At 43.6% G+C, this 502753-nt stretch overlaps 3 protein-coding genes and 1 non-coding gene across 11 annotated transcripts in view; 2 read left to right on the forward strand and 2 right to left on the reverse strand.

The window, feature by feature from the left end:
• Positions 1-55415: 55415 nt before the first annotated feature.
• Positions 55416-231700, forward strand: lifra (LIF receptor subunit alpha a). Of its 3 annotated transcripts, none has more exons than XM_059974237.1 (22): positions 55416-55782; positions 144977-145025; positions 160159-160281; positions 169254-169520; positions 174872-174989; positions 175275-175423; positions 178915-179081; positions 188034-188217; positions 191216-191491; positions 196031-196160; positions 199415-199581; positions 201270-201415; positions 201997-202162; positions 203046-203113; positions 204593-204803; positions 207587-207769; positions 210489-210590; positions 214517-214684; positions 217901-218056; positions 223078-223171; positions 224840-224915; positions 227266-231700. In XM_059974237.1, the coding sequence occupies exons 2-22, from the start codon at positions 145013-145015 to the stop codon at positions 227896-227898; spliced, it is 3597 nt and encodes a 1198-aa protein (XP_059830220.1). In that variant the 5' UTR covers positions 55416-55782; positions 144977-145012; the 3' UTR covers positions 227899-231700. The 3 variants fall into 3 exon arrangements, with proteins under 3 accessions (XP_059830220.1, XP_059830222.1, XP_059830221.1); XM_059974239.1 differs by lacking the exon at positions 55416-55782 and adding an exon at positions 101423-101445; XM_059974238.1 differs by lacking the exon at positions 55416-55782 and adding an exon at positions 123451-123571.
• Positions 231701-232726: 1026 nt separating this feature from the next.
• Positions 232727-435290, reverse strand: rictora (RPTOR independent companion of MTOR, complex 2 a). 4 transcript variants are annotated; one of them, XM_059974241.1, is made up of 38 exons: positions 435167-435290; positions 434969-435016; positions 376958-377055; positions 374360-374424; positions 372557-372688; positions 366150-366213; positions 357571-357697; positions 355824-355993; positions 354494-354561; positions 345862-345929; positions 340487-340569; positions 330454-330541; positions 324436-324526; positions 321744-321810; positions 318857-318937; positions 314252-314352; positions 303484-303649; positions 302404-302505; positions 300400-300446; positions 299613-299748; positions 298436-298635; positions 294393-294519; positions 291935-292099; positions 289913-289989; positions 288378-288456; positions 283465-283574; positions 281533-281620; positions 279849-279941; positions 270185-270291; positions 268790-269019; positions 263645-264662; positions 259609-259786; positions 254978-255059; positions 249992-250216; positions 243068-243232; positions 242052-242172; positions 240428-240566; positions 232727-236022 (listed from the first exon to the last, which is right to left on the reverse strand). In XM_059974241.1, the coding sequence occupies exons 1-38, from the start codon at positions 435213-435215 to the stop codon at positions 235951-235953; spliced, it is 5127 nt and encodes a 1708-aa protein (XP_059830224.1). In that variant the 5' UTR covers positions 435216-435290; the 3' UTR covers positions 232727-235950. The 4 variants fall into 4 exon arrangements, with proteins under 4 accessions (XP_059830224.1, XP_059830223.1, XP_059830225.1 ...); XM_059974240.1 differs by having other exon boundaries at positions 254978-255077; XM_059974242.1 differs by lacking the exons at positions 434969-435016; positions 435167-435290 and adding an exon at positions 434798-434943 and having other exon boundaries at positions 254978-255077.
• trnal-uag (transfer RNA leucine (anticodon UAG)) lies at positions 280492-280576 on the forward strand. Its single transcript has one exon. It is a non-coding gene; the product is annotated as a tRNA-Leu (tRNA).
• Positions 435291-459788: 24498 nt separating the features above from the next.
• LOC132396574 (FYN-binding protein 1) overlaps positions 459789-502753 on the reverse strand; it is a 164094-nt gene continuing 121129 nt past the window's right edge. For 2 of the 3 annotated variants that reach the window (XM_059974247.1, XM_059974244.1), the window contains exons 11-19: positions 499163-499232; positions 497170-497316; positions 490930-490961; positions 489158-489221; positions 480035-480137; positions 474426-474588; positions 469248-469281; positions 464489-464532; positions 459789-460397 (exon numbers count right to left, since the gene is read on the reverse strand). In XM_059974247.1, coding sequence (XP_059830230.1) covers positions 460375-460397; positions 464489-464532; positions 469248-469281; positions 474426-474588; positions 480035-480137; positions 489158-489221; positions 490930-490961; positions 497170-497316; positions 499163-499232 — 680 coding nt within the window. In that variant the 3' untranslated portion in view covers positions 459789-460374. The remainder of the gene's footprint in view (positions 460398-464488; positions 464533-469247; positions 469282-474425; positions 474589-480034; positions 480138-489157; positions 489222-490929; positions 490962-497169; positions 497317-499162; positions 499233-502753) is intronic. The other variant, XM_059974245.1, reaches the window with a different exon arrangement.

Consider the following 502753-nt stretch of genomic DNA (forward strand, 5'->3'; position numbering starts at 1 on the left):
TCTGATTTTCTCCAAACTACGACATAACATCACCTGAGAAAACCATTGTATCAAAGTAGGAACAGAAGCATCTTTCCATTTCAACAAAATAGCCCTTCTGGCCAATAATGGAACGAAAGCAATTACATGGTGGTCTGATAGAGAAATACCATGAATATATTAAAGCTGTAAATTTATTACATTGTAAATTAATTTTTAAGACTTCAGAAATTGTAGAGAAAATAGACTTCCAAAAACGCTTCAGTCACAGAACAAAACATATGTGTCAATGTGGCTGTCCTCGGTTTTACATCTGTCACACTGACTATCAACATTAGGAAACATTTTAGACAGTCTCTCCTTTGTCAAATAGTAATGATGTACAATTTTAAATTGAATTAAAGAGTGAATGGCACAGACCGAAGAAGAGTTAACCAACTTCAAAATCCGCAACCAATCTCCTGCTATCAATGTCATGTTAAGCTCTCTCTCCCAATCTCGCTTAATCTTAAGTGAAGGGTAATTGTGCTGTGTGATAAACCATGTATATCTGTCTGGACACACCCCTCTGCTGACTGCTCCTGTGGCTCCTCCCACAGATCCCTGGATAAAGGTGATTGTGTCTCTGCTCCTCCCACAGTCATCCAGCATAGACATGCTCTGTTTTACTGCTAATAAAGGCCTCCAGTATTTACTCTACTTCCAGTCTTTTGGAGTTATTGATAGTGCATCATGCTGTTGTAACAATAAATTATAAATTTTCCCAATAAAACCATTCACTAAAGGATTCATTATTAAAATAATATCTAACAGGTCAGAATCCTGCATATATGGAAAATTACTTAAATATTGTAAGAAGTGTCTGACCTGAAGATACTGCAGGAAATGTGAGTACGAGAGAGAGAGTATTTAATTACAAATTTCTCAAAAGACATCAATTGGCCATCTTGGAGCAGATCCATGAAGGAATAAACCCCTTTATTCCTCCAAAGAAGAAAGGTAGGATCACTTAATGAAGGTTTAAATAAATAATTTTGATAAATTAAACTAAAAAGTTTAAATTTTTTGAGATTAAAAAAATTACGAAACTAGAACCAAATTTGTAATGACTGCCTAATCACGGGGTATAAATTTAAATTAGTAATTTTGGCCAGTTGTATAGGTAAAGAAGCTCCTAATAATGAGGTTAAGTGAAACTTTCACAGCATTCAATTCCAAATCAGCCCAAGGCGGTCGTTCATTTTTATCGGCCCAATATAACCAAAAACACATATAATGTATATTAACAGCCCAATAATGCATTCTTAAATTAGGCAGAGCAAGACCTCCATTTTTTTAATTTTTGTAAATGATATTTACCAATTCTTGGTCTTTTATTATTCCAAACAAAAGATGAGATAATAGAGTCAACCTGATCAAAAAACTTAGTTAAAAATAGAGATACTTTGAAATTCATATAAAAATTTTGGTAAAATTATCATTTTAACTGCATGTATTCAGCCAGCTAATGAAAGTGTAGGTGGATTCCATCTACAAAATAATTGCTTCATAAAATCCACTAAAGGAACCAAATTAGCTTTATAAAGGTCTTTATGATTTTTAGTAATAATAATACCTAAATATTTAAAAGAGTCCGTAACTCTAAAAGGAATGTCATCAGATATAGAAGCAGAATCATTCAGGGGAAATAATTCACTTTTATGTTTAGTTTATATCCCGAAAACTTTCAAAAATCATTGAATAGTTTCAATTAACTAGGAATGAATTCTTCAGGATTCGAAATATATAGACAATAGACAGAAGGTGCAGGAGTAGGCCATTCAGCCCTTCGAGCCAGCACCTGCATTCACTGTGATCATGGCTGATCATCCACAATCAGTACCTCGTTCCCGCCTTCTCTTCATATCCCTTGACTCCACTATCTTTAAGAACTCTATCTAACACTTTCTTGAAAGCATCCAGAGAATTGGCCTCCACTGCCTTCTGAGGCAGAGCATTCCATAGATCCACAACTCTCTGGGTGAAAAAGTTTTTCCTCAACTCCGTTCTAAATCTCTTATAAACTAAGAGATCGTCAGCATAAAGGAGATCTTATGAACAGTCCCATTTATGAGAATTCCATGAATATCTTTGGCTTCACGAAGTGCAATAGCCAAGGGTTCCAGCACCAAATTAAATAACAAATCACCTAACGGACATCCTTGTCTCGTACCCCGTGAAAGCTGAAAAAAAGGAGATCTGCAATTGTTAGTAATAACAGTGGCAACAGGGCTTTTATATATCATTCTGATCCACTTATTAAAATTAATACCAAGGCCGAATTTCTCTAAAACATTAATTAAGTATTTCCATTCAACTCTGTCAAATGCCTTTTCAGCATCAAGAGAGACAACACATTGGGGAGTCTTAGAAAAGGATGAATATATAACACTTAACAGTCTCCGAACATTAAAGAAGGAATAACAGCCTTTTACAAAACCTGTTTTGTCTTGAGAGATAATTTTAGCACATCCTTTCTAAGATGAGGGGCTCAAAACTGTTCTCAATACTCAAGGCGAGGCCTCACCTGTGCCTTATAAAGCCTCAGCATCTCAGATTTTTGGATTTTCCCCCCATTTAAAAAATAGTCCGCACATTTATTTCTACCACCAAAGTGCATGACCATGCATTTTCCAACATGGTATTTCATTTGCTACTTGCTTGCTCATTCTCCTAATCTGTCTAAATCCTTCTGCAGCCTTCCTGTTTCCTCAACACTACCTGCCCCTCTACCAATCTTTGTAACATCTGCAAACATGGCAACAAAGCTATCTATTCCATCATCTAAATCATTGACATACAGCATAAAAAGAAGTGGTCCCAACACCAACCCCTACAGAACACTGCTGGTCACTGGCAGCCAACCAGACAAGGCTCCTCTTACTCCCACTCGCTGCCTCCTACCAATCAGCCAATGCTCTAACCATACCAGTAACTTTCCTGTAATACCATGGGCTCTTAATTTGGTAAGCAGCCTCGTGTGTGGCACCTTGTCAAAGGCCTTCTGAAAGTCCAAATATATATCATCCGCTTCATCCCCTTTATCTATCTTATGCGTAATCTCCTCAAAGAATTTCAACAGGTTCGTCGGGTAGGATTTTCCCTGAAGGAAACCATGCTGACTTTGTCCTATCTTGTCCTGTGTCACCAAGAACTCCATCTCCTCATCCTTAACAACTGACTCCCACGGTTGCACAGTTTTGCCATTTGAACATTCCTTGTTTTTGGAATACATAATAATTAAAAGCTATAAATTACAATAAGAAATCTATGTAAAAATTAAATTAAGTTATTTGTGCAAAAAGAGGGCAAAAAAAAAGTGAGGTAGAGTATATGGGATCATTGTCCGTTCAGAAATCTGATGGTGGAGGGGAAGAAGCTGTTCCTGAAATGTTGAGTGTGTTTCTTCAGGCTCCTGTACCTCCTTCCTGATGGTAGCAATGAGAACAAGGCATGCCCTGTGTGATGGGGGTACTGAATGATGCTGCTGCCTTTTTGAGGCCGTGCCTATTGAAGGTGTCCTCTGTGCTGGGGCGGTGGGGTGGGGGGGGGGTGCTAGTGCCCACGATGTAGCAGGCAGAGTTTGCAACCTTCTGCTGTTTTTTACGATCCTGTGCAGTGGCCCCTCCATACCAAATGGTGATGCAACCAGTTGTGAAGGAATGGAGGGATCAGTAAACAGAAGGGATTAGTTTGGTTAAGTATTTTATTGCTAGCTGAACGAGCTGGGCACAAGTAATTCCTGTGCCGTACTGGTCTCTGTGTTGACTGGTCTCCATGCGCCACCTACAGGCGGACCGAAACACTACAACAGCCCTGACAAAGGGTCTCATCCATCGATGAGCCTTCAGGTCTTTGTTGATTGATAAAGTGTTGATGAAGCTGCAGTTCCCAGCTCAAAGTTGTACAGTGGAGACAGGAAGGGTGGCAGATGCAACGCATGTGCTATGAAAGTGTTCAGCATCTGTGAATGTTTTGGGTTGAACCCCTGCATCAGGGTCAGGGTTACTGCAATCTGCACAAGTGATTTGCCAAAAAGGCTGGAGATAGTCAGCAGGCCAGGCAGCATACCCGGAGCGAGAAACAGAATTAACCTCACCAAAAAGTGGCAAATGCTGAAACTCCAAAATAAAATACAATTAAAGACAATTGGATCAACACACACAAAATGCTGGTGGAACACATCAGGTCAGGCTGCATCTATAAGGAGAAGCGCTGTCGACGTTTCGGGCCAAGACCCTTCATCAGGACTAACCGAACGGAGAGATAGTAAGAGATTTGAAAGAAGTGGGGGGAGGGGGAAATGCAAAATGATAGGAGAAGACCGGAGGGGGTTGGGATGAAGCCAAGAGCTGGAAAGGTGATTGGCGGAAGTGATACAGAGCTGGAGAAGGGAAAGGATCATTCTTCTCCTATCATTTCGCATGAAATTTGTTGCTTTGTGGTAGATGTACATTGCAATACATATTACGTTACAGTAAGAGATATATTAAAAATATGCAAACATAGAAAATAGTGAGCATAATCAAATTTACCAGTTACAGGGGAGATGCAGTGCAGTCAGACAGGGAGGTGGAAGCTCACAACGAGGTGGATTGTGAGGACAGGAGTTCATCAGATCGTACTGGGGAACTGTTCAATAGTTTTCTAGCAGCAGGTAGAAGCTGCCCTGGAGCCTGCTGGCACATTCTTTCAGGGTTTTGTATCTTCTACAGTCCCTACAAATTGCTGGAAACTCAGCAGGTCTGACAGCACTGATGGAAATGAATAAGCACTCGACATTTTGGGGCAAGACCCTTCATCAGGGCGGGAAAGGCCAGGATAAAAATATGGAGAGAGGTAAAGGAGGATAACTGGAAGACAGCTTGTCCAGGGGTTGGAGGACTCTGTATGTAGGTGGATGGGAGGGGGAATGGGTGTTTGCTTTGTTGCTTGTATTCTGCAGAGCATTGTGGGAATGCTATGTTGCACTGGAAAATGTAGCAAAGGAGCGGGTGTTACTGTTGTTTTGCTGTTGTTGTTGTTTGTGTTTGTGTTGTTCTGCTGAACATGGTGGGCATGCTGTTCAGGTCTGGGTACACGCGGCTGTTCCTTCAGAGAGTTGGTTGTTAACGCAAATGTTGCATTTCGCTGAGTGCTTTGATCTACGTGTGACTAATAAATAAATAAATCCATCAGAATCCGACCCCCTGGGGAGATTAGTCATATTGATTAGTCTTATTTTTGACTCTAATTCTATTAGAGAGCAAGATATTGTAGGGGAATTACCCTCTGACTAGGTAAACAAGGTGTTTAAAACATGGCTGAGATATTTATTTCACACCTGCATAACAACTGCAGGGTTTAAGGTCATAAAGTGTCTGCCAAAGCCATGGTCCAAGTGGAGTTTACTGTCAGACTCACGCCCACATTGGCACAGGTGTAATGAAGAACTTCCTTTTGTAGCCACATCACAGGCACAGAGCATCAGAAAGCAAAGTTGTTAAACTGCAGTGATCAGGGCTTTGCCAGTTGCTTCCTGAACCTGCTGGTGTGGGACTTCAGCCTTCAGACCTCCTGTCCGTGGAAGCTGTGAGAAGATGGTGTGACCGGGTGGTGGTGTGGGACTTCAGGATTCAGACCTCCTGTCCGTGGGAGCTGTGAGAAGATGGTGTGGCCGGGTGATGGTGTGGGACTTCAGGATTCAGTCCCTCCTGTCCGTGGGAGCTGTGAGAAGATGGTGTGGCCGGGTGGTGGTGTGGGACTTCAGGATTCAGTCCCTCCTGTCCGTGGGAGCTGTGAGAAGATGGTGTGACCGGGTGGTGGTGTGGGACTTCAGGATTCAGTCCCTCCTGTCCGTGGGAGCTGTGAGAAGATGGTGTGGCCGGGTGGTGGTGTGGGACTTCAGGATTCAGTCCCTCCTGTCCGTGGGAGCTGTGAGAAGATGGCCTGGCCGGGTGGTGGTGTGGGACTTCAGGATTCAGTCCCTCCTGTCTGTGGGAGCTGTGAGAAGATGGCCTGGCCGGGTGGTGGTGTGGGACTTCAGGATTCAGTCCCTCCTGTCCGTGGGAGCTGTGAGAAGATGGTGTGGCCAGGTGGTGGTGTGGGACTTCAGGATTCAGTCCCTCCTGTCCGTGGGAGCTGTGAGAAGATGGTGTGGCCGGGTGGTGGGGATCTCTGATGATGGATGTTGCTTTCTTAAGGCAGTGCCCTCTGTAGACATGACCGACGGTGGGGAGGGGTGTGACCATGATGTATTGGGGGGAGTCCACCTCTCTCTGCGGCTTCTTACGTCCCTGCACATTTGAGTTGTTGTACGTGACCAGGATACAACCAGTCAGGACTCTCTCAACAGTATCCCACGGTGGTGTCAGCTTGACACTGTTAGAGCCCAGGGCAATGAAATTCGGTGTCCTCTCTAAGGAGTTTGTACATCCTCTCTGTGAACGCGAGGGTTTTCTCCGGGTGCTGCAGTGTCCTCCCACAGTCCAAAGACAGAGCAGTTTGTTGGTTAATTGGTCATTCAGGGTTGTCCTGTGGTTGGACAGGGGTTAAATCGGTGGGTTGCTGTAGTTCACCACAGAGGCGTTGCTTTTTGAAGGTGTTCTCGATGGTGGGGAGGCGAGTGCCCACAATGGAGCTGGCTGAGTTTACAAACTTGCTGCATCTTTTTCTGACCCTGTGCCGAGGCCCCTTCACACGGGGCGGTGAATCAGCCAATTAGAATGCTCTCCACGGGACACAGGAAAACTTCTCCTCCACGAAGGAGCCTGACTCCACCATGGACGGTCCCAAGCCCAGCTGTGAAAGGAGGAGGGTCGTGCGTGGGGCGAGCAACCCCATCGCGTAAATCAGCTACTGCTGGCAAACAGGGGAAAATCTGCAGATGCTATAACTCCGAGCAACACACACAAAATGCTGGGGCAACTCAACAGGCCAGGCAGCATCTATGGAAAAGAGAACAGTCAAAGAACAGTTGACGTTTTGGGCTTAGACCCTTCAGCAGGACAGTTAGCACAACATTTTACAGTATCAGCGACCCAGGTTCAATTCCCAGGTACTCCGGTTTCTGCCCACAGTCCAAAGATGTACCGGTTGGTAGGTTACTTGGTCATTGTAAATTGTCCCGTGATGAGGTCTGGGTTAAAGCAGGAGTTGCTAGGCACTGCAGCTCAAAGGGCTGGAAAGGCCATGAAAAGCAGCGCACCATTGTCCCAGTAGGGGTGATCGTCTCTGGCGTGCTGCTCGTGGCCAGTGTCCCAGTAGGGGTGATCGTCTCTGGCGTGCTGCTCGTGGCCAGTGTCCCGGTAGGGGTGATCGTCTCTGGCGTGCTGCTCATGGCCAGTGTCCCGGTAGGGGTGATCGTCTCTGGCGTGCTGCTCGTGGCCAGTGTCCCGGTAGGGGTGATCGTCTCTGGCGTGCTGCTCGTGGCCAGTGTCCCGGTAGGGGTGATCGTCTCTGGCGTGCTGCTCGTGGCCAGTGTCCCGGTAGGGGTGATCGTCTCTGGCGTGCTGCTCGTGGCCAGTGTCCCGGTAGGGGTGATGACCTGAGAAAGTAAGAAAGTACAATGGAGCTTCATGCTGTCATCTAGTTGGTCTGGGTGCTGGGGGAGAGGGAGGGGGAGGTGGTGGAGACTGTTGCATGCGGATGTCAGGGGAAGGGTTTATTGTCCTGGAGGGTAACACAGCTTCCTGTTCCTTTTATCCTTTTACCGTAGTTCCAGAGAGAACACTTACCAGAAACCAGCTGCAGGGAGATACTAAAGGTCATATCCTCTCTTCCAAAACAGAATTCCCTCCACAGGGTCCCCCCACCTCTCTCCAAAGGGAGCCATTGAGCAAATTCCATTTGAATGACCAGCTGAGTGAATCATGGAATCATGGCAGGACATGGAATAGCTCACTAGGCCTTTCTTCCGTCAGATACTTCTGCCCAGGGTGGGCCCCAGCTGGGTTTGAACTAGACCACCAGCTGGCCCAACATATATACATTATATAGAGATCAATCAATCAATGACAGTATACGTATATCGAACAGATTAAAAGTCGTGCAAAAACAGAAATAATATATATTAAAGAAGTGAGGTAGTGTTCATGGGTTCAACGTCCATTTAGGAATCAGATGGCAGAGGGGAAGAAACTGTTCCTGAATTGCTGAGTGCGTGCCTTCAGGCTTCTATACCTCCTACCTGACGGTAACAGTGAGAAAAGGGCATGCCCTGGGTGCTGGAGATGTTTATGTTGACATGCCAAATCTCTTCGAAGTCATAATGAAGTATCATCACTGTCTTGCCTTCTTTATGAGTGCATCAATATGTTGGGACCAGGTTAGATCCTCAGAGATCTTGACACCCAGGAACTTCAAACTGCTCACTCTCTCCATTTCTGATCCCTCTATGAGGATTGGTAAGCATTCCTTCGTCTTAACCTTCCTGAAGTCCACGATCAGTTCTCATCTCAGTGACATTGAGTGCCAGGTTGCTGTGACATCACTCCACTAGTTGGCATACCTCACTCCTGTACGCCCTCTCATCACCACCTGAGATTCTACCAACAATGGTTGTTGCTTGTCAGCAAATTTATAGATGGTATCTGAGCTGTGCCTTGTCACACAGTCAGGGGTATAGAGAGCAAAGCAGTGGGCTAAGCACACACCCCTGAGGTACACCAGTGTTGATTGTCAGTGAGGAGGAGATATTATCACCATTCCACACAGATTGTGGTCTTTCAGTTAGGAAGTCGAGGATCCAATTACAGAGGCAGGTACAGAGGCCCAGGTTCTACAACTCCTCAATCAGTATTGTGGAATGATGGTGTTAAAGCTGAGCTGTAGTCGATGAACAGCATCCTGACATCGGTGTTCGTGTTGTCCAGCTGATCCAAAGCTGTGTGGAGAGCCATCTGCCGTTGACCTGTTGTGGCGATAGGCAAATTGCAATGGGTCCAGGTCCTTGCTGAGGCAGGAGTACAGTCTGGTCATGAGCAAACTCTCAAAGCAATTCATCACTGTCAATGTGAGTGCGACCGGGCAATAGTTGATATGGTGGTTAAGTAGCCATATGGTGTGTTGGCTTCCAGTCATCAGGGGATTGTTTCAGCTCTATAAATTCTTGCTTAGACTACACTTGGAATATTGTGTTTGGTTCTGGTCACCTCATTATAGGAAGGATGTGGAAGCTTTAGAGAGGTTGCAGAGGAGATTAACCAGGATGCTGTCTAATTCGGAGAGCATGTTTATGAGGGTAGGTTGAGTGAGCCCGGGCTTTTCTCTTTGGAGTGGAGGAGGATGAGAGGTGACTTGACAGAGGTGTATGAGATGGTAAAGGACAACCAGAGACTTTTCTCCAGGCAGGAAATAGTTAATGCAAGGGAGCATAATTCTAAGGTGATCAAAGGGAAATATAAAGGGTAGGTCAGAAAGTAGTGGGTGCATGGGATGTCCTGTCAGGAGTAGTGATGAGGGAGTTGCATGGTTGGTAGGAAATGGAGGCTATGGGGAAAGGTTAGGTTGCTGTACTGCAGTGTGCTGTCCTACACTCAGCGGCCATGTTATCAGGTACACCCGTACACGCAAACACAAGAAGGTCAACAACAGCTGGATATCCAGAGCATCACACGCAGAACACAGGAGGGACTCAGCAGGTCAGGAGACACCTGTGGAAAAGGGTAAACTGCTGATGTTTCCGGCTGAGACCCTTCATCGGGGCTGAGGGGGAGGGAGTAAGATGGCAGAATAAAAAGTTTGGGGGAGGGGAAGGAGGGTAGGTCGAAGGTGATAAGTGAAGCCAAGTGGGTGGGAAAGGTAAAAGGCTGGAGAGAAAGGAATCTGATGGGAGAGGAGAGAGGACTGTAGGAGAAAGAAAGGAGAGCTGAGGTGATGGGCATTTGAGGAGAAGCGAAAGATCAGAGTGGGGACTAGAGAACACCAGCTTGTTATTGCAAATATCTCATCAGCTAATCATGTGGCAGCAACTCTCTACACAAAAGCAAACCCGCATGGTCAAGAGGTTCAGTTGTTGTTCAGACCAGACATCGGAACGGGGAAGAAATGTGATCCAAGTGACTTTGACCGTGGAATGATTGTTGGCGCCAGACAGGGTGGTTTGAGTATCTCAGAAACTGCTGATCCCCTGGGATTTTCAGATACCGCTGTCTCCAGAGTTTACAGAGAATGGTGTGAAAAATAAACAAAATAAATCCAGTTAGCAGCAGTTCTGTGGTCAAAAACACCAGAGGAGAATCGACAGACTGGTTCAAGCCGACAAAGAAGAGGACAGTAACTCAAATAACCATGTGTACAACGGTGGTGGGCAGAGGAGCATCTCTGAACGCACAACACGTTGAACCTTGAAATGGATGGACTACAGCAGCAGAATACTGTGAACATACACTGACATGCAATAAAGCGGCCACTGAGTGTATGGTCTATGTTTTGTAGTTAAGGTCAATGGCCACATTTTCTTCCCAAACCAGGAGAGTAGTCCTGTCGGATATTGTTCAAGGTGAGAAGGGAAAGATTTTCCATCCCAAGGGTGCTCAGTATATGGTGTGAGCTGCCAGAGGAAGTGGTGGAATGAAGGGACAACTGGACCAGTACATGGATCAGAGAGGTTTAGTGGGATGTGGGCTAAATGCAGGCAATTGAAGCCAGTTCAGGATCAGGTTCACTTCTAGATATCATCAGAAGTGCCATCATTTGAGTCCAGTATGATGCTCTCTTAAGACAGGGGGTCCCCAACCCTTTTTATGGTGTGGACTGCAACCCCCAGGTTGGGAACCCCAACCTGAAGGGGTTGTCCTTTGGTGGGTCCTCAGGAGGCCAGAGAGGCCAATCCAAGATCCCCATATTCTGGTGCAGTGTGGGGGTGTGTAAGCGGTGGCTGTGGTCAGCGGTTGGGTTGTTTGGTTGTTCAGTGTCTCCTTACACAGCTGCCGCTTGTTCTCTGCGGCACAGCGGAGGCTGCAGTCCATTTACTTGTTTATTGTTCCAGAGAGAGTGCAGTACGGGCAGACAAGTGAGGAGCAAGGGCTGTGGCGAGGTAGAACGTTCATTTCGAGAGGACAAGAATGTGACGCTGAAGCTTTACCAACAAGGCACTGGTCAGACCACACTTGGCGTATTGTGAGCAAAAAAAATGTTACCTAAAATTGTTACCTAATTGTTACCTAAAAAAAATGGGTGTTCTGGCGTTGGAGAGGGTCCAGAGGAGGTTCACGAGAATGACGCAAGAAATAAAATGAGGAGCGTTTGAAGGATCATGTCCTGGACTTGCTGGAGTTTAAAGGAATGAGGGGAGATCTCAGTGAAGCCTATCAAATAGTGAAAGGTCTAGATAGAGTGGACATGAAGAAGATGTTTCATATAGCGGGAGAGTCCAGGACCAGAGGGCACTGCCTCAGAATAGAAGGATGTCCCTTTAGAACAGGGACGATGAGGAATTCTTTTAGCCAGAGGCTGGTGAATCTGTAGGAATTCATTGCCACAGATGGCTGTGGAGGCCAAGTCATTGGGTATATTTAATGTGGAGGTTGATAGGTTCTTGATTGGTCAGGGTGTCAAAGGTTACGGGGAGATGGCAGGAGAACTGGGTTGAGTTAAATCAGCTAGGATGGAATGGTGGAGCAGACTCAATGGGCTGAATGGCCTTATTCTGCTCCTGTGTCTTATGGTCTTATGATATATCCTGAAATATTAGTAACTAAACTAGAGTCAGGGGCAATAAAGTTCAAAATTTAAAGTACATTTCCTATCAAAGTATACGTGTATACATGACACCATATATGAACATCCCAGAGGCTCATTTTTTTTGTGGGTATTCAAGCAAGATACAAAGAACAGTGAAAAACCACACACAAATACAGTCAATCTGCAAAGACAGCGGTGTACAAATATAAATAGAAAACAAACCAATAAGGAATAAATAACATTGAGAACATGAGTTGGAGAGTCCTTCTAAATGACGCAGAGTCATAGAACATGACAGCACAGAAACAGGCCCTTCAGCCCATCTAGTCTGTGCTGAACTATTGATCTGCCTAATCCCATCAACTTGCACCCGGGTCAGAGCCCTCCATACCCCTCCCATCCATGTACTTATCCAAACTTCTCTGAAATGTTGAAATCAAACCCACACCCGCCACTTCTACTGGCAGCTCATTCCACACTCTCACCACCCTCTGAGTGTAGCAGTTCCCCCTCGTGATCCCCTTAATCATTTCACCTTTCACCCTGAATACAGCGATTTAACTGTGCAGACAGAGCATCAGCAGCTTTGAATTCCTCGGTGTTATCATCTCAGAGGACCTGTCCTGGGCCCAGCACAGCAGTGCAATTAAGCAGAAAGCACAACATTTGCCTCTACATTCTTAAGGATTTGAGAAAATTCAATACGACATCTAAAAGTCAGACAAACTTCTATAGCTGTGTGGTGGAGGGTATACTGACTGGCTGCATCTCAACCTGGTATGGAAACACCAATGCCCTGGAGTGGAAAATCCAACAAAATGTAAGAATACAGCCCAGTCCATCTTGGGTAAAGCCCTCTCCACCCTTGAGCACATCTACATGTTGTGTAGTTAGTTTCCATCATCAGGGACCCCCACCACCCAGGTCATGTTCTCCTCTTGCTGCTGCCATCAGGAAGAAGGTACAGGAATCTCAGGACCCTCACCAGCAGATTTAGGAACCTCAACCATCAGACTCCTGAACCAGCGGGGATAACTTCACTCAACTTCACTTGCCCCATCACTGAAATGTTCCCACAACCTATGGTCTCACTATCAGGAACTCTTCGTTTTAGGGTCTCAATATTTATTGCTTCTTTCTTTATTTAACTTATCCCAATATTTTTATTTGTTTCTACATAGAAGAATACAGAGTACAAGAAAGTATATATAAAAGGTCAAAAAAGATTTAAAAAACTACCAATTACATTACATCTGTTCATAATAACAGTCATTATCCCATATTCATGTAAGTTACTCAATAGTTATATTGAAATATACTAAATTCTTTATTTATTATCTCTAATATAATATTATTATGTTATTTATTATTATTATTATTATTATTATTATTATTATTATTATTATTATTATTATTATTATTATTATTATTATTATTTATTTTTTGCACTGTTTGTTGTCTTGTCACTGTTTGTTGGGGATCCAGAATGTGAGAGAGGATAGGGAGATGAAGAATAAAGGACAGGTGAGGACTACACAGTTCCGGAATATTAAGTGTGTAGTAGAGAAAGGTGAGGCGGAACAAGTGATAAGGAGGACACATGTACAGAGGGATGGTCTGACTGAACATGGAGTTGAATGTGCAGGAAGAATAAGTAAATTTAGGAAGGACAACAAAATTCTAGGGGCGTATAGCCCGATGGGAGTTAGGGGAGCTGTATTAAGCACAATAGGCAGAGATTCAAACAGAGAGAGGAGAAATGGGCTAAAAATTCTATATCTGAATGCACGAAGTGTCAGAAGTAAGGCGGATGATCTTGAAGCCCAGGTGCAAATGGGTAACTATGATGTTGTTGGGATAACAGAGACAAGGCTGCAGGGAGATCAGACCTAGGAAATGAATGTGCAAGGGTATACGTTCTATCGTAGGGAGAGAAATGTGGGCAGAAGGGGTGGGGTAGCCCTGTTGGTGAGGAATGAGGTTCAGTCCTTTGCAAGGGGGGACATAGGATCAGGAGAAGTGGAGTCTGTGTGGATAGAATTGAGGAACAGTAAGGGCAAAAGGACCCTAATGGGTATTGTCTATAGGCCACCAAACAGTAGCATAGATATTGGGTGCAAGTTGAATAGGGAGTTAACATTGGCATGTGGCAAAGGTAATGTCGCAGTAGTTATGGGGGATTTCAACATGCAGGTGAACTGGGAGAATCAGGTTGGTGCTGGACCCCAGGATAGGGAGTTTGTAGAGTGCCTATGGGTTGCATTCTTGGAACAGCTTGTATGAGAGTCGACCAGGGACAAGGCTATTCTGGATTGAGTGTTAAATAATGAACAGGATTTTTATAAGCGATCTTGAAGTAAAGGAGCCATTAGGAGGTAGTGACCATAATATGATAAGTTTTTATCTGCAATATGAGAAGGATAAGGGCAGCTCGGAGGTGTCAGTGTTGCAGTTGAACAAAGGAGACTATGGAGCCATGAGGGAGGAGCTGGCCAAAGTTAACTGGATGGATATCCTAGCAGAAAAGACAGTGGAACAGCAATGGCAGGTATTCTTGGGAATAATACGCAAGGTGCAAAATCAGTTCATCCCCCGGAGAAGGAAGGATTCAAAGGGGGGAAAGGGGCCACAGTGGTTGACAAAGGAAGTAGGAGATTGCATAGCATTAAAAAAAACGGAAGTATGACAGAGCGAAGGTGAGTGGGAGGACAGATGATTGGGAAGTTTTTAAGGAACAACAGAACTTAACTAAAAAGGCAATACGGGGAGAAAAAATGAGGTACAAATGCAAGCTAGCCAGGAATATAAAGGAGGATAGCAAAAGCTTTTTTAGGTATGTGAAGAGAAAGAAGATAGTTAAGAACAATGTTGGGCCCTTGAAGAATGAATTGGGTGAAATTGTTATGGGAAACAGAGAAATGGCAGAAGAATTTAATAAGTACTTTAATAAGATCTGTCTTCACTAGGGAAGACACAAGCAATCTCCCAGATGTATGGATGGGCCAAGGACATGGAGTGACAGAGGAAATGAAACAGATTGACATTAGGAAGGAAATGGTGATGAGTAGACTGATGGGACTGAAGGCCAACAAATCCCCAGGTCCAGATGGTCTGCATCCTAGGGTGCTAAAGGAGGTGGCCCTGGAAATTGCAGATGCATTGGTAATCATTTTCCACTGTTCCTTAGATTCAGGATCAGTTCCTGAGGATTGGAGAATGGCTAATGTTATCCCACTTTTTAAGAAAGGACAGAGGGAGAAAACAGAACTGTCGACCTGTCAGTCTAACATCAATAGTGGGGAAGATGCTAGAGTCCATTATTAAAGATGAAATAGTGGCATATCTAGATAGCAGTGATAGGATTGGGCCGAGCCAGCATAGATTTACCAAGAGCAAATCATGCTTGACTAATCTATTGGAGTTTTTCGAGGATGTAACCAGGAAGTTAGACTAGGGAGATCCAGTGGATATAGTGTACTTCGATCTTCAGAAGGCATGTGATAAGGTCCCACATAGGAGATTGGTGGGTAAAGTCAAAGCTCATGGCATTGGGGGGAAGATATTGACATGGATAGAAAACTGGTTGGCAGATAGAAAGCAAAGGGTAGCGGTGAATGGGTGTTTCTCAGAATGGCAGTTGGTGATGAGTGGGGTGCCACAGGGCTCGGTATTGGGACCACAGTTGTTTACGATTTACGTCAACGATTTAGATGAAGGCATTGAGAATAACATCAGCAGGTTTGCTGATGATATTAAGCTGGGTGGCAGTGTGACATGTGATGAGGATGTTAGGAGAATTCAGGGTGACTTGGATAGGCTGAGTGAGTGGGCAGATACTTGGCAGACGACGTTTAATGTGAATAAGTGTGAGGTTATCCACTTTGGGAGTAAGAACAGGAAGGCAGATTATTATCTGAATGGTGTAGAGTTAGGTAAGGGAGAAATACAAAGAGATCTAGGAGTCCTTGTTCATCAGTCACTGAAGGTGAATGAGCAAGTGCAGCAGGCAGTGAAGAAGGCTAATGGAATGTTGGCCTTTATTACAAAGGGAATTGAGTACAAGAGCAAGGAATTCCTCATGCATTTGTACAGGGCCCTGGTGAGACCACACCTGGAGTATTGTGTACAGTTTTGGTCTCCAGAGTTAAGGAAGGACATCCTGGCTGTAGAGGAAGTACAGCGTAGATTCACGAGGTTAATTCCTGGGATGTCTGGACTGTCTTACGCAGAGAGGTTAGAGAGACTGGGCTTGTACACGCTGGAATTAAGGAGATTGAGAGGGGATCTGATTGCAACATATAAGATTATTAAGTGATTGGACAAGATAGAGGCAGGAAATATGTTCCAGATGCTGGGAGAGTCCAGTACCAGAGGGCATGGTTTGAGAATTAGGGGTAGGTTATTTAGGACAGAGATAAGGAAAAACTTCTTCTCCCAGAGAGTTGTGGGGGTCTGGAATGCACTGCCTCGGAAGGCAGTGGAGGCCAATTCTCTGGATGCTTTCAAGAAGGAGCTAGATAGGTATCTTATGGATAGGGGAATCAAAGGATATGGGGACAAGGCAGGAACCAGGTATTGATAGTAGATGATCAGCCATGATCTCAAAATGGTGGTGCAGGCTCGAAGGGCCAAATGGTCTACTTCTGCACCTATTGTCTATTGTCTTTTGCACATTGGTTGTTTGTCCATCTTTGTTGGGTGTGATCTTCCATTGTGTTTCTTTGTACTTACTGAGTATGCCCACAAGAAAATGAATCTCAGGGTTGTTTACAGTGACATGTGTGCACTTTGATATTAAATTTATAAAATTAAATTCCTGTTGGAATTCTTTGAGGAGGTTACAAGTAGGATAGATAAAGGGGATGCAGTGGTAGTTGTATATTTGAGCTTTCAGAAGGCCTTTGACAAGGTGCCACACATGAGGCTGCTTACCAAGGTAAGAGCCCATGGTATTACAGGATAGTTACAGGCATGGTTAGAGCATTGGCTGATTGGTAGGAGGCAGCAAGTGGGAATAAAAGGATCCTTTTCTGGTTGGCTGCCATGACTAATGGTGTTCTGCAGGGGTCGGTATTGGGACCACTTTTTTATGCTGTACATAAATGATTTAAATGATGGAATAGTGGTTTTGTTACCAAGTTTGCAGATGATATGAAGATTGGTGGAGGGGCAGGTAGTGTTGAGGAAACAGGTAGGATGCAGACGGACTTAGACAGATTAGGAGAATGGGCAAGAAAGTGACAAATGAAATACAATGTTGGAAAATGCATGGTCTTGCACTTTGGTAGTAGAAATAAATGTGAAGACTGTCTTCTAAACAGGGAGAAAATCCAGGAATATGAGAAGCAAAGGGACTTGGGAGTCCTTGTGCAGAACACCCTGAGGGTTAATTTGCAGGTTGAGTCAGTGGTGAAGAAGGCAAATGCAATGTTAGCTTTCATTTCAAGAGGTCTAGAATAAAGAGCAGGGATGTGATGCTGAGGCTTTAAAAGGCAATGGTGAGGCCTCACCTTGAGTATTGTGAACAGTTTAGTGCTCCTTATTTAAGATGTGCTGGCATTGGAGAGGGTCTGGAGGAGATTCACAAGGATGATTCCGGGAATGAGAGGGTTATCATATGAGAAACGTTGGATGGCTCTTGGTCTGTACTTGCTGGAATTTAGAAGGATGGTGGGGGGGGGGGGGAATCTCATTGAAATCTTTCAAATGTTGAAAGGCCTAGAAGACAGAGTAGATGTGAAAAGGATGTTTCTCATGGTGGGGAGTCTAAGAGAAGAGGGCACAGCCTCAGGATAGAGGGGCATCCATTTAAAACCTAGTTGCAGAGGTATTTCTTCAGCCAGAGGTTAGTGAATTTGTTGCCACAGGAAACTGCGAAAACCAGGTCGTTAGGTGTGTTTAAGGCAGAGCTTGATAGGTTCTTGATTTGACAGGGCATCAAAGGTTTCAGGGAGAAGTGCAGGGACTGGGGCTGAAGAGGGGAAAAAAGGATCAGCCATGATTGAATGACAGACACCTTCTAATCTCTAACTATGCTACAAGTTGATCTAATTCTGCTTCTATGTCTTATGGTCTAAATTTACTTTGAACTTAACCCATGAATCTGTTCTGTGTGGGGGTGAGTTATCCACTCTGATTTAGGAGACCGATGGTTGTAGGATAACTATTCCCGAGACCTGGTGGTGCGAGTCCTGAGGCTCTCGTAACTTCTTCCTGATGACGGCAACAAGAAGAGAGCATGAACTGGGTGGTGGGTTGGGGAGGGGGGGGGGTCTTCTGATTTGATCTAAAATCGTGCACCAGGAAGGCAGCCAGGGAAGGAGTGGGCTGTGTGGCCCCAGACATGGAACGTCCCAACCTTTCGACTGGGTGCAGGTCAGGCCAACACTGGGTCTGTTTATCACAAGACCCTAGTGGGCAGCAGTTCTTGGCCAAGGTTGTTGAACTGAAATGAGGGACGTGGGAATTCGTAGCATTAAGCAGCTGTTGGATTTCTTTTTGCAGCTCAAAGCCAGGGTTTGCCGAGAAATGCCAATGATCAGTGCAAGACTAGTTTGCATTGACAATTATTTTCAACAGGTCCCCCTGGCCCAGTTACTCCCTGTGACCAAATAACCAATTAACCCCGAGGTCGCTGGAATGAAAGTGGAGCAGCCAGAGGAAACAATGAGAACGTAAAAACTCCTTACAGACAACAGTCACAAATTAATCTGGGCTGCTGGCGCCATAGGAGAATAAAACAAGTGTTTTCAGCTTCAAGTTTATTGCCATCTGTCTGAGAATTGAGTTTAATATCATCAGCATGTGTCAGGAAGTTTGTTAACTCTGCAGCAGCAGTACAATGCAACACAAAATGATAGAGAAACAACTGTGAATTCCAGTAGTATATACAGTAATATATATATATATATATATATATATACAAAACAATCAAATCATTAAATTAAATAAGTCGCACAAAGACAGAAATACATATAAAACTACAAAATATACCTATCTACAACCAATCAACATTCTGTTGGACCATGTGCACCATATATATATTTCACACAGCTCATTGAACAAATATCACCATAAATAAATTATTAAAATAGAATTCAAAGTGCCTGGAGTGCACAACACAGGCAAACAGTAAACCTCTCCCTGTCCCAGTGATGAGACTTTGGTGGTCGGGTATTCATTAGTCTCACAGCCTGAGGGAGGCAAGTGGTGCCAGTAGGGCCGTCGGGCTGCAGGAGGAGCTGGTCTGGGCTTGGAAGAGCTGACCTGGGAGCAGACCATGCTGCTGCCTGCTATTCAGAGGCACCGACATTGGTGCCTTTGAGTTGGAGCAAAGGCAGCGTGTAGTGAAACCTTGTGACTGTCTTGCGTGTTTCTTTTTCATTTTCAAGACACTGATTGCTGCAGGCCTGCTTCCCTCGTTCAGTGGGAAGACAGGCAGCGGTACCACCTCGGTTCTGGTGAGGACAAGGCCTCGATCCTCAGGCTTGTGGCGTCCGGGCTGGGTTGGGTTGGAGAGTTGGAGTGCCTCTCCCATCGGTGCTGCCCTCCTGTGTTTGATCGGCAGAATTACAGACTGGACTGCCAGGAACGATCAATTTGTGGAACTTGTCTCTCAGGGCTTTGGACTAAAAATATGTTTTCTTACATGACTATGTTATTCTATTTTCCTTTCTCACTATTTTGAATAAGCATTTAATGTTTTTGTACCTTGACCTCAGAAGAACACTGTCTTGTTCATCTGTATCTATGTGCGTTTTGAATGATAAACTTGATTTGGTTTAGTTTGTTTTGATTTGAAGCTGTTACCCAGTCTGGCAGCCCTCGTCCTGACGCTGCTGTACCTCCTTCCTGATGGTAATGGGTCAAAGAGATTGTGGGATGGGTGGAAAGGATCTTCAACAATCCTTCAGGCCCTTCGTGTACAATACTACTACAACGTCGGCTCAGGCCTAGGGGGCCAGCTTCAGGCACAATGATGGACTCTCTACTCCTCCCTCTCCCTCATCAGTGTGTTTAGTTCATCTACATTAGCCGCGCCGCTATCTTCTCGAAGTGTGTTGACCATAGTCTTGGGAGGGCACCCAGGGCTCATCCTCCCACGCTTGGGCTCCCACGTGATGACTAGGCTGGCAGGTAGCTCAGGTGGCGTAGACAGTGCCCAGCTAGTTGCAGTCTTCTCACCTCGATTTTAGTGGTGAGCATCGGTAGGTCGTCATAGAGCTCGACGTTCGTCATGTGCTGTTGCCAGCTCACATCAAGAGCCATCCAGAACATTTGTGTATAGCAACCATCCAGTGACTTTTCGCATGGTCTAGGTGAGTGTCCTCGTCTCACATCTGTACGTGACAATGGACTTAATGACTAATATCCTCTTTTTGCAGTTGAACACCATGTACTCTGTCTTTTTAGCGTTTAGGTGAAGTCCAACTTTATTGCACTCAATTTCCACTTTTGTCAGTAGCTGCTGTGCTTCCTCTATCTGGTCAGAAAGCAGGACTATGTCATCCACAAAATTGAGATCTGTGAGCGTAACTGGTCTAACCCTTTTGGTTAGTCCTGGTTTTATGGTAAAACCAAGCTTGTTTGGTACGTCTTTGGTAGTTTGACGGAGAGCGTAATGAAGGACGATTATAAAGATGTAGGCTGCCAGAGTGTTTCCTTGCAGCACACTAGCTAGGAGCTCAAACACCACTGTTTCTCCGTCTGGTGATACAACTTTTGCCATGGTCTTGGTATAGCTGGACTCTATTGCTCTCAGTAGATGGTCCGGCACTCCGTAAGCTTTCAGGGTTGTTACGCCTGTGCCCCAACTCTGAGGGGCCGAAGGGTACAAAGTAGCCCCCTCCTTTTTGAGAATCGCAAGATCGCTATTAATTCAGGTCAGGAGACCCAGGAAATGAGAGAAAGACACGCAGAATCCACAAGGGGTTTGGAATAATACAAAGCCACGGGAAACGGCCATTGTCTCTTGGAGACGGAATTGTGTATTGAGTACTGTACTATTTATTTGAAGCCCTCAGGGAATGACCAAAGTGGGCTGGTTGAGGAATTGCACCATCCCAACCTGATTGACATCTGAGACCCCGTGAGTAAGGATAAAGGAGGGTCTGGGAAACAACCCCTTTAGACACACCAGGAGAAACGCTAGAAATCCCGTGACAGCGTTTAATAGCAACAGCCGGTGGGGCCTGTGTGCGTCCTTTCCCATTGCCTGGGATTGGCAGGACTGATCACGGAAGAACGGCTTAGCTAAAAGGAAAAGGACACCAACGACATTTCAAAGGATCGACATCATAAAAAGGAAAACGGGCAAGTTCTAAAAATCTCTCTCTCTCTCCAACCAAAAGCTGCAGCCTGAATGAACTGAAGTGACTTTTATATTTCCATCAGACAATACATTATCCCCCTAGACAACGATACAGCTATTTCTTATTGATTATTATTATACCCGCGCTTTTAGATTTAGTATTGACGACGTATCTTATCTGTATGTTTGCATTGATAGTATTTTTGTGTATTTTTATCAATAAATACTGTTAAAAATAGTACCATCAGACTTCAACGGACCTCTCTATCTTTGCTGGTAAGTGACCCAGTTACGGGGTACGTAACAACTTGGGGTTCTCGTCTCAGGATTTGATACCAAATTGGGAGGCCAGTGAATCAGGCTTGTAAGTCCAAACTTGGATCTGGTACATGGGTAGCCAGATGGGAAACCAGCAAAGATGGACGTGGATGAATTTATAGAAAACCCGACTCTGGAGGCGCTAGAGGCGGCCACCAAATCAGACGATAAATATGGCGAAGGGACTAAACCTCGCAGAGGTGAGGTTGTCAATAAAAAAGTGGGAAGTGCGAAGGGCTATAACTCAGTATTATATTGGGAGGAATGTGTTTGCAGCTGAGGTATTGGAAAATAACCCTGAAAAGGTACCAGCTAGTGGGACGGCTCAGTTAGAGTTGGAGAAATTAAGGTTGGAACATGCAATTAAGTTAAAGCAGCTGAGAAGGAGAAAGAAAGAGCTGAGAGAGAGAGAGGGAGCATGAGCTCCAGCTAAAGGAGTTAGAGGTGAAAAAAGAGCAGGACAGAGCTGAGAAGCAAAGAGAGCATGAAATTCAGTTAAAATAGCTGAAAGCAGCTGAGAAAGAAATGGAGAGAGCCGAGAAGGAGAGAGAGTATGAGGAGGCAGAGAAACAGAGGCAACATGACTTGGATATGGAGAAGTTAAGGCAAGAGCAAAGAGCTCAAGGGTCAGACCGAGAGGAGCGGTTTAATGTTAGTCGGGAGTTGAGGTTAGTACCTCCGTTCAAGGAGACGGATGTTGATAGTTATTTCCTGCTTTTTGAAAAGGTGGCAGTGAATCAGAAGTGGCCCAAAGAGCAGTGGGTGATGTTGTTACAAAGTGTGTTAAAAGGGAAGGCACAACGGGCATATGCAGCGTTGTCCATGGAGGAGGAAGAGGTGAAGAATTATGAGAAAGTAAAGGAGGCCATTCTCTGGACCTACGAATTGGTACCTGAAGCGTATAGACAAAAGTTCAGAAATTTAAAGAAAGGGTGGAATCAGACATATACAGAGTTTGCCTATGAGAAGGGTGTGCTCTTGGACCGTTGGTGTACAGCAGAGATAGTGGAAGAGGATTTTTGGCATCTCAGGGAGTTAATTCTGATTGAGGAATTTAAAGGTTGTGTTTCGGAGGAGATCCAGATTTGAATGAGAAGCCAAATAAGTCCATCTCCGAATTTGCTAGGTTCGCAGATGAATATGCCCTAACCCACAAGATAAAGTTTTCCTCGAATAAAAGTTACTCGAGAGCCCGTGGGAATGATAGAGAAAGCCCGCTGGCTGAGGCAGAGGTCCCGCCGGGAGCTAGTGGTAAGATTGAGGGGGAGAGGCAAGACGGCCAGAGATTTCCGGGCTTGACCTGTTTTAATTGTGGAAAGGGGGGACATATTGCATCTAGGTGCTTTGCTGTGAGGAAGTAGACAGGAAAATGGAAAGCAGCAGTCCCTATAGGGTGTGCCGTGGTGATCAGTAAATCGACAAGAGAGCCCCGGGTAGACAGAGTACGAGAAGGGTCTGAGACTTGTATGTCAAACAGAACCGTGTCTGTGAGAGAGGGAGACCCACCAGTTCCAGTGCGGATCTGGAGAGACACGGGAACTGAACTGTCCTTGATTAGCAGTAAGGTACTGGATTTTGGTCACAAGACGGGAATGGTAGCTGTGAAAGGAATAGGAAAAGGGACAGAAACGGTGCCCTTGCATAGGATCATTATGAATTGTGAGCTGCTATCTGGACCAGTTGAAATGGGGGTGCGATCAGAATTCCCGAGAACTGACGTGGACGTCCTTCTGGGTAACAATTTAGCCAGTGGTAAGGTTTGGTCAGCAATGAAGCTGACAAGCCCGCCTGTGAGTATTGAGGTCCCACCCCTAGATCCCAAGATCTATCCCGCATGCGCGATCACTCTCAGCATGTCGAGAAAGGCAGCTGAGAACGAGAGCAGTTTAAATCCGGCCAGTATCGATTTGGCCGAGACGTTTTTACCGACCCTGTACCACGAGGGTTTAGAGGGTGGTAAAACGAAGAGTAGTAAAGTGAAAGAGAGTAAGGGAGAGGAGGTAGACCCCTTAGCGAGGAAAAAATTTATAGAGGCATGAAATAAAGATGAGAAACAGATAAAGCTTTCAAAAGGTCCAGGGTTGGACATGGATGATCTGTCTGGTTTGGCAGAACTGTTCGAAGAAGTTGAAAATTCTAAAGGTGTTCCCAATAATGAAATGAGGGCAGTCCTAGATGAAAAGGGTGCCCTTACCTTGAAGAAGTCTGCTGGGTTGGCAGATGAGGTTGTTTCAGCCCTTGGGGTTGAGTTTACTCCGGAAGGGAGTTGCCCAGAGAGTAACTGGGAGGATCAGGGGAATTTAGAATTTGAACAGGGTACGGGTGTTGAAAGCCTGTAAGAGGCAAATGTCCCATTTGAGTGTGTCCAAGATGTGGATGCTCGTGGTACTGAACCTAGTAATGGAGCTCAGAAAAAGTCTGAGGTATTTGATTCAGTTGAAAAGGAATGCAGTCCTTGTGGGTCAGATGGACTTGGTTCAGTGAAAAAAGGGTTAACCTTGGTAATAGTGGGAAGTGAGAATTCCCAGGTGTTTGTGCTCAAAGGTGTATTAAAAGTTAGTGAGGAGATAATAGGTGGTGAGGTGAATATTTTTATTGAAGGAAAAGGGAAAAGTGTAGTTTCCAAATCGAATGAAGAAAATTTAAAGTCTGGATTGATGTCAGACGCAGCAACCAGGCTACAGAGACAATGGCTTGGTACCGCAGTACCTGTGAATCAATTACAGGTTGAGTTGGAAGGTAAAGGGGCCCCACACGCTATTGTTATTCCAGAGTGTGGTGTGAAACCGCAGAATTCGAAATGCTGTTTGAACAAAGAGGGATCGCTAGCATTGAGAACTAATCGCCTGAAGGGTCCTGAAGAGAAAACTAGCAACTTGCGTAAAATTAAAGAATTGTGTGGAAACTCGGAAAATGGTCTGAGTTTGGAACACATTGTTGATAAAATAACTCCTATGAAAGGAGCAGGTGAAAGCCTATTTCGCCAGGGTGCACAAGCTCACCACATGGGAATTAACTGGAAAAGAGGCGAGGTTTAATGGGACGCCATTTTTAAATAGCAGAAGCCGGTCTTAAGGGATTTTGACAAAGCATGTGAATAATAAAGACAACCCCCCCCCCATGGAAGCTTGACTGTTAAGTTTGAAAGTAACATAAAGATTAGTATTTTGCATGAACTTTTGCAGTATACACGTAAGCTAAGGTCACAACTTTTTAGTTTTTGTTTGCCGAAGGAAAGAAAATAAAAAAAAAGGTGGTTATTAAATTGGAGTCTGATGCTACAAGACTTTAGTAAGGTACAAGATGTTAAGATATTAAAGGAAGTGACAATGTAATCGTTAACTGTTTAGATGCTGAATTGAATGTATAACTGTATTACTCTGTAGTGAAAAAAAACCTTTTGTATTGTGTTAGATTCTAAAATCCTGTAAGACTCTGTATTACTTCGTTTTTACCAATGGTAAAAACGCGTTGAAGAAAGGGGGTGTTACGCCTGTGCCCCAACTCTGAGGGGCCGAAGGGTACAAAGTAGCCCCCTCCTTTTTGAGAATCGCAAGATCGCTATTAATTCAGGTCAGGAGACCCAGGAAATGAGAGAAAGACACGCAGAATCCACAAAGGGGTTTGGAATGTCCTGGCCCCTCAGTAATACAAGGCCACGGGAAATGGCCATTGTCTCTTGGAGACGGAATTGTGTATTGAGTACTGTACTATTTATTTGAAGCCCTCAGGGAATGACCAAAGTGGGCTGGTTGAGGAATTGCACCATCCCAACCTGATTGACATCTGAGACCCCGTGAGTAAGGATAAAAGAGGGTCTGGGGAACAACCCCTTTAGACGCACCAGGAGAAACGCTAGAAATCCCGTGACAGCGTTTAATAGCGACAGCCGGTGGGGCCCGCGTGCGTCTTTTCCCATTGCCCGGGATTGGCGGGACCGACCACAGAAGAACGGCTTAGCTAAAAGGAAAAGGACATGTGGTGAACTATGTGCCTGTCTGGACACACCCCCTGCTGACTGCTCCTGTGGCTCCTCCCACAGGCCCCTGTATAAAGGCGATTCAGGTCTAATCCTCTGCCTCATTCTCCAGGATGTAATATGATGGTCACTCACTGCTGGTTCCTTCTTCAGTCAATAAAATTGATGCACCATCAATAACTCACTCTGAGACGTAAGGCCATGAGCTGGAACCAGCACAACCTCCGTCTCCTGTGCAATCACCAATGCCGCCGGCGTCTGTGCAATCACAGCCGGTGCTACGTAGATCGCAGCGACAGGTTCGACCACCTGATAGACTTGACCTGTAAGAAACTTTGCCACATGGGGGGGGGGGCCCAGGTGGTCGGATGGTGGCCCCCCCCCCCTCACGAACTCCTATTCTCTTTTCCCAGGAAGTCTGTCACTGGGACCGCTCTACCAGTTTGGCCGATGTCCCCGGGGCCAGTGCTGCTCCGGAAACATGTGAGGAGCAATAAATACTCCCCGCTGGTCGAGAGGGTTCACCTTCTACATGCGAACACCCAGTATGCTTACGTGGTCTTACCTGATGGGCGGGAGGACACGGTCTCCATCCGCGACCTGGCACCCACAGGTGCAGCAGACCACTACCCTGAACACTCTCCAGTAACTATGAACCCTGTACCCGGGGTGACACCGCGCTCACCAGGCCCTACATGGACTCCTCATGACACTTATATACCAGGTGCCTCGCACATGCATGAGCTGGAACCAGCACAACTTCCGTCTCCTGTGCAATCACCAATGCCGCCGGCATCTGTGCAATCACAGCCGGTGCTACGTAGATCGCAGCAACAGATTCGACCACCTGATAGACTTGACCTGTAAGAAACTTCGCCACATGGGGACTCTTTCAAACAAAGGGGGGGTGAATGTGGTGAACTACGTGTGCCTGTCTGGACACACCCCCTGCTGACTGCTCCTGTGGCTCCTCCCACAGGCCCCTGTATAAAGGCGATTCAGGTCTAATCCTCTGCCTCATTCTCCAGGATGTAATATGATGGTCACTCACTGCTGGTTCCTTCTTCAGTCAATAAAAGCCGATATCTCGCCTTACGTCTCAGAGTGAGTTATTGATGGTGCATCAGGACACCAACGACATTTCGAAGGATCGACATGATAAAAAGGAAAACGGGCAAGTTCTAAAAATCTCTCTCTCTCTCCAACCAAAAGCTGCAGCCTGAATGAACTGAAGTGACTTTTATATTTCCATCAGACAATACATTATCCCCCTAGACAATGATACAGCTATTTCTTATTGATTATTATTATACCCGCGCTTTTAGATTTGGTATTGACGACGTATATTATCTGTATGTTTGCATTGATGGTATTTTTGTGTATTTTTATCAATAAATACTGTTAAAAATAGTACCATCAGACTTCAACGGACCTCTCTATCTTTGTTGGTAAGTGACCCAGTTACGGGGTTCGTAACAGGATCTTCAGCATTTTACCTCAGTGAATGCAGTCAAAAGCTTTGTGAAAATTGATTAAAGTAAGCACAGTTAGTAGGTTGTTCTTCTTGACTTCCTCGATGATTCTACGGATACGATACTCCTGGGAAATGTCACAAACAGGGGTGAGGGGTACGCCGATCACCCTCCCGGCTGTTTTTACTGTCCTCTATAGGGTCTTGTGTTCTGATGCCTTGCAGTTTCCACACTACACAATGATGCAGCCAGAGAGGACACTTGCAACACTGCTTGTGCAGGAAGCTGTTAGAACGGGGTGGGGAGCCTTGCATGCCTCAATTTCCTTAGAAACTGTAGATGCTACTGTGCTTTCTTGACTAGCGAGGAGGTGTTGTGGGTCTAGCTTAGATCGTCCATTATGTGCGCACCGAGGAACTTTGTGCTCTTCCCTCTCTCCATGGTAGACCCGTTGACGCAAAATGGAGAGTGGTCGCCATTCAGTAATGGAGAAGGGAATTACTATTTGGCTGCCTTAACCTAGGCCTCTAGATATCTCTTATTACCATGGTAACAGCCAGCTCTTACGCTCACTGCTGAGGCCTTCGATGCTATTGGGGATCTTTCACAGAGCTTCTTATCTTTCCATAACCAGATGGCCAATTTCTAATGAAACTGAGAACATGTTTACTGAATCTACCGCTGTGATGAGGCCACACTCGGGTTGGAGGAACAACACATTATATTCCGTCTGGGTAGCCTCCAACCTGATGGCACGAACATCGATTTCTCGAACTTCTGGTAATTGCCCTCCTTCACCATTCCCCATTCTTGTTCGCCTCTCTCACCTTATCTCCTTACCAGCCCATCACCTCCCTCTGGTGCTCCTCCCCCTCCCCCTTCCCTTTCTTCCATCATCTCCTATCAGGTTCCTCCTTCTCCAACCCTTTAACTCATTCACTAATTAACTTCCCAGCTCTTAACTTCACACCTCTCCCTCTCGTGGTTTCACTTGTCACCTGCTACCTTGTACTTCTTCCTCCCCTTCCCCCATCTTCTTGCTCTGACTTCTCATCTTGTTTTCCCAGTTCTGATGAAGGCTCTCAGCCCAAAGTGTCAGCTGTTTGCTCTTTTCCACAGACGCTGCCTCACCTGCTGAGTTCTTCCAGCCTTTTGTGGATTTCCAGCATCCGCAGACTTTCTCATCTTTGAGAAAATGTTTGTAACGTTGCCCCTTTGCAGACCGGACTAGTTATCCTGTGACCCAAGGAAGGACCCCTGATCAATGAACTCACGTACCCCAGACATTCTCTCTTCTCCCCCCTCCCACCAGACAGAAGATACAAAAGCATGAACCACCAGGCTCAAGGACAGCTTCAATCCCTCTGTTGCCAGCTTCTAAACGGACCTCGTGTATGATAAGGTAGACTCTTGGCCTCACAATCTACCTCATTATGGTCTTGTACTTTATTGTTTACCTGCACTGTCATTCTTCAGTAGCTTTTACACTTTATTCTGCATTGTTATTGTCTTACCTTATTCTACCTCTATTAACTGTGTAATGATTTGATCTCCTTAAACAGTATGCAAGACAAGCTTTTCATTGGTAAGTGTGACAGCATTAAACCATTCTAATTTGCTTGACTGCCTGAATTCTATCAGTTATTTCTGTTGGTTTTTCATGTTCCAGTGTCTGATGTTTTTATTTCAGATTTCCATTCAATTTTGGAGATTGGCAGATGGTTTATTATTGTCAAATATAGGTGCCAGGGTAAGTGTGGAGATGCGTCTCTGCCAAAGGAGCTGTAAGGTGCTCTTTCTCCCACTAGCCCACAGGATTAGCACCTACTTAGCCCCCACCCACCCGATCAGGATCACAAGAGGCCATGGAAACTGGTGGTAGATGGTTGTATGTGTAGCTGGTGTGCATCACAAGTCCTGGTTATGCGACCACTGGCACCAGGCAGACAATCTCTGAAGAGTATCGATCATGGTGGGGGGGGGGGGGTCACCTGTCTTGTAAAAACTCTGCTCGGAAGAAGGTAATGATGAAACACTTGCGTAGAAAAATTTGCCAAGATCAATCATGGTTACAGAAAGACCATGATCACCCATGTCATAATACTGACTCAAGTCCAGTGAATGACTTTGTCTTGCATACCATTCATACAGCTCATTTCATACATGAAGCATTGGGGTAGGACAGGGGGATAGCAATAATAGAGTGCAGAATAAAGTGTTACAGAGAGAGTGCAGTGCAGGCTGACAACAGAGTGCAAGGCCCACCACAAAGGGCTCATCACTGAGCTGTTTACTGTTCACCTTTGCTGCCCACTACATGCACTCTGAGTTACATTTTATGGCAGTATTTTGCATGTTGTGCGTGTGCACCGTGGTTCATGGGGACATTGTTTCATTTGGCTGTATCTACGTACAGTCAGTTGACGATAAACTTGATTGTGAGATCAAGAGCCCAGTTTGCTGTACTGGGGGACAATTCAATGGTTTGGTAATGGTGGCGTAGGAGTCCTCCAGCCTGGTGGGTTTAATTCCTTTCCTTATGTTGTTATATCTTCAGGACACTTCCAGAGGTGGTCAGTTTATCCATCCTTGTATATGGCAATCTCCAAACATTATTTCAAACAGAAAACACTGACCATTACCCTGTCCTGGGATTAATCCTCTGACCACCACAACTCTCATCCCAAAGATAAGAGATTAATTTTATTTTTACATGTTCATTGATACATTCAGTGAAATGTGTTTGTATCAATGGCCAGCATGGTCCGAGGATGTGCTGGGGGCAGCATGCAAATGTCACCGTGTTTCTAGTACCAACATAGCATGCCCACAACTTACTAACCTGAACTAACCCATATACATTTGAAATGAGTGGGGGAATCCCAGAGTCACAGGGAAAATGTACAAGCGGTGGGACCTGAACCCCAATCTTCCGATCACTGGTGCTGCAAAGTGCTACACTACTGTGTTGCCCTAATTGAACCAATTTTTCAATTTCTCCCCTCTCTGAATATATCAGTCTGTGAGCCACACTACCCCTACCAAGTGGTAGGAGGCCTCAAATCACCCCGGAACGGGCTGGTGGGATTCCCACTCACCAGAGGCACCGGATAGAGTCATTTACTCTCATCACTTCAGTATTTGCTGGCTCTCCTATCACTCCATAGCCTGCAGGGCCTCCTCGGGGACCAATCCTTGGGGCTTAATCTCCTCAGCAGTACCAAGTCATGGGCCTCACTCCCACCCATTCAAGGCCATTGCCCTTCACTCCCTCCACTACACTATCTTTGAAGCTGCTCTATATACTGTCTTCTAGTCCAATGACTACTCTTGCCTGCTAAATATTGAACAGCCTAGAGAGCAGACTTGGAGATGATGCTTCCAATAGTGGGAGGGTCCAGGACCAGCAGCACAGCCTCAGAAAAGAGGGATGTCCACTTAGAACAGAGATGAGGAGGAATTTCTTCAGTCAGAGGGTGGTGAATCTATGAAATTCATTGCCACAGACAGTTTGGCTGTGGAGGACAAGCTATTGGATATACTTAAAGCAGAAGATGATAGGTTCTTGATGAGTAAAGGTGACAAAGGTTTTGGGGAGAAGGAGGAGAGTGGGGTTGAGGGGGAAAATTAATCTGCTCCAATTTATTGAATGTCACAATTGATAACTTCACTCATTACAACTCTGAACTGATTGTGCTACCTGCAGGCTCACTTTCAGGGACTCTTTCCAACTGCTATTATGTTTTCTAATTGCACAATTTATCCTCTTTTGTACATTGGTTGTTTGAAAGTCATTGTTTGTAAATAATTTTCAGTATATTTGATTATATCTCTTCATTTTTCCTTTAAGTGCCCATAAGAAAATGAATCTTAAGGTTGTATATGGTCAAATAGATGTGCTTTGATAAAAAATTTTACTTTGGATTTGATTAACTCAGCCTTGTTAGAATGGTGGAGCAGACAATGGGCTGAATGGGCTAATTCTACTCCAATATCTTGATGGTCTTATGATTTTGGTGTTGGAGAACAAGTCCCACCTGTTCCTTTTGTTGATGTGCCCTGGAATGCTGTGATTCCTCAGTCAGCCACAGAGTGAGCATTTCAAAGAACTTTTATCATCCAGGAATGTATAAATTATACAATCCTGAGATTTGTTTGCCTACAGGCAGAAACAAAGCAAGAAACCAATTAAAATAAAGAAAGAGCATGGCCACTGTGCAGAGAAAGAGAACAAATTACACACACATCCTACAAACAACAGAAGCAAATGGCAACATTCCAAACCAGACTGAGCCCTCAGATCTGTTTCCCGGGCAGCTGGAGTAGGCCCAAACCTCATATTGGGGGGGGGGGGGGCAAAAACACTGTGAAACTCACAGAGACAACAACCGCCAGAGCAGTTCACAGCCTCAGTGTTGCAGAGCGAGAAATCAACACCATGGGAGAGCGAACAAAATCAGCACAACCCTCGCCTCTGGTCCTGACACTCAGCTTTCCTGTCAATCTGGACCGGCGTTTAAATTGTTCAAGCATCGGGTAGTGCCTCATTCTCAAGCCCAGATCCTGGAGCATTGACACAAAACCGTTCTCGATCTCTCCAAATCGGCTCAGTGCTTGTAGTGACCAACCTCTCACCCGGGTTAGGAGAACCAGCATCGAAACTCTTCCACTTCGACTCCCCTCCAAATTGCTCACTCAAACTCCATACCAACACTGGTGCTGACCCTGTGACCATACTGTGTTTTGGCTTTGTGATGCACCCGCACAGCTTATCCTTCCAATCGGCTTCATTTCCACTTGCTTCTTCATTGCTTGTGGTAATAGTTGACCACAATTAACTTAAGTAAAGATGTTATTAGTAATGTTTTAGTTGTATTTCTTGCCTTTTGAACTACCAGTAGCTGTTGCATGTGTTTGGCAGCACCATTTTAAACTGGAAGTTCTCATGATGATAACATGGAGCCATTGGCTTGCTACCAGCTAATAGTAAATACGTTAACAATAACTATGGCAACAGTAATTATGGTAACAGTGACTAAGCTGGTTTGTAAGATCTATCTTCTGAAGAGGCAAATTCCACGAACCATTACATCTGAAAGATGGATGGTGCAGCCATGCCTAGTAGAATCTATTTTTAATATATGCATGTGTCACTCAGTTGAGAATGAACATTAGGGAGGATTTGGAAGGGAAGTTAATGAAAGGATCTAGTGCTTTTCTGGTGGATATGATAAATAAATTTTTCTCAGGCTTCTAGCCGGGTACTGCTATCGATTTTAACCGCCATTTCAATGACAAAGTCTGTCATCTTCTTCAGGGATGATGCCTGGGCATATCTAGCCCACTGATATTAATACCTCTGTCATTCATCCCTCCTGATTGGTTAGTCCTCATCCAATCAGGTTTCTGCTCACCACTGTATCAAATTCCAGTTCTACGGTAACAGTGACTACTGTAATGGTGACTACAGTAACAGTGAGTATCGTAACAATGACTATTGTAACAATTGACTATTGTAACAGTGACTACTGTAACAGTGACTGCAGTAACGGTCACAACTGTAACAATGCCTACAATAATGGTGACTTCAGTAATGGTGTTTATAATAACAGTGACTACTGTAACAGTGACTGTAGTAACGGTGACTATAGTAACAGTGACTACTGTAACAGTGTCTACTGTGATGGTGACTATAGTGATGGTGACTACTGTAACGGTGACTACAGTAATTGTGACTAATGTAATGGTCACTACTGTAACAGCGACTGTAGTAATGGCTGCTATAGCAACAGTGACTACTGTAATGGTGACTATAGTAACGGTGATACTGTAATGGTGACTGTTGCAATGGTGTCTATAATAACAGTGACTATTGTTACCGTGCCTGCGCTGGCTTGTAAGATTGGCAAAATCAGTAGTAGCAGAAAATTGCATTTACAGTGTCCGTAGGATTAACTTGGACAGCACAAAATTACTGTGCTGTGCCAGTGGGTTTTGGGACTGCCTGGTGAAGGAAGCCACTGAAATAAAACTAGAGAAAAAGAATTTTAACAAAGATGAAGGTCTCACTCGAACCAAGAACTGGAATTCAATTGTAAACAAGGTGGGAGAGCAGAAATCTGATTGGATGAGGACTAACCAATCAGGAAGGACAGACTGTGGGGGTATAAATATACCAGACTAGACATGCCCAGATATCATCGCTAATAAAGGTGGCACAGTTTGTCATCGAAACGTCTGTTAAAATTGATACCTGAACTCAGCCAAAAACCCGAGAAGAGTTTATTCAGCTGTAAATGAAAATTATAGAGTTGTAGAGCAATACAGAGTAGATACAGGCCCTTTAGCTGATCGAGTCCATGCCAACCACAGTTCCCATCCAGCTAGTTTGAACTTTTTTAAAAGATTTTAAGGATTGGCTTTATTTGCACATTCAGACTCATATATTCGATTTAGAATAAGAGAGGCAGCATTGTAATAAGCCTTCCTTTCTAACTAGTTGATGCCCCCCCCCCCAATTACACACATATGAGCAATTAACCTAGTAACCTTTAAGTCTTTATGGTGTGAGAGGAAACTCATGTGGTCGCAAGAATAATGTACAAACTCCTCACAGATGGTGGTGGGCACATCAAAACCAACAATGAAAAGCGTCATTTGTATCAATGGCCAACACAGTCGAGGACTAAGTTGGCAGCAATCTGCAAGTGTTGCCGTCCTTCTGGCACCAGCGTAGCACGCCCACGGCTTACTAACCCTCACCTGTACGTCTTTGCAATGTGGGAGGGAACTGGAACACCCAGAGGAAACCCACACAGTCATGGGGAGAGTGCACAGATTCATTTACAGAGAGCGGTGTTCAGTTTGTCATCTTTGTATGTTGTTTATCATTCTTCTACAAACCTTCCCTTTGCTCCTTACTGATCAGATTCCAGCACCCTCCATTTTCTAGCATCCAGCGCCTATCTAAGAGTCCATTAAATATCGCTAATAGATCAGCCTCAGCCTGAAATCCCAGCAGTGTGTCCAACGCACCAACCACTTTCTGTGTAAAAAGCCAGCTAACTTTAATATTCCCCCCAGACCTTTTCCTGCTCAGCTCAGTGGAATGTCCTCCAGTCTTGACCATTGTCACCTGAACTAAGTACCTCTTGTCCTCCTTTACTCCAAAGAAAAAGCCCTCGCTTGCTCAGCCACTCAGCTGGTTGCATCATGGCCTGGTATGGGAACACCATTGCTCAGAAATGGAAAAGTCTGCGCAAAGTGGTGGATACAGCCCAGTCAATCTTCAGTAGATCCCTCCCCACCATTGAGCTCATTAAGAGGAGCACTGACATGAAAAAGCAGATTCCATTGAAAGACCGTAAGACATAGGAACAGAAATAGGCCATTCAGCCCATTGAGTCTGCTCCACCATTCTATCATGGCTGATTCTGGATCCCTCTAAGCTCCACACACTTGCCTGCTTGCCGTATCCTTTGATGACCTGACTAATCAGGAAACTATCAACTTCTGCCTTAAATATACCCTTCTTGTCCTCCACCACAGTCTGCGGGCAGAGCATTCCACAGATTCACCACTCTGGTTCAAAGAATTCCTCCTTACCTCTGGCTCTAAGGGGTCGCCCTCAATTTTGAGTCTGTGCCCTCTATTTCTGGATACTCCCACCATAGGAAACATCCTCTTCACATCCACCCCATCTAGTCCTTTCAACATTTGGTAGGTTTCAATAAGATCTCCCATAAATCTGTTAACTTTATCTCCTGGAATACTAATGGTTTAAATCATCCGATTAAACGTAAAAAAATATTTAAAGTATTCCATAGACTGAACGCTAATATTATCTTTGCACAGGAGACCCATATCAGGAGGGAGGATAATCAACGTTTTTTTTGGTTCTGGAAGGGTCAACAATTTCACTCGAATTGTACCGCCAAAATTAGGGGTGTGTCTATTTTTATAGACCCCTCAATATCGTTTACACATCATGAAATTATTTCTGACCCACAGGGTAGATTTTTGTTGATAACTGGCTTACTTTTTAATCGGAAAGTTGTTCTAGTTAATATTTATGCTCCAAACTTTGACTGCCCTGAATTTTTTAAGCGTTTATTTACTTCCCTTCCTAATCTAAATGAATATATGTTGATAATGGGTGGAGATTTTAATTGTTGTTTGAATCCTTCGATGGATAGATCGAAACCTATCCGTACTCTTCCGAACAGATCAGCCCTACTTATTAATTCTTTTATGGTTGATTCGGGAATTACAGAAATATGGCGGTTTTTGAACCCTAAAGATAAAGAATTTTCATTTTTTTCACATGTATATCATAGCTATTCTAGAATTGACTATTTTCTTATTGATCATCGGTTATTAACGGATGTTATTGATTGCAAATATGATTCTATTACTATTTTGGATCATGCACCTTTGAAGTTATCTATTAAGATTTCGGACTATTCCAATAATATCAGATCTTGGAGGCTTAACGCTACTTTGCTTCAAGACCCAGAATTTATCACCTACATAAAACAGCAAATTGACTTGTTTTTCTCAACAAACTATCTGAAGAAATCGACAGAGGAATACTTTGGGACTCTTTTAAGGCTTTTATCCTTGGACAAATTATCTCATATTCTGTTGGTAAAAGAAAACAAAGATATTTAGATATTGCTTTATTAGTGGATAAAATCAAGGAAATTGATAAGATTTATTCCGTGACTCCTACCAAAGAACTTTATAAGAAGAGAGTTGAGCTTCAAATGGAACATAGTTTACTATTATCTTCTTCAATTGAAAATCAATTAGTTAGGACCAGGGCTCAATTCTATATTCACAGTGATCAAACTGGCAAACTGTTAGCTAATCAATTAAAAGCTATTTCGACTAAGCGACAAATTATTAAAATTCGCAAACAAGACGGTAATTTAACTACTGATCATAAAGAAATTAATAATACTTTTCAAGATTTTTATAAATCTTTACATCAATCAGAATTTGATGGTGACCAGTCCATGATAGATAATTTTTTAACAATTTGAATATTCCTAAACTGACTGATGAAGACCATAGCCTGTTAGATGCTCCTATCTCTATGGTGGAAATAGGAGAGGCTATCTCATCAATGAATTCAGGGAAAGCTCCTGGTCCTGATGGTTATATAGTAGAATTTTTTAAAACTTTTTCTTCTTTGCTCTCTCCTTGGTTATGTGAAATTTTTAATGATGCGTTTGTTAAGAAGAGATTACCTCAATCTTTTTATGAAGCTAATATCTCTCTAATTCTTAAAAAAGATAAAGATCCTACTTTATGTACATCTTATCGCCCTATATCACTATTAAATGTAGATTCTAAGATTCTTACAAAAATTTTAGCCATTAGATTAGAAAAAGTAATATCACAGATTATTTCAGAAGACCAAACTGGTTTTATGAGGAATCGGTATTCCTTTTTTAATGTTAGAAAATTGATTAATATAATTCATACTTCACCACCCACAATCCCAGAATGTGTTATTTCATTAGATGCTGAAAAAGCTTTTGATAGAGTTGAATGGATATATTTATTTAATACATTGAGAAATTTTAATTTTAGTCCTAACTTTATATCATGGATTAAATTAATATATTATAAACCTGTTGCTTCTGTTCTTACAAATAACTATAGATCCTCTTTTTTTCAATTATCTCGTGGTACGAGACAAGGCTGTCCCTTAAGTCCTTTATTATTTAATATTGCATTAGAACCTTTAGCTATTGCTATTCGTGAATCTCCTAATATTTTTGGTATTACCCGTAATGAGAAGTTATACAAATTATCACTTTATGCTGATGATTTGCTGTTATATATTTCTGACCCTGATAGGTCTATTCCCACTATTTTATCCTTGTTGGTTCAATTTGGTATTTTTTCTGGTTATAAACTAAATTTAGATAAGAGTGAATTATTTCCTTTAAATGCACAAACTTTATTGAGTGATAGGATACCATTTAAAGTTGTTACTGATAACTTCACCTATTTAGGTATAAAAATTACCAAGAAATATAAAGATTTATTTAGATTGAATTTTTTACCTATGCTTCATCAAATTCATCAACTTACTACAAGATGGTCTCCTTTATTTTTATCATTAATTGGTCGGATTAATGCTATTAAAATGATGATTTTACCGAAATTTTTATACTTATTTCAAGCCTTACCAATTTTTATTTCTAAATCTTTTTTTGATAACATTGATTCAAAAATTTCCTCATTTGTATGGCAAAATAAAAACCCTAGGTTAAGTAAAAAGCAATTACAAAAATCTAAAAAAGATGGTGGTTTAGCTTTACCTAACTTTAGATTTTATTATTGGGCAAATAATATTCGTAATTTAATGTATTGGAAACTAGATTTGGATTCACCATTGTGCCCACAGTGGGTAAATTTGGAATGTAATGAGGTAAAGGGATATTCTCTATTCTCTGTTCTCGGTTCTTGTCTTCCTGCTGATTTAGTTAAATTTAATAAACAAATATCTAATCCTGTTATTAAACATACATTACGAATTTGGTTTCAATTTCGTAAGTTTTTTACTTTGAAAAACTTTGTTCTTGATAGCCCTATCTTACTTAATTTCTTTTTCAAACCCTCTTGGACAGATCAAGCTTGTAACATATGGAAACGGAAAGGTATAAAATGTTTTCGTGATCTTTTCTTTGAAGATACTTTGATGTCATTTGACCAACTTTCCAACAAATTTGAATTACCTAAATCTAATTTTTTCAGATATTTACAAATTAGAAATTTCTTACATAAAGTTTTACCATCTTTTCCTAATTCAACTTTAGTGGATTTTACAGACTTGATTTTTACCTTAAACCCTTGTCAGAAGGGATTAGTAGCTTTTATTTATAATATGATTATGAAGATACAACCAGAAATATCAGTTAGAATTAAACAAGAATGGGAAAAAGAACTTCGATATAATATATCAACAGATAAATGGGAAAAAATTTTGCAAATGGTTAATTCCTCTTCTATATGTGCTAAACATGCTTTAATACAATTTAAAATTGTACATAGAGCTCATATGTCTAAAGATAAACTTGCTCGATTCTATTCTCATATTAACCCTCAATGTGACAGATGTCATTCAGAAGTGGCCTCATTGACCCATATGTTTTGGTCATGTCCCACTTTACATAACTATTGGAAGGACCTATTTACTACTATTTCCTCAATTTGGAATATAGATTTACAACCTCATTTTATTACTGCAATTTTTGGCATACCAAATGAAGATGGTAATCAGTTTTCCCCTTCAATCAGACGAATGATTGCTTTTGTAACATTAATGGCCAGAAGGTCTATATTACAAAACTGGAAAGAAGTAAATCCTCCTACCACGTTTCAGTGGCTTTCTCAAACTATTTCTTATCTGAGCCTGGAAAAAATTAGAAGCACTATTTTTGACTCATCAATTAAATTTGAAGAAACTTGGAGACCGTTTATTCGACATTTTCATATGAATTAATTTGGCCTTTTCCAGACCTTCTTTCTGCTTATTCATGTTCAGGTATGGAGTTCCAGAGTTTTTTTGACACTATCATATACTTGTAAGCTATTACTATTGCCCATGTTAGTTTAGTTTAGTGTTTTATTTTTCTTAATATATACTTTTTTCACATATTTTCAAATTTTTTCTTCTTTTAATGGTTATTTTTGTTTTTTTTCATATATAATCATATGGACTTGATTGATTAAGGTATTTTTTTTCTGCTGATGTTTAATAGGATATTGTTATATTATTAACGTGACTTCATCTATTGTATTCATAATTTACTCATTATTATGTTATGTTTTTTATATGTATATATGAAAATCAATAAAAAAATTGAAAAAGAAAGAAGAAAGAAGATCTCCCAGCATTCTTCTAAATTCCAGTGAGTAAAGCTACCAAATGCTCCTCATACGTCATCCCCTTCTTTTGTGGAATAATCTTTGTGAACTTCCTCTGGACTCTCTACAATCACAACATATCCTTTCTGAGACTTGGGGTCAGAACTCTTGACAATACTATAAGTGTGGACTGATGTGTCTGATATAGCATCAGCATTATCTCCTTGCTTTTATATTCTATTCCCCTTGTAATAAATGCCAACACTGCATTTGCCTTCTTTATCACAGACTCAACCTGTAAATTAACCTTCTGGGAGTCTTGCACAAGGACTCTCTGGACCTCTGATGTTTGAACCTTCTCTCCATTTACATAATAGTCTACACTATTGTTCCTTCTATCAACATGATTTTCGTACATTTCCCATCACTGTATTCTATCTGCCACTTTTTTGCCCATTATTCAATTTGTCTAAGTCTTGCTGCAATTGCTGCAATTGCATTGCTTCCTCAGCACTACCTTCTATCTTTGTATCATCCACAAATTTGCCACAAAGCCACTAATTCCATTATCCAAGTCACTGACAAACAATGTGAAAAGCAATATCAACCTCTAAGGAACACCACTAGTCACTGGCAGCCACCAAGAAAGGCCCCCTTTATTCCCACTCACTGCCTCCTGCCTTCCTCTATCCATGCCATTATCTTCCTGTCATGCCTCAGGATTGTCTCTTCTTAAACAGCCTCATGTGTGGCACCTTATCAAATGCCTTCTAGAAATCCAAGTAAATATCATCCACTGACTTTCCTTTGTCCACCCTGCCTGCTGTTTTACCTCCTTGAAGAACTCTAACAGATTTGTCAGGTAAGATTTCCCATGACAGAAACCATGTTGACTTTGACTTATTTTATCATTGGTTTTCAAGTACCTTGAAACCTCATCCTGAATAATAGACTCCAACACTATCGCAATCACCGAGGTCAGACTAACTGGACTATAATTTTTGCCTTCCTCGTCTTAATGAGTGGAGTGACATTTGCAATCTTCCAGTCCTCCGGGGCCATGTCAGTATCAAGTGATTCTTGAAAGATCATGACCAATGCATTTGTTATCTCTTCAGCAACCACTATCTGGACTCTGGGATGAAGTCCATCTGGCCCAGTGATGCACTATCAATAACTCTAGGAGACTGGAAGTAGAGTAAATAACGATAGGCTTTTATTAACAGCGAAAATGGAGCACGGCCATGTTAGATGACTGTGGGAGGAGCAGTGACCCAATCATCTTTTTACAGGGGTCTGTGGGAGGAGCCACAGAAGCAGTCAGCAGAGGAGCGTATCCAGACAGGTATACATGGTTTACCACACCCAGGTGACTTATCCACCTTCAGACCTTTTTCAGACTTTTTCCTTGTAATAGCAGTGGCACTCACTCCTGCTCCCTGACACCCACAGACCTCTGGCATATTGTTAGTGTCTTCCACAGTGAAGACAGATGCAAAGTACCCATTATGTTCATCTGCCATTTCTTTGTCTCCCAGCATCATTTTCCAGTTGTCCAATATCACCTCTCACCTTCATTTTACTCTTTATATAACTGAAAAAGAACTTTTGGTGTACTGCTTTATATTATTGGCTAGTTTGCCCTCATATTTAATCTATTCCCTTTTGTAGCTTTTATTGTTTCCTTTTATCGGATTTTAAAAGCTTCATAATCATCCAACTTCCCACTTGCTTTTGCTACCTTATATGCCCTTCCCTCTGAGATGTTGACACCAAGAACTTGAAGCCATTTTAATGTCCACATTTTAAGTTGCCAGTGAACTGCCTTCTTGAACCTCTGCGGTCCTTGAGGCATGGGTACATAAACAGTCAGGGAACCAGTTCCAGGGTGTCAACGTCTCAGAGGATGTATCCCGGACCAACATATTGATGCAATGATGAAGAAGATATGTCAGTGGCTATACTTCATTAGGAGCTTGAGGAGATTTGGTTTGTCACCAAAGACAAGCCGATATCGATAGCTGTGTGGTGGAGAGCGTTCTGACTGATAGCATCACCCTCTGGTTTGGAGGCTCCAGTATATAGGATTGAAAGAGGCTGCAGAGGATTGTAGACTCAGCCATGAGCACAACTCTCCTCACCATCGAGGACCTCTTCCACAGGTGGTATCCGTCACCCAGGACAAGCCCTCTTCTCATGACTACTATCAGGAAGATGGTAGAGGAACATGAAGTATGTCAGTGATAATGAATGGACATTGAATTCTCGAGGCATTGTGCCAAAAGTTTTCTTTATAACTTGATCTACAAGTGACATCACTTTCAATTAATTATGGACCAGTATTCCCAGATCCCACTGTTCTATCACACTCCTCAGTAGCCTACCATTCACTGTGTAAGACCTACCCTGGTTTATCCTCCCAAAGTGCAACACCTCACGCTTGCCTACATTAAATTCCACATAACAACACACACCAAATGCTGGAGGAACTCAGCAAACTAGGCAGCATCTCTGGATAAAGAGTAAACAGTCAATGTTTCAGACCAAGGCCTTTCTTCAGGACTGTTTACTCTTTTCCATAGATGTTCCCTGGCCTGCAGAGATCCTCCAGCATCTTGTGTGTGTTATTTGGATTTCCAGCATCTGCAGATTTTCTCTTGTTTTTAAATTCCATCTGCCACTTCTCAGTCCATTTTTCCAGCTTAGCAGACGATGGCAGATATTTTCACACACTATGGCTTTTGTATATTTTTCTTCTAATGAGTGGGCTATTCAGCAGGGGACCAATGATTCCCATACACACGTGGCAGAGTGCCAAGGGAATAGACAGAGATTTCTCGCAACAAGGCAGGAGTGAAAGTGGAAGCTCTGTCCCGTAAACTGGTCTGTTGGCGTGCACTCTAGTAAACTGTGAGCAGGGGATACTGGGGGCTGGGTGGAATGTAGGGACTTTCCATAGTGAGAGGTCCACACTTTCCCTACTGTAAATTGGAGTATATTTAGTACAGCACATTACAGGCCCTTCGGCCCACAATGTTGTGCCGACCATGTAACCTACTCTAGAAACTGCCTAGAATTTCCCAAGCGCATAGCTCTCTATTTTTCTAAGTTCCATGTATCCTCTCTTAAAAGACCCTATTGTACCCGCCTCTACCGCTGCCACTGGCAGTGACCATTCCACACAGCCACCACTCTCTGTGTGGAAATACTTACCCCTGACATTCCCACGAACTTTCTTCCAAGCACCTTAAAACTATGCTCCCTCATGTTAGCCATTTCAACCCTGGGAAACAGCCTCTGGCTATTCACATGATCAATGTTTCTCGTCATCTTATACACCTCTATCAGGTCACCTCTCACCCTCCTTTGCTCCAAGGAGAAAAAGCCGAGTTCACTCAACCTATTCTCATAAGGCATGCTCCCCAATACAGGCAACATCCTAGTAAATCTCCTTTGCACTCTCTCTATAGTATCCACATCCTTCCTGTAATGAGGTGACCAGAAATGAACACAGTACTCCAAGTGGGGTCTGATCAAGGTCTTATATCGCTGTAATATTACCTCATGGCTCTTGAACTCAATCCCACGGTTGATGAATGACAACACACCATACGCCTTCTTGACAACACTGTCGACCTGCACAGCAGCTTTGAGTGTCCTATGGACATGAACCTCAAGACCTCTGCCAAGGGTCTCAACATTAATATTATATTCTGTCTTCAAATTGTGGAATTAAAGCTCAGAACACTTGGACCACTGCAAACAGACAGTCCTGCCGAAGGGTTTCAGCCCAAATTGTCGACTGTACTCTTTTCCATAGTTGCTGCCTAGTCTGCTGAATTCCTCCAGCATTTTGTGCGTGTTACTTGGACCATTAAACCTGCATGAGATTTAATTCAGAACAATCTTTCCTTCATTCTGTCCTGCAATTTTATTTTAATTAGAGATACAGTATGGAACAGGTCCTCTGACCCAATGAGCCGCAGAATCTGGCAACCCACCTGCTTAACCCCAGCTTAATCACAGGACGGTTCACAGTGACCAAGTAATCTGCTAACTGGTACGTCTGGACTGTGCGAGGAAACTGGAGCACCCGACAGAAACCCGTACGCTCACAGGGAGGACAGCATCGGAAATGAACACCAGACTCTGACGGCCCAAGCTGTAAGGTGCTGCGCTAACCACTATATTACCATGACATCCCAATTATGTTTCCTTTAAGTACTTGTCCAGTTCCATTTCAAAAGCTTGAATCGAGTCTGCTTCCCCCGACATTTCCAATAACTGATTTATTTCCTAAATTAAAGGAAACATTCCTTCACTTTTTTTTATCCTTTGGCAATCACCATGAGTCCATGGGCCTCCGCAACACAATCTTCCTGAGAGGGTTGTATGAGTCCTTTCAAGATTTTGAACAGCTGTGGTGAAATCTTGCTCTCAACTCTCTTGGGACCAATGGAAACAATCTCAGCTCCACCAGCTTATTCCTGTAACTGAAATGCTTAACACCTGGAACTGCTCCAATCAAAATTTTCCAACTGATTTTCTTAGTGCTCTCCATATCCTTTCCTAAAGTGTAATACTAAGAATTAGACACAATTCTTGGATATGGTTAAGCCATTTTCACAGACTACCATTCATGACTTCTTGGGTTTTGTTTTTTGTGCAGTGCAGGATGCAACCTGGATGATGAGCATAGGCTGAGTGAGCTCAGACTTTTCCTCCAGGGGCAAAGGAGGATGAGAGGTGACTTGTTAGAGGTGTACAAGAATTTATCTGTATGAATAGTATGGAAGAGACATAAACCTTCATCTGGTAAGATGATGACACATTCAAATGCAGCGGCCTCTAGATGGCCAACCAAAGGTTGCACTGTTCTTTTTAAAATGTGTTTTTTATGATCACAAGATTATACTGTACTCCAAGATCAATGGGTACATCAGGTCTACCACACCAGCGATCTGCTTGTTGTTCTGAGTCACCTGCAGGTGTGTCGAAGGAGCTGTGGACATCGGAGAAGGAGAAGCCAGTGCTCGAGTCAGAGAAGGAGAAGCTGGTGGTCCGGTTAGAGAAGGAGAAGCTGGTGGTCCGGTCAGAGAAGGAGAAGCCAGTGCTCGGGTCGGAGAAGGAGAAGCCGGTGGTCCGGTCGGGGGAGGAGAAGCTGGTGGACAGCCGGGAGAAGGAGAAGCCAGTGCTCGGGTTGGAGAAGGAGAAGCTGGTGGTCCGGTCAGAGAAGGAGAAGCCAGTGCTCGGGTTGGAGAAGGAGAAGCCAGTGCTCGGGTTGGAGAAGGAGAAACCGGTGGTCCGGTCGGGGAAGGAGAAGCTGGTGTTTGGGTTGGAGAAGGGGAAGCTGGTGGTCCAGTCAGAGAAGGAGAAGCTGGTGGTCCGGTCAGAGAAGGAGAAGCCAGTGCTCGGGTTGGAGAAGGAGAAGCCAGTGCTCGGGTTGGAGAAGGAGAAACCGGTGGTCAGGTTGGAGAAAGAAAAGCTGGTGGTCCGGTTAGAGAAGGAGAAGTTGGTGGTCGGCCAGGAGAAGGAGAAGCCAGTGCTCGGGTCAGAGAAGGAGAAGCCGGTGATCGGGTTGGAGAAGAAGAAACCAGTGGACAGCTGGGAGAAGGAGAAGCCGGTGATCAGGCTGAAGAAGGAGAAGCCGGTGATCGGGTTGGAGAAGGAGAAGCTGGTAAATGAGACAGTGAAGCTGGAGGATGGGTTGGAGAGAGTTCAGAGGAGCTGACCTGGGTGCAGACCGTGTTGCTGCCTGCTACTCAAAGCCACTGGAGTTGGTGTGTGAAAGTAGCGTGCAGTATAACAGTGAGTGGCTGTTGTGATCGCAAGACCCTGTTGGGCAGTGATAATGTGAGATGCACCAGGCCTGTTTCCATTGTCTGGTGGGGAGACAGGCGATGAGGTAGCAGTGTGTAGCAAGGACTAGGCCTCAAGTGGGCTTGCTTGTTGCTGCAATCCAGATGAGATGGTGTTGGAGGCGGTGTAGTGCGGAGTCTATGCTTGGGTAGGAGATGGCCTCTCCCATCAGTGCTGCTCTCCAGTGTTTGACCAGCAGAATGACAGGCTGTATTGCCAGAAGCTATATGCACAATTTGCATGTTGCTCAGGGACTTGAACTATAAATGTGCTTTCTTGAGTAACAAAGTGTGTGTTTTTTCTTCTTGCTATTTTGAATGTATGTTATGCACCTTGACTCCAGACTGTATCCATTTGACTATATCCATTTAAGGTCTGAATGATAATTAAATTTGATTTGATTGTTTAATGTTTTTCACAGTACCTTGGTATATGTGACGATAATAAGCCAAATTAGTGATGTATTTGTATGGATCATATGATAAAGGGTAATACAATTAATATTTCTCAAAAAACTTTGATAGACTAAAGAGAGGTTTGAATGAAAAGAATTGAACCTGAAGGTTGAGCACAGGGTTAATGGCAGGATTCTTAGCAGTGTGAAGGAACAGAGGAATCTTGGGTCGCTCAAAGTTGCAGTGCAAGTTGTTAGGGTTAAGAAGGTAAATGGGGTGCTGGCCTTCAGCAGTCAGAGGATTGAGTTCAAGAGGTAATGTTGCAGCTCTATAAAACTCGAGTTCAACCACACTTAGAAAATTGAGTTCAGTTCTCATCCCCTCATTATAGGAAGGATGTGGAAGCTTTAGAGAGGGTGTAGTAGCAGAAATGGGTGCCAAGTTTGCCAAGATAGCATGCCCATAACTTGCTAACCCTAACCTGTACATCTTTGGAATGTGGGAGGAAACCGGAACATCTGGGGGAAAGCCATATAATCAGGGGGAAAATGTACAAACTCCTTACAGACAGCAATGGGAACTGAACCCAGGTCAGCGGTTTTGTAAATCGTTGCTCTAACCACTACACTACCATGCCGCCTAATTAACTTACCCTTCAGATTCATCTACTCCAAAGATAACAAACCTAGCCTATTGAGTCTTACTCCTAGTTACTGATTTCCAGACTTGCCATCATCCTTGGAAATCTTCCTCAGTACAACCCTTCCTGTAGAATGGTGACCAGGTCTTAGAATTCAAACTGTGCCCAAACCAGGGTTGAAGCATAACCTCTCTGCTTCTCAATGTCTCCACATAACAACTTAAAAAGTAAAAAAAAAACATACAGAATTTACATTCAATAAGCAGCTGAAAGAGATTTCCATTAGTTAAAAAATAGTGATGGTCCCATTACTTCCGATCAAGCTGGCACTGAATTGCCATCTCCATTGAAGTCAAGGCTCCGGCTCATTTGTTTTTATGTTTGTAGGGATTGTTTTCAAAGTACAAAGTACATTTATTATCAAAGTATGTATTCCTTTACCTCGAGATTTGTCTCCTTGCAGGCAGCCACTAAACAAAAAAACCCAAAAGAACTCATTGAAAAAACAGACAAACACTTAATGAGTAGAATAAAAAAAATCATGCAAACAATAAAAACAAGTAAGTAGCGTTCTGAACTGAAGTCCACCAAGAGTTCATCCCCAGACCCTTAGTTCAGCATAGAGCAGAGCAGTGTTTGAACTGGCCTATCCCTCACTTCAGGCCCTGACACCCTGAACTTTTAAATCTGGGCCAGTGCTTAAATCAGAATCAGAATCAGGTTTATTATCACCGGCATATGTCGTGAAATTTATTAACTTAGCAGCAGCAGTTCAATGCAATACATAATATAGAAGAAAAGTATAATAATAATAATAATAAATAAATAAGTACATCAATTACAGTATACATATATTGAATAGATTAAAAATTGTGCAAAAACAGAAATAATATATATTTAAAAAAGTGAGGTAGTGTTCAAGAGTTCAATGTCCATTTAGGAATTGGATGGCAGAAGCTGTTCCTGAATCACTGAGTGTGTGCCTTCAGGCTTCTGTACCCCCTACCTGATGGTAACAGTGAGAAAAGGGCATGTCCTGGATGCTGGAGTTCCTTAATAATGGACACTGTCTTTCTGAGACACCACTCCCTGAACATGTCCTGGGTACTTTGTAGGCTACTACCCAAGACGGAGCAGACTAAATTTACAATTTTTTGCAGCTTCTTTCGGTCCTGTGCATTAGACCCCTTCCCCCCACACCAGACAGTGATGCAGCCTGTCATGGTACATCCAGAGAAGTTTTTGAGTGTTTTTGTTGACATACCAAATCCCTTCAAACTCCTAATGAAGCATAGTTGCTGTCTTGCCATCTTTATAACTGCATCATTATGTTACGACCAGTCACCTTGGTACACTTTGGGGCCTGAACCCAAATTTTCAGATTTGGTCTGGCATTTGAATCATCATCCAAACATTGGGTTCAGTCACTTCGGTATGTTCAGGGGCCTGGACCTCACCGCCATACCTGACCTTTCTGATTTGCCATGGTGCTTAAATTGATTGAACCTCGGGTCTGCCTCACCTCACCTTGGTTATGCCACATCAAATTGCCTCTAAGTCCAAAGGGAAGTTACAGACAAAGAAAGGTGTTAGGGATCACATTGTGGTTTACAGACAGGGATGTGGGTGAGTTAGAGGTCAGGCCAGAGTCTAAGCCTCTGCTTTGCACTTGAAGGCCAGCGAAGTGGACAAAGGACATCCGTTGATGTTGGGCTGGCAAGACTGGTGGACGAGGACCAGCCAGAGTGATGGTTGGTGGCCCACTGGGCCAGCATGTCCCTCCAAGTTGGTCTGTCTCAGAATCGGATATCCGTGTGAGGAAAGTCAGCAAGTCCGGAGTTTGAGGCCTGGAGTTTAAAGTCCTATCATTGGCCAGACCATAAGATCATAAGGTATAGGAGCAGAAGTAGGCCATTTTGCCCATTGAGTCCGCTCCACTATTCAATCATGGGCTGATGCAATTCTTCCAGTCATCCCCACTCCCCTGCCTTCTCCCCATACCCTTTGATAACCCTGGCAAATCAAGAACCGATCAATTTCTGCCTTAAATGCACCCAATGACTTGGCTTCCACAACCGCTCGTGGCAACAAATTCCACAGATTTACCACCCTCTGACTGAAGTAATTTCTCCGCACCTCTGTTCTAAATGGACGTCCTTCAATTCTGAAGTTGTGCCTCTTATCCTAGAATCCCCAGCCATGGGAAATAACTTTGCCAAATCTAATCTGTTCAGGCCTTTTAACATTCTGAATGTTTCTATGAGTTCCCTCCCTCATTCTCCTGAACTCCAGGGACTACAGCCCAAGAGCTGCCAGATGTTCTTCGTATGGTAATCCTTTCATTCCTGGAATCATTCTCATGAATCTTCTCTGAACCCTCTCTAATGTCAGTATATCCTTTCTAAAATAAGGAGCCCAAAACTGCACACAATACTCCAAGTGTGGTCTCACGAGTGCCTTATAGAGCCTCAACATCACATCCCTGCTCTTATATTCTATACCTCTAGAAATGAATGCCAACATTGCATTCACCTTCTTCACCACCGACTCAACCTGGAGGTTAACCTTTAGGGTATCTTGCACAAGGACTCCCAAGTCCCTTTGCATCTCTACATTTTGAATTCTTTCCCCATCTAAATAATAGTCTGCCCATTTATTTCTTCCACCAAAGTACATGACCATACACTGACCAAAATTTTATTTCATTTGCCACTTTTTTGCCCATTCCCCTAAACTATCTCAGTCTCTCTGCAGGCTCTCTGTTTCCTCAACACTACCCGCTCCTCCACCTATCTTTGTATCATCGGCAAATATAGCCACAAATCCATTAATCCCATAGACCAAATCATTGACAGACATAGTAAAAAGCAGCGGTACCAACACTGACCCCTCTGGAACTCCACTGGTAACCGGCAGCCAGCTAGAATAGGATCCCTTTATTCCCACTCTCTGCTTTCTGCCGACCAGCCAATGCTCCACCCATACTAGTAACTTCCCTGTAATTCTTGCTAAGCAGCCTCATGTGTGGCATCTTGTCAAAGGCCTTCTGAAAATCCAAGTACACCAAGTCTACTGCATCCCCTTTGTCTACCCTGCTTGTAATTTCCTCAAACAATTGCAGTAGGTTAGTCAGGCAGGATTTTCCTTTCAGGAAATCATTTTGGCTTCAACCTATCTTGTCATGTGCCTCCAGGTACTCCGTAATCTCATCCTTAACAATTGATTCCAACAACTTTCCAACCACTGATGTCAGGCTTACAGGTCTATAGTTTCCTTTCCCACCCTTCTTAAAAAGTGGAGTAACATTTGCAATACTCCATTCGTCCGGTACAATGCCAGAATTTATCGATTCTTGAAAGATCATCGTTAATGCCACCATAATCTCTCCAGCTACTTCCTTCAGAACTCAAGGGTGCATTCCATCAGGTCCAGGAGATTTATCCACCCTCAGACTATTAAGTTTCCAGAGCACCTTCTCAGTTGTAATTTTCACTGCACGTACTTCACTTCCTTGACACTCCCTAGCTAGTCTGGGGGTTGATACCGAAGATCAAAGCCAGAAGTTCAATCAGAAGTTGGAAGTCAAAGCCTAATGGGCACACTCCTGGGTTTACAAGTCTGAAGTCCACTAGGGACATGGGGGGAGGTTGCTTTTGTCTGCGAGTCCACTGGAGACCCAGAGGGTGATGGAACGTCTGTGTATGTGAATGGGTGGGTGGAAGGGAGGGAAGAAGGAGTGGGGCTTGTTTTGCTGTTGTTATTTTGGTGCTTATTGTGTTTTGTGTTGTTTTGCCAAGCATCACGGGCATGCTATGTTGGACACTTGTGGGCTGACGCCAGCACATCCTTAGGTTGTGTTGGTTGTTGATACAAACAATACGTTTCACTGTATGTTTCCATGAGCTGTACATAAAGCTGAATGATTGTTGGGGCTGAAAACTGATAAATCTCCAGAACTTTATGATCTGGCTCCCAAGTGTTTGAAAGAGATTCTGCTGGTATGAGTGTATCAACTATTGTCCTCTTCCAATCTTAGAAGATGATTGATGTAACCTTAACTACTTATAGCAAGGGAGGGAGAGAGGGAGTGAGGGAGGGGGGTGGGCATGGAGAGGGACAAAGGCAGGGAAAGGGAGAGGGAAAAGACCATAAGATAAAGGAGCAGAATTAGGCCATTTGGCTCATCGAATCTGCTCCACCATTTCATCATGGCTGATCCAATTTTCTTCTCAGTCCCAACCTCTTGCCTTCTCCCAGTATCCTTTCATGTCCTGACCAATCAAGAAGCTATCAACCTCCATCTTAAATGTACGCAAAGACTTGTTCTCTATAGTTGGCTGTGGCAAAATATTCCACAGATTCACCACCCTCTAACTAAAGAAATTCCTCTTCATCTCTGTTTGAAAAGGATACCCCTCTATTTTGAAGCTGTGTCCTCTGGTCGTAGACTCTTCTTCTATAGGAAACATCCTGTAAACATTAATTCCATCAAGGCCTTTCGCCATTCAATAAGATTTAATGAGGTCACCCCTTATTGTTCTGAATTCTAGTGAGTATAGGCACTGTGCTATCTGTGGTGAACTACATATACCTGTCTGGACACGCCCTCTGCTGACTGCTCCTGTGGCTCCTCCCACAGACCTCTGTATAAAGGCGACCAAGGCCTGAGCCCGGCCTCTCAGTCTCCAGGATGTAGTATGGTGGTCACTCACTGCTTGTTCCTTCTTCCAGTCAATAAAAGCCGATATCTTGCCTTCACGTCTCAGGGTGAGTTATTGATGGTGCATCACTATCAGACACTGTTCATATGACAAGCCACTTAATTGTGGAATCATTTTCATGAACCTTTGAACCCTCTCCAGCTTCAGCACATCCTTTCCAAACTGCTCACAATACTCCAAGTAAAGCCTCACCAGGGTGCTTTATAAGCCTCAACATTACAACCTGGCTTTATATTCTAGTCCTCTTGAAATGAATTCTAACATTGCATTTGCCTTTCTCACCACAGCTCAACCTGCAAATTAACCTTCAGGGAATCCTGTACAAGGACTTCCAAGTCCCTTTGCACCTCAGTTTTCTGTATTTTGAGAAAATAGTCAACCTTTCATTTCTTCTGCCAAAGTGTGTGACCATACAATTCCTGACATTGTTTTCTATCTGCCACTTCGTTGTCCATTCTCCAAATTCATCTAAGTTCTTCTGTAGGCTCACTGCTTCCTCAAAGCTACCTGCCCCTTTACCTATCTTCATAAGGTTTACAAACATTGCAGCAAAGCCATCAATTCCATCATCCAAATCATTTACATATAACATAAAAAGAATTGGTCCCAACACAGACCCCTGTGGAACACCACTAGTCACTAGAGCCAACCAGAAAAGGCTCCCTTTAATCCTACTCTTTGCCTCCTGCCAATCTGCCACTGCTTTATCCATGCTAGAATCTTTCCTATAATACCATGGGCTCATAGCTTGTAAAGCAGCCTCATGTGTGACCCCTTGTCAAAGGCCTTCTGAAAATCCAAGCACACAACATCCACCGATTCTCCTATGTCTACCCTACTTGTTATTTCTTCAAAGAATTCCAACAGATTTGTCAGGCAAGATTTTCCCTTAAGGAAACCATGCTCACTATGGCCTATTTTACCATGTGCTTCCAAGTACCCTGAGACCTCATCCTTAATAATTGACTCCAACATCTTTCCAACCACTGAGGTCAGACTAACTGGCTTATAATTTCCTTTCTTTTGCCTCTCTCCCTTCTTGAAGAGTAAAGTGACATTTGCAATTTTCCAGTCTTCTGAAACCATTCCAGAATCTAATGATTCTTGAAAGATCATTACTAACGCCTCCACGATTTCTTCAGCCACCTCTTTCAGAACTCTGGGGTGTACACCATCTGGACCAGGTGATTTTTCTACCTTCAGACCTTTCAGTTTCCCAAGAACCTTCTGTCTAGTAATGGGAACTTCACACACTTCATTGCCTCTGACATCTGGAATTTCCACCATACTGCTAGTGTTTTCCTTAGTGAAAAACAATGCAGAATACTTATTCAGTTCATCCCCTATTACTACCTCTCCAGCATTGTTTTCCAATGATCTGATTGCCACTTTATGTATCTGAAGAAACCTTTGGTATCCTCTTTAATATTATTGGTGAGCTTACTTTTGTATCCCAACTTTATCTTCTTAATGAATTTTTTAGTTGCCTTCTGTTGGTTTTTAAAAGCTTCCCAATCATCTAACTTCCCACTAATTTTTGCTCTATTATATGCCCTCTCTTTGGATTTTATGTTGGCTTTGACTTCAAAAGTATATTTATTGTCAGAGAAATATATACAATATACATCTTGCAATGCTTTTTCTTGCAACCATCCACAAAAATAGAGGAGTGCCCCAGAGAATGAATGACAGTTAAATGTTAGAACCCCAAAGCACACCCAGCTCCCCCCTCCCATGCGTAAGCAGCAGCAAAGCAACAATCCCTCTCCCCCACCGGCAAAAATGCATCAGCGCATCCACTGAGCACTCAAGTATGTAGCAAAGCATCAATAAAGATAGACTTGCAGTACCACAAAGACTACTCGTTCACCCAGTAATTTAACACACCACAGACTCTCTCTCCCTAATAACGGAGTGAAAGGGGAGACATAATAAACTCACTGACTTATGATGTTAAATGTTAGTTGTGTTGTTTTTTCCGAGCTCTGTGCCCAAAGAACTCGGGTCTCTGGGCACACAGCCAGCAACCAGCTTGCTGCTTTCGATCTTCCGTCTCCCACGACACACTGATTCCCTGCAGAGGCACTGACCACAAGTCCACCCACCTCCAGAGCCACGATATCCCGGAACTCTGAAGGCGCTGACTTTAGCTTCTCCTTCTCAGCCACCTAGTCTACTGGATCTGACTTTGTGTGCTAGGACATACCCCTATCTCATCGGGGTATGAGGCTGCCATCGACCCGCACCTGTTTTGCCTGCCTGTCAAAGAGGTGTACTTGGGTGTGGCCACTTTTGCGTGAAAACAGCTGCTTGGAGCCACGGGTGAGGCATTTTGCTCCAATTTTACTGGGATGCATCTGGGCAAGTCCGACTTCATGATTGAAAGAAGGGAATACTTACAGCAGAAAGTAGGGAGCAGTAATGGTAACGCACACAAAATGCTGGAGGAACTTAGGTAGCATCTGAGGAGAGGAATAGAGTCAGCGTTTCATATTGAGACCCTAGTGGACCCAGTGATGGTAATGAGTGGTAGCTTGAGTTATGAGGAGAAAGTAATCAGACTGGGCTCATACTTCCTTGAGGTCAGAAGTTCATTCGAGATGGTCTTCAAGGGAAGTTTGAACTGCGACTGGTGTTTCACGCAGAACATGGGTTCGGTGCGTGAGTAAAACGCTACGCCTGACTACTCCAGAAACGAGCTTCAACGTTTACGTGCACATTGGACTGGTTTAACTGTAATAGGTCCTTTTATTTTTTTTCTTGTTACCTGATAAAGTTGAAAAATTGGTATTCTGCTTATAATTTTATGTTGGTGTACGATCTGTCATTTCTTGGTGACTGGGGCAGTGTTCACACAACATCTACTACAATCAATGTTCCTTAATTGGAAATCCTAACATTCCTGTTTGAACCCCAAATTATACCAACTTGGAAGTATATTGCTCATGAAGGATAGCCTTCTCACCACTGAGTCACAAGGCTGTTAGCAGAGTTCGGTAATAGCCAAGTTTGTATACAAGTCTGGTGAGAGTGTTTCACTTAAGTATGCTTAACATGCCAATAGATAGAGGGTGACAACCTATCATGTAGTTTCAATTCCTTTGTGTGTTAGTAACAAAAGATGTGTGCATGCACACACACACAAACCCCATAGCAGGAACGTTGGTCAGAACAATGTAATCTCACCAAAACATGTAAAATTCTTACATGGTGAGAGGATGGATTGGTAATTCCCCTATCTAGGGTGCTGAGAATGAGGGGTTATGGTCTCAACATAACAGTTGGTCGTTCAGGATGAGAAAAGTTGTTGCATCGAGGGGGTGGTGAAAGCTCACTTGCAGAGTTTTCAAGACAGTGATCCACAGATTTTTTTTATACTGAGGGAATCAAGGGGTTCAGTGTTAGTGCAGGAAAGAAGCACAAAGATAAAGGATTATCCATGATCTCACTGAATAGAAGAACAGGGATGAGGGGCCAATCAGAATCTCATGTACAAAGTTAAAAGTAAATTTACTATCAAAGTACATGTGTGTCATCATGTACAACCCTGAGATTTATTTTCTAGTGGGCATTCTCAATAAATCCAAGAACCATAATAGAATCACTGAAGGACCAAACTAATAGGATGAATATCAGCATGCAAAAGACAACAAGCTGTGCAAATACAAATAGAAAATGTATAAAAAGTGAAATAATTAAAAAAATAAGCAATCAAAAGAGAAAATAAGTTGAACAGTTCTTGAAAGCGAGTCCATAGATTGTGGGAGCAGTTCAGACATGAGACAAATGACTGAAGTTATCCCCTCCAGTTGAAGAGCCTGATGCTTGAGGGTTAAATAACTGTTCCTGAACCTAGTGGTGTGGGTCCTGAGGAAATTGTCAACCTGAAATTATTAACCTGCTCAGTTGAGGAAAAACACCAGAGACACAAAATTACCTCTGAACGGTTTTTATTCAGAGAGGAGTTCGCAGTCCCACGCACTTCGGGCGTAAGGTAGCCAACTCCCAATTTGTCGGTTTACAAAGGTCATACTTATACCCAAAAGCAGGGTACTACATTCGCAAATATGGTTACCGATTCAAATTCATCAATTGATTGGCTATTGCATAGTTAAGCACGCAAAATACTCTGAATAAGCATAGACACAAGCATAATACTTGGAATGGGTATGGACGCAAGCAAAACACTCGAAATAGGTATATAGCTCAAAATACTTTGCCGAACACATTGTCTCGTGGTCGCAAGGTTCCTCTTCTTTGTGGTTGCCGCATGCTGTCTGGCATCTTATTTTAGCTTCCTCTTCCCTGTCCTCCTACACTTCCCCAATGAAGTATCCTCTCCCTCATCCTGTCTACATGTTTTGCTACACTTACCCCTCGCCCACCCCTTCTACACATACCCCTTACCCTCTTCACATTCTCACCTATACCTTCTTCCTGATGACAGTGAGAAGAGAGAATGACCTGGAAGGTAGTAGGGTCCTTGATGATATGTTCTGCTTTCCTGCAACAATGTACTGAATGGGGACCTCAAGGTGAGATTCATCAGTCTGGGCTCATACTTTGTCCCTACTGGCTAGTTTTTAAGATTTATGCAAATAAACGCCGAGGTTTCAGTTCTCTGAATTCTCCCATTTGTTACTTTCATTGGCCTTCTTGCAGCTCTCCAAATACATAACACACATTTAATGAATTCAAAGCAGCACCTGAAGGAATATTGGAGAATTGAGGGACCTTTGTACCAATGGTCCCTGAAGATGGCAGCACAGGTAGATAAGACAGTAAGGCTGGAATACAGCATCTCCATCCAGCTTTCTAAGTCGACCACCCCTCTCTCTGAATCTTAGGAGGACCTGCTCCATCTCCCTGGGGTGTCTCTCTCTCTCCGTCCCACACGGCGTCTCGCTCTTTCTCAGATGATATCCTAGTCTTCACCTCTGAGCAACCTCTTTTTCCGGGGATCTCTCACTCTTCTTTGATCACTCCTCTGCCTGAGGGTCCCTCTATCGCTGCGAGGATCTCGCCCTTTCCTCTCCCCGGTCGGTGGCGAGCGGAGGCCATCGCGCCTCGTGCTCCCCACTCCGCCCGCGCGCCGCGCTCCTTCTCCTGCCCCCGCCCGCCCCGCCCCGCGCCGCGCCTGCGCCGTCGCTCGGGACGACCCGCGGAGGCTGGTCAGCTCAGCGGCTGCTGCCACTGCCAGTCCGGGCGTCGACCGCGCTGTCGTTGCTCGGCGAGTCCCTCCCTCCCTCGCTCCCTCTCTCTCGGCGTGTGTGGCGGACGGCCTTGCCCTTCCCGGCGGAGGCGAGTCGACGACATGTAGGGAGGCTTCCTCTACCGTTAGTCCGTCAGCACTGTCATTCACTGCCAATCTGACCGCTGTCCCTCTTCTACCGGGAGCCGGTGTCGGCAGGCCCCATCCTCGGGGAGCCGCTGGCATTCTCCTCCACCCCTTGGGTCTGGGAGCCGAGGGGGATGGAGTACTGACCCGCCTCAGCACCTACCGTTCTGGATGTGGGAAGCCTGGTGAGTTAACTGTGGGGACAGTTGTCTGATGCTCGAATTCAGATTCCAAAGGAATCAGGTTTATCATCACTGATTTACGGGACGTGAATTTTGTTGTTTTGTGGCAGAAAATGCTATAAATTACCAAATAGCGTACTAGAACAGGGTTAAGTAGAATGTTTGCCAAGCTTTATCGTACAAACCATTGCTGAGTAATTGTGAGTTATATTTGCTGGAATTGGAACTTTGGTTTGGATTATTCGTTTCCCACTGAAATCTTAATCCCTAATCTTGTCCCACTACTTCAACTCGTAGTTGGCAAACTGTCTGGAGTTAAATATTCATTTTTGATGCAGATAATATGGCATTACAGGCATGGTTTCATGTTTAAAATAAAGCAGGAACGTCTTGAAATGTTTCTTAAGCACTTTGGTACTTTGCCCAATTAATTCTATTCCCTTAGTTCATTTATGGCTGTCGTGTTGCTGTAGAAAACCGAACGAGGCCACTCGGGCCAGCCGGCCCATGCCTCCGTCAGTGATTCCCCGAGGTCGCCTCCTGTCTTATCTAGGTTTACCAGTTCATCTTCTCGTTCCTTCTCCCTGTGCTTATCTATCCTGGCTTCTAACTATGGACTTAGCCTCTCCCTGCGAGAGCAAGATCCTTTTTCTGGGTAAAGATGTGTTTTTTTCTGAATTCTCTGTACGATTTTTTGCCGACCGTCTTGTATTACTAATTGCAAACACAAACTGCGTCTGTTGTGAGTCTGTGGAAATCTTATAGTTTTGTCAACCTCCCGACCTTTCGGGAGAAAACTGTTGCGTGGATTCATCGTGGTTGCTGGTCCCACGTCTCTCTTCACACTTCGAGGCAAATTCATGTACCTGAAGTGCTTTTACACCGCTGAAAGTTCGAAGTCGAGTTCATTGTCACATGCAAAACTTGCTGCAGCATCAAAATATCATATAAGCAGCATTCACAAGAGAAAAAAAATAAATTAAACATAAATTATACACAATTTTACAAGAGAAAACATAATTTGAACGAAAAAGAACAAAGTCCATTTAATAATTTAGTGGAAATGATTTGTACTCAATATTACCATACCTTCCGTTCTAATCATCTTAAGTTTAAGTTCAAGTTTATTGTCTTTTAACCATACTCATGGATACAGCTAAACAAAACAACCCCCCCAGACTGTACAAAACACAGAACATATATCATATACAATACAAAAAATAATATTAACACAATATTAACAGATAAAAAGTCCTCCCTTCAATCCTAACAATCCCCCTTTCCCCACCCTCCCACCCAACTTCCCCTTTACCTGGCTTCACCTATCACCTGCTAGCTTGTTGAAGTTTATTATCATCTGACTGTCAATGAAGCAACATTCCTTCAGACCATGGTGCACCCACAATTACATATATCACACACGGCTCGTAAACCCGCAGCATACTGTGTGTAGTTTCTGTACTGTTTCCCTTACCCCACCTTCTTATTCTGGCTCCTTCTCTCTTCCTTTCCAGCCCTAATGAAGGGTATTGACTCAAAACGTTGTCTGTTTATTGATTCTACAAATGCTACCTAACCGACTGAGTTCCTCCAGCATTATGTGTGTTTTGCTTTGGATTTTTAGCATCTGCAGAATCTCTTGTGTTTATTCCTCTTTTGATTTCTTCCTCAACTTCTTATCCATCCCTCATGAAGGACCCCACACACTCCTCATACAATCTGTTCTCCCTCCTGCTGTCCGGGAAAAGGCACTGAACCATTCGGGCTCTCACGACCAGACTATGTAACAGTTTCTTCCCCCAAGCTATCAGACTCCTCAATATCCAGAGCCTGGACTGACACCTTACTGCCCTATTGTCCTGTTTATTATTTATTGTAATACCTGCAATGTTTTGTGCACTTTATGCAGTCCTGGGTAGGTCTGTAGTCTAGTGTAGTTGTTGTGGTTTTTTTTCTGTGTTGTGTTTTACATTGTTGAGTCTAGTTCTTGTACTGTCATGGAACACCATGGTCCTGAAACGCTTTTTACTATGTACTGTACCAGCAGTTATGATCGAAATGTGACAATAAAATGACTTGACTTAAGTTCCCTTTCCCTTTACCCTCGGTGCTCCATTTTGTAGGTACTCTAGCCAGGCCTTGGGTTAAGAAAATTTTGTTTTTTCCTTTCAGAATATTTGCCTTCTAATGATAATACCTAATTTTAGATTCTCCACAAACAGAATAAATGTTCTACCATGACTTCACATCATCACTTAAAAAGATTTTGCATTTGTGCATTTTAGGGAAATTCTGACTTTCAAGAATTGATTAAATAGTTAATGAAGAACGTCCTAATTGTCCATCTGTCAGTTTGGGTCCATAGTGCCATCTTAACTGCAGATTTATGAGATTCACAGAATCATACTCAATGGTCAAAGACCTTCGGACATCCAGCCTGTGTGGGTCATCGAATACCTACCTAAGCTATTCCCATTTTCCAGCACTTGATCGACATCCTTCTGTGTTTTGTTGTAAGTGCTCAACCTAAATACTTATAAAATATTGTGTGAGTAAAAAACCAGCCTTTCCTTATAACAGGTCCCCAGTTCTAGCAATGTCTATGAATCTTATCTGCATCGTCTCTATCTCAATCATGTTGTTTCTATAGAATGGTGAGCAGAACTGTACACAGTATTCCAGGTATGGTCTCGCATGGCGTTCCACTCTTGTACTCAGTCTGTTGCCCAATGAAGGCAATCATGCCATTAATAGACAATAGGTGCAGGAGTAGGTCATTTGGCCCTTCGAGCCAGCACTGCCATTCAATGTGATCATGACTGATCATCCACAATCAGTACCCCATTCCTGCCTTCTCCCCATATCCCATGACTCCACTATCTTTAAGAACTCTATCTAACTCTTTCTTGAAAGCATTCAAAGAATTGGCCTCCACTGCCTTCTGAGGCAGAGCATTCCATAGATCCACAACACTTTGGGTGAAAAAGTTTTTCCTCAACTCTGTCCTAAATGGCCTACCCCCTATTCTTAAACTGTGGCCTCTGGTTCTGGACTCCCCCAACATCAGGAACATGTTTGCTGTCTCTAGCGTGTCCAATCCCTTAATGATCTTATATGTTTCAGTCAGCTCCCCTCTCATCCTTCTAAATTCCGGTGTATACAAGCCCAGTTGCTCCAATCTTTCAACATATGACAGTCCCGCCATCCCGGGAATTAACCTCGTGAACCAATGCTGCACTCCCTCAATACGAAGAATGTCCTTTCCTGAAATTTGGAAACCAAAACGGAACACAATGCTCCAGGTGTGGACTCACCAGGGCCCTGTACAACTGCAGAAGGACCTCTTTGCTCCTATACTGTCCTTGCTATGAAGGCCAATGTGCCATTAGCTTTCTTCACTGTCTGCTGTACCTGCATGCTTACTTTCAGTGACTGATGAACAAGGACACCTAGATCTCGTTGTACTTCCCCTTGAACAAGGACACCTAGATCTCATTGCACTCACCTTTTCCACCATGCCTATCTGTGTTACCACTGTGTACTTGTCCCACTAGTTTTCTCTGTTCTGCAGCAGTCTCCTGGGCTCTGTCATTCACTTATCTCACTTCACACTTAATAATAAACACAAGAGATTCTGCAGACACTGGAAATCCAGAGTAATACACACAAAATGCTGGAGGAATTCAGTATATCAGGCAGCATCCATAGAGAGGAATAAACTGTTGATGTTTCAGGCCAAGGCCCTTCATCAGTTCTTTAAACTTGTTCAAGTTAGATTCCACCTGCCTTGGCCCACTTTCCCAGTTTGTAACCTTAGACAGCCACCTTCACTATCCACCAGTTTTGATGCCATCTGCAAACTTAATAATCACAACACTTACATTCTCAACACACAAGATGCTGGAGGAACTCAGCAGGCCAGGCAGCACTCGCATTCTCAGCAAGTTTGTTAATGTATAGATTGTGATTCCTGGATATCAATGAGAGAATTTGACGGAGAGAAAAAATACAGGGGAAATACGTTAGGAACGAGTTACTCCAATAATCTGTTTCAGTGGATTGAGCTTTCCTTCAATTGTTATTGTCATCATCATTATCATGATTATGTGCTGTGCCATATGATGTTAGTGATTATGGTTTGACCATGATTGTTCTTGGCAAACTTTACTACAGAAGTGGCTTGCCATTGCCTTCTTCTAGGCAGTGTCTTTACAAGATTGATCCAAAAATTGATCCAAGATGGCGGTGCGATGCAGCTTGCAGCGGCCACTCTGGAGCTGATTATTTGTTATTTGTGAAGTGGGGTGCCGGGCGCAATCATAATTGATTGAAAACAGACATGGGAACATGGAGGAACATCGGGAAATCTCCAGGAAGACCGTCTTCGTTGCTGCTGTGAGGTCCGGGACTCTGCTGGGAAGAACAGGCCCCCAGTCCTTGGGGTCGAGTTGCTGATGGCCGTTGGCAGGGCCGTCTTAATATGCTCGGCAGAGGATGGTGCTCGGAGAAGCTGTGCCAGAGGGGATGGTCGTTGGCTCGGAGGTTCGACGGACTCGGAGTCCACTGCGGTCAGCTTGCTTTCGGTGTGTGCTGTGTCTGTGAGGCTAGGTTCGACAGAGCTTTCATTGTGTGCTGTGTCTGCGAGGCTGAATCAGGTGGCGCCGTGGAAGTCCATAGTAGGGGTATTCCCTTCTGCCGCCGGAGTGGGATGACGAGTCTGTCGGGACCCTGGGGACTTGTGGAAACTGTGTGGTGATTCCTTTTGAACTTATAGTCTTTTAACATTTTTGGACTATTTTTACTGTGCCCATGGTTTTTTTTAAATCAATTATGCTATTGTTTGCACTGTTGTAACTGTATGTTGTAATTATGTGGTTTTGTGCAGGTCTTGTAGCTTTAGTTTTTGGTCTTGTTTTGTCTGGTGGATTTAGGATAGTGCTAAGATGGTAGCTTGATATTAATACGCAGCAGCCTCTCCGGACTCTGGATTGGGGATTGCCAAACATTATGTGGATTTTCTGGTGTAGTCTGTTTTGTCATATGCTTTTGTGATATCATTCTGGAGGAACGTTGTCTCATTTTTTAACTGCATTGCATTTGTGGTTTCTAAATGACAAATAAACTGAATCTGAATCTGAAGATGGGTGACCCCAGCCATGATCAGTATGCTTCAAAGATTGTCTGCCTGGTGTCAGTGGTCACATAACCAGGACTTGTGATTTGCAGAGACTGCTCATATGACCAACCACCGCCTGCTCCCATGGCTTCACGTGACTCTGATCGTTGGGGGGGGGGGGGGCGTGGCTAAGCAGATGCTACACCTTCCCTAAGGGTGACCTGCAGTCCAGCAGACGGAAGGAGCATCTTACACTTTATTACAATCAGAATTAGGGCACCATGGTAGAATAGCAATTACTACAACGCTCTTACAGCTTGGATTGTCAGAATTTGGAATTCAGTTCTGGAGTCCTTTGTAAGTCCTCCACATGGAATTCGTGGGTTTCCTCCCACAGTCCAAAGGTGTAGTGGTTAGTAGGTTAATTGTTCTTTGTAAATTGTCCCATGGTTGGTCTGGATTTAAATTGGAAATTGCAGGGTGATGTGGCTTGAAGGGCTACTCTGTGCTGTATCTCAATAAGTAAAGAAAGAAAAAAAATCAGGTTTATTATCACTGGCATTATTTGCCGTTTTAAGCAACGAGGGAGATTGAAGCATTGAAAAGAGTGCAGAGGGTGAACGCCGGCTGCTTGCCTTTTGATCGGTTGCTCTGCACTGGGGAGGGGAGAGCCTGCTGCTGCCCAGAGAGTGTTGCTCAGGTGATTTCTGCGTTTTGGATGTGGACGTTGACATATTTTCAGTCTTATATTATGTTTTTTATATTATGTTTTTTTTGCCTGATCTTGTCAGCATTTTTTTGTACGGGGAGTGAATTTGGGGGTGCCTGCTCTGCTTGGTTCATTTTTTTTGTGTGGGGGGAGGGAACTGAGGGTTTATGTACCTGATTTACCGTAAATTCCAGACTATAAGCCGCTACTTTTTTCCCCACGCTTTGAACACTGCGGCAACACTGCGGCCTATACTACGGTGCGGCTAATGCATGTTTTTTTTTCATGCCGCCAAAAACATTTTGCCTCGTAACAGTAGACCAATAAAATTGATGAGTAGTTCACAGAGGTCCAATGAAATTGTACGATAAATCAAGCGCACTTTCACAATTAAATTATTGTAAATCAGTCATTTGTACTCACCCTCATCAACATGGAAAACACTCGAAGAAAAGCATATGATACAGCTTTTAAGTTAAAGGCGATCAATCTGGCGGTTGAAGAAGGAAATCAAGCTGCTGCACATAATCTTGGCATAAATGAATCGATGTTGAGACGGTGGAGACGCCAGCGTGAAGAACTGAGTCAATGCAAAAAGATGACAAAAGCTTTCGGAGGTAATCATAGCAGATGGCCTGAACTTGAAAACTTTCTTGAAGACTGGGTTAACACACAGAGAGCAGGCGGCTGTGGTGTTTCCACTGTGCAGATCAGACTGAAGGCTAAAGCAATCGCCACCAAAGTGAAAATCGAAGATTTTAGAGGTGGGCCATTGTGGTGTTTTAGATTTATGAGACGAAAAGGCCTGTCCGTCAGGGTATGCACGACTCTGTGTCAGCAGCTCCCTCCCGACCACGAGGAACAACTTGCTAACTTCTGCACATTCACTCAAACAAAGATAGCGGAGAATTCATCGGGCCAGATAATATCATAAATATGGATGAAGTACCTTTGACGTTTGACCTGCCTCTCACTCGGACTGTTAATAAAAAAGGTGACTCGTCCATCACACTGAAAACAAGTGGCCATGAGAGAACACATTTTACTTGTGTTCTGAGCTGCACAGTATCCGGACTAAAGCTTCCACCGATGGTGATTTTTTAAGCGGCTGACAATGAAAGTTCAGTGAAAGCTGCCATCAAGAGTACAAACTCAATTCTAGCTGTGATTCCTGGGGGCACCATGAAGTATTTGCAGCCACTGGACATTAGCGTGAACCGGGCATTTAAAGTGGCGCTGCGCGTTGAGTGGGAGGCTTGGTTGACGAGCGGCGAGAAATCCTTTACCAAAACAGGACGCATGCGAAGAGCATCTTTAACTCAAGTCTGCCAGTGGATCCTAAATGCGTGGAGCTGTGTCACAACATCCACCATCACCAGCGGGTTTCGAAAGGCTGGACTGCTGCGTGATGAAGAGGACCGCGTGCGCTCAAGTGAGAGCGACAACGAAGAGACTGAAGTGAGTGACGAGATCCTGAGGTTTTATTCAATTCGGACATTGAAGAAAGGACTTTGATGGTTTTAGTGCGCAGGAGGAAGATGAAGAAGGCGATCAATAACTTTTCCTGGTAGGCTGCAGTATATATATTTTTCTTACCAGTCGTTAGGAGATATTGGAATGTTGTTCGTGCACTGTTCAGTAAAAAAGTATACGCAATGTAATTTGTGTGTTACCGATACGTATGTATATTTAAGAGTAGCTGTGTTACAGGCACTGTTCAAAAAAAAGCATTTGCAATATATATTTGTTTATGTTACCATACGGATTTAATTAAAAGTTTAAAAAATCCTCACGTGTAATATCTTTCTGTGTAAATATCTCATATTACAACGTGGGACACCTGCAGCTTAAAATCCGGTGCGGCTTGTACAAGTACAAAATTGATTTTCTTTCTAAAATTAGAGCGTGCGGCTTTTAATCAGGTGCGCTCTGTAGTCCGGAATCTACGGTATTTTGCTCAGATTTTGTGCGGAAGGAGGGATATGGGGGTTAATGTGCCTCTCCATTTTTATTCATGTTTTATTTGGGGGAGGGGTTAATGATTGTTTTGCCTTTCTTTCCTTTCTTGCTTTCATGACTATTTGGTAAATTGAAGAATTTCAAAGTTGGATACTTAGATAAATGAAACTTTGAACCTTTAAACATGTGAAATTTATTTCATGGCAGCAGTACATTGCAATACATTAAAAATTACAAAAAGACTTCTTAAAAAAAATAAGTAGTGCAAAAAGAAAGCAAACTAGTGAGCTGGTGTCGTTGGGTTCATGGACGGTGAAATTATTTTCTAGTGTTGTGCTAATTCTGGGGTTTTTCAAATAGAAGGCTAGGAACTCAAGCATGAAATGCCCGAAGTTTTCAGACCATTACCTTATCTGGTCGGGGAATTATGTTCATTAATGGCAAAAGTTTCAGCATGCGAGAGTTTGAGATTCGCTTTGGGACCCTAAAAATGTTACGATCATTCCGAAGTGAAAACAGAATTAGCATCTCAACAGAAGCTTTTATATTCTCCAGGCATTGAAAGCATCTTATGAAATATGTTTAAAGTGTGGTAATATAGGAAACAGACTGCTCATTTACAGACAGTAAGCTTCCACAAACAACACAATAAGCAGCAGATAATGTTCTACTTTGTAAGTTGGTACTTAAGGTTATTATTGCAATTAATCTCGTTCATTTGAACAGATTAATTTCAGTGTTGCGTTGATTATGGAAGCAATATTGTTAAAAGTTTGAGAAGACAGCAGCTGTTTTAATATACACTACTCATGTATTTTTAAAATTGTGTTTGAGTTTTCAGTATTGGTGATCTTGGGTAAATACCATGGAGCTACAAGATTGCAGATCATTATCTCCATGATTATTGTAGGCAGTATCTGTGCAAAGTGAAACAGAGGCAGTGTTTTGTGTCTCCACTTATCACACTTCAGCCTCAGTCTCCACCTTGACTTTTTCCTCCTACCTAGCTCCAGCTGTCCTTTAGTTTTGCTTTTCTGTTTCCATGTATCACTTACCTGTATCTATTTTCCAATCTCACCTCTTCCCAGCCTAGCTTGTTCTTCTCATCATACTTCACCCTTCCTTGATCCACCAGTCACCTAAAACCACTATGTCGTCCCGACCTTTCTCTTTAGACTGGCTACCTTCCCACTCTCTCAGTCCTGATGCAGGGATTGGAAGGCCAGACAGAGGATATAAATACCTCTTAGAGGATCACTGGGGTCTCCCTTCCTTCCCATTTGTGATGTTTACCGGGAGTGTTATATGAGAAGGGCCCAGAGCATGTTGAGGTCCCGACCAGCCACCCCACAATCTCGTTGAATGAGGTACAGGAGCATCAGGACTAGGACTGCCAGACTGGGTAACAACTTCTTGCCTCAGGCTGTGAGTCTAATGAATGCCTTGACACCACTAAGGTCTCATCGTTAGGACAGGGAACAGCTTACTGTTTACTCTTTACCTGTGCTGCATTATTCACACACATTTTGAATTATATTCTGTTAATGTATTTCTGGTAATATTTTGTTTTATGTGCTGTGATATATTGTGGGTGCACCATGGTCTGGAGGATTCTTTGGTTGTATATATGTAGTCAGATGACAATAGATCTGAACTTGACCTGAAAAGTTGACAATTTGTTGATAGAAGTTGACATTTGTGGTCACTGCATTATAGGAAGAGGATGTTGAGGCTTTGGAGAGTGTGCAGAAGAGGTTTAGCAGGATGCTGCCTGGATTAGAGGGCAAGTGTTGAAAGGAGAAATTGGACAAAACTGTGCAGTTTTCTCTGGAGTGGCGAAGGCTGAGGGGAGATCTGATAGCGGTTTATATGATTACGAGAAGCATTGATGAAGTATGCAAATAGCATCTTTTTTCCAGGGTTGTAATGTTTAATATCAGAGGGCATGCATTTAATGTGAGGGGGGTAATTTTGAAGGAGATGTGAAAGGCAAGTGTTTTTTTTACCAAGTGGTGGGGGCTGGAATGCGCTACTTAGAGTGGTGGTAGAGGTAGATGCATTAAGAGTCGTTTAGATAGGCATGTGACTGTGAGAAAAATGGAAAGGTTTGGACATTGTGTAGACAGAAGGGATTAGGTTAGTTGACCATTGGATTGCTAATTTGTTTGGTTTGGCACAACATTGTGGGTCGGAAGGCCTGTTCCTGTGCTCTGCTGTTCTGTGTTCTTATTTTTACTGATTTCTTACAAAAAAGAATACAAAGTCAGGAGGATATATATCGTATATCAATTACAATATGTTTGAATCGCACTTATAGTCTCATTACCCCATGTTCATGTAAATTAAATTGAATCGTAATATTGAAAATATACAAAAAATCTAAACCCACTACAATGTTCTAATTTCTTTCCCCTTCCTCCCATTTCTTCCCACTGCTGCTCACTTGTTTTCTTCTGCAGTTTGAAAATTATTGCTACATTATGATGATTACACTTATTTTATAAAAGTAAAGTGCAAATAACTGCAATTGAGCTTCAGACTTGTGCTTTTCAAAGTGGCTAGAAGGCCACACTGAAAGAAAGAAAGACTTGCACTTGTATGGCATCATTCCTACTCCTTTCAACAAATGCTGAAGAGTTTTAGAGCCAGTAATATAATTTAAATGAAATGTAATCACTGTTATAATGTCAGAAATATTGCAATCAATTTGCTTGCACAGAAAGCATTACATTAAATGTTATAATTAATTCAGTGAAAGAAAATCTTAGTAAGCAGCATGATATAAGCAGGTTGTGTAAGCAAGTCTGGATTGTCCTTAATTTAAAAACAGTTGGCAGTGGGGTGCGGGTGACACCTGAATTGCAATATCTAATTTCCTAAGGAAGTCAACTCAATACTTCAAGGAATAGAGCCATGTACAGTGGAGTTGGTGACAGTTTTTCTCTTAAGGTCGTCAGTAAATTGGTTAAGTTGCTTGGTCAGTTGTCAAGGCTGGCCTACAACATAGGTAGGGAGGAAGAGCACAGATTTTTAAATTGATTGAGATGCATAACTAATTAAATTTTTAATCTCCTCCTTGTTGCACCACGATAAACTTTCAGCTAAACATTCAGATTTACATTCTGAATGTTAACTTTCAGATAAACATTCATACATGCTGAATGGGTGGGTTTAATGTATGTCTTTTACAGCATGCGTTTGGAGGGTGTACCTGAGGGAAATATGAGAGTCATACTTTTTCCATTTGCATTGTTACAGTATTTCCACTTTTTTAGCCATTGTGTTGTGGGATTTTAATTGGATTGGGGTTCGCTGATTCATTCAGATAGTGACAGCATATAGAAATATGCCCACAGAAATTTTCAAAGACTGGTTTAATATGTGTAATTACATTACTCTGTACCCACTCAAGATGAGAATGATGCATCACAATCTTGTGAATCTACCTTTCCATATTTTTATTGTACCCACTGCAAAAGTTATATGTTGTAGACACTAGTCTTGCTGAAACATTGGTAATATTCAGGAAAAATATGAAAATGTTTTATTTGTTTACATGGTATTAGAATTTCACTGCTTCTGAGGCTAAAGCCTTGTTTACATTTTTTTGGGGCTTTAAAAAGTGCTTAAATTGGCCTCAGGAACCTGTTGGTCTGGGACCCAACTGTGGGAAAGAGAGTGCATTGAACCCAGCTTTTGGAATTGAATTGGGGTTGATGGACATTTAGGCTGCCTACTGTGAAGAGGGAGTGAGTTAGATACATGGGTAATGAGCAAGGAAAAAGTGACCAGCAACCAATCTGGACATTGGAAGTTTGATAGGAGGGGATTTCACTCAGGTGCTTTGCCCGAATAGAAAAAGGCAGCTGCAGGTTGTGACAGTATAATAGAGCTTTGACCAGTGACTAGTCTGCATTTGGGATTGATTAGCCTGAGGAAATTACAGGAAGGCAGGGGCAAGCTTAGCGGTGGCTATTGTTTGAGTGGACAGAGTCAGAGTGGTGATGAGAGGCTTTAGTCAGAGAAAGCAAAGAAAAGCTCAAGGTAAAGTTTTTTATTTCCTTTCTTTATATCTGCTCAGCTGAGGCAGTAGAAATGCCAGGCAGGATAGTGGAATGCTCCTCTTGTGGATGTGGGAAGGCAGGGAGATCTCCAGTGCCCCTGACAACTACAGCTGTGAGGAGTGCATCCAGATGCAGCTTCTAACAAACCACGTTAAGGAGTTGGAGCTGGAACTAGATGAACTCTCGATCACTCGGGATGGTGAAGGGGTGATAGAAAGGACATATTGAGAGGTAGTTACACTCAAGATGCAGGACACAGGAAACTGGGTGACAGGAAGGGGAAAGGAGCTAAGGAGCCAGTGCAGAGTACTCCTGTGGCCATCCCCCTCAACATCATTAATATCACTTTGGATACTGTTGGTGGGAGATGGGGGGTTGACCTAACAGCAGACATCCCACCCTGCAAAACATAATTTCAGGGAGGTAGCACCATCAATTTGCGGGAGACTCCCGGGAGAGGTGGGATGTTTGCAATAGAGTAGCTCCTTAGCAGCTAGCCAGCTAGTTTAAATAACGTTAGCTGTGCAAATGATCGAATGACACCTGTTAAACTCACCTCAACATGTCTTTTACATTTTAACCCACCATGGGCAATAGAAAAGTCACTGTTGCAAACAGTGCAGCGAGCAACACAGTCATTATTTTTGATGCCTATTAGGCAGGGGTACACTTTAGTGTAGTCTGGGATGAAGTACGTTTTATGTTTTTTTTGGAAAACTCTCTCCCTCCTCCCCCCTTCCAAAAAATCAATTTGCGGGTGTCAGGGAGCTGCTCTCAATTTCCGGGAGAGGTGGGATGTCTGTAATAGTCACAGTGGTTGGGTCTCTAGCACTGAATCTGGCTTTGTGACTCTGTAGGGAAGGGAGAGGAAGAAGAGGCACGCTCTGGTAATAGAGAATTCATTAGTTAGGGGGACGCACAGGCGGTTCTAACAAGATTCCTGGATGGCATGTTGCCTCCCAGGTGCCTGGGCCCAGGACATCTCGGATTGAGTTCTCAGCTTTCTTAAGTGGAAGAGTGAACAGCTGGAAGTCATGGTCCATGTAGCCAACAATAAGATAGATAGGATGAGTGATGAGATTCTGCATAGGGAGTTCGGGGAGTTAGGTGCTGAGTTAAAGGACAGGTCTGTGATCTCAGGATTGCTACCTATGCCATGCTCTAGTGAGGCCAGAGCTAGGGAGATTATACAGTTTAGCATGTGGCTAAGGAGTTGGTGCAAGGGAGAGGGCATAAGATTTTTGGGTATTGGTGTCTCTTCCAGGAAAGGTGGGACTTATACAGAAGGGATAGTGTGCACCTGAACTGGAGGGGGATTACTATCCCAGTTGGAAGGTTTGTTAGTGTTGGATGGTGGGGTTTAGAGTTGCAAGGGATGGGAACCAGAGTGCCTGAATAGTTAGTGGAGAGGTTGTGGCATGGTGTGAAGAGTGTCCTGGGCTAGGTATACTTCAATGCACAAAGTATTGTAGGAAAGGTGAATGAGCTCAGGACGTAGATCAACTCCTGGAATTATTACATTGCAGCCACCAGTTAGACTTGGTTTCAGGAGGGGGTAGGACTGGCAGCTCAGTATTCTGGGCTTCCATTGTTTTAGATGTGAAGAGTGGGAGGGATTAAGGAAGGAAGGGTGGTGTTACTAGTCAAGGAATATGTTATGGCAGTGCTCCATCAGGACAGATTGGCGAACTTCACTAGTGAAGTCATGGGTGGAACTGAGAAACAAGAAAGGTGAATGGGGCTTTATTATAGACCACCCAACTGGCCTAGGGATTTAGGAGAAAGAGTTTGTAAAGAGATCGCAGACTGTTGCAAGAAACCTGTGGTTGTTATAGTAGGTGATTTTAATTTCCTACTTATAGACTGGGAATCCCAGACTGTTAAAGGACTAGATGGGATAGAGTTTCTCAAATGTGCTCAGGAAAGTTTCCTCCATCAGTACGTAGAAGTCCCAAAGAGAGTGTGCAATACTGGACCTGCTATTCGGGATTGAGACAGGGCAGGTGACAGAAGTTTGTGCGGGGAACACTTTGCATCCAGTGACCACAATGTCATTAGTTTCAAAGTAAATATGCAAAGAAATAGGTCTGGTCCACAGGTTGAGATTCTAAATTGGAGAAAGGCCAGTTTTGATGGTATCAGAAATGATCTGGCAAGAGTGGATTGGGACAGACTGTTTTCTGGGAACGCTGTACTTGGAAGTGGGAGGCCTTCAATAATGAAATTTTAGAAGCACCAAGCTTGTATGTGCCTGTCTGAATACAAGGTAAAGATAACAAGTGTAGGGGACCTTGGTTTTCAAGAGATACTGAGACCCTGGTTAAGTGTGAAAAAGAGATGCATAGCAGGTAAAGGCAAGTAGGAATAAATGAGGTGCTTATGGAGTAAAAGAAATGCAAGAGAACACTAAAGAAAGAAATTAGAAAGGCTAAAAGCAGGCACGAAGTTGCTGTAGCAGACAAGATGAAAGAGAATCCTAATGGATTCTACAGATATTTTGACTAAAGGGATTGCCAGGGACAAAATTGGTAAATGGAAGGCCAGAATGCTAATCATGTATGAAGCCAAAACAGATGGGGCATATCTTGATGCATTCATTGTATCTGTATTTACTCAGGAGATTGATACAGAGTCTATGGACATGAGGCAAAACGACATCGCTTCATGGGCCTGACAGGGTGTTCCCTTGGACCCTATGGGGATCTGGCAAAGATATTTAAAACATCCTTAGTGACAGTAGAGGTACCAGAAGATTGGTTCTATGTTCTGCTGTTTAAAAAAAAATGCTCTAAACATAACGCAGGAAACTATAGGTTGGTGAGTCTGATGTCAGTTATGGAAGGAGTTCTAAGGGACCGGATATATAAGAATTTGGATAGACATGGATTGATTAAGTATAGTTAACATGGCTTCATGTGTGGTAGGTTGTGTCCAAATAATCTTAGAATGTTTTTAGGAAGTTACCAGGAAAGTGGATGAAGGCTAGGCATTAGATGTTTTCTACATGGACTTTAGCAAGGCATTTGACAAGGTTTAGGTTGAGGTAGTAAATTGGATTAGACATTGGCTTTCTGGAAGGAGCCTGAGAATGGTAGTAGATGGTTGTCTCTCTGACTGGAGGCCTGTGACTAGTGGTGTGCTGCAAGGATTGATGTGGGTCCTTTGTTGTTTGTCATCTGTATCAATGATCTGGATGATAATGTGGTTAACTGGATCAGCCAGTTTGTGGATGGCACCAAGAATGGGGGTGTTGCGGACAGTAAGGAAGGCTACCATGACTTGCAGAGGAATCTGCATCAGCTTGAAAAATGGCAGATGGAATTTAATGCAGACAGGTGTGAGCTTTTGCACTTTGATAAGACCAACCAGGGTAAGTCTTACATAGTGGATGGGAGGGCACTGAGGAGTGTAGTAGAACAAAGGGATCTGGGAATACATGTCCATAATTCATTGAAAGTGGTCTCATAGGTAGTTAGCATCATAAAGAGAGGTTTCAGCTCATTGGCCTTCGTAAGTCAATGTACTGAGTGCAGAAGATGGGATGTTATGTTGAAGTTGTTTAAGACATCTGTGAGACCTAATTTAGAGTATTGTGTGCAGTTTTGGTCACCGACCTACAGAAAGACTGCAGAAAGAATTTATAAGGATGTTGAGGGGTCTGGAAGACCAGAGTTATAAGGAAAGATTGAATAGGTTAGGACTGTATTCTTTAGAATATGGAAGATTGAGGGAGATTTGATAGAGATATCCAAAATTATGAGGGGTATAGATCGGGTTTATGCAAGCAGACTTTTTCCACTGAGGTTGGGTAGGATGCAACCAGAGGTCATGGGTTAAGTGTAAAAGATGAAAAGTTTAAGGGGAACATGAGGGAAAACTTAACTCAAATGGTCGTGTGAGTGTGGGATGAATGAGCTAGAAGCGCAAATGGTGCATGTGAGGTTGGTTTCAATGTTTAAGAGAAATTTGGATAGGTAAATGGATAGAGGGATATGGAGGGCTATGGTCTTGGTGCAGATTGATAGGAGTAGGCACTTTAAGTGGTTTCATATGGACTGGATGGGCCAAAAATCCTGTTTCTGTGTTGTACTTCTGTATGACTTTGACTCTATGACTGGAGTCACTTAGCCACTGAGTGCATAAATGTTTATTAGTTGCGTCAAAATCAAACTTACAAAAATTAGTGAAAGATTTAAAAGAAAGGTTCTAATATTTACATAAAGATATCTACCAGAAACCACATTAATAGTTCGTCAGGTCTCGGCCCGAAACGTCGACAGCGCTTCTCCCTATCGATGCTGCCTGGCCTGCTGTGTTCCACCAGCATTTTGTGTGTGTGTAATAGTTCTGTAACTATTTTTGTCCAATGTGAAATCCTGGCAGTCCCTCTCCCTCTCACTGAGGATGATGAACTTTTTAATCAGCACTAGGAATTACCAACAAAAATAACTTGTGGATTAGAATATGATGCATCCCACATGTAGTTATCATGCTGCAAAACAGAAATATTTGAATAACATGTATGGATTTACACATCCCCATTACTAAAGAAATCGAGTGTTCTGTCATTACTGGCGAGAAAGGGATCATAAAGCCAACCTGAGTGCATCAGGTTGTGAAGTGGGTATGGAAGGGGAGGGGGCTGGAATGAACGGAGTGGGTAGAACTGTGTCAATGGAAAGAATTATATGTGGCCTTGAGACTTTAGGGGTTTTGAACTGATCTTTACATTATTGGGATCTTCCAAGTTTTACTTGGGAAGTTTTACTTAACTTTCAGACTTCCAGTTTGATGTTGTGAGGTGTCAAGACTGCATTGTTCCGAGTTAATGTGATCCTGCTCAGTGTTCTGAAAGGACCCTTGCATGGTCAATATCTTGATCCTATAAGTCTCTATTGTGGTGATCATGGTATAATCAGGAGGCTGATGGATGTAAGGAAAGATCCAGTTGAATTTTCTCAGTGATGCAGAGTGACCAAGGGATGTTTGTAGAGTGACAAGGTTAATCAGCACAGAAACGGGCTTTTGTCTACATCCTGAGGGAAATAAATTCTGTTTAATTGAAAAATAAATCTCTCATCAATGTTTTTATAGTGTTTTGATTCAAATACACCAATTGGTATTCAGAATATCTGTTTTGAAACTGAGGTTTCTCTTTCTCAATTATATAAGATCTGCCAGGATTTGAAGCCTCTTATTGCAGCTTGTGTACTTTTCCCTTTCAGAATCAGCAGATTCTTTTGGGGCCACGCCATGGTTCTGTGGACCTGCTTGCTTTTTGAAGTGCTGATTCTTTGAGGGTGAACAAGGACCTCGTTCATCTCAAAAAATGAAGTACTACTGATGCCAGGCAAGCTCTGCAGCGAGAAAAAAGTTAACGCTTCAGTTCATTGATCCTTCAGTAAAATTATTCTGATTGAAGAGTCATTGACCTGAAATATCAAATGTTTCTGAAGGGAAATTATTTGTTTTAACTGGAGGCTTTATCTGAACATTTGTCTGGACAGTACTCATTTGACTTCCAGAGATGTAGCCATGGGCTTTTGCTTGGGTCCAAAACATGCCAGTCTCTTTGTGGGATGTGTTCAACAGTCTTTGTTTGATTTTTACCTGGACCCATCTATATATCCACCACCTTCAAAGTGAATCTACTACCAAATGTATCTCCCCCTTCCATTATTCTTCACAGCCCATTCCCACCAACCATCCTGTTATGGCATTTACCCTTAAAGTTGCTAATTATGTTTTGCTTTCAGCTTTTCCCTTCCAGGGACTAAAAATGTCTTTCCTGATGAGGCAGAAATTCACTTGCACTGTTTTGATTGTGTGGTACTGCATTTGTGTTCACAAGTGGTCTCATGCAGTTTGGGTAATGCTTTTGTGAAACACTTGTGCTTATCTGCAGTGGTGACCCTGAGCTTCTTGTTACCTGTCACTTTAATTCTCCATTCCACTTTGCCTGTGAGCTCCTATACTGTCACAATGAGGCCCAATGCAAGCTTAAGGAACAGCACCTCATTGTCTTTGTGGGCATGTGGCAGCATTCCAGATTGAAGGCTGGCTCACTTATTTGTTCTTTCCCCTTAGGAATAGTTGATGTGTTCAACCTGAGCCGCCAAGTATTTTCTGGTCTGCAGTTCATGACTCCAACTTTCTTTAATCCATCTTCTCAATCTTGCTGTTCTCATTCATTCATTAACCAGATAACCTTGTTTCTAGCTTGCAATTTATTCCCATAGTCACCCTGGCTTAATCTGTTTTGAGTCATCCATCACCTCACATGCTCCAGCTTCCCTGTGAGCCCTATCCTGATGAAGAGTATGAACTGTTTTTCTTTCTGTGGTGCAGCCTGACCTGAGTATTCCCAGAACTTTGTTCTATTTTAACTGCTCAGTGCTTTGCGTGGCAAGTTGCAGCACGTAATATGTATAAATGACTTGCTAGCCTCCACAAGTCAGTACACTCAGTTCCACAGCAGTGGAGATGGTCGATATGCACCGTCTGTTTTGGCTGTTTGTTCAAGTAATTTAAAACTAGTTTAATCAGTCTTAAATTTTTTTCTAAATTGTTCACTTTCCTTTGTTTAGCGGCATGTTTAAGAGAAATCAAAGTGGTTTTTCCAATAATTTCAATGCTGTAATGGAGCTTTGCAAAGGAGCAGGGCTAGATCGTGCCAAGAAAGCTGGGGAAACTGCCATGCAGTCACAGTGAATGGTAAGGCACTGGGAAGTGTTGTAGATCAAATGGACTTGTGAGTATAAGTACATGGTTCCCTGAAAGTGGTAAAAGGTTTCTAGTATACTAGCTTTCATCAGTCATGGCATTGAGTGTGTTATCTTACAAGACATTGAGGGCATATTTAGAACATTGTCTTCAGTTTTGGCCACTGTGCTATAGAAAAGAGTTCAGAGGGTTTATGAGGATATTTGAAGCACTGTTATGGAAGAGGTTGAATGGGTTGGGATTTTATGATTAGAGCAAAGGAGAATGAGGAGTGATCTTAGAGTTGTATAAGATCATGAGGGACATTCAGGGTGAATGTGTAGTCTTTTTCTCAGGGTTGGGGAATTAAGAACCAGCCAATATACATGGAGTGAGAAGGGAAAGATTTAACAGGATTCGAAGAACAACTTTCTGACCTATAGGGTAGTAGATGTATGGAAATAGAATTAGTTTATTATTGTTGCATATACTGAGAAACAGTGAAAAGCTTCTCTTGTGTATTGTTTGTACAGATTAAATCATTACATACTGCATTGAGGTGGAACAAGGTAAAACAATAACAATACAAAATAAAGTGTAACAGCTACAGAGAAAGTGCAGTTCAGAATATAGTTCAGATAAAGAGCAAGGTCATACCAAGGTAGGTTATAAGGCCGAGTCCATCTTATTGTACTAGAGTACTATTTGTCTCGTAGTCTAGTAACAGTGGGGTAGATGTCTGTGAGCCTGGTGGTACTACTGTATGTGCTTTTAGGCCTTTATAACCTCAGCCTGATGGAGAAAGGGAGGTGTCAAGAGAGTGGTTTGTCTAGGATGATTGGGTCTCTAATTATGCTGGGTGCTTTACTGAAGCACTGGGAAATATAAACAGAGCCCATGGAGAGGAGGCTGATTTCTGTGATTTTCTGAGCTATGTACAGAGCTCTCTGCAACTTTTTGCAGTCATGTACAGAGCAGTTGTCATACCAAGCCCTTCTGCATCCAGATATGATGCTTACTATAGTGCATTGATTAAAAAGTAAGAGTTAAAGGGAGCATGCCAAATTTCTTGAGCCTCCTGAGGAAGCTGAGGGACTGGTGAACTTTTTTGGCTGTGGCATCTATATGGTTCGACTAGGACAGGCTGTTGGTGACATTCTCTCCTAAGAACTTGAAGCTTTCAGCCCTCTCAGTCTTTGCACCATTGATGTAGACAGGAGCATGATTACTGACCTCCCACCCCACCACCCACCTTTAAAGAAGTCAGTGACCAACTCTTTTGTTTTGCTGACGTTGAGGGAAAAATTGTTGTGATATCATGTTATAAGTTCTCTCTCTCTCCTTCCTGTACACTGAATCATTGTTAACTGAGGTGCAGTCCTCTACAATGGTATCCTTTGCAAATTCATAGAGCAGGATCTGCCCATTGCAGTCATGAGTGTATAGGGGAGTCGAGCAGGGGGCTGAGGATGCAAGCTTGTGAATAATTGTGGCAGAGCTGTTGCTCCCTATCCTTACTGATTATGGTCTGTTGGTCAGGAAGATGAAGATCCAGTTGCAGAGGGAGATTTTCACTCCCAGGTTCCAGAGCATAATGAGCTTGGAAATAGAGTGTTGAAGGTGGCACTGTTATCAATAATCAGTAATGTAGCATACGTGTCTTTACTGTCCACCTTCTTCAGGGATGAGTGTAGGGCCAAGGAGATGACATTTCCCGTAGACCTGTTTCAGTGGTAGGTGAATTGCAGTGGATCAACGCTGTTTGAAGGCTGGAGCTGATGTATGCCATGATCAGCCTCTCAAAGCACTTCATGATTATAGATGTCTGAGCCAGGGATGATAGTGGTCTTCTTTAAGCAGGTTAAAGCAGGGAGAGGTTACAATTGTCAGCAAATACCCATGCTCGCTGATCTGTACAGGATCTAAGGACACAGCCAGAAATATGGTCTGGGCCAGGTGATTTCCGTGGGTTCATTCTTCAGAAGACTAATCTTACGCTCATATTGATGACTTTGGGTTCACATGCTTTGAAGGCTATCGTAGTGGGTGGCGACATTCCAATCCCCTTCTGTTCAAAATGTACATGGAATGTGTTGAACTAACCAAGAAAGGATGGGCTGTTGTCAGAGATGCTGCCTGGTTTTTGTTTTGTAGCTCGTTATAGCATGTAAGCACTGCAACAATTGGACTGGAACTTGACTTTGGACCAATACTGTCTTTTGGAATGAACTGTCAGAGAAAGTGGTTGAGGCAAATACATTAAAGACATTTAAAACGGCTCTTAGACAGCTACACCAATGGGAAAGGGAGAGGGACATGGGCCAAATGCAGGCAAGTGAACCATTTGGGCCAGTGGGCCTATTTCTTTGTTGTTTGACTCTAATCTCTTGCAGAAAAAAAATCTTTAAAATTGTGAAATGATTAATAATATTATTTTGAGATGTTTCACCAATGAAACTCCAAACCATGATTTTATAATATATGCGATGCTGATTAATGCATCGACTAAGGCATACTGCTGACGATGTATGACTAAGACAAGACAGCGGCTATACTTGTATTAGGAGTTTGAAGAGATTTGGTATGTCAACAAGTACACTCAAAAACTTCTATAGTTGGACAGTGGAGAGCATTCTGACAGGCTGCATCACTGTCTTGTGCAGAGGGGCTACTGCACAGGACCAAAAGAAGCTGCACAAGGTTGTAAAACTAGTCAGCTCCATCTTGGGTACGCTCGACATCTTTAGGGAGCAGTGTCTCAGAAAGGCAGCATCCATTATTAAGGACCTCCAGCACCCAGGGCATGCCCTTTTCTCACTATTACCATCAGGTAGGAGGTATAGAAGCCTGAAGGCACACACTCAGCGATTCAGGAACAGCTTATTCCCCTCTGCCATCCAATTCCTAAATGGACGTTGAAGCTTTGGACACTACCTCACTGTTTTTTAAATATACAGTATTTCTGTCTTTGCACATTTTTAAAAAATCTATTCAACATATGTAATTGATTTATTTGTTTATTTATTTATTATTTATTTATTACTACCTTTTCTTTCTCTGCTAGATTATGTAATGCATTGAACTGCTGCTGCTAAGTTAACAAATTTCACGTCACGTGCTGGTGATAATAAACCTGATTTTGATTCTGATTTAGTGAAGAATTCACAAGTGACCTTTACTCATTAAGTAGTTAGAATGTGAGACCTGCTGTCACAGGTATTAAAGTGCATTGGTTGGATTAATTTACAGGGAAGGTAGATGAGAACAGAGGCAAAAGTAGGGTATGATGCGTTAGTGGAAGAAGAGTGGTATAAAACCCATGTGAAAGATGAACTTGGTGTAACTGAGCTGGGACACATGGTGTCTTTCCAGAATAAATTTTATATACTGTAATTATGCAGAATAGAGTGTGTTCGTAAGACAGGAGCAGAATTAGGCCATTAAGCCCATCGAATCTGCTTCTACATTCCATTATGGCTGATCCTAGATCCCACTCAACTCCATACACTTGCCTTCTTGCCGTAACCATACAACAATTACATCAGGGAAACAGGCCATCTTGGCCCTTCTAGCCTGTGCTGAACACTTACTCTCATCTAGTCCCACCTATCTGTTCTCAGCCCATAACCCTCCATTCCTTTTCTGTCCATATACCTACCCAATTTTTTTTTAAACGACAAAATCGAACCTGCCTCTACCACTTCTACTGGAAGCTCGTTCCACACAGCTACCACTCTCTGAATAAAGAAGTTCCCCCTTGTGTTACCCCTAAACTTTTACCCCTTAACTCTCAACTCATGTCCTCTTCTTTGAATCTCCCCTACTATCAATGGAAAAAGCCTTTCCACATCAAATCTATCTATCCCCCTCATAATTTTAAATACCTCTATCAAGTACCCCCTCAAACTTCTACGCTTCAAAGAATAAAGACCTGACTTGTTCAACCTTTCTCTGTAATTAAGGTGCTGAAACCCAGATAACATTCTAGTAAATCTCCTCTGTACTCTCTCTAATTTGTTGACATCTTTTCTATAATTCGGTGACCAGAACTGTACACAATACTCCAAATTTGGCCTCACCAATGCCTTGTACAATTTTAACATTATTTCCCAACTCCTATACTTAATGCTGTGATTTATAAAGGCCAGCATACCAAAAGCTTTCTTCACCGCCCTATCCACATGAGATTCCACCTTCAGGGAACTATGCACCATTATTCCTAGATCACTCTGTTCTACTGCATTCCTCAATGCCCTACCATTTACCATGTATGTCCTATTTGGATTATTCCTACCAAAATGTAGCACCTCACACTTATCAACATTAAACTCCACCTGTTATCATTCAGCCCACTCTTCTAACTGGCCTAAATCTCTCTGCAAGCTTTGAAAACCTACTTCATTATCCACAACGCCACCTACCTTAGTATCATCTGCATACTTACTAATCCAATTTACCACCCTATCAACCAGATCATTAATGTATATGACAAACAACATTGGACCCAGTACAAATCCCTGAGGCACACCACTAGTCACCAGCCTCCAACCTGACAAACAGTTATCCACCACTACTCTCTGGCATCTCTCATCCAGCCACTGTTGAATCCATTTCACTACTTCAATATTAATACATAATGATTGAACCTTCCTAACTAACCTGCCGCGTGGAACCTTGTCAAAGGCCTTACTGAAGTCCATATAGACAACATCCACTGCCTTACCCTGGTCAACTTTCCAAGTAACCTCTTCAAAAAAATTCAGTAAGATTTGTCAAACATGACCTTCCACGCATAAATCCATGTTGATTGCTCCTAATCAGACCCTGTCTATCCAGATAATTATATATACCATCTGTAAGAATAATTTCCAATAATTTACCCACTACTGATGTCAAACTTAGTCATAATTGCTAGGTTTACTCTTAGAACCCTTTTTAAACAATGGAACCACATGAGCAATACGCCAATCCTCCGGCACCATCCCCGTTTCTAATGACATTTGAAATATCTCTGTCAGAGCCCCTGCTATTTCTACACTATCTTCCCTCAAGGTCCTAGGGAATATCCTGTCAGGACCTGGAGACTTACCCACTTTTATATTCTTTTAAAGCTCTAGTACTGTCGGCCCTCCGTATCTGCGGATTCCGCATGCACAAGTTCAACCAACTGCGGATCGCAAAAACCTGCAAGTGCTCTTCCAGCGCTTGTTCGAGCATGTACAGACTTTTTTTCTAGTCATTATTCCCTAAACAATGCAGTATAACAACCATTTTGCATAGCATTTACATTGTATTAGGTATTATAAGTAATCTAAAGATGATTTAAAGTATACAGGAGGATGTGCGTGGATTATCGTGCATCAGGCTCGAAAAAATCGTAAGTTCTCTTACTAAGTAAGTCGGAACAGGTACATCCGGTATTATTTAGCATCAGTTGGTCAAACGTTTGTCTTAGAATATCGTATATATTTTACCTTTCTATGCATATAAAACACTGGGCTTGGGAACGGAAGTTCTCGGGACTCAGGACAGATTGCTCCCGAGTGCACTTTCCACCGTGCTGGGTTGATGTGGAGGATCAAAAACCCCAAACACCAAAACCCAATAATTAAACCACTGCGTTGCTTAGTAATAATTGTAGCTTTCATCGGGGCAGAGCCTTTCTCACTTTATCCATTAAAATTGTTCCGATCATTGACTGACGTAGCCTAACACTTTTCCAATGACCGATGGCGTTTCACCTCTTTCCGATCGCTTTATTTTTTCCACTTTATTTTCGTGAACAGAAGCACTGCGCATTCAGAGCTCTGGTGCCGGGTCTTAATGTCCACTGCACTGAGACAGGTTAAATAAGGTCTGGCGTTCCACTGGGTCCTAAGGTCCACCGGATTGAGACAGGTTGCATAAGGGACCAGAGCATCTGCGAATTTTGGTATCCACGAGGGGTCCCGGAACCAATCCCCCATGGATAAGGAGGGCCGACTGTACTTCCTCTTCTTTAATCATCATAGTTTCCATAACTACCCTACTTGTTTCCCTTACCTTACACAATTCAATATCCTTCTCCTTAGTGAATACCGATGAAAAGAAATTGTTCAAAATCTCCCCCATCTCTTGGCTCCACACATAGCTGTCCACTCTGATTCTCTAAGGGACCGATTTTATCCCTCACTATCCTTTTGCTATTAGTATAATTGTAGAAACCCTTTGGATTTATTTTCACCTTACTTGCCAAAGCAAACTCATATCTTCTAGCTTTTCTAATTTCTTTCTTAAGATTCTCTTTACATTCTTACATTCAATACGCTGCCTATATTTATTGTAGATGTCTCTCTTTTTCTGAGCCAAGTTTCCAAATCCCTTGAAAACCATGGCTCTCTCAAACTTCTAACCTTTCCTTTCAACCTAACAGAAACATAAAAGATTCTGTACCCTCAAAATTTCACCTTTAAATGGCCTCCATTTCTCTATTACATCCTTCCCATAAAACAAATTGTCCCAATCCACACCTTCTAAATCCTTTCACATTTCCTCAAAGTTAGCCTTTCTCCAATCAAAAATCTGAACCCTGGGTCCAGTCCTATCCTTCTCCATAATTATATTGAAACTAATGGTATTGTGATCACTGGATCCGAAGTGCTCCCCAACACATACCTCCATCACCTGACCTATCTCATTCCCTAACAGGAGATCCAACACTGCCCCTTCCCTAGTTGGTACCTCTATGTATTGCTGCAAAAAACTATCCTGCACACATTTTACAAACTCCACACCATTCAGCCGTTTTACAGTGTTACCATTCAGCGGCTTCCCAGTCTATGTGTGGAAAATTAAAATCTCCCACAATCACAACCTTGTGCTTACTACAAATATCTGCTATCTCCTTACAAATTTGCTCCACCAATTCTCTCTCCCCATTTGGTGGTTGATAATATACACCTGTAAGTGTTACTACACCTTTCCCATTCCTCAATTCCACCCAAATAGTCTCCCTAGACAAGCCCTCTAATCTATCCTGTCAAAGCACTGCTGTAATATTTTCTCGGACAAGCAATGCAACACCTCCCCTTCTTGCCCCTCCGATTCTATCACACCTGAAGCAACGAAATCCAGGAATGTTTAGTTGCCAATCACACCCCTCCTGCAATCATGTTTCACTAATAGCTACAACATCATATTTCCAGGTATCAATCCATGCTCTAAGCTCATCCACCTTTCTTACAATGCTCCTAGCATTAAAATAAATGCATTTAAGAAATTCTCTACCTCTTTCTCTCTGTTTATCCCTAACGGTGCAAATAACTTTATTATCTTTTTCTTCCTTCTCCCCTACATCTTCGGTCTGAGCGCTCCCCTTCTCTATCACCTGCCTATCCTCCCTCACACACTGTCTAATAGCTTTCTCCATTTTTGAACTAACCTCCTCTCCCCTAGTCTCTTCAAATTGATTCCCACTCCCAACCATTCTAGTTTAAAGTCTCCCCAGTAGCCTTGGCAAATCTCCCCGCCAGGATATTGGTCCCCCTAGGATTCAAGTGTAACCTGTCCTTTTTGTACTGGTCACACCTGCCCCAAAAGAGGTCCCAATGACCCAGAAACTTGAATCCCTGCCCCCTGTTCCAATCCCTCAGCTACGCATTTATCCTCCACCTCATTCCATTCCTACTCTCACTGTCGCGTGGCACAGGCAGTAATCCTGAGATTACTACCTTTGTGGTCCTTCTTCTCAACTTCCTTCCTAACTCCCTATATTCTTCTTTCAGGATCTCTTCCCTTTTCCTACCTATGTCATTGGTACCTATATGTACCACGACCTCTGGCTGTACTCCCTCCCACTTCAGCATATCTTGTACGTGATTGGAAACATCCCGGACCCTGGCACTAGGGAAGCAAACTACCATCCGGGTCTCCTGTCTGCGTCCACAGAATCGCCTATCTGACCCTCTAACTATCGAGTCCCCTATTATTACTGCCTTCCTCTTCCTTTCCCTACCCTTCTGAGTACAGGGCCAGACTCTGTGCTGGAGGCATGGCCACTGTTGCTTCCCTCATGTAGGCCATTCCCCCCACCCCCTAACAGTACTCAACCAGGAGTACTTATTGTCAAGGGGTACAGCCATTGGGGTACTCTCTGGTACCCGACTCTTCCCCTTTCCCCCTCCTAACCGTGACCCACCTGTCTGCCTCCCGTGGCCCCGTTGTTACCACCTGCCTGTAACTCCTCTCTATCACTCCTCACGCTCCCTGACCAGACGAAGGTCATTGAGCTGCAGCTCCAGTTCCCTAACACAGACCCTTAGGAGCTGCAGCTTGCCGCACCTGGCACAGACGTGGATGTCCGGGAGGCTAGGAGACTCCAGGACCTCCCACATCCGACACCGAGAACAACAAGCTGCCCTCACACTCATTCTTCCCCCTTTCCTCAAATAACAGGAAAAACTGAAACCTAAACCTACCTTGCCTCTCCCGTTTCTGTCTGAGCCTGTTGAGCCAAAGCCCTTAAGCCTTCACTCTGCTCCCGGCTCACTCCACTGCCCGCTGTATAAGGCTGTGTCCTTTTTAAATCTTCCCCGCTTCACTGCCCGTCGTCACATGCCTGCGCAGTCCCACCTCTCTTAACACCGATGAGAAGAAGACAAAATCAAAATGGTTCCCGCCGCTCTCCCATTCTGATTCTCCGACTTCCTTCTCCAAATGAAACCTTTGGTGCCCTGACCAATCAGGAAGTTATCAATTTTCTCTTTAAATATACCCATGGTCTTGGCCTCCACAGTAGTCTGTGGCAGAACATTTCACAGATTTACTACTGTCTGGTGAAAAAAATTCCTCTTTACCTCTGTTCTAAAGGGTTGCCTCCTCAATTTTGAAGCTGTGCCCTATAGTTCTAGACACCCTCACCAAGGGAGATAATCCTCTCCACATCCACTTTATCTAGTCTTTTCAACATTTGGTAGGTTTCAGTAAGATACCCTTCTAAATTCCAGTGAGTACGGGCTTAAAGCCGCCAAATGCTCATCATATGTTAACCCCTTCATTCCTGGAATCAACCTCGTGAACCTCCTCTGGACACTATCCAATGACAACACATCCTTTCTGAGATATTGTGCTTGAAACTGTTGAGAATATTCCAAGTGCGACCTGACTAGTGTCTTATAAAGCCTCAGCATTATTTCCTTGCTCTTTGAAATAAATGCCAACATTGCATCTGCCTTCTTTACCATAAACTCAACCTATAAATTAATCTTCTGGGAGTCTTGCATGAGGACTCCTAAGTCCCTTTGCACCTCTGATTATTTTAGTTTTCTCCCCATTTATATAATGGTCTACACTGTTGTTCCTTTTACCAAATTGTATTATTGTACGTTTCCCACCACTGTATTCCATCTGCCACTTTTTTGCCCATTCTTCCAATTTATCTAAATCCTTCTGCAATTGCACTGCTTCCTCAACACTACCTATCCCTCCACCTGTCTTTGTATCATCTGCAAACTTTGCCGCAGAGCCATTAATTTCGTTACCTAAATCATTGACAAACAATGTGAAAAGTAGCAGTCCCAATACCGACCCTTGGGAAACACCACTAGTCACTGGCAACCATTCTCTCTCACTCCCTCCTGCCTGTCAGGCATTCCTCTATCTGTGCCAGTATATTTCCTGTAATGCTATGGGATTTTGTCTTGTTAAGCAGCCTCATGCGTGGCACCTTATCAAATGCCTTCTGCAAACTTTCCTTTGTCCACCCTGTTTGGTACTTCCTTGAAGAACTCTACCAGATATGTCAGGCAAGATTTCCCTTTACAGAAACCATGCTGACTTTGACTGATTTTATCATTAGTCACCAAGTACCCTGAAACCTCATCCTTAATAATGGACTCCAACACTTTCCCACCCAATGAGGTTAGGCTAACTGGCCTATAATTTCCTATCTTTTGCCTTCCTCCCTTCTTAAAGAGTGGAGTGACATTTGCAATCTTGCAGTCCTCTGGGACCATGCCAGAATCAAGTGATTCATGAAAGATCATGATCAATGCATCTGTTATCTCTTCAGCAACCACTCTCAGGACTCTGGAATATAGTTCATCTGGTCCAGGTTACTTATCCACCTCAAGAGCTTTCAGTTTGCCTGGCACTTTTTCCTGTAATAGCAGTGGCGCTCACTCCTGTTCCCTGACACCCATAGACCTCTGGAACACTGTTAGTGTCTTCCACAGTGAAGACCGATGCAAAGTACTTATTAAGTTCATCCGCCATTTTTTTTGTCCCACATTACTCTCATCTCCCTATACTCTTTATATAACTGAAAAAAACTTTTAGTATTCTGCTTTATATTATTGGCTAGTTTGCCCTCAGGTTTCATATTTTCCCTTCTAATGGCTTTTTTAGTTGCAGTTTGTTGGATTTTAAAAACTAACTAACTCACTTTTGCTACGTTATATGCCCCTTCCTTTGCTATTATGCTGTCCTTAACTTTCTTGTCAGGCACGGTTGTCCACCCCTGCCATTTGTGAACAACTACTTCTATGGGACATACCTATCCTGCCCCTTGTGAACTATTCTGAGAAACTTCAGCCACCTCTGCGCTGCTGTCACCCCACCAGTATCCTCCTCCAATCCACCTGGACAAGTTTCTCTCTCACGCCTCTATAATACCCGATTTTCCTAATCCCCTTGCATATTGAAGTCCCCCATTACCATTGTGACATTACCCTTATTACAAGTCCTTTCCAGGTCCTTTTGCAATCTTAACCTTGTATCTTGGCTTCTATTTGGAGACCGACATATGATTCCCATAATGTGTTTTTTTAATACCCTTAAGTTTTTTAACTCCACCTACAAACATTCAATATTCTCAGACCCTAAGTCACCCCTTTCTAAAGATGTAATTCCATCTCTGACCAACAGAGCCACACCCCTATGCCTTCCTGTCTGTCCTTTGATACTAAGTATATCCTTTGATATTAAGCTCCCAAAGATGACCTTCTTGAATTGAATTGATTTGACTTTATTACTTACATTCTTCATATACATGTGGAGTAAAAATCTTTGTGATGTCTAGGTCTAAATGTGCAATGTTGTAATTATTATAATTTATAATAAAGATTATGTACACCAGGATAGTCAATTTTAGCCATGACTCAGTGATGCCCACAATATCATACTGACCAATCTGTAATTGTGCCACGAGTTTGTCCACCTTATTCTGAATACTACAAATACAGCACCTTCAGTTCTGCATTCTTTGCCCTTTTGAATTTTACCTCTGGTAGAATTTAACTCTGCACTGTCTGCATTTGTACCCAGTTATTAGCTTATCCTTCCTTACATTCATATTACACCATCATCTATTTGTCAACCTGCTGGCTCATCCTCAGTTCTATCATACTGGTTCCCATCCGCCTACAATATTAGTCTTTTTACGTAAAATTATTTTCAGTGAATTGCTGCAGAGTGACATAATTTTTATGTTTGACCTAAGAATTTAGGTTTACAAAATTGAGGGGTATAGGTAGGGTAATACAATCAGTCTTTTTCCACTGAGGTTGGGTTGGACTAGAGGTCATAGGTTAATGGTGTAGGGTGAAATGTTTAACGGGAATATTAGGGGAACCTCTTCACTCAGAAGGTGAAGAAAGTGTGGGTCGAGCTGCTCGAGGAAGTGGGTGATGCGAGTTTGATTTTATTGTTTAAAGAGAGATTTGGCTATATACATGGATGGGAGGGATTTTGAGGGCTTATGGTCTAGGTGCAGTTCAGGGCTATAGTACAAGCAGCATAATAGTCCAGCATGGACTAGATGGGCCAAAGGGATTGCTTCTGTGGTGTAGTGCTCTGTGACTCTAGATTAGAAAGAAATTGCATCATTCACACCTTTCTCCCCCTCTCCTCACCCGGCTGTCACCCCTTTTATGTTGATCCATCTATCACCCACGAACTCTTGCTCCATTCATTTCACTCACTGCTTTATATTGAGTAACTCCAGTTTCCAGTTTCAATTAAAGGTCTTGGCCTAAAATGTCGATTGGCTATTTCCCCCCATAGATGCTGCTGACCCACTGAGTTCCTCCAGCTCCTTTGTGTGTTGCTCCAGATTTCCAGCATTGGCAGTCTCTTGTGTCTCTCCTAATGGTTTTAGGTCAATGACTTTTCATTGGCAATAATGAGAGCATTTCCAAAGTACTGAGAGATTGAGATGGTAGCCCCTACCTAGCTTTTGCTGATTGGATGTAATGGAATACACATTATAGTTAGTGGATTATGAACATTGCCTGAAGCTGACAATTAAATTACATCCATTTACTCCTTTGACATTATTTAGTAAATTGTGTTAAGTTGTGATTCCATTAAAATAAAAGGTCTTCACAGTTGGAAGTATTACTGAAAATGCATTTTCACTTTACCATTATGCTATCACATAATTCAATTAAGATTACAATTAAGATGTTAGTGAGCTGTTCCAAAGCAAATTAGCAGAGCAATTAAATATTTTCAAGGGACAATTGTAAATTTTGGAAAGTTCTGTTGGAGAGGGATTTATTTTTCCTTTCCAACCTTATTTGCTGGTTAGATTAGAGTTACACTCTTATGGGGTGTCTGCTGTACATTCTTCAACTTAGACTATACAGTGGGGTGTTTCACTATGGAGTGCATCACATTCTAGTAAAATTCCACAAGGTGTTAATAAGAAAGGAAATATATTAAGTTATTTAGAAATACAGTGCTGATCAGACCCTTCCAGCCCTATGAGCTGCACCACCTGGCAACCCACCTATTTTACACTAGCCTATTCACAGGACAATTTGCAGTGACCAATTAACCTGCTAACCAGTACATCTTTAGCCAGTGGGACGGAACTGGAGCACTCGGAGAAACCTATGTAGCTCACGAAAGGGCATACAAACTTCTTCAGAATCAGAATCAAGTTTATTATCAGCTGCATTTAACGTGAAATTTAAAGCCATAAGATATAGGAGCAGAAGTAGCCCATTGTCTGCTCTGCTGATCCAATTCTTCCAGTCATCCCCATTCCCCTACCTTCTTCCTATACCCTTTGATGCACTGGCTAATCAAGAACCTAACTAACTCTACCTTAAATGCACCCAATGACTTGGCCTCCACAACCGCTCGTGGCAACAAATTCCACAGATTTACCACCCTCTGACTAAAGTAATTTCTCCGCATCTCAGTTCTAAATGGACATTCTTCAATCCTGAAGTCATACCCTCTTGTTCAAGGCTCCTCTACTATGGGAAATAACTGCCATATCTAATCTGTTCAGGCCTTTTAACATTGGGAATGTTTCTATGACATCCCCCCTTATACTCCTGAACTCCAGGGAATACAGCCGAAGAGCTGCCAGGCGTTCCTGCTATGGTAAACCTTTCATTCCTGGAATCATTCTCGTGAATCTTCTCTGAACCCTCTCTAATGTCAGTATATCCTTTCTAAAATAAAGAGCCCAAAACTGCACACAACACTGCAAGTGTGGTCTCAAGAGTGCCTTATAGAGCCTCAACATCACATCCCTGCTCTTATATTCTATACCTCTAGAAATGATTGCATTTACCTTCTGCACCACCCACTCAACACGGAGGTTAACCTTTAGTGTATCCTGCACAAGGACTCCCAAGTCCCTTTGCATCTCTGCATTTTGAATTCTCTCCCCATCTGAATAATAGTCTGCCTGTTTATTTCATCCAGCAAAGTGCATGACCATACACTGTCCAACATTGTATTTCATTTGCCACTTCTTTGCCTACTCCCCTAAACTATCTCAGTCTCTCTGTGTCCTCAAAACTACCCACTCCTCCACCTATCTTTGTATCATTGGCAAACTTAGCCACAAATCCATTAATCCCATAGTCCAAATCATTGACTTATTGTAAAAAAGCAGCGGTCCCAACACCTACTCCTGGGGAACTCCACTGGTAACTGGCAGCCAGGCAGAATAGGATCCCTTTATTCCCACTCTCTGTTTTTTGCTAATCAGCCAATGCTCCACCCATGCTCATAACTCCCCTATAATTCCATAGGCTGTTAACTTGCTAAGCAGCCTCATGTGCAGCACCTTGTCAAAGGCCTTCTGAAAATCCAAATACACCATATCCACTGCATCTCCTTTGTCTACCCTGCTTGTAATTTCCTCAGGCAAGATTTTCCTTTCAGGAAACCATGCTGGCTTTGGCCTGTCTTGACATGTGCCTCCAGGTACTCTGTAATCTCATCCCTAACAATTGATTCCGACAACTTCCCAACCACTGATGTGAGACTAACAGGTCTATAGTTTACTTTCTGTTGCCTCCCACCCTTCTTAAATAGCAGAGTAATGTTTCAATTTTCCAGTCATCCGGTACAATGCCAGAATCTATCGATTCTTGAAAGATCATTGTTAATGCCGCTGCAATCTCTCCAGCTGCTTTCATCAGAACCAGAGTGTGCATTCCATTAGGGCCAGGAGATTTATCCTCCCTCAGACCATTAAGCTTCCTGAGCGTCTTCTGAGTCGTAATTTTCACTGCACAAACTTCACTTCCCTGACACTCTTGAATGTCCAGTATACTGCAGATGTCTTCCACTGTGCAAAATACACATTCAGTTCCTCTGCCGTCTCTGTGTCTCTCATTCCAATATTTCCAGCATCATTTTCTGTTGGTCAACTCTTTTACCCTATATACTTAAAAAAGCTTTTAGTATCTTCTTTGATATTAGTCACCAGCTTCCTCTCATAATTCATCTTTTCCGTACTAATGACCTTCTTAGTTTCCTTCTGCAAGTTTTTAAAAGCTTCCTAATCCTCTATCTTCCCACTAGCTTTGGCTTCCTTGTATGCCCTCTCTTTTGCTTTTACTTTGGCTCTGATTTCACTTGTCAGCCATGGTAGTGTTCTCCTTCCATTCAAAAATTTCTGCTTATTTGGAATATATCTGTCTTGCACATCCCTCAATTTTGACATAAACTCCAACCATTGCTGCTCTGCGGTCCTTTCTGCTAGTGTCCCTTTCCAGCCAGTACCCCTTTGGCCAGTACCCCTCTCAACAGAATCAGTACACAATATGAGGCCTGACTGTGGCCTCATTGAAACAGTAGAGGAGGCCATGGACTGCATGTAAGAATGGGAAGTGGACCTAAAATGGGTGGCGACTGGGAGATCCCGATTTTTTTTTCTCTGGCAGACTGATAGGTGCTCTGGTAGGTGCTCGGCGAAGGCATCAGATATAGTAGATGACCCTAACAGACTCACAGCTGAAGTGCTGCCCCACCTGGAAGGACTGTTTGGGGCCCTGAATGATAGAGAGGGAGGACATGTAGGGGCAGGTATAGCACTTGTTCCTCTTGCAAGGATAAGTGACAGGAAGGAGATCAGTGGGGAGGGCGAATGGACAAGGGAGTTGCATAGGGAGCGATCCCTGTGGAAGGCAGAAAGTGGGGGAGGGAAAGATGTGTGAGGTTGTGGGATCCTGTTGTAGATGGTGGAAGATACAGAGATGCTTGTTAACTGTTTTCTGCTGCACCAGGTCAGAAATTCATGTGGAAATATTGCTGGTGGCATAACCTACTGCTGTGACCAATGCTGAGCATTTTGTTCAGTGCTAGGTAGTATTATTAAAATATTGGGAGTGATAATTTGAATTACATGTGACTCAATTTAATAGAATTGTATTGTATTGACACCTGCCTTTTCACCCAACTCATCGTTCCATCCCATTTAAACCTTTCCTATCCATATGCCTATTATAGAGTCATTGAGTAAAACAACATGGAAGCTGGCCTAACACATTCATGAGAACCATGGTGTCCAGCAAACTAGTCCCATTTGCCTGCATTTGACCCTTATCCCTCTTAACTTTTCCTATCCATGTACTTATCCAAATGTATTTTTGATGTTGTTTTCCTGAAGAATAATGGATTCAGCATAGCTCTGGAATGGTAGGGCAACCTTGATGGGCCAAATGCTCCTATCCTACACCCTGGTTACTATTTTTCATTGTACTATCTTCGTGCACTATTGCAATGAATTGATCTGTGCAAACAGTATTCATTGTATCTTGGTACACAAATTTACCAATTTTACCAATGCTGGTAGCAGAGCTTTCATGGTATTGGTCTTGTCTTGGAAAATTTTCCTCGGTTCAGTGTTTTATTTTGTTTGTGAACCTCCTTGGAACATATCACTACATGAAAACAAAAAATGTTGTTCAAAAGTTGGCTATCAAATATAGTCTGGTTTGTGAGCAGTCATATAGAACAGGAACATTGCAGAGCCCTATAGTAAAACTCTTCTAGATTTCTGGCTTCGAGGAAGGTAATAAAAACCCAAAGTGCTTGGAAAGCACAATTTGGATATTGGAAAGTAAGACTAATAAAAAAAAGCCTAGCAAAAACAGGTGGGTGAATGATAATTACCCTGGTGTTTATCAATTATAGGTATCATGAGGTAACAACTTTACCATAGCTTTAAGAAGTTTTAAATAGAAACACTCCAAATGTTAAAAGGCTTGAACAGATTAGATGTGGCAAAGTTATTTCCCATGGTAAGGGAGTCTAGGACAAGAGGGCAGTACTTCAGGATTGAAGGATGTCCATTGAGAACAGAGATGCAGAGGGTCAGAGGGTGGTAAATCTATGGAATTTGTTGCCATGAGCAGCTGTGGAGGCCAAGTCATTGGGTACATTTAAGGCAGAGGTAGATAGGTTCTTGATTAGCCAGGGCATGAAAGGGTTTGGGGAGAAAGCAGGGGAGTACAGATGACTGGAAGAATTGGATCAGCCCATGATTGAATGGCGGAGCAGACTCTGGGCCGAATGGCCTACTTCTGCTCCTATATCTTACGGTCTTAAATCTGCAAGTATTAGTGAATATTCACGAGAGTTGGTACACAGTTCAGGAATCAATTGATTTTCTTTATTCTGAACCATGTGTTGCCCTTATTATCTGAACCTACCTTCTTGAACTTTAACCACCTTTCGATTCCAGTCATGTCTGATTCATAAATTGGAAAATTGTCAGTGAAAACACATGTAAGCTATAATAGATTTTTTTTGTTTCTTTGCATGTACAAGAGTTGATTCATTCTTGACAAAAACAACCTTTGTAAAAGCAAGTGACTAAGTGCCACGTCAGTATCATTCCTCCTTCTGATTTGTTTTCTTATTTAACATCTGCAGTACATTTGATCCTACCATACATATCTTGGGCACAAATCCAGCACTGTTTCATATTTAGTAATTTGGAGCAGACCTTTTGTTTCTGTAGTAACAGACATCGGAGGCCTTACAAGTTTATTTTAGGCTTGTTTGGTGCTTTAACAGTACTGATTAGTTTTGCTTGGTAAGAGGAAGAAAAAACACCTTTGCACCCAATCCCTGCTCTACCATTTGAAATATTATTTTGATGAGTTGGTTGGTACCTGTAATTTGATTTGAAACTCAGCACTCCTGGTATGTCTTGCATGATTGGTGGCATATACATTACTCCACTGGATTTAAAAAATCGGGCCTATAGTATTCAATTTCAGAATAATGCAGATTGACGCTCATGAGCTGTCTGGCTTGCGATGTTGGTTGTGATTGATACTTCAGATGGGTGCCACGGTAGTGTAGCAGTTAGCTGGACATTTTTACTGCTCAGCATTCTGAAGTTTGGAGTTCAATTTCAGCACCGTCTGTAAGGAGTTTGTACATTACGCCTGTGAACTGTGTGGGTTTATGCTGGGCGACCATAAGATATAGGAACAGAATTAGGCCATTTGGCCCATCAAGTCTGCTCTGCTATTTCATCATAGCTGATACATTTTCCCTCTGGGTCCCAATCTCCTGCCTTCTCCACATATCCTGTCATACAATAATGTCTTTTAAAAGACTTCTGGATGGGTACATGGAGCTTAGAAAAATTGAGGGCTGTGGGTAACCCTAGGTAATTTCTAAAGTAAGTATGGCACAGTATTGTGGGCTGAAGGGCCTGTATTGTGTTGTAGATTTTCTGTGTTTCGATCCTGCTTTACCTAGTGCTGCAGTTTCCACCCTCAGTCCAAAGAATTACTGGTGAGCATGTTAATTGGTTATTGTAAATTTGTCCTGTGATTAGGCTAGGGTTAAATAGATGAGTTGCTGGGTGGTGTGGCTCATTGGGCCTGAAGGGTCTATTCTGTGCTGTACCTTGAAATAAATAAAAAAAATTAGCTTTGATTTAGAGTCTGAAAGGTCATTTATTCTTAACCTGAATATGTTAGGTGTTTCAATTTGGGGCTCCAGACATCACAAATGCTTTGCTAAATGTACTTTGAACAAATTGGACAAATGATTGTATTTAAAGAGCAAACATGAGGAAATCTGCAGATGCTGGAAATTCAAGCAACACACACAAAATGCTGGTGGAACGCAGCAGGCCAGGCATCATCTATATGGAGAAGCACTGTCGATGTTTCGGGCCAAGACTCTTTGTCAGGTCTAACTGAAAGGAAAGATGGTAAGAACACTTACTATCTTTTCTTTCAGTTAGTCCTGACGAAGGGTTTTGGCCCGAAATGTCGACAGTGCTTCTCCTTATAGATGCTGCCTGACTCTTTCCTTTCAGTTAGTCCTGACAAAGGGACTGATGCACCATCAATAACTCACTCTGAGACGTAAAGGCGAGATATCGGCTTTTATTGACTGGAAGAAGGAACAAGCAGTGAGTGACCACCATACTATATCCTGGAGACTGAGAGGCCGGGCTCAGGCCTTGATCGCCTTTATACAGAGGTCTGTGGGAGGAGCCACAGGAGCAGTCAGCAGGGGGCGTGTCCAGACAGGTATATGTAGTTCACCACATTCACCCCCCCCCCTTTGTTTTAAAAAGAGTCCCCATGTGGCAAAGTTTCTTACAGGTTAAGTCTATCAGGTGGTCGAATCTGTCGCAGTGATCTACCTAGCACCGGCTGTGATTGCACAGGAGCCGGTGGTGATTGCACCGGAGATGGAGGTTGTGCGGGTTCCGGCCTAACTGGAGGTGTCAGCCCACTAGGCATCAGTGATTCCTCACGCATGTGCGAGGCGCCTGGTATATACTCGTACGAAACGCCCGGTGTATGAGTGTCGTGAGGAGTCTGTGTATAACGGCGGGGCCAGTCTCACGAACCTCCGCCAAGTATGATTGGAAGCATGCAAGCCAGAGTTCAAAGGCAAGAGCTGCTTCAGGGTCTTGGGGGTCCAAATCCAATCTTTCTGGATGTAAAACGGTTTCCATGTTTTAAAACTTCCAGTCAATAAAATTGATGCACGTAAAGGTGAGATATTGGCTTTTATTGACTGGAAGAAGGAACAAGTAGTGAGTGACCACCATACTACATCCTGGAGACTGAGAGACCGGGCTCAGGCCTTGATTGCCTTTTTCAGGGGTCTGTGGGAGGAGCCACAGGAGCAGTCAGCAGGGGGAGTATCCAGATAGGTATATGTAGTTCACCACAGGGACTCGGCCTGAAACGTTGACAGTGCTTCTCCTTATAGATGCTGCCTAGCCTACTGTGTTCCACCAGCATTTTGTGTGTGTTAAATGATTGTATTGTGATTTTGTGGTTTAAATACAGTACAACTGATAGGGTACTGTGTGCACTTTGATCTATGCATGGATATTTATGCCTCTTGTCCATCTGAAGCATTCTGCATATAGTTGAAAACAATTAGCGTTGTGGTCTCAGCGTATTTGTTAAATTTAAAATCACTTGGGGGTAAAATCACAATTTGCTGCTTTGCTAAATGGAGAGCTCACATTCATTTACTTGTGTGGTATTACATTGGCTGCAGCATAAATGAAGCTTAATCATCTAATGAGGCATTTTAAAATAATAGCTCTCCTCTTGAAAGAAGATTAAAAAAAGCACCAGATGCTGGAAATCTAGAAAAACAGAAAATACTGGAAATACTGAGCAAGTTGTGCCACATCTGTGTGAAGGGAATTGGTTAATGGTTCCGTCAGAATTGGGAAGGAGACAAAAGAAATTAGTTGAACCTCAGGAAGGGAGGAGGAGGAGGAATGTCTGTTGAGGTAAAACCAGGGTGTGTTTGGATACCAACTGCAAACAAGTTCATCTGGTTAATTTGTGAATGGATGCAGTTAAAAAGTGAGAATGTAGACAAAGTAATATAGGAATTGTGAAATGCAGGGCAGGACATGCCTAACTGAATAGAATAGAAGTCAAGTTACCTGAAGTTGTTGTCTAGAAGGCTTGCAGCATGCCCTGAACTGAATTTTTCCAGAGAATATGGTGGGTTTAACAGCAGCAGGAAATATGAGTGTCCTGGCTGCAAATCCCTATGCATTCCCATTCCCCATTCCTGCTGCACATTTGGCTGCAGTCCAGACCCATTTCTGTCTGTATTCTGGATCGTTGACTCAGTCAGTTTCCTATGCTTACACTCAGGACCCCCAGCTCACATTGTGAACTGATTAGTGAAACAGATGTCCCGCCTTTCAGTGACGCAGTTCTTGTGCAATTGAATTACTTGAAATACATTAAATTTAATACAACGCTGGTTTTGCACACGCAAGTTCCCATTGAAATCGGTGAAGCTCATCCTTTGTACATGATGCAAGTACTTGGTGTCCCACTGAATTGGAAGGCTCAACAAAAATACTTGACATAGTTATTTCAATTGAGCCCATTGAACATCTTGGAACATTTCTTTGACCTCTGTTATCTATCTGCTATAATCATAGCAACCATTTCAGGACTGAAAAAAAGCTGTGAATTTCCTCCTGACTTCACTTTCATTTAAGGCATGAGTGAGCACTTCATTACCCCACGTTGTTCATTAATTATATTAATGCTATCTCAATAGCATTAATTGCCATGATTTAAAGAAGACAAAAGATAATTTGATATATATATATATATTGACTCGCATCCTTTTTCTGCGGGTATTGTGAGAAAACAAGTCCACCTAAGACACTTGCAGTCACCAATGCTTTGTCAGGAGGGGTGGGTGAGGTAAGGATGGGAGTTGTGTCATGGTGGTGGTGGTAGATGGTTAGTGACTCATGGGCAGTTTCTTTTGCATCTTCTATGATATCGGCATAGAGTTGATGATGATACAATTCAGCTAAGTTATGCAATGATTCCTAATGAACTTCAGATTGTGAAATAGTTATGACCTCAAGACCATCAATAAAACTGAGCAAAATTCCAAGTTGTCAAATTTGTTCATTTCCAAATTTGAAGGACTTGTACTTTTTCTTTTTTAAAGATTTCCAGATTGTAGAGTTATTTCCCCTTTATTATATTTAATAGATACATATTTTGTCAGTTACACTTGTCCATATTGATTGAAGACTAGAGTGTAGATTTTGTAATTAACCAAATCTAAGTGTCAATAGGATGTAGGTGATTCAATAGTTCAGCGCTTGATAATTGCTTTATCCATCCAAAAATCTACCATCAGGCAGGAGGTACTATAGCATTAGGATGAGAACTGTTGGGTTAGGAAACAGCTTCTTCCCCATGCTGTAAGATAACTGAACTCCCTGCCATTATCCGGGTCCCATCATGCATGAAGCACCAGTAGTGTTTATGCAGTTCACTTTTTAACTTGTGTCAGAAATGCACCTTATTATTTATTAATTTATTTGTAGTAACATTTCTGTGTTGTGTGTGATTTATGTGTACTGTGTAGTGCACCTTGGTCCAGAGGAACATTGTTTTGTTTTGCAGTAGACATATATACAGTTGAATGACACTAAGCTTGGTCGTGAGTTAATCCCTTTGGTTATCTCAGTTCAGGCTCATAATTTGCTAGATAATTTGCTTCTAAGATGTCTTTCTTGCAACATCCCTGCATTTCCATCAAATGGAAACGAAAGTTATCTCAGAAAGCTATCCAAATTTCTTTCATTCATTGCCCAAGCACATGCTAAATGCCATTCCACCCATCTACACTCCACTGTCCTGTATCAGAATTGCAGTATCATTATGGGGTTACACAACAAAATCAAAATCAACGTTTATCTACAAATCCATTACAAGAGTCTGCAGATGCTGGGAATCCATATCCATCAACATCCATCTAGTTTGCTTCCTTGATGTTTAGTTGTCAGTCGGGTATGCTGCTTATATACATTGCTCTTTACAAAGTGCCCTGTGAGAAACCTGCCATCTTGTATAGAATTCCACTTGATTTTATTTATTTAAAGATACAGCACGGTGTCAGCCCTCCAGCCCAACAAACCCCATTACACCAATGTGATGAGTTAACCTACTAACTTTGTATGTCTTTGGAATGTGGGAGGAAATCCCTGTGGTCATGGGGAGAATGTACAAACTCCTTACAGACAGTGGTGGAATTGAACCGAGGTTGCTGGTACTGCAATAGTGTCATGCTGCTACACTACTCTGCCACCCACTATTTACTCCATCATATAAGGCTTCTGGCCTGCAATTAGCTCCAAGAGTTTTTCTGTGGTGTATTGGGCCATGGGCTAACGTTCTGTGAATTTAGATGGAGGTAATGATTATTACCACCTCAAAGCCAAGGTTATAAACCAACAAACTCATTACTCTGCCTGACCGCCAAGTTCATGCTGTAGCTAGTTTTATAAAGAATAAATTCCCTGTTGAATAGAGAACATTTCAGCCCTATAAAGCCATAGTGACCAAGTTCCCACAAAAATGAAGACCAACTGGCTGGATCTCACCGTTATCTCAAAGCAGTCACCACATTTCAAACACCTAACATCTGCCTGTTACACAGTCTGGAAGCATAGGATCAGGATTAAACTCTCTCATCTGTTGCCTATTGAGAACATTTTGAAACAGCTTAAAGATAGCAGTTATTAGCAAACCATGAACCCACAATAGTGGGATTCCAATATGGAGCTCATGATGCAGAATGAAATTGCAGGGATCTGGAGGCCATTCTGACAGTAGAATTAATTGCAATGGCTGAATCCTTTCAGAGGTGGTCAGTGTGACCAGACTTGACAAAATCCTGCCACAATACAAACTAGCGATCACAATGCTTGACGTTACTGTCTGCAAAGAGAAAATGTGTCACAACCTCACAGCAGAGTAGTTTAGTTTTTCACAACAATTTTCGTAAGATTCCAACTTGGACCAAAACAGATACAGGCACCATTTGGGCTGACAGTAGCAAGCTACTTGGGACTTCCATTCTTAGATCTCCATTGATTTCATACAGAAGTCAAGGCTTTCTTAGGGTAGTTGTTATATTGTTACTAAAATAAGTGATTAACAGCTGAAGCCATATTTTCAGAAAGCACAGATCAAGATATCTGTATGAGTAATGGTACTTTATAGCAGGCTATTTGGTACTTGGGTATTTTATGGCACTGTGCTTTGTGGTTTTAAGAACAACAGTGAATATTTCAGATAGAGTGGTTATTTTTCAATTAATTTAGGTCATGCTGTAGTAAAGAATATCATTGACAAAAATGACAATCAAAACAATACGTAGTGTTCTGGGTGTAGTCTAGCCAAATTTTGCAGGTTTAACCTAACAGGCAGGGGAATTATACAGGTAGTTCCCGAGTTACAAATGTCCAACCTATGGACAACTCATAATTACGAACTGAGGAAGGAGAACACCAACACCGTCTGCCATTTTAAGTCGGATCGTGACACCGTCCACCATTTTAAGTCGTTGCCGTTGACACTGTGTTGATTGTGTAACTTTGTATTTGGCTTAAATTTTTCTTAGCAAGACTCACCCTGACCCTGTCCCCCGTTCCGGTCGGCTGATGGCGCAGTGAGACCAGGCTCGAGAACAGAGGTTCCCAAGTTTGATCCAGTGACAGATCACTCCCGTACCAGGTTGATGTTGATCCAGTGACTTCTGTACCATCTGTGCTGGGTTGATGTTGAATTTGCAATTTGACCTCGTAAAAAAAAAACACTGCCACCTCCAGTTTAAATTCCCACGCGGAATATTGTGAAGGATCAAATACCCAAACCCAGCACAGCCCCCATTTGTCCCATTTAACCTGCCTCAATGTGGTGGACTTTAGGACCTGGGGAATTCAGAGCGGTGGTAATTAGGACCCGGTGGAGCTCGGAACGCGCCACCTGCAGTGTTTCTGTTCCGTTGACAGGAAGTGATCGTGATTGAAAATAAAGTGGAAATAATAAAGCGTTTGGAAAGAGGTGTAACACCATCGGTCATTAGAAAAGCGTTAGGCTACAGTCGGTCAATGTTCGGAACAATTTCTAGGATAAAGGATAAAGTGAGAATAATGGAGCATGTGAAAGGCCCTGTCCTGATGAAAGCTACAATTATTACTAAGCAACACAGTGGTTTAATTAATGGAATACATACATTACTTAAGTGTTTTATATGCATAGAAAGGTAAAATACATACTATATACTAAGACAAACGTTTGACTGACTGACGCTAAATAATACCGGATGACTTGTTCCGACTTGAGTACAAATCCAACTTAAAGACGGACTCAGGAATGAACTTGATCGTAACCTGGGGACTGCCTGTATTGATAGGAATAATAAATCAGCCATGATGGAAAGGTGGAGAAGGCTTAATGGGCTGAATGGCCTAATTTTGCTCCTGTGTCTTGTGGTCTAATATCTATTCTGTTCCTTTGGAAATTAACTATTCTATATTGCTTGTGTTTTAATTATATGGCCCCTCTATTCTTTCATCTCAAATGTTCTATTTTGTGTTGAGTATGTCAGCTTTTGCTCATTGTACAGATATTTTAGAATATCTTCTGTAATTTGTTAAAGTGCTCCCCATTGTTAAAGTTCTTACCATTCTGCTCTGAAACCAGCTGGCTATTTGGCCTCTTCCTCCTGTTCTCTGACCTTAATTGTTCATTTATCAGGAGAATTTTTTTTTGTCAGAAATTTTGGAAGCCTAGATGCATTATATCTAATGATTTTTTACTCTCTGGCTACACAATAGCCAATAACGATTTTCAGCTTTGAAATCCATCCTGACTATTCATTAGTACATTTCTTATCTCTGATATTTTATTTACTGTGTTTGTTTCTTCTTGCCACCTTGGAAAACTGAATATTCTATAATTCTCTAGTCTTGTTCAATCACCCTCCTTAAGTACACTCAGTAACCACTTTATTAGGCACAAGAGTGGAACCTGGTGTGGTCTTCTGCTGCTGTCATCCATCCACTTAAATGTTCAATGTATTGTACATTCAGAAATGCTCTTCTGCACACCACAGTTGTAACGAGTGGTTATTTGGGTTACTGTCACCTTCCTGTCAGCTTGAAACCAGTCTGGCCATTCTCCTCTGACTCCTCTCATTAACGAGGGTTGAAAGAGTGAGAAAAGAGAGAATAGAGCCTGCTTAAGCACAAAGTTTACTTACACAAATCATATATTAGTCCAAAACTCTCATCTCTCCCTAATTTCTACCATGTCAACTATATACCGAGCAATTTACAGTGGTCAGTAGGGAGATTAATCAACCACTGTTAATTTGTGCTGATTATGTTGCCCAGTAAGCCAGTCCTATCTACCCAAGTTTGGCCCACAGTCTGCTAAGCTTTTCTTAACTATTTATCTACCTAAATAGCTTTTAAAAATTTTGCTAATTACGTTTTTAAAATGTTACTGATAAAGTATTGTGTTCATTTCTGATCAGCTCATTATAGGAAGAATGTGGAAGCTTTAGAAAAGGCGCAGAGAATGCTGCCTGGATTAGAGAGCATGTCTTATGGGATAGGTTGAGTGACTTGGGGTTTTTCTCTATTGAAATGGTTAGATTGATCTTGGAGTAGGTTGAAGTATCAGCACAACATAGTGGGCTGAAGGGCCTGTACTGTGCGGTACTGTTCTATGTGCTAATATGCTAGTTTTAACCGCAGCTTATTCCAAATATAAACCACCCTTTATGTAAAGAAGCTGCCTCTGATGTCTCTTCTAAATCTCTTGCCTCTGACCTTAAATCTATGCTTTATTTTTAACATCCTCCTCCATGCACTCCCCTTCTACCCATTCCCTGGAGAAAGACTGGGATTTGCACTGTCTGTGCTCCTCATGATTTTATATACCTCTCAGTCTCCAACATTCCAGAATAAAGACCTAGTACAAGCTCCCTAGTTCAGGCAGCACCCTGGTAAATCTTTTCTGCATTCTTCCTAGTCTGATAGTAACAGAGTACAATTGTCTTTCCTGTAACAGGGTACTCCAAGTACAGCCTCACCAAAGTTTTGTCATGTCCGAAGAAAACTTGCACATTCGGAGGAAGAGCATGTAAACTCCACACAGGCAGTGCCTGAGATTAGGTCAGATTTCTGTGGTTGTGGGGCTGCAGTTGTACTGGCTGCACAACTGTGTCACTGTTGGGGCGATGTGAATGCTGGCTGTGTAGGCACAGAGTTGATGGGCAGAGTGACTTTTGGTTCAGAAAAAGTATGAGAAATGAGGAAAAATAAAGTTGGTGGTGCATTCAGTTCCAGTGGCTAATATGGGATCAACAAAAGGTGTTACTGTTGTATTTAAATATATTTTTACCAAGATTCTGGTATGTATTATGAATTTAAAGTATTGTAGGTCTACACCATCAGTGAGTTGCTCACTGGAGAAAATGAAGTAGCTGTACATTGTGCTGCTGCCTGAGGTAAAGGAGTCTAATAGTGAGTGACTGTCTTGGTTGCTTTTCTTGAGATCGCAAGACCCTTTTGAACATTCTTAATGTGGAATGTTGCAAGTTCGATTCACTAATTTATCAGCGGTGAGCGGGGGCAGATGGCAGGGGAGTTGTGTGGCCTCAGTCACAGCAAGGACTAGGTCTCAAGCCACAGTGGCGCCAGTTTACAGCTGCTATGAGAGAGGCGTCGGAACCGATGCACTCCACTGGGGGCAGTGTGGGGTGGCATCCAGGTTGGAGTCAGTGCTGTACCCCTGGTGTTCGCTTGGCAGAAGACAAACTCTGTCATTGTTATTGACCGCAGATTTCTGCAGCCTCAATTGGCTGAGGGCCTCAAGCTATGGTATCGCCTGTTACAACTGCCAGGAGAGAGGTGTTGGAGCCAGTGCACTCCACTAGGGACAGTGTGGTGTGGCATCCAGGCTGGAGTTGGTGCTGCCCCCTCCCTACATTTGCTCGGCAGAAGACAAGCACCGTTGTTGTTGTCTGAAGATTTCAGCAGTGTAGGTTGGCTCAAGTTTGAACTCTTTTATTGCATGGCTGTATCATTCTATTTTATGTGCTATATGTGCTTTGTGCTATGTGTGACTGTTGATAACTGTTTTGCACCTTGGCTCTGTAGTAACGCTGTCTGGCTGTATTCATGAGTATTCGTATATGGTTGTTTGACATTTAAACTTGAATTGAAAATGAGAAGTTATAGAGAATGTGCACATTATTGGCAAGATGTACTGCTTTTGACAGTAAGGCCAGTGTAAATTCTAAGTCCTTGGGTGTTCACATTTTGAACTGAATTGAAGGTAAATTGTAGATTTCCAGGGCCCCAAGCTACTTCCTTGATCTGTTAGTTAATATGGTTGGGGTGCGAGTTTCAGGATTTAGACCAGATTCTGATGAAAGATCATATGCCCTTAGGGGTGGTAACTAGTAGTTTGTTTATTATTGTAGGTGTACCGAGATACAGGGCAGAGCTTTATTTACACACCATCCAGACAAGACAGATCATTCATTACAAAAATGCAATGATGTAAAACAAAAACTGTGCTGAATATAGTGTTGCAATAAACTGGTGAATTAATGCAGTGCATGAAAGTAGAGAATGTAGCCAAAATGGATAGGCAGGCGGGGACAGAATGGTTTGTTTGGAATTCTAGGTGCCATTTAAGCCCTTGGAGATAGAAGTCGTGTACTTCATTTCGAAAGCTTATCAGTGTACCTTGGTACATATATTACACCAATTTACCACCTTTTGGACAAGAAGGGCAGGTGACATTCAACTTTTCTGGGTCACATAATACTGATGCAAATTCATTAAATTATGGATCTTTTAGAGGAAGAGTGCATTGAAGTAAACGAAGAACTCCCATTAGTACATTTTCCCAAGAAGGGTTAGATACCCAATATGTTAATTATATATGGGCTATTATTTAATTCAATGGTGGAGCAGGCTTAAAGAGCTATATGGCTGCCTCCTATTCATTTGATAGTAAATCAGAGTATGACAATGCAAATCACCTTGAATGTAGTATGACATCAAACTCCTGAGAGCGCACATCTTGAACAACCTCTGGCCCCACAACACATTCTACACAATCGGGGAAGCTCACCAACGCCTCTACTTTCTGAGGAGACTGAAGAGAACTGGATATGCGCATCTATCCTCACACCATTCACACAGATGTACAGTAAAGAGTGAGTGAGCTTTGCACAGGAAGTGCGCAGATGCAGTAGCTCGTCATTGTGCAAAGACGCTGAGAAAGCTCCAAAATAAAAGAGAGACACTGTCTTGTGAAGCGGTTGTATAGTAGTGTAAGTCAGAGTAGTAGGGCTTTGGCAAGGTAGGTTACTTTCCCCCCCCCCCCCCCCCAACAAGAATAGTGGGTATGACTGCAAGGCAACTTTTCTGTTCTGGGTGTCAGATGTGGGATGTCTGAGAGACTTCCAGCCTCTCTGATGGTCATATCAGAGCTAGGTGCATTGAGTCGTATTTAAAAAGCAAACATGAGGAAATCTGCAGATGCTGGAAATTCAAGCAACACACACAAAATGCTAGTGAAATGCAGCAGGCCAGGCAGCATCTATAGGGAGAAGCACCATCGATGTTTTGGGCTGAGACCCTTCGTCAGGACTAACTGAAAGGAAAGATAGTAAGAGATTTGAAAGTAGGATTTGATTTGTAGCTCTTTAGAGACCAAATTTGGGATAGCTAAGTGGGAGATCATCAGGATAGGGAGGGGAGGACGTCAGGTAGTGGATAGTGCCATGGTGGCCGTCTCCCTTAACAATAAGTATTCCATTTTGAGTGCTGTTGGGGGCATACACAACCTACCTGGAGGAAGCAACAGTAGTCATGCCTCTGGCACTGAGTCTGGCCCTGTGACTCAGAAGGGCAGGGAATGGAATGGAAGATGATAGAAGTGGTAATGGAGGACTCTGTAGTTAGGGCGGGGGTCGGCAACCTGCGGCTCCCGAGCCATTTGTGGCTCTTTCACCTCTGTGCTGCGGCTCCCTGTGGCTTTGGGAAATAATTGGTCAGTATTTAATTAAAATGTATTTTATGTTAGTTTGTTAGCTTTTGAAATGTAATTATGGTGATCTTGTACAACCTAAGTGTAGCGACACATTTCCTGCCACATCCGAAACGGCTCACAATTAGCCAGCATTCCGGCTAAGGGAGATAGCCTACGGGGGTTTGTGAGTACGCGTCTTTTGCAGCATCTGCGTCCACGGGGGGTGGGTTGAGGGAGGCTTTAAAGCAAGGCTGTTTAGTTCGAATAAAGCTATCTTTGACTGCAGTTTACTGACACCGCTACAACGTGTTTTTATCGCTGGCTGTCCAGACGGAAGGTGCTGAAACGCTTTGTCGCGTGTCTGGAAGAAGTGAAAACTTTCCTGGGCAGCAAAGGGCTCACCTTTCCTGAGCTGGAACAGCCAGAGTGGCTGGAAAAGCTACACTTCATGGTAGACATGACAGCACACCTGAACACGCTGAACACAGCTCTTCAGGGGAAAGGACGTACAGCCCTGCACATGTTGGAGGATGTTTTGGCATTCGAGCGCAAGTTGACAGTGCTTGCCAGAGATTTACAGAAAGGCACTTTGTCTCACTTCCCCAATTTGAGAGAGTTCAAACAAGGTCACGACATGATAATTTCGGAGTATTTACATTCTGCAATCATCGCAATGCAAACATCGTTTGGGAAACGCTTCTGTGAGTTCAGAGAGGAAAAAAACACATTATCCTTCCCGGTCACTCCCCTAAGCATCGATCCTTCCCTACTGAATACGACTGCATTGGCTGGTGTGAGTCAACCTGATCTTGAGATGGAACTGGCCGACATAGCCGACAAAGACATATGGGTGTCCAAGTTTAGACGCTTGACAGCAGACCTTGAAGATGTTGCCCGTCAGAAGGCCGTTCTTGCTCAGAAACACAAATGGAGTGATATTGAAAACCTCACAGATGACAGCTTGCGATCCTGTGTAAAGATGAAGGTGACATCATACAGCCCTGATGTGCAGACGCTGTGCGCTGAGGTCCAGGAGCAGAAATCCCATTAACCAAGTATGATAAATATTTTAATTGCCTATTATTTTACTTATATTCATATTTTTTCATTGTTCAGTGAAATAGTCCTTTCATTTTTCAGGATGACAGCTGGCTGACGTTATTTTTGGTTTGCTGCTGGCGGAAAATTTAAGTTCGGCGTTTTTCATAAATACAAGAAGGACTCAAATAGACATTGAATATTTTACTTAAAAGTAACTTTCAACCCAACGTCTTTTTTTCGGAGTTCAAAATGTTTTTGTTGCATGCAGAAATGTAATTTCGTTTTCTCTGCAGGAGTTCATCAATTTCATAAATGCAACACATTATAGTTTGTTTATACATAGCATAAAGGCAAAAAAAACGTTGTATGCAGTGTTATTTCATTTTAAATGTCAAACGGGTTTTGCGGCTCCCAGTGTTTTCTTTTCTGTGGGAAACGGGTCCAAGTGGCTCTTTCAGTGGTAAAGGTTGCTGACCCCTGAGTTAGGGGGACAGATAGGCGATTCTGTAGGTGCGAAAAAGAAACACGGATGGTAATTTGCCTCCCAGATGCCAGGGTTTGTGATGTTTCTGAGCGAGTCCACAATATCCTGAACTGGCAGGGTGAGCAGCCAGAGGTTGTGGTACATATTGGTACCAACGATATAGGTAGAAAAAAGGTGGAGGTCCTGAAAGCAGAATACAGGGAGTTAGGAAGGAAGCTGAGAAGCAGGATCTCAAAGGTGAGTATAGGAATAGAATGAGGTGGAGGATAAATGTGTGGCTGAAGGATTGGAGCAGGGGGGAAGGATTCAGAACTTTGGATCATTGAGACCACTTCTGGGGCAGATGTGACCTGTACAAAAAGGATGGGTTGCACTTGAATCCGAGAGGGACCAATATCCTGTCGGAGGTTTGCTAATGCTATTGGGGAGGGTTTAAATTAGATTTGCAGGGGGGTGGGAACCGAAGGAAAGAAGCAGAGAATGGGGAGATTGGAGCACAAGTAGAGGCAGCTTATAGGGAGTTTGTGAGGAAGGATGGGCAGATGTTAGAGCAAAGATGCACTCATCCTGATGGTTTGAGATATGTCTATTTTAATGCAAGTATCATAAACAATGCGGATGAACTTAGAGCATGGATCAATACTCTTGACATTGTGGCCATTACAGAGACTTGGATGCCTCAGGAATAGGAATGGCTGCTGAGTATGCCAGGCTTCAGATGTTTCCAAAAGAACAGAGAGGGAGGCAAAAGAGGTGGGGGCATGACATTGCTAATTAGGGATAGTGTCATGGCTGCAGAAAAGGAGGAAGTCATGGAGGGATGGTCTATGGAGTTAGTGTGGGTGGAGGTCAGAATCAGAAAGCGGCAATAACTCTACTGGGTGTTCTTATAGACTTCTATATTGAGGAGCAGATAGGGAGGCAGGTTCTCAAATGGTGCAATAGTAATAATAAAGTGGTTGTGATGGGAGATTTTAACTTTCCTAATATTGATTGGCATCTCCTTAGCATAGGGGGTTTAGATGGAATGGAGTTTAAGTGTGTTCAGGAAGGTAGATAAGCCAACTAGAGGAGAGGCTGTACCTGATCTGGTAGTGGGAAATGAACCTGGTCAGGTGTCAGATCTCTCTGTGGGAGAGCATTTTGGAGGTGGTAACCACAACTATCTCTTTCATCATAGCACTGGAGAGGGATAGGAGCAGACAATTTGGGAAAACTTTTAATTGGTGTAGAGGGAAATGTGATGTTCAGGGAACATTTGCATGGAGTTCTGTATGGGTATGTTCCATTGAGGCAGGGAAAGGTTGGTAGGGTTAAAGAACTATGGTGAACAATAGGATGTAGAAAATCTAGTTAAGAAAAGCTTGCAAAAGGTTCAAGAAACTAGGTACTGTTAGAGCTCGAGAAAATGATAAGGTTACTAGGAAGAAGCTTAAAAATGGAATTAAGGGAGCCAGAACGGGACATGAGAAGACCTTGGCATGCAGGTTTAAGGAAAACTCCAAGGCATTCTACAAGTATGTGAACAGCAAGTGGATGGGTCATGTGAAAATAGGACTAATCAGGTGCGATAGTGGAAATGTGTGCATGGAGTCGGAGGAGGTAGCGGAGATATTTAATACTTTGGTTCAATATTCATCAGGGAAAAACACCTTGGCAATTGTGGGGATAGCTTAGAGTGGACTGAAAAGCTTCAGCATATAGACATTAAGAAAGAGGATGTGCTGGAGCTTTTGAAAAGCATTAGGTTAGATAAGTTATAGGGATTGGATGAGATGTACTCCAGTCTACTGGGAAGTGAGGGAGGAAATTGCTGAGCCTCTGGCAATGATCTTTGGATCTTTGTGTCATCAATAGGGACAGGAGAAGTACCTGAGGATTGCAGGGTTGCAAATGTTCTCTTGTTCTAGAAAGGGAGATGAGATAACCCAGGAAGTTATAGACCAGTGTGTCTGACTTCAGTGGTGGGCAAATTTTTGGAGAAGATTCTGAGAAGGCAGGATTTATGAGCATTTACAAGGATGTTGCCTGAATTGGAGGGTGTAACTTATGAGAATAGGTTGAGTGAACTTGGCCTTTTCTCCTTGGAGCAACAGAGGAGGGGAGTGACCTGATAGAGGTGTATAAGATGATGAGGGGCATTGATTGTGTGATAGCCAGAGGCTTTTTCCCAGGGCTGAAATGGCTAACACGAGGGGGTGTAGTTTTAAGGTGCTTGGAAATGGGTACTGAGGGGATGTCAGGGTTAAGTTTTTCACACAGAGTAGTGGGTGTGTGGAATGCACTGCTGGTGGTAGTGGTGGAAGCAGCTACAATAGGGTATTTTAAGAGCCTCTTGGATAGGTACATGGAGCTTAGAAAAATCGTCTATGCACTAGGGAAGCTCTAGGCAATTTATTGTGGGCTGAAGGGCCTGTAATTTTGTTCTTTACACTTGTGAACTGGAAATGATATTAAGCAATCTTGAACATGATTTACATATAGTTTTACAGTACTTACTTCATGATCATAAAAGCAGCAGTTTTGTTACGTAAATAAACATAAGTAATTGTACAACCAGCAATGAAATGGATGAATAATTTTGTTGAGTTTTTGAGGAAGCGCTACTATCAAGGAGAACTTGCTCTTAAACTAATAAATTTGTAACATTTCAACAATGAGGTTTAATGCTTCTGTCATCACCAAGATAGTACTATCATTTGTGGTCACGATTGACCAAAAGCTTAAGTGGACCTGCTTCACCAGTCCTATAGACTCTCCTGCATTTACAGGTACAGTTTATCTGTATGATTAAATACAAATGGAGTTATGAAGCAACAGCAAGCAGAATGAGCCAAGGAATGAAGCCAGCCAATTAGAAAATACTCATTCCAAATACTGCAGTAACAAGTTAACCAACGAGAAAGCACTTCTTCATTTAATTCAGAACAAAGAAGCTTCCAGAGATTTACAGAATTATACCAGAGGTATATTAAACTTGCATAAAATGCAAGCTTATAAGTATTTGTTAAACTGCAAAGTTGGATCATGGATGGTTTCATATGTTCAGTTCTGCAATGAGATATAACCCGATAAATAACATTTAGATAGAGTCTTTATGATTTTTAAATAGATGCCATGTTTTATTACATTACAAAAACATCATATGGGTGGTTATTGTTTGAATAGTTTTCTTTTTGGTCCATATTCCAGGTTTTTTTTTTAGGAAAGTATACTGAGTAGTGAAGGAAGAGGGGAGGATCAGAATGACATTCTGATCTTAATCTTTCAATAGTAATAACTTTTGAAAATGTTTACAAAGCAATGAATGTATAATTACTGTCAAATATATTATATCTGATGTACAGATAATATTTGGTATGCAGGAAAGAGATTGAGTCTGTTTTGGTATCCATGTCAAGTGTGGTGCAAGATATGATGTTCTTCCATGAATAATGACGTGAGTAATTGCCAGTGACAGGATATTGTCATTTGTGAGTTTTGTCTTCACTTTAAAAATAATTCCTCTTTAATAACTTTTGGATTAGAAGCTGCAGTGTGTTGTTTTTGGATGTAGAACCACACGTGTCACAAAAGAAATTTCTATCTGGAACCAGAGGATGTGGGTGAGATCCCAAATGAGTGCTTTGCATTGATATTCACCAAGGAGGGCATAAGAAGAGAATGAGATCAGTGTTGTGTATCCTAACATTCTAGGGCATGATGAGATCAAGAAAGAAGTGGCAATGGGCCTGTTAAAGATCATTAAGGTAGATCAATTCCCGGGGCCTGATGGGATCTATCAGATATTATTGAGAGAGGCAAGAGATTGCTGGGACCCTGATAAAGATCTTCTTATCTTCTTTCACCCCAGTGAGATGCAGGAGGACTGGAGAGTAGACATTGTTGGTTTTTTGTTGGAGAGAAATGGGAATAATCAAGGCACACACCAGTGGAGGGAAGCTGTTGGTGACAACTCTTAGGCATGTAATTTACTCACATTTGCAGGAAAAAAGGATTGGCTCATGAAGGATTATATGTAGCTAGTTACAAACCTAATTGAGAGTTTTGAGGAGCAGGCAAGGAGCAAGAGGATAATTTGGCAGAGGGTAGGAACGCTCCACTCAAGATTAAAAGAGGGAACATGTTTAGAGCACAGGATGAGGGTGAGATTCTAAATGAATACTTTGTCAGTATTCATCAAGGAATAGGGCATGGAGGATATTGAGTTCAGTCTGGAACATGCAAATATGCTGTGGCTTTTCAGATAAAGATGGTGGTGGTGGTGGTCCTCTTGATGGGGTATACCCCAGGTTATTGAGAGAGGCAAGAGACAAAATTGTTGGAGCCTTGACCAAAATCTTTATGTCTTCTCAAGCCACAGGCAAGGTCCCAGAGGACTGGCAAATAATTAATTTTGTTCCATTGTGCAAGAAGTTAAGTGAGAATAAACCTTAAATTATGGACTGGTAAGCCACGTGCCAGTGGTAGGGAATGTAATGGAGAGAATTCTTAGTGATAGATTTTATGAATATTTGGAAAAGTATTGCTTAATTAGGGGACAGGCAACGGCTTACAAACTGGATAGTTATTTTTGAGGAGGTCACAAAGGTAATTGATGAAGGTAAAGCAATGGGTGACAATAACACATAGCAAAACTATGCCATTCAGCCCATTAAGTCTGCTCTGCCATTTCATCATGGCTGATCCCAGATCTCATTCAATGCCATACACCTGTCTTCTCAGTGTATCCTTTGATGCCCTGACTGACAAGCAAACTCAACTTCTGCCTAAAATATGCCTACGGACTAGGCCTCCACTGCAGTCTGTGGCAGAGCATTCCACAAATTCACTACTCTCTGGCTAAAAAAATTCCTTCTTTCTTCTGTTCTAAAAGGTCACCCCTCCATTTTGAGGCTGTGCCCTCTAGTTCTGGACATCCCCACCATAGGAAACATCCTCTCCACATCCAACCTATCTAATCCTTTCAACATTCAGAAGATTTCAATGAGATCCCCATGTATTGTTCTAAATTCCAGTGAGTACAAGCCCAAAGCTGTCAAAAGGCCCTCATATGTTAACCCTTTCATTCCCGGAATCATTCTCGTGAACCTACTCTGGACTCTCTCCAGTGACAGCTCATCCTTTCTGAAATACAGGGCCCAAAACTATTGATAATACTCCAAGTGTCACCTGACTAGTGTCTTATAAAGGCTCAGTATCATCTCCTTGCTTTTATATTCTATTCCCCTTGAAATAAATGCCAACTTTGCATTTGGCTTCACCAGTGGGAGATGATCTCTCCGTGGGAGAGCATTTTGGAGGTAGTGATCACAACTCTACCTCCTTTACCATAGTGTTGGAGAGGGATAGGAACAAACAATTTTGGAAAATAGCTAACTGGGGTAGGGGGAAATATGATGCTATTAAGCAGGAGCTTGGGAAAATACATGGCAGAAGTGTAGGTAATGTTCAGGGAACATTTGCATGGTGTTCTGCATAGTTATGTTCCATTGAGGCAGGGAAAGGATAGTAGGGTAAAAGAACCATGATCTACAAAGGATGTGGAAAATCCAGTTAAGAAAAGAAAAGCTTACGAAAGGTTCAAGAAACTGGGTACTGATAGAGCTCTAGAAAATTACGAGGTTGCGAGGAAGGAGTTGAAGAATGAAATTAGGAGAGCTGGAAGGGGCCATGAGAAAGCCTTGGTGAGCTGGATTAAGGCATTCTACAAGTTTGTGAAGAGCAAGAGGATGGGCCGTGTGACAATAGGACAATCAGGTGCGGTAGTGGAAATGTGTGCATGGAGTTGGAGGAGGTTGCGGAGGTACTTAATGAAAGTTTTGCTTCAGTATTCACCAGGGAAAAGGACTTTGGCAATTGTGGGCATGACTTACAGTGGACTGAAATGTTTGAGCATATAGACATTAAGAAAGAGGATGTACTGGAGCTTTTGAAAAGCATTGCTAGCTAAGTCACTGGGACTGGACGAGATATACCCCAGGCTACTGTGGAAAGCAAGGGAGGAGATTGCTGAGCTTCTGGTGATGATCATCAGTAGGGCTGGAAGAAGTACTGGAGGTTTGGAAGGTTGCAAATGTTGTTCCCTTGTTCAAGAAAGGGAATAGACAAAACCCAGGAAATTATAGACCAGTGAGTCTTTCTTCAGTGGCGATCAAGATGTTGGAGAAGGAAGGATCCTGAGAGGCAGGATTTTGAGCATTTGGAGAGAGAATCTGAACAGGGATCATCGGCATGTCTTTGTCAAGGGCAGGTCATGCCCTTATGAGCCTGATTGAATTCTTTGAGGATGTAACAAAATGCATTGATGAAGGTGTAGAACAGTGAATGTAGTGTATATGGATTTCAATTGGGCATTTGATAAGGTTCCCCATGCAAGGCTCATTCAGAATGTAAGCAGGCATGGGATCCAAGGAGACATTGCTTTGTGGATCCAGAATTGGCTTGCCCAGAGAAGGCAAAGGGTGGTTGTAGATGGTCCATATTCTGCATGGAGGTTGGTCACTAGTGGTGTTCCATAGGGATCTGTTCCAGGACCCCTCCTCTTTGTGATTTTTTTAATAAATGACCTGGATGAAGAAGTAGAAGGATGGTTAAGTAAGTTTGCTGATGACACAAACATTGGGGCTGTTGTGGATAGCCGGGAGGGTTGCCAGAGGTTACAGTGAGACATCAATAGGATATAGAACTGGGCTGAGAAATAGCAGATGGAGTTCAACCCAGATAAATTGAAGTAGTTCATACTGGTAGGTCAAATTTGAAGACAATATAATATTAATGGTAAGACTCTTGGCAGTGTGGAGCATCTGAGAGATCTTGAGGTCTGTGTTCATAGGACATGCAAAGCTGCTGTGCAGGTTGACAGTATTGTTCAGAAGGCGTATGGTGTGTTGGCATTCATTAACCATGGGATTGAGTTCAAGAGCTGTGAGTTAATATTACAGCTATATCATATCTTGGTCATACCCCACTTGGTAAACTGTGTTCAATTCTGATCGCCTCACTACAGGAAGGATGTGGATACTATAGAAAGAGTGTAGATGAGATTTACAAGGATGTTGCCTGGATTGGAGGGTGTGCCTTATGAGAATAGGTTGAGTGAACTTGGTTGTTTCTCTTTGGAGCGACGGAGGATGAGAGGTGACCTGATAGACGTGTACAAGATGATGAGGACAATTGATTGTGTGGATAGCCAGAGGCTTTTTTCCAGGGCTGAAATGGCTAACACGAAGGGGCATAGTTTTAAGGTGCTTGGAAATTGGTACCAAGGGGATGTCAGGGGTAAGTTTTTCACACAGCGCATTGGGTATGTGGAATGCACTGCCAGTGACGGAGGTGAATACAATAGATCTTTTGAGAGACTCTTAGATAGGTACACGGAGCTTAGAAAAATAGAGGGTGATGTGGTAGGGTAATTCTAGGTGGTTTCTGGAGTAGGTTACGTGATTGGCACAATGTTGTGGGCCCAATGGCCTGTAATGTGCTGCAGATTTCAACAAACCCCATTTCCAGAAAAGTTGGAATATTTTCCAAAATGCAATAAAAACAAAAATCTGTGCAATGTTAGTTCACGTGAATCTTTATTTAACTGACAGAAGTACAAAGAAAAGATTTTCAATAGTTTTACTGACCAACTTAATTGTATTTAATTTAATTGTATTTTGTAAATATACACAAATTTAGAATTTGATGGCTGCAACACACTCAACAAAAGTTGGGACAGAGTTAAAATAAGATTGAAAAGTGCACAGAATATTCAAGTAACACCGGTTTGGAAGACTCCACATTAAGCAGATTAAGCTGATTGTTATCAGCGAAAGGTGCAAAAGCCAGCATCTGTGATGGTATGGGGGTGCATCAGTGCCCACGGCATGGGTGAGTTGCATGTATTGTGAAGGTACTATTGACTCTGAGGCGAATATTAGGATTTTAGAGAGACATATGTTACCATCAAGGCGATGTCTCTTCCCGGGACGTCCATGCTTATTTCAGCAGGACAATGCCAGACCACATTCTGCACAGGTTACAACAGCGTGGCTTTGTAAACACAGAATGTGTGTGCTTGACTGGCCTGCTGCCAGTCCAGATCTATCTCCTATTGAAAATATATGGCGCATCATGAAAAGGAGAATCAGACAACGGAGACCACGGACTTTTGAGCAGCTGAAGTCTCACATCAAGCAAGAATGGACAAAATTTCCAATTACAAATCTACTACAATTAGGTTCCTCAGTTCCAAAACGATTAAAAAGTGTTATTAAAAGGAAAGGTGATGTAACACAATGGTAAACATGCCTCTGTCCCAACTTTTGTTGAGTGTGTTGCAGCCATTAAATTCTAAATTTGTGTATACTTACAAAATACAATTATGTTGGTCAGTAAAACTATTGAAAATCTTTTCTTTGTACTTTTGTCAGTTAAATAAAGGTTCACGTGAATTAACATATCACAAATTTTTGTTTTTATTGTATTTTAGAAAATATCCCAACTTTTCTGGAAATGGGGTTTGTATGTTCATTATCACAGACTGCATCTGTAAATTCACCTTCTGGGATTCTTGCACAAGGACTTCTCAGTCCCTTTGCACCTCTGATGTTTGAACCTTCTCATTTAGATAATTGTCAGCACTATTGTTCCTTTTGCTAAAGTGCATTACCATACATTTCCCAACACTATTCCATCTCCCTCTTTTTTTGCCCATTTTTCCAATTTGTCTAAATCCTTCTGTAATTACATTGCTTCCTCATCTTTGTATCATCTGCATACTTTGCCACAAACCTATTAATTCCGTTTTCCAAATCATTGACAAACAATGTGAGAGTAGCAGTCCCTGTACTGACCCCTGAGGAACACCACTAGTCACTGGCAGCCAACTAGAAAAGTTCCAAAGTTCCACTGCCTCCTGCCTGTCAGTTATTCCTCTATCCATGTCTGTATCTTTCCTGTTATGCCGTAGGATCTTATCTTGCTCAGCAGCCTCATGTGTGCCCCTTATCAAATGTCTTCTGAAGATCCAAGTAAATGATATCCAGTGCCTCTCCCTAGTCTATTCTGCTTGTTACTTCCTTGATGATCTCTTAACAGATTTGTCAGGCAAGATTTCAGTTTACAGAAACCATGCTGACCTTGACTTCATCATTAGTTCCAAGTACCCCAAAACATCATCCTTAATAATGGGCTTCAACACTTTCCCAACTACTGAGGTTAGCCTATAATTTTCTCTTTCTTGCCTCCCTGCCCCACCCTTCTTAGAGTGGAGTGACATTTGCAATCTTCCAGTCCTTTGAGACCATGCCAGAATCAAGTGATTTTTGAAAGATCATCAAGTCGTCACTTTTTATTGTCATTTCGACCATAACTTGGTACAGTATACAGTAAAAACAAGACAATGTTTTTCAACACCATGATGTTACATGGAACAATACAAAAATTACACTGAACTACATAAAACAACACAAAAAAACTACACTAGACTGCAGACCTATCCAGGACTGCATAAAGTGCGCAAAACAGTTCAGGCATTACAATAAATAATAAACAAGACAATAGGCACAGTAGAGGGCAGTAAGTCGATGTCAGTCCAGACTGTGGGTGTTGAGGAGTCTGATGGCTTGGGGGAAGAAACTGTTACACAGTCCAGTCCGAGTGCTTCGATGCCTTTTCCCAGATGGTAGGAGGGAGAAGAGTTTGTATGAGGGGTGTGTGGGGTCCCTCATAATACTGTTTACTTTGTGGATGCAGCGTGTGGTGTAAGAGATGGAATGGCTGTGGTGTAATGGCTGGAAGAGAGACCCTGATGATCTTCTCAGCTGACCTCACTATCCGCTGCAGGGTCTTGTGATCCGAGATGGTCAGTGTCCATCTCATGATCAATATCATGACCAACACATCCATTATACCTTCAGCAACCTCTCTCAGGACTCTGGGATGTAGTCCATCTGATCCAGGTGACTTACCCACCTTAAGATGAGTATGCCTAGCACTTCTTCCTTTGTAATAGCAATCACTTCTGCTCCCTGACACTCATGGACTTTTGGCACACTACTAGTGCCTTACACAGTGAAGACAGATGCAAAGTACCCATTAAGTTTATCTGCCATTTGTTTGTCCACCATTACTATCTCAGCAGCATCATTTTCCAGTAGTTGAATATCAACTCTCACCTCCCTTTTACTGTTTATATGACTGAAAAAACTTTTAGTATCCTGCTTTATATTATTGGCTAATTTGCCTTCATGTTTCATCTTTTCCCTTCTAATGGCTTTTTCGTTGTCTTTTGTTGGATTTTAAAAGCTTGCCAATCATCTAAATTTCCACACATTCTTGCTATCTTATATATCCTTTCCTCGGCCTTTATGCAGTCTTAATTTCCCTTGTCAGCCGTGGTTGCCTACCTCTGCCATTTGAGAACTACTTCTGTGGGACATGTGTATCTTGTGCCTTGTGAGTTATTCCCAGAAACTTCAGTCATCTGCTCTGTGGTCATCCCCACCAGTATCTTCCAATCCAAGGCAAGCTCCTCTATCATACCTCTGTAAGTCCCTTTATTCCATTGCAATACTGTACAGATACATGTGAGCTATGCTTCTTCCTCTCAAATTGCAGTATGAATTCAATCATAATGTGATCACTACCTCTTCAGGGTTCCTTTGTGTCAAGCTGACTAATAAGATCTGGGTTATTGCACAAAACCCAGTCAAAGATTGCCTTTCCCCAAGTAGGCTCAGGCACAAAGCCATCTCGTAGGCATTCAACAGATTCCCTCCCTTACGATCTGATACCAACCTGATTTTCCCAATCCCCTTGGATATTGAAGTTCCCCATTTAAATTCTGTCATTACCTTTATTATTTCAAGAGGTCTGGAATACAAGAGGAAGGATGTGATGCTTTATCAGGTGCTGGTGAGGCCTCACCTTGAGTATTGTGAACAGTTTTGGGCCCCTCATCTTAGAAAAGATGTGCTGGCATTGGAGACGGTCCAGAGGAGGTTCACAAGGATGATTCCAGGGATGAAAGAGTTATCATACGAGAAACATTTGATGGCTCTGGGTCTGTACTTTCTGGAATTCACAAGGATGAAGGGGAGATCTCATTGAAACCTTTCGAATGTTGAAAGGTCTAGACATGATAGATGTGGAAAGGATGTTTCCCATGGTGGGAGAGTCTAGGATAAGAGGGCACAGCCTCAGGATAGAGGGGTGGCCTTTCAAAACAGATGTGGAGAAATTTCTTTAACTAAAGAATGGTGAATTTGTGGAATTTGTTGCTACATGCGGCTGTGGAGGCAAGGTCGTTGGATGTATTTAAGGCAGAGATGATAGGTTCTTGATTGGACATGGCATCAAAGGTTACGGGGAGAAGGCTGGGAACTGGGGTTTAGGAGGAGAAAAAGGAATGAATGATGGAGCAGACTCTATGGGTCAGATGGCCTAATTCTGCTTCAATGTCCAGTAGTCCCTGGTTTTATTACCTGCCTTTTCCTGTTCCCTTTGCAATCTCAACCCCACATCTTGGCTACTGTTTGGAAGCCTATATGTAATTCCCATGGTGGTTTTTTGCAGTTTCTTAACTCCACCCACAAAGATTCGACATTCTTTGACCCTATGTCACCTCTTTCTAAAGATGTAATTCTGTCTCTTACCACCAAAACCACACTACTGTCTATGCCTTCCTGCCTGTCATTTTGATGCAAAGTATAAGCTTTGATGTTAAGTTCGCAACTATGGCCTTCTTTCAGCCATGTCTCAGTGATGCCCACAACGTCATACCGACCAATCTGTAATTGTGCCACGAGTTCATCCACCTTATTCTGAATTCTACACATATTTCAATACAGCACCTTCAGTCCTGCATTCTTTGCCCTTTTGAATTTTGCCTCTGTGGTACAATTTAACTCTTTGCTCTGTCTGCATTTCTACTCAATCATTAGCTTGTCATTCATTAATGTTACATCCATCATATACTTGTAAACCTGCTGGGTCATCCTCAGCTCTGTCATAGTGGTTCCTAACCCCCTCTCCATGCCATATTAGTTTATCATTAGCTTAAACCACTCCCAATAGCTGTGGTAAATCTGCCCGCAAGAATATTGGTCCCCCTTGACTTCAAGTGCAACCCGTCCCTTTTGTACAGGTCCCACCTGGCCCAGAAGAGGTCCCAATTATCTAGAAATCTGAATCCCTGCCCCCTGCTCAATTCTTCAGCCAAGTAAGACATTAGGCAAGCAGGACAGAAAATATTTCCCTTTAGTTTAGGATTGTCAAGGTAATCAGGAAGCATCCTTTCTGGGAACATGAAGCTGACCAAGAACGAAACTTTCCACAAATCAAGAAGCTTAGCTAATCATAGAAAATGAAACAACAAAACAAGTATACACATGTGAAGCAGTCTCAAGTTTCACAGGCATAATCTGCTCTATAAGCATGATTTCATTTACACGTACTGCCTTCCCCTCAGGCCAATATATTGTTGGTAATCCATGCATTTACTGGTGAAACAAGGCTTATTGCAAACACTTATAGTTAACAACAACTCTTCCCATTCATCTGCCCACACAATATTGTGAAAAATGTGAGGGAAGTGATACATCTCAAAGGAATAAGTAATAAATAGCATTTATACTTGGTCTTCTGACAGCTTGTTATAATTTTTAATACATGTATAAAGTTAACCATGCGGCTGATGCATGTGTGTGATGCAATCAGAATCAGGTTTATTATTACCGGTATGTGATGTGAAATTTGTTAACTTAGTAGCAGCAGTTCAATGCTATACATAATATGGAAGAGAAAAAAAATGATAATACATAAATTTAATTACCATATTTGAATATTGAATAGATTAAAATTGTGCAAAAATACAGAAGTACTGTATATTTAAAAAAAAGTTAGTGTTCACAGGTTCAATGTCCATTTAGGAATTGGATGGCAGAGGAGAAGAAGCTGTTCCTGAATTGCCTTCAGGCTTCTGTACCACCAACCTGATGGTAACAGTGAGAAAAGGGCATTCCTTGATTTATTAGCAGTTGGTTCTTGTAAACTTGATGTTGGTCTAAATAGCAATGATTAAAACAAGTGGAAAAAAATCTGGTCATTTCTAAATGAAGGTTTAACAGCTCATACCGTTATCGTTATTCTAATTTGGGCACTAACTTTTTGCATGCTAACATTCAAAATTTGTGCACAAATTTAGTGAACATTTACATTAACGATGTATTTGTGCTGGCCGTGAGGACAAGCTAAATCTTTTCTGCCTGCACATGATTTTATAACCCTCCATTTCTTTCATGTTCGTGTCTGTCACTGTGCTGCTTGATTCAAGGCAGCTGTAGAAATTAAGAGTGATTCAGTAACTTTTGCATATTGTTCAATGATAAACATTTATGTTCCTCTCATCTCTTTTGTAGGAATGTTAAAGGAGCATGTGTTTTTATCTGTGTCCTTTTATAAACACTCACGATGATTTTTCCAGTTATAAAAATATTTGCCATGTAATGATAAATACCACTTAAGGGACTGAATTTAACCATTTGCATGCTGTGATGATGACATGCCAGTCCATAGCCGTCTCTACTGCCGAGATGAGGCCACACTTGGGTTGGACAAGCAGCACCTTATATTCTGACTGGGTAGCCTCCAACCTGATGGCATGACATACATTTCTCTAGCTTCCGGTAATTCTTCTTTCCCACCCCCCCACTTCACCATTCCCCTATTCTCATTACTGTCTCTCACTTTATCCCCTTAACATGCCGATCACCTCCCTCTGGTGCTCCTGCCTCTTCCCTTTCTTCTGTGGTCTTCTACCCTCTCCTGTCAGATTCTCCCTTCTCCAGCCCTTCATCCCTTTCACTGGGAATTAACTTCCGGGCACTTTACTTGACCCCTCTCCCCTTCCTAGTTTCACCTATCACCTTGTGCTCCTTCTTCTCCTGCTCTCATCTTATTGCTCTGACTTCTCATCTTTTTTTCCAGTCATGATGAAAAGTCTCTGCCTGAAACTTTGGCTGTTTATTCTTTTCCATAGTTGCCTGGCCTGCTGAGTTCCTCCAGCATTTTGTATGTGTTGCTAAACCATTTGAATTATGTTATTATTAGCTACTTAATTTATTCATGGATCAGAAAGTTAGTGGAGATGATACTGAGGGATAGGATTTATGATCATTTGGAAAATCATGGCCTAATTAAGTACAGTTAACATGGCTTTGTGTGGGGCAAGTAATGTCGTACTAACTTGATTGAGATTTTTGAGGAGGCGATGGTAGATATTTGGATGTTGTCAACATGGATTTTCATTTCACAAGGTCCCTCATGGGTGCTTATCCACAAGCTGAAGGTGTGCGGGCTGAGCCTCTCGTTGTAGTTTAAATTCAGAATTGAGTTGCCAGTAAAAGACGGTAGTGGTAAATGGGACTTATGGGTAGAAAAATATACAGTAAGTGTAGGTTGAAGATAGAGAAGACAGCCAGAGAGCTATACTGTTGAAATTTCAAATGCTAGAGGGCATTCATTTAAATTGGGAGGGAAAAGTTCAAAGGAGAAGTGCAGTATAGATTTTTCCACAGAGTGTGGTGGGTTCTTAACTGCTCTATGATCAATCTAACCTTTCTGTCCTACATAGTCTCTGATTTCCAACCTTTTGTCTTCCTTCCTTCCTTGAACAAGGGAGTCAAATTTGCTGTTTCCTAATCCATTTGTACCTTTGCACTCGATTCTACTGAAGCTGTGAGGGTGCACATCACAATCTATACAAATTTATTTTGTGGTCAGGTTCAGGACTTAGAATACGGGTGAGTAAGCTCTTTAGTTCACAGGTACTGAGAGTTATAGATAGGGTAAATGCAAGTAGACATTTTCCACTGAGCTAGAACTAGAGTTCATATGTTTAAGGTGAAAGGTAAAATATTTAAGGGGAAACTGAGGAACCTTTTCACTCAGAGGGTGGTAGGAGTGTGAAATGAGCTGCCAGAGGAAGTGGTGGATGTTGGTTGAATTGCAACATTTTACAGAAGTTTGGATAGGTACATAGCTGGGAGGGGTATGGAGGGTTATAGTCGTGGTATAGGTTAATAGGACTAGAATAACAATTTGGCACAGACTAGATGGGCCAAAAGGCGCATTTCTATACTACAATACTCTAGCAGGTCGAAGGTCATTGGATTCTAGTGGTTGCATTTAGTCAGTCATAGAGTTATAGAGAAGTAGAGCACAGAAACAGGCCCTTCACCCTATCTAGTTCAGGGCGAAAACATTTAAACTGCCCACTCCCATTGACCTGCACCAGGGCCATAGCTGTCCATATCCCTACTACCCATTTACCTACCCAAGCTTCTCTTAAATGTTGAAATCGAGTTCATATTGCAAAACGTGTATCCGCACTCTCATAACCTTCTGAGTGAAGAAGTTTACATTCATATTCCCCTTAAACTTTTCACCTTTCACTCTTAATCCATGACCTCTGGTTGTAGTCCTACCTAACCTCAGTGGAAAAAGCCCACTTGTATTTACCATATCTATACTGATAATTTTGTATACCTCTATCAAGCAAGCTTATTTGTATAGCACTTCTCAAACACAAAGCAATTTAAAGTGCTTTACATAGAAGGAGTTATAAAAATCAAACTTCAGACAATATATAAGAGAATAGAAACACACAGAAAAATAGATATGATAAGTGGAAGTTACAGTTAAGTTATAGTTATTCTAACTATAAGCTACAACAAAAAAAAATTTAAGCCTCAGTTTAAAAGAACTTTAAATTGGGGCAGACTTCAGATCCTCTAAATTCCAGATATGTGGAGCATAGTAACTAAAAGCTGTTTCACCATGTTTAGTTTTGACCCTGGGGATGGTAAGCAGACCCATCTCAGACGACCTGAGAGCTTGGGAAGGTTCATAATGCAGCAGGAAAACGAAGATGTATTTTGGCCCTAAACCATTTATTGCTTTGTAAACCAGTAGTAAAAATTTAAAGTCAATCCTCTGTTTAGCAATCTGAGAACTGGAATGATATCTTCTACTTTCTTGATCTTAGTAAGGACTCCAGCAGGAACGTTCTGGATAAGCTACAACTGTCTGAGGGATCTTTTACAGAGACCTGTGAAAATGCCATTACAGTAATCAAGCTTACTAAAAATAAATGCATGACAAGTTTTTCTAGATCTTGCTGAGACATGGAGCCTTTAACTCTCACTATATGTTTAAAATGGTAGTTGGCTGACTTTTGAAGGGTCCAACAAATCTCCTCTTAATCTTCTATGTTATAAAGAATACGGTTCTAACTGATTCAATCTTTTCTTATAACTTGGGTTCTCCAGACCTGGCAACATCTTTGTAAATTTTCTCTGAACCCTTTTAACTTTGTTTACCTCTTTCCTGTATGTAGGTGATCAAAACTGCACACAATAGTCAAAATTAGACCTCTCCAATATCTTATACAACTTCAACATAACATCCCATCTATTATACTCAGTACATTGGTATAGGAAGGCCAATGTGGCAAAAGCTTTCTTTATGACTCTTGTCTATTTGTGATGCCACTTTCAACAAATTATGGACTTGTATTCCCAGATTCCTTTGTTCTACCACAGTGCTCCACCATTCACTGTGTAAGACTTATCCTGGTTGGTCCTTCCAAAGTACAAAAAAGCTCACTCCATTTGCCATTTTTAAGCACTTTTTTTTCCAGCTAATACAGACCCCTCTGCAAGCCATAATAGTCTTCCTCATTGTCCACTACACCTCAGTGTTGGTGTCATCCACAAATTGGCTGATCCAGTTAACCATGTTATCATCCAGATTATTGATATAGGTGACAAACAACAAAGGACCCTGCATCAATTTCTGCAGCACACCACTTGTCACAGGCCTCCAGTCAAAGAGGTAATCATCTACTACCACTCCCTGATTTCTCCCACAAAGCCAAAGTGTAATTTAATTTACCACCTCATCCTGAATGCCTAGTGACTAAGCCGCCTTGACCAGCTTTCCACGTGGAACCTTGTCAAATGTCCAAGTAGACAACATCTACTGCCGTGCCTTCATCCACTTTCCTGCTAACTTCCTAGGAAAACTCTTAAGATTGGTTAGATATGACCTGCCACACACACAGCAATGCTGACTATCCTTAAGGCAGGATACTTGGTAGTGTGAAAGAGCAGAGGGATCTGAGGGTACATTTCCACAGATCCTTGAAAGTTGCCTCACAGGTAGATAGGGTAGTTAAGAAAGCTTATGGGGTGTTAGCTTTCATAAGTCAAGGGATAGAGTTTAAGAGTCACAAGGTAATGATGGAGCTCTATAAAACTCTGGTGAGGCCACACTTGAGTACTGTGTGCAATTCTGATTGCCTCACTAGAGGAAGGGTGTGGAAGCATTGGAAAGGGTACAGAGGAGATTTGCCAGGATGCTGCCTGGTTTAGAGAGTGTGCATTATGATCAGAGATTAACGGAGCTAGGGCTTTCCTCTCTGGAGAGGAGGAGGATGAGAGGAGACGTGATAGAGGTATACAAGATAGTAAGAGGAATAGATAGAGTGGATAGCCACTGCCTCTTCCTCAGGGTGCCACTGCTCAATGCAAGAGGACATGGCTTTAAGGTAAGGGGTGGGAAGTTCAAAGGGGATATTAGAGGAAGGTTTTTCACTCAGTGTGTTTAGTGCGTGGAATGCACTGCCTGAGTCAGTGGTGGAGGCAGATACACTAGTGAAATTGAAGAGACTACTAGACAGGTATATGGAGGAATTTAAGGTGGGGGTTTATATAGGAGGCAGGGTTTAAGGATTGGCACAACATTGTGGGCTGAAGGGCCTGTAATGTGCTGTACTAGTCTATGTTACATGTTAATCAGTCCATGCCTATCTAAATACTTGTATATCCAGTCCCTTAGAATACCTTCCAGTAACTTTCCCACAACTGATGTCAGACTCACTGGCCTAGAATTTCCTGGTTTATGTTTGGAGCCTTTTTTAAACAGCAGAAAAACATTGGCTATCCTCCAATCCTTTGGTACTCTCCTATTGCTAAGAACGTTTTAAATGCCTCTGCTAGAGCCCCGGCAATTTCTGCACTTGCCTCCCACATGGTCTGAGGGACCACTTTGTCAGGCCCAGGAGATTTATCCATCCTGATTTTTCTCAGGGTAGCAAACACCACCTCCTCTGTAATGTGTACAGGGCTGATGAAATTGATGCCACTTTGCCTTCTATAGAATTTGTACCCATCTCCTGAGTAAATACAGATGCGAAGAATTAATTTAAGATCTCGTTGGAGACATGGAGATTTTCTAATACTTTGTCCCAACTGATGGGGATTTTTATAGTTTCTTCCATGTGATTTGAAGCTAGCTCATCTGTTATCATTCAGGCTATCTGCAAAACCCTCTATGGTGTTTACAAAAGCTGTTATAAAAACTGTTAATATGCTTTCCATTTCCTTGCTTCCTAATATCAATTCTTCAACCTCCTGTTCTTGAGGTCCCACAGTTACCTTAGTCACTTTCTTCCTTTTTCCATAGATACTTTTACTAAACACAAGAAGATCTGCAGATGCTGGAAATCCAGAGTAACACACACAAAATGCTGGAGACACTCAGCAGGTAGGACAGCATCTATGGAGAGAAAGAGAGCCGATGTTTCAGGTTGAGTGTGTTTATCAGGACTGGAAAGGAAGGAGGAAGATGCCAGAGTAAGGAGGTTAGAAGGTAATGGGTGAAGCCAGGGAAGCGGAAGGTAGTTGGGTTGTAAGGAAAGGGAATAAATGGCTCAGTCCTGATAAAGGGTATCGGTATGAAATGTCAACTGTTTGTTCATTTCCATAGATGCTGTCTGACCTGCTAAGTTTTTCCAGGATTTTGTGTGTGTTGCTAAAGTGTGAATTATTGCATACAAGTTTTTTTCTATTTTCTTATAAAGTTTTTCAAATTTTTAGTGCTGATCCCTGGAAAAAATCCCATCCTCTGGTCTACCACAAACTCTTTCTACTTTGATGGAAGTGTATGGTCTCCTTTAGATCATTGGTTGCAGATGAGGAATAAGAACCTTTGAATGGCTCCACATTCTTGAAACCCAATTCTACATCTGAAGTGTGATCAGTTTGTTCAACATAAACCTAAAGTTGTGTTTAAAATCCGTATCAATATCCTTCATGTCTATAATAGCGTTAGGAAAACCCCATCCTACATGTTTTGGCAAAGTAGTACGATTTAATGTACAAAAATACAACTGCAGATGCTGCAGATCAAAGAATATATGCACAACGCTGGAAGAATTCAGCAGGAATTCAGCAAGAATTCACAACGTATCAGCCCGAAATGTTGGCTACTCTTTTCTCACGGATGCTGCCTGACCTGCTGAGTTCTTCCAGCATTGTGTACGTATTGTATGATTGAATGTAGTGCATATTTTGCATTCAGAGGACGTTAATGTCATCTTAGTATAAATGTTTTCAAATGTAAATGTTTATGGCTTTAATAATATTTAGAAACTTGGAAGACGTTTTGCTTAGAAAACCCATTGCAGTGAAACGTGGATATTTCGGTGACCCTTATGAAAGCTTCATTCTGGACATTTTTTTCCTGTTTCTCTCACTTTTCCACTTCTAACACAGGTTCCAAATTGTTTATAAAGCTATACAACAAGGAGACCGGTCTTCAGGCCTAGATATAATTTTCCTGCATTTGGACAGTCTCTATCTCAATGTCTTGTAAATGTAGTAATTATATATAATTCCACCACCACCACCTCTGGCACTGTTACAGATATCAACCATTTTTTGTCTAAAAATAAAGTGTCCTTAAGATTCCCTTTAATGGACTTTTTAGGTATGATTTTTACCTTAAATCCCTATCAGAAGGGATTAGTGGCTTTTATTTATAATATGATTATGAAGATACAACCAGAAATATCAGGTAGAATTAAACAAGAATGGGAAAAAGAACTTCAATATAATATATCAATAGAAAAATGGGAAAAAATTTTACAAATGGTTAATTCTTCTTCTATATGTGCTAAACATGCTTTAATACAATTTAAAATACATAGAGCTCATATGTCTAAAGATAAGCTTGCTCGATTCTATTCTCATATTAACCCTCAATGTGACAGATGTCATTCAGATGTGGCTTCATTGACCCACATGTTTTGGTCATGTCCCACTTTACATAAATATTGGAAGGACATATTTGCTACCATTTCCTCAATTTGGAATATCGATTTACAACCTCATTTTATTACTGCAATTTTTGGTATACCAAATGAGGATGGTAATCAGTTTTCCCCTTCAATTAGACGAATGATTGCTTTTGTAACATTAATGGCCAGAAGGTCTACATTACAAAATTGGAAAGAAGTAAATCCTCCTACCACGTTTCAGTGGTTCTCTCAAACTATTTCTTTTCTGAGCTTGGAAAAAATTAGAAGCACTATTTTTGACTCATCAATTAAATTTGAAGAAACTTGGGGACCGTTCATTCGACATTTTCATATGAATTAATTTGGCCTTTTCCAGACCTTCTCTCTACTTATTTTTGTTCAGGTATGGAGTTCCGGAGTTTTTGGCACTATCATATACAAATAAACTGTTATTATTGCCCATGTTAGTTTAGTTTAGTATTTTTTTTTCTTAATATATATTTTTTGCCTGTATTTTTATAATTTTTTCTTTTTCTTTTGACAATTATTTTTATTTTTTCATATAATTATTATAGACTTGATTGATAATGTACTATATTTTTCTGTTGATATTTTAATAGGATATTGTTATCCTACTATTAATTCAATTTCAAGTCTTATGCATTTATAACCTATTCATTATTATATTATGTTTTTTTATATATATGAAATTCAATAAAAAGATTGAAAAAGAAAGAAAGATTCCCTTTAATTTCTTACCTCTTACTTTAAATATTTTGACCTCTTGTTTTTGATGTCCAACTTGGTGGGGGGGGGGGAGGAGAGAAGGATTTTGTCTGTCTTCTCTATTAGTCATTCTCTTAGTCTTATACACTCATGTCAGATCATCCTGAGCCTTTGCTCCAGGGAAAAGAAGTCCAGCCTATTCAGCCTGAAGTTGTCCACCCCAAGCAATATCTTTCATCTTCAGAGCAGTCACATACTTCATACGATGAACTCCATCGTATGAAGTCCAAATGTTGTCGAACCAATGGTTTGTAAGGTTGCAACATAACTGTTAAATTCTGTGCATTGATCTATGAAGGCAAACATGTCATATGCCTTATTCATCACGATATGCAATTTTGTTTCCATTTTCGGCTTATCATGGGCTTGGACCCCTGGATCTCTCTATTCATCAACATTGCTTTGTATCCTATCATTTATTGTACCTAAACCTAATGATTTCTCAGAATGCATCATCTTGTATTTGTCAGGATTAAATTCTATATGTCAATACTTCACCCATATTTACGACTGATCTATAGCATATTATCACCTTTTGAGGAGATTGTATATGTAATGGCTTCTTTGTAATGTTCACTGCTGAGGTAATGGTTTCTCTGTAGCAGCAATGTTTGGGTTATTGCTGGAGATAACAGGACTGTTAGCCAATCAGGGATTGTTGTTTTGTTTTGTGTATCTGGAAAGATGTTGTTTTCACGGTCTTTTGTCGAGGAGAGATGAAGAGGGAAGACGCATGTGGAGAGAGCTGGTAGACCACCGGACAGAGTGGACTGGGTTCTGAGGGTCCAATGGTCAGCAATGTTTGGAGGAGACTGATGTTTGGATGGAGACTACTGAGTAAGCTCCAAAGAGGCTTTGACTTGGGCCCTTTTTTGTTGTTGTTTATTTTCATTACTAACTGTATATTCAGATTAAGGTTCATAAGGTCTATCATTTAATTGCAGATAGTGTACTGTCTGATATTTTGCGTTGTGGGTTTGCAATGGGGGGTACATTACACAGCATCCACACAAACGTGATTACCCAGTTTGGCGGGGCCGAAGGCTGGTTCCCCTAGATGAATGTGGGCTGGCCAGGCCTGAGGGTTACATATACATGTATGGTAGAGGGCATTCTGATTGGTCTCTTATGGAGCTACCAATGCACAGGTTCACAAGAGGCTGCAAAAGGTTGCAGACTCAAGCTAGTTCCGTCACAGGCACAACCCTCCCCACCACTGATGACATCTTCAAGTGACGGTGCATTAAGAATGCAGCATCCATCATTAAGGACCCTCATCGTCCGGGTCATGCCCTCTTGTTACTACCATAAAGGAGGAGGCATCCGCACCCAAGGATTCAGAAACAGATTTTTTGGAAACAGAATTGGGTTTATTATCACCGGCATGTGACGTAAAATTTGTTAACTTAGCAGCAGCAGTTCAATGCAAAACATAATCCAGCAGAGAGAGAGAAAAAGTAAAAATAATAATAAACAAGTAAATCAGTTACAGTATATCCATATTGAATAGATTAAAAACATGCAAAAACAGAATTACTGTAATAAAAAAAATTAGGTAGTGTCCAGAGAATCAGCTGGCAGAGGGGAAGAAGCTGTTCCTGAATCACTGACTGTGTGCGTTCAGGCTTCTGTACCTCCTACCTGAAGGTAACAGTGAGAAAAAAGGCATCCCCTCTGCCACCAGATTTCTGTATGGTCCATGAACACTACCTTATTATTCCTTTTGTGTGTTATTTATTGAGTTGTAATTTATTGATTTTTATGCCTTTGTACTGAACAGCTGTAGCTGTTAGGTAGTATTCTGGAGTTGTGTGAATACGAATAGCAGATATTAATTTGAGCAAGAATTTGTGTTCAGTTCTAAATGTAAGTTACAAGCAGTAAATCACTTGCAAGAGTAAATCATTCGGCACTTGCATCACTTGGACCATCTCACCTTGCACTGTTTGTGGAGCACAGGCTAAACTAAGAGGTGTGATTTGCAAAACAGTGGCAATTGTTTTAATGTGAATATTATTAAAAGCAAGTTAATACCAATCGGAAGCTGTTGGTGACAAGAGGCCGGCTCCGGAGTCAGCGGGTTTTTTCTATTGCCGGTGAGCTTTGTATATAGTTCCACCACCCAGGCCGCACAAGATACCTGAAAGCCTCTGTATTGAAAATATCATTTGCTGTCCCAAATAAAGATGTTTTTTTGGCCATAAAATTGTCGAGTGGTCCTTTCGTAAGGTAGAAGTTACCACATATTTTTGGCGATGAGGTGAACTGGTTTTGTGGATGTGTTGGCCCGTTTCAAACAGGAGCTGTGAGCGGACGAGGAGCCTCGGGTTTGGATAGCTGAATTTGGGTCTATTGGTGAGTTCGCGGAGCGAACCGAGGAGTGGCCGGAGTATGAGGAAAGGTTGGGACACTTTTTCTGTGCTAATGGAATTACTGAGGAGGCTAAGAAGAGCTCCATTCTCCTGAGTGTGTGTGGGGCAAAGACATATAAGTTGATAAGGAGCTTAGCCACACCGCGGAAACCAGGTGAAATTCCTTATGACAAACTGGTCAAGTTTGTGGGGAACCACCACAATCTGACACCTTCGGTGATAGTCCAATGGTTCAAGTTTCACAGCCATTTCAGGAAGCCAGGTCAGTCTGTGGCTAATTTTGTGGCCGAGCTTCAGCAGCTGTCAGAGCATTGCGATTTTGGAGCTGTGTTGGATGATATGCTCCGTAATAGATTGGTATGCAGCATTAATAATGCCGCTTGTTGGGGGAAACCCCACCGTTGACTTTCAAGAAAGCCCTAGAGATTGCCCTAGGCATGGAGATGCTGCTAATAATGCCAAGGATATCCAGAAAGGACATGGGGTGGTCACATCCGGCAGCAGAGTACCAAGTCAGGAGGGAGACTGGTAAACAGGCAAAGTGGGTGGAATGTTTTCGATGTGGAGGAACGAGCTCTGCAAATATTTGCAAATTCAAAGATATTGTCTGCCATGCTTGTAGCAAAAAGGAACATTTAGCTAAAACGTGCAGGAGCATAAGGGGTAAGGTTAAGCCTGGGCAGGGGAAAGCTCAACAGGCTCAGGCAGCCACACACCACCTAGGAGAAGCAGACGAAGAGGCAGCATGTGTGTGTGCAACATGTTTGGGGTGGAAACGGACGAGGAACTACCTGAACCATATTATGTCACAGTTACTGTCAAGGGAAAGGACATTAAGTCTGAGATTGATTCAGGGGCTACTGCATCGGTCATTAGTGAGGAGACCTACAGGAGGACATGGGGGTCCAACATGCCTCCCATCAGACTAAGCTCAAACTCACGACCTATACAGGGCAGCCCATACCTCATTTAGGGGTATTATATGTGGATATTTCAGCCAGGAGTCAGAAGGCTGAAGCCAAGCTGGTGATAGCTAAGGGCAGTGGGTCCAGTCTTTTGGGCCGCGATTGGCTTCACAAAATCCGGCTCAACTGGCATAAAATTAAGTATGCACAGACAACGGAGGACATTCTGTAGTGGTATAGTGACGTTTTCAGGGACGAGCTGGGCACGCTGAAGCGCGTGACTGTGAAACTCCTCGTCGACCCTGAAGCCACACCACGTTTGTTTTAAGCCCAGGTCTGTGCCCTATGCCATGAACGGCAAAGTCAAGGAGGAGCTGGAATGTTTATAGTGGCTGGGCATCATTGAGCCCGTCCAGTTTTCAAGGTGGGTGGCTCTCATTGTTCTAGTTTTGAAGGCAGACAAAATGCTTGTTGCAGTATATGAAGAGCAAGAGGCGCAGCGTGCAGATGAAGTCGCCGATGGCAATGTGAGTGACAGACAAAGTCCGGACACGTTTGAGAGTGAGCTCACAGCACAGCTTGCGACTTTTCAGCCTATTACAGGAGAAATCGAAGTTACCCCCTCGACGCTGGAAGCCAGCATGCCACTTCTAGTACAGCGAAGCAGTGACCCAGCTCTTGTACCACTCGCCCAGTTACAGCAAGGTGCATCTCAGCCTGATGATCCCACTAACAGTAGCAAACGGGGCACCCATAGACAATGTAAGAACAGGGCCCCCAGGACCACCAGACAAGCATTAAAAAAGCACTCTAAGTGATTTGACAAAGAAGGTAGAACTTTCTGTAGACAGCAGCCGCTGGGAATCCATGTGGTGCCCTTTAACTCTACGCTGAGTGGAAGATTCCTTGGCCTGAGTATTCATGATATTGAAGAGAAAAGTTGTTCAAGAAAAGAGAACCTGCTCCAGGAGAATGAATGTATCATCAAAATCAGTGACTGTGATTTAACAGACAAGACCTTTGATCAAGCACAAGAGGTTTTCCAAAACGCATTATAGTTTCTTGCTGTTGAACTCCAGTTCCAAGTTATAACAAGGAACTCAAAGAAAAATTTGCAATTGGGTCTATTCTGAGCCATGGACGTGACGTTGATTCAGAAACCAAAGATCCTTCTTCAGTGCGTTCCAAGCCAAGCGGCAAACCTGCAGATGCTGTTTATCCCAATAATGCTGAGAATAGCTCACCACCGATTTCAAAGAAGTTCAGTAGTCCAAAACAGTTAAGGAGCAATGACTGCTTAATGCATATCAGGAAAGCATGTCCAAAAGTGACTTTGCCAGAGGGAGAGACGTTGGCAGAGGGGGCAGAGTCCCCTGAAGAGGATGGACATTCTCACGCGGACACACAGACCCCTCTCATGTCCCCAACACCAGATCCACCCAAAACATCCTCACCGGCGGTGCCTGCTGGGTCACCGGGGGTAGTGCATAGATCGCAGCGCCCTCGCAAACCTCCTGACAGACTGAATCTTTGATTGGATAGTTTTTTGTTGTTGTTAGATTGAATGTTGAATTTGCCACGTTTTTTAGGTGTTTTGTATTGGTAACTCATTGCTAATGATACCACTTTTTTTATTTCCCAGTTCTTCTATATTTGGGGAATGCTGGATTTTAAAGGGGGAGAAGTGTTGTAATGTGAGTATTATCAAAAGCAAGTTAATACCAATCGGAAGCTGTTGGTGACAAGAGGCCGGCTCCGGAGTCAGCGGGTTTTTTCTATTGCCGGTGAGCTTTGTATATAGTTCCACCACCCAGGCCGCACAAGATACCTGAAAGCCTCTGTATTGTAAATTGCCGTCCCAGATAAAGATGTTCTTTTGGCCATAAAATTGTCACGTGGTCCTTTTGTAAAGTAGAAGTTACCACAGCAATGGGGTTGTGTTAATGGCTTGCATCAAACCAGACGTTGTGACTTGAATTCAAACTGGCAGACCAGGCTGCTGTTGTCACTTAACATATCAAAATGGTCACAATTGATCATTACAGTTGCAATCAATAGCTGATCTATTGTGTACTCAGCTGGCATAGCACTAATTTTGGGCATATGGCTTGAGGTTTTTAGAATAGCTGTATCAATTACAGCACTTTGTCCCAGCAGGGGCAAACATGCAGAGATGACTCCCACTGTAGATGTGTAATTCAAAGGAAGTGTTGTCAACCCAAAATACTGAGGTAAACAATGTCATTGTAACTATTAAAATTGTATTGTATCACCTACAATACAAGCTTTGATCATTAGGGTATAAAGTGTGATGTCCTGTTGAGTTTATGAGATGCTAATATGAGTGCCTCCACAAGATTTCCTGTTTGTTGTGCTGAATGAAGCATAGAGAACATAGAACCATAGAAAACCTACAGCACAATACAGGTCCCTTGGCCCACAATGCTGTCCTGAACATGTACTTTAGAAATTACTTAGGGTTACCCATAGCCCTCTATTTTTTTAAGCTCCTTGTACTTATCCAGGAGTCTCTTCAAAGACCCTATTGTATCTGCCTCTACTACTGTCGCTGGCAGCCCATTCTACGCACTCACCACTCTCTGCATAAAAAAAAATTACCCCTGACATCTTCTCTGTACCTACTTCCAAGCATCTTAAAACTGTGCCCTCTCGTGTTAGCCATTTCAGTCCTGGGAAAAAGCCTCTGACTATCCACATGAAGACTTGAAGACTATGAAGACTTGCATATCACAGACTTGTTTTCAGTCACAACAGCCACAAAACAACAAATTTTCTGCCATATCAGCGATAATAAGTCTGAATCCTCACAATTTATCTTTAAAATTTTCCACAAAGAAATGATCAAGAACTCAGAATCTTATTTCACTCCTTTTTTGTTATAATCCAGTTACTTTGATACCTACATTACCTGATTTTTGGATGGTCAATCTTCGCCGGTTTCCTATGGAGTGTGTGTCTGGTCCTTTGAAACAGGAGTCTTTGTCATTTCTTATACAGCCAAACAATATACTTTCTCCAACAAATCTATTTCATACATTTTGTTACACTTTATGTTTTGTATATATACTTAATATATCCTCATTCATTCTTTTAATCAATGTGCCTCTACCTGGACAAATCCTGGAAAGCCACACCAGGTGTACCAGGTACAGTAGATGACCCCAATGGACTCATAAAGGAGCTGCCTGTGGACTATAGGAAGAATGGAAACAGGCTAACCCCTATAGATGTCCATAAATCTGAGGTTGAGAGGGTGAACAGCTTTAAGTTCCTTGGCATAAATATCACTGAGAATCTCTTGTGGTCTGTATGTACTGGGTTTGTGGTGAAAAAGGCACAACCGCGCCTCTTTCATCTCAGATGGTTGAAGAAGTTTGGTATGGCCCCCCAGATTCTAAGAACTTCCTGTAGAGTCACGATTGAGAGCATCCTGACTGGCTGCATCACTACCTGGTATGGGAACTGTACTTCCCTCAATTGCAAGACGCTGCAGAGAGTGGTGTGGACAGCCCAGCACATCTGTAGATGTGAACTTCCCACTATTCAGGTCCTCTGCTATGAAAGGAATGTTCAAAGTAAATTTATTATCAAAGTATGTATATATCACCGTATACTATCTTAAGATTCACTTTCTTGCAGGCATTCACTGTTGATACAAAGAATATGATAGAATTAATGAAAGCTACAAAGCAACAAAGACGAAGAACCAATGTGTGAAAATGAATGTGAATGTATGATAATGTATTGGGCCATATTATCTAAGTAAGGAGTTATCAGGATTCACTTGAAGGAAGAGAAGTGAAAGAGGTTTAGAAAGGAAATTCAAGCATTTCAGCAGTTCATTTGTTCTTATTCTAAAATGTGTATTTTATAATCTGCAAAGGTCTGTTGGCATGAAAACGGTAAAATACAATTTACACACCCAATGGCTGAAAGATATCCCACTCATTAGCCACCTCCTGTAATTAACTTTTGACTTTAGGCTTCCTGTTTTCTCCTTCAAGCATTTCATTAGCTGCAGAGAAAATCTGTAAACGAGATAAATATTGCTAAATATGGAGATATTTAGCAATCCAGTCCACATTTATGGAGGGAAAGCAATGCTGAATCAACAACTACTCCTCAGATCCAGAAAAGTGAGAAAACAAATGTTTCAATTTGCAAACAGGGTGTGGAGGAAAGAAAGAAGGGAATACATGTAATTGGGTAGACCAGATTGTTCAGGTGACTCAAAAGCTGTGGATACCGTTGAGGAGTGGCAATGATTGCTTATCAACTAAAGCTGATCTGTTTGGGCAAGGTTTCAGTGGAGCAAGGGTAATGGCAGTACAGAAAGACAACAGTCTGGGAACAATGAGCAACAAAATATGGCGGCATCTGGAAATCTAAAGTGAAAAATGCTGGAAAAACTCAACAGATCAGTTTGCATTCAGGGGGGTGGGGGTGGGTGGGAAGCTGTCTACATGGATAACTTCAAGTCAGGTCGCTTTTATTGCCATTTCAACCATAATTGCTGATACAGTACACTGTAAAAACGAAACAACTTTCCTCCAGGACCATGGTGCTACCTGAAACAACACAAAACTAAATTAGACTTCACACCTACACGGAACTACATAAAGTGCACGAAACAGTAGAATAATTATTAAACAAGACAATAGGCACAGTAAAGAGAAAATTACAATATAATAATAAATGATGTAAATGTAAACAATGTTTCACATCAGACTGGCCAGTAAGGGCTGGTTATCTGAATAGATGAATTTCATGTGGAGACCTAAGGTTTAAATGTGCTTAGAGGATGAAATGCTTTTAAATTACACTGTTTCCTAGCTTTCTCCCCTCTACTCGATGGCCTAATTCTGCTTTGATGTTTCATGTTCTTGTCTCAACTTGAAACTTTGACTATTCATTTCCCTCCACAGGCAGAACACAGAACAGTACAGCAGAGGAATAGACCTTCCATCACATAATGCCTGTGCCAAACACAACAAACAGACAGACATACTTTATTGATCCCAAGGGAAATTGGATTTCGTTACAGCCGCACCAACCAAGAATAGTGTAGAAATATAGCAATATAAAACCATAAGTAATTAAATAATAATAAGTTAATCATGTGAAGTGGAAGTAAGTCCAGGACCAGACTATTGGCTCGGTATCTCTCCGAGGGAGGAGTTGTAAAGTTAAAGTAAATCTCTTCTGACTGTATCAACCATATCCCTCCAGGCACCTACCACACTCAGTGTAAAATAAACCATTCTCTGCACATCTCATTTGAGCTTTCCTCCCCTCACACTAAATATGTTCTCTAGCTTTTGACAGTTCTGTTTTGGGATAACAATTCTGATTGCCTACCAGTGTCTCTCATAAACTTCCATCAGGTATCCTCTCAGCTTCTAATGCTTCATTGAAAACAATCCAAGTTTGGTCCAAGTCTATCCTGAAAGGTCATACTCTCCAATCCTGGCAGTATTTAATACTGGAAGACCTCACTTCCCCTGTAAATAGGGTAACCATAATTGCACTTAAGTGCAGCATAAGCTAAATTGAATATAGCTGCAGCGTGACTTCCATGTGTTAAGCGCTTTTTCACTACATCTTGTATCAAACAACAATTAACTCAGTGGATGGATCATAAGCACTTTTATTTTACTTGCACCAAGGGAAGACTAGCACTACACAAGAACTGGTGATGGGTTTGACAAAAAGGCAGCATAGTCACTTCTTTATTCACACTTGCAGCTACTCTGAGTCAGTTCAAGGATAGTGTGCATTCTGTTCATCTGCTTAATCAGTGTACTTGGCATTTTTCCAGTAACTGAATCCGCTTAGCTTTCTGCAGTTTGACAAGGAGTCAGGTTCCAGTGGCATGTTATACAAACACTATTAGCAAAGCACTTTGGTACAATACAGGTTCCATTTTGTTACAGACAAAAATGCCATTACCCCTGACATCTCCTCCATACCTATTCCCCAGCACCTTAAACCTGTGTCCTCTTGTGGCAACCATTTCAGCCCTGGGAAAAAATCTCTGACTATCCACGTGATCAATGCTTCTCATCATCTTGCACACCTCTATCAGGTCACCTCTCACCCTCCTTTGCTCCAAGGAGAAAAGGCTGAGTTCACTCAACCTATTCTCATAAGGCACGCTCCCCAATCCAGACAATATCTTTGTAAATCTCCTCTGCACCCTTTCTATGGCTTCCATATCCTTCCTGTAGTGAGGCGACCAGAACTGAGCACAGTACTCCAAGTGGGGTCTGACCAGGGTCCTGCATAGCTGCAACATTACCTGTCAACTCTTAAATTCAATTCCACAATTGATGAAGGCCAATGCACCATACACCTTCTTAACCACAGAGTCAACCCGTGCAGCTGCTTTGAGCATCCTATGGACACGCACCCCAAGATCCCTCTGATCCTCCACACTGCCAAGAGTCTTACCATTAATACTATATTCCGCCATCATATTTGACCTACCAAAATGAAACACTTCACACTTATCTGGGTTGAACTCCATCTTCCACTTCTCAGTTTTGCATCCTATCAATGTCCTGCTGTAACCTCGGACAGCCCTCCACGCTATCCACAACACCTCTAACCTTTGTGTCATCAGCAAACTTACTAACCCATCCCTCCATTTCCTCATCCAGGTCATTTATAAAAATCACAAAGAGTAGGGGTCCCAGAACAGATCCCTGAGGCACTCCACTGGTGACCGACCTTCATGCAGAATATGACCCATATTCTTTGCCTGCTGTGGGCAAGCCAGTTCTGGATCCACAAGGCAATGTCCCCTTGGATCTCATGCCTCTTTACTTTCTCAATAAGCCTGGCATGGGGTACCTTATCAAATGCCTTGCTGAAATCCATATACATTGCACCTACTGCTCTTCCTTCATCAACATATTTAGTCACATCCTCAAAAAGTTCAATCAGGCTCGTAAGGCACAACCTGCCCTTGACAAAGCCATGCTGACTACTAATTATATTATAGCACTCCAAATGTTCATTAATCCTGCCTCTCAGGATCTTCTCCATCAATTTACCAACCACTGAGGTAAGACTCACTGGTCTATAATTTCGTGGGCTATCTCTACTCTCTTTCTTGAATAAAAGAACAACATCCACAACCCTCCAATCCTCCAGAACCTCTCCTGTCCCCATTGCTGATGCAAAGATCATCGCCAGAGGCTCAGCAATTTCCTCCCTCACCTCCCACAGTAGCCTGGAGTACATTTTGTCTGGTCCTGGTGACTTATGCAACTTGATGCCTTCCAAAAGCTCCAGCACATCCTCTTTCTTAAAATCTACAAGCTCAAGCTTTTCAGTCTGCTGCAAGTCATCACAGCAATCACTAAGATCCTTTTCCATGGTGAATACTGAAGTAAAGTACTCATTAAGTACCTCTGCTATTTCCTAATTACAGGTACGTTTCCATACATGCCACCTTGTCCACTTGGTGGCCACTTTCCTGACATCTAGCAGTTTGTTTTTCTTGTAATGTGTTATATTGGCCAAAAGCCCAAAGAGAGAGAGGACAGAATGGGTTGGAGAGTTAAAGATCAAATGGAAACTTGGCCATTGCTGTGCACTGCTTGGAGGTATATTTGCAAGATGAAGGGCAATCTATAATTGTAGGTGAAAAATCAATTCATGCTCTTTGCAGAATTCTAGAACTAATTAGGTCAAGCGCATTATTTGTCTGAGACCATTAAGTTCCTTCCTAAAGCAAGCAGCTTCTTTGCACAGCTTCATTCAACTCTGTTGTTCAGAGTATGAGCTTAACAGCCTTTGACTCTCCACTGTTCTTCACCATTTAAAAAAAATAAAAGAGCAAGAAAGAAAGTGATTCTCTGAAATGATAATACATCAAAGCTTACAAAAAAGCAATATTTAACTAAGTATTCAGATGTTTGTTGGAAAATTATCAGGATGTGGGGATTTCCATCCTGAAGGTAGTCATCTATTGCAGTCTAGGATTAATCAGATAGGCATGCAGAACACATGATGTCATTTTTGAGGTTCTTGGAAACTTTGGCTTGCAATTAAATACCGACTTCTGGAATAGGGCCACAGTGTGAATCAGCTACACATCCACTACAGTATTAATGAGAAATTTAGGTAGTAGGAAGGATATATTTAACATTTAGCATATCACTGAGATGTCCCATTGCTTTTCCAGTTATTCACTACTCAGATGTTAGAGATTATGATAGTCAAGTCCTGATGAAGGGTCTTGGCCCAAAATGTTAACTGTTTATTCCTCTCCTTTGAAGCTGCCCGACTTGCTGAGTTCCTCTAGCATTTTACGTTCATTACTTTGGATTTCCAGCATTTTCAGAATCTCTTTTGTTTATAAAACAACATCTGGTGCATTTTGTTGACTCCTTCCTACTATATTTCAGCTGAGTGAGAGGAAATTAAAAATTTGAGCAGTACCACCTCCTTTATCATACACCATATATTAATAGTTAGTAATCCTTAGCTTGAGAAGTTGTATCTTTTTAAAAGATACCTTTATTTGTTACATGTCCATTGAAATATCAAAGCATACTGTGAAAAGCATCATTTGTGTTAGAGACTAACACTGTTTGATGATGTGTTGGGAGCAGTTCACAAGTTTTCTCATGCTTCTGGCGCCAACATTGCATACCCACTGCTGACTAACCCTAACCTGTATTTTTTGAATGTGGGAGGAACAGGCGCACCCAGGAGATACCCATACAGTCACAGGGAGAATGTATAAACTCCTTACAGACAGCAGCAGGAATTGAACTCCAGTCGCCAGCACCGTAAAGCAAATGCACTAATTGCTATGCTACAGCGCAGACTCTTCTTGACAGCATGCACACAGACGGCAGCTTGCGACATTGAGCAGTAATTGCTCTGATGATACAGTGTCAAATTCAGACATTGCCTCATTTGGTCTGTGATGAAGTGTGCTCGGGAGATAACTGTGAGAGTGATTTCACACTAATGAAATAAAGGAGCATCCTTAAACTAATTACAGAGTTATGTTTTCCTCTCCTACTATTTTGTTAATTAGTCATTTTGACATTTTTAGTGCTTAACTTGTTATTCTGCAGTATTCTATCTATTTAGAAATACAACACAGTAACAGGCCCAACAAGCCTGTGCTGCCCAGTTACACCCATGTGACCAATTAACCTACTGGAACCCATGCGTTTATGGAATGTGGGAGAAATCTAGAGCACCTGGAGAAAAACCACGCAGTCATGAAAAGAATGTGCGGACTCTATAGACATAAGTGGGAATTGTGCCTGGGTCATCTAATCACTACACTACCATGCTGCCCAATACTTGTAATAAAATGAAACGATTTGTTTTTCCTCCTTTGTGTTGTAAAGTAGCACTTACTACTGTGCTCCGTGTTAATGTTTAACAAAGGTCCTCAATCTTCTGTTTTCATGCTGGCAACACACAAAATGCTGGAGGAACTCAGCAGGCCAGGCAGCATCAATGGGAAAAAAAGCACAGTAGATGTTTTGGGCTGAAACCCTTCGGCAGGACTGGAGGAAAAAAAAGCTGAGGAGTAGATTTGAAAGTTGGGGGGATGGGAGAGAGAAATGCCAGGCGATAGGTGAAACTTGGAGGCGGGGGGGAGGGATGAAGCAAAGAGCTAGGAAGTTGATTGGTGAAAGAGGACAGAAGGCCATGGAAGAAAAAAGGGGAGGTGGGGAAGAAGAGCACCAGCGGGAGGCAGTGTGCAGACAAGGACATAACATGAGAGAGGGAAAAGGGAATGAGATATGGTGAAGGGGGTGGGGGAGAGGCATTACTGGAAGTTTGAGAAATTGATGCTTGTGTGTGTGATGCTACCCAAATGTGTCATTTCTCCAACCTAAGTGTGGCCGCGTCACAACAATAGAGGAGGCCATGGATGGACGTTATCTGAATGGGAAGTAGAATAAAATTGGGTGGCCCACTGGGAGATCCTGCTTGTTCTGGCAGACGAAGTGTAGATGCTCGGCGAAGTAGTCTCCCAATCTACTTCAGGTCTAACTGATACACAGGAGGCCACACCGGGAGCACTGAATATAGTATATGACCCCAACACTTCACCTGGAAGAACTGTTTGGGACAATGAAAGATATTGAGGGAGGTGTAGGGGCAGGTGTAGCACTTGTTCCGCTTGCCAGAAGGGAGTTCAGTGGGGAGGGATGAGTGGACAAGGGAGTCACGTAGGAAGCAATCCCTGCAGAAAGCAGAATGTCAACTGTTTATTTCCATCCATAGATGCTGGCTGTCCTGGTGAGGTCTTCCAGCACATTGTATTGCTCTAGACCAGGGGTGGGCAAACTTTTTGACTTGTGGGCCACAAAGGGTTCTAAAATTTGACAGGGGGGCCGGACCAGGAGCAGATGGACAGAGTGTTTTGGTAATACACCTCATAAGAGAAAATAAAATACCATGGGATATGTAGAAAACATGTGCTTTAATTTCAATTGAAAATGAACAAATGCATTACAACAAAATATCTGTCTTTGAAGTCCCATGGTATTTAGCTATTTATTGAAATGACTTTTAAAACACTGAAAATTAAATGAATAAAATACAGCTTTTTTAAATAGTAACAGTTATTATTTTAAAGCACTGAAAATTCTGTTATCTTTCAAGATATTATCATCATCACTCTCCTCCTGCCTGTCTTTATTTCAAAAACGGTAGGAGATGCAGGTCTACTTGTCCTGCTCCTTCTTATTCAATTGTCCCCTGTGCCAAAACTCAACAATGACCAGCACAAGGACAGAACAGTGACAGCGCGCCAGTATGCGGAGCACGTTATTTGATCTGGAGCGCATTTTTTATTTTGAGAACGTACGTGCACCTGCACACTACTCATGTCCATCACTTAACAGAAATGACATGTAACATGTAAGGCTTATTGAAAAAAATATTTTCAAATGCATTTTTTACATAACACAACGAAGAAACTTATTTTTAATTTCAGTGGGAACAGTGTTGTTGGTCTCCCTTTTTAGCCAGCGCATCAAAGTCTGGATTTAGTTTTGTTGTGGCGATTCTCAGGATGGATCTGAGGTGTTGCTCAGTTAACTTGGATCTGTGGCTGGCTTTGTTGATGTTCATGACGCTGAACGCTTGTTCACACAAATAGGTCGAGCCGAACAAAGAGTAAAGCGCAAATGTGGAGTAATACGCTGCACCTCAACAAAGGTCAATGTGTAGCGGTGTGCTACATGCAGCGCTAAAATTACGACACGGAGTCGGTAACTGCAGTCGAAGAAAAAAAACTTTATTCGAAATCCCCAGCCTCACTTTTAAGCCTCCCTCAACCTGCCCCCCGTGGCACAGAGGCTCCAAAGCTCTGTGCTCGCAAATCCCCGCAGGCTATCTCCCTTAGCCGGAATGCTGGCTAATTGTGAGCCGGTTCGGATGTGCCAGGAAATGGGTCGCCACAAATGTATATAGAGTGCGTCATCTATTGGGAAAACGCCAGAATTGCGGGGAAAAAACGTTAACGAGGTTTATTAATATAATTTCATCAAGTTCTGCGGGCCGGATTAAAAAGCTTAACGGGCCGCATATGGCCCGCGGGCCGTAGTTTGCCCATGCCTGCTCTAGACACTGCATCTGCAGTTCCTATCAATTTTCAGACTTGAGTTAATTATGCCTTTTGATGATATTTCAGGGCACTGACATACTGTATGTTTTGGTTATAAATAGCCTGAGTAATTTTGTACAGATAGTTACTTTTGACTTTAATGTTTTATTTACATAGATCCATTAACATTTATTATTCATTTTGCATGGCACACTTTCACCATGTTTACATGTCCTGTTGAAGACTCTCAGCCCAAAATGTTGAGTGTTTATTCCCCTTTATAGATGCTGCCTGACCTGCTGAGTTTCTCTAGCATTTTGTGTGTGTTGCTTTGGATCTCCAGCATCTGCAGATTCTCTTGTGTTATATGTGTTTGTTCTGGTTTCCTGTCTGTTCATGGACTCTGCCTTGATTTTAATGTAATAAACATATTTAACATAAGAAAATAATGGTCTGAGTTGGGGAAATTGTATATGCAAGAAATTACAGCACCATATCTTAATGAGAAAAGGAATGAATTTCTGTTTCACGTATCTTACTGTTAAATTTATTATACCAAGGTCTGTATTTGTGATTGTTTTTAAAACAAGTGTATGTATGCACAGCTGTTTAAGAATGCCCTATTTTCACTGGTCTGAAAATGTATTCTTAACCTGTTCAGGTGCTGGTTTTGAGCAGAGCTAAAACACAGGACCAAGCTGAAATCAAACCTCCAAAGCAAATTATGGACACACATTATGGCATCAGTGTCAGGTTAATAATAGTGAGAGGAGATTCTTTTATACTGCTAAATAAATAACAAACTGAAGTCAAGAGCAATACACAATAAATGCTGGAGGAACTCACTAGGTCAAGCAGCATCTATGGAGGAAATAAACTGTCGACGTTTTGGGCTGAGACCCTTCTTCAGGACTGGAAAGGAAGGAGGAAGGTGTCAGAATAAGAAAAGAGATGGGGGAGGGAAAGCTGAACAAGCTGGAAGGTGATTGGTGAAGTTAGCTGGGTGGGCAGCAGGGATGAATTAAGAAGCTGGGAGGTGATAGGTGGAAAAGATGAGGGGCTGGAGAAGAAGGAATCTGATGGGAGAGGAGAATAGACCATGGGAGAAAGGGAAGGAGGAGGGGCATCAAGGGGAGGTGCTAGGCGGGTGAGAAGTAGTAAGGAGCAGGAGTGGGGAATTGAAGAAGAGGGAAGGTAGAAGGTGAAAATAATTACTGGCAATGGAGAAATCTGTGTTCATGTCATCAGTTTGGAGATGACCTAGATGGAGTATGAAGTGTTGCTCCTCCAACCTGAGAGTAGCTAGAAGAGGCGGCTATGGACTGACATGTCAGAATCAGAATGGGGATAGGAATTAAAATGGCTAGCCATGGGGAAATACCGCTTTTGGAGAATGGAGTAGAGGTGCTCGACAAAGCGGTCCCCCAGTCTATGTAGAGGAGGTCTCATAGGGAGTCCTAGATACGGTAGATGGCCCCAGCAAGTGCTACCTCACCTGGAAGGACTTTTTGGGGTCCTGAATGGAGGCCTTGGGGTGAGGGGAGGTGAATTGGCAGGAGTACAAATGAACAGCTGAATTTTAAGTTAGGCGTTTGCCATGTTTCCACTCAAGGAAATGTTTTCCAATGCACAATAGAAATGAGTTCTTGCATAGTGAGTGAGTGTGTTAACAGGTCTCTCTTTGTCATCATCCATTAAGGCATTATTCCAGACAAATTGGCAGTTGTCTCTTGGATACTGCAGATTCATTTTGAATTATTCATCATACCAGGAAAACTCTGATGTCCGTGTTTTTAGCTTTCGAAGAAATAAAATAAGAAATGGGAGCCTATCTGAGTTATGCAGTTGTGACCAATGTAAAAGTCACACAAGCTGTCCTGAAAGATAACTGCAGTGGCAAATTAGCATCTATTTTTGTCTTGAGCAAACTTAACAATGGAGATTCCCCTCCTCCTTTCCACCCTTACTAACCCATTGTAGGCGGGTAAGGGTTGTTGTGGGCAGAGCTACAACCAGGCTTGTGTATATATAAAAAAAATCTCAGAGCAATGCTGGCTCAGTAGGTGAAACAGCCTCTGATAGTTGTGGACCTTATATGAAATTATAATGTGAAAGAGGACTAAAAGCATAGAAGATTGCAACACAATGTGGGTCCTTTGGTCCATGATGTTATGCTGACATTTTAACTTGCTTCAGGATCAACCTGACCCTTTCTTCCTACATAACCCTCCATTTTTTCCTATTACCATGTACCTATCTAAGAGTTTCATACATGTCCCTAAATCTTAAATGCCCTTTTACAACTATCCCTGGCAGGGCATCCCATGCACCCATCACTCTCTGTAAGAAAAAAACTTATTCTGACCCCCCCCCCCCATATTTTCCTCCAATCATTTAAAAATTATGCTACCTCATATTAGCTATTTCCTCCCCGGGAGGAAGTCTCTGGCTGCCACTCATCATCACGTACTTCGCTATCAAGTCACCTTTCATCTTCCTCCATTTCAAAGAGTAAAATCCTATCTAATTCAACCTTTTCTCCTAAGAAATTGTTTCTAGTCCAGGCAGCATAACTCTTGAAATCTGACCTTTTTTGTAAATCAATTTGCAGTGCTTAAAACTTATGCTGTTACATTCAGCAAGACCATTCAAGGAGAAAAATCTTGAGTTTTATATTGCAAAAGTGGCTTTTTTACATCTTGTTCTCTGAAGCAAATATTTCCAACTCCCCTAAATTATAAAGCTGGGGTTATTTCCTTCCTACCCATCCTCAAAAAAAAAACCCCATCATGCATCAAATTATCAGCTTTATCCTGGCATGATTTAATGTCAAGAGTTTCGGAACTATACTTGCAGAGGAAGTCTTATCAGAGTTATGGTGAAAGAACAGAGGCAAGGGTTTATTAGAATGACCTTTGAAGATACAGTAAATAAACTGATTCCTGTGCTACTTGATTCTATAATATTTTGTCTCTTTCTTTACCTTGGTTTCTGTGTTCCTGTTAAGAACATTGCTATAACCATACCCTAAGATATAGCAGAATTGGTCGAATCAACCGATTGAGTCTGTTCCTCTCAATGCCATTTTTCTGCCTTCTCCACATAACCTTTCATGCCAAGATTAACTAAGAACTTAACAACTTTCTCCCTAAATGGGCCCAGTGACCTGGCCTCCACAGCCACCAATTCTACAGACTGACCACCCTTTGGCTAAATAAATTACTCCTCATCTCTGTTCTAAAGGGATGGTTCTCTATTTTGAGGCTGTACTCCGTGTTTCTTGACCCCCCCTCCACCCCAGTCCTCTTCACATCCAGTCTATCTCGGCTAACCTCTATTATGCCGTGGACACCCTACCACTAACTGGGGGTCCTTGGACCCCAGATTGGGAACCCCTGATTTAAGCCTTTCAACATTTGGTAGTTTTTGATTTGATTCTCCCACCCCCCCCCCCACCCCCGTTTCTATGGGACTGCAGTTTCTAGTATAGTTTGGTTTGTGAAAGCATTGTTAAGAGAAGCTTGCCCCTGCCTCTCAATCAGAAGATTTCAGGTTTTCTTTTGATTCCAGATACATGTACATAAAGGTCTCTGGGCTGATTCCAGAGCAGGAGAAAGTGACATTGAGATGAGATGCTGAACTATTTGCATTCTGAGATGGTCAAAAATGATCCTTAATTTATCCAGCCTAAAAGAATAGTGAAATTATTTTCACTCCACTCGACTAAATGCATCCACTCAACATGAAAGTATCTGATTAGTAGTTCATTATCGCATTGTTATTTATGAGAACAAACAACAGAATAGACCAGGTGAATGGTGTCTTCTCAAAATGAGTACTGTCCGTTTTCCTCCATGGACGCTACTTGACTGGCAGACATCCTCCAGCAGATTGTTATTTGCTCCAAGTTCTAGTAACTGTTGTCTTTTGTGTTGCTTGTGAGAGTTTCTTAGAACACAGTAAGAACTGTCAGTCACCTTATGTACAGATACTCTTGTGTCCAGCTTAGAACACAGTAAGAACTGTCAGTCACCTTATGTACAGATACTCTTGTGTCCAGCTTCAATTTATGGACATAAAATCAACTTGTATACAGTAAACTATCTTATGTATTTATATTTATTGTGTTCTTATTGTTTTTATTTTTGAATTGCATTGGATATGGGGTAACAATTATTTTGTTTTCCTTTACAGTTGTATACTGGAATGAAACAATCTTGAATCTTGAATATGCAATTAAAAGGTGAGTTAGAGTGTTCTGATTATGGTAATATTAATGTAAGCTGTTCGATGCCATAATCAGATTATTCAGCTGTTAAATAGTTAAATTTTAACTTGGCATACATTTTCTGCTTCAGTGCCAATAGATCTTCAGCATTCCATGTTTTTGGAAACAGTCTTAAAGAAAACCAGTTTTTTTTTACAATTCTAGTCTGCCTTTGGTTCAGTTCAATTGAATGAGTTTTGCAATCAGTTGTTAAGAGTTGTCAGCTGATCTTCCATGCAGGTTATGGTGAAGTAATCATAAGAGTCTTAATGAACATTTTTATGCTGTATGAGGTCAATAAAATAGATTACATGCAATGTGGTATTTTCCTCTTTTTAAAAACAGATATCTACATAAATTTGGGAAATTGGTGAGTGATGTTTGGATATGGGAAGACAATATCTGAAGTTGCTGGGAATGAAGTTCAGTGCTACAGGAAATGTTCCCTGGTGTGTGTATGTCAGTAATCTGCATATAGATTTTTGCAGTGGGATATTCCCTCCTGCGATCATCTTTGACAGAGCCCTGAAGAGCCACAAATTTCACATTAGTTGCCACTTTAAAAACCAAGCCATGATCAGTCAGTACTCTCAAATTTCTGGCCTGGCTTTCTCACCCCACCAAATTTTCTTACAAAGTAAGAATCAGGATTATTTTTTGTTGTGTCATAATATTGCACACCTTTAAATTATGTCTTGATGTAACTCTATACAGAAATTTATCAATGGAATTAACTATTGTATTTTTATTGGACAAAGTAATCTTGAGGGTGTGTATATATTTTTGTAACTTTGTGCTGTCATAGTGTGCCCTTCCACAGAAAGTTTCTTCAATTCATATTTGATGTTAGTGGGTTGGTGGTGTACTGAAGCTCTCAATATTGGACTTGAGGGGGACAAATATCCTTTTGGGAAGGTTCACTAGAGCTATTTGGGAGAATTTAAACTAATTTAGATGAGGGATGGGATCGGAGAATGTGGTACTTCTGTTTCATAAACAGAAGTAGTGTGTAGTGAGACTGCTAGTAAGAACACTGATGATAGGGCAACATGTAGTCAGCGGGATGAGTTGCAGTGTAAAAGTGGGGTAAAATTGAAAACATTGATGAATACAGGACTGAAATTGTGGTGTGTTGTGGGCATCACTGAGATGTGACTGAAAGAAAATCATAGTTGGGAGCTATCCATCCAAGGATACAAATTGGGGTGGCTCTGTTGGTAAACAATAAAATCAAATCCTTAGAGGTGACATAAGATCAGAGGGTGTAGAATTCTTATTGGTGGAGCTAAGAAACTGCAAGGGTAAAAAGACCCTGCTGAGACTTGCATACATCCTCTGAGCAGTAGCCAGGATGTGGGCTACTAATTATATGTGAGATAGAAAAGGCTTCTCAAAACAGCAATGTTACAATAGTCATGGGGGTTTTCAATATAGAGGTAGATTGGGACAATTGGATTGGTGCTGAATCCCAAGAGGGGGAATTTGTAGAATACCTATGAGATGGTATTTTAGAGCAGCTTGTGATTGAGCCCACTAGGGGATCAGCAATGCTGGATTGGGTATTGTGCAGTGAACCAGAATAGATTAGAGAGCTTAAAGTAAAGGAAGCCTCAAGACAGAGTGATCATAATATGATTGAATTCACCCTGAAATTTGAGGAGGAGAAGCTAAAGATGGATGTGTCAGTATTATAGTAGAGTTAACGGAAGTTATAGAGACACGAGGGAGGAACTGGCCAATGGTGATTGGAAGGGGACACTAGCAGGGATGACGGCAGAGCAGCATGGCTAGAATTTCTGGGAGCAATTCAGAAGACACAGGATAGATATATCCCAAAGAACTAGTATCTTAAAAGCAGGATGATGCAACTGTGGTTGACAAGGGAAGTCAAAGCCAACAAAAAAGCCAAAAAGAGGGCATATAATAGACCAAAAATTGGATTGGGAAGCTTTTAAAAAACAAGGCAAATACAAAAAGTCATAGAGAAATACAGAACAGAAATAGGCTCTTCAGCCCACCTAGTCCATGCCTACTCCCATTGATCTGCACTGGTAGGTGAGGACAAGGGGAACCTTATCCCGAGTGGGGTGAGGGCAGGTGTGCGGGAAATGGGAGAGATGTGTTTGAGAGCAGAGTTGATGGTGGAAGAAGGGAAGCCCCTTTGTTTAAGCTCCTTGTCCTCACCTACCACCCCACCAGCCTCCAGGTTCAACGTATAATTCTCCGTAACTTCCGCCACCTCCAACGGGATCCCACTACCAAGCACATCTTTCCCTCCCCCCCTTCTGCTTTCCGCAGGGATCGCTCCCTACGTGACTCCCTTGTCCACTCGTCCTCCCCATCCCTTCCCACCAGTCTCCCTCCTGGCACTTATCCTTGTAAGCTTAACAAGTGCTACACCTGTCCTTACACTTCCTCCCTCACCACCATTCAGGGCCCCAGACAGTCTTTCCAGGTGAAGCGACACTTCACCTGTGAGTCGGCTGGTGCGGTATACTGCGTCCGGTGCTCCCAGTGTGGCCTTTTATATATTGGTGAGACCCAACGCAGACTGGGAGACCATTTCGCTGAATACCTATGCTCGGTCTGCCAGAGAAAGCAGGATCTCCCAGTGGCCACACATTTTAATTCCACATCCCATTCCCATTCCGATATGTCTATCCATGGCCTCCTCTACTGTCAAAATGAATCCAAACTCAGGTTGGAGGAACAACACGTTATATACCGGCTGGGTAGCCTCCAACCTGATGGCATGAACATTGACTTCTCTAACTTCTGTTAATGCCCCTCCTTCCCCTCTTACCCCATCCCTGACATATTTAGTTGTTTGCCTGTTCTTCATCTCCCTCTGGTGCTCTGCCCCCTTTCTTTCTCCCAAGGCCTCCCGTCCCATGATCCTTTCCCTTCTCCAGCTCTGTATCACTTTCGCCAATCACTTTTCCAGCTCTCAGATTCACCCCACCCCCTCCGGTCTTCTCCTATCATTTTGCATATCCCCCTCCTACCTCTACTTCCAAATCTCTTACTATCTTTCCTTTCAGTTAGTCCTGATGAAGGGTCTCGGCCTGAAACGTCGACAGTACTTCTCCTTATAGATGCTGCCTGGCCTGCTGTGTTTCACCAGCTTTTTGTGTGTGTTGTTACCAAAGGAACTCTTTTGATTTGTCCTGGAAGAACAGGGTTGTAAACATTGTCTAAATCAGGGGTTCCCAACCTGGGTCCATGGACCCCTCAGTTAATGGTAGGAATCCATGGTATATAAAGAGGGTTGGGAACTCTTACTCTAAATAGACTTCAGTACTATAGAACCATAGAACATTACAGTACAGAGGCAGGCCTTTTGGCCCTTCTTGGCTGTGCTGAACCATTTTTCTGCTCAGTTCCACTGACCTGCACCTGGCCCATATCCCTGCATACACCTCTCATCCATGTACCTGTCCAAGTTTTCTCAAATGTCAAAATTGAGCCCACATTTACCACTTCACCTGGCAGCTCATTCCACACTCCCACCACTCTGTATGAAGAAGCCCCCCTAATGTTCCCTTTAAACTTTTCTCCCTTCACCCTTAATACAGTAATGTATTGTCAAGACCTTACAAGGTAGCCTGATCCAGAAGATTGAGTTATATGGGATTCAAGGCATGGTGCATAATCAGATCTAAAATGGGCTTGGTGTTTGAAGGTAGAGTGTCGAGATGGCGGGATGCTTTTCTGACTAGAAACATGCTTTTGGTATACCATAGGGATTGGTGCTGGCACCCTTTTAGTTTGTGATAACTGTTAATTACTTGGATGTGAATGATTATTAAGTCTGTGAAAGACAGATACTTCACTCACCCAGAATGAGATAAGCTAGATTGCCTTTGTTTGAAGCTTGACCCAGCATGAGATGAGGAATTGCTTTGTGCTTGTTCTTACAGAAATGTGGCTGCAGCATAACAATCTTCATGCCACTTGGGATTTATGCTAATATTATTTTGTGACTGTGTGCTGTGTGCAACTGTATTTACTGTGTTTTACCCCTTGGCACTTGAATTTAGTTGTATATGTACAATGTCCTGTGTATGTTACTCAAAATGGGTTTTTTGGTTTGTTAAGAGTAGGAATGCTTCTTTGATAAGTGTTTCTCTCGCAGCTGTTTTGCTTTATAATTGTTGATATGGTAATTGTATTCATTTGTTAACCAATGGGGAATGTTATTTTGTCTTGTGAGGCTGGGAACTTGGGGGAGGGGTTTTTCGCGGGCTTTTGGGAGAGAGCGGGAGGAAGACACCGAGGAAGGTGGACGTGCGCTGCACTGCTTGGAAGACCACCGGGCGTGGTCCTAGGTGCAAAGACATGGAGGTTGGAGGCAAGCGACGAGGGGTCGAATGGTTTGATGTTAGAGCTCCAACGATGTGCACTAAACTGACTGAACTTTGATAAGTTGGCGACTTTTTGTTTTTTTCCCTTGCATATATATTGTATTGCCTAATACTCTTTTAATTTTAGTAAACTCTTTAAAGTGTATTTCATAACGGTATTTGTTGTGGGTTTGATACTGTGGGCGGGCGCGAGGCATAAACTCGATTCTCACAGCACCTGCGTGTACGGGAGGTGGGATTGGTGTGTAGCTGGATCTCCTTTTCCCCTAGACATATACCAGCCTGTTGGGTAAGTGTTACATTTGTGGGGGCTCGTCCGGGATTGGATTGTCAGGGGCTGTGGAATCGCGCAGGCAGCAGAGGGAGATGGACAGAGATAAGATTGTTAGCTGGTGCGAATTTGAAGGTGTACCGGCGCAGTATGCCTGTGCAGTGAACGGATTGAATTTTCGAGTTTCGGGACACGCGATAGTGCGGGGCTTAAGCTCAGTGAAGGGTATTGGGCAGGTAGAATTGGTAGCTAGACGGTGTGGTAAAGAGGTGGAGCCTAGCTGGGTGTTGGTTTGTACGAGTGCTGACGTCAGGACGTTAGAACTGCCGGCGACGGTCAGTGTTCCAGGGGAGGTGGGGCCGTGGGGGCTCCACACCCTCTCCAAGGATGAGGCTGAGGAGCCAGAGCTAGTGGACCCCAGAGAGGTGCCTGGCACTAGTAAAGGGAGGTGGGAGGAGCGAGATGTGACTAGGCCCCGCTCCCCAGGTAGGGTGGAAGCCTCGGAGCTGGCAGCCGCACTTAACTCCCTGGTAGGAGTGGCTGAGAGGCCACGGCTGAAGCTGGGGGTGTTCTCCGGAGCCAAGCCTACTCCAGACGGGGAGGTGGACTATGAGACCTGGATCGAGCATACATCTTTGATGTTAGAGGAGTGGCCAGGCTCGGAGGAGGAGAAGAGGCAGCGATTGGTGGGAAGTTTGAGGGGTTGAGCAGCCAAAATAGTCCGGGAGTTGAAAGCTGAGAAGCCTGGGGCCTCAGTGGAGGAATGCATAGAAGTTTTGGAGGGAGTGTTTGGGTTGTCAGGGGAACCCTGGCTGCTTTTAGCAGAGTTCCAATGCCTGGAACAACGGAGAGGGGAAAAGCTGTCAGAGTACATATTTAGGATGGAGGGGATGCTAACGGGGTTGCGGCGCCGGGGGGTAGTGAAGGCACTTGACGTGGCTAGCGTGAGGATGAGTCAGATATTCAGTGGCTCTCTGGACAAGGTGGCGTGGACTATCCGGCAAGCTTATAGGAAAGACCCCCCTCTGATTAGAGAGGTGCGGGAGGAAGAGAGAGCGTTGGGGCGGAAAAGGGACGCGGGCCTACGGGAGCGATCTTCAGCGATACAGGAAGTGGTGGCTGGGTGGAGGATTGGCAACCCCCCGGTGAGTAGGGAACCCCCTCTGGAGGGGAGGGACAGGGGAGGTACCCACTCCCGGGGGCGACCAGTGCAGTGGGTTGGGAGCGGGAGCCGTCCTGGGAGAGGAGGGGCGGCAGGCAGCATGTGCTTTAACTGTGGGAAAGAGGGGCATTTCAGGTGGGACTGTGGGCGGCCGAGGGTGTGCTATAGCTGTGGAGAGGAGGGGCACTTTAGGTGGGATTGTGAGAGACAAGGAGTCCCGCGAAGGACAAGCCCCCCTGCGACTAAGAAGGGAGAGGTATCAGGGAAACTTAGGAGAGGCTCAGTGAGGGAACGGACTGGAGCCTCTGGAGGAACATGTTCCCAGAGATCAGCCGGAAGACCACCGGGGTGCCCACGCCTCTATTCCGGATGGGCTGTTAGGACCCCGTGCCAGTGTGGGTCTACGGATAGAGGGAGTTTACGCAAAAGCCGTTCTTGATACGGGATCGCAGGTGACCTTATTGTACCGGTCTTTCTACAATCAATATCTAAAGCATTTGCCCATAACCCCATTTGACGCCCTGCAGATTTAGGGTGTGAGCGAGGGTGACTACCCGTACGATGGGTACCTATTGGTGAGGTTAGAGTTCTCGGAGGGCGATGTGGGAGTGTCTGAAGCTATTGAGAGGTTGGTGTTGGTGTGTCCTGACCTGGTGGAAACTGGTGGTGCTGTCCTCCTGGTGGGGACTAACTCCCCTGTTGTGCGACGGCTCCTGGGAGCTTGTAAGGAGAAAGGGGGGGAAGACTTTCTGGAGACCCTCTCGGTGCATCCAGTGTTTCAAGCGGTGTTCGAAGAAGGGGTTGCCTCCCAAGGGCTGGACCCGGAGTGTAAACGAGGGACGGTGTGGTGTACACAGGCGAGGCCCAAGGTGATCCGACCAGGGGAGGTAGCACTAGTGATGGGGACCCCCAGATTCCCAGGAGTGCCGAAGGGCGAAGCCCTGTTAGTAGACGCCCTGGACGATCTTGAAGGGGAGACACGATTTCCAGCGGGGGCGCTGGTGAGGCCCAAAGTGCAGAGACCAGAGGTGGTATATGCGAGGTGTATAGCTATAAGTGTCAGGAACACCACGACAAGAGAAATCACCTTTAAGAGGGGAATGCCACTGGCACATCTGTTCCCGGTGAAGGTAATGTCTAGCGCACCAGTGAGGACCCCTACCGGGGAGGGATCGGAGCATCGAAGGGAGCTGACCGCTGAAGCCTTTAACTTCGGGGATTCCCCAGTGTCGCCGGAGTGGAAATGCAGGCTAGTGGAGAAGATGCTGAAGATGGAAGCTGTTATTTCTCGGGGCGAGTTTGATGTTGGCTGCTCCAAAAGCACTCGCCACACCATCCAGGTGACGGAGGACACCCCGTTCCGAGAGAGATCCCGGCCGGTGGCTCCGGCAGATGTTGAGGATGTGCGGCAGCACTTGTGCAAGTTGAAGGAGGCCGGAATCATAGCTGAGTCTCGAGGTCCTTATGTGTCCCCAATAGTGGTGGCACGGAAGAAGAATGGGAGAGTGCGCATGTGTGTTGACTACAGGACTTTGGATCGGCGAACTGTCCCTGATCAATATACTGTCCCAAGAGTCGAGGATGCATTGGCCTGCCTGAGCGGTGTGAAGTGGTTCAGTGTGCTGGACTTAGGAAGTGGGTATTACCAGATCCCGATAAAGAGAAGACCGCTTTTATCTGCCCGCTGGGGTTCTTTCAGTTCGAACGAATGCCCCAAGGCATATCGGGAGCCCCAGCCACCTTCCAGAGGCTCATGGAGAGAACTGTGGGGGATATGAATCTGTTAGAGGTGCTGGTGTACCTGGACGATTTGATAGTGTTCGGATCGACTTTGGAGGAACATGAGGAGATGCTGTTGAAGGTGTTGGGCCGGCTTAATGAAGAAGGGTTGAAGCTTTCCCTGGACAAATGCCAGTTCTGCAGGTCATCGGTTAGCTACGTTGGCCATATCATTTCGCAAGAGGGAGTGGCTACTGATCCAACCAAGATAGAGGTCGTGACCACCTGGCCGAGACCCCAGAAAGTGGGCGCTCTGCGCTCATTTTTGGGGTTCTGTGGGTATTACCGCCAATTTGTGAAAGGATATGCAGAAGTGTGTCATCCGTTGACTCAGCTGTTGTGTGGCTATCCCCCGGTGGGAAAGAAAAAGAAGGGGGACCAGAGACAGGATGCTGGAGGATACTGGAACCCAGCGGAACCTTTTGGCTCAAGATGGGATGATCGATGTGAAGAGGCGTTCCGATCTTTGAAAAGGGCACTGACCCAGGCCCCGGTGTTGGCTTTTGCCGATCCCCAGAAGCCTTATGTGCTGCACACGGATGCCAGCCGAGAGGGTCTCGGCTTTGTTCTGTACAAGGAGCATGGCAAAGCATTGAGGCCGGTAGCCTTTGTCAGCCGAAGCTTGTCGCCATCTGAGAGAAACTATCCCACACACAAGTTGGAGTTCCTGGCGCTGAAGTGGGAGGTGGTGGACAAGCTGGGCGATTACCTGAACGGAGCCAAGTTTGAGGGGAGAACGGATAACAATCCCCTCACTTATATTTTGACTTCGGCGAAGCTGGATGCCACAGGACATCGGTGGCTGACGGCCTTGTCTGTATATGATTTCAGCTTGAGATACCGCCCCGGAAGCAAGAATGTCGATGCGGATGCTTTGTCATGTCAGGAGCCAGGGGGACAGGAGAAGGACGAGGAGTGGGAGAGTGTCCCTGCCCCTGGAGTGAAGGTGATGTGTCAGTTTGCTATCACTGTGAAGGCCGAGAGAAGAGGGAGGATGGAAAGAGCCGTGGACCACTTGGGGGTTTTTGACGACGCCATACCCCTAGCTTACTGTGACCTGACTGCATTGCGGACTAAACAGTTGCCGGAACTGAGTCCGGGGGAAGTGGCAGCTGCTCAGCAAAATGACCCGGGCATTGGCACAGTATGGAGAGCGGTCGAGAAGGGGGATGTGGCGTTGGCTGAGAAGGCGAAACACCCATTCGTGCCTCTGTTATTGAAGGAGTGGTCTCGGTTAAAGTTAAAGAACCAAATCTTGTAGCGGGTAACGGCGCCTCCGGACCAACCCCGCGGTTGGCAACTGGTCCTGCCGGAGGAGTATCGACAGGCTGTACTCCAGGCCTTACATGATGATTCTGGACACTTGGGGGTGGAAAAGACCTATGGATTACTCAAAGACCGGTTCTACTGGCCCCGGATGAGGGGGGAGGTTGAAGAATACTGTAGGGGATGCAGTCGTTGCATCCGGAGGAAGACCCTGCCAGCGTCGGCGGCTCCACTGTCGCACTTGCAGAGTGCAGGACCTCTGGACTTGGTATGTATGGATTTTCTGTCGATTGCGCCTGACACCAGCAACACAGCGAATGTCTTAGTCATCACTGATCATTACACTCGCTATGCTCAGGCATTTCCCACTAAGGATCAGAAGGCGACGACAGTGGCGAAGGTGTTATGGGAGAAGTATTTTGTTCATTACGGACTTCCCAGGCGAATCCATAGTGATCAGGGGCGGGACTTTGAGAGCCGCCTTATCCATGAATTATTGACTATGCTTGGGGTTGAGAAATCCAGGACTACCCCTTATCACCCACAGGGAGATCCTCAGCCAGAGAGGTTCAACAGGACCCTGTTGGATATGCTCGGGACGCTGGAGATTGGGCAGAAAAGTAGATGGAGTCGTCATATTGGACAATTGGTTCACTGTTACAATTGTACTCACAATGATGCTACAGGGTACTCGCCCTATTATCTGATGTTCGGGCGGGAAGCGAGGTTGCCAATTGACATGTTTTGGGGGTGAAGTGGGTGAATTACCCGGGAAGGCCTATCTAAAGTTTGTGTCCGACATGAAGAGGGAGTTACAGTGGGCGTACGAGTTGGCCGAGGCAGTGGCTACCAAACGAAACCAGAGAAATAAGATGCGTATGATCGAAAGGTGAAGTTTGTCCGATTATTGCCGGGCGACCGGGTCCTTTTACGGATTTTGGGACTCCCTGGTAAGCACAGGCTGGCCAATCGATGGGCGGCCAGCCCCTATGTAATAGAGAGCCAGATGCCGAACCTGCCAGTTTACCAGGTGAAACCTGAGGATGGGAAAGGACCTATCAAGGTACTCCATCGGAATCACCTGCTGCCCCTGGGTCAAGCGGTGCAGGTGGATAAGGAGCCCGAGTGGGAGGTTGCGCCTAGTACAAGGACTCTGCGAGGGTGTGGAGAAAGGGAAGAGCCCACTGCTGAAGAGCGGGGATGGGTCCCTCACCCGGGAATGGCTACCGATTCGGAAGAGGACGACTCAGATGAGTGGCCCCAGTTCCCATTCGCTGGCACTCCAGTACCAGAAGAGGAGGCTTCTGGCCCTTCCCATACTGAGTTGGGTGAGAGGAGGGAAGGTCTTGAGGGTCAGATGGAGAGGCAACTAACATTGGGGGGAGAGAGGGTGGAACCCGAGCGTGAGCCGAAGAGATTTCAGGTGAGGGAGGACCCCCGTGAAGAAGGGGGTGAGAGTCTGTCAGGTAGACCGGGGGAGTTCGAGACAGTGGGTTCGCAGGTGAAGAGGGAGCCCAGTGGAGCAGAAGGGGTATGGAGATCTCAGAGGATTAGGCACCCCCCCAGAGCAGTTGACATATGTGGTGCCAGGAGAACCGAGTGTGATTTCTACTGCTCTGGGTAGTTATGTCACTGTTTTCTGCACCTGGGTTGGGTTTTGTGTGTTGCAAGAAGTGTTGGGGAACTCTGGTAATGCCATGAGGGCATGACATTTGCTGGTGGGGAGAGAATGTACAATGTCCTGTGTATGTTACTCAAAATGGGTTTCTTGGTTTGTTAAGAGTAAGAATGCTTCTTTGATAAGTGTTTCTCTCGCAGTTGTTTTGCTTTATACTTGTTGATATGGTAATTGTATTCATTTGTTAACCAATGGGGAATGTTATTTTGTCTTGTGAGGCTGGGAACTTGGGGGAGGGGTTTTTCGCGGGCTTTTGGGAGAGAGCGGGAGGAAGATGTCGAGGAAGGTGGACGTGCGCTGCACTGCTCGGAAGACCACTGGGCGTGGTCCTAGGTGCGAAGACGAGGAGGTCGGAGGCAAGCGACGAGGGGTCGAATGGTTCGATGTTTGAGCTCCAACGATGTGCACTAAACTGACTGAACTTTGATAAGTTGGCGCCTTTTTGTTTTTTTCCCTTGCATATATATTGTATTGCCTAATACTCTTTTAATTTTAGTAAACTCTTTAAAGTGTATTTCATAACGGTATTTGTTGTGGGTTTGATACTGTGGGCGGGCGCGAGGCATAATCTCGATTCTCACAGCACCTGCGTGTACGGGAGGTGGGATTGGTATGTAGCTGGATCTCCTTTTCCCCTAGACATATACCAGCCTGTTGGGTAAGTGTTACATACACATGGCAATTAATCTTGAACTTGGTGTGAATAGTGATAAAGTTTGACTAAGATTAAAGCATATATACAACAGATGGAAAATTGTGCAGATTGTTGGCCAGTGGGGTTTAATCCTGACAAGTGTGAGGTGATGTAATTTGGGAAGTACATGGAGAGGCTGGGTTTAAGAGAGGTATGTATGGGCTGAGTGTAGGAAACTAGCTGGTTAGCACGGACTCGTTCGGCCAAAGAGCTTGTATCAGTGCAGCATTGCTCTGTGATTCTCAGTCAGTTGTAAGGTATATGCTGTAAATGTTGATGAGAGGGATGTTGTGAAACAAGTCTGTAGTTCCCTGAAAGTAAATATCCTTTGTTAACACAATATCTACCTAACTGTCATGCTTGCCTTCAAAGGTCAGAGTTTAATCACTTTAAGGGGAGATAATTGGATTGGCTGAGTTTGTTTTCCCGGAGTGAAGGCTGAGTTGATAGAAGTGTATAAAATTGAGAGTCAGAAATAGTCAGAATCTTTTTCCCACTGGGGATATCAAAAGCAAAAAGGTACAGATTTAAAATGGAAGGGAGGAACTTTAAGAAGATTTGAAGGGAAAGTTCTTTCCACATTGTGTGATTGATATCCTGAGCTTGTTGTGAGAGGAGATGTAATTGGATACAACCAACTACATTTAACTGACATTAAGCAAAGGGGATTAGTTTAGATGGGCGATAAGGTCAGATGAATGTGAAGGGCCAAAGCTCCATTTCTATGCAGGGCAATTCTGTCACTAAAAACTGAGGTGAATCAAAATTTCTTTGTCAGTTTCTGGAATTCTCTGCCACTGAGGGTGCTTGAATTAGGCAATCATTTTCAGTGATCATTGGATATATTTAAGGTAGAGGTAAGTAAATATTTGAAAGATTAAGGAATCAAGAGTAAACATTTGAAAGATTTGAGTTGAGGGTTGTGAGGGCACAGGAGTTGAGACCTGCATAGATCAAACACATTGAATTGGGGGGGGGGGGGGAAGAGAGCAAACTGGTGACCTATTTCTGCTCCCGCTTACTTGTGTTTTTGACAGCAACTCAGTGCATAAAAGCATGCAGACATGGTCAAGAGGTTAAGTTGTTGCCAGACCAAACATCAGAATGGGGAAGAGATGTAAACTAAGTGACTTTGACTGTGGAATGATTGTTGGTGCCAGATAGGTGGTTTGAATATCACAGAAACTGCTGATTTCCTGGGAATTTCATGTGGAACCATCTCTCGAGTTTACGGGAAACAAAAAAGCAGTTCTGTGGGCAAAAATGCCTTGTTCCTGAGGGAGGTCAGAGGAGAATGGCCACACTACTTAAAGCTGTCAGCAAAGTGACAGTAACTCAATTAACCACACATTACAACAGTGGTGTGCAGAAGAGCATCTCTGAGCGCGCAGCATGTCGATCCTTGAAGTGGATGGGCTACAGCAGCAAAAGACTGAACATACATTCAGTGGCACTTTATTAGGTACAGGAGATACCTAATAAAGTGGCCGCTGAGTGTAGGTATGGGAGTGGCATATTTTCGGTATGATATTTAAATACATATGACTTCATTGTGTGGTAAAAGCTCATGTTTATAATTGTCCCTTGATTGATGCTTTCTCTGTGCCAGATAATGCAGATTGTCATTTTAGAACTGAGAGTGTGACCATGAAAATGAAAAGATATGGACATTGTATAGGCATAAGGGATTAGTTTAGTTGGCTATTGGATTACTGATTTAAACCTCCCAGTTTAAGATGGCACTGGTGAAACACAGTAATGCCTTACTGGTAGCAAGCAAAACTATTAACTACTCAATTAATCACACTTTTTTTGGGAAAACAATCCCTGCAATCAATAACCTGTGACTTTCCTTTAGGGGTTGAGCTTTTGAACCTCCTGTACAACTTGGCATTTTTATAGTGTGAACTGAAGTCTCAAAAGTTCAGGACAGTTGTGGCACAGCATGTACAAGTGGAATCAAGGCGGCGGGGTCCAGGCCCGAGATCGAGGAATGAACCGATGTTTAACTATTGCTGGAGTGGACTTGGAGCAAAGTCAAAGCAGTGGATCTGAGGCAAGGCAGATTTGAGGTGGCAGGGCCTGGGCCTGAGAGTGAGGAATGAGCCGGCTCAGCTGATTTATGTGCCGGGCCAGATTGAGAAGGTCTGAGTGTCAGGGGCCAGAGGTAAGGGGATGGGCCAGTGTTCAGCTCTCTGGGTGAGATTTACTCATCCTTGCGCTGAACTGAGGCTGTGGTTGGTAAGTAATGGGCTTATGGATCGGCTATGACTGGCTTCTTGACTGTGAACTCACTCTCTGAATGTTATTTACTTTTTATTGCTTTTACGATTTGTTCTTTTTTAATTGGGTGTTTTTTAATGGGTTCTATTGGATTTCTTTTTTTTGTGGCTGCCTGTAAGGAGGGGTATCTCAAGGTTGTATGTAGTATAGGTATAGATTTATTAATCTACATTGAAATTTGATTTGATTCAGCAAAACATCATGGACCAAATGGTCTGTTCCTTTGTACTTTTTTTTAATGTTCACTGCATTCCAAGGGATATTTGATTTGTTCTGACTCTGAGCAACAACCTAAGAGATTATTTTGTATTTTGCTGAGGCTTTCCAGTAGTTAAATGGCTTACTGTTTGAGCTGGCTCAGAAAGTTATTTTTTGACATTTTCAGGGCAGATGGGTCCCAGATTCTTTTCCCTGACTGGATCTCAAGAGCTATTCAATGTCAAGCAACACACAAGATGATGGAGGAACATAATGGTTCAGGCCGCATTTATGAAGGGAAATTGTCGGAATTTTGGGATGAGATCCTTCATCCAGACAGATTGTTTATTTATGCTTGAATCACCATTTTTGAGAGATGACCATAGTCAATATGTTTTAACTTCTCCATAGCCGGCCATGGAGGGGAAGTCATTTGGTGTATTTAACATGGAGGTCGATAGCATCTTGTTTAGTAAGGGCATCAAAAGTTTTATAAGGTATTGGTCTGACCGCACTTGCTCTATCATGAGCAGTTTTGGTCCCTTATCTAAGAAAAAGATGTGCTGGCATTGGAGAGGGTCCAGAAGAGGTTCACAAGAATGATTCCTGAATTGAAAGGGTTAATGTGAAGAGCATTTGATACCTTTGAGTCTGTACTTGCTGGATTTTAGACGATTGAGAGGGGATCTCATTGAAACCATATGAATATTGAAAGGCCTATATAGAGTGGATGTTGAGAGGATGTTTCCTATAGTGCTGAAGTCTAGGACAAGAGCACAGCCTCATAATAGAGGGACATTCCTTGAGGGCAGATGAGGAGGAATTTCTTTCACCAGAGGGTGGTGAATCTGTGGAATTTGTTGCCACAAGCAACTATGGAGGCTAGATCACTGGGTGTATTTAAGGCAGAGGTTGATAGGTTCTTGATTAGTCAGGGTGTGAAAGGTTATGGGGAGAAGTCAGGAGAATGAGGTTGAGAGGGATAATAAATCAGTCATGATGGAATGGTGGAGCAGATTCGATGGGCCAAATGGCCTAATTCTGCTCCTATATCCTATGGTGTTTTTGCAGATTGTAGCATTCACATGTAACTATTGAAGTACAAGATGCTGGAATCATTCCACCAAGTTCAGAACAGCATGGAATCTTGCCAGCAAGAAACAGTTCTTCATAACAACTTGTGGATATTACATTGTTGATGGTGAGATTTATCTTGCAGTGTTAGCAAAACATTTGGTTATCAAGCATTGTGCATTGTTTGTATCTTCTAAGTCCAGGGCGTCTGGCCCAGCAAGATCTGTTTTCCAGGGTTCAGTCAATTAGTACAAAGATAAAAGTCTTGGCAAGTGTCAACAAATTCTTTATGGTTTAATTCTGCTGTTAAATCTAACTTGAACCATTGATTTTGTTGCAGGGAAGCCGAGCCCTTTAATGGATCAATTCAAGGCTGGTAGAATGAAACTTTGCATGTTTTTGCAGTTTACGTTTTTGGTCCTCTCATTATCTGGATGTGATCCTATTTTTGCTCAAAACATTGGTGAGTTAACATCTGTTCTTGATTTGCATTTATTAAAACTGAATATTTGGCTTGTAGTTGTTATGTTTATCCTTCTCTTTTCCTGTCCTGTTCAGTTAAGTGATGCTATGTTTCTTTAATGATTGGTGGTGGTGGAGCTTACTTGAGTGTAGCAAATTTTTCATTTTGGTACAATTAACGATTCCATCATTACTATTACATTCCAGTCGGAAATTTGGATGTTTGGAGAATCGGCCCTTGCTGCTACTTGAAAAATCAGCAAGAAAATCAGATACTTACTCAACTGGGTATTAAAATACAAGAACAGGGATGTGATACTGAGACTTTATAAGGCACTGGTGAGATCTCACCTTGAGAACTGTGAACAGTTTTGAGCTTCTCATTTAAGAACAGTTGTACTGGCATTGGAGAGGGTTTAGAGATGGTTCACAAGGATGATTCCAGGAATGAAAGGGTTATCATATGAGGAACGTATGGTGGCTCTGAGTCTGTACTCACTGGAATTTAGAAGTATGGGGGCTGTGTCTCATTGAAATCTTTTGAATGCCTAGACAGAGTAGATGTGGAAAGGATGTTTCCCATGGTGGGGGAGTCCAGAACAAAAGGGCACAGCCTTAGGATAGTGGAGCATCCATTTAAAACAGATACGGAGACATTTCTTCAGTCAGAAGGTGGTGAATGTAGAATTTATTAGCACAGGCAACTGTGGAGGCCAGGTCGTTGGGTGTATTTAAGGTGAAGATTGATAGGTTCTTGATTGGACACGGCATCAAAGGTTATGGGGAGAAGGCTGGGGAGTGAGGCTGAGGAGGGGAAAAAGGACCAGCCATGATTGAATGGCGGAGTAGACTTGATGGGCCAAATGGCCTAATTCTGCACTGATGTCTACACCTATGTCTTATGAAATGGGGTGAAACTACTGAAGCAGAGGGATGGTTTCTTTGGCACAGAGGAAAATAAATGATGAATAAATCGACTCCTATGCCAAAGATTTCTATGATTTGGTGAAGTACCTCCATCCCAGGTCATTTAATACCAAAAACTGATACAAGTTACTTAGTTATATTGGAGAATGTGACCAAAATTGTGTTCAAAGACTTGAGTCTGATCGGAATTAGGTTCATTGTATGATATGAAATTTGTTCATTTGCAATAGCAGTATAGTGCAAGGCCATAAAATTACCACAAATTCCTAAAGTTTGTAGAATTTGTGTGAACTCTGTGGAATTCTCTGCCCAATGAATCAATGGAGGCTACATCAGTAAATATATTTAAGGCAAGGCTGAATAGAGTTTTGCATAGTAGGGGAATTAAGGGTTATGGGGAAAAGGCAGGTAGGTGGAGATGAGTTCATGGGTCAGATCAGCCATGATCTTATTGAATGGCAGAGCAGACTCGACAGGACGAATGGCCTACTCTTGCTCCTATATCTTATGTTCTTATGTAAATTAAAAGTGCAAAGAAAAGGAATAAAGGGGCAGAATTCACAAACCATTTGAAATCTAATGACAGAGGAAGAAATTGTTCCTGAATTGTTGAGTGTGGGTTTTCAGCTTCCAGTACCTTTTTGCGACAAGCGAGTGCACTCCAGGTGGTGAGGGTCTTCACTGATGGATGCTGTCACCATGAGGCACCTCTTCTTGAAGATGCCCTCACTGAAGGGGAGTGCTGTTTTTTTTCCAGTCAACAAAGGAGAAGGCTATAGCCATGATGGGCTTGACTGAGTCTAAACTCTCTTCAGCCTCTTGTGATCCTGTTCATTGGAGACTCCATACTAGCCTGTGATGCACCCGTCAGAATGTACTCCACCATATATATATATAGAAATTTGCAAGAATCTTTGGTGACATGCTAATTTCTGCAAACTTCAAGCAAGTAGGGAATCTCAGTAAACAGTTTAAAAAAGGAGAGAGAATTTGGGAGGTTAATGCTTGAAATTCCAGTGATTGGGGTCTTGGCAGCTGAAGACTTACCTGTCAACCGTGAAGCAATTAAACTTGAGAGTCTGCAGAAGATCACTGCAGAGCCAGTTTTTCTTAAAGTTAGTGGTGGGGTAAGCAGGGGAAGAGACTGGAGTTGCGGGGGCATGGGAACCAGAGTGTCAGAACAGATGATAGAGAGCTTGAGGAGACATGTTGTTACGACTTCAGACAAAGTCATGAATCACAAGGTTGAGCATGGTGAGACTAGTGTCCTGAGCTGCATGGATTTCAATGCAACAAGTATCACAGGAAAGGCAGATGAGCTCAGGGAATGGATCAACACATGGAATTATGATATTGTAGCCATCAGTGATGTGGTTGCAAGAGGGGCAGGACTGGCAGCTCAATTGTCCAAGGTTCCATTGATTTAGATGTGATAGAGTAGGAGGTATTAAAGGAGGGGGGTGGTGTTACTAGTCAGGGAAAATGTAACAGCAGCACTCAATCAGGACAAACCAGAGAGCTTGCCTAGTGAGGTGTTATGGGTGGAAATGAGGACTAAGAAAAGTACGACGATGTTAATAGGGCTATATTACTGACCAACCAACAGTCTGCAGCATTTAGAGGAAAAAAATTGTAGAGAGATCACAGACTGCTACAAGAAATGTAGTTGTTATAGTAGATGATTTTAACTTCCCGCATATTGACTGGGAATCCCAGACTGTAAAAGGACTAGATGGGATAGAGCCTGTCAAATGTGTTCAGGAAAGTTTCCTTCATCAGGTTGTAAAAGTCTCGACGAAAGAACGTGCGATTCTAGATCTGCTATTAGAGAATGAGACGAGGCAGGTGACAAGTTTATGTAGGGAAACATTTGACATCTTGTGATCATACTGCTATTAGTTTCAAAGTAAATATGGGAAAAATAGGTCTAGTCCGCGGGTTGAGATTCTAAATTGGAGAAAGGATCTGGCAAGTGTGGATTGGGACAGGCTGTTTTCTGGCACAGGTGTACTTGGTAAGTGGGAGGCCTTCAAAAGTGAAATTCTAAAAGTACAAAGCTTGTATGTGCCTGTCAGAATAAAAGGTGACAATAACAAGGTTAGGGAACCTTTGTTATAAAAAGGTATTGAGGCCCTGGTTAAGAAAAATAAAAGGTACATAGCAGCTATAGGCAGGCAGGAACCAATGAGGAACTTGTGGAGTAAAAGAATGTAAGAGAACACTTAAGAAAATAATCAGGAGGTCTAAAAGAAGGCATAAAGTTGCCTTTGCAGATAAAGTGATATGTTAAGAGCAAAATGATTGCAAGGAACAAAATTAGTCCTCTGGAAGATCAGAATGGTAATCCAGGTGTGGAGCCAAAAGATATGGGGGACGTCTTAAATGGATATTTTTGCATCTGTATTTACTCAGGAGGTGGACATTCAAAATGAGGTATTAAATTGGATTAGACATTGGCTTTTTGGGAGAAGCCAGAGAATGTTTTTAAATGGTTACCCCCTGACTTGGAGGCCTTTGACTAGTAGAGTACCGCAGAGATCTATGCTGGGTCTGTTGTTGTTTCTCATCTAATGTGGTTAACTGGATCTGCAAATTTGTGGATAACACCAAGATTAGGGGTGTAGTGAACAATAAGGAAGACTGCCAGAATTTGCAGTGGGATCTGGACCAGCTGGAGAATATAGATGTACTGTGGACAGCATTCTGACAGGCTGCATCACAGTCTGGGGTGGGGGCGGGGGGCTACTCACAGGACCAAAAGCAGCTGCAGAGGATTATAAGTTTAGTTGGCTCTGTCCTGGGTACTAGCCTACAAAGTACCCAGGATATCTTCAAGGTGCAGTGTCTGAGAAAGGCAGTGTCCATTATTGAGGACCTCCAGCACCCAGGGCATGCCCTTTTCTTACAGTTACCATCAGGTAGGAGGTACAGAAGCCTGAAGGCTCACACTCAGCAATTCAGGAACAGCTTCTTCCCCTCTGCCATCCAATTCCTAAATGGACATTGAACCCATGAACATTACTTCACTTTTTAAATATATATTATTTCTGTTTTTTGCACAAATCTATTCAATATATGTATATTGTAACTTTTTTCTTTATTATTTTTTCCCCTTCTATATTTTGTATTCCATTGAACTGCTGCTGCTAAGTTAACAAATTTCACGACACATGTCGGTGATAATAAACCTGATACTGATTCTGAAATGGACAGATAAATTACAGATGGAATTTAATGCAGACAAGTATGAGGTATTGCACTTTTATAGGACCAACCAGGGTATGTCTTATACAGTGAACAGTAGGGTACTGGGAGTGTGGTAAACAAAGGGATCTGGGAATACAGGTCCATAATTTGTTCAAAGTGGGGTCACAGGTAAAGAAAGCTTTTGGCACATTGACTTTCATAAATCAATGTACTGAGCACAGGAGATGGGATGTTATGTTGAAGTTGTACAAGATCTAATTTGGAGTATTGTGTGCAACTTTGGTCACCGATCTACAGGAAAGATGTAAATAGGGTTGGAAGAGTACAGAGAAAATTTATGAAGTTATGCTGGGACTGGAGGATCTGAATTGTAAGGAAAAATTGACTAGAATAGGACTTTATTCCTGGGAATTTAGAAGATTGAGGAAGATTCGATTGAGGTATACAAAATTATGAGGAGTATAGATAAGGTAAACGCAGGCTTTTCCCACTGAAGCTGGATGAGGCTACAACCAGCGGTCATGGGTTGAGGGCAAAAGACGAAAGTTTAAGGGCAACATGAGAGGAAACTTCCCCATTCAAAGGCTGGTGAGATATGGAACAAGCTGCCAGTGCAAGTGGTGTGTATAAGTTTGATTTTAGTGTTTGGATAGAACATGGATGATAGGGTATGGAGGGCTGTAGTCCTGGTGCAGGTCAATTGGAGAGGGCAGTTTAAATGGTTCGGCAAGAACTAGATATGCTGAAAGGCCCATTTCTGTGGTGTACTTTTCTATGATTTTGTAACTGTGAGAAGGACGTGACCATGGAGGAACAACACAATCTATTGAAAGAACTCAGTGGGTTAAGCAGCATTGGTGGGAAGAAATACATTGTCGATGTTTCTTCTGAAACGCTGCATTTCCTGCTTCTTTCTCTTATTACAACCTAATAGCATGTGATCCCTCCACTTCTAGCTTCTGTCTCTTATTGGTTCTTCAACCATGAAGGAATTTGAAAACCCATGTAAGTTTTGTAACTAAAGTATTGCTTAATTGGTAATCTCAAAAGGCCAGCAAACATAAAGGTAGAGGATGAACAGGACTTCATTTGAGATAGACCATGGACAGCAGAGTTTGAGATGAGTGGTTTACCAGGAATATAATGGAGGTTGTGTAGGAATGCACCCAGTCCCTTGTCCATTGATTAGCTATTCATGGATCAGTTTGCTGATAAGTTTGGCTCCAAGATCCATCTCAATTTAAGAAAAAAACAATGTATATTCTCATTGACGAACAAATCCCTGCCTGTACAAATAGGATACTCAGTTTTCAGTCCACTTGTATGAAGTGACTCTTTGCAAGGTTTACACATCTACTTCTTGTGAATTCAGAACAAGTCTTTGCTTATTAAGTTTCTCTGAAAAGAGCTTGTTAGCTAATACATTTACATTTAGGCATTTAAACATTTTAACCTGTTAATCATGTGTGTTGATGTTTTAAAAAAATTAATTATGTTTATGTTTTGAGAGATGGAGGAAAGTGTATTAGCACTTTTCATAAACACTTTTATGCTTTTCATAGGCACGAGATTTAGCAGATGCTGGAAATCCAAAGTAACAAAAAATAGTGGAACAACTCAGCAGGTTAGGTTGCATCTATCAAGGGGGAATAAAGAGCCAACATTTTTGGCCTAGACCCTTCATCAAGACTCAGGTTGTCAGCCCTAAACTACTATTTTTGCCCGTTACACCATTGCTGTTTAGGGCAGCAATGAAGGTCCTTCATTTTTGGCAGGCATTCATGGCTTCCTTCATTGTGTCAGTATCTTCTTGTTGGTTTACTGTCAGTCATGCTAGTCCTGGATGGAGACTCAGGAATACCACTGCACTCAAATGTAGAAGGTTTCTTCATTGCTGTTTCCATAACAGTTTTGTTTTACCAGTCAGGGTTGTTAGTCCTGAGCTTTAAACCAAACCTGAAGGATCATTCTTAGTCTGGCTTCTAACCTTTGACCTGTTTAGCATGGGTGACCCTACCAAGAGCTGAAGCATAAAGCCCTGACTCCAGCCAACATGGCTCTCCATATCACTGAGGCACAGGCCTCCAAACCCTATGACAAGGCTGTGGTCCTCTTGGAGTTCAGCCCAAAATGTTGGCTCTTTATTAATCTCTATGGATGCCACCTGACGTACTGAATTCCTCTAATATTTTGTGTGCGTGTCATTTATTTTGATATCTGTGAATCTCTTGTGAATGATAAGAATAATGCAGCTAATGTTGGAGGTACTCAATACATTGATGAGATGATCAGCTTATTATATGAAACCATCCGCCTGGCAGTCCTTTGCTGGGATACTTTTTAAGAGGATACTGTATGTTTTTCCTACATCCTTTTAAAGAGTTGTTTATCTTGGCAAGAGCCCAGCTGTAGAGAAACATTCCTTGAAAAAGAAAGGAAGCAGGAAAAGGATGTTCAGCGTGAAACAGGACAATCAATGGGCTGTGAAATTTGAAAATGCTTTTCTTTAAATGGAAGTGAAATGATTTAGAAGGCAAAGGTGTAAAACTCTTTGGACCTAATGCGGGTAGACAGGATTATTACAATTGGGTACAACAATTTGCCTGGGCACGGTGGGTTAAAGGGCCTGATTCTGACAGTGGGATGCCAGTAACTCTCAAGAAGTTCAACTTTTAGGACAGAACAAACTCTATAAAATCATTAAACACAAAGTACACTGCAGATGCTGTGGTCAAATCACCACGTACAAACAAGCTGGATGAACTCATTGGGTCGGGCGGCATCTGTTGAAAGGAGCAGTCAACAGATGCTGCTCGACTTGCTGTGTTCATCCAGCTTGTTTGTACATCTATAAAATCATTGCTTCTGAGTCTCTTCCAGTTGGACTCCATTTGTAACAATGTCCTACAAAATTCTTCTCTAATTACTGGGAATTGAAGGACAAACCTGTCGTTGACAAGTTGGGGCAAGGGTAGTGGTTGGGTGACCATAGTGCAAGTCTCGCTGATCCAGCATAATTCTGGAATAGGAAATCAGCTGTTGAATTTCAATCCAGTGCAGAAATAAGAAAGAACTTTGGAAGTTAGGACTGCTTTCTCTCAGTGATGCATGCAAAGGAGCTTTCAAAGTTCAAAGTAACTTTATTATCAAAGTATGTGTATGTCACCATATGCCATTCTGAGATTCATTTTCTTGCAGACACTCACAGTAGGGCAAAGAAATACAGTAGAGTCAATGAAAAACTAAGCACAAAGACTGACAAACAATCAATGTGCAAAAGAAGACAAACGGCAGATACAAAAATTGTAGTAAGTAAATAATACTAAGAATATGAGATGTAGAGTCCTTGAAAGTGAGTCCATAGGTTGTGGAGTTAGTTCAGATTTGAGGTGAGTGAAATTATCCACGCTGGTTCAGGAGGCTGATGGTTGAGGGATAATAACTGTTCCTGAACCTGGTGGTGTGGGTCCTGAGGCTCCTATACCACCTCCCCAGTGGCAGCAGCAAAAAGAGAGCATGGTCTGAATGGTGAGGGTCCTTGATCATGGATGTTGCTATCTTGTGGCAGTACTCATTGTAGATGAGCTCATTGGTGGGGAGGGCCTATCTTGAGAAGGGTTGTATTCACTACTTTTTTAGGTTTTTCCATTCAAGGGCATACCAAGGCCATGATGCAGTCAGTCAGGATATTCTCCACTATGCGTCTGTTGAAACTTGTCAAGTTTTAGAAGAAATGCTGAATCTTTGCAAACCTCTAAGTATTTCATGCCTTCTTTGTAATGACACTTACATACAGGTCCCAGCACAGATCCTCTGAAATGATAGCACCAAGGAATTTAAAATTTAAAATGACCTCCAATCACCTGTTGAGCATGTGCTCATTCTGCTGCACTTTCCTATTCAGCAGAGGAAGTGCCTCTTCTGCTTCTTCCCTTCCCAGCATCCAGGTACAGGTGTCCCCTGTTTTTCGAACATTCGATTTATGCCAATTCACTGTTACAAAAGACCTACATTGGTATTTGTTTTCGCTAACCAAAGAGGATTTTCGCTTTTACAAAAAAAAGATGCCTGCTTTATACGTGTGTTTACCCTGAAAAAGACTACAATGACCACGAAGCCTTGTGCAGGCAGTTGTTTGTGCAAGCGTGTACGTGCGTATGCACGTGAGTACTTAGGCGTGTACCTGCACATGCGTGTATGTGCGGATTTTTTTTTCTCTCCAAATCGATTTTGGCTCACTGTCTTCCTGAGTTTGATAAGTGAAACTACACCATACATACAATATTTCTACTTTATATAAAGGGTATATTTATCATATTATTCCTGCTTTTACTATATGTTAGTGTTATTTGGTTTAATTTGGTAGGTTATTTTTTTTCCCATATAAATTAATGGTAATTGCTTCTTCGCTTTACGACATTTCAGGTTACAAACGGTTTCATAGGAATTCTCTACCTTTGGATTGCGGGAGAAACCTGTACCTAAAAATTCCTTTCAGTTAAGAACACTATAGGACAATACATGCCCTACAGTCCACAATGGGGTGCCAACCCTTAACCTACTCCAAGACAAATCTAACTCTTCCCTCTTCATAGTTCTCCATTTTTCTTTCATTCATGTTTCTATTCAAATTAAATATTAAGGCAGTGATCACTCGTGTTGTCAACCCATGTAGGTTGTTGAGAATCAAAGTGAATCAATGGACTTGCAAGGAATAATTTATAGGGAAACGTGGGGGGGAAATGGAATTGATGGAATCACTCCCATCATCTTGAAGGGTGAATAGCTTGTGTTCTGAGAAAATATAATGAAACTAAGTATTTTTTCTCATTCTTCTAGATTCATGTGGCTCCATTTCTTCCAGCAGACTGGTTGCAAATGTGGGCTCAAGCCACAACATAACCTGCTCATTTTGTGAAGCTGGAGCAGCTGACAAGGTACAATGGATATATGGTGATAGTCCACTCTCCAGGAGCCAATTCACAAAGATCAACTCCAGTGCCAGTGTGGCAATGTTGATTAACCTTGGCCTAACCAGCAGGCAAGGAGAGAATCTGACATGTGTTTCTGAAAAAGAGTCCAACATCATGTTAGTTCAAACTGGATGTGAGTATTCAATGGGGAGATACTGATGCAATGTCGATTTTACAAGGAGTTTGAATTTACAGTTACAGTACTGTGCAAAACTCTTAGAAGCATATATATTGCTCAGCTGCCAACAAATTTTGCACAATACTGTAGTAATGTTATGTATTGCACTGTAGTGCTGTCACAAAAAGTAATTTCATGACATTTGTGAGTGATGATGAACCTGATTCTGATATGGATCTCTGTTGAGGGAAGGGCACAGGGAGAATGGAATCATGGTTGGGATAAGGGGAAGGGAGAGCAGAGAGGAGGGAGCAGGAAGCATCAGAGAGACATTCTATAATGATCAATAAGCCAATTCTTTGGAATCAAATGACCTTGCCTGATGTCTCAGGGTTTGGTGTGTCTGCACCCATATCGCCTGCAACCCCTGACATTCCTTCTCTACCATCAGTCCCATACTCTTCCTGTGGTGCTCCACCCTCACCATTTCCAATATTCTTTGCTCCCTCCAGATTACCAGACTTGCTCTCCACTCCACGTTGACTAATACAGCATTGCCGAAAAGTCTTAGACACGGTAGTTTTATATATATACCATACACAGTACTGTACAAGTCAAGAAAACCCTCTATAAAATAGATGTGAGGAATCAAGGAAACAATTTTGTTAGACAGAAGATAGAGTCAGATGTGTAGCACAGAAATGGCCCTATGGAGCACCATGTCCATACCTACTTTTTTTGCCCATCTGCTTGAACCCCCTTTACTTGCATTAGATCAGTATAGTTTTATGTAGTGCCTGCTTAAATATTATTTACTGTATCTGATTCCTACATCATCTGGCAACAAACTCAGGAGATCAATCACTACCCTATTTACAGAAAACTTTCTCTTCTAATCCCCCTTTAAAACACCTTTCTCTCAAGTTAAGCTACTACCCTCTTGCTTTTCAGAATCAGGTTTATTATCACTGACGTTTGTTGTTACCATTGACCCAGGAGCAGAATTAGGTCATTTAGCCTATCGAGTGCACCACCATTACATTTTATTTTCCTGATTTATTTTCCTTCTCAACCCTGTGGTCCTGCCTTCTCCCCATAACCTTTGATGCCCTGACTAAATCAAGAACCCAACGGTTTCCGCATCTGATCAGCAGAATACGAACCTCACAGGGAAACCCCAGTAGACTTCTAGCCTGTTGGAGTTGTTTTACAGCAACAGTATTATGCAAGAGGTTAAAATCATTATAAGTTACTAAATGTGCAAAAGATAAATAAATGAGGTTATGTGTATGGGTTCATGAACCATTCAGAAATCCAATGGCAACATCCTTGTAGGTCTCCTCTGCACCCTTTCTATGGCTTCCACATCCAGAGGCAACCAGAACTGAGCACAGTGCTCCAAGTGGGGTCTGACCAAGGTCCTATATAGCTGCAACATTACCTCTCGACTCCTAAATTCACTGTACACCTTCTTAACCACAGAGTCAACCTGCACAGCTGCTTTGAGCATCCTATGGTCTTAGACCCCAAGGTCCCTCTGATCCTCCACACTGCCAAGAGTCTTACCATTAATACTATATTCTGCCATCATATTTGACCTACCAAAATGAACCACTTCACACTAATCTGGGTTGAACTCCATCTGCCCCTTCTCAGCCCAGTTTTGCATCCTATCAATGTCCTGCTGTAACCTCTGACAGCCCTCCACACTATCCACAACACCTCCAACCTTTGTGTCATCAGCAAACTTACTAACCCATCCCTCCACTTCCCCTTCCAAGTCATTTATAAAAATCACGAAGAGTAAGGGTTAAAGAACAGATCCCTTAGGCACTCCACTGGTGACCGACCTCCATGCAGAATATGACCTGTCTACAACCACTCTTTGCCTTCTGTGGGCAAGCCAGTTCTGGATCCACAAAGCAATGTCCCCTTGGATCCCATGCCTCCTTACTTACTCAATAAGCCTGGCATGGGGTGCATTATCAAATGCCTTGCTGAAATCTATATACACTACATCTATTGCTCTTCCTTTATCAATCTGTTTAGTCACATGCTCAAGAATTTCAATCAAGCTCATAAGGCACGACCTGCCCTTGACAAAGCCATGCTGGCAATTCCTAATCATATTATACCTCTCCAAATGTTCATAAATCCTGCCTCTTAGGATCTTCTCCATCAACATACTAATCACTGAGGAAAGACTCACTGGTCTATAATTCCCTGGGCTATCTCTACTCTCTTTCTTGAATAAAGGAACAACATTTGCAACCCTCCAATACTCAGGAACCTCTCCTGTCCCCATTGATGATGCAAAGATCATCGCCAGAGGCTCAGCAATCTCCTCCCTCACCTCCCACAGTAGCCTGGGCTACATCTCATCCAGTCCTGATGACTTATCCAACTTGATGCTTTCCAAAAGCTCCAGCACAGCCTCTTTCTTAATATCTACATGCTCAAGCTTTTCAGACTGCTGAAAATCATCACTACAATCACCAAGATCCTTTTCCAAAGTGAATACTGAAGTAAGGTATTCATCAAGTCCCTCTGCTCTTTCCTCCAGTTCCATACACACTTTCCCACTGTCACACTTGATAGGTCCTATTCTTTCATGTCTTATCCTCTTGCTCTTCACATACTTGTAAAATGCCTTGGGGTTTTCCTTAATCTTGCCTGCCAAGGCCTTCTCATGGCCCCTTCTGGCTCTCCTAATTTCCTCCTTAAGCTCCTTCCTGTTAGCCTTATAATCTTCTAGATCTCTAACGTTACCTAGCTTTTTGAACCGTTCATAAGCTTTTCTTCTTGACTAGATTTATTACAGCCTTTGTACACCACCACAGTTCCTGTACCCTACCATTGGAACATACTTATGCAGAACTCCACACAACTATCCCCTGAACATTTGCCTCATTTCTTCAGTATTTTTCCCAGAAAACATCTGTTTCCAATTTAAGCTTCCAATTTCCTGCCTGATAGCCTCATAATTCCCCTTACTCCATTTAAACGTTTTTCTAACTTGTCTGTTCCTATCTCTCTCCAATGCTATTGTAAAGGAGATAGAATTATGATCACTATCTCCAAAATGCTCTCCCACTGAGAGATGACCAGGTTAATTTCCCAATACCAAATCAAGTGCAGCCTCTCCTCTTGTAAGCTTATCTACATATTGTGTCAAGAAATCTTCTTGCACACAGCTAACAAACTCCAGCCCATCTAAACCCTTTGCTCTAGGGAGATGCCAATCTATGTTTGGGTAATTATAATCTCCCTCAACGATAACACTTATTATTTCACCTTTCCAGGATCTGTTTCCATATCTGCTCCTCGATATCCCTGTTACTATTGGGTGGCCTATAAAAACACCCATCAAAGTTATTGACCCCTTCCTGTTCCTAACCTCCACCCAGAGATTCCGTAGACTATCCCTCTATGACCTTCACCTTTTCTGCAGCCATGACACTATCTCCATTCAACAGTGCCACGCCCCCACCTCTTTTGCCTCCCTCCCTGTCCTTTCTAAAACATCTAAAACCCAGCACTTGAAGTAACCATTCCTGTCACTGAGCCTCTGTAATGGCCACAACATCATAGCTCCAAGTACTGATCCACGTTCTAAGCTCATCTGCTTTGTTCACAGCACTCCTTGTGTTAAAATAGACACGTCTCAAACCTTTGGTCTGAGTGCATCCCTTCTCTATCACATGCCTATCCTCCTCCTCACACTGTCTACAAGCTTTCTCTATTTGTGAGCCAACCTCACCTTCCCCAGTCTCTTCAGTTTGGTTCCCACCCCCCAACAATTCTAGTTTAAACTCTCCCCAGAAGCCTTAGCAAACCTCCCCGCCAGGATATTAGTCCGCCTGGGATTCAAGTGCAACCCATCCTTTTTGTCCTGGTCGCACCTGGCGCAAAACAGGTCCCAATGATCCAGAAATTTGAATCACTGCCCCCTGCTCCAATCCATCAGCCACGCATTTATCCTCCACCTCATTCTGTTCCTATTCTCACTGTTGCATGACACAGGCAGTAATCCCGAGATTACTACCTTTGCTTCTGCTTTGGGTCCTGCTTCTCAACTTCCTTCCAAACTCCCTGTAGTCTTTTTTTCAGGACCTCTTCCCTTTTCCTACCTATGTCATTGGTACCAATATGTACCACAACCTCTGGTTGCTCGCTCTCCCACTACAGGATATCTTGGATGTGGTCTGAAACATCCCGGACCCTGGCACCTGTGAGAAATGTTGCACAATTCCTCAAACTCCTAATGAAGTGGGCCTTTTTCATGATTGCATCAATGTGCTGGTCCCAGGATAGAGCCTCTGAGATGTTGGTACAAAGAAGCTTTTAGCTGCTCATTCAATTAACTGTCTACCCTGTCAAAACTTGTGATTTTATTTTGCAGTACAGTCACCCCTCAACTTCCTGTTTCTTGGTTCTGCATGGTAGGTTGGCCCAGAAGGTTAGATCACATGGGATCAAAGATGATTTAGCCAAATGAGTACAAAACTGTTTGGTTGTAGAAGTCAGAGGGTGTTGTGAAGGGTTGTTTTTCAGATTGGAAGTCCAGGACCAGTGATGTGCTGCAGGAATCAGTGCTGGATGACATGGTTAGTAAGTTTGTGGCAGACACCAAAATTGGTGGTACAGTGGGCAGTGATGAAGATTGTGCTGGGATTCAGATCAACTCATTTAACTTCTTGTTTGAAGTGTTTATTCGTTCTTCACTCTGATTGTCTCTTCAGGTCGTTACCAATTAGTGTACCCATTGACAAGTGTGGGGAAAACCTACAGAACATTTGTAAGAAGTTTCTGACTGGAGCTCCAACATAGTTGATTATTATAGGATTCAAACTACTCTCTGTTTGTCAAATTAGTTCAGTGGTGATTTTGATAAAGTGTGAAATTTGCTTTATGGTTTTAAATGATCAATCCTGAACTACCCTGTGGCCGACAGAATTGTTAGGACAGAGCATTGGAGGAAGAGTTGATTGGAATGTGTGAAGAATGAAAGAGGATTACTGTGAATTGGTGTTTGGGAAAAAGCGTTTCTTCCCTTCTGCAACCCTGCACTGTCACCCTCTGCCTTTTACCACCTAGCCAATTTTGTATCCACCTAGATCCCATATGATCATGGTATTGACCATGACAATTTCTGCGATCTCTTTGCAGCCCCCAGACTAATTCCCCTAATGTGGCAATTGTATAGAATTTAAAGTGAAGAATTAAATATCAAATAGTTCACTTCCAGAATTGCTAAAATGAAACTAGAGATATCAAAAATGCACTGCACACTTGGTCAAACAGTTTGATATTTTACCTATCATGACTATTCAGAAGTTGAGTCTGAAATATTCTTGCTATTTTAGATCCTCCAGATGCCCCTCGGGACCTGAAATGTATAACTCATAACTTCAGTAAAATCAACTGTTCATGGAACCGAGGAAGAGACACAAATATAGAAACCAGCTACATCAGCTGTCTCAAGTGAGTACTATTTTGTTTGTTTATTTATTTAAAAATACAGCGCGGAACAGGCCACACTGCCCTGTAAACCCCCTATTTAACACTAGCTTAATCACAGAAATCCGACTTTAATGCAACGTCTTCTATAATCATTTGGTCTAATGCTAATCACCATTCAAGATCCAAAAAGGCTTGATGTACTGGATGGTACCAGACACTTGTGGAAATGTGTTTCATCAGAATATAGAAAGGAAATGAAATTTCTTAAATGAAAAGTGACAAATTGATTTTTGTTTTTCTTCTTAGGTCATCAAATAACTGCACAAAAGTGGGAAAGGCTAACTTTGTTGAATATGATTTCTTAATATTTAACACTATGATAATACAGATAACTGCTGTTAATGTACTGGGAAGAGAGACATCAGAGGAATTCAGAGTCATGGAAAGTGATATAGGTAAAATTTAAAACTAATTGTTTCAGATTTTTAAAAAGCATTTGGCGCTGCACATTTCTGTTCAATTGTATGATAAGGGTGCAGATGATAATAATTATTTATAGAGCACTTTTCATACAGACAATGTAATTCAAAGTGTTTAACAATGGGAAACAAGAAAATAAAATTTAAAAAAAAACATAAAAATTAAAAGCAAGGTTAAGTAAATAGGTTTTGAGTTGGCATTTAAAAGGTGTCATCTGAATCTACATCTTTATAGTTTGAGGTTTTGAGTTCCACTGTTTAGGAGAGTAGTTCTAAAAAGCTGACCCGTTAATTATCTTTTGAGGGAGGGTTGCTTAAATTTAAGAAACTGGCAGAAGAAGACATGAAAGCTCAAGCAGGATTCTTGCTGACTCACTGTCTATACCTCCCACATTCTCAACAAGCACAGGAATTACCTTGACAATTTATCAAATTTCTTAAATCTTAGTCTTGCAGCATTGAAACAGGCCCTTGGCTCAACTTTTCCATGCCTACTATGTTGCTCAGCCAGTTTGGCCCATCTGCCAAGTTTTGCCCATAGCCATCTGAACCTCTCCTACCCATGAACTAGATAACTTTTAATTATTGCTAATGTGCCTGCCTCTACCACTTATTTCTGACACTGCACCCTTTGTGTGAAGAAACTGCACACATTATCCCTTTTCAATATCTTGCCTCTGATATTAAAACTATGGGCTCTTATTTTTAGTACCCTTCCTGGAGAAAAATGCCATGTGTTTTCATCCAGTCTATGTCCCTCATGATCTTGTATGTCTCTATCAGATCACTCCTTGATCTATGTTCCCAGGAATAAAGTGCTCTTATACACAATCTCTCCTTGTAACTCAGGCCCCCAAGTCCAGACAACATCCTGGTAAATCCATTGTTCACTCTCAAGTTTAGTAACATATTCCCTATAACAGGGTGACCAAAACTGTAGACAGTAGTCCAAATGTGGCTACACCAACATCTTGTATAACTGGAACATAACTTTACAAGTCCTATGCTCGGTATCCTGACTAAAGGTGCCAAATGCCAACTTCATCACTCTATCTGCAAAACCTGTGATGGTGCTTTCATTGAACTATGCTCTTGCAGACGTAGGTCTCTCTGTTCCATAACGCTCCCCTAAACCCTGCCATTCACTGTATAATTCCTATTTTGGTTTGATATCTCAAATACAGTATCTCATATTTATCTGGATTGAAATCCATTGCTAATCATCAGCCAACATAAGAAGCAGACCAAGATCCCTCTGTAACTTTTCATGTAGTTATCCTCTATATCCTCCTTTGTGAACACAGATCCTCAGTACTTCTTTAGTATCTTGCCAAATTCCTTTAGCTGCAGGAAATTCCCTGCTTTGATTTGAATTGTCCTACTCTCTTTTGAGTTCCCTCTTGGTCTTAATGTATAAAATGTTTCAGAATTACTTTAATCCTTCTGACCTGGGACATTCTATGGCTCCTGTTAGCCCTCCTGCTTTCCTATTTAAGTTCTGTTTTGCTTCCTCCATGTACCTCAAGGTCCTATCTGAACTTGTGTACGCCTCCATTTCCTTTTAGATTAAGTTTACAATATCTCTCATTATCCAAGGTTCCTTGTCTTTTGTTCTTAAACACACTGGTTGGGCCTGAATTCTAACCAACTCTTTAATTGACTCCTGTGTATCAGATGTGAACTTGAAACTGCTTCCAGTCTACTCTCCCAACTCCTGTCTAAAACTTCTGCAATTAACCTTTCCTTAATTTAGCACTCCTTCCTGAGGTGCAGTCTTGTCCTTATACATAATTATCTGAAAACCTACGGGATTGGGATTGCTAAACGTTATGTGAATTTTCTGGTGTAGTCTGTTTTGCTATATGCTTTTGTGATATCATTCTGGAGGAACGTTGTCTTATTTTATAACTGCATTGCATTTGTGGTTTCTAAATGACAATAAACTGAATCTGAATATTATTGCAAGCATTGGCCTCCCTTAACTCATCTGTCATTGGCCCACTCATTGCAGCTTTTGACTCTGTAACTCTCTGTTCTTCTCCCTCCCATAAAACAAGTTTATCTTCCTTTGAGTAATGACTACATTGTAGTCTAGACATGGACTTGCTAAGTTGCTAAATAACTGCACAAAATTTCAAGCAACATTTATGGGTGGCACAGAAATATAGTGATTAGCAAGATGCTATTGCAGTCCCAGCGATCTGGGTTCAAATCTACCCCTGTCTGTAAGCAGTTTGAATGTTCTCCCTGTGACCACGTGGGATTCCTCTGGATGCTTTGGGTCTTAAGTAAAGATATCATTTTACTGCAGATGTTGTCTTGCCAACTCTAAGTAGCAGCACTAAAATTTTCAATGAAGGAGCTTCGTGGTGCTTGCCACTCTAACACTGGCATCTAACCTATAATTTGGAACATCGTCTAGGCCGGGGTGTCAAACTCATTTTAGGTCACGGGCCGGATTGGGCAAAATACAGCTTCATGCGGGCCGGATCAGTCGGGCGCGTGTGAACGCAGCTTTCATTGCCTCCGTTTTTTCAGCCTGTTCTCATGGGTCTCAGTCTCTGCTATAACTACAAAGTGTTTCACTTCACAAATTTCGTTTCTTATGAAGAAGACTGCTGAGCAAGCATTATTTTTATGATTGGTATTAATTTACAATCATAGGCTTCATATCGCCGGGCCATTAATAATTAAAATAATAGATCTATCTAAAATGATCTCGCGGGCCGGATATAATTGTACGCCGGGCCGGATATGGCCCGCGGGCCTTGCGTTTGACACCTATGGTCTAGGCATTTCTTAATCAAACAAGTCAGCAAATCTAACTTAGTTAATTGTGGCCCAGTTGATCTACTTCAGTCAAAACAATGGTCGTTATTGCCAACAGTGTGATTAAATACTACTTACCCACCCAGCACTGATTTCCAATTTGGATTTTGCTGACTACTTGCCTCTGGACTTTATCACAGCTTTGTTTTGAACATCAATCAAAGGGCAAAACTCTACTAATGACATGGGTGTGATTACATTTGGTATCAAGGCAACATTTAATCATATGTGGCATCAAAAAATGCGTGGGATTGAAGGGAAAGTGTTCAGTGACTTGCATGTTTTGCCCAAAGGAAGATGGTTATTGTTGTTGGGAACCAATAAGTAATAACTAGCATTGAGAACATGAGCTGCAGAGTCCTTTAATTTTCCTAAAACCTTTCAAGACCTCCAAAAAGTCCCTCAACTAATGAATGACTTCAGGGAGGTATCCTACACCAAACCGTCTTTTGCTGTTTCATCAGAGCCATAATTTTCTTCTGTGATGAGGTCAGAAGTTGGTATGCTTGGTGATGATTGCAAGAATTCTGTGCTATTCATGATACGTGCAGCAAGATATAGAAAATATTGTTCTTGCACAGTCAATACCGAATAGGTTTCATGCATGCTGTAATACTTTTGTTTCTGTGCTATTTCAGTGTTCATACCTTGCACACCGGAACTCCGCAATGTTTTCCAAGATCAGTCCAATGACAAGATGGCAGTGGTGCAATGGGCCGAAGGGGGTGAAATATATGGTCTTAACTTGAAGATGATTTTCCAAATCCAGGTTCTCAGAGCATACAAGATGGAAGAGGTCTGGGTGGTAAGTAAAGTAATAGCAGGAAATACGGAGAATTAATACCCTTTTTATAATCAGAGTCTATAGAAAATGATTGCACAGAATGTTAGGGTGGTAAGAAAGGCTTGTGGGATGCTTGCTTTTATTGGTCAAGGCATTGAATTAAAAGTCAGGAGGTTATGTTCTTGCTTTATAATACTCCAGTTGTGTCACACCTGGAGGATTGCTTTCAATTCTGGTTGCCTCCTTTATAGGAAGGAGATGGATGCTTTGGAGGGGGTTCAGAAGGGCTTTACCAGGATGCTGTTTGGATTAGAGTGCATGTGCTGTAAGGGGAGGGTGAGCGAACCTGAATTGTTTTCTCTGGAGTTGTGAAGGCTGAGGGTTAGTCAAAGGCATGCATTTAAAATGAGAGGTGTTAAGTTTAAAGAAAGTGTGTGGGGTCCAGCGAGTGGTAGGTGCCTGGAATATGCTGCCGGACATGGAAATGGAAGTAAACGTGATAGAGGCTCTTAAGTGGCTCTTGGATAAGCACATGAATGTGCAAAGCTTAGAGGGATATGGACAGAAGGGATTAGTTAGACTTTTAATAACTAGTTTAATTGGTTCAGCATAACATTGTGGGCAAGAGGCCTGTTCCTGTGCTGTACTGTTCTAACAACACACAATTGTTGTGAAGGGTCCTGACGAAGGGTCTCGGTCCGAAACGTCAACACTGCTTCTGTCTATAGATGCTGCCTGGCCTGCGGTGTTCCACCAGCATTTTGTGTGTGTTGTTTGAATTTCCAGCATCTACAGATTTCCTCGTGTTTGCTGTACTGTTCTATATCATTTTAGATAATAACGAACCTTGATGGATTATAGCAGCCAAAATGTAGTTGTGGTTCTGTGTTCTCACTTGTCGGCCATCATGCTGACAGATATTTTAAGACAAATTTTATGCACACTTGCTGTTGTGTTTAAGGAGATCAATTAGTTGCAGAACTACTGACATATATAATAAAGGAATCTAAGTTCAAGGTAAATTTGTTATCAAAGTGCGTGTGTGTCATCATACACAACCTTGAGATTAATTTTCTTGCGGTAAGTACAATGGAATCAATGAAAAACTACACACAACAAAGATGACAAACCACCGAAGTGCAAAAGAAGACAAATTGTGCAAATACAAAAAAAACCATAATAAATAGATAAAAAATAATATTGAGGATGAGAACTGCAGAGTCCTTTGATTTTGCTAAAACCTTTGAAGACCTCCAAAAAGTCCCTCAACTATTGAACAATTGTGATCCATGAATGACAATGAAACAGATGTTAAGTTAAACTGCTCCCAAGGTTAAATAAGAGCACAAGTTCAGGCCATTCAGGACATCAAGTGAGAGCTGCCATGTGTTCATGACTTTTTTTTACTCCACCCCATTCTATAACCCTACCAGTATATATCTTGTATGTTTTATAACCCAAAACCCCTTTACCATTCAAGGATCTATCAATCTCTGCCTCAACTACACCCAATGACTTGGTCTCTACTGCCCTCTGTCCCACAGATTCACGTCTGGCTGAAAAAATTTCCCCTCATCTCTGTTCATTACAACATTTATTCTGAGGCTATGCCAATCTTGGACTTTCCTATTAATAGTAGGAAAGCCTCTGTTCTACATCCTCTCTCTCCAGATCTTTCAGTATTCTGTAGTGTTCAGTGGTATTTCTGCCTACCTATTCTTCTGAACTCCATCGAGTACAGGCCCACCGCCATCAAACACTCCTCGGATCATTCTTGTGAAGGTCCACTGAGTCCTCTTCAGGGCCAGCACATCTTCCCTTTTAGATATGGAGACCAAACTTGCTCAGAGGTGGTCTGACCAACACCTTATAAAAACTCACCAATACATCCTTGCTTTGAGGCTTGACCAGCGCAGTGGGAGAACTCTCCTGACCCTTTTGGATAGTACGTTGAGATCATTTATTTCACTTGAGAAGTCCAAAAACTGGCATGTCTGAAGCTGCGGCACTGCCTTTGTCCTGAAGCCAAGATTAAGGGGCCATCCTTCCTGCCAGACTTTAAAGCCCAGTATTATTGCTTTATTTCTGCTTCATCTCAAAAGGAGTTTCAGCCCACACAAAATGCTGGAGAAACTCAGCAAGCCAAGCAGTATCGATAGAAAAGAGTACAGTTAACATTTTGGGCTGAGACCCTTCAGTAGGACTGGAGAAAAAATGATGAGGCATAGAGTTAAAAGGTGGTTGGCGGGGGGGAGAGGAGAGAGAAACACAAGGTTATAGGTGAAACCAGGAAGGGGAGGGATGAAGTAAAGAGCTGGGAAATTGACTGGTGAAAGAGATACTGGGTTAGAGAAGGGAGAATCTGATAGAAGAGGACAGAAGGCCATGGAAGAAGGGAAAAAGGGGAGAAAAACACTAGAGGGAGGCGATGGGCAGGAAAGGTAATGTGAGCGAGGGAATGGGGAATGGGGAACAGTGAGGAGAGCATTGCCATCACCCAGATGGAATATAAGGTATTATTCTGCCGAACATTGTTGGTGCCAGAATGTGCGGCGATGCTTGTGGGCTGCCCCCAACATATCTTTGGGTGTGTTGGTTGTTAACATAAACAAATTCACTGTGTATTTTGATGTACACGTGATAAATAAATATGAATCTTGACTCGAGCTATACCATATCTATTTATCCAATCTATTCTACTTTTTAAAAATCATAACAGATCTTTTAAAAGTGATTCTTTCCCCCACATCCTGTTATAATACCATAAGACAAGGGAGCAGAATCTGAAACACAAGAGACGACATGCTGGAAATCTAGAGTAATGCACAAGATACTGAAGGAACTCAGACAGTATCTATGGAAATGAATAAACAGTCAAAGTTTCGGGTCAAAGCGTCGACTGGACCTGGAAAAGAAGGGGAAAGAAGCCAGAATAAGCAGAACCAGGCATTTGGTCCATCAAGTCTACTGTGCTATTCCATCGTACACGCTCAAGCCCACTCTCCTGCCTTTTCCCTGTAACCTTTGACACCCTTATGATTGTTTCAAGGGCCCTGTTAACATGTTCATAGTTATCATCAAGTCATAAAGCTTAAATACAGCTCCTTTGGTCCAGCTTGAAATAATTGATACCAGCCGGAGTACCCAAGATGGAGCCAGCTAAAATTCACAACCCTCTGCAGCTTCTTTCGGTCCTTTGCAGTAGCACAACCCCCCCCCCCCCCCACCCCACCAGACAGTGATGCAGCCTGTCAGAATGCTCTCCACGGTAGATCTATAGAAGTTTTTGAGTGTATTTAGATCAGAACTCCTAATGAAGTATAGCCGCTGACTTGCTTTTTTTTATAACTGCATCGATATGTTGGGGCCAGATTAGATCCTCAGAGATCTTGACACCCAGGAACTTGAAGCTGCTCACTCTCTCCACTTCTGATCCCTCTATGAGGATTGATAGTGTTCCTTCGTCTTACCTTTCCTGAAGTCCACAATCAGCTCTTTCGTCTTACTGACATTGAGTGCCAGGTTGTTGCTGTGGCACCACTCTACTAGTTGGCATATCTCACTGCTGTACGCCCTCTCATCACCACCTGAGATTCTACCAGCAATGGTCGTCAGCAAATTTATAGATGGTATTTGAGCTATGCCTAGCCACACAGTAGTGTGTATATAGAGAGCAGAGCAGTGGGCTAAGCACACACCCCTGAGGTGCACCAGTGTTGATCATCAGTGAGGAGGATATGTTGTCACTAACCTGCACAGATTGTGGCCTTCTGGTTAGGAAGTCGAGGATCCAATTGCAGAGGGAGGTACAGAGGCCCAGGTTCTGCAACTTCTCAATCAGGATTGTGGAAATGATGGTATTAAATGCTGAGCTATAGTCGATGAACAGCATCCTGACATCGGTGTTTGCGTTATCCAGGTGGTCCAAAGCCGTATGGAGAGCCATTGAGATTGCATCTGCTGTTGGCCTATTGTGGCGATAGGCAAGTTGCAGTAGGTCCAGGTCCTTGTTGAGGCAGGAGTTCAGTCTAGTCATGACCAACCTCTCAAAACATTTCATCACTGTCAATGTGAGTGCTACTGGGCAATAGTCATTATGGCAGCCCACATTATTCTTCTTAGGCACTGGTATAATTTTTGCCTTTTTGAAACAAGCGGTAATTTCCGCCTGTAGCAGTGAGAGGTTGAAAATGTCCTTGAATACTCCCGCTAGTTGATTGGCACAGGTTTTCAGAGCCTTACCTGGTACTCCATCAGGACCTTCTGAGGGTTCACCCTCTTTAAAGACAGCTTAATATCGGCCTCTGAGACAGAGATCACAGGGTCATCAGGTGCAGCAGGGATCTTCACAGCTGGAGTTGTGTTCTCCCTTTCAAAGTGGGCATAGAAGGCATTGAGTTCAACTGGTAGTGAAGCATCACTGCCATTCATGCTATTGGGTTTCGCTTTGTAGGAAGTAATTTCCTGCAAAACTGGCAAAATAGCTAATAAGGGGCACCTAGGCATGATTCGAGTAACATCGAGTACTCTCAATGGATACGATTAAATATTCCTGTTTCAGCCTGATACAGCTGAAAACCACAACAGCTTCCAAGGTCAGTATAGTCAACAAAGATACCTTAAAGAGTTTAACTGAACGATCACTGCTTAAAACTGATGGAAACAACACTGATTGTGGTCGGAGGCGCCTGCGTAGGACACCACGGAGGAAGTGCGGGTGCAGAGGGGGGTTACAAGTGTGCTTAAGGAAACGGGGTGTTAAACTCCCTGTGCCAACTATCTTGCTGACAAACATGCAGTCTCTGGTGAATAAAAACAGAAAACCTACAGCACAATATAGACCCTTTGGCCCAAAAAGCTGTGCCAAACATGTACTTACTTTAGAAGTTACCCTCTATTTTCCTAAGCTCCATGTACCTATTCAGTAGTCTCTTAAAAGACCCTATCGTTTCTGCCTCCACCACCGTTTCCATGCACTCACCACTCTCTGCACAAAAACATTTACCCCTGATATACCTACCTCCAAGCACCTTAAAAACTATGCCGTCTCATGCTAGCCATTTCAGCCCTGGGAAAAAGCCTCTGACTATCCACATTATCAATGCCTCTCATCTTGTGCACCTCTATCAGGTCACCTCTTATCCTCTGTCACTCCAAGGAGAAAAGGCTGAGTTCACTCAATCTATTCTCATAAGGCATGCTCCCCAATCCAGGCAACATCCTTGTAAATCTCCTCTCTAACCTTTCTGTGGTTTCTGTGTCCTTCTTGTAGTGAGGCAACCAGAATTGAGCACAGTACTCCAAGTGGGGTCTCACTGGGGTCCATAATAGCTGCAACATTACCTCTCAGCTCTTAAACTCAGACCCACGGTTGATGAAGGTCAATGCACTGTATGCCACAGAGTCAACCTGCGTAACAGCTTTGAGTGTCCTGTGGACTCGGACCCAAGAACCCTCTGATCCTCCACACTGCTAAGAGTTTTGCCGTTAATGCTATATTTTGCCATCATATTTGACCTACCAAAATGAACCACCTCACACGTATCTGAGTTGAACTCCATCTGCCACTTCTCAGCCCAGTTTTGCATCTATCAATGTCCCGCTGTAACTTCTGACAGCCCTCCACACTATCCACAACACCTCCAACCTTAGTGTCATGAGCAAATTTACTAACCCATCCTTCCACTTCCTCATCAGGTCACTTATAAAAATCATGAACAGTAGGGGTCCCAGAACAGATCCCTGAGGCACACCACTGGTCACTGACCTCTATGCAGAATATGACCCATCTGCAAACAATCTTTGTCTTCTGTGGGCAAGCCGGTTCTGGATCCACAGAGCAATGTCCCCTTGGATCCCATGCCTCCTTACTTTCTCAATAAGCCTTGCGTGGGTTACCTTATCAAATAGAATCGATGATCTCAGGGCAAGGGTGGTGAATCAGAGGGACATTAGGACCACTTGTGTCCTTTGTTTCTTGGAATCCTGGTTAACCCCCTCAGTACCAGATGCAGCGATTCAGGTTGACAGGTTTACTATACACCATCAGGACAGATCTATTGAGTCTCTCAAAAGCAGAGGTGGAGGAGTATGCCTCAGGATCAGCTCTTCTTGGTGCACAAATATGTCCCAATTCTGCTCATCAGACCTGGAATATCTAGCAGTTAAATGCTGTCCTTTTTACCTACCACAGGAATCATCCGGGGTCATTTGGTAGCAGTATACATTCCACCTCAGGCCAATGTCAGTCAGGATTTAGATGATCTGAGCAATGGGATTAACATGCATGAAACAACGCATCCTTCACCATTGTTTTGCGAGATTTTAACCAGGCCAGTCTGAAAAATTCACTAAGCAATTACCATCAACAGATCACTTACAATACCACCATTGCTACACCGCCATCAGGAATGCCGCCATGCTACTTCACTCTTTCACTTCGGGAAGCCTGATCACCTGGCTGTACTTATACTCCCTGAGTGCAGACAGAGACTGAAGTTTGCAGCACCAGTATTGGGGACCAAGAAGGTACGGTCAAGGGAAGCACAGGAGTGCCTCCAGGACTGCTTTGAATCAGTGGACTGGAATGTATTCAGGGGTTCACCTTTGAACCTGGATGAGTATGCAGCAGTTGTTACCGACTTCATTAAAACCGGTATGGATGAGTTTGTGCCTACAAGACTTACTGTACATTCCCAAACCAAAAGCTGTGGATGAACCAGGAGGTTTGCCGTCTGCTGAAGGCTAGATCTGTAGCATTCAAGTCTGGCAACCCAGGCCTGTAACAGAAAACCAGGTATGATTTGTGGAAGGCTATTTCAAGGTTGAAGAGACAATTTTGAATGAGGTTGGAGGCGACATTGGATGCATGGCAAATCTGGTTCCTGAAAGTTTGATTTTTGAAATACATTGGCTCACGGTTCCTCAGTTAAAAATTCTCCATCTGTTTATGTCCCTTGGTCATCAGTAACCTTGTGCCTAATAACTGCCCCCACCATCCTCATTCACTCTTATTGATACCCAGCTTTCAACAAACTAGTTCATATTCTCATGAGCCTTTCTCCACATCTTTTAAATAAACTTTGTTTGGCTTTGGCTGGGCTAACATTTTGTCTGATGGGATGTTGTTTCCTGTCAGAGCAGGGGTTTCCAACTTGGGGTCAGACTCCATAGGATAAAAATGTTGGGAACCCCTTGTTAGGAGGACTATGTAAATGAAGTTAATTGCCCTTCTAACCTGTTGAGAATTTCATTCTGCTTCTAACAGCAAAGTGTGAAAACTAGCATGAAGTTCCTTCATGGGGTGTCTGTGCACTGTTATTTATTCAAGGACCCATAGGTTTACATAGATTGTAGATTAGATTAGACTGTATAATCATTATTTTCTATGCATTTTAACTTTCTGATGCCTACTTGTATTTTATGTAATTGTCTATGTATATGCAATTGTTCATTCTGTCCCCTAAGTGGTTACAGTTCTTTGTATTATTCTGGAAGCTCTTATTTGAATAGAGGCTATCTGATGGGTTAACTCTTATCTGCAAATGTGAATGGGATGTCTGTTATCTATGATAGAAGAAGAGCACAACACATTGGCTTGCCATATTTTCTTTATTCTTTCTTGCTATCAATACTAGACTCCTGCTGCTCTCCATCTCCCAATTCCTTTGTTTTCTTAGTGCTCAATAAAATGATAGTGAAGCAACAAGTTTTATGCATCATTCTTGACTTCTGAAAGAGCCTTGGTTCAAAAACATATGAATCCAACAGAACATACAATAATAGTACAAGCCCTTCAGCCCACAATGTTTTGCCGACTTTATACTCTAAGATCAAACTAACCCATCCCTCCGACATTACTCTACATTTTTCTTTCATCCATGTGCCCATTTTAAGAGTCACTTAAATGTCCCTCATGCATCTGTCTCTACCACCAGCTCTGGCAAAGCATAAATAAATTTATTACTAAGTGTGCATTTGCCACTATATACTATCCTGAATTCATTTTCTTGTACATATTTACAGCAAAACAACAAAATACAATAGAATCCATGAAAGCCTCACAAAGACTGACAGACAACCAATGTCTAGAAGAGGGCAAATTATGTAAATATAATAATAATAAGTACTTCATTCATCCCAGAAATTATTTCATTACAGCAGCAAGATTTTAAAAACACAGCAAAAATAATAAATAATAATATAGTAATATTAACTAATAATAAGGTACAGAGTAATATACACAATAATGTACCAATGTGCAATAATATACAAAATAATAAAGCAGACTATTTTACTATGATGTGTATTCTCCTGTTGCACAGAGATGAACTGTTGTATATGCTTATTGCATTTGGTAGAAAAGATTTTCTGTAACAGTCCTTGTGACAGCAGAACTGAATGAGCCTGTTTGAAAGTGTGCTCCACTGCTTATTCAGTAGGTCATAGAGAGGATGTGCCTGATTGTCCATAATAAATAGGTTCAAATGATTCTGGGTTGTAGCCTGGGAATATGAATTGTATTGTCCTTAAAAGTGTATCTGAAGGTTGTGGAATCTATTCAGTTCACACACCTGCCACCTTCTGTTAAAAAAAAAACTTAATTCCGACTTTCTACCTATACTTTCCTCCAATCACCTTGAATTGATGCCCCCTTGTATTAGCCATTTCTGCCGTGGCTGTGGATTCAAACTGTTTCCATTAGTTAAGAATATGTATTTTGTTGGAAGATCTGGGGCTGCGAGACTGGGCACCAGCTTCTTCCCTTACCCTGTGAAACTAATGAATACCCTGCCACCACTGAGCTCTTGTCACTAGGACAGTGAGCTGCGCACTACATGCATTTTGAATTGTATTTCATTAACTTTTCTGGTTGTATACATGTTCAGTCAGATGACAGTAAGCTTGAAGTTGATCTACTGTTTGATGGCAAGAGACTGAAAAGGAGAATTCGGATTTGTTTTTTTTTTGCAGGGGAATTACAGTAGTACCTCGAATTCTACCTATAATAGGGTGCTGCAGTTGACTTGGACATCAGACATGCCTCTCCAGTGCACATCCTACTTGGTGAGAATCCGCTCCATTGGTGATGTCAGTAAATACCAGTTTGCTGGGAAAAGTGCATGGAGTGAATGGAGCCCACCATTAAAACTTGATGGTAAGTTTATATGATGCTCTGTTACAGTTAGTTAAATAGCATGTCATACTATATAAGAGATGGCATATTGTACTCCAATAGGAAATAGAAAGAAGGTCTGCTCTGATGATGTGAACATAGGACATGGGTGCAGAATTGCTCCATTTCGCCTATCCAGCCTGCCCTGCCATCATTATTAACTCATTATCCCTCTCATCACCGTCTTTCTGCTTTCTCCCCATAATCTTTCACACCTTTACTAATCAAGAACCTTTAAATATGTATGGTATGTGGACTGCTTTGATATGAAACTATTCTGTACACAGTCAGAGTCAAATAGCATGGAAATAGGCCCTTTGACCCAATGTTTTTGGTGCCCACGAAACTAGTCCAATTTAGCCTGTATTCCCCTAAAGCCCATTCTTTCTGTACACATTTTCAAATGGCTCTTGAATGCTGTTATTATACCTGCCTTAACCACTTTGTCTGACAGCTTTGTGTGAAGCAATTGCCCTTCTTCTCCGTTTTAAATCTTTCCGCTCTCACTTGAAACTTATACTCACTAGTTAACCTATCGTATAAAGGCAATGACCATAAGACATTGGAGCAGAATTAGGCCATTCAGCCCATCAAATCTGCTCTGCCATTCCATCATTGCTGATCCCAGTTCCTGCTCAACCCCAAACACCTGCCTTCTCACCATAATCTTTGATACCCTGACCAATTAGGAAACTATCAAATTTTGCTTTAAATATACCCACGGTCTTGGCCTCCACAGCTGTCCGTGCAAAGCATTCCACACATTCACTACTTTCTAGCTAAAAAAAATATTCCTCCTTACCTCTGTTCTAAAGGGTCACCCCTCAATTTCAAGGCTGTGCCCTCTAGTTCCTCCACCATAGGAAACATCCTCTCCACATCCACTTTATCTAGTCCCTTCACCATTCAGTGAGATCCACCCACATTCTTCTTATTCCAGTGAGTTCAGTCCCAAAGCAGCCAAATGCTCTTCATATGTTAACCCCTTCATTCTTGGAATCATCCTCATGAACCTCTTCTGGACTCTCTCCAATGTAACACATCCTTTCTAAGATGTGGGGCCCAAAACTGTGACAATACTCCCAAGTGAAACTTGACTAGTGTCTTAAAAAGCCTCAGCATTATCTCCTTGTTTTTATATTTATTCCTCTTGAAATAAATGGGAACATTGCATTTACCTTCTGTACCAGAGACTCAACCTGTAAATTAAACCTTCTGGGAGTCTTGCATGAGGAGTACTAAGTCCCTTTGCACCTCTGGTTGAATTTTCTCCCCATCTCGATAATAGTCTGCGCTACTGTTTCTTTTACAAAAATGCATTATCATACATTGCTCAACACTATTCCTTTTCTTTCTTTTTAAATCTTTTTATTAGTTTTAAACAAACATAAATGAAAAATGAATACAAAATGTTTGAGAGTACACAATTAATAGTTTAAATAGACACTATTTAACACTATTCCATCTGCCACTTTTGCCTGTTCTTCCAATTTGTCTACGTCCTTCTACAATCGCATTGCTTCCTCAGCCCTACCCACCCCTCCACCTATCTTCATATCATAGAAACAGAGAATCTACAGCACATTACAGGCCCTTTGGCCCACAACGTTGTGCCAACCATGTAACCTACTCTAGAAAGTGCCTAGAATTTCCCTACTGCATAGCCCTTGATTTTTCTATGCTGCGTGTACCTAGTCAGAACCACCCACAAAGTGAATACAAACTATCCACAACTATCCTTGGCCTTCTGTGGGCAAGCCAATTCTGGGCCTACAAAGCAAGGTCTCCTTGGATCCCATGCCTCCTTACTTTCTTAAAGATCCTTGTATGGGGAGTCTTATCAAATGCCTTACTGAAATCCATATACACTATATCCAATGCTCTACCTTCATCAATGTGTTTTGTTACATCCTCAGAAAATTCAGTCAGATTGTGTTTCTCCAAATGCTCATAAATCCTGCCTCTCAGGATCTTATCCAACAACTTGACCACCACTGAAGTAGGACTCACTGGTCTGTAACTTCCTGGGTTAGCTCTGCTCCCTTTCTTGAACAAGGGAACAACGTTTGCAGCCTTTCATTCCTCTGGTACTTGTCCCGTCCCTTTTGATGCAAAGATCATTTTTGCTGTTTGATGCGGTTTCAGCAGAGATTTATCATTTTTGTCACCCTTGGGATACTTTTTTTGTCATGCCAGTCTGCCCTAGCAGAAACAGCAGATGGATCCATTGTTTACTCCAGGGATCAGCTGCAGAGTCTATGACAGTGTGCTTTGGCCATTGAGAGACCCAAAATTCCCAAGGAGGTGAGGAGAAAATATAGAGGACGTAGGGCTGGAAGAAGCGGATAGACAAGGAAGAGGAGGTTCAAGCCGTATCTTCCTTCCATTATCATGGGAAATGTAAGATTGCTTGGTAACAAGGTGGACAAGCTATCATCGCTAGTGAGGAACGAAAAGAGTGTTCAGTGAGAGCTGTGTTCTGTGCTACACTGAGGCATGGCTGCACAGGAATATTGCAGAATTTTTTTTTACAATAATTTTTTTGGGGATAATTGAAGTTTTATTTTATCTTCCATGGCCCACTCTCCCCTCCTATCACCTAGAAGATTCCTTCTTCAGCCCTTTATTACTTCCACCCATCCCCTCCTCCTCTCTTCAACCCTCATCTACCCACCCACCCACCTTCGCTCCTCACCTGGTCTCACCCATCACCTGTAAACTTGTACTCCTCCTCCACTCCATCTTCTTATTCTGGCATCTACCCTTTCCTTTCTAGTCCTGATGAACGGTCTTGGCCTTAAATGTCGACTGTTCTAAAGAGCGACCCTTTAGAACAGAGGTAAGGAGGAATTTTTTTTTTTTAGCCAGAAAGTAGTGAATCTGTGGAATGCTTTTCCTCCATTGATGATGCCTGACCTGTTGAGTTCCTCCAGCATTGTGTGTGTATGTTGCTCAGGTGTGCTGTGATATTGTTTTACAGGCCGGGATGTGACTTACCAGACTGCGTTTGAGTTCTATCCCCCAGATTCAACTGTTCTGGAAGAAGGTTCCAGTCCAGTGTTCTGCTGCGTGGTTGGTAAAGGAAATCACATCCTGGACTTGACTTTTGACAACTACAGATACAGAGTCATCAAATTAAGTAGCAGGAGCATGGCTGTCAGTGTGAAGAATATTACTTCGCCAAGAGAATCTGGAGCAAATGTTTTGTGCACTACAATGTCTCAATCTTTCAGTGGAGCAACTATATTTATTGGCTGTAAGTACAGAGAAGATGCATGAACTTGGTTTCAGTATATGAGCTAAGGGAAACTGCATATGCAGTAGATTCTGGTTAATTGTGGCAGCCACTTATTAGGGCAACTCTTAAAGCTCAAAAACTAATGGAGAAAATAACCTGGATTCCCTTCATTTGGGACACTATTGCCACTTAACTGGAACAGAAGACTTGTGGAACAGTTTCTAACGAGTGTCAGTCATATGCATTCGTATGGCCGATAAATACTACACCGTGCCTAGTGAACAGTTCTTAAATAGAGTCGGTTACATGTATTTATGTTCTGATAGTTGGTAAGAAATAAGCAGTAAGACAATTCAGAACTGTTTTATTCACTGCGGTTTCAAGCATTCGGGCATGGAGATGTCAGAAATGGCTGGGAGTGAAAATGAAATGATTTCATTACCTCAATAAATTAAGAAGTATGAAGAATTTGAAAGTATCAACAATCATCTTGGTTGTTGACAATGAAAATAAAGATTTGAAGGATGCATTGGGAGACAGTCAACTATCTGCACTAGGTTTTTACACTGATTTTATTAACTTACAGTCAATGAAAAGAACATAGATGAATTCCTCCATTGGTAACAATTAGGAACTAATACAGTTTTGCAGTACTGTAGTAATTAACCAGGATTTATTGTATCTGCACATCCTAGAGGTTACAGTTAGTATGCTAGAGTGCCACACATAGTTCATATCATGTAATTACAATGTACCTCACATATGTGATACCTGTTTTCCAAGTTGGATGTGTTAACTAATATAGCCATATAACAATTACAGCACAGAAAAAAGCCATCTCGGCCCTTCTAGTCCGTGCCAAACGCTTACTCTCACCTAGTTCCACTGACCCGCACTCAGCCCATAACCCTCCATTCCTCTCCTGTCCATATACCTATCCAATTTTTTTTTAAATGACAATATCGAACCTGCCTCTACCACTTCTACTGGACGCTCGTTCCACTCTCTGAGTAAAGAAGTTCCCCTTTATGTTACCCCTGAACTTTTGCCCCTTAACTCTCAACTCATGTCCTCTTGTTTGAATCTTCCCTACTCTCAATGGAAAAAGCCTATCCACGTCAACTCTATCTATTGCCCTCATAATTTTAAATACCTCTATCAAGTCCCCCCTCAACCTTCTATGCTCCAAAGAATAAAGGCCTAACTTCTTCAGCCTTGCTCTGTAACTTAGGTGCTGAAGCCCAGGTAGCATTCCACCAACCCCATTTCCAGAAAAGTTGGGATATTTTCCAAAATGCAATAAAAACAAAAATTTGTGACATGTTAATTCACGTGAACCTTTATTTAACTGACAAAAGTACAAAGAAAAGATTTTCAATAGTTTTACTGACCAACTTAATTGTATTTTGTAAATATACACAAATTTAGAATTTGATGGCTGCAACACACTCAACAAAAGTTGGGACAGAGTTAAAATAAGATTGAAAGGTGCACAGAATATTCCAGTAACACCGGTTTGGAAGACTCCACATTAAGCAGGCTAACTGGTAGCAGGTGAGGTATCGTGACTGGGTATAAAAGTAGCGTCCATCAGAGGATCAGTCTTTGCAAGCAAGGATGGGTCGTGGCTCACCCTTTGTGCCAAAATTCGTGAGAGAATTGTTAGTCAGTTCAAAAGGAACATTTCCCAACGCAAGATTGCAGAGAATTTAGGGATTTCAACATCTACAGTACATAATATTGTGAAAAGATTCAGAGAATTCAGAGACATCTCAGTGTGTAACATATCACCATTGTTGAATGCGCGTGATCTTCGAGCCCTCAGGCAGCACTGCGTAAGAAACTGTCATGCTACTGTGACAATTATAGCCACCTGGGCTCGGGAGTACTTTGGAAAACCACTGTCTCTTAACACAGTCCGTCGCTGCATCCAGAAATGCAACTTGAAACTGTATTACACAAGGAGGAAGCCATACATCAACTCTATGCAGAAACACCGGCGAGTTCTCTGGGCCCGAGCTCATCTCAGGTGGACCGAAAGACTGTGGAACCGTGTGCTGTGGTCAGATGAGTCCACATTTCAGCTAGTTTTCGGAAAAAACGGGCGTCCAGTTCTCCATGCCAAAGATGAAAATGACCATCCTAATTGTTATCAGCGAAAGGTGGAAAAGCCATCATCTGTGATGGTATGGGGGTGCATCAGTGCCCACAACATGGGTGAGATGCATGTATGTGAAGGTACCATTGACTCTGAGGCATATGTTAGGATTTTAGAGAGACATAGGTGACATCTCTTCCCGGGATGTCCATGCTTTTTTCAGCAGGACAATGCCAGAGCACATTCTGCATGGGCTACAACAGTGTGGCTTTGTAGACACAGAGTGCGTGTGCTTGACTGGCCTGCTGTCGGTCCAGATCTATCTCCTATTGAAAATGTATGGCACATCATGAAGAGGAGAATCAGACAATGGAGACCACAGACTGCTGAGCAGCTGAAGTCTTATATCAAGCAAGAATGGACAAAATTTCCAATTGCAAATCTACTACAATTAGTATCCTCAGTTCCAAAACGATTAAAAAGTGTTATTAAAAGGAAAGGTGATGTAACACAATGGTAAACATGCCTCTGTCCCAACTTTTGTTGAGTGTGTTGCAGCCATTAAATTCTAAATTTGTGTATATTTACAAAATACAATTAAGTTGGTCAGTAAAACTATTGAAAATCTTTTCTTTGTACTTAAATAAAGTTAAATAAAGGTTCACATGAATTAACATATCACAGATTTTTGTTTTTATTGCATTTTGGAAAATATCCCAACTTTTCTGGAAATGGGGTTTGTAGTAAATCTCCTCTGTACTCTCTCTATTTTGTTGACATCTTTCCTATAATTCAATGACCAGAACTGTACATAACGGGGCATTGGATATGACAAAGGGCTGAAGTACCTCTCTGCTTTCCCAGTTGACACCCTCCCCCACCAGCCTGTCTTCCTGTCTTTCATGGATCCACCCCCAAGCTCTTCCCTTGTCCTTTCCTCCCACCTTTATAGGGTATGGCTCCCCTTTTTTTTCCTTTTCTAGTCCTGATGAAGAGTCCCAACTCAAACCATCAGCTGTACTTCACAGATGCTGTCAGACCTGCTGAACTGCTCCAACATTTTGTGTGCTGCTACTTTTATTCCTCTCTACACCTACTGCTCACATTCCCCATGATGATTTAAGGGATCTGTAATTCAGCCCATGAAAGGGGCCCTCCCCTTCTTGTTTCTAGGTTCTACCCATAGGGTCTCACTGGTTGATTCCTTAAGAATGTCAAATTGATGTCCTTATCAAAGGAACTTTTGTTCACCCTTTGCATCAGCTCACCAGTCCAGTTCAACCTCAATTTTATTGCCATCTGACTGTACAATCAAACGAAACAATGTTCCTACGGACCACACGACATATATACACAGCACATAAACCAAAAAGCTACCATGAAAAAATTAATAAAATATAATTCAAAATGCGTGTAGTGTGCATCACAGGTAATCAGTAACCAGTAAACAGTTTGTGATGAGACCTTGATGGTGGCAAGGTATCTGTTAGTCTCACAGCCTGAGGGAAGAAACTGTTGCCCAGTCTGACAGTCCTAGTCCTGATGCACCTGCACCTCCTTCTTGATGGTAGTGGGTCAAAGAGATTGTGGGCTGGGTTGTAGGGATCCCTCAGGACCCTTGTGTGTGACCTCTTCATCAGGACTTTGGGACAGAAGTTCAGGACTTTGGGTCCTAAACTTCTGTGTAATTAAGAAACAAAATGCTGAAGTTTTGAGTGAAACTACTGGCTTTTACTTAGCCTACTTGAGCATATAAAATGAATTTCAGAGTGGCTCGTATGTTATTTTCTTTCAAAGTTCAAGATTGTTTATTGTCATTCTTCTGTATATGAGGGTAAAGGAGACCGAATGATTGTTACTGCAGATCCAATGCAATATTAAAGAAAAACAAAAAGCATAAAGAACAATTAAAATAAAAGATAACCTATAAAACATAATTTACAAGTAACTGTTGAGTGTTGCTCTGTGTATGTATATAAGATTATCTTATAGCCATTGCAACAGTTGTTTATGCCCTTTATTCAGTTTATCTTATGACATATATTCCTTTGGTTCTGGTATTCCAGATTATAATTAGTTTTAACCAGCAGTTTACCTAGATAGATTGTGTTTGGATTTGACTGTACATATTTACATTGTTCGAAGTTCACTAATTATCCAAGTATGTATACAGCCTTGAAATTTGACATCTTACAGCAGTTCAGGAACAAAGAAACCCATTAGAACCCATTAAAAAAAACAGTCAAACACCCAATATTCAACCAAAAAACAAATTTTGCGAACAATAAAAGGTAAATAAATAACATTCAGAATTAAAGTTCACAAAGCCAGTCATTAGCTATTATAAGAGTAGCTGATCAATGTAATGAAGCAGGAATATTTTATACCTTCTGAGGAATATTTTATAGTTTCTTGACTATTTTAATAAGTTGTTTTATAATTTTTAATTTTCAATTTAGATCCACCTGATACACCAAAAAATGTCAGCTGTGAAACTCGTGATTTACAAACGATGAACTGTACATGGGAACCAGGAAGACCTACTAAGCTATTTGGAAAGCATAAGACAATCTATAGTCTCAACATTGGGTAAGCTGCAATATCCATTTCTCCTTCACCTTTTGTGAACCTGATCATCAGAGACAGTATTTCTTGTATTGCGACAGAGAAAGGGGCCACTCAGTGTATTGAATCTGTGCTAGCTTCCAGAGTAGTTCTATTATTTATACAAGAGATTCTGCAGATACTAGAAACTTTTGAGCAACACCAACAGAGTGCTGGAGGAATTCAGCAGCTCAGACAACAGGTCTGATGAAGGGTTTCAGACTAAAACCTTGACTATTTATTCAATTCCATTATAGTGCTTATTTCTCTGACTTTTGTTTCTCTCCCATTCCCATTATCGCCCATGCAACTTTGGGATTTGGGAAGAAACCAGAGTACCAGGGGGTTGTGATGGTATTGAATCTATGTGGGCATGGGCAAAATGTGCAAATTCTAGATTAAACCTGGGTGGCTGGAGCTGTGAGGTAACAGCACCATCTCCCATGTTACTGTGCCAAATAACTTGAACATTCCTGTGGTCACCATGTAACAGCACACTTAAAAATCTTGTTCACTCCTTCCCTTCCAGGGCTGCTTCTTGAGTAGCTCTTGTAGTAGGAGCACAACTTTCCCAATGTTCTTGTTTTTTCTCAAAGAGGTTGCTATTTAATCAGTGTTGATTTAGGGAGTGTTTCCATATTCATGAAAGTGCACAAAGATTCTCCACAAAACTGATAAAAATAATTTTTCCCCAGTCCTTCAGAATGCATGGTGGTGTAGCAGTTAGAGTAATGCTGTACAGCAGCAGTAACCAGTGTTCAATTGCTGCGACTATAAGGAGTTGGTTCTCCCTGTGACTGTGTGGATTTCCTCTGGGTGCTCCAGTTTCCTCCCACATTCCAAAAACGTATGGTTAGGGTTAGTGAGTTGTGGGCATGTTCTGATGGCGCCAAAAGCATGGCAACACTTGTGGGCTGTCCCCTTGGACAGTGTTGGTCATTGATGCAAAGGAAACATTTCACTGAATGTTTTGATATGCATTTTATAAATAAAACTAATCTTTAATCTTTTCAACAGGTATCATTTTGATAACAGATCATTATGCATCTAGCTACAGTAGCTAGCTGATGAAAGATCAACTTAATTCGCCCTGTACATTTACACGTATTAGGAATCTGTTGTGATGTGGTGTGACTTGCAACAAAAAACAACAATATTCAACAATTATGAAGAATTATATAAAATAGGTTAGAAGTTAAAGTACAAAATTGAAATGAAATATGCAGAAATTCATAAAAAACATGTATTTGCAATGTAGTAGGCAGCTGTTGATCCCTGGGGATCATGGGTCTGTGCCTCTGGTGGACTGTGTCCTCTCCAGGGTGTAAGCCTGGGCGGGAAGATTTGAAGAACCAGCTGTTGCCCTTGCAGTGGGCTCCCCCCTCCACATCACTGATGTAGTCCAAGGGAGCGCCAATACAACTTGGCATCAGTGTTGTCGCAGAGGTTGCCAGAGTAAAGTTGTAAACAACATCAAACTGCCTCAGGGACCCCTGCTCTGGATTTCTTCCGTAGGGTTTACTCCCAAAGCCTTTCCCATGGGTGGGTAAGCGGAGATTAAAAATAAGAGTTTTTCTCTCTGTGGGCTGCCATCCAAGGCTGATGAGCCCCACCTGCCTAAAGCAACTGGCTTTGAGGCGCCAGTGATCCGCCTTTGCCCCTTCTCTTGTCAGTTGAAATAGCTCCGCTGGGCCTAGTAGCTAAGCCACACGTGAATGCCAAGAGTTGGACTTGGTTGTCAGAAGCTGTAAGAGTTGCACGCCATTTGGATCACATCATAAGTAGTGGGAGCTTATCTCTACTACCACCCCCGGCTATGACAATCTTAGGAACCAATGAAAACAGCATTATAAAAAAATGGGTTAAAGCATTTTCAGTGCACTGACAGGGTAATAGAGGGGGTGTGGGGTGCTAACTAGAATGGCTGATCAGATTAACTACTCAGATGAAGAAACTTTTAAAATGGCATGAAGTTTTTGTTTTACTAGCCCTGTAGCACTTTCCAGAAAGGAGCTTTTGGAAAAGGCTGTTTGAAGGGAGGATAGTGATCGCAGTAATTTTTCCTGCCTGCTTCTTTGTCCTGGACACTACACTGCACCCTTGTAGTGATGTATTTTGCAAAGTTTTTTCTATCCAGATGCTTTTTAAGAAGTCAGGTGGAATTCATTCTGAAACATAGCAAAGAGCAAGAAACTGCCAAAATGATCATCTCACTGTCAGATTGAAAGCTGCTGGGACATTGCTGGTCTGTGCTGTGCCATTGTCACAGGTGCTAAATACCACACCACCAATACTGCAGGTGTTTCATTGTTTTGTCCTGGAGCTGTGTTTCTCATCAAAGCCTTCTTGCTCTGCTAGGTGAACAAACTCCCATGAGATTAGTTCAAATATGAGGAATTGTCTCAGTGACATGGACAAAATATCTCTTTGAAACAGCATGTGACTTTCGTGGCTGAGTATTTCATTTCTGTGCACTGGACTTCTCAACTTGAGTTTTCACATTTCTACACTTTGACTTGTGGCCATGCTGTCAACAGGTATCAATAACATGGATGAAAGTGACATCACAGGTAGATAGAGTCGTAAAGAGAGCTCTTGGCACATTGGTCTTCATAAATCAGGAGTTGGGATGTTATGTTAAAGATCATGGTGAGACCTGATTTGGAGTATTGTATGTAGCACTGGTCGCCTACCTAAAGGAAAAATATCAATAAATTGAAAATGTAGAGAAAATTTGCAAGGATGTTGCCAGGACATGTTCAGCACAGCATTGATGGTTGAAGGGCCTGTATTGTGCTGTAGGTTTTCTAAGTTTCTATAATGTGAGGACCTGAGTTATAGAGAAAGGTTGAATTGGTTAGGACTTTATTCCTTAGAGCATAGGAGAATGAGGGAAGATTTGACAGAGATATATAAAATGATGAGGGGTGTAGATAGGGTAAAAGCAAGCAATGCAGAGCTAAAGGTCATGGATAAGGGTGAAAGGTGAAATCTTTAAGGGGAACATGAGGGAGCACTTTTTTACTCAGAGGGTGATGTGAGCGTGGATCGAGCTGCCAGCGGGAGTGCTGGAAGCGGGGTTGATTTCGACATGTAAGAGAAATTTGGATAAATATATAGATGGGAGGGGTATAGTCTGGGTGTAAATTGATGGGTCTAGATCAACCACAGGGCCTGTTTCTGTGCTGTAGTGTTCTTTGACTCGATGACCTTATCACTAATGATTTGTCATTCTTTAGGTCATCACAGAACTCTTTTCCATGTGAGGATGCTTCAAAGCTGTATCCCGAATACTGGTGTAGTTTTCCCATTTCAAATATGAATGCTGAAATCAATATATCGATACATGCAAAAAACCCACTAGGGAAAGCACTGTCCAATTTAATTGTGGATGTGACTCATGTCTGTAAGTATATCAACTGAAATAGAACAATATTCTAACTACTAGAATCTTTTCTAGTATTTCTTCTGTGTTTATGATTTGCTGCAGTACTGTAAAGTCTCTTCAAGGTATGCCTAGCCTGAAGAAGTCTAAATCTTCAGATGTTCAGTGAGACCTTCTCTTGCTGCTCCTCCTGTGTGATCTCTGCTGCCCTCCAACTCTTTGATCTCCTTCTAGTTTGTCCTCTTTCCCCTCCCCCCTCCTTTTTATTCTGGTATCTTTCCCCCTTCCTTTCCAGTTCTGATGTAAGTTCCCAACCTGAATTCTCAACTGTCTATTCACTTCCATCGATACTTGCAACATTTTGTGTGTGTTGCTGTGCATTCCTGGCATCGGCAGAATCTCGTGTTTATATTCTAACTACGCTGATATTTCTTCTGTGTTGAAGTTTAACGTTTCAATCAGCCCATTCAAGTGTTGATACTTATGCAGCAACCCAGTCAGAATAGATCGGCAGTAGATTTGACCAGGTTATCCATAAAATAAAACAGCAAATAGAGTTCTCTTATTTCTTTAAGGATAAGTTACAGAGTTTCTACATGTAAGTAACATTGCTTGCACAGAACATGTGCTTTCTAGCACTTTGTCATTATAAAATCACCGTTCAGCTGTTTACTTGGCCACGTGGCTGCAAATGGGCTGTGGGGGTTTGTTGGGTTTGAAGGGTCTGTCACCAAGCTGTATTGCTAAATAAAAAAGACATCCCCCGTTTAGTTGTTATTTTCTTTGCAGTTTAACAACTGATTGCTTGCTCGTATTTTATGTAACTACCTATATACATGTAACTGTTTAGTTGTTTCCTAGTGGTCACAGTATGTATATGCAGTTACTCATTGTGTCCCCCTAGTGGTTACAGTTCTTTGCATGATTCTGGAAGCTTCTCTTGTTATCATATTTTTTGAACTGGGGCTATGTGATTGGTTAATTCTTATCTACAAATTTGAATGGGATCTTTCTTACCTATGGTATAAAAAGAGCTGGGCAACTTGCCTCCCCAACTTTAGACTTTCTGTTCTTTGTTCTAACTACTAGTCTTTTGCAGCTCTACATTGCTAATTCTCTTTTTTCTGTTAATGTCTAATAAAACAATCATGAAACAATAGGTTTTGTGCCTCTTTTCCTTGAACCTAGGATAAAAACATAAGAATTCAACATCTCCCTATAATTTCCCTCCAATCTATAGAGCATTTTCTAATGGATTCAGCCTAGTAGAAGGTATATAAAATTATAAGAGACATCAAGAGGGTAGATGGTGTTTTTTCCAGGGTGGAAATGTCAAACTCTAGGGGTGTAAGTTTAAGATGAGAGGGAGGAAAGTTTAAAGGAGATTTAAGAAGTAAGATTTATTTAATGTAGTGCATGGTGGGTACCTGAAACAGGGCATTAGTGGAAATGATGGAAGCTAATACAGTAGTAACTATTGAGTCATTTAGGCAGGCATGTGAACAAGCAGGGGATAGAGGAATATATTTGCAGGTGGATGGGATAGGTTTGGATTGGCACCAACCTGCTGGGCTGAAGTGCATGTGATGTATTGTGACTAATTGAAAGCACTAGTCCCCGTCCCCCCCCTGCAATCTTGGATGAGAATAGCACCATTAACTTGTTTTGAGAAAAAGGTATGTTTTCATGTTTTATTTTAACCCTTCCAGTTCGCCCCTTTGCTCCTCATCAGCTGAAAGAAGAAAATACAACATCAAACTATATAACTTTGACCTGGATGGATCAGGTTAATTACATAGGCATTGACTTGCTTTGTGAGGTGGTGATTCAAGATGAGTCTGGGCAAACTATGTCAGTAAGTAAATATTTCCTAAACAGCACATCTTTTTTTCAACCCTCACTTTTCCTGATGTGGCATGGTTATTTTTTTTTACTGGGATTGGCTGCATTCAGATAAACTTTGTAATCCCATTACCTTTTTTCACCCCATAGGTCCCAATGAAGGATTTTGGCCTGAATCATCTACTGTTTAAATATTTAATTAATTTATTGATTGATAGTGTAGGAAAAGCTGCTTCTGCTCCAATGAGCTGCACTGTCCATTTGACCCTAGCTACAATGACTTATTAACCTATTATCTGCAACTTCTTTGGACTGTGGGTGGAAATCAGAGCAGCTGGTGGAAACCATGTGCTCACAGGGAGAAACATACAAACTCCTTACATATGGTGCCGGAATTGAACTCTGAACTCCACCCTGAGCTATGCTACTGTGGTGCCATAGATGTTGCCTGACCTGCTAGGCTCCTCTAGCAGTTTGGCAGGCCAGGCAACGTCCTGATCAAATGAGTATTTTCAGCCTTTTTGTTTATATTTTAGATTTTGCCTTTTCATTTGATACTTCCTTGTCTAACATCTGAATATTTCTGTATTACAGCTTAATTATTCTGTGCATGGAAAACCAACAAATGCACAGCAGATGATAAAATTAAATAATTTACAACCCAACACAGAGTATTCTATCAAAGTTCGATATTCTTCTGTACTGTTTTGGAAATGGAGTGAATGGAGCAATGTTGCTGTGGTCAGAACTAAGATTGCGGGTGAGTTACTGGGAAAGGCTCTTCCTGTAAGGCTCAAGATGTGTGACACCCATAGTGTTCTCTTCATTCTAATTAGACTAAAACAGACAGATAGACATACTTTATTGATCCTGAGGGAAATTGGGTTTAATTACAGTTGCACCAACCAAGAATAGTGTAGAAATAGAAATAGTGTAAAAATAGATATTACAAAGTTAGACACTGTACTTGTTTGATACAAAATAAAATTCCCTCCACATACTGCCAGGATAAGGACTGCATATGCAACATAGAACATTACAGCACTGCACAGGCCCTTTGGTCCATGATGTTGTGCTGACCATTGAACCTACTCTAAGATCAATCAAACCCTTTCCTCCTACATAGCCTTCTGTTTTTCTTTCATCTATGTGCCTACCTAAGAGTCTCTTAAGTGTTGCTAATGTAACTACTTCCACCATCACCCCAGCAGGGTTTTCCATGCAACCTCTACTCTTGTAAAAACAAAACTAACCCTGACGTTCCCCCTATACTTTCCTCCAATAACCTTAAAACGATGTCCCTTATATTAGCTGTTTCTGCCCTGTCTCTGGCTTTTCATCTATGTATGCCTCTTATCATTTTGTACATCTCCATTAAGTCATCGCTCATCCTCCTTCGCTCTCAAGTGAAAATCCCCAGCTCTCTCAACCCATCTTCATAAGACATACTCTCTAATCCAAGCAGCATCCTGGTAAATCTCCCCTGCTCCCTTTTGAAAGCTACCACATCCTTCTATAATGAGACAGCCAGAAGTGAACACAGTACTTTGTGTAGTCTAGTCAGGGTTTTATAGAGCTGCAAGAAATGCGAAGAAGTTTCACTTCTGTCTGTTTCTTCCCTCACAAATTGTTTGTCATTGCAGCACCTTCAGTGGGCCTGGATGTATGGAGAATAATTCTGCCAAACCGCACTGTGATCATTTACTGGAAGGTAAGGAGCAACAAGAAAACTCAAGATGCAAGTCTTGAAAGATGCATCATAGAAGTCTAATGAATGAAAGAAAAAATGGATAGGGTATTGACACTTTGTTGTTCAAAGATTTGTTCGTTTGGAAACACACCAGCAGGTCAGGCAACATTGCATTGGTGGAAAAAGAAACAGATTTAATGTTTCAGGATGAAGGCCCTTCATCAGTACTAGGACTAGAGAGAACAAGTTAGTGTAAAGTTGCAGAGAAGGAGAAGAAGGGATGTATAGGAGAAGGGGAATATCTTTGGTAGGATTCCAAAGGTCAAGCCTATGAATAACAAGTCCTGAGGGTAAAACAAAATGTTGAGGTCCAGAGCTTGTGAGGTAGAGTCTGTGAATGTGGGCCAGGGACTGGAGGTGGAGTCTGTGAATGTGGGCCAGGGACTGGAGGTGGAGTCTGTGAATGTGGGCCAGGGACTGGAGGTGGAGTCTGTGAATGTGGGCCAGGGACTGGAGGTGGAGTCTGTGAATGTGGGCCAGGGACTGGAGGTGGAGTCTGTGAATGTGGGCCAGGGACTGGAGGTGGAGTCTGTGAATGTGGGCCAGGGACAGGAGGTGGAGTCTGTGAATGTGGGCCAGGGACAGGAGGTGGAGTCTGTGAATGTGGGCCAGGGACTGGAGGTGGAGTCTGTGAATGTGGGCCAGGGACTGGAGGTGGAGTCTGTGAATGTGGGCCAGGGACTGGAGGTGGAGTCTGTGAATGTGGGCCAGGGACAGGAGGTGGAGTCTGTGAATGTGGGCCAGGGACAGGAGGTGGAGTCTGTGAATGTGGGCCAGGGACTGAAGGTAGAGGCCCGAAGGTCAAGTCTGTAAGTGTGGGCCAGTTACTGGAGGTAGAGTCTGTGAATGTGGGCCAGTTACTGGAGGTAGAGTCTGTGAATGTGGGCCAGGGACTGGAGGTAGAGGCCCAAAGGTTGAGTCTAAATGTTGGCCATACACTGGATGTAGAGTCTGTAAGTTTGGATAAGGGACTGGAAGTGGATTCTGTAATGTGGGCCACGGACTGGAAATAAGGTCTGTGATAACGGGCTAGGGACTGGAGGTAGAGGCCTGATCTGCAAGCTTGAGAGTCTGGGGCATGTCTTGGGGTTGGTGACCTGTCTGTGAATGTAAGGATGTAGGTGGGTGGGAAAGTGGCAAAGTTTAGCTGCTGCTGTTTTGTTGCATGGACTGTTCTGGTGAACTTTGTGCGTATGTTATGCTGGTGCTAGAATGTGTGGTGACACATGGCTGTTCCCAGCATGTTCTTAGTTAATGAAAACAACACATTTCACTGCATGTTTTGATGTTCAAGTGATAAATAAATCAGAATCTCAGTTGAAATTGAGAGAGGAATTGCATTTCAGCTGGACCAAGTTTTCTATTGGTCCTTAAAAAGATTTAAGGATTAGTAAAGTATAATAATCTACTTTAATCTCAAATTTTCTCTGCCCATTGTAGCCACTGTCACCCAAGGAGGCGAATGGTCCAATTTTATTTTATAATGTATCTTGGTCAAAAATGGGAAGTGCTTTGATCAATAGCACTCATGTCCATGGAACAGATGTACAAATTCATCTAGACCAAGCTGGCTACATTATCACTGTTGTGGCTCAGAACGAGGCAGGAACATCGTTGTCTTCTGTGATCAAAATCCCTCCACAGCAAGATGGTGAGTGTTAAACTCCAAGTCTGATCAGTGGGATTATCTGCTCCTCTTCAATCAAGTGCTCTCTGAATTCGACCGATTTGAAGAAAGCAGCATCCATCATCAGGGACCCCCACCATCCAGACCATATGCTGTTCTTGCTGTCACCATCAGGCAGGAGGTACAGGAGAACCAAGTCCACACCACCAGGTTCAGGAACAGTTACTACCCTTGTAACACTTGCTTTGCCTAGTGGCATGATCACACGGTGATAACCCCCTGCCTGGCCAAACCTTAGCACTCTCGTTTGGGTGGATGCTGTGTGTGATGTCCCCTGTGTAGCATCAGTACCCCGAAATAACCAGCAGTGCACGATGTGCGGTTAAACGATTAAGATTTTATATTTGACAATGGGGTTAGTAGAGAAACAAAATATAAAATAAAAGGGCACCAATAATCTCCTTAGACAGTCCAGTGCACAAATCGTTGGCGCTCACGGATTTTTCTCTTCACTCATCTTCCTTTGACCATTGCCAACTCTGGGCTCCTGCCCCGAGCCCAGGGCCCAGAGGGTCTCTCCACCCACCGTTTCCTCAAACCGTGTCTTCTCTCTTCATCCTCCTTGCGCCTTCTCCCCGAAGCCTGCACAAACTAACAGCTTTCACACAGACATAAAGAATAACATCTCTTCTATTGGTGAACACTGAATTTCAAAGCCCCATTGTCAATTATAACCCAAACATGCTGCTACACAGAGAACTCACTACCTCAGCAGTTAACATTACAGAGAAGCCATTTTATTATAGGCCTTAGCAAGTAACATGAAAGAAGAAGCCCTTGCATCCTTAACCATCAGGCTCCTGAACCAGAGGGGATAACTTCACACACCCCATCACTGAACTATTTCCACAACCTATGAACTCAATTTTAAGGACTCTAAAACTTGTGCTCTTGATATTCGATTGTTTGTTTATTATTTTCTGTGTGTTTGCATGGTTTGTTGTCTTTTGCACATTGGTTGACAGTCTCTGTCATGTGTGGTTTTTCATTGATTGGATTGTTTCTTTCTATTTATAAAGCCATAAGACATAGCAGAATTAGGCCATTCAGCCCATTGAGTCTGCTTTGCCATTGTATCATGGCTGATCGCAGATCCCACTCACACCATACAGCTGCTTTCTCGCCATTACCTTTGATGCCCTGAGTGATTAGGACATTGTCAATTTTTGCTTTAAATATACCCACGGTCTTGGCCTCCACAGCTGTCTGTGGCAGAGTATTCCATTGATTCATTACTCTGGCTAAAAAAAATTCCTCCTTATCTCTGATGTGAAGTGTTTCCCCTCAATTTTGAGGCTGTGCCGGTAGCTTTGGACATTCCCACCATAGGGAACATCCTCTCCACATCCACCTTATCTAGTCCTTTCAACATTCGGTAGGTTTTAATGAGATCCCCTCACATTCTTCTAAATTCTAGTGAGTACAGGCCCAAAGCTGCCAAACACTCCTCATATATTAACCCCTTCATTCCCAGAATCATCCTCACAAACCTCCTCTGGACTCTCTCATATAACCATATAACAATTACAGTACGGAAACAGGCCATCTCGGCCCTTCTAGTCCGTGCCAACGCTTACTCTCAACTAGTCCCACTGACCCGCACTCAGCCCATAACCCTCCATTCCTTTCCAGTCTATATACCTATTCAAATTTTACTTTAAATGACAATACCGAACCTGCCTCTACCACTTCTACTGGAAGCTCATTCCACACAGCTACCACTCTCTGAGTAAAGAAATTCCCCCTTGTGTTACCCTTAAACTTTTGCCCCCTAACTCTCAATTCATGTCCTCTTGTTTGAATCTTCCCTACTCTCAATGGAAAAAGCCTATCCGTGTCAACTCGATCTATCCCCCTCATAATTTTAAATACCTCTATCAAGTCCCCCCTCAACCTTCAACGTTCCAAAGAATAAAGACCTAACTTGTTCAACCTTTCCCTGTAACTTAGGTGCTGAAACCCAGGTAACATTCTAGTAAATCTTCTCTGTCTATTTTGTTGACATCTTTCCTATAATTTGGTGACCAGAACTGTACACAATACTCCAAATTCGGCCTTACCAATGCCTTGTACAATTTTAACATTACATCCCAACTCTTATACTCAATGCTCTGATTTATAAAGGCCAGCATACCAAAAGCTTTCTTCACCACCCTGTCCACATGAGATTCCACCTTCAGGGAACTATGCACCATTATTCCTAGATCACTCTGTTCTACTGCATTTTTCAGTGCCCTACCATTTACCATGTATGTCCTATTTGGATTATTCCTACCAAAATGTAGCACCTCACACTATTAGCATTAAACTCCATTTGCCATTGTTCAGCCCACTCTTCTAACTAGCCCAAATGACAGTGACAACACATTATTTCTTAGATATGGGGTCCAAAACTATTGATAATACTCTAAGCATGACCTGACTACTGTATTATAAAGCCTCAGCATTATCTCCTTGCTTTTATATTCTATTCCCCTTGAAATAAATGCCAACATTGCATTTGCTGCCTTTACCACAGACTCAACCTTTTAGCAAAATGCATTATTGTACATTTCACAACACTGTATTCCAACTGCCACTTTTTTGCCCATTCTTCCAATTTGTCTAAATCCATCTGTAATCCTTATAGTGAATGTCAGGAAGGAAATGAATCTCAGGGTTGTACTCCATATGGTGACATATACAGTATGTACTTAGATAATAAATTTGATTTGAACATATTTATATTTACCTCCATTTCTTTCTAGATGAAAATATGACCTTTGAGAAAACTGCTGGTTTTAGGGATGGATTCAGTGTGACTTGGCCCAAGCTCCAGGCTGAGAACTGTGGCTATACTGTACAGTGGTGTGAGTCCTTGAGCTTTCCTGTGTGTAAGGTGGATTGGCGTAAATTTCCTTCAAATACAACAGGTGCCACTATAAAATCAGGTATGTTTTTCATACTGATGAGTGATTTAGTTTGTGTGTGTGTGTGTGTGATTGCTGTCTTGTTTTTGCCCGCTGTCAGTACCCCGGTGAAGAGTAAAAGGAAGCCCTAATACCACTGAGAGCAATTGAGTACTCCCATTCCACAATCCACTTTCATATCCCCAAAACTACTTTGTGCTCCCTATAGAACATTACATTGAATCAGCCTCCACATTGATTGTTTGTCTGTCTTTGTGTAGTTCTTCACTGATCCTTTTGTTTCTTTCTTTTTCTGAAAGAAAATGAATCTCAGTGAAGGATATGGTAACATAGATGTTGCCATAAATTTACTTTGATCTACCTCACTGTGTGCATTCCAGACCTGAATCACTCACTGTGTTTAAATAGTCATCTCGCTTTTGGTTATTGTACCAATTGCCTTCATTTTGAGTCTGTTAGTACTTGATTCCTTTCATCAGAGGAAGCAGATTCTCTCCATCTGCTCTGATTTTACGTTTCATGTTTTTAATACCTCTCAGATCAATGTTCCTCAGCTCACCCACTCGTCAATAGACCCTCCTGGTCTAAGCACGTCACCACCATGGCTGAGAAAGCTTACCAGCCTCTATTTCCTCAGGAGGCTAAAGAAATACAGCGTGCCCCCTTTTGACCTTTGCCAGTTTTTAACGATGCACCACAGAAAGCATCCAATCCCAATGCGTCATAGCTTGGTATTGCAACTGCTGTGCCCAAGACCACAAGAAACTGCAGAGAGTTGTGAACACAGCTCAGCACATCACAGAAACCAGCCTCCTGTCCATGGATTTTGTCTGTAGTTATTATTGCCTCAGTAAAGCAGCCAACATACTCAAAGACCTCTCCCAGCCGTGACATTTTCTCTTCTTCCTCCTCTCATCGGGCAAAAGATACAAAAGCCTGAAAGCATGTACCATTTCTATCCCACTGTCCTCAGAGTATTGAACAATCTCCTAGTATGATATGATATATTAAGATGGACTCTTGACCATCTACCTCATCTACCTCATAATACCCTTGCACTTCATTGTCAGCCTGCACTACACTTTCTCAGTAACTGTAACACTTTCTATATTCTGTTATTGTTTTCCTGTGTGCTACCTCAGTGCACCGTGTAATGAAATGATCTATAGGGGTGACCTGCAAATTAGTTTTTCACTATACCTCAGTATGTGTGACAATAATAAGTCAATTTAACATCGTGCAGAAGGAATCATTCAGATAGATCTCTCATGTACCTTCTCCAAAGCCTTATCTGTCTAGTGTATTGCCTAGAAATGGGCATAGCACTATTTTACAATTATTACAAATTCCTTGCTCTTGTCCTCTATGCCTCCATTTAAGGAGAAAAATATTAGATTAAAGATTAGCTTTATTTGTCACATGTACATCGAAACATACAGTGAAATGTGTCATTTACGTCAACGACCACCACAGTCTGAGGTGGGTCCAATTACAGTGTTTAACAAATAGTTAGACAAGTATATGGATATGAAAGGTTTAGAGGAACATGGGCCTAGCTAGAAGTTAAAATTGTCTACTATTAGAACCCTTTTATTTTTGCAGCTAGCACTGATCTCTAATTCACACTATTGGGGCCTCATCAGTGATTTTCTCAAATGCAATATAATGTCCTTGCTTGTGCCCTCAGTGCTCTAACTGAAAACCATCATACTAAATGTCTTTTTCACCACCCTGTATAATGGTGACACCGCTTTCAATGAACTATTCAGGTTCAGTTTATTGTCATTTAGAAACCACAAATGCAATGCAGTTAAAAAATGAGACAACGTTCCTCCAGAATGATATCACAAAAGCATAGGACAAAACAGACTACACCAGAAAATTCACTTAACGTTTGACAATCCCCAATCCAGAGTCTGGAGAGGCTGCTGTGTATTAATATCGCAGTACCGTCTTAGCGCGTTTTCCGGAAAGGAGCTCCAAATCCACCAGACAAAACAAGACCAAAAACTAAAGCTACAAGACCTGCACAAAACCACATAGTTATTACATATAGTTACAACAGTGTAAACAATAGCATAATTGATAAAAAAAAAACAGACCATTGGCACAGTAAAAATAGTCCAAAGATGTTAAAAGACTATAAGTTCAAAAGAAACCACCACACAGTTTCCACAAGTCCTCAGGGTCCTGATTGACTCATCATCCCACGCCGGCGGCAGAAGGGAGTACCCCCGCTATGGACTTCCACGGCGCCGCCCGACTCAGCCTCACAGACGCAGCACACAATGAAAGCTCCATCGAACCCAGACTCGCAGACACAGCACACAGTGAAAGTGACCTGACCGCAGCGGACTCCCGAGTCCGTCGAACCTCTGATCATCCCCTCTGGCACAGCTTCTCCGAGCACCATCCTCTGCCAAGCGTATTAAGATGCCCCCGCCAACGGCCATCGGCAACTGTGCACTTGTACTCCCAAGTCCCTCTTTTCCATTATGTTCCCTAGTACCTATATGGTTTGATTTTCCAAAATGCATCATCTCACATCGGCCTAAACCACAATCCATTTGCCACTTCTCAATACCCACTTTCTACGATAACTTTCTTCACTTTCAACAACACCTGTTTCTGTGTCCTCCATAAACTTACTGATCAAGCCTTGTGCATTCAGAAGTTGCATTTCAAATGCAACTGTCCTTGTGCTTATCACTGACTGGATCTGTAATTGTGTTTTAAACAGAAGCCTTCCAACCTGGTGTGCAGTACGCACTTGAGGTGTACGAGTGCAGGGAAGATGGGGATCACGTTCTGAAGAAGCTGCTTGGGTACACACGTGAACTCGGTAAGGAGAGCAACCACAGGACATCAATGTTCGATACCTCCCAAGTGTTGACAAGTAACCAACTGCTGTTTAAAGGCATTGGTGCCAGCTCTGCTTATCTAATAAATTTACTAGTTTTAGTTGGGACTTGGGGAATAGAATCATAGTCATAGAGCAATTCAGCAGGCTCTTCAGCCAATTTAATCCATGCCAAGCTAATCTGCCTACTCCCATCACACTCTCACCATCCTCTGAGTGAAGAAATTCCGCCTCAGGTTCCCCTTAAACCATCCACCTTTCATTCAACCCATGATGTAAGCATAGAAACATAGAAAACCTACAGCACAGTACAGGCCCTTTAGCCCACAAAGCTGTGCCGAACATGCTCTTACCTTAGACCTACCTAGGCTTACCCATGTCCTATTTTTCTAAGCTCCATGTATCCATTCAGGGGTCTGTTAAAAGCCCCTTTCATTTCCGCCTCCACCACTGCTGCCAGCAGCCCATTCCATGCACTCACCACTCTCTGGGAAGAAAAACTTGCCCCTAACATCTCCTCTGTACTTACTTCAAGCACCTTAAAATTGTGCCCTCTTGTGTTAGCCATTTCAGCCCTGGGGAAAAAGCCTCTGGCTATCCAAACGATCAGTGCCTCCCATTACCATGTACACCTCTATCAGGTCACCTCCCATCCTCTGTCGCTCCAAGGAGAAAAGGCCAAATTCACTCAACCTATTCTCATAAGGCATGCTCCCCAATCCAGGCAACATCCTTGTAAATCTCCTCTGCACCCTTTCTATGGTTTCCATGTCCTTCCAAGTCAAGTCACTTTTATTGTCATTTCAACCATAACTGCTGGTACAGTACATAGTAAAAATGAGACAGTGTTTTTCAGGACCATGGTGTTACATGACATAGTACAAAAAACTAGACCGAACTACATTAAAAAAACAACATGGAGAAAGCTACACTAGTCTACATACCTACACAGGACTGCATAAAGTGCACAAAAACAGTGCAGGCATTACAATAAATAATAAACAGGACAACAGGGCAAGGTGTCAGTCCAGGCTCTGGGTATTGAGGAGTCTGATAGCTTAGGGGAGAAACTGTTACATAGTCTGGTTGTGAGAGCCCAAATGCTTCGGAGCCTTTTTCCAGACGGCAGGAGGGAGAAGAGATTGTATGAGGGGTGCATGGGGTCCTTCATAATGTTGTTTCCTTTGCGGATGCAGCGTGTAGTGAGGTGACCAGAACTGGTCTCCAAGTGGGGTCTGACCAGGGTCCTATATAGCTGCAACATTACCTCTTAAACTCAATCCCACGATTGATGAAGGCCAATGCACTGGATGCCTTGCTAACCACAGAGTCAACCTGCGCAGCAGCTTTGAGTGTCTTATGGACTTGGACCCCAAGATCCTTCTGATCCTCCACACTGCCATGAGTCTTGCCTTTAATGATATATTCTGCCATCATATTTGACCTACTAAAATGAACCACTATGCACTTATCTAGGTTAAACTCCATCTGCTACTTCTCAGCCCAGTTTTGCATCCTATCAATGAACCGCTATAACCTCTGACAGCCCTCCACACTATCCACAGCACCCCCAACCTTTGTGTCATTAGCAAATTTACTAACCCATCCCTCCACTTCCTCATCCAGGTCATTTATAAAAATCACAAAGAATAAGGGTCTCAGAACAGATACCTGAGGTACATCACTGTTCTCCGGCCTCCATGCAGAATATGACCCGTCTCTTTGCCTTCTGTGGGCAAGCCAGTTCTGGATCCACAAAGCAATGTCTCCTTGGATCCCATGCCTCCTTACTTTCTCAATAAACCTTGCATGGGGTACCTTATCAAATGCCTTGCTAAAATCCATATACATTGCACCTACGGCTCTACCTTCAATTTGTTTAGTCAAATCCTCAAAAAATTCAAACAGGCTCATAAGGCACAACCTGCCTTTGACAAAGCCATGTTGACTATTCCTAATCATATTATGCCTCTCCAAATGTTCATAAATCCTGCCTCTCAGGAACTTTTCCATCAGTTTACCAACCATTGTAGTACGTCTCACTGGACTGTAATTTCCTGGGCTATCACTACTCCCTTTCTCGAATAAGGGAACAACTTTGCAACCCTCCAGTCCTCTGGAACCTCTCCCATCCTCATTGATGATGCAGAGATCATCGCCAGTGGCTCAGCAATCTCCTCCCGCACTTCCCACTGTTGCCTGGGGTACATCCTGTCCGTTCCTGGTGACTTATCCAACTTGATGCTTTCCAAAAGCTCCTGCACATCCTCTTCCTTAATATCTACATGCTCAAGCTTTTCAGTCTGCTGCAAGTCACCCCTACAATCGCCAAGATCCTTTTCTGTAGTGAATACTAAAGTAAAGTATTCATTAAGTACCTCTGCCATCTCCTCCAGTTCTATACACACTTTTCCTTTGTCAATACCTGATTGGTCCTATTCTCTAATGTCTTATACTCTTGCTCTTCACATATTTGACGGATGCCTTGGGATTTTCCTTAATCCTGTCCGCCAAGCCTTCTCATGAACCCTGTCTCATGACTCATGGCTTTCCTAATTTCATTCTTAAGCTCCTTCCTGTTAGCCTTATAATCTTCTAGATCTCTATCATTACCTAACAGCCTTTGTACACCATGGTTCCTGTACCCTACCATCCTTTCCCTGTCTCATTGGAATGTATCTACACAGAACCCCACGCAAATATCCCCTGAACATTTGCCACATTTCTTCTGTACCTTTCCCTGAGAACATCTGTTTCCAATTTATGCTTCCATGTTCCTGCCTGATAGGCTCATAGTTCCCCTTACTCCAAGTAAACGTTTCCCTAACTTGTCTGTTCCTATCACTCTCCAATGCTATTGTAAAGGAGATAGAATTGTGATCACTATCTCCAAAATGTAGTCTCACCTAACCTCAATGGGGAAAAGCCTGATTGTTTTTAACCCTACTTATACCTCATAGTTCGTTATAACTCTAATAAATCTCCCCTCATTCTCCTATGCTCCAGAGAATAAAGTCCTAACCTATTGAACTGTTCCCTATAACTCAGTTCCTCAAATACTGGCAACCTCTTGTAAAATTTCTGTGTACTCTTTTCAATCATATTTACATCTTTCCTCTAGGTAGGTGACCAAAACTGGACACAATTCTCCAAATTAGGTCTCACCAATGTCTTATCCAATTTCAACAAAACATCCCATCTCCTGTACTCAATTTATTTATGAATCTGGCAGTGATTTTGGTGAGAAATAGATATAACAGTTTACAGTTTAGGAAAATTAATGAAAGCCTAAACCAAAAAAACACCGAAGATATAAAATAATTATCTCTGAGTCATGGAATTGACAGGTTGATCTTATTGATGCAATGAATTATTGACCAGGATACTCTGTATCTCACAGATTAGTTAAAACAGCTTCATTATTAACTTTGTGGCACTGTTGATAAAATTATTGTCTCTCAGTACCAGATACCTGGTCCAATTCTGATCTAGGGTGTTGTTTGTGTGCGAGTGCATCCTCCAAATTGTCATTTTCATTGTAACGTTCAAGTTGATTGTCAATACCTGCAAATTTTTTGTGTTCCTAATGTGTTGAAGTAGTGAATTCATTTCATTTTCATTCCTGGCTGTTTCTGGCTCCAAGCCTGAATGCTTGAAACCACGGTGAGTACGACTCAAGGACAAAGAATGGAATTTGTGCTTGGGCCAGAGGAAGTGAGTGAGATTCTGGATGTACTGTTTTATGTTCACCATGCCAGTGGGTTCTGAAATGTAATAGGGAGCTAAGTGCCATTTTCATCCCTTGTCTTTTAACCATTGTGTTGAGAAAAAAATGTGTGGACTGATTAAACTGATCGCTGTTCTGACTGGAGCTGTTGTAAAATCACTAATCTTTTTATGTTCCTTAGCCCCAGCTGAAGCTCCAAAAGTGATGATCAACAAAACCACTGGAGATTCAGTGCAGATCAAGTGGAAAAGCATTCCTTTGGAGAAGCAACGCGGGTTCATTGAGGGGTTCAAGATTTATTACAGTAAATACCGCAATAACTCAACAACAAACAAGCCAGCAAATATGGGTAAATGTACAAGAATTGATCTTGAAAGGTTTCTCTCACATTTTCCATGTGGAGCCACATGGTGCTATTTGTCCAGATTGTACATCTCACACATTTGAGGCAGCAGTGACCACATGCCATATGACCACATGGTTTGAATTCTGTTGCTCTGGTGGTTTGAAAGCAGTCAATCTGGCAGTTCGGCTGCACATGAAACTGAATCATAGTCATAGAACACAACAGCACAGAAACAGGCCCTTCGACCCATCTAGTCCATGCTAAACTGTATACATATTGAACCTTTCAACCTGTGACCTCTATTTCTAGTCTCCCAGTATAGAATTGTGGAATTATACAGCATATAATCATAATTTGGTTTATTATCACCAGTATGTGACATGAAATTTGTAACTTAGCAGCAGCAGTTCAATGCAATACATAATATAGAAGAGAAAAATATAATAATACTAAGTAAGTAAATCAATTACAGTATACATATATTGAATAGATTAAAAAACATGCAAAGTAACAGAAATACTGTATATTTTAAAAAGTGAGGTAGTGTTCAAGGATTCAATAACCATTTACGAATCAGATGGCAGAGGGGAAGAAGCTGTTCCTGAATCACTGAGTGTGTGCCTTTAGGCTTCTGTGCCTCCTACCTGACAGTAACAGTGCAAAAAGATCAAGCCTTGGGTGCTGGAGATCCTTAATAATTAACGCTGCCTTTCTGAGACACCGCTCCCTGTAGGTGTTCTGGGTACTTTGTTGGCTAGTACCGTACAAATTAGGGTAGTACTCTAGATGGAGCTGACTAGATTTACAACCCATTGCAGCTTCTTTTGGTCCTGTGCAGTAGCCCCCCACCCCCATACCAGACAGTGATGAAGCCTGTCAGAATGCTCTCCATGGTGCATCTATAGAAGTTTTTGAGTGTATTTGTTGACATGCCAAATCTCTTCAAACTCCTAATGAAGTATAGCTACTGTCTTGCTTTCTTTATAACTGCATCGATATGTTGGGAACAGGTTAGATCCTCAGATCTTAACACCCAGGAACTTGAAGCTGCTCACTCTCTCCACTTCTGATCTCTCTATGAGGATTGGTACGTGTTCCCTCGTCTTACCCTTCCTGAAGTCCACAATAAGCTCTTTTGTCTTACTGACGTTGAGTGCCAGTTTGTTGCAGCGGCACCATTCCACTAGTTGGCATATCTCACTCCTGTACACCCTCTTATCACCACCTGAGGTTCTACCAACAGTGGCTGTATCATCAGTAAATTTATAGATGGCATTTGAGCTATGCATAGCCATACAGTCATAGGTATAAGAGAGTAGATCAGTGGGCTAAGCACACACTCCTGAGGAGTGCCAGTGTTGATCGTCAGTGAGGAGGAGATGTTATCACCAATCTGCACAGATTGTGGTCTTCCGGTGAGGAAGTCCAGGATCCATTGGCAGAGTGAGGTACAGAGGCCCGGGTTCTGTAACTTCTCAATCAGGATTGTGGGAATGATGGTATTAAATGCTGAGCTATAGCCGATGAACAGCATCCTGAAATAAGTGTCTGTGTTGTCCAGGTGGTCTAAAGCTGTGTGGAGAGCCATTAAGATTGCATCTGTCGTTGATCTATTGTGGTGCTAGGCAAATTACAATGGGTCCAGGTCCTTACTGAGGCAGGAGTTCAGCCTAGTCATGACCAACCTCTCAAACCTCTGCTGATGTGAGTGCTACCAGGCGAAAGTCATTAAGTCAGCCCACATTATTCTTCTTAGGCACTGGTATAATTTTTGCCTTTTTGAAGCAAGTGGGAACTTCTGCCCATAGCAGTGAGAGGTTGAAAATGTCCTTGAATACTCCCACTAGTTGGTTGGCACAGGCTTTCAAAGCCTTACCAGGTACTCCATCGGGACCTTCAGCCTTGCAAGTGTTCACTCTCTTTAAAGATAGCCTAATATTGACCTCTGAGACAGAGATCACAGGGTCATCAGGTGCAGTAGGGATCTTCACAGCTGTAGCTGTGTTCTTCCTTTCAAAGTGGGCATAGAAGGTGTTGAGTTCATCTGGTAGCGAAGCATTGCTGCCATTCACAAAAAGGCATTTCGGCCCACCATGTATGTGCTAACCATCATGCCTTTTCTATATCAGTCCCAGTATGCCCTGCTCATTCAAGTACCTGCCCAGATGCCCTTTAAATGTTGTTACCGTTCCTGCTTCCACCACCACCTCTGGCAGCTCATTCCAGGTACCAGCTACACCGTGTGAAACTTAACCCTCCCTCTCACCTTAAACCTCTGCCCTCTACCATGGGTGATCTACCCTCTCAGTGTGATACCAGTCTAACCAGTTTAGTTCAGTGCCAGCAAGCTTGTAGGAGAAGTGGGCAACTTAAATTTAATCAACAGGGAAAATAAGCGTTAGGTTTAGGAAGCTGAAATTGGACAGATCCTTGAGGTATTTTTTAAAAGAAGCAGGAGAGCACCTTGAGAGAACATCGAATCAGGAGTCTTTAAACTTTTGAGTGCAGAGGAGATTTACTTGAATGTTGCCTGGGCTTAAGGGACTGAAGTGTGGAACGAAGTTGAATGGGGTAACAAATAGTGTAAGCTATTACAGAGCCAGTGACCTGGGTTTAATTCCGCCACTGTATGGAAGGAGTTCGTATGTTCTCCCTGTGACTGTGTGGGTTTCCTCCCACATTGCAAAGACATACAGATTTTATTTTTAAAAAAGCTTAGCTTTATTTGTACATCAAAACATAGTGAGATGTGTTATTAGTGTCAATGACCAACACAGTCCGAGGATGTGCTGGGGGCAGCCCACAACTGTCGCCACGCTTCTATCGCCAATGTAGCACACCCAAAAGTTACTAACCCATACGTCTTTTAAATATGGGAGGCAACCAGAACTCCCAGTCATGGGGAGAACATTCAAATTGTTGTCAGGAATTAGACTTGTGTTGCTGATGCTGTAAAGCATTCCGATAACTGCTACATAAATGGGCACATTGAGTGGCATGGACTCGTTGGCTGCAAAAGCCTGTTACCATGATTTATCTAGAAATAAATACAAAATAAAACCAGATTCAGTAGCCAACTTTGGAAGGGAAGTGGGTGGATGAATCTTCAGATCAGTGGGAAAATGGGATAACTGGAAAACTCTCTCAGAAGAGTTGGTTTATCAGTCTACTGCACTCCAGGCCCAGCGGTCTGACCTTATGTTTCTGTCACTGCCACAGGCAATGAGTCGGCTAATGTCATCCTTCATCCTGACAAGCGGGCGTTCAAGATTTTAGGCCTTGAACCAGGAATCACATACAACATTGGAGTTAGAGCATTTACCAAAGGAGGGGACGGTCCCAGCGATGCAGTCACCGTGACCACGCCGAACAGCCGTAAGTCCACAGGAGACAGTCAAGGCTTGGCAGCCTGCTAGAGCTGTGTTGTTGGGTCCAATGTTTCTTTGATGTAATTTGTGCTTCTTTGTGGATCATTAAGGAGCTTTGAACCTGCTCTACCATCAGTAACTTAGGAACAGAATTAGGCTATTGAAGTGTGCTCCATCATTCCATCATGGCTGATGTAATTTCCGCCTCAACTCTTCCCCATAATCTTTGAGGCACTGAAGGCCCATCAGCCTCTGCTTTAAGTATACTCATGGCCACAGAGCACAACAATAGGTTTTCCGGACCTGACATCTCCAACCAAAGTCAATGGGAAGGGGATGAAAATTGATTTATTTAACAGCTCATCACGATGTTTGAATTTTGCAGACATTAAATTACTTCTGTTGAAGGCAGCCATCTTGTCATTTTGCTCTACACTGATATTTTCTAATTGGGGTTGTTTACCAATGGAAGACAATATTGTGCGTTTGTAAATGCCACACCTGAAACAGAAATATAGCATTGGTTGCACAGAATTCTAGTTCTTTGGCATTTCTTAATGCACGATTGTGTATATATATATATATCCAGTCCTAGAGGATACAGCTAAATGCAAAGATAAAATTACTTTTTTTTTGCTTAATGTTTTCTGTCTGGGAAACCAGCAGTCCCACTGTCATTGGCCATATCAAATCTGAAGAGACAGTGTGGGCCCGACCTTTATTCATTAGATAAAAACCCAATAAAATGCACTCATTAGCCATTTTTTCTGGTACCTCCTATACCTAATAAAGTGGCTGCTGAGTATGTATGTTCACTGTGGAAGACACTAGCAGTATGCCTGTTGTAGTGTGTGAAGGAAGAGAAGTGGGTGTAGTTACTGTTACAAGAGAGAAGATGCTCAAAAAACTGAAAGACCTAAAGGTACATAAATCACCCGGAGCAGATGAACTGCACCCCAGGGTTCTGAGAGAGGTTAGATCATGGTAACAGGCATTAGAGATTGTGGTGGCATTAGAAATATCTTTCAAAAATCATTGGACTTTGGCATGGTGCCAGAGGACTGGGAAATTGCAAATATTACTCCATTCTTTTAGAAAGGGAGAAGGCAGCAAAAAGGAAATTATAGACCAGTTAGTCTGACCCAGTGGGTGGGAAGAAGTTAGATTCAGAGGTGATGGAGTACTTGATGACACAGGACAAGATGGTAGAAAATCAGCATGGTTTCCTTCAGGGAAAACCCTGCCTGATGAATTCTGTTGGAATTCTTTGAGATTACAAGTAGGATAGATAAAGGGGATGCAGTTGATGCTGTATATTTGGACTTTCAAAAGGCCTTTGACAAGGTGCTACACATGAGGCTGCTTACCAAGTTAAGAGCCCATGGTATTAACATGGTTAAGAACATTGGCTGATTGGTAGGAGGCAGCGAGTGGGAATAAAAGGATCTTTTTCTGGTTGGCTCCCAGTGACTAGTGGTGTTCCACAGGAGGCAGTGTTGGGACCACTTCTTTTTATACTGTATATCAATGATTTAGATGATGGAATAACTTTGCAGATGATACAAAGATTGGTGGAGGGGCAGGTAGTGTTGAGGAAACAGGTGGGATGCAGAAGGACTTATAAAGATTAGGAGAATGGGCAATAAAGTGGCAAATGTAATACAGTGTTGGAAAATGCATGGTCATACACTTTTGTAGTTGAAATAAATGTGAGGACTATTTTCTAAATGGGGAGAAAATCCAGCAATCTGAGATGCAGATGGGCTTGGGAGTCCTTGTGCAGAACACCCTGAGGGTTAACTTGCAGGTTGAGTCAGGAAGGCAAATGCCATGTTAGCATTCATTTCTAGAGGTCTAGAATACAAGAGCAAAGATGTGATGCTGAGGCTTTATAAGGTACTTACTGATGAGGCCTCACCTTGAGTATTGAGAACAGTTTTGGGCCCCTCATCTTAGAAAAGATGTGCTGGCATTGGAGAGGGTCCAGAGGACGTTCACAAAGATGATTCCAGGAATGAAAGGGTTATCATACAAGGAATGTTTAATGGCTCTGGGTCTGTACTTGCTGGAAATCAGAAGGATGAGGGGTGATAGAGTATTCAAGTAAAGTCTAAGTCCGGAAAAAAAATAATTTTACTACGAGAGGTACTTATCCACCATTTTAGGAGGTCCGACCAGGTTCCGAAGAAGACTGGATAGCCGGAAGACTTCCAACAAATGCCTCAGCCTCCTTCACTGACTTAAACCACTTATATTCTCTAGAAGCAAGCGTAATTCGAAGGTCGACTGGGTTACGAAGGGAGTGTCTAAGTCCACGATCAAAAAGCACTTTCATTACACCTTCAAACTCAGCACGCATCTTCAGAACCTGGGGGGCATAATCCTCCACAAAACGAATGACTGAATTTTGAAAAGCAGAAGTACCTCTGCGGCGTGCCTCCGTAATCAAACGGTTTTTCACCTGGTATTGATGAAAGCACAAAATTACCGGTCATGGGCGGGAATCCAGAATTGCGCGGGGAACGTAGATCCTGTGTGCCCTTTCAAGCTCAGGTGGATTCGGAAGGAATTCTTTCCCAAAAATCTCTCAGAGAAAATCGGGAAAAAACTTCACGAGGGAACCCTGTTTGGTGGCCTCTGGCAAACCAAGAATTTGTAGATTGCAACGTCTGCTCTGGTTTTCAAGATTCACCATTTTGGAAAAAAGTTTACTATTCTTCTCCTCTAGGCTGGAACAGAGGGTCTTGAGGTATTGGACACGGCGTTTTAAATCTTCAGAGGTCGAGTCGATGCGAGATAAATGTTCAGCATGTTCGTCCACTTTAGCGTTGATCTGATCCAATTTGGCATCCAGCTGGTTGAAAGAGGTTCTAAATTCCTTTAGAATATCTTCTCGATGTTGTTCCAGAGCAGCGAGAATCTCAGTCGACAGAGCCGTAGCTTCCTTTTTCCTGGATTTAGAGCTTTTGGTGGACATTATAAGATAGATGTGTTCGCAGGCAAGTAAAAGAGACCTAATAAAATTCCTAACTAAGGTTTAAGAATGGAGACATTTAGTGCAAAGATAGGGAGAATGACGGAGCAAAAGTTCGAAGCGGTTAAGTAATCGCCATCTTACCGGAAGTCGCCCCAGGCCTAGACAGAGTAGATGTGGAAAGGTTATTTCTCATGGTGGGAAAGTCTAGGACAAGAGCCTCCGGATAGAGGGATGCCCTTTCAAAACAGAAATGCAGAAAAATTTCTTTAGCCAGAGGGTGGTGAATTTGTGGAATTTATTGCCACATGCAGCTGTGGAGGACAGGTCGTTGGGTGTATTTAAGGCAGAGATTGATAGGTTCTTGATTGGACATGGCATCAAAGATTACGGGGAGAAGGCCGGAAACTGGGGCTGAGGAGATAGAAAAAAAGGATCAGCCATGATAGAATGGTGGAGCAGACTCGATGGGCCAGATGGCCTAATTCTGCTCCTACGTCTTATGGTCTTGTGGTGTTCTGCTGCTGTAGCCCACCCACTTCAAGGGTCAACATATGTGCTCAGAGATGCTCTTCTGCACAGCAATATTGTAACGCATGGTTATTTGAGTTACTGCCGTCTTCCTGTCAGCTTGAACCAGTCTGGCCATTCTCTTTTGACCATTCTCATTAATAGGTTTTTTTCACCTACAGAACTGCTGTTCACTGAATGTTCTTATGATTCTCACACCATTCTCTCTAAACTCTGGAGACTGTTGTGCATGAAAATCCCAGAAAATCAGCTGTTTCTTAGATACTCAAATCACCCTGTCTGGCACCACTTAGAAAATTTCTTCTCCATTCTGAGGTTTGGTGTGAGCAACAACTGAATCTCTTGCAGACAAGAGAAAATCTGCAGATGCTTAAAGTCCAAGCGACACACACAAAATGCTGGAGGAACCCAGCAGGCCAGGCAGCATCTATGGAAAAGAGTCCAGCTAACGTTTCGGGCCGAGACCCTAAGGAGGATCTCGACCTGAAACACAGACCGTACATTTTTCTATTGATGCTGCCAGCATTTTATGTGTATTGACTGAATCTCTAACCATGTCTGCATGCCTTTATGCATTGAGTTGCTGCCACATGGTTGGCTGATTAGATATTTGCATTGACGAGCAGGTGTGTCTAATGAAGTGGTCATTGAAAGTATACAAAGCAACACACAAAAGTACTGGAGGAACTCTGCAATTCAGGCTGCAGCTATAGAAATGAATAAATAGTAAACGTTTCGGGTTGAAACCCTTCTTCAGAACAGCCTGAAACGTTGACTGTTTATTCCTTTCCATAGATGCTGTCTGACCTGCTGAATTCCTCCAGCATTTTGTGTTGGCTGCTCTGGATTTCCACACAGACCTCTGATTGAAATCAACAGGCTAAACTCAGTGAAGATGTATGCTGAGAGTTAACTTTATCATGAGGAAGGAGCTTTGAAATGAGACGTTTCTTTGCTCAGCATGGTTAACTGTGGTGTTCTCCACCACACAGGATGTGGAGGGCACATTGCTAGTTATGTTTAAGTAGGAGCAGGATGGATCTCTAGAAACAGGAAGGGGTATGGATAGGACATGAGCTGGAGGATCAGACGCGGTCATACTGAATAGCATATTCTTGTTTTTGTTCATCTACTGCTCCACATTAGTTTAGCAGTTTTGGGCACCTTATCTAAGAAAAGATGTGCTATCATTGGAGGTTCACAAGAATGATCCCGGGTTTGAATGTATTAACATCTGAAGAGCATTTCATGACTCTGGTCTTGTAATTGCTAGAGTTGAGAAGAATGGGTGGGTAGTGGATGAAGCCCATCCTATAGTGACTGAGTCTAGGACCAGAGGGCACAGCCTCGGAATAGAGTTGAGGAGGAATATCTTCAGCCAGAGGCTAGCAGATCTATGGAGTTCATTGTCATAGATGGCCATGGAGGCCAAAAGTGTTATGGTGCTGAGTAGTTCCTTTCCTACAGGAACATGCAGTAATCATATTTGCTATTAATATATCTGCTTCTTCTTTCACTGTCAGCGATCGCCCTGATCCTTGGGATCATCTTGCCACTGATCGGATTTATAGTGCTTGTTGTTGTCCTCAGTATCTTCTGTTACCAAAAGCAAGAATGGTAAGTTCTTTTGTGATTCACTTCCTGAAGTGACTGTTATTTTAATGACACACTCCTCCTGTCGTCTCCTAATGAGTGCCAAGTATTTAAATCTGAGCTGCTCCTCTTTCCTGCATTTACAGGCATCTATTTTCACTGTTGTGGCACTTGATCCAGCCCATGTACAGCACAGAAACAGGCCCATTGACCCTTGCCAAGCAAGATGGTAGACTAGGTGCAGTCTACCATCACTGCAGAACTGCAGGACAAAGCAGCAGGCAGGAAAAAAATCATTGCAAAGTCTGCCTTTTCCAAAAGCTCTGTTCTGGAAAGCATTACAGGGCTATTAAAACAGAAACTTCACACCATCTTAAAAGTTTCTTCCCCTGATCAGTTAATCTTACCAACCATTCTAGTTCACCTCCCCCACCCACTATTACCCACAGCACTGTGGGTAATTTAAAGTGTCCTGTGATTAAACAATTATCATCAATAGTGGATTACATAATTGGTAACCAATAGAAATGGCACACGCATGAGCACACGTACACCACCTCTTCCCACCCCCCCCCCCCACAGGACACATAAAAGATGAACAATGTAGATTATCAACATTTCATTCGAAGTTGCACTGATGACATTGCTAGTTGGTAATGAAATGTCTGCCAGCTTGGTGAGCCACTCAACAATATCCTCAACCTGAGCTACAAATCTTTTACGGCACCTTAAACATGTAAATGTGTATGGTGAATAGTTGTTCCTTGTTGATCTGTTTGGGAGTAGCACACAATGATGGAATCGAACTGATGCTGTGTTCTGATGAAGTATCTAGGTCCAAATCGTTGACACTCCAGCCTGACTTGCTGAGTTTCTCCAGCATTTTGTGTGTTACTCTGGATTTCTAGCAGCTGCTGAGGAGGGCTGAGGCACTGGTGACCCTTGTTTCCATCCAAGGGGTCTGTGTGGACATGGTGGAGGATTACAAATACCTGGGGATACAAAGTGACAATAAACTAGACTGGTCAAAGAACACTGAGGCTGTCTACAAGAAGGGGCAGAGCCGTCTCTATTTCCTGAGGAGACTGAGGTCCTTTAACATCTGCCGGACGATGCTGAGGATGTTCTACGAGTCTGTGGTGGCCAGTGCTATCATGTTTGCTGTTGTGTGCTGGGGCAGCAGGCTGAGGGTAGCAGACACCAACAGAATCAACAAACTCATTCGTAAGGCCAGTGATATTGTGGGGGTGGAACTGGACTCTCTGATGGTGGTGTCTGAAAAGAGGATGCTTTCCAGGTTGCATGCCATCTTGGACAATGACTCCCATCCACTCCATAATGTACTGGTTAGGCACAGGAGTACATTCAGCCAGAGACTTACTCATTCCACCGAGATGTAACACTAAGCGTCATGGGAAGTAATTTCTACCTGTGGCCATCAAACTTTACAACTCCTCCCTCGGAGTGTCAGACACCCTGTGCCAATAGGCTGGTCCTGGACTTATTCCCACCTGGCATGATTAACTTATTATTTAATTATTTATAGTTTTATATTGCTATATTTCTTCACTATTCTTGGTTGGTGCGGCTGTAACGAAAGCCAGTTTCCCTCAGGATCAATAAAGTATGTCTGTCTGTCTGAATCTCTTGCATCTGTGCCACTGATTCTTGCCTCCTGAACATCTTTTCCAGGATCAAAGACACATTTTATCCTGATATTCCTGATCCGATGAACAGCAAAGTTATCCGGAATGGAAGCTTTCTTCAGGTACTGTGCTGTAGAGCATAGAAGGAATATTTTACTCCATGTATTACCGCCCCCACCCCCCGCATCTTCTTATTCTGGCACCTGCCCCTTTCTTTTCCAGTCCTGATGAAGAGTCGCAGGCTGAATATTAGTCGTTTATTCCCCTCCATTGATGCTGCCTGATCAACTGAGTTCCTCCAGCATTTTGTACATGTGTTGCCTTGTACACAGTGAATATGTACAAGCATGTAACTGAAGATAAAACAGTATAGACCCTTGTTGTACCAAATGCACTCTTAAGATCAATCCCTGCCCTTCTCCATTTTTCTATCACCCATGTGCCTACCTAAGGTTGTCCTAAATATCCCTGATGCATCTGCCTCTGTAACTACCCCAGCAGCATGTTTCATGCACTCATCTGTATAATACAAAAACTTAGTTCTGACATCTTCCCCCACCGCTGTACTTTCCTCTAATCACCTTACAGTGATGCTCCCTTGTATTATGGAAAAATGTTTGCAGTGAGCGTGTGTACACACACATGCATAGGGAGAATATATTTGTGCTTGTTAGCATTTAGAATGCATACTTGCAAAAGGTGCAAGATCCTTTATCTGAAGATTTGTTCATGTTACACAATTATTATGAGGGTGTAACAAGGATGTTAGACGAGGGTAAGCCAGTGGATGTAGTGTACCTAGATTTTCAGAAGGCATTCGATAAGGTGCCACATGGGAGATTGGTGAGTAAAATCAGAGCTCATGGCATTGCGGGCAGGGTTTCAACATGGATAGAAAACTGATTGGCAGATAGAAAGCAAAGGGTAGCAGTGAATGGGTGTTTCTCGGACTGGTTGGAGGTGACTAGTGGGGTACCACAGGGCTCTGTATTGGGACCACAGCTCTTTACAATTTATGTCAACGATTTAGATGAGGGCATTGAAAACTATATCAGCAAGTTTGCTGATGATACTAAACTGGGTGGCAGTGTGACATGCGAAGAGGACGTTAGGAGAATACAGGGAGACTTGGATAGGCTGGGTGAGTGGGCAGATACTTGGCAGATGTCGTTCAATGTGAATAAATGTGAAGTTATCCACTTTGGAAGCAGGAACAAGAGGGCTGAGTATTGTCTGAACGGTGCAGAGTTAGGTAAGGGAGAAATGCAAAGAGACCTAGGAGTCCTAGTTCATCAGTCAATGAAGGTGAATGAGCAAGTGCAACAGGCAGTGAAGAGGGCAAATGGAATGTTGGCCTTTATTACAAGGGGAATTGAGTACAAGAACAAGGATGTCCTTTTGCATTTGTACAGGGCCCTGGTGAGACCACACCTGGAATATTGTGTACAGTTTTGGTCTCCAGGTTTAAGGAAGGACATTCTGGCAATTGAGGAAGTGCAGCGCAGATTCACTAGGTTGATTCCTGGGATGGCAGGGCTGTCTTACGCAGAGAGATTGGAGAGATTGGGCTTGTACACACTGGAATTGAGGAGATTGAGAGGGGATCTGATTGAAACGTTTAAGATAATTAAGGGATTTGATAGGATTGAGGCAGGAAATACGTTCCGGATGTTGGGAGAGTCCAGTACCAGAGGGCATGGATTGAGAATAAGAGGTCAGTTATTTAAAACAGAGTTGAGGAAAAACTTCTCCCAGAGAGTTGTGGATGTGTGGAATGCACTGCCTCGGAAGACGGTGGAGGCCAATTCTCTGGATGCTTTCAAGAAGGAGCTAGATAGATATCTGATGGATAGGGGAATCGAGGGATATGGGGACAAGGCAGGGACTGGGTATTGACAGTGAATGATCAGCCATGATCTCAGAATGGCGGTGCAGACTCGAGGGGCCGAATGGTCTACTTCTGCACCTATTGTCTATTCATTAACTTTTGTATTTAATCAGGCAATGGATTATCAACAGTGGCATTTTAATGTGGATAAAAATATAGATAAAGAGCTTTGTCACATGTACATCAAAATATCTAACATTTGGTGAAATGTTTTGTTTACGTTAATGACCAACACAATCTGAGGTTGTGCTTGGGGCAGCCCACAAATGTCATGCTTCCGTTGCCAACATAGCATGCGCACAGCTTACTAACCTGTACATCTGATCTGCACTGGAATCCACATTCAATTCCAGAGGAAGCTCATTTGGCTACGGGGAGAACGTACAAACTCCTTGCAGACAGTGGCAGGAATTTAATGCAAATTGCTATTTGTCCTAACCCCAATGCAAGTGCGAATGATAACTGATTTACCAATAGCTCAGTAAGGGTGGATAACAGGCTAAAACAGACACTAGCTGATAAACACTGACATCCAAAGTGGAAAACATCCTCTTATTATTTTTCCTCCTCCTTTTTCTTTCTAGGGAGTCAATTTATGCAAAACCCTGGAGCCAAAAGACTGCACACCCAATGAAGTGCAGGTTGTTGAAAGCAAACCAATCAAAGCAGAGGATAATAACTGCCTCGAGAGAGAACAGGATGAGGTCATATTGGAGGATAACTCTGAAAATGAGAGTCAGGAACAAGGTGTCCTGTCATACCAGCAAAGTAGCACATCGATGGAGCTGTCAGGGGAGCCAAATCCAGCATTTGAAGTGGCAGCCTCATTGGTGCATTGCGTTTACCCCAGTGTAGTAATGTACACCAGTATACAGGGCCCCACCCCGGCCCAACAGGAGACAGAAGGGGCGGATCAGATGGAGGCTGATACGGAGGTCATCGTCAAGTCGGGCTATCAGCCCCAGATCCATTTAGCCACCAATCCTGCACTGCACAGGCAGCAGCCCGACCTAACACTTCATGTCAATGGCTATCAGCCACAGATGCATAACAAATCCTGGATCCTCGATACTGGAGATTTGCCACCACCGGAACCTGAATCTGTCGGCAGCCCGACCTCCATCAATTCCCAAGCTTTCCTGATTCCAGAGAATATGTTGGGGGATGGACTGAAACCTAATGGCAAAACGTGGTCTCTTCCCTTCTTCCATTCCTGAATGTCTTCAAGCTCCTACAGTACCTCTGACCTCAGCTGGGGGAGGACTGGGGGGGCGAGATGGGAGGAGCCCCAGCTTTAAACCGTCACTGTTAATCTTTGCTCAGTGGGAATCTCCTCCGTCTCTCAGCAGTATAGAAAGCCCACATTATGGCTGTTTTCCAAGGTTCCCATGGGCCTGATGTAGATGGAGGAAAAAGTTCTTAGTGAGTCTCTAAACATAACCGGACTGAAGTCAAGGCTCTCTAAGTTCTGTTAGTCGTGTGGGTTAAATGATGTGCTCCTTTTCCATTTTAGACACAAGTGACTGCAGATGCTGGAACCTGGAATAAACACCAGAGACTCATCCATCTCCCTGACAGAGTTCCTCCAGTCTGTTGCTACTGTTCCTATGTTCTGTTCAATGCTATTAGATTGTAATCATATTTCTATATAACCTTTAGAGGAGATATGCAAAGTGGTTTTGCCCGTGGAATGCAGCGTACTGAGGAATTGTTCTGATTTATTTAGAGATACAGCATGGAACAGGCCCTTTGAGCTATGCCAACAACTGATTTAGCCCTAGCCCAATCACAAGATAATCTACAAGGGGGGAAGCCACGCATTTCATGGGGTGATGTACAAACTCCTTACAGACAATGCTGGGATTGAACTCCAAACTCCAACGTCCTGAGCTATAATAGCGTTGCACTAACAGTTATGCTGCCTTGGTAATCCAAATGGTGTGTTTCCATTCACCTGTGGGAGGTGTGAGTTTGTCAGTGGGAAGAGCAGGCCATTTGAAATTAGCAGGTTTCCTGCAATATTACAGCTCTGATCACCCCATGAAGTGCTAGCCAGCTTCAGTAGCTGAATTGACCTAAACCTTGTGACTCAACATTCACAACCTGTATTTCCATGGAGCCCCAAGTCACATCCAAAGGCAGCAGAAACCTCACACCCTCCAGGAAGGGAACTCAGCCTTGATTGTGTAAATATTCTGGCTTGCAGCTGATTGTATTTTTCTACTTCAGTGGGGATTGGGGGTTCTGAACAGAATTGTTCTGCTGACTGAGCCGATATACAATCACCATGGTCCTGCTTTTCTATTTATCAAAAGCTATGTGCTTCATAGTCGAGGCTTTGCTTCAGAGTGCAGTAAGATGATGTAAAGATCATCTGTGGCAAACTTAAATATCCTCTGCCTATGGTGACCATAAGCAACTGTTTCAAACTCGAAAGGAGGCTGTGATCAATGGAATTGTTCACTCTGCACTTATGATGTGTGACTCCCCTCTGGAAAAGTGGGAGGTGAACTTGACTACCGTTCATGCATTTGCTGACACCTCTGAGATACCAGATGCAAGAGCAGTGCAGTGTAACTGGGTAAAGTATTCACAGCTCCGGAGAATGGGATCTATCATTACTGTGATGTACATCTGGAGTCGGTACCGATGTTTGCTGTAAATATTTAATGTCAGCTTGATTATTCAGCTATCTTATAAATCACTGAATATAGTATTGCATATACTTAGATTTCCAATCAAAAATAACCATTTGCCTTTTCTACAGTGTCTGTAGCAGCTGGGTCTATAGTGCATGGTGAATGTAGACAGTGTGGAGAGTTATAGCTGTACTGAGTCTGTTGCAAGCAAGGATGAGGTTTCTCTAGCAGAGGGCCAGAAGAGCTCAGCATTTGTTTATTTTTGTTGCACGTTAGTCATAGAACACTATAGCAGAGACAGGCCCTTTAGCCCATCTAGTCTGTTAGAAATATTATTCTGTCTAGTCCCATAACCTGATCACACCCCTCCCCCAAAATCCATGTACTTATCCAAACTTCTCTTAAATGTTGCAATCACTTCCACTTCCTCTTGACAGCTCGTCCACGCTCTCACCACCCTGAGTGACAAAGTTCCTCCGATGTTCCCCTTAAACATTTCACCTTTAGTTAATAGTTTTTCCGAACCTGTACCCGTATCAAATCACCCCTCATTTCCTAACTGATTCACCTTTTCCTTTAACTCAGGTCCAATAGGCGTTTGGTATTGAGGGCAGATAAAAGTTAGTTTTTGATGCTCACTCATCAGCTTAGTAGATGCCCATGAGATCCATGAAAAATTCTGTCCAAAATTGGCCAGAGGTAGAAAGGAATGTACACAATGAGCAGTGTGAAATTGAATGGTGGTCACATCATGATTTAGACATAATTAGGTGAGCAATGGACTATTAACAGATGGGCAGATTGGAATGCAGTCAGGGAAGTGGTCAGCAAATAGGTAAAGAAATACACCAATGTGGTGTAGAGAGGTGGCTTTCAGTGCAGAGTAAATGGTCAGAACATTTTCCCTTGGTAGCTGTATGAAACAAGAGTTTTGTCAACAACCTAAGGATGTACTAGAGGGTGGCCTGCAAGAATCACCACACATTTCAGTCCCATAATGTTCACCAGAACAAGAGATCTGAAGAGTTGGTTTTTATTCCAGGGAAGATGGTTAATATTCGGAATGTGGATCTGATTCAGTGCTACATGTAGAATGTGGGCAAATACAATGAGGTCAAATGGCCATAAAGATTGGTGTGGCCAAAGGGCATGTTTCTGTATAGTCTCAAAGATCACAGGAGATGTAGACAAAGTCATTAACTGGTTAATATGAAAGGTTTACTTGTTTGAGAACAGGAAGGCAAGGTTGGAGCTGGTTCTGAATTGAGGTCAAAACAGTGGGAAGGATGTGATGACACAATATTAAGGATAGATGCTGGGAAGATTTACTGTAGAGCTGCTCACCTTGGAACAGAAGTACAGACATTTGCATAGTGCACAGGATTACAACAGATTTACAAGAAGCTGTTCTCATTGTGGATGACTCGAGTACCAAGCCACTTGTATATGTCTAAATTGCTCCTTATGGTTGGTAAATCGGATTTTCGCACTGATAGTAAATATACACAAGGCTGCACTGTTGCATCATCTGTCCACAAACTCAAGGATGTTCCTGTCAGTGAAGAGCTTTGGAATTGTAACTAGTCTGAATTTTTTTCCAGAAATGAGCTACAAACTTAGACCAAGCTCCCTACTGCTGTTGCAGTGTGCACTAAACTTTGCTGTTTTACGTGAGCTGGTATGGAGCTGCAATTTGCTTATTATCGTCTAACTCTGAATTTACTTTTTAATAGACCCAAAGGAAGTCAACTCAGAGTTTGCTCCAAGATTGGGAATTTTCCTGCACTAGACATTCTGAGCTATCTGGGGAGGAAAGACCTTCAAAATGTTTTTTGTTTCTGACACTGATTTCATTACTAAACTTCAATCTCTGCAAAAGCTGTTTGAAGTAAGTTTGTCCAGTTAATGTGAAACCCACTATTTTTGTTACTTTCCTGTTGAGTTGAGGAAGAAAAATTGTACAGCATTTACTTGATGACTTAACCATTTTACACAGGGAATTTTTTTTTACCCACACTAAGACAGACCTTTCAGTTAGGTGGTACTGATCTGGAAGTCGTATGTAATTAAATATTACTATCAGGAATTTAATCAAATAGCTTTGTTTTAAAATAGATTTTATGTAGCACATTAATAAATCAGTTATTTTTTTACAAATGGAAAAAATACAGGAGACCTCAGGAGTCCAGAGTAATCTGGCAAATACTGCCAGTTTGACCAATTCCAAACAGATGTACCTAGGATGAAAATGTTATTCTATAATTCTACTATGTATAATATATTCAGAAACAGTTAGCCTGTTGTATGAAGGCAAAGTACCGGGTTAGTGAATATCTACTCTGCTGCTATTGCTCAGTCTAATAATGTCCGGGGGGGGGGGGGGGGGGGGGGGGGGGATGGGGGGAAGAGATTGACAAACTTAGCACCTTTAATCTCTGTGTAAACCAAGACTTGTATTTCTTCCCTCTCCTGAATACGCAGCCTTGGGGACAGATCAATAAGCTTTTTGTACCTCAAATGGACGGACTGTTTGAGGCCCCTGGACATTAGTTGCAGGGTATTTGGTCGTGAACTTATTACACTACAACTTGGGCTTAAACTCAAATAATGTAACACTTACCTGTAACTGCTGGAATTTCCTTTAAATAAAAGGTTTTAATTATTGCCAATGATATGTATTCAGTGTGTTTAATACCACAGCCATTGTAAGTATAATTTAGAAAGCTGGACTTCTCATTCTGTGATAGTAATCGGTCTAAAAGTCCTTATAGATTGTCATATCACAACATGAACATTGCAGTCTGATTGAGGAGGAGCACTGTTTTGAATGGCAGAGGGCAGGTTGGTTACCCCTTTCAGTAGTTCTTAGTGAATGACCTAACAAAACAACGGCACAGTTTCTGGTATTTGTGGGAGTTCAGTGTGCAGGCATCGTCCACATTCTCTGACAAATGAAGTGTAATGGAAAGTATTATGAACAAGCTATATAAATATTATACACCAACCTTTATCATCCTTTTCTGTAATGCCGCCGGTTTAGGGGATTAGAACATCAATCACATCAGCAGTACAAGTTGTTGCACAAAACCAAATTAAAACCACAGATCGAGAAGTTAACATACAAATCTCAAGAAAAGATGACCCAACCTTTTCTATTGCTAATAAGGAAGTTCCACAGTGCCTTTACTTTCATCATGAGGTGGGAGGGAATATTTTCCTGGATTAAGTGTATGTGGGAGAAATGATAGGACACTGGCTACCATAAACTTAGATATATTTGCTTTTATTGTTAATTAACAATGCATCCCTTTGATAAGTTCTTATGATTGGGGGTAAATGCCCAGAAACAGACTGTACACACTATACAAAGAAACCACAATGTGGCAACGTAAAGGAAACATTACTCTCCAAAGCCACTCTGCTTTATTTAAATTATACACAGCTTTATGAAATATTCTCTTATGGAAAATATAAATAATTTCTTATTTTTAATCAGACTATGTTACAGGTTTACATACAAATCAGGTAAATGTTCAGTGACTGCCAGACACCAGAACATCCCAATAATGTAGCAGCTTATTACACAGAGACAAAACCAAACACATTCACAATGATGGCTACAATGACCACCCTCAATGCACTCGCTCTCATTTAGGCATTTGCCTTCCACTAACTACTCCTTCCCCTTCTAAATACCTCAAAATAGCAAACAGGCTTACTGTATTAAGGAACATCAGCTGTATTGTCCATGCAATTTGAGATCAGTGATTCTTTTCAACCTAATTCTCCAGTCTTAGGAGGAAGCGCTTATGGGTTTGCAACACGGAAAGAGTAACTGAGAGCACGAGATTCAAAGACTAAGCAGAAACAACACAGACTACAGGTCAAAAGAGCGTTCCTGCACAATCTTACCAATAAGACCCAGGAGACAAGATGTGGCAAAGATGATAAAGTTAATAGCGAAATGCTGCCTGTCACTGAGGTGGTGGTCACCACTGCTGACTGATTCAACTGGTCAACTTTATTAGTGTTCTGTACAGCGCACTGTCTGTCAAGCCTCAATGGAATGGGGTGGCCAAGCAGATGGAAGACCTGGTACCAGTGGGCTGTAGGGGGAAGGGGCGGAGAAGACTCCTTCCACTATCTTTCAAGGATTCCAGAAGCAACTTCCTTCCCACAACTTGTGGGGAGGGCAGGGGGTTGGTAATGGGCCTTTTTACTGAAATAGCACCTTGTCTTGAACCCATCCCTGAATTCTCTCCTAGTTGCTGTACGTCTGGGAGTGAAAACATCTCAGTCATTACAACCACTCGGAGTTCTGGTGAGATGCAGCACAGATATTTCTACACCTCACCCACCCAGCTTCAAGTGACTGACACCAGAATTCCCACATCATCTTCAGAATCAGATCCGTGGCACATTAATTCTCCCTCCTAGTGCTGAGAACCTTTTGACAGCAAAGGCATTTCTGCTTTCTGCATTAGACCTGGTGAAAAGTAACCCACCTAGAGACATTAACACGCAACTGACATCAAGTCCACATGACCACCAGAACCCTGCAAACCACAGCTCCACTCACTTGACTTCACTTTGAGGTAGCACTGCAAAAGGAAGTGGCCAGCACAACTGTTAGAGATCACTGCTGATCATTTGTACAAAATAGTCTAGGAAAATCCATGGACTCACTGCTTACAGAAAATGTAATTTCTTCAATTTCAATACAAAATCAAATTCTGCACATATGCAAACCATTTGTTTTCTCAGCTAAAGCTGCAGCAGCGGATAAACCGAGCCCGTCTGGGTGCTGAGGATCCTAGTGTCACCAATCACAAACTTTCATGGGCTGAATGTAAACCCCACCTGTGCAACTTCTAGTTCACACACGCAGTCCAACAATAAGCTACAACAAGGCTTTGTTACAGTGCTGGTACCTTATAATGCTACTCACTAATATTAGACCCTCACACTGCTGAGCATCAGGTACCTTCCAATTCCAACTGAAACAGACCTCCGCACACACCAAGGTTCTCTGGTACAAAGAGGTCAAAGGAGTTCAGCACTTGAATTGCTAATGAATCCAGTCCGATAGGTCATAGTACCAACTCATCCATAAGTTATGGAGTTCAGACAATTAGTGGCACACGAGCGGAGGCTTTGCGTCATTTTGTTCACACACGTACCATACAGCTTCCCCATCACCATGGCCAGGCTGCTACAGATCAATCCCTAGCTGGAGCCTGCCTGAGACCGAGGAACAGTTCATCTGCAGGGAGCACCCATACAGGCTGAAATACTGAGAAGAGTCCAGACTTGGTCAACTCAGAAATGTCTTGCAGTCTCACTGGGAGGCCGGCCTAACTCCTTTGTGTTTACTAAGCTACGTCCAACAGGAGCTTGTTCTATTCCTGCTCCTTGCAGTGAATTCTTTCCATGTAATATTGACTTACAGAGAATACAAACTGAAGTGTGAATACAAACAGTTAAACCAGGGCATATCGGGTCAGAGGACAGACGGAGTGGAGATAGGTAGTGACTGAGAGAACAGCTGGCAATGATCTGCAACTGAGTTATTTGGACATGACATGATTTTCACCTTCAAAAACCATTAAGCGGAGGAGTGTCCTATGCATCTTGGGGTCTGGGGTTTGAGGCAAAGAAATTTCAAAACATCCTAGGGATTGGGAACGAAGAGGTTCCTATGTGTCATGGGTGTGGAGCAAGAGGTTCCCATTCACCTTTGGATAGTTGTGGGACAGAAGGGAGGAGGAAGAGGTTCTGAATAGGACTGAAGGGAGGGGTCAGTTTCCGTACTTCCAGCTACGGCCCATTCATCTAATCCAGTGGTCGATATGCCAAGTGTGTTGTACAGGGAGATCAGTTTGAAACTGCCTTCATAGGGAACCCATGATAGAAGGACAGTGTGTGATCTGCTTAGAGAAAGGGCAAGATGCTAATTCAGCCCCAAGTATCTGGACTCCACAGTACAGCTGCGATATGCAGGTCCTGTGAAGCAGGGTTATTATCAGCTCGATCCTATTCAACCTCTGCTCATTCAGCTAAACAGAAAATTATAGACCTTTTTCTATAAACCGTGGAAAGTTTACAAAAGAAAAACACAGAAGTCCCACCTTGGTACAAGGGTACTGAACAGACCGAGCACAGATTTGAATTAAACAAAGGCAGTGCTGGTGGAGTGAGGATGTTTGGGATGAGGGCGCGTCTGTGCAATGGCATTCAGCAGCCAAATAGGAGAGATCTATTCGGTCAGGCAAAACGCCCAGAACCAGGCAGTGCCTGATGCTGAGGACTGTGCCCCAATTTTCTTCATACCCGCAGTAGTGTTGAGAATACTTTCTCATTGAAGACAGGAAAGGGAAATAAATAAGAACAATCCAGACACTGGATAGGCAGGTTTGAATGAAGCCAGACACTGGACCAGGGTCTGGCTGCAGGGAGCAGGTTGAATGAAGCCAGACACTAGACCAGGGTCTGTCTGTATGCAGCCGGTTTGAATGCTGAGTGGCCGTTCCAGCCTCACAAGAGGAAATGGTGAGTGTGCTGGTACCAGTAGACCCTGGCTGACGAGGCTACGGGCCTGGTGAAGTGATGACTACTTCGGCGTAGGATCTGTCAGGATTCGAGGATGAGTTCCACTTCCACCTGCTTCGGTAACGTGAGAGTAGTGTCCGCTTCCTCGTACAGCTGTCAAACATCAGAAACATGGTCAGACAATCAGATCGTCAGGGGGTGGGGGAGATAATGGGTGGGGGGGGGTTTTCAGGAGAGGGGGAAGGTGGGGGAGATTTCAGGGGAAGATGGTGGGGGAAGGGAGGGAGCAGAGACAGGAGAGCAAATGTATTTCAAAGTCTGAATTTGAAACAGCGATAGTCAACTTTGCCCATTGAAAACTGACAATTGAAGACATTGAAGACCCCCTTAATTTAAAATAGTGATCCCACTTGCAGCTTATCTGACAAGAAATTTCCACTCTGCAAAACCCTTCCAGAACTTACAGGCTGCTATCAAATCTCCTTTCTCCCTCAAACTCCAGTGGAATATAAGCATACCCTGTCCAATCTTTCCTCAGAGGAACCCTTCACCAACCTCCTGACTCCATGTTCTACACTCAGAAACCTTCCCTACGCACATTAACATTCAGCCAGAAATGACGAGACCAAGAGTACACATAGTGCTCCAGATGTGGCCTTTCTAATACCTCGTGAACATGAAGTAACCCTCTCCACTTGTGCATTCAATCCCCCCACCCATCTAAGCATTAAGCAGTAACAATTCACACGAAACACCAGATGTTTGTCTTTTACTAACACACACAATGCTTGAGGAACTCAGCAGGTCAAGCAGCATCTTCAAGATTGTTTAATGTCATTTCCAGTACACAAGTGAACCGGATCTGATATAACAAAAAAACCCAATATAGAACACAGTCATTAAAAAAAAACCAATAAATATAAATCATACGATAGCTTACATACATAGATCAATTGTATGTCCATAAAGTGATGCTAGGCACAGGAGTGCCTACATAAGGTGACTCTGACAGGAAGTGATAAATTAGTGGTGGTTGGGGGGTGGGTTAGTGGGCGGAGGTGTTGATCAGTTTTATTGCTGTAGGTGGGCTGGGCCATGTTCAATGACTCATCTGTGGATCTGGATGAATACACCATGGTTCTCATGGACTTTAAGAACTGTTGTAGACAAGAGTGTCCCCAGAAAATCATCCAGTCTTCCCCAGCCAGAAGCCCTGGATGAATCATCAGACCGGCAATCTGCTGAGGACCACATCAGAGGCATTCAGATCTGGGGACCAAGTTTCAAGAGGTCCACATGCGATCTCTGGAAAGCCATCTCACAGGCAAAGTGGCTATTCCTGACTAAACTTGAATCAACGAATAATGCTCAATAGTTGTGCTAGGGTTTGAATGCTATCAGCTCAAGAGACATGGGTGATAACAGGGCTTCACTCCAAGATAAGCTCAATGCCTTCTATGTTTGCTTTGGCTGTCAAAGCATGGAGGAACCATCACAAACTTCGCAACTACCAAATTCACTTGCCCCAGTCTCGCAGCTATGGACTCATTTTCAAGGACTTGTCATCTCATGTTCTCGATATTTACGGCTTATTTATTTTTTATTTACTTTTGTTTTTGCACAGTTTGTCTTTTGCACACTGGTTGAATGCCAGTTGGTGCATTCACTGATTTGATTACGGTCATTATTCTATTACAGCTTTATTGAGTATGCCCACAAGAAAATGAATCTCAGGGTTGTATATGGGGACATATCTGTACTTTAATAATAAATTCTTGGGGAAAATTGTGTACCCTGACTATGAGGTCTGTTGGTTAGGAAGTTCAACACCCATTTGCACCGAATGAGGAGAGTTTGTTCACCAAAGGTCGGTGGGACAATAGTGTTGAATGCAGAACTGAAATTCGCAAACCGCAATCTGTCCCAAGTGTCTTTTCTTTCCAGGCGTCTCGGGGTCAGGTGAAAAATAGATGCTGTAGGGCTGTTGTAGGTCAGTTCTGTCGGTAAGATTAATGGTGAGTGTTCCGTGTGACAGGAATGGCATTTTTGATATTTGTCACTACCAGCAGTTCAAAGCAGTGCCACCGGACAGTAGTTTAGTTCTGAAGGCGTGCAGTTCTTTGGTACAGGGATGATGGTGATTGATTTGAAGCCTGGATGAGTGAAATGTTGAAGTTGTCTGTGAAGACATCAGTAGGCTTATGTGCACACTGTGAGTACTCAGCTTGGGACATTATCTGGCCTGGCCACCTATGGACAGGAATATAGTGCCCGCACTGTGGGTCAAGACCCTTCATCAAGACAGTAACCTGAAATGTGAAATGTTCATTTAGTTCCATAGATGCTGGCCGACCTGCTGAGTTCCTCCAGCATTTTGTGCATGTTGCTTGGATTTTCAGCATCTATAGAATCTCTTGTGCTTCTATCTCCCTTTCTCGGCATTTCTTGTGTTTATTTTAGATTTGCAGCTTCTGGAGTTTTTCTGATTTTGAATACATGAACATTTACTGGCTCTAATTACTACTGTAATTACACACCTGAAAACATCCCTCTCCATCTTAAAACTTACAATCTCGTCTTTAGGTAAGATTTATTTTAATACTTCCTGCCAACATAGAATATCGTCAGACATTAAAATGGTCCAATGCCAGATCTTTTTTCCTGAGCTAATATGTTCTCCAGGCCCCCTCATGATTTCTATCTAGCTTCATCTCCTGATGTGTGAGGTGGTTCATTTTGGTAGGTCAAATATGATGGCAGAATATAGTACTAATGGAAAGACTCTTGGCAGTGTGGAGGATCAGGGGGATCTTGGGGTCCGAGTCCATAGGGCACTCAAAGCTGCTGCACAGGTTGACTCTGTGGTTAAGAAGGAATATGGCGCATTGGCCTTCATTAATTGTGGGATTGAGTTTAGGAGCTGGGAGGTAATGTTGCAGCTATATAGGACCCTGGTCAGACCCCACTTGGGAGTACTGTGCTCAGTTCTGGTCGCCTCACTGCAGGAAGGATGTGGAAGCCATAGAAAGGGTGTAGAGGAGATTTACAAGGATGTTGCCTGGATTGGGGAGCATGCCTTATGAGAATAGGTTGAGTTAACTCGGCCTTTTCTCCAAGAAGAGACGGAGGATGAGAGGTGACCTGATAGAGGCATATAAGATGATGAGAGGCTTTGATCGTGTGGATAGTCAGAGGCTTTTCCCCAGGGCTGAAATGGCTAGCACAAGAGGGCATAGTTTTAAGATGCTGGGGAGTAGGTACAGAGGAGATGTCAGGAGTGCGTGGAATGAGCTGCTGGCGGCGGAAACGAGAGGGTCTTTTAAGAGTATCCTGGATGGCTACATGGAGCTTAGAAAAATAGAGGGCTATGGGTAAAGACTAGGTAGTTCTAAGGTAGGGACATGTTCGGCACAACTTTGTGGGCTGAAGGGCCTGTATCATGCTGTAGGTTTCTAAGTGTCTCCTCTGAACGCAGGACACTACAGTGCAGTGTCAACCCCTCAGCCTTTTACCTTCTCCAAGATCAATCTAACCCTTCCCTCCTGCATATTGTTCTTTCACTCTTGTACCCATCTAAGAGTGCTTAAATGCCCCTAATGTATCTGCCTCTACCACTATTCCTGGCAGCATGTTTCTCACCCCCCCCCCCCCATACTTTCCTCCAATCACCTTAAAATTATGCCCCTTGTATTAGCCACTTCCACCCTAGGAAAAAGTCTCTAGCTTTTCACTCAGCCTATGCATCTTGTGCAACTTTACCAAGTCACCTTTCATCCTCCTTTGCTCCAAAGAGCTTCAAGCCAACTTCCTCTACTAATTCTGCACTGACATCACCCTGCAGAGCACACTGGTGGAATAGGTCAGAGCACAGAGCTAACTTACAACACAGGAGCTGGCTCCACCAGCAATCCAATTCCCTTATGACGGCCACGTTTTCAGCCAGCGCCAGTCTCAAAAGTTCTCCTCACTTCCTTCTTGTACATTTTCCCAAATGTTAAATTTCTGCTCCCTGGCCCTTGAATCATCCACTAATGGACAGAGACTCCCCTCTGTTTATCCAAGTCAGACCATGACCTTCATCGATCTTGTCCATCTCCTTTACCCCAAGGAGAAGAGTCTATCTTCTCCAGTTTAACCCTGGAGCTGAAATCCAGCATCTCCGCACCCTCTCTTGGGCCTTCACAGAAGAGCAACAAAAACAAATACATAAAATATGGAACACTACAGCACAGTACAGGCCTTTCAGCCCATGACTCTGTGCCAACCTTTTACTACATGCAACATTCCAACTGTGGGCTGATCCACATTTAAACAGGCTCATCCAAACTCTGCTTTTGTACTCCGCCCCTCAACCAAATCACCATCCCATCAGCAGGTCTGACTCAGTCTGAATCAAGTACAACCGCCTCTCTTCTTTCTTTCTGTGGGACAGTTTCAGAAACTATTGTGAACACTCATGAAATTCACAAATTCATGGTTTCAGTATAGAATTCTCTCTGAAGAGTGATGCTGCTGAGAAGCACACAGTGTCTGTAGGTACACATCACCAGGAACTTACTGGCTGGAATTGAACGTCCTGGAAGAGCTCTTGGATAAATCTGCGGGAGGGGAGTCTGAAGGTGCAGGTTGCCAGGAGGTGGGAGACCTCAGAATACAGGCAGATGTCATCAAAAGCATGAGGAAACTTTTCCTTTATCCTGGGAAATGGAAACAGAACAAGGGTTCAGACAATAACACAGCTAAAACTCCTTTCACAAGCAGAAACAGAATGAACAATCACTGGGAGGGGTGGACATCTCTCTCTCAGTTAGGTGTGTCTCCCTGTTCTGGCACGTTATTTACACATATAACAAGTTGGGCCCAGTGACACTACTACAGCTCAGGGGCAGAATTTGGAGCTCTGCTCCAGTATCCTCTAAGGGGTTTGTTTCCTCTTAGTGCTCTGGTTTCTCCCAACAGTCCAAAGATGTACTGGTTAGATTATAAACTGTCCTGTGATCAGGCTGGGGTAAGTGGGTGCGTTGCTGGGTGAATAAACAAACAAATATGGAGCTTTGACATTGGTTCCTTGTATTATGCTGAAAGAATTTATTCAATCTAAGAGAGATATCCAGTGACAGGAGGAAGGGGAAGTCAAGTGAGATCACAGGCCTCCTGGAACTCTCCACACGGAGAGGTTCAAACTGATTAAGGTTTTGGATCAAGCAGGGCTTGTAATGCTTTAAGGAAAGAGTGCAGGAAGCACGGTCAGTGGATGGTCTGAATGAAAAGGACTAACTTAACCCTTAATCTGCTTAGGAAGGAGATTCCAACCTCCGTTAGATGCTGAGCCCAGCAACCCATCAGTAAATGCCAGGATTAAATCACATTCACACTACTTAATCTACATGCACAAAATACCGGAGGAACTCAGCAGGTCAGGCAACATCTATGGCGGGGAATAAACTGTCCTGTTAAGAGCTGGAGAAGAGGGAATCTGATAGGAGATGAGAGTGGACCATGGGAGAACGAAAAGGAGGATGGGCACAAGGGGAGGTGATGGGCAAGGGAGTAGAGAAGGGGGAATGGATTTCCTCCTCCTTCAGCTCTTTACATCAGGTTGAAGGCTTCCTGGACCGAATATGAGGTGTTACTCCATCAACCTAAGTTTGGCCTCATAATGGCATTACAGGCGGCCATGGACCGACATGTGAGAATGGGAATGGGAAATTGATTCCTCCCCCTTCAGCCTTTACATCTTCCATCTATCTCCTCCCAGCTTTCTACTTCATTCCCCTCCCCTACCCACCCATCACCTGCCAGCTTGTACTCCTTCCCCTCCCCCCACCTTACTCTGGCTTCTGCCCCCACCTTCCCATTCTGATGAAGGGCCTCAGCCCAAGATATTGACTGTTTATTTGCTCCCTTACCCCACAGATGCCGCTTGACCTACTGAGTTCCTCCGGTATTTTGTGTGTGTGTTGCTCAACATTTCCAGCATCCACAGAATCTTGTGTTTATGATCAGCTACTTAATGCAATTTTCTGCTATCCCAACACTAGACATCTCAGATGCTACAAAAATGGGTTCCCAACCCTTTTTTTATGCCACGGACCCCTACCATTAAACAAGGGGTCTGTGGATGCCAGGTTGGAGTCTAACAGGAACGGATACGGCGAGCGTAACAAGGAATCAGTTCTTACGTCAGGAGCCCGGTTTCGTGGCCCTTTGTCCCGACAGAGCTGCTGAGGTTAATGACCAGTCGCAGCACCTCTTTGCGAAGCAGCACGCGGCAGGCAGCTTTGTTCTCCATCACTGGCTTCCCTGCCGGTGCACGAGCAAGATCAGTACAACAACATTCGTAAACACTCACTGCAGGATAGCCCTTGACCTCATTCCCACTCACTCCCATGGCTGAATTAAACTTGCCATTTCCTCATCCCCATACACCACAAGTCGGACTCTACACTCAATTTCCTCAGCCCTCCCTTAAACAGCTTCACTTTCCAGCTCCCCCAGGTAGATCCTTCCCATCAAGCATAAGACAGAAAAGCACTTACCACCCAGGCTCAAAGATAGCTTCTATTCAACAGATCCCTAGTACAATAACATGGACTCCTCACTTCATAATCTACCTTGTTGTGGCCCTTGCATCTTACTGCCTGCACTGCACTTCCTCTGTAACTGTAACACTTTATTCTGCATTCTGTTATTGTTTTACCTTGTTCTACCTCAATGCTCCGTGTAATGATCTGATCTGTATGAACGGTATGCAAGACAAGCTTTTCACTGCATCTCAGTAGATGCGACAACAATAAACCAATTTACTGATTCAAGTTGCTACATGAAGTGGCAGCGTAACAGCTAATGTGACCCTTTACAGCATCAGTGATCAGGATTGAATTCCCGCCGCTGACCGTAAGGAGTCTGTACATTTTCCTTATGACTGCCAGGGTTTCCGCCCACATTCCAAACACGTATGGGTTCGGGTCAGTGAGTTGTGGGTGGGCTATGTTGGCTCTAGAAGCATGATGACACTTGTGGGCTGCCCCCAGCACAGGTTCGGGCTGTGTTGGACATTGACACAAATGATACATTTCACTGCATGTTTCTGTGTACGTGTGACAAGTAAAGCCAATCAGTTCTCTCTTCACCTCTGAGATGATAAATGCAAGAAAGGAACAGCTTTCAGAAAGCTCCAACTTACTCCAGCACTCACCTATCACTATATCAACACTCCTGTTGCTGTTTGCAGAGCCCTGCGACACTGCATCACTGCATCCGGAAATCCCAGAGATCTTCGAGGAGCGAGGTGTGACTTCCAGGTGGGTGTGCACCGGAATGGTGGGAACACAGCAGTCACAATACAGAACATCTGCGAAAGCTGAAAACATTCATACTGTTACTATGACTAATCTCCAATCAAGACTTCTTTTTTTATTCAACTGGGTGTGGCTTTTAGCAGATAGGACATACTTTTCTGAAAGGATTGTGAGGACTGCTGTGAGGATCATTGGGAGCTCTCTGCCACCCATGGAGATAGTGATCAGAAGCACTTTCTACATAGCACCGTCAGTGATCCCTTCCATGTCCAACAGTCTCTTTGACCTCTACCATCAGGCAGGAGATACTGTGGCATTAGGACAAGAACTACTAGGATGGAAAACAGCTTCTTCCCCCCGCAGGCCGTGAGACTACGGAACTCTCTGCCAACACTCAGGTCTCCTCACGTGTGAAGCACCAGTAACATGACCGTTTTTTTAAAAACTTGTATCATATATACATCGTATTTATTATGGTAATATTACTTTATATGTGTTGTGTGTGTGTGTGTGTGTGTGTGTGTGTGTGTGTGTGTGTGTGTGTGTGTGTGTGTGTGTGTTATATGCGCTGCATTGTGCACCTTGACCTGGAGGAACACAGTTTCGTTTGGCGGTATACCTGCGTATGGCTCAACTTGAACTTGAGACTACAAGGGCCAGGACAGAGACAAAGTCACTGATGGAGCACAGGCATTCTCCTGATCAGAATCAGGTTCATTATCACTGGCATAGGCTGTGAAATGTGTTGTTCTGCAGCAGCACTACATAAAAATCACAGGAAGTTGTGATACATTTTTAAAAATACTAGTACAAAATAAATAGTGAGGTAGTAGTCACCGGTTCATGAACCGTTGGGTAATCTGATGGCAGAGAAGAAGCTGTAGATAAAAGCTGAGTGCATGTCTTCACACTCCTGTACTTCCCCCATTGATGACAGTAATGAGAAGGCATGGCCTGGATGGTGAGGGTCCTCACATCTCATAGTACAATATCACTGGCCAGTAGTCAAAATAATGGATTCCTGCAACACATCTAAATACTTTTATAAATTCATTTTTTCTAACTTTATTGAATATTTAATCTTACCCTTAAATGCTGAGCTAGGTTAACAGATGGGGATGCAAGTGGAGAAAATCCAGCTGGTGAAATTAATTAGTTTCCACTTTCCATCACTGTGAGGATGGCTCAGCTTTCATCTGAGTAATGTGGCCAATGTGTACTGCGACTGCAGGCCACTCTGCCCTCTGTGTCAGTGCTGGCTTTTTCTGAATGACTCCCACTTCCCAGCAGTTTCTAGTGCATAATGGTTAGCGTGGATTCAGTGCGATGGAATTCATGACTACAGGTTCTACTGTCCTTTCCTTATCTCTTTGCAAGTTATAGCTTCTGATGTGTGAGTTTTCCAAAGCTCAGTGTCAGGTGAGGTGCTGGAGGATTGGAGGATAGCTAATGTTGTACTGCTGTTTAAGAAAGGCTCCAAGAATAAACCAGGAACTTATAGGCTGGTGAGCCTGACATCAGTGCTTGGGAAATTACTGGTGTCAGGCTGGTGACATCAGTAGTTGAACATGGAGCTCAGGAGCTAAAGGCACCCAATGGCGACTCCCTTCCTCGCATCTTCGGAAAGAGCTCTATTTCTATCTTTAATATCTTTATTTTTCCCTTTCAGGGTTCTTAGGAAGACGTGGAGTTACACTTCTCAGTTCTTTGCGGGAATGGGAGGGTCTCACGAATGGCCGTTATTCAAGATACCAAGGACATGGCCTTCCGAGTTCCGGGATTTCGTGGCTCTGGAGGTGGGTGGACTTGTGGTCAGTGCCTCTGCAGGGAATCAGTGTGTCGTGGGAGACGGAAGATCGAAAGCAGCAAGCTGGTTGCTGGCTGAGTGCCCAGAGACCCGAGTTCTTTGGGCACAGAGCTCGGAAAAAGCATAGAAAATAGGTGCAGGAGTAGGCCATTCAGCCCTTTGAGCCTGCACCATCATTCAGTATGATCATGGCTGATCATCCAACTCAGAACCCTGTACTTGCTTTCTCTCCATACCCTCCCGGATCCCTTTAGCCACAAGGGCCATATCTAACTCCCTCTTAAATATAGCCAATGAACTGGCCTCAACTGTTTCCTGGGGCAGAGAATTCCACAGATTCACCACTCTCTGTGTGAAGAGGTTTTTCCTCATCTCGGTCCTAAAAGGCTTCCCCTTTATCCTTAAACTGTGACCCCTCGTTCTGGACTTCCCCAACATTGGAAACAATCTTCCTGCATCTAGCCTGTCCAATCCCTTTAGAATTTTATACGTTTCAATAAGATCCCCCCTCAGTCTTCTAAATTCCAGTGAGTATAAGCCTAGTCGATCCAGTCGATCCTGCATGCCCACCTTCAATGACTGGTGTACAATGACACCCAGGTCTCGTTGCATCTCCCCTTTTCCTAATCGGCCACCATTCAGATAATCTTTTTTTCCCTTGTTAGGAAGGGAGAGAGCCTGTGGTATGTGGAATACAGGGTGAATGAGTAGTCTTTGGGTTTCTGCAAATCTGTGTCTTTATTGATGTTTTGCTGCACGCTTGAGTGCTCGGTGGGGGGGGCACTGATTTTTTTTTGCTGGTGCGGGGGAGGGGAGGATTGTTGCTTGCTGTTGTTTTTGAATGGGAGGGGGAGCTTTGGAGTTTAATGTACTTTTGAACCTATAATTCCCTGGTTCATTCTTGATGTGAGGGCTGAGCAGGACTACAACCACAGGTCATGGGTTAAGGGTGACAGGTAAACAATTCAAGAGAAACATGAGGGGAAACTTCTTCACTCTGAGGGCTAAGAGAGTGTGGAATGATCTGCCAGCGCAAGTGGTGCATACCAGCACGATTTCAACATTTAAGAAAAGTTTGGATAGGTACATGGATGATAGGGGTATGAAACACAGAAACATACAGCACAATACAGGCCCTTCAGCCCACGATCCTGTGCTGAATATGTGCTTTAGAGATTACCTAGGGTTACCCGTTGCCCTCTATTTTTATAAGCTCCATGTACCTATACAGGAGTCTCTTAAAAGACCCTACTGTATCTGCCTCCACCACCGTTGCTGGCAGCCCATTCCACTCACCACTCTCTGAGTAAAAAACTTACCCCTGACATCTCCCCTGTACCTGCTCCCCAGCACCTTAAACCTGTGTCCTCTTGTGGCAACCATTTCAGCCCTGGGAAAAAGCCTCTGACCATCCACATGATCAATGCCTCTCATCATCTTATACATGGAGGATGATGGTCCCAGTGCAGGCCAATGGGAGTAGACAGCTTAAATGGTAGAGCACAGACTAGATGGGCCTAACGGCCTGTTTCTATGCTGTAGTTTTCTGTGGCTCAATAGGGAATCCTGTGCCGCCTCTGGGCAGTTTACCATCACTCTGGTTTCTAGTTATCAAAGCTCAGAGCTTAAAGTTGAATTTATTATCAAAGTACAAATATGTTTCCATATGCAACCCTGAGATTAATTTTGTGGCCATTGACTGTAAATACAGAGAAACAATAGAATCAATGAAAAAATGTATACAAGGTATGCGAAAGACAACTAAGCAGACAAAAAATAATAAATAAGCAAAAAATATTGAGAACATGAGATGAAGAGTCGTTGAAAGTGAGTCCACAGATGGTTATGGTAACAGTAGTGTAGTGGGAGTGAAGTTGGTCCTCCTCGCGTATTTCACCAAAATCCCTCACAGCAGCTTCTGTTCTTTTAGTTATTAAATAAAATGCAGCTTACAATAGAGAGAAACTACAGTAATATCAAATTACTGCAGCTGAGGAAATCTGAAGAATAAAAACCGAGAAAAATTCAGCAGTTTGGTCACCATCCTTGGAGAACAATCAGTGACCATGCTCCTTGCCTCAAAAAAAGACAAGACCTTTGTTTCCTAAAGAGCCTCTACAAAGTGAGATGTATAAATGTCTGATACGGGCGACGATTCAAAAGCACTTCACACACAGCACAGCAGCATAGACGTCAGCACAACAGCAACAGCGACCCGAGTTCAGTTCCTGTCACCATGTGGGTCAGTTCCTGTCGCTATCCATAATCTCCCCATCGCCGTGTGGGTCAGTTCCTGTCACCATTCATAATCTCCCCATCACCGTGTGGGTCAGTTCCTGTCGCTATCCATAATCTCCCCATCACCGTGTGGGTCAGTTCCTGTCGCTATCCATAATCTCCCCATCACCGTGTGGGTCAGTTCCTGTCACCATCCATAATCTCCCCATCACCGTGTGGGTCAGTTCCTGTCGCTATCCATAATCTCCCCATCACCGTGTGGGTCAGTTCCTGTCGCTATCCATAATCTCCCCATCACCGTGTGGGTCAGTTCCTGTCACCATCCATAATCTCCCCATCACCGTGTGGGTCAGTTCCTGTCGCTATCCATAATCTCCCCATCACCGTGTGGGTCAGTTCCTGTCACCATCCATAATCTCCCCATCACCGTGTGGGTCAGTTCCTGTCACCATCCATAATCTCCCCATCACCGTGTGGGTCAGTTCCTGTCACCATCCATAATCTCCCCATCACCGTGTGGGTCAGTTCCTGTCGCTATCAATAATCTCCCCATCACCGTGTGGGTCAGTTCCTGTCACCATCCGTAATCTCCCCATCACCGTGTGGGTCAGTTCCTGTCACTATCCATAATCTCCCCATCACCGTGTGGGTCAGTTCCTGTCACCATCCATAATCTCCCCATCGCCGTGTGGGTCAGTTCCTGTCACCATCCGTAATCTCCCCATCACCGTGTGGGTCAGTTCCTGTCACTATCCGTAATCTCCCCATCACCGTGTGGGTCAGTTCCTGTCACCATCCATAATCTCCCCATCACCGTGTGGGTCAGTTCCTGTCACTATCCATAATCTCCCCATCACCGTGTGGGTCAGTTCCTGTCACCATCCGTAATCTCCCCAGCTCCGTGTGGGTCAGTTCCTGTCACCATCCGTAATCTCCCCATCGCCATGTGGGTCAGTTCCTGTCACCATCCGTAATCTCCCCATCACCGTGTGGGTCAGTTCCTGTCACCATCCGTAATCTCCCCATCACCGTGTGGGTCAGTTCCTGTCACTATCCATAATCTCCCCATCACCGTGTGGGTCAGTTCCTGTCACTATCCGTAATCTCCCCAGCTCCGTGTGGGTCAGTTCCTGTCACCATCCGTAATCTCCCCATCGCCGTGTGGGTCAGTTCCTGTCACCATCCGTAATCTCCCCATCGCCGTGTGGGTCAGTTCCTGTCACTATCCATAATCTCCCCATCACCGTGTGGGTCAGTTCCTGTCGCTATCCATAATCTCCCCATCGCCGTGTGGGTCAGTTCCTGTCGCTATCCATAATCTCCCCATCACCGTGTGGGTCAGTTCCTGTCACCATCCGTAATCTCCCCATCACCGTGTGGGTCAGTTCCTGTCACTATCCATAATCTCCCCATCACCGTGTGGGTCAGTTCCTGTCACCATCCGTAATCTCCCCATCACCGTGTGGGTCAGTTCCTGTCACCATCCATAATCTCCCCATCACCGTGTGGGTCAGTTCCTGTCGCTATCCATAATCTCCCCATCACCGTGTGGGTCAGTTCCTGTCACTATCCATAATCTCCCCATCACCGTGTGGGTCAGTTCCTGTCACCATCCGTAATCTCCCCATCACCGTGTGGGTCAGTTCCTCTCACTATCCATAATCTCCCCATCGCCGTATGGGTCAGTTCGTGTCGCTATCCGTAATCTCCCCATCACCGTGTGGGTCAGTTCCTGTCACTATCCGTAATCTCCCCATCACCGTGTGGGTCAGTTCCTGTCACTATCCGTAATCTCCCCAGCTCTGTGGGTTTTCCTGCCACATTCCACAGATACCAGTTCAGTTAATCGGTCACACGGTGTGATCGACTGGCACAGTAATTGGAAGAGCCTGTTATAGTGCTCTGAAATGAAATTAAAAGCAATAGAAAGGACTATTTTGAACTACAAGGATTTGAGTTGAAAATAGAGGATATATTTACAACAACTGAACCTCTGGATTCAGGAAACAGGGAGTCAGTTTTAAGGAAAACAGACGAGGAAACCTGAGCCAAAACATCTGCAGTGTAAGAAAAGCAGAATAGATTAATCCACAGGATTGCCAGCACGGTGTAAATCAAACAGATTTGAATGGGGAGAGATTAAAAGCTGCGGAGGAGTCGACGGCTCTACAGGTGTGCAGAGTAAGATCCTGCAAGCTTACATGGCATGGAAAACACTGCAGCAGACAGGAAGCCTCTACAACGGGTAGTCAAAACTGCCCAACGCATCACCAATACCAACCTTCCCAGCATCAAGGACATAGATACAGAATGGTGCTGGAAAAGGGTTAATAACGTCGTGAACGATCCCACCCAACCTATTCTTGGACTGTCTGTCCCACTCCATTCAGTGAGGACGCTACGTAGCATTGACACCAGGACAAACAGACTCAAAACCAATTACTTTTCCCAAGCAGTCAGGCTGATCAACACGTCCACCCACTAACCCATCTTCCACTCCACACTCCCAACCACCACTACTTTATCATTTCCTGTCAGTCACCTTGTGTACAGACACTCCTGTGCCTAGTGTCACTTTCTGGACAGGCAATCAATCTCTGTACATAATCTATCTGATGTATCTATTTTTATTGTATTTTATTACGGTATTCCTTATCTTATTGGGTTTTTGTGCTGTCGTGGATCCAGGGTAACAATTGTTTTGTTTTCCTTTACACTTGTGAACTGGAAATGACACTAAACAATCTTGAGTCTTAAGCTGCAAGAGGGTACCCACCTGTGCGGTTTAATGTGGATGCACTTTGGCTGTGTGGCGGGCAGCCCAGAATCTTCAGGCACACACAGTAAAGGCAGCTATCATCCGTATGCTCCTGCAAGCCCGTCTCCTCTATCGCATCAGCTGAAGGTGCATCTTCCGATGCTTTCAGCATTGCTTCCGTCAAACTGATCTGTGACCGCAGCTCCTGGAAAGGACTCCGAGAACACGAGGATGATATGGTGTCTGCAACAGAAGACAAGGGGAGTCTAAGCTAATGTGAAAGCAAAATGCCTGGGACCATACTGTTTAACAAGCACAGAGGAACAGATGGAATTTATTTACTTGGATTTCCAGAAGGCATTCAACAAGGTGCCACATAAAAGACTTATTGACTTATCCATAAGATGAGGATGCAGAGTTGGGGGTGATGTATTAGCATGTATAGAGGATTGGTTAACTAATAGAAAGCAGAGAGTTGGAATACATGGATGTTACTCTGGTTGGCAATCAGTGGAGAGCGGTGTGCCGCAGAGGTCGGTGCTGGGCCTGCAACTGTTCGCAATATACATTAACGATCTGGAAGAGGGGACCAAATATAGTGTATCTAAATTTGTTGATGATACTAAATTGAGTGGAAAAGTAAATTATGCAGATGATATGGAAAGTCTGCAGAGAGATATAGATAGGTTAAGTGAGTGGGTAAGGGTCTGGCAGATGGAATACAAAGTTGGTAAAAGTGATGTCATCTACTCTGGAAGGGTAAATGGAAGAGCAGATTATTATTTAAATGGTAAAAATATCTGGACCCCTTCCTTGAGGAAGGATATACTGGCTTTGGAGGTGGTACAGAGGAAGTTCACCAGGTTGATTCCAGAGATGAGGAAGTTACACTATGAGGAGAGATTGAGTTGCCTGGGACTGTACTTGCTGGAATTCAGAAGAATGAGAGGAGATCTTATAGAACAATATAAAACTATGAAAGGTATAGATGAGATAGAGGCAGAAAAGTTGTTTCCACTGATAGGTGAGACTAGAACTAAGGGACGTAGCCTCAAGATTCGGGGAAGTAGGTTTAGGATGGAGATGAGAAGGAACTGCTTCTCCCAGAGAGTGGTGAATCTCTGGAATTCTCTGCCCAGGGAAGCTACCTCAGTAAATATACTTAAGACGAGGTTGGATAGATTTTTGCAAAGTAGGGGAATTAAGGGTTATGAGGAAAAAGGCAGGTAGGTGGAGATGAGTCCATGGTCAGATCAGCCATGATCTTATTCAAGTCAAGTCAAGTCACTTTTATTGTCATTTTGACCATAACTGCTGGTATAGTGCATATTAAAAATGAGATGTTTTTCAGGACCATGGTGTTACATGACACAGTACAAAAAACTAGACTGAACTACGAAATAAAAAATAACACAGGGAAAGCTACACTAGACTACAGACCTACACAGGACTGCATAAAGTGCACAAAAACAGTGCAGGCATTACAATAAATAATAAACAGGATAGTAGAGCAAGGTGTCAGTCCAGGATTCGGGTATTGAGGAGTCTGATAGCTTGGAGGATGAAACTATTACATAGTCTGTTCGTGAGAGCCCGAATGCTTTGGAGCCTTTTCCCAGATGGCAGGAGGGAGAAGAGATTGTATGAGGGGTGCATGGGGTCCTTCATAATACTGTTTCCTTTGTGGAAGAGAGACCCCGATGATCTTCTCAGCTGACCTCACTATCCGCTGCAGGGTCTTGCGATCCGAGATGGTGCAATTTCCGAACCAGGCAGTGGTGCAGTTGCTCAGGATGCTCTCAATACATCCTCTGCAGAATGTGATGAGGATGGGGGGTGGGAGATGGACTTCCCTCAGCCTTCGCAAGAAGTAGAGACGCTGCTGGGCTTTCTTCGCTATGGAGCTGGTGTTGAGGGACCAGGTGAGATTCTCCGCTAGGTGAACACCAAGGAATTTGGTGCTGTTTACGATCTCTACCGAGGAGCCATCGATGTTCAGCGGGGAGTGGTCGCTCCGTGCCCTCCTGAAGTCAACAACCGTCTCTTGTTTTGTTCACATTAAGAGACAGGTTGTTGGCTCTGCACCAGTCCGTTAGCTGCTGCACCTCCTCTCTGTAAGCTGACTCGTCGTTCTTGCTGATGAGACCCACCACGGTCGTGTCATCGGCGAACTTGATGATATGGTTCGAGCTGTGTGTTGCAGCACAATCGTGGGTCAGCAGACTGAACAGCAGTGGACTGAGCACGAAACCCTGGGCCCCCCCGTGCTCAGTTTGATGGTGTTGGAGATGTTCAGGCCCAGTAGGCTCAGCTTTTCAATCAGTTTCTGAATGGAAGAGCAGGTTGATGGGTCAGATGTCCTACTCCTGCTCCTATTTCTTATGCAGAATAAGAATAGCCCTTAACTCGGCAGTGGAGTTATCGGGGCACCGTCATGACGGTGTTTCCAAAGCAAGCTATTCTTGTTTTTACGAGACTGAGTTGCTAGCTCAACGCTCAACCCAACTTGGATTCGAACTCGGGAACCTTCGCTTCGGAGTCCAGCGCTGATATTATTGCACCACCAAGCGGGACATTCCTTATGTGCTTATGTTCAAAAGAAAGAGAGGGCATACAACAAAGCAATATTTGTGGGAAGATAGAGGATTGTGAAGCTTTTAAACCTTACAGAGAGCAACTAGAAGTATCATTATTTGGAAAAAGATGAAATAAAAAATCAAGCTAACAAAAAATATCAAAGTGGATAGCAAAAGCTTTTTCAAGTATGTAAAAAAAGAGATACAATAGTGCGTACAGGGCCACTAAAAAATGAGGCCAGAGAAGTAACAGGATACAAGGAGATGGCAGGTGAACTAAATGAGTATTTTGCATCTGTCTTCACTGTGGAAGACACTAACAGTGTACCGGATGTTGAAGAGTGTGAGGGAAGAGAAGAGGGTGCAGTTACTATTATAAGGGAGAAGGTGTTCAAAAACCTGAAAGACCTAAGGGTCCATAAGTCACCCAGACCAGATGAACTGCATCCTGGGGTTCTGAAAGAGAGAGCAGTAGAGATTGTTGCTGCATTAATAATGATCTTTAAAGAACCATTAGATTCTGAGGACTGGAAAATTCAAGTCACTCCACTCTTCAAGAAGGTAGAGAGGCCAGTCAGTCAGACCTCAATGGTTGGGAAGATGTTGGAGTCAATTGTTAAGGATAGGGTTATGGAGTACTTGGTGACACAGGACAAGATAGTACAAAGTCAGTATGGGTTCCTTCAGGGAAAATCCTGCCTGAAGAACCTTTTGGAGTTCTTTGAGGAGATTACAGGTTGGATAGATAAAGGGGATGCAGTGGATGTTGTCTATTTGAACTTACAGAAGGCCTTTGACAAGGTGCCACACACAAGGCTGCTTTCTAAGTTAAGAACCTATGGTCTTACAGGAAAGTTACTAACATGGTTACAGCATTGGCTGATTGGTAGGAGGTAGCGAGTGGGAATAAAAGTACTCTTTTCTGGTTGGCTGCCAGTGACTAGTGGTGTTCCACAGGGGTCGGTGTTCAGACCACTTCTTGTTATGCTGTATATAAATGATTTAGATGATGAAAGCGGTGGCTTTGTTGCCAAGTTTGCAGATGATATGAACATTGGTAGAGGGGCAGGTAGTGTTGAGGAAACAGGTAGGATGCAGAAGGACGTAGACAGATTAGGAGAATGACCAAGAGAGTGGCAAATGAAATACAATGTTGGAAAATGCATGGTCATGCATTTTGGTAGTAGAAATAAATGCTTGGACTATTTTCTAAACGGGAAGAGAATCCAAAAATCTGAGATGCAAAGGAACCTGGGAGTCCTTGTGCAGAACACCCTAAAGGTTAAGTTGCAGTAGTTGGTGGTGATGAAGGTAACTGCAATTTAAACATTCATTTCAAGAGGTCTAGAATACAAGAGCAAAGATGTGATGCTGAGGCTTTGTAAGGCCTCACCTTGAGTACTGAACAGTTTTGGGCTCCTCATCTAAGAGAAGATGTGCTGGCATTGGAGAGGGTTCAGAAGAAAGTCACCAGGAATGAACGGGTTATCAGACAAGGCCCAAAGCTGCCAAATGCTCCTCATATGTTAACCCGTTCATTCCACAGGCAGCTGTAGAGGCCAGGTCATTGGGTGTATTTAAGGCACAGCTGGATAGGTTCTTGACTGGACACAACACCAAAGGTTACGGGGAGAAGGCTGGGGAGTGAGGCTGAGGAGGGGAAAAAAGGATCAGCCATGAGTGAATGGCAGAGTAGACTCGATTGCCAAATGGCCTAATTCTGCTCCTATGTCTTATGGTCTCTTATGGGATGCCAGAAGCGTTTTTTTTTAAAACACAGAGTGATGGGTGCATGGAACATATGTCAGTGGTAGGGGCGGAGCCAGGGGCATTTAAGATACCCTAAAGATAGGCAAATGGATAATAGCAAACTGGAGGCCTATGTAAGGGGGGTGGTAGGGAAAGAAAAGGTGAGATTGATCTTGGAGTAGATTAAAAGGTCAGCTCGAAGGGCTTGTACTGTGCTGTAATGTTCTATGTTCAGAGGAGAGCAAGCTCCCTGATCCTGGTGTGCAATCTATCTTCAACGGTGACTGGTACAAAGCTGAAGTGACTTATATTTCTACGCAGGCGTGTCACCAGGAGGAGATATGTTCAGAACAGGGCAGTACTCGAGTCCTTCAGCAAGGCAGGAGCCGACACTGCGATTTGTGTCTCAACTCCCTAGCGTAGGTGACAACATTGTAGCCCAGATACAATGCCACTGAGTTAGAGACACAAGTACGCATCTCACCCCTGCAGCTGACGTTTTTAAAAGAAAACCATTGGCCTCACTAATTTTCTCAGTGAAGCTGAAGAGCCAGTATCTGCCTCATTGCAGTTCTCAAAAGTAATAATCTCATAAATGTCTCCTCAGTTCAGAGGAGATTAGCAATGGACATGTAGAATGTAGTTGTTAGCGAAACTTGATAAACTGATGAATATTCACCTTCATCTTCAGATTCACGCCCGTGGACCGAGTGATCTTCGGGTGGGCTGCATTTCTGTTGGAAATAAGGAATCTCCTTCACCTGTATGAGAAGCAAGAACTGCTAACGTTAATTTTGTGGCTTCATTTGCACACACTGACTACATGCTAATCTTCAGGTTGGAGCAAATTTAACACACATTAATTTAAAAATTACAGAAATTTAATTTTTTTCCCATAAACAGTGTAGACAACAAAAATTAACTGTCTTTTTAAGTGGCATTTCACAGAATAGCTATTGATTTAGAAGTGAATCAACTTTCAAAGAATAGCTTCTCCCCCTGAACCCTACCTTACTAATTTTGCTCTCTTTTTTGCACTAATTTTTCAAAAATGTTTACAGATGTACTGTGGAGAGCACTGACACTGATTGCACCATCAACTGGTGTGGGGTCGGAGGGAGGCTCTGCACAGGATCAGGAAAGGCTACAAGAAGCTGTAAAGTTTTAGGAACAGCTTCTTTCTCCCCCCCACCCCCCCCCCCCCGGCATCAGATTTCAGAATGGTTTATGAATCTTACCTCACTTTTTGCACTGCTTACTGAATTTAATGTTTTATTATATATATACTATTGTAATTTAGTTTTATTATAATGTTCTGCTGCTGCAAAACAACACATTTCACAATTTATGCCAGTGATAGTAAATCTCAAATACACCAACCATCTTACTTTGAAGACAGTAAATTAGATTAGAATAACATCCTTGATAAGTACTTTAAATGTCAACCATTTCCAGGACTCATAACAGCAGGCTGCACAGTCGCACAGCAGTTACTGTAATGCTTTACACGCTAGCGAACAGGGTCCAATTCCTATTGTTGGCTGTAAGGAGTTTGTATGTTCTCCCTGTGATCACATGGGTTTCCTTCCCACTTTCCAAATGCGTACAGGTTACGGTTAGCAAGTTGTGGGCATGATATGCTGGTGTCGGAAGCATAGCCACACTTGTGGGCTGTCCCCAGCACATGTTGGTTTTTCACGCAAACAACACATTTGACTGACTGTTTTGATGTACCTATGACAAACAGAGCTAAACCCCTTGTCCTTTCCTTTCCCCCATGCTCCGCTGACCTCTCCCATCAGATTCTTTCTTGTTCAGCCCTTTACCCCTTCTACTGATCACCTTCCCGTCTCCCACTTCATCCCACTCACCTATCACCTGCCAGATTAGATTAAAGCTAATCTCTAAACACAGCAGGGCTACTGAGATCATTCTGTTCCTAAAATTGTGGGTTTCCTCCTGGTGCTTCCGGTCTCCTCTCACAGTCCAAAGCTTACCAGTTAGCTGACTGGGGTTAAATCAGGGATTGCTGACCGGCGTGGCTTGTTGGGTTTGAAGGGTCTGTTGGGTCCAACTGTTTAAATTTAAATTTTCATTTTCTTGAAAGTTTAACAATTAATTATCTGCTATTATTTTAAGTAGCCTTCATATACATAACAGTTTAATATGCCTCTAATGTCATAAAGAAAACTTTTGGCACATTGGTCTTCATAAATCAGAATACTGAGTACAGGAGTTGGGATCTTTTTATGCTTTAGCTTAATGATTTAGATGATGGAATTGATAGCTATGTTGCAAAGTTGGCAGACAATACAAAGATAGGTGGAGGGACAGATAGCTTTGAGGAAGTATGGAGGCCACAGACCAACTTAGGTGAGGAAAATGGGGAAAGAAATGGCAGACGGAATAGTGTGTTGGGAAGTGTATGGCCATGCACTTTGGTAGAAGAAATGAAAGGGTTGGACTATTTTCTAAATGGAGAGTAAGTACAGAAAACTGAGGTGCAAAGGGAGGCTGCTTACCCCACACACGAGGCTGCTTACCAAGTTAAGAGCGCATGCTATTACTGGAAAGTTACTGGCATGGTCGGAGCATTGGCTGATTGGTAGGAGGCAGCGAGTGGGAATAAAAGGATCCTTTTCTGGTTGAATGCCAGTGATGACTGGTGTTCTGCAGAAGCCGGTGTTGGGACTGCTACTTTTTATGCTGTGTAATGCCTTGGGAAAGGTTTTGTTGCTAATGTAATGGTTGTTCTGTAGCAGCAGTGTTTGAGATAACGGGGGATTTGCAATGTGTGGCGTCCAATGATGGAAGGGAGTTTTTTATCTAGTTGTGTGCCTGAGAGTGAGTTGTTCTATGTCTTTTGTTCTGCGGAAAATGGAGAGAGAAGATGCCAGAATGGAGAAGTCGTAGACTGCCGGATGGAGTGGACTTGGAATGGGGTCGGGAGTCAACAACACCCAGAAAAATTGATGGGTGTCTAATGGACGGGAAACTGTGAGCTCCAACATGCACATTAGACTGGTTCGTTAAAATGGGCCCTTTTCTTTTCGTTTTTCTTTACTAACCCTCTAGTCAAATTAAGAATTATAAAGATAGATCATTTAATTGCACATGGTGTACTGTTTGTTATTTCGTTGTACTGATCTGTAACAGGGGAACGCATCACGCAGCATCCACACAAACAAGAGGTTTTGCTCCTCAGATTGCACATGTTTGGAGGGGCCAGAGACGGTCTTCCCTAGACTAACACCGCCGGTTGAACCTGAGAGTTACAGCTGTATAGCGATGATTTAGATGCTGGAATAGATCGTTTCGTTGCCAAGTTTGCAGATGATACAGATTGGTAGAAAATCTAAAAATCTGAGATGCAAAGGGACTTGGGACAAAATGCAGAGGAACTCAGCAGGTTCCTCTTCATCTTTCTTTCTCCAGTCCTGCTGAAGATTCTTAGCCCAAAACTCTTTTCTACAGATGCTGCCTGGCCTGCTGAGTTCCTCCAACATTTTGTGTGTGTTGCATGTAATGCTGAAGTGCTTTAAGGCACTGGTACAACCTCACTGAGTATTCTGAACAGCTTTGGGCTACTCATTTAAGAAAAGGTGTGCCGGCATTGGAATGGGTTCCAAGGAAGTTCACAAGGATGATTCTGAAAGGCTTATCATTCAGGAACATTTGATGGCTCTGGGTCTGTACTTGCTGGAATTCAGAAGGATGGGGGGGGGGGGGGGGGGGGGAAATCTCATTGAAACTTTTCAAATGTTGAAAGGCCTAGACAGAGTAGATGTGGAAAGGTTATTTCCCATGGTGGGAGAATCTAGGATAAGAGAGAACAGCCTCAGAATAGAGAGCCTATTTAAAATAGAGATGCAGAGAAATTTCTTTAAATAGATGGTGGTGAATTTGTGGAGTTTGTTACCACAGGCTTGATAGGTTCTTCACTGGCCACAGCATCAAAGGTTACAGGGAAAAGACCGGGAAGTGGGGCTGAGGAGGGGAAAGAAGGATCAGCCATGACTGAATGGTGGAACAGACTCGATGGGCAAAATGGCCTAATTCTGCTCCTATGCCTTATGGTCTTATAATATAAAAGCAAGGATGTAATGTCAGGACTTTACAAAGCACTAGTGAGGCCTCACTTGGGAGTATTGTGAGCAGTTTTGGGCTCTTAAAAAGGATCTGCTTTAACTGGAGAGAGTTCAAAGGAAGTTCATGAAAGTGATTTCAAGACTGAACGGCTCGTCATATGAAGAAGCTTTGATGGCTTCTGGCCTGTATTCACTAGAGTTCAGAGAATGAGGGGTTATTTGGTTGAAAATCAAACGGTAAAAAGCCTTGTGTGCAATTCTGGTCACCTACCTACAGGAAAGAGATCAATAAGATTGAATTAGTACTGAGAAAATTTATAAGGATGCTGCCAGGACCTGAGTTATTAGAAAAGATTAAATAGGTAAGGACTTTATTCACTGCAGCTTAGAAGACAGAGGGGAGATTTGATAAGAGGTATCAGAAATTATGTGGGGTACAGATAGGGTAAATGTAAGCAGGCTTTTTCCAGAGGTTAGGTGAAACACTAACTAGAGGTCAGGAGTTAAGGGTGAAAGGTAAAATGTTTAAGGGGGAATATGAGGGAAAACCTCCTCACTTGGGGGTGGTGAGAGCTGCGAATGAAGTGGTGGATGCAAGTTTTATTCCAACATTTAAGAGAAGTTCGGGTAAGTACATGGATGGGAGGGGTATGTAGGATTATGGTCCAAATGCAGTTTGATGGGGTGAAGAGCCTGTTTCTGGGCTCTATGCCTCTAGTGGCTATACACAGTGTAATTCTGGAAGCTTTGTACTACATTAAGTGATTAAGTGTTTTTCTCTTTGGTTAACATTCTACTGGACTTTTGATTAAGTGTTTTCTAATTGTTTGTCTCTTATCAATGGAATTTTTCTTATCTCTATGGCTATAAAAATAGCTGTTTTATGCTAGGTGTCGTCTTCAGATCTCCTCTTCTAGTAAGACCCCCCCAACACTGTTCTCTTCCTGTTTTCTTTCTGCTATCAACTCTTAATAAAATGATCGTGAAGCACCAAGTTTTATCCCTCGTTCTTGACTTCTGAAAGAACTTTGGATTTAAACACCTGAATCCAACAGGCTTGTTCTGCGCCATATCTTAAAATAAAGAACAGCTGTGATAACTAGCAAGGCAAACCTCCCACCCACTCTCATGACCACCTGCCTTCCTACCCACACACAACCACATGCTTACATTAAACAGATATACACAAAGTAGGCTCGGGCCCCAGACTACCTGATCCTACCTGGAACAGCTCATTGACGTCATTTGGCAATGCCAGGCCAATGTAGTCATCCGTGCTGCCGTAGGTGGCGTTGGAGACCATGGAGCGTACGGAGGATGAGCGCTGAAGAGTTGTGTGATTAATCGGACTCAGTAAATCCTCTTTGTCTAGTGAGGCGAAGCTCAACGCTTTGATGAACCTGAACAACAGGAGACGAATGGAGATCAGAGGAGGAGTGACTTCCCATTCCAACATCTCCTTATGGCCCCGCTACTGCTACCATGAGGCCATTCTTGTTCTGCCTGGCTAGCCTCCAACCTGGCATTAAGCTGACTTCCGGTAGTTTCCCCCCCTACTCCATTCCCCAACTTCGATCACTTATCCCTTTCTCTTCTCCTGGATAGCCTCCAATCTAGCATTAACATTAACCTCTGACTTCTGGTAATCTCCCCACCCCCCCATTCACTTTTTCCCCATTCCTCAATCCTCTTATCCCTTCTCAACTGCCCATCAGCTCCTTCTGGTGGCCATCCTCCTTCCATTTCTCCCTTGGTTCTCTCCTCTCAGATTCCTCTATCACCTCCCAGCTTCTTACTTCATTGCCCACCCCACCCACCCACCTTCCTCCTCACCTGGTCTCACCTATCACTAGCCAGCTTGTACTCCACCTCCCATCTTCTTATTCTAGTTTCTGCCCCCTTCCTTTCCAGTCCCGATGAAGGGTCTTAGCCTAAAATGTCGACTGTTTGTTTATTCCCCTTTATAGATGTTGCCTGACCTGCTGAGTTCCTGCAGTAGTTAATGTATATTGCTCCAGGTTGAAAGTTCTCTGCACTGGCCAAATAATGGCCCTCAATTTCACACACAAAGTGCACCGAGCAGCATGCTACACCACTTCCTCTAGGACAATTGGCCTTTCTCTCTCCTGATTTTGCTGAGTAATACTGCCAGATAATTTTGACCAACAAACAGTAGGAGCCATTCAGCCCATCAAGTCTGCTCCACCATTCCATCATGACTGATTTATTTTCCATCTCAACCCCATTCTCCTGACTTCTCCCTGTAACCATTGACCCCCTGACCAATCAAGAACCTATCAACCTCCACTTTAAATATACTCAGTGACTTGGCCTCCACAGACATCTATGGCAATTAATTCCAGATTTACCATCCTCTAGTTAAAGAAATTCCTCATCTCTGTTTTAAATGGATGTTCCACTATTCTGAGGCTGTGCCATCTAATCCTAGACGCCCACCCCCCCACCACCAAAGGAAACATTCCACATCCACTCTATCTGTCTTTTAATATTCAATAGGTTTCAATGTGATTTCCCCCCCCCCCCATTTTTCTAAACTCCAGTGAACACAGGCCCAGAGCCATCAAACATACCTCACATGTTAACCTATTCAATCCCTGGAACTACTTTCATGAACTCCCCTGGACCCTCTTCAATGGTAGCACTTCCTTTCTTAGATAAGGGGTTCAAAACCGCTCATAACACTCCAAGTGCAGACATACCAATTCTTTATAAAGCCTCAGCTCCTCCCATAGCTCACACTGCCTCTGTTGATGGGCACTCAAATCCACTGGCCTGGCTGCTTTGGGGGTCTGCAGCAGGAAACAGCTCAGTGCTTCACCTTGCAGGCTGAAGTACAAAATACACCTCGCCCTCTTCCCCAGGTGAAGACAATTCCACTTGAAAGGCCTATATAGAGTGGATATGGAGAGGATGTTTCTAATAGTGGGACAGTCTAGGACCAGAGTGCACAGCCTCAGAATACAAGGCATCCCTTCAGAACAGAGATGAGAATTTCTTTAACCATTGGGTGGTGAAGCTATATAATTCATTGCCACAGACAACTGGTGAGGCCAAGTACACCTAAAGCAGAGGTTGATAGGTTCCTGATTAGTTAGGGCATCAAAAGTTAGGGGGAGGAGAAGGAGAATAGAGCTGAGAGGGAAAATAAATCAACTCCAATTTACCTACCATGATAATAAGTCAACCACAGATAACTCCACTCTCTACAACTCTGCACTGATTCTATAAGCTACAGACTCACTTTCAAGGACTCTTTACAATGCTGTCAGTATTATTTGCACATTGGTTGTTTATCAGTCTTCATGTATAGTTATTCGTACTTGTAGAATACACCTTCTGGTGCTACATGTCTTCAGAAGGTGTAGATTCTATTAAATTTCTTTATTTCCTTAAGATGCTAACACAAAAATTAATCTCAAGGTAGTATATGGTAACGTATATACTCTGATAATAGATTTTACTTTGACTTTGCTCTATATCCTTGCTTTGGCAACCTTCTCCGTGATCCAAAATGCTAATGATGTTTGGGTCATTGACTCAGTAAGGTAACAGGTGTCACAGTATGTCCAGGAGGTCAGAAAAACCTGAACGTGTACCTGAAATGCCACAACTTTCTCATGTATAAACTTAGAATTAGAAAGTCATAGCACAGAAAGAGGCCCTTCAGCCCATCTGGTCGTGGTAAACCATTAATCTGCCAAGTCCCATCAACATGCCCCTGGACCACAGACAGCCCTCCATATCCCTCTCATGCATGTACTCTTTGTTTATTATTTCTTTATTTTTGTACTTGCACAGCTTGTCATCTCCTGCACACTTGCTGAATGCTCAAGTTGGTGCAGTCTTTCATTGAATCTATTATGATTATTAATCTATAAATTTGTGGAGTTATGTCCATAAGAAAAATAACTCTCAGGGCTATATATGGTATGCAGATAATAAATTTACCTTGAGCCTTGAAAGTGAGTCCATGGTTTCTGGGAACCGTTCAGTGATGGGGCAAGCGAAACTGAATGAAGTTACCCCTCCTGAGTCATCACCACATCTGATTTGGCCCTTGACAGTGATGTCATCAGCAAACTTAAATATGGCACTGGAGCTGTGCTTAGCCTCACAGTCGTTAAGTGTAAAGTGAGTAGAGCAGAGTTCTTTTAAACTCTCTCACCCTCCATGCAATCCAATGTCTCCTCAGGAACATATTTACAGAGGCATGTCCTAGAACAATACCTGCACCGAGGAGAATGTGGAATGGAGCCAATTCAGGGACAGTTTAATCAGGCTGAAGCAACAAAGACCTGAAAGCACATACCAGCCTCAAGGACAGCTTCTGCCAGCTGTTATAACATTCAAGATTGCTTAATGTCATTTCCAATACACAAGTGTAAAGAACAATGATTGTTACTCCAGATTTGATGCAGCACCCAAAAAAGCACACAATTAAGATAAAGAATACAATAAATACATAAGACAGCTTATATCATAAGTGACACTAGGCACAGGAGTGTCTGTACATAAGGTGAATCTGACAGGAAATGATAAAGTTGTGGTGGTTGGGTGTGTTAGCAGGTGGAGGTGTTGATCAGCTTTACTGCACGAGGGTAGTATTGATGGATGGTGAGATGGACTCTCAACCTCACAAACTACCTCATTATGGCCTTGCACCTCATTGTCTGCCTGCTCTGCACTCTCTCTGTAACTGTAACACTTCATTCTGCTCCGCTCCAGTGAGCCACGGTGCCGTTGCAGGCTGCTGACAAAACTTGGAAACATACCATACCACATCCGAACCACTACTGCTGCAGTCTGCAGCCTGAAATTCCCCTTTAAGCACCATACTTTTGAATTGTCTCAATGAACTAGCAATTTCAGAACCGTCTGAAGGACTCGGAGGACTTGATCTTCATCTTAAGTTCTGAAAATTTGCTGCTTATTTTTATTATTTTTTTCTTTCTGTATTTGCACAGTTTGCTGCCTTTTGCACCTTGTTTGTTTGTCTTGTGTGTGGTTTCTCGTTGATCCTATTGTATTTCTTTCTATTTAACATGAATACCCTCAAGAAAATGAATCTCGGCTGTATATGGTGACGTACATGTACTTTGATAATCAGTTTATTTCAAACTTATTACTTTCCCTTGTATTACCTCAATGCACTGTGGCAATGAATTGGACTGTACGGATGGCATGTGAAACAACAGTATCTCGGTATACGTGATAATAAAAGAGTAATTTAGGATTACCTTCTTGGCGTTAATCTTGAGTCCAAACTGCCCGTCTTCATGGTAATTGTGTCTGTAAACAACACATCTTTTGCCGGTGATGCCAGGGCCTCAGAGTGCGACAGTGATGAGTGCATTCTTTGCTGCTGTAGTCGTTTCAGGGTGGCGTAGCCAAAGGCATCACGTGGGGTTGTGTAACTGAAATTGTAGTCAGTCAGGCTCTTTATAGTAGTGACGGAAGGTGCTCGGAGCGACTGTGCCCTTCGAGGGAGGGTGTGAGATGATCCCGGGGGTACCAGAGACACAGAATTTGACTTAGCCAGAGGTAGGTGGTTGCAACGGGGCGTGGGAGACACATTGGTCTTCACTGTCCGTGCACTGACAATTGTATTCAGGCTGCCACACTCAGTGTCGAGACGGACAGTTTCACCAGAGGGACTAGAGCTCACTGAACTCATAGAGCTAATGCCACTAGTCGTGGTGTCTGTGTTAAAGCTTTGGCTACGGCTTTTGAACTGTGTGTTAGTATTGCCGTCCTTAGTCAGCTGCTCCTTGTGGTTTTCCCCCAGCAGTGTCTTTGGACGCTTTAGTTCAGATTCCCAGATGCTCTGTGAACTCCCTCCATTGCCATGGTCCCTATTCCCAACAAATGACGTCTCCAGACTTAGTGTGTGGCTTTTGTGCATTCGGGCCCCATTCAGGATGCTCGTGAGCACTTCACCCTGCTGGTACTCAGTGCTATTGGCTGGCTCAGTGACTGCCCGGATACGCTGATGTGCCTGCTTCCGGTCTGCAGCTGCTTTGGCAGACTTGGACTCACTACTACTGCGCAGTTTCTTACTAGGCAGCGAGGTCAAGTTGTTGAAGAAGCGCCGTGTGGCAAACTTGGAGGAGGTGAGGAGGCTTAAAGGGCTTCGTTCCTTTTCCTTGGTGGACTTGGGCTTCAGTGGCAGAGACTGGTCTCCCTCTTCGGTGATGTCTAGGAAGAAGGTGCTTGTAGTGCTGCTTCCGTAACGATCATCCTCCATTATAAACATGCCTGAAACACAGTAGCCCACAGTGGCAGAGTCCATTATAAACATGCCTGAAACACAGTAGCCCACAGTTGCAGAGTCCATTATAAACATGCCTGAAACACAGTAGCCCACAGTGGCAGAGTCCATTATAAACATGCCTGAAACAGCACCCACAGTTAAGAGTCTTATGGAAGATGGAGCTTTAGCCCACTTTAATATGGTACACAACTCTCTTAATTTATCACGACAATATTAGCAGCAAGATACTTGTATGGGTCAAAAGCTCACTCCTTCGCTAAAGAGCTCAAAACATCATGCCAAGTATGCGAAATTGAGAAATACAACGGAATTTTCCACAAATTGTGCCAAAGCCCTCAGCAGCATACACATCAAGGTTGAAGTAGACAGTAGAGATGTAGCTGATGTTTTTCTGTAGGGGTTCTGGTTTTATGGTATGCGGCACAGTAGCGTAGCGGTGTAACGCCCTACAGCGTCAGCAGCTGGAGCACTGGGGTTCAATTCTGTAAGGGGTATGTACATTTTCCCCGTGAACACGTAGGTTTCCTCCCACATTTCAAAGATATACAGGTTGGGGTTAGTACATTGCAGGAATGCTACATTGGCGTTGGAAGCATAGTGATACTTGCAGGATGCAAGTCCTCAGACTGTACTGGTCGTTGACATAAACAGCACGTTTCAATGTTTGTGTGACAAATAAAGCTAAACTTTCAACTCTTAAACTTCCCAGAAGTTTTTGCTGAGCTTCCAGCAAACAAAATGTTTGAGGCTTACCGAAGCTTCAGTAAACAGTTTAGAAAATGGCTGGTTGGTAGGGGACAGAAATAGGGACTGTGTCTCAAACAGCAGAACGTGAGGTATTTCTGCCAGAGATCTGCACCAGCCTCTGATCAGGTGCTTCTTAAAACAGTGTTACCATGAGAAGGAAGGAATAAGGCTCGTATACATTCATGTTTGGAGCTAGGAGTATGTGCTTGGTCCTGAGCATTGAATGGAAGGAAGGATCTTGGTCATAGATGCAGAAGTGATTAAAGGATTTTGTACAGTAGAAAATTGAAAAGCATAGCAGTTAGTGTGATGCTTTATAGTAGTGGTCACCAACCCATCGATCGTGATCGACTTGTTGATCTTTGAGACTATCCCAGTAGATCCCGAAAAAAAATTTTAAAAAAATACATAAATATTGTTGAGAGATTGTTTCTGGGTTGCGGGGTTTTAGTTCCGTTCTTTCTGCCCAGTGCGATTGCGTGTAGCTCCCCCGCCATGTGCTGGCCCCCAACCACCAGGCCGCAAGGAAACAATATGAATCAGCTGCACCTTTCCTCATTCACTGTCACGCTCACTGCTGAACTTGAACCCACGCAAGGTCATTACCCAAGTGCATCAGGGATCACTGGCTGATCTCAGGTAACCGGCCGTGCGAGAAGTGCCGTTGCTACTGGCCTGGAGCGCAGACAGATGGGCGCCGCCTCTAAACCTGTTTAGCACACCGGGGGAACCTGGTGCAGGGTTTTGTAAGTAGCAGAGCAGCTACCGCGCTGCAATCTACTGAAAAACTTCTGTCAGCCGATAGATCCTAAAAGAGGGGCGGGCGCGTCCTGTCGCACTCCTCGCTCCATTGGTCACTCTCTCCAGACTGCGATCGCTGCGGCCCCAGAAACTGTCTAATGAGGCAATGAAGCCCTCACACCTGCTTTGGTACCTTGTGTCCAAGCACCCTGCACTTAAAGACAAACCCACTGAGTTTTTTTCCAGCGGAAAAAACGTGAGCAAGCCGAACAGCAGGTAAGTGCTGAGAGCCACGTAAATTGCGGAATAGACTGGACATGAGGAACCTGCTTCGAGTATTGCTGTATTCCCATCGTGTTTAACATCCCCCCCCCCCCCCCCCTCCGCCGGCCAGTCCGCAAGAATATTGTCTCTTTTAAACTGGTCCACGGTGCAAAAAAAGGATGGTGACCCCCTGGTGTTCATACATTATTTCTACTTCCGGGTTGCAGGGTTTTTCTGCCCCGGTGTGCATGCGTGTAAGTAATCGATTTGGAGACGATCTTGCCTTTCACTAAGGCCAGGGTAGGGGTTCTTGGGTTTCAAGAGGTTGTTGACCACTACTTTACAGTGCCATTGTTTGGCAATTTGGGTTCAATTCTTGCTTTAAGGAGTTTGTACGCTCTCTCTGTAACCACGTGGGTTTCCTCTGGTGCTCTGGTTTCCTCCCACATTCCAAAGGTGTACAGGTTTGGGCAGGTTGTGGGCATGTAATGTTGGCACTGGAAGAGTGGTGACACTTGTGGGCTGCCTCCAGGACATTCATGACACAAGCAACACAATTCACTGTATTCCTCGATGTACAGCTGACAGATAGAGACAACCTTTGATGCGGTAGAGAAGGGTATAGGGTATATTTGATGCGGTATAGTCCTGAAGCCTATGGCAAGGCCAGGTGTGCAAGGAGGGAGCATTTTCACACCTGAAAGACCAGGGAAATTTGGAATTCATATCCAAAAAATACAATGGCTGTTGGGTCAGGTAAAATTCTCAAGATTGATTTTTCAGGTAATACCAAAATCAAACCCGAATAAATTAGTTATATTTCAGGTACGATTTGAGATTGAGAGAAAGCACGGGTTCTTCTTATTCCAATATACCTCCAGCAACGGTACTTGATGGTAACCTGTGCAGCTTATGCATTAAGAGACTGTGGACCTAAGGTGCTCCATCCCTAGTGTTAGTGTGTTACAAAGTGCTCCATTCCCTACTGTTAATGTCTCTTACCTTGACAAGATCACTTAATGCTTCCACACAGAATGGATGTAGTGTGTTACCACTGGCCTACACTGCTCTAATAGCATCTGAATGGCCCATGGGTGCTCCAGTAGGATAGCGGTTAGCGCAATGCTGCTACAGTTCAATCCTGGCATCCTCTGTAAGGAGTTTTATACGTCCTCCCGAAACAATGGGTGGGTCTTCTCTGGGTGCTCCAGTTTCCTCCCACAAGCCAAGACATACCAGTTGGTAGGTTAATTGGTCATTGTAAATTGCCCTGTGATTAGGCTAGGGTTAAATAGGGGGTTGCTGACGGGCCAGTTCCACTCTATCTCTCTAAATAAAACAACCTCTACAGAAGAGGCAACAGATACATTGAAACCCACCTCCTACATGTTCCTCTCTGAATTGCTCGCTCTCCACATTGGCAGTGTAACTCTGGTCCTTTAACATCTAGATCTGGGAAGTCCACACCCAAATGCCCTGTGGGAGCATCTTCGACAGAAGGACTGCAGTGTAGGGCACTAACACTCTTAAAGGCAGTTCAGGACAGGTAATCTATTCTACTGTGCCAGTGATGAAGAGGCATACAGGAGTGAGGTAGGTCAGCTGGTTGAGTGGTGCCACAGCAACAACAATCTTGTAACACCAAGGAAATGATAGTGATATTGAGGAAGGGGAAGTTGAGAGAAGACAAACCAGTTCACATCAAGGGATCAGCAGTGGAAAGGGAGAGCAGTTTCAAGTTCCTGGGTGTCAACATGTCTAAAGATCTATCCTGGGGCTAACAAAGATGGTAAAATAGCACCTACATTTCATTGTGAGATTGAGTAGACCTTGTATGTCACAAAAGACATACATACAGTGTATACATTTCTTATTGTAATTTTGCTTTTGTTAAATGTGCTACAATGTACTGCTGCCTCAAATTGACTAAAAGTAAGTAATTTAGAAGTCCTAACAGTGTTTTAACATCACTGGATGGAATCGGATTAACTATTTAGTCACAGAATACTACAGTACAGAAACATGGTCCCTTGGCCCATTGAGTTCATGGCGAACTATTATTCTGCCTAATTCCATCGACCTTTGCCTGGACCATAGCCATGCATACCTCTTGTTCTAGGATGCAATTGGGAAGTCCAAAATTCTTCATGGTAACAAGTTCTACTTCCTTTCTTCTAACCAACGTCACATCTATAATCCTTGTACAGCCACTTGGCATCCCCAAAGTTAAACTGACAAATTTAATGTGACCAGCTGCCATTTTGGAGCCTGGGAGAACAGTGTGACAGCCACTGTACATCTCACACAGTAATATGTACTGTGCTGCTTGGAAGGTCCCCGATCGCACTGAGATACTTACTCTGAGGCACTGCTTCGCTCTCGCTGTTATGCCTGGAGCTGGTGGACTCAGAGCTGAGGCTCAGGGTGCTGGGGATGGAGGACAGCTCGCTGTACAGTTGCTCCATGTCATCAGGGGCCACAGGCCATGGCTGCCGGCGGCTGTGTCTGACCGAATCCCAGTTGTGCTGCTTCAGGATGTCACAGCCTTGCTTAGTTTTCGCTAGGAGACCCAACACATACAGACAAGTCCTGTGGAGCAGGAGGAAGGAAAAAAGCGAGCTGAAACAATGAGCTATACCAGGGTGGCCAACCTTTTACATTCTGTGTGTCAATTTTTCACTTTGTACCTCCATTCAATTCTTGTAAAAATGTTAGTATCGACATATTTAGCATTTTTACATGATATATTGATTTAATATAAATACAAGATAAGCATTACTTACTTTAACGAGACTTTTAACAAATACATTTTGTCTTCTTTTGATTTCTTCCTTTTTCTTAATCACATATTCTTTCCATAACTCAGACCCAAGCACTAGCTTCAGTTTTCCTTCTATTTCAGTCTAATGTTGTGTTTTATAGTGTCTATTAAGATCATGTCTTCTATCATGCGAGAAAGTGTTTTCACAAACAATGCACAACAGTTTTCCTGATGGACCCGCTATAAATAAGAACTCATTTTCCCACTGTTCACTGAATTCACACTTACTATCACTTTCTGCTTTTCTTTTGCAATGTGATGGGTAACTGAATGTAAAAACAAGGCTTAATTTTCGAAAAAGTACAAAACTGAAAATGTTCACAAAGGACGAACAAAGCACAACTCTGTACCGCACGAGTGTCAATTATAAACTGATTGTCAAAATCCTGTGACGTAGCACTAGTGCAGACGCCTGGCGCCTCAGGATCAAACAAGTATCAAACGTGTATTGAACGGTTATGGAACGACTGCAGAACAAAAGTCCTTCTTTCCTAGTTTGACTCATTGAACATTTTTTAAAAATTGAAAACAGATTAATGTGGAAGAAAATAACATTTGCTCAAAAAGATGTGCACAAAATAATAAAATCGCTAAAAATAATTGCTAAATTTTAGATTTATTCTCAGTAAAACCCAGTTCTATCTCAAAGCCACTTGAGTTCCTGTTATAGATCTTTTTTGTACAAATGGGTTTTTGGTTAATATTTTTTTGCATGTGTAGGCTTACTTTTTTATTATTATCACCGAGGTGCAATGTGCCACTTTTGGCGCACGCACCATAGGTAGGCCATGGTTACACTGCTAAATTAGGTCAGTATTGATGACACCTCAAACACTCTCTGGCGATCAAACTAACATTCTCAGCTATTATTGATATTACTACTGCACACATTAGACTTCTGCAGGTCTGCTTCCCGAGAGGATCACTACTCACCCTCTAACTGACAGAATCTCACACGTCTGGGCCAGGACAATAATATCAGGGATCACATTCTCTTCTTGAAGAAGGTTCAATCCCCAATTTGATGATCCAATGTTCCCCTGAAATTCAAATCACATTTAGATCACAATCCTTTTGCAGATTCCAAGGCTCCTGAACCAGCATGGATCACCTCAACTCTGAACTGATTCCACAATCTACGGACTCACTTTCAAGGACTCTACAACTCATGTTTCCAGTGTTATTTATTTATTATTACTTATTGTTTTGTATTCACATGGTCTATTATCTTTCGCACATGGATTTCTTGTCCATCTTGGTGTGTAGACTTTGCTTCGATTCTATTGGTTTTTTTTTGCAGCTACTGTAAACAGCCACAAGAAAATGAACCTCAGGGTTGTATACGACATACATGTACTTTGATAATATATTTACTTTGAACTTTGAAAGAGAAAGGTGGCATCTAGCATTGGCCACCAGATAGTTACTCCCAATATGGATGACTCTGGTCTTCAGAAAACTAACAGGTGCAAATACAAGAAAGCTTTGCTCAGATGTACATCCCCTCACACGGACTTGCGGGAGAACTTTCTTTCTTGTTCTATCTTTTGATTAAGTTTTAAAACACGTATACATAGCAGTCATAATAGTACAAAGAGAGTGGGATTACATTATTGGTAATTAACACATGTTGATATAAGCTATTAGCAACACCAATATAGTTCACCTCCTAAGCTCTTAATATAAACATGATATAAAGAAATAAAAAGAGTAAAAAAACAAAGAAAAAAACCCCAAATTGAAAAATCAAAAACAAGGTAAACTAAACAAATCTGGGCTGATTTTTTTTTTACATCAGATACAATCATTAATGTCGTCAATTCCTCTCCTCTACCTATATTTAAGGTTAACACAAAGGAATCAGAAAAGGTCAAATTAATTTCTATGAAAACACTGAATAAATGGCCTCCAAGTTTCTTCAAATTTAACCGAGGGAACTGGAGAACTACTTCACAGTACGGAACACGGGACTTGGTGACTGGGAAAACATATTGAAGGAGAGGGGGAGGGGATGCTTTGTTTCTGTTTAGAGAAATGGCAAAGAACTAGAAGAACCATTATTACTGTTGATTATTTATTTCTACACTACAGAGTAGGCTCCTCTGGCACTTCACGCTGAGCATCCCCAGCTCCTAAAGGCAATTAACGCTAATCTAATCAAGGAAAAATTCACAATGACCCATTGGACTGTGGGAGGAAACCAGAGGACCTGGAGAAAACCCGGAAACTCCACAGGGAGGACGTGTAAAAACTCCTTCCAGAACAGCAGCAGAAGTGAACTCCAAACTCCGGAATGTTCGGACTGTAATAGCGTTGCACTAACTGCTACCCTGCCACGGTGCCCCCAACCCCTCGCCAGCGGCCATTAACCCAACTAGGCCAGCCACATAGTTATACGATCAAGCCCAAGGCCGAAATCTCTGCTGCATGACCCCAACTTCACAGGTTACTTCTTACCTGCCTGTACGTATGCAGCTGCAAAACCCCTCAAGTAGCTCAGTCCCACTTATAGAAGAGTACAGCACAGTTGTATGGTGTACCACATACAATGACCCATTGGCCCACTATGTTGTGCAAGTGTTTTACACTCCTCTAATATCAAGCTAATCCTTCCCTCCTACATAACCCTCCATTACTTTCATCCACATGCCTATCTAAGGGCCTTGTACATCTCCCCAATTCATCTGCCTCAACCACCACACAGCAGTGCATTCCACTGTGTAAAATCGTACCTCTGACATCCACCCCTACATACTCCTCCAATCACCTTGAAGTTATGCCCTCTCATATTATCCATTTCTGTCCTGGGAAAAGTCTCTGGTTGTCTATACGATCTATACCTCTTATCACCTTGTACACCTCCATCAAGACATCTCTCATCCTCCTTCACTCCACAGAGAAGAGGTAGTACAAGGGTGACCAGAAACAAACTCAATATTCTTTGCACAGAGAATGGTGTGTACATGGAACACCCTGCCAGAGGTAAAGATAGAGGCAGATACATTAACTCTTAGATAGGCACACGGATGACAGAAAAACTGAGGGCTACAGAGGGTCGGGTTAGATCAAACTTAGAATAGGTTAAAAAGTCAGCACGACATCATGAGCCAAGTGCCTGCACTGTGCTGTACTGTTCTATGTTACAGATATCACCCAGTGGGAGCTTGGGTGTCAGGGTCCCAGTTAGTGAGAAGCAGTGTGGAGTACGGCAGCATGGGAACTAACGACCCACTGAGCAGGGGCCTGTTGAGTGGAAGGACAGAGCAATAGCTCAGAAACTAGAAATTATTTGTTTAACTCAATTCCAGGCCCTGCCTGTATCAGTAGTACATACAATTTTTTGAACCTGAATGAAGATCAGTGATAGAGATATCAGTGATCTTCACTCAGGTTCGAGAGTCTATGACCTCAGTGATAGAGGGACCTGCATGGTGTGTTGCCTCCCAGGTGCCAGGGAATGGGATGTCTCAGATCGGGTGCAGAGTGTTGTGAAGGGAGAGGGTAAACAGCCAGAAGTCTTGGTACACGTTGGTACCAATGACTTAGGTAGAAAAAGGGAGGAAGTTCTGAAGAAAGAATTCAGGGAGCTGGGTAGAAAGATGAAAGGCGGGACCTCTGGGATAGTAATCTCAGGATTGCTGCCTGTGCCACGTGCTAGCGAGTGCAAGGATAGCATGCTCAGGCATATTAATGTGTGGCTGAGAGACTGGTGTAGGGGGCAGGGCTTCAGATTCCTGGATCATTGGGGCCTCTTCTGGGGGAGGTACGACCTGTACAAAAAGGACAGGTCACACCTGAACCCAAAGGGGGTCTGATATCCCAGCAGGCACATTTAATAGAGCTGTTAGGGAGGGTTTAAACTAATCTGACAGGGGGATGGGAACTGGAGTGGTGCAGTTAAATCAGAAAGCAACAAATAATGGACGACGAAGGGTCTCGGCCTGGAACGTTGACAGTACTTCTTCCTATATTGCTTGAATTTCCAGCATCTGCAGAGTTTCTCGTGTTTACGTTGTTAACTACTGGACTGAGAGTGTTGTATTTGAATGCATGCAGCATAAGGAATAAAATGGACGATCTTGAATTCAGCTACTGATTGGCAAGTATGATGTTGTGTCCATCTCTGAGACTTGGCTAAAGGATGGCTGCTATTGGGAGCTGAACGTCCAAAGATATACGGTGTATCGGAAAGATAGGTTAGTAGGCAGAGGGGGTGGTGTGGCCCTGTGTATAAGAACTGATATTAAATCACTGGAAAGAGATGACATAGGATTGGAAAGTGTAGAGTCTTTATGGGTTGAGTTAAGGGTAAAAGGACCCTAATGGCAGGCCTCCAAACAGCAGCCGGGATGTGGATTACAAATTACAGCAGGAGATGGAAAAGGTGTGTCAGAAAGGCAATGTCATGATAATTGTTGGGGATTTTAACATGAAAGTGGATTGGGAAAACTAGGTCAGTACTGGACCTCAAGAGAGAATTTGTAGAATGCCTAAGGGATGGCTTTTTAGAACAGCTTGTTGTTGAGCCCTCTAGGGGATCGGCTATGCTGGATTGGGTGATGTGCAATGATCCAGATGTATAAAGAGCCTAAGGTTAAGGAACCCTCAGGGAACAGTGATCACAGTATGGTTAAGTTCACATTGAAATTTGAGAAGGAGAAAATAAAATCCAATGAGTCAGTATTTCAGTGGAATCAAGGAAATTACAATGGCATAAGAGGAACTGGCCGAAGTTGACTGGAAAGGGACATCTGTAGGAAGGACAGCAGAGCAGCAATGGCTGGAGTTTCTGTGAAAAATGAGAGTGCAAGACAGATATATTCCGAATAAGAAGAAATTTTCAAAGGGAAGAAGGACACTATTGTGACTGACAAGTGAAGTCGGAGCCAAAGTAAAAACAAAAGAGAGGGCATACAAGGAAGCCAGAGCTAGTGGGAAGATAGAGGATTGGGAAGCTTTTAAAAACTTGCAGAAGGAAACTAAGAAGATCATTCGGAAAGAAAAGATTAATTATGAGAGGAAGCTGGCGATTAATATCAAAGAAGATACCAGAAGCTTTTTTAAATATATAAAGGCTAAAAGAAAGTCAAGGGTAGATATAGGACAAATGCAAAATGAGAGACAGAGATGGCAAAGGAACTGAATGTGTATTTTGTATCAGTCTTCACAGTGGAAAACATCTGCAGTATACTGGACATTAAAGAGCGTCAGGGAAGTGAAGTTTGTGCAATGAAAATTAGAACTGAGAAGGTGCTCAGGAAGCTTAATGGTCTGAGGGTGGATAAATCTCCTGGACCTGATGGAATGCATCCTTGGGTTCTGATGAAAGCAGCTGGAGAGATTGTGGAGGCATTAACAATGATCTTTCAAGAATCGATAGATTCTGGCATTGTACCGGATGAATGGAAAATTGCAAATGTTACTCCGCTATTTAAGAAGGGTGGGAGGCAGCAGAAAGGAAACTATAGACCTGTTAGCCTGACATTACTGGTTGGGAAGTAGTTGGAATCGATTGTTAGGGATGAGATTACGGAATACCTGGAGGCACATGACAAGATAGACAAAAGCCAGCATGGTTTCCTGAAAGGAAAATCCTGCCTGACAAACCTACTGCAATTCTTTGGGGAAATTACAAGCAGGGTAGACAAAGAAGATGCAGTAGACTTGGTGTATTTGGATTTTTAGAAGACCTTTGACAAGGTGTGGCACATGAGGCTGCTTAGCAAGATACGAGGCCATGGAATTACTGTAAAGTTACTGGAGAGGGTAGAGTATTGGCTGGTTGGCAGAGAACTGAGTGGGAATAAAAGGATCCTATTCTGGCTGGCTGCCGGTTACCAGTCGAGTTCCACAGGGGTCGGTGTTGGGATTGCTGCTTTTTACAATGTATGTCAATGATTTGGACTATGGGGTTAATGGATCTGAGGCTAAAAATGCCGATGAAACAAAGAGATGAACCAAGAGGGTAGTGTTGAGGAAACAGAGAGCCTGCAGAGAGATTTAGATAGTTCAGGGGAATGGACAAAGAAGTGGCAAATGAAATACAATGTTGGAAAGTGTACGGTCATGCACTTTGGTGGAAGAAATAAACGGGCAGACTATTACTTAGACGGGGAGAGAATTCAAAATGCAGAGATGCAAAGGGATTTAGGAGTTGATGTGCAAGATTCCCTAAAGATTAATCTACAGGTTGAGTTGGTTGTGAAGAAGGCAAATGCAATGTCGGCATTCATATCTAGAGGTATACAATATAAGAGCCGGGATGTGATGTTGAGGCTCTATAAGGCCTCTAGAAACCTACACTTGGAGTATTGTGGGCTCCTTGTTTTAGAAAGGACATGCTGACATTGAAGAGGGTTCAGAGAAGATTCACGAGAATGATTCCAGAAATGAAAGGGTTACTGTATGAGGAACGTCTGGTAACTCGGACTGTATTCCCTGGAGTTCAGGAGAATGGGGCGGCGGGGGGGGGGAAGATATCATGGAAACATTTTGAATGTTGAAAGGCCTGAACAGCTTAGATATGTTAAATTACTTCCCATGGTAGGGGGTTCTAGGACAAGGGGGCATGACTTCAGGATTGAAGGACGTCCTCTTAGAACTGAGATGCGGAGAAATTACTTTAGTTTATAGGGTGATAAATCTGTGGAATTTGTTGCCACGAATGGCTGTGGAGGCCAAGTCACTGGGTGTATTTAAGACAGAGATAGAAACATAGAAAACCTATTGCACAATACAGGCCCTTTGGCAGACAAAGTTGTGCCAAACATGGCCCTACCTTAGAAATTACTAGGCTTACCCATAGATTTTTCTAAGCTCCATGCACCTATCCAAAAGTCTCTTAAAAGACCCTATCGTATCTGCCTCCGTCACCGTTGCCGACAACCCATTCCACACACACCTCTCTCTGAGTGGAAAGCTTACCCCATGACATCTCCTCTGTACCTACTCACCAGCACCTTAAACCACTGTCCTCTTGTGGCATTTCAGCCCTGGGAAAAAGCCTCTGACTATCCACACGACTAATGCTCATCATCTTAAACACCTCTACCAGGTCACCTCTCGTCTTCCGTCGCTCCAAGGAGAAAAGGCCGAGTTCAATCAACCTGTTTTCATAAGACACGCTCTTCAATCCAGGCAACATCCTTGTAAATCTCCTCTGCACCCTTTCTATGGCTTCCGCAAGCTTCCTGTAGTGAGGCGACCAGAACTGAGCACAGTACTCCAAGTGTGGTCTGACCAGGGTCCCATATAGCTGCAACATTACCTCAGCTCCTAAATTCAATTCCAAGATTAATGAAGTCTCATACACCATACTCCTTAACTACAATCAACCTGCACAGCTGCTTTGAGTGTCCTACGGACTCGGACCCCAAGATCCCTCTGATCCTCCACACTACCAAGATTCTTACCATTAATACTATATTCTGCCATCATAGTTGACCTACCAAAATGAAACACTTCACACTTATCTGGGTTGAACTCCATCAGCTACTTCTCAGCCCAGTTTTGCATCCTATCAATATCCCACTGTAACCTCTGACAGCCCTCCAAACTATCCATAACACCTCCAACCTTTGTGTCATCAGCAAACTTACTAACCCATCCCTCCACCTCCTCATCCAGGTCATTTATAAAAATCACGAAGAGTAAGGGTTGCAGAACAGATCCCTGAGGTACACAACTGGTCACCGACCTCCATGCAGAATATGACCCATTTCTTTGCCTTCTGTAGGCAAGGCAGTTCTGGATCCACAAAGCAAAGTCCCCTTGGATCCCATGCCTCCTTACTTTCTCAATAAGCCTTGCATGGGGTACCTTATCAAATGCCTTGCTAAAATCCATGTACACTATATCTACTGCTCTTCTTTCATCAATGTGTTTAGTCACATCCTCAAAAAATTCAATCAGCTTGTAAGGCACGACCTGCCTTTGACAAAGCCATGCTGACTATTCCTAATCATATTATACCTTTCCAAAAGTTCATAAATCCTGCCTCTCAAGATCTTCTCCATCAACTTACCAATCATTGAAGTACGACTCACTGGTCTATAATTTCGTGGGCTACCTCTATCCGTTTCTTGTATAAAGGAACAACATTCACAACCCTCCAATCCTCTGGAACCTCTCCCATCCCCATTGGTGATACAAAGATCATCACCAGAGGTTCTGCAATCTCCTCCCTTGCCTCCCACAGTAGCCTGGGGTACATCTCATCCGGTCCCAGTGACTTATCCAACTTGATGCGTTCCAAAAGCTCCCTTTCTTAATATCTACATGCTCAAGCTTTTCAGTCTGCTGCAAGTCATCACTACAATCACCACGGTCCTTTTCCATAGTGAATACTGAAGCAAAGTATTCATTAAGTACTTCTGCTATTTCCTCCAGTTCCATACAAACTTTCCCACTGTCACACTCGATAGGTCCTATTCTTTCATGTCCTATCCTCTTGCTATTCACATACTTGTAGAATGTCTTGGGTTTTTCCTTAATCTTGCCCGCCAAGGTTTTCTCATGGCCCCTTCTGGCTCTCCTAATTTCATTCTTAAGCTCCTTCCTGCTAGCCTTATAATCTTCTAAATCTCTAACATTACCCAGCTCTCTGAACCTTTTGTAAGCTTTTCTTTTCTTTTTGATTAGATTTATTACAGCCTTTGTACACCACGGTTCATGTACCCTACCATAACTTCCCTGTCTCATTGGAAGGTATCCATGCAGAACTCCACACAAATATCCGCTGAACATTTGCCACATTTCTTCTGTACTTTCCCGAGAACATCTGTTCCCAATTTAAGCTTCCAATTTCCTGCCTGATAGCCAAGTAATTCCCCTTACTCCAATTAAACGCTTTTCTAACTTGTCTGTTCCTATCCCTCTCCAATGCTATTGTAAAGGAGATAGAATTATGATCACTATCTCCAAAATGCTCTCCCACTGAGAGATCTGACACCTGACCAGGTTCATTTCCCAATACCAAATTAAGTACAGCCTCTCCTCTTGTAGGCTTATCTACATACTGTGTCAGGAAACCTTCCTGAACACACCTAACAAACTCCACCCCATCTAAACCCCTTGCTCTGGGGAGATGCCAATTGATATTTGGGAAATTGAAATCTCCCATCACAACAACTCAGTTATTATTACACTTTACCAAGATCTGTTTCCCTATCTGCTCCTCAATATCCTTGTTACTATTGAGCGGCCTGTAAAACACACCCAGTAAAGTTATTGACCCCTTCCTGTTCCTAACCTCCACCCAGAGATTCCGTAGACAATCCCTCTATGACGTCCACCTTTTCTGCAGCCATGACACTATCTCTGATCAACAGTGCCACGCCCCCACCTCTTTTGCCTCCCTCCCTGTCCTTTCTGAAACATCTAAAACCCAGCACTTGAAGTAACCATTCCTGTCCCTGAGCCTCTGTAATGGCCACCACATCATAGCTCCAAGTACTGATCCACGTCATAAGCTCATCCGCTTTGTTCACAACACTCCTTACATTAAAATAGACACATCTTAAACTGTCGGTCTGAGCTCATCCCTTCTCTATCATGTGCCCGTCCTCCCTCACACAGTCTCCAAGCTTTCTCTATTTGTGAGCCAACCACTTCTTCCCCAGTCTCTTTGATTTGGTTCTCACCCCACAACAATTCTGGTTTAAAGTCTCCCCAGGAGCCTTAGCAAACCTCCCCGCCAGGATATTGGTCCCCCAGGGATTCAAGTGCAACCCGTCCTCTTTGTACAGGTCACACCTGCCCCAAAAGAGGTCCGAATGATCCAGAAATTTGAATCCCTGCCCCCTGCTCCAATCCCTCAGCCACACATTTATCCTCCACTTCATTCTATTCCTATTCTCACTGTCACGTGGCAGAGGCAGTAATCCCGAGATCACTACCTTTGCGATCCTGCTTCTTAACTTCCTTCCTAACTCCCTGTACTCTTTTTACAGGACCTCTTCACTTTTCTTACCTACGTCATTGGTACCAATATGTACCACGACCTCTAGCTGTTCTCCCTCCCACTGCAGGATATCATGGACGATTTATGAAACATCCTGGACCCTGGCACCTGCTAGGCAAACTACCATCCGAGTTTCTTTGCTGCATCCACAGAATCGTCCGTCTGACCCCCAACTATAGAGTCCCCTATCACTATTGCCTTCCTCTTCCTGTCCCTACCCTTCTGAGCCACAGGGCCAGACCCTGTGTCAGAGGCATGGGCACTGTTGCTTCACTCAGGTCGGCTGTTCCCCCTCAAACAGGAGCACTTACTGTTAAGGGGGGCAACCACAGAGGTACTCTCTAGTACCTAACTCTTCCCCTTCCCTCTCCAGACTGTTATCCACTTGCCTGTCTCCCGTGGCCCTGGTGTGACCACCTGCCTATAACTCCAAGATAGATAGGTTCTTGATTAGTCAGGGCATCAAAGGGTATAGGGAGAAGGCAGGGGAGTAGGGATGACTGGAAGAATTGGATCAGCCATGATTGAATGGTAGACTCAATGGCCAAATGGCCTACTTCTGCCCCTATACCTTATGGTCTTATGATCTAAATGAGTTGGCAACACACATAGAATAGTTAATGACATTGTTCTTACCAGGGCCCAGAGTGCTGCCTTCAGCTGCTTTACACCATCCCATTTATCCAGCGCAGGTGAACGCACCACATAACTCAAGTCAGGAACAATGCTCTGAAAAATAAAACATTCGGCAGTATCCAGTAAAGTTCCAGTCCTTCAAGATTCAAATTTGTCACATACTCATCAAAACATACAGTGAAATGTGTTGTTTGCGTTAACAACCAACACAGTCTGAGGATGTGCTGGGGGCAGCCTGCAAGTGTCCCCATTCCAACGCTAATATAGCATGGCCACATTGTTCAGCAGGAAAACACACAACCCAACAGGCAGCAAAACGAGAGTACAGCCCATTGTTCAAACACTCCCACAGCCTGGGGAAGAGCTTGCCTAGCACTCTGTCTGCCTCAGACTAGACACATGTTGGAAAAAATTCAAACCAGGCAGAAAACATTTGGGAAATTAACAAAAGCAAAATATTCTGGAAACACACAGCAGCCTTTTATGGGAAGAAAAACAAAACAGTGAACATCAGAAGTGGCTTAATGACCTGTATCATTACCCTGTTTCTCATTAATTAGAGACTGTGATAATTAGAGACGGTTCTGCACGGTTGTCACAGCCGGGGATGGGGGTTGGGGGGGGGGGGGGTGCAGTGGGAATAAGCTCTAGCGTGGCTGAGTGGTCTAAGGCGCTGGATTTAGGCTCCAGTCTCTTTGGAGGCGTGGGTTCGAATCCCAACGCTGCCAGTGGGATATTTTCTGTTCAGCACAGCTTTGTGGGCCGAAGTGCCTACATTGAGCTGTAGGTTTTCTATGTTTCTAAGTTTAAATGCCTCAAACAGCTTCTGACAACCAAGTCCAGCTCCTGGCCTTCACACGTAGCTTAGCTACTGAGCCCGGCGTTTCTACTGACAAAGGTGGGTTACTGGCAGCTTCCAACCAGTCCCTTGGGCAGATGGGGCTCGTCAGCCATGGTTGACAACTCACTTAGGAGAATGAAAACCCTAATGGGGAAGGCTTGAGGAGTAAACCCTAAAGAAAAATCTGGAACTGGAGTCCCTAAAGCAAACTAATGTTGAGTTCAATGCTGACCAGCAACTCCTGCAACACTGCTGGTACCAAGCTATCGGTCTCTGCCATTCCTTTAGATTCATCAGCAGCAAGGAGAGGGGAAGCCTGCTTTGTGGGCAACAGCTCGCTCTCCATATCGTACTGCCCTGGCTTGTGTATCATGTAGACAGATAGGATGCAACAGCCATGGTTGACTCTGACCAAACAGTGGGCCTCAACTAGGCTGTGTGAAATGCTCAGAAATGACACTATTTCTATTTTTATTTCAGATAAACGTTAAGAACACTCAAATCAGGCAAAATCTGTAAGTAACACACACAAAATTCTGGAGCAACTCAGAAGGTCAGGCAGCATCTGCAGAGGGGAAATCAAGAGTTGACATTTCGGGCCAAGACGTTTACCCCACCCCCACCCCCGGATGTTAGTTCATGCTCAGTCCTTCCACATTTTGTAAGCGTCGCTCAAGATTTGCACCATCTGCAGAATCGCTTGTGTACCTGAATGAGGCGATAGGGTTATTGGTTCAGAACACTTGCATGTGCCATTGTTTGCTGTTTGTAATCACTGTAATTGTAGCCATGAGGATGCATCGCATTTATCATTTTGAAAGAGTTGTACAAAGATTTTCTAACCTGGGTCTCTAGTAAATGACAGCCTGTTTTATGATGCACCAACTGGCTGTACAGGTGAACAGGCAGATAAACATAAGGTCGCTGTAACCTAGAAGTAGAAAATCAGGTTTACAATAGAGAAATCTTATGAGTTAATGCTCCACAATTCAAACTCCATATTGAATCTGCAAATATACAATTAGTTTTTGAATCTAATTTTGAGAGACAAACAGGAAAACTTGCATGTCTTATATCATATTTCAACATATTTCAAAATTATAAAACAAAAGTTTTTAAGTGCAATTGTTGCTTTATTTTGGAGACTATGATGTACACAAGTTGTTCAAATATAAAGCTGATGTGACATGTTCAGTGTCAAGTAACCTCACTACTTTGCTAGCTTTAATTTTTGCTCATGATACACTTCTGACACCCAGTGGCCAAAGTTTGTAACTGCACAAAACCGATTTTACAATCGATTTTTTACGCATTGCAGAAACAGGTCCTTCAGCCCAACAAGAATCTGCCAACCACTAAGCGCTCGCCCACCTTAACCTAAACTGCTATGACTTTTTAAATTCTCCCCGTTTTCCCACCAACTTCTTAGTAGATTCAGCATTTCACTAAAAACTTTGATAAACTTGTATAGATACACAGTGGATGATGGCTTGGTATGGAAACAAAGCCCAGCCGACATACAGAAAGTGATGGATACAGCCCAGTCCATCGCAGGCAAATACCTCCCCACCATTGAGCACATCTACTCAGAGAGCACTGCCACAAAAAAGCAGCATCCATCGTTGAAGAGCCCCACCAGCCAAGCCATGCTTGCTTCTTTTACTCATACTATCAGACCCCACCAGGTTCAGCAACAGTTATTATCTACAACCATTAGGCTCCTGAATCAATGTGGATAACTTCACTCACAACTCTGAACTGATTCTACAACCTACAGACTTGAGGGCTCTTTACAAATTCTCAGTTGATCTTCTTTTACACATTGGTTTTGTAGATGTACAGCTTTTCATAAATTCTATCGTTTTTTTTTCCTTGTAAACGCCTGTAAGAAAATGAATCTAAGGTGACTACAGTATACATACTTAGAACTTTGGACTCTGAACTAACCGTCTCCAGACTAGACTACTGACACACACTAGGGGCAAATTACAGGAGGAAAGTTACCTTGTAATCGATGTCTTTGGGGAGGAAACCCGCAGGAAGAAGTGCTAACTTCTTTGGAGGTCAGGGTTAAATGCAGTTGGCTGGAACAGCCTGTGCCAGGTTTTGATCAACCAGATGTGAAAATTTAATCAAACGACAGCCAGTGTTTAAAGCGGTGATTATATAAAAAGCCTAATCCACATCCATTGTATGCAATCTTTGTAGACCACATTAGTAATGTCAGCAAATTCCACACAAAGAAGAGCAGAGAATACGGTGGAAAACAAAGTGACAAGAGACGTAGAGTGCCCAATCTATGGAGAATCAGAGACTTTCCCCCAGGTGGGTGGGGGGGGGGGGGGAGAAAGGTGACTGGAGGCAAGTATAGGGGGAATGGTGTCAGAAGTAGGTTTTTGTTTTAAATCAGAGTGGTGGGTGCATGGAGTGTCCTGCCAGGAGTGGTGTAGAGGTAGATACATTAGGGGCATTTGAGAGATATGGATGATAGAAAAATGGAGAGCAATGCGGGAGATTATATAGGTTATAGTAATCTTGGAGTAGGTTAAAAGGTTGGCACAACATCATGAACTGAAGGGCCTTAACTCTGCTGTAGTGTTCAATGTCCTATAACAAATCAAACAATTACTTTCACATGCAACTTTCTCTTTCATGGTAACTTATTATTTAGATATTATAATGCAAGAACCAGAGTACTGAGAGGTGATTAAAGAACTTTAACAGTGGGCTTTGTGCAAGCAATGACTGTTAAGACACGCTCTCCCAGCCCCTCACCTGTGGTTAGTGCGGCGCACATAGTTCTCTCCATCAGCTGGTTTGCGGTATGTAGTGAGTGCCTCGTTTAGCTTTTCTTCAATCAGATCCACATATTTCAGGTTGTATTCCTGAAGATACAGAAGTTCTTTACAACGCTGATACAATGCTCTATGTCCTATTCATCTTTGAACTATGACATGCCCAGGGCATTCATACTGATTTACTCCAATATTGGGTACTTTACCAGTGTCCCTGATCGTACGGCTTTATAGGTCAAAGACAAAGCCTAGTCTATTGAATTCTTAATTTTCACATGGCCTTTATTTACCACAGGAGCACTGATTGCCTGCCTGCTGTGAATCAATTCATTGTACCTTAATTGCAACAGGCCTATGTTTCTAGAATCATGAAATTTCCATTTACCAGTTGACAGATAGCTCTAACGTTGCCCCTATTACAGTAGGTAACTTTGCATCTGGTTGCATCAAGCTGTGCATACGCCTGGGTATATAAACTCCAATATCCCTATGCCCTGCGTGCTCGCACAGATGGATATGGCCACGTCATAGAGAGCTGCTCCACTTAGCTGCATCAACTGTCCTGGGTAAGATTCTTTACTTAGAAGCATATTTCTGAACACAAATCAATCTGATTGGAAAGGTCAGGTGTGGGCTGGCTCGAGCCAGCAGGGCCTGGGCCCGAGAGCAAGAATCGAGCCAATGTTTGGCCGAATTAAGGTCAGTGTTGGGGCTGGAGGCAAGGGACAGGCCGGTACTTAACTTGCTGCATGGTGCGATTTACTCATCTCTGTGCTGTGGACTGCAACTAATGGGCTTCCTAGGCTAGCTACAGTGACAATTGGCTTTGTGGCTGCGAATTTAAGCAAATTTTAGCTCTGAATGTTGTTTGCTTACTTCTTGTTTGCACAAAATTGCTTTTTTTTTGTACGGTGAGTGTTTAATGGTCTTTTTTAATGGGCTCCATTATGTATTTTTTGTATCGTGGCTGTGCATGCAAGGTATCCCAGAAATACAGATGAACTGAAACAGTTCTGTATGCAAGAATGGTCTACAATTCCTCGCCGTTGTGCAAGTCTGATCAGCAGCTACAGAAAATGCTTGCTGGAGGTTATTGCTGCTAATGGAGGTTCTATCAATTATTGAATACGAGGATTCACATACTTTTTCCAGCCTGGACTGTGAATGATTAAACAATATGAACAAAAAAGACGTGAAAAGTACAATTGTTTGCGAGTGTTATTAGTTAAAGCAGATTGAGTTTGTCTATTATTGTGACTTAGATGAAGATCAGAACACGTTATGAGTAATTAATGCAGAAAACCAGGTAACTGCAAAGGGTTCACAATTTTTTTTCTTGCAGTTGTATATAGTATATATACTCTAAAAACAAATGCACTTTGATCAGACCAAAATCTTCCTCCAAGAGTGAAAGGCAAGGACAACATTCAAATATCTCCGGATGCCAAGGACAGTGAGGGATGGAAGCAGATGGTAGATAGAGGGAATTAAAAGCAGCTTTTTACCATTTCAGAATACAGAAATTGTCGGGACTAATTAAAAACAAAATTAGGAAGACAAAGAAGGGACATTAAATATCACTGGCAGGCACGATTAAGGAAAACCTTTAGTGGAGATGCAGAGAAAGGGCCTATTACGGACCAAAAGGGTAATATCTGTGCATGGTGCCACAGGATAAAGGCAGTCTATATCTCGTGGCACCACACATACATCATAACATACAGAGGAATGTGTTGTTCGCATTAACAACCAACACAACCTAAGGATGTGCTGGAGGCACCAGAGCACAAAAGGTCATTTGAAAAATACAACACTGTGCAAAAGTCTAGCTAGGGTGCCTAGACCTTTGCACAGTACTGTAGTAATTTTATGTATTATTCTGTACTGCTGCCACAAAAGAAAAACTGTTTTTACAATGTGAGAGTGATGATAAACCTAATTCTGATATGGGATAATTCTGATATGCTATTGTGGACTGAGAGAGGGAAGGGGGCAGGGAGAGGGAAATCATTGTTGGGGAAAGGGGTCGCGAAGCAACAGAAAGACATTCTGTAAGGATCAATAAACCGTTTGGAATCAAATAACCTTGCCTGGTGCCACAGGGCTGGGTGTGGCTGTACTATGCCACCCCTGCCCCCGTATTCCTTCTCTGCCAACTGCCACACGTCCCACCCGCAGTGCTCCATTCTCGCCATTCCCAACATCCTCTGCTCCTGCCAGATTTTCATACTCCCTGCTCCACATTTATTTTTATATATTTGACATCCCAAACCTGTTCTACCATTCAACAAGATAATGGCTGATCTATATCAATGCAATTTCTGTTATATCCTCATTTTCCATTATTGCTTTAAAGCCCCCCAAAAATATATGGATCTCAGTTTGAATGTAGTAATTGGACCTCCACAGCCACCTGAGAAACAGAATTCCAAATATTTACCATATGAAACAACTTTTCCTCACCTTAGTCCTAGTCTATGCTTCCTTCCCGTGTATCTCTGACGATTTAGGTTGAGTACTTCACAGAGGGCAATGAACACGAGACAAAACCATACCATTATTGTATTCTCTGATATGTATTGCTTCTGTTTACTCACCATACTAAAGCTGAAGTATCCATACACAATGCTGTACATGGTATGGAAACTGCACCATGGCAGACAGACAAGAGAAAATCTGCAGATGCTACAAATCCGAGCAACACACACAAAATGCTGGAGGAACTCAGCAGGGACTTGGTTCCTCCAGCATTTTGTGTGTTTTGCTGAGGTGGACAGGAAGGCTCTATGAGTAGTCAAAACTGCCCAAAAACATCATCAGCACTATCCTAGCTGCCATCGAGATCAAGGATATATAAACAGAAAGGTGCCGGAAAAGGGCTAGTGGCATCATGAAGGATCCCACACATCCTGCTCACAGACTGTTTGTCCCACTCTCACCAGGGAGGAGACGATGTAGCATCCACACCAGAAACACCAGACTCAAAAGTAACCCCTCAAGCAGTAAGGCTGATCAACACCTCCACACCCCCAACCACAACTACTTTATCACTTCCTGTCAGCCACCTTTAATACAGGCACTCCTGTGCCTGGTGTCGCTTCACGCACGTACAATCAATGTACAGTTGCAAGGAAAAGTTTATGAACCCTTTGCAATTACCTGGGTTTTCTGCATTAATTACTCATAAAATAGTCTGATCTTCATCTAAGTCACATTAATAGACAAACACAATCTGCCTAAATAATGCACAAACAATTGTACTTCTTCTCACCATTTAAACAATCACAGTCTAGGTTCAAAAAAGTATGTGAACCTTTGGGGGTAAAGCCTTCTACAAAAGCTACTTGCAGTCGGGTGTTCCAATCAATGAGATGAGATTGGAGGTGTGGGTTGGAGAGGTGCCCTGCCTATAAAAAAGACACACATTGTCAAGATACTGACACAGCCTGCTCTCCTCAAGAAAGGTCTTTTTTTGTGCACTATGCCTCAAACAAAACAACTTTCAGAGGACCTTAGGATTGTAGAGATGCATGAAGCTGGAAAAGGCTACAAAAGCATTTCTAAAGACCTGAGTGTTCATCAGTCCACAGTAAGAGAAACTGCCTACAAATGGAGGGAACTCAGTACTGTTGCTTCTCTCCCTAGGAGTGGGCATCCTGCAAAGATCACACCGAAAGCACCAACGTGCAATGCTGAAGGATGTGATAGAGAACCCAACGGTACCAGCCAAAGTCATGCACAACTCTGCTCACAAGTCCACTGGAAGAGTAACACTGAACAAGAATGGTGCTCATGGAAGGACACCGCAGGAGGAAACCACTGAAACAAAAACACTGCTGCATGTCACAAGTTTGCAAAAGACCACCTGGATGCTCCACAACACTTCTGGGTCAATGTTCTGTGGACAGATGAGAAAAAGTTGAACTTTCTGGCAGAAATACATACCATATGTTTGGAGGGAAAAGAGCACTGCACACCCACACCAAAATCTCATCCCAACTGTGAAGCATGGTGGAACGAGCATCGCGGTTTAGGCCTGCTTTGCTGTCTCATGGCTGGGACAGCTTGCAATCGTTGAGGGAACAATGAATTCAAAATTCTATCTAGACATTTTACAGGATAGCGATGCATCACTTGAAGCTTAATAGAAGTTGGATGATGCAACAAACAATGATCTGAAACACAAGTGCAAGTCAACAACAAAATGGTTTAAAAAAAAGAAAATTTGTATTTTGGAATGGCCAAGTCAGAGTCCAGACTACCCCAATTGAAATGCTGCGGCATGAACTGAAGAGGACTGGTCATGCAAGGTATCCCAGAGATATTGATGAACCTTAACAGTTTTGTATGGAAACACATCTGATCAGTTACAAGAAATGTTTGGTGGAGGTTACTGCTGCTGAAGGAGGCCCTAGCAGTTATTAAATAGAAGGGTTCACATACTTTTTCCAGCCTGGACTGTGAATGATTAAACAATGTGTTCAATAAAGACATGAAAAGCACAATTGTTTGTGTGTTATTAGTTTAGGCAGACTGTGTTGGTCTATTATTATGACTCAGATGAAGATCAGACCACATTTTATGAGTAATTATTACCAAAAACCAGGTAATCACAAATGGTTCACAAACCTTTGCTTGCAACTATTATGTAAGCTATCTAATGGATTTATACTTATTGTTTTTATTACTGTGCTTTTTTTTTACGTTGCATCAGATTTGAAGTAACAATTATTTCATTCTCCTTTACACTTGTATATTGGAAATTCCATTTAACAATCTTGAACAAATATGTGCTGCAAACTGCAGCAAATTGCTTCCTTTGAGTCCAGTCGCAAGACCAAAGATTTTATTGACCACCTGGTAATCAAACATCTTTGAAGAGATTTTGCTCACCTGCTGCCATTTTTCCAACTGTTTGGTAACATAACCCCTCTCATTCAGGTAGGAGAATCCCTTGGGGATGGACAAAAATCTGGGAAAATAAATTGAATTCTATCAGAAACCTAGTTACCAACAAAGTACAAATAATACTGATCAGAAAGTGACTAGAGGATTAGGCTGATTCCTGTCAAGCTTTTATTTTTGTGGTAAAACCTCCTTTGTCACAAGAAGGTGACTATGGTGAAAGAGGGGAAGCAGGGAGGAAGGGAGAGCAAGAAAACAGGGAAAGAGGATCAGTAAGAAATGCAGACAGATGGAAGGAAGGAGGGAGCAAGAGGAAGCAAAAGAGACAGAGAGTGATGGGAGAAACAATGACACAAGAAGAAATAAAGTGACTGAAAAGCTCACAGACAACACAGAAATGGCAGGGAGCCTTTATGGGTATGATCCCTTAGATTAGTTGTAATGTTCAGTTGACATTTCAAAATATTAAATGTTTTTCATTTTGATTACTATGTCTAATTACTTATATTCCATAATTTTCAATATTTGCTTTCCCATTCACCAGTGCATTTTTTAAGGGATTGAAAACAGTACAGAATGGGTTCATAAAGGCATGCATTTACTGTTGGCTGCATTGGAATTTCAGAAAGCATTTGATAAATTCCACCATTAAAGACTAGCTAATAAAACTGAAGCCAGTTGACTTGAGAATCCATTACAGCATGAGCAAAAATCAGTTTAAAACAGAGCGGCGGTAATGTCATTTTCAGATTGGAGCTCGGTTGCAATAGCGATGAAAGCTTACGCGTGTATGAGTATCTTAGAGTAACTGGGGTCATTCTTGTTGGAATAAAGGTCTACAGAAAAGATTTAAAACAATGAGTCAAGGACACAGAAACAGTAATTATAAGCTCCAATTCATTGTCTGAAACAGAATCTTCAAAGAGGAACTGAATTGAAAGATTAGCTTTATTTGTCAGTGAAATGCATAATTTTGCATTAACAACCAACACATTCAGAGGATGTGCATACAAGGTGTCTGCTGTTTTCTTGAATAGGTTCCATGTTTCTTTGTTTTGTGACTGCCTGCGGGATGACAAATCACAGAGTTGTATTTAGTATACATACTTAGATAATAAATGTACTTTGAAACTCAAAGTGTTGCTATGTTTCCGGTGCCAACAAACTAACCCATGTCTTTGGAATGTGGGAGGAAACTGGAGCACCAGGAGGAAATCCACACGGTCACAAGGAGAACTTACTTATAGACAGCAGTGGGAATCGAATTATTATCACTGGCAATATAAAGTGTTACACTAACCACTATGCTACCATATCACCCTGGAGGGTAGCACTGGAGGAGTGTAATTTGCAGGGGAAGGGAGCTGATGGATTTCTTGTACCTGGACTTCATTGGGCTGAAGAGCCTTCTCCTGTGCTGACATTTCTAAGTTTAATATGACAGGGAGAAGCTATGTCAGATTGTTAGGCGTGCAGCCAGTGGAACGCGGAGGAGAGCTGGAACACTGAACAACCACACTCACCGGAGGAGTAAAAGCAATCCTTTGTCTCCAAGGTGGGTTAAAGCTGGCTTCAACTGGATCAGTGCATGTAGGTTAGCCTGGAGGATGAGAAAAAAAGTTTCAAATGGATCAGTGGTAAGAAAGTCGTCATATTTCAGCTCAATTGCAAACTGAATATTGACCACCATTTTGACTGACACTCCAGTCCAGATTATGAGTGGTTTCAGGCCCATACAGCCTGAAATGATGGTGACCAAGATGGCAATTACGTGTTCTTTTTACCATGGCAGGCAATATTTCACGTGCAGAGGAATGTGCAACTGGAAGGCAGATGCAAACTCTCCAACAAAGGATGCATCTCTGACAAAGCAATACTCTGTTTGCAATGTGTGCACTTTGAAACCAATCATCAAGTGCAGAAATGCTTCAACCACAACATTTAAGACTGAAATTTCACCAAGACCATTAGACAAGGGAACAAAATCAGGCCATTTGGCCCATCAAGTCTACTCTATTATTCAATCATGGTTGATTTAGTATCCCTCTCAACCCCATTCTCCTGTCTTCTCTCCATAACCTCTGACACTCTGACTAATCAAGAATCTATCAACCTCTGATTTAAATATATCCAATGACTTGGCCTCCACAGACACCTGTGGCAATGAATGTCAGATTCACTTCCTTCTGGCTAAAGAAATTCCATCTCACCTGTGTTCTGAGGGGAACATTCTTGTATTCTTGTATTCTCTGGCCCTAGACTCCTCGACTATAGGAAACATCCTCTCCACATCCACTCTAACTAGGCCCTTCAATATTAGATAGACAATCTAATCCCAGAAGTAACTTTGCAATAAGCATTGTAAACATTTAGAATAGTTAAAAGAAACTTCTAAAGTTTACCTTCCCCCACCCCCAGTAATTAGTCACCTACTTTAACCCTAATATTCCGACCGTCTAAAATGACAAGGAGCGGTTTCAGCTAAGTGCCATCTTTTATATCAGTGTAGTTCAAATGTGTGACTGCCGTAACTGAGTCTGAAGACAGGATCATGGTTTAAATACTTAGACAGGCCCGTCACAAATTGCCAGCAAACTTGTATTGAAATCAAAAGTCAAGTCAGGATTTTACAGGAACAACTAGTACTCAAATTTAAAGGAAAACAAAATAATTGTTACTCTGGATCCAGTGCAGCATATAAAAAAATAAAAATGCCATAAATACATACATACACTAAATAGTGCACAGGTGTGTCTGTACATAAGGTGACTGACAGGAAATGATAAAGTAGTGGTGGTTGGGGGTGTGGGGGTGGGTTAGTGGGTGGAGGCGTTAATAGCCTTACTGCTTGGGGAAGGTAACTGTTTTTGAGTCTGGTGGTCCTGGTGTGGATGCTACATAGCTGCCTTCCTGATGGGAGTGGGACAGTCCATGAGCAGGGTGGCTGAGATCCTTTATGATACTACTGGACCTCTTCCAGCACTTTTCTGTATAAACGGTATGTCCTTGATAGTGGGTAGGCTGGTCCCAGTGATGCAACAGACAATCCAGAATGGTCACAGAGCAGAGGTGCCGAGAATTGTCCTCAACACTGCCCCCAACCTCGCCAGTTCAAGGTCCCAAATGCCAATTCCAATATCCCTCATTCTATCATTCCACATGGACATGCAAGTGTTGAAGTCTGGGAATCTTGTAAACAAAGTGAATGAAATCCTGAGATGAAGTATTTATCTTTATTTAGAGATGCAGTGTAGTAACACTGCCAGCAACCTATTTAACCCTAGCCTATTCACAGGATAATTTATAATGACCAATTAACCCACTAACCGGTACATCTTTGGACTGTGGGAGAAAACTAGAGCCCTGGAGGAAACCCACATGGTTACGGGGAGAACGTATAGTGCCAGAATTGAACTCCGAACTCCAAGATGTAATAGGATTCCACTTACTGCCACGCTGCCGCGACACCCAAGTATAATAACCTTAAGAGAATATCACACAAAGTGCACTGAACATTCATTTCTACATTCAGTTCCAAGCCTCACCTTGTCCTCACATGCCTCATCCAGGATATCAAGTGCTTCGGAAGAGATAGTTTTATTTTTATCGTGCAGCTGCGTCACTAGTAACTCGATGCCCCAGTTGCTGAAGAACTCCACATTGGCCCGCAGTAAGACACGCAAGTGTTTCGTTGCATACAACCTGCAGTTCTAAAATTGACAGCAGTCAGACCAGTAAAGGTGAGCCACAGGAAGTGTCTCTGGTACAACCTAGACCATCCCTCTCACAAATTAAAGCAAAAATAACTGAAGTCTTGCTGATCTCACTACAATCAGCTTTTGTATAGGACAAGTTTTCAAAGCTACACCACAAACACAGAATTAGAAACTTAATCCTTTTTTTAAACAACTAATTTTGAAGATGCAATCATCACTGAAAGAATTTGCCTTGAAGTCAAGTGTACAGGACCAACTAGTAATGAGAGATTGCAGAAGCTGGAATCTGGAACAATATTCAAATTGCTGGAGAAACTCAGCAGGTCAGGCAGCATCTATGAAGGGAAATGGACAATCGACATTTTGGATTGAGACTCTTCATCAGGACTGAAAGATAGAGGGGAGATAGACAGCATTAAAAGATGGAGGGAAGGGACAAAACCAAAAGCTGGAAGGTGTAAGTGGATCTGAGTAAGGGGGGGGGGGGTGAGGGCAATAGGCAAATGGGGAAGAGGAAGGTGCAAATAATGTCAGAAGCTGCAAGTGATAGGTGGAAGGGACAAGGGACTGAAATTGATGGAATCTGATAGGAAAGGTGGACAATGGAATAAAGGGAGGGAAGCGGGAAGGGGAACCAGTGGGAGGACGGTGTGGGTGATGGGCAGATGGAGAGGGTGGGGGACAGGAAAGGTTAATAATGGGGGCCAGTTGGATCAGAAGGAGAGAGAAAATGGGCAGAGAGTGAGCATTCAATGGAAATATGTGAATTTGACATTCATGCTGCCAGGTTGGAGATGGCCCAGACAAAATAGGAGCGGCTGTTCCTCTAATTTGCATTTAGCCTCAACTGCCTTTCATTAATTAGTCTGTTTACCCCGACTCTTCATGCTTTGAATTATGATCAATTCCCCAATATAATCCTCTGCTGCCTTCCTTTCCACTTGCTCACTTTCATTCCCTGAAACCAAGTTAGGTACCATGGCTCTCTCAGGGTTGAAATATCTAATAGCAGATAGTATGCATTCAAGGTGAGAGAGTGCAATTTCAAAGGGTTTGTGAGGGCAAGTTCTTTTTATACCAAAAGTGTTGGGTGCCTGGCATGGTGGTAAAGGTTAAGAGATGTTTAGATGGATGTGTGGATGTGAGGAAAATGGATGGATCTGGACATTGGTAAGCAGAGGGGAATATTAGGTTGCCATTTGATTACTGATTTAATTGGATTGGCACAACATTGTGCCCATGATATACTGCTCTATGTTCTATCGCATTGAGTTGCTACACAAACAAAATTTTCTCTCAGGAATATATTTTCCAGATTTTTACCCCTTCTACACACTTCGGTAAAGTGACAGATAATACTAAGCAGCGCTTCAGGAATCTGCTTGAATTTTTTCAAGTAGTGACTCCATCCAAAATAAAACTCACCTGACCACTTCAGAGCAAGTAAGAAAAATATAAAAACTGAAATGTCTGCCTTGGTCACTATGGCGTTTAGTTCCCAGGTCACTCTAAAGAGTGATCCAGCTTCCTTCAGCAACATACACAATTCTGGAGGAATTCATTGGGTCAGGCAGCATCTATTGAGAGAAAAAACATCTAAATGTCGACTATCCAACTCTCTTCACAGAAGCTATCTGTCCAGTTGAGTTCCTCCAGCATTATGTATGCTGCTTCAGATTTCCAGCATCTGCAGTATGTAATGTCCCCAGCATTCTTCAATGTCTTTCTGTCACAATGCAAATTGAAACACATTTAAAATGATATTCCTGATCATTTAAGGAAGGAATATACTTTTCATTATTTAGAGATACAGCGTGGACAGGGTTTTCCAGCCCAAGGAGCAGCCTAACCATGGGACAATTAACCTTCTAATCACTATATTTTTGGACTATGAGAGGAAACTGATGCACCCAGAGAAAGCTAGCCATCCGGGAGAACGTACAAAATCTTTACAGACCACACCGGAATTGAACTCTGAACTCTGACACCCCAAGCTGTAACAGCGTCATGCTAATTGCTATGCTACCATGGCACCATGACCAAAATTTTCAAAAATCTTTTCTTACAGAACAAACTCAGGCTGAATAGTCCAAGCTTGGAATAATCATTTGAGGCGTAACTGGAATACGCATGTGTGCAAACTATATTTTCCTGCACTCAGCATAAACATTCGGCCTGACATGGATTTCAAATCTACAAGTGATTGCGATTTTAATACTCAGTCAATTTGCACAGAAGATTAACAACCCAATAAAGACACCAGTCCATTAATTTCATGAGTACTTACATCTGTGGCTGACGAAAGGATTTTGGACAGGATAACCCTGGACAAGCCATCACGGCTGTAGTCTAAAGTGGAAACCGTTAGCTTTAGCACATGGTCGTAGTTCTTCAGAGAACAGAGGCTGAGTAAACTGCAGAAAGGAAGAGATTAAATTTATGACAATTTGCAGGCACAACATTCAATTCTACTCTTTGCACCACTCTACACTCCTTAACAGCACTTTCAACTACAACTTTAATTACCAGCCATTTAATCCTGCTTCAGTTCCTGCCTCTTCTGCTGCAGCAGAAATGACAAATCCCCAAGCAGTTTACAGCACAGTATACTGAGGTCTTTGAGCAGTTTTTGACCTTAGACACTTTTGCAGATCCCAAAACAGCTGAGTCAACTGGCAAATATAAAGTGGAGAGGATGTTTCCTATGGTGGGGGAATCTCGGACCAGAGGGCACAGCCTCAGAATAGAAGGATGTCTCTTTAGAACAGAGATGAGGAGGAATTTCTTCAGCCAAAGGGTGGTAAATCTGTGGAATTCATTGCAATAGATACTGAAGAGGCCAAGTTATTAGGTATTTTTAAAGCAGAGGTTGATAGGTTCTAAATTAGTAAGGACATCAAAGGTTACAGGGCAAAGGCAGAAGAATGGAATTGAGAGGGATAATAAATTAGCCACAATGGAATGCTGGAGCTGATTCAATGAGCCTAATTCTACTCCTATGGTTTATGGACTCATCACCCCATTGTTCAAGGAAAAGAGAAGACAAGTTACAGGCCAGAAAATGCTAATCTGGGATAATCTGATTACAATCAGGTACTCTTGGCACTCCTTTAGAAAAGGAAACAGAGCTATAAGAATTTCTTTGTATTGAACAGAGCAGGGAAGGAGAAAATTGCAATTTGGGGCATGAGGAAGCATTCAATAAAATGCTCTATGGGACGACAAAGAGAATTCATGGGATTAGGCATGGTAGTTTAGCTGCATTTACATTCAGTGAATGGAAAGGTAACAGCATATGGAAAAGCTGCAGATCATCGGGGACCCGAGTCTATTCCACAATCTATTCCAGCTGCTACCATCCGGGAGGTGGTAGTGCAGCCTAAAAGCCAGGACCACCAGGCTCCAGGACAGCTTCTTCCACCAGGACATCAGACTGATGAACTCACTCTGATTTGGGTGTACTCCTATATTACATTGACTTTCCTATTTATTATAAAGTACTATGATTGTACATTGAAATCACGTAAAGATTTTTACTCCTCATGTATGTGAAGGATGTAAGAAAGAAAGTCAATTCAATACAATTATACTAGCATGAGACATTAACAATCTACACCCTAGGCCATTTTATTATGTACACCTGCTTGTTAATGCAGATATCTAATCAGTCAATCACGTGGCAGCAACTCAATGCGTTAAAGCATGCAGACGTGGTCAAGAGGTTCAGAATGGGGAAGAAACGTGATCTAAATGACTTTTGGTACCAGACAGGATGGTGTGAGTATCCCAGAAGCTGCTGATCTCCCGGGATTTTCAAGCACAGAGTTTACAGAAAATGGTGCGAAAAACCAAAAAAACATAGCAACACTTCTGTGGCAAAAAATCCTTGTTAATGAGAGAGCTCATCAGAGAATGGCCAGACTGGTTCAAGCTGACTAGAAGGCACCAGCAAGTCAAATAAGGAGTCATGAGGTTACTTAAGAAGCTATGAGTCTGTGGTATTGCAGGTTGAATCTGTGGTGAGGAAGGCAAATGCAATGCTAGTATTCATTTCAAGAGGACTAGAATATAAAAGCAAAGATGTAATGTTGACTTTATAAAGCGTTGTTCACTTATAAGGCTTTTTTGGAATCACTACCCTAAAGCACCAAGGTTGTACAGCACAGAAACGACCTTTGGTATATCGTGTCCACACCATCTAAACTTTGCCTCCATTCTACACATCCTTCTATGCTTTCCCAATTTAACTGCCTATCTCACATCTGCTGGGAATAAGTTCCTTTTCCCAAGACCCCACCCAACTTTCACAAAATGCCGGAGGTACTCAGGTCAGGCAGCATCTAATAAATGGCCAGCATTTTGGGCCTAGGCCCTGCATCTAGATTTGAAAGGAAGAGGACAGCCCCCTTCCTTTCCTATCCTGGTGAAGGGTCTCAGCCCAAAACATCAACAATTCACTCCCCTGCTTGACCTCCTCAAGATTTCCAGCATCAGCAGAAGCTCACGTGTCCCCACCTGTGTTATCTCCTGCGGTGAGCTTGTAGATTGTACATACTGCGTCTCCAAAAAAGTATCCCTAATGACTACATTGGGAGATCAATGGTTTCTTTGACTGGGATACAGCTAGAACCTGGGAAAATATGTTTTGGAAAGTACCTGGGAAAAAAGATGGCAGAAGTAAAAAAAAGTTGAAAAACAGCAGGAGAAACCCACTATACTCATGATACAGATGAGTTACTGTTGAGAGTTACAGGGAAGAAGAGGGAGGGACCAAACTCTGATACAGAGTTGTGCAAACATTGGAAACCTCTGGTAGCACGCTTCCAATAAAAGCACTGACTGGAATCTGGTCAACGCTCACAAGAATAACACATGGCATTGTGAATTGTGAATGACGTCATGAAGTACTACAGTACTGAGACAGGTCTTCCAGCCCATCTAGACTCTGCCAAACTTAATCCACCTGTGCCCGAACCTGACACTTCATATCCCTCCCATCCATGTACCTATCCAAATTTCTCTTAAATATTAAAATTGACCCCACACCCACCACTTGAGCTGGCAGCTCACCACTTTGAGTGAAGATATTCCCCCCCCCCATTCCCTTAAATTTTTCACCTTTCACCCTGAACCCATGAACTCCAGTTCCTGTCTCACCCAACCTCAGTGGAAAAAAGCCTGCTTGTATTTACCCTATCCATACCCCTCATAACATTGTATACCCCTAATCTTCCTTCATTTAGCAACACTCCAGGGAATAAAGTCCTAACCCAGGGGTCGGCAATGTTTACCACTGAAAGAGCCAATATGGACCCATTTCCCACAGAAAAGAAAACACTGGGAGCCACAAAACCCGTTTGACATTTAAAATGAAATAACACTGCATACAACGGTTTTTTTTTGCCTTTATGCTATGTATAAACAAACTATAATGTGTTGCATTTATGAAATTGATGAACTCCTGCAGAGAAAATGAAATTACATTTCTGCATGCAACAAAAACATTTTGAACTCCGAAAAAAAGACGTTGGGTTGAAGGTTACTCCGTAGGTAGCCTACCTTGGATCGAAGAATTAAAAGAAAGCGCACACTGGCAGGTGTCAGGCATTGGCAGTGGTGATGTATATTAATAGCGATAAAAAACACGTTGTAGCGGTGTAGCGCTACACGCAGCGCTAAAATAAAGACACTGCAGTCAAAGGTAACTTTATTCGAACTAAACAGCCTTGATTTAAAGCCTCCCTCAACCCGTCCCTGTGGGAGCGGATGCTCCAAAAGACACGTACTCACAAACCCCCATAGGCTACCTCCCTTAGCCGGAACGGTGGCTAATTGTGAGCCGGTGCGGATGTGTCAGGAAATGGGGTCTCCACAACGTTTTTAGATTGTACAAGATCACCATAATCTTCAAATTTCGAATTACATTTCAAAAACTAACAAACTACGGGGAGCCGCAGCACAGAGATCAAAGAGCTGCGGGTTGCCGACCCTTGTCCTAACCTATTCAACATTTCCCTATTCCTCAGGTCCTCAAGTCTTGGCAACATTCTTTTAAATTATTTATGTACGGTTTTGATCTTATTCACATCTTTCCTGTAGGTAGGTGACCAAACCTGCACACGATACTCCGAAGTTAGGCCTTACTTAAGTCTTATACAACTTCAACATAATATCTCAACTCCTGTATTCTATGCCAAATTTTTTGAAGTTATATACTCTTAATTTGTTTGAAGGTTAACTTTCAGAGGCACTTACTTCCTGATTTGAAAAAGTTTGGCATTAGCATTTTATTCATGTGTAATTAGTAGCGTCACCTGAAATGGGTCTTACCACTGAAACATGCTGCACTTTTCCAGCAACTTGACTCCGTGTGGGTGAGCGGACAGAGTGCCAATAAGCAAGAAGTAGTGTTGGCTGAGGGTGTTGAGTAAGCCATTGTTCTGCAGGCTCCGCTCAGGTTTGAGACCGGAGGACGAGGACAGCCACTGCACTATGTCTTTCACCAATTCCTCCAGATACATCTGACCATCCTATGAACATATAACAAAAAGTTGAGTTATGTTCTTCTGAAACAATAAACTGCAGAAATTTACATTGCCAGCCACACCAACCTTTATTTTATTTATTTAAAGATAAAGCACTGCCCAGCAATCCACCCAACTCTAGCTTAATCACAAGACAATTTACAATGACCAATTAATCTACTAACAGTGTGTCTTTGGACTGTAGGAAACCGGAGCACCTGGAGGAAACCCACGAGGAGATGGGAAGAACATGCACACTTTCTTGGAGGCCAGCAGAACTAAACTCCAAACTCTGATGCCCCAAGGTGTAATAGTGTCACGCTAACCTCTCCTCCCTTTCCTTCCTTGTGCAGTCACTTGCTACTTTAAAAACATGGTGACCCATGTGGGCTGCCCCCAGCATATCCTTAAACTGTGCTGGTCATTGTTGCATTTCACTGTCTGCCTTGATGTAAGTGACAAATAAAGCTCAACTTTATTTTAACACATTCTTTCCATGCATAGAATTAACAAGTGCATGTGTTGGAGATGTCCCAGTCCAGCAGTTCACGTAATCAAAGAACCTCCCCACCTGGTGGGACTCGCTTTTGAGGCTTTTATACCTTCTGCCAATGGGAGGGGCAGAAATGAGAACATATTCTCGCTTCTCCCCTTTCACATTGGGAAAAAGATATAAAAGCCTGAAAGCACATACCATCAGGCTCAAGAGCAGCTTCGATACACTGTAATGGCTGAATGGTCCCCTAGTATAATCAGATGGATTCTTGACCGCACAGCCTACCATGTTACGGCCTTGCACCTTACTGTCAACCTGCACTGCACTTTTCCTGTAATTGTAACACCTTATTCTGCACCCTGTTATTGCTTTACCTTGTTCTACCTCAATGCACTGTTGTAACAAAGTAAGCTATGTTGACAGTATACAAGGCAAGTTTTCCATGTGTCTTGGCGCTGGTTAATTGCAGCTGGTGTAGCAAACTCACCTCAGTGGACTCGAGCAGAAACTCAATGAACTGGCAGCCTACAATGGTCAGCTGCTTCCCCATGCTGTGATCCAGCTCCATGTTGGCATACAGCTTACTACTGGGCTTGTAAAAATACAGCAGTCTGCGCACAAACCTAACCGAGGAGCAAATGAGGAAGCTTGTTATGAAAAAAACCAGGAGAGATAAGGGGATAATAGAATGACAATGACATCCAGAGCGACTCACTAAGCAGATGAGAAAGGGGAAATGTGTTTGTTTTATATATATAGGGTGTGAACTCCTCTGACAATGGCAGCCATTGCCCCTCAACTAAGGAAGCAACTTGGAGTTGACCATATCTGTGTGTCTGGCACACCGGCGACCTCATACGAGGTAAAGTCCGCAGATTCACTTTCCTGAAGAACATTAGTGAATCAGACAGGTTCACACAGTCAGATTATCGTGTGATATTTGTTGTTTCGTAGTAGCAGTACAGTACGGACAATCCAGTAGGTTTACTATTATTACACTGGAGGTATGGCACGGTGGGCGTCTCCGCTGGGTTGGGGGAAGGCCCAGCATGCTGGTGCTGCCCTCCAGTGGTCACTCTGTGGAAGACAAACCGGACTGCATTTGTCTGCAGCTGCACTAGCATGTGACGAGGTGCACACTTGTTCTGTGGAACCGTGGCTCTAGGACAATCATCCCACATACCATCAAGTGGCCACTTTATGTTCTGGGTAAGGGTGATCATCTATAACCCACCTGTCCTTCCCATTTCATTGAGAGACACCACTCTACTCACCTGTGCAACTGTTCATCTTTGTAATTTCGCAGGTTTACATTGGGCCACTGCAAGGAAGAATTGAAACTCTATGGTATTTATTTAATAAAAACTTGAGTTACAACAACAAAAAAACTGGTCAAGACAATTAGTTCTAGCACCACATCCATCTCTGAGACTTGGGTTTCAAATGTCATTTCTAGCATGCTCACATGCAAGTTTGTTGCATTATCCATCCCACATATATGATCAAAATCCAACTGGTGGAAGAACTCAACAGGCTGAGCAGCACTGATGGAGGCAAAGGTATGGCCAAAGTTCTGGATCCTAACAGGACTGAGAGTGTAAAGGGGAGATGGATGAGTGAGATGAGCGGGTAGTTGATAGGCAGAAATTGAGGTGAAGGGTGGGAGTTGGGGAGATGATGGGTAGCTGGAGACAGGCGAGGGAGGGAGGGGAGGGCGAATGTTGGGGCAGCAGTTTGCTTTTGGCTCCAGATTGCAGTATCTGCAGTCTTTCTTCTATCTCCGAATGCACCCACATGCTATATCATTTACTTAACAGTTCAGCATGGAACAGGCACTTCTAGCCCAGTGAGCTGTACCACACAGCAACCCACTGATTTAACATTAGCCTAATCACAGGATAATTTACAATGACAAAATAACCTACTAACCTATACATTTTTGAACTGTGGGCGGAAACCGGAGCACCTAGAGGACACCCATGTGCTCACAGGAAGAATGTACGAACTTTCTTAGAAGACGCCAGAACTGTACTTTGAACTCTGGTGCCCCAAGGCATAATTGTGTCACACTAACTGCTACACTACCGCAGTCCCACAAGCCTGTGTAAAATCACCAACTAGCTGGGTGCTAGGTAGAAGTACCTGAATTATCTAACATTTTCTAAACCTTACACTGTCAGCAGGCATCACAATCCCAGGAAAGAATCTTAACTCAGCAAATATGAAGATCAGTTATAGTTCAGAGTTGGGGTATTAAGATGCCCCTTCTTGCCAATTTTCATGTCTCAATCTGGAGCCCTTGAGTAATGTCATTGTGATTTCTAACAGGGGTATCCTTCACTTGGCTGAATTTATGATGAACTGGAGAGATTCACGACATATCTAACATTTGATATTCTACCTTGGGTATAGAACCATAAGACATATGCCCTCTACTGTGCCTAATGTCTTGTTTATTATTTATTGTAACGCCTGCACTGTTTTGTGCACTTTATGCAGTCCTGGGTAAGTCTGAAGTCTAGTGTAGTTTTTTGTGTTGTTTTACATAGTTCAGTGTAGTTTTGGTATTGTTTCATGTAGCACCTTGGTACTGAAAAACGTTGTCTCGTTTTTACTGTGTACTGTGCCAGCAGTTATGGTCGAAATTACAATAAAAAGTGGCTTGAACTTGACATAGGAGCAGAGTTAGGCTATTTGGCCCATCGAGTCTGCTGTGCCATTCCATTATGGCTGATTTATTATCCCTCTCAACTCCATTCCTCTGCCTTCTCCTCAGAATCTTATATTAATCAAAAACTCATCAATCTCTTCTTTGAACATACCCAAAAGACTTGGCTGTCTGTGACAATGAATTCCACTGATTCACCACTTCATGGCTAAATAAATTACTCCTCACCCCTACTCCAAATGGACATCCCTCCATTTTGAGCCTGTGTTCTCTGGTCCTAATCTCTTTCACTATAGGAAACATCCTCTCCACATCCACTTAATCTAGGTGTTTCATTATTCGAAAGGTTTCAAGAGAACCCCCATCCCCATTTTTCTAAACTCCAGTGAGTACAGGCCCAGAGCCATCAAATGCTTCTCATAAATTAGCCCTTTCATTCACTTGATCATTATATTTGATGACAGAGTACAGTGCAGGTTAATTTGCATTCAAGAAACCTTGGATTGAAACTAGAGCATAAAATATTCAAGATGACTTCACAGTAATTATTCCAAAAATAAATACCAATGGATATAATGCCCAAGCTCCTATGACAATTTGGTAATTCTACCTTAAGAATGGTTGAGATCAGATTCCAGTTCCATCGCAGATTGTCCTTGTTATTGAGGACGTCGCTGTCACGCAGGTTCTGCATCATTGCCTCCTCTGTGTCCTAGAAAATAATTTAACAAGAACAGATATGCATCAGGCAATGCAGTAACATACTGACAATGATCTTGTGAAAATATACAAGGACTTTTTAAAAATTGGAAAGTAGCTCAGCTTCAAAGTCTAAAACTCAAAATGCTGACAAGTACATTAACAACAAGAGTCTCTTCATTAGGACCTCCAAGTACAACTTCTATCCTATTGTTATCAGACTCTCACATGCTGTGGGATGAACTCTTGATCTCCCAATCTACCTCATCTTTATTTAAAGTACCTGTACTTTATTTGCCTACCTGCATCAGATTCTTTGTAGTGGCCACTTTTAGGTACACTTGCTCATTAATGTAAAAATCATGTGGCAGCACCTCAACACAATACTCAATACACAATAGCATGCAGACATTCAAGAGGTTCAGTTGTTCAGATCAAACATCAGAATGGGAAAGAAAAGTGAAGTAGGTGATTTTGACTGTGGAATGATTTTTGGTACCAGATGGCGTGGTTTGAGTATTTCAGAAACTGCTGATCTCCTGGGATTTTCACACACAACAGTCTCTAGAGTTTACAGAGAATGGTGCAAAAGGCAAAAAACATCCAGTGAGCTGCCGTTCTGTGGGGAAAAATGCCTTGTTAAAGAGAGAGGTCAGAGGAGAATGGCCAGACTGGTTCAAGTTGTCAGGAAGGCAACAGTAACTCAAATAACCATGCATTACAACAGCATTTCTAAATACACGTGTCGAAACTTGACGTGGATGGGCTACAGCAGCAGCAGACCACAAACATACATTTAGTTGCCACCAAAACAGTGGGTGTATGTTACATTCTTTATCTTTCTGTGTTACTGCAATGTGCTCATGTATGGTCGATTTGGCTGGATGGCAAGCAAACAGAAGTGTTTTATCCTCTTGTTACCTATGACCATCAGTAACCCATTAACCCAACGATGTCACATGTTTTCGTGTGCATGAAGCACTCTGCTCACCTTCAGGACGAAAATGTCTCTCTGGACACGCAGATGATGATCTCGTCTCTGGGAGCTGGAGGCGCCCTTGTGTGCAATGTGATCCAGATACAGGCTATAGGGTTTGCAGCCCCGCTTCTTCATCTCGTGAAATCGCTTCAGGCAATTCACAGCTGCACTGGCTCGCCTGCAGTTAAGCCAGGAGTAAAGAGTTACAAGTGCTCTGATTTTGCAGAACATGGAATGAAACACACAAGGAAAGCAATCCCAATATCATGTGAAAAAGAAGAATTAGACCTAAGTAAGGCGGCGTGGTGGCATAGCAGTTAGCATAACGGCCAGTGACTCGGATTCAATTCTGTCGCTGTCTTTAAGGACTTTTACGTTCTCCTCAGGATCGCGTGGGTTTCCTCCGGGTGCTCCGGTTTCCTCCCACAGTCCAAAGATGTACAGTTAGGGTTAGGGTTACGAAGTTGTGGGCATGCACCAGAAGCATGTTGCACCCCAGCATACCCTCAGATTGCATTTGTCAGTGAAGCAAATGACACTTTCACTGTATGTCGCAATGTATATGTAACAAATAAAGCTAATCAAATGTTAAAATACCTTGGTCATAGTTTTCTTGTCATTTACTTCTCTTCTAGCTTATTTCCAATCTCCAAATACACTGTCTTACAGCTATTTACTCATGATGTCTTTCCCACCTCTTTGCCAGGTTTACAGACATTTCTGTACTACGTTACATTGTAACCTCTGCCCAAGAGTCACCTCCTCTACACAATGGATAAATGACAATGATACTGCTTTCTGACACTGAGCGAATTGGTATCTCATTGGCAGCTGGCTAAGAAAACAGAAATAGTTCGATTCCAGCTGATATTGTCCATAAAGAGGTCAGCACCACAGCGGAGATAAGTAGCACTGGCAAGGAAGGAATCAGCTTATTCATATTAACCTTTACCTAAAACTCACGAATATGTCAAGCCTCCACGTACACACAAAACTTTTATCAGACAATGAACACGGTAGTTTGTCTTGCTGAATATTCCTCCACTGTAGGTGTTGATCCCCCATGATACAATACCAGATGCAAATATTTGGCATTACTATAGATCGACAGGAAGGTCAGCATGGAAGTGGTGGACTGAAGGCCTGTTTTTGTTTGGTACGATTCTATTACTAATCCTGATGCTCGCCATCCTCTAACGCCATTACATATAGGACAGGAGCCATTCCACAGGAATGAGAAATAGCAGCATTTAAACATACAGCAACCACCATCACTAGACTGCAATCACAAGTGGGATTCCTGCCTGAAAATCTCTCTCCAGATTCAGACATCCTGGGGGCAATGTGAATATCTGTACTTCAGGCAATTCCCAATTACAATTGGAGTCAGCTATACAACACAGAGGGTGGTCAGAGGGTGCAACGAGGTGCCAGTGGAAGTGGTGAATGCGGGTTCAATTTCAACAGTTATGTACATAGGTGGGAGGGGAATGGAGGGCTATGATCTCAGTGGGACTAGGCAGAATAAAAGTTCGGCAGAGACTGAACGGGCTGTAGTGCAGTATGACGCAATAGGGTCACCATGTCCATGCTGACCTTTCTATCAATCAATGTTAATCCCATTTGCTTGCATTAGGTCCATATCGATCAATACATTGTTTATTCAAATGTCAGTGATTTCAGCTGGCAGTGAGATCCAAATATCTACCACTCACTGGGTAAAAAATACTCCCACCCTCAAATCCCATTTAAATCACTCTCCTCTCAGCTTAAAATCATTGTCTCGTCTTCTTTCTACATGACAATATTATACCAATTTACTATGTCTCAATTTTACATACATCTATCAGGTCACCTCAACGTCCTTTATTCTAAGGAATAAAACAGCCTGTCCAATCTCTCACCCCACCCCTGCAATAACTGAACTCCTCCAATCCAGGTAAAATCCTGGTGAACCTCACCTATACTTTCTCCACTGCCACCATATAATTCTTATACTGCCCAGCCCAGAACTACGCAACACTATTTTATTTATTTAGAGAGAGAGAGAGCGTGGAACAGTAACACCCAACTGCACTGATTTAACCCTAACATCACGGGACAATATACGATGACCAATTAACTGACCCAGTACATCTTCGGACTTAGAGAGGAAACCAGAAAAAACACATGCATTTCACAAGAAGGGTGCACAGAGGATAATGGGACTGAACAAACTCTGAGCTGTAATAACATCATGCTACCTGCTACTCTCTCATGATGCCTCAGTACAGGAAAGATGTGGACATTCTAGAAAGAATGCAGAGGACACTGGCATGACCAGCAAAGTGTTCCCTCAGACCTTGCAGGATGCTCGTGCAGAAATTGCAGGGTCCTAACAGTGATAGTTAAAACAAACTTAGCAACAGGTGAGGTGCTGGAGGATTGGAGGATGGTTTTTGTTACCCAGTTGTTTAAGAAAGGGTCTAACAATAAGCCGGGAAATTAGAGGTCAGCAAGCCTAACATCAGTAGTGGTAAAGTTTTTGGAAGGTATTCTGAGGGACCAGATAGACAGGCACTTATTAGAGATAGTCAGCATAGCTTTGTATGTGGCATGCGGAGTTTTTCGAGGAAGTTACCAGGAAAGTGAATGAAGGCAAAGCAGTGGATGCTGTCTAGATGGGCTTTAGCAATGCCTCCGACAAGACCCTGCACGGGAAGTTGGTTAAGAAGGTTCAGTCGCTCGGCATTCAAGATGAGGTAGTAAAAGGCTGCCTCCCTGACTGAAGGTGCGTGACCAGTGGAGTGCTGCAAGGATCGGTGCTCAGTCTGTCATTGTTTGTCAACTACATCAATGATCTGGATGAGAATGTGGTAAACTGGATCAGCAAATTTGCAGATGTCAGAAAGATTAGGGGCATAGAAGACAGTGAGGAAGGCAATCAAAACTTGCAGCAGGATCCACATCAGCTGGAAAAATGGTAGATAAAATTTAATGCAGACAAGTGTGAGGCAATGCCCTTTAGAAGGACAAACCAGAGTAGGACTTACACAGGCACTAAGGAGTGTGGTGAAACAGAGGAATCTGGGATTACAGATCCATTAATTCCTTGAAAATGTCATCACAGCTAGATAGATACAGTGGAGCTAAAAAATTTGTGAACCCTGCAGAATTTTCTCTTTTTCTGCATAAATATAACCTAAAATTTGATCAGATCTTCACGCAAGTTCTAAAACAAGATAAAGAGAACCCAATTAAGTAAAAAACACAAAAAAAATTATACTTGTTCATTTATTTATTGAGAAGCATGATTCAATATTACATGTATCTGCTGGTAAAAGCATGTGAACTATTGCTTTCAGGTGTGACCCCCTCGTACAGCAGTAACTTCAACCAGACGTTTCCGGTAACTGATCAGTCTTGTACATTGGCTTGGTGGAAATTTTAGGCCAGTCCTCCTTACAAAACTGCTTCAACTCTGGGATGTTGGTGGGCTTCCTTGCATGAACCGCCTGCTTCAGGTCCTCCCACAACATTTCTATAGGATTAAGGTCAGGACTTTGACCCGGCTATTCCAAAACATGGATTTTCTTCTTTTTAAACCATTCTGTTGCTGATTTACTCTTGTTTTTTAGATTATTGTCTTATTGAATTACATCCTTCACATACAACACAATATGATTCAGTTCACTTTGAAATTTGAGAATGAGAAACAAAATTCTGATGTGTTGGTATTTCAGTGGAATAAAATAAATTACAATGGCATGAGAGGGGAACTGGCGGAGGTTGACTGGAAAGGGACATTTGAGGGAAGGACAGCAGAGCAACAATTGTTTCAAGTTGGGAAAAAATTTTACAAATGGTTAATTCCTCTTCTATATGTGCTAAACATGCTTTAATACAATTTAAAATTGTACATAGAGCTTATATGTCTAAAGATAAGCTTGCTCGATTTTACTCTTATATTAACCCTCAATGTGACAGGTGTCATCTAGAAGTGGCTTCATTGACCCACATGTTTTGGTCATGTCCCACTTTACATAACTATTGGAAGGACATATTTGTTACCATTTCTTCAATTTGGAATATCGATTTACAACCTCACTTTATTACTGCAATTTTTGGTATACCAAATGAGGATGGTATTCAGTTTTCCCCTTCAATCAGACGAATGATTGCTTTTGTAACATTAATGGCCAGAAGGTCTATATTACAAAACTGGAAAGAAGTAAATCCTCCTACCACGTCTCAGTGGCTTTCTCAAACTATTTCATATCTAAGTTTGGAAAAAATTAGAAGCACTATTTTTGACTCATCAGTCAAATTTGAAGAAACTTGGGGACCGTTTATTCGGCATTTTCATATGAATTAATCTGACCTTTTCTAGACCTTCTTTCTGCTTATTCTTGTTCAGGTATGGAGTTCCGGAGTTTTTTTGACACTATCACATACTTATAAACTGTTACTATTGCCCATGTTAGTTTAGTGTTTTTTTTTATCAATATACATTTTCTTTCACTTATTTTCAATTTTTATTTCTTTTTTGACGATTATTTTTGTTTTTTTTTCATTTATAGTTATACAGACTTGATTGATTAATGTACTTGTTTCTGTTGATGTTTTAATAGGATATTATTATCTTATTACCAATGTAATTTCAAGTCTACTGTATTCATAACCTATTCATTATTATGTTATGTTTTTGTTTATATATATATGAAACTTAATAAAAAGATTGAAAAAGAAAGAATTGTTTCAAGTCATTTTTATTGTCATTTCGACCATAACTGCTGGTACAGTACACAGTAAAAATGAGATAACATTTTTCAGGACCATGGTGTTACATGACACAGTACAAGAACTGGACTGAACTACACAAAAAAAAACAACACACAGAAAGCTACACTAGACTACAGACCTACACAAGACTACATAAAGTGCACAAAAACAGTGCAGGCATTACAATAAATAATAAACAGGACAATAGGGCAAGGTGTCAGTCCAGGCTTCGGGTATTGAGGAGTCTGATAGCTTGGGGGAAGAAACTGTTACATAGTCTGGCCGTGAAAGCCCGAATGCTTCGGAGTCTTTTCCCAGACTGCAGGAGGGAGAACAGATTGTATGAGGGGTGCATGGGGTGCATTTTTCTGTGAAAAATGAGGGAAGACAGATGTATTCCAAATAAGAAGAAATTTTCAAATAGAAGGACACTATCGTGGCTGACAAATTGTCAGAGCCAAAGTAAAACCAAAAGAGAGGGCATACAAGGAAGCCAAAGCTAGTGGGAAGATAGAAGACTGGGAAGCTTTTAAAAACTTGCAGAAGGAAACTAAGGTGGTCATTAGGAAGGAAAAAACAAATTATGAAAGGAAGGTGTCGACTAATATCAAAGAAGATTCTGAAAGCTTTTTTAAGTATATAAAGGGTAAAAGAAAGTTGAGGGTAGATATAGGACCAATAGAAAATGACGCTGGAGATATTGTAATGAGAAACGCAGAGATGGCAGAGGAACTGAATGCGTATTTATCATCAGTCTTCACAGTGGAAGATATCTGCAGTATACTGGACATTCAAGAATGTCAGGGAAGTGAAGTATGTGCAGTGAAAATTAGAACTGAGAAGGTGCTCAGGAAGCCTCTGAGGGTGGATAAATCTCCTGGACCTGATCGAATGCATCCTTGGGCTCCGAAGGAAGTAGCTGGAGAGATTGTGGAGGCATTAACAATGATCTTTCAAGAATCGATAGATTCTGGCATTGTACCGGATGAATGGAAAATTACAAATTTTACTCCGCTATTTAAGAAGGGTGGAAGGCAGCAGAAAGGAAACTATAGACCTGTTAGCCTGACATTAGTGGTTGGGAAGTAGTTGGAATCGATTGTTAGGGATGAGATCATGGAATACCTGGAGGCACATGACAAGATAGGTCAAAGCCAGCATAGTTGCCTGAAAGGAAAATCCTACCTGACTAACCTACAGCAATTCTTTTGAGGAAATTACAAGCAGGGTAGACAAAGGAGATATAGTATATGTTGTGCACTTGGATTTTCAGAAAGCCTTTGACAAGGTGCCACACATGAGGCTGCTTAGCAAGATAAAAGCCTATGGAATTACAGGGAAGTTACTAGCATGGGTGGAGCATTGGCTGATTGGCAGAAAACAGAAGTGGAAATAAAGGGATCCTATTCTGGCTGGCTGTCGGTTACCAGTGGAGTTCCACAGGCGTCAATGTTGGGACCGCTGCTTTTTACAATACATGTCAATGATTTGGACTATGGAATTAATGGATTGTGGCTAAGTTTGCCAATGACACAAAGATAGGTGGAGGAGCAGGTAGTGTTCAGGAAACAGAGAGCCTGCAGAGAGACCTAGATAGTTTAGGGGAATGGGTAAAGAAGGGGCAAATGAAATACAATGTTGGAAAGTGTACGGTCATGAACTTTGGTGGAAGAAATAAAGGGGCAGACTATTACTTAGATGGGGAGAGATTTCAAAATGCAGAGATGCAAAGGGACTTAGGAGTCCTTGTGCAGGATACCCTAAAGGTTAACCTCCGTGTTGAGTCGGTTGTGAAGAAGGTGAATGCAATGTTGGCATTCATTTCTAGAGGTATAGAATACAAGAGCAGGGATGTGATGTTGAGGCTCTTTCAGGTACTCGTGAGACCACACTTGCAGTATTGTGTGCAGATTTGGGCTCCTTATTTTAGAAAGGATATACTGACATTGGAGAGGGTTCAGAGAACGAGTCCAGAAATGAAAGGGCTACTGTATGAGGAACATCTAGCAGTTCTTGGGCTTTATTCCCTGGAGTTCAGGAGAATGAGTGGGGGATCTCAATGAAACATTCTGAATGTTAAAAGGCCTGAACAGACTAGATATGGTAAAGTTATTTCTCGTGGTAGGGGAGCCTAGGACAAGGGGGATGACTTCATGATTGAAGAACTGAGATGCGGAGAAATTACTTTAGTCAGAGGGTGGTAAATCTGTGGAATTTGTTGCCACAAGCAGCTGTGGAGGCCAAGTCATTGGGTGCATTTAAGGCAGAGATAGATAGGTTCTTGATTAGCCAGGGCATCAAAGGGTATGGGGAGAAAGCAGCGGAATGGAGATGACTGGAAGAATTGGATCAGCCCATGATTGAATGGCGGAGCAGACTCGATGGGCCGAATGACTACTTCTACTCCTATATCTTATGGTCTTACATGAAGAGTAAAATCTTTATGGCTCAGTCTAAATATGCAATGTGCAATCATAGTAATTTATAATGATTTATAATACACAGAACTGTCAATATAACATAGCAAAACACTCAAATCAGTGTGAGTTAATCAGTCTAATGGCCTGGTGGAAGAAGCTGTCCCAGAGCCTGTTGGTCCTGGCTTTTATGCTGTGGTACTATTTCCCAGATGGTAGCAGCTGGAATAGATTGTGGTTGGGGGTGACTCGGGTCCCCAATGATCCTTTTCTCTTTTCTCATACCTGTCTTTGTAAACGTCCTGAATAATGATAAGTTCACAACTATAGATGTGCTGGGCTGTCCACACCACTCTCTGGAGAATCCTGTGGTTAAAGGAAGTACAGTTCCCATACCAGGCAGTGATGCAGCCAGTCAAATGCTCTCAGTTATATCCCTGTACAAAGTTCTTGGGATTTGGGGGTCAATACCAAACTTTCTCAGCTGTCTGAGGTAAAAGAGGCACTGTTGTGCCTTTTTCACCACACAGCTGGTGTGTATAGACCATGTGAGGTCCTCGCTGAGGTGGATGCTGAAGAACTTAAAGCTGTTTACCCTCTCAACCACAGAACCATTGAAGCCAATAGGGGTTAGTCCATTCTCATTCCTCCTGTAGTCCACAACCAGTTCCCTTGTTTTTGAGACATTGAGGGAGAGGTTGCTTTCTTGACACCACTGTGTCAGGGTGATGACTTCTTCCCTGTAGGCCACCTCATTATCCACTATTGCACTTCTATTAAGCTTCAGTTGATGGACTGCTATCCTGATATTCTCCAGTAAAATGTCTCGATGCAACTTTGAATTCATTGTTCCCTCAACGAATGTAAGCTGTCCAGGCCCTTTGTCAGCAAAGCAGCCCCAAACCATGATATTCCTTCCACCATGCTTCACAGTTGGGATGAGGTTTTGGTATTGGTGTGCAGTGCTCCTTTTCCTCCAAACACAGCAATGTGCATTTCTGCCAAAAAGTTCAACTTTTGCCTCATCTGTCAACAGAACATTGTCCCAGGAGAATTGTAGAACATCCATGTGATCTTTTGCAAACTTGAGATGCGTTGCAAATTTTTTTTTTGGACAGCAGTGGTTTCCTCCGCAGTGTCCTGCCATGAACACTATTGTTATGTAGTATTTTTCTTATAGTTGTTATGTCCACAGCCCCCTCCTTTGTGAGAATCACAAGAGCACTAGTTGAGGGGGGGTCAGTAGACCCAGGAAGTGGGAGAGAGAGAGATGTGCCGGATACCGCGTTCCACCGTGATGCAAAATAAGGCGACATTGACTATTGTCTCATGGAGACCACGTGTAAAGCTCTCAGGCAAAGTGGGCTGGTTGAGACAGAGATTGCATCATCCCAACCTGATTGACACCTGAGACCCTGTGAGGAAGTATAAAGGAGGGTCTGGGGGGGACAGCCCCTTCAGAAGCACCAGGAGACACACTAGCGATCCCGCAGTAGCGGGAAGCCATTTTGAAGGAAGCCACGTGTGTTAGATTCCGGGCCTGGAGTCTGTGGCTGGAATCACGGAAAACTGCTTTTAGCTAACAACGGGGAAGCCCGCTCCCGATTCAACGGATTTGCTTCATAAAGGCCCGGGCAAGTTTTTCTTTTCTCACCAATCTCTCTCTCTCTAACAAGTGAAAACTCAGCGCCCCCCAGCCCCCCCACCGAAAGCCAGAAGCCTGCAGGAATTTGAGTGACTTTTATATTTCCATCGGACACTATATTATCCCCTAGACAAACGATCGAGCTGTTTCTTATTGATGGTTATTATTAGACCCGCGCTTTTAGATTAAGTAGTGACTACGTATATTTGAGTGTTTGTATTAATCTTTCGTTTGTGCCCCTTCCATAAATAAAGACTTTTAAAAATAGTACCATCAGACTTCAACGGACCTCTCTATCTTTGCTGGTAAGTGATCCAGTTACGGGATTTCGTAACATAGTGGACACATGAACAGAGACTTTAGCAAGTTCTAGAGATTTCTGTTGGTATTTTGTTGTTACCCTTTTTTTTTCAACCTCCTTCAGCATTACACGTTGTGCTTTTGGTGTGATCTTTGCAGGATGCCCGTTTCTTCTGCTTCTAAGGAGAGTAGCAACAGAACTGAGTTTCTTCCATTTGTAGACAGTTTTATTTCTCCTACTGTGGACTGATGAACACTCAGGTCTTTAGAAATGCTTTTGCAGCCTTTTCCAGCTTCATGCATCTCTACAATTCTTCTTCTCTCGTCCTCTGAAAGTAGCTTTGATTGAAACATGGTGCACATAAACAGATCTTCCTTGAGAAGAGCAAGCTGTGTCAGTAACCTGACTTTGTGGGTCTTGTTTATAGGACAGGGCACCTCTACAATTCACACCTCCAATCTCATCTCATTGATTGGAACACCTGACTCCAAATAGTGTTTGTAGAAGACATTACCCCAGAGGTTCACATACTTTCCTGAATAAATACATGCAATATTGGATCATTTTTCTCAATAAATAAATGAACAAGTATAATGTATTTATTTTATTTGTTTAATTGGGTTCACTATCTAGTTTTAGGACTTCTGTGAGGATCTGATCACAGTTTAGGTCACACTTATGCAGAAATAGAGAAAATTCTGAAAGGTTCACAAACTTTCTGGCACCACTGTAAGTAGACCTAATTTAGAATATTGTGTGCAGTCCTGGTCACCTATATATAGAAAAGTTATCAGTAAGACTGAAAGAGTGGCAAGGATGATGCCAGGACTTGAGGACTTTACTCCACAGAGCATAGGAGAATGAGGGAAGATTTGATAAGAGGTATATAAAATTATGAGGGGTATAGATAGGGTAAATGCAAGCAGGCTTTTTCCACTGAGTTTGGGAGACTAGAACTCGATATCATGGTCTAATGTTTATGCTGAAATAGTTAAGGGGAACAAGAGGGGGAACTTCTTCACTCAGAGGGTGGTGAGAGTGCGGAATGAGCTGCCATCAGAAGTGATTGATGTGGGTTTGATTTCAACATTTCAGAGAAATTTTGGTTAAGTACATGGATGGGAGGATTATGGAAGGCTCTGGTCTGGGTGCAGGTCAATGGGATTATGCAGATAAATAGTTTAGCACAGACTAGATGGGGTGAAGGGCCTGTTTCTGTGTAGTAGTGTTCTATGACTGACCGGAGAACTCCAATCCAGGTACTCCAAGAATCAGTGTTTTGTGAAGTTCCACCAATGTCCCTGCTTTTATATTTTATGCTACTCACATGAAGGCAAACAATCCATATGCTTTCTTCACCACCTTGTGTTGATACTTCTGAGGAACTAATACCTGAACTCAAGATCCCCATATTCATCCAAAGCCAATCAACCCAATCTGACTTCTCACTGTAGTACATAGGAACAGTGCACAGAGCACAGGAATAGAATGGGCAGAGTCTTTAATATATAACCCCCTCAATAAAGTTTATATACGGTACGTAAAAGGAGAGTGGACAATCACACCATGGTAAATATCGCAGGCCAAGGTCAAAAATTTTAAGTGCTGCTGAACTGCTATTACTTCTTACTTTGAATAATGAAATGTAACACTTACAGACGCTTTTCCTGAGAGATATCGAAGGAAGCTGCCATGTTCATGAGAGTTGGTAGACAGTGTAAGTGGTGGCTGTATGTATAAGGTAGGATAGTATTTGCCTGTGGGAGAAAAGTACATGTTTAGGATGCCATACAAGACCACAGGCTTACTCTAACCTAAATCCAATACTGAAAGTATGCCCCACTTTGGATGAAATGTTAAACTGAGGACATGGCCAGGTGAGAATTGAGGACTTTGTATCAGAGACCACAGATGATTGTCAAATATCTTGGCCACATGACACAAAAACAAACTTTTTGAAGTACATCAGAAATTCAGGTATCACCACAAGATGGCAAAACCAACAATGACATGTTAATTCAGTTTATGGCTGCTCCTCATGGCTGTGTAAAGTACTTACAGTACTTCAAAGTAATTTACTCTACTGTAATCACAGCAACACATTGCCGAGTTATTTTGACCTCATAAAAATACAGATTTTAGAATCTTTTATCCCTCTCGAGTAGGATACAGTAGTTTAGAGCAGGGGTTCCCAACCAGACGTTCACGGACTCCTTGCTTAATGGTATTAGTCCATGACATGACAAAAGTTGGGAACTCCTGGTCTAGAGGAAAGTGTTGGACTAGCAGTTGGACGTATGTTTAAATCTAACTTTGGCAGCTACAGAATTTAAACATAGAAACACAGAAAACCTACAGCACAATACAGGCCCTTCGGCCCACAAGGTTGTGCCGAACATGTCCCTACCCTAGAAATTACTCGGCTTACCTATAACCCTCTATTTTTCTAAGCTCCATGTACCTATCCAAAAGTCTCCTAAAAGACCCTATCATATCTGCCTCCACCACTGTTGCCGGCAGCCCATTCCATGCACTCACCATTCCCTGAGTAAAAAAACTTACCCCTGACATCTCCTCTGGACCTACTCCTCAGCATCTTAAACCTGTCTCCTCTATGGCAGCCATTTCAGCCCTGGGAAAAAGCCTCTGACTATCCACATGATCAATGCCTCTCATCATCTTATACCCCTCTATCAGGTCACATCTCATCCTCCATCGCTCCAAGGAGAAAAGGCCAAGTTCACTCAACCTATTTTCATAAGGCATGCACCCCAATCCAGGCAACATCCTTTTACACATCTTCTCTGCACCCTTTCTATGGCTTCCACATCCTTCCTGTAGTGAGGCGACCAAAACTGAGCACAGTACTCCAAGTGGGGTCTGACCAGGGTCCTATATAGCTGCAACATTACCTCTTGGCTCCTAAATTCAATTCCATGATTGTTAAAGGCCAATACACCGTACGCCGCCTTAACCACTGAGTCAACCTGGACAGCTGCTTTGAGTGTCCTATGGGCTCGGACCCCAAGATCCCTCTGATCCTCCACACTGCCAAGAGTCTTACCATTAATATTATATTCTGCCATCATATTTGACTTACCAAAATGAACCACTTCACACTTATCTGGGTTGAACTCTATCTGCCACTTCTCAGCCCAGTTTTGCATCCTATCAACGTCCCGCTGTAACCTCTGACAGCCCTCCACACTATCCACAACACCTCCAACCTTTGTGTCATCAGCAAACTTACTAACCCATCCCTCCACTTCCTCATCCAGGTCATTTATAAAAATCACAAAGAGTAAGGGTCCCAGAACAGATCCTTGAGGCACTCCACTGGTGACCGACCTCCATGCGAATATGACTGTCTACAACCACTCTTTGCCTTCTGTGGGCAATTCTGGATCAACAAAGCAATGTCCCCTTGGATGCCATGTCTCCTTACTTTCTCAATAAGCCTTGCATGGGGTGCCTTATCAAATGCCTTGCTGAAATCCACATACACTACAGTACTGCTCTTCCTTCATCAATATGTTTAGTCACATCCTCAAAAAATTCAATCAGGCTCATAAGGCACAGCCTGCCCTTGACAAAGCTGTGCTGACTACTCCCAATCATATTATACCTTTCTAAATGTTCATAAATCCTGCCTCTCAGGATTTTCTCCATGAACTTACCAACCACTGAGGTAAGACTCATTGGTCTATAATTTCCTGGGCTATCTCTACTTCTTTTTTTGATTAAAGGAACATTTGCAACCCTCCAATCCTCCAGAACCTCTCCAGTCTTCATTGATGATGCAAAGATCATTGCCAGAGGCTCAGCAATCTCCTCCCTCGCCTCCCACAGTAGCCTGCGGTACATCTCATCTGGGCCCGGCGACTTATCCAACTTGATTAAAATGTAACTAAATAACACCTGGAATTGGAAAAAAATTACAATACCGGTAATTAAGGAACAGACTGTCATTAGAAGATCCATCGGGTTCACTACTGCCCACTAGGGGATAAGTCAGGAAGCCATTCCAGTGGAGGGAAGCGTAGTTGTAATGAGGGACTGCACTGTCAGAGGAATAGACAATTCTCTGACACAAAAATTTAGAGTCCGGAAGACTAGCTCCTGGATTCAAGACATCTCATCTGACCGGCCAAAAAATTTGGAGGAGGGGGGAGGGGGATAAGATCCAGTTGTTATGGTTCATGCGGGAACCAGACATACAGCAAAAAAAACTAGGAAAGAGGTTCTGCCAAGGGAATTTGAGCAGCTAGGGACTAAAAACAAAGTGAGCGGAGCAAAGTTAAGATGGCACTAAACAATGACCCCTCTGCTTGTATCTTCGGAAACAGCTCTATTTCTATCCTTGATGCCTCTTTTTTCCTTTTCAGAGTGCTTTTGAAGACCCTGACCTGGAGTTACACTCTGACTTTGGTTCTTTGTGGGAATGGGACCTGCTCTCAGGGCCACACAACCAGCCACTTTACGATATGTCAAGGACACAGCCTGGAAGATGAGCGCACCTGCTGGATTTTCCTGGCTCTGGAGACAGGCTGATTCAAGGGTGGTGCCCCTGACTGAGACGTCACGGGAGAACACGGAACATCAGGAGCATCGGGTTAGCTGCCACGGGTTGGGTGCCCAGAGGCCTGAGTCTTTTTGGGGCCGACTCGCTGGGCGCAGAGCTCAGAGAAAGCGATGCAACAGACTTTTAAGCATCATAAATCAGCAAGCTGTTTGTCATGTCTCTCCTCTCGCTGTGATACGGAGGCACCTCTTTTTCCCTTATTACGGGGAGGGGGAGCCTGTGGTATGTCGAATTACCGGGTGAATGAGTAGTCTTTGGGGTACTGCAAGCCTGTGTCTTTACTGATGCTTCGCTGCATGCTTGAGTGCTCGGTGGAGAATGCTGATGTTTTTTTGGTGGTGGGGGAGGGGGAAGCTGGGGGGGGTGGTTTGGGTTCTAATGTTTAACTGTCATTCATTCTTTGGAGCACTCCTGTTTTTGTGGATGCTTGCGAAGAAAATGAATTTCAGAATGTATCTCTGACACTAAATGTACCTATTAAACCTATTCAATCTTAAATAAGGGCATAATCTTAAAATAAGGGGATGCCGTTCCAGGACTGAGATGAGGAGAAATTTCTTCACTCAGAGGGTAGTGGGGCTGTGGAATTTACTGGCCCAGAGAGCTGTGGAAGCTACTACACTCAATAAATTCAAAACGGAGATAGACATTTTCCTGGATAAAAATGGCATTAGGGGATACGGTGAGTGAGCAGGTAAGTGGACGTGAGGCTAGGTTTAGATCAGCCATGTTATCTCCTGGGCCAGTTTTCGATAGCCTGGATGGATCGGAGAGGAATTTTCCAGATTTCTTCTCCTCAATTGGCAAATCGGTTTTCCCCCCCCCCACCCCCCCACACCACCACCCCAGGTGATCACATGGGTTTGGGCGGGATGAATAATAAAATAAAATGGGCAGCATGGTGCCCTGTTGCCTTGTGGGATTCAGTGATAACTAGAGTTAAGATTGGATCAGCCATGATCTTGTTGAATGGCGGAGCAGGCTCGAGGGGCCGATTGGCCTACTCCTGCTCCTATCTCTTATGTTCTTATTGAATTAAAATCAGAACTAAAAGGTAATAACCTCTGGACAGTTACTTGGGTGGACTACGTGCAAATTGACACAGGGTTAATAAGATCAGAGAGTTAAATATGTGGCTAAAAGTGGGTCTGAATTTGTGGAACACTGGCATTAGTACTGGGGAAGGAGAGAGCTATTCTGATGGGACAGGTACCACCTGGTGAATGACATAACTAGTGCAGTGGATAGGGCTTGAAACTAAATAGTAGGGGTTGTGTTCAGCAGCTTGAAAATGTCTGGACAAAGTAAAAGGGAAGAGTACAAGAGAGGATAAAGAACAAGAAAGAAAGCTTAGTAAAGTTTTGGCGAGGGTTCAGAGGTTTAGGATTTTTAAGTGAATGATTCTGGGGATGGAAGTTTTAACATTTGAGGAGAATCTGATATCTTCCAGCATGTACTCACTGGAGTTTAGAAGGAGGGGTGAATCTCATTGAATAATGAAAGGCTTAAATAGAGCAGATACGGAGAGGATGTTTTCAATAGTGGGAGAGCCTAGGACCAAAGTGAACTGTCTCAGAATAGCAGGAAACTCTTTACAACTGAGATGAGGAGGAATTATGTCAGCCAGAAGTGGTGGCCTACTTCTGCTCCTCTTTCTTGTGTTTTTACGTTCAACTTACCATGTGCAGGAGCTCGCCCAGCAGGATGGTGGCCCTCACAAACACACCATCATTGCTACTTGTTAGCACTTCAACCAGACTCTAAGGAACAAGATGGTGAATTACAACGATGACACAGCAAAGAGTAACAAAAAAAAACTAGTCAACTCACTGGTCCAGGCACACATTTCAAATATTTATTTGTTAGCAATACAGTAGGTCCATCCAGCCCTTTTAGCCATGCCGCCCTAGGAACCTACAACCCAATTAGGCCTAACCTAATCACAGGACAATTTACAAAGATCAATTAACCTATCCAGCATTGGGAGGGAACGAGAGAAAACCCATGCATTCCATGGGGGAAGGCTGTACAGAGACTTCTTTCAAAATGGCACTGGAATTGAACTCTAAACTCCTAAAAACGCCCTGAGCTGTAATAGTGTTGTGTTAATTGCTACACTACAGTGGCAATTTACAGTTACATTAATTTAAAATAATTAAAGTTACAGTGGCATGTAAAAGTTTGGGCACCCTGGTCAAAAGTTCTGTTACTGTGAATAGCTAAGCGAATAAAAGATAACCTGATTTCCAAAAGGCATAAAGTTAAAGATGACACATTTCTTTAATATTTTAAGCAAGATTACTTTTTTATTTCCATCTTTTATAGTTTCAAAATAACAAAAAAAGAAAAGGGCCCAAAGCAAAAATTTGGGCACCCTGCATGGTCAGTACTTAGTAACACCCACTTTGGCAAGTATCAAGCTTGTAAACGCTTTCTGTAGCCGGCTAAGAGTCTTTCAATTCTTGTTTGGGGGATTTTTGCCCATTCTTCCTTGCAAAAGGCTTCTAGCTCTGTGAGATTCTTGGGCTGTCTTGCACGCACTGCTCTTTTGAGGTCTATCCACAGATTTTCAATGATGCTTAAGTTGGGGGGCTGTGAGGGCCATGGCAAAACCTTCAGCTTGTGCCTCTTGAGGTAGTCCATTGTGGATTTTGAGGTGTGTTTAGGATCATTATCCTGTTGTAGAAGCCATCCTCTTTTCACCTTCAACTTTTTTTTTACAGACGGTGTGATGTTTGCTTCCAGAATTTGCTGATATTTAATTGAATTCATTCTTCCCTCTACCAGTGAAATGTTCCCCGTGCCACTGGCTGCAACACAAGCTCAAAGCACAATCGATCCATCCCCGTACTTAACAGTTGGAAAGGTGTTCTTTTCATGAAATTCTGCACCCTTTTTTCTCCAAACATACCTTGCCCATTTCGGCCAAAAAGTTCTATTTTAACTTCATTAGTCCACAGGACTTGTTTCCAAAATGCATCAGGCTTGTTTAGATGTTCATTTGCAAACCTCTGATGCTGAATTTTGTGGTGAGGACGCAGGAAAGGTTTTCTTCTGATGACTCTTCCATGAAGGTCATATTTGTGCAGGTGTCGCTGCACAGTAGAACAGTGCACCACCGCTCCAGAGTCTGCTAAATCTTCCTGAAGATCTTTTGCAGTCAAACGAGGGTTTTGATTTGCCTTTCTAGCAATCCTACAAGCAGTTCTCTCAGAAAGTTTTCTTGGTCTTCCAGACCTCAACTTGACCTCCACCATTCCTGTTTATTGACATTTCTTAATTACATTACAAACTGAGGAAACGGCTACCTGAAAATGCTTTGCTACCTTCTTATTGCCTTCTCCTGCTTTGTGCGTATCATTTATTTTAATTTTCCAAGTGCTAAGCAGCTGCTTAGAGGAGCCCATGGCTGCTGATTGTTGGGACAAGGTGTGAGGAGTCAGGGTATTTATAAAGCTTTGAAATTTGCATCACCTGGCCTTTCCTAACGATGACTGTGAACAAGCTGTAAAGAGGGTTTCTTCTTTTTGTTAACTAGCAGGAATGCTAATTTACTGATAACGAGAATGGTATTCCTTTGTAAACCAAATGGGGATTAATGTTCTTTCTTCTGAGTCTGTAAGCTTTTGTTGACGGGCTTTTGGGCAGATCGGCACGAGGGGATCGAGAGAGAGGACGCAATGGTCTAAGCTGGGCGAGGATCGGACCCCAAAGGGGGGTCCGAGGCCGGGAGATTCTCCAAGGAGGGGGGGGGGAATGAAGCTAGATGTGCTTGGTTGACCACTCGGAGGGTCCTGAGCTGTTTGGAGAGTCCGAGGAGTTCGGAGGGTCCTGAGCTGCGAGTCGAGGAGTTCGGAGGGGATCGAATGGTGGCCAGAAGACTTCAGAAATTGAGCTCCAACGGCTGTGCACGAAGTGGTTTGGACTTTGATAAGTTTGGCGCCTTTTCTTTAATTTTCTCTTCATATATACTGTATCGTTATTAATCACTTAGTTATAGTAACCTTTATAAATTGTACTCATTTAATCGCATATGGTGTACTGTCTGTTTTTGGGCGAGGCGGGGACATCACACAGCATCCACACCAGCTGATTACCCAGTTTGGCGGGGCCGAAGGCTGCTCCCCCTAGACGAGAATGAGCTGAGCGAGCCTGAGGCGACCCAGGAGGTTACAAAGCCATAGCCCTAACAAGCTAATTAAGGTCTGAGATCTTGGTAAACGTTATCTAAGAGCTCAAATCTCTTGGGGTGCCCAAATTTTTGCATGGTGCTCCTTTCCTTTTTTTCACTCTAAAATTGTACAAAACAAAAATAATACACTAATCTTGTTTAAAATGTTGAAAAGAATGTTTCATTTTTAACTTAATGACTTTTGGAGATCAGTTCATCTTCTACTCACTTAACTATTCACAGTAAAGTAATTTTCACTGGGTTGCCCAAACTTTTGCATGCCACCGTATACCTATCTAAAGGTCAAATGACGACAATATGGTAGCAAGTTTTGGAAATCGAAATAGAAAACCGTCCCAAAAAAATTGAAAACTATTTGCTAATGTTGCTATTACCTCCAGGAGTCCATTGTTGATGAACGCAGACAGCACAAGTGCCAAGTAGTTATCCATCAAGTCAGGCCTAGAAAGAGTATTGATAAACAATTATTCCACTTGAAACATAACCATGAACAAGTCTGCTAACAATATAGCATTCCCTTCATACCTTACAGAAAAGTTCACAGGAGATGTAAAGTCTCAAGTGATTTCTTTTACACATACTGCACACACAATCAGATTTATTATCACTGATGTATCATGTGAAATTTGTTGTTTCACAGCAGTGGTACTGTAAAACAGTACAAATGGCATAAAGTTGACCTTTAAAAAAATAAACAGCAAAAAAAGAATAATAAAGTATTGTTCATGTACCTTTCAGAAATATGATGGCAGAGAGGAAGCTGCTTCCAAATCAGTGTGCCTCTTCTGGCTATTGTACCTCTAGAAATGAGAAAGGGGTATGCCCTGCATGGTGAGGGTCCTTAATGATGAAAACCACCCCTTGAAGATGTCCTCAATGGTGAGGAGGGTTGTACCTATGATGTAGCTGGCTGAGTCTACAACTATCTGCAGCCTCATGTGACCCTGTGCATTGGAGGCTTTAAACCAGTCCGTGATGCAGCCAGTCAGAATGCTCTACACTGTTCACGAGTCTCTGGTGACATACCAAACCTCCGAAATCCTCACAAAGCAGAGCTGCCGTTGTGCTTTCCTCATGATCACATCAATGTGTTGAGCTCAGGACAGATCTTTGGAGATGTTGACAGCCAGGAACTAAGTTGCTCACCCTTTCCACTGCTGATGCCTCAATGAGGGCTGGTGAGAATTCTCCCAACTTCCTCTTGAAGTCCACAACAAATTCCTTGGACTTGCTGAGGTTGAGCTCGAAGTTCTTTTGCAACACTTCTCAACCAGATGATCCATCTCTCTCCTGAGATTCTGCCAACAACAATGGTGTCATTGACGAATTTACTAGAGAGTGTTTGAGCCACATGGTGATGAGTATAGAGAGAAGTAGAGCAGTGGGCTAGGTATGCAACCCTAAAGTACATGTGTTGTTAGCAAGGAGATGTTTTCATTGATTTCCATGGACCATGGTCTCCCAATGAGGAAATCGAGAATCTAGTTTTGGAGGGAGGTACAGAGGCCTAAGTTTTGAAGCCTGGTGGTTAATGCTTGGGGAATGATAGTATTGAACATTGATGATATGGAATATGTGTACCCAACAAGTATGTTTAAAACAGAGTTACAAATGCTGGAAATGACCTTGTCAGGAACTATCTGTGGTAAGAGCACCATACTTCACAGCCATGACCTTTTAGCATAACTCTTAGAATTGCAAATGTCCAGAATTTTCAGTTTTTACTTCAGCTTCATTAACTTACTTTGATATATCACAACATACTTCATGTACTAGAAACACTGTACCCTCAGTGGCCATTACCTAACTCCTGTACCTAATAAAGTGGCCACTGAGTGTAAGCTCGTGGCCTTCTGCTATTGCAGCCCATGCGCTTCAAGTTTCAATGTGTTGTGCGTTCAGAGAAGCACACCACTGTTATAACGTGTGGTTATTTAAGATACCGTCCCCTTCCTGTCAGCTTGAACCAGTCCTGCCAAATTGCCACTCACTGGATGTTTTTTTTGGCTTTCGCACCATTCTCTGTAAACTCTAGACTGCTGTGCATGAAAGTCCCAAGAGATCAACAATTTCTGAGATACTCAAACCATCATGTCTAGCATCAACAATCATTACACAAAGTCACTTAGTTCACATTTCTTCCCCCATTCTGATGTTTGCTCTGAACAACTGTACCTCTTGACCACGTCTGCATGCTTTTATAACATTGAGTTGCTGCCACGATTGGCTGACTAGATATTTGCATTAACATGCAGGTGTCCACCGAGCGTACATTCTCAAGGGTCCAATGCATGACACGTTTCAGGAGCTTACACACTAGACAACTCAGAGTCAGAGTACTACAGCACAGAAATAGCCTATTGTCTTCATCACTGCCCCACATCCAACATTCACAGAAGTGACGAAATGGCCCTAAAAATCCTGCCTTTCCCAGAGGTTTCTGAAGCCTATTGAACATTAAAGCAATAAGCACTGATACAAGTACCATGCAGTATGCAATAAACCGTCATCATTATGTGCCATGCCATATGACATGGGCGATCGTGTCTTTCCATGATCATGATTGTTCTTGGCAAATTTTTCGACAGAAGTGGCTTACCATTGCCTTCTGGGCAGAGTCTTTACAAGACGGGTAACCCCAGCCATTATCAATACTCTTCAGAGACTGTCTCCCTGGTGTCAACGGTCACATCACTTGTGATATACCTTAGCTGCTCATCCACCTCCTGATCCCATGGCTTCATGTGACTCTGATCAAGGGGCTGAGCAGGAGTTACACCTTGCCCAAAGATGACCTGCAGGCTAGCGGAGGGAAGAACGAATGCCTTACACCTCCTTTGGTAGAGGCGCATCTCCACCCCACCATTAACAAAAGTATAAGCAAATCTAAAACCCCCCAAAAACATCGCACTCTAGATGATATTTGGGGCTATTTGAACAACATGATAAAAATGCTCACCATAAAACTAATTACTTTTAAAAGCAATAATGTTCTTGGGTAAATAATTACACAAATATTTGCTGAGGGCATTGAAATGTTGCACTGATCATCAGGGAGACACATACCTGGATCGGGCTCGATGTGGGAGGATGGTTTTAGCTTCTGCTGCCACAAATCCATCAGAAAGACGCCAGGAATCCTGGAATCGACTGGGATCTGAAGAAAAGTAAACACAAGGGTAATGCAAATAATCCTGGAATAAGAATTCAACCCAATAAGCATGAACCTTCCCCAATCCACTGCCATCCTAATTAGGCACACTGGCATAATATTGAACAATTTCTACAATCCATTCTGGTGAAGATTTCTGAATCACAGATTTAATTAAGATAACTAGTAAATGACCCACAGCCGACAACAGGAAACATTTTATCTATGTTACCCAAAAGAGTAGTGCAGTAGATTCAATGGTGACTTTCCAAGTGAACTGGATAACCAGTTGAATTGGGAATACATACAGGGCTGGGGGTAAGGGAAGGTGTTACAGAGTCATAGAACACTACAACACAGAAATAGACTCTACAGCCAGAATAGTCCATGCTAAACTGATTCTCTGCCTAGTCTGACAGACCCACATCTGGACGATAGCCCACATCTGCAGCTTAATGTGAAAAAGATTAAGGAGCTGGTGGTGGACCTGAGGAGGGCTAAGGCACCGGTGACTCCTGTTTCCATCCAAGTTGTCAGTGTGGACATGGTGGAGGATTACAAATACCTGGGGATACAAAGTGACAATAAACTGGACTGGTCAAAGAACACTGAGGCTGTCTACAAGAAGGGGCAGAGCCGTCTCTATTTCCTGAGGAGACTGAGGTCCTTTAACATGTGTCGGACAATGCTGAGGATGTTCTGCGAGTCTGTGATGGCCAGTGCTATCATGTGTGCTGGGGCAGCAGGCTGAGGGTAGCAGACACCAACAGAACCAACAAACGCATTCGTAAGGCCAGTGATATTGTGGGGGTGGAACTGGACTCTCTGACGGTGGTGTCTGAAAAAAGGATGCTGTCCAAGTTGCATGCCATCTTGGACAATATCTCCCATCCACTTCATAATGTACTGGTTAAGCACAGGAGTACATTCAGCCAGAGACTCATTCCACCGAGATGCAACACTGAGCATCATAGGAAGTCATTCCTGCCTGTGGCCATCAAACTTTACAACTCCTCCCTTGGAGTGTCAGACACCCTGAGCCAATAGGCTGGTCCTGGACTAATTTCCACTTGGCATAATTTACTTATTATTATTTAATTATTTATGGTTTTATATTGCTATATTTCTACACTATTCTTGGTTGGTGCGACTGTAACAAAACCCAATTTCCCTTGGGATCAATAAAGTATGTCTGTCTGTATCCTCGCCCCCCCCCCCCCACCATCCATGTACTTTTCTAAACATCTCTAAAAAAAAATGCTGAAATCGAACACACATCCATCACTTTCTTTGGCAGCTTATTCCACATTCTCACCACCCTCTGAGTGAAGAAGTTCCCCTTCAGGTTCCCTTTAAATACCTTACCTTTCAGCCTTAGTGGTATAAACAGGAGAGCTGCATCAAGTAACCAGGCAAAGTGAGAGCTCATTCTATGTTACCCCGTTCTGCAATTGCATAATCACTGCTTATCCCAATATCTTCTATTTGTGCCAATCATGTTGTTGTCAGGTATTTCTGGGCTTTACCCCTCTGCAGTACGGTGTACGCTGCCTCCGGAGGCCAGCAATGATCAAACTGCATACAAAGGCTTCCAAATTTTATAACGTATAATCAGATTTTTCTTCCTAACTCTGGCATTAATTTGTTTTGACACTACTTGCTTCCACTAGACTGACAGTGCAAAGAGGGCAAAAAAGGAGCAAAATCACAGAACTTTGTAGCTACTGGTCACTGGGGCAACTAATTATAGAATCGAGAGGGCGACATGGTAGCTTTGTGATTAGCACAATGCTCTACGGTGCCGGCCAGTGGAGTTCAATTCTACCCATAAACATGTGGGTGCTCTTGTTTTCTCCCACGTTCCAAAGATGTATGGGATAGGGCTAGTAAGCTGTGGGCATACTATGCTGGAGCCAGAAACATGGCAACACTTGTGGGCTGATCTCAGCACAATTACAGACTATGTCCGTCATTGACACAAACATTTCACTGTATGCTTCAATGCGTCTTTGGAATGTAGGAGGAAACTGGAGCACCAGTAGGAAACCCATACGGTCACAGGGAGAACTTACAAACTCTTTACAGACAGTAACTCTTTAATACTCAAAAGTATTATACTTACTGCTGCACTAACATGCTACCTTCGGCCAGAAACATCAGGAAGGATCCCACCCACCCTGCTCATATTCTGTTTGTCCCACTCCCATCAGGGAGGAGGCTACGTAGCATCCACACCAGGACCATCAGATTAAAAAAGTTACTTTCCCCAAGCAGTATGACTGATCAACACCTCCACCATGACTTTATTTCCCATCAATCACCTTATGTACAGCTGAGCATCACTTTATGGACATACAATCAATGTATTTATATTTATTGTGCATTTTTTATTATCATTATTTTCTGTTCTACATCTTTTGCTGTTTTTTTTTGTGCTGCATTAGATCCGGAATAACAATTTATTTGTTGTTCTTACTTATGCGTACAGGAAGCAACATTAAACAATCTTGAATCTTGAATGTTGTCAGGGAATGTAGAGGCAAGAATTGGCAGTTCAACAGTGCCAACCTAAATGTCACTATAAGAAACCTGGCTTTCCACTTGCAGCTCTGCCCTGTCAGAAGAATCACTACTTAGCAACTCTAAGTATTTATTTACAACCTTTTGAAATCGTTCCTTTTAATTCTCCTCAGCTGTGGGCTTACGCTGCTGTAAGTGAACACCTTTTTGGTGTGTTATTTTACTGATCAGATTATTGTCTGCATTAACATTGGTACATCCTAACATTTTAAACCAAATATCCAAAAACACGAGCTTAAATCCCACCAGAATAACGCCACAGAAAATAACTCAAGTAATTAAATGCAACTGAATGGGAAGAGGTAGAATCTCTTAAAGAAACTAGAGAATTGTCAGAAAAGGCTCACCTGTTCTTTATTTAGAGATACAGCACAGAGTAAACATCTCCAGCCCAGCCGCCCAGCAACCCCCAACAAGTCCGATCCAACCCTAAATTGAATTGACTTTATTTCTTGCATCCTTCACACACGAGGAGTAAAAATCTTTTTGTTACGTCTCTTTCTAATGTGCAATCATAATAATTTATAATATATAGAACAGTCAGTGTAATATAGAGTACACTCAAATCAATGCGAGTTCATCAGTCTGATGTCCTGGTGGAAGAAACTGTCCCAGAGCCTGTTGGTCCTGCTTTTTATGCTGTGGTACCGTTTTCCGTTTGGCAGTAGCTGAAATAATAGATTGTGGAACAGTTGGGGTGACTCCGGTTCCCAGTGATCCTACAGGCCCTTTTTACACACCTGTCTTTGTAAATGTCCTGAATCATGGGAACCTAATCACAGGACAATTTATAATCACCAATTAAGCTATGCAGTTTGTCTTTAAACTGTAGGAGGAATCCGGAATACCCAGGGAAAGCCCAAGTGTTCCATGGGGAGGGCATACAGATGATGTTGCAATTGAACTCCGACAACCCAAGCTGTAAGTGTCGCATTAAATGCTCTCTATCATATTATCCATTAATATGTCACTGAAGCATATTCTACCTACAGTGCATTCTAGACAATTAATATGGCTATCTTTTAATTGCTTTCTGAAGCGGGAAACCTAAACACTTCATTCAAAGGCCAATTAGGGATGAACAATTAATATTTCCTTTGCCAGTAACAGTCACCATCTTGTAAACAATTATTACTTTTCCTATCACCTACGAAGAAGGCAAATTGAATGTGGGCCTTAATTACCAGAGGGATTGAACTTAAGAGCTGGCAGGTTATGTTGCAACTGTGCAGAGAACTGGTAAGGCTGTACCTAGAGTACTGCAAACAGTTCGGAAGATTAGCTTTATTTGTCACATCTATATCCAAACATACAATGAAATACATTGTTTGCGACAACCATAGTCTAAAGGCAGTCCACAGGCATCGCTATATTTCCACCACCAACATAGCATACACACAACTTACACCCTAATCTGGACATCTTTGGAACGTGGGAGGAAACCTGAGCAGCTGGAGAATGCTCACGTAGTCATGAGGAAAATGTGCAAACTCCTTACAGGCACATTGCTGGTGCTGTAATAGAATTATCATAACCACTACACTATTGTGTTCTCTGTCTGGACTTATTTAGGGAAAGGGGAACATACTGGTAGAATTTGGGAAAACAAGACGGGGATCTTCTTGAAACATATAAAAATAAAGGGTCAGATGAGATAGAGCAGTAAAGTTGTTTCTTAAACACAAGAGGTTCTGAAATCCAGAGTAACACACAAAATGTGGGAGGAACTCAGCAGGTCACAGGTAGATAGGGATGTAAAGAGAGCTTTTGGTACACTGGCCTTTTTTTTGTAATTTTTTTTTATTGAAGTTCATCATCAAGCAAACATTTCCATAAGATGTATTTCAGACATTGTACATATATAGATAACAACCTGCAAAGGTACATAAATACTATTGATAACCCATGGGTGAAATTGACTCTTAAAATATGGAAAACTACAAAAAGAATATAATCTTAAATGGTGTGCATATGACTCAGATTTTACATTGGCCTTTATAAATCAAAGTATTGAGTATAAGAGTTGGAATGTAATGGTGAGGTTGTATAAGGCATTGGTGAGGCCGAACTTGGAGTATTGTGTGCAGTTTTGGTCACCGAATTACAGGAAGGACATTAATAAGGTTGAAAGAGTGCAGAGAAGGTTTACAAGGATGTTGCCGGGACTTGAGAAACTGAGTTAGAGAAAGGTTGAATAAGTTAGAACTTTATTCCCTGGAGCGTAGAAGAATGAGGGGAGATTTGATAGAGGTATATAAAATTATGATGGGTATAGATAGAGTGAATGCAAACAGGCTTTTTCCACTGAGGCTAGGGGAGAAAAAAAACCAGAGGACATGGGCTAAGGGTGAAGGGGGAAAGGTTTAAAGGGAAAATTGGGGATGGGGGGTTTCTTCACAGAGAGAGTGGTGGGAGTGTGGAATGAGCTGCCAGATGAAGTAGCAAATGCAGGCTCACTTTTAACATTTAAGAAAAATTTGGACATGTACATGGATGAGAGGTGGGACTAGGCAGAAAAATGGTTCAGCACAGCCAAGAAGGGCCAAAAGGCCTGTTTCTGTGCTGCAATGTTCTATGGTTCTATATGAAGAGGAATAAACAGTCAATGTTTTGGGCTAAGACTCTTCATCAGCAAAATTGTTTCTACTGGAATGTGAGACTACAACTAGGGGACAGAGCCTCAAGATTTCAAGGGATTACATTTAGAAGGAGATGAGGAAAAACTAGTTTTCCCAAACAGTGGTGAATCTGTGGAATTCCAAGGAAACAGTAGAGGCTACCTCATTAAGTATATTTCAGATGCAGTGAGATAGATTTTTTGCATAGCAGTGGAATTGAGGATTATGGGGAAAAGGCAGGCAGGCAAAGCTGAGTCCATTGCTAGATCAGCCATGATCTTACTGAATAATGGAGCAGGCTGAATGGGCCAGATGGCTGAGTCTTGTTCATATTTCTTGTTACGTTCTGTTACTTTATGAACAGCAAAACAATGTACAAAGTATTCAAGATCTCTTCATTTCCACTGTTAGTTTACAGTATATCAGCCAAATTTAAGAGTTGGTGTATGAAATATTGCAAATAATGAACTAGTTATCAACAGGTTATAAAATATTCTGACAAGCAGAGGTCTTGATGGCAAGCAGTAAAAGACATCCAGACCAAACATATATGAGTAACGTTCATCAGGTCAGTTACAGAAGCAATAGTTTGTTCATTTCCAACTAGGAATTTTGCATGAACATAATCAAGAAGGGAACAACGTATTGCAAGATAATTTGTACGAATGAGCCCACAGCTTACCTAACCACCCACACATTTTTGTGAAATGATTGACAGAAAACAAGCTCACCCACCTACACTGAGCAAAGCCTCAGAAAAACTCTGCGTCTCCACAGGAACAGGTAGCCGGAAGATATCGTACAACACCTCTAGCAGACCACGCTGTCAAAAGTGAAGGAGACAGGAAAAATAACTTGTGAGTTTTCAAAAGGCTTGATTTTCCACAATGCAACTTATGGTATATAGAACAATATCCAGATGAACAGTGCAGTAGAAATATGTAAAATAAAACTATTTTTATGCAGCCTTCTCTTTATCCACTGCTGCAAACCTCTTTCTTCCTACATCTACTCTAAAGCAATTGTGTCTTTGTGATAAGGTAGTGATGGTAACTTCACACCACTTTCCAGCTGAGGCCAAACCAACATTTTATAAAGATTACTGTGACCTACCTGCTCTTATACTCCACGGCAAGCCCAGCGAAAGTGAGCATTCCTTCCGCTCTGTCACCACTGCATCTACTTGTGTTGCCACCTTCAGGGATTTTGGGCTTGGTTCATCAAGGTTCCTTTACTCTTCAATATTCAGTTGGGTCCCTCCGTATACTATATAAATTCTACCCTTAATATACCTCACAAAGTTCGTCAACCCAGTATGAGCAAGATGAAATTCCACGTTTCTTCCCTCCCCAATATCCTTTTGTAGCCTAAAACTATTCACCAATTTTTACTTCAAATTTACTAATCTAACCCCCTACATTACACATCTTAGTCATTAATGTACATACAAACAGCAAGGATGTTAGCACCAATCCCAGCAGCTTTTGTGACTAGAAGCTCATGAGCAATGGTCACAAGCTTTAATCATAAAAGCAACCCTCTACTGTCACCTGTTGCCAAGTCAATTTTGGATTCAATCGGCCAACTTCCCTTGGATCCCATAGACTCTAAGCTTCTGGTCAAGCCATCCCTGTGGGATTGCGTCAAAGGCCTCACCAAATTCCATGTAAACCAAATCAACTCATCAATATATTTAGATACCTCTTCAAAAACCTCAGTTGACAGGATCTCCCAACATCAAATCCATGCTGACTCCCCCGATCAATTTCTGCCTTTCATGCAGATTTATGCTGGAGCTTCAGGACTTTTTTTGCATTATTTTGACTAACTAGAATATAACTAACTGCATTTTCCCTGTGGCTAAAGATACCACATTTGCTGTTTTCAGTTTGCTGAGTTGGCAGCTCAGCTGAGTATTTAAATATTTCCATCAGGCCCCAGCAGTCTCAAAAAGGTTCAAAGGTTCATTTTATTGTCAAAGTATGCATCTACAACAGTGATAATCACCTTCTCTGGGTAACCATGAAATCCAAAAAAAAAAACATTGGTCTTGTTGAGAAGAAAAGCCATGATTCTCCCCAACATGAAAAAGAAAACAGAGCTCGCAAACCCCAAGTCCCCAGCCTCTCCCTTGCAGAAAAAAACAGCAACAGCAGTCTTGCCACCCTTGCCTCTCATAGAAGCCAAAATCTCTCTCTCTCTCAGGCATAGGGATGGTGTGGAGCTTCTTAGAACATAAAGCTCAGTACAAATCCTTCAGGCAACAATATTGTGTTGGCCTTTCACACTACTCTAAGATCAATTTAACCCTTCACTCCTACAGAGTCCACAATTTTTCTTTCATCTGTGTGCCTATCCAAGATGTTTCTTAATACCCCTAATGTATCTGCCTCAAACACCACCCCTGGCGGTTCCATGTACTCACCACACTCTGTAAAACAACTTTTTTCTGACATGTCCCATATACTTTCCTCCAATCACCTTAAAATTATACCACCTCATATTAGCCATTTCTGATGATCCACTCAATCTATGCCTCTTATCTTGTACACCTCTATTAAGTCATTTCTCACCCTCCTCCTCTCCAAAGCGAAAAACACGAGCTCAACCTATCCACATCAGACATGCTCTCCAATCCAAGCAACATCATGGTAAATGACCTCTGTACCTGGTCTAAAACTTCCACAGCCTTCTTAGCAGTACTCAGGCAAGTAGAGAGCATTCTGTCACACTCCCGTCAAACCTAGCAGAGGGAGACTGAGTTTATTTTTGAAATTTATTATTATTTTTTTAAAAAAACAATGGTACAGTACAGAAACAACTGTCTCAACTCCAGGATCATGAGTACTTGTCTTCCCAGACATGTCATGGTTATAAGGCAGAGTACTGCAAAAATAACAGTTCATAGAGGTCAACCTACATATGGAAGAGGACATCTCAAAATGTCTCAGACAGTGAAGCACATTTAACGCTCACCACTCATGTTAAACATTTTCCACCATCTGAGACACTGTACTTCAAATATCACATAACTACAAGGGTAACAGGAAAGGACTCGCATTACACTTGTGACCTCATGGTCAATCTAGATGAGGATGTTAAAGATTAATTCCAAAGGTTAAAAATTAACTTTATGCCACATGTACATTAAAGCATACAGTGAAATGACCAACGGTCCGAGGGTGTTCTGGGGGGCAACCCACAAGTGTTGCCATGCTTCCAGTGCCAACGTAGCATGTACACAACCTACTAACTCTAACTCGTATGTCTGGAGCACCTGAAGTAAACCCAGGTGTTCATGGGAGAACATTCAAACTCCTTACAGATAGCGGTGGGAATTGAACCCCAGTTCCATTGCTGCCACTGTAAAGCATTATGCAAACCTCTACACTACTGTGGCACCCTCACTCACAGCTCCTTGAATACAAGACTCCTAACATTTAGTGAAGACCTGGCCATCGGTCATTGCTTTAATGACAAGACCATAAGATCAAAAGATATAGGAGCAGACATAAGCCCATCAGCCCATTAAGCCTGCTCCACCATTCAATCATGGCTCTTCCAATTCTTCCAGTCAGCCCAACTTCCCTGTCTTCTCCCCATACCCTTTGATGCCCTGGCCAATCAAGGAACTATCCATCTCTCTCTTAAATGCACCCAATGACTTGGCCTCCACAGCTGCTCGTGGCAACACATTCCACAGATTTACCACCCTCTGGCTAAAGTAATTTCTCTGCATCTCTGTTCTAAATGGACATCCTTCAATCCTGAAGTTGTGCCCTCTTGTCCTAGACTCCTCTACCATGGGACATAACTTCGCCATATTGAATCTGTTCAGGCCTTTTAGCATTCAGAATGTTCCTATGAAATCCCCTCTCATTCTCCTGAACTCCAGGGAATACAGCCCAAGAGCTGCCAGACGTTTCTCATACAGTAACCCTTTCATTCCTGGAAACGTTGTCGTGAATCTTCTCTGAACCCTCTCCAGTATCAGTATATCCTTTCTAAAATAAGGAGCCCAAGCCGCACACAATACTGCAACTGTAGTCTCATGAGTGCCTTATAGAGCCTCAATGTCAAATCCCTATTTTTATATTGTATACCTCTAGAAATGAATGCCAACAGTGCATTCACCTTCTTCGCCACTGATTCAACCTGGAGGTTAACCTTTAGGGTATCCTGCACAAGGACTCCCAAGTCCCTGCATCTCTGCATTTTGACTTCTCTCGCCTTCTAAATAGTAGTCTTCCTATTTATTTCTTTCATCAAAGTGCATGACCATATCCAGAAGATTATAAGGGTAGCAGGAAGAAGCTTACGAATAAAATTAAGAAGGGGCCATGAGAAAGCCTTGGCGGACAGGATTAAAGAAAACCCCAAGGCATTTTACAAGTATGTGAAGAGCAAGAGGATAAGATGTGAAAGAATAGGACCTATCAAGAGTGACAGTGGGAAAGTGTGTATGGAACCAGAGGAAATAGCAGAGGTACTTAATAAATACTTCAGTGTTCACTATGGAAAAGGATCTTGGTGATTGTAGTGATGACTTGCAGCAGACTGAAAAGCTTGAGCTTGTTGATGTTAAGGAAGAGGATGTGCTGGAGCTTTTGGAAAGCATCAAGTTGGATAAATCACCAGGACCGGATGAGATGTACTCCCGGCTACTGTGGGAAGCAAGGGAGGAGATTGCTGAGCCTCTGGCGATGATCTTTGCATCATCAATGGGGACGGGACAGGTTCCAGAGGATTGGAGGGTTGTGGATCTTGTTCCCTTATTCAAGAAAGGGGGTAGAGATAGCCCAGGAAATTACAGACCAGCGAGTGGTTGGTAAGTTGATGGAGAAGATCCTGAGAGGCAGGATTTATGAACATTTGGAGGGGTATAATATGATTAGGAATAATCAGCATGGCTTTTTCAAAGGCAGGTCGTGCCTGAAGAGCCTGATTGAATTTTCTGAGTATGTGACTAAACACATTGATGAAGGTAGAGCAGTAGATGTAGTGTATATGGATTTTAGCAAGGCATTTGATAAGGTACCCCATGCAAGGTTTATTGAAAAAGTAAGGAGGCATGGGATCCAAGGGGACATTGCTTTATGGATCCAGAATTGGCTTGCCCACAGAAGACAAAGAGTGGTTGTAGACAGGTCATATTCTGCATGGAGGTCGGTGACCAGTGGTGTGCCTCAGGGATCTGTTCTGGGACCCCTACTCTTCATGATTTTTATAAATGACCTGGATGAGGAAGTGGAGGGATGGGTTAGTAGATTTGCTGATGACACAAAGGTTGGGGGTATTGTGGATAGTGTGGAGGTCTGTCAGAGGTTACAGCGGGCCATTGACAGGATGCAAAACTGGGCTGAGAAGTGGCAGATGGAGTTCAACCCAGATAAGTGTGATGTGGTTCATTTTGGTAGGTCAAATATGATGGCAGAATATAGTGTTAATGGTAAGACTCTTGGCAGTGTGGAGGATCAGAGAGATCCTGGAGTCTGAGTCCATAGAACACTCAAAGCTGCTGCGCAGGTTGACACTGTGGTTAAGGATGCATACAGTGCACTGGCCTTCATCAATTGTGGGATTGAGTTTAGGAGCTGAGAGATAATGTTGCAGCTATGTAGGGCCCTGGGCAGACCCCACTTGGAGCACTGTGCTCAGTTCTGGTCGCCTCACCACAGGAAGGATGTGGAAACCATAGAAACGGTGAAGAGGAGATTTACAAGGATGTTGCCTGGATTGGGGAGCATGCTTTATGAGAATAGGTTGAGTGAACTTGGCCTTTTCTCCTTGGAGCAACGGAGGATGAGAGGTGACCTGATAGAGGTGTACAAGATGATGAGAGGCATTGATTGTGTGGATAGTCAGAGGCCTTTTCCCAGGGCCGAAATGGCTGGCATGAGAGGACGTAGTTCTGAGATGCTTGGAAATAGGTACAGAGGAGATGTCAGGAGTAAGTTTTTTTTTACATTACACAGATTGTGGTGAGTGCGTGGAATAGGCTACCAGCGACAGTGGTGGAGGCGGAAGCGATAGGGTCTTTTAAGTGGCTCCTGGATTGGTACATGGAGCTTAGAAAAATAGAGGGGTATGGGTAAGCCTAGGTAGTTCTAAGGTAAGGACATGTTCGGCACAGCTTTGTGGGCTGAAAGGCCTGTATTGTGCTGTAGGTTTTCTATGTTTCTATACATTTTCCAACATTGTATTTCATTTGCCACTTCTCTGCCCATTCCCCTAAACTATCTAAGTCTCTCTGCAGGCTCTGTTTCCTCAACACTATCTGCTCCTCCACCTATCTTTGTATCGCTAGGAAATTTTGCTTCAAATCCATTAATCCCATAGTCCAAATTATTGACATACTTAGTAAAAAGTAGCAGTCCCAACACCAACCCCTGTAGAACTCCACTGGTAACCGGCAGCCAGCCAGAATAGGATCCCTTTATTCCCACTCTCTGTTTTTTGCTGATCAACTAGTACTCCACCCATGCTAGTAACTTCCCTGTAATTCCATTGGCTCTTATCTTGCTAAGCAACCTCATGTGCAGCACCTTGTCAAAGGCCTTCTGGAAATTGAAGTTCACCACATCCACTATATCTCCTTTGTCTATCCTGCTTGTAATTTCCTCAAAAGATTGCACTAGGTATGTCAGGCAGGATTTTCCTTTCAGCAAACTATGCTGGCTTTGACCTATCTTGTCATGTGCCTCTTGGTACACAGCAATCTTGTCCTTAACAATCAATTCTAGCAACATCTCAACCACTGATATCAGACTATCAGATCCATAGTTTCTTTTCGGCTGCCTCCCACTCTTCTTAAATAGCAGAGTAAAATTTGCAGTCTTCCGTCATCCGGTACAATACAAAATCTGTCGATTCTGAAAGATCATTGGTAATGCCTCTGCAATCTTTCCAGCTACTTCCTTCAGAGCCCAAGGGTGCATTCCATCAGGTCTAGGAGATTTATCCACCCTCAGAACATTAAGCTTTCTGAGCACCTTCTCAGTCATAATTTTCACTGCACATACTTCAGATGTCTCCACTGTGAAGAATGATGCAAAATACGTATTCAGTTCCTCTGCCATCTTTGCATCTCTCATTACAATATCTCCAACGTTCTATATTTACCCTTGACTCTCTTTGACCCTATGCTTAAAAAAGCTTTTAGTATCTTCTTTGATATTAGTCGCCAGCTTCCTTTCATAATCCATCTTTATTTTCCTAATGACTTTCTTAGTTTCCTTCTGCAAGTTTTTAAAAGCTTCCCAGTCCTCTATCTTCCCACTAGCTCTGGCTTCCTTGTATGCCCTCTCTTTTGCGTTTACTTTGGTTCCGACTTCACTTGCCAGCCATGGTAGTGTCCTTCTTTCATTTGAAAATTTCTTCATATTTGGAATCTATCTGTCTCCCATTTCCATCATTGTTCACAGAAACTCCAGCCATTGCTGCTCTGCTGTCCTTCCTGCTAGTGTCTCTTTCCAGTCAACCTTGGCCAGTTCCCCTCTCATGCCATTATAATTTTCTTTATTTCACTGAAATACTGTCACATTGGAATTAGCTTCTCCTTCTCAAATTTCATTGTGAACTCAATCATATTGTGATCACTGTTCCCTGAGGGTTCCTTAACCTTAAGCTCTCTTATCACCTCTGGATCATTGCACATCACCCAATCCAGCACAGCTGATCCCCTAGTGGGCTCAACAACAAGCTGTTCTAACAAGCCATCCCTTAGACATTCTACAAATTCTCTCTCCTGAGGTCTAGTACTGATCTGGTTTTCCCATTTCATGTTAAAGTCCCCAACTATTATTATGACATTGCCCTTCTGACACACATTTTCTATCTCATGCTGTAATTTGCAATTCACGTCCCTGCTGCTGTTTGGAGGCCTGTATACAACTGCCATTTCTTAACTCAACCCATAGAGACTCTACACCTTCCAATCCTATGTCAACTCTTTCTAGTCACTTAATATTATTTCTTATACACAGGGCCACACCACCCTCTGCCTTCTAAGCTATTTTCCAATACACTGTATATCCTTGGACGTTCAGCTCTCAATGGCAGCCATCCTTTAGCCAAGTTTCAGAGATGTCATACTTGCCAATCTGTAGCTGAATTTCAAGATCGTCCCTTTCATTTCTTTTGTTGCGTGCATTCAAATATAACACTTTCAGTCCAGTATTTGTTGCTTTCTGTTTTAACTGCACCATGCCTCTATTGCCCTGTAACATCCCACTGGCTGTGATTATGCCTCATCTCCTGCCTGTCCTTTCTATCGTCTCTGTTGCACGCTATCTTTGATTTATTTCTGTTTTCCCCTTCCTCAGCCCTATCACTCAGGTTCACATCCCCCTGCCAAATTAATTTCATAATAGTGGTGGCCTGAGCTAAGTGTCAACAGCTGACAACAAAGGGATCAAACAATCTAAAATGCTTTGCAAAGACAACTTAATCTTGCTTCCATTGGAAAGAATCACAGAATAGTGCAATATAAGCCTGCTCTTCTCAAATATAAACTAGAATCTAGTTACTAAACCAGGGATGGTCAACCTATAGTGCATTGGATGATTAGAAGTGGCGCATTGCACCTCAGTGATAAAAAAGTAAGCCTACTCATGCAAAAAGTATTAACCACAAACCGATTTGTAGGGAAAAAGATCTACAACAGGAATTCAGGTAGCTTAGAGCTACAAATGGGTTTCACTGAGAATAAACCTAAAACTTAGCAATTATTTTTAGTGATTTTATTATTTTGTGCACATCTTTTGGCGAATGTTATCTCTTTCACATTAATCAGTTTTCAATTTTTAAAAAATGTTCAGTGAGTCAAACTAGGAAAGAAGGACTTTTGTGCTGCAGTCGTTCCACAACCATTCATTACAAGTTTGTTAGTTGTTTGATCCTGAGGCGACAGGCATCTGCACCAGCGATGCGTTGTAATTTTTGCCAGTCAGTTTACAAAAGGCACTTGTGCGCAATGGAGTTGTGCTTTGTTCGTCCTTTGTGAACATTTGCAGTTTTGTACTTTTTAGAAAGTTAAGCCTTGTTTTTACATTCAGTTACCCATCACAGTGCAAAAGAAAAGCAGAAAGTGATAGTAAGCGTGATTTCAATGAACAGTGGGAAAAAGAGTTCTTATTTATAGCGGGTCCGTCAGGAAAACCGTTGTGCATTGTTAGTGAAAACACTTTCTCAAAGGAAAACTGAAGCTAGTGCTTGGGTCTGAGTTACGAAAAGAATATGTGATTAAGAAAAAGGAAGAAATCAAAAAGACAAAATATATTTGTTAAAAGTCTCATTAACGCAAGTAATGTTTATCTTGTTTTTATATTAAATCAATATATCATGTAAAAATGCTAAATATGTCTATATTAACATATTTTTACAAGAATTGAATGGGAGTGCAAGAGTTGTATGGTGCATCTGAACTCATGTGGGAGAAAATTGATGCATGGAATGTAAAAGGTTGGCCATCCCTGTACTAAATAAATATATAAAATACATTCAATGGTTATAATGTTAGCAGGTCCACATTATAGCAGTGACTTAGGCATTTTTCTTAAATAAAGTGCAGATGTAAGTGTTAAAAATTACTGACAATTGTTAAGCAGAACATGAATTTTGGATAAACACCTGTCATCATCAACAGGTATCTACTCACTTGCTCATGCTAGCAAGTTCACCCCTGCACATCATACTCTATACTCACATCACTCTACAGATGTGCAGTAGAGAGCATCCCACAAGCTGCATCACTGCTTAATACGGAAACTGCACTGCAGTGGGCAGGAAGGCTCTGCAATGGGTAGTCACAACTGCACCAGTCTCCCTGCCAACAAGGACATACATTCAGAAAGGTGCCAGACTAAAGCCAGTAACATCATGAAGGATCCCACCCACTCTCCTATGGATTGTTTGTCCCACTCCCATCAAGGACAAGGCTATTCAGCATCTGTGCCAAGATCACAACTCGAAAACAGTTACTTCCCCAAACAACAAGCTTGATCAACACCTCCACCCACTAACCCACCCCTCCACACCCTCAATCACCACTTCTTTATCATTTCCAGTCAGTCACCTTGTGTGCAGACACCTGTGTCTACAGACACTTTATGGACATACAAATAACTAACTGTATGTATACAAGCTATCTTATATATTTATATTTATTGTGCTTTTTAATTATTGTCATGTTCTTTATCTTGTTTTTTGTGTTATATTTGCATGCAAAGTAACAATTATTACATTCTCCTTTACACTTGTGTACTGGAAATGACATGAAACCATCTTGAATCTTAAACCAGGTAGGTATGAGAAATAAATCCCAACAATGTTTTTCTCTCATATATTAGTCAGATGTTAGGTCAATTACATGCAAATCTCGCCCTCAAATATGCCACCTAAACTAAGATCACCTTGCCAGATGTGCCCCAAGTCTGCACTGCTCAGAACCACATAAAGCATTAAGACAATGAAGAGCTCAAGTCCACTATCACATAGCAACTCAGCGAAAATCAGTTTGAGTCGTTCATAAAACCATCTCAATAACTTAACCTACATCTAAAGATTCACTCTCATATTTTTGCACACATTCCCCTCAGTTATAAGTGGCGAAAACAATGACAAATAATATGTGCATAAAGAGGGAAAATGTCATTATTCAGAAACTACAGCATATACAAATATCCTGGAAAGTGTGACAAGGTGCACTTAGAACAAACAATTCTGTAAACAGTTAACTGTCAGCACTCTAGTGTGAACAGCAACCTACCCGTACTTCCATATTTGGTATACAAAGTATTCCTATCAAAGAATGGATGCCTGAGTTTCCCGGCCGGCATAAATTTATAATCCCTACAAAACAAACAGAACATAGGCACACAGTGTGAACATTGCAAGATTAGGGGACTTAAATTTTAGCTTTGTCATAACACTGTACATCAAAACATCCAGTGAAAAGCATTGTGCCACTAACCCACTCCTCCACCCCCAATGACCTCTACTTTATCATTTCCTCATACGCTATCTAATGTATTTATATTTATTGCATTTTACTATTAGTGTTCTTTATCTTATTGTGCACTTTTTCGTGCTACATCGGATCCAGAGGAACAATTATTTCATTCTCCTTTATACTTTGTACTGGAGATGATATTAAACAAGCTTGAAACTTGAACAGCCAACACAGAACAAGGATGTGCTGAGGCAGCCTGCAAGTGTGGCCGTGCTTCAGGCGCCAACATAGCATGTCCACTACTCACTAACCCATGTGTCTTTGGAATGTGAGAGGAAACTAGCACATTAGCTCTGGACTCTTAGGGAAAAAGCTTCCTCCACTATACTTCCAAAATCAAATTACAGGGCTTAACAATTGTTCACTCACCTCTGCTTCCACTGTTCTGCCATTTACTGCATATTGAAACAACAGGCCAATACTGAATAGCCAGGGTGAGGCAAAACCTATCTGGCACACATTGATACAGAAGGGTTAATCTTAATACTCTGAAATGGGAGGGCAGCTATAAGTCAGTAGGACGAGACCAAAACTGTCCCGGTGGCTTCAAAATGACGTAAGTTTTTTTTAAAATACTCAAAGGATGCAGACATCATGGCAATGCCTGCAATTTATTAATAAATTACCTTTGCATATGAGGAAATAATTAAGTGTGTCTGGAATCGTCTTTAGGATACAGAGTAAAAATGGCATTTTCCTTTGGTGGACCAGATAGGTTTCTATTATGATTTGGATGCTTTAAAGCTCTCATTACTAAGGCATGTATTAAGTAACATGTACAAAATGCTGGAGGAACTCAACAGGTCAGGCAGCATCAATGGAGGGGAATAAGCCATCATTTTAGACCAACAGCCTCATCAAGACCAAAAAGGAAGAGGGCAAAAGTCAGAATAAGGTAGGGGGAGGGGAAGAAGAACAAGCTGGCAAATGATTGCTGAAACCAGGCAAATTTCAAGGTGAGTGGGTGGGGAAGGGGGATGAATTAAGAAGCTGGGAAGTGATGGAGCAGGGGATACTGACACTCATTCTATTTTTCTCATCTACCCAGTGAATAGATGAGATCAAATGTGAATAAATGAGGTCACTGGCACAGCAATGATCAAATTACTGATTTTGTTAATACTTAATTTCTTAGAATCTTATCATTCACATGAAATACAATTTCACAAAATGGTCTATCTGCTACATTAGGGGAATATCATAAGACCATAAGACACAGGAGTAAAATTAGGCCAATTGGCCCATCAAGTCTACTCCACCATTCTATCAAGGCTGATAAATTATCCCTCTCAGCCCCATTCTCCTGACTTCTCCCCATAACCTTTGACACCCTAATCAGGAACCTATCAATCTCCGCTTTAAATGCACCTAATGACTTGGCCTCCACAGCTACCTGTGGCAACGAATTCCACAGATTCACCACACTCTGGCTAATGAAATTTCTTCTCATCTCTGTTCTAAATGGATGTCCCTCTATTCTGAGGCTGTGACTTCTGGTCCTAGACTCTCCCACTAGAGGAAACATCCTCTCTACGTCCACTCTATCTACAGCTTACAAAATAATCATCTGGTTATCAAAGTAGTATCTCAAACTGTCATGCTGACTACAAACTATATAATGACTGTTATCCTCCTAATAAAATTGTTGCATATTATGCCACAACAATAATAATGAGCGCTAATATAGCACTGACATGGATATAGGGTTTGGAGCATTGAGTGGTCACTTGAATGCTGCACCAATCCTAGTACAGGCATTATTAATCAAACCATTAAGACTTAACCTTCCACTGTACTCAAAATGGTATAGATTTTATATTATATTTCAATATTGCATAGGAAGCAGCCATTCAGCCCATCTGAGACAGTTCACAGCTTTGGGCCCTTATCTAGAAAAGGATATGCTAGTGTTGGAGGGGGTCTATAGGTCATTCATGAGAATCATCCTGGGAATGAAAGGGTTCATGTATGAGAACCATTTGATGGCTCTCTGGGCCTGTTATCACTGCAGTTCAGAAAAATGTTTGGGGGGTGGTGGTGGGATCTCACTGAGACCTGAAGAATGTTGAAAGACCTAGATAAAATGGACATGGACCAGATGGCACAGCATCAGAATAGAAGGATGTTTGTTTAGAATGGGGATCAGGAAGAAATTCTTTTGGCAAGAGGATGGTGAATCTGTGGAATTCATTGCCACAGGTGGCCATGGAGACCAGGTTGTTGGATATACTTAAAGCAGAGGTTGATGGGTTCTTGATTAGTCAGGGTAACAAAGATAATGGGGAGAAGGCAGGAGAATGGGGTTAAGAGGGATAATAAATCAGCCATGATGGAATGGTGCAGCAGACTTGATGGACCAAATGGCCTAATTCTGCTCCCATGTCTTATTGTCTTCTCAGAGCATTTCCATGTCATTAACACGCTACCCCTAATTTTACTATCAGCCACCTACACAAAGGGTAAATTATCTCAGCTAATTTACAAATCAGCTTGTCTTTGAATGTGAGAGGCAACTGAAGTACTCATGACACCTCTTCAGCTACAGTGAGAATAGGCAAATTCCACACAGCATAGGCGGTGTCAGACAACTGCACTACCTGCTGTCTTCATGGTCTTCATATGAAGACAATACAGTGGGCTAGAAAGTTTGTGAACCCTGTAGAATAGTCACTATTTCTGCATAAATATGATCTAAAATTTGCTCAGACCTTCACACAAATCCTAAAACTAGATAAAGAGAAACCCAATTTAATAAATAACACTAAAACATTATACTTGTTCATTTATTTATTGAGAAAACATGATCAATATTACAGGAAAGAGTTGGAAAGAGTATGTAAACCTTTGGTTGAAGTTATTGCTGTACTGTGGGGGGGGGGGGGGGGTGTCACACCAGTTACTGAAAGCAAACATTTCCAGTAACTGTTGATCAGTCCTCCACATCGGCTTGGAGGAATTTTAGGCCACTTCTCCTTGAAAAAAAACTGCTTCAACTCTGGGATGTTGGTGGGCTTCCTTGCATGAACTGTTTCCTTCAGGTCCTTCCAGAACATTTCTACAGGAATAAGGTCAGGATTTTGACTCGGCCATTTCAAAACACATATTTTCTTCTTTTTAAACCATTCTGTTGCTGATTTACTTTTGTCTTTCAGATCGTTGTCTTGCTGTATTATCTATTTTCTATTAAGCTTCAGCTGAAGGACTGCTACCCTGACCTTCTCCTGTAAAACGTCTTGATACAATTTTGAATTCAATGTTCCCTCAATGATTGCAAGCTGTCCAAGCCCTTGGGCAACAAAGCAGCCCCAAACTTTGATGTTTCTTCCACCATGCTTCATAGTTGGGATGAGGTTTTGGTGTTGGTGTGCAGTGCCCTTTTACCTCCAAAACATAGCAATGTGAGTTTCTGCCAGAAAGTTCAACTTTTGTCTCAACTGTCCACAGAACATTATTCCAGAAGTGTTGTAGACTACCCAGTTGGTCTTTGGCAACTTAAAACTTGCAGCTTTGTTTTTTTGAAGAGCAGTGGTTTCATCTGTAGTGTCCTTCCACGAACACCATTCTTGTTCAGTGTTTTACTTGTGGTGGACACACGAACAGAAACTTTGGCAAGTTCTAGAGATTTCTGCAAGCTTTTTGCTGTTACCCTTGGGTTCTTTTTCACCTCCTTCAGCGTTACACGTTGGTCTTTGCAGGATGCCCACTCCAAGGGAGCGTAGCAACAGTATTGAGTTTTGTAGACAATTTCTCTTACTGTGGCTGTGTCAGTAACCTGACGCTGTGTGTCTTTTTATAGGACAGGGCACCTCTATGACTCACACCCCCAATCTCATCTCATTGACTGGAACATTTAACTCCAAATAGGTTTCATAGAATGCATTACCCCAGAGGTTCACATACTTTTCTGAACCAATACATGTAACATTGGATCATCTTTCTCAATAAATAAATGAACAAGTATTAACTATTTAACTATTATTTATTTAATTGGGTTCTCAACCTAATGTTATGTACCAGCAGCAATAGATCACAAATTGAGTCAGATTTTGATGTTAAAACCACCATCTTTATTAGTATCAACTCATAATATAGAAAATTAAACGAAATAAACAGAAGTTAACAGTGTTATGCGTGTGTGACTCCCAAACTTACAAGCTTAGGAACAGTTCCTGAAGTCTTAAAATGGTAAATTAGAAAGGTCCAGTAATCCAAGGAATAAATGAGGGGAGAGATTGTTAAATCCACATTAAAATGTAGAGAGAAGGCAATCACGAAGAATTCCACAGGTTCCACGCTGGGAAAATGAAGTAACAGTCGCCGAAGATCTTATCCGTTGAGTCACTCTGAAATCCACGAAGAAATATCACAAGGTGACAGTCATGGAATATCCCTTCTCACAAGTGGTTACCACATAGCACACCCGAAACCAGGTAAGGGTTAACGAAAGTGGTGGCCACAGGATACTCCAACAAAATCCACGTATGGATCATACGATGTGACAGTCACACATCCAATGTGCACCGTGTGCCGCTAATCAATCCAATCTTGGGCGTGGGAAAGTATCAGACTTCACCCATTGTTGCAGCAAGCTACTGCCAGCAGCTTGCACTCCAAACTTCCACTCTCTCTCTCTCCTTCTGAAGGTCCCAGCGGTCTGTAGCAGCTTGTTATACTGACATCATAGTCCCACCTCATCCAAGCGTTTTAAAGTGACACCCACAGTACAAAACAGTGGTCATGTAACACTAGTTTTAGGACTTATGAGAAGACCTGATCACATTTTAGATACAGGTGTCCCCTGCTTTACGCCATTTTGGTTTTACAAACCTACGTTAGTAACCTGTTTTCGCACAACAAAGAGGATTTTTGCTTTTATGAACACTTTTCCCATATAAATTAATGGTTCTTCGCTTTACGCCATTTCGGCTTAAGAAAGTTTTCATAGGAACTCTCTACCTTTGTAAAAGGGGAGGATGCCTGTATTTATGCAGAAATAGAGAAAATTCTAGCATCACTGTATATAGTCATTCCTCTCAAGATAATTGGAAACAAACAATAAATCCTTACCATACCAGTGCTTTTTCCAGTGTCAAAAATCAAACAAAATGAAGCAATTCTATACTGAACCTTACCTGCCCAGGAACGGAAGGCTGCTACTATTGCCATTTTGCTGGCTAATAACCGTGCTTCTCTGTCCTCTCTGCATGAAAATTAAGAAAAATACTTATTACATCCTAAATGTAACTAAATTTAGTTTATTCCCTGCATACATACAGTATATCATTGATGGCTGAGATTACATGGGGACCAGCCTTTGTGATACCGCGTCATATCACAGTGGGAGTTTGAGCGTGAGCAAGAGAGCGCAAGAGACAGATAGGTAAGTGCACCATGTTCCTGGGAGTTCACATCACGGATGATTTCCTTTGGTCTCTTAACATCACCGCCCTGAACAAGAAGGCACAGCAACAGCTCCACTTCCTGAGGAAAGCAAGGCCCCCAACCCATCTTAACTGCATTTTAAAGGAGCACCATTGAAAGCATCCTTACAAGTTGCATCTCCATCTGGTATAGGAGCACCCAAGCATAAGACTAGAGTCTCCCTATCATCCATCAGGGACATTTATTAGGAGCGCTGCACAGGGCCCTCAGTATTATTAAGGATCCCAGCCATCCATCCAATATCCTCTTTGACTTTCTACTAACAGGCAGGAGATTCTGATGAATGAAAACAATTAACAGCCAGGATGGGAAACAGTTTCTTCCCTCAGGTCATTAGGCTTCTGAACTCTCTGCCACATCGCATTCAAAGTGTCACTGGTTAATCTGTTCTACACCTTACAATATTTAATTTATGCAACTCTGGTTTCTTTATTTATGTTCAATCCACCTGTAGATTTTATCCTTACTTTCATAAACTATTATGTATTGCGTGTGTTACATATACAATGTTTACACGCTAGGTCAGAGGAACTCTGTCTAGTTTGAGGCTACACATGTATATTGTTAAATGACAATACAGGTGTCCCCCGCTTTACGAAAGTTCACTTTACGCCGCTTTGCTTTTACGAAAGACCTACATTAGTACCTGTTTTCAGTAACTGACAAAAATCCAAAGAGGATTTTTGCTTTTATGAGAAAAGGCGCCCGCTTTAAACTTGTATTTACCCCAAGAAAGACTACCATGACCGTGAAGCCTTGCATAAGCATGTATATGCGCATGCGTGTATGGTAGCATGCGTGTACATGCCACTTTTTTTTCTACAAATTGGTTTTTGGCCGAATCTTCCTGAATCTGGTAAGTGAAACTACACTGTACATACATTATTTTGTACTTTATACAGGCAGTGTATTTATCATATCATTCCTGCTTTTACTATATGTTAGTGTTATTTTAGGTTTTATTTGCTATTTGGTATGATTTGGTAGTTTTTTTTTGGATCTGGGAAAGCTCAAAAATGTTTCCCATTTAAATTAATGGTAATTGTTTCTTTGTTTTACGCCATTTCAGCTTACGAAAGGTTTCATTGGAACGCTCTACTTTCGGATAGCGGGGGAAACCTGTAAACTTAACTTACTTCGGCACAAATTAAGGGGCAGTAAGCTGTTCAACCACTGGGGCAATTCAAACTGAATCTCAGTCACATGTAATGTTCTCACACATAAATGAAAGTGTGTAAGCCATTCCCTGCCTGACTTTTGCTTATACTAGTCAGCTACACCAAAACTCTCTCTTGAGCTCAATTATAAACCCGAGATACTGCAAATGCTGCAAATCCAGAATAATACACACAAATGATGGCGGAACTCAGCAGGTCAGGCAGCACCTTTCGAATGGAATAAAGAGTCAATGTTTCGGGCTGTGAATCTTCATCAGGACCCCTCATCATGATTCTTGATGAAAGGTCTTGGCCCAAAACCTCGACTCTTTATTCCCTTCCAAAGATGCTGCTTGACCTGCTGAGCTCCCCCTGCAATTTGTTTGTGTTACTCTCATGCTACCTTCACTGTCTCATCCAGCTGAAGTACGCTAATACTGCACAGGTAAAGATTTTCAGGACATTAGGTGTACTCCAGGTAGTCTTTTACCCTTTTGCTTATCAAGTATCTATCTAAAGCATTCAGATTGTTTCTAGATAAACTCACACCCAGTTTAGGAAAACGTCATTGTTGAATGAGACTATTTAATTGATACTGTCTATACAGCTTAACAATTGTCTGCTTGTATTTTATATAGCTACCTAAATATATGTATCTGTTTAATATGCTTCCTAGTGGTCACAGAATGTATATACAATTGTTTCATGAGTCTCCCAGTGGTTACAGTGCTTTGCATTATTCTGGAAAGCTCTGGAAGCATCTCTGGTGTTACATTAGTTGAATAGGGGCTACCAGATTGGTTAACTCTTATCTACAAATTTTAATGGCGTGTTTCTTGTCTATGGGGTAAAGGAAGGGTCCACCATCTTTTTAACTTCTAGCCTCAGCTACTAGACATTCTACATTTCCAATGCACTTTGCACTTAATAAAACAATTGTGAAGCAACAAGCTTTATGCCTCAATCCCGACCTCTGAAAGAACCTTGGATTAAAAATATCACAATCCAACATTATTGACTTAGAGTCAGTGACTGAAGTGACAGAGTACAGAAAGGGGCACTTTGGTCCATTGAATCTGTTACGAATGAGGAGCAACTCTGAAGTCGCCCCCCCCCCCCTTTTGAGAATCGCAAAATTGCTATTATTTCGGGTCTGATGCCCAGGAAATGAGAGAGATAAACAGCTCATGTCAGTAATGAGAGAGACAACGCAGGGATACACACAGGTTGGAATGTCTCCTATTGACAAAGAGAGGGATTACTGCTATTGTCTCTTGAAGACGGAATTGTGTATTGAGTACTGTTCTATTCATTGAAACCCCTCAGGGGGCAACCAGAGTGGTCTGGTTGAGGGATTGCATCATCCCAACCCGATTGACACCTGAGACCCCGTGAGTGAGGATAAAAGTGAGGGTCTGGGGAACACCCCTCAGATGCACCAGGAGAGACGCTACGAGACCAGTGGGGGCTTGTGTGTGTGTGCACCCTTGCCTGGGTGATGAGTCCTCCACGGAACAGTCTAGCTCAAAGACAGAAGGGTCATACGTGAATGGCCACTACAGTAACACATCGACGGATCAAGATCATAAAAGGAAAGTCGGCAAGTTAATAGCTGTTACTCTCTCTCTCTCTCCAACAATTGCAACTCAGTGATCAGCAACTACCGCAGCCTGCATGAACTGAACTGAATTTTATATTTCCATCGGACAATTCTTTATCCCCTAGACAACAATAGAGCTTATTTCTTATTGATTATTATTATACCCGCACTTTTAGGTTTAGTATTGATGACGTATATTATCTGTATATTTGCATTGATATTATTTTTGTGTATTTTTACTAATAAATACTGTTAAAAATAGTATCATCAGACTTCAACGGATACTCCTATCTTTGCTGGTAAGATACCCAGTTACGGGGTTTGTAACAAATCATTGACAACCCATTGAACTAATTCTATGTTGACCCATTTTTCTCACCATTTTCTCATCTTGCCTCAAAATCTACCACTAATCTATAAACTTGGGGCCATCTACAGTGGACAATCTACTTACCTGTAGGAGGTGGGAGAAAACTGCAGCACTCGGTGTAAACCCATACGATTAAGGGTAGAACTCCACAGACAGTACCTGGGTCTCTGGCACTGCAATACTGAGGCTCTATCAGGTGCACCACCATGTCACCCACCTTTCGAATGGGCAGCCAGTGCCTTTTCTCAGGGTGTAAATGGCTAATATAATTTTAAGGTGATGGGAAGTATGGGAAGCAGGTGGTGGGGGGGGGGGGTGGAATGTCAGAGGTAGATTTGTTTTAGAAACACAGAGTGATGGGTACATGGAACACCATGCCTGGGGTGGTTGTACAGGCAGATACAATAGGGCATTTAGTAACCTCTTAGATAAGCCCATGGATGAAAGAAAAATGGAGGGTTATGTAGTAGAGAAGGGTTAGATTGATCCTAGAATAGGTTAAAAGGTCAGCACAACATTGTGGGCCGAAGGGCCTGCGCAGTGCTAAGATGTTCTATGTTCTATCCCTCCATAAAGGCAATCATTCCCTCTCTAAGAGTAATTATGTGATGTATCTGCATGCAAACTTTGTGTTACAGGCATAACAACAGCTAGATGTTTATAGCACAGCATTCTGATCGTCTTTCTCTTCATTTCAACGATATTCTAAAGTTTTGCACTCCATCTGCCGATTTTGCCCCACTATTTCCGCAACATCTTTGTACCCTCTCCCACACCTCTTTGTATAAACAACATATTGAATGACAATTTATTCATTTGATCATTCAAATGATCCATTTTCCCACAGTATTTGGTGTACTGTGTTCAATTCTGATCGCCTCACTACAGGAAGGATGTGGAAACTATAGAAAGGGTGCAGAGGAGATTTATGAGGATGTTGCCTGGATTGGAGGGCATGCCTTAAGAGAACAGGTTGAGTGAACTTGGCCTTTTTTCCTTGGAGCGACGGAAAATGGGAGGTGATTTGATAGAGGTGTATAAGATGATGAGAGGCTTTTCCCCAGGGCTGAAATGGCAAACACAAGGGGGCATAGTCTTAGGGTGCTTGGAAGTAGGTTCAAGGGGGATGTCAGAGGTAAGTTTTTTCAGAGTGAGTGGTGCGTGACAGTGGTAGGGGCAGATACAATAGGGTCTTTTAAGAGACTCTTAGTAAGAGGAGCTTAGAAAAATAGAGATCTATGTGCTAGGGTAATTCTGTCAGTTTCTAGAGTAGGTTACATGGTGGACACAACATTGTGGGCCGAAAGGCCTGCAATATGCTGTAGATTTCTAAGAAACTTGCTAGTTTTGGTGAGTTAGCCAGTCCAAAATCTCTTAACATACTGTATAACCCTAATACCACCATCTCTTAAATTATGCAATACCCCTTTAAAGGTATCCAACATAATCCAAATCAAAATGTAAAAATGCCCCATCTACTGGTCTGGACAGTCAGGTCCCAGGAATTCAGGGAGAGCTATTGGGTGGAATTAGTTGGGGCTGGAATGTGTGGCAACACTTATGGGCTGCCCCTAGCACATCCCTGAGGGTGATGGTTATTAACACAAATAACACATTTCACTGTACATTTCGATGTACACAGTATGTGATAAATAAATCTATCTAAATTTGGATTCAAAACTGGCTTGGAGGCCAGAACCAGAGAGTGATGGTTGAGTTTTTTTCTCAGAATGGAGGCTGATGACTAGTGTTGTGCTGCAGGGGTCAGTGTTGGGATGCCTGCTAGTCATTATTTTTGTAAGTGCTGTATGCAAATGCACAAGAGTTGTTCAGTAAATTTTCAGATGACACAAAATTAGGAAGTGCTGTTGATAGTGAAGAAGGTTATCGTAGATTAGGGGTGCTGTTGATCAGTTAGGGAAGTGGGCCAAGGAGTGGCAAATAGATTTCAACACAGGTAAGTGAGAGGTAATTAATTCTGGCGAAGTTAAACCAACGTAGGGCTTGTATTATGAATGGCAAGGACTAAAACAGAAGAGGCTCGGTGTACAACTGCACAGTTCATTGAAAGCAGTGTCCCAGGTAGACAGGGTGGTGAAAAAGACACATGGCACATTGGCGTTCATCATTCAGATTTGAGTACAGCAGGTAAGGCATTATGTTGCAATTGTATACACTGCTGGGATTGTACTTTGCAGTACCATGTGTAGCTCTGATCACCTTGCTATAGGAAACAGGTGGCTAAACCGGAAAAAGAATAGAAAAGATTTACGAAGATGTGCCTAGCTCTAGGACTGGGGCTAGTCAAGCTAGGTCTTTATTCCTTGTAAAATGGGAGAATGAGGGATGACTTTTTTGAAATGTCTAAAATTATGAAGTTCATAGATAAAGGTGGATGGCGAGCCTTTCCCCAGGCTAATGAGGTCCAAAACTACAGAGGGTGTAGGTATATGGTGTGTGGACAATGTGGCTGACATGGACTGGTTGGGCTGAAGGCATCGTTCTGTATTTCGACAACATTCCTTATGCTCATCCATTAGTGAGCATGATCCATCCATCATGCTCACTGTTTGGATGTACTCTGGAGTTAGGGTACACTGCAAACATTAAGTTCAACAGCAGCCAATCTTCATATTTGAATATGGATTGCAGACTGAATTTTAAAATGCAGCTTTGAACAATGGCCTTCCATTTGACTGTAGAAGCCTGCATATGCATGAATGCGGCCCAGAATTTGTGGGAATTAACATTCATTTTTGGTGTCTGAAGTGTGAGTGCGAAGAGAAGGGTCTTTGAAAACTGTATGTAATTCCAAGGAAGCATTGTAAATACACTGTAACTATAGAAATGCTCTGCTGCTACCTTTGATTTTTAGCATATAAAAATATCATGCAATATTGGGTGAGGCAGGCCTCTTCTTCCAAGAGGGTCTCAATACAATGCCTGTTGCTTGTTTTTGCTGAATAAAACACTTCTATATTCAACCAGCCTCAGTGTCACTCCGGTAACTTTGTTCACGTCACAACACACACTATATTCTCAACAAACTCCAAAAGATTTGTCCAACCCAAGTTCCCCATCGTAAAACCACATCCACTCTGCCTGATTGTTTTTCTGATACTTCCTCAATAACAGATGCCAGCATTTCCCTAACGGTAGACTTTAAGCTTTGTTCCACCCAGTCTTGAACAGGGTTTATCTTCGTGATTTTCCAACTTGCTGTGACCCTTTCCAAATTTTGGACGCTCTAAAGCATGTGATCTATTTAGCTCTGCAGACACTTTTTTTTAAGAACTTACATTTTAACCCATGAGATCAGGGGAATTATCAAATTTAGTTCTATCATGGGCCTAATAGCTTTCCCTAATGATTGCTTTAAGCTTCTCCATTCTCCGCCATGGTTTTTCTATTATTATTGTGATGCTTTCAGTTTCTTTAACCACGAAGACAATTTTCAAAGTATCTGTTGATATATCTACCATTTATTAAGTCTCATTATCAATTCCTCATTCCTATCCTTGGAGTGCACCTTTCACATAGATCATAAAACAATAACAACATAGGAGCAGAATTCGGCCATTCAGGCCATCAAGTTTGCTCCACCAGACCATCATGGCTGATCCTGGATCCCACTCAACCCCATACACCTGCCTTCTCACCACATCTTTTGATGCCCCGACCAATCAGGAAACAACCAACTTCCACCTTAAATATACCCATGGACTTGGCATCCACTGCAGTCTGTGGCAGAGCATTCCATAGATTCACCTCTCTCTGGCTAAAAAAAAATTCCTTTTTACCTGTTCTAAATGGTGCCCCTCAATTTTGAGGTTGTGCCCTCCAGTTCTGGATACCCCCACCCAAAGGAAACATTCTCTCCACCCTATCTGGTCTTTAATTCCCGGAATCATCTTCGTAAACCTCCTCTGGACTCTCTCCAATGACAACACGTCCTTTCTAAGATACAGGGCCCAAAGCTGTTGATAGTACTCCAAATTGAGCCTGAGTAGTATCTTCTAAAGACTCAACATTAACTCCTTGCTTTTATGTTCTATGCCCCTTGAAATGAATGCCAACACTGCATTTGCCTTCTTTACCACAGACTCAACCTGTAAATTAACCTTCTGGGAGCCTTGCACAAGGACTAAGTCCCTCTGCACTTCTGATGTTTGAACCTTCTCCCCATTTAGATAATAGTCAGCACTATTGTTCCTTTTACTAAAATGCATTTTTGTACATTTCCCATCACTGTATTCCATCTGCCACTTTTTTGCCCATTCTTCCAATTTGTCTAAGCCCTGCTGCAATCGCATTGCTTCCTCAGCACTAACTACCCCTCCTCATATCATCTGCAAACTTTGCCACAAAGCCATCAATCCCATTGCCTAAATCACTGACAAACAATGTGAAAAGCAGCAGTCCCAATACCAACCCCTGAGGAACACCACTGGCAGCCAAACAGCCTTATATTCCCACTCACTGTCTCCTGCCTGTATCTTTCCTGTAACCCCACAGGATTTTAACTTGTTAAGATAGCTTCATGGAAATTATTTTTGTATTTCATGTTATAAATTACATTATCATAATTTTCGATTATCCTTTTAGCCATCCTTTGCCAGTTTCTACAGTTCTGCCATTCTTCTGGCCCTCTATTAATCTTTCCGAAGTCCTTATTTGTCAACTAAACATACCTTTGTTTAAAATTATGAAAATATCTCTGTAATTGTTCGCCATCATTATCCACCACCCTTCTTTTTAATCTACTCTCCTGGCCATATTAAACAATTCTGCCTTTAAACCATTGTAACTTATTATTTAACCATAAAACACAGGTTTCAGACCTAGGTTTTTGACTCTCACCGATTCCTATCTTAGTAATACTTGATGAGATATCTAGTTGGTTTATAATGTACTGTTCCAGAAACCTGTCAATGGCTTATGAAAATTAGATCTGCCATTTTTCGATTCTACAAGAGTAAAGATTAGCTGCGTGTAACTATGACAGTATCATGATTACAGGCCCTATTACTTCTTATTTTATACTCGTTCCCATAGGGGAATTTTTACATTTCCCACTTAACCATACAGCACTTTGACAATCTGCTCCTCTCCCTTCCAGAACTATCCAGCTTAATCGGCTCAACAATTTTTGTTGAGAATAGCACATCTGAAAGAAATTCAAGGAGAAGTCTTACTTGAGCTGTCCCTCTGCAGTATCCGGATTATGTCTGTAGTGAAAATCTGTGTACGGTGCTAGGATTTGCTGCAACAGAAGAAAATATTATTTCAAAAAATACACCAGGCCTTTTACAGACACGTATTTAAAAAAAGAGAAATGCAAGTAGCATTCAGATGGTCAGGAGACATCTGTGGGTATAGCATTCAGGTTAAAGACCATTTGTCAGAATTCGGTAATGAGGGGTGGGGGGGTTGGTTAAGACAAGGGGGAAGAATAGAATGACAATTCAGCTCACAGCTTGCGTTCAGGTAAAATCGTTCACAAAGCAGTTTTTGCTGAGAAATCGGTTTTTCATCTTAATGTCAGGAAAACTCAAATTTACTGTCATCCATAAGATAGCTTTCTCTCCCGCATTAATGTATTTCACAGAACGGATAAACTCTTCTCAGGCTTCTAGCCAGGTACAAGTATCGATTATAACTGATGCTTCGATGACAAACTCTGCCATCTACTTCGGGGATATGCCTGGGCATGTCTAGTCTGATATAGTACTACCAGACTACACAAGCCCAGGCACCATCCCTGCAAAAGATGGCAAAGACCGTCATCAAAACATCAGTTATAATTGATACCTGTACCTGGCTAGAAGCCTGAGAGAGTTTATTCATCATATTCACTGGGAAAGCACGAGATCCTAGGTCACCGAAGGCCTTCATCGACTGTGGGATTGAGTTCAAGAGCCAAGAGGTAATGTTACAGCTATATAGAATCCTGGTCAGACCCCACTTGGAGTACTGTGCTCAGTTCTGGTCACCTCACTACAGGAAGGATATGGAAACTATAGGAAGGGTGCAGAGGAGATTTACAAGGATGTTGCCTGGATTGGGGAGCATGCTTTATGAGAATAGGTTGAGAGAACTCAGCCTTCTCTCCTTGGAATGATGGAGGATGTGAGGTGACCTGATAGAGGTCTATAAGATGATGAGAAGCTTTGATCGTGTGGGTAGTCAGAGGCTTTTTCCCAGGGCAGAAATGGCTAACATGAGAGGGCACAGTTTTAAGGTGCTTGGAAGTAGGTACAGAGATGTCAGGAGTAAGTTTTTTTTTCGCAGAGTGGTGAGTGTGGAATGGGCTGCTGGCAATAGTGGTGGAGGCCAATACAATAGGGTCTTTTAAGAAACTACTAGATAGGTACATGGAGCTTAGAAAAATAGAGGGCTATGGGTAACCCTAGGTAATTTCAAAGTAAGTACGTTTGGCAGAGCATTGTGTGCTGAAGGGCCTATATTGTGCTGTAGATTTCTATGTTTCTATAACTGCAATTGTAAAGGCACCCATGGCCATACCTCCAGTTCCACATCCGTTCTAATGTACTTCCGTGTCTTTGGGTGATTTAGTAGATGCAGAATGGTCGTGATGAGGGCCTCGTTTATCCGATTCAACTGACAGTCGATCACATTCTTCAAAATGGTACTCAGGCCTCCACGGTTCGCCACCACCTCAGCATTCTGAAGTGCTGATAAATTACTCCAATATTAGAATAAAAATTACTGTAACACAGTAACTACATTAATCAAAAGATGTCAACTAATGATATCAATACAATTCATAGCTACATACTCTGGAAGTAATGTCCTGTATGAAGAATGACCTTTAATTGACACACGTACATCGAAACGTTCAGTGAAATGTATTGTTTGTGTTAAAAACCAACAGTCTGAGGATGTGCTGATTTCAGCTCACAAGTGCTGTCATGCTTCCACTGCCAACAGAGCATGCCCACAACTTACTAATCAATTTATGGAGGAAACCCACGTGGTCACGGGAAGAACATACAAAGTCTTTACTGACAGCAGCTGGAATAGAATCCTGATCTTAAAGCTTTACACTAACCGCCATGTTGCAGTGTTGCCCCATGTCCATGTGGTACGTTTTAGAGGCATACCACATGTATACAGGTCCTCCAGCCTAACGAGACCCTTTGATAAATGTACAACAGATTCCATCTCACTGGCTCTTCACTCAACCCTGCACACATCAGGATGCTCTTTACAGATTACAGCTGAGCATTCAAATCTATCATCCCCTCAAAACTAATCAAACTTTAAGAACTTGGCCTCCACATCACCTAGTTTACTTCCTCTTTACTCAGTCCTCCCACCCGGTTCTATCAACCCATCATAGAACATAGAAACAGTACAGAACCATACAGGCAGATCAAACGGTGGGGCAGACCCGATGGGTCAAAGGCTCTATTGTGTCATATTGTCTTAAAATCTCCCTGTGGCAGTTAGTAAAGGTCGGTAAAGTGCACATGGTGCCTTAATTCCCTGCCTGGTCCTGTGCCTGTCTAAATGCTGCTTAAGCGATATTTCAAGCAGTGGAAAACTAAACTTGTTTTTAATCAAATGGTTAAAAGCTGGTTGAATGTGGCTGACACAAATATATTTCCCATTTTCCTCAAATTGGAAATGGAACTTCTGGCATCTATTGGAATAATTTATCATAATTTAAGGCCTGAATGCTGCTGTCAAGAAGGTACTGGAGCCCTCAATACTCACACCACCAGGTTCAGGAACAGTTATTACAACTCAAACATCTTGAACCAGAGGGGATAACTTCACTTATCCCAACACTGAACTAATCCCAGTAAATAAACAGAAACACATCAGAATCAAAAAGAGTTAAGCACTCTACAATTCATGTCTTTGATGTTTATTGCTTATTAACTTCTTTTTCTTTTCTTTTTGTATTTGTAATCTTTAGCATATTGGTTGTTTATCCATCTCTAGTTGGGCACAGTTTTTTAATGATTCTGTTGTGAATACGTGCAAGGAAATGAATCTGAGGATAGTATATGGTGACATAGATGTACTTTGATTATGAATTTATTTTGAACTCAAGTGTCATCTACACCTATTGCAGCACTGAAAGTTGAATGAAATCTTTGTCTTCTCTCTCTATAGTGGGTTTGAACTTCCAAACGTTAATTTTAGACATACTGACGCACAGAAGTCCAAGGATACTCAGCACTAATGTTCTAGGTCAAGATTCTGAGTGTGGAAGTTGGATAAGGGAAGTTAGCCCGGTTACCTAGCTCGCAGAGGATGGCGAGACAGGCTCGGACCATTCGATCCCGTTCTTGCAGACCATCATTCCCAACGGCAATCAGGGAATTTGCGATAGAGCTGGGAAACAGCGCAGCATTCACAGTGATCATCTGTCCAAAGAAAAAACTAATGAAGCATTTTACCAGGCAAGATCTCAGCAGAACAGAAGCTGATTACTGAAGCAAACTAAATCTAATCTCTGACTGTCCTATTAGATTGTCATAACCTCTTCAAATAGTTAGATGTTCCCTTAAAAGATGGAAAGCATACTACCCAATGGAGGGCTATGGTCCTGGTACAGGTTGATGCAAGTAGGCAGTTTAAATGGCTCGGCACAGACCAGATGGGCTGATGGGCCTGCTTTTGTGCTTTACTTCTCTAGGAATGTCCTCAAGCCATCCCTGTTCATCAAACTTCAAGATTAAACTCACCACTTAAATTCTAGTTATGTATTAATATACAGAACAAATGTGGGCCTAGCATTCAATCCTAAAGACCAGCATTTATTACCATAAGATAGAGGAGCAGAATTAGGCCATCAAGTCTGCTCTGCCATTTTGTCATGGCTGATTCATTTCTTTCTCAGCCCCAATCTCTTTGAAGCCCTGACTAGTGAAGAATCTAACAACCTCTGCCTTAAATATACCCAATGACTTGGCCTCCACAGTTGCCTTTGCAACAAATTCCACAGATTCACCACTCTTTGAATAAAGAAATTCCTCCCCAGCTCCGTGCTAAGTGGACCCCCCCCCCCCACCCCATTTTGAGGCTGTGTCCTCTGATCCTAAACTCTCCACCTGAGGAAACACCTTCTCCACATCCACTCTATCGAAGCCTTTCGACATTTGATAAGTTTCAATGAGATCCCTCCCGTTCTTCCGAAATTCCATTTTGGCCCTTCTCCATACCAAGCAAAACTCATTCTGTTGGTCAAAATAGGTTTCTAACAGTGACCTACCTTTTCTGATTTTCTCCAAAAAGCTATGAAACACTTACCAAAAATTGTCAGAAAAAAATAATAGCATCACAGTATACCAATTATTTTCATAAACATAAGAGATTCTGCAGACATTGGAAATCTCAAGTAACACACAAAATGCTGGAGGAACTCAGCAGGTTAGGTAGCATCTATGGAAAGGAATAAATAGTTGACGTTTTGGGCCGAGACCTTTCATCAGGACCAATTATTTTCAGTTTGTTTAGTTTCTAATCTATTCTACATCATATAAAGGGGCCGTAAGGAGTTGAAACAATTGATCATTTGGTCTACCATTCAGTGGACATTTTCACCAAACAGATGTTACACTAAGTGGTCTGAATTTTAAGCTCAGAGCTAACAGATGGCTAGAAGGGTGAAAATAACCCAGTGAGGAATCCCTTAACCAAGTTTAGTTGCAGTTTTGTTTGGAAAATTAATACATGTGCACATAGAGTAAGGGACACAATTGAGTCCTATTGTGGTATGCTCCACAGATACAAACCTTAAAAGATTTACAAGAAGAATGGTCAATAAAAGGACACAATGGTAATGTAACTTGCAACAGATTGTCAAATTTGTGAGATGTACCTTGCACACTTTCAAGAGGTCACCATGAAGAGGCGGGGTAAGGCAAACAGTGAAAATATTTTGACGCTAGTACAATAATCTAACAGGTAAAACAGAGATTAATTCTACAGGTACAAATGTATAATCAAGAATATTCTGACTGGTTGCATCATAGCCTGGTATGAAGGCTGCAATGCGCAGGACTGCAAGAGGCCGCAGAGGCTTATAGATTCTGCCAATAAAGAGGATCAGAAGAAGATGCTGTAGAGAGTTGTAGATTTATCCAGCTTCACGATGGGCACAACACTCCCCACCACTGAGGACACTTTCAAAAGGTGGTGTTTTAAGGAAGTGGTATCCAACATTATGGACCCTCACCAGTCAGGAGATGCCCTCTTCTCATGACTACCATCAGGGAGGTCGAACAGGGAGCCTGAAGACCCACACTCAAAAGTTTTAGGAATAGCTTCTTCCCCTTCACCAGCAGATTGCTGAATGGTGCATGAACCTAGAAACACTACTTCACTATTCCTCTTTTACACTGTTTATTTTTTTTTGTAACTTGTATATCTTTCATTGTACTGCTGCCACAAATCAACAAATTTCATGTCACTGATAATGACCTGATTCTGATTCCTTTCATTCTGTTAACTTTCACTCACTGCGCCTATGTAAATAACAGAAAATCTGACTATATAAAAGGGTTTATTCTAAACCTAACTCACGCAATCTTCATTCTGGCAGTACTGCATGCCAAAAATAAGCATCTCAAATAAACGTTCAGCAAATAAAAAAAACACACAAAAAACACTTCAATGCATTCAATACACCCACACACTTGTAAAATTTATTATGGCAATTTCCTTCACATTGAGTCATAACACAGACAGAGCTAAGTGGGGAATTCCTGGTACATCCATCACCATCTCTACAGGGTCACCACTAGCCTGTTTTGTTCTGTTTGTCAGCTGGACTATGCAAATAGCAGGATTTCACTGAGATTCTGATATATCTAGCCACAGTTTTCAGCTGAAAGCCACATTACAGGAAGTCCAGTCAAATTAGAATTACCTTTATTGCAAAAAAACAAGATCGACTCACAAAACCTCAGCCCAATTTATTTCTGGTCTCAATGAAACTGCACGCAGAGGAGCTAATCTGCACAATGCTGAGTCTGAGCGAACTTTTGGTCACTTAACGGAAGATAGCACAAACAAAGTAGGCGGCTGAGGCTGAAAGTGCTAACATTCTTGTTAAGATATTCAACTCAGACTGTTTCTTTGAACTTATTATTATAGTTAATAGTATATTTTACGTATTACACTATCCTGCTGCTGCAAGACTAATCATACGATATATGTCAGTGATAATAAACCTGCTTTTGGCAACCTGGCCAAAGGAAAACAACTTGATCCCGAAGTTCAGGTGAAGGAGAGCAAGAGGGTCAGTACGTAATGGCTACATAACGGACAGATGGGTGCCACAGTAGGGTAGTGGTTAGCACAATGCTTTTCAGCGCCAGCAATCACCAATGAGGGTTCAAATCCCACCGCTGTAAGGAGTTTATATGGTCTCCCAGTGGCCTTCGGGTGCTCCGGTTTCCTCTCACATTCCAAGGGTTAGTGAGTTACGGGCATACTATGTTGGTGCCTAAAAGCGTGGTGACAAATTGAGCTGCCTACATGGTCGTAAGGAGAACCTACAAACTGTTCACAGACAGTCTAACCACTACGTTACAGTGCTGCCCTACATGTTACCATGCAAACTTATGTCAAATACAAGAGGATATAGCTTTAAGGTGAGAGAGGGAAAATTTAAAGGAGATTTACAAGTTTTATTTTACACAGACTGGTGGGTGCTTGAAATGCCTGGCCACAGGAAGTAGTGGAAGCAGATAAGACAGTAACATTTAAACAGCATTTAGACAAGCACGTGAATAGACAGGGAATCAAGGGACCACATATAGGCAGATATGCAGCTTAAATGGGCCAAAGACCCTGCTCCTGTACTGTACTAACCTATGTAATTAGAAAAAGATAATATAGAAGTGTACAAATTTCTGACAAACCTGGACAGACCGCATGTAGAGAGGATATTTCAACTAGCTGTGGTTGGAGGGGGTTGGAAGGAGACAATGCAATTACTAACACCAAGGAAAACAGTTTTAGAATATGAATATGGATAAAACAGCAACCAGGAAAATATGTTAATTCAAAGCGTGGTGAACATGGTAGAACTCTCTACCATAGAAGGCTGCGGAGGCCAGTCACTGAATATATTTATGGACACAAACAGATTTCTACACAAAGGCATCAGGGTGTGCAGACAGCACACAAATATGGTATTGGTATTGAGACAGAAAATCTACGACCTACAGATTCATTTTACAGTTCATGCTCCTGGTATTATTTATTATTTGCACAATGTCTTCATTTGCATATTGGTTGTTTGTCAGTCTTTCTTTATGCATAGTTTTCTGTAAACCTTACTGCATTTCTTTATTTTCCTGTAAATATCTGCAAGAAAATGAATCTCAAGGTAGTATATGGTAACATATACACACGCAATTTGATAATAAATTTACTTTGAAAAATGGTAGAAAAATTGGTATATTCTGGCTTTTATCGATGTTGTAAAACCAACAGAGATAAAATCTTATGAAAACAAGATCTCAAATGCAAAGGTGTCAAAAAAAGTAGCATTTCATAAAGATACAAATAAGTAGTCTGAGACATCTAAGCAGATTAGAGTATGGGGTACATTTCATAGATAAGTGAAACTAAAATGATCAAGCAGACAACCAAATTCAAGGCCAATGATCAAATCAGTGATGATCAGACTGGACAGCACAGTGGGTCCCAAAGATTGTATGTCATGGGCCTGTTCCTATTCTTAGCTTCTTGTGTTTTTTCCCCATAATGACTGAAAATTCAGAACAGCTCTTGAAATATTTAGACTTACCATGTTCATACATATATTTTATGGCTTATGTCTTGGTAAACTCATTTATATTGTAACTATTATGTATGTTTTTTTTATATGTAATGGAATTTGTATGTTGGTAATTTCTTTATCAATATATCATTTGTATTCTGTCCATATTACTAATAATAATAAAAAGATTTAGAAAGAAAAAAGAAAGCTCTTGAAAAGGTAAGTGCCACAGCAAATACTTTCACGACCAGATAAGGGAAGAGGAGATAAATAATATCTTCCACAGAAGCCTGATCAGGGAGAATAAAATGAACAGCTTCCGGTAAAGCCCATGTGTTTTTCCTCCTCGTTCTGTCGATCTTCCACAGTTGGGTTCACAACCAGATTATACCAACAGTGGGGGAAAAAATCTCCTTAACCTCTTCTGCAAAGATCGAAGTGAATTTAGTTTGCCCTCAACATCATTGAAGATAACAAATTCAGGAAAGTAATATTTCCCTTTCTACTGAGAGCCACCATCTCTACAGAACACAATCAGCTCTGTTCCAATGTTGTTTTAAACAGCAGACAATCCAACCAGCATTTGGTGTACAAGAATGATTGCATCTAATTGTTTTCATAATATCAAAGTTGTCTGTGAAAGTAGCTGAAGTTCCTTTACACAGAATGATGGGCCACAAAGAAAGCCCATTTGCACAATAGAGGAAAGCAAAGGCAATGGTTTAAAACAGAAGCAGAATTTGCCAGATAGGGAGACACCAGATACTAATTTTCAACCCTTGCAAAGAGTTGACACAAATGGAGCATTTTGTTAAGCTCTGATTTTTAGTAAAATTGATTACAGCTCAGATGGAGTTTTAATCTGTTAAATTTATATTGCCCAGTCTGCCTGAAGGGAGTTTAACCACACCTCTTCCTTATGAAAAGAATGTCAATAGGAACTTGGTATAGCAATACATCCACAAAATAAATACTGGTGCTATAGGGCGTGGTCCTTCTCGGAAAACTCCAACTTATATTCAGAGCTCACTAATATGCAAATCTCGAGGAATAAATGATTTCTTGTGATAATTGACCAAAAGATCGTGATACTGATGAAGTGAGTTTTACTCTGAATTCAGTGCAAAATGAGAAAGAGGGAGTAGTCAATCATTAAAATTAACCTTGAAGGCCATAATCAACATACAGCAACATAATAAACATTGGAGATTCTGCAGATGTTGGAAATCCAGGGAAACATACACAAATTGCTGGAAGAACTCAGTGGGATTCCTGATGAAGGGTCTCAGCTTGAAAAGTCAACTCTTCATTGTTTTCCATAGATGTTGCATTACCTGTTGAGTTCCTTCAGCAATTTGTGGATATTACAATAAAATAACATTTGGTAAATAAGAAACATCATGCCAGTTACTTGTCAACTTCATAGAAATATCAGAGTAAGAATCAGGTTTATTATCACCGGCATGTGACATGAAATTTGTTAACTTAGCAGCAGCAATTCAATGCAATACATAATCTAGCAGAGAAGAAAAAAATAATAAATAAGACAAAACATAATAAGCAAACAAGTAAATCTATTATGCATATTGAATAAAAAATGTGCAAAAACAGAAATACCGTATATTAAAGAAAGTGAGGTAGTGTCCAAAGCTTCAATGTCCATTTAGGAATGGATGGCAGGGGGAAAGAAGCTGTTCCTGAATCACTGAGTGTGTGCCTTCAGGCTTCTGCATCTCCTACCTGATGGTAACAGTGAGAAAAGGGCATGCTCTGGGTGCTGGAGGTCCTTAATAACGGACTCTGCCTTTCTAAGACACCACTGCCTGAAGATGTCCTGGTACTTTGTAGGCTAGCCTCAAGATGGAGCTGACTAGATTTACAAACTTCTGCAGCTTCTTTCAGTTCTGTGCAGTAGCCCCTCCATACCAGACAGTGATGCAGCCTGTCAGAATGCTCTCCACGGTACAACTATAGAAGTTTTTGAGTGTATTTGTTGACATGCCAAATCTCTTCAAACTCCTAGTAAAGTATAGCTGCTGTCTTGCCTTCTTTATGACTACATCAATATGCTGGGACCAGGTTAGATACTCAGAGATAGCAGGAGATTGAGAATTACCTGAAAATCACACCAGCTCTACATAATAAAAAAATACATTTGTCCAAAAGCCAATGGAATTTATTGTGCAATATGTAAAGTTGCTTATTTAGAGATACAACACAGAGCAGGCCCTTCTGACCCAATGAGACGCACCTATCTATTTAACCCTAGCCAAATCACAGGACAATTTACAATTTCCAATTAACCTACTAACCTGGACATTTTTGGATTGTGGGAGGAAGTTCATATGGTTCATGGAGAGAATGTGCAAACTCCTTACAGACATTGGAATTGAACTTTGATCTCTGAAGCCTGAGCTGTATAGTATCGCACTAACTGCTAAGCCACTGTGACACCCCAAAGTTCAGTTATGGTTACAATTATTCTAGCATTTTAAATGCTCCCTTATCTCTCTGTTCACTCATCAGCTCAATCTTTACCTGATGTATCTGGCACCAAGAGAATGAATCTGTTCTCTTCCTCTTTCATCAGAGTTGTGCTCGCAACCTTAGCCTTTCAATCAGAGCACAGGTGATCAAATGCTGAGAAGATGCTAGTAATATTCAGCAGGTCTCAACATCTGTAGAGTCAGTTAATTTTTCAGGTTCATGATCTTTTACAGAACTAAATCAATTCTACTGTAATTTTCACTTCTAAGTTTAATAAATTAAAATCTGCTTTTTGAAAAAGAAATGGGAATAGGTCTAATTGGAAAGAATAAATGGAAGCTCTTCACTGACCTGAAACATTAACTGACTTATTGTCTCCGTTTTTTCCAGCACTTTCACTTTCAATCTGACTTCCACCATCCACAAGATTCTGCTTCTGTCAAGAGCAAAATCTGCACTGATGAAAATTTCTGATTATCAGATATTTCAGATCTGAGGAAAAGTTAAGGAAATTCAAATCAGCTTACTTTGTGAAAGGTGCATAGAGATAACAGAAGGCTTCAGGAATATGCATTTGTTATCTATTGAAAGCTGCTTAAAGTGAATAGATCATTCTGGAAAGGGGGATTGAAATGGACAACATCAGTCAGTAAAATGATGATGACAGGTACTTTTAAAGCAATTGGCATTCAGACCATGGGAAAGAATCTAATAGGCAAGACTGATCTGCAGACAGATTCTTCAGTTCAGTCTTTATTTTTTTCTTATTCCCACTTCTTCAGTGAAGTTTTAAATATTATATTATGGAACCTTATTCAGATTTGCATAGATCAAACCTAAGATTCATCTCACAATCATTTCAAATTATTACAAAATAAGAGCGGAGAGGGTTAAAAATTAAAGCTAACCCTTTGAATGAGACTGATCGATACAGCACAGCTTAGAAATGGAATAAAGGTCCTTTTACATTATTTGAAGTACATTTATTTATACAGAATACAGCTGAGAGTCACCCTCCCTTAGGCAGCCACCTTGCCCAACTTAGAAGTGAGTTTATCCGATGTTGGCTATAGTCAGCAGGGCAAAGAGAAAATCTCATTTTCTTATCTATTCAATCAGCAGTTTCTTCATGAAGGATAACAAATTTTGGAAACTTTAAACAGAACTTCCCAGCCAATGGGAATAATATGGGTTTAACCTGTCATTCACACAACTCTGCCTCCAGCTTGTAGTATCTGACCTGCTAAGATCCTCCAACACTTTGTGTGTTCAAGATTTCCAGCATCTGCAGAATCTAATTTGCTGCTCGATTGTGAAATCTCTTTGAGGGATGCCTACCCTGAACAAGTTTAGATCTTCTCTTTCGACAGGAATTCAGTCAAATTCTCTCTTACATGCTCCCCTGTGATCTCTGCTGCCCTCTGGCTCTTCAGCCATGTGCTCACCCAGAATGCCTTCGCCCAAAACACCAACAGTTTATTCCTCTCCATGGATTCTTCCTGACCTACTGAGTTCCTCTGGCATTTTGTGTGTTCCTTATGTACTATAGCATTTGCAGGTCCAATATGAAAGCAGTGCTGCTCTTGGTGATTTACCTTCCGAACTAATCGAAGTGCCTGCGTCCGTTCCACCTCGTTACTCTGTTGGATGTCTATACACCTAGAGGAAATGGATAACAAAAATGTGTTCAACCAAGAACTGTGCTACTGCACTGTAGTGTCTCTCATTTTTATTGTACTTCAGTGATCTGTCAATACATTTTACTGTATTTCACCTGACAATTAGCATTAGACAAACTAATGAGGTTAATTTCCAAACATCCTTGGAGTCCGCAGAAGTGCAAAAATATTGGAAAATGGTCAATGTACTCAAAAAGGGAAAGAGGCAGGTAACTTAACTATAGGCCAATTAGCCTAATGCATATTCTTGAAAAATTGCTAGAATCAATTAATAAAAACATTTGGAAAATGATCCAAAAAATTAGATTCTACATGGCTAAATAAAGGAAACAAATGTATCTAACAATTTTTAGTTTTTTTTGACTAGAGTTGATACAGAGGACCAATATTTAAACTTCAAGGCTCACAATAAGTCGCAACCCAAGAGTCAGTCAAAGGCGGTTTAGGTAACACAACAGCATAAACAGAAGATTAGTCAATAGCCAGGGAAAACTGAGCTGGATAAGGGAGTGGTTTTCTGACTGGTAACCAATGACCAGTGGGATGTCACAGGAATCAATGCTCAGAGTACAACTGATGCAGCCAGGGGACACGACACCTACAAGTTGCACCAAATGAGAAAATCAGTTTTCATTGATAGTAGAGAGGGCTGGGCTGATCAGATAGTTAACACACACTCAAATTCACCTGATAATATTTCCTTCACATTCAATGTCGCTATATTTCAATTATCTTGAGATGTTGCGTACTTTCTAAGGTGTTTTAAAGATTTTTTAACTATCATTTCATTGACACAAATGACACATTTGACTATGTTTTGATGTACATATGATAACTAAAGCTAAACTTCATCTTTATTAATATTACAACAGGATGAAATCTGTATTAAGTGAAGACAAGATTCATGCTGAAAGCCTGACACTAACAATCACAGATTTTAAAATAAAAACATAATATAGTTGAACATCTATGTCAGTTTGCAGAGTCACAACTTCTGCTCCATGTACATTACTTTACAATCTTTACAAAAGTAAGCAGCAGAGGTGAGTGGACTCAGCTCCTATCCCTCCCCACAATCAGTAATATCCAGAGGAGGTGGAGCCTCTAGAAGGAGCACCCAAACATCTCCACCATACAGGCCAGGCCATCTTCTCGCAACAACCATTAGTACAGAAATCCGAAGTCCCACACTTCCAGGTTCAAAAACGTCTACCTCCCTTCAATCATTTGGTTCTTGAACCAACAGGAAAAACTCTAATCACTAAGTTTAACAACACTATGGCCACTGTGATTACTTCGCACTAAAATAGACTCCAATTTTGTTCTTTTTTGTGAAAACTATGTTTAGTTTAAGGCTAATTTATAATTTTTCTCACAAATCTCGCTTATCTGACACCATGTGTCTGTGAAGCTGCTGCAAATGAGTTTTTCAGACATTTATTTTAGAGATACAGTGCAGACAGACTCCTCTGACCCTTTGAGCCATGCTGTCCAGCAATCACCTGATTTAACCCTAGGCTAATCATGGGACACTTTACAATGACCAATTAACCTACTAACCAGTACATCTTGAACTGGGAAGGAACCAGAGCACCCTGAGGAAACCCACACATACCAAGTGGATGATGTACAGATTCCTTACAGAGGATTCCGGAATTGAACTCCAATGCCCGAAGCTGTAATAGCGTCACACTGACTGCTATGTATGATTCCGTGCATCTGACAAGGAAATTTCTCTGCATCCAGATGCTGTGCCTTCACACTAGACTCCACCACCATGGGAAACATCCTTCCCGCATCGACTCTGTCTAGGCCAGGGGTCGGCAACGTTTACCACTGAAAGAGCCAATATGGACCCATTTCCCACAGAAAACACTGGGAGCCACAAAACCCGTTTCACATTTAAAATGAAATAACACTGCATACAACGTTTTTTTTTGCCTTTATGCTATGTATAAACAAACTATAATGAGTTGCATTTATGAAATTGATGAACTCCTGCAGAGAAAACGAAATTACATTTCTGCATGCAACAAAAACATTTTGAACTCCGAAAAAAAGATGTTGGGTTGAAGATTACTCCATAGGTAGCCTACCTTGGATCGAAGAATTAAAAGAAAGCGCACACTGGCGGGTGTCAAGCATTGGCAGTGGTGATGTATATTAATAGCAATAAAAAACACGTTGTAGCGGTGTAGCGCTACACACAGCGCTAAAATAAAGACACTGCAGTCAAAGGTAACTTTATTCGAACTAAACAGCCTTGATTTAAAGCCTCCCTCAACCCGTCCCCGTGGGCGCGGATGCTCCAAAAGACACATACTCACAAACCTCCGTAGGCTATCTCCCTTAGCCGGAACGGTGGCTAATTGTGAGCCGGTTCGGATGTGCCAGGAAATGGGGTCTCCACAACGTTTTTAGATTGTACAAGATCACCATAATCTTCAAATTTCGAATTACATTTCAAAAACTAACAAACTACGGGGAGCCGCAGCACAGAGATGAAAGAGCCACGGGTTGCCGACCCTTGGTCTAGGCCTTTCAACATTCAAAAGGTTTCAGTGAAAATCCCCCCTCAAGGAGCCTAGAACTGTTCACAATATTCAAGGTGAGGCCTCACCAGTGCTTTAAAAAACCTCAGCATCACATTCCTGCTCTTGTATTCTAGATCTCTTGAAATGAATGCTAACATTACATTTGCCTTCCTCACCACCAACTCAACCTGCAAGTTAACCTTCAGGGTGTTCTGCACAAGGACTTCCAAAGTCCCTTTACATCTCAGATTTTAGATTTTCTTATCGTTTAGAAAATAGTCCACACAATTATTTCTTCTACCAAAGTGCATGAACGTGCATTTTCCAACAATGTATTTCATTCGCCACTTTCTTGCCCATTCTCCTAATCCAAGTCCTTCTGCAGCCTTCCTGTTTCCTCAACACCGTCCACCCTTCCACCAATCTTCATATGATCTGCAAAACCTGCCAACAAAGCCATCTATTCCATCATCTAAGTCATTGAAACACAGCATAAAAAGAAGTGGTCCCAACACTGACCCTGCGGAGCAACACTTGAAAAGCCAACCAGAAAAGAGTCCTTTCATTTCCACTTGCTGCCTCCTACTTAGTAACTTTCCTTGAGAAAAGAGTATCCAACGTTTCAGGCCCAGACCCTGATGAAGGGTCTCGGCCCGAAACGTTGGCTACGCTTTTCTCACGGATGCTGCCTGACCTGCTGAGTTCTTCCAGTGTTGTGTACGTATTCTTTGATCCACAGCATCTGGAGCTGTATTTTTGTGTAGTAACTTTCCTGTTATCCCATAGGCTCTTAACTTGGTAAGGGGCTGCATGTGTGGCACTTTGTCAAAGGCCTTTTGAAAATGCAAAGAGACAACATCCATTGCATCCCCTTTATCTATCCAAGTACTCCATTATCTCATCGTTAACAACTGACTCCAAGATCTTCCCAACCACTGAGGTCAGGCTAACTGGTCTATGATTTCCCTTCTACTGCCTTCCTCCTTTCTTAAAGAGTGGAGTGACATTTGCAATGTTCCAGTCCTCTGGCACCATGCCAGAGTCCAATGATTTTTGAAAGATCATTACTAATGCCTCCACAATCTCTACCGCTACCTTTTCAGAGCCCTAAGGTGCAGTTCATTTGGTCCAAGTGAATTGTGTACTTTTAAGTCTTTCAGCCTGTAATAGTAACTGCAGTCACTTCTCTTCCCTCTTAAACACCTGGTACACTGCTACTGTCTTCCACAGTGAAGATCGATGCAAAATACTCATTTAATTCATCTGCCATCTCCTTGTCCCCCATTAGTATTTCTCTGGTCTCATTTTCTAGCAGTTCTCTATCCACTCTCATCACTCTTTTATACACATGAAATAACCTTTTTATCCACCTTGATATTGTTTGCTAGCTTGCTTTCATAGACAACATCCAATGCGTCCCCTTTATCTATCCTACTTGCAATTTCCTTAAAGGATTCCACAGGTTCATCAGGCAGGATTTTCCCTGAAGGAAACCATGCTGACTTTATCCTATTTTGTCCTGTGTCACCAAGTACTCCAATGTCTTATTCTTAACAACTGACTCCAACATCTTTTTCCCTCCTAATGAGTCTTTTAGTTATTTTCTATAGGTTTTTGAAAGTTTCATAACCCTCTAACTTCCTGCTAATTTTTGCTTTGTTGTATGCCCTCTCTTTTGCTTTTACATTAGCTTCGATTCCCTTGTCAGCCATAGTCGTACTATTTTGCCAATTGAGTTTATTTCTTTGCTTTTTTTAATAGCCCTTAACTTGGCAGTGGAGTTATTGGGGCACCGTCATGACGGTGTTCCCGTAGCAAGCTATTCTTGTTTTTACGAGGCCGAGTTGCTAGCTTGATGCTCAACCCAACTTGAATTCGAACTTGGGAACTTTCACTCCAAAGTCTGGTGCTGATATTATTGCGCCATCACTCCTTTGTTTTTGGAATACATCTATCCTGCACCTTCCTCATTTTTCCCCAGAAACACACGCCATTGTTGATCTGCTGTCAACCCTGCCAGATTCTCCTTGCAATTTACTTTGGCCAACTCCTCTCTCATACCACTGTAATTTCTTTACTCCACTGAAATACTGCTACATCAGACTTTACTTTCTCCCTATCAAATTTCAAGTTGAACTCAATCATATTGTGATCACTGCCTTTGAAGGGTTCCTTTATTTTACAATTCCTAATTGCCTCTGGTTCATTACAAAACACCCAATCCACCCAATAACTGATCCCCTAATAGGCTCAAACAACAAACTGCTCTAAAAAACCATCTCATAGGCATTCAACTAATTCACTCTTGGGATCTTGTACCAACATGATTTTCCCCAATCTACCTGCATGTTAAAATCTCCCGACTAATAATGTTGCCCCTTTGACACGTCTTATCTATTTCCCATTGTAATCTGTAGTCCACATCCCAGCTAATGTTTGGAGGCCCGTATATAACCGTCAAGAGTCCTTTTACTCTTCTAGTTTTTTAACTCAACCCACAAGGATTCAACATCTTCCGATCCTATGTGACATCTTTCTAATCTGATGCCAGTCTTTACCAGCAGAACCACACCACACCCTCCGCCTACCTTCCTGTCTCTCTGATATAATATGCAACCTTGGATATTCAGCTCCCACCTACAACCATCCTTCAGCTACAATTCAGTGATGGCCACATCATATACGACAATCAGTATAAGTGCAACAAAATCATACTCCATATTTGTTAAACCCCATGCAATGAGAAATAACACTGAGTACTGTATTTGCTACCTTTTTTAATTCTGTAACCCTAATGCCCTGCTGGCTGCAATTTTGGCCTAGCATTTGCCTGCTCTTCCTGACAAGTTTGACTGCATGCAATCTTCGTTTCTTTCTAAGCATCCCCTTACCTAACCTCTGCTTACTTTGAGATCTGGAAGCTGTAGCTTCAGGGTCCACTATCTTTCTAACTGAATCCTGTCTGCCTGGATTCAACCTGGCAAATTTCATCTCTCTTATTGCTGCATGTCAGCCATGATAACACTATCACTTCATGAGCCAATATAAAAGTAACTTCAGATAAGGTGAAAATTCGCAGCATACTCAGCCCAACCCTTTCTGAGTTGCATATTAAACCATAAGACATAGGGGAAGAATTAGGTCATTCAGCCCTTCAAGTCTGCTCTGCCATTTGATCATGGCTGATTAATTTTCCCCCTTCAACGTTCCCCTCTTTGACCCCCTTAATAATCAAGAACTATCTGCTTCTGCTTTAAATACACCCAATGACTTGGCATCCACATCCATGGGCGGCAATGTTTCACAGATTCACCAAACGCTGGCTAAAGAAACGCCTCATCTGTTCTAAATGGATGTCCCTCGATTCTGATGCTATGCCTCTGGTCCTAGACTCTCCCACTATTGGAAACATCCTCTCAACATCCAATTCACCTAAGCCTTCAGTACTTGGTAGAGAATGAGGGCATCCCCTCCTCAATCTTCTAAACTCCAGTGAGTACAGGCCCAGAGCCAAATGCTCCTCATACATTAACTCTTTCAAATCCAGGAATGTTTACAAAAACCTCTTCTGGGGCTTTTTCAAAGCAGGACATCCTTCCTTAGATATGGGGCTCAAAACTGCTCACAATACCCCAAATGTGGTTTGAACAATACTCTACAGTGTACCGTATGTTCAAATCAACAAGCACCAAGTACATTTAACAATTCAGCAAAAGACTGAATTACTATACAGCAGAAGTATAATGACACATCAGACAGTGAAAATAATCAAAGAGAAAGCCTACAAACCTAGCTATTAAGTAATCCACGCGCAGTCTCAGCACCTTTTGAAGAACACTGGAGTCCCGAGTGAGATATCGGAGCGCACGGAGACCAGCTGCACGCACCTCTTTGGCTTCATTTAACAATGCTAATCGCAAACTGTGCAAAAGCAAATGTTCATTAATGGAAAAAGAGCAAAGAAGTTCTTTCATCACACCTCAATGTATCGCACAATTAATGGGTGGTCACTTTATTTTATTTGGAAATACAGCATAGGTCTTCCTGGCCCAACAAGCACACACCACTCAGGCACACCCATGTGACCAATTAACCTACTAGCCCATATGTCTTTGGAACGTGGGAGGAAATCAGAGCATATGAGGGAAACACATGTGGTCATAGATGTTCCTTACAGACTGTGGCAGGAACTGAACTCAAGTTGCTGGTGCTGTAATAGCATTAGATTAACCGCTACCCTGCTCGGGATCAATAAAGTATGTCTGATTGTCTGCCTACTTACTCTGTTTTATTGGTGAATGAAGTAAGTCACCAGGTCCCAAAAGCAAATGAATTAACCAACTAGATAACCTGCTTTTTTGGTAGGTGGGAACGCAATGACCACCATACTAAGTGGAAATAGTACAACAAAATAGTACTTTTATGTCCACATTGAAAATGTGGTACCTCAGTAGTGTAGTGCTGCCTCACTACAAAACTGAATTATAATTTCCAGCAGGATCTGAACTTACTCTAATGTTCGGGTAACTGAATGATGTGTCAAACATTTGGGTGCCATGATACCATAATAGTTAGCACGATGCTATTACAGCTCAAAGCGTCAGAGTTTGGAGTTCAATTCCGGTGCTGTCTGTCATGAGTCTCTGCATGTCCTCCCCACAGAACGTGTGGGCTTTCCAAGTGCTCTGGTTGCCTCCCATGTTCTAAAGACATGGTTAAATGGTCATTGTAAATTGTCCCGTGATTAGGTCAGGGTTAATTAGGGCTGTCGGGGGTTGCTGGGGTGGCATGGCTCAAGGGCCAGAAGGGCCTATTCCTTGCTGTATTGCTAAATAAACAAAGAAAGCCGAAAAGATCGCTGCTCAGAAGAAACTCTCTGAACCAGGGATTGAAATGCAATAGAAGATATAAATTAATCAATGTCAACAATTCTCCCTCCCCCAACAAATGCTACCAGACACTTGACTTCTTCCAGATCTGTTGTGTTAGATATTAATCTAATCTTATATTGGACATTAAATCTAGAGGAGAAAAATGCATAAAGCCTTGATTAGACAATGTCTGGAGTACAAATGTACTATGTGACCAGCTCTTGCTGGAAGGTAACATACAACCGCCCTACAAATTTACTAAGGTCCAAAGTTGATTCATAACAGATCCATTACAGATTCACCTCGAGTCCAAAGCGTTGAATTACAGAGAGAAAAGACAAAGGAGGACTGTATTTCCCGGTATTTTGAAGGATATGACTTTCAAGCCTTGAGGGCAATTAATTGGTATCTAGAGGGAAATTATTAATACTGGATGGGGGAGATCAGGGCTAGAGGATATAGCTAAAAAAAAAGTGAAAAAGGAATAGTTCAATTTCTTTTCCAGAAACCTAGATTGTTAATAGTTAATTTGACATCAATTATGTTAACCATAGGTATTAGCAAATATGGGGTAAAGGTAGGTGTATGAATCTAGTTACTAATAAACTACAGTCTCACTGAATAGCAGCAACAGCTTGGGGTGCTGAAATGCTTATGGTTCTAGGTCAATGTCAATATTGTAACCTGGCCGAGACAAATTCCAGGCACATTCCATACTCACCATATAATAATTTCTTCATAAGTAAAACCTAGTTTTTCTTCACAGTGGCCAACATTACAAAGTAACTATGGAGGAAAAAAAGAGAGACTGTGTTAAATGTAAAATGAAACAGAGTGCCAAAGTCTAAGCTGTATAGCAAACTTTGTATCCAGTCTCAAACAGAATATTGTTCAAGGGTCAAATACACTAATGTTGTTGCATTGCAAAACAAGATGGGTCCATACTGAAAGTTCTTGATTTGAATCACCCCTGAGTAATTGGCAAACATTCCACGGCAAAACAAAAGAAATAGAACGGTTCCAAAGCACTATCAGTTTTAACTGAGCTTACACCATAGGAAACAGCCATATGCCTTGTCTGTCCTACAGCAGTACAAAATAAACCTCATTACCTCATTTTCCCCATATCTTTCTGTGTTTTACATATTTATCCGTGTCCTTTTCTTAAAACAAGCCTTGTCGTGTATTTTTACCAGGCTGTGGCAAAACATTCCACCATAAAACTACAAAAATATAAATGTTCTAACACTCTGCTAATAATAATTGTGAGGTGCCTTTAAATGACTCCAGGGAAATAAAATACTTGTATCTTTTTAAAACATGAAATGCCCTCTTAGGAAAAACATTGACTATCATGCATCATTCCTAGAGATACACCACAGAATAGAACCTGCAGGCTCTTCGAGGCATACTGTCTAACAACCGATTTAACCCTAGCCTAATTACAGGACAATTTACACTAACCAAATAACCTACTAACCCGTTCATCATTGGACTGTGGGATCCGGAAGAAACACACACACACACACACGGGAAGAAACAAGAGGACATTGGAACTGAACTCCAAACACCAATGCCCATAGCTGAAATAAGGTCGTGCTATCCGCTACAATACCGTGGCTAATAAAAAGGTTAAATGCTTGGGTGTGAATTCTTAATGCACCATCATTGCCTGCATGAACACCAACAACATGGCAGCATTTGACAAACTGGTAAGCTTTGATGAGTCTTGCAATTTTATTTTAAATGAAAATACTTTTGCCAATGGTCAGAATTATCATAGGATAATGTTAAATAGTGCTTATAGTCATGTAACGTGCTGTAATGTTCACTGCTGAAGTAATGGTTTCTCATGTTTGGGTTATGGCTGGAGATAACCAGACTGTTGATGCATGTTAGCCAATCAGGATTTTGTTGCCCTGTCTTGTGATCCTGGAAGCAGTTGATTTTGCAGGCTTTTGCCAGAAGAAGAAGGAGACGGAGAGATGAAGAGAGAAGACGCAAATGGAGAAATCTGGTTGACCGCCGGACTGGGTGGACTCTGAGCGGGAGACCGAAGGTCAGTGACGTTCGGAGGTGATCGATGGTGGAAGAGTGCCTACTGAGTGAGCTCCAACTGGGACTTTGACTTGGGCCCTTTATTATGTTTTATTTATTTTCATTACTAACTCTATATTCAGATTAAGATTCATAAAGTCTATAATTTAATTGCACATTGTGTATAGTCTGATATTTTGCGTTGTGGGTTTCTAACTAGAGGTACATTATACAGCATCCACACAAACCGTGATCACCCAGTTTGGCGAGGCCGCAGGCTGATTTCCCTAGACGAACACGAGCTGGCCGAGCCTGAGGGTTATAGTCAATTAAACTACAAGAAGTTTACCCAAATAGTATTACACCAGTACTTCATCATACAGCAAATTACTTGACTAGATTTCAGCAATGTCAATAGTAAATGAATGTTTCTCCCATCCCAGATAGCAGGACACTCTCAGCCAATTAATTCTTATTTGTCTGCTAAAACTTTACAAATAACTGTGGCCAGATGCAAAATTGTTTCACTAATTAATGAAAATATTGGAAAGTCTGTAGCCTCTTTTGGTCAATGCAAGATATAACTACTCCCATTGACATTTGAACTTTTTGATATTGGAAAGATGGAGGCGCAACACAGAGATACCAACAAACTGTAAATATTCTGGATGAAGACATTTTAAAGCAAAGTGAATTTGCCGAAGCAGGGGAACAAACACTGGATGTGTCTTCTTTGGGCTGAATTGCTTTTGTTCAACACTGCATATTTTAGTTAAAAACAAAAACAATGAGCTCCTTAACTCCCTTGTAGGTTGGATTGTTCCCTTGTATGTGGGTCTTCAACGCCAATAATTACCGTATATTTCATACTCGACCTACTCTAGGCTTCCCCACAATTTCTCCTAACCTGGCTGCTTCTATATGCCTGAGCTAAAGTTATTACCCTGGGTATGAAGAGTTTAATTGCTTCATGACAGTTAACAATACTTCAGTTGTCACAGATTTAAACTCTAGATTCTCTCCTTAAATCTTATTTCCCTTTTTTCCAGCATTCCTTAAAATACTGTTTGGTGTCAATTTTGCCTTATTTCCTCAGGGCACACAGAAGGAAGCCATTCAAGTCATAGAAGCTATGCTGGTTCACAGAACAATTCCATTCTCATACAAATTTTTTCTGCCACCAATTCTCCTATCAATTCCCCTCAGATTTTGCTCAACTGCACTCCTGTGAAGTGCCACAGAAAGAGGTTTTGCCATTTATGACAACGTTCTTAATACTTACTTTGATAAAGTTGTTCAGATGTCCGAGCTTTCGCATGTTAGATACTCCCTGGGGTTTAGCCACATTCTGGAGGATCTCGCGAAGGTTGTCTGCAGGTTCTAAAGCAAAATACAGCAGTTAGGTTATACACAGCTTCAGGGTTTCCTCCTTTGAGGATTGCACCTTCATTCAGCATTCTTCATTTAGTACTCTTCACCAAAGCCCATGGAGATACCAAAAAGATCTCACTGAAACATTGTTGGCTTTACTCCCTCAGAGTCTAGACTGACATCTACATCATTCATTATTTTATTGTAATTTGTCCCCTACTGTGCCTATTGTATTGTTTATTAATTATTGTTCTGCCCTGCATTTCTTGTGCACTTTATGAAGTCCGGTGCAGGTCTGTAGTCTAGTGCAGCCTTTTGCTGTCTCACATAGTCTAGGGTAGTTTTGTGTTGTTTCATGTAGCATCAGGGTCCTGGAAGAATGTTGTTTCATTTTTACTGTGCACTCTAAAATGACAATAAACTTGACTTGACTCAGCCATTGGACTAAATGACTTGTTCCCTCAGTAACTCTAATTGCCAATTTTGCATACCCTTCTCCCAGGTCCATGCACTCCCACTATCCCACAAGCTGGCTCTCGTGGAACGTTCAACAGTACAGCATAGAAAAAGACCCTACAACCCAGGATGAGGTGCCAAACTAATTAACCAATAATTTAGAAGCTCACTACACTGATCCCTCCTGTTTCTCAATAAAAACTGAAAACAAATTTCCACAGGCCTTGAGCATCCTAATTCACCATTTTCACGTAAAAGGCCACCTTCCTTTGCTACAAGAACTTAACCTTGTAACTAAAATCACTTAGAACTGGACTTGCATGTGTGCAGGACAAAGAAGCAGGCAGGAAATCATTGTGGACATCAGTCAATTAGCAAACTGCCTTATCCAATGTTCCTTCAGGAAGAATTATAGGGCAATTAAAACAAAAACTTCACACCATCTTAAAAGTTTCTTCTCCCATGCAGTTACAATTTTATCAACCATTCTAGTAACCCTCCCACACCCTCCTCTATCTATTACCCCCATCACTGCACTGTAAATCACTTCTAATAACATTGTTTAGATTGCAAATAAATGCTAGTATTTATGTATCTATGGCAGCAAACACAAAATGCTGGAGGGATTCAGTTCTTCAGGACTGAGAAAGGGTCTTGGCCTACAACGTCAACTGTTTATTAATTTCCATAGATGCTGCCTGACCTGCTGAGATCCTCCAGCATTTTATGTGCACTGCTTTGGATTTCCAGCATCTGCAGAATTTCTTGTGTTTATCTGTAGATGGACACTTTATTCCATATCTGTATTTCTAACTTTATTTTTCATAACATTGAATTCTTCATAATTGTTGAATGATGCTGTTTTTGTTGCATACCGCACCCTGACCAACCCACACAATTTCTTAATATATGTAAATAAAAATGGCAAACAAAATAGTCCTTAATCTATTTCTCAGAATGTATTCTGAATCTTCCTGACCAGTACAAGATGATGGAAGAATAGCAAAGACAAACGATTGACTTAACCATTTGTAGCTAGATGTGGCTGAGCTAAATAATGCTCACTCAGCTCTACGAAAACCCTCACTATTCTCAAATTATCCCTCATGCATTAATATTCCTCCTCACAATCTGGGCTCCCTCCACCCTCATTTCTAACATGCAAGTATCCTGGATTTGTCACTGAGGTCCAAAGTTGCCTCTGCCACTCTGCTCATTTCTTACCCAAACTAACCTGCTGTACTAAATATGCATCGTTCTTTCCCATCTTCACACTGCCTTCTCTAAACATGTTATATGTGTTAATCACTTGCTGTTCCCTTTACCCAGTCCCACTAAATTTCTGATAACCATTTTCACTTGCTGGTACCCAGAAACTGATTTTGTTTTGGCCTTCATCCCTACCATCCTTCTCTCCAAATCTGGCATTTCTCATGGCCCTTCACAATATAGAAGGTGACAATTTGGCTTATCAAATGTATGCCAGCTCAGAGCACACCTATTCTCCCACTTTCCACCCTGAAATGTCTTTACAACCTGTGGTCACCAACTCTTTCCAGTTCACCTGCCACCAATCTGTAGCAAATTACAGAACATTTCTAGAATATGGATGGAAAAAAGAGGTTTATAAGATTTTGATAGCATGGACAAATAGTATCTTTTCCCAAGGGTTGAAATACCTAAAGCCAGAAAGAATACGTTTAAAAAGGGTATTTTCAAAGGAGATTTAAGAGGCAAGTTTTTTTTAAAACACAGAGCAGTGGCTGCCTGGGGTAGTAGTAGAGACAGATATATTATCAGAATCAGGTTTATTATCACCAGCATGTGACGTCAAATTTGTTAACTTAGCAGCAGCAGTTCAATGCAATACATAATCAAGCAGAGAAAAAAAATTAAATTGAATAAAAATAAAATAACCAGTAAGTAAAACAATTATGTATATTAAATAGATTTTTTTAAATGTGCAAAAACAGAAATACTGTATATTAAAAAAGTGAGGTGGTGTCCAAAGGCTCAATGTCCAATTAGGAATCGGATGGCAGAGGGGAAGAAGCTGTTCCTGAATCACTGAGTGTGTGCCTTCAGGCTTCTGTACCTCCTACCTGATGGTAACAGTGAGAGAAGGGCATGTCCTGGGTGCTGGAGGTCCCTAGTAATGGACACTGCCTTTCTGAGACACCGCTCCCTGAAGATGTCCTGGGTATTTTGTAGGCTAGTACCCAAGATGGAGCTGACTAGATTTACAACCTTCTACAACTTCTTTCGGTCCTGTTCAGTAGCCCCTCCATACCAGACAGTGATGCAGCCTGTCAGAATGCTCTCCATGGTACAGATATAGAAGTTTTTGAGTGTATTTGTTGACATACCAAATCTCTTCAAACTTCTAATAAAGCACAGCCGCAGTCTTGCCTTCTTTATAACTACATTGATATGCTGGGACCAGGTTAGATCCTCAGTGATATTGACACCCAGGAACTTGAAACTGCTCACCCTCTCCACTTCTGATTCTTCTATGAGGATTGGTATATGTTCCTTCATCTTACCCTTCCTGAAGTTCACAATCAGCTCTTTGGTCTTACTGACGCTGAGTGCCAGGTTGTTGCTGCGGCACCACTCCACTAGTTGGCATATCTCATTCCTGTACGCCCTCTCATCACCACCTGAGATTCTACCAACAATGGCAGTATTGTTAGCAAATTTATAGATGGCATTTGAGCTATGCCTAGCCACACAGCCATGTGTATATAGAGAGTAGAGCAGTGGGCTAAGCACACACCCGAGGTGCGCCAGTGTTGATCATCAGCGAGGAGGATATGTTATCACCAATCCGCACAGATTGTGGTCTTCCGGGTAGGAAGTTGAGGATCCAATTGAAGAGGGAAGTATCCCTTTTGCCAATCACCTTTCTGGTTCCCAGCTTCACCCCACCCCCTCCAGTCTTCTCCTATCATTTTGCATTTTCCCCTCCCCCTCCTACTTTCAACTCTCTTACTATCTTTCCTTTCAGTTAGTCCTGATGAAGGGTCTCGGCCTGAAATGTCGACTGTACTTCTCCCTATAGATGCTGCCTGGCCTGCTGCATTCCACTAGCATTTTGTGCGTGTTGCTTGAATTTCCAGCATCTGCAGATTTCCTCGTGTTTGACAGACTGTAATAACCTTGTTTCCTACAACAGTCTGCAATCTCTGCATTTGTTCCTCTACATCCATGTACAGATCCGATCTCCCCTGGAAGATGGCCCAAGATTCAAAAATCTTATGCCCTCCATCCTACACAATTCCTTAGCCATGCATTAAACTGTATAATCTTCCTAGTCCTAGTCTTACTAGTACATGGCACGGGTAACAATCCTGAGATCACAACTCTGGAGACCCTGCCCTTTAACTTAGCACCTAACTCACTGAACTCCCTGTGCAGAACCTCATCACTCTTCCTACTCATGTCATTGGTACCTACATGGAGCATGATCTCTGGCTGTTCACTCTCCTGCTTAAGAATGCTAAGAATTCGATCCGAGATGTCCCCGAACTTAGCATCCAGGAGGTAACACACCATCTGGGAACCTCGTTCTCACCCACAGAACCTCCTTTCTGTTCGCCTATCAAAACAGCTATATTCTACCCACCCCCTCCCCTGAATCACAGAGTCAGACTCGGTGCACTGGGTCAACCCTTCCCCCTCCCCCAACAGTATCCACAGTAATATATGTATTGTTGAGCGGAATGGCACAGGATAACTCTGCATTGGCTCCTTAATCCCTTTCCCCTTCCTGTCACCCAGTTTCCTGTGTCCTGCAACTACCCCTCTATATGTCCTATCTATCACACCCTCAGCCTCCCGAATGATCCGCTGTTTATCCAGTTCCAGCTCCTTAATGCAGACTGTTAGAAGCTGAAGCTAGATGCACTTCTCACAGGTGTAGTCACCAGGGACACTGGAGATTTCACTTTCTTCACCGATCCTGCAAGTAGAGCACTCCACTATCCTACCTGGCATCTCTACTGTTCTAACTCAGCAAATGTAAAGAATGAAAACAAACTTCTATCTACAGTTTTTTTTTTGCCTTCTCTGACTGAAGCCTTGAAATCTCCACTCTAACTCTGTCCACTCCAACAATGGTTCCTCCATTTGCTCCACCTTACTTTAACTTGTTCCTGCTAATCAATCAATGCCAAGCACTGATTGGCCACTGCTCAAAGCTCCAAAACTGCAGAGTCGCTGCCTTTAATACGCGATCAGCAAACCCGAGTTACAGCTTCTCAAGCTTCTCATCTCTCCAATTGGTCACTACCATTATTTATCACTTATTATCATCACCTCCCATCACAAACATTTCCTTGGCTTTCATCTGCACAGCAACTGTGAGATTTCACAACCTTGGTGTTATGTTTGACCTCCCAATGACTGCGTCCACGTATACTGACCATCACTTCCTCCCATATTCCACAGTACAGCACATTCTGAGAATTGTCCATTTCTACAGCTGCCAATGCTGTACAGAAAATCAGGTATGGCATGAATTGCAACACACACAAAATGCTGGTGGAACACAGCAGGCCAGGCAGCATCTATAGGAAGAAGTACAGTCGACGTTTTGGTCTCGACTGTACTTCTTTTTATAGATGCTGCCTGTCCTGCTGTGATCCACCAGCATTCTGTGTGTGAGCAACACCTAATGGCAAGAACATCGCTTTCTCCTTCCGGTATTTTCCCTCTTCTCCTATTCCTCACTCTGGCCTCTTTATCCCTTCATCTCACCTGCCTATTACCTCCCCTAGTGCCTCTCCTTCTTCCCTTTGTCCACTATCAGATTTCTTCTTCTCTGGCCCTTTACCATTCCCACCCACCTGGCTTCACCCATTAGATTCTACCTATCCTTCTTTCCCTCTCTCCCAACATTTTTATTTTGGCGTCTCCCCCCTTCCTTTTAAGTCCTGAGACATTGACTGACATTTCCATAGATGCTGCCTGGCCTGCTGAGTTCCTCCAGCATTTTGTGTGTTACCATTACATGACCATACTTTCCAAGACATAAAAACAAAATACTGCAGCTGGTGGAAATCTGACATAACAATTGAAAATGCTGATGCATGCAGGTGACACAATACATGTAAAACGTTCACGTTTTTGTCTGGCTGTACACTTTCAACAGTATTCCCTCCAGATTAAATTAAAATGGAATAGTATTGTTTATACTAAAATGTATCATCCTCAACAGTCTTGCTCCTTTCTTTCACACTTTCTTCTCCACCTTAAGATTACCAGCCAATGTAATATTCACAACTTGTTGAACAAGTAAACCATTCATACTGCAGGTCCTCGAGTGCCAATCCTACACTTGTTCAGCATTGCACATCATCACCAAGACACTTGCGAGGATAATTTCTGCCCACCCAGTCCCAGATCCCACAAATTTAAAACAATTGTCTAATTTTAGAATCCAGAGAAGCACAATCACATTGCTTTGTCCCTCTATCTCAAGATGATACAGAGCACTCTTTATATAGAAGACGTCATTAAAAACAAAACACACTCCCTTTCTTTCCTGGAAAAGACTCCTTTCAATCCCCATGGGTACTTATGGCATTATTTCCAATAGCAATATATCCATATGTCAAAATGGTGAAAGGCAAATCATTCTTTTACACAATGGTAGTTCACATCATCCATGCAATATTTTGGTTGCCAACATGCAGATATTTTGAGTCCCTGCCTAAAATTACACATAGTTACCATGGGTTATGACTCAGAGTAACCTATGAAATCCCATGTGGCTTGGCTCCAGAATTATTTTTAATCTTGGCTCCTATGTACACATGTTGCTCAGCCTAAGTGACTTACTCATGACAACTGGAACAGAACCGTCGTGAATATACCCATCAAGTCATTCATTCACTAGTTAGTCATCCGTGTGTTTTTTAATAATTTCGTATTGTTCATTAACAAGAGAATTTTGCCGAAAATGACGTCTGCATCATGGAGATTCAAAAGCCCGGATTTGAAATGAGCAAGTGCCTTGCTTCTACATTTTCCAAACATCCTATATGATAACCCTCCATTTCCTGCAGCAACTAGCTTATGATCCCTCACCTTCTCAACTACATTCCAGATGCAGAGCATTCTGTACTGCAAGGTCAATGACTAGCAGTTAATCACACATACCAGCGCTTCCCACACCTCAAACTTCACTCTACTTGACTGTGCAGACCATTAAAAAAAATGGGTTGTTGAAGATAATTGAACCACTCAGCCTCCTTTCATTAACTGTACAGAATGTAAAAGTGCTGATTTCAGGTGCACAGTAGCGTACCTAACCTCATAGCTTCAATCGTGACCTCTAGTGTGCATTCCCTGTGACAACATTGGTTTCTGTTTGTTTGGCATTGTAACGTAGCAGTTAGCATAACACCATTACAGTGCCAGCTTCCCAGGTTCAATGCCACCGCTGTCCATAAGGTGGTTGTATGTGTAGATTTCCCCTGGGTGCTCCAGTTTTCTCCAACATTCCAAAGATGTACAACTTAGTAAGGCATAGAGCATGTTGATGCCAGAAGCATAGCAACACATGCTTCGATGGAAACGATGAATATCACTGGATGTTTCGAAGTAAATGCAGCTGACAAATGCAGCTATTCTCATCTTATTTTGCTCCCACAAGCCAAAAGATATACAGATTGGATGGTTGTAAATTGCTTGGAGTCCATAAGAAAGATGGAATCTTTGGGGAGGCGGAGGAGGAGAAGGTTAGAAAATACAGTGGGGTTCATGTACAATTGAATGTATGGATGCTTAATAGTGAGTTTGATGGTTTAAATGGTCACTTCAGTGCTGTGTAGCTTTATGACAGCATCAGAACAACTAGTAACCAACATCATCGGATTCCACAAAAACCTGAGCAACTCCACTGAACACTCTGCACTCCTACAAATTTCCGTAGGTGTTCGATAGAGAGCATTCCGGCCGGTCGTATGAAGGCACCAATGCACAGAATCACTGTAAAGAGCTGTAGATTCAGTCAGTGCCACAGGTACATTGCTCCCCACCACTGAGGGCATTTTCAAACATCAGTGCCTCAAAGTAGCATCTATTACTAAGAACCCATACCATCTGTGAAATCTCTTTTCTTCTTACCATAGGATGCTTCCTATGGTGGGAGAGTCTAAGACCAGAGGACACAGCCTCAGAGTAGAGGGGCATCCATTTAGAACAGAGATGAGCAGGAATTTCTTTAGCCAGAGTGGTGAATCTGCGGAGTTCATTGTCACAGGCGGCTGTGGAGGCCAAGTCATTGGGTATATTTAAGGCAGAGATTACTAAATTCTTGATTGGTGAAGGCATGAAGGTTTACAGGGCAAAGGCAGGAGATTGCAGCCGAGAGGGAAAATGGATCAGCCGCGATGTAATGCTGAAGCAGACTCAATGGGCCAAATGGGCCTAATTAGACCATAAGATATAGGAGCAAAATTAGGGCATCTGTCCCACCGAGTCTATTCTGCCATTTCATCATGGCTGATCCAATTTTCCTCTCAGCCCCAGTCTCCTCATGTCCTGACCAATTAACAATCTATCCATCTCTGCCTTAAACATACATAAAAACTTTCACAGCTGCCTGTGGCAACAAATTCCAGTTTCACCGCTCTCTGGCTAAAGAAATTCCTCCTCAACTCATAAAAGGATGTCAATCTATTCTGAGGCCGTAGCCTCTGAACTTAAGACTCACCCACTACAGGAAACATCCTTTCCACATCCACTCTATCAAGGACTTTCACTATTCGATAGGTTTCAGTTAGGTCACCCCATATTTTTCTGAATTCCAGCGAATACAGGCCTAGAGCCATCAAATGTTCTTCATATGACAAGCCTTCAAACCAGAAATCATTTCCATGAACCTTTTAATCCTCTCCAGTTTCAACACATCCTTTCTAAGAGACACAAAACTGCTCATACTACTCCAAGTAAGGCCTCACCAGTGTTTTATAAAGTCCGACCATGATATCCTTGCCTTTATAAATCTAGTCCTCTTGAAATGAATGCTAACATCGCATTTGCCTTCCTCACTACAGACTCAAACTGCAAATTAACCTTCAGGGAATCCTGTACAAGGACTCCCCATTTCCTTTCGCTTCTCAGTTCTTTTTTTTGTATTTTCTCTCCATTTAGAAAATAGTCAACGCTTTCATTTCTTCTACCAAAGTGCATGATGATACACTATATTCAATTTGCCCACTCTCCTAATCCAAATCCTTCTGTGGCATCTCTACTTCCTCAAAACTACCTGCCTCTCCACCTATCCTCATACCATTTGCAAACTTTGCAAGAAAGTCATCAATTGCATCATCTAAATTATTAACATATAATGTAAAAACAATCAGCCCAACACAGACCCCTGTGGAACACCACTAGTCACCGACAGCCAACCAGAGAAGGCACTCTTTATTCCCACTTGCCTCCTACCAGTCAGCCACTGCTTAATCCGTGCTAGAATCTTGCCTGTAATACCATGGGTTTGTAGCTTATTAAGCAGCCTCATGTGTAGTACCTTGCCATAGGCCTTCAGAAAATTAAAATACAGGTGTCCCCCGTTTTTCGAGCGTTCGCTTTATGTCAACTCGCTGTTACGAAAGACCTACATTAGTTACCTGTTTTCGCTAACAGAAGGTGTTTTCACTGTTACGAAAAAAGGCAGCGCACACCGAGCAGACTAGTTTCTCTCCCGGAACTGCATTCTCGCCGGCATTGCTTAAACACGTGCCTGTGAGCACGATTTATTTTGTGCATCCGTTAGCAAGAAGAATTCTAAGGTATCGGAAAAGCCTAAAAGAGCGCATAACGGTATTACACAGTGTAAAACTAGACATAATAAATCGTTTTGATCGTGGTGAATGAAGTAAGGATATAGTGAGTTTAACTAAGGATTTGTGGAAGTTGACGAAGATGATGTTGAAGAGGTTTTGTCATCCCGTGACCAAGAACTGAGAGATGAAGAGCTGATGAAGAGGAAAGGATAACAATTGAAGCCGAATGCAGTAGTGAACGACCCTAAAATGAAGACATCCAGGAACTGAACGGGAAGCAATTGCGTGATATTTTCGCTGCGATTGACTACACTGCAATGATTGCAGAAAAGTATGACTTTAATTTTGAAAGGGTACGTAGGTTTAGGGCAGGTTTGCAGGATGCTTTGAGTGCTTACAAAAAACTGTATGATAGAAAAATGTGTGAGGCTAAGCAGTCAAGCATAGTGTCGTCTTTCAAGCCTTCCACATCAGCCACAGCAGATGACGAAACTTGACCTTCGACATCGAGGCAGGCAGACATAGAAGAAGGTGACCTACCTGCCCTGATAGAAACATACGACGATGAGATGACACCCCAGTGTCCCACCACCCCAAACTCCGACGACTCAGCCTAACACACTACCATCAGTGTCCTCACTGTCCTCCTGATTCCGGTAAGTGAAATTATACTGGGCGTACATTATTTCTACTTTATATAGGCTGAGTATTTTTATGTGTTATTCAGTAGCTTCACAGCTGAAAGGTTACTGGAAAAAGTGTTTCTGCCGGGAGCGCTTTACGCCGTGTGTTTCTGCCGGAAGCGCTTTACGCCATGTGTTTCTGCCGGGAGCGCTTTACGTCATGTGTTTCTTGCCGGGAGCGCTTTACGCCGTGTGTTTCTTGCCGGGAGCGCTTTACGCCATGTGTTTCTGTCGGGAGCACTTTACGCCGTGTGTTTCTGCCGGGAGCGCTTTACGTCGTGTGTTTCTTGCCGGGAGCGCTTTACGCCATGTGTTTCTGTCGGGAGCACTTTACGCCGTGTGTTTCTGCCCGGAGTGCTTTACGCCGTGTGTTTCTGTCGGGAGCACTTTACGCCGTGTGTTTCTGTCGGGAGTGCTTTACGTCGTGTGTTTCTGCCGGGAGTGCTTTACGCCGTGTGTTTCTGCCCGGAGCGCTTTTCCCCGTGTGTTTCTGCCGGGAGTGCTTGCGTGAGATTTTCACTGCGGTGGACAGTGCTGCAATAATTGTAGAAAAGTATTCCTGCATTATACAGGCTGTGTATTTATCAGATCATTCCTGTTTTTACTATGTTATTTTAGGTTTTATGTGTTATTTGGCATGATTTGGTAGGTTATTTTTTGGGTCTGCAAACGCTCACAAATTTTCCCCATATAAATAAATGGTAATTGCTTCTTCACTTTACGACATTCCGGCTTACAAACCGTTTCATAGAAATGCTCTACCTTCGCATAGCGGGGGAAACCTGTACACATTAATCGATTCTCCTTTGTCTATCCTGTTTGTTATTTCTTCAAAGAATTCCAACAAATTTGTCAGGCAAGATTTTACCTTGAGGAAAGCATGCTGACTATGGCCTATTTTATCATGTACCTCCAAGTACTCTGAAACCACATCCTTAACAATCAACTCCAACAACTTCCCAACCACTGAGGTCAGGCAGGAAAGGCATATAATTTCCTTTCTTTTCTTTCCTTCTTGAAACGTGGAGTGACATTTGCAATTTTCCAAAACCAATCCAGGATCTAGTGATTACTAATGCCTCCAGAATCTCTTCAGCCACCTCTTTCAGGACCTTGGGGAGTACATCATGTGGTCTAGGTGACTTAGCTACTTTCAGACCATTCAGTTTCCCAAGAACCTTCTCCCTAGGAATGGTAACTTCACACACTTCATGACTCCTGACATCTGGAACTTCCACCATACTGCTAGTGTTTTCCTCAGGGAAGACTGATGCGAAATACTTATTCGTCTGCCATTTCCTTGTCCCCCATTACGACCTCTCCAGCATTGTTTTTCAGTGATCCGATATCCACTCTCACATCTCTTTTACAGTATGTATCTGAAGAAACTTTTGGTATCCTCTTTAATATTACTGGCCAGCTTACTTTCGTATTTCATCTTTACCTTCTTAATGATTTTCAGTTACCTTTTGTTGGTATTTGAAAGCTTTCCAATCCTCGAACCTCCGACTATTTTTTGCTCTATTATATGCCCTCTCTTTGGCTTTACTTTTTAGCCATGGTTGTGTCACCTTGCCTTTAGAATACTTCCTCCTCTTTGGAACGTAAATATCCTGTTCCTGAAATCCCAGCCATTGATGCTCTGCTGACATCCCTGCCAGTGTTCTTTTCCAATCAGCTCTGGCCAACTCCTCTCTCATGCCACTGTAATACTGATGCATCTAACTTTAGCTTCTCCTTCTCAAAATCCAGAATGAATTTGATTATTGTGATTACTTGCTCCTAGGGCTTCTTTGATTTTAAGCTCTCTTATCAACTCTGGCTCATTGCACAATACCCATTCAAGAACAGCTGATCCCCTAGTGGGCTCAACCATCAGCTGCTCTAAAAATCCATCTCATGGGCATTCTAAAACCTCCCCCTCTTGGAATCTAGCACCAACCTGATTTTTCCAAGCTACCTGCATATTGAATTCCCCGCAACTATTGCAACAAGCCTTTTGGCATGCACTTTCTTTCTCCCATTGTAATTTGTAGACCACATCCTCACTACTGTTTGGAAGTCTGTATATGACTCCCATCAGGGTCTTTTATCCTTGTAGTTCCTTCACTCTATTCAACACTTTCCAACCCTATGTAACCTCTTTTTAATGATCTGATTTCATACTTTTTTTTTACCAACAGAGCAACACCGCTTCCCCCCCCCCCCCTTTGCCTTCCTGCCTGTCCTTTCGATACAATGAGTATCCTTGGTCATTAAGCTCCCAGCTGTATTCTTTCAGTCATGATACAGTGATGCCTATAACATCATACATGACAATCTGTAACTGCAACGACTGCGGAGTGGGTTCAGGAGCCAGAATAACCACTCATGGACAGGTTTTCCCCTCCGACATCAGATTTCTGAATGGTCCAAGAACACAACCTCAATGTGCTCTTTTTTTGCACGTTATATTTGTAATTATGGTTAATACTGCAAAACAGAAAGTTTTATTTCAATTTTATTTAGAGGTACAGCACAATAACAGTCTCTTCTGCCCATGCCATCCAATTAGAGACATGACCAATTAATTTACTAACGCATAGCCTTCAGAATGCAGGAGAAACTGGAGCACCCAGAGGAAACCCACACGGTCAAGAATGAATGCACAAACTCCTTATGGACAGTGGCAGAATTGAACTGGCACTGTAAATACTAAATGCTATGCTACCGTGCTGCATTTTTTTCTTGCACAATATAGTTTTGAAATTTATGGTTGATCCTATCTTTGCGCTGTACTGCTAAAAAACAAATGCAAGTCAATAATATATCTGATTCTGACAATAGCAATATTGTAGAGTATAACTGAATTCACCAATGTGGTTTGCCTCAATGTAAAGGAAACAAGGCCAAGGCAAAGCTAAGTCCCTATTTTTCAAGCCTGCTCCATCGCTCAACAGATCATAGCTGATTTACCCAAGGAATCAATTCTTCTGTATGCCATATGTCCATTGATATTAGATATTCATCATCACTTTAAATACTCCGAATAAACCAACCTCCACAAGATTCTCGGGCAGAGATACCAGAGATTCCCCGCAGTTTGCAATCATGCACTGCAGCCTTCAAGTGCTTATCAAGTTACTTAAATATTCTAAGAGTACCTGCCTCGTACAGATCAGTGATCTCTCTCAGGGTTGCACAGTAGAATAACGCCAGTGATCAGTATTTAATTCTTGCCGCTGTCTGTAAGCAGTCTGTGACCACATGGGTTTCCACCCACATTCCAAAGATGTATGGGCTAGGGTTAGTAAGTTAGCATGTTATGTTGGTGCTGGAGGTTTGGTGACACTTGCAGGCTGCCCCCAGGACAGCCTCAGACTGCATCTGTGTTGGCTGTTGATGTAAATTATACATTTTAATGTATGTTTCAATGTACATATGATAAATAATCTATCTAATTTACCTCAAGCACCTGGTCAGGCAGTGAATCCCAGATTCCACCCAACCCCTGGATAGAAGTTCTTACTCTGTAAAACCTGTAAAGCTCTTGCACCAAAACTCAGCCCTCTAGTTTTAGATAACTCTGTTATACGGGAACAAGGTTTCCTTCTTTCTACCGTCTACGCCTCACACAAGTTTGTATATCCCTATCAGCTTACTTGGGTCCAAGGAAACTATTCAGCACACAAAGTAATGGCTAATTTCACTGTGTTGAGGTGCTCCTAAAATATGGTCCATGTTTTCTAGAGTTTTCCCTCCAACTTTTATTGTGTTAGACTGATGTACAGACTTCATATGTTAAGCACACACACTGTCACTACCAGGAGAATCCATTTCCACATCTCCACCATCTCTATCCAACTCATTGGTCACTGAAACATTCAGCTACTTGTTACTTTGAGTCTGATTTAAGATTTAGAATTGTGCAGCATAGAAGAGTCCATACAGCTCCCAGCAGACTGTCTCCATAATAAAAATTACCTGTTACTAAATTCACACATTCTCAGACAACTAAATAAATCAAGATTTTACATCACTGTACAAGGTCAACTAGATTAATTCACACTTTGTGAACAGAACACGAATCAAATCACTGACAGCCTTACAAGTGTTGGCTTTGCCGACACTGTCCATCTCCTCTGACAAATGAAATCATTTTGAACCAGGGAATATTCACCCTTTCCTCCTCCACCTTCTCATTCTTGCTTCTTCCCCTTTCCAGTCCTATTGAAGGGTCTTAGCCCAAACTGTCGACTCTATTCCCTTCCAACCCCAGCAACTCTACAATGCTGCAGAGCTCTTAAACAGCCAGGCATCAAAATGTGAATGCCGACTGGTTATTCCCACCCATAAATGTTGCCTAATCTGCTGAGTTCCTCCAGCATTTTGTGTACGTGTATGAACCAGGGAAGATGTAGGTTTCACCATGGACGGTAACAACCAGTTTTATCTTGCCTTGACCTCAAAATCTTTCCTCCCCTCTAAACTGGATTAGACTTTCCCTCCGATCACAACATGAAAAAGCCAATAGCAAACTAAACCTTACTTCACAAAAGTGGTAGCATAAGGACACCAGAATGATCTTAAAACCACCTCTTTCCACTTCTGTAATGTCACCTATATCAGCTGCTAAAACAGCCAACCTTTGTTCAAGTTGACCACTCCAACAGATTATCACTCATTCTGTTGCCCATAAACATCAAAAACTTTCCTAGTCACATTCTAGCTCTCCTGTTCATCCTTCAGCCTTAAGCTATTTAACCTACAATGCCTCAATTTTAAGATTTTCATATTTGCATTCAAATCTTATCCCTCTCAGAAACTCTCCTCTGGTCTTATAAACCTCTGGTGTATGAGCAGTTATATAATTCTGGTCTCCTCATAATCCAAATTTTATCAAGTTATTTATACAAAGTTCAAAGTACATTTATTATTAAAGCATCATACATTGGAAATTTCCTTTGGGGAAACTAATTTCTTTTGGGATCAATAAAGTATCTGCCTATACTACAGTATATACAACCTCCTTCTTCTTGAAGGCAGCCACAAAACAAAGAAAGACAATAAAACCCATTAAAAAACCCCACACAACAAGATCGTCAAACACCAAATGTTCAAAAACACAAACTGTGCAAATAATGAAAAGTAAACAAGCAACAGACAGAACACAAACCAGAGTTGCTGAAAGTGAGCCAGCCTCAAAGCTAGCTTCAGTGGATAGTGGACTAGTTGGCACTGCGTGACCATAAAGTGAAAGTATTCATGCTCTAAACATTTCTGGCTTATACCTTGTGCTGTATATTTGAAAAACTGACCAGATTTTTGGTTTACTAAACCAAAATCTTCTTAGTTGGGTGAGTCTATATTACATACTTATTAAAAGTACCTATGGAAAACTTTGTTTCTGCACTACAGCTGCTACACAATGGAAGTTGTTTTTATGTGGGATTCCCCGATGTTTATCACGGGTGCCAAAGATTGGAAGAAACTGTTGCACTGTTTAGCGTCAATATTAAATTGTAAAATTAATTCAACACCCCTCCAGCAGGGTAATAGTTTTGCACTGTTGTTTCATTGAAAAAAAATTGCTCCAGATTTTACACTAAATTTAGACTAAAAAAAAATGAGTTTTATTTGTCACATGTGCATTGAAACATACAGTCATTTGTGCCAACGATCACAGTGCCAACATAGCCCTCACCGCTATGTCTCTGGTACATGGGAGGAAACCGGAGCACCTGGAGTCACGGGAAGAGTGTAGAAACTCCTCACAGACAGTGGCAGAACTGAACCCATGTTGTTGGCGCTGTAAGATATTACACTAACCACTATGCTACCATGTCACCATTCTTCGTGGACTCTTGCACAAGTGTACTACAAATACCACTTCCCTGAAACAGCCAAGTTGCCAAAAGGTTTCCTCTGCTGATTCTTCGCTGCTGTGTTAACGGAACATCCTTCTACTTACATGGAGAACAGCCACGACAGAGCAGCACCCAAAGACATCCAGCACCCACGCCATGCTCTCTCCCCATTACTACCATCAGGTATGAGGTACAGAAGCCTTAGGTTCCATGCCATGAGGTTCAGAAATAATTCTTACCCTATAAGCATCGGGCTCCTGAACCAGCATGGATAACTTCACTCACCACACTCTAAACTGTTTCTGTGACTTACAGACTTGCTTTCAAGGACACTTTACAACTCATATTCTCAGTATTTTTATTTGCACAATTTGTTTTCCTTTACACTTTGACTGTCTGCCTTTGTTTATGCAGTTTTTTCATAAATTCTATGGTATTTCTTCATTTTCCTGTATATGCTCTCAAGAAAATGATTTCAAGGTAGTGTATGGTAACATATATGTACGTTGATAATAATTTTACATTGAACTTTGGCCATCTTGCTCCTACTTAAGTATCCAATTACAGTCCTTTTTCATGCCTCAATGATTCTGGACCTAAGTTTAAGATTTAGTCCTTCAATCCTTAAATCTACTGTCAAAAGGCTCAATGCAGAGATACAAAGAATGCAATCTGTTTTTCTCAAGATGTTCTATCAGATGAATTTTACATAGCACAAGATGCTGCAAATGATTGCCAAAGCCTGGGAATGCAATATACAGTGGACTCCAGTTAATTGGGATGCATTGTGACCAGTTAAGCAGCTGCCCCAACTAGCCAAAATTTCATGGAAATAGTTTAAAAGGTATACAAGTCAAACTACCATTTAGTTGAGTAACAAATTATGTATTCAAAAGAAATACAGAACAAATCTGAAAACTACCAATACTACTAAGTACTATACAATTGTATTAGTTCCTCAATATTTCCTCCAGTGTACACTGCTGTATCCATTTGATTGATTGTAAATTAACAAAATCAGCCCGGACAAAATGATTAACTATCACTGCTTTTCAATCTGCTTCTGCCAGCTGAAAGGGACAACGTAACAATCATGTAATTGACACTACTTAAAAAACTGTTTGGTCTAAGCATGGTATAGTGTCTGACGGCCACACAACTGATACTAGTTAGAAACTGTTTGGCAACAGTCTCCTGCCCCAATTAAGCAACACAGCACACCAAATAAACAAGGGGAATTGAGAATTAGTTTTTGTTCTTTAAAAGTAGTCTCAAATAAGTGGTTGCCTGATTAACTGATGGCTCAATTAAACAAAATCCACTGTATTTTGTATTTGTAGAGAACAATGTCAATCTTACTCACCTAGTGAGACCTTAATTGCGTCTCAACTAACATTAAACTAACTGTTTCATAATGCAGCATTCAATTAACTCCTTGGTCATTTCCTATCTTTTAAGGTTCCCTCACAGAAAAGTTTTCTTTTGTGTATAGAGTGCACAGACTTGCAATACATTGCTTTCAAGAACTGAATTGACTTTATTACTTACATCCTTCATATATATGAGAAGTAAAAAACTTTACATTATGCCTCCGTCTAAATGTGCAATGTATGGTAACTTTAATAAATAGTATTTTTGACAGGACAGTCAATATAACATAGAAATACAGTTGTGTCAGCATAAATTAATCAGTCTAATGGCCAGGTGGAAGAAGCTGTCCCGGAGCCCGTTGGTCCTGGCTTTTATGTTGTGGTACCGTTTCTCAGATGGTAGCAGCTTGAACAGTTTGTGGTTGGAGTGACTCAGGTCCTCAATGATCCCTGGAGGCCCTTTTTCCCACCTCTCTTTGTAAATATCCTGAATAGTGGGAGTTCACATCTACAGATGTGCTGATCCTTTCTAAGACGTATGAATAGAAAAACTGGAGTTTATAAATCACATCACTTAGTCTAGAACAGGGGTCGGCAACGTTTACCACTGAAAGAGCCAATATGGATGCATTTCCCACAGAAAAGAATACACTGGGAGCCACAAAACCCGTTTGACATTTAAAATGAAATAACACTGCATACAACGGTTTTTTTTTGCCTTTATGCTATGTATAAACAAACTATAATGTGTTGCATTTATGAAACTGATGAACTCCTGCAGAGAAAACGAAGTTACATTCCTGCATACAACAAAAACATTTTGAACTCCGAAAAAAAGACGTTGGGTTGAAGGTTACTCCATAGTTAGCCTACCTTGGATCGAAGAATTAAAAGAAAGCTCGCACCGGCGGGTGTCAGGCATTGGCAGTGGTGATGTATATTAATAGCAATAAAAAACACGTTGTAGCGGTGTGCTACACGCAGCGCTAAAATAAAGACACTGCAGTCAAAGGTAACTTTATTCGAACTAAACAGCCTTGATTTAAAGCCTCCCTCAACCCGTCCCCGTGGGCGCGGATACTCCAAAAGACACGTACTCACAAACCCCCGTAGGCTATCTCCCTTAGCCGGAACGGTGGCTAATTGTGAGCCGGTTCGGATGTGCCAGGAAATGGGGTCTCCACAACGTTTTTAGATTGTACAAGATCACCATAATCTTCAAATTTCGAATTACATTTCAAAACCTAACAAACCACAGGGAGCCGCAGCACAGAGATGAAAGAGCCGCGGGTTGCCGATCCCTGGTCTAGAAGCTCACTAAAAGTAAAACAAAACATGAGAAGCGATTTCATATTATACACCAGGAATACAAAGATCCTGGGAGCACATATTCAGAATTCTCCTACCATGGAGAAACATTACCCCTGGGGTAGCAGAACAAAGAGTACAAAACAGAAAGACAAGTCAGGCAATGAAAGTGGAGAGCTTTAGTGTTTTTTGTGAAGCCATCAGCTCACTGGTTTTGGAGAATAAACAATGCTAGTATTTACACTCTACAGTCATTAATGACATTATATATACATATTTTAGAAAATTTTTGCATCTTTTGGGGTGACACAGTAGCATGGAAGTTGTGCAATGCTTTGCAGCATCAGTAATCAGGGTTCAATTCCAACCACTATTTGAAAGAAGTTTGTATGCTCTCCCTCACTGCACGAGTTTCCACCAGGTGCTCCAGTTTCCTCCCACATACTAAAGACATACATGTTTGGGTTAGCACGTTGTGGGCCTGCTACATTAGTGCTGGAAGCATGGCAGCACTTGCAGGCTGCCTCCAGCACATTTTCAGATTGTGCTGGTCATTGATACAAACAATGGATATCACCTGTATGCTTCAATGTACATGTGACAAATAAAGCTAATCTTTTTTTAAAAAACGGAGTTAGTCTTGTATAATTCCAGATTCAATTGAGAAATTTACTCTTTCCAACTTGTTAACAGTCTATGTTACTGGTGTTTTGTAGAACTACTTTATTCAATCACCAAATCTAACTTCACAATAGCAATATTTTAAAAAACCGGCGCAAGAACATACAAGAGATGGGAGACTCTCTTGGTCCCAGAACACAAAATTCAAAGTAAGTTTGTTAATCAAACCAAATATATGCAACTATATACCACCCTGAGATTCATTTTCTTGTGGGCATACTCAGTAAATCCAAAAAATACAACAGAATCGATGGAAGACTGCACCCAACAGGACGGACAAACAACTAGTATACAAAAAAACAACAAATCACGCAGGTGCAAAACAAAAGTAAGCAATAAATATTGAGAACACGGGCTAAACAGTTCTTGAAAGTGAGTCCATATGTTGTGGGAAAAATTCAGTGATGGGGCAAATGAATTTGAGTGAAGGTATCCCTTCTAGTTCAAGATGTTTGAGAGGTAATAACTGTTCCTGAACCTGGTGGTGTGGGTCCTGAGGCTCCTGTACCTTTTTCCTTATGGCAGCAGCAGCAAGAAGACAGCATGGCCCGATAGTGGGGGTCCTTGATGATGAATGCTGCTTTCTTGCGACAGTGCTGATGTTCTCAATGGTGGTGGGGCGTGGGGCTTTACCTATGGCATACTGGACCGTATCCACTACCTTTCGTAGGATTTTCCATAAAGGGCCTTGTTGTTTCCATATCATTGATACAACTAGTCAATATACTCTCCACCACACATCCTGTAGTGATATTGTGCTCCTTCACCCTGTTTACGGTCAGCTTCAGTGCACTCGATAGGAGGTGTTCAATAAGATCCTTTCTTTTGCTCTATAAACTTGGCAATCGCTTCCTGTGGCAGAGGTTGAAAGTATTTCAGTAGCTTGGTGTCAAGTACATTAATGACAGCCTGCCCAACACAAGGAAATGAGTATAAATGAGGCCTTGAATGCTGGGACATCAACCTGAAAGGGGACATTCATATTTGATAGCTTTTCCTTCCATTGAGTCTGGATGATTCTGCAGAGAAAGCTTTTAACAATTAATATTAGCTTTATTTGCTGCATGTACATTGAAACATACAGCAAAACGCATCTTGTTTGTCGAATTGAATCAGCGAAGATATGCTAGGAGCAGCCCACAAGTGTCGCCTTGTTTCTGGCGCAAACACAGCGTGCTCACGACTCATTAACCCGCGTATTCACGGGGAGAATGTAAAGACAGCTGCAGAAATTGAACCCTGAACTTTTAGCTGATAATGTAATAGTGTTATGGTAACCACTACACTACTGTGCTGCCCAAGTTTGGTTGGTTTTTATGCGGTATGTTGAGGGTATCAGTCCTATCGGAGCACAAGGATCTATCTGACCCATAAATCACAAGGTCTGAGCGAGGTCCGGGATTTTGAGTGCAAGGCTGTCAGGAATTTTCCTGCCAGGGACAGGGCACAACTGATCCAAGGGAATCAGGAGACCCTGAGCATACTTAACCCTATCAGCAATTGCCTGGAGCAGATCTGTCATTAACAACTAAAGGTATGGTGGCCAGAAGACTTCATTAATTGAGTTCCAACTAAAGGTATGGTTGTGCACAAAGTGGTTTGGACTTTGATAAGTTTGGCGCCTTCTACTTTTCCTTTTATATTGTATCTCTATTTAAGTACATAGTTCCAGTAAGATCTATAAAGTGAACTCATTTAATCGCATATGGTGTACTGTCTGTTATTTGGTGGGGTGGGGACATCACACAGCATCCACACCAGCTGATTACCCAGTTTGGCGGGGCCGAAGGCTGCTCCCCCTGGACGGAAGCCAGCTGAGCGAGCCTGAGGCGAGCCAGGCAGCTACATTGTGGGGGCTTGTCCTGGATTGAATTTTAGTGGAAGCTGTGTGATCGCCCTCTTTAAATTATGCATGCTGCGGGGATGGAAAGCTGGTGTGTCTCTGTGCGATTGGTTATCACTGCATGTTTGTTGGGTAGGGTGGCAGTTGGCACCGCGGAGGTTGTTGTTCGAGTTCAGACTAGTGCTGATGAAATGATGGTGGGACCATGGGCTATCCATACTGTTAGGAGAGAGAGGAACGACTGGTCGGGATGTTTCTGCAGTGGTAGGCTCTGCCTGGTTGTTGGAATAATGTCCAGCCCTAAAGGGCCAGAGGCGTAGGTGGAGCGGACCTCTCAGTTGTTAGGTGAGTGGCAGTGCTTGGCTGAGGGAAAGCAACAGGGATTGGTTGGAAGTTTGAGTAGGCGGGCTGGTGACGTTGTCAGAACTGTCTGGTCCAATTACCTCGAAGTGACAGCTGCCAGTTATCAGAAAGCGGGGGAAAATGCATTTGGTTCAAATGGAAGTCAAATGACGTAGCTAGGGAGGGTGCTTACCATATCTGTGGCAGGAGATTGGTGGGAAGTTTTCAGGGTATCTACTTTGGCTAGGGGGGCAGACAAATTGCTTGTGGTGCCAGGGGGATCTGTCAAGGGAATCAGCCTCTCCCTCAGTTGTTCAGCTGATCCAAGAGGTGTCAGGAAACTTAGAGGAGGCCCAGTGGGGGAACAGCTTGGGGTCTCTGGGGGAGCACGTTCCCTGCAATGTCCCAAGGAACTCCCGAAAGGAACAGACCCTCTTCCTGAAGGCTTAGAGGGACCACGCACTCGGGTGTCGTTACGGATAGATGGAAGCCATGCTAAAGCCATCCGTGACAACAGGGCGCAGGTCAAGTTGTTGTACAGTTCGTTTTACAACCGGTATTTGAAGCATTTACCCTCGACAACATTGAGGGCACTGGAGATTTGGGGTACCGGTGCTGGTGATTATCCAGACGACGGTTATTGGTCAGTGAAACTGCAGTTCTTGGAGGCCAACGTGGGGGGTGACTGAAGTTTGTGAATTGTTAATGCTGACGTGTCCAGACACTGTTGAGACGGGCAGCGTTTCCATTCTGGAGGAGATCAACACCCCGCTGGTGTGGAGGCGCATGGGGGCCTGCCAGGAGGAGGTGGGTGAGAGCTGTTTGGAGACATTGTCTGTACACCCCATGAAAGCTGCTTGCGAGGACTTGTGTAGCAGCAGAGGGCCGGTACCGAATTTAAACGAGAGCCAGTGGTGGTACGGCCTGGGGGAAGTATCTGAGGGTGAGACCCTCTTAGTGGACGCTCCGAAATACCACAAGAGAGGGGAGTTGCCTGCTGAAGACATCTTGGTGAGAGAGAGGTCGTGGCGACTGGCCCCTGTAGCCATGGAAGACGTAGGCAGCGTGTGTGTGGAGTATAGGACTCTGAACAGGCGCACTGTCATTGACCAGAATAAGGTCCTGAGGGCCGAAGAGGCGATGGTCTGTCTGAGTGGTGCAAAGTGGTTTAAGGTGCTGGATCTGAGGAATGGATGTTGCCAGATCCTGATGAGTGAGGCCAACAAGGAGAAGATGGCTGTTATAGGTCCCCTAGGATTCTTCTGGTCCAAAAAGATGCCACAGGGCATATCCGGAGCCCTTGTAACCTTCCCGCGGGGCACGTGGAAGACCATGGGGGATGTGGAGGTGTTTGGGGTTTTGGCGTATGTGGATGATCGTCTACGGTTTGGATTTGCCTTGGGGGACTATGATGCGAGGCGAGTGCCGGAGCCCGGGAGGCAAAGAATTTACGAAGTGGAAAACCTGGAAGTTGACCTGCAAGAAGGCAATAGGAAGGAAAAGCTGGAGATAAGTTCAGTGAACACTAAACTGGAGGCTGACCAATCTTTAACGGCTGCTTTTCAGGTCAGGATGCAAGAAGCTGGTGGAGTAACTGCGTCCCAAAAAGAGATGAACATGAAGCACGAGTCAGAACTGCTGAGACTGTGGCGAGAGTTGGAGGAGTCAGAGGAGACTCGATTGCAGGAGGCTGAAGAGGCTGCAGGAGCAGTCCAGGCTAAGTGTTTCAGTTTGGAGAAAATCAAACAGCAGCTACCGATCGCAGAAATGAGGACGAATACGGATTCGAAGGTTGCAGTGCTGGATGCGTGGTACATGCTGCCTTTTGCTAACTTCCCCTTGATTGAGGGAGAGACCTTTGGCCCTTCTCCAACTGTCAGGTGTAGTGGGGGGGGGGGGGCTAGCTGTGGGCAGCCTGGGTTACTGCAGGACCTTGGACACGGGACAGGGGGCTCCGAGTTGCAGTGGAGTATGAGTGAGAGATTGAGAGAGGAGCTGGCAAGCAGACCCGAGGTATCCCCAGTTGTGTCCGAGCCTGAAAGGTTCAGGTGAGGGGGTTACGGAGGTCTCGGAGGGTTAGGAAACTCCCAGATAGGTTGGCCTATGTAGCGCCTGAGGAACAGGGCATGAGGTCTACTGTTTGGGGAGCAGAGTCACTGTTTGTACCTGGATTGGGTTTTGTGCCTGCAGGAAGGTTTGGTGAGTTATTTAGCAGTCATGAGGACATGACTTTTGTTGGTGGGGGGAGAGTGTAAGGACTTTCTTCTTTATGTTACTACGTATGTTAATCAAAATGGCTTCTTTGTTATGTTAACTGAAGCAGCTTGTTTGGGTTAAAATTACTGATAACAGGAATTGTATTCATTTGTTAACCAATTGGGATAGATGTTATTCTCTCCTCTGGGTCTGTAAGCTATTGTTGGCGGGCTTTTGGGAAGTCGGCACGAGGGGGTGAGAGAGAGAGGACGCGATGCCATAGGCTGGGTGACGGAACAGACCTCAAGTGGGGGTCCGAGGCCAGGGTTTTCGGCGAGGAGAGGAGATGACAACAGATGTGCTGGGGGTGCTTGGATGATCTCTTCGGGTGGTCCTGAGCTACGAGTCAAGGAGGTCTGAGGGGATCGAATGGTGGCCAGAAGACTTTGTTAATTGAGCTCCAACAGTTGTGCACGAAGTGGTTTGGACTTTGATAAGTTTGGCGCCTTTTACTTTTCCTTTTATATTGTATCTCTATTAAGTACATAGCTCCAGTAAGATCTATAAAGTGAACTCATTTAATCGCATATGGTGTACTGTCTGTTATTTGGCGTGTTGGGGACATCACACAACATCCACACAAGCTGATTACCCAGTTTGGTGGGGCCAAAGGCTGCTCCCCAAGATGGAAGCGAGCTGAGCGAGCCTGAGGCGAGCCAGGGGGTTGGTTACACACACTCTATTTTACAAAAGTAATTCCCACATAAATGTTGTGTCTGCACAGTATACTACAGCCAATAGAATGAATTCTGGTTAATTGGGACATATCAGAATTCGTAACATTTTGGCCCAGCTAGCTGAGGTTTCAAGGAAATACTTAAAAAGGTATAAAAAAAGACCAACTACAAACTGAGTAACAAATTATGTATTTAAATGAAATACAGAACAAATTAGAATATTACCAATACCACTGTACTATAAAACTATGTATTAGTTCCTAATATATATCGACAGAGGAATTAATCCAGAAAATGCTGCATCCCCCAAATCTTTATTTTCATTGTAACATTCAAGATGATTGTCCATATCTTCAAATTCTTCATAGTTCCTAAATTACTGAAGGAGCAAAATTGATTCATTTGCATTCCCGGCCTAAAAGCTTGAAACAGCAGTAAGATAATCAGTTCTGAATTGTCTTGCTGCTCATTTCTCGCCAAAAATCACTGCTTTTTCGGCACAAACATACCCACTTGACGCTATTTAAAAACTATTCTAGACATGGTATAGTGTTAACGGCCAGCAATTGACTGTAGTTAGAAACTGTTCAGCAGCAATCTCCTGTCCCAATTAAGTGGCATAGAGTCACAAATAAACGAAGGGAATCCCAACTATTTTCTCAATTAACTTTAGTTTTTTTTAAAAGAGTTGTCGCAAATAAGCAGCTGCCCCAATGAATCGATGGCCCAATTAACCAGAATCCACTGTATATGAAAACCTTCATAGAAGACAACACCTGCACTTGGGATCAGTAATTTATTGACAGAAAAGCTATGTTTTATAAGTCAGCTCATTTCAGGAATTCCTCATATCCCACATTGCTTTATTATTCTTTAAGTGCGATATGTTGCAGCCACTTTACACATATCACTAAAGTACCTGCATAGAGCAACACACTGTTTTGGTGATAAATTTATATTGAAAAAGCAGCACTGTTTCTGCCTTTGGGGTGTCCTAAAGCATTCACAGCCAATGATTTGGTTTTGTACTATAAGCATCTCTCACAGAAAGCAGGCTATGGGGTCTTTTACAAGTAGCTGAACAAGAAATTTCATCTGAAAACTTTTCAACTAGGTGCAATTTTTAAACATCAGATCATAAGACATTGTCCAGAATTAAGATATGTGCCCCATCATGTCTGCTACAGCATTTCATCAAGATTGATCTATTTTCCCTCTCAACCCCATTCTCCTGCCTTCTCTGCAACCTTTGACACCTTGAATGATCTAAAACCTATCAATCTCCACTTCAAATATACCCAATGACTTGGCCTCCACAGCCATCTGAATTCCACAGATTCACCATCCTCTGGCTAAAGGCTAAACATTAAACAGATTGTGTACTCAAACACAGGACTACTACAGTTGTCACACACTAGCAGCATCTTCTGCTTTTATTTCCATGGCCTGCTTACTTTCCCCAGATATATTTCCTGGTAGCAAAGCTTGGTGGTGGAGGGGGAGGGGAAGGAAAATAGTTGGTTTTAGAACAGAGCGGTGCGTAAACAAAACAGATTTTACAGCACGACTCCAGGCAGGATGTCCCATGGTGCTTTGCAACAGGAATGCACTGGAACCTTTCCTTATTTTGGGCCTGACCCTTGTAGGCCTCAAATAGTTCCCTAACCTGCAAACAATCAAGTTATACATAGAAGCTTAAAAGAGCTTCAAGCCCATTTCATACCCTTTCAATTACACACACCAGATAGAAAGATATTTCCTAGAACACTATTAAAACGTTTGCAAATAGATAACCTCAACTTCCTAATTTGAAAGTTAGTCTTTATACCACACCAAGTCCGACCTCCAAGATCACAGGTTTTATTTATTTGAAGATACAGTGCAGACGGAACAGGCCCTCCGGCCCTACAAGCTGCACTGTCCAGCAACCCACCTATTTAACCCCAGGTTTCAGCCGAAACGTCGACTGTACTTTTTTCTATAGCTGCTGTCTGACCTGCTGAGCTCCTCCAGCATTTTGTGTGTCGTTTAGATTTCCAGCATCTGCAGTTCCTCTCGTTTGAAACTGAACCAACTAACCCACGCGTCTTTGTGGGAGGAAACTGGAGCACCCTGAGGAAAACCACATGCTCACGGGAAGGATGAACAAACTTCTTACACACTGCGCTGGAATTAAATTCCAACACCCCGACCTGTAATAGTTCTGCGCTAATGGCCCCTCAAGTAATCCTAAAGCTATGCAAAATGGAGTAATGGTGCTGGAGAGGAAAAGTTAAACTAAAATCATTCACTTAATTGCACCAGTTCCTGCAATACAGCTCTCTCCAAGAGTCCCGAACACCCAAGGAAGTGGGTTGCTAAGGAAGGTCATTCGAGGTTGCTAGAGGCAACTTATCACCATGTCAAAATAAAAGCAGGCACCATGGGCCTGCCGGGATTGATTTGGGGCACTCAAACACACTTCCATTCAACGGTCATTCACAATTATACTGCTGGCATGGAATCACTGACAACGCGCAAAGGTCTGCTAGTCTGGAACAACATGATACTGGATGAAAGCCAGTCAGCTGAAAGAGCAGGCAGTGTGGGCCCCTTTCCTTGTTTTCCTTATGCCTATTCTTAAAGTGCCAGTGTGTCACATTCAACTTCTAATCTCACAACCTGCAATATGACACCACAACGCTGTGACTGATAAAACCAGCACACAGAGGGCTGAGTTATGTGTTAGTCCCCAAGGAGCTCCACATAATGAATTCCTCAGCTGGCCCACACCACAGTGGTGGAAGCACAGTGTTACAAACTAAAGGAAACACTACAGGAAATCATCCCAGGAAATTCTACAATGCTGCAAAGCTCGAGTGGCCAGGCATCAAAAGAGACCAGCACAAAGATTTTTGTAAGCAATAGGAAGAAATTTCTGGGGAATATTCAAGATTCATTTCCAGTACACTACACAAGTGTAAAGGAGAATGAAATATTTGTTACTCCAGTTGTGATGCAGAATATACAAAACATACCAAGACAAAGAACACAGGATAGAGGAACTTCCATTTAGAATGAAGATAAGGAGGAATTTCTTTAGCCAGAGAGTACAGAATCTGTGGAATTGATTGCCACAGACGACTGTGGAGGCAAAGTCGTTGAGTATATTTAAAGCAGAGGTTGATAGGTTCTTGATTAGTCAGGGCATCTCAGGTTATAGACTAGAAGGCAGGAGAATGGAGTTGAGAAGAATAAATCAGCCATCATAGAATGGTGGAGCAGATTCTATCTTAATGGCCTAATCCTGCTCCTACGTCTTATGGTCCTATAATCAAAAGCAAAAAATATAAATATAGAAGATAGCTTATATACACAGATTGATTATAGGTCCATGGAGTGACAACAGGTACAGTAGTGTCATTACACAAGGTGACAGACAGGAAATGATGAAGTAGTGGTGGTGGAGTGGATTAGTGGGTGGAGATGTGGGTATATATCTAAAGATCAAATCTATATATCCTTGTACCGTCTTCTAAGGTAGTTCCTAGGGATCAAGATTTATTTTGATGAAAATGAAGCAACAATTTATTTAGATAATTCCAGATGTACAGACTTTACATTTCTCCACTTTAACATGGGCAGCACCGAAGTGTTGTGGTTAACACAACGCCTTAGTGCCAGCAATCAGAGTTCAATTTCTGCCCGTCTGTATGTTCACGCTGTGATTGCATGGGTTTCCTCCAAGTGCTCCAGTTTCCTCCACATTCCAAAGATGCAAGGGTTAGGATTAGTAATTTGTGGGCATGTTATGGGCATAACATGTGGGCATACAATGTTTGCAGAGTGGATAAGAAATAAATGCCTTATGGCAATCTCGTGTCTGGAACTTGGTGCCAAGTACAGTGATGGAAGTCAATATGATGGTGGTACTTAAAGCCAGTTAGCTACATGAACATGAATGAAATGAAGGGATGTGGAGTTTGCACAGTCACCCCGTGTGACTGTGTGGGTTTCCTCCCACATTCCAAAGAGGTATGGGCTGGTAGGTTAATTGGTCAAGACAGCAGCTGACAGACAATTAAACTACATGGGACCTGAGGCAAGGAGAGAAACAGAAAGTGTTATTATGACTGACATTGGCTCACTATAGGAAGGACATTAATTAAGGCTTCTGACTACATCCCACATGGCAGGCTGCTACAAAAGGTCAAGGCAAGGAAGTTGACACATGTTGGCAAACTAGATCCAAAACTGGCTTCGTGATGGGTGGCAGGAGATAGCATTGGATGGGTAGTTTTCTGACAAGAAATACGTAACAAGTAAATCAGATGGATTAGTACTGGGACGTGTACTGATTGTAATGTAGGTATAAAAACCTGTTTGAGAATGTAGGTGATAGGATTAGTAAATTTGAAGACAACACAAAAGTTGTTAAAATGGTAGACAGAAGGTTATGTAAGGATACAGCTGGAAAGTTGAACACAGCTATAAGCAGATGTAATTTAATCCAGACAAGTATGACGTAATGTGCTTTGGGAAGTTAAATTCTGATAGGACATCAGAAGCTGCCAGAGGAAATGGTAGAGGCAAGTAAAATTATGTAAATTAAAGAAGCATTACAACAGTAAATTGATAGGAAAGTTTTAGAGGGCAAATGAGATTAGCTCAGTTAAGAAACTTGATCAGCATAGATGATCTGGGATGAAAGGTGTATTCCTGTGCTGTACAGCTCCATGATTCAGTGTTGATGTACAAACAGATTGGTTTGGCAAAGTTCATAAGGAAATGGAGCAATCTAAGGGGCAGTGGTGATTGTCTGGAATAAGATAGTGGAAGCAGATACAATTACGACATTTACAAGGTGCTTTTGGCAGGTACTTGGACAAAAAAGGTGCAGAGGAAATAGAGGTTTAATGGTTGAAAATGGGATTGTAGTGATGTACTACATACAGAGCTAGAGATGACACGCAGTCGGTAAGTCGTTTCGAGACTAGCTTATTCGAACTTCGTGGCACTGGCATTTAATCCCTAGCGCCTGCCCTCTCCAGGCGGAAAGGACATCAGAGGTGCATTACCAAAGTCTCTCCCCGCGCGCTGGCTATTTGTGAGCTGGTTCGCCTGCGCAGAAAGTGGGCCGCCACATACCCCCCCCCCCCCAGAACCAGCGATACACCCCCCAATGTCCACAGTCTAGATCAGCCTCTGTTTGGGAGGTCTGCCTCTGCACCGCAGTGCCTGAACCTCGACTGGCTGCGCCAAGTCCACTTGGGCTGGTTTGAGTCGGTCCACCGTGAATACCTCCTCTTCCCCCCCCAATGTCCAGAATGTACGTGGACCCGTTGTTGTTGATCACCTTGAACGGCCTCTCATATGGCCGCTGTAGCGGTGCCCGGTGTCAGCCCCTTCGTACAAACACAAACTTACAGTCCTGCAGGTCTTTGGGTACATGGGTCGGAGTCCATCCGTGCTGTGAAGTCAGCACAGGGGCCAGGTTGCCGAGCCTTTTGTGCAGTCTGTCCAGGACTGCTGCGGGTTCTTCCTCTTGCCCCCTTGGGGCTGGTATGAACTCTCCTGGGACAGCCAGGGGTGTCCCGTACACCAACTCGGCCAACGAGGCATGCAGATCCTCTACGGGCGCTGTGCAAATTCCAAGCAGGAACCAAGGAAGCTCATCCACCCAGTTAAGTCCTCTCAGGCAGGCCATGACAGCCGACTTCAAGTGACGGTGGAAGAACTAGTCCGTTCGACTGTGGGTGGTAGGCAGTAGTGTGGTGTAGCTGTGTTCCCAACAGGCTGGCCACAGCCGACCACAGGCTGGAGGTGAACTGGGCGCCTCTGTCGGAGGTAATGTGGGCCAGTACCCCAATACGTGCTACCCAGGTTGCAATCAGTGCTCGGGCGCAGGAATCGGCAGATGTGTCGGTGAGCGGGACTGCCTTTGGCCATCTCATGAACTGGTCTACCATAGTTAGGAGGTACCGCGCTCCTCAGGACACTGGTAGGGGGCCCACAATATCCACATGAATGTGGTCGAACCTCCAGTGGGTGGGTTCAAACTGCTGTGGCGGGGCTTTAGTGTGCTGCTGCACCTTGGCTGTTTGGCACTGCACGCACGTTCTGGCCCATTCACTGACCTGCTTGAGATGTCCGTGCCACACGAACTTGCTGGAGACCAGCCAGACGGTTATCCTGATAGATGGGTGCGCCAAACCATGTATGGAGTCAAAAACTCACCGCCTCCAGGCTGCCGGGACGATGGGGCGAAGTTGGCCGGTAGCCACGTCACACAGGAGGTTCCTCTCACCTGGGCCTACGAGAAAGTCCTGCAGCTGCAAACCCTAGACTGTGGTCTTCGTCGTCTGCCTGCTGCGCCTCGGCCAGTGCTGCATAGTCTACCCCCAGGGACAGGGCCTGGACAGCTGGTCTGGAGAGTGCATCCACCACGAAGTTGTCCTTTCCCGAGACATGCTGGATGTCCGTCGTGTACTCAGAGATGTAGGACAGATGTCGCTGCTGGCAAGCCGACCAGGGATCGGACACCTTCGTGAACGCGAAGGTCAATGGCTTGTGGTCCGTAAATACGGTGAATGGCCTGCCTTCTAAGAAGTGCCTGAAATGCCAGATTGCCAGATACAGTGCCAACAGCTCCCAGTTGAAAGCACTGTACTTGAGTTCGGGTGGTCGTAGGTGCTTGCTGAAGAACGCCAGGGGTTGCCAGTGCCCCTCGATGAGCTGCTCCAGCACCCCACCAACTGCTGTGTCGGATGCGTCCACCGTGAGGGCGGTCAGAACGTCTGTCCTGGGGTGCACCAGCATCGTGGCATCTGCCAAGGCTTCCTTGGCTTTAACGAAAGCGGCCGTGGCCTCCTCGTCCCAAGCAATGTCCTTGCCTTTACATGACATCAGGGTGTACAAAGGGTGCATGATACGGGCTGCTGAGGGGAGAAAATAGTGGTAGAAGTTCACCATACCAACGAACTCCTGCAGGCCTTTGACCGTATTGGGCCGGGCAAAGTGGTGGATCGCGTTTACCTTAGCGGGCAGAGGTGTTGCCCCGTCTTTGGTAATCCTGTGGCCCAGGAAGTCAATGGTATCGAGACGGAACTGGCATTTGGCCGGGTTGATCGTGAGGCCGAAATCACTCAGGCGGGAGTAGAACTGGGACAGATGCTCCTGGCGACTACTGCTGGCTATAAGGATGTCGTCCAAATAGATGAACGCAAAGTCCAGGTCGCATGCCACCACATCCATTAGCCGCTGGAATGTCTGTGCAGCATTCGGAGGAACTCGAACAGGCCGAACGGGGTGATGAGTGCTGTTTTGGGGATGTCTTCAGGGTGCACCTGGATTTAATGGTATCCCTGGACAAGGTCTACTTTGGAAAAGATTCTTGCCCTGTGCAGGTTTGCTGCGAAGTCCTGAATGTGCGGCTTGGGGTAACGGTCTGGAGTTGTAGCCTTGTTCAGTCTGCGGTAGTCACCGCATGGTCTCCAACCCCCCGCTGCTCTGGGCACCACGTTCAGGGGGGAGGCCCATGGGCTGTTGGACCTCCGTACGATCCCCAATTCCTCCATCCTTTTGAACTCCTCCTTCGCCAGGCGGAGCTTTTCTGGGGGGAGCCTTCGTGCGCGGGTGTGGAGGGGTGGTCCCTGGGTCGGAATGTGGTGCTGTACCCCGTGTCTGGGCATGGCTGCCGTGAACTGCGGTGCCAGAATCGATGGAAAGTCCGCCAGGATTTTGATGAATTCGTTGTCCGACAGCGTGATGGAGTCCAGGTGTGGGGCTGGCAACTTGGCTTCACCCAGGGAGAACGTCTGGAAAGTCTCGGCATGTACCAGTCTTTTCCCTTGCAAGTTGACCTGCAGGCTGTGAGCTCGCAAGAAGTCTGCCCCCAGGAGTGGTTGGGCCACCGCGGCCAGTGTGAAGTCCCACATCAACCGGCTGGCGCCGAACTGCAACTGCACTGTGTGGGTGCCGTAGGTCCGTATTGTGCTGGCGTTTGCGGCCCTCAGGGTGGGTCCTGGCTTCCTGTTGCGGGTGTCATACCCCGTCGGGGGCAAGACGCTGATTTCCACTCCGGTGTCGACCAAGAAGCGGCGTCCTGACTGTGTCCCAGACGTACAAGAGGCTGTCCTGGTGGCCAGCCGCCATAGTCATTAGCGGCTGCTGGTCCTGGCCCTTGCAGGGCGGGCGACAACGGCGGGCTTCTGTACCCCACCGCTGGTGGTAGAAACACCACTGTTCACTGTCCTCCTCACTCCTGCCTCTGTGTTGTGAGCGCCCCACTACCGGGCCTGGTCTGGTCTGCTGTTGGGCGCGTGGCCTGGTAATCTGACCGATGGACGCCACGCTCTCCCTTTTGGCTTTCCACAGCACGTCTGCCCGGGCCGCCACCTTCCGGGGATCATTGAAATCTGCGTCAGCCAGCAGCAGATGTATGTCCTTGGGCAGCTGCTCTAGGAACACCTGCTCAAACATGAGGCAGGGCTTGTGTCCGTCAGCCAGGGACAGCATCTCGTTCATCAATGCTGACGGCAGCTTGTCTCCCAAACCATCCAGGTGAAGCAGGCGGGCACCCCGCTCACGCCGTGTGAGGCCAAAGGTCCCAATGAGCAGCGCTTTGAATGCTTCATATTTGCCTTCTTCCAGGGGCAAGTGTATGAAATCCGCACCTGGGTAGCGGTCTCCTAGTCAAGGGCGCTCACCACATGGTAGTAACGCGTGGAATCAGAGGATATCTGCCGAATCTGGAACTGGGCTTTTGCTTGGCTAAACTACACACGTGGTCGCAGTGTCCAGAAAGTCGGCAGTTTTAGCGAAACTACGTGAACAGATGAAGTGTCGGTCATCTTTGGTCCAAATCTCATTTGGACTGTCAGGGTCACCAATGTAGTGATGTACTACATACAGAGCTAGAGATGACATGCAGTCGGTAAGTTGTTTTGAGACTAGTTTATTAAAACTTCGCGGCGCTGGCATTTAATCCCTTGCGCCTGCCCTCTCCGGGCGGAAATGACGTCAGAGGTGCATTACCAAAGTCTCTCCCCACGCGCTGGCTATTTGTGAGCCGGTTCGCCTGCGCAGAAAGTGGGTCGCCACAGGATTAACAAAGTAGGTATCACGGAATCGAGGTATGTTCAAAGAGACCATTTCTGTGCTAAATAATTCTGGCAACTAACATTAAACCTATTTCTGTTTCTTCTGTTTTTATACCCTATTTTTTATTTCCAGAATGTCCTATTAATTGTATTTCATGTGCTGTATTCTATCAATATACTGAAATTAATACCATCAAAAAATACTGTTATCAGCATGAAAGCCACATTTCTGGACAGCATTAATTACACCACAGTATGTAAACAGACATTATTCCTTTAGCTTGTCATCCAAATAGTACATTACATCAGGTATCACCAGTAAAAATACCTTGCATTCTTCCACTGACTATAGTACATATTGCGGCAGAGCAAAGATTGTTCAAATTCCAATAGTGTAGTCTGCACTGCTGCCTGGTTTGGGCAAGCATCCAGAGGAGGAGAGCCATGACCCTAAGGCTTGTTAGAATGGACGACATCAGTTTCAATAATCAGCACGAAACTGCTGGTTGTAATCTAGCACTATGCAGATCCATCAATAACAATTTCACTGACATCAGCTATGGCAACGGTTTAAAACAAGATAAATATGAAAGTAAAGCATAGGACTGAAAGCTAGAAAGCACAAAGAAGCCAAGCGTTCAAGTAATCCTCCTCCCATTTGTGACATTTATCAGGGGTGTCATAAGGGCCCAAAGCTTTGTTGAAGATCCCTGCCATCCATCCCACAATCTCTCTGACCCACTATCATCAGGAAGGAGGTGCAGGACTGTCAGACTGGGTAACAGCTTCTTCCCTCGGGCTGTGAGACTAATGAATACACTGCCATCACCGAGATCTTGTCGCTAGGTATAGCAAGCTACTTATTGTACTGTTTACCTGTGCTGCACATTTCACACGCATTTTGAGTTAAATTTTGTTTTATATGCTGTGTGTGACATATGTTGTGTAGGTGACATTTTCCTTTGATTGTATATATGCACAGTCAGGTGACAATAAACTTGAACTTGATTCTAGGTTTTTCTTACACACAAACACATTTTTCCTATTCAGGCTGATTTACAGGAGCAAACACTACATTTGTTTTATCTCAACTGTGCAATGTTACAGATGTGTTCTACCCAAATACTGAACCATATTGTCTGCACAAATGTTCCATGCGTAACTGCCACCATTTACCACCCTGACTTCGCAAAAGTGCAGAGCTCCCCTGCAAACGGGGATACCCCAAATGCCTAAGCAGCTGATTACTGGAGATTTCCCAGTGTAGACTACTCACCACTGAAAACACACCCTAAATATTTACTTCCTTAAGCTTTGTGTCAATTTGTCTGCTATACTGTAATTAAATCAGTGGGTTGCTGGGCAGTGACCCACACTGGGCTGGAAGGGCCTGCTTTGCAGTGTATCCCTTAAATAAATAAAACTTGTGTCCAAGGAATCAATCTATTAAACTTCATTGCACAATGTCCAAATGTACGTTCCCTTAAATACAGAAACCAAAATTGTAATACTGTAGCGGTGTGCTACACGCAGCGCTGAAATAACGACATGTAGTCGGTGAGCTGCAGTTGCAAAAGAGGTTTATTCAAACTTCGCGGTCTCACTTTAAAGCCATCCTGTTCCCGTCCTCCCCAGGCGGGAATGCAGTAGGGAGCGTGTATTCACAGTCCTGTCCTGCACGCAGGCTTTTCCCCTTGCTGGTGAAGCAGGCTTGGTGCCCTCTTTCGGGCCGGCATCAATGCCGGCGCGCACCACTTTGTGAGCCGGTTCGAGTGCGCTGGGAAGGGGGTCGCCACATAACCCCCCCCCAGAACCAGCGATACACCCCCCAGTCTGGGTTGGACTCTGTCTGGGAGGTCTGCCTCTGCGCCGCGGTGCCTGAATCTCAACCGGCTGCCAAGTCCACATGGGCCGGTTTGAGTCGGTCCACTGTGAAAGCCTCCTCTTTCCCCCCAATGTCCAGCACGAATGTGGACCTGTTGCTTCTGATCACCATAAATTGCCCCTCATAGGGCCGCTGTAGCGGTGCCCGATGTCCGCCCCGTCGTACAAAAATGAACTTAAGAGTTTTGCAGGTCTTTGGGTACGCAGGTCGGGTTCTGCTCATGCTGTGAAGTGGATATGGGGGCCCGGTTACCGAGCCTCTTGCGTAGTCTGCCCAGGACTGCTGTGGGTTCTTCCTCTTGCCCCCTTGGGGCTGGTATGAACTCCCCGGGGACGACCAGGGGTGTGCCGTGCACCAACTCAGCCGACGAGGTGTGCAGATCCTCTTTGGGCGCCGTGCGCATTCCAAGCAGGACCCAGGGAAGCTCGTCCACCCAGTTAGACCCTTTGAGGCGGGCCATGAGAGCCGACTTCAGGTGACGGTGGAAACGCTCCACTAGTCCGTTCGACTGTGGGTGGTAGGCAGTTGTGTGGTGCAGCTGTGTCCCCAAAAGGCTGGCCATAACTTACCACAGGCTGGAGGTGAACTGGGCGCCTCTGTCGGGAGGTGATGTGGACCAGTACACCAAAGCGAGATACCCAGGTTGCAATCAGTGCTCAGGCGCAAGATTCGGAGGTGGTGTCGGTGAGCAGGACTGCCCCTGGCCATCTTGTGAACCAGTCCACGATAGTCAGGAGGTGCCGCGCTCCTCTTGACACTGGCAGGGGGCCCACGATATCCACATGAATGTGGCTGAAATGCCGGCGGGTGGGATGGAACTGCTGCGGCAGGGCTTTGGTGTGCCGCTGCACCTTGGCCGTTTGGCAGTGCGTGCACATTTTGGCCCATTCACTGACCTGCTTGCGGAGTCTGTGCCAAACGAACCTGTTGGCTGCCATCCGGATAGTTGACCTAATGGGGTGGTGCGCTAAGTTGTGAATGGAGTTGAAAACGCAACGCTGCCAGGCTGCCGAGACGACGGGGCGGGGTTGGCCGGTGGTGACGTCACAGAGTAGGGTCCTCTCACCTGGGCCTACGGGGAGGTCCTGGAGCTGCAAACTGGAGACTGCGGTTCTGTAACTAGGGATCTCCTCGTCTTCCTGCTGCGCCTCCGCCAGTGCTTCATAGTCTACCCCCTGGGACACGGCTTGGATGTTAGGGCGGGAGAGGGCGTCCGCCACAACATTGTCCCTTCCCAAGACATGCCGGACATCCATCGTGTATTTGGAGATGTAGGAGAGATGTCGCTGCTGGCAGGACAACCAGGAGTCAGATGCTTTCGTGAACGCAAAGGTTTGTGGTCCGTGAACGCGATGCAGTTCCTGAAGTACCTGAAACGCCGGATTGCCACGTATAGCTCTGACAGTTCCCGGTTGAAAGCACTGTATTTGAGCTCAGGTGGTTGTAGGTGTTTGCCAGTGACCCTCGATGAGTTGTTCCAGCACTCCACCGACTGCCGTGTTCGATGCGTCCACTGTGAGGGCAGTAGGGACGCCCGTTCTGGGGTGCACTAGCATCGCCGCATTTGCCAAGGCTTCTTTGGTTTTAACGAAAGTGTCGGTGGACTCCTCGTCCCAGGTATTGTCCTTGCCCTTACCCTACATCAGGGCGAACAGGGGGCGCATGATTCCGGCTGCTTAAGGGAGGAAGCAGTGGTAGAAATTCACCATACCCATGAATTCCTGAAGGCCTTTGATTGTGTTGGATCGGGGGAAATGACGGACTGCGTCCACCTTGGCAGGCAGAGGGGTTGCCCCATCTTTAGTAATCCTGTGGCCCAGGAAGTTGATGGTGTCGAGCCCAAACTGGCATTTGGCCGGGTTAATTGTTAGGCTGTATTCACTCAGTCGGACGTAGAGTTGAAAGAGATGGGACAGATGCTCCTGACGACTACTGCTGGCTATGAGGATGTTGTCCAAATAGATGAAAGCAAAGTCCAGGTCGCATCCCACCGCGTCCATTAACTACTGAAACAACTGTGCAGCATTCTTCAGGCCGAACGGCATGAGGAGGAACTCAAAAAGGCCAAACAGGGTGATGAGTGCCATTTTGGGGACGTCGTCCGGATGCATCGAGATTTGATGGTATCCCTGGACGAGGTCTACCTTGGAGAAAATCCATGCGCCATGCAGGTTTGCTGCAAAGTCCTGAATGTGCAGCACAGGATAGCGGTCTGGTGTTGTCGCCTCGTTCAGCCTGCGGTAGTCACCGCAAGGTCTCAAGCCCCCTGTTGCTTTGGACACCACGTGCAGGGGGGAGGCCCATGGGCTGTCGTACCGCCGTATGATCCCCAATTCCTCCATCCTCTTGAACCCCTCCTTCGCCAGTCGGAACTTGTCCAAGAGAAGCCTTCGAGCACAGGCGTGGAGGGGTGGTCCTTGTTTTGGGATGTAGTGCTGTACGCCGTGTCTGGGCATGGCTGCCGTGAACTGCAGCGCCAGAACCGATTGGAAATCCACCAGGACTCTGGTGAAATCGTTGTCGGACAGCGTGATGGAGTCCAGGTGTGGGGCCGGCAACTGGGCTTCACCCAGGAAGAACATTTGAAAGGTCTCGGCGTGGACCAGTCTCTTCCTTGGCAGGTTGACCAGCAAGCTGTGAGCTCGCAAAAAATCCGCTCCCAGGAGCGGTTGGGCTACGGCGGCCAGTGTGAAGTCCAACGTGGACCGGCTGGAGCCAAACTGTAGCCGCACCGTACGGGTGCCGTAACTCCTTACGGAGCTGCCGTTCGCGGCCCTCAGTGTGGGAACTGGTTCTCTGTTGCGGGTGTCGTAACTCATCAGAGGTAAGACGCTGATCTCGACTCCGGTGTCGACCAAAAAGCGGCATCCCGACTGCTTGTCCCAGACATACAGGAGGCTATCCCGATGGCCAGTCGCCGTAGCCATCAGCGGCGGCTGGCCCTGGCGTTTCCCGGGAACTTGCAGGGCAGGCTACAGCGGCGGGCTTCTGCACCCCACCACTGGTGGTAGAAGCACCACTGTTCGTTGGCCTCCTCACCCCTGCCTCTGGAGTTAGCGGGCTCTGCGGCCGGGCCTGGTCCGGTCTGCTGCTGGGAGCATGGCCTGGTGATCTGTGCAACGGACGCCCCACTCTCCTTCTTGGCTTTCCACAGCACGTCTGCCCGGGCCGCCACCTTCTGGGGGTCGCTGAAATCTGCGTCGGACAGCAGCAGGCATATGTCCTCGGGCAGTTGCTCCAGGAACGCCTGCTCAAACATGAGGCAGGGCTTGTGTCCTCCGGCCAGGGACAGCATCTCGTTCATCAAAGCCGATGGCGGTCTGTCCCCCACACCATCCAGGTGCAGTAAGCGGGCAGCTTGCTCACGCCGTGAGAGTCCGAAAGTCCTTATGAGCAGGGCTTTGAATTCTGTGTATTTACCGTCCTCTGGGGGGCAACTGTATGAACTCCTCAACCTGAGCGGCAGTCTCCTGGTCAAGGGAGCTCACCACGTAGTAGTAACGTGCGGCATCTGAGGTTAATTGCCGAATGTGGAATCGGGCTTCTGCTTGCTGGAACCATAGGTGAGGTCGCAGCGTCCAGAAGCTTGGCAGTTTCAATGAAACCGCATGAACAGATGTGGCGTCGTTCATCTCCAGTCCAAATATCATTTGGGCCGTCGGGGTCACCAATTGTAGCGGTATGCTACACACAGCGCTGAAATAATGACACGTAGTCGATGAGCTGCAGTTGCAAAAGAGATTTATTCAAGCTTCGCAGCCTTGCTTTCAAGTCTTCCTGTTCCCACCCTCCCCAGGCAGGAATGCTGTAGGGAGTGCGTATTCACAGCCCCGTCCTGTGCACGGGCTTTCCCCTTGCTGGTGAAGCAGGCTTGGCACCCACTTTGGGACCGGCCTCAATGCCGGCGCGCGCCACATTGTGAACCGGTTCCAGTGCGCTGGGAGGTGGGTCACCACAGTACTTCTAATATGGTCTCAGTTAAGCATTGCACAATTTTAGCAAGTCTGTCTACTTTTAACTCCTCTAGCAGGAATATTAACTCCAGAATGCTCTGAGCTGTTATAGCGTCACACTATTGAGGCACCTGAGCTTTTGACATTCCCATAAAGAAGGCTGTGGAGACTGAATCTCTGAGTATGTTGAACACAAAGGTAGAGTGATCTTTGGATTATAAAGGAACAGGTAATGGGGTTGGTTCAGGAAGATGGTGTACATCAGCCATGACTTTACTTAATGACAGGGCAGAGTACAAGGGACCAAATGCCCTGCCTACCTTTACCTTGGTTACACTTTACCCCACACTCAAGTAAAAAGCACACCGCCAGCTTTGCATGTTTTTCCTGTATCACCAACTGAGAATTATGGGTGAGCATCACCAATCAGGAAAGGGGAATACCAAACACATTAAAGGTTATATAATAAACATTAAATTATCCCTTTTCCAATGACATTGGGCTTACTTCTATGAGTAAAGATCAGGTAGTCTGGAGCTTAATACCAAAGTTCATTGGAATTCCGGATGGCAAAGCTTGATGGACAAAGATTGGAGTTGCAAGTGTGAGCAAGAGTGTGTGTGTGAGTGAGTGTGTTTAAAGAAACAGGGCTTGTTGTGTTCCGCTTTGTCTGCTGAACATTGTGGGTATTCTGTGTTATCACCAGAATGCAAGGCAACACTTGCAGGCTGCCTCCAGCACATCCTTGGGTTGTGTTGGTTGTTAATGCATAACCTGGAAGGTGACTGGAGGAAAACATGGTACGTGTTTTTTTTTACACAGAGTGGTGGGTGCATGGAACACCCTGGGAAAGGTTTCACTGCTAACGCAATAGTTTTTCTGTAGATGCAGTGGTTGGGTTATGGCTAGAGATAACGGGTGCTTCAGAATGCGAGCCATCTAGTCGGGGAGCAGGATTTATGTTGAGTGCCTGACATAAATGTGAGCTGAGGTCTTTTCTCTGGCTGGAGATGAAGAGAGAGAAGGCGGTGAAGATAACTGGTCACAGGATTCGACCTGGTGGGGGACCATGGTGCCAAGGTCTACTGAGGATCAGTTAATTAAAATTTTGGGAAGAGTTGATCTTTAACTCATGCACATTTGACAGTTTAATTATAATGGGCCTGTTTTCAGTTGTTTTCTTTCTTTACTAACCCTTTAGTTAAGTTACAATTCATAAATATAATTCCTTTAATCATATGCAGCATGTTGCCTGTTATTTCTTGGAACTGAATTGTAACAGGGTAGCAAATTACACAGCACCTACACGAACCGGGGTTTGGGGTGGGAGAGTCATCCCAATCTCAATGGTTTGGCGGTACTGGAGCGTGTATTCCCTAGACCGGGGGTCGGCAACCCGCGGCTCCGGAGCCACATGTGACTCTTTTACGTCTGTGCTGTGGCTCCCTGTTACTTTGGGAAATAATTGGTCAGTATTTAATTAAAATGTATTTTATGTTAGTTTGTTAGTTTTTGAAATGTAATTCTAAATTTGAAGATTATGGTGATCTTGTACAATCTAAATAAGATGTTGTGGCGACCCATTTCCTGACACATCCGAACCGGCTCACAATTAGCCAGCGTTCAGGCTAAGGGAGATAGCCTACGGGGGTTTGTGAGTACGTGTCTTTTGCAGCATCCGCGCCCATGGGGGCTTAAAAGCAAGGCTGTTTAGTTCGAATAAAGCTATCTTTGACTGCAGTTTACTGACTGCGTGTAGCACACCGCTACAACGTGTTTTTATCGCTGGCTGTCCAGAGTGGAGGTGCTGAAACGCTTTGTCGCGTGTCTGGAAGAAGTGAAAACTTTCCTGGGCAGCAAAGGGCCCACCTTTCCTGAGCTGGAACAGCCAGAGTGGCTGGAAAAGCTACACTTCATGGTAGACATGACAGCGCACCTGAACACGCTGAACACAGCTCTTCAGGGGTAAGGACGTACAGCCCTGCACATGTTGAAGGATGTTTTGGCATTCGAGCGCAAGTTGACGTTGCTTGCCAGAAATTTACGGAAAGGCACATTGTCTCACTTCCCCAATTTGAGAGAGTTCAAACAAGGTCATGACATGATGAATTCGGAGTATTTACGTTCTGCAATTATCGCAATGCAAACATCGTTTGGGAAACGCTTCTGTGAGTTCAGAGAGGAAAAAAACACATTATCCTTCCCTTTCACTCCCCTAAGCATCGATCCATCCCTACTGAATACGACTGCATTGTCAGGTGTGAGTCAACCTGACCAAGTATGATAAATATTTTAATTGCCTATTATTTTACGTATATTCATATGTTTTCATTGTTCAGTGAAATAGTTCTTTTATTTTTCAGGTAGACAGCTGGCTGACGTTATTTTTGGTTTGCTGCTGGCGGCAAATTTAAGTTTGGCATTTTTCATAAATACAAGAAGGACTCAAATAGACGTTGAGTATTTTACCTAAAAGTAACCTTCAACCCAACGTCTTTTTTTCGGAGTTCAAAATGTTTTTGTTGCATGCAGAAATGTAATTTCGTTTTCTCTGCAGGAGTTCATCAATTTCATAAATGCAACACATTATAGTTTGTTTATACATAGCATAAAGGCAAAACAAAACGTTGTATGCAGTGTTATTTCATTTTAAATGTCAAACTGGTTTTGCGGCTCCCAGTGTTTTCTTTTCTGTGGGAAACGGGTCCAAGTGGCTCTTTCAGTGGTAAAGGTTGCTGACCCCTGCCCTAGACTTACGCAGCACAAGGAAACCAGGATTTCAGGAGCACTTAAGAAACTCTTAGGTAAGCAAGATATTCAAGCAGGCAAGAGGAAGAATGGTGGGAAAGTAGAATTTTAATCATGCACAAAAAATGAACATGTTTGTTAGACTAAGTGCCCCTTTCCTGTCTCTAAATACCTATTTTCCTATTACCCATCTTGTAATTACATTGGAAGATTATCACTCAAGAGTAAGTAAAGTGCACGGTGTGAACATCACACAACTGCTCACCTGATTGCTACAAGTACATTCTGACACTGTAGGGAGCCTTAGCTTTATGGAGAATGAAGATATTGTTTGGACAGCTTCTGCTTTCACAATTACTATTTATTAAAGGTTAATTGTATTTACCTTTAACAATGTGTTTAAAAATGCACAATTCTAATTGAAGTCAGTGGAGTACTAAATAATAAGTAAATCACGTCAACTCTCCACAAAGTAAAGCTGGTTCTCCAAGTGGGAAAAACACTGTTCAGGATAATCAGGGATGTCAGCAACCTTCAATATCTTAAAAAAAGATGTGCAAATTATCAAAATAATGAACATTCTAATCTCCAGAGCGAAGTTTGTTGATTGCGACTGTTTCATTTGGCTTGGAATTCCTCAACCTAACTGCTAAGAATGCATGTATAGCTAGGATAAACATAATCTTTAACAATCTCTCCCAACGTCATCTCTAAAATTCTACCCTTGCAACATCTAAAAATCCAAATAATATCTAACTCATACTAAATAGTCTTGACTCGCACTTACAAGTGTACCTATCAGTTTAGTACATTATATTCAACTCACAGCCTATCTCTTCCAGATCGACACATCCAAAAGTCTGCCACAAAACTCAAAATAATGTCAGATCTACTCTTTTAGCAGAGCCTCTCTACCCCGCTTCTCCCGGCAGCAGTACATTGTGGCTTTCCTTAACTTTCCATTGATATTTTTGGCAATATGATGAAGTGCTCAGGCTTCTTATCTCAAGGATAGAAGACCATAAGACAAGAGCAGAATTAAGTTTTTGCATATATTACGTAGGCAAAATGAATTGGAATCTGATGGAAGTGTCATCACAGGTGGGTAGGGCCATAAAGAAACCCTTTGGCACACTGGCCATTGTGTACAGCAGCTGTGTTGTTATGTTGAAGATGTTGTTGAGGCTTAATGTGAAATATTGTGTGCAGTTCGGGTCACCTACCTACAGGAAAGATATCAGTAAGATTGAAAGAGTGCAAAGATATTCCCAGGATTTGATGAGCTGATTATAGCGAAAGGTTAAATAGGTTAGGACTTATTCGCTGAAGCATTGGAGAATGAGGGGAGATTTGATAAGAGATACACAAAATTATGAGGTGTATAGATAAGGTTAATGCAAGCAGGCTTTCTCCACTCAGGTTGGGTGAGACTAGAAGTAAAAGTCATGAGTTAAGGCAAAAGATTAAATATTTACGAGGAACACAAGGGGGAACTTCTGGAAGTGATGAATGCAGATTCAAATGAAACATTTGGGGGAATTTGGATAGGTACATAGATGGAAGGGGTATGGAGGGCCATAGCCCAGATTGATGGGGCTAGGCAAAATAGCTCAGCAAGGACTGGATGAGCCAAATGGCCTGTTTTGGTGCTGCAGTGCTCTTATGACTCTTATAAGTAATTGACCGACCATACATGTTTTGAGTGGAGATACTGGTGAGAAAAGGTCTTTCCTGCGCTTGTTCCCAAGTACCTAGGTAAATTTTAACAGTGCATCCCACTATTTTTCAGCTTCATTAACCATGGAACAGTTTCACTGTGGTTATTCCATCAATTTTCCACACAGAAAGGTCAGTTAGGAAGGTTCAATCATTAGGTATTAATATTGAAGTAGTGAAATGGATTCAACAGTGGCTGGATGGGAGATGCCAGAGAGTAGTGGTGGATAACTGTTTGTCAGGTTGGAGGCTGATGACTAGTGGTGTGCCTCAGGGATTTGTACTGGGTCCAACGTTGTTTGTCATATACATTAATGATCTGGATGATGGGGTGGTAAATTGGATTAGTAAGTATGCAGATGATTTTAAGGTAGGTGGCGTTGCGGATAATGAAGTAGGTTTTCAAAGCTTGCACAGAGATTTAGACCAGTTAGAAGAGTGGGCTGAACAATGGCAGATGGAGTTTAATGCTGATAAATGTGAGGTGCTACATTTTGGTAGGAATAATCCAAATAGGATATACATCGTAAATGGTAGGGCGTTGAAGAATGCAGTAGAACAGAGTGATCTAGGAATAATGGTGCATAGTTCCCTGAAGGTGGAATCTCATGTGGATAGGGTGGTGAAGAAAGCTTTTGGTATGCTGGCCTTTATAAATCAGAGCATTGAGTACAGGAGTTGGGATGTAATGTTAAAATTGTACAAGGCATTGGTAAGGCCGAATTTGGAATATTGTGTACAGTTCTGGTCACCAAATTATAGGAAAGATATCAACAAAATAGAGAGAGTACAGAGGAGATTTACTAGAATGTTACCTGGGTTTCAGCACCTAAGTTACAGGGAAAGGCTGAACAAGTTAGGTCTTTATTCTTTGGAGTGTAGAAGGTTGAGAGGGGACTTGATAGAGGTATTTAAAATAATGAGGGGATAGATTGAGTTGACGTGGATAGGCTTTTTCCATTGAGAGTAGGGGAGATTCAAACAAGAGGACATGATTCAAGAGTTAAAGGGCAAAAGTTTAAGGTAACATGAGGGGGAATTTCTTTACTGAGAGAGTGGTAGCTGTGTGGAACGAGCTTCCAATAGAAGTGGTAGAGGCAGGTTCAGTATTGTCATTTAAAGTAAAATTGGATAGGTAATATGGACAGGAAAGGAATGGAGGGTTATGGGCTGAGTGCGGGCCACTGGGACTAGGTGAGTGCAAGCGTCGGCATGGACTAGAAGGGCCGAGATGGCCTGTTTCCTTGCTGTAATTGTTATATGGTTATAATTTTCTTGAATACATTAACCCAGCCAATTACCACCCCATCAGCCAAGTAACGGAAGGGGTCATCAACAGTGCTATCATACAGCACTTACTCAGCAATAATAAGGCCACTCAGCTCATCACCTCATTGGTCCAAACGTGGACTAAAGAGTTAAATACCAGAGGTGAGGCAAGAGTGATAGCTCTCAACATCAAGCCAATGTTTGACTGAGTATGGCATCAAGGTGTCCTTGTTAAAATTGAGTCAATGGGAATTAGGGGGGGAAATCTTCTGCTGATTGGAATCATACCTGACACAAAGGAAGATGGGTGTGGTGGTTGGAGGACTCACTGCAGGAGTTCCTCAGGGAAGCGTCCTAGGACCAAACATCTTCATCAATGACCTTCCTTCCGTCATAAGGTCAGAAGTGGAGATGACTGCACAATGTTCTGCAGCGTTCGTGACTCCTCAGATAGTGAAGCAGTTCATACCCAAATGTAGCAGGACCTGGACAAGACCCAGGCTTGGACTGACAAGTGGCAAGTAACATTCGAGCCACGCAAGTACCAGGCAATGACCATCTCCAACAAGAGGGTCTAATCATCATCCCTTGACATTCAGTGGTATCACCATCACTGAATCCTCTACTATCAACATCCTGGGGTTACCATTGACAGGAAACTGAACTGGTCTAGCTGTATAAACATCATGGCTACCAGAGCAGGTCAAAGACTAAGAATCCTGCAGCATGTAACTCACCTTCTGACTCCCCAAAGCCTGTCCACCATCTACAAGGCTCAGGTCAGGAATGTAATGGAATACTTGCCACTCGCCTGGATGAGTACAATTCCATCAACACTCAAGAAGTTTGACACCATCCAGTACAAGGTAGCCCACTTGATTGGTACCCCTTCCACAAGTATCCATTATCTCCACCATCGACAAACAGTTACAGCAGTATGTACCATCTACAAGATGCACTGCAACATCACACCAAAGTTCCTAAAGCAGCACCTTTCAGACCCACGACCACCACTACCACCATCTAGAAGGATGAGAACAGTGGATACCTGGGAACACCACCACTTGGACATACCCATCCAAGTCACTCACTGTCCTGATTTGGAAACATATCACTGTTGCTGGGTCAAAATCATGGAATTCCCTCCCTAACAGCACTGTGGTTGTACCTACAACTCAGCGACTGCAGCAGTTCAAGAAGGCAGCTCATCACCACCTTCTCAAGGGCAACTAGGAAGGACAATAAATGATAGCTTAGTTGCCAACGCTCACATCCCATAAATGAATAAATAGAATTATCTGTCTGTATCACACATCAATCTCCCTGATTTCAAAAGATCAAAGTTTTATGAGAGATTGCAATCCCTTGAGCTCTAATGCAGTTCCAGTGAATCTGCCATACGAGTCTCAAAGACCAATAGAAACTTCATGTCCAAGTTAATAGCATTGGTTCACATCAGATCTGACCAGCACAGTTTCCTTGCCTTTGTAATTCAGGCTTGAGATAAAAGCCAACAGTCCATTTGGCATTCTGCTTAGTGTTTACTTATCAACTATTTTTTTAAATTGATCTAATTCTGTTGTTGGCACTCCACAGTTACCAGCGAACATTTAGTAGTAATTTTCCTTTGTTCCAAAATGAATGACCTCACATTTTCCCATCTGCAGAGTTTATTGCCAACTCTGTATTATTGACATTTGCAAACATCGATATACATTACTTTATTCCTTCATCCAACTCATTAATAAATATAAGAATAAATTGAAGCCCTAGAATAGAACTCTTGGGAACACCAATAGTCATATTCTGCCAATCAGAGCATCTCCACTCAGCCCTTCACCTTTTCCACTGATTACTTCCCACCTTCTCACTTCATCTGTCTCCCCAACCTAGTTTCCGTCAGCTGATCCTCCTCCTTCCATTTCTTTTACAGTCCACTCTCCTCTCAGATTCCTTTTCAACCCTTTACCTCTTCCACTTATCCCAACCCAGCTTCCTAAGTCATTCCACCTCCCCTACCCACTCACCTTCCCCCTCACTTGGTCTCACTTATCACCTCCTAGCTTGTAGTCCTTGCCCTCCCACCACCTTCTCATTCTAGTGTCTTCGTCCTTCCTTTCTAATCCAGGAGGAGGATCTCAGCCCGAAATGCTGTCTGTTTATTCCCTTCCTTAGAAGCTGCCTGACCTGCTGAGTTCCTCCAGCATTGTGTGTCACTGCCCTTCCTTCTTGGATTAGAAATCGGCTAAGATGTCCCAGTCCAAAATGAATCTTCAATTCACAATCTTTTTCATAATCTTCCTTTATCTGACTTAAGATGAAGTGTGGTATTATCTGCTGTTCACCCATTTCAATCCTGAGAGCCTTTCCAAACTTATCTACTAATGCTGTTCCCTTAGGCCAGTCCTGCCTCAGGCCTTCCCTGCATCCCATTCTGCCTGAGCACCATCAATGCAGATATTAACCACATAAATCTGTTAACTGAAGCTTCCCCTGTGAAAAATGCAAAGGGAGTTTGTGTCTAACCTGAAAACAACAAATCATAATAATTTCTCACAATCTTGTGAATTTGGTAGAATGCTCAATCAACAGTCCATCTACTGGCTGAAATATCCAATTAAAATCAAAACCAGTAGATGCTGGAAATCAAAAACTGAGAACTGAAAATGCTGGATACACTCAGAAATCAGGCAGCATCTGTGGAAAGAGAAACCAGGTGAACTTCTTCATGTCTTTAGAAAAATTAAATTGGTTTCTCTTTTCACAGATGCTGCCTGGTGCGTTTTTAGTTCAAATATATAACCGTTAGTGTATGTGGCCATGATGCACGATCACCAACCCAGAGTCATTGAGTTATTCTGCACACTAAAAGGCCCTTCAGCCCAAGTTGCCTACCTGAGCTAGTCCCACATCCCTCCAGACTAGGGCTTCCCAACCTTTTTTGACATAGATTCCTATCATTAACTGAGGCGTCTGTGGACCCCAGGTCAGGAACCACTGCTCCAGACATCTCCTATCCACATACAATGTCCCAATGTCTTTTACCAGAGTGATTATACTCATCTACTTGTATGTTTGCTTGTTTCCTGCTTTCTGCCGAGGATACTTTGATTAATTGACTTGTCTGAGGGACACAGATGGCGACGTCTGTGTCCTATGAACAAATTAATAAATTAAAGTGATGGCAGCACCAGCTTTTATTTCCCATTTCTAATTGTCCCTGAACTGAAACAACCCCAGGGACAGTTGAGGGTTAACCACACAGGTGTCATATTTAGGCCAGTCCAGGGGGCAAGGTTGGCACATTTCCTTCCCTGTAAATCGGGTGGAATTTTTCAGCAAACTGATCATTTAAGGTCACCATTACTGAAGAACCCTTTTTAAAAAAAAAACCTAAGATATATTTAATTACATTAGTTGTGTCTGAATCAGTTTTCCTGGTCTCTGATTCAGTAACAATCATTAATGCCAAGTACCTCAAATTCATCACCAATAGCCAGAATCTATCTGCCCATCAGCACTGAGAGAACATTATGATTATCAAGCAGACAGCAGGAACTCAATAATGACCATCCCTACTTTGTTGAGCAACAATTAATGCCATCTTATTTGTGATATCCACCTCCCAAGAATAATTAATGTATATTTTTAAAATGTATAGATACAGTACAGAACACACCCATTCCAACAAGCTGCACTGTCCAGCAATCCACTGATATAATCCCAGCCTAATCACAGGACAACTTACAATGACCAATTAACTTATTGATACATCTTTGGAATATGGATGGAAACTGGAGCACCTAGAGGAAACTCACACACTCACAGGAAGGACATACAAACATCTTACACACAGCATCAGAATTGAACTCCAATACTCTGAGCTGTAAATGTGTCACGCGAACCGCTATGCTACCACAGCACCCCAATGATCGATGATGGCCAGCCACAATCCAACAACATCGATGCTAATACTTATGATTATAGCTTACAACAAAATCTGACCTACACCTGTTTTTGCTGGGTCATAAACTAGTAGCATGCTGTTCATGTTAGCCAGACATTTTCCCAGGGTGGTAATTGCTAATATGAGAGGCGATAATTTTAATGTGATTGGAGGAAAGTATAGGAAGGATGCCAGTGGTAGTTTGGGTTTTTACCCCCACATAGAGAATGGTGAAGTGTAGAAAGTGCTATCTGGGGTGTTAGTAAAGGCAGCTACATTACAGACGTTTAAGAAACTCTTAGATGGGTACAAGGATGACAGAAAAATCAAGGGTTATGTGGGAGAGAGGAGATAGGTTGGTCTTAAAAAGGTAAAAAGCTGGAACAACATTGTGGCCATAAAAGCTGGTACTGTGCTGTACTGCTCTGTGGTCTATTTCAGAAATAGATTTAATATCACTGACATGTGCATTGAAATATGTTGTTTTCCAGCTGAAGCAAAACAAATTTTTAAAAACTATGCATTATTATATATATTTATTTATTGTTGTAATGTAAAAAGAGGGCAAGAAACAAATAGTAAGGTAGTGTACATGAGCTCATTTTCCATTCAGAAATCTGATGACAGAGGGGAAGAAGCCTTGTACTACTTCCCACTGCCACCCAACCTCAGTACTGACCTGGAAGGAAGGCAGAGGGAATTCCAGGTCTTCCCTCGGCTACAACAGGGTTCCAATCAATGGACCAAAGAATGCAAGTTGGATATGCAGCTGCAAAGATCCCATGTGACAGAAGATGCCCGCAGCCCTGCAGCAGCCAACGAGTCCATTCCACTGATCTCCCAAACACCTGTTCACACGTAGGAAGCTGAGGACAAGCTGGGCGTTTGTAAGTTTGGGAAGACTTGTTCTATCACTATTTATTACCTTCATTTTCTTTAACAATATCATTCTGCGGGAATTGAGACAACAACCTTTAAATTTCAATTTTGAAAAGCAGATCCAACAAAAGCATTAAAGAAACTGACCAGAATTTGAAAGAAAGAAATGGTATTGGTTTATGATTGTCACATGAATCAAAATACGGTGAAAATCTTGTCTTGCCCACCATTCATGCTCGAGTAAATGAACATTTAGCTTGGACTCTGGAATTTGCTAGCACAATCACATCTAATGCAAGTTATCTTGTCTTACCACATTGTTAGCCAATGCAAGATAATTAAATAAACTGCTTCGAAAACAACGGCCGTCAGCCTAGTTGATAGTATTCGTGCCACTATCTCAGGATTGTGGGTTAAGTACCATCCCACAGACATGAACACAAAAATCTCGGTGGAGTTCCCTTTTTTCAGATGAGACGTTAAACAGTCAAAAGTATGTTTGGGAGACCATGCATCTAATGAACAGAGAAGTTAACTTTGGTGTTTTGTCCAATTCATCCCCCTGACACCACTGTTAGATCAGATTATCTGGTTACCATATATTTACTCCTTGCAAAACCTTGACATCTGATGTCACATTTCATAAAGATTACTACTGTACTACACTTCACAAATACTTCATTTGACTATACGCCACTTGAGAAGCAGAAGTTAAAAAGATCCACAGATACAAAAGTCTGAAATCCTTTAACTTGTAATTGTTGTCAGAATTCTTTTTAACTCTGCAGTTAATCTTCTGTGTGTTATTTGTTTACTTTTTTATTGTTCACATGATTTGTCCTTTTTCACATTGGCTGTCTGACCCTCTTTGTTGTGTGGATTGTTTTTTATAATGGGTTTTATTGCATTTCTTTGTTTTGTGGCTGTCTACAAAAAGACAAATCTCAAGGTTGTATACAGTATTCATACTTTGAACTTTGAATTCAAACAAAGTGCAACACTGCTTTAATGAAAAAAATCTATGAGCATGAAATATAGAACATTAGATTAGGCTAATTGTCCCCTTTTACCTATTCTGCCACTAAATAAAATATGACAAATCTTTCACCAGAACACCATTATCCACAGAGAGAATTCTTTTGATCTTTTAATATACTTAGTTACTGAGTCCCCCACAATTCCTCTTGGGTAGAGAATTCCAACTATTCAGCACGGTTGGCTGAAGAAATTTCTGTTTTGTTTGTCAAAAGTGGACATGACCCAGTCACGGCAGCTAGAAAATAACCATCCAGAGAAATTTTTCAAGTTTCAATAAAGTCAGCTCTCATTCTTCCAAACTCAGTTGAGCACTAATCAAGTTCGCAAAATCTCTAAATGCTGGTAACATTCAACAGGTCAGACATTAGCGAAAAGAGAACAGTTGAATTGGAAAAATAACTGTTGCAGCTTTATAAAGCTCTAGTTAGGCAGCATCTGAAGTATTCCATACAGTTCTGGACACCCAAGAAGGGATGTCTAAGGCTTTGGAGAGGGTGCAGAAGAAGTTTACCAGGATGCTGCCTGGGTTAGAGGGCATGTGTTAAAAGCAGAGGTTGTTTTCTCTGGAGCAGCAGAGGTTGAGGAGAAATCTGATAGAGAGAGCATGCAGTTTCAAGTTGTTGGGTACCAAGATCTCTGAGGATCTAACCTGGCCCCAACACATCGATGTAGTTATAAAGAAGGCAAGATAGCGACTATACTTCATTAGGAGTTTGAAGAGATTTGGTATGTCAACAAGTACATTCAAAAACTTCTACAGATTTACCATGGTGAGCATTCTGACAGGTTGCATCACTGTTTGACTGTCTCTTCTCACAGACCGAAAGAAGCTGCAGAGGGTTGTAAATTCAGTTGGCTGCATCTTGGGTACTAGCCTACAAAATGCCCAGGACATCTTTAAGAAGCGGTGTGTCAGAAAGGCAGCACACCCAGGGCATGCCCTTTTCTCACTGTTACCATCAGGTAGGAGGTACAGAAGCCTGGAGGCACACATTCAATGATTCAGGAACAGCCTCTTCCCCTCCGCCATCTGATTCCTAAATGGGCTTTGAACCCTTGGACACTACCTCACCTTTTAAATGTATATTATTTGTTTTTTAGCATGATGCTTAATCTATTCTATATATGTATACTGTAATTGGTTTACTTATTATTATTTTATTTTTTTCTCTTCTATTTATATATTGCATTGAACTGCTGCAAATTTCATGACACATGTCGGTGATAAAAACCTGATTCTGTTAAGATTATGAGAGGTATAGAGAGAGCAGACAGACAGCATCTTTTTCCCACAGTTGAAATGTCTAATGCCAGACGGTATGCCTTTCAGGTGAGAGGGAGCAATTTCAAAGGGGATGTGAGGGGCAGGTTCTTTTACACGGAGAGTGGTGAGTGCCTGGAATATACTGCCTGGGGAGGTGGTAGAGGCAGTGTATTCCAGGCAATCACCACTCTCACTAGGGCTTTTAAAGAGACATTTAGATCGGCACATGGATGTGAGGAAAATGGAGGGATATGGACATTGTGTAGGCAGAGGGGATCAGTTTAGTTGGTCATTCGGTTACTAATTTATTTGCTCAGCACAACATTATGGGCCAAATGGCCTGTCCTGTGCTGTAGTGTTCTATGCCTATGTTTCTGATCAGTGTTTACAACATTCTTTTTATTTCTGATTTCCAAGATCGACAATTCTTTGATTTATTTAATTTCCAAAGGAAGACTAGATGGCTATAAGCAACAAAACTGGACAGAACAGGTTTGAATGTTTGCTATTTCCTTCACTTTCTAGATACTTTTCAACATTAATACAACTTGAAAAGTCCAGAAGTGGTCAACATTATCATGACATAATATTTCAGACTACCAGCCCTTTAACAAAATACTTTGATCACAAATCACAAATGGAGGCGCCCGCAATTTGCATTTTTCTGCTCAACCTTTGTGTACTAGATGCCTAGCATCAGTAACATGTGGGCTAATGTGTAGGGTGATGAATAGGGGTGTTACACATTAGTGTAACATTTGCTAAAAATTCAACTGGAAAAAAATCAATAGATAGCAATTAAAATCATGCTGTCTATCAACAACATCTGACAGTCAAAGCAGTATCAGATCACTTCAAAAAGACTCATAGCAATCTCAGATGGCATTTTAGAATTAGCTCCATACACTCTGACGCCTTTGACAATTTATATATCAAGTACCCCACCAATCACAACCATGGTTAATCTATAGAAATGATAGAATCAAATCACAGCACCCTTATTTTCTTAATTGCTGTGTATAAAAGGAACCAGTTATATGCTTTCTAATAATAAACCAAAGAATTAATGAGAAAGTCCAGTTAATTACACAGTAATCTTTTGCATCCAAACATCCCACAGCTTTAATCAAAATATACACCGATCCACCATTTAAATTAACATAATTAGTAACTTGATTCTTTTCTTCACATACATATAAATGAGTTTGGTTTTTCTTTCAAATTTCCACATCTCATTATGCTCTGGGTATAGCAGTAGAAAATCTATTTTACAACTGGCACCATCCTAACTCGTATTTACTGAGTTTAACACTGAATACAGGGCTGTCTGCAGCAGAGACGGGGGCTGTTGGGGAAAGGTGTGGAATACAAAGAGAAATGGAGCCCGTTTCTCCCGACTGCATCTACAGTCCCGTATAAACAATGAGGTTATTTCAAAATGGGTGACATCCAGGCATGCAGGGGGTGGGCGAGACACCGATTTGTAAACGGCAACACTACAAAACAACTCTCGTCAAACACGGAATGAAATGGAACTAACAGCAGTTGCTAATTCTACCAGGGAAAGTCAAAAATATCATTTTAGCCGGAAAATGACAGACCGCGGCGAACTGGCCACGCTCATGACCGAAAATGGGTAGAGGGACTGGATCAGCCCTCGTTAACGGGCCGATGGTGTGAGCACGGATCATCGGCCTCGCGTCCCTCGCACAAGCCGGGTCCACGGTGCTCTGCGCCGCCAGCGCCGCGGCCCGGTGTCCGGCCCCGGCCCCGGCCCTCCCCCGCAGGACGTGGCCGACCCATCATCCTCCTCTCTCCCCACCCAAACAAGAAAGGCAATCAAACATTCCCCCAAAGGAAAGCCGGCCGGCCGGCCGGTCGCCGGAGGAGGGAGACGGGCCAAATGCCGGGAGCTTCACACCGTGGCACAGAGCCGTAGGACACGGCACCCTCACCCCTGAGATACTGGCTGACCACTTCAAAGTTCAGGAAATTCAATGTAAATTTACTACCCAAGTACACTTATGTCGCCAAGATTCACTTTCTCCAGGGCCTACTCAGTAAATACAAAGAAAGACAAGACCGCACACAAGACGGACAGCCAATGTACAAACGACAACTGCAATTACAAAAAAAAACGCAATAAATATCGAGAACATGAGATAAGATTCCTTGGAAGTGAGTCCTTAGGTTGTGGGAATGTTTCAGTGATGGGACAAACGGTAATCCCCTTTGGTTCAAGGGCCTGATGGTTGAGAGGTACTATCTTATTGATGAACCTGGTGGTGTGGGACCTGAGGCAGGTAGGAGTACCCTGACAATACCACAGCAATGGCTGGGCACCAAATGATCAGTTTTTTAAATTATGAGAGGCACGAAGTCTTCCTCCTGCCCCTGGGGAAAACATCAAGTACTAGAGGATGTGCACAGTAGGTGAGTGGGGAAAGTTTTTCTTCATACAAAGTACAGTTAGTTCCAGAAATCAAGAGGATTTCAGAGAGGTACATCAGTATGCTGGGGATGCAGGGAGATGGGCACTGAGTTGGCAAAAAAGATCATGTCCAGCACTAGCCATCGTGGGCCGAAGAGGCTGTTCCTGTGCTAGACTGTTCTATTGGGCAAATCTGAACTGATACTGGGAGATTCATCAACAGGCTATGGAAGTCAATGGTAACATCAGTTTATCATTTTATCAGTTTATCAGTTTAACAGTTTAATTACATCTCATCAAAGATAGTTCAGAATCAACTTCTGAGCACGGTGAAACATTGGAATTCATTGCCACAGACGAACGTAGAGGCCACTTCATTTGGCATATCGAAAGGGAAGGTGGATAGGTTCTTAATTAGTCATGGAGTCAAAGGTTATGGGGAGAAGGGGCTGAGAGGAAAAGTAAATCAGAGCAGACTCAATGGACCAAATGTCCTGATTCTGCTCCATTGTCTTAGAGTCTAATCAAAAGTGTAAAGCTTTTGAGGGGGTAAAGATTAATAGCAAAAGGAGGGAGAGGACAAATTTGGATTTTCTCTGGCATGCTGGAGGCTGAGGGAAGACGATGGACGATCATAAAATGAAAAGACACAGATAGGGAAGAGACAATATACCCTCAGAGTAGAAAAGTCAAATACTAGACGACATGGAGGGGGAGGGAGGTTTACAGGAGATGTGTATAGAGTATGGTTGGTGCCTCGGAGACACTTGTGGGGAAAGTGGTAGAAGCAAATACGATAGTTCTATTTGAGCATCATTAAATACACATGAACATGCAAGGAATGGAGGACTAGCCATCATGTGCAAGCAGGTGGGTTAATTTGGCATCAAAGTTCAAAGTAAATTTATTATCAAAGTACAAACTTCATGTGTCACCATCTACAACCCTGAGATTCATTTCCTTGCTGGCATTCACAGCAAATACAAGAAACACAATTGAATCAATGAAAAACCACGTCCAACAGGACAAACAGTGTGCAAAAAACAACAAACTGTGTAAATACAAAAATAAATATAAATAAATAAATTATACATAAATAAGCAATAAATAAAGAAAATGAAATGGAGAATCCTTGAAAGTGAGTCGATGGGTTGTGGGAACAGTTCAGTGTTGGGGTGAGGACCCATGGCTGCCACAGATACTATCAGCTGAATGGCCTATTCTACATTCAGTTAACCACATTTGAGAATCTGGAGCCACATACAGGCCAGAATGAGTGAGGAAGGCCTATTTCCTCCCCAAGGTCATTAGTAATTCAGATTTTGTTTTACAACAATTGACTAGTCTTCTCGTAACTGTGACCGACACTACCAAATTTTGTTCCATTACTTCTTTTCAAATTCTCCAATTGCTATCCTGGGATTTAAACTTGTGAGTCAGAATCAATGATCCAGAACTCCAGCTACTTGTCCAGTAACAGACAGCGCAGGCACCACACTGGTTGACATACCATATGTTTTAACTGTTAGAAAAGCAGCATCTCAGGAATATCATGAACATACTGCTGTGATAAAGCTGAATCGTATCAGAGCACGTTTTGTTAAACCTTAGTTTTCTTAGTCAACGGATAAGCGGTTTTCATTTGTTCCCTGGGTATCTGGTGGAGAGTTTGTGTCTCCAGGGTGCTAAATAATCAAGATCGTTAGTTAGAGGGTCCAATGCACAGGACTGGAAAAAGCTGCAGAAGACTATAAACTCAGCCAGCTCCATCACAGGCATTTGCCTCCCCACCATTGAGGACATCCTCAAAAGGCAATGCCTCAAGATGGCCTCATTCATTATTTAGGACACCCCACCACCCAGGACATGTCCTCTTCTCATTAATACCATCAGGGAGGAGGTACAGGAGCTGGAAGACGCACACTTCCCCTTCTGAATAGTCCATGAACACTACTTCACCATTTCACTCTCTTTGCACTATTTACATTCTTATTGTCATTTATCGTATTTTTATGTTGCGTACTGTATTGTTGCCACAAATGTCATCATATGCCAGTGATAATAAACCTGATTCTGATATGGCAAAGAAAATGTGCTTGTAAAATCCCCAAATGCTACTACTGTCAGCACAGGTTGTGATGGACAAATGTTCCTGCTGAGTTAGCACTGAGGGGAGCAAATGGAAAGAATGGTTGGGATGAGATTTCTATAATTTCTCTGGATATGGAAATCAATGGAAAGACATCAGTTAGCGGCTCATAATTGCTCTTGACAAATGAGTGGTCTCCTAGGCCACTGAAGAGTCAATTTACATTGCCAGATCAGGAATCATATGTACGCCAGATCAGGTAAGGACAGATTTCCAAACATGAGGAAATCTGCAGATGCTGGAAATCCAAAGCAACCCACACAAAATGCTGAAGGAACTCAGCAGGCCAGGCAGCATCCATGGGAGGGTAGTTGTTTTATAAGGACAGAGTTCCTCCTCTTAAGGACATCAGTGAACCTGATGAGTTTGAAAGACCTTTGGTTGCTTTGAGGTCAATTTTAAATGTGCACCGCGAAGTTGGATGGGACATGACAATGTTAAGGTACAGTAGGGGTGATGGACGACAATGCTTGCACCATGAAGTTGAAGCATGTGAAATGGAAATAAAATATGGAATGATTGGCCATCCACAGAACAGCAGTACTATAATGAGTGGTATTGCAGCCACAGAAATGGAACGGGAAGCTTAAGGAGTGTACAATCCAGAGGGCCAAAATTCAGCTGACATCTTCATCACAACTTGCCCCCCCCTCGCAAATCTGCTCCTGCTCTATCCAACAGCAGAACACTCCTTCACATCACTAGCCCACTCCTCATAGTGGCTCGTCCCTACATCTTCCACCACACCCCATCCAGTAATCAACCCCTCCCCTCCCCTCCACTGCCACTGGTCACCCTGCATCCACTAGTTCCCCCCCCCCTCAGTGGTTCCCACTACACATCACTCAGTCATCCCTCACCATCCAGTGATCAAACTGCCCTCTGAGTGATTCCCCCTCACATTCCACTCAATCATCCCTCCCTCGCTCCCCTACTACTAACTCAGTCGATAGTCACCCTCCCCCAATGTTCCCCCCCCCAGTGGTTCCCACTACACATCACTCAGTCATCCCTCACCATCCAGTGATCAAACTGCCCTCTGAGTGATTCCCCCTCACATTCCACTCAATCATCCCTCCCTCGCTCCCCTACTACTAACTCAGTCGATAGTCACCCTCCCCCAATGTTTCCCTCACCCCTCAGTGGATCCCGTCCCTGTTGTTGGCATTTGAACAGCCGGTGCCCGCCCGCCGGACGGTCCGATTGCCGCATCCAGTCAAGAGGGCGTCCAGGGCCAGACGGAGGGGGTCAGGGTCCGGCAGCGCCCCGGCGCCGGCCTAGCGGTGCCCCTCCCCAGGTTTTCTTACCTCGGGTCAGGTCAAGCGGTACGTTCTCCTCGCCGCTGTCATTCCGCCCTGCCGACCGAATAGGGAGAGAGAAAACAACACGGTTAATGGTTTCCTCTCAGGGGAAGTCAGGCGCTTTCATTTAAAGCTGCAGCCGTGGCGATGGGGAGGGGAAGAGGAGAGGTGGTGGTCGGGGATGGGGGAGGCCAGCGCGGGTACCTCGGATGCGGAGGCTCCGGACGGAGCAGCCGCGGATGCTGACCGCCATCTTCACGGGCTCTCCGCTCTCTGCCGGGGCATCGCGCCAGCCACACCACAGCGGAAGCGCCGCGCTGCCCTGCCCTCTCGCGAGACTTGGCCTGCGGCAGTCAATGAGAGCAGGCGGGGCGTGGGGAGACACGAGAGGCGGGGCGTGGGGAGACGAGGGGAGGGGCGTGGGGAGACGAGGGGAGGGGCGTGGGGAGACGAGGGGAGGGGCGTGGGGAGACGAGGGGAGGGGCGTGGGGAGACACGAGGGGAGGGGCGTGGGGAGACGAGGGGAGGGGCGTGGGGAGACGAGGGGAGGGGCGTGGGGAGACACGAGGGGAGGGGCGTGGGGAGACGAGGGGAGGGGCGTGGGGAGACACGAGGGGAGGGGCGTGGGGAGACGAGGGGAGGGGCGTGGGGAGACACGAGGGGAGGGGCGTGGGGAGACACGAGGGGAGGGGCGTGGGGAGACACGAGGGGAGGGGCGTGGGGAGACACGAGAGGCGGGGCGGGGGGAGACACGAGAGGCGGGGCGTGGGGAGACACGAGGGGAGGGGCGTGGGGACACGAGAGGCGGGGCGTGGGGAGACACGAGGGGAGGGGCGTGGGGAGACACGAGGGGAGGGGCGTGGGGAGACACGAGGGGAGGGGCGTGGGGAGACACGAGAGGCGGGGCGTGGGGAGACACGAGGGGAGGGGCGTGGGGAAACGAGAGGCGGGGCGTGGGGAGACGAGGGGAGGGGCGTGGGGAGGGGAGGGGCGTGGGGAGACGAGGGGAGGGGCGTGGGGAGGGGAGGGGCGTGGGGAGACGAGGGGAGGGGCGTGGGGAGGAGAGGCGGGGCGTGGGGAGACGAGGGGAGGGGCGTGGGGAGGAGAGGCGGGGCGTGGGGAGACGAGAGGCGGGGCGTGGGGAGACGAGGGGAGGGGCGTGGGGAGGAGAGGCGGGGCGTGGGGAGACGAGGGGAGGGGCGTGGGGAGACGAGAGGCGGGGCGTGGGGAGGAGGGGAGGGGCGTGGGGAGGAGAGGCGGGGCGTGGGGAGGAGAACAGGCGGGGCGTGGGGAGGCGGGGCGTGGGGAGGCGGGGCGTGGGGAGACACGAGAGGCGGGGCGTGGGGAGACACGAGAGGCGGGGCGTGGGGAGACACGAGAGGCGGGGCGTGGGGAGACACGAGGGGCGGGGCGTGGGGAGGAGGGGAGGGGCGTGGGGAGACGAGGGGAGGGGCGTGGGGAGGAGAGGCGGGGCGTGGGGAGACGAGAGGCGGGGCGTGGGGAGGGGAGGGGCGTGGGGAGGAGGGGAGGGGCGTGGGGAGGAGGGGAGGGGCGTGGGGAGGAGGGGAGGGGCGTGGGGAGGAGAGGCGGGGCGTGGGGAGACGAGGGGAGGGGCGTGGGGAGACGGGGCGTGGGGAGGGGAGGGGCGTGGGGAGACGGGGCGTGGGGAGGAGGGGAGGGGCGTGGGGAGACGAGGGGAGGGGCGTGGGGAGACGAGGGGAGGGGCGTGGGGAGGAGAGGCGGGGCGTGGGGAGACGAGGGGAGGGGCGTGGGGAGACGAGGGGAGGGGCGTGGGGAGGAGAGGCGGGGCGTGGGGAGACGAGGCGGGGCGTGGGGAGACGAGGGGAGGGGCGTGGGGAGACGAGGGGAGGGGCGTGGGGAGGAGAGGCGGGGCGTGGGGAGACGAGGGGAGGGGCGTGGGGAGACGGGGCGTGGGGAGGAGGGGAGGGGCGTGGGGAGACGGGGCGTGGGGAGGAGGGGAGGGGCGTGGGGAGACGAGGGGAGGGGCGTGGGGAGACGAGGGGAGGGGCGTGGGGAGGCGGGGCGTGGGGAGGGGCGTGGGGAGGAGGGGAGGGGAGAGGCGGGGCGTGGGGAGACGAGGGGAGGGGCGTGGGGAGGAGGGAGGGGCGTGGGGAGGAGGGGAGGGGCGTGGGGAGGGGGCGTGGGGGAGGGGAGGGGCGTGGGGAGACGAGGGGAGGGGCGTGGGGAGGAGAAGAGGCGGGGCGTGGGGAGACGAGAGGCGGGGCGTGGGGAGACGAGGGGAGGGGCGTGGGGAGACGGGGCGTGGGGAGACGAGAGGCGGGGCGTGGGGAGACGAGAGGCGGGGCGTGGGGAGGGGGCGTGGGGAGGAGGGGAGGGGCGTGGGGAGACGGGGGGCGTGGTGAGACGAGGGGAGGGGCGTGGGGAGACGGGGCGTGGGGAGGAGGGGAGGGGCGTGGGGAGACGAGGGGAGGGGCGTGGGGAGGAGGGGAGGGGAGACGAGAGGCGGGGCGTGGGGAGACGAGGGCATTGGGTTGGGGAGGGGTGGGGAGACGAGTGGGGAGGGGAGGGGAGGACAAATGGAGGGTGGCATGGGGAGACGAGGGAAGGGGCATGGTGAGAGGGAGGGGTGGGGCAGGGCAGAGGAGGGGTGTGAGGTGAGGGGCCTGGGGAGAGGGAATGGAAATGTGAGGGGAGAGGTGGAGGAGTGTGAGTGTGAGAGTGTGGGGTTGTTGGGTTGTGAGGGGAGGGGCATAGGGTGTGGTGTTTGTTGAAAAAGGTGAGAGGGCTCGGCTGGTAGGGAAGAGGAGGGATGTAGGAAGAGGGGTTGAGGCTTGTGGAAAGAAGGGGAGAGTATGAGGAGAAAAGTCAGGAATTGGGGGAACAGGGGTGGGTGGGGTTTGTAGGGAAAAGAGGGAAAGAAAGTGTGGAAAGTATGTCGATTGTGGAGAAGAGAGTGGGAGGTGCATGGAAAAAGAGGTGGGGCTTTTGCGGGCTTGGGTAAAGTTATGGGAGATGGGTGGGTCTTGTTGGAGGGGGGTGTTGGGCAAGGGGTGTGATTTGTGGGGAAAAAGTGAAAGGCTTTGGGGCAGGATTGGAGTGGGGGAGTGGCAGAATTTGTGGAGGAGAGGGGTAATGATGTGAGAAGGGGCTTGTGGTGGAAGAGGGTTTTCAAAGCTTGGGTACTGATGGAGAGGGGGCTTCTGGGAAAGAGGGGAAAACTGAGCTCACTTGGGGAAGAGAGGGGGGGGGTGCTGGTGAGGGAGGGTTGTGTGGGAAACAGGTGGTGCTTGTGGTGGAAGGTGAGAGAGGGTAGAGGGCTTGTTTGGGAGAGAGAAGTGGTATGCATTGTGGAGAGGAGCTGGGCTTGTAGCAGAGAAAAGGGCATAACGCCATAAGTTATAGGGCAGAGTTTCTTCTGGGGAGAGGATGGGTGGGATTTGTGCGAAGTGAGATGAGGCTTGTGAAGGGGATTGGGCCAATGGTGAGTGACGGAATATGAGGCTTTTGAGGTCAGGGTGAGAAGGTGTAGGGAAGAGTTAATGAACCCATGACCTTCAACACTCCCACCCACGAGGTGTGTCCTCAACTCCCTACTCTCCTTCCTGTACACTCATGTCTGAGTGGGAAGGTTCTTCTCTCACTCCAGCAGCAAGTTTGTGGATGTTATCACTGTACTGGGCTGAATTTCAAAAAAAAAACAATGATTCAGAGTGCAGGAAGGAGATAGAGAACCTACTGGCATAGTGTCATTATGGGTTCCCATAATGTCAGCAAAACTAAAAAGCTTCTCGTTGATTCCAGGAGGAGGGGCAATAAATATTGATGGTGCTGAGGTTGAGTTGCTTCAAGTCCTCGGATTGAACATCACTGATAACTGGTCCAACCACACAAACACCATGACCAATAAAGTGCTTCTACTTCCTCAGGAGGCTAAAGAAATTTGTGTATCTCCTTTCACCCTCCAACACTGCAGCCCAGGTTCCATTCCTGCTGCTGTCCGTCCGGAGTTTGTACAATGAGTTGCTTTGGGTGCTCTGGTTCTGTCCCACAGTCCAGAGACGTACCAGTTGGGAGGTTAATTGGTCATTGTAACTTGTCCTGTGATTAGGCTGGGGGGGTGCTGGATGAAGGACCAGAAGGGACAATTCCACGCTTTATCTCAATAAATAAACGGTTTTAATGAATGCACCAGAGAAAGCACTCGGATGCATCTTGCCTTAATACACAACTGCTCTATCTTCATTGGACCACGTCCGCTTCCCCTGCGCGTGCTCTGTCTACACTCCTCACAGCCTTGCTAAAGCAGCCGGCAGAATCAAAACCCCACCCACCCTGAACATCCTCTCTTCTCCCTTCTCCCATTGGACAGAAGATACAAAATCCGGACTCAAGGACATTTCTACGCCACTGTTATAAGACTATCCAACAGACCCCTAGTATGGTAATTCCAAGTTCAAGTTTCTAGTCATTCTGCCATACACATGTTCACTTGTGTGCCATGTCATATGACGTGGGTGATCCTGGTCTTTCCATGACCATGATTGTTCTTGGCAAGTTTTTGGACAAAGGTGCCTTCTTCTGGGCAGAGTCTTTACAAGACAGGTGACTCCAGCCATTATCGATACTCTTCAGAGATTGTCTGCCTGGCGTTAGTGGTCATGTAACCAGGACTTGTGATATGCACCAGTTTCTCATTTGACCATCCACCACCTGCTCCCGTGGCTTCATGTGACCCTGATCTGGGGGACTAAGCAGGTGCTACATCCCACCCAAGAGTGACCTGCAGGCTAGCGGAGGGAAGGAGCGCCTTACACCTCCTTTAGTAGAGATGTATCTGCACCCTGCCACCCAAATACACCCAAATATACAGCTAAACTGAACATCATTTCTCTGGGGCCAAGGTGCCAAATACCTTCCATGCAGTCACACATAGCTACGATAGCACATACAATCACAAAATAATGTTCTCACATGTCCCTGAGTGCCATAGCCTGAAGTTTGGTGGTACATGGGATGTTGGCCTGGAGCCACGTTTCTGCAAGAACGAGCTCACAGCAGTTTCTCATCTCGCGATCAAGGCAATCCAGGTTATCTTCGGGAGAGCAGCACCGACAGGCCTTCGAGGGTCAGCCCCCAACCCAGCATGGACTCCAGCGTCCGCCACGTCTCTGTTCCCTCCTGTTCCCCATCTTCGGTTTCACTAATGAACCAGGCAATGTCCAACAAGGGCTCGCAATCAAGAAAAAGTAAACATTTGTACCATTTATTGAACAGAGAGGGGCTGCTGTGACATCTCCAGCTCACCGGAATGCTAAAATAGTATCTTGGCCTCACAACCTACCTCGTTATGGCCTTGCACCGCCATGTCTGCCTGCTCTCTGCACTTCCTCTGCAAGTGCAACACTTCATTCTCCACTCTGTTATTGTTTCCCTTGTACTGCCTCAGTGAACTGCTGTGATGAAATGATCCATACAGATTCCATGCAAAGAAAGTTTTACACATTCCCTTGGTACATGTGACATTGATAATCCAATTTATCTAGATCAACACTCTCAACTGCACCAGTTAGTGAATGTGGGCCAGGAAGTGATGGATGGGGGTGAAGGGGGTAGGGCTTGTGGGGGAGTATGGGAACGTTCGGTGGTTGTTTTAGTGAGAGGTGGCAGACCGGTGTCGCATGGGATGAGAGGTGGGAGAACGGCTAGTGGGTGGGAGAGGAGTGGGGTAAGAGGTGGGAGAGGGGCTGGTGGGGTTGAGAGCAGGATTGGGACTGTGTGGGGTGAGAGCTGGGAGAGAAGGATTAGGACATTGTATGGGGTGAGAGAGGGGCTTGTGGGTGGGAGAGGAGTGGGGTGATATGTGGGGTGAGAGGTGGGAGAGGGGCTGGTGGGGTTGAGAGCAGGATTGGGACTGTGTCGGGTGAGAGCTGGGAGAGAAGGATTAGGACATTGCATGGGGTGAGAGAGGGGCTTGTGGGTGGGAGAGGAGTGGGGTGTTGTGTGAGGTGAAAGGGGGAAATAGACCTGTGTGGGGGAGAGCGAGAAGGGGTGGATCAGTGGCGACAGCAGGACTGAGTGCACCTACCTTCTGATCCTCCCACCTGCAGGCAACAGCCCAGGAAGATCATTCAGAGTCACACCTTTCAGATGCAGACAGACAGACATACTTTATTGATCTGAGGGAAATTGGGTTTCGTTACAGTCGCACCAACCAAGAATAGGGTAGAAATATAGAGAAGAAGAAGAAGAAGGAGAAGAAGGAGAAGAAGGAGAAGAAGAAGAAGAAGAAGAAGAAGAAGAAGAAGAAGAAGAAGAAGAAGAAGAAGAAGAAGAAGAAGAAGAAGAAGAAGAAGAAGAAGAAGAAGAAGAGAAGAAGATTATGACACGTGGAAATAAGCCTATTGGCTCAGGGTGTCTGACACTCCGAGGGAGGAGTTGTAAAGTTTGATGGCCACAGGTAGGAATGACTTCCTATGACGCTCAGTGTTGCATCTCGGTGGAATGAGTAAGTCTCTGGCTGAATGTACTCCTGTGTCTAACCAGTACATTATGAAGTGGATGGGAGACATTGTCCAAGATGGCATGCAACTTGGACAGCATCCTCTTTTCAGACACCACCATCAGAGAGTCCGGTTCCACCCCCACAACATCACTGGCCTTACGAATGAGTTTGTTAATTCTGTTGGTGTCTGCTACCCTCAGCCAGCTGCCCCAGCACACAACAGCAAACATGATAGCACTGGCCACCACAGCCTTGTAGAGCATCCTCAGCATTGTCCGACAGATGTTAAAGGACGTCAGTCTCCTCAGGATGGCTCTGCCCCTTCTTGTAGACAGCCTCAGTGTTCTTTGACCAGTCCAGTTCATTGTCCATTTGTATCCCCAGGTATTTGTAATCCTCCACCATGTCCACACTGACCCCTTGGATGGAAACAGGAGTCACCGGTGCCTTAGCCCTCCTCAGGTCCACCACCAGCTCCTTAATCTTTTTCACATTAAGCTGCAGATGATTCTGCTCACACCATGTGACAAAGTTTCCCACAGTAGCCCTGTACTCAGCCTCATCTCCCTTGCTGATGCATCTAACTATGGCAGAGTCATCAGAAAACTTCTGAAGATGGCAAGACTCTGTGCAGTAGTTGAAATCCTACTGCAACCTGCTCCAGGTTACTATAGGATGCAAGAGAAGAGATTGTTGTGCTTTGACAATGATCTTTGCATCCCCACTCTCTGCAGGAGCAATATTGGAGGACTGGAAGATGGCAAATGTTATTCTGTTGTTCAAGAAACTTACTTACTGCCCATTATGCTTGCTGGCATTTATCTCTGTCTGTCCTTGGCCAACCTCTCTATTGTGCCCCAGATGTGACTTAGGATCCTCATTTCTGCCTCTATCGCACAGCACCAAGTTGTCTTTGGTCTCCCTTGTTTCCTCCACCCTCCAGGGATCCAATGAAGTGCTGTCTCAATGATGGAGTTGGCCTCCCTTCTCATCATGTGGCCAATCCATCTCCAACGTTTCCTCATGATGACTGTGGCCGTGTCCTCTTGGTGACACTAGGGCATGGTCATAAGATACAAAGGGTCTTCTGGAGGCTCGTGGTGTGGAATAATGACAGCTCGGACAGCTTGGCGAGATTGCTCTCTGTCATTGCACCAACATTCTGATCTGTACAAGAGTGACACAGCTTCACCTTGGTGTAGTTGCTATGTTTGGCTGATCCTTCAAAATGACAACTACGCCATCATGATGCTGACCATCTTCCCTTCCTAAATATAAACCTGTTTCCCCAGTTGTTGCTGCCTTTAGTCTGCCAGACCCAATCCATCCGCTTTCACTGATGTCCAGTCTGTAACAACGCATTTCTGCCAGCTTGCTAGCGATGCACATGGTTTCTACATACATTCCAGAAACCAATTTTGGTCTTGGTCTTGGTTTTGGTGGTGTTTAGGGATTCCTTCATCATATCTGTAGCTTCCTCTTAGTTTTCAACATAATTTGTTAGATGTACATCGAAGCATGTATGTGAGTGTGTGGGGTGGAGATAGGTCTCTACCAAAGGAGGTGCAAGGCACTCCTTCCCTCTGCTGCCTGCAGTCACCCTTGGGCGAGGTGTAGCACCTGCTTAACACCCGATTGGGGTCATGTGAGCCATGGGCGAAGGCGGTGGATGGTCGTATGAGCAGCTGGTGCATGTCAAAAGTCGTGGTTATGTGACCACTGATGCCAGGCAGACAAGCTCTGAGTATTGATCATGGCTGGGGTCACCAGTCTTGTAAAGATACTGTCCGGAAGAAGGCAATGGCAAACCGCTTCTGTAGAAAAGCTTGCCAAGAACAATTATAGTCATGGAAAGACCAGAATTCAATGCGGCTCCTAATGAATAAATAAACATCAAAAGATACAGTGAAACGTATCATTTGCATCAACGACTGACGTAGTCCGAGGATGTGCGGAGGGCAGCCCGCAAGTGTCGCAAAGCTTTTGGTGCCGGCATAGTGTGCCCACAGCTCACTAACCCTAAGCTGCACACCTTTGGACTGTGGGATGAAACCCATGCACTCACTCGGAGGATGTACAAACTCCTTACAGACAGAGGTGGGACTTGAACCCCGACCCTAAAGCAGGCACAGTAAAGTGGTTCACCAACCACTGTGCCACCGTACCGCCCTGTATCTATGCTGTTTGTCTCTGTAACTACCCCCCTCCTTTCATGCAAATAAGCATTGCATATTTCCTTTCCCACTCATCGTGACTCCTCCACTTCCCTAACTCCTTTTGTTGTGGACAGAACACATCTCGAATCCTAATGTCACAGTCAGTTGTCTAGGTTGTAGAAGCAGGCTGCCCTCAACATTCTTGTAAATAAAAGCACAGGCAGGCAATATTACTTTCTCCAGGGACAGGCTCTCCTTTGTAGTCACTGTAAAGGTCAGTGGAGAAATAGAAATGTTTGTTAGGTAGTGACACCAGGAAACAAAGTGCAAAGACAAAGACAGATACACTGAATGGGGATTACGTACAGCGATTCAAACTCAAGAACATAACAAATGCAGTTTTTAGGTTCACCTTTTCATAATTTTGTGGCTGGCACTCTACATTCCAGCTCAGCTGCAGCCTCCTCTACATCGGTAAGAGTGCGGGACGGACCACTTTCTCGGGCAAAAGGCCGGATGTCCCAGTGGCCACCCCTTACAATTCTACTTCCCATTCCCATTCCCATTCCGATATGTTTGTCCATGGCTCCTTACTCAGGCTGGAGGAGAAACACCTCATATGCTGTCTGGGTAGCCTCCAACCTGATGTCATGAACATCAATTTTGCAAACTTTGTAATTTCTCCCCCTAATCTTTCTCTCTTTTTCTATTCTCCATTTCTTTAAGTTTCTCTCTGTGCTTTGTGGTGCATTGGGTGGCAACCTTTAATTAACTTTAGCATTTGCCTGGTTTTCACAAGGCCGAGTTGTAGCTTGATGCTAAACCCAGCACGGATGGAAAGTGTGCAAGGAGCTGGCTGGATTCGAACTCAGGACTACTCGTCTCGAAGTCCACTACACCACAGGCTGGCTGTTCTCCACTTCAGCTTGCCCCTTCCCTTTTCACCAGGTAATTCTTCCCCTTTCCCCCATGGTCCACTGTTCTTTCCTATCAGATTTCTTCTTCTTCAGCCCTTTAACTCTCCCACCTATCACCTCCCAGCTTCTTACGTCATCCCTGCTCCCACACCCACCCACCTGGTCTCACCTATCACCTGCCAGCATGTACTCCTTCCCCTCCCCCCAAACTTCTTATTTGGGTTTCTGCCCCCTTCCTTTCCTGTCTTGATCAAGGGTCTTGGATCCCCCTTCATAGAAGCTGTCTCACCTGCCGAGTTCCTCCAGCATTTTGTATGCCCAAGACTTCCAGCATCTGCAGAATCTCTTGTGTTAACAATATATCTCGACTCTTTCACTGTCAGGGAGGCCTGTGGTTGTAGCTTCAGAGAAATGAACAAATATAGCCAACAGAATCAGGTGTGATATCACTGGCCTATATTGTTTTGCAGCTGCAGAACATTGCAATGCATCTTAATAAACATTTATAAATTACAGTAAGAAGTATATATAAAAAAGAAAATTAAATAACAAACAAGAGGAAATCTGCAGATGCTGGAAATCCAAGCAACACACACTGAATGCTGGAGGAATTCAGTAGGCCAGACAGCATCTATGGAAATGAATAAACAGTCAATGTTTTGGGCTGAGACCCTTCATCAGGACTAAAGAAAAAAGGTGGGAAGTCAGAGTAAGAAGATGGAGGAGGGGAGGGAGAAACACAAGGTAGGAGCTGAAACCAGCTGAGGTAAAGAGCCGGGAAGTTGACTGGTAAAAGAGAAGGGGGAGACTGATAGGACAGGACAGAAGGCCATGGAATAATGGGAAGGGGAAGGTGATGGGCAGGTAAGGAGATAAGGTGAGAGAGGGAAATGGGGATGAGGAATGGCAGGGTTTGCAATTACTGGAAGTTTGAGAAATTGATGTTCGTGCCATCAGGTTGGAGGCTACCCAAACAGTATACAAGGTGTTGCTCCTCCAGCCTGAGTGTGGCCTCATCACAGCGGTAGAAGAGGCCACAGACTGACGTGTCTGAATGGGAATGGGAAGTGGAATTAAAATGGGCGGCTACGGGGAAATCCCGCTTTTTCTGGCGGACAGTCCTTTCAGGTGAGGCGACACTTCACCTGTGAGTCTGTTGGCGTCACTTACTGTATCTGGTGCTCCCAGTGAGACCTGCTGTATATCAGTGAGACCCGATGCAGATTGGGAGACCGCTTCACCAAGCACCTAAGCTCTGTCTGCTAGAAAAATTGGATTCTCTCTGTAGCTATCAATTTCAATTCTACTTCTCTTTCCCATTCTGACATGGCCTCCTCTACTGTCAAGATGAAGCCACACTCAGGTTGGAGGAACAGCACCTTATATTCCAGCTGGGTAGCCTCCAACCTGATGGCATGAACATTGATTTCTCGAAATTCCAGTAATGAGCCCCCCACCTTCACCATTCCCCATTCCCATCTAACTCTCTCAGCTTATCTCCTTACCTGCCCATCAACTCCCTCTGATGCTCCTTCCCCTCCCCCTTCCCTTTCTTCCATGGCTTTCTGTCCTCTTCCATCAGACTCCCTCTTCTCCAGCCTTTTATCTCTTTTACCAATCAACTTGCTAGCTCTTTACTTCACCCCTCCCCCTCCCCAGTTTCACCTATGATCTACTACCTCCTGTTTCTTCCTCCCCTTCCCCACTCTGACTTCTCATCTTTTCCCCCCAGTCCTGATGAAGGGTCTCAGCTCGAAAAGTTGACTGTTCGTTTCCATAGATGCTGTCTGACCTGCTGAGATACTCCAACATTTTGTGTGTGTTGATCATGTTAGCATTCATTTCAAGAGGTCTAGAATACAAGAGCAAGGATGTGATGCTGAGGCTTTATAAGGCACTGGTGAGGTCTCACCCTGAGTATTGTGAACAGTTTTGGGCTTCTCATCTTAGAAGAGATGTGCTGGTTTTGGAGAGGGTCCAGAGGAGGTTCACAAGGATAATTCCAGGAATGAAAGGGTTACCATACGAGGAACGTTTGATGGCTCTGGGTCTGTACTCACTGGAATTCAGAAGGATGAGGGGGTGGATCTCATTAAAACTGTTTGAATGCTGAAAGGCCTAGACAGAGTAGATGTGGAAAGGATGTTTCCCATGGTGGAGAGTCCAGGACAAGAGGACACAGCCTCAGGATAGGGGGGCGCCCTTTCAAAACAAAGATGCAGAGAAATTTCTTTAGCCTGAGAGTGGTGAATTTGTGGAAATTGTTGCCACGCAGCTGTGGAGGCAAGGTCGTTGGATGTATTTAAGGCAGAGATTAATAGGTTCTTGATTGGACATTGCATCGAAGGTCACGGGGAGAAGGCTGGGAACTGGGGTTGAGGAGGAGAAAAAGGATCAGCCATGATTGAATGGTGGAGCAGACTCGATGGGCCAGATGGCCTAATTCTGCTCCTATGATCCTTATGGTCCTATGATTAAATTAAATAAGTAGTGCAAAAGAGTGGAAAACATACTTGAGGTGACGTTTATGGGTTCACTGTCCATTCAGAAATCTGATGGCGGAGGGGAAGAAGCTGTTCCTGAAACATTGAGTGTGTGTCTTCGGGTTCCAATACTTCGTCCTTGATAGTAGCAATGAGAATTGGACATGTCCTGGGTGACGGGGGTCCTTAATGAAGGATGCCGGCTTTTTGAGGCATTGCCTTTTGAAGGTGTCCTCAGTGAGAGAATAGTACCCATGATGGAGCTGGCTGAATTTACAACTTTCTGCAGCTTTTTCTGATCCTGTGTGATGGCCGCTCCACACCAGACAGTGATACACCAATTAAAATGTTCTCCACAGTACCTCTGTAGGAATTTGTGAGTCTCTTTGGTGACATACCACGTCTCCTCAAACTTTTAATGAAATAAAGCTGCTATTGTGTCTTCTTTGTAACTGCATCGATATGTTGGACCCAGAATAGATCCTCAGAGATGGTGACACCCAGGAACTTGAAACTGCTCATCCTTTTCACTTATGATCCCTTGATGCTGTGCGTGTGCCCTCAACTTCCCCTTCCTGAAGTCCACAATCAATTCCTCAGTATCTAGGGTAGGTAAATCCAATTTTTCCCTAATAAAGGAATTTCTCCTTACAGACAGACATACTTTATTGATCCCGAGGGAAATTGGGTTTCGTTACAGCTGCACCAAGAATATTGAAGAAATATAGCAATATAAAACCATGAATAATTAAATAATAATAAGTTAATCATGCCAAGTGGAAATAAGTCCAGGACCAGCCTATTGGCTCAGGGTGTCTGACACTCCAAGGGAGGAGTTGTAAAGTTTGATGGCCACAGGTAGGAATGACTTCCTATGACGCTCAGTGTTGCATCTCGGTGGAATGAGTCTCTGGCTGAATGTACTCTTGTGCCTAACCAGTACATTATGGAGTGGATGGGAGACCTTGTCCAAGATGGCATGCAACTTGGACAGCATCCTCTTTTCAGACACCACTGTCAGAGAGTCCAGTTCCACCCCCACAACATCACTGGCCTTATGAATGAGTTTGTTGATTCTGTTGGTGTCTGCTACCCTCAGCCTGCCGCCCCAGCACACAACAGCAAACATGATAGCACTGGCCACCACAGACTCGTAGAACATCCTCAGCATCGTCCGGCAGATGTTAAAGGACCTCAGTCTCCTCAGGAAATAGAGACGGCTCTGCCCCTTCTTGTAGACAGCCTCAGTGTTCTTTGACCAGTCCAGTCTATTGTCACTTTGTATCCCCAGGTATTTCTCATCCCAAATGGTCATCTTATATCCATGACGACAAAACAGACGTACATGCCTGAATGGCCAAATCTTCATAGAGTCACAGAGCGAGAGATACACGCTCTGGGGCCATTCCGACCACTTGTCCAAACAGCTAGTCTCACTTTCCTGCGTTTGGCTCATGTCCCTCGAGGCCCCTCCTGTCCATGTACCTACCTGTTTCTAACTCCTGTACTTTAGAACCAGGTGGCCTTACGTTCTTCCTTAAGAGTGTACACCGCGCCAACCACGGAAAGCATCCTGTCTGATTGGTACAGCTACTGTTCACCCTGTGACTGCAAGAAACTGCAGAGCTGTGGAACTCAGCACATCCCAGAGACCAGCCTCTCCCCCAGGGCCTCTGTCGACACTTCTTACCGCCTCAGTAAAGCGGCCAGCAAGATAAGCCCCCACCCACACCGGACATTCTCCCTCCCCCCTCCAAGGCAGAAGATACAAAAGCCTGAAGTTACGTTCCCGTGCTGCACATAGTAAAAAGTGGCAGTGAAAATGGGTATGAATGGGAGACAAGGGGTGTCCAAGATGGGTTGCACCTCCAGTGAAGGGCTTATTGTGTCCGTTCTGGGGTAGCTGACTGGTCCCCGCTGGACACACAGATCTCACTGGTGGTTCCAGTAGCTGTTTGCACGCGGCAACGACCACACCCCAGTACTCCACTTCGACAGGTGGGCTAAGCCAAGAGAGGGTAGCCGGCAGCCTCATACCCCAATGAGATAGGAACATCCGGCGGACCGGGTGGCTGAGATCCAACGGCCAGGAAGGTGGTTCTACAACACTCTGTGGAGAGCGAAGGGCGGGACGAGGCACAGCAGACGTCATGGTCATCCGCTGCAACCAAGGAAGCCCCCAGTTGTGAGGACTACTTGTACCGCTGGACCTGGTTCTCCGAGGCTGGGGGAGCGGAACTGTCCCACTGCAACGGCTTCTCCACTTTAACCACTCTCCCGCACGGGTTTCCTGTGACTGTTGGATATGACAGACAGCCCAACTCGTGAAGGATACTCGTGTTGAAGTGAGGGCGACATGGGAGCCCAGTGCTTAGCGTAACACTTTAGAGCGTCAGTGATCAGGGTTCAATGTACAGCGTTCCTGTATTCTCCCTGTGCCCACGTGGGTTTCCACTGGAGTTGCGGTCAGATCATTTTAATTAAATCAGAAAGCTCCAAAGGTTCTGAAATACTCACTGTTAGTGTTTAGTCAGTGGCAATTATGTGGTATAAGACCAAGAGGAATTTGCTATGGAACCCATTATAATTATTAACATGACTTTCATGACACTAATTAGATGAATGCACAGATTACAATGTGAGATTCTTACAGTTTCCATAGTCTCTGATCAGACATACAAAGTTATTAAACTTTAGCAATTAGACCAAGTTCACATTGTAACCTTGCTGTCATCTCTGGGTACTTCCTTCTACTGCCCCCTCAGCCTTTGTTTCCTGTCCCACAAGCAAGCAAGGCTTGTGCAGATCTCTGTGACGGGGCAGACTTACGCTAAAGCAATACGCTAACAGTTACTCTACTGTACGGTTATTGTAGTATAGTGGTTAGCATAGCACCTTACAACAGAAGTTGTAAGATCGGGGTTCAATTCCTCCCACTGTCTTTAAGGAGTGTGTACGTTCTCACAGTTCCCATGTGGGTTTCCTCTGGGTGCCCCGGTTTCCTCCCACAGTCCAAAGACACGAGGGTGAGGGTTAGTACGTTCTGGCATGTTACGTTGGTGCCAGAAGCACGCCGACACTTGCCGGCTGCCCCTAGCACAACCCTCAGACTGCACTGGCCTTTGATGCAAAGTATCACATTTCACTGCATTTTTCAATGTTTGATGTACATGTGACAAAGAAAGTAAATCTTTAAACTTTATCTTTCCAGGAAGCTTTACTTTTGGAAAGTGCTATAGGGTTATTAAAGCAAAAAAAAACCACGAAACAACATCCCTCAACCAGTTAATCTGATCAACCATTCTAGTTAGCCCTACCCCGCCCCCTCTACCTATTACCCCTCACTGCACTGGAAACACTTCAAACCACTTTTTAATATTGTTTACATTATAAATACTTGCTGACATCTACATACTGTGTTTCTAGATGTATTTTTATACAATTCTTTATTCTTTATCATTGTTGAATGTTGTTAATTTGTGTTGCATGCCATGCCTACACATCATAGCAAGTTCCTAATCCATGTAAATATCTGTGGTGAATGAAGTTTATCTTTGATCCTTTAAAAGGGATGTGTCCGGCAGGATCAAAAGGAAACACAGGGTGGTTAGTCATTGTTAGCTGCATGTCGATGTAATCACACCGAAGGCATGACACTGGCTAGACTTCATGAGGAGAACATTTCCCTTGTCACTGTAGACATGTGCAAATTTTTACAGCTGTACCGTGGAGACCATTCCAACCAGCTGCATCACTGTCTGGTATGGGGGTGGGGGTGAGGGCTACAGCACAGGATCAAAATAAGCTGTGGAGTGTTGTTAACTTAGTCACCTCCATTTTGGGCTCTAGCCTCTCCACCATCCAGGTCATCTTCAAGGAATGATGCCTCAGAAAGCCAGTATCCATTATTAAGGACCTCCATCACCCAGGAGATGCCCACTTCTCATTGTTACCATCAGGTAGGACGTACAGAAGCCTGAAGGCACACACTCAGCGATTCAGGAACAGCTTCTTCCCCTCTGCCGTCCAATTCCTAAATGGACATTGAAGCTTTGGACACTACCTCACTTTTATAATATATATTATTTCTGTTTTTGCACAATTTGTTGGTGATATTAAATCTGATTCCAGCTCTGGTTCTGACAAAAGATAGTATATATATCAATTGTATGTCCGTAAAGTGTCTGTACATAAGGTTGAAGGTGTGGAGAGGGGTATGGGTTAGTTAGCGGGTGGAGGTGTAAAATCAGACTTACTGCTTAGGGAAAGTAACTGTTTTTGAGTCTGGTGGTCCTGGCGTGGATGTTATGTAGCCACTTCCCTGATGGGAGTGAGTCAAATAGACCATGAGCAGGGTGGGTGGAATCCTTCATGTTACTGGCCCTTGTCCAGCACCTTTCTGTATCTATGATATTTGATGTGTGGGGATAACAAAGGATCAGCAGTTAAAGTTTACTCCCTGTATACTCACGACTGTGTCGCTACGCACAGCTCCAATCTGCTAATTAAATTTGCTGACAATACTACACTGATTGGCCTAATCTCAAACAATAACGAGGCAGCCTGCAGAGAAGAGGTCATCACCCTGACACAGTGGTGTCAAGAAAACAACCTCTCCCTCAACGTCACAAAAACAGAGGAGCTGATTGTGGACTACAGGAGGAATGGAGACAGGCTAACATCAGTGGATCTGTGGTTGAGAGGGTAAACAGCTTCAAGTTCCTCGGCATTCACATCACTGAGGACCTCACGTGGTCTGTGCACACCAGCTGTGTGGTTAAAAAAGCAGAACAGCACCTCTTTTATCTCAGACGGTTGAGGAAGTTTGGTATGGGCCCCCAAGGACTTTCTACAGGGGCACAGTTGAGAGCATCCTGACTGGCTGCATCACTGCCTGGTAAGGGAACTGTACCTCCCTTAATCACGGGATTCTGTGGAGAGTGGTGTGGACAGCCCAGCGCATCTGTAGTTGTGAACCTCTCATGATTCAGGGTATTACAAAGACAGGTGTGAAAAAAGGGACTGAAGGATCATTGGGGACCTGAGTCACCCCAACCACAATCTATTCCAGCTGCTGCCATTTGGGAAACAATACCACAGCATAAAAGCCAGGAGCAAAAGGCTCCAGGACAGCTTCGTCCACCAGGCCAACTGACTGATGAACTCTCGCTGATTTGAGTGTACTCTATTGACTCATTGACTGTCCTATATATTATAAATTACTATGATTGCACATTGCACATTTAGATGGAGACGTAACGTGAAGATTTTTACTCATGTATGTGAAGGATGTAAGAAAAAAAGCCAATTCAATTCATAACGTAGACAATGTTTATCTGGATGGAGGCAGGCTGGGCTCCAGAGCCTGACAATAGCTTTGTAAACAGTGCAGCCATCTCTTGGCTTCAGAAATCCACATTTGATGGTGGCCCCTGGTGCTGCCTATATGGAGTTTGTTTCCCTCCCTCCAGTGTTCTGACTTCCTCCCACACGCCAAAGACCTGCTGGATGCCAGTTAGAACTGTGAATGTAAATTGTCCCTAGTTGTTGGTAGAATCAGAAACACAAGAAATTCTGCAGATGCTGGAAATCCGGAGCAATACGCACAAAATGCTGGAGGAACTCAGCAGGTCAGGCATCACCTATCTTCTTTTCAAACCCATCATCCCCACTAGGGCAGAGATGGCTGACAGCAACTCAGCAGAGTCCTCTGTCTTGGGCCAGTCTTTCAGGTTGTCCCCAGGTGTAGCTCATCTTTGAAGATCCTTCTGTCCCAGGGTTGAGGTATTTGGAGCTTCTATTGGTGTTTCTGTGGCTCAGGGTTTTATGGATGGAGTTGCTAGGCCCATGGCCAACCCTCCCCCTTTAGCAGCTGGACTTGGGACCATCTACGAAGGAGTTAGGCAGCATTCAAACGAGAGGACATGATTTGAGAGTTAGGCGGCAAAAGTTTAAGGGAAACACGAAGGGGTATTTCTTTACTCAAAGAGTGATAGCTGTGTGGAATGAGCTTCCTGTAGAAGTAGTAGAGGCCAGTTCAGTTGTGTCATTTAAGGTAAAATTGGATAGGTATATGGACAGGAAAGGAGTGGAGGGTTATGGGCTGAGTGTGGGTAGGTGGGACTAGGTGAGATTAAGAGTTCGGCACGGACTAGGAGGGCCAAGATGGCCTGTTTCCGTGCTGTGATTGTTATATGGTTATGGTTATATGGTTATCTATGGAGAGGAAAAAACAGCTGGCGTTTCAGGCTGAGCCCTCATCAGGATTGGAAAGGAAGGAGGAGGAAGCCAGAATAAGAAGGTGGGGAGAGGGGAAGGAGGACAAGGTTGAATGTGATATGTGTGGAGAAGGGTATGAGAATAGGTTAGTAAGTTGAGGGCAATCTATATTGGCATTGGAAGCCTGGTCACAATTAAGACCATAAGATATAGGAGCAGAATTAGGCCATTTGGCCCATCAAGTCTGCATCTTCATTTCATCATGGTTGATCCAAATTTCCTCTCAGCCCCAATTTCCTGGCTTCTCCCCATATCCTTTCATGCCCTGACCAACCAAGAATCTATCGGTCTCTGCCTTAAAGGTAGGTAAAGACTTGTCCTCCACAGCTGCTGTGGCAAAGAGTTCCACTGTTTCACCACCCTCTGGCTCAAGAAATTCCTTCTCACCTGTGATCTGAAAGGATGTCCCTCTACTCTGAGGCTGTGTCCTCCGGTGTTAGACTCTTCCACCACAGGAAACATCCTCTCCACATCCACTCCATCAAGGCCTTTCACCATTCGATAGGTTTCAATGAGGTCACCCCTCATTCTTCTGAATTCTAGTGAACACAGGCCCAGAGCCATCAGACAGTCTTCTTCTGGCAAGTCATTCAATCCTGGAATCACTCTCAAGAACTTCCCTTGAACCCACTCCAGTTTCAGCACATCCTTTCTCAGATAAGGGGCCCAAGACTGCTCACAACACTCCAAGTGAGGTCTCACCAGTGCTTTTATAAAGTCTCAACATTACATCCTTGCTTTTATATTCCAGTCCCCTCGAAATTAATGCTCGCATTGCATTTGCCTTCCTCACCATGGACTTAACCTGCAAATTAACCTTGAGGGAATCCTGCACAAGGACTCCCAAATCCGTCTGAGCCCCAGGTTTTTGTGTTTTCTCTCCATTTAGAAAGTAGTCGACCCTTTAATTTCTTTTACCAAAGTGCACGACCGTACACCTCCCGACACTGTTCCATCTGCCATTTCTTTGCCCATTCTCCTCATCTGTCTAAGTCTTTTTGTAGTGTCTCTACTTCCTCAAAACTACTTGCCCCTCCACCTTCTTTATACAGTCTACAAAGCCATCAATTCTATCAACCATTAAAACATAAAGAGACTCAGTTCCAACACAAGTAAAGCTAATTTTTAAATCTTTATCATAGAAACGCCGGACTGTGGGAGAAAAGTCACCAGATATAATGTGCCTTGAACATGTGTCAGATAAAGCTGATCTTTAATAATGACTTTTTCAAATAAACTGTGCCCTAACAATTTTGCTCTTCTGTACCACATGACAACTTTACCCCCCCCCCCCATTCCCCTCCGGCTCCTTCTTCCCTCTCTCTCACACACACACACACACACACACACACACACACACACACATATATATATATATATATATATATATATATATATTACTGGTCCAGTATTAACAGGGACCTGACCATGCCATAAACTCCATTTGAAAGCAGCCTGTGTCTCTGCTCTCTGTATATTCAATGTACTTCCCTTGCATCTTGACCAGAGGAACAGAATGGAGATGGTACGTGAAGTAGTCGACATTGTTAGGATGAAGTTACATATATTTTGTAAACAGGTCAGGCACATGGATGATGCAAAAATGGAGGCTATGTGGGAGGGAGGGCTGAGATTGAACTTAGAGTGGGTTAAAAGGTTGACACGACATAATTGGCCTGTATTGTACTGTGCTGTTATATGTTCTATCAACACATTATAATAACCCAGAGACTATTGTAAGAAGTAACATCATGTAATTGCAAAGATACGAAGCGTCTTTACACCACGATCCCAAGGATGGTGGCTGAGAACTATTTACTGGAATCCTTTAGTCTGGTTTCCTGTTCTATTGTAAAACAATGCATCTGAACAGACACACCTTCAGATTTCACGTTCATCATGGGTTCTGGAAGATGCCACCAGCAGACAGAGTGACCAAGGGTGACCTTCCGGACGGTTCATGAAGCTGCTTCTTTTATGTCTTCTTTTCCTTTCAAATGTGGTTCTGCTACTGTTGGAACATGCGATCTACATTTTGATGGTGTGTTCTCAGACCAGCTGAGCAATCGGGTGCTCTGCAGTCTCTGAGAGCGTTCCATGAGGCTTTGAGCAAAGTGTGCAACCTCAAGGCTAAGAAGCCTGGAGACGGGGCGCGAGCCCACGACCAATCCCATTTCTTGCCGATTAAAGCACCAAGGAAGATTGAAGTCACCGAGGTGGGTGTGGAGGCCGTGCAAGAGTTCGGCGCCGTCTACCAGCCTCTCACTCGCTGCTGCTGGAGGGTGGTGCAAGGTTTGATCGATGTGGATCAGACTGGAGCTCACGTTATGATGTGTTTCTGATTTCTGGTCGTTCCTTTCGTTGCTGTCCAGGGTGATTTTGAATCGGGGCGGCCTGCAAATAACGAACTCTGAGCTGAACTGAATACACCTTTAGATTTTGTGCTTTAGTTCTGCGATTTTTTTCTCTTTTTCTTTTCCTGTTTGCACAATGTATTGCTTTTTGCGTGTTGGGTGGGGGGGGGTTGATTTTTTTCCTTGTCTGGGTTTCATGGTTTTCTTTGCTTCGTGGTTGTCTGTGGGAAGACGGATCTCAGAGTCGTATAATCAATGTACTTTGGGTCTTAAAGGTGCACTAATGCCCAACTTTATCTCCTGCAAACACTTGTAAGTATTGGGCAATGTGGTGTCACAAGTATGCAGATGGAGTGCCCTTAAAATCCAAACACCGTCTTAAAACATTTGCCCACTGTTCTTTGCAGAATCGCAGGTGGTGACAAGGACGCACACACGAGTGAGGTAGATCAGCTGGCTGGAAGGTGTCGCAACAGCGATCTTGCATTTGAGACCAGGGGATTGATTGTGGGCTTCGGGAAGGGGAAGTCCAGGGAGCACACGTTAGTCCTCATCGTGCGATCGGCCGTGGAAAGCGTGAGCAGATTCAAGTTCCTGGGAGTCAGCGTGTCAAAGGATCAATCTGAAACCGAATTGGCGGACAAGTTGTACATGTGTAGAATGGTGCGGCAGGAGTCCCCATCTGCATACGGTTTGTAGTACAGAGCAGGTCAGGATTCCGATTCCGAGTTACTGTATCTGTCACATCAAACCACACAGTGAAGTGTGTCATTTACGTTAATGACCAAAACAACCCAAGGATGTGCTGGGGGCAGCCTGCAAGAGCTTCAGGACTGGGACTGCCAGACTGCTTCTTCCCTCAGGCTGTGAGTCTAATGAATACCCTGCCCCCACCGAGGTCTCATCACTAGGACAGTGAGTGGTTTACTGTTTACCTGTGCTAGGTGCATCTTGAATCATTTCTCTAGTATAATATTTTGTTTTATGTGCTGTGTGTGACTTTTGCTGTGGGTGCATTGAGGAACATGGTTTCATTTGGTTGTATATATACTCGATGATGTGGTTTGAGCTGGATCTGACAGTGCAGTCAGGAGTCAGCAGTGGGTTAAGCACACGGCCCTAGTGTTTGAGACGTGACTGGAGTCTTTCCATTGGGAAGTCCAAGATCCAGTTACAGAGAGGGCTCTCGAGTCCCATTGAGGATAGTTTACACACCCGCCTCGTAATAAATGCCAAACCGAAGTCAATGAACAACATCCTGGTGGGACGGGACAGAGAGGAGGTGTGAGGCTATGGTATCGTCAGTGGACCAGTATAAGCAGTCGGCTCCAACGTGTGCAACATGCATCATCAAACCCCACCATCCGGGCCACATCATCTCTCACAGCTCCCATCGGGCGGGAGGTACAGAATCTCAAAGTCCCACACCGCCAGGTTCAGGAACAGCTACTTCCCTTCCTTCAACCATTCGATTCTTGAACCAACAGGCACACACCTAATCACTACCTCAGTTACGCTAATACTTTCACCACTTTGTACTGAAATTGACCCTACTTGTCATTTTTTTGTGACCGCTGCTGATCTGACGCTGTGTGCGTGTGACACTCCTGCAAGCAGGTTTTTCATTGCACCCCTGCACACTTGGATTGAAAATACACTCGACTTTGAAAGAATGCACACATCTATTTACAGAAATAAGCTTTTAAAATTGCAGCATCCAGATGCTGAATGAAGGAGTCGATCTTTGCTACTCGTCTGCAGTGAGGCATTTCCTCGTGAAAGCCTTGGTTCATACATCTGCCGGCTTGACGCCTCGGCAGGTCAGTAAGCCAGAAAGATGTCCTGGCTCTAGCATGCTCAGTTGTTTATACATAAGCACAGGAATCCTTCTGTTGAAAATTCTCTGCTGCTTTAAGGTAGAGTAAACCAGATTCCAGCTGGGTCTCCTTGCACCAGGATTCGGTAGAGTGTTGCAGAAATTTGGAACCCATTACTTTAACAGCACATTTTCTTTCTTCCTTAATACTCAAAACTGAAACCTTGAGTGAAACATCGAACAATGTTGTGCTGGCCCATTTAAACCTACTTCAAGATCAATCTAACTGTTCCTTCCTACATAACCATTTTTTTCATTAATGTACCTATCTAAGAGTCTCTTAAATGTCCCTAATGTGTCTGCACTACCTGAACCCCTGGCAGTGTGTTCTATGTTCCTACCACTCAGTGTGGGGAAAAAAAACTGCGCCTATACTTTCTTCCAATCCCTTAAAATTATGCCCTCTTATATCAGCCATTTCCACCCTGGGAAAATCTCTCTGGCCGTCCACTTTATCTATTCCTTTCATCATCATGTACACCTCTATCAAGTCACCTCTCATCCTCCGTCAGTCCAAGGAAAAAAGCCCTAGATTGTTCAACGTAAGATATGCTCTCTATTCAGGGCAGCATCCTGGTAAATCTCCTCCGCACCCTCTCTAAGGTTCCCACCTCCCTCCAATAATGAGGCAAACAGAACCGAACACAATACTCCAAGTATTGTGCCCAGAACATGATGCACAGTCGGGAAAGGCCACCAATAGCTCTACTTTCTGAGGGGGTTGGAGAGAGCTGGACTGTGTACATCTGTACTCACGTCATTCTACAGATGGGCAGTAGAGGGCATCCTAACAAGCTTCCTCACTGCTTGTGAAACTGCACTGTGGTGGACAAGAAGCCTCTCCAATGGGTAGTCAAAACTGTTCCAACACACCACTGGGACCAGCCTACCCGCCATCAAGAACATATATACAGAAAGGTGCCAGTAACATCATGAAGGATCCCACCCACCCTGCTTAAGGACTGTTTGACCCACTTCCATCAGGGAAGAGGCTGAATAGCATCCATATCTGGACCACCAGACTCGAAGTCAAGTGACTTTCCCCAAGCAGTAAGGCTGATCTACACCTCCACCCACACCCCCAACCACTACTACCTTATCATTTCCTGTCAGTCACCTTATGTACAGACACTCCTGTGTATAGCGTCACTTTATGGTCACACAATCAAACTATGGGCGTAAGCTATCTGATGCATTTGTTTTTATTGTGTTCTTTATCTTATTGCGTTATGTTGTGCTGCATCAGATCTAGAGTACAATTATTATGTTCTCCTTACACTTGCGTACTGGAAATTATGGATCTTGAATCTGGAAGTTGAAAGAGTGTTCTCACCAGGGTTTTATGGAGCAGCAACATTACCTCACGGCTCATGAACTCAATCGCCCGAGTGTCAGCACCAAGCAGAAGCAGAACTCATCTCCTTGAGGCTCCTTCTGATGATCAAACGATCAACAGCCTATCTACCGAACACACTGGATGAGATTTCATTGTCATCCAAAGACGTTCAGAGGGTGACGACCAGTGTGTGGTAAGCGTACCTCCACCAGCACAGACTTCCTTGGGGCAAGATACAACGGAGTGTAATTTTAAGCTGATTGAGGAACGTATAGGGGGTACGTCAGAGGTATTTCTTTTAAAACAGAGAGTGGTGAGTGTGTGGGATGCCCTGCAAGGGGAGGTGATCGAGGCAGATGTGTTGGGGATTCTCAGACAGGCACATGGGTGACAGGAAAATGAAGGGCTATGTGGGAGGGAAGGGTTAGATTGATCTCGGAGTAGGTTAAAGGGTCAGCACAATATTGTGGGCTGAAGGGCCTGTACTGTTCTATGTTTAATCATAGAAATAATCTTCAGATTAATTTTAATTTTAACTTAATTAGTAACTTCCAGCTGCAAGTGATTTTGTAGCAGGTTACATCTGAGGGGAAATGAACCATCGCTCCAGTATGGACAGCCCAACTGACATGTTGGCTAGCTCACGTGAAAATCCAGATCAAAAGAAGCACCCGCAGGAGCACCAAAGACCTCATTCCTGAGAGAGGAAGGATCTTCAAAGATGGACTCCACCTGGGGACAACATGAAAGACTGGCCCAGGACAGAGGACTCTGGTGAGCTACCGTTGGTGGTGATGGGTTTAACTAACAAACTCCAGCACTTCTAGGAAAATGCCAAGAAATGAAAATCTCCTTTTAACAATACTTGTAAGCACATTGCATACCCAGGTAGACACGGCAAATTGGTGGAGAGCGCTATCTTCAAAGAATGAAGAGTACTCTTCAAATTAGACACACTTCCTTTAATCTTACAACAACCAGTGCAAATACTGCCCATACCCAGGAAGCTATTCACAAAAGAAGCAATGCTCTGGTTATGAATAGACGTCATTTAGAACGAAAGATCGGAGATAATTAATGATATTTACAAATATAGGATATACTTCAATGTATATATTTGTCTATTTCGCTCACTGATAATTAGAAAAACCAGTTTTGCATCCTGTCAAATTACGTGTTCCAAAAATTGTTCTCAGGATAAAAAAAACAACAAAGTGTGCTTATGCAACAAATTAAAGTCTAAATTATCAAATATAATTATTTCATATCCTCAATGACGATGCATAATTCACTTTTAAGTAAATAATCTGAACAAATATTGGCGATGAGGCTCAATGCATCTCGGTCATGATCTGGTTCACGGATTCTTGGCGGTGTAGTGGGAATGGGAAGAGCTCACAGCTGCCGAGAGCTGAGACCCTGAAGAGGTTTCAGATTTCCTTTCTTCGTCAAGTGAACGCACCGGGTTGTCACGAGTGCAGATGGAAGGAGATGCTGGAAGCTCGTTCCAATTCCATTGAGTCCACCTCAGTCGTTATCATAGATACACTCTAAAATGACAAAATCAAAGGGTGTTCTGGATAAGAAATCTGGTTACTGAAAGTCAGCAAAAGTGAAACAGATAACATAGTATGGGCTCGATGGGCTGAAGGGTCTGAACCATACTGAATTGCTACATCACTTACAGCGACTGTCACACCCGTCACTTACAGTGTGTCACACACATCTCTCACAGAGACTGCCACATGTCTCCCTCTACCCCATCACTTATAAAGACTGTCACGCATAGTTGTATTGTTCTTTGGCTCTAACACATTGAAAACTTTGGACTGGAAAAAGTTGCAGAGGGCTGTAAGCTGTATCAACTCAGTTATTGGCATTCACCTCCCCTCCATCGAGGACATCTTCAAAAGGTGATGACTCAAGAAGGCAACATTCTTCACCAGGACATGCCCTCTTCTCATTGCTACCATCAGAGATGAGGTTCAGGAAGACACCCACTCAATGAGTGTGAGACACCCACTCAATGATTCGGGAACAGCTTCTTCCCCTCTGCCATCCGATTTCTGAATGGTACATGAATCCACGTACACTACAGTACACCACCTCGTCACCATCTGAGATTCTGCCAACAACAGTTATGTCATTGGTGAATTTATAGATGGCGTTTGAGTGCCGCCTAGCCACACAGACAAGCGTGTAGAGTGGCTTTGAGTACGGGAGATACTAGAACTCATGGTTCAGCATCTAAAAAGCCGGAAAATGCTGAATGGTTTGTGGCCACCAATTTCTGAATGGTCCACGAACATGATCTCATTATTCCTTTTACTTTTGAAGTATTTATTTCTATTTTGCAATTAGAAGTAAGTAACTTTGCTTGTGGCACTGCTGCCACAAAACAATAAATTTCATGTCATAGAGGTCAGTGATAATAAACCTGATTCTGATTAATTAGTAATTAACTTTTATGGAGAAATTCTGGTGATTTCCCAAAGTACAGGACAAAAAAGACTGACATTTCTCCAATTCTGATTGAAAAGAGTAGGATAAAATGTTGGCACAACATGGAGGATCGAGGGGCCTGTACTGTAGTGTTCCAGTCAAGATTCAAAATGATTTATTGTTGTTCTTTAGTACATGAAGGTAAAGGAGACAGGAATGATTGTTACTCTGGATCTGATTCAGCATAAAAACTCAATAGCACAAAGAACACAATTTAAAAACCTCAGTAAATACGGTCCAAGCATTTGACGTTGCAGTGTTTGCCAAGCAGGTGGTATCCAATAAAGTGACCACTGAGAGTAAGCACGGCCACACTGAAACGGTCTCTTGTACATTGTGTTGTACAGAGTTGATTTTACACTTGCACTCTTTGGGACGGTGGTGAATATCGGCAGCTCGGGTTGAGGCTTTTGATGCTGCGATGTTCTCCAAGCTTGGCAATTACCTGACATCCTCAGTGGACAGTTGAACAAAGATCAAAGGTCAATTGAAGGGCTGGCCAATCAGGATCAAGGCCGATGAACCGCGGGGATTGTGGGGGAGGGGGGGTGTGCCTATATAAATGTTAGCACTCCCAGAGAGAAACACCAACAACTGCGACACAACAATGTCACCTTCACTGGTGATGAAACATCTGCAGGTAATTGCCAAGCTTGGGGAACATCGCAGCATCAAAAGCCTCAACCCGAGCTACCGATATTCACCACCGTCCCAAAGAGTGCAAGTGTAAAATTAACCCTGTACAACACAATGTACAAGGGGCTGTTTCAGTGTGGCTGTGTTTACTCTCAGTGGTCACTTTATTTGATACCTCCTGTGGCCACCGAGTGTGTGTTCATGGTCTTCTCCTGCTGTGGCCCATCCACTTCAAGGTTCGATGGGTTGTGCGTTCAAAGATGCCCTACTGCACACCACTGCTGTAATGCAGGGTTAGAGTTACTGTTGCCTTCCTGTCAGCTTTAATCAGTCTGGCCAATCTCCTCTGACCTCTCTCATTAACAAGAGCTGCTGCTCAAAGGATGATTTTTGTTCCTCACACCATTCTCTGTAAACTCTCCATCAGGGGTTCCCAGTCCTCTTGCGGAATGGTACTGGTCTACGGCAGAAAAAAGGTTGGGAACCCCTGTTCTCCAGACTGTTGTGCGTGCAAATCCCAGGACCTGAGCAGTTTCCGAGATACTCAAACCACCCTGTCTGGCACCGGCAATCATTCCACGGTCAAAGTCACTTAGATCACATTTCTTCCCCATTCTGATGTTGGGTCTGAACAACAACCGAACCTCTTGATCATGCCTGCATGCTTTAATACATTGAGCTGCTGCCACATGATTGGCTGATTAGATATTTGCATTAATGAGCAGGTGTACGTAACAAAGAGGCCACTGCGTGAGTGTACGTTCTACATTTAAGCTGTGCTGAAGTACAACTTGCCATTATCTAATGCAATGGTTAGATAATGACAAGCTTGATAGTTTGTAAAAGAAAATTAAAGCTGAGGGAGGTAACAGGTTGGAAATAATTCACAAGATGTGTAGCTCGGGTGGTTGATGGTGGTGTTGAGCTGTTCTCTGATCTTGGCAATCTCCTTGCAAACATTTCATCACCATGTGAGGAGACCTGGTCAGGGCGCTGTTAATTATGGTGTGTCCTTCGAATACTTGGCCTTTATGTACTTACCAGCTGCTTGGGTGTCATTTTGGAAACACAGTTGTGTTGTGGGGTGGAAATCTCATCGCTGGTTGGTTGTTTGGTGAGCTTTGTGCGATGTGGTCTGGAATTTTGCCGGCACTGGTTGGTAAGTAGGATTGAGGTTTACATGTCTGTGGAAAACCATGCTTCTAGGAATTCTCTTGCCTGCCGCATGTTTGCCTGTGCCATGCCTTTCACTGATGCTCAGACGAATCTGTCACTCTCTCAGACTTCATGGGTAGAGACGAAGGGGAGTTGGTCACACCGTTTAACAGATGGTCAGGGATCCTTGTGGGTAATCTTCTCCCAGTCTGGCTGACATAGTATTTGTTGCAGTCCACCCCCCCCCCCCCCCCAACCCCTACACCCCACCCTTCTCATGCGGTGACAGAATGTCTGCAAGTAAATTGCTAAGATTGGAGGACAACTCAGCCGTACCAGGAAGTGGGTTCCTCAGTTTGAATTACATAGTTTTAATCAACTTGATGTTTCACCACATAAATATTGCTGGTCTTGTTCTCGTTTTATTGATGTCTGCTTGTGTTACTGTCCAGGAGAAAGCAGACAGCCAGCTCTTAATGCCCACCTTTCAAAGCCACTTAAGTTAACTCCTCAAGTAGATTGTAACCATTCCCATCACGCGCCCCTCGCCTTCCGCCCGGCATCCCAAGTGGAATGAGGAAGATTAAGGAAAACTGGCTGTTGCTGGAGTCCAGTTTTTTTTGCATGGTTAGTGTGACTTCACTGAAGCTTGCCCTGGATTGCTGACACAATTGCAGAAGTTTTATAACAAAGAACAGTACAGCTCAGTAATGGCCCTTTGGCCCACAGTGTTGTAATAACCTTTTAACCTAATCAGACCAATTTAACGCATCCCTCCCACGTATCTGTCCACTTTTCTTTCATCCATGTGTCTATCTAAGACACATTAAATGTCCCTAATGTATCTGTCTGTACCACCACCCCGGCAGCATGCTTTACACACCCACGATGCTCGGTGTAAAAAAATACACCTCTAGCATCCCCCGATACCTTCCACCTTAAAGTCGTGGCCCTTCACATTGACATGTCTGTACTGGGAAAAAGTCCCTGACTCTCCACTCTGTCTCTTACCAGTCTGTACACCTGTATCAAATCACTTCTCATCCTCCTTTGCAACGCAGAGGAAGGCCCCAGCTCATACACCCTATTCTCAGAAGACATGCTCACTAATCCAGAGGGTGGGGGGTGGAGGGGGAGGAGGGGGAGAGAGGTGGGGAGAGGGGGTGGGGAGAAAGAGGGGGAGGGGGAAGGGGAGGGAGAGAGGGGGAGAGACAGAGGAATAGGACGAGGGAGTGACAGAGACCGAGGGAAAGACGGAGAGAGAGAGCAAAGACATTTTAGAATGGAGTACATTTTAGTGGACTGTACACCTTTGATCCGCACAGTCTCCTGATAATTCTTCACGTACCTGTATCAATATCATCATAGATCTCACCATCACCTCCCGCATTTCTAAAAAGAAAAAGAAGAGTTTTATTTTCTGTAGAACCACACACGTTAATGTGAAGCATCTCATTCTTTGTGTTTTATATCTTTCACTTTGACTCTGCAAAGCCCCAAAGAATAGCCACATCCTGGCCTCAGTAACAATATAGCTGAGAGTTTAAAGAAAATGTATTTCAGAGAGGCCCTTCTGGCCCAATGAGTCCACACTGCCCAATTACCCCCATGTGACCAACTAAACTGCATGTCCTTAGATTGTGGCAGGAAACCGGAACGCCGGAGGAATCCCACACATTCCATGAGCAGGACACACAAACTGCTCAGACTGCAGTGGGAACTGAACCCAGGCTGCTCACTCTGTAGCAGTGAGACGCTAACCACTACGCTACTCTGCTGACAAGTTGGTTACAGAGTACCTATATGTTACCCAGAGATTCAGTTTCTTGTGGGCATTTACAAGAAAAATAAAGAAAAACAACATATATAAACAAAGGCTGACAAACAATCTTTACACCTGTGATCAGAAGAAGATTGTATAGGGTCCCGCCTATTGTGGTTCCCTAGATTTTATTTTGGTGACCTTCGCTGGTTCAAGATATTATATTCCATTCCAGTGTTCAGAATTCAGATTTCTTTCTTCTATAGGGTGGCCTTGGGAGTTCATAGTATATCTCACTATCAAAGTATGTATACTTTATACAACCCTGAGATTCATCTCCTCACAAGAAACAAAGATCCCATTAAAAATAAAAGTTTTAAAATCTTTCTACCCCTGCCTGCTCTCAAGCAAGTGTTGGATTGTTATCTTGCTTGTGATTTAACTTTCCTTTGCTTGTTTGTATTTGATGTAATTGCTTACAGTGTACATGTGTAGTTTTTCAGTGAGTTTACCAGTAAACGCAGAATACCCTTCTCTGGTTCTTTGATGCACACCGCCCAGCAACCCCTGATTTAACCCTAGCCTAACCACAGGACAATTTACAACGACCAATTAACCTATTAACTGGCACGTCTTTGGATGGCGAGAGGAACCCGGAGCACCTGGAGGAAACCCACAAGTTCAACGGGAGGAGGTATAAACCTCTTAGAGGATGCTGGGAATGAACCCCGAACTCCGACGCCCTCCGCCGTAACAACGTCGTGCTAACCATGACACTACTGTGCCAGTACGGCTGCTGCTTCTTTAGAAGCTTCCTAGTTTCTCTGCAGTCTTCAATCTATTTTATAGGCCAATTCTTATCAGCGGAATGTTGTTACTTTTAGTCGGAGCTAGTTTTTGTGGCAGATGCCCACAATTTCTTGGTTCTCTCAACTCCTTTTCTTTATTTTTCATTCTTGTACACTTAAACAGCCATAAGCAACAAATTTTATGTCTCAATCTCAACTTCCAAAGGACCTTGAGGTCACAAAAACGCCAGGATCCGACACAAGGAACTTCAGAGCTGATGCTGCTGAACTGCATCAGGGGACTAACTCAGTGCTGGATCCTATTATTAAGGATGAGGTTTTGGGGTACTTGGAGACTAATGATAAAATAAGTCAAAGTCAGTATGGTTTCTGTAAAGAGAAATCTTGCCTGACAAATCTGTTTAAGTTTTTTGAGGAAGTAACAAGCAGGATGGACAAAGGAGAGGCAGTGAATGTCATTTACTTGGATAGAGTGGGAAAAAAAGGGAGCCTTTTCTGGTTGGTTACCCATGACTAATGGTATTCCTCAGGGGTCAGTATTGGGACCACTACTTTTCACATTGTTTGTCAATGATTTGGATAATGGAATTGATGGCTTTGTGGCAAAATTTGCAGATGACATGAAGACAGGTGGAGGGATAGGTAGTGCTGAGGAAGCAATGGGATTGGTGCAGGAATTAGACAATTGGAAGAATGGGCAAAAAGTGGTAGACAGAATACAGTGTTGGGAAATGTATGATAATGCATTTTGGCAAGACTCCCAGAAAGTTAATTTACAGAATGAGTCTGCAGTAAAGAAAGGGCAATAGAATATAAAAGCAAGGAGATAATGCTGAGGCTTTATAAGACACTAGTCAGACCACACTTGGAAAATTGTTAACAGTTTTGGGCCCCACATCTCAGAAAGGATGTGCAGTTATTGGAGAGAGCCCAGAGGAGGCTCACAAGGATGATTCCAGGAATGAATGGGTTAACGTATAAGGAGCATTTGGCAGCTTTGGGCCTGTACTTTCTGGAATTTTGAAGATTACAGTGCAATCTGATTGAATGTTGAAAGGACTCGCTATAGTGGATATGCAGAGAATGTTTCCTATGGTGGGGGTATCCAGAACTAGAGGGCACAGCCTCAAAATTGAGGGGTGACCCTTTAGAACAGAGGTAAGGAAGAATTTTTTTAGCCAGAGAGTGATGAATCTGTGGAATGTTCTGCCACAGACTGCGGTGGAGGCCAAGTCCTTGGGTACATTTAAGGAGGGTGTTCATAGTTTCCTGATTGGTCAGGGCTTCAGATATGGCGAGAAGGCAGGTGTATGAGTTGACTGGGATCCGGGATGAGCCATGATGAAGTGGCAGAGCACAGAGCAGATTCGATGTGTTTAATGGCCTAATTCTGCTCCTGTGTCTTATTGTCTAACACATAATCTGTCTGGGTAGCCTTCAACCTGAAGGAATGAACTCAAACTTCCAATATTTTCCCCTCCTCTCATTCACAATTTCCCATTCCCATTTCCCTCTCAAACCTTCTCTCCTGAGCTGCCCATCATCTCCCTCTGGTACTCCTACCTCAGCCCTTTCTTCCATGGCTTTCTGTCCTCTCCTATCAGATTCCCCTTCTGCAGCCCTGTATCTCTTTCACCAATTGACTTCCCAGCTCTTTGCTTCACCCCTCCCCTCCTTTCCCGGTCTCACCCATCACCTGGTACTTCTTCTCCCCTCCCCTCACCTTCTTCCTCCGACTCCTCTTCCCCTTCCTTCCCAGTCCTGATGTCCGGTCTCAGCCAGAAACGTCCACTGTTTACTCTTTTCCTAGAAGCTGCCCGGCCTGCTGAGTTCCTCCGACATTTTGTGTGTTATTTAATAGTAATATAGAGGCCAGATTAAAGATTAGTTTTATTTGTTACATGTACATCAAAAGATACAGTGAAACATGTCACCTGTGTCAATGAAGGAAGTCTGAGGATGTGCTGGGGGCAGCCTGCAAGCGTCTCTACACTTCTGGTGCCAACATAGTATTTGCACAATTTGATAACCCAAACCCAAACCTGTACACCTTTTTCTTATGAGAGAGACTGGAGCATCCAGAGGAAATTCACGTGATTAGAGGGAGAATGTACAAACTCCTTACAGACAGCAGTGGAACTGAACCCCGATCTTCCGCTACATTATCCTGCCGCCTCCTCGGACTAACATTCCATGGAGTGTAAATTCAAACGTCAACACTTGACTTTAAAAGCTAAGCTGTAAAAATCAATTTCAGTCCAAATGAAGCTGTGAGATGAATTTTAAAAAACAAGCTAGCTGTTTATTGAAGTGCTGTAGAAAGGGGAGATTTATCACCACTTGTCTAACTTGTGTACGACTCTAATCCCATGCCTCACATGTAACTCATAACTTCGTCTGTAGTCAGTGGTGATTGAATAGAGCCGGGGTACCAGTGAGGGAGGGGGTGGGGGAGCAAAACACTGGGAGGGGATAGGTGGACGAGGTAAAGTGCTGAAGGAGGAGTCTGATAGACAGTGGACCATGGGAGAAAAATAAGGAGGAGGGGTACCAGGGAGAGGTGAGGGGCAGAGGAGGGTTAAGTGGGGAATAGAAGAGAGAAGGGGAAAGGGGGAAAATTTAATTGGAAGTTGGAGAAATCGATGTTCGTGCCATCAGATTGGAGGCTACCCAGATGGAGTGAGGTGTTGCCTCTCCGTCCTGAGGGTGGTCTCATTGTGGCAGTAGAGAAATTAAAATAGTTGGCCATCAGGAAGTCCTGCTTTTTGTGAAGGGAGTGGAGGTGCTCGACAAAGTGAACCCCAAAACGATGTCAGGTCTCGCTGCCGTACGGAAAACACCAGATACAGTAGATGACTCCAACAGACTTGCATGTGAAGTGCTGCCTCACCTGGAAGGACTGTTTGGGGGTTCTGAGTCGAGGTGAATTGGCAGGTGTAGCCCTTGCAGAAGGGGGAGATCAGTGGGGAGGGAGAAAGACAAGGGAATTCCTGTGGAAAACAGAGTGGGGGGGGTGGGGAGGCAAAGATGTGTTTGGTAGTAGAGTCCTGTTGAGCATGGTGGAGGTTGAATATCATGATGTGCTGAACGTGGAGGCTTATGGGGTGGTAGGTAAGAACAGGAAGTCTATCTCTGTTGAGGTGGCAGGACAATGGGGTGAAGGCAGATGTCCAGGCAATGGAGGAGATGTGGACTAGGACAGTATCAATGACAGAGGAAGGGAAAGCCCATTCCATGAAGAAGGAGGACATCTCCATGTTCTGGAATGGAAAGCCTCATCTTGAAAACAAATGCGGTGAAGGCAGAGGAACTCAGAAAAGGGAATGACATTTCTACAAGTGACAGGGCGGGAGGCAGACAAACATTTTTCACTGTATCTCTGTTCATAAGACACTAATAACATAAACCAATAATACCAGTACTGTGAACTGTACAGAAAAAAAACCTCAAAGCGAATGAAAAACAATCATTTGAAAAAGAGATAAGCCATTTATCAAGAACTTGCATTATATTATTGTGAAGAATTGTATACTCACTCCGCTACTAAGTTGACTTTCTGAACGTATCCAACTATAGTTTTGTAAAAGAAAAGCAGAAATAAAATTAAATTAGTGACATACTTGATAAAAAGGCTTACTCAAGACCATAATAAGAAATGTTAAAAATACCAAACATACACTGGCCTTCATTAGTTGGGGGACTGAGTTCGTGAGATAATGTTGTAGCTCTATAAAACCCTAGTTAAACCATAATTGGAGTATTGTGATAAGTTCTGGCTGCCTCATTATAGGAAGGATGTGGAAGCTTTAGAGAAGGAGCAGAGGAGATTTACCAGGATTCTGCCTAGATTAGAGAGGATGTCTTATGACAACAGGTTCATCAAGCTAGGGCTTTTCTCTTTGGAGAGAAGGTGACTTGATAGAGGTGTATAAATTGATGAAGCGCTGATGAAGTGGACAGCCAGAGACCTATTCCCAGAGAGAAGCAGATCATGAGACCACCAAATACATTGAGTTTTCTGTCTGAAGAGCCAATGAACCAAGATGCATGTGTGACACTAAGACTAGTATCTATAGTCCTGGTGAGATGAAATCTTTTCAAGTTTCCTCCCACCACTGACTGAAGGTATGAGCTTTGAAAAATAAATCACCACATCCTGACAGTTCAATGTTCAAAGCAAATTCATTCTCCATGCACAGTACAAACAGTACACAGTACAATATATCTTGCAATCAATTTTCTTGCAGGCATTTACAGGAAATAAGAAATACAATATGCGTCACAGACAAAATGCTAGTGGAATGCAGCAGGCTAGACAGCACTTATAGGAAGAAGTACAGTTGACGTTTTGGGCCGGGACCCTTCGTCAGGAGTCTCAGCCTGAAATGTCGACTGTACTCCTTCCCATAGATGCTGCCTGGTCTGCTGCGTTCCACCAGCATTTTGTGTGCGTTGTTTGAATTTCCAGCACCTGCAGATTTCCTCATGTTTGCAAATACAATGTGCGTGTTGCTTTAACCCCAGCATCTGCAGAGTATGTTGTGTTTAAGAAATACAATACATTTATGAAAAACTATAAGTAAAGATGAACAAACAACTATAAAAAGACAAACTCTGCAACTAAAAAATATGGAGGACATGAGTTGTAAAGAGAACTTGAAAGTGAGTCTGTAGCTTGTAAAATCAGTTCAGTGTTGAGGTGAGTGAAGTTATCCACACTGGCTCAGGAGTCTGATGATTTGTAGGGTTCTAACTGTTCTTGAACCTGGTGGTGTGGGATCGAAGGCTTCTGTACCTCCTGCCCGATGGTAGTAGCAAGGAGAGGGCATGGCCTGGATGGTGGATCCTGACTTACTGAGGCAGCGCACCATGCAGATGTGGTGGGGACGGCTTTGCCCGTGATGGACTGAGGTGTGTCCATCACTTTCCACTCCTGAACACTGGGCTTTCCATAACAGGCCATGATGCAACCACTGTCCACCTATAGAGGTTTGTCAAAGTTTTTGGTGACACAACGAACCTACGCAAACTTCTGAGAAAGTAGAAGCACTGTCATGCCTGCTTTGTGATACACTTCCCTGCTGGTCCTAGGACACATTAATGCTGAGAAACCAGAAGTACAGGCATAGCCTCCTTTGTTCCCATTTGTACTGCCTGGTGTCTAAACACAGAAATTCCCTCTTCGTCTTTTCCTTATAGATGCTCTCAGGACATACTGACTGTCCCAGTAAGAAGGTGAGACACAGGAGCTGAATTAGTCTATTCAACCCATCTAGTCTGTCCCATTATTCCATCATGGGTGATTCATTTTCCCTTTCCACCCCATTCTCTTGCCTTCTCCCCATAACCTTTGATCCCTGACTAACCAAGAATCTATCAACCTCCACTTTAAATATAACAAATGACTTGGCCTCCACAGCTGTCTGTGGCAATGAATTCCACAGATTCACAACTTTCGGACTAAATAAATTCTTCCTCATCTCTGTTCTAAATGGTCTTAACTCTATTCCGAGGCTCTGCTCTCTGACCTTCTCCCGCACTATAGGCAACATCCATTCTGTCTAGGCTTTTCAATATTTGATAGGTTTCAATGAGGTTCTTCCCCCCCCCCCCCCATATTTTTCTAAACTCCAGCAAGAACAGTCTTGGAGCCACCAAGCAGTCCTCACATTCCTGGACTCATTTCCGTGAACCCTAACCCTCCAGACCCTTTCCAATGCCAGCACATCTTTTCTTAGACAAGTGGCCCAAAACTGCTCACAGTACTCCCAGTCAGACCACACATTACACCTTAATATCAATGTGACTCAGTCTGACAGAACTGGTGAAACGACGGTAAGGGTGCTACACAAATATAGTTTGCTGTTGTTTTCGGGTGTTGCATACGTTTCTCACAGTAAAACTGCGGGTCCACCTTGGCTCACTTGTGAAGGATAAGTTTCCCAGTATGAACATACCTCATGGAAACCAGCCTCCCCTCCACAGAGTCTATCTACATTTCTCACTGCCTCAGTACAGCAGCCAACATAATCAAAGACCCCCCACCCCACCCCGGACATTCTCTCTTCTCTGCACTCCCACTGGGCAGAAAATACAAATGCCTGAAAGCACACACCAACAGGCTCCAGCACAGCTTCTACCCCACTGTTATCAGACTATTCTTCAATGATAAATTAGACTCTTGACCTCACAATCTTCCAGGTTATCATCTTGCATCTTATTGTCTGCCTGTTGCTGCTATCAGGCAGGAAGTATAGAAGTCTCGGGACCCACACCACCAGGTTCAAGAACAGTTATTACCCCTCAACCATCAGCAAGGAGATACAGGAGCATCAGGACTCACACCACCAGGTTCACGAACAGTCATTACCCCTCAACCATCAGCAAGGAGATACAGGAGCATCAGGACTCACACCACCAGGTTCACGAACAGTCATTACTCCCCAACCATCAGGAAGGAGGCACAGGAGTCTCAGGACCCACACCACCAGGTTCAAGAACAGTTATTACCCCTCAACCATCGGGAAGGAGGCACAGGAGTCTCAGGACCCACACCACCAGATTCAAGAACAGTTATTACCCCTCAACCATCGGGAAGGAGATACAGGAGCCTCAGGACCCACACCACCAGGTTCAGGAACTGTTATTACCCCTCAACCATCAGGAAGGAGATACAGGAGCCTCAGGACTCACACCACCAGGTTCAGGAACTGTTATTACCCCTCTACCATCAGGCTCCTGAACCAGAGTGGATAACTTCACTTGCCCCATTGACATGTTCCCATAACCTACGATTCACTTTTAAGGAATCTTCATTTCATGTTCTTGACATTTATTTGTTATTTGTTCTTTTTGTATTTGTATAATATGTTGTCTTCTGCACTCTGATAGAATGCCCAAGTTGGTGTGGTCCTTCATTGATTCTATTATGGTTATCACTCTGTTATAGACTTACTGAGTATTACCATAAGAAAATGAATCCCAGGGTTGTATGTGGTGATAATAATTTTACTGTGAACTTTGAAGCTCTAGCCCCTGTGTCTGTTACACTTGATTCTGTATTCAGATATTGTTTTCCTTGTACTTCCTCAGCGAACTGTTGTCATGATCTGATCAGTGTGAACAGTACGCACGCCAAGTTTTTCACTGGATCTCGGTACACGTGGCAATAATAAACCAATTCCAATTCCGCTTCATGAGTAAATGAAAAAAGTAAAGAATAAAAAAATCTCAAAGTTTAGAAGAACTTGTCGTCTTAGAAGTTTTGGAAGGAAATACTGGCTTTGGAGGCAGTGCAGAGGAGGTCTGCCAGGTTGATTCCAGAGATGAGGGTGTTAGACTACGAGGAGAGATTGAGCCTCCTGGGACTGTACTTGCTGGAATTCAGAAGAATGAGAGGAGATCTTATAGAAACAAATAAAATTATGAAAGGGATAGATAAGATAGAGGCAGGAAAGTTGTTTCCACTGGTAGGTGAGACTAGAACTAGGGGACATAGCCTCAAGATTCAGGGGAGCAGATTTAGGACGGAGATGAGGAGGAACTGCTTCTCCCAGAGAGTGGTGTATCTGTGGGATTCTCTGCCCAATGAAGCAGTGGAGGCTCCCTCAGTAAATATATTTTATACAAGGTTGGATAGAGTTTTGCATAGTAGGGGATTAAGGGTTCTGGGGAAAAGGCAGGTAGGTGGAGATGAGTCCATGGTCAGATTAGCCATGATCTTATTGAATGGTGGAGCAGGCCCGATAGGCCGGATGGCCGACTCCTGCTCCTATTTCTTATGTTTTTATGCTCTTCAGCCCACAATGTTGTGCTGAACAAAATAAATTAGTAATCATAAACACACGAGATTCTGCAGATGCTGGAAATCCAGAGCAACACACACAAAATGCTGGAGGAACTCAGCAGTTCAGCCAGCATCTATAGAAATCGTTCCTGCTGTTTTGGGCTGGAAAGGAAGGGGGATAACACCAGAATAAAAATGTGGGGGGAGTGGGGTGAAGGAGGATAGTTAGAATGTGATAGGAGAAGCCAGGTGGGTAGGAAAGGTCAAGGGCGAGAAGAGAAGGGGGAGGTGAAAAAAGTGTTTGTCGGGAATAAGAACACAAGAAATAGGAGCAGGAGAGGCCATCTGACAGTCGAGCCTGATCTGGCCATCGACTCATCTGCCTTTTCCCCATAACCCTTAATTCGTCTACTTTGCAAAAACCTATCCAACCTTGTCTTAAATATATTTACTGAGGGAGCCTCCACTGCTTCATTGGGCAGAGAATTCCACAGATTCACCACTCCCTGGGAAAAGCAGTTCCTCCTCATCTCCGTCCTAAATCTACTCCCTGAATCTTAAGGTTATGTCCCTTAGTTCTAGTCTCACCTACCAGTGGGAACAGCTTTCCTGATAGATGAATAAGAGGAGCAGGGACGGAGACAGAAAATCAGTAATCAAATGGCCAAATAAACTAATCTCTTCAGCCTACACAATGTCCATCTCCCTCACATCCACATGCCGATCTGAATGTCTCTTTAAAAAAAGTCCAGAATGTATTTGCCTCTACCCCCCACTCAAGGCAGCGTATTCCAGGCACCCACTCCCCTCTGGGTAAAAGAACTTGCCTCTCCCATCTCCTGTGAAAGTAAATGCATGCCCTCTGCTTTCAGACATCTCAACCCTGGAAAAAATTTCACATACAATTTATTAAATTAAACAAACTTACACTTCCCATCCTCATTGCGGCAGAGCAGTTTAATGTCATCAGTGCGCTGAATGATGACTAACGTTTCACCTGCTTTAACCGGGAGGTCTCGGTTACCCCATCTCTTATTTGTTACGTTTGCAGCGACTTGGACAGTTCCCAGAATCCTGATATCCCCTTCATACTGTTCGAGAGAGAAGACAACACTTAGATGTTTTTCTGAATTTCTAAAATGTGAGGTCATAAAAGTGAATAAAATACAACAATCTCTGAAGATTGGCTATGGACTCGCTCGTAACCTATTACTTCAGCCCGGCTTCACCTATCAGCTCCCAGGTTCACCCCCCCCCCACCAACCCGGCTTCACCTATCAGCTCCCAGGTTCACCCCCCCCACCAACCCGGCTTCACCTATCAGCTCCCAGGTTCACCCCCCCCCCCCACCAACCCGGCTTCACCTATCAGCTCCCAGGTTCACCCCCCCCCCCCACCAACCCGGCTTCACCTATCAGCTCCCAGGTTCACCCCCCCCCCCACCAACCCGGCTTCACCTATCAGCTCCCAGGTTCACCTCCCCCCGCCCCCAACCCGGCTTCACCTATCAGCTCCCAGGTTCTTCATCCCCCCCATCAACCCGGCTTCACCTATCAGCTCCCAGGTTCACCCCCTCACCACCAACCCGGCTTCACCTATCAGCTCCCAGGTTCACCCCCCCCCCCCACCAACCCGGCATCACCTATCAGCTCTCAGGTTCACCCCCTCCCCACCAACCCGGCTTCACCTATCAACTCCCAGGTTCACCCCCTCCCCACCAACCCGGCTTCACCTATCAGCTCCCAGGTTCACCCCCTCCCCACCAACCCGGCTTCACCTATCAGCTCCCAGGTTCACCCCCTCCCCACCAACCCGGCTTCACCTATCAACTCCCAGGTTCACCCCCTCCCCACCAACCCGGCTTCACCTATCAGCTCCCAGGTTCACCCCCTCCCCACCAACCCGGCTTCACCTACCAACTCCCAGGTTCACCCCCTCCCCACCAACCCGGCTTCACCTATCAGCTCCGTTCACCCCCTCCCCCCAACCCGGCTTCACCTACCAACTCCCAGGTTCACCCCCTCCCCACCAACCCAGCTTCACCTATCAGCTCCGTTCACCCCCTCCCCCCAACCCGGCTTCACCTACCAACTCCCAGGTTCACCCCCTCCCCACCAACCCGGCTTCACCTATCAACTCCCAGGTTCCCCCCCTCCCCACCAACCCGGCTTCACCTATCAGCTCCCAGGTTCACCCCCCCCCCCCACAACCAACCCGGCTTCACCTATCAGCTCCCAGGTTCACCCCCCCCCCCCACCAACCCGGCTTCACCTATCAGCTCCCAGGTTCACCCCCCCCCCCACCAACCCGGCTTCACCTATCAGCTCCCAGGTTCACCCCCTCCCCACCAACCCGGCTTCACCTATCAGCACCCAGGTTCACCCTCTCCCCACCAACCCGGCTTCACCTATCAGCTCCCAGCTTCTTCACCCCTCCCTCCCCACCAACCCGGCTTCACCTATCAGCTCCCAGGTTCACCCCCCCCCCCCACAACCAACCCGGCTTCACCTATCAGCTCCCAGGTTCACCCCCCCCCCCACCAACCCGGCTTCACCTATCAGCTCCCAGCTTCTTCACCCCTCCCCCCCCACCAACCCGGCTTCACCTATCAGCTCCCAGCTTCTTCACCATCCCCCCCCACCAACCCGGCTTCACCTATCAGCTCCCAGGTTCACCCCCTCCCCACCAACCCGGCTTCACCTATCAGCTCCCAGGTTCACCCCCTCCCCACCAACCCGGCTTCACCTATCAGCACCCAGGTTCACCCTCTCCCCACCAACCCGGCTTCACCTATCAGCTCCCAGCTTCTTCACCCCTCCCCCCCCCACCAACCCGGCTTCACCTATCAGCTCCCAGCTTCACCCCCCCCCCCAACCCGGCTTCACCTATCAGCTCCCAGGTTCACCCCCTCCCCACCAACCCGGCTTCACCTATCAGCACCCAGGTTCACCCCCTCCCCACCAACCCGGCTTCACCTATCAGCTCCCAGGTTCACCCCCCCCCCCCCACCAACCCGGCTTCACCTATCAGCTCCCAGGTTCACCCCCTCCCCACCAACCCGGCTTCACCTACCAACTCCCAGGTTCATCCCCTCCCCACCAACCCGGCTTCACCTATCAGCTCCGTTCACCCCCTCCCCCCAACCCGGCTTCACCTACCAACTCCCAGGTTCACCCCCTCCCCACCAACCCAGCTTCACCTATCAGCTCCGTTCACCCCCTCCCCCCAACCCGGCTTCACCTACCAACTCCCAGGTTCACCCCCTCCCCACCAACCCGGCTTCACCTATCAACTCCCAGGTTCACCCCCTCCCCACCAACCCGGCTTCACCTATCAGCTCCCAGGTTCACCCCCCCCCCCCACAACCAACCCGGCTTCACCTATCAGCTCCCAGGTTCACCCCCCCCCCCACCAACCCGGCTTCACCTATCAGCTCCCAGGTTCACCCCCCCCCCCACCAACCCGGCTTCACCTATCAGCTCCCAGGTTCACCCCCTCCCCACCAACCCGGCTTCACCTATCAGCACCCAGGTTCACCCTCTCCCCACCAACCCGGCTTCACCTATCAGCTCCCAGCTTCTTCACCCCTCCCTCCCCACCAACCCGGCTTCACCTATCAGCTCCCAGCTTCTTCACCCTCCCCCCCCACCAACCCGGCTTCACCTATCAGCTCCCAGGTTCACCCCCTCCCCACCAACCCGGCTTCACCTATCAGCACCCAGGTTCACCCTCTCCCCACCAACCCGGCTTCACCTATCAGCTCCCAGCTTCTTCACCCCTCCCCCCCCACCAACCCGGCTTCACCTATCAGCTCCCAGCTTCACCCCCCCCCCCCCAACCCGGCTTCACCTATCAGCTCCCAGGTTCACCCCCTCCCCACCAACCCGGCTTCACCTATCAGCTCCCAGGTTCTTCACCCCCCCCCCCACCAACCCGGCTTCACCTATCAGCTCCCAGGTTCACCCCCCCCCCCACCAACCCGGCTTCACCTATCAGCTCCCAGGTTCACCCCCTCCCCACCAACCCGGCTTCACCTACCAACTCCCAGGTTCATCCCCTCCCCACCAACCCGGCTTCACCTATCAGCTCCGTTCACCCCCTCCCCCCAACCCGGCTTCACCTACCAACTCCCAGGTTCACCCCCTCCCCACCAACCCAGCTTCACCTATCAGCTCCGTTCACCCCCTCCCCCCAACCCGGCTTCACCTACCAACTCCCAGGTTCACCCCCTCCCCACCAACCCGGCTTCACCTATCAACTCCCAGGTTCACCCCCTCCCCACCAACCCGGCTTCACCTATCAGCTCCCAGGTTCACCCCCCCCCCCCCACAACCAACCCGGCTTCACCTATCAGCTCCCAGGTTCACCCCCCCCCCCACCAACCCGGCTTCACCTATCAGCTCCCAGGTTCACCCCCCCCCCCACCAACCCGGCTTCACCTATCAGCTCCCAGGTTCACCCCCTCCCCACCAACCCGGCTTCACCTATCAGCACCCAGGTTCACCCTCTCCCCACCAACCCGGCTTCACCTATCAGCTCCCAGCTTCTTCACCCCTCCCTCCCCACCAACCCGGCTTCACCTATCAGCTCCCAGCTTCTTCACCCTCCCCCCCCACCAACCCGGCTTCACCTATCAGCTCCCAGGTTCACCCCCTCCCCACCAACCCGGCTTCACCTATCAGCACCCAGGTTCACCCTCTCCCCACCAACCCGGCTTCACCTATCAGCTCCCAGCTTCTTCACCCCTCCCCCCCCACCAACCCGGCTTCACCTATCAGCTCCCAGCTTCACCCCCCCCCCCAACCCGGCTTCACCTATCAGCTCCCAGGTTCACCCCCTCCCCACCAACCCGGCTTCACCTATCAGCTCCCAGGTTCTTCACCCCCCCCCCCACCAACCCGGCTTCACCTATCAGCTCCCAGCTTCTTCACCCCCCCCCCCCCCACCAACCCGGCTTCACCTATCAGCACCCAGGTTCACCCCGTCCCCACCAACCCGGCTTCACCTATCAGCTCCCAGGTTCACCCCCTACCCACCAACCCAGCTTCACCTATCAGCACCCAGGTTCACCTCCCCCCCACCAACCCGACTTCACCTATCAGCTCCCAGGTTCACCTCCCCCCCACCAACCCGGCTTCACCTATCAGCTCCCAGGTTCACCCCCTCCCCACCAACCCGGCTTCACCTATCAGCTCCCAGCTTCTTCACCCCCCCCCCCCCAACCCGGCTTCACCTATCAGCTCCCAGCTTCTTCACCCCCTCCCCACCAACCCGGCTTCACCTATCAGCTCCCAGCTTCTTCACCCCCTCCCCCCAATGTGTCCTGGCCTCAGCAAAACGGAACCATTCATCATGGCCATTGTCTCTTGGAGACGGAATTGGGTATTGAGTACTGTACTATTCATTGAAGCCCTCAGGAGATGACCAGAGTGGTCTGGTTGAGGGATTGCATCATCCCAACCTGATTGACATCTGAGACCCCGTGAGTAAGGATAAAATAGGGTCTGGGGAACAAACCCTTTAGGCGCACCAGGAGAAACGCTAGAGATCCCATGACAGCATTTAATAGCGACAGCCGGTGGGGCCCGCGTGCATCCTTTTCCTTGGCCTAGGAATTGGCGGGACTGACCACGGAAGAACGGCTTAGCTAAAGAAGAGGCCACACCAATGAAATTTCGATGGATCGACATCATAAAAAGGAAAAGCTGGCAAGTTTCTAAGATCTCTCTCTTGACTCCAACCAAAGGCTGCAGCCTGCATGAACTGAGTGACTTTTATATTTCCATCGGACAATACATTTATCCCCTAGACAACGATAGAGCTTGTTTCTTATTGATTATTATTATACCCGCACTTTTAGATTTAGTATTAACGACATAATTATCTGTATGTTTGCATTAATATTATTTTTGTGTATTTTTACTAATAAATACTGTTTAAAAATAGTACCATCAGACTTCAACGGACCTCTCTATCTTTGCTGGTAAGTGACCCATTTACGGGATTCGTAACAGGACAGAGGACCATGGGAGAAAGAGAAGGATGAGAGAATCCAGAGGTTCTTATGTGCTAAAAGGAATAATGGGGTGGTGTACATGGATTCGTGGACTGGGCAGCAATCTGACAGTAGGGGGTGTGGGAAGCAGCTCCTGAATCTCTGATTACCTAATCTGTAATCAGCTTGTCACAACACGACGGGCCGAAAGGTCTGTTCTGCTCCACGTTCCATGTTCCGACTGGCAGAACAAGGTCAAAATTAAGCCTCCAGAAGCTATGGAAAAATAAGGGCAGCACAGTTGGCATAAGACTATTACATCGCCAGTGACCCGGGTTCAATTCCCGCTGCTGCCTGTAAGGATTCGTGTGTTCTCCCTGACTGTGTGGGTTTCCTCCGGGCACTGCATTTCCTCCCACAGTCTGAAACTGTACAGATTAGCTGGCTAATTGGTCACATGGTCTAATTGGGAAGCACGGGCTCATTGGGCAGGAAGGGCCAATGACAGTGCTGTATCTCGAAATAAAAGATCAAGCACTTACTTTAAATTTTTTCCTGAAGTCCTTTTCTTCTTTCTCGAGCTTTTTCATTCTTTTTGCATCCTTGTCATCTTTTTTGCCTTTGTTGGGAGTTCCCGGTTTCAAACTGCTCAACGGAGAGAGAACATGACTTTAAGGTCTTTGATTTTCACCCAAAATTTATGGATGGAGTCTTTCTTATTGCTTTCCCAACCCACCCTCCCACCCCACTTCTCAGTCATAAGAGTGATAGAACACTTCTCCACAGAAACAGGCCCTCCACGGCATAGGTCCAGTCTGTGCTGAACCGTTATTCTGCCTAGTCCCATTGACCTGCAGCTGGACTATAGCCCTCCATACCCCCACATCCAAACTTCTCTTAATCAAACCGGCATCCACCACGTCCACTCTCACCACCCTCTGAGTGAAGAAACACCCCTCAGATTCCTCTTTAATATTTCACCTTCACCTCTGATCTCTAGTTATCGCCTCACCCAACCTCAGTGGAAAAAGCCTGCTTGCATTTACCCCATCTATACCTCTCATAATTTTGTAAACCTCTGTTCAATCTCCCCTCATTCTCCTACGCTCCAGGGAATAAAATACCAACCTATTCAACATTTCCCTATATCTCAGGTCCTCAAGTCCTGGCAACATCCCTGTACATTTTCTCTGTACTTTCAAACTTACTGATATTTTTTCTGTAGATAGGAGGTCAAAATTGCACACAGTACTCCAAAATGGGCCTCATCAATGTCTTGTACAACTTCAACATAATATCCCAACTCCTGTACATAACAGTTTGATTTATGAAGGAACATAATCGCAAAAGAATCCCAGTAGAACAGATTGATCCGCTCCCCAGGCCGTGCTTGATCCCATAAAAATTTCAGGGTGGGAATGGTAAAGTGGCAGCAACAGGAAGCTCAGGGACTGGGATGTGAACGCAGGTGACAACCGGTCTGTGTTTATCCAGTGTACAGGAGACCACAGGGTGAACACTGAATGCAGTATACTGACTACTTGCCTGCTTCAGACTAACTTCTGCACCTGCTTTTGAGTTTTAAGGCACTGATCTGATTGGATTATGCAATAGAATTGTCCATCTCTGTTTTGTTAAAACATGTTCAGCATTCCAATGTATGATGGAAATGTACAAATAAAATACTGGTGAAATTTTATTGGAACTTAAGGACCCCCATCACCCAGGACGTGCCCTCATCTCATTGCTACCATCAGGGAGGAGGTACAGCCTGAAGACACACACTCATTGTTTTAGTAACAGCTTCTTCCCCTCCACTATCAGATTTCTGAATGGACAATGAACCCACGAACACCAACTCACTATTTTTCTCCCTCTCTTTTTGCACTATTTATTTTTTATGAAAACAACAAATTCCATGACATATGCTGGTGATATTAAACCGGATTCAGATTCTGATCCACATAATGGTGGCACATCTTCTTAAATGGCTAAAACACAGCTAGTTCTCCCACTGAACATCAAACATTATCATGTAATGTGGATCTGATGCAGGAAATGTTCATACCCAAGGCTGGGAGGAGCAATAAAAACAAGCGATCGACTACATGGATGAATAAAGATGTACATTAAAAAATCAAAGAAAAAGTCAGCTATAAAATAACAATAATTCATATTACTTTATTGATTCTGAGTGGGAAATCCTTTTGTTACAGCAGCAACATTTAAAAACACACTTAGCAGTGTGCAGACTCAACCACTAATAAAGTACAGAATAATAACACACAATAATTTACCAATATGCAATAATGTATGAAATAATAAAACAGAGACTATTGTATTGATGTGTGTTCTCCTGTCATACAGAGATGAACTTGTATATGCTTATTGCATTTGATTAGAAAGACATTCTGTAATAGTCCTAAGGTGTACAGAAAGAAATGGTAATGATGTTAACTGGAGGGTATATCGTAGTGCTTTAAAGTTTGTGAACTCTGTATAATTTTCTCTATTTCTGCATAAATATGAGCTAAAATGTGATCAGATCTTCATGTAAGTCCTAAAACTAGATAAAGAGAACCCATAAGACCATGAGACATAGGAGAAGAATTTGGCCATTCAGCCCATCGAGTCTACTCCACCATTCCATCATGGCTGCTCCCAGATCCCACACAACCCCATACACCTGTTTCCTTGCCATATCTTTTGATGCCTTGACCGATCAGGAAAGGATCAACTTCTGCCTTAAATATAACCTCAAACTTGGCTTCCACTGCAGCCTGTGGCAGAGAATTCCACAAATTTACTACTCTCTGGTTTAAAAAAGGGTTTCCCTTCAGTTTTGAGGCTGTGCCCTCTACTCCTGGATACCACCACCATAGGAAACATCCTCTCCATACCCACCCTACCTAGTACTGTCAATGTTCTGCAGGTTTCAATGAGATCCCGCTGCATTTTTTAGAATTCTGATGAGTACAGTCTCAAAGTTGCCAAACGCTTCTCATAACTTCTCATAACTTCATTCCTGGAATCATCCTCGTGTATCTCTTCTGGACTTCCCCTAATGACAACACATCCTTTCTGAGATATGGAGCACAAAACTGTTGACAATATTCCAAATGCAGCCTGACTGGTGACTTTATAAAGCCTCAGCATTATCTCCTTGCTTTTATATTCTATTCCCCCTGAAATAAATGCCAACATTGCATTTGCCTTCTTTACCATAGACCCAACCTGTAAATTAACCTTCTGGGAGCCTTGCACAAGGACTCTTAAGTCCCTCTGTACCTCTGATGTTTGAACTAAATTAAATAAATAACATTAAAACATTATACTTGTTAGTTTTTTTAATTGAGAAAAATGATCCCATATTACATGTATTTGATGGAAAAAGTATATGAACCTTTGCTCTCAGTAGCTGGTATGACCCCCTTGTACAGCAATAACTTCAACCAAACATTTCCAGTAACTGTTGATCAGTCCTGCACATCAGCTTGGAGGAATTTTAGGCCATTCTTCCTTACAAAACTGCTTCAATTCTAGGATGTTGGTGGGCTTCCTTGTATGAACCGCTTGCTTCAAGTCCTCCCACAACTTTTCTTTAGGATTAAGATCAGGTCTTTGACTCGGCCATTCCAAAACACAAATTTTCTTCTTTTCAAACCATTCTGTTTTACTCTTGTCTTTCGAATCATTGTCTTGTTGCATTATCCAACTTCTACTAAGCTTCAGTTGACAAACTGCTCTACTGTAAAATGTTTTGATACAATCTTGAATTAATTGTTCCCTTAATGATTATAAGCTGTCCAGACCCTGAGGCAGCAAAGCAGCACCAAACCACGATGCTCCTTCCACCATGCTCACAGTTGGGATGAGGTTTTGCTGTTGGTGTGCAGTGCCTTTTCCCCTCCAAACATACCAATGTGCATTTCTGCCAAAAAATTCAACTTCTGTCTCATCTGTCCACAGAACATTGTGGAACACCCAGGTGGTCTTTTGCAAACTTGAGATGTACAGCAATCTTTTTTTTGGAGAGCAGTGGTTTCTTCCACGAACACCATTCTTGTTCAGTGTTCTTGTAGTGTTCACATGAACAGAGACTTTAGCAAGTTCTAGAGACTTCTGCAGGTCTTTTGCTGTTACCCTTGGGTTCTTTTTCCCTACTTCATCATTGCATGTTGTGCTCTTGGTGTGATCTTTTCAGGACACCCACCCCTGGAAGAGTAGCAGCAGTACTGAGTTCCCTCCATTTGTAGAACATTTCTCTTACTCTGGACTGATGAACACTCAGGACTTTAGAAATTCTCTTGTCGCCTTTTCCAGCTTCATGCATCTCTACAATTCTTCTTTTAAGGTCCTCTGAAAGTAGTTCTGATTGAGGCATCGTGCACATAAACAGAACTCTCTTGAGAAGAGCAGGCTCTGTCAGTAACCTGACTTTGTGTGTCCTTTTATAGGGCGTGGCAGCTCTCCAACCCACACCTCCAATCTCATCTCATTGATTGGAAAGCCAGACTCCAAATAGCTTTTGTGTAAGACATTACCCCAGAGGGTCACATGTAAGATTGGATAATTTTTCCTCAATAAATAAATGAAGTATAATGTTTTTGTGTAATTTATTTAATTGAGTTCTCTTTATCTAGCTTTAGGAATTACATGAAGATTTGATCACAATTTAGGTCACATTTATACAAAATTAGAGAAAACTCTGCAGGGCTCACAAACCTTTTAGCACCACCGTATGAAAATGTGTGAGCTATAGTCAAGAGGAAAATTAGGATTGCCAAAAGAAGGATATTGCTGATAAAGCTAAGATTGACCCTGAGAGACTTTTTCAATACTTTAGTAGTAAAAGAAAAGTCAAAGAAGACGTTAAGTGTATTAGGAATAATAATGGGATGTTAAATTATGCAAAGAAAGACATAGTGGATACTCTAACTCATAGTGCAATAGCCTCTGCTTTAGTATTTAGTACATTATTATTGTATGTTGCTACATTATTATTGTGTATATTTTTATTCAGAACCTTATTACAGAACAACAAGGTGACAACAGAGGTGTGTTTGCTACTGAAGGCCCGTGACACAGCCTACAGATCGGGGGACAGGAGTGTGCTTCGCTCAGCCAGGTCTGTGCTTTCACTAGGGATCAGGAAAGTGAAAAGGGCCTACGAGGGCAAAATACCATATAACCATATAACAATCACAGCACGGAAACAGGCCATCTTGGCCCTCCTAGTTCGTGCCGAACTCTTAATCTCACCTAGTCCCACCTACCCGCACTCAGCCCATAACCCTCCACTCCTTTCCTGTCCATATACCTATCCAATTTTACCTTAAATGACACAACTGAACTGGCCTCTACTACTTCTACAGGAAGCTCATTCCACACAGCTATCACTCTTTGAGTAAAGAAATACCCCCTCATGTTTCCCTTAAACTTCTGCCCCCTAACTCTCAACTCATATCCTCTCGTTTGAATCTCCCCTACTCTCAATGGAAACAGCCTATTCACGTCAACTCTATCTATCCCTCTCAAAATTTTAAATACCTCGATCAAATCCCCCCTCAACCTTCTACGCTCCAATGAATAGAGACCTAACTTGTTCAACCTTTCTCTGTAACGTAAGTGCTGAAACCCAGGTAACATCCTAGTAAATCGAATACATGGACACTTCTGTGAACAGGTGACACCAGACGGATGTGGCAGGGAATTCAAGCTCTGACAGACTACAAGATCAGGCAGAAAACTGATGACAGCGACGCCTCTCTTCCAGACAGGCTCGACAATTTCTTTGCACGCTTCGAAGCATCAAACACTACAGCAAGGGGGAGAGCCAGTCCCTTCTTACCATCTGACCAGCCGGCTCCAATCATTGATTCAGAGCACACACGGAGGACCCTTGCCAGGGTCAACCCACGAAAAGCGGGAGGTCCCGACAACATCCCTGGACGTGAGCTCAAGGAATGTGCTGATGTATTAGCAGATGTCCTGACAGACATTTTCAACATCTCCCTTAGTCAAGCCATTGTCCCCAGATGCTTCAAAACCTCCACAATCATCCCTGTAGCAAAGAAATCAGTTGTAGCCTGTCTGAATGACTACAGTCCCGTTGCCCTGACCCCCATAGTGATGAAATGTTTTGAATGGCTTGTCAAGCCTCACATCACAGCCAGCCTCCACTCAGCGCTGGATCCTCTACAGTTTGCTTATTGTCCAAATCGCTCTACGGAGGACGCAATATCCACCACACTGCACACAGTTCTCTCTCACTTGGAAAATAAAGACACTTATGCCAGAATCCTGTACATTGATTTCAGTTCAGCGTTCAATACCATCATCCCGCAGAGACTAGTGGAGAAACTGTCGCTGCTTGGCTTTAACACTGCCATGTGTCACTGGATATTGGATTTCTTGACAGAGAGACCACAGTCAGTCTGTGTTGGCAGGAACATCTCTGACTCCGTCACACTGAGCACTGGATCCCCACAAGGCTGTGTGCTTAGCCCATTGCTGTTTACACTGCTAACACATGACTGTGCAGCCAGATTCAAGGAGAACCTGATCATTAAATTTGCTGATGATACCACAGTGGTGGGACTCATCAGCAAAAATGATGAAACAATGTACAGGGAGGAGGTCAAACACCTAGAGAGCTGGTGCAGTGACAACAACTTGATGCTTAATGTCACCAAAACCAAGGAGATGATCGTCGATTTCAGACGGTCTCAGCCTGAGCACACACCCCTCAGCATCAGTGGCTCCACAGTGGAGAGAGTGGAAAACATCAAGTTCCTTGGGGTGCAGATCTCAGACAATCTCACCTGGTCCAGGAACACCACTGGGATTGTGAAACGGGCCCAGCAGAGATTGCACTTTCTGAGGCAGCTTAAACAAGCATCACTCCCCACTATCATCTTATCTACATTCTACAGAGGCGTGGTTGAGACCTTTTGCATCACAACCTGGTACTCCAGCTGCAGTGCTGCCGACAAAAAAGCCTTGCAGAGGGTGGTTAGGGGAGCAGAGAAGGTTACTGGGGTCTCCCTACCTTCTGTCCAAGACCTCTTTCAGAGTCGATGCCTCCAGAAGACACGGTACATCATTAAAGACCCCTCACACCCTCTCCATAAACTGTTTGTTCTTCTGCCATCAGGTAAACATTACAGGAGCATCAAAACTAAAATCACAAGGCTACTAAACAGCTTCCTCCCACAGACAGTCAGGCTGCTAAATGTCTGCTCTACCTGACTCTGCTTTGGACACTTTTAACTTGCACTGGACACTTATAACTTGATTTTAACCGACATGTGGCTGTTGTGTTTTACTATTTATTGTTGTGTTTATTATTTAGTGTTGCGTTTGTTACGTTATGATTGCACTTGCCCCTGGGAAACGCTGTCTCATTCTGTCCTGCAGACCTGATGTATGGTTGGAATGACAATAAAGTTTTTGAATCTTGAATTATTAGTTAAGCCTGCACACTGCTGTGACGTTTTTAATTGTTGCTGCTGTAAAGAAAGAATTTCCCACTCAGGATCAATGGAGTACTATTATTATTATATTTTACTGGCATTCACTTGCAAAGATGTTAAGGGCAGAGAAAAACAAGGCCGTTCTAAGTGACTTAGAGATCTTAGAAAGTGAAGTCCTACTTCAGCTGAAAAGGTGGAGACTGGTTCAGGGGAGATGTCAGACTAACATCAGGAAGCTTTTCTTTACTCAGTGAGTTGTGTAGTTAAGAGTAATACCTTAGAGATCTTCAAATCTAAACTTGATAGTTATTTCAACACACTACGTGAACGGGAATTTGGCGAGCTTTGTTGGGCTGAATGGCCTGTTCTTGTCAAAAGCTTTCTAATGTTATGACAGCGACCCTTCCTGGCATGTCAGAGAAAGAAAAAGCTGGTTCCTAACTTCACGAAGACAGGTGGTGTACATGCTGAAGTTGACAGCTTCAAATTCCTAGGAGTGTGCATCTCCAAGAGCTCGTCCTAGTCTAACCATATTGACGTCATGACCGAGAAAGCTTGCCAACACCTCCATTTCCTCAGAAGGTTTAAGAAATTCAGCATGTCTCCTTTGACTCTTACTATCGACGCACCATTGGAAGCATCCATCATAATACATCACATCGAGTTTGACAACTGCTCTGCCCGTGACCGCAAAAAGTATGCAGAGAACTGCGCACTCAGCTCAGCACGTCACAGGAACCAGTCTCCTGTCTGTGGACACTGTCTATCCTTCTCACTGCCCACATAATCAAAGGCCCCATCCACCGTAGACATTGTCTCTTCTTTGCTCTCTCATTGGGCGGAACGAAAAACAAAAGCCTGATAACAAGTATCCAGCAGGCTCAAGGATCGCTTCTACCTGCTGTTGAACAGATCCCTGAGACGGCAAGATGGATTCTTGGCCTCATGTTCTATTTTGTTATGGTCTTGCAATTTATTGTCTGCCTGCGCTTTCTCTGTATCTTTATTCTATTATTACTGCTACATAGTACTACCTCAATGCACCATGGAGTGATTTGATCTGTATGGATGGCAAGAGGAAATTTTCACTGTATCTTGGCAGATTTGACAATAATAAGCCAATTTACAATTTGCCAATTTACAATTTACCAATTTAAATATTTAACCTGGCATGTTGTGGTCACACCTGGGAATTCTAACAGTAGTGTGGAGCTTAATATTCCATTTGCTGTTGAGGAATTAGTTCATCAATTGAGAGCACTCAGATTCCACACGAACTCCAGTCAGCTGACCTTCGGAGGTTGTATGCATCTTCATGCAATGTGGTTTCAGAGTTAGAGACTTCAGAGTCTGCCTGAGCATCAGAAACTTACAAGGCTTCTTGTGCTTGAGGATGAGGAACTTCCAAGTTATGCTTTGGACCAAGCAGGCTAACTTTTATTAATGACACGGCATGGTAGCATAGCAGTTAGCATAACGCCATTGCGGTCCCAGCAACCCAGGTTCAATTCCTGTAAGGAGCTTGTACGTTTTCTGTGACTGTGTGGGTTTGCTCCGGTTTCCATTCCAGTGACGTAAGGTTAATAGGTTCATTGGTCACATAGATGTAATTGGGTGGTGCAGGCTCGTTGGGCTGGAACCAATGGCAGGGTCGCTTTGTGGCCATGGCCTTAGCGATGACCAGGGCCTCACGGGTCACCTGCTGCAACTGCCCAGGAGATAAAAGCTGGAGGTGGTATGGCATGGTGGGCGTTCATGCTGTGTTGGGGACTGGCCCCTCCTGATGGTACTGCCCTCCAGTGTTCGCTCAGTGGAAGACAAGCTGGTTACCTTCATCTGTGGCTGCACCAGTGACAACTGGACTGATGCATCTACCATCAACCTACAGGAAGGGCCACTCAGTGACTTGGGCGAGATTATTTTATTCTGTGTGTGACTGTATGTTTACTGCCATCATAAATATCTGTGCTATGGTTGCCTTGTGCTGTGCCTGACCATTGGTTCTGTGTTTTGTACATTGGTCCTGGGGGAGCACTGTTTCATTTGGGCATTCATGCATGGTTTAATGATAACTAGGCTTAAACTTGAAGGGCCTGTTACTGTGCTGTACCTCTAAACAAAATCATCTCCCCTACAAACAGAATTGGCTCTACGGTTCACGTGTTGCACCCCAGGTAGGGCTGGGTGTACCTGAGTTCAGGAGGCGGAGGTGGGAAGTCTTCAGCACCAACATCATCGTAGATGTCTTCACCCCCTGCCAGAGAAGACAAAGAGAATTCTAAAACAACAGCAACTGAGAGTCCGTAGGTGCTGCAAATCAGCTAGAAAGTTAGTTGGTCATTGTAAATTGTCCATTGATTAGGCTAGGGTTCAATCGGGAATTGCTGAACACTGCAGCTCAAAGGGCTGGGAGGGCCTATTCCACACGGTATCTCAACAAAAATAAAAGCCCTCTTTTCATTCCTATCATCGTGCCTTAGAAAGCCTGGCCGAATTCTCAGTTTGATCCACACCCATTTTCTTGGAAAATGTAGGAGAACAAGGGGCAACCTTATGAAAATGTCTAAAATGATGAGGGGCTTAGATACAGTGGATGGTCACGGTCTTCCCCAGGGTGGGGGAGACCAAATCTGGGGGGGGGGCATAGATTTAGGGTGAAATGGGAAAGATTTCAAAGGGACCTGGGAGCAACTTTTTCACCCAGAGTGTGGTGAGTATCTGGATCAAGATGCCAGAGGACGTGGCTGAGGCAGGTACGATAGTATAATTTAAGAATACAGAACCATACGGCGAAGTATTGGCCAATCGGCCCACAATGTCGGGCTGACCCATATAAACCTACCCCACCAACGGCACTGTAGAATAGTGGTTAGTGTAACACTAATACAGCGCCAGCAACCCAGGTTCAATTCCTGCTGCTGCCTGTGAGGAGTCTGTACGTTCTCCCCACGACCGTGTGGGTCTCCTGCAGGTTCTCCACATTCCTCCCACACTCCTAAGACACACAGGTTGGCAGCTTCATTGGTCACGGGGGTGTAATTGGGCAGCGTGAGCTTGCTTGGCCAGAAAGGCTTGTTACTGTGCCGTATTTCTAAATAAATAATGACATAAAATAATATTTTCCTCCTTTCATCTTGAATCTTTGCCCTCTATTTTTATACCCCCCCCCCCAATGCTGGAAGGCCAGTTACCTCACCGTGTCTACCCATTTAACATCTCATAACCCAAGAAATACTGAATTGGTGGGGCTTGGAGTGGAGTGGGCCAAATGCAGGCACTGTGGTTGTAATAGACTGGATGGGCCGAAGTGCCTGTATCTCTGCTGTATTGTTCTATGGCTCTTGACTACAGCCTACTTGATGTTACAGGATTGACTGAGAGGGTCCAGAGGAGGCTCACAAGAATGCTTCAGGAATGAAAGGGTTAACGTGTGAGGAACATTTAATGCTTTGGGACTGTACTCGCTGCAATTTCCTTGAAACTTCAAATATTGAAAGGTCTGGATAGAACGGATATGGAAAGGATGTTTCCTATAGTGGGTGAGTCTGAGACCACAGGACACAGCCACGGAGTAGAACATTCCCTTAGAACAGAGATGAGGAGGAATTTCTCTCGCCAGACCGTGGATGGCCAAGTCATAGAGTATTCTTAAAGCAGAAGTTGATAGGTTCTTGATAAGGGTGTCAAAGGTTACAGCGAGGAGGCAGAAGGATGGGGTTGAGAGGGATAATCAGTCAGCCATGATGGAATGGCAGAGAAGACCTGATGGGGACTAATTCTGCTCTTCAGTCTGAAGGTTCATAACCCTACATTGTTCTTTGTCAGTCCCGGGACCCGTGACGTTGGAATCCAGCTTTGCAGTTCATGGCTCATGGCCCTGCTGGGAATATAATAAGTTCCCAATTACACAGCACAAATGATTAATACATATCATAACCACACCACGTAGGAAATGCCCTTACCTGCTGCAAACTCCGATGGGATAGGGGCAGGCCTGGGGAGATAAGAAATGCAGAGAAACTTACTCTCAGCCTGGGAAGTTAAAGAGGACTCGGCAAAGTCCGTAGGTGAATGAGAGCAGTGCAAGAGTAACACAACATTAGATACTGGTGAGAGGGAGGCAAGATTTGATCAGGTTAATAACTGTTAGACAATCAGATATAGAAACATTATACCGCCCAGTGAAAGCACTTTCAGAGTTCAGAGTTCTGCCTGACCACACGGAATCTGATCGGGATTGGAAATGGGAATCATGCTGTGATTCTGAGGGTAACTTTAACTGTCGCTCCAAATCCAGATGAATGCCAAGACCAGTAATGCAACAAAAATGTGACTGATACCCTCATGATGGTCACTTATGGTTGTCATAGCTGGGGGAGGGAATAGAGACAAGTTCCCATTACCTATTAAATGCTCACAATGGTGAATGTCTCAAAAAGTTTCTGACAACCAAGTCCAGCTCCTGGCCACGTGTGGCTTAGTTACTGAGCCCGGCGGGCGGAACCGTTTCTACTGATTACACAGAGAAGGGGTAAAGGTGGGTTACTGGCACCTTAAAACCAGTCACCGGACAGACGGGGCTCATCAGCTGTGATTAACAACTCACTAGGAGAAGGAAAACTCTGATCTCAAACCTCCACTGCCATGTGGCTATCCTCACTCTTGGGGAAGGCTTTGGGAGTGAACCCCAAGGGATAAATCCGGAGCTGGAGTCCCTAAGCCAGTCCTGCAGTGAGTTCAACGCTGATTGACACCTGGTGCGACCGCCGCTGGATCGGCTCCTGCCGTTCCTTTGCATTTATCCGATGTGCAGACGGGGAGCTTGCCACGCGGGAACAGCTCACTCTCCGTATCGAACAGCCCTGGCTTGCGCATCACATAGACAGCTGAGGCGCAGCATCCATTGTTAACCCCGACCAACAGAGACAACCCCCCCCCCCCACCAAACCATCATAATCACTTTCCCTTTTCACATTAACCTGGCTTTTCAGACACGCGAAGATGCTATTTCTATTCGGCTTGCCACCTAGATAACTCCATGGATAGGAGAGGAGTGGACGGCTATGGGCCAAATGAGGGCAGACATGACTAGCTGGCTGGGCATGGATGAGATAGGCCGAAGGGCGGTGTAGAATTCTGTAGACGGCTAACGTGGTCAAGTTATTGGGTATATTTAAAACAGAGGCTAAAAGGTTCTTGATTAGTCAGGGCATCAAAGGTTACGGGGAGAAGGCAGGAGAGTCGGTGGTGTGGAGTGCAAGATGACTGGGCACTGCAGCAGCCTTCTTCCGTCTGCCCAGTCATCTTGCACTCCACACCACCGGACCCTGTGGGGGCTGACCGTGTATGTCACGCACGAGGGGAATAACCCCTCAGGAGAGGATCCTACACGATTTGAGTGATTGTATGTACCTCCACTTGGATTCCGGTCTTCCGGTAAGACGGTGACGTGGTTGGTAACGGTTGCCATTCCGGGTCCAACAAAAGGTGCATAGGTGTGGCTTTAATGTCTTTTTCTTGTGATTGCGAGACCCTGCTGGACACCAGCAATGTAAAATACTGCAAGCCCAGTTTGCTGGTTCACCGACTGTGGTGGTGGGGCTGCGTGGTCTCAGTCGTTGTATTGTTCATGCAGTGGTGCCGCCTGTTACAGCCACCCAGGGGAGGTGTGGGAGAGAACAGAGACGTGGTAGCACGCTGGAGCCTCCTGACAGTGCTGCCCTCCAGTGGCCACTCCCTGGAACACGAGCTGAATTGCCTTTGCTTGCTGTGTGCTTGTTGTGGCAGAAACATGGCTCGAGGACAACATCCCACCCACCATCGATCTTCATGCTGCAACACGTGCCAAAATCATTTTGTGACAGTCACTGTGTGTTCTGTGCTTTGTACCTTGGCCCCAGAGGAACGATGTTTTGTTTGGCAGTATACATGCGAGATCTGATAGAGGTTTATAAAACGTGTGGTTGAATGACAACTAAACTTGAAACTGAGAAGCTTTACAAGGTGCAAGAGGCTTACATTGCTTGAGAGAGTGGCAGAGACTGTGATAAGTAAATTACTTTGACCGATGCTGGGGTAATTTCTCCTCTCCCTCTGTCCAAAGGATTATCTCAGAAATATTCCAGGCAGGATGTGGAGACTTTGGAGTGAGGGTTGCCTGTGTGCCACCTGCATTGGAGGATATGAGCTACCAGGCCTGGTTGGACAAACTTCTGTTCTTATCTCCACAGCAACCAAAGTCAAGGGGAGATCTGATAGAGGTTTATAAAATTATGAGCACAAGAGATCTTGCTGGGCAGCATGGCTTGAAGGACCAGAGGGGCCTGAATCTACACCGTATCCCAAAAAGTAAACAAATATTCTATAGAAACCTACGACAATTCGGACAGCATTGGGTATACGTAGGTGGAGGGGAGAGTCTCATTGAAACCTATCAAATATTGAAAGGCTTCAATAGAGTGGATGTGGAGAAGATGTTTTCTATAGTGGTTGAGTCTAGGACCAGAGGGCACGGCCTCAGAATAGAGGGATGTATATTTAAAGCAGAGATGAGGAGGAATTTCTTTAGCCAGAGGGTGGTGAGTCAACAGAGTTCAATGCCACAGACAGCTGTGGAGACCACGTCATTGAGATTGATAGGATTCATCAGGGTATCAAAGGTTACGGGGAGAAGGCAGGAGAATGGGATTGAGAGGGTTAATAAATCAGCCATGATGGAATGGCGGAGCAGACTCAAAGGGGAAATGGCCTAATTCTATTTTTTGTCTTGTGGTCAGAAGGGATTAGTTTAGTTAGGCATTGAATTACTAATTCAATTAGTTTGGTATAACATTGTGAGCTGAAGGGATTGTTTCTGTTCTGTACCATATTCTATATTCTACAACACTTTATAGTACCAGTGACTATAATTTCCACCAGTGTCTGTAAGGAGTTTGTACATTCTCCCCATAACTACGTAGGTTTCCTCTGCGTTCTTCCCACAGTCTAAAGGTGTACTGGTTGGTAGGTTAATTGGTCATTGTGAATTTTCCTGTGATTAGGCCAGGATTAAATTGGGGGATTGCTGGCTAACGTAGCTCAAAGGGGTGGACAGGCCTGTTCTATACTGTAGGTCAATAAATAAACAAACACTCTATATTCTCTGTTCAATGTCCAACAGATGGCTGTAGGTATTTGATATTCTCCGTTGAATAAATATTTGACATCCTCTGTTCTAGGTTATCTGTTCTACATCCAGCAGATGGCAGTCTTTCACTGTGTGAACAGGAGCTGGTATGACAAGCTCCAAGTGCTTCCTGTTTCACGAATCCTATCGCTCATTCGTAGTTCTGCTAAGACAGTGCAGCAGCCCAGAGCGAAGGGGCAAGACTACTTACCCGACCAAGAAAAGCCCTCTAAGACACTGAGTTTAAAAATAAAATTCCAGCCGCAACAAAACTTCCTCAGAAATGTAGAATTAAAAGAAAGAGGAAGTTGCTGGAGATCTGAAATAAATGCGGAGAGGATGCTGAAATTTCCAACAGATAAGCATCAGAGGCAGGGGGACTGAGTTAATATTTTTTTGGTTGCCTCCATCATCTTCAAAAGGTGATGCCTCAAAAAAGCAGCATCCATCATTAAGGACCCTCATCACCCAGGACATGCCCTCTTCTCATTGCTACCATCAAGATCGAGGGCCAGGAGCCTGAAGACACACACTCAATGATTTAGGAACAGCTTCTTCCCCTCCGCCATCAGATTCATGAATGCACAATGAATCCACGAACGCTAACTCACTAACACAAGAGGTTCTGCAAATGCTGGAAATCCTCCAGCATTTTCGCTCTGATTTTGAATCACATTTATTTTTATACATATTTCTTATTATAATTTATAGTAATTCTATGCTTTGCGCTGTACTGTTGCCACAAAACATCAAATTTCATAACACACTCAGTGGCCACTTTACCAGGGTACAGGAGTGGAACCTGGTGTGGTTTTCAGCTGCTGCAGTCCGTCCACTTCAATGTTCAACGAGTTGTGCATTCAGAGATGCTCTTCTGCACACCACTGTTCTAACGTGTGGTTATTTGAGTTACTGCCACCTTGAAACCAGCCTGGCCACCCAGGAATTTTTTTTGCACCATTCCCTGTAAACTCTAGAGACTGCTGTGCATGAAAGTCCCAGGAGATCAGCAGCTTCTGAGACAGTCAAACCACCCTGACTGGTGGCAACAATCAAAATCACTTCGACCACACTTCCTCCCCATTCTGACATTTGGTCTGAACAACTAAACTCTTGACCGTGACTGCATGCTTTCATGCACTGAGATGCAGCCACCTGATTGGCTGGTTAGATACTTGCTTTAACGAGCAGGTGTATCTAATAAAGTGGCCACTGAGTGCTAATAAAACCGAGTCTCTAACTGGACTCTGCTGTTTGAGCCGAAATTTAATTCTGTGCCTTTCTCCTCAGACGCTGTCTGATCAGCAGAGTATTTCCTGAATTTTCTGACCTGCTAGTGAAACAGTTCCGACTCCAGGCACTCTCATGGGATTATTTCTGGGACAGAAACCCGCCACACGGATTGCTGGAGGAATCCAGCAATTTTTCCACCAAAGCAGATGCCAGGCCATTCGTTCCAGAATTATTTAATTATCTGAAAGTTCCTCGGCTGTCTTGGTGGGACAGAAATGCACGTCACTCGAGTAATAGTTGAGCAGACAGCCATCTGTCTGCCACGCTAGTGCAGTGGAAATCCTGGTGTGAGACGAGCTCAGAGAATGGAACGAGCTGGCAGCAGAAGTCATGGACGAGGTACAATTGCAACACTGAGGACAAGTTTGGATTGATACATGGATAGGAGGGGTATGGTCCGGGTGCAGATTGACAGTTCGACACAGATGGGCCCAAAGGCTTCTATCTGTGCTGTAGTCTGTATGAATTTTTGACAAGTATGGTACAATAATTCCAGCACCCCCCAGACCAGGTCAGAATTCACTGTTATAAACACAAGAGATTCTCCAGATGCTGGAAATCCAGAAGAACATGCACAAAATGCTGGAAAAGCTCTCGGGCAGAATCCAAGGAGAGGAATAAAACAGTCGACATTTTGGGCCGACAAAGAGTCTTGCTCTGAAATGTCGACTGTTCTATAGATGCCTCCTGACTTGCTGAGGTTGTCCAGAATTTTGTGCGTTACTCTGAAATTCACTGTTAAATGGTTGGAATGACCCGTGAATGGGAAATTTGTTTTAACAGTATTGTACTTGGGACAAGTTCCAGGTGCTTGCCCAAGGGCAGTGAGGATAAACCAGGTGTCATGGAGCCCGACGGACTCAGTGTTAATGACGGCAGGGCCCCTGCTCAGCAGAACTTCGGCAGCCTGGCTGACGAGCAGCCAGCACCACCTGCTGATGGGATTGCTAACCCAGTCCTCTCTGAAAATGGCCGGGGGTGCACTGCTACCGGGTGCCCTGTCTGGGGAGCTGCATTGCCTTGGTTGTAGTGCGGATTAGGCCCTCGTGTTGTGGGGGTCGCCTGTTGCAGCTGCCCGGGGAGGAGACACCGAGGGTGGTGTGGGAGGGAGCAGAGGCCTCTGTGGGCGTAGTGGATTCTGTACCGGGTTGAGGGCAGGCCCTTCCTTTGGTGCTGCCCTCCAGTGTTCGCTCAGTGGAATAACAAGCTGGATGAAGACAACATCCCATACATCATCAATCTACAAGCCATAGCACTTGGGGTGCTGGGCTGTATTTTTTTTTCGTGAGATTGCATGCTTTCTGATCTCGAAACCATGTGTGCTATATGCTCTGTGAGCTGTGGTAATATGATGTGCAGCTCGTTCCCAGAGGAACACTGTTCCGTTTGGCTGTATTCATATATTACTGAATGATAATTAAACTTGAGCTTGACTTTACAAACATGCATTAGGCAGAGACAGACCATCCAACAATAAGCCCACGTGACCCATGGAAATAATCAGAGACATTGTCATGGAATAACATGAAAAAGCAGGCAAGAAGATCAAGTGGGGTAAAGATCAAATAGAAACTAATTTCTTTGTAGTTTGCCCTTATTGATTGGGTTAGAGTCAGTGAGTAACTGATGCTGCTAAACAGCAAGACAGGGTCAGTTCTCAAGCAGTAATACACCATCTCCAATGTATTAGTACTGGGCTGGAGTTATTAGTAGGATGATGATCTGGCTACATCTGGTGTCTTACGGGAGCTGGCGTTCACCGCTTTCACCCTGTATTTCACTGCTCTCCTTTTCTTTCGCCTTTTTCTCTTTGCCGTCTGTCTCCACCTTCTTCTTCTTCAGGAGTCCCCAGGACCAAGACCCGAGCTTTGATGCTTCCTGTGGCGTAGGACTTCAAAGCACGCAGGGCATTATTACTAGTTATCAAACCCCAGGCACTAGCAGGATGACCCAAAACCTTTTGCTCCCCAACATGACCACTAAAATGTTGGTTTAGCATCCTCAAACTCTGACCTTACAACAGGAATAACATAAATAACCTACCAAACTTGTAAGAGGTTTGTGGTAGCATTGCTGTTTGGGTAACACTATTCCAGTGTCAGTGATCAGGGTTCAATTCCTGTAAGGAGCTTGTGCGTTCTCCCCATGATTGCACGTGTTTCCTCCAGGGGCTCTGGTTTCCTCCCACAGTCTAAAAGTCGGTAGGTTAATTGGTCACATGAATGTAACTGGGTGCTTTGGGCTCATTGGGTCAAGATTGGCCTTTTATCATGGTGTGTCCCTAACTAAAATAAAATAAAGTCTCCTTCATGTTTGTAAAGCTTATGAACAAAGATCCTCACCATCTGGGCCAGGCCATCTTCTCCCAGTACCCACTGGGCAGGGGGCACACCACCAGGTTCAGAAACAGCAACACCGTTAGTGTAATGCTGTATGACTGGGTTCAATTCCCGCCCCTGCCCGTAAGGAGTTTGTACATTCTCCCTGTATGGGTTTTCTCCAGGTGCCCCAGCTCCCCCCAACATTCCAGGGACATACGGGTTAGGGCGAGTGAGTTGTGGACATGCAATGTTGGAGCCAGAAGAACGGCAACCTCACGAGCTGCACCACGGTCCAGCCCGTCCTCGGACCATGTCGGCCGTTGATACAAACGGCACCTTTCACTGTTGGTTCAACGTACATGTGACAAATAAAGCTAATCTTTCATCTTTTAAAAGTCTGACCACAGAAATAATTTCTCCAGAAAGATGGAGGGCTGGAAGAAGTCAAACACTCCCTCAAGAGAATAATTCCAGAAATGAAAGGGTTAACATATGAGGAGCATTTGATGTCTCCGGGCCTGTACTCACTGGAGTTTAGAAGAATGTGGGAGATCTCACTGAAACCTATTGAACATTGAAAGGCCTAGATAGAGTGGATGTGTAGAGGATGTTTCCTACAGTGGGGGAGTCTGGGACCAGAGGGCACAGATAGAGTGGATGTGGAGAGGATGTTTCCTACAGTGGGGGAGTCTAGGACCAGAGGGCACAGATAGAGTGGATGTGTAGAGGATGTTCCCTACAGTTGGGGAGTCTAGGACCAGAGGGCACAGATAGAGTGGATGTGGAGAGGATGTTTCCTACAGTGGGGGAGTCTAGGACCAGAGGGTACAGATAGAGTGGATGTGGAGAGGATGTTTCCTACAGTGGGGGAGTCTAGGACCAGAGGGCACAGATAGAGTGGATGTGGAGAGGATGTTTCCTACAGTGGGGGAGTCTAGGACCAGAGGGTACAGATAGAGTGGATATGGAGAGGATGTTTCCTACAGTGGGGGAGTCTAGGACCAGAGGGCACAGATAGAGTGGATGTGGAGAGGATGTTTCCTACAGTGGGGGAGTCTAGGACCAGAGGGCACAACCTCAGAATAGAGGGACGTCCTTTAGAACAGAGACGAGGAGGAATTCCTTTAGCCAGAGGCTGGTGAACCTGTAGAATTCTGTAGACGGCTAACGTGGTCAAGTTATTGGGTATATTTAAAACAGAGGCTAAAAGGTTCTTGATTAGTCAGGGCATCAAAGGTTACGGGGAGAAGGCAGGAGAGTCGGTCTAAGAGAGAAAATAAATCAGCCATGATGGAATGGTGGAGCAGACTCGATGGGTCAAAAGGTCTAATTCTGCTCCAATGTCTTATGGTCTCAGTGCAGTTCAACAAAGCCCACATCCCCCCCGCCTGCAGTCACCGATTACTGTCCACTTACTTAGCATCTTCAGGCATTTCATCCACGTCGTCGTAGATTTCTTCACCGGGCGGAGGGGGCGGGAAACCACCTGTGGTAGACCGCGAGACACAAAGCCGTCAGATCCTCAGCTGCACACGTTCGTGGATCACAATCGGGATTAGAGGGGGCGAGTCTGAGAAACACCTTCACCTCTGAGGGGAACCGGATGGTGGGACGAGCTAGTCGAGGGACCATCACAATGCCAAGGACGCATGAGAAAGTGGGATGAACGTGGTATTTAAGGTTACACTGAGCATGAAACGAGCTGCCATGCATTAGGGTACGGGTTCAATTGTAACTGTTCGGAGAAGTTTGGATGGGCTGTGGTCCAGGTGCGGGCCAATGAGACTAGGCAAAAGAACAGGTCAAGCACGATGAGGCGGGCCGGATGGACTAATTCTGTTTATGGTCTCTAAATTCTTCAAAGGACTCTTCATCATCTGTCCCTGATATTTATTGCTTATTTATTCATTATTATTTTGTTTGTCTTTGCATTTATCTTGTATGCCTGCAAGACAACGGACCTCAGGGTTGTCTATGTGTTGCATTTAAACACGAGCAAGTCTGCAGATGCTGGAAATCCGGAGCAACTCACACAGAACTCACACTGGAGAGCAGGGGAGAGTCGGGGGAACCGATGGGCAGGGGGAGAGTCGGGGGAACCGATGGGCAGGGGGAGAGTCGGGGGAGGTGATGGGCAGGGGGAGAGTCGGGGGAACCGATGGGCAGGGGGAGAGTCGGGGGAGGTGATGGGCAGGGGGAGAGTCGGGGGAACCGATGGGCAGGGGGGAGTCGGGGGAACCGATGGGCAGGGGGAGAGTCGGGGGAACCGATGGGCAGGGGGAGAGTCGGGGGAGGTGATGGGCAGGGGGAGAGTCGGGGGAACCGATGGGCAGGGGGAGAGTCGGGGGAACCGATGGGCAGGGGGAGAGTCGGGGGAACCGATGGGCAGGGGGAGACTCGGGGGAACCGATGGGCAGGGGGAGACTCGGGGGAGGTGATGGGCAGGGGGAGAGTCGGGGGAACCGATGGGCAGGGGAGAGTCGGGGGAACCGATGGGCAGGGGGAGAGTCGGGGGAACCGATGGGCAGGGGGAGAGTCGGGGGAGGTGATGGGCAGGGGGAGAGTCGGGGGAACCGATGGGCAGGGGGAGAGTCGGGGGAACCGATGGGCAGGGGGAGAGTCGGGGGAACCGATGGGCAGGGGGAGACTCGGGGGAACCGATGGGCAGGGGGAGAGTCGGGGGAACCGATGGGCAGGGGGAGAGTCGGGGAGGTGATGGGCAGGGGGAGAGTCGGGGGAACCGATGGGCAGGGGGAGAGTCGGGGGAACCAATGGGCAGGGGGAGAGTCGGGGAGGTGATGGGCAGGGGGAGAGTCGGGGGAGGTGATGGGCAGGGGGAGAGTCGGGGGAGGTGATGGGCAGGGGGAGAGTCGGGGGAGGTGATGGGCAGGGGGAGAGTCGGGGAGGTGATGGGCAGGGGGAGAGTCGGGGAGGTGATGGGCAGGGGGAGAGTCGGGGGAGCTGATGGGCAGGGGGAGAGTCGGGGGAACCGATGGGCAGGGGGAGAGTCGGGGAGGTGATGGGCAGGGGGAGAGTCGGGGGAGCTGATGGGCAGGGGGAGAGTCGGGGGAACTGATGGGCAGGGGGAGACTCGGGGAGGTGATGGGCAGGGGGAGAGTCGGGGGAACTGATGGGCAGGGGGAGAGTCGGGGAGGTGATGGGCAGGGGGAGAGTCGGGGGAGGTGATGGGCAGGGGGAGAGTCGGGGGAGGTGATGGGCAGGGGGAGAGTCGGGGGAGGTGATGGGCAGGGGGAGAGTCGGGGGAGGTGATGGGCAGGGGGAGAGTCGGGGGAACTGATGGGCAGGGGGAGAGTCGGGGGAGGTGATGGGCAGGGGAGACTCGGGGAGGTGATGGGCAGGGGGAGACTCGGGGAGGTGATGGGCAGGGGGAGACTCGGGGAGGTGATGGGCAGGGGGAGAGTCGGGGGAACCGATGGGCAGGGGGAGAGTCGGGGGAGGTGATGGGCAGGGGGAGAGTCGGGGGAGGTGTTGGGCAGGGGGAGAGTCGGGGGAGCTGATGGGCAGGGGGAGAGTCGGGGGAACTGATGGGCAGGGGGAGAGTCGGGGGAACTGATGGGCAGGGGGAGAGTCGGGGGAGGTGATGGGCAGGGGGAGAGTCGGGGGAGGTGATGGGCAGGGGGAGAGTCGGGGGAGGTGATGGGCAGGGGGAGAGTCGGGGGAGGCGATGGGCAGGGGGAGTGTCGGGGGAACCGATGGGCAGGGGGAGAGTCGGGGGAGGTGATGGGCAGGGGGAGACTCGGGGAGGTGATGGGCAGGGGGAGAGTCGGGGGAGGTGATGGGCAGGGGGAGACTCGGGGAGGTGATGGGCAGGGGGAGAGTCGGGGGAGGTGATGGGCAGGGGGAGAGTCGGGGGAGGTGATGGGCAGGGGGAGAGTCGGGGGAGGTGATGGGCAGGGGGAGAGTCGGGGGAGGCGATGGGCAGGGGGAGTGTCGGGGGAACCGATGGGCTTAGGGGAGAGTCGGGGGAGGTGATGGGCAGGGGGAGACTCGGGGAGGTGATGGGCAGGGGGAGAGTCGGGGGAGGTGATGGGCAGGGGGAGACTCGGGGAGGTGATGGGCAGGGGGAGAGTCGGGGGAACCGATGGGCAGGGGGAGAGTCGGGGAGGTGATGGGCAGGGGGAGAGTCGGGGAGGTGATGTGCAGGGGGAGGGATGGGAAAGTGATGGGCAGGGGGACAGAACAGGGGAGAGTCGGGGAGCTGATGGGCAGGGGGAGAGTCGGGGAGGTGATGGCAGGGGGAGAGTCAGGGGAGGTGATGGGCAGGGGGAGAGTCAGGGGAGGTGATGGCAGGGGGAGAGTCAGGGGAGGTGATGGCAGGGGGAGAGTCGGGGAGGTGATGGGCAGGGGGAGAGTCAGGTGAGGTGATGGCAGGGGGAGAGTCGGGGAGGTGATGGGCAGGGGGAGAGTCGGGGGAGGTGATGGGCAGGGGGAGAGTCGGGGAGGTGATGGCAGGGGGAGAGTCGGGGAGGTGATGGGCAGGGGGAGAGTCGGGGAGGTGATGGGCAGGGGAAGAGTCGGGGAGGTGATGGGCAGGGGAGAGTCAGGGGAGGTGATGGGCAGGGGGAGAGTCAGGGGAGGTGATGGGCAGGGGAGAGTCGGGGGAGGTGATGGGCAGGGGGAGAGTCGGGGAGGTGATGGGCAGGGGGAGAGTCGGGGGAGGTGATGGGCAGGGGGAGAGTCCGGGAGGTGATGGGCAGGGGGAGAGTCGGGGAGGTGATGGGCAGGGGGAGAGTCGGGGAGGTGATGGGCAGGGGGAGAGTCAGGGGAGGTGATGGGCAGGGGGAGAGTCAGGGGAGGTGATGGCAGGGGGAGAGTCGGGGAGGTGATGGGCAGGGGGAGAGTCGGGGGAGGTGATGGGCAGGGGGAGAGTCGGGGAGGATGGGCAGGGGGAGAGAGCTGAGCAACATGGAGTAGGATTGGTGGGAGCAGTCAGAGAGCTGGCCGAGGCATGATGGGCTGGACGGCCTCCCTCTATGTCATCAGGCG

The sequence above is a fragment of the Hypanus sabinus genome, chromosome 7, assembly GCF_030144855.1.
Source record: "Hypanus sabinus isolate sHypSab1 chromosome 7, sHypSab1.hap1, whole genome shotgun sequence".
Taxonomy (NCBI): domain Eukaryota; kingdom Metazoa; phylum Chordata; class Chondrichthyes; order Myliobatiformes; family Dasyatidae; genus Hypanus; species Hypanus sabinus.

What these genes read in the sequence shown, in the direction of transcription:
- lifra (XM_059974237.1), top strand. An exon ending in TATTTTTGCTCAAAACATTG is followed by an intron (nt 160,282 to 169,253) that starts GTGAGTTAACAT and finishes TCATTCTTCTAG; the next exon opens with ATTCATGTGGCTCCATTTCT. An exon ending in CGTGACCACGCCGAACAGCC is followed by an intron (nt 218,057 to 223,077) that starts GTAAGTCCACAG and finishes TTTCACTGTCAG; the next exon opens with CGATCGCCCTGATCCTTGGG.
- rictora (XM_059974240.1), bottom strand. Translation starts at nt 435,215, where the DNA reads ATGGCGGTCAGCATCCGCGGCTGCTCCGTCCGGAGCCTCCGCATCCGA. An exon ending in ATCTCTCAGGAAAAGCGTCT is followed by an intron (nt 303,650 to 314,251) that starts GTAAGTGTTACA and finishes GCTTAACTGCAG; the next exon opens with GCGAGCCAGTGCAGCTGTGA. An exon ending in AGTTGGAAAAATGGCAGCAG is followed by an intron (nt 283,575 to 288,377) that starts GTGAGCAAAATC and finishes CTGTATCTTCAG; the next exon opens with GAATACAACCTGAAATATGT.